The 524,867-nt window shown below is 39.9% G+C and overlaps 6 protein-coding genes across 52 annotated transcripts; 2 read left to right on the forward strand and 4 right to left on the reverse strand.

The window, feature by feature from the left end:
• Positions 1 to 1,016: 1,016 nt before the first annotated feature.
• On the reverse strand, positions 1,017 to 100,096 carry ZMYM2 (zinc finger MYM-type containing 2). 10 transcript variants are annotated; one of them, XM_087756710.1, is made up of 26 exons: positions 99,522 to 99,670; positions 98,446 to 98,503; positions 79,033 to 79,158; positions 77,260 to 77,761; positions 76,902 to 76,995; positions 67,743 to 68,028; positions 63,941 to 64,106; positions 62,853 to 63,065; positions 50,457 to 50,607; positions 49,565 to 49,680; positions 43,500 to 43,616; positions 42,741 to 42,891; positions 33,399 to 33,571; positions 27,347 to 27,512; positions 26,353 to 26,387; positions 24,441 to 24,570; positions 24,157 to 24,272; positions 23,137 to 23,308; positions 21,317 to 21,424; positions 19,266 to 19,360; positions 17,959 to 18,127; positions 16,885 to 17,036; positions 12,732 to 12,846; positions 11,385 to 11,636; positions 10,883 to 11,003; positions 1,017 to 7,663 (listed from the first exon to the last, which is right to left on the reverse strand). In XM_087756710.1, the coding sequence occupies exons 4-26, from the start codon at positions 77,749 to 77,751 to the stop codon at positions 7,471 to 7,473; spliced, it is 3,783 nt and encodes a 1,260-aa protein (XP_087612836.1). In that variant the 5' UTR covers positions 77,752 to 77,761; positions 79,033 to 79,158; positions 98,446 to 98,503; positions 99,522 to 99,670; the 3' UTR covers positions 1,017 to 7,470. The 10 variants fall into 10 exon arrangements, with proteins under 10 accessions (XP_087612836.1, XP_087612838.1, XP_087612829.1 ...); XM_087756712.1 differs by lacking the exon at positions 99,522 to 99,670 and adding an exon at positions 100,068 to 100,096 and having other exon boundaries at positions 76,902 to 77,758; positions 79,063 to 79,158; XM_087756703.1 differs by having other exon boundaries at positions 76,902 to 77,761; positions 99,583 to 99,677.
• Positions 100,097 to 138,170: 38,074 nt separating this feature from the next.
• PSPC1 (paraspeckle component 1) lies at positions 138,171 to 206,409 on the forward strand. 12 transcript variants are annotated; one of them, XR_015704572.1, is made up of 11 exons: positions 138,173 to 138,687; positions 140,581 to 140,882; positions 143,728 to 143,823; positions 144,844 to 145,040; positions 152,896 to 152,980; positions 153,955 to 154,063; positions 172,908 to 172,965; positions 177,229 to 177,398; positions 200,631 to 200,734; positions 204,920 to 205,036; positions 205,309 to 205,330. XR_015704572.1 is itself a non-coding variant. In XM_087756407.1 (10 exons), exons 1-10 carry the CDS (start codon positions 138,313 to 138,315, stop codon positions 205,330 to 205,332), a joined length of 1,533 nt encoding a protein of 510 aa, XP_087612533.1. In that variant the 5' UTR covers positions 138,172 to 138,312; the 3' UTR covers positions 205,333 to 206,079. The 12 variants fall into 12 exon arrangements, 7 of the variants coding, with proteins under 7 accessions (XP_087612531.1, XP_087612535.1, XP_087612533.1 ...); XR_015704571.1 differs by lacking the exons at positions 204,920 to 205,036; positions 205,309 to 205,330 and adding exons at positions 202,030 to 203,256; positions 203,997 to 204,516; XR_015704569.1 differs by lacking the exon at positions 200,631 to 200,734 and adding an exon at positions 206,271 to 206,409 and having other exon boundaries at positions 138,171 to 138,687; positions 204,920 to 205,601.
• Positions 206,410 to 208,694: 2,285 nt separating this feature from the next.
• MPHOSPH8 (M-phase phosphoprotein 8) lies at positions 208,695 to 234,939 on the reverse strand. 6 transcript variants are annotated; one of them, XR_015704566.1, is made up of 15 exons: positions 234,554 to 234,939; positions 230,091 to 230,246; positions 228,380 to 229,234; positions 225,248 to 225,350; positions 223,874 to 224,122; positions 223,316 to 223,441; positions 223,142 to 223,230; positions 221,860 to 222,000; positions 220,962 to 221,048; positions 218,844 to 218,998; positions 214,243 to 214,397; positions 212,788 to 212,915; positions 211,970 to 212,053; positions 210,815 to 211,096; positions 208,695 to 208,767 (listed from the first exon to the last, which is right to left on the reverse strand). XR_015704566.1 is itself a non-coding variant. In XM_087756403.1 (14 exons), exons 1-14 carry the CDS (start codon positions 234,794 to 234,796, stop codon positions 211,055 to 211,057), a joined length of 2,613 nt encoding a protein of 870 aa, XP_087612529.1. In that variant the 5' UTR covers positions 234,797 to 234,939; the 3' UTR covers positions 210,773 to 211,054. The 6 variants fall into 6 exon arrangements, 2 of the variants coding, with proteins under 2 accessions (XP_087612529.1, XP_087612530.1); XR_015704565.1 differs by lacking the exon at positions 208,695 to 208,767 and adding an exon at positions 208,816 to 209,578; XR_015704564.1 differs by lacking the exon at positions 208,695 to 208,767 and adding an exon at positions 208,816 to 210,602.
• A 389-nt stretch (positions 234,940 to 235,328) lies between these two features.
• On the reverse strand, positions 235,329 to 294,917 carry PARP4 (poly(ADP-ribose) polymerase family member 4). Of its 16 annotated transcripts, none has more exons than XM_087756379.1 (38): positions 294,717 to 294,917; positions 293,197 to 293,310; positions 289,452 to 289,584; positions 286,643 to 286,838; positions 285,041 to 285,164; positions 283,836 to 283,914; positions 283,172 to 283,285; positions 282,263 to 282,409; positions 280,771 to 280,908; positions 278,583 to 278,756; positions 276,377 to 276,537; positions 273,619 to 273,756; positions 271,434 to 271,532; positions 271,035 to 271,218; positions 270,103 to 270,265; positions 269,436 to 269,560; positions 267,572 to 267,703; positions 267,261 to 267,347; positions 266,627 to 266,791; positions 263,326 to 263,372; positions 261,015 to 261,096; positions 260,445 to 260,582; positions 258,560 to 258,755; positions 258,251 to 258,321; positions 255,985 to 256,172; positions 253,730 to 253,829; positions 252,285 to 252,455; positions 251,803 to 251,883; positions 249,821 to 249,901; positions 248,929 to 249,024; positions 245,275 to 245,439; positions 243,226 to 243,909; positions 241,970 to 242,071; positions 239,791 to 239,893; positions 238,787 to 238,919; positions 237,251 to 237,384; positions 236,410 to 236,468; positions 235,329 to 235,467 (listed from the first exon to the last, which is right to left on the reverse strand). In XM_087756379.1, the coding sequence occupies exons 2-37, from the start codon at positions 293,298 to 293,300 to the stop codon at positions 236,434 to 236,436; spliced, it is 5,070 nt and encodes a 1,689-aa protein (XP_087612505.1). In that variant the 5' UTR covers positions 293,301 to 293,310; positions 294,717 to 294,917; the 3' UTR covers positions 235,329 to 235,467; positions 236,410 to 236,433. The 16 variants fall into 16 exon arrangements, 15 of the variants coding, with proteins under 15 accessions (XP_087612505.1, XP_087612510.1, XP_087612511.1 ...); XR_015704563.1 differs by having other exon boundaries at positions 235,390 to 235,467; positions 236,267 to 236,468; XM_087756384.1 differs by lacking the exon at positions 235,329 to 235,467 and having other exon boundaries at positions 235,853 to 236,468; positions 243,226 to 243,429; positions 243,535 to 243,909.
• A 119-nt stretch (positions 294,918 to 295,036) lies between these two features.
• On the forward strand, positions 295,037 to 313,483 carry CPAP (centrosome assembly and centriole elongation protein). Of its 7 annotated transcripts, none has more exons than XM_087756397.1 (17): positions 295,037 to 295,158; positions 296,753 to 297,263; positions 299,345 to 299,468; positions 300,287 to 300,580; positions 301,715 to 301,859; positions 303,429 to 303,534; positions 303,835 to 305,458; positions 306,843 to 306,975; positions 307,822 to 307,987; positions 309,011 to 309,250; positions 309,864 to 309,963; positions 310,936 to 311,033; positions 311,756 to 311,854; positions 311,965 to 312,105; positions 312,224 to 312,308; positions 312,408 to 312,528; positions 313,150 to 313,483. In XM_087756397.1, the coding sequence occupies exons 2-17, from the start codon at positions 296,838 to 296,840 to the stop codon at positions 313,340 to 313,342; spliced, it is 4,095 nt and encodes a 1,364-aa protein (XP_087612523.1). In that variant the 5' UTR covers positions 295,037 to 295,158; positions 296,753 to 296,837; the 3' UTR covers positions 313,343 to 313,483. The 7 variants fall into 7 exon arrangements, with proteins under 7 accessions (XP_087612523.1, XP_087612522.1, XP_087612524.1 ...); XM_087756396.1 differs by having other exon boundaries at positions 295,153 to 295,286; XM_087756398.1 differs by having other exon boundaries at positions 295,153 to 295,286; positions 310,936 to 311,030.
• A 2,988-nt stretch (positions 313,484 to 316,471) lies between these two features.
• Positions 316,472 to 369,691, reverse strand: RNF17 (ring finger protein 17). Its single transcript, XM_087757440.1, has 37 exons — positions 369,452 to 369,691; positions 368,984 to 369,072; positions 368,237 to 368,328; positions 366,808 to 366,866; positions 365,709 to 365,764; positions 364,923 to 365,022; positions 363,353 to 363,433; positions 361,757 to 361,857; positions 360,756 to 360,927; positions 359,281 to 359,357; positions 356,632 to 356,706; positions 355,178 to 355,443; positions 351,416 to 351,493; positions 348,628 to 348,789; positions 347,513 to 347,702; positions 346,903 to 347,068; positions 345,230 to 345,420; positions 344,032 to 344,170; positions 343,396 to 343,549; positions 342,557 to 342,672; positions 340,055 to 340,175; positions 339,230 to 339,344; positions 335,704 to 335,925; positions 334,584 to 334,734; positions 333,353 to 333,471; positions 332,488 to 332,578; positions 331,550 to 331,665; positions 330,919 to 331,226; positions 329,536 to 329,699; positions 328,610 to 328,729; positions 327,472 to 327,552; positions 326,653 to 326,778; positions 321,753 to 321,863; positions 319,915 to 320,071; positions 318,426 to 318,561; positions 316,936 to 317,125; positions 316,472 to 316,570 (listed from the first exon to the last, which is right to left on the reverse strand). Exons 2-37 carry the CDS (start codon positions 369,058 to 369,060, stop codon positions 316,472 to 316,474), a joined length of 4,779 nt encoding a protein of 1,592 aa, XP_087613566.1. The 5' UTR covers positions 369,061 to 369,072; positions 369,452 to 369,691.
• Between the last annotated feature and the right edge of the window lie 155,176 nt (positions 369,692 to 524,867).

Genomic DNA, 524,867 nt, shown 5'->3' on the forward strand with positions numbered 1-524,867 from the left:
GAGCACGCTTTTTTTTTTTAAATATGCGAAAATACACATTTGACATCGCCTCTGGGGATGAGGTGGGCTTTTATTATAAGAAATACTTTTTGCCTGAAGGTCAGCAGACATGACTGCTTCAGTGTAATGTGGTCATCTCTCTGGATGAACAGTCATACAGATATAAATACATAGTGCAATCTATAGATACTTCTTTGAAGTATACCACTTCAAGTACATTGGCTATAGGAGCTGTCCTAGATACAAGAACATGTATATGAACAAGTCTCATTGCAAGAGACACCTGGGCTCCTATCCTCCAACCAACCTGAACTGAATGGACACACTGCTAGAGAATTCAAATTATTTCCTTTTCAGTTCCCTCAGCTGACATTAAGCCTATCAAAGACTGCTCTTCCTCCTGTTGTCTTTCAAAACTTGTCTTTTTTTATTTATTATTTTTTAAAACTTTCACCTTTATTCCTGATAAGGTTACCGATACAGCCAGAATTCATCAGAGGGGAAAAAACCCAAAGCTTTATTTCTTAAGTTAATGGAAATCAGACTGTAAATCTTTCGATATTTATTCTTTTGGTTACCACCATAGAGTTGTCGTGGATGTCATGTCTGGGGCTAGAGAAAAGACAAAAGAGAAAATGTTTTTCGATGTAATGAGGAGGGGAGACTTTTGGGATTATTTTTTTTCCAGAGGTACCGAGGCTGATGGTTTTGCCGTGATGGTGGGCCCCTTCCTTTGCCTTAGTGACACAGCTTTACCCTGAGCTGAAAAGTTTCCTCTTCACTTCCAAGTAGGGTATTTTTAAAAGTATTAATTAAAGACTAGAAATGCAAATACTACACTTATATTGCCTTGCATAATACATGCTGAAAGCAGAAATAATCTTCATGACTGGAGGAAGGATACTGCTTATTCAGCAAACATACTAAGAAATAAAACAATATTTCATATTTTAAACCAGTAAAGCACTTTTAGTGGTTTGGCACAAGTGAAATGTCAGTAGTTTAAGTTACATAGATAACAAGGATGTTCCTGTTCATTTCCCAGAAAGGACAAAGAGGCTTCATGTTTTATGAACCAGAATTTTAGTGTAAAAACAAAATAGAGGACTTACAAGTATCTAGGCACATTGTACATGACACAACCCACCAGTGCTTTGAACACTTCCCCCCCCTGTGACTGTGAACCAGGAACAATTATTTAAATAAATAAATCAATGAATAGATAAATAAAGGAAGAAGACGCTAGTAAACCTAACTCTCCTTGTACTGGGGAGAAGACCCATCCTTGAGGAGTTCTTCTGAGAGAAACCAAAACAGCCTGCTTGTGTGTGGGAAGAACCAGCCACCCAACGCCTTTTTTTTTTCTTTTTTTTTTAAAGCGTACAAACTCAAACTCAGGAAACAGCCGTAGCTCAAAGAAGGAGCTGGTTTAATGCTAGGTTTTGTTCTTTCCAGACCTCTCAAGTCCGAACTGCTGGCTCCCCTGCTCGGCTCCAGCGGGCCTTGCTTTCCAAAGCTTTCACCTCCTGCACAGCTGGAAGCACCAGGCAACAGAGGGACACGCGTTTTCAGTACCTGCCCTTCTGTCAAACTTCCACCATTTTGCGTAAACGCAGGTAGAACCAGTACAATAAAGATTTAGACAATTCTAGGAAGCTTTCAGCACTCACGTCAGGAAGGAATACAGCTGCTTGGCTGCTGCCTTGACATTGTCCCCTGCCCCAAGGTGGGGGGCAGCCAGAAATGGCCCTCACCAAGTGCCACATGCTACTTCTCTGAGAAACGCCGCATTGCGGAGAAAGCAAAACTCAGATCATGTTCAAGTCCCATTCATACTCACATCCTTGGAATCCAAAAAAATTACTTGAACAAGAAATCAAAGTTGAGCTTGATACTCTCATTTTCTTTCTCTATTTGCTTTTTGTGAACATCTACAGAAATTGTTCTGTTCAGAAGTGTCTCCAGGACTGCCACCAGCACTGGTTTGCCTGGGTAAAACCACGCTTCGTGAGGGCAGCAACAATCTGGGCTGCTTTTCCCAGCTATGACAAACAAGAGGGTCACCCTGTTGCTCCTCACCTGTAGCCAGCTCCCACATCCTCTGGCCAGCAACGGAGGAAATGACCGACACTGTCCTTGAAGGATTTTTCCAAGGACTCAGCTATCTTCAGAGATTTTCTCCTTTCATTTCACAAAAAAGAAAACAAACAAACAAACAAAAAAGGACACTGGAGGTAGAAAAACATTTGATTAAACAATTAGCTGAAGTGCTGTGATGCCTCGGTGGTACCGGTACCTGGGACACAATACAGTGATTTAACTGCATCCTTCCCTACTCAAATTATGCACATGCAAATGTGCCGTGATTGCTGTATCAGTGGCTTTACTCCATGAAGACAACTGCTTCTTTGGTGAGGAAATACAAATATTTCTCAGATAGATACAGGTATTTGGAAACACCAACATACTGCTATTCTGAAAATACAACCAGCCAGACTAAGCACTTTTAAATATATACCTCATTTCCACGTCCACTGACAGCATACAGCAGTCACTGGCTGAAATGCTCCGAGCCAGGCTACGCAGGCACTTGGAAGAGGTGACAGAAGCTCAGAAGGGATCAGAGTGTGAATTAAACCCATGCTCCTAAATCCCATTAACTGTTCAAAGTGGATACAGTCTATCTTTTCTGTCCCTTCTCCTTGCCCATCAATACCAGCTTCTCTAGTCACCATCATCTCTCTCTCTCTCTCCCTCCCTGAAGCTCTTTGCTAGTGTCTCACTCAAATCCTTTCTGATATTTTGCCTGTGAGAACCAGGGTGGGGATGAGGGGGTTTGTAAAGGTAATGTTAAGGTGCAGTTATGCCTTATATATAAGGAAGAGGTGGAATGTTAATTTCAGCTCATTCCCCGCCCAAGGCTTATTTCGCACCCAATCATGAACTTGGCTCACGTTGCAGTCACGTTTTCCATCAGAGACCAACAGCGAGAAGCTCTGATGCAACCTGATAGCAAAGAGATGCCCCGAGCGTGGCGCAGGTCCTGCCCTGCCTGCGGGCAGGAGAGGGGAAGCGCTCCGCAGCAAGCTGGGGCCCTGCCAAGGCAGCGCTGCTCCCAGAGGCTGCCAGCTCCGACCGGAGCAGCACAACGAGCACGCACTAATCCCCACGTCATCTTCGTACGTCCGAGAGATGCCTGCTGTGCTCGTGGTTGTCCAAAGAGATGGCTCGTTAGCGTTACAGACACTAACACCAGCCTAAGTTTTGAAGCACATGTCCCATTACATGCTGGTTTCAGGCATCCACCCCACGGCTCAAGTGCTGAGGCTTTCAGGTTTCACCATTTCAAATTAAAAAGCTGCGAGAGGAAAGATTGATTTCTGACTTGAGAAACCAGAAATTGCCACGCTTAACCAAGCCCTTGGGGACAGCATGTCCAGCGCTGCGGCCACATTCAGACCCCTCACACAAACTCTACAGCTTCACTCTAACCCTAAACAAAGGGTTACTCAACCTTCAGGACTTCCAAAGCATCGTTAGCATTTGCCATTATAATCCAGAGAGTCACATATGAGGGTCTAACACCCTTTTAATTCCTGATGACTTCTTCACCTTACAACACTTTGAATTTCAGCTTTATTGAGAGTCCCCACGCTCGGTGCAAGAGGAATCAAAAAGCTCCCACTCCACTGACTCTGCATCATACTCCGTCTTTTATGTAATGCGTATCACATAATGCACAACATGAGTGTAATGAACTGAAAAGTGGATGTTTACATAAATGGACATTAAAATATTTAACTGCCCTTCCTAACAGCAACAGACAAAAATGGGAAAGTATAACAGAAAAAAAACACTTCTATATAATAAAAAAGGTCAGCAAAAATGGAAATGGGGTGAGTGCCTACCACCACTCACGCCTTTTCTCCCTCCACTTTACACACCTCCTCCTTTTGGGACTGCAAGGTCTATGGGCCACCTCTCCTGTTTTCCCAGCTATTCACACAGCCTCTCACAGGCCGAAGTTCTAGATACTAAGAAAATAAATTTTGCTGCATTATAGAATCACACTGTGAGCACTTTAAAGATAATTAATATTGTACACATAGAAATTACTCCACAACCTTTTTTGTTCAATAAAAATTAACTTTCATAATTTATGCTTAATTCAGTAATTACAAAAAGCTGCACTTTCCTCAATGAATGCACACAATTATTTATAGAAAAAAGATGACTAACAAAGCAAGTTTCTTTTCTGAAAATTGCATGAATTTTTTGCTATTTCACAGGCTGAACTATATTTTGTATGTAATGTGCCTACTGCTGCTGTCTGATTTCCTTAGGATCTTGAGGCTACTACTTCACCTGTGAACTGTTCAAAACTAGATCTCAAACTGAGGGGATGCAGAGCACATGCCGGCATGATTTGGGAAGTCAGGAAAATCCCGGCTAGACTGGACTGGATCGCCAGCACCGTCTGCAGGGCTCCGCACAGGCAGAGCGGCGCAGTCCCCGCGCCGCCTTTCTCAGGCGAGCTGTGCCAGAGCTCACAGGGATGGCCACAACGGCCGGTGGCCACTTCGCACCCTCGTAAGGCCGAAAGCAAGGGCAGGTTCCTGATAGGTATCATTGCTTGGAAGCTCTGTGTAGAACAGGGCATCGTCCGTTTTCCTGCACAGCAACCTGCAGGTAACTCAGTGATACCAACCCGATTCTAGTCCGGCCACTGACAGTTCTTACAAAGAAAAAGAAAATGTATTTGCCCTGAACTCCTAATTATTATCAAATTGCATGGCTTTATTTCTTCAGAACTAAGGCCTTTTATTGCATTTTGCATCACGATTCAAATTTAGGAATAAAATGCATACATTGAGCCATGATGCATTCTTGACTGCAGTATCTCAGCCGTTTACAACGTTCAATCTAAACACCCTAAACACTTGAAAAACATTATTGCTGATGATGGAATAGCTCCATCTTCTGGAATAAAAGTTACTTTCTTGAAAACCACCTTTATATTTCCAACGTGGATCTATGTGTAAAAATTTCTATTTCAAAACCTAACTTGAATATTTTTACTGATATGGAAGGTGAATCTTGGGTAGAAAATGGGAGGAATTCAGGATAATAATGTGATTTCTGATAAACTTCAGGGAGCATTCATTATTTTCTAATGACACTGAAAACACACATCTGTTGTACAGTGTACCATATTAAAAACTGACCTTATTATTTAAAAAATAGCTGTAATCTGATTTTGAGAACAAGAATTTAAACTGTTTAAGACAAAACACTCAACACACACATACTTAACTTTAGTCCTGATTTAGGGTACTTCAAGCTTCACATTAGAAGTCTGTAGTTTTAAAAAGTGTGTTTGTATCGAAACACCGTCCTAAACAGAGAGTGATTAAAGCCCTGCTGAAGTACTTGAAGTCTGAACTATAGAGAAGGGGCTACAAGAGATCCTTACTGCTATTTATCAAATAACTGAAATGTATGTTTAAACAAAGTATTTCAAGTTAAGCACACGATGCATTTTGGGCAGGTAATTAGTAACAATGGTTCCCATACATAAAATTTAACTTATGGTCAAGTCAGGTGTTCAACTGGAGAGGCCAGAACAAAACGATGATTACAATTTCTGATTTTATCGCTTTTATGTATCATGGGCACATTCTATGGCTGTTGCTTGAAAAAAACCAAGCCTTAATGAACTGAGTTCTTACGTACTTATTCACAAAGGGAAAAGAACATTGAAACTGTTAGTGATCTACTGACTGGTGCTGCGTAGTATTTCTTGATTTCACAGGAAGGGTAGAGCCACCAGAAAAAAAATTGAAAATTAAACATGTACATCTCCATCTACTTTGGGAATAGTGGTATATCTAAAGTTAATACATACTCACGGACACACAAGAATAGCAGAAATTTAAATAAACTTGCTTAACAAAACAAAGCAACTGAAGCTTTATTTCTCTATATAGAAAGAGATGTCCCTATGTGCATTCTTTTAAGCCAAGGAAAATGAAAAAGCCATGCAGCCCTCACAAGAAACAAATCCTAAGGTGGTAATAAATATACACAGAAAGTTTCCCCTTTAGTAGATGATTCCTCTCAACAGATGCTTAACTGTCATTTAGGAGAGCCAAACTTATGACTACTTTATAGTAGAATATTCTACTACATTTTTTTCAGTACAATAGCAAAACCATTGCATGAACCACCATATTGCTCACATCAGTTTAACAAGAGCAAGTAACAAAACTTAAGCAGCTAAACGTATCAGACTCCTTATGCAAAGTAAGCACAATGAAAGGATATAAAACAAATGAAAGGACTTTTCTTCAAAAAAATTATCTTTCAACTTTCTGCAACTTCACGTCTCATATGGCTTTTGAATGCAGGCATTAAGATAAAAGAATTTTCCCACCCATAGTCAAGTATTGACTGTATTTAAATACAGCAATGCAAAGACAAAAAAATTAAAAATTTAGCATACCATATTACTTTATGTAATACAGCATTAAAATCCCTTTTGCTAAGGCTACAAAGGACAGATTTACAGTAGTATGAGGTACCGGCATTTATGGTTAGAAAAGTAAAGGAGGAAAAGAATTATATAGCATTGTCATCAGACATTTCTTTTCTCTTTTTCTTTTTTCCTTTTTTTTTTTTTGAGGGGGTTTTGGTTTTGTTTTTTACAAAATACATGTCTTGATGACCACATGCTTTAAGCTTATATTCATTTATTTTTATATATATATATATATATATATATTATTTGTAGGGGCAATTGAGAGAGAGTCACAAATAAGGAAAGGACACTAAGGTTTTAATAAGGGCAACAAAAAAAAAATGTTTTCACCAGAATAGATTCACATTACAGTACACCAATATTGACAGCATTCTCTTTTGTCTATTTTTGGTACATAAGATGGAATCTCTCTACATAACCTTATAAGGCTTCAGTAACTAAAAAGTAAAAAACCTATTAGTTTACAATTTATTTAAAAATTCTGAAAGACACAGCAAGTTCTAAACTTTAGTAGTGCTACCCATACACAACCATCTGGTTTAAGAACCCATTAAAAGAGCCTCCTTTCAAGGGAGCTTCCAACAGCAGAGTTGTGCAATATGGATGTCTCTTACTACAAGGGGGAAAAAAAAATTACACATGGCACATTCTCATTCATATTTTGCAATGTAAAAAGTTACAAACATACCTAATCAAATAAATAATAAAAAAAGAATCTGAAATGTGTTTGTTATGTATTCTAAAACCACTATGCAGAATAATGGAAACTTTCACTCACAGACTATTTACATGGTAATACCCAGGTGAGGGTACACACTGCTACAAAACTCATAAAACAAAGGGTAAACTTGAAATGTTTTCCATAGTAAAGGTCTAGCAGCATGACTATATCTAATGCTGTTTGTTTTCTTGACGGTTTTTGGAAGTTTGTTTTAATCTATGTCTTCATCCAGTTCATAATTGTCTTTATCATAAATATCTTTTACTAAAAGAACCCGTACGAGCATATTTTCCAAAGTGTTGCGGTCCAGTGAAGTGGCAGTGTACCAGATGGGACTCTCGGCGGAGACAGAGCACTCTGGTTGCAGATAGAACATGTCTGTCCTCTGATTCAGATTCTGTGGGCTACAAGGGGGGAAAATACAGGGGTTAGAAAAACAGCCTCACAGGACAAAACAGTACATTAGCACTTCTGACATCCTCTGCAAACAAAACTCTAACCACAGGCAACTTGCAAAAAGATTAATGGGGAGAAACGCAGTCTCATTCATAGAAGGAGCCATGCTGGGTCTGGTCCAAGCCCAGCCAGTCCCACATCCTCAGAGCAGCCAAAAGCAGACGCCCGGACTGAGCAAGCATACGGGAGACCACAGACTCTTCCAGCTTTCAAAAATTTGCAGCTCCAGGACTTGCTAAACCAGAAAGTACTTTCTATCTATTTAGGAACCCTGACCGACAGATTTGCAGAGAGGCCCAATGCTGACACCAGTAATTGCTTGCACCACAGCCTGATGCAGCTATCTCTGAATATAGAGCCTGGGGTTCCCTTGAAAGTCAAGGATGGTAGTTCTGAGAGACGCACAGAAATACAACAAAAGCTCAAATTCCTCCTCCTCCTATTTTACTTAAAGAGTTGGTCAGTGTAAGTCTTAAAATCCTTTAATTCCTGATCTGCTATACTTCAGAGTTCGTACACATGCTTGATCCAGCTCAGACATATCCTCTAAGCCACTAGACAAGAACCCTCAAGGAAATTCTATCATTTTGTCCATTTATGCAAGTCTCGGAAAATAATTGCCAACTGCATGAGATTCAACAAGGTTAAGTGCCAGGTCCTGCACTTTTGGTGACAACAACCCCATGCAACACTACAGGCTGGGGAAGGAGTGGCTGGAGAGCTGTCTGGCAGAAAAGGACCTGGGGGTGTTGGTTGACAGCCACCTGAACATGAGCCAGCAGTGTGCTCAGGTGGCCGAGAGGGCCAATGGCATCCTGGCTTGTATCAGGAATAGCGTGGCCAGCAGGACCAGGGAAGTGATTGCCCCCCTGTACTCAGCACTGGTGAGGCCACACCTCGAATGCTGTGTTCAGTTTTGGGCCCCTCACTCCAAGAAGGACATCGAGGTGCTGGAGGGTGTCCAAAGGGCAACGAAGTTGGTGAAGGGTCTAGAGAACAAGTCTTACGAGGAGCAGCTGAGGGAGCTGGGGTTGTTTAGCCTGGAGAAGAGGAGGCTGAGGGGAGACCTTACTGCTCTCTACAACTACCTGAAAGGAGGTTGTAGCGAGGTGGGTGTCGGTCTCTTCTCCCACGTAACCAGTGACAGGACGAGAGGAAACGGCCTCAAGTTGTGCCAGGGGAGTTTAGGTTGGATATTAGAAAAAACTTCTTCACCAAAAGGGTAGTCAGGCACTGGACCAGGCTGCCCAGGGAAGTGGTTGAGTCTCCGTCCCTGGAGGTAGTTAAAAGACGGGTAGATGTGGTGCTTGAGGACATGGTTTAGTGGTGGACTTGGCAGTGCTAGGTTAACAGTTGGACCCAACGATCTTAAGGGTCTTTTCCAACCTTAACGATTCTATGATTTTAAGTGCTCACTCATGCTCCCTCCTTCAAAAGTACTGCAGACTTCAGAGGTCAACTGTATTTCATGTTTGTTTGGTAAAAATATGAATTTTTACCAGCTTGTCTTCCCAAACTAGCTGATGAAGTTTCAGGTGTTGCTCTTCACCTGCTGGGGTAAATTTCAGCTTGTTCTACTCTCACATAAATCAGATTAAGAGTCAGATAAGAAGCCAAAATATGATAGTTTAAAATTTTCTAATAATTTAAATATTTTAACCCCCTTCCTACTTTTTTGACAAGCCAGTATTTTTATAGGAACAAGCAATGATATAGTGCTCATAGCTGTGAATGAGAGGATCCTGAAATTTCAGCTGCAACTGTCCACTAATTGCCAAGTATATTTCAAACAGCTGACATTACCTTAAATTTTACAATAGCTTTTAAAGTGTTAAATATTTTATTATTTCATCAAAGATGTGAGGTATGTTATTAGAAGTGGAACCAGGAGAAGCAGTCTGCTGCTCCAGTCAGAAATGGTGACTAATGTCTGTAAGACAACAGGACTTGAAACCACACCACAAACAATGCTCCAAATAGGTTTAAGTGCATTCTTTTCCCCAAAGTCGAGATTTAAAAAAAAAAAAAAAAAAAAAAAAAATTATTTGTTCTCTCCCCCCTACTGGCTTTGTAACTCAGTTCAAAAATCCAGCTTCACCGTTTAGTGATATACCTTCTCCAAACCATGACAGTGGGTAGTGTGAAGCCAAAAAAAAAAAAAATCCCCCTGCAACAATCCAAATTAAACGGAATTTATAAAACCAGGTGCTTGCATTAACAGACAAGTCACTCTTTACATGTTTCTCTCTGTAACATCACATACTTGCTTTTCTGCCTACATTGTACGTAAGCTCTTCCTTCACTTTTAAGAATAAGATGCTGTCTCCTAACACGCTGGGTCTCATACTTCATTTGATTTACTGTGTTGTATATACAGTGTGATTTTATTTCTTTGGTATCACTCGCCTATATTTCACTTAGAGTAACATAAAATCTCCATTAAAATCAGTCACTTGAATGGCTGTTCCAATTAAAGAAAAGTGTTTCCCATGAAATCCTGTTTTCAAACACTTCCAAAACGCTTAGCTGCTAAATTGAGTGGGTTGGGTTGGTTTTTTTTTGGAGGGTGGGGGTGGGGTGGTGGGGTGGTGGTGGTGTGTTTGTTTCTAGAAGAGTTGCCTGAGCTTTTCTTTTTAATGTATTAATTTCTGTGCAGACTGGAAGGACACAAGCTATTTCTAAATGCTGGGTTACTGTCAGTAGTAGTTTTTTCTACTACAAAATATTTTAAACATGCTTTCAAACTAGGTATTTCAAAAGCATCTACATTTCAAATTCCTGATAACTTAAGCAAATCAATTGTCTCAATCCAATTCTTGCTGAAGAAACACGGACCTCACAAATGAAACCTTCAGTAGCAAAACCTACCAGATCCCTTGCTGGTAATTATCTGAAGAGATACTTGGTGTTTCCTGGTAAGAAAATTGAATCATACCCTCATTCCCAGATGGAGTCCTTGACAATTAAAGTTCTTTGCTGCTCCCATACTTTCTGCACGTCTTGTCCAGATACAGAACTGGAGATTTCAGTGCTTTCGTTTAGCTGCTTTTCAGAAGATCTCAATCCATTCCCTTTGCTTGAGAGAATTTCATGTTGCATCAAAAAAATCTCTCTTTTCCACCTGGTCTACTCTAGACCACTTCTGTATTACCCCGTATCATACGTACCTTTTAGACAGATAGCACTCAAACATTTTCACAGGGCATCTAGCTGGATCAGACGTGTTTTCAATTTGTTCAAATACTGGTTCATCATCTTCATGTTTCCTTTTTCCAGTAGTAATTTTATCTTTAAGAAGAAAATCAACAATATCCAAGCCATAATTTGAAGTTATTTTATATTTTTCAGTAAACACCCCAGAGTGGGCAGCCCACCAAGCACTGCAATGCAGTCACCACAGCTATGCCTATCTGCAAACTGGAAATGCAACCTACAGCCACAACAAAGTCGCAGCATTTAGCATGGAGACCAGTGGGCTCAAAGGGATCATTTAACACTGAGACCCTGTAGTCTCCACGGACCACACACTCCAATTAGAGATCCGGGAGCTGAGAGCTGCTAAACTTTACGCAAAGGCAGACCTCTGGCTCCTGGCAAGGTGCCCAGATATCCCTCAGAGGAGCGCAATGTGGATGCTCCTGCAATACTTATTTTGGAATTGCATATTACCTTCACTATCAGCTCTGCACAGGGAAGACACTTGATATCGAAGACAAGCTTTGCTTTCCATTGTCAGAGGATTTTTTTTCCACTGTCTAAAAACAGTGCCAAAAGAAAGTCTTAAGTGCTGCTCCACTGTTTTCAGGCCAAAATATTTAGTGTTAAAGTAGAAGAGAGTATTCAGCAGAGCAACCGGTGAATGTGATCCTAGCTGTTTAATCCTCCAAAGGTAATCTTCTTCAACTCGAGAGAATATTGATCCTTCAAAAAAAGAATATTAGAGAAAATACAATGGATTAGCCCATAAGCTGTCCAGGTGCAAAAGAATCAAGTGTCTGTTTACTGTAAAATTTAACAAAATGCTCATGACAGAAGCCTCTAACAAGCATATTTAATTATATGTCCACACCCTCAAAACCACCTCTTAAAGACACAGACACTGTTTCAGGAAGAGGCAGTCAATGGGAAATATCAATATAGGCAATTTCACACAGAACATGTTTCTGTTTAATTACAACAGTATTGCTGACATACAGCTCCCTCATGTTATTACAGAAAAACAAATGTTCGGGGGGCTAATATTAATCACGTCATAAAAAGTGTATTTTTCAGTTCATTTTATTCTGCTCAGGCAAGGCCTCCAAATAGCTATACCTTCTTCTTTCTTATTGCTAATGGATACCTCATTTGGAAAGCACTCCTGGGCCATATCAGGGTATAGGGAGGGCCCTATACAGAGGCTCTCCAGAGCTACACAGAGAAAAGCCCCAGTATCAAGCAGAGAGAAGAAAGGGGCTGGTAAGGACAAGCCCTCACTCGAGAGAGGATTGAGAGAAAGATGGAAGAACAGTGGATTCTGCAGTTCAGCACCACCATCAATCTGCTGGGGAAAATTCCCATTTTCTCCATGAACTGATGATCCTCCTGAGCAGAAGGCCCATAGCAGAGAGTCCTCCCAATCCAGCTGAGAAGGACTAAAATACACAGCTTGTTAGCCCTACCCACACATAGTCCAGCGCCTGCCTGCTTCCCATCTGGGAAAAAAAAAAGGGCAAAAAATAAACTCGGCTCAGGTAAAAAGTACAGGTCAAAGAGCAGCTGCTTATTCTTTCTCTCCTAAAAATAGATAGTCAATTTAAGATTAAGAGGCGGTGGCAAAATCAACTGTTGCAGCATGGATTACCAAGAAACAAGACAATAACGACAGGTAGAGTCTTAATTGAACTCCTGGATGACATCGTTATGATTTTTAATCAATTATTATCGCAATGCATAAAATGTTTGTATATATCTACATGCTTAAGAATACAGAACTATTAAGAGATGAAAACCATACATGACCAAAAAGAAAATTACCATCTGGAAGTATGCTTGGTTGCCAACTTCTAAGGATTTTATTTAATTCCTGTTCAAACGTCTGGTAAATTGGATCAATAAATATGTTGTCTTTTCGATTACTTCCATATAAATACTACAGAAAAGAGAGAGACAGACAATATTTACAATTCCAGATTAGAACAAATCCTGTGCTATAGGGTTCTTTTTCACTACAATGCTTGCACTTTTAGAAAAAAACAGTACCTAAAAATAAAGCAATGACACTTATCCAATATTTAGCAGTTAAAGGTTACCTCCAATAAAACATACATTGTAAATTTCTAACTGGATACGAATCATAGGTTAATTACAACTCTAACATTTTTCTCTAATTTTTTTTGTGTGCAGCATTGTATCAGTGAATGAGGAGTCATTTAAAAAACCAAACAACTAATTTATCTTTTCCTCCACCTAGTTCTTCAAAGAAAAAAAAAAACATTTAGCAAGAACTTACTATTTTAAACGTGAACTCTGGACACTAACAAAAGCATCTTCAACACAGAAGTGGGAGCAAAAATAAACCCCATGTATTTGTGGTAATGATACGCAGCAGTGTGGGAAAAATGACAGGATGGTGCAAGGTGCCTGCCTATTCTGCAATCTAATTATCTTAACCCTGTGGACCTTACTGACAGAAACTCTTTTGAATCTTTACCAAGAATTAATGGCTGAGGGCTATACTAGTATTTGACATTATCCTCTCTGGAGACATTTCTAAAAAATGGAGGATTGGCTTCTTAAATTTTCCACTTCAGCGTTATCTTTGCGTGAACAAGCCTGTTGTTGGTGAATACAATAAAAGTGACAGACACACAAAAATGTACTCACTTCTGGAAATGGCATCTATTTCTGTACACATACTTGAAATAACATTAAACACAGCACTCATTTATACTACGCGGTTCAGCATATCTTGACTTCCTTATCTTTGCACTTCGTTTTATAAGGAAAAATGAATGAATACACTTCCTAGAAGTCTTCAACACAATATCTTCATTTAGATAACTATTTTTACGATATGTTCAACCAATTCTTCAAAGCACAATATTCCCCAAAATGTGCCTGTTTCTACATATATCGGTTTCGATTTCATAAAGCAATTCTAAACCAGACAATACAGCTTACTGTAAGCTTCATGAGGTTTGCCCCTCTGTTGCCTGGCTCATTTTTCCTCCATGAATTTTCTTTTTCTCTGGTTTGCATTAAACGCTCACACTGAACGCTGGCAGTGAAACTGAAATCGAACTGAAAACTGGTTCAAAACCAATTCCTACACAAGCCTGTGAGAACTCAACTAAAACTATTTCTGTTTCCTGGTTCAGAATAAGTGTTTGGCTAAACCCTGACATCCCCGGTAGAAACCTGTGAAGCACCCCGGACCATTAGCACCACAGGGTCTACAGAAGAATGATGTTGTGTTGCAGTCTCCCCCATTACACAATACCCAATAGGAGTCTTCAAACGTCCATTTCCACACCATAACACTGTGCTCTGCTACTCTACAAGCTCTAGAGGGGGCAGGGTTAGCATACACAGTTTCTGTCCGAGATGAGCTCTACTGAAACTGCAGAGACTGGGAAGGAACCCGACATACCTCTGAGTCCCACAGTGGAGAACAGGCTGAATCACTGCCCGCAGCACCTTCAGGCAAACATCTCCCAAGCTCCATCAGTCTGAATTTTGTCCAAACCACCCCATTATTACATGTGCAAAAAACCAACAACAACAAAAAAAATCCCCAATCTGCACCGGGACAAAGAATGAAGGCCATGATGCAGCAGGGGAGCGAGACAGGCTAATACCTTCTTCTACGTGAACCCTTTCCACTAGATGACTGCCTGACCATGCAACAACCTTTACTTTTAAGTGTGATATTTTTCAGAACCAGTACTTCAGAGTTATCAAAATAATTATTGAACCATTTCTGGCTGGACGCAGAACAATTTCAGCTGCAAATGAACCTGAACTGAGAAAACGTATCGGTTTGACACTGGGACTAGTTTGCTAGAACAGATTTTCCAAGTGCTTCCTTTAAGAAAAACAGTTATTTTACAAAGTCAGAAAAACAACTTAAGACTTGAAGACTCCTGAGCACTTCCCCTGTGCTCAAACCGTAACACACCCAGGAGGAAAAACCTGAGCCCATACATAGCCACAGTGAGTGCAGTAATTCTGGTGGAGGGGGGAAAGTGCTGTTTTTCTAACCTATGGCTTACACATTCTCCTCCCTTGAAGAGAGAAACTTACTCTAAGTTAGCAAAATATTGCTGATCTTTGGCACAACTTTATCCTTAAATGGCATAATTTAATCTCCTCTGAGCCCCTGAGTTAAACAGAGCCAATAATTTTATGCAGTAGCAGACAATTTATTCTCTTTCAGGAGTATACATGTCACGGTTGTCAGATGGGAAGAAGGACTAAGAAAATACTAGAGGCCAATGGAGTTCTGTTGCATGTTGCGACAACTACATTGCATTTAGTGTACCACTAACGTGTTTAAAGCCGTTTCTTCAGAAGGGTAACACATACCCATATACGTACAATTTGCCATTAGCACACAGATGTTGGCTGCAGCCCTTGACAGCTCACATGCTTACATGTTTCTGTCCCTCACGTGCTGTCTGCCTTTCTGAAATGCAGACTCTTCAGAACAAGGTGCATCTTCCTACTAGTCTGAATAGCAGAGGTACAATTGGGCCAATGAAATGGGGCTGTTAACATCACCTGAATTAAATACTGGACACTAAGTATAAGCAATAATTATGGTAACATAATTTGTTATTATGTTGTTCCTCTAATGTTCCAGCGTTGTGTATGTGTATTAGGGCTCATAATAATTGTGTTGTGCCACACAAACTTTGGTTCTTATGAGCTAAAAAAAAAAAAAAAAAAAAAAGTGTTTTACACATAACTACCTTTCACAGTAGACAAGATAGACAATGTCAAAGGCACAAAGAGAAAGGTGAAAAGAGAAAAGATATTAGTTGAGTTTCATTTTATAAACACATAGCTCACTCTATGTATTGTTTATCAGCTCAATATGAGTATTTTCAATTCAACAGAAAGATACAGAGAGACAGCAGATCATGCAAGTGCAGTGACAGAAAGCTAGCTGAATTTGAAACATGCTTTGTAGCAATACTGACTAAAATGCCAAACAATGAATGCTTACTTCTCAAATTTCAACCATGAGGGAAAGATATCAACTAATTCCTTCATTTTGCATACTCTCGATACAGAAGAATTAGTGGAGTACTATTTATTTTAAGATTTTGATTAAAAGATTTGATTCAAGTCCACCTTAAGTATAAAAAAGTTTAAGCAGGATTGCAAAGCCTGTGAACACCTTGCTTTCCACATATGCATTTTTTTACCGCCTTTTAACTTGAATGAAATTTTCTGTGTTCTCAGCTCTGAACACGACTTATTTTATCTGTGATTTGCCTTCTGTACCAAAAATAAAGACATCATCTGCTTAGAAGATAATTAGAAAAGCTATTCCACAGCTTATTGAGTAATATGTTATTGCCTTCGCATACAATACATCTAAACTGACTCCCTTTCGCTTTGAAATACAATGTAATTGCAATTTGGGGGCAGGGGCGTGTGCGTGTAAGACAGTAAATATAACAGAGTTTCCTACACTCTACAAAAAAGCCTGACCGCCCACAGTCTGCATTATTCAGTAAATTAGACTCTCCCCAAAAGACACTTCAAATAGCTTGTTTCCGCTGTACGCTAGGTAACTGAATTAGTAAAACCTTTACAGATTATTCCTTGTTTCATTCTGCTTTTACATTAAGCCATCTTTAGCAAATAAAATTAAGCACAGCATTTGGAAAAATTATGCCATTTTAGACTGCAAATTCCTTGCTTTAACACAGCAAGAAGCTTAAAATTATTACAATATACCAGTTTACATCTGAGTTTTCAGGATGGGTCTGCAAACACACTTTCTGTACAGACAGCTTTCTACAATGTGATCTACACAGCGGACTCTGTGTTCCAGATCATAGCCATTATATTAAGACTAGCTCCTAGCCAATAAATCCACATTATCTCCATTCTTCCCCTGAAATGGGTTGGAGTCAAATCAGCAGCTCTGCTTCCCATCTCTACAGCCTCTACTAACCTCCTGAATCCCAAGACACAGATAATAGATGCTGTCAGGTGCATAGTTCTCTCCATTTGGCCTTCGAATTTCGTTGACAAAATGTGTCAACCCATAGTTTAACTCAGCTGAAGTATGTGATAACAGATCTTCCTTTAATTTCACAGACTTTGCTGTAAAATAAAGAAAAAAATGCTACATTATACAACAGTATTATTACATGGTAGGGGTGGGATAGGGTATTTTTGTACTGGAGAGCAGGAAACCGGCTTGATGTCCTCTCCACTAACCAACGAATGAGTCAAACCATATTAAGTAGTTAAAATGTTAGGTCTATATTAAAATAAACAAGGCTACCACAGTAAAGACTAATTAATCCAACGCAGTATCACCCACTGATGAATGTACTGTCATGCACAGCTGAGGATGACACAGAAGTGGCCCAAGATGCTGAAGTGAACACAGTGCTGTAGAGAGACCTTCAGGGGAAATGGCAGTTTCCAAAGACCCATCACCATAATGCACGGGTGCCAAGATGCATGTGGGAGCTGAAGAACAGCAGGAGTAGCAGCAATTCCCCTTTTCCCTCACGGTACAAATGTACACACAGAAGAGTGCTGCAGAAAGAGCAGCAAGGCTCCATGGGAGTGAAGGCCACCTCGTGTCAGAGCTCCACAGCTAGGTAATGCCAGCCTCAGACGAAGGCTTTGTCTTTCCAGGACAAAGAGTAGGTTGCGCCTCCCTTGCAATTTAGAAGTCCAGAAAAGATGTGAACTCCAAGGCAAGTTAGGATATGAGGAAAAACAGGATACAAACAAAAAAAAAAAAAAAAATCAAAATGGTCATGGGAAGTCAGAAGAGGCCAAAGGTGCTGTCCTGGCTTGCACAAGAACTGTAAGACCCAGCATTTTGAACCAAGTAGGGAAATCTAGGGAAAAAAGTTTGGCAACTCTGTGGTAAAATAATCCCAGTCCCTATGGGAACACTAGGGACATGTGAAAACTTCTACTAAAAATTCCAGCTGAAAATCAGACTCGTACAGCAATTCTCCCTACCAAATAAGAATCTGGATGCCAGATTTTTGGAAATACTTACTTGATTTCAGTTCCTCTAATTCTGGAAGCTCTTCATCTAAATGCCGAGACTTTACCCAGTGCTTCCATGCATTTACACCATATGCGTATTTGAATGGAAAACTACACTCTGAGTTTTCAGAGCTGTCATCACGAGACTGGTATTCTGACACCGCTTTCCTCTTCAACCCCTGCCATTGAAACACAGTGGTTAACACTGCCGACAGCCGCTGACAGCAATTAACACAGCAGCTGGGCAGAATAAGCAAGCTGCAGGCCAAATCACACTGTTCAGTGTAAAGAAACACGTGCTTCATTCAGTAGGTAGTTTCTGTGTTGAACATACTTCTAAGGACAGTATTTACTTAAGCTGATAGATGTTTCTATTTTGCCCTTCAAACTGGTTCCTAACACAGACAGAATAATTTTTGATAATGGAGTTGCTGTATTATCATATTAAGCAACAACCACATGATGCACCAAATAATTCAGTGCATTTATAGGATTTCATTGTGTTAATGCGCAGTAAGTTAATGGTGCTACAAATCTGTGTCAGAAGTTCAACTTCTAGGCTCAAGTGAACCCATCAATGGAAAAGCCAGGATTGGTCCCAAATTAAAGCATGTCCTGCAGTGGATATGTGGATAATGTCCAGTGAACAACAACAACAGTTTAGACTCCAAATTTAAAACTAGAAAGACACATTTATTCTTGAAAAGTTTTACTAGAAGTTGGCTGGGTTTTTTTTTAAAGCTGTGATACCCGGTGCAGTTATTGCAACAAAACCATTTCAGCTTTGTGCCAGGCACCAGAAACCATTTCCCGTTAGTTTCCTTCTAAATAAAAGATATGGCTAATTGATTTGCAATGTCTAAACTAAGATTTTTAGCTGAAAATAAAATCTGGGAAAATTACAAGCAAATAAAAAAAAATTTTTTTAACTATTTTATATAGGAGATGCTATAGCTCCGTATAAGCCATGGTCATGCCAGCATTCTTCCATTTCACTATCAAATTAAACCAAGACAGCTTTGTTCAAAGTAGAAGGTAGAAAAGCATTACCAAGAGTACGGTAAGTTATACACACTAGCACATTACATTAACAGTTCTGCCAGTGTGAAGCAAAAATGGGATCAGAATTTAGAAATCACACTCCTATTAAATCCAACAGTTAACTGCAACAGACATAGGACTGAAATAATTTTATTATTTGAAATATATCAATTTACATCAGAAAGATAGGATATTAGGTATGAATAGGCAGTAACACTTTAGAGCAGTACGAGAACTGAAAATGTTTGACTTTTTTTAATAGCATGACACAGTTACCTTCTTTTTGGACCGAGGCCTTGGCTGTTCCTCGTATTCTTCCCCAAAAACAGGAGGCAACAAAAACTCGTTTTCTGTATCAAGTTCCTCAGTTGCTGAAAATACAGTAATAGAAACCTATTTCTAAACAACTTTTGAATAACATTGGTTTGAAAAAAACAATGAACTACATCAGTGTGCATTAAAATAAGGGGTCCACAAAAGCACACATATAAACATGACCGAAGACTGGATTTCGGTAAGAAGAAATAAACCTATTCTTATTTTGAGAGTAACGCAAATCTATCAAAATGTTTATTTCTAAATAAATTGTAAAGGACATAATGCTCAACACTTTCAAGCACTATCTCAAGTCACTAAGGCAGCATTTCTTACTATGGACCCTTACACAATTTTCCTGCCTTGGCATTCTTTGGTATTAAGAAGCTTAAGTTATGGCGAGAATGAGCAGCTATGAGTGGAAAAAATACAAATTAACTTACTACATGCACTTTTGTTCATGTGTTTCCATCATTTCTATTCATGTTTTATATTTTATATAGCACATTATACTTGGTTAAAAACATTAAGAATTAGAATGTAAATTCTTCCAGAGAAACTGGTTTTAGTCTGTATTTAGACAAGTGGCGGAGGTCTAGCTCATGATGGGTATTACAGTAATTTTGGTAAACATATATGGTAATATGTCAAAATACTATTTACTTAACATTTCAGGGGTAGGATGAAGGACTATTTCAGGCAACACAGTGGAATGAGACAACATATGAATGGATTTAATGTTGCAAATTCCACCTTTATTTACTTTACTGGAGATGGCTCATCCCTCATTTAGCCATCAAACAATGTCTTCATTCAAAACTGAATGCTCTTCTGATAGTTAGTCTGACTCGATCACCTTACTACTCAAGACACCATTCAAACTGGTCCAGATGAAATAGCACTCACATGCAAATATTTAAGAACTCTGCCCCAGACTAAACACCAGTCCTTCTCCTGCTACCACAAAGAATCTTATCTCAGAAGCACTCCAGTGTAATTAATATCTACTACAAACTGCTATTACTTACTCTTCCACTTTGATTATTTTTGTCTTTCATGGTTTTTCTTTCTCATGTACCAAGACTCACTTACAAAGAGTTAAAAATCTAGTATGCATCTGGCTAATTAACTTCCTAAGACTAAGGTCAGACTAATCCCTACACTTGATCTTTAAATTTAAATACAGCAAACTGAAAAACCCAGTCTGGGCATCTAGTGCAGGTATCTATGGCACAAGGCAAAAGGAGACTCTCAACATCAGATACAGAAGCTATCCAGGGGAGACACGAGAGTTTCATGTCCAAGAGAAGCTATGCCAAGGGAGACAGTAGCTACAGCCAGGAGCTTTCTTGGATCTTGGATTGATTAGGACGTGGTATAAGGAAACAGACACTGTTGCCTGCATTCTGTAGAGTGGTAGAAATTTTAATACATAAAACCAAGACCCCCTTTCAAGAAAGGTCTCAAAGTAGTGATTTCCCTGCTAATTCAAATAACGCTACCTTTTTCAAATACAGGTATGGACATTAACAAGATACTAAAAGGTAACACAAGTGACGTGCAGCATACCAGCTTCTACTTTTCTAACAAACTTGAGTGGGAAATCTACCCCTTTGTCATTTCTGCTCTAAACCACCACTTCCCATGGAAACACCTGGTGACTGAAGAATGCATTCATTATTGTTTTCCATGACACATGCCATCTGAGTCTTTGAGCCTTTAAAATAGCTTTCCTAAATCCATGTCCAAAACCAAGTGATGCAGCCAAGTTCATTTGTGAAAGGTTAATTCCCCCTTTTCTTTGCATTCTGTTTCAAATACTGTGTTTAGAAAGATGGAGGAACTAATTCAGAAGTCCCCAGTCTTGCAAAGACATGGTGAAGTTTTACGTAACAGTCAGTCAAGTGTATCTTGCAAGCAAATAAAGCGCCTCTGAAAGGATGATGAAACAAAGTACAATGGTTGCCCACATGTATATTTCACAATACTTATTAAAATGACAGAAAAAATACCTCTTGGAAAGTCTATTTCAATATCAAGGTCTGGTTCATACGGAACATCAGGCAAGCTTGTCCGTGCCTCTGTTTCTGAGTTTAGTAGATTTGACTCAACTATCACACCTGTTAAAAAAAAAAAAAAAAAAAGGAAGAACTCTTGTTATTTTAACCAACACATGGATTAGTCAAAACAGGGCAGATTTAGAACATTAGAAGCTGAGTGGTTCTAAAGCTGCTTGTTCTGCTCATCCCCATCCTAGGTTTTGTTGTTCTTGGGATCTCAGATTTACTTCTCCATTCTGAGTTCTTTCAAACAGAGAAGATACTTACTAGCCCACCTGTCCTTCTTCATTAAGATGAGTCAGCCAAGCATGTGTATAAAAAAAAAAATCAAATACAGGCAAATCTGGATCATATCAACCAATCACAGAATTCAAACAAGCCTGACAAACCTAACTATCTATTTTTCTACGTGATTCTGCCCACAACAGAACAGACTTTCAAGTCTGTGAAAGAGATCCTACAAAAGCAAACAAGGCAGGCAGGGAGAAACAAACGCTTGACCTCTTTCCAACTTCTAGCAAAGACAGATTTCTCCAAATTCAGTTCTCTGTAAACGAGCAAGCCCTGATCCCATACATCTACTCGTTCAGCTAGCTGTACTTAGCAAAAGAGAGCAAGGAATTGCAACCAACAACCTTGCAGCACTACTAGAAACATCCAGCTTTAGTGAGGGAATGGCAACAGTTTGGAAAACAATAAGCCTCCTGGGACTACAGCATCATTGGCCTCCTACATACCAGGCCCAAAGCATAAGTTCATGTCATTTATCAACATCCTTTGAGACATCTGTCGAAAGAGCTTGGAAAAAACCCAAAATTTCACCTGAGTCATGGCAAAACCTTAAAATCTAGTTTTTGGAAGAGAAGGTAAATTCTCCTGGGAAGATACAGAAGAGACTTGAGGATTTTGGCAGACAGAGCCAGGAAAGAGGGGCAAAGAGGTATGCATACTGTGAAAATATCATTACAGGATATGCGGGATTTTTTGATCTTCAGCTGTAAAGTTGTCCCAGACAGTACTCTCCTTTTAGGTGAGCTGGTGGGATGACAAGCCATTTCAGCATCACAACCCCAACGATCTATTAGCTGATGCATTACGATCTTCAAAGAGATGATACTTGCAGGTCAGGATCAATCAAGAGCAAAAGCACCATTAGGTCACCTGGTTTTGTTGACCACAGTTCCAGTTGTGAAACGTATGTTTCTTGTAGTTTTAACAGTCCCCTCTTCCCCACCCACAACATAAAATGTGCCTAGTAACGTGTTATCACAAAGAGATCAGACCCCTGTCATATCCCACCTTGTTCAGAAAAAGTTGTGTTCACACCTGTAAGACACAGCTATGAAGACTGCTTTCCCTAACCTTTTGACTTGAGTTTTTCTGGGAGGAAGAATAGATTGGTTTTGGCTTGTTTTGAGTTATGCTGAGAAGAAAACGTGCATGCAATCCTGGATGACTGCTTGCCATCAGCCAGGGAGCTGGTTCAAGCAAAGGGAATGCCTGCATTTTTAAAGACAAAGGTCTGGTACAGCACACACCAAAGTCACATAACAGACTTCAGAAAGTTTTCTGTATTTCAAATGTGCTAAAATGATCTTTAAAAATATTTAAATAATTAAGATTTCAACTTAATATAAGAACTCAATAATAGCACTGTTGTACTCGAAGAAACTTTCTCTACAATAAAAAAACCCCAACCCTTCTCTTGATTCACACACCCCCACACATACAACCAGCACTCCAGAGAGTCAAAAACTCAGCAGGAAACTCACTGGCCACATCAGAACCTTCAGCTTTTCCATCATGTTCAGGTACCACCCCCGACAAGTTCAGTAGCTCAGTTTCCAGAGGATTTGAGGGCACTTTTCCCCTCAGCTCGTCTATTGCTGCAAGGATTTTCTCACTGCTATCCAGAGTAGTGGGCAAGAAAACTGGAACTGGCACCTATGCAGACAGGGAGGAAGAGATAATTAGAAAAGAAAAAATGCTGCAACAAAGCATCAACAGCAGTCAACACAGAAACAGACTCTACACCCCTATTCTAAAAGACAGAGTTAATACAGATTAAAAACATATCACTTCAGTGTAGGCTAACAAAAAATGTTGACAGGTTAAAAAAGTAAACATAAATGATTGAGAACAGAAGGGAAAGCAGGAAAGGATACAGAAAAAAATTAAATATGACAAAATATAGTGGGTCAAAGTAAGAACAGAAGGGACTTTGGAGCTTCAAACCTGTCTGACTATAACTTCAGACTACCAGTTTGGACAAATCAGCATCCTGTTTTAGTGGATTGCTTGTGAAACACGGAATTTTAGGAATTCAGGTTTTTTTCCACCATTTGGATGAGATTTCGTACATAAGTGATAACAAATTTAACTTAAGAGTTATTTTCTTTTGCTGGCACAAGGTTAATTATTTTTGCTTTTCTTCCTTCTGTTTATCCCACTCTGCCATCTTTCCCCAACACGATCTTTCAGTTTCTCCATTACCAGAACAAATCTTGCTGTTTAATGCTTATTCAGCAAACTCAAAGGCATCACTCAGAATTGTTCCTAAAATGTTCGGCAGCACAAGATTTTCACATTCAAAGCAGGCAGATAGGTCCTAAAGGACAATCAGGAAATTAAGTGCCACTGTCAGATTTCTAATGCTTTTTCAATAAATAGTGCCACAGCATCCTGCAATCCTTTAGATGGACCAGAATGAGAACAGTCAACAATACAAAGTGGTCCCACACATGCGTGTGAATGGATGCCAATTTAAAAAATGAAGCTGAGATGTCACTTACAGGAACAGGAACCATTGCAGGAACAGGAACATTTTGACTATACATGTTCATAGGCACCGGAACATAGACAGGTACAGGAATAGGCACTGGGACATACTCTTTTTTCCAATCATCTTCTATTAAAAGAAAAAAGAAAAAGGCAAACACTGCCAGGTACTTAAATATATTTTACACCTGCAGTTTAGGGAAAAAAATCAGAATATTTGCAATATGTTCCAAGACATTAACAGTTAAAAATATCTGCAGTGAAGAAATGAGTAGTTCCAGTACAGTTCAAGAGTTACCTGTCTGACAAGATTTTGTCTGCATATGAGGTTTGCAGTATGTGGCTTTCGTCATTGTCAAAGGCTTGCAAAGAACTGCCTTGTTCTTCATTTCTCTGTTAGGTGTTGGAGAAGGTGGCGGTGCTGAGCCCTACAGACAAGCAAATAAAAGAGGGCGTGCTTTTACACCACACTGATTTCAACACAAAGTTCTTGATTTAATGTATCAGTTGATACTTTTCATATATGAGATACCGAAGAGAAAGCTCGCAACAGCACAACAAAACAGCACCAACTATTATTCTTTAATTACAAGCTATTCTACATTTCTCGTAATGAGCTGCCACTGCCAGGAATGTAACATCGCTGTATCTTGCTCAAGGCTAGCACTTTGATTAACAACTTCTGGCTCATTTCCCCCCCCCCCCCCCCTTTTTTTTTTTAAAGGTACTCTTAAGATACTCTTTTTTTACATTCTTGTTTAAATGAAATTGCAATTTAAGCGATTTTATAACTTGAAAAATAATTTTAGCTGTAAAAAGAATTCACTGTAAGTAGCATAACAAACTTTTGGCTCAAGGTCTAACCTTCTTGTAATATGTTATAATCCAAAGATCACATTTTTTTTTAAAACGTATTTCTAAATAAAATATCTCTAAACAATTTTTTAATACCCTAAAGCATGAACTTCGAGCTCCCCCTGCCGGCTCTACAATAGTGACAACAAACACTCGGGAACATCACATAATGCTCAAACTGCACCCTTACGATCATCAGATAAAAAAACTTCTTGTTCCAGACATGGTTTTTGTCCCCTAACACCTGTTTTAGAACTTGATTTAAGAAACAGACTGTCACTTTTATTTGGTCATATGTAGTAAGACTAACCCCACATATCCTTTTAAGTATTGAAAGAAAGTCAAGTCATAAGAACAGCACTAGACTTTATTTAACAGGCGTGCACTTTCTAAAATATATTAAAAAGTATCGCATATAGCTTTTATATGATCTTTAAAAATTTATGGACTGAATTAACATCATGAAACATAAAACACTAGATGTTTTTAACATGACAGTTTAGCTTGCCTGATGTCTCTAGTTACCTAAGCAATCTTATTTTCTTTGTTTTTAATAAGTATATTTTATAATGTCATCTACTTTCACTTAAAATCTAAGATTTACCTTACAGAAGACTATTTGCATTAAAAAGTCAATGAGTCAATTTTTTTGTGGAAAGACAGGCAGTTCTGAGATCTTCCATGCGACAAACAAATTAAACCAAAACTAAGTTCCAAACAAAATACACTAAGCTAACTGAAAAAATTATTAATAATACTGTTGACAAGCTGACAAAAACTGAAACTCAAAATGAAGGCTGCTGCTCCATTGATGATCCCCACCCTCCCAGACAGCGATTCTGCAAAAGGTTACGCTTCCCTACTCTGTCACCTGCAGCAAAGTCAATCAGACCTTGAGCACCAATTATTCTACTCTTGGGAAGTATAATTTAAGATCTGAAGCTTTATTTTCAGCCTTTCAAAGCTGAAATACAACCTTAATATTCTAATCAACCAGTGAAATTCTCTTCCCTTTCTACACTCAATAAATACACCTCTTCAGTCTAAACATGTGAATAAGAGAGACATAGTTTGTGGATAAACTTTTAAGCAACACTTAGATGCACTATAGATGTAAAATACATGGCTGACGATTTGGTTTCCAAGACGACATCAAAAAGACAAAATATGAACATTTAACAACTTAATTTCAATTACTGATGTGAAAAAGACTAAAAAACTCCATAAATTTAGCTTAGCATCATTCAAAGATACTGATTTGTTTTGGTTTTTAATAGCATCCCTTTAAGCCACCAGGGTCTCATATTTTAAATACATCTAATTATATTATATACACGTTAAATATATGTACTTACTGTTATTTTTGTTCGGGGGGTTTGACAGCCCTGATCTAAAAATGTAAGAAAACATTTTTAGAATTTTTTTCCCCTTTTTCAGAATCAAAGCAAACTTCGGTAAGCAACTCAGACAACATCTATCATCAGGATAACATTAAATTAATGGCATTGATTAGTACTGTATCGCAGGTGAGAACTGCATGCAGGACTTCTCGTTCATAGGCACCTCACTACTCCAGCACTGAACCTTACACAAAGGCAAACGCTAAATCAATGCTCCATCCAGATGTGAATATGGCTTCTTTCAGAAAAGTAAATACCAAAATGTTCAAACATGAAAATAGCCATACAAACAAGTTGTGCTGCTATAATTACATAAATTAAAAGGCTGATTTACTTGAACTCTTCCTGACTTGCTATTTAAACCACATAAACATGCACTCAGCCCCCACCAGCAAATTTACATGGTTACCTATTGCCAACAGGAGGGGGGAAAAAAAACCCCAATGTATTCCTCTTATCTAGATACTTTCATTCCATTCTCATTTAGTTTCCATTTCATTTATTTCCTTTTAATTCCATTTAATTTCTTTCTTCTTTCATTCCTAGTGCATTTATCTGCTCTCTGTGACCAAAACACATTTTGAAAAGAAGTGTTTCCACAGATCAAGTAATGACAAACTGGAGCACAATGAAAGAGGAAAACATTTTCTGTCCCCATGATGATACAACACTAAAATTATGCTTAACCTAAAAAGAAGATTTGTTTTTTAAAAAGTGATTACAAAACTGTTTGATTACCTGACAATGTTTCAGCTCTCGAAAAAGCAGTAAAATAAAGAGCTAAGATGAAAAATAGCAACCAGCTCAATGATGCCTCTGATGATAAAATAAAAAAAGGGTAATCTCTAACACAGTTTATTACAACAAATAAATAATTCATGCAGCTTTAAATTTTTCATTTAAAGGAAGCATCTCGTTTGCCATTTAGCAGCCATAAAGCAGCACATACCATAGTGTAAGTTCTCAGGTCCTTTTTGGGTTGCCAGATTTGGTTCGTTTTGTTGACAGTAGAAACGGAGCAAACAGTGCTGATCACAAAAGTGTTTCATTTCGCCACGCCACTGCACTTTCTCTTTGAGAGTTCCTTGAGACTTACAACAGTCACATCGTGCAGCCTTAATGCAAAGGAAGATTTCGACATTTTTAAACAAGCCTTGGAAAAAAATTATTTCTACATTTTAAAAGGTTACATTTTTTAAGAGTACTGAAGAATCATTACCGCTACACAGTTAAGTCTCACTCAGGTAGGCTCTACGATAGTTAAACTACCTTCTAACCTGTGCATACAGGCACATCTGTCACTTTATTTTCAATTGTTTGCTGGGGGTTAACACCCAGAATGAACCTACTTTGTTTCACTAAGTCTTTACTAAGTCTTTAAAAACTGCTCACTTCTAGACAGCCAGCAAAAAATGAATTTTATGCATCAGTTTGAATTAATTCCACTGAAGCATTTTGTAAAACAAGAGCAGAAAGTGACTAAGACTCCTTAAAGGCTCTCTTGAACTGAGGAAAAGTAGAGTTGGTTTTTTCCCCCCAAAGTTAAGTGGTTTTTTTAAGTCACAAACAGAATCACTTCTCCAGGTATCAAATCAGAGCCCTTTACTGTAAATAACTTCTATATTTTCATTATTTTAGTAGTTTGACAACAATTTCAGATTCCAATTATTTAGTTCAAAGTTTCTCTGTGATTTATAAACAACAATAGGTCTCAAACTAAAGAGGTTTCCACAAAATCTAGTTAGCACGTAACTTGAAACTCAAAGCTTTGCTCTTCTGTATCCCCAGCTAAACATTTAAGTAATACATCTTTCACCAGCCTACATGATAATTTCATGAGGCATCGCTATGAAAAACATTGGTTTTCTCCAAAATAGATTCCACTGAATTTAATCAGCTATGTTATAAATTATTATCTGAACAGCGGTAGCCCCAGTTTCAGATCTTCAAGTAAGCAAAGAATGGTTTGCACTACTGCTTCCCTTGATATTGCTTGCAACTTCCATCCTAAAGCAGTCCTTAAAAAAAAAAAAAAAAAGCTTTATGGATGCTCAGGAATCCAAAATAAGTCAACCTAATAATGCAGCCAGGAGAGGAAGAGGGAGGTTATGATAATATGCAACATAAAACATTAATACGTAAAACCATACACAACATCGCAATTATGCACAAGGCTCTGATGGCTTTAAAAAAAAAAAAAAAAATAAGGTCCAACTGTAGTTCTTGCGACTCCAAAAAAAAGTATGAACAGGCCAATTAGTTCAAATTTAAAAAGCAATTGAATCTTGAGTTCCTTCTCTGTACTTGAACAGTCCGGCACCATCCTCTGGCAACGTAGGAAATTCAGTTCTCAGTTGGAATTTTCAAATATTTAAAAATGATATAGAGAGAGACTTGATTCTAACAGTATAACCGGCTTTAAATTGGGAGTAATTAAAACTGTGGCTTGAGGATCCCCTCGCACTAAGTGCCAGGTGTCCCTGGAAGGGCAGCTACTTCTTTGCCCCTCCTGGGTGCAGGTGTCAGCAGTAGTGCCTACGCACCTGCAGGGCACACAAGGTCAGGGCCCTTACAGCACTGCATTACCCCCACCCTCCCTCAACTGCTGTTCCATTTGTCACTTTGACTTTCTGCTGATGCTGATCCACAGCTCGTTTTGCAGCAGAGATGTTCTCAGTGGGACAAAAGAGCAAGTAAGTTGTATTCTTGGAAGGGAGTGGGGAAGAAGTGTGGAGTGTTGCCAAAATAGCCTAGATTTATCAGTTCAGGGAAACTGTGAATTCCCACCTTTAATGCAAATGCATCTGCCAAAGCCACCAAAAGGCTGAAATACCAGTAGAAAAAAAATTTATGTAGAATTCACTCTAATTTTACATCTCAAGCCCACGTAACACTGATTGACAGCTGACCCTTGTACAGAAAAGCCCGCCTATTCTGACCTAAGCTGCACACTGCTTGACTATCAAAGCACCACTTTCTGCTCAGTTTTCTCTCTCCTTCAAAGAAAGAAAAAGGTGACAAATCTTGTCAAATGCAGCAACTACAGCCTTCCTGCAACTGTTCTCTGGCTTTCCTGGTTCTGCTCTTTCATTTAGGCCTTCAAGTAAGTGTCTTATTGTCTGGGCTACTACTAAGGTATTTAGGTGAAAAAATTCTGGTTTGCTTCCACATGGAAATTACTATTCCTTTAGCAAGCCCACGATTCCTTTGTAAGGATGCTTCACTTCTAATCCCTGCATTTGCTACACTGTACTTCCACCGTTTCCATACTCATGCTTGCCGTCAGTACTATCCACCCTTCCGTGCACTGAAGTTTCCTACCACCTGCTGGCTCTCCCCACTTCCCTGACCATGAAATTAACTGAAAGAGAAAGTGTGAATTCATGATTTTCTGCCTTTTCCTTCCTTCCTTCCTTCCTTCCTTCCTTCCCCTTTCCATTTGTTTTCATTTGGGATACTGGCACTATATGTTAATTGAATCTCCAAAATACCTGACTTCAAGTCTGCTCACTCTCTCTGTTTCCAAAAAGTCCCTCTATACTCTCTGTGCTCCAATTGCACACAACTCCTTTGCCACTCATAACTGCTTTTTGGTCCAATTCCGTTCCCAGGTCCAACTTCAACATGTTCAAATGGGCATGGTGATTAGTATAAATCACTAATGTTTGCCCCAAACTTGGTTTAAAACCAAAGGTTTCAGAAGTGGGGCTTTCATTTACATTTTTAATCCTCCGAGTGTCTTCCAATGGTTTGGACTGGTATTAATTTGACCTAATCTTAGCTGTCTATTCTGAGTTCAATCTGCAATAAATAGGAAGCAAGAGATGTTTCCAGAGAGTGACTGATTACAAGAGAAAGGAGATCAACTGTTCTGAAACAGCACCTACTTGAAATTGAGATGCCTAACTGTACAATGGCTAAATTCAGACAAGAGAAATTCCACGAGTTTGTCTTGCTGCCTTTACCATTTAGATTAATGCTGGCTCCGTTGTTTCAAATTTTACCACTGTTGATAATGATTGCTATCTGAGCTCACCAGCCACAATAATTTTTCTGTGCCTGACTGTAGTTCCCCACCTCCTACTTAGCCTTTGCTGAAGACACACGACCTCCACTGAACACACAGTCATCACCGTACATGCTCAGTCCAATCAATACTCCACTGTAGCCTTGAATGACCTGTAAGCGCCCTTCAGCTGTAGTATTTTCAGCAATGTTTCACAATGCATATTTAAAGAAACAGATTTCTGATTTGAAGAAACAGATTTCTGTCCTGTTCTCAGAATGCTCTAATATAAGTAACATCAAATGATTAAAACTGTCATCAAACATCAAGCTACTAAAATATTTATATATTTTAAAATATATAAAAAATAAAATCTCCCAGGCATTTGGATTAACATCCAAACCACAGCATGCAATTGATGTTTACAGGAGGAGCTCTAATAACTTAGGGAGCTAACCTCAAGACACCAAAAATTTTACCTCTTTTCTTAGAGGTGCATGGACACCACACAGTATAAATTTCCTCAGAACCTGGCACCACTTGGTAACTGTAGCTGTCACCCAACAGATTATTAGGACTGAACTATTCTTTTACATTTCAATTCCTCATATTAGGCTTGAAGAACACTTCTACATCAGCCTGATGTGCTTCTAATACTTCTAGATAACAGTCTGTTGTGCTTCTACCACTGCTACATTCTTCTGGCTTTTTGAGAAGAGAATTTTGGCATTCAGGGAAGCTCTCCCGCAATACTAAATTATTTTTAGAAGTTGTTTTCCAGATAATACTACATGAGAAAGATATGTCCATAAAAAGAAGTAGACAAAGAAGATGGAGACAAACACTTGTTTAATGAACACAATGCTGGTGTTAAAACATTACTAGGTTATTACTACTTATTTCTCTTCATGTATACATTCATTGAAACTCCAAAATAACACTGGACATTGCATAAATGAGACAAAGCTCATACATATGTAACTATTCTTTTAAGAAGCTAACAGACAAAACAGCAAATGAAGTACAAATTCGGGGAGGGGTCTGTATTTATTCTGTCTTCCTGTATTTTGATCATTATCTATTTATGGCTAGGTAAGAACATCAGCTAACAATGCACTACCAAATCTAAGATATCTGGAGTGACTTTTATAAAAGGGGGAGAAGTTACCAGCAAGGATGTAAAGGAAAAAAACCAAAAAAACCCCAAAAAAACAACCAAAAAACAATTTTAGCAAAACGCACAACTTCAAGACCTATTACGTGTCTTCCCCATGTAATAAATCCCAAACTTCTATAACCAGCACTGAATTAGGCAACGGCTTTAAGAAGTATTTAAAAAAAAATGACAATCAACAATTCAACATCATGTAACACTAGTTCCACTAGCAAGCATAAGATTCAAAAAGTAAAATATCTAACACTTCAGTGTCATCAAAAGTATCAAAAGTCATTAGTTACCAGCAAGTCTGTTTAGATTAGATTGCCTTTTCAGGGCATCATGTCTAACTTTCCTCTACCACAGTACCAACAGCATTTCTTAAGCAGACTTAATGGGCCAATTAAGTTATTGCCTTACCCCACGGATCAGAAGGATAACCTGAAGTCCGAGTTTTCAAGTGGTTCTCAAACCTGAATCAGAGTACAAGCTTCCATAGAAGTTTATGTACATGAAACTAGTTTGGTATGCACACCCCCAAACTATATTCTTTGCTGAATTACCAAGAGATTTCTAAAGCACACCAAAGCTTTATTAAGTTCGTTATGAGAAGGCACTTTTTTACGCAGGGATAAATTTCACCCCATACCCCAAGTTTTAAGGCATATAGATTAAATATTACTGTATGAAGTTAACATTTTAGTACGTTTAAGAGCTTTGCAGCCAAGCTTTGTCACCCTATTTTCACATGAGACAGAAGAAACACATTCTGGTCTTCAGTAGTTTTCTTTCAGGAATGTCTAACAGGACCCTACACACATTATTCAAAATAAAGACTTTACAATGTTTGGCTGTAACATTTCTGGCATCAGCCATTCCAAAATACCAGATATGTCTTCAGATTCAGTTCTTTTATGGTAGGTAGATCATCTTGAATTACAGGACTTGTGTATCTAGCCCTCTAACATTTCAAGCTTTTTATTGCCTTCCAGGCTGCGTACAGAGTTTTGGTAAGGTGATGAATTTTGTACTGTCTTTTTTTGCAATTGCATCCACAAGTGTAGTTCTTGTTTTGATATTATCAGTGTAGCTTTCCAGGATGTTCACACCAGAGATCAAATATTTTATCCATGGTACTAATCGCAGGTTAAACCCAGTCCAATTTCACCTTTATTTCTTTCAAAAAATGAAAACAAAAAAACCTCTTAACGTGAACTCTTTGTTCGTTGTGCTTCAAGGTAGTTAAGCTTCCAGAGATTTAGAAATAGATGCCATCTGTTTGATTTAAACTTTTATTAGAAATCCATTTGGTCTTGCTTTTCCCTTTGGCATTCTTTCCACTGGGAAATACTGAACAATCAAAGCCTCTGCAGTTCAAACTGTGGGAGAAGGGAAAAGGCAAAAAAGGAGGCAAAAACAGGAACAAGAAAAACTCTGCTAACCTAGTTTATCGTCAGTCAACTCAAGGTATTATCCAGATGCTATCACCAGTGTTTTCAACATTCTGAATACACAGTTAAGAAGTTTTGACAAGAAAAATATGGTATCAATTGAGGAGAAAAAATTGGAATTGTAAAGTAACAAATATACATAGTAGTTTCTTGTTTTTCTGTAACTCAAGACTTCCTTGCCAAATGAATTAATAAAATCAGATGGTAGAAATGCTGCTCTAAAGATCTAAGAAAACTCAAATGATGAAATTAATACATTTGCTTATTGTGTAGCAAATGCTTCTCTGCAGTAAGCCATATTTGCTGCACAGTCCTTGAGATATCCTCACATGTGCATTTTTGGTTTTTTTAACTGCGGAGCTCTCGTCAAAAATTCTGAGTTACTTGCCTTGTAGTACCAGTCCTGAAATTTTTTACAGCACTCTTCACTGCAGAAATCTCTCACTACACCATCAAGTTCCTTAGTTGCTCCCTTTTTGCACAGCTGTGAGCAGTAATTACAAGTAACACATCTCAGTCCTAACCGTCTTGCAAAGTCTTGTTTATATAGCAGCTTGCAGCCTGGAAACAGATTTTAAACATTAGGAACAAAGTAATTTTTACAGAGAGATATCACAGTTAAGAGTTAAATATTGAAAATTAAATGAATACAACAACAGCTAACAACTGGGGCTTCAGACAAATTCAGGTTGCATAATAGACTATATTTCAAGACATTTTTACCTGAATACCTTTCCTGCACAACTCTACGGTTTCAGGTGACGTCTGCATCTTTTGCAAAACACTACGCTTGAATTTGTGCTTATGAAAGTCCTGAATAAACAGTCAGAAAAAAATACATAATTTTCTTTTCATATAGACCCATGCAAAAGTGTTGACTTGGAATTACATTGCTCAGTTATACATCCTCAGAATGCTACATATCCAGGCAATGACGAGCAGAAATTTGAAGCCAGACAACACTACCCACTAAAACAATACCTATCTTCAAGGATCAACTTATTTCTATTACTACTTTCATTCATATTAATACAACAAACCACTTAAGACAACTCATTAATTTTTAAGAACACTAATATGTACAAGATGACCTAAGAACTGAGGAGTTTTTTAAAAAATATAACTATAAAGTAAGCAATGATCAGTACTGAGAATAATTATACAATGACAGCAGTTTACATATGAAATTTGTATAGGATTTGTATGCAATGAATCTTTTGGTTTTTCTCTTTTCACATCAGGTGTGGGGTTTTTTTTTTTCCGCATTTGCTATGCGGTCATAATTTCAGGGTTGCCATAATGAGAGCTATATTCTTCAATAATCTGATCCGCCCTCAAGCAAATTAGAGAAGACATTCTAACGTATTAAATGCATTAAAAGATGAATACTGTAGCTATTACGTAGGCTATTTTGAGAATATAATGTATTTAAACTACCTCAAATCTAGCGTCTATTCAGCTGATGCCTAAATCATATACCATATATCTCTGTAATTGTGCTAATTTTACAGGAGAGAACAGTATGAGAAGATGAAGTAACTGTCTATATTAAACACCGGAAGGACAAGATAACATCTACACAGACCTTTAATCTAAGGTATTGCACCTTTTTTTACAATCTTCCAAATATCACAGTACCACCAAGACCAGAACTCAAGTCTTCCAAGTGCCCACTCTGCTAGGGCATATAGTCTAACACATGCAGTCTTCTGTACTTCTGGTAAGTTATGAAAATCAATATGTAACACACATGCTGCACTTCCTCTGGCATACAGAACATAAAAATACTAAAATTATAATGCATTCAGTAATTTCAATTAAGTGACTTGTGCTGTTGTCTATTAGGGTAGAATTTCATATGTGTGAAACTGATACTATTTTAAAATCACTAAAAGCACAAGAATGCAAGTGGAAGCTGCAGCAGCCAGCCTCTTCCAAAAACAAAAGGTTATTGAGCAATTTTAACTTGCAATACTATAAGCTTTGCTAACAAATTAAATTTCCTAGCAATGTCAAAACAAGACAATTATAGAATAGCATACAAATAAGACATTGTAGGTAGTAACTGTGTTTTGAACTGCTTTTTTAGTTATATATCTGATTCTTTAACAACAGAACAAATAAAATTACTAACACACAAAACAGGCAGTGCAGATGGAAAGTGCCAAATCAAGCAATCATCCTTACAGTGCAAGTAATTTGGATGTTAAATACACTGCTCTGAGGGAAATAATAATCCTGAAGATACCAGTGTGTGGAAGCTATTAGTTAAAAGTACCCATTAAAGCACTGAAAATGTCTTGCCAGTATTTTTTCCTGCTTGCTGTATCTCATTATTGTATGGGGCATCAGATTCTTTCCGCTTCTTCACAATTCCAGAGATAGCTCAGCACCGCAATGTAGCCTCCTCTTTGGCTGTGCCTTAGAAGAGCCTCAGAATGCTGCATCAACCTTTAAAGACTACAGATTAGAAGAAGTACTCTACTACCAATCAGACAAGCTATGTGCACCCAGCTAAATAGTCTACAAAAAGGAATGGACAAAGTTGACATTTTTCTTGGATGCTAAACTATAGGGAGTAAAATTGAAGATACTGATGTTACATTAAAAAGAAGTTATTGGGTAAGAAGTTTTCCATTCTACAGTCGAACATCTCGCACATCTCTGTGACTCATGGAAAATAATGAGCAGTGAACATTAAGTAAGGGGAAACAAAAAGTCCAAAATTCTAGCCCTTAAGACTAAATGCCTGAAAAACATTGAGTTTTTTTATAGATCACTGACTGCAGGGCTTCTTGCTGAAGGAAGCCTCTACAGAAGATAGAAAACCCATCTTTATAAAACTTTAGATGTTGACAGAAAATTGTTACAACCCTGGAGACTTCTAAAATGGAAGTATAGGCCTTTCTTTCTGCAACGTCATGAGCAGAACTCTTCAGATTTGTCTGATACTTTTTTACGTCTTTGTAACAGGTAACTTAATCCACCTGACCAGGGAACATTTGGTTGCTCCAAGATCGTGTCACTTCAGACAAAGGGAAAACAAAATGGCTTTCTTTTTACAGGATGTATTTTAATTAGGTCCTTGGTACTTCTGTGCATACCTAGGATATAACTTTTTATTATAATGCTATGGTTTTGATTGGAATAGTAAGACTTTCTTTGAAGTATGGAAAAAGGTATTCGCCTTTGGCAAAACAGATTCTGTGCTCAAACAACTTGGTCTTCACGGTGCACATGTAAATCATGAATCAACAGAGCAGTAGCATCCATGCTGGCTTTATAGATGTGACCAAGAAGTGGGATTTGACTGACAGTATGTTGTGGATAGGTAATCGAAAAAGCATTGGTTGTCTGATCTTTCCAATATCAACACTAAAATCCTGAGGGTTTGGCCAGCCTAACTCCCCTGGGGACTTGGGGTTCATGAGTATAAGCACTGCCTAAGACAAACAGTTGACAACCGGTACTCAAATTAAAATTTAAATGACATGACATTAACAGTATCAATGTTCTCCCTCTGTAGACAGAGGGAAGATAAGCATATAATCTCTTCCTCAGCATAGTTCTAACTTTCAACTTTTTCAATTACAAGAACGCTGCCAGAAGCATCAAAATCCAGGTTAACAAGTTAAAATTTTCAAGTCATTCCAGAAGATATGCATTCAACAAGCAATAACTGGAAAGTACATCTATGCGATCAGACTCTTCCATGAGTAGAATCTCACAAGAACCAACTCTCCAGCTCTTCCATGTGTGTTTGTCTGGAAGGCACAGACCTGTGCCTTCCTTCAGCATAGCCAAGAGCCTTCACTTGGTGGTTCTGCAGCAAGGGAGCGTGTTAAGTGTTTCATAAGGGACTTTTGTGATTTGAATATGCTGTCTTTTTTACTTTAACTCATTTTTATCAGCAGAAAAATATCTTCGAGCTTTTACAGTAACAAAATTTGTTTGGAATAGTCATCTGCAGCAAAAAGATTTAACACCAGACTACTAAATAAGACAACATGCCCTGAACAACTGCACTGTGCCAATCAGTGTTCCCTAATGAAAACCGCCGTGGCTCAAATGGATGTCAGTGATGTGCCACTGTAACTTTTGTCAATAGCAGTCAAAGGAGATTGTATTCTCTGAGAACAACTCAGGCACCTCAAAATCCCTCCGAAGTTGACTTCCACTTTCCTACTAACCTGATCTGTGGGAAAGGAATACCTTCCCTCAGTAACAACATAACCCTTGCAATTGTGAAAGGGCGATTTTACAGATCATACATTTTACAGTATTTAAAACGTGTTCTGCTTTTCATTTCTCCCCTTTTGCCAGGATATTCCAACTCAGCAACAAATAAACCTTCAAAATAAAGCCACAAGGAAGCAGACATTTCAGGTTAGAATTTATCTCACAGGGACACTGTCAAAGGAAGTGGTCAGAAGCAAAACCCAACTGTCTAACATGCTAGGCTAAAGCTGAAAAGGCACCATAGCAAGCACAAGTTATTCTAACATGGTAGGCCACTGTCAGAGCTGCAGAGGGAGATAACAGCTCTGTGAAACACAAACCCGAGAGCTTGTAACAGAAGATTTTTATTACGCAAAACACTTAACTGTGATATGAAATTTTACATACACTAAGTATCTTTTTTTCCCCCCTCTAACTACATTCTATACTACTTAACCAATCCTTGATAGCTTTATGAGGTCCTATTGCAAAGTAGCATGGAGTTAGGAAGTTGTAATTACGCCACAAAATTTTTCATTAAAATGCGTGCTTTACTACTATCTTCAAAAATTTCTGTATGCTAGCCCAAATTCTGCACATTTTATTTTTAAAAGATCTATCAGTGTCTCTAAAAACAGATAGTTGATAATGTAAACTATAAAAAAAAAAGCTGTGTTTGAACAGTTTCCGTAGCTCTCATGTTGAACAATAATGAAACCAAACATCGGGAATGAAGAGGTTCAAGCAGGCTTGATGGCAAACCCCTTCACCTAGTGGAACACTGGAGCTCAGCATGGCAGGGCCAGTGTACCAATTTTTCCTCAGTGCAGCTCACCTGCTGTAGAAGCCCAGCAACTATAACTAAGTCTTAGCAACACTTCGTATCACATATCAATTTTGAAACCAGTTTTTTAATTTTTCTAGTAACAACAGGACTTGCTATAAATTTCAGGTATCACAGAATCACAGAATGGTTGGGACTGGAAGGGACCTCTGGAGATCATCTAGCCCGATCCCCCTGCTCAGGAAGGTTCACCTAGAGCAGATTGCACAGGATCACGTTCAGGCGGGTTTTGAGTATCTCCAGAGAAGGAGACTCTACAACCTCTCTGGGCAGCCTGTTCCAGCACTCTGTCACCCTCAAAGTAAAGAAGTTGATGGAACTTCCTGTGGTTCAGTTTTGCCTGTTGCTGGGCACCACTGAAAAGAGACTGACCCCATCCTCCTGACACCCGCCCTTAAGATATTTGTAAGCATAGATAAAATCCCCTCTCAGTCTCCTCCAGGCTAAACAGACCCAGCTCTCTCAGCCTTTTGTCATAAGAGAGATGCTCTGCCCCCCTAATCATATTTGTAGTCCTCTGCTGGACTCTCTCCAGCAGTTCCTTGTCTTTCTTGAACTGGGGAGCCCAGAACTGGACACAATACTTCAGATGTGGCCCCACCAGGGCAGAGTAAAGGGGGAGGATAACCTCCCTCGACCTGCTGGCCACTCTCTTCCTAATGCACCCCAGGATACCATTGGCCTTCTTGGCCGCAAGGGCACATTGCTGGCTCATGGTTAACTTGCTGTCCAGCAGGACTCCCATGTCCTTATCCACACAGCTGCTTTCCAGCAGGTCAACCCCTAACCTGTACTGGTGCATGCGGTTATTCCTCCCTAGGTGCAGGACCTTACACTTGCCTTTGTTGAACTAAGTATCTTAACTGGTTGTGAAACATTCATATATAAGCACCTGTATGAAATGTAACACACTCGTGTTTAGGCTATTCCCAATATCTGTAATGTTTTCATATAAATCTAAAAATTAATCAACTAAACATTTAATAGTATACTTTACTGAACAATGGACTGCGCAGCAGTAGCTGGAAAAATGCCACTCTAAAATTTACAATGCTTTAACTAAACATACATCTTTCCTAGACATACTTCGTTCTGAAATCACTTAATTTCCTAAATGTCTTTTTGCACTTGTCAGCTCTACAGTATTTCAAAAGGGGTTATCTCTACTTAGATGAAACATCAGAATTGTCTACATTTGAGTTTAATTTGCAGAATCCATAATTTCCAGAAACTTATTACCATATGTCAAGATGATAGTACAGTTGGTAGTTTCATAGCTGTCTTATCCGTATTATCCATTTGAAAGGAACTCCCAAGCATCAGATAACTGAGTTACTCCACAGCTTACTGACCTTCTCCTTCCAAGAAGCAGACTACTGGATATGAATCAGTGTTATTAAAATTCACATTATAAAATTATTACAAAGCTTATGTTATTTAAATCATAACACTTAGTTCCATCAAAAAGATGAATTAAATGCAAAATAAGTCTACAAGTAAAAGAAGTTATGGTGATACTCATCATAAAGTAGTTCCATTGCTGGATTGCCAAAAACTGATTTGTTCTCCTAGACCCTCAGAAGGGATATATATATATATATTAAAACCCCCAGAAGTCAATAACCTGAAGATTTCCTCAGGATTAAAAACTTGCACAGCCTATCCTCAATTGTCACTCATGTAACTATACATACATAAAAATCCACAAGCAACTTTGATCTTCTTGGTTTAGCATATACATCTTATTTAATTCAGATCCTGATGTTTTTGAAGGAGGCATTCTAGTGGCAAAACACCAGGACAAGTTTAATTTCCAAAACCTCAGCACCAGGGGAACAGATTAAACTTTTTCAACTAGTCCATTCAGGTTGTTCGTCCTCCACATAGCATCCGAGTTTTGGATAGAAACAGAAAAAGTATACTGTACTCCATGAAAGAATTAATAATCATCTTTAGCACAAATGATAGGTCAGTTCTAATTACACCTTATTGCAATGGAAGTTTCAGCTGGTCACTGCGCATATTTTTAAATATCTCAAGAGAAACATATACAGAAAGAGAGTTGGAATGAAACTGCACAGGAATACTGATCCCAGAGACTTTAATGTGGGTGCCAGGGTTTGTGTGTAAATATATACATATGTGCATGTGTAAAAAAAACCTCAAGTATGAAGAATGTGAGCAGAGGAATGACGACATCTTCAGTACTTTGGCTAGGAAGGCATAAGCATTCAAGAGATATTTGTGGTTGATCTTATAGACACTTCCCCATCAGTGTGCTTGAAGTCGAGCAAATAAACACTCTTGCAGAAATTTCAACACCTGTTTAACTTCTGTTGATTTTATCTAGGAGCCTTCTTTTATAAACATACACCTGAAATTTTCCAGTATTTTCCCTTGAGAGTTCAATTTCTTCCAAAAATGCCAATAACTTTTGTGACTGAGCACCTTAGGTTACTTCTTCTCAAACTGTAATACATTGTCTTCTGGTGAAGAATAATTGCATGCTCAACAAAATAATCTATGTTGGTGAAGTTTCTTGAACACTTTACAATATCAAAACCAGCATGGCCTCCATATCCAACAAGTTTAGTTGGTACCCCTACTAGTTTTTCTACTTTACAAACAGTTGGACATATTTCTGGAAAAAGGCTATGACATCAAGGAAAAAATTGGTGGTGTTTGGGTGCCTGGAAAAGAGGGAAGAGAAATCTATCACCTCTGATGATGGAACTTTTATTTGTTGACCTCCATTCAGTCCATCTAAAGACCTGGCCCTCTCCTCCCCACGTCAGATCTAAAAAGTGTTAACTCTTGGATTCCACTGTTTCTGCAGCAGTGACAATTGTTGGTTTTCCTTTAAAATATGGAGCCTAGTCTGTTTTCTGCAGAGTTTCTGTCCAGGTCAGCAGTTTATTTTCATTGGGTAACAGAGACAGCTTTTTTCATATGCATCACAAAGTAGACCTAAGCTAAAGCTAACAGATGTGTGCCATATTTATTCAAGTTACATTCTACCTAATGGTGCTTTTGACGACCTTCTCTCTATTACTCAGTGGTTCAGTTCATCACAGTAAGACGATAAACTTTGTTTTAATGGTAACATTTGGCATATTCATCCTCATAAAGATCACCTTTGCTCTCAAACTGGCAGTCCAACACATGCAAACTCAGGACCCACACTAAGACATCTGGCAATGGATTCCCCCCATGTAGTAACTGTATTCATGCAGGAGAGAGTGTTTTTATTTCTTTCCTTCCTCAAATTCTCCGATAGGAAATACAAGTTCTCACTTATTTCAAGCCTCCTCATACAGAAACAGATCTACGCAAGTAGTAATATGGCATAGCTCGCATTATGAATCTTACTGATTTCATTGTGACAGCCACCAGGCTTTAAAATGAGGGAGTCGTAAGTATTCACAGTAATACCAGCATATACTGTAATATCCAGGCCAAAAAATGTTTGCTCTTGTCTTTGAATATATTCTGTGGAATTGTTTTATTCACAGAAACATTTTCAGATGTTATTGAGTACTGCAATGATACACTGTAAAACTGGACCTTGCTTTGCCCTTTTTTCCTCTCCAGCTATCACTTCGCAGTCCAGAACCCAAGACGAAAGTAATGATGGCAAAGAAACCTAAGCCACCACACTCCATTCATCACAAACAGAAGATTGCAGAGTCCAGAGCTATAAGGGAACGGCATGGAGGGAAGGCTGCCTTCAGCCTTGCACTCCACCCCTCTCCATCTTAACAGGATCCTGCTACAAGTAAATTGGCACATCTGCTGTTTAATCTGCTTGAAAGCAGAGATCTTCAGCAAGGTTTATCAAATGATAGTGAAATTTTTGTTATTATAACTAATGAAAAAAAATATTCACTATATTCTCCAGAGATAGGTCATCCAAACTCATAGTTAAACTTCCAAGATCAGGATTAAATACCAATATTGAAGGACAGCTCAACAGAAGTAGAAAGGATAGGTTCTTGTTAAGACTGTATTTTGCTGTTTCTATTAAAACAATATTTCAACGCAACTTAAAAGAATCCTATGCCCATATACCTCCTTTTTTGTTTGTTTTCTTTTTGGAAATCCAAATCATTAGTCAGGAAAATTATGACAGTAATCAACATACATCAACAGGCATCATTCAAGTTATTGCTTGAATAACCATTCTAAGCCAACATAGAATTTCCACTGTCATATTAAATTTTGAAACTACTAATCAAAGAGAAAGCTTGCTATTCCTCAATGCAGTTAGTGTTGGTATAGGTTCTGCTGCATAAATTTAAAAAAAAAAAAAGACAATTTAGGTATAATTTTTTGTCCATATGTATATATGCATGTGCATACATGTATGTGTATGTATTTATACACACATACACTTAAGAGTGTTGCCTGCTCCTCCTCAACCTGGAGTAAATAGTGAAAAGCTTAACAAAAGACCATAAAAGCAGCTCAGATAAATTAGCAGGTACATGCACTAATAGTAACAAGTACATGCACTTCATTAATAATAATGAAGAAACTTCTGGTTTATCCTCAAGTACAACAGAATGAGTTGTTACCTTAAATTTTAACATTAAATATTAACATAGTAAGTCAACTGCAGTAAAACTACAATGACCAATACCTCAGAAAAAAACCCAAACACATACATACCTTCACTACAAAAGGGTCTTTTGATGCCAGAGAAATTCACCGTCTCATGCAGCGTTTTCTCTTCTTGACAGTATTCACAGTATGTAACTATGCAGTGCAGTTTCTTATAATCATCAGAACATGCTCTGCTGCAGAACTGATACACTTTGTTCTAAATGCAAAGTTGCAAAGCATCACAAATAGGGTTAATGGATGAAATCTTAAAGTCCGGATAGTGGCAACTTTAAATAATAGTTTGCCATTAAGACACAACTTTAACATGCAAAGTAAACAGAAGTGCAAATACACAATTAGGGTATGACTTCTAATGCTAACAATTAACAACTCTCACTCAAGCTGACAGTGAGTGCTACAAATACTCATCATTTAATATGAAAATGCTAAAAAGAAAATATGCCAATCAATCTTAGCATATCCTCTTCAGGTATTTCTCTCCTTTCACAGAGAAGGGTAACAATGGTCTGTCATATCTACAGTCATACAATAACTGAAGATGAAAGCAGATTTCAAACTTACAACTGATCTGAGAAATTATATTTTTTCTTTAAACTCCACAGATGCTTTTTTGTTATTTGTGAACAAAGACGACTGCTTTTATCTGTACCAAAGTTAAATGATATTCTACAGAACCAGGTTAACTTAATTTTTTTAAGCTTCAATACCTTACGAAATAGTTATCTAGAAAAATTGTATTGGAGTTACAGGTTTAAACTTTTATACACTTCAGCATTCTAAAAATAACACCAAAACCCCCCTTACCTCCCATTCCAGTACTTCTGGCTTTGAACAAAAAGAACTTTTGCAATAATTACATTTCAACTGAATATCACTGGGAGAGACAAACTGACCGTTTGTTGAAGACTGCACACTGAGAGTCTGAAAAACAAAACCATATATACACATTACTAAAAAAGTTACTTTTATAGGCTTAATTGAAAAAACCCACATTTTAGTGTTTGAGAATTTGGGAGTTTATAAACTCAGGAGCATTTCTGGCAAAAGCACAGCAGGTTAGTCTTTTCCCTCAATTCCTTTTCCCTTGTCATCTTAGGTTTTTTCAATCTCGAATCTTTACCCTTGCTTCCACCGTAATTACTTCAGGTTGTATTTCTTTTACCTTACCTTTCTAATGCCTGTTATTTAAGGGTAATTATAAATGCCAAAAAAATACTCTCCCAAAACCGAACACCTGTTAATCACAAAACATTGTATTTTCAGATAAACACGTTTCACAGCTTGCCTTATTTTGGTCACAAGAGTTCAGACAAAGACCTACAAACAAATATTTTCAAATCCAAACCTCACCAAGGCAGATTATCAACACCTTGCCTAAGCATACCACTTGAAAATACAAATACTAAAGTAAAAGGCCTTCAATGAGAAACCCTGCAACTACTCAGATTAAGAGAAAACTAGTTGTAGCTGGCCTCAATCACCACGGCAGGAAGATGCAATCATTCGAACAGCCAGCCTCTAAACAATTAAAGGGTTTTTAGAGTGAGAAAAATACTATAAATTGCATGTGTAGATATGAGAATTTAATTCTGTAACTGAATAATTCACTTAATGCATTTCTGAGGCAATTAGGAGATATAGAAATCAATTTTACAGTATCTGTAGTCTTCCAGTAGGTCTTATATACCTACAGAACAGTCTTTCCCTAGATCAAGCACATTCCCTAGATCAAGCAACAACTATTCGTGCATTACACATGCGACGTTCAATACAAAATTTTAATCAGTAGTGATCACAGTCACTTGAAGAATCCAGAGGACGAATTTCTTATGTCTGTCTTCTCAACAAACTTCCCCATGCCGTTCGCAACAAGACAAATATATTTAAAGATGACAAGTTCTCTTCAGACCGATTTGTTAACTACCTCTCCACCTTGTAACAGCGAAAATGTAAAACATTTCTGTTACAGGATACTTCTCTTCAGACTCTCATGTTACTAAGGGTTCATCTATACTTAAAAAAAATTAAAAAAAAAATTGTGATGAGACTGATTACTGATATAAACCCTCACATAAGCGGACTGGTACTGCTGAGTGCTAGCTAGCTGTGCAAACAGTACCATTTTATGCAGATGCACTAATTCTGTATCAGGAGTTTGCAGACATTACATAGTCATGCACATTTCCCAGTCACGGACAGGACCTGAGAACAGAATGCCATATACAGCAGAAAAGATGCCACCTTTATCCCAACGGTCCACTGTCTCCTAACAACTTTAACAGAGTCTGATGCCCACATACAGTACATATTTTTCCCACTATATCCAGCAAATGTCCCTGTGGCTGAGAGAGGTTTGCTAGACTTTGGCTGCTCTAAATAGGTACCTGAAGACTTGTACTAATATGGGAGCCACAAAGGCGTTTTAAGTTCAAGGTCCAATCTGTGTATTTCTGCATTTGCAGGTTTCTTCACGGAGCAAACACCATGCTCAACACGTGCTGCCATATGGGTTATGCAAGTACAACGAAAGTCCTAGAAGTTCTGGTTGACAACAAAAAGAAATCAAGAAGCAAGTATACCCACCACCTCCAGTCCAGGAATGAAGGAAATGTTAAAGAACTAGCAGATGTGACAACTTGTACAGAAACACTGAAGACAGAGGGAGGAACGAAGACGAAATATATTAAGTGCTCATCAAATGAAAAGCAACCGTACTTTTTGATGCCTGTAATTACCTTTAAATGTGGGACCAAAACACCCTATTGTGAGGGCTACAAGTTAAGAGTAAAACATGTGTTTTTGTTGTTTTCTGATGAATAGCACTGTTAGCTTATTTTACTTCTTTTCCCAACTGTTTGCTGTGGTAGAAATGCAGGCCCTACATAGTCTAGGGGGCAGGTAATTGAACAATAACAAAAGCTAGAGATGTGAGAACAATGAGTTTGAGACTGTTTAAAATTAAAAGTTGTTTTAAAGAATATTTGCATCTAACTGGAGATAAAAAAAAATCTAAACGATTACGCATTACTGCTTCTAAAACAAAACCAGTGTTTTTTATCACAAACTCCTAAGGTCAACTAAATATTTTCCCACAGAAACCAGTGAAGAACTGCATTCATATTACTGGAAGCTCTAAACCAAGCAGAAGATGGTTGTAAAACCAACAGTTAATCACAAGATGATTTTGTATGCCTCCTTACAAGTTTCTATTATCCTGCTTACAATTAAGGACTGCTTCTGTATAGTATTTTAATGAGTCAAGATGACATGCACATAATATTTTCATCATCTTGCTTTGGCTCTAACTTACAAGATGCTTAGAATAGAGAATATCTTCAGGAATTATTTGGGAGCATTATTACACACAAACAATAATGCAGCAAAAAGATTGTAAATTCATTAAAATCTTGCACAGGTCATGCTAAACACCGAAGTTTTATCAATGTTGTGCTTTATCAAAGATACCTTTGAAATCATATACATATACATGCGCTCTTTTGAATACCTTAAATTCAATAAAAAAAAAAAAGTTATGTTTAATCTGACTTTTTTTGAGCCTGCCCTGAAAAACAGGAGCATGGGAATGCCAAGCAAAGCGAAAAATCATTGTAAAGCTCTTTTCAGCCGTCAACGCAACCACCTCAAACTGCTCTAAGCTGCTCAAACAGCAGGCAGACACAGCCTAGGACTCTTCTGAGAAGATCAGCAGAGTAGCACAGCTTCTGCCTTGCCCCTGCCACCACAGCACAAGCAAGAGAAGCATAAGAGGAGTTATCCTTGCTCACAGCAACACAAAATCAAATTGTGGAAACATTTCTGTACATAAACTTCTATGTGGAAGGGCTAGGAGGCAGCCAGATTGTGGTCATTTTTTTTCTAGTTGAGAAAAAAATAACTTTGAAAGAATCAAGTTGCTTTTAATGTGAAGAAGAGAAGTAAATACATATGAGGAATCTTTTACATACAGACATCCACTAGGACGGTTCCACAAGCAAAATCAGGGGCACTAAATTAAACAGGGAAGGAACCAAACACTCACCTTGCGCTCATGCACACACAGACCTTCCAGCCTCAGCGTGGAAGCCTCAATTATTTTTATTATGATCAAATTTGGAAAAAGTATTTCTGTGACAAGCATACCAAGCTTCCTCCACACTTCCTGCTGCAACACACTCCTTTTTTTAAATATATGTTTGTGTGTGTGTGTGAGAAATATGTAAGGTACATAAAGAACACTTAAAGACACCATAATGATGCTGAAAGAGAACACAACATTAGTGAAAAACCAGAGTGAGTAATCTGCTGGAAAACATTGTACTTATTCTTACACATACTGGTCCTACAACTCTCCACATACATCCATAAACTGAAAATAAATCAAAGCTTCAGCACAAATTTTTTGAAAATTTTGCATAGACTCATGTTTTGTAAGATAGCTTGTACTTTAAGACACTTATACATTTGCTAACTTTGGGAAGACACTTGTACTACAGCCTCCACATTCACAATAAATAAATTAGCAGTTTATTTTTCCTTTAGAGACAAGTTCAGAGCAAGATCTTCAACTGACCCAGTGAAGGTACTGACAGCAAAACTGGCTTAAAACAAAGCAACTTTGGAACAGTTCTGTCCTTAACTCTGCAATAACATCCTCCAAGATAGAGCATGAAAGAAGACAAGACACAGTCACACTATTCTACCACCAACTCCCCCCCCCAAAAAAAAAAAAAAAAAAAAAAATCACACCAAGCAGGCTATTCTCTCCCTTTTACTCTCTTTCTTACAAGGATGAATGCTCTTGCAAACTGTCCGCACAAAGGAGAATATAGATATGGATGTTAAGTTGCACAACAAGCAGCTCGACAGAATCTTTCAAATATTTTAATACATTAAAACAAAAGGTAGCTGGAAACAAAATATTATTCACAAGATAAAATGACAAGTAACCCTAAAGTACTGTAAACACATTGGGAATTTAAATATTCCAAACCCATGTGTAAACCAAAAAGACTAAAATTTTTGTGGAAGGGAGACAGAGCTGAAACAGCAGTTATTCTGTTCTGAAAAGGGTAAACCCTAGCAAAGAAAAACCTAAAGGAAGAAAAGGCACAGTAAGAAAAAGGGATGAAAATAATGCCAGAAAATTAAAACAAGAGGTATCTGCATTAGTAAACAGTGAAAAATATGGAGTACCATAGTAAATCAGCCATTTTTTCAAAAGATCATTGCAAAAAGCGTTGCAATTGACTGAATGGATTAAACCATTTTCCCAATTCAAGTTCAAGCCCTTATGTGTCACTTCGGTATAAAAAAGCCTCAAGGCAACACTTACAGTCCCATGCTCACATTGTGGTATACTGTCCTTTCCATCTAAATACTAAATGAACAGAACAAAGAAGCTGTTCTCATACAATTAACTCTTCCCTAATGGTGAATACATTTTATTCTTCTAGACAGTGAATATATGAAAACTATCAAAAGTCAAAATCTGACAGAGACGTTTGAGCAAACTAACTGTAACCAAGTGACCACCTACCCGTTCTTACTCTTTTTGAGAACTCACAGACTGTATGGCTGCTCTAATTTAACTCCACTACAACATTAAAGAGAGAGATCTACATGTAGCACTGAAACTGCAACAGAAGCATCAGCAAGGTCTCAGTAAGATCAGAAACTCACAACCAGCATCAACTGATCCGGCAGTCATATTCAATAATGTTGCTTAACGTTGACTTATCTGCAAATCCAAGAAGGCCCAAGCTGTATTTGTCATTCACTAGCTTTATTTTTCTCACTCAAATAGCAGAAAGGTTTTGTTCTGAGAGCTCTTGGGGCTGCAATCAATTGTAAGACCATGTAGAATAAAATAGATGCTGAATGAGTTTGCAAGAAGTATTACAGATTTGTCATGACATAGTAACAATCTGCATCTATTTTTGTTAATCAGTTCCACTGACAGACATCATCGACATTGGTTAGGATGGAAGCACAGAACAGGGCTACACGATGGAGGTATATATCCCCTATCCAGGGTATATTGAGGAAGCAATTACGAGACTGATTTGCTTTCCAGTTGACAGAAAACAGCGAAGTTTAATGACAAATGGGAAAACTCCGTATGGGTGTAACTGTTCAACAGCACATGAGAAGGCAATTATCAATTATACAGTGCACATCTGGGAAAACTGTTTTTATATACAAAAATTGAAACATTTTCTTGAAAAATGTTCTTCGATCACCTAGAGATTAATCACTACGAGAGATTTTACATATGCTTTAACCTTAAGTCATATTAAAAATATGACATTTTCAAAAAGCATAGCAGCCTCTTCCAGTGTGCCTATCATTAGGCTTGCAACACTCCGGTTTCTGGACATAACTTAAACAGCTAGTTTCATCCATAAATGTTCTAATGGCTTAGGCTCTAACCTTTCATTTCAGAGACAGTCACTATTCCCCATGGCACACCTTTGTTAGTACAATATTCAACACGAGAATTTTGTTACTGTATTTAGTATGAGAGAGATGAAATTTGTTGATCTTCAATGCAAAACAGCAAGGCTCATCTCCATAAAGAGGCTGTGATGGTAAAAATAAGATGAGCAGTGATATTGCTTTGTGTTTTCTTATGGTATCAAGGAGAAATGAGTTGTTATTATCCGATTGTCTAAGTTTAAGACAGCAGCTAATGTTATCATCATGAAAGAGTACTTTGATCGAAGACATTGTTATGAGCCAGAAGCATCTGCTATGTTAATTATAACTCATAAACATGTATATACAAGCAAGTTAGTTTAATACGCAAATACCTAACACAAACACAGGTACACAAATATTTAGGGAGGAAAAGATTTAACACAACAGCTAACCTGAAATTTAGCTACACAACTGGAACTGCAAAAGTTGTACAGTTTTCCATCAGGCATTGTGGCTTGATACTGAGGTAAAGAGTTTCGTTTACAAAAGTGGCAAATAATTCCCATACCTAAAAGAAAAACGTAGTTTACAAACAAAATAAACACAAAATAGTAGCGCAAAAAAAAAAATACTGGATTACAGGTCAGCTCTTCCCACTATTTCAATGTAAAAAGCTAAGATTTGTCTGTTTTCCAGTCAGCTTCTACAAGTCACATAAAACAAAAGAAACGGCAGAGGTTTTGCTGAATTCTTCCGTTAAAGATCAGCATTAAATATGAAATAGCACCTTCTTCTATAAAATTCACTAGAGCATTTTCAACTTTGAGTTCGCTGAATTGAGATCTATGCCTGCTTTGCATATTGAAGAACACACATTTTGAGTTATTTACCAGTTCCTTTCACTCAGATTAAAAATTTTACCTAGAGAATATCCATATACATTATAACTACCTCTATCCTTGTCCAATTTGTTGCTTGAGGAGATAAAATGGGGTGGGGTTGGATCACAGACAAGAGAATATTAATTCACATGCATGAAAATTGCACTGTCATTCTGTGACACATCAGAACACATTATGTCTCAACATTTTTTTCCCCAGAAGCCTTAAGACAGTTGAAAACTGTTTCTGACATCAAGCAAAAAGGCCAGTGGGGAAAATGACCCCTCATAGGTCCATTTACTAGTGTTGAATTCAAGATGATTTTTTTTTTTTTTAAGAAGTTTAAAAACTTAAAGTCGTATCTACATAAATTCTAAAACAAAACAACCCACCCTCAGTGTTCAAACTTTAAAAAAAAGTCTACTCTTATCAGTGATGAAAATCCATCATCCTTTTCACTTACTTTGTGATTTTGCATATTTTGATTTGTGTGTGTTCATGCATGCAGTTGAGCAGTATGGCTCCATATATCCATTAGGTCCTATGCACTGAGTCATGTCAAAAAACCTGCACTGAGCTCTGCAGCCAGTACAAGATGTTAATTTGCCATATTTCTAAAACATAAAACAAAGCAAAACAATGCATTAGTTAAAACTATGTTTGGCTTTTGGTTTTAAATTATGGTATAACAAACACAGAAGAAAACTTATTTACTTCTTCAATTTACTTCTCCATCAGAACCTTCCTATATTAACTAACTCTCATGATCATCTTCTCAAGAACATTCAGCACTATGGTTGGGTCTCTTACTCCTGGGGGGAAGCTGGCTAAAATTAAACTTCCGTGCAAAGACAAAAACCAAACACACACCCCTCAAAAAAGCCCAACCATCCAAACAGAAAACCCATCCCAAGTCCCACCATCTACAAACTGTGAACTGCGGTAAGAGTATACAGCAAGTTGTGCTGAGTTGGAGAGTTTGAAACAACACTGTTCCTCTCTCCTTGTTGATGGGGCAATGGTTCTGAGAAAAGAAACAGGAGTCTGGCACAGCAAACATGAAGGATAAATAATGGTGCTAAACTTTGAAAAAAAATTTGTACTCTCCAAACGATAACATCCTTAATGTTACCATGTATGAGTTAAGCACAGCAGTTTCTCAGTAACAGCACTGTTGGGAGAACCTCTAACCTCTTGACTCTCCTAGTTCCAGTCCTCCAAGCAGGAGGAACACGCTGCAGAGCTCTTATGCTCCCCATTGGATCCAATGAGGAACTGTGACCCTGTGAACCTGATAACAGACTCAATTTTGACATCTCACAACACAGCACTCAGTCAATCAACAGTTTTCCACAGAAGGGAACAAATGTTCTATAAAAAGCACAGAAAAGTCACACCAAGCAGAAATACCAATGACACAGTCAACACACAAAATCTATAGTTCTGATCTGCTACGTGTATTACACATTTCAGTGTTAGGCAAACATCTCAAGCACCATAAAGCAAGTTTCAGAAAAAAATGTCTAGACACCTTCCCTGCCCATAGAAGTTGTATCATGGTTTTGATAGTGATCACAGAGAACTCCTCATCTGAAGAGCAATGAGTCTCCCATCAGACAGGCTCTCTCCTTATTATTAGAAAATACCCTATTAACGCTTAGGCACTTAAGATTTCTTCCCTTCTGTTGAGGAGTAATTTTGGCACCACTTCTACCTCTTTCCCTCTTCTCAAGGACTGAAGGGTGAAGGTAAGGCAAACCATGTTTCCTAGGTGCTTCACTTTGTTCAGAGTAACAGAAGCATCAGTGGGTATCTTTGCTCTTCCTATCTTTAACTACTTAGATCTGAGAACTAGCTAAATCCAGTCTTACAGACAGCCAGGGAAGAAACTTACAGTTTTATAACATGTATCATCTTCCTTAGATTAAAAACACGTACATAAAAAACCCCATACAAATACACATGCCCCTGCCACGTATCGGGTGTAGAATCTTGCAGAGACCAGCAAAATTTCAAAATACCACACAACTTCACAATTTTCATATGTTGCTTTGATGAAACCTTTGCTGTGGATTTCCTTCGAAAAGGAGTATGTCTCAAGATATCACGCTCCTACCTAGAGGAGAGTATTTTACACAGCTCCAGGATCCTTCCTTCCTACCTTATTTCTTTTTCTGTTTGCCTTTAAAATGTTACCCAGCACCTAATAATCCTCCTAATCAGCCACAATATTGACAAAATTCACACTAAGCACCAAGACCAAAATGCAGCAATTATACTGTTCTATGAGTTGGAGCTATTCTTCCAATATACATTCATCTCTGACAGGCCAATAAAAAGCAGGACATCAAGAATACTTCAATTTATATTACCAGCAAGAACACAGGCAGTCACAATTTACAAAGGACTTGACTTCTTGGAACAAGCTTAATGGACGACAACCATCAAAAAACCTGCATGCACAAATAGCCTTGGTACCTCTAGAATAAACCAAAACGTAAATCTCGAAGCACTGATGCAAATACATTGACAAACAGCTTAACAAAGAGTGTTCAGGAATATAATCAGAAAATAATGCACAAGTAAGTGAAGCTTTCACAAGTTCTAGGTCTGAAAGGAAAAACAAAACAAAACAAAACAAAACAAAACAATCGAACTGAGGCCATGATGACTTCAAGAGACAGCAAGATGAAACTACAGGTTATAATAAATGAATTTATAGTAAGCTGATCAGAGCATAATCAGAAGAGATTCATTGTGTCAACAGACTACATGTTTCGACAAAAATCCCTTGAAAGTAGAAATAGCTTTTGCTAACCAGCGTCTCAAGTATCTCATTATTTAACTGATGTCAAGAAAGGATCATGCACACAAAGTACAGTGCAGCAGCACATCCACCACTTCTGAATGTCAAATAGCCTTATAATACTGGAGTTCTTTACTGATTTCACCTTAGATCTTTCAGACTTAAAAGCAACAAGAAGAATCTTTACCAATATCTAGTAACTATCTAGCAAAACTAGATCTAAATCATCAACACTATGAAGAACATGAATTTCCAAAAAACATATCAAGGATGTAGAAGGTTCTGTCAGTAGAAACAAAAGCATAATAGCAAAGCTCTCACTTTATTCTTGTCACAGCAACCAAGAAGAGTGTTTGAGTATTTCTGCATTATTAGAAGTTTAAACATGTTGTTACACAAGTGAAGGAGACAGGACACCAGTGAAGAAAAAAAAAACAAAAAACGCCACGTTAAAAGGTCTGAAACCTCTTCAAATTTATTGCTCCCAAAACCTCCCATCATCTCCTCCAAGTAGAACTTTTTCCTGCATTTTTATTACTCTTGTCAGCACTCCCCAAACTTACAAGTTTGAATATTAAAACCATTCAAAAACCAAGGAGTACAACACTATTATAGGAAAGATTAAAGCATACCTGAAAGTATTCATCAATCAGCATTACACAGGTGTCTCAAACATTTATTTTAATAGTCTAATTCAAAGGCTTCCTCCATTGACAACATCAGAGAACCTCGTACTGTACTATCCAATATGTGTTTAGATAGCCATAATGCAAACCAAGAATTTTCTCTTGTTCTTAGAATCATAGAATAGTTTGGGTTGGAAGACACCTTCAAAGCTCACCTAGTCCAACCCCCCTGCAGTGAGCAGGGACATCTGAAGTGTCAAATTTCCAGACGAGACTCTGAAGTTCTCAGGTAACTTACATTTCTACTCTCACATTCATCACAACATGTCATCTTTCATCTCTAAGAATCTGCAGTATTAATTTAATTCTGTAGAAAAAAAAGATTTGAGAATCCTTTCCCTAGAAGTACCCTTCTAGCTGGAATAAATAAACAGAAAATTCACTAAAACTAAGGAGAACTACAGTAATACATAGGGTCGAAGAGCATTCTTATGAGGTAAGGATTTTTGGCCTGGAAACAAGATAAGTTAAGAGGATAATGACAGAACCAAAAATGGTATAATGTGGGGCACTGTGGATCAACTGTTCATTGTCTTCTAATATTAACAACCACGGGAAATCATATGAACAAACAACAGGAGGCAGCTCTTCACATAACAAAGAGCACATCAGCAGAACTTCTTACCGAAGAACGTCATGGATGGAAAAACTGCTTACGTATGTTCACGAGGAGATTAAACAAGCACTTATTAAAGAGATTCACTAAAAATAGCATACAGTAACATTGCATAAAATTCAAGAGATCCCCTGACCTCTAGAGAGTCAGAAGCTAAGAGAAAGCTCAGGGGAAAATATCCGAAGTACCTGCCCTGTCTTTACTCTTCCATGCATGCCCACTTACACACGCTGCAGGAGTCTCTATCCCTGATCTGAACCAAAACAGCTGTTCTCGTCTTCTTACTACAGAAGATTTTTGTTTTTAATTGAATATTTTAACCATCCTCAAGGAAAAGTGGGTGTTCAGAAAAGAAATTAAGAAAAATGTAAAGTTGTGTCAATGTTGTTGGTATTTCATGGTCAGGAGGCAAAAGAACGAACTTCACTGGTAGAGAGAAAAACAGAACAAAGAATACCAAAATCTTCATTACTGACTAAGTAAAGAGGGAACAAAGAAATACAAAACTTCCTGTTTTAAACATCACTGCCTCATTCTTTGTTTCAGAAGTACAGAATCACAGAATCATGTAGACTGGAGGGGACCTCTAGAGGTCAAGTGCAACCTCCTGCTCAAAGCAGGTCCAGAGCTGGTTGCTCAGGATCTTGTCCAGTCAAATCTGGCCATCTCCTAGGATAAGCATTCCAAAACCTCTCTGGAGGATTTCACCACCCTCACAGAAAAAAAAAAAAAAGCTTTTCCTTCTATCTAAATCAGGTTTCCCCTTGTTTTCGAGTTGTGTCTGTTACCTCTCATCCTTCAACTGTGCACTTCTTAGAAGAGTCCAACTTTGTCCTCTCCATACCCTCCCAATAGACAAGTGATCCCACTTTAGCCTTCTCAAGGTTGAACAAACTAAGGTCTCCCAAGCCTGTCCTCCTATGTCGTGCTCCAGCGCTCTAAACATCTTGGTAGCTCTCCACTGAACTTGCATCAGTATGTCAACATCTTTCATCCTGTGGAATCCAAAACTGGACACAGTGCTCCAGATGCAGTCTCTGAAGTGCAGGAGGATGGGAGGTGGGGGCAAGGCACAGAACTCACTTTCCTTGACATGCTGGCTACACTCTTGCTAATACAGCAATACTGCAATAGGTTGTCCACAGAGGCTGTGGAGTCCCCAGCCTTGGAGATACTCAAAACTCAAATGGACACAGTCCTGGACAACCTGCTCCAGGTGACCCTGCTTGAGCAGGGGGGTGGACAGAATGACCTCCAGAGGTCCCTTCCAAGCTCAAGCATTCTGTGATACAACCCAGGATGCAGTTGGCCATCTTTGCTGCAAGGGCACACTGCTAAGTCCTGTTCAACTTGTTGTCCACCAGAACACCCAAGTCTTTTTCTCCGAAGTTGCTTTCTTGGCATTTATCTTCCATTCCAGATGAAGTACTGGCTTCATCTTGTGCTCCCCATGATACTTCAATGGTAGGCAAAAGTGATTATAGACAAAAACCTGCACAAACTAGTCTCAGTTTCAAAGTTTCCTTCAAAGATGGAATTAACTCAGTACCAATCCACAAAAGAAAGTATCAAGCATTTTCCTTCCATGTACCACTTCCGGCAAATTCAAATCTACAGTGTCCTATAAAAATACATGCAAGTTTAAGGACTGCTATTTTAAGGAAAATTTTAAGTAAAAACACTGCTATCAAGTTAGTAAAGAAAATTCTATCAATTGGATTATTATATAAAAAAACTTAAGTTAATTCAGAGGCAAAATTTCTGGAGAATAGCCCAGTGCCCTCTGATGAGGAGCTGGTCTGACTACATCTCTCCCTCACTACTCCACCTAGATTCTGCAATGAGATGACCTAATTTTAGCTAGATCCCATTGCATATTTGACTTCTTGCAAAGCATAAAGTCTAAGGTAAATGCAGAAGCCTGAATATTCTTCTCTTCTTATATTTGATTCTAAACTCACTTATTCTTTCGTGACTTGTTTGTATACCCTATTAGAGACTTAATTCTAGAAATCAGGTCTACTTCATGATAGGTATCTCATGATAGGTAACTCAGAAAAGACATTATAAAACACCTCATGCGATTTGAAAATTCTGAGAGGAGTTACTAGTTCTATACATATTTCAAGTCTTCATTCTATGCACTAGGACAGTGTTGAACTCAAACTGGAAACTACAGAAGTGGCTATGAAGATACAAGACAAAACAGATGAATGGGATATATTCCAGAAATACAGGTGTTGTGGCAACAGAAATCCAAATTCCTGGAAATAAGAGAAAACTCACTTGGAGAGTTTCTGAGGAATTTTTATTCTTGCCATTATCAGCAACAATCACTTTAGAAGGAATCTTGATCTTCCTTTAGATCTTACTGAAAGGATCATGGAAGTTGAAGTCTAGAGCTCTTCTTGCATATATCTTACTAAGAAGAAATATCAAGCTCCAAAATATGTATCAGACCAACACTGTAATTTCATGGTATTTTAGAAGTAAGTCACACTTCTGATTGCAACTGAAACTAATAGAAGTCCCTGTTCTTGAACTTTCTGGCTGCAAGAGTATTTCAATAAAACTATTAGTGCCTTGCATCTAGGCATCTGTGCTACAGACTTACATTCTTGACTGAGAACAGCAGTATGATCTGCTTCATGTGCCTTCAGAAGGATAGAGAGCAGGATGAAGAACATGCCTGCAGTATAAGAGAGCATTCTTGCTACAACTTCATACAAGGGCCAGTCAATCGAGAACACCAGAATACCAGCTGATTACTACAACGCCATGTAGCAGCCCAAAGATTTGTTTCCAGTTGAAGGAAATGCTTTGCAGTTAAATTCCCACAGTTCGTGGTAAACCAGACTGATACCTACTTCTCAATCCAGGCAAACTTCTCTCTGGTAGGCTTTACAGAGTAACACTTTCGGATTAGAAATAATATAAATACCAGGAAAGTTTCTAGAAAAGAATATTCTGGGACAGGAATGCAGTCAACCTGTGTTCAAACAGAAAGGTAAAGGAGAAATAAGATAGCCACTCTCTGTAAGTAGAAAAGCAGAGAGATTCACTACATGGAATTCTATGATAACAGAGATCCATTTGTGAGGCAATCAAGAAAACAGTAGCTAAACTACTTCAGATTTATTTGAAAGAAGGATGGTCCGGATGGATCCAGAAGCAACATGCACGTATAAGAAAATAACCAGATGTCAGCATCTTTGCTGTGACAGCAAAGAAAGAAGAAACTATTATTTATATAGTCTTTTGAAATACTGCACCCAAATCATCTCTCCCCCAAGAATAACAATGGTAAACTCTTCCCTGCTCTAAGAAAAGAGATTAAGATTAGTAACACCTCAAAAGCATTTGCCCAAGTCTTAAGAGCAAAAGCTAAAGTAATTGCTTTTGTGGCCCCTGAACACAAAGTGATTTGTGCTTACATTGCATCAGCTGAACTCTGCAAACAGCCAAATCAATAATCTGTCCAGTAACTCTTCTTTGGCATCTCCAACTACCAGTGCTCCTTCTTTTTGCCAGTTTTGTTCCTGCTCTCAGACACTTGCCTTCACGCCTTCAAGAAAAGCAGAGCTTAAAATCCCTTCTTTCCCTGCCTCAAAAAACAAGTCACCTCTGTCATTTAACCATGGCAGATGGGGTAAAAAGCATTTAGCTATCTCCATGTGTAGAAGTGTACATAGTATCAGACTTCAGTATTACCAGACATTGTTTAATACCGAACTAAGCATTACCTGAAGTGAGACAGAAATGCGTTACCATATGAGGAAGAGATTCCACTATTAAACCACAGTTTGAACTGACTGAAACCACAGAACTTCTCTTTGAAAGTGACCAGAATTAAAAAAAAAAAAAAAAACAACCAAAAAAACCAACCATACACAGTAAAAAAAGTCAGTATTTCTAACATTTCAACGTAAAGGAGCTGTTCAACTCTCACAATTACTGGTTTTGTCAACAGTATTTACTCTTGAAACAGACACTTGGAAACAAGAGTTTAGAAAGCAGTAAAATGGCAGGAAGCAGCAGATTTTGTAATTAATTGTATTATCAAAATAAAAAGAAGGACAGATCTGTCTTAATAGCAAAGCAGCACAGAAAAAGAACAGACACTGCATGGAACAAGACGAAGTTGAAAACCCTAGATGCTTCCAGTGAAGTACTATGTGACAAGACATTCTGGCACAGCATTCCGTGAGATTTAAACCAGTAGATAACAATACATTTTGTGAGACTAAACACAAACTCTACATAAGCAGTGAATCATAAGTTGCAGAACTGATATGTATATTATTGTATACAATGCAGGCTCCTAAACCCCAGCACATGGATAAAGCAGATGAAATGAGTTTTAAGAGTTTCACAAAAGCAGTTGTTTGGCAAGGAGCAGAATTTGAAACAAGGAAGCACAGCTGCCTAGGTTGGGTTTTTTCTATTGTTTGTAAGTGAATAGCTCAAAGGGATGGCATAGCCTGGTTAGTCTTGAAGCACATTCAGTAGTAAGTCTTCATCTAATCAAGGAAGTCAATCAAACACACTTTTATTCAGTACTGAAGGAAAATTTTCACTAGATGAAAAGACACTGCAAGCATCCTCTCCAACTAGGAAAACACTCATTTGGCTTGCGTTCACCCAGTACTCACTTAATTCCAGAGCTATTAAGAAGCCTATGAAGAAATAGCTACGGAGCTCCTTCTCCCCTTTCTTGACAGCACATGAAGACCGTAACTTTTGAGCAGCACCCAAATCAAGAGAATCCCAGGTCATATTCTAACAAGAAGAATTTTAGTTAAGGAAACAAAGCAAAAAAAGTAAAGGAATATTTTAAACCAGTAAAGCATTAAATGCTTTCATGGCAGAATCAAGAGTGCTGTCGACTGATCAGGCCAGTAAGCAAAGCAGTTAAAGACTGTATTTTTAAAAATAGACACAGACTCAGCTTTATTTTAGTTGAACAGCTGAAAATTAAAAGGTATGGTTGCTTGCACAAGCCAAGTCACAGAACACACTTGTTCCTTAGAACAAGATTGTCAACCCTGTACCCAAATCCAGCAAACGAGAACACAAACAACATTGCAAATGCCTTGAAAAGGAAGTCAACTGATTTTTTAAAGACAAAATATGCAATAGTACCAGAAACAAACATTGAAACAACATACGTATGTGCTTTTGGTTAATGTGTCTTCAGGGCAGGCATACTGGGGGACTGTTTCAATTTGTTGCATAGATACTTATTTTTGAATGAATCACTAAAGTATTTTTTAAAATGGTTAAGTTCTCATTTTAATCATATGAAATGCCTACTCAAAGAAATAAAATATTTCCGCTTTTGCACAATTACATAAACAATTTAGGCACCTCCTTGTCAGATATGATCTCATTCTCTTCTAGCATAGTTTGTTTTATTCATTTTGTTTAGCATCATTCTTTAAGTCCCTCTTGCCCCTTCTCTACATGTGAAGAGTTTGAACCTCAGTGCAACAGGCAAAGAATTTACTATCTAGAAGTAGTAGTTGTCTTCAAGTTTAAAAAAAATAACCACTTCTAATAAGGGTTTTGTTTTGACATTTTATCTAAATTGTCACAGTGATTTCATTTTTGGAGGAAGTATTTTATCATTGTTTTCTCTTTTTTAAAAAAGCTTGGCTTGCACTTAGCTGTCTTCATGAATGGCTGTTGTGACATCAGGAAATTAACATGCTCTTGCATATAACCACAGTGAGCATTAGTTAGGCTATGTCTATTTTTTTTTTTTTTTTAATTCTTACACAATTTATTAATCTATTTTTCATAGCTTTTTTTAAAATGAAAGAAACCTAAGCTCTGCAATTACTTCCGTTTTAGGTAAGAAAGAACAGCCATTTACCTCTCAGAAAAACAAAACACAGGATGCAATACTCAAGAGTATTTCTGTCTCTGTTTTAAAGCATGTTCTGAAACTGGTATGTAGAAAGCTAAGTGCATCCATCACCTTGACAGGTGACTTAGGCACTTCAGAAAAAATCTACTCCCCATCCGAGGAATAACACTGTTTCTTACTCCCACCAACAGAGGAAAAGCAGAGGAAAGAAACCCTTTGTAGCCGATAGATTATTTGCACTCAGTGGCCATTCCAAGAGCCACGGTAATTTTTATTACCCACAATTTTAACTTTTTCATTCCAGGAAGAAAAAATGTCCATGATAAGTTATTGGAAATTAATTGTTCAAATCAGTGTAATATTTATTTAAAAAAAATAGGGATTAAGTATATAGATAGGTACAAGCAATAAGAATCAGTTTTCATTTATTACTACAAATGTATAGCATATTGATAGGTGTATGACATTTACAATATAAACTGCTTAATACAAAGCTCATACCAGTAAGACCTATGTATTTTACAACTGTTTAAGAAAACATTTGCTAAAATTGTTATGTGACACACGATAATCAGTTGTACAACACAATGCTGTAATCAAATGATACATCAACTTTGCCTATATTATTGATTCCATTGAGTTTATTTCAGTATGTAATAGCAACTCTCTCATATTCTCTCCTTCACCGGTTCTCCTTTAAAAGCAAGATCTAATAAAAAGTTTCCAAAACATTGTCACGACTGAATAAAGCAACCTCCAATTTACGAGTTGTGGCCCAATGAGTTGTCAGTGACATTTTCCAAAGTCTAGACTCCTTTTATAAAAACAGAATTCCTTCAATACATTCAGTTCAAAAACCCTTAATGCAAATGGAAGTTCAAACCTAAATAAATCCTGCTAGGCAACTAAATATTCTCAAATAATTGTGTCCTGAGCAACTTTGGCACCTACAACAACATACACCAAAAAACTCCTAATTTTATAGTTTGAGTTTCTCTTAATATCAAAAATACCCCAAACCCCCCATACTCCAGGAACATTTGAAACCTACCAGTTAAGAATTACACTTAATCACCACTCCAAACCAGATGCACATGACCACTAGAATTAAGCTTCTCACAGCCTATTACAGTTCCCCAGTACCAAATATTTCCACAAAAGATTTAAGAACTTGCTTGAATAGAGTCTGCTGTCAGAACTGAATGCACCAAAACAATGCATCTCAATTTTAAAGGTTCTCTTAAGGATCCTCACAATAATGCACAATTCCCGATACTACTTGTGAAGATTCCTGGTACTGCAAACTGCTCCTCCGCCCCACATCAAACCAGAACATACAACTTGCTACCCATATCCTTCTCATTCTCAAATACATATCTAAACACAAAATACAAAAATATCTGAACAAATAGAGTACAGTCTGCAATGAGAGTTAAGTACAGATTTATCATTCGATCTCTCAAAATTCCACGTTCATTTCATAATTCCATGTGTAGTGCATGTTATACTGGTTGTGTGGGAATGTCTCAAGTTCAAAGTTAATCTCATGCCTTTTTGTTTCTTCGAGAGACAGTATTCAACGTTTCTTCAAGTCTTTCCATGGCTTCTGGGTATGACTATGTTTTTAGTATCTTGGAAACCTATCCTGTCCCTTTTGGTATAGCTGTGACAAAAGAATAACGCTTATGTTACGTTTTCAGTTACGCTGTTTACATATGCACTTTCCAGATTTGCTGTTTGCACATTGCATATACACAAGAACAGCCATCCCCAAAAGTATCAAAACCGAATGTCCAAAGAGAAAATACAAAAACATACATGATGCAACATTAAAGAACTTAAAAACATTCAGCACTGCAGTCCCTTTTCTCTTGAATCATTGGTTTCTTCAAAATGGAAAGAGATGAAGAAAGAACCCAAAGCAATGTGCAGCACTGGGGCCACTCACATATTCAAGTGTGAACTTCAAAAATCAGATAAAGAAATTTCTTGCTAGTAAAATAGTACTTTCATATATCTCATAACACTATCCCTACAAACTCAGAGCGGAACGTACCAAGCAAAAAAACCCAAAGAAAAAAAAAAATCCCCAAATTGCATATCCGCCTCCAAAATATTTAATATTTCAGAGCTATCCTATTATACCATAAATACTGTGATTAACATTTAAACCTTCCAGCCAGCATTAGCAATGGTTCAGAGCTAAGCTGGCTCTGTAATATGTAAAAGACATCAGGATCAGGTTTCTTGATTTGGAATTACTTTTAACCACAACAATTATTACTATCTTAATGGTCTTAAGAATAAATAAAAACCAAACCAAGTAAAGAAAATAAAAGCACAAAATTTAACATGTGGAAGGATGAAAGTAACAATAAAGTTTGAAATCCTATCCCGTACAGTGAAGGAGATTAGACATAGTACAGGTACAGAGCCAACGAGCAATCAGTTAGAGCATTCTCACAGCAATGTCCAATCTGTATGCTCTGCACATTTTTTACTGTTTCAATTGCATACAAGTGAGCTTTTATATCTAAAAAAGAATATCACTTAAGGACCAGTAAGCTTGTGTGTTGGACTTGCTATCGATACACTTCTGATACATCCATTAGAAAGAAATCGAAATTATTAACAGAAAGTTTAAATTTTAATGATATTTTCATTAATAACAAATAGGTATTGCTATTACAGAAACATCAAAAAAAAGCCAGTAGTAGAAGGTCCATTCTGGCTACTCTGCCCTCAGTGGAATCGATTTCATTTTTAAAAGTCTGTTACTTAAGACTTCTAATGAGAAGTAAAACCATGTTATGAATAACAGGATAAATTTAAAATTAAACAAACATTAATATTCCTTAATTTATAGGTAAAGAAGCAATTACCTGCTTGTATTCACCAACGCAGTTCTGACAACAGAATCTTTTCTGCTGACCATCAATAGTAAGAATATTGTTTCCAGCTCCTTTACTGGGCAAATACTCCCCGCAATGCTCACAGCAATTCATTATTAAACCATTTGCCATCCTGTATCTATTGAAGCAATGGTCACTGCACAGCTTATGAGTCATATTTTTAAAGCTAACTTCATGACGAATCTAAAAAATAAAAAAGGCATTCTATCACCACACAAGCATAAAGTCGCCTGAAACTACTAGACAACCCAAAAGTCTTACATTCAAGTACAATAACTAAAACCAGATTACACTAGCTCACTATTTAAGAACAGGGATGATTGAAATGACCATGAAATATCAAAACAGAAATTGCTGTTTCTGTTGTCTCCAAAGTTCTAGAAAAAAACTTGGACCCATTTGTTCTTGTAGCCTAGAAGCAAAGATCACAGGGAAGGATGTAAAAGTTGCATATTAGAGCAGAAGGTCAATTTATGCCATTTTATAAAAATACTCAATTTGCAGGCTAACAACATGGCATATAAAGACTGGCTAGACACATACATTGTGTAAAGTAGTATCCTGAACTATGGTGGGCCCAGTACTGCCATCAATTAATACATTAATGTCAATTAACGTATTAACTGTCAATTAATACATTAATGAGAATTTAAAATTACATACATTCTACATATATCTAAAAACACTTGCATAATCTTTCAAAATATACAGTAAAAATAAAGTAAATAGAGTAAATCTTGACTTTTTTCAACAGCAATTCTTCTACGTGGGAGATCTGGGTTATAATTACAAGATTCCATGCCTAATGAAAATTGTTGACAGTAGCTACAAGATATCAGCAAAAGGCACTTGAAGTTTCTGAAATAAAAATCAAATATTAACCTCCTTCAGTAGCTCTTCAAGAATATTAAGCCTGCATATCTTAATATCTGCATATGAAAATACTGAATCATATTTTAAAATTTCCTTATTTTCAGTTCTCTTATTTCAGAATATTAATTAATATTGTCATTACTGAGAAAGATAAGAAAAAAAAAAAAAACACCAGTCAACCAGACCTCAGTTAGTTTACCACAGATAGTGCATCTTGATTTATTCAAAACTCCTTTTGAGGGATTCTGTTTATCTTCATAGAAGGATAAACATGACGTACTGCAAAACTCCTGGAAAGACTCACTTGAATCAACTTGAGCAACAATGGTACCTTTCATTGTTGTTATATCTCTGAAAGACAAAAAAAACCCTCTAGTGTGCTTGTGTATAAATACATGTATGTATTTAAACAGGAACACTTTACATCTAGTAATAGTCATCCTTCTAATGCTTATATTTCAAACAAGTTTTGTGGATGTACAGTTGTCAGTCACGTGTCAAACACTAAGTTTAGTAATATTTTTACAACTACTGCAAGTCCAATGTCTTGCCTGTGTAAAAACCTTTTTTTTTTTTTTTGTTTGGATTGGATTTATTTTTTTCCCCATTACCTTATTCTAGAACTAAGTGACATTAATGCACCATTAGGTACCAGCTGTGGCAAACTCGATCTTCTACAAAAAATTAACACAGCAAATTTAAACTAGTCCTTTTGCAACTTTACACAAAAGCTATACTTAAGTTTCATACAAAAATTTCAGATTTATAGTAAAAGGCAAGAAAGATCTTTATTTGTATATAACTCCACCATTTCCAGTATTAATCTCAGGACAGGATGAGGGGAGGAGAAAAGGTTGTTTTCTCATACTTATAACAAAAAAGCTTAAAACTCTACCACGAACTTGCTTAGAAGTTTTATAATTTAAAATATATGTTAATTCCATCATTACTTTGAAGTTCCAAAGCATCTGAACAGTTCATGCAGTTGCCCACGAAACTACACCAATTTAATGCATTAAACCAGACAAGTGACCATCAATAAAATTAATTTAAAATAGAACAAACCTTCTTCTAACCAAACTGACTTACACTGTTTTTCACTGAAGTTAATTCTAGACTTCCTTGATTTTCAGTTGTATGCTGCACATGCTGCAAACTTAAAAGTCACTAATATCATGCTTGTCAGTGCACCTTTGTAATCAGGTCTCCCAAACTTCTAAGGTCATTTCTAAGGTAGTTTCACTCTTAATCCCAAACTATCACATACCATAAATTAGAAGCAGTAAGCGAGAAGAAATAAAAACCTTCCCCTTTGCCCTCTAAGTAAAAAAAGTATTACTGACATACAGGAAATTCTATTGGGCTGAAAATAAAAAAATTGATTGGGCACATCTGGATCTCTATTCACATCAGGACGGATCATCAGTTGGAAAAGACATGCTCCAGACACTCATACCTAGGAGCCCTAAAACTAGGATGAGTGGAAAACATTGGCAAAATGCTGTATGCTTTCCCAGACAGAGTCCCTTGAAAATAAACTTGTACCGCCCCAGATATTAGCACTTGCAAGTCTGCCTTCTTCCATCAAAGGCAAGTCAGCAGATTTTGGCTTGCCCTTTGGCAAGCTATAAGGATTTGTGCTGGGGAGTGTTATCACTTCTGTTCTGCAAAACAAAGCCAGAGCTCCTGCCCTGAGGAGTTTACAGTTTCTGACTGGATTCCACTTATAAATACTATTAACTTGTATTAAAACACGTATTAACTTGTATCAAAGGACACAAGTGTGAAGTCAAAAAGAGTAACACAAGTCAATAAAAATTCTAAACGCTAAGGAGAATGCCAGGTATTTCCTATACTTTCCTTCTTATAATAATTCCTACTTTATGTAGTTACAAAGGTTCAGAAGAGTGCTAGAAAAGTGGTTTACAATAAAATATGTAAGAGTTCTGACTTTTCAGATGGGGTTATACAATTTTTTATACAGTTATTGTGGGCTTCACTTTTTCCCCTTAAAGTAATCTACATATTTAAAGATAAATCTGAGCATTACCTCTGAAAGTCTGACCTATGACATATCAACTATTATCATCTATCCCACCTACATTCAAGATCTGCTGGAGTTCCCTTATCCTTTCACTGAACTGCAATCTGACAACGTTATGTTAGCTTTAGTAGGAAAAGAACACAGAAGCAAGTATGGAGCAAAGACTACGTGGTTTGCTACCACCAGGTAGCAAAATTTTGGCAATGAAGCAAAAAAAGGCTGGATAAGATTGGGCTTCACAATGAAGCCATGCTGCAGAGGAACAATTTCATGTATATACTGCCTTCTATTCAACTGCGATTGAGTAAGCAACTGCATACTAGTGGAAGAGCAAAGACCAACACCACCACAATAACTGTCAAAGGTGACTTCACAGAGGTTCTCTAGAAATCAAATACACTAAACAAACTATTTTAAGTAATCCCAAAAGCTAGAAATAAGGTATTTCCCTTATCATTCAAAAATAAAGCCTTTTCATTTAGGGCAGTTTTATATGTAGCCTCTTACAATACACAGATAAATATCTCCAAAGTTGCAAGAGAGACAGATTTAGCCATGAATTTTCAAGATTTCAGTCAGAAATAAAAAGATTAATCTAATCTTTATACAGCTAGCTGAATATGGTAGTCACCAGATTACTTATAAAAGTAGTTTATAAACACGTACAAGCCAACAAAAAGAGTACAGAGTGCTTTTAACTAGCTCTGCAGGGGCAAGGGTTGAGAGAATTTGAGCTTTTATGTGTATTTAAAAAAAACACTAAAATATGTTAAATCTAGGTTTTCAGCGTACCAAGAAGGTATGAATACACAGGATATCAATACTTTCTATAGCTTATTTTTACTGAGTCTCAAGAGGCAGGGCGGGGGGGGGGGGGGGGGGTTATACTCAGATCAGTAGCTTATGTCTGAATACAAGCCATTAATCCACCACACTGCATACTGAAGTAAAACTTTTTAACTAGTTTAAATCTGTGATGGAGCAAAGATCACCCTCTCCAAAATATACATTAACGAAGGCAGTCTTTACTGCAAACCTTCTTTATTTCAGCAAGAATTCATCATTTAACCAGTGTCAATGCAGGGTGTACTGGATTGAGACTTTACTGAAAAAATACGAATAAGTGCAAGTATCTCAGTAATCAGGACACTGAAAGAAAAAGATAGTACAGGTATTTTGTACACCTAACACTACAATAGTACAAGTATGGAAAACTTCTCTTTGGCAATTTTGTGTTTGGGAAATAAGGAAAAATAACAAGTCAAACCTAACCAATAATTTAGAATAAGCCACTTCTAGGTATGCTTGTCATTGCCTCTGTACTGCCGACTTAAGGTATCTTGAGCTTCAAAAGTTGCCACAGTTGCCCCTAACTACGGGGAAAGTCTAAGGCTTCTCCTCTCCCCACACTGCCAACAGTGGAAAAGCTCCCAAATTTCTTCCAGCTTCTTGCAAGTATCAGTTTCTCCTTTTAAGCCTCTTGATATATATCTTCATCTATCAAAATGAAGTCTTTCTATACAACACAAGGTCCCCCTTTTTTTCATAAAGGACTTCAGATATAAAAAAATGTATCTTGTCACAGGATATATTATAACTTGGACACCTTGTTCCTTAAAAAACAAAACAAAACAAACCCCAACACCCAAAACCAAACAAAAAAACCCCCCAACAACCCCAAAAAAACCCCACACAGTAATTTTTAGTGTATTGGCTTTCATGGAAACAATGTGCCATACTCCAAAATCAAAAGCTGGTAGACTTTTTGTTTTGTTATAGCAGACACATTGAATTCGATATTTCCAAACAACATTGAAGTGACACTATATAAAGTACTTGTTCAATTTTATATCATTAACAGAGTAATTCTCATACATGCATGAGAATCTCAAGAATTACTGGATTTAGCTGCTAATATGAAACAAAATTTAAAAATCTCTTACTTTCTGCACATAACACAAAGTTTCTTTGGAGCGGGTTTGTGTGAGAATGATGAGAGGCAGGTAGTAGAACAAAAAAGGTGAGCTGATCCTTTTCGCTGATATGCAGTCTGTCCCTTTTGTAAAGGCTTTTTGCAGTTTGCACATGTGACTTTAACCTGTTTAGAAGGCTGCTGCTGGGCAGAAGGCTGGAAAATCTGTTTAGGAAGTGATGCTACTGGTGACAAGGAATCCACACCTGGTTGCTTCTGATTCCTAGGGAAGGAAGCTGACTGGGATATCCAAGAATCTTCAAGACAAAAACAAATAAACATAAAAGTGAACAGGCATGTACATATATAGAGAATAATATTCAGATATATGATCATAAAATAATTTTTCTGTTGGAACTGAAAATTAACAGAAGATAGATGGTATTTTAGAAATTCAAGTTTAAAGTAAAATCCTGTTTGATGGTATCATTCTCCATTGTTACAAAGCTTCAGAACATGAACAAATTTCAGGATGGTCCCATCCTACATGTAGTGACAAGTTTTGCAGACCTCAATTCACTTGCACAGGGTTTGCAAACTGGCAATATTATCTTCAGGAAAACAAAACTGTAATTAAAAAAAAAAAAAGAAAAAACAACAGAGAACATGGAATTTCTAAACTAAGGTTTGAGACAAACTCCACAAATTTGTAAGAACACGACTATTTTGTTGTAAGGCTTTAACAAGCATCTGTAAAAGTTCATGAGTCCAGCCTCCGTGATAAACCCTAGGGCTGGGGTTCCCCATACTAGTTTCCTAGCCCAGCCTGCAGCCAAAGAACCATACTGCAGAGAGTGAAGCACAGTGGCTCCACATCTGGGATCTGCATCTACATCACTGATTCCTGTAAGAGTTCCTGTTTTTCTCAATAACCTTTTCAATGCAATGAATACCATTTAATGTGCAAACTGGCAAAGTCATGAGAGTTCCAAGTCTTCCTCAGTAGAAATCAATGAATCTAGAAAATAATATTTCATTAAGTTCTGGCAATACACAAATCCATGTCCCTGTGTTCCAGACTCCACTAGTCTTCCATCTGTATTTTTGGACAACAGAGTACTATGGAATGAAGTCATTTTTGCCCAAACTTTTGTAGCACAACATGCTACAGAGTAACCTGCATAACAAGAACTTAAGTAAAATGCTTTATCCAACAGAAATAAGTCTAGAAAGATCACATGCTTCTGTTAAATTACATGCTCAGTATCTTGGTTTGGTGCAGAATATCCAGTTGGGGGGGGGGGGGGGGAATCTGCCAATAAAATGTAATTTCTAGGCTTTTCTCTGGAATTTAAGCTTTCATTTTAAATAATATCACCAGAATTTAGGAACGTTGAGCTTCTGAAGAATACCAAGAATGATACATTACTTAAGCATGAATTAAAACCTGAATAGCAGCTTCTTTGCATTACAAAAAAACATTTACACACATTTTCAATAGTATGTGTCAGCTATCCCAAATACTGTCACAGCACTTGGGACTTACCTTTCAAGCTTTTTATTCCCAGCATCTAGAACAGTACTTCACTGTTTCTTGCTGAACAGTAAACACCTGCATAAATATTACTGTATTTGGTAGTACTTGTGCTACTACTTTTAAGTAAAGAATAAACACAGCATTTACTGCAAATAAATAAAAATACTAAGCCTTGAATATCTTACTGCAGTATCTCACTGTATTCCCGGAGTGTTACTACAACTAGCATTAACAACCAAATATAAGAAAGGTTATTTTAAATTCTATAACTTCAGATAACAAAAACCTTAACCTACAGAATTCAGTAATTGCCCATACCTTATTCTTAAGGGACATTATCTTGGTCCGTAATCATACATTAAATAGAAGGCACCCTTTCCTCACACTATTTTCTAAAGTCCTCTCTTATCCCCAAGAGGGTTTTATTAACAACTTATTCTGCTGCGTAGTTTTAAAATTAATTTTAGGGACAAAGTTCCAAGAACCCTTGTTACAGCAACAAACATTCCTTAGCAAGTAGAATATCATTTTCTGGTGTGACTTGGTAGCTGTCAAGGATATCCTATTTCTCAGACATGCAAGGCAAGTTGGAAATTTACCCATTGTAATGCTTGAGGGTAAACAGAAGAGCTGGAACAAAGGGGTGAGAGAAAGGTGGAAAGGAAACAGAACAAAACACATTCCTCTCTAAACCATTAAAGAAGTCAACCTTTGAAGGCATGAGTATCCATACTGACAAACTAAGATACGTTACCACAGTGCATGAAGTTAAAATTCACTTGAGCGCCCTCTTCAAACTTTTCTATACTATATCTACTACCTCAGATATATTTATATCCTGGTAGCACCTTAACATCTCAAAATATTTTGAGATTCTCCTCTTTTCTCATAGGTTTCAAGTGGGAGCACACTGTATCGCTTATCAGGAATACGTAGCATGTCCAGTAAAGTTACATCCATTTGTAATTCCTGTAGCGCTCAACTGCCACTCACAAAAACTTGATTTTGCTAGGTTCATTTGGGTTTCAAACTTTTACCATGACTTCCTAGTACCTCATTAAGATTATTTCAATCTTTCCTTAGTATCCTAAGGCTTCAGACAGCCTCCCTTAATTGACATTTTGTTGCATTTCTCCTTCCACAAACATACCACAAGAACATCTAAAGATCTTCTTGCCTCTCCTTTTTTTTTTTGCTTTCACTTCTTCCACATCACACCTTTGTAGACATTAATTTTTAGATTGTGACTTTTCTTCACATCTCACTTTCTAACCACATTGCCTCCTCCACTTTATATTCTCTAAAAAGAATCTGTAAAATCTGTTTTTCATGTCCTTGAACTGAGAAGGTGTATCACACTTCCTTAGTTGACTCCTGGTGAGTTTCCATGCCTCACTGCCCTTATGTTTTCATCCTTCAGGTTCCTAGCTGCAATTCTTTAATGGCCAAGTTTATGAGACGGTACGGTTTCATGTTCAATTTCTTCTTACTATAATGGGTGTTCAGGGTGTTCCCATTCTTTCGCACTCATTCCTGCTCTAAACTGCTATAAAATTATTCCTTACTCTCATTGGCACCAATACATTTATTTGTGGAGCCATCTTGCAGAAATGGCTCAATGAAATGATGCCTTTTAAAAAAGCTGAAAAAAACCTGTATTAGCACAACTTGGGGCAGAGGTGGGGAAGAAGACAGTAACAAAGTTTTACAGAGGTAGGCAGCTCTTGAAACATATTCAGCTACACATGCATTAATGATCTGGTTCAGATCAGTGCAATTCTGAACTGCATCCTCAATTTACAAGGTGTTGGTTCTGTTTTTGGAACAGTTTTGATGCATAAAAACTAGACTCCATTCAGAGAAACAAAACCTAAGTTCCAGTCCAAAAGCATCTGAAACTCATCTACATGGACTTCCATTCATCTACCTGGACTTCTCCAAGACCTTTCATATGGTCCCCAACAACATTCTTGCTGCTAAATTCAAGACATATGGATTTGATGGATAAGGAACTGTCTGGATGGTTATGTCCAAAGAATTACCGTTAACGGCTCAACGTCCAAGTGGAAACCAGTAACGAGGTGTGTGTCCCAAGGGTGCATACTGAGGCTGATACTATTTAATATTTTCATCAACAACACAGACAGTGGGATTAAGCACACTCTCAGCGAGTTTACAGATAACACCAAGATGAGGGGTGCAGTTGATAAGCTAGAGGATGCCATACAGACAGACCTTGATAGGCTTAAGGAATGGGCCCACATGAACCTCATGAAGCTCAACAAGGCCAAGTGCAAGGTCTTTCACCTGGGTCAGGGCAATCCTCAGTATCAATGCAAACTGGGGGATGAAGGGATTGAGAGCAGCCCTGCAGAGGAGGACTCGGGGATACTGATGGGTGAAAAACTGGACACAAGCTGGCAATGTGAAAGCCGACCATATCCGGGACTGCATCAAAAGAAGCGTGGCCAGCAGGTCGAGGAAGGTGATTCTGCACCTCTACTCTGCTCTGGTGAGACCCCACCTGGAGTACTGCATCCACCTCTGGGGTCCCCAATACAGGACAGACATGGGCCTGCTAGAGCAGGTCCAGCGGAGGGCCACAAAAAATGTCAGAAGGCTGGAACACCGCTCCAGTGAAGAAAGGCAAAGAGATTTGGTGTTGTTCAGCCTGGAGAAGAGAAGGCTCTGGGGAGACCTTATTGTGGCCTTCCAATATATAAATATTGAAATTTTTATATATATATATATATAAAAAATATATATAAGAAACATGGAGACGTACCTTTTACCACGACCTGTAGCGACAGGGCAAGGGGCCACAGTTTTAAACTGAAAGAGGGCAGATTTAGATTGGACGTGAGGAATAATTTTTTTTACGATGAAGGTGCCAGGACACTGGAACAGGTTGCTCAGAGAAACTGTGGATGCCCCATCACTGGAAGTGATCAAGGTCAGGTTGGATGGGGCTTTGAGCAACCTGATCTAGTCAAAGATGTCCCTGCCCTGTCCAACAACTAGATGATCTTCAAATATCCCTTCCAAACCAAACCATTCTATCAAATGTACTCCAATGCCTACTGGGGACATTAGATTGTGAATTAATGTGTTGGACAGAAGTTTCTCTGTTATGCACCTAGTGCTTCCCACACTGTGGAGGCACTTAGCTGGGGGGAACAGACTAACACTGATTCAATTCAGAAGAAATCTTCCAAACCACATATAGAATAATTTAGGTTGGAAAAGACCCTTAAGATCATCAAGTCCAACCATTAACCTAGCACTGCCAAGTCCACCACTAAACCATGTCCCTAAGCATCATGTCTACACATCTTTTAAATACCTCCAGGGATGGAGACTCAACCACTTCCCTGGGCAGCCTGGTCCAATGCTTGACCACCCTTTCGGTGAAGGAAGTTTTCCTAAGATCCAATCTCAATCTCCCCTGGTGCAACTTGAGGCCATTTCCTCTTGTCCTATCACTTGTTACTTGGGAGAAGAGACCGACCCACACCTTGCTACAACCTCCTTTCAGGTAGTTGTAGAAAGCAATAAGGTCTCCCCTCAGCCTCCTCTTCTCCAGGCTAAACAACCCCAGTTCCCTCAGCCACTCCTCAGAAGACTTGTGCTTCAGACCCTTCACCAGCTTTGTTGCTCTTCTTTGGACACGCTCCAGCACCTCAATGTTTTTCTTGTAGTGAGAGTCCAAAACTGAACGCAGTACTCTAGGTGCGGCCTCACCAGTGCCAAGTGCAGGGGGACGATCACTTCTCTAGTCCTGCTGGACACACTATTTCTGACACAAATACATATAATGTATTTGCCAGAGCCTCATTATCAACAATTTTGGTCTACGATTTTTCTAACAACATGTAGATGTCATACGTCCTAATTCCTTTGTCACGGGGGGGGGGGGGGGGGGGGCGCGCGGGGAAGAGAAGTATCAGGAAATACATGCTTGCATCTTCAAGGCTTCAAATCCTTTATATAGGAAGCAAACATGAATAACAGGTCTTGTCCAAGATGCAAGCTAGAATGGCTTTAGGTAACAGACTAGTTCTGAGATTTGCAAAACCGCTCTGTAAATTGGTATGTTCAGTCCTTATTGCAAAGTTTTGACATTCAACAAATGCTAACTAGCAAATCCCTAAAGAAGGTTGTGGTATCTGAAAACAAAGTTTGCTATCCAACTTCTTACATCCCATTTCTGAACTATAAGCAGTGTTTTTCAATCCATGATCTTCAAATTATATAAATCAAAGCATTTTTATCATCAGTAGGCTTAAATAGGCTTAAATCGGTAGGCAGGAATCTCCACGTCCATTGGAAACATTTTGGGAACCTGGAAATCAGAAGAGATGGAATACCAATGATCCAGAAAAGATGAATCTATCCTTAGCAACCTTCGACTGGAATTCTGTAGAATATATTAAACATATTTAAGATCAAATCATAGAATCCTAGAATACCAGGTTGGAAGGCACCTCAAGGATCATCTGGGCCAACCTTTCTAGCACAATCTAGATGAGATGGCCCAGCACCATGTCCAGCTGAGTCTTAAACATGTTCAGCATAGCGGAGTCAACCACTTCCCTGGGGAGATTATTCCAATGATTGACTGTTCTCATGGTGAAAAATTTACCTCTCGTGTCCTATCGGAATCTCCCTGGGAGTAACTTGTACCCGTTACCCCTTGTCCTCACCATGTGACCCCTTGTAGAAAAGGAGCCTCCATCTTCTTTATACCTCCCCTTTAAGTACTGGTACGTGGTGATGAGATCACCTCTAAGCCTCCTTTTCTCAAGGCTGAGCAAACCCAGCTCTCTCAGCCTATCCTCATACGGCAGGCTTCCCAGACCCTTGATCATCTTGGTGGCCCTTCTCTGGACCCCCTCCAGCCTGTCCACAGCTTTTTTGTATAACAGGGACCAGAACTGTACACAGTATTCCAGGTGTGGCCTGACAAGCGCTGAGTAGAGTGGGATAATGACCTCTTTATCTCTGCTGGTGATGCCCTTTTTGATGCAACCCAGCATCCTATTGGCCTCCTTGGCCGCAGCAGCACACTGTTCACTCATGTTGGGCTTCCTGTGCACCAGGACCCCCAGGTCCCTTTCCACGGAGCTGCTCTCTAGCCAGGTGGGTCCCAGTCTGAGCTGCACTCCTGGATTATGTTTTCCCAGGTGCAAGACCTTACACTTGTCTTTGTTAAACCTCATAAGGTTCTTGTTAGCCCACTCTTCCAGCCTATCCAGATCTTCCTGCAGGGTGGCTCTCCCTTACAGAGTGTCTACTTCCCCACTCAATTTGGTGTCATCTGCGAACTTCATCAGGCTACACTTGATCCTGTTATCCAGATCACTTATGAAGACACTGAATAGCTCTGGGCCCAATATCGATCCCTGGGGGACCCCACTTGTGACGGGTTGCCAGTTTGAAAAAGAGCCATTTACCACCACCCTCTGGGTGCGGCCCGTCAGCTAATTCCTCACCCACAGCACAGACCACTTGTCCAGGCTATAACACATCAGTTTCTGCTTCCTGTCATATTGTCAAAGTCTCTAACAGGCAGGGTTAACTTCTACTGACAAGATTTTCTAGAAGAAAAGGGGGCAACTTCCAGGGAAAAAGAACAAAATTGAAACTTATATCTTGAAAACCTTTCCTTTACATCTTTGTAAGTACAAAAGCCTGTAAATGATCCGCACCTACCGTGTTTCAGGCTTTGTCTTGTGTAAAAGCCATTTCTACTACAGCTGTCTTCCCTCTTTCCTCCTCTTCTTTCTTCTTCTCAAGTTCTTTTTCTAATTCCTCTTGTTTGGTATTTTTCTCCTTCCCTTTTACCTGTGGCAGCCCTTCCTGCTTCCTTTTGAACCTACTGCTCTTATTTTTCACATACAAAGACCACAGACATAAAAAAAATCCTATATATGTACACCTTGAAATACATCTCTCATATCCACTAGTAAACCTATTTTTTCCTCCTTTCTGAGTCTTTTTCATCAGGGCCCTAAAAGGACTCCCAGCCACTACTCCAGTCTCCCTGTACTCAATCTATTTCAGCACTGCTATGGTACCAGCCTATCAGACTTCATACCGGCAAAATTCTGGTGTCTCTCTGTTAATTACACCAAAAATAAAAGTTCCGTAGTTTAAGGGAAAGCACATGCTGATTTTCTTAAGATGCGCTTTCCTCAAGAAAAACAAAGGCACTACTTTAAGGTAACAAATGCTTTAAGTTCTCATCCACAACTACTTGACCATTTGTGATACCACAATAATCATACCCCATGCCTAAGGGATCAACTAGCAATAGTGGGAATATTGGTTTTAAAAGATTAGGAATTGAATTTCTAAATTATTCAGGTGAGACATCCAGACTATAATAACTTCCCGGCTTCCAACTTCAGAAGTCAAATTTTGAAATCAGTTTCAAGATTAACATAAAAACCCCACAACCTAACATCCTACCTAAAGCTTAGCGTCACGCTGCCATTTCCATAATACAATGTGAAAGGTATTAATACTTTTGCAAAAGTACATTTGGCAATATATGACCAAATTGAAGAACTGTGCTATTTAAGTATTCGTTGAAAAACAGCTAAAAAAAAAAATCCATGTTTCAATCAGCATATGAGCAAGTTAAGAAATCATGCATTAATAAGGGTCCACTGCACCTAGATTCTAACTGTTTTAAATTTTCCTTTTAAAATGACCCTAAGTAGTCTGAAGTTAAACCTGTAGCAAAAGCGGTAATTTGGTTTTTTCCCCCACTTCTAGCCTAACAGGGCAGCAGGGCACCAGTATATGTTGGAGCTTGGAAGGTTTTAAATTGCTTATGTGGTAGCTTAAATTCTACAGACTAGCAATTCCAGAAGACCATTCATCGCTGTTCCATCTGGCTTTTAGCAATACCTGTTTATTTGCTAAATCAGGAGACAATATACTGCTATTTACACAGAGAGATAGAACAAAGCCAGCCAATTCAAATTAATTAATATCGTATGATATAAATACATATTATCACAGGTGACCGAATAGCAATTATAAAGTGTATATAACTTACTGCAGGAATATGCGAGTCCACAAGTAACTTGGACTCCGTTTTGTTAAGCATTATAAATACTGAGAATTGCTCAGTATGCAATGAATTATGACAGCTAGCTACTTACAACTTAAGATCAGACTTCCAAATTCAGGTTTTTTGCATGTCAAATTATATTCAGATGGCAAGACAACAGATCAATAAAATAACTTTGATGCATTATACTAGTCATAGAACTGCACAAAAAGGTACAAAAGTTACATAGATACACTAACCTTTATCTGTGTCAAATAAAGGGGTACACTTAAGAAATAAAGGGGTACACTTAAGTCATAAAGCAAGCTTTGCTTTAGATACAAATACTTGCATCTCAAAACATCTGAAGGTATCACTAACTGCTAAACTGGGATAGTTTACCTAACACATTATGTTATTGAGCATATTTTAGTCCAGAGTCACATATGAGATTGTGATGGGGATGAAGGGAACCAAGATCTTCCATATGAATTAAGCTAAAAAACTAAGCAGTGCCACTGCCAAAAATATTTCAATAAACATTCTATTATTTATTTTCAGCTTTTAAGGAAATGTTCAGAATCGCAACTTACCAGGATTATGATGAGTCACGGATTCTCCATTTTGAAATACATCTCCAGCCACGTTCATTCTACCAGGATTGAAAGGTCCTACACCAGTCTTGGTCTGTGAAGTCAAAGATGGGGTGTATGTTTGCATATTAACACCAAAATTACTTGACTGCAGTCCGTTAGATACATCTCCCAAGTTGGCATTCTGCAGTGATGTAACATGTGTAATCATTAAGTTCATGTCACGCCCTTCGGCATTTTCTAAATGACCATCACTCACAGATCTCATAGCACCTGTTTCTAATGTAGTAACATTAGCAATCTGAATTTCAGAGTCTGGTTCTGTGGTTATACCACTATTACCTATTCCTGAATTTACCTTACTTCTCGAAAAACTGGAAGCTGAGAATTCCATATCGTTGGTTCTATTTTTACACTCTGGAAGTTTTCGTTCATTAAAACTGGAAGCATTCTTCTCTTGTCCTTGATTTGTTTCAATGTCTTCTTCATCATCAATAATTATAGTTTCACTTATACTCCCCTTTTGAGAATTTAAGTCTTTCGGAGGAGGAAGCATTTTGCAATCATTCCCTTGAAGTTCTTCATTTCTTGATGATGTAAATGCAGTGTTCCTTTGATCTGCTATCAGTGACGTAGAATTTTGTGGAGGTTGTATAGGTTCAATAAAAACTACATCATCGTCATCTTCTATAGGCGAGTTTTGGAATTTATTAGGTCTAGAAACTAAAGAACTTGGTGGACCTCCAAATGTATTTCCTACATTTGCAAGACCTGCTGCCATGGTGGTATTCCCTAGTAGACCAGGAGTGTGCTCAGACAGTTCTAATCCTCCCAGAGGACTCGTGTCCATTCCAGATCTGCTGTTTAAAGAAAAACATAAAGCAAGAAAAAACACACCGAGCTTCAGAGTAAGATATAACTTTCCAATAACAGTTCTTAAAAATAACTACAGAATTAATAGTTCCAGCTTTTACTTTGTCTTCTTCCTGAGATCAGGTACAGAAGAAAACGAAGTTTCTCTATGATCTTCTTCGAGTGTCTTAACATTAATTTACTTTCTAATCCTATACTAGCAAAAAAATACCACCATTACCAACATTTCCCACACAATAGCTACACATCATTATGTTTAGCAATACACAGGAAATAGAATTTTTGATAGTATTTATTACCCAATCCTGATTTCTCAGTCCCTTTCCCACCCACATATGCACACAATGATCCTGTAACACTGTTTTTGCTAGACTGCAAAGCAAGATGAAAAGTTAGACATGCAGAAAGAAAATCTGAATTCCTAATAAATTTCATTCCTATTAGAAATGTTACAGTTTCAATATCAATAAGTTTACACAATAAAAGACTGAAGCACATATCCAAATGCCTAGCAAAAAAAAAAAAAAAGGGCAACTTCATTTTGCATATTAACAACTTTCACATTCGACTGATTTACCTCCAACCTCACACTGCCAAAGCTCCTTAGGTGGCCCCAATATAACTGGAACACAGAAGTAAGCAAAAGAGATATGGAACTTCTGCACATGACGAGAACAGATACATTACGGAGCAGCGTAGCAGCAGCACAGCAACCTCTCATTTCTAGCCACTACCAGAGGGAGCTCATCTGAGGTCCTGACTTACTATGTTCCACTGCAGCTTTCAACAACTTTATCTCTTTTCTTTTTAACAACAAGCAATGCTTCTTCAGGCTCCTTCCCAACAGCTATTTTGCCTGCAGGTTTCTGTTTGCTTTTAGTAATTGTTCAGTTTGGGGAATCTGTCATTTGTAATTGTCAATTCTACCATGAATTAAAAAAATATAAAAGGCAACCTGGATATACGATTTCTGTACCTGTAATTCCAAACCGGTATATAATCGGTGCTAAAGGCTCTAAATCTCTCTAAAAAACACCTGTACTAAAAATTAATAAATTAAATTGATCTTGATATACACAACAAGAAAAATACAGACATAATTACGTGATAATTTGGGTACGTCTTGGGGTATACACTAATGTGTGACATCACTGAGCTTTTGTGAAAGGCTAGAAGTAGCTTTCTGTGCATTTTTATAAATCCGTTATAGAGGAATTTAAACAGAGGAAGTAGAAATATCCTGCTCATCAATACTTACCCATCCAGAAATCCACTGCAGTCTGTTTACCTTAATAAGTTGCTCCAAGAGCTTTTCTTTTCTTTCCTTTCCTGTGGGGAACCTGCTCTTGTATCAACTTGCTGCCCACCACAAAAGCAGTGTGTTCTGAAACAGGGTTAAAATAAACATTAGATAGCTCAAACACTTTCTTCATCTCAAACCTCTTCTACCAACTATGTTCATTAAACTGACTTCCTTCTAAATTCACAGTGTAAGTTCAAACCTGACTTTTAGCAGTATCATCCTACAACATTAGAGAGAGTATGTCAGTCTATACCATCATTGCCATAGTAAGTAAAGCAGCAACAGTACTGTTTGTTCCAGATTTTCCACTCCATCACATCACATTTCCACAATGCTTTGTTTGATGCTTTATAGGTAGATGGAAAAATACCATGTTTGGCAAGAGACAAGCAGACATAACTGCAATTAAGTAATCAAATACTAGAATTAAGAAGTATATCTGTAATAGAATATTAAGGAAATAAACAGTTCAAGTAAACTGAGCTAGAGAAAAGAAACCTTAGCAGTTACATTTCTTTGCTTTTTATTGTGTCAACCTCCAATGCTTGTAGCAGAATATACTATGCTAAAATTAAGATATAGCAAAAGAAAAATTACAGAACATACCTTATAATTCAGGCTTACAATGCAATATAAACCTTACATTGCTAATGATTTTCAAATAGTATATATGCACTGCAGTGATACTTAGCACAGGTTAAGGCATCCATAGCATATATTAACATGTGATCATTCACATGAGACTGAAAATGTTCAGAGTTCAAGCGTATATTTATTCTTCAGGTTTTATAACAGTCATTAGGTTTCCCAGACTTGGCAGCATTTTTAAAACAGAGAGTATCAACTTGTGTAGTTATCTACTGTTTGAGGACAGCCCTTAAAATCCCCAGACAGTAAAGAGGCCCAGAGGAATAAAGCTCAAATATTCTTCTATGCATTTACAACATCATTCAAGCCCTCTTGTCCATTAACTGAACAGAAGCAAGGTGGGGGCAGGGGGGGACCAAACAGCAAAGCTGTGAACCAGATTAATCCTAGAAGAGAGGAGACCACCTTTTAATTCCTTCATATGTTAGCCTTACAGCCTAATGCCATTATGTAATACCATTTGAACCACAATAAAGGTAACATTCTATCGGAATGAAAGAGGTTTTCTTACCAAAGAAAAAATTGTATTATCAATGCAGTTGGCTTGTACCTCCCTGGAAACCAGTCAGTTCCACTGAAGATTAATTTAATCCAATATTCTCTTTTACCTATCTTATTTTTCCCCTCTAGGGCTGAATAATTCAAAGTTAGATTTCCCTACATCTCAGCTTTTGCTGAAAAGAATTCATTCGGTTAACTGATTCTTAAAAAGTTTCCCAGGTTTATTCCATATATTTTCTTTCTCTACAAGGATAAAAGCATCACAAGCACAAAAAGCTTTTAATAAAGTTTTAAATATACCTGAACAGATGGGAGCAAAGAAGAAATTAGACTATGCCAAGACTCTACCTCAGGCCTGACTCAAGCCTTTGCTATTCCTGTTTTTACAGATCCTTAGTGGAAAGACAGACTTGGGCTGCATTATAGCACATGCACATCATATGTAGCAAAGGTAAGACCCAAAACATATCTCTTTTTGCCTAAATATATTTATTTTTTCCACAAAGGCTCTTAGAAAGGTTTTAATGACCTGTATTATTAGGTATGACATAAAAATAAGAAAAGTTTACGTGCTTAACTGTTAGTGCATAGTCATAAGTAAAATCTGCATGCATCTCCCCACAAACATTAACTCCCACCTCTGCGAGACTCAACAACAAAATTACCCAAAAAATCAGATATTTTTTTTTTTTCAAAAATTTGCAAAACAAGGTAGCTTGTTTTCTAAAAATGCTAGCACCAAGGAGAAACACAAAAACTACATAAGCAATGTCACAGTCAGTATCTCTAAATGAACAGCTACCAAAAAATGCATGATTTACAGAGTGAAAAGAATAAGTTTACAATGCAAAACTAGGAAAAACTTCACAACTGGTAACAGTGAAAGATGCTTAACAATAGAAATACAATTGGTAGAAACCTGTAAGATTGATTAGACTGATCACTGGATGAAATGTTGAGACTTTGAAAAAACCGAACTAAACAAACTGGTGAGACCTAATCTGCAGAAAAGGCATGTTCAATACTGCTACAGAATGAGCTCAAGGCTTTGTGGTAGTGCACAGGCACCAAAATTGCAGCTGGATGGAAACAGAGACACTACCAATATACACCAGTCCTTCCTGAACCAGGCTTTCTGTGTTCTTCTTTTAAATTAGGCTACATCACTTATCCATAAAAACCTCTGTGATGAAATAAATTACAATCCCGTAGCTACATTCAAGGCTTAATTGCTGGAAGAAAAAGGCAAAATACAGGCAGTTCTTTGGAAGGATGGCAAATACTACAGCTTTTAAGACAGCCAGCTAGGTAATGCTTCAAAGGTCAAGTCTTAACTCCATAGTTGAATGATAAAAGAGAGTTTAAAGTCTATAATGAATTCCAGAAATTGGGGTGGGGTGTGTGTCTACCTAAAAAAACAAAAATCTGTTCCACTTTAACAAAAGCAGAAACTGGAATTTAAAAGCCTTTACTAAGTGCCTTTAATAACACCTGGGATGAAGGTGACAGAAGAGCACAGTCATGGTTATGTACACTTGGAGCGAAGTCACAAAAATCAAAAGGAATCACTGAAATCCAGCCAGAACTACAGTTCCACCAACACAGGGCACTTGAAACAGAGATCCAAAGCAGGACCAGCATGTACAAGTGCTTCCATTTAAAGGCTAAAAGCCTAAAAATAAAAAAGGAAAACTTGAAAGACTGTTTTTGAGAAAATACATAACTGAGACATCTCAAAAGTGAATGGATGAACAAAATTCAGGAGACAATATTATACTAAGGTACAAACATAGGAATAACAGAGCAATTGATTTGCCCACGAAGGAACAGTACTTTCTGCTAGGAAAGCACAGTATCCTAACTATTCACCTCAACAGCTACTGTGCTACATTTTAATTCCATATGCAAACTAGAAGAAATAGTGTATTAATGGTACACTTCCACTCAACAGTGACAGCACATGTGAGGTAAGTGGAACATGAGAGACTGCAAATGGCAACTGAAGACTTCAACTACTGTTGTGCAGACTAGGGGAGGAGGGCAGATGCCCCCCAAAAAACAAAAACAAATACCCCCCCCCAAATGAAACCACAAAAAACATAACCCCCACCACTGAATGATGGAGACAAATTCTTACAACACAGCCAACTGCAAACAGCTAGAAGACTAACAGAAGGAAAACCAACAACTGATGTAATCCTGAGCCAGGCAACATAGTTCAAGACGTAATTATCCAGATAGCACTCCAGAAGAACATATTTACACTCCCAGGGGACTAAAAAAAAAAAAAAAATTTCATTGCTTCAACATTTGACTTCAAAAAGGAGAACAAAGTAAGTGTGAGAAACCCAGTTAAAAAGAAATTAAATGGAGCAGCTAGAAGAAAAAAAGCTTCTTGAGAGCATGAAGGCCATTTAAAAACTCACCATATTAAGTATACCACCAATCTACAAAGACCCTCAAAAAAACATAAAGACTACTATCAGGAAGTCTCTGAGCTAAAAAGATGCCAGAATTGTATTAGGCAGAAGTTTCATATACATTTGCCCTATTCTTTACCTTTTGCTAGTCATGGTTCAAGACAGGCTACTGAGCTATCTCAGAGCAAAGGTTTGTCTAAAATGCCAGTTCTTGCCAATTTCACAAACAGTAAAATTTTCCTAAAGAGTATCCAAGAAGCCTGAACCACAGCAGAAAGCACAGAATAAACTCTTCGCATTGGTGTTCAGTAAGGAAAAGATCAGGAAAGATGACATCTAAGCTCTTTCTCTAAGGTTCAAGTCAGAGGAAAAATGTTGTATCAGAGTGCTAATAGAGGAGTATTTTAGAACAAATCACTAGGGCCACATGGCATTCACTCAAGATTTCTAAAGACAGTCAGAAATTTTATATTTCGGTATCTGTAACCAGTTACTTAAGCAGAAGGTGATAATGATTACCCAAATAATTACAGACTACAGTCCCATCTCCATCACTAACCAGACTGATAAACACTACAACTGAATAAATATACAAAAGAAAAAAAAAATATATGAAGAAAGAATTAACATGGATTTTGCAAAGAAAAAGTAATCCCTCACAGGACTACTGGAGAGATCTTTTGAAGGGTTCACACACTTGTTGACCAACCCTGATTAAACTGGTATACAGCACTTAAGAATTCCAAAAGGCATTCAAACACATTCCTCACTAAAGACTGCAGTGGTAGTTATCTATAATAAAGATTTGGGAAAGGGTTCTCTGGGGGATTTGTAATTACTTAAAGCAAAAAATATCATGTGGTGTTTGCTGTTATGACAATAAAGAGACATTACCAGAGGGATTCCAAAATAAAACAATACAGGTCAACACACGTAAGTCAATCATAAGAGACAGTGACTACCAAAGTGAGAGTTTCTTAATCATAAAAAATTATTCACAGCAGCTGAAAACAGAAACTGGTTGTAAAGAACTACAGAAGGATATCACAGTGCTGAATGCTCAGACAGTACAATAAGCAAAATCACTAGTGATAAATGCAAGGTAATGAACAGGGAGAAAAAGGTAACTACAAAAATAGCTGTTCCTCTAAAGTGGAAGTCTAAGATCCAAGTTGCAACTCTTTCACTCTTTGAAATCAAATCTACTCAAATCATCAACAACCAAAGAGGAAAAACAATATAAAAAAAGAAGAACCAAGAACAATACAGAACACATTTGTCACTACATAAGCAAGATGCTGGTGAACTATGGTTTTTATCAAGAGATGTTCAGGTCACCCCCTTTACAGAGAAAGGCAAAACCAGATGAGTTACATAAACAATTTATATTAAAGGAAAAGTCTTCTCATTGGAAAAGACAGACAACTCAAGGAAGATGATAAATCCACAAGAAAAAAAAAATAGACAATAGAGAGTGTCTTACAACACACAAACAAAAAGGCACCCAGTGAAACAATTAAGTAGCTTTCATAATCTATTGTGCAGGAAAACATTTTCTTTTCTTCTTAATTGTGAGAATCACTGCCATAGAAGGCTGCAGAGGCCAGAAATGCAACCAGTCCAAATAGAGATTGGCAAACATGAAAATAAATCCACTGATGACTGTTAAACACAGTGGTCCAAAGGCAACTCTACAGAAGTCCTTCACCAGCCAGCTGCTGAAAACCAGAATACACCTGCAGAAAAATCATGCTATAACTGCCAAGTTTCTATTCCTAGACATCACTGTTGCAAACAGGTTACTGAATTGTCTACTAAACTAGTACAGCAATTAATCTAACCTAGTAGAGGAATAATAATATTCTCACATGCAGAAGAAACGTCACTAGTCTCATGGAAGCTTTATCCACTTACCCAAAATCTGAATTTTGGCCTATGGCTGTCAGGCTGACTTCGGTTGGGGGATGGCTGTCAACATTTAGGCAAAATAATAAGGTAAGAGACTAATCTGAACGCACCTCAATGTTCTGTGAGCCTATACAGTTCTAATGATCAATTCCTGACTCTGACATTTCCTTGGCCATAACATCATTTAATTCCTTAATTCAGCAACTTCTAAGAGTTCTTATCCTTCCTTATTACAGAAAGTCACTTTTTATCATTTGACTTTTCATAAATCTGATGATCAAAAACTGAGTCTATTGTAAAGACTGTATGCAGCTATCAAGAAGCTCTTTCTCAAGCTTAACTTAAGAGTACGCTGTAACGTCTTGCTACAACTAAGAAATGTTCATTCCCTACACAACCAGATGCAACCCACATACCATGGCTTTCTTGGGGTATGAACCATCAACTGAACGCCAGTGGCTGACCAAACGTATACCACAGTTCACCCCAAAAGCAAAGTAAACCACTCCAGTTAAAATCACCTTCAAGCAGCTGTTTTACGCTGCAACTGACGCAATCTAATAGCCTGACTATACCCACTTGTAAGGACCGAAAAATGCTAGAAAAGCAGAAGTAATACAACATTTTTAAAGGGTTGCAATTTAAGCCTGCTTTAATCTAAATCTGAATGCTGCTACTGCAGTCCAGTCTCAATTTGGGTAGTGAATATTATACCCTGTGTATGGACAGACACCTACCTATGTGAGTAGAACTCCATGTTAGAAAAAAGGAGTTGCAGGGCCCTTCTGGGTCATCAGATATAAAACTCTTACCACAGGCAACCACACAATAAAACCGTTTTTGTTAAACATTCTTACTATAAACATTCAGCATTTTTGGTTTGGTGGGCATTCGCTTTGGTTTGGTTTTTCCTTCTTATATCCTTCCTGAGGATATCCAGTCATCAACCCTAGCATTTTATGCTCCAATATGCCTCGGATATGCGGTGGCTCTGATTTACTGTCAATTTTTACATCTCTGACTTTAACAAAAATTTTAACACTTCTGAAGGTCCACCTAGTTATCAGGGCCACAGACTCATTTTGTTATGCTATCATGTGGCAGAGCTGTTTCTGCAACCACACACATAACCAGATAAAAGCTGATCCAGCTGACAGACACTTTCCTGCAGAAGTCTATTCCAGCCGGATCAGTTCCCCACAATAAAAATGTCAGTGCAACACTTAACAGCTGTGCCTGAACATAACAAGGTTGGTGCCACAGCTCTGAACTTCAGCGTAGAGATCATTTCAGCAGACAGGACAGTAGTGACAAGCCAACAGCCACAGGCTTAACTGCACTACCCTGACAGCAAATACTCTTGTAAAATACTCCAAAATGCACGTGCTAGCTGACAACAAAGCAAGCAGCAACAGACTGAACATTAAAACACATGTATATCCACTGGTTGCAATCAGTAGGGTATCTGAAACTTTTAAGACTTTAAGCAAACCTAACATACTACATTAAGGCCACAACTATTTAATCAGTCAACCAGCTTCACACACAAATCATGCTAGTGAGTTCAACATAAATACTTGCATACTTAGGGCTAAACTCAAGTGCAAGTATTCACAACACCAAAGTAAAACAAGGGTCTTTCTTAAAATATTATACAAGTTTATTATAAATATTAACCAAGAGTCTGAGTCACATTTAACATTAACCCTTCAATGTATTTCTATCACTGTTTTTCAGAACATAGGTGAGAGCTTTCAGGAACAGGATACTAAGTTTAGGTCCACAAATCTAATCTACCCATTGTCTGAGTACCACCATTACAAAAGCCTGAGATCTCACTACTTCAGCCTAGAGACATTACTGCAGAATTTATTTTCCACTAGGTTTGGAGCTGCTTCAAATTTCACTCTTTCCCCAGATTTTCAAACCAGTTGTATGGATTGAAGAAATTAGCTTACTAAAAGTCATTATGTAACACCCAAAATGTGCTTGTCACGCAGATTTCTTAAAGAGAAAAGCATACGCACACAGACACCTGTAATCCAGCAAAGAGGGCAACCAAGAACAGTAAAAAGGCAAGATCTACATAGTGAAAGAAATATTTTTAAGCAGTTGAGTCAGTAAGTTTTGGTTTTATTCAAAAGAGAAACTACTTACACACAAACTAAAGCTTACTGAAAACATGCGAACTTCAGTATCTCCTGAGCACCTTAACTGCACTGCAGCCACCAGTGTTACGTGTGAATGCTGACATCTGGTTTCCAACTGATGTTTCCAGGAACATCTGAATACCTTTATTTAACACAGCCTCTTCCTTGAGTCTTTCTGCTCAACCAGTGCTGAGAATTGCTCCCCTGTATGCACGAGTGGAATCAAAATTCAGGGTCAATCTCAAACTTGATTCTATTCAGAGTCAATCTTCAATGCAAGCATACCCACACCAAGCACCTATCATTTTCAAGATTACTCATAGGGGAATAAGCAGCACTTGGCATAGCAGTTCATGGCAAATCAAAATCATAATGTTGACTAACTATATATAAATTTTAGAGCAGCCATACTGACATGTATGCCCCCCTTAGACACACACTTTCAATGTACTTCATGGCTGTTTAATCATGAAAAGGTGCTGACCAGCAAGAACCCTGCACCACTTCTAGCCTTAAAAGCCATTATGTGTAACACAGAAGACAGTAAATTTTCTCTCTCTGCTACTCAAGCAGTACCATGCTGCTTAAGAATATCCTTTATTATAAATGGAATAGAAAGGTGAAACAAGACAAAGAACCAAAGGACCCACAGAAGAAGTTGTATCTAAATGCTTATCTATTACTTATATCCAAATGCATATCTATTTCCAGGAAAGTAAGTAACACTAGACCACAGCAACAGACTTGAAAGATGACCTAAGTGGAAAGGGAGCAGTACAGTAACAGTAGAGAAACACTATGCTAGAGACATGAAAATAGGAAAAGGGCAAGTAAAACACTGAAAAATAAATAGTAGAAAGTGGCCTTAATACAGCATGCAAAGAGGCCAAATTGTAATTGGACATATCTTAATTTTAAAAAATGTAACACTTAGTAGGAAAAAAATACATACTGAATGGCTAAATCAGAAACAGACCTGAGAATAGTAAAATTATTTCGATGTCTGGACTGGGCAATGGAATACAGGCCACTGATAAATGTCAGTGGGTCACAGCACACGTTTTAAAAACATGCCTTACTCTTGCTGCACAGGGACCAATGAAGATTAATTGAGAATTCAAATCTATGAAGTCCCTAGCTTTTGCTAGCATTCAAGAAATTAAATTGAGATAGTAGCACAGAAAATGTATAATCCCTTTAAAACAGCATTTAATTATTACAGGTTCTAGGAAGCAGGGTTGGAAGTACTCCGTTAACAGACGTATTAGAGCAAACACTACAAATTTAGTATAGATACTAATGAAAAAAAGCTCTATAACTAAAAAAATATTCTATTTGTCTTTCATAAGAGGTATAGTTGCATTGGCTATACTTTTGATACAATTGTATCATGATTATAGTGACTATACTAATCTGTACACACCTAATATACACAAGTAGCATGCAATCTTTCAAATTTGTAATTTACAAGAAATTGGGGGTACAGCCAATCACATATAAACCAATCAAATCTGAAAAAACAACCAGAGATAGGAAAGAGGAAGAGAAATCTCAAGTGAGAGAGGATGAGATAACTACAAGTTCAGAAACAGACCAATTTATTAGCTACAGTAACACTGATTCTGTTAATAAGTTAACTTTCCCTGTAAAATACAATTTTTTTAGTCAGTACATTTAAGGCAATTTTCAGAAGCAGTTTTTAAAGACTATTTCATGCATTTACATTTTATTAATAATTTTACCCAAACAGCATAAATTCTTATTTTGGTGTTGGGAAGGGAGTGTTCAAACTAACTTACAGTAAAATACTGCATATCAATGGAGAGCATCTTCCTGGTCGCTAAATGATATCAGACTTAGCTTAAGCACTGCAAGTTTAATAGAACAGCTGATGTTGGAAAGGACCTCTGGATATCACCTGATCAAACCCACCGTAGCTCAGAGCAGTGACAAATTAGAAATGAGATCTATTTTGAAGTTAAGTCAGGTTGCTAGGGTCATATCCAACACAGTTGTGAATATCTGTAAGTATACAGATTTCCCAGCCTCTCTGGACACTCTCTTCTAGTGTTTGATTACCTTAGCTATTCAGGATTTCCCTTGTTGCAACTTATGCCCATTACCTGCCAGCCTATCAACATGCACCTCTGAGAAGTGCCTGGCTTCATCTTCTCTATACTTTCCCATTAATTAGTTGAAGACAGCAGTAACACGTCCCTCCAGCCTTCTCTTTAGGCTGAACACACCCATCCCTCTCAGCTTTTCCTTCTTCGTTATGTGCTCCAGCCCTCTAAGCTGGCGGCCCTCCACTGGGCTCACTCCAGTATATCAGTATCTTTATTATAACTGGGTCTACCCAAAACTGGACTGAACACTGTAGATGTGGTCTCCAAAATATCAAACGGTGGGGAACAATCACTTCCCTCAAGCTGCTGGCTACAGTCTTGCTTAAGTCAGCCCAGCATGCTGTTTGCATTCATCCCTGCAAGGGTGCATTATTCATGTTCAACTTGCTGTCCACCAGGGCTACCCAAAGCAGCCTTCTATCCTATCGGTGCCCAGCCTGTACTATTGCCATACATTCTGGAAACAAAGATGCTTTACTAATTGTCAACAAGGACTTTTCATGCTATTCTTCGTTAGTGCTTCCTCTTATTTCATTGGGTTTTTTAAAATTTTTATTTTAAACTAGCATACAGTCTACATGTGTATACGTACAGCCCATGAAATAAGTAACTCTGCAAGGGCAACTGGTAATAGCCATGCCTAATGGCATACCCATTTTCTCAGTGCCTGATTGCACGCATCTTTTTTACTAATGTTTTAAAAATCCTTTCTTTTTACTTTTGCATGTGCTTGGAAAGAGGAAAAACTGTCACACCATAGTTCGTAAATTAACAAGGAGTTTGTAGATAGACCATTTTCCTTGTCTAACAATAACATCAGCTAGTAGTCTCAACCAGATTTTTCATCCCTAAGAAATACCCAAGTATCGGCCAACAACCTAGTATTTTTGGCCCAGTATGGACAAGCTTCTTCAATACAATCTACCTGCAGTGACTAGCATTTAATGCATCTAGTAATTCAGAAGAGGAAAACCAAATTTAAGAGAGTATGTGAATATTACGCCACATATAGGAAAGAAACCCACATAGACTATAACCAAGTAAACAGGCAATGAAGCTACAGTATAACAAAGGAAAGAAAATCTTAACATCATAGATGAGATAAAAAAGGAAAGGGAAGAAAATAAAAAGTAACCACAAAATAGTTCAAGTTCTATGATGAGGTAAGGTTGACGGGAAATGGGATCCAAGGCAAGAATGGATATGGTCAGCAAGGCAAGTATGATAGGTTTTCACAGCTGCACTCGCTGGCTGGCTGTAAGTTACATTATGCAATCAAGGCTCCAGTTTATTGAGCTAGTTTTAAGAAGTAAAAGGTAGCTTTATTTTTAAACAACTAGACGCATATTGTATTTGCTAAGGCTGCAGTTCCACAACAATAAACCACATCCAGTCTAGGACAGGACTATTGTGGTTTTGAATTCCCACTCCTCTCTCCCACTTTCTCCAGCACAACTCTTTCCCCCTTTCTCACTAGCTGTTCACAGATCCCAACAGCCAGTCTGCCATGGGAGCCAATGTGGTAGGAAGCTGAAATACAAAAAACAGAGCAAACAACCAACACGTACACAGCTCCCCTGAAAACAAATTTCATTGTGATGATTCATGGAGCTAAACTGACTCCCAAAAAAAGAAACAGAAAAAGGCCAGTGTTCGTACAAAGAAGAGAGGACAATGACAACCCTAAGTTAGGCTGGTTTAAATGGTCATGCAACCAAGCATATATGCTTGTTTGAATTTAACCCCATGAAAAATACACTATATAGCATTTGTTCTAAGCCATCTGCAACTGGAATAAAGACCTGCATAACAGAAAGTATATTCCAAGCCTAAAAAAAAAATAAACTAACTTTGCTAGTGGGGAGCTTTTCAAATCCTCCTTAAACTTTTGCATAAAGAAAGTAATGCCTCAATAAGTTATTCCAACTCTTAGTTATCCTACCAGCTGAAAGGATAACTTTCCCTGTTTGAATTTGTATTGCTTAGGCAATAATCAGCACTAAGAAATTAAGCCTTTAACTAATTGGGGGCAGGGGTGGGAAAAGCACCCTATTATCTAATATGTTATTGGGCACACAGTCTCTCCGAGACCAGGATTAAGTCACACCCTAATTATTCTCTTTTAATTGAGGAATAGACCAAGTTTCTGAAGTCTGTTAATAGAAAGCATGTTTTCCACTCCTTAAGTAATTCTTGTAGGTCTTCTCCAAACTCTCCAATTCTTTTTAATTATTAAAAAATGCTAGACTTAGTTCTAATCATCATTGCTATACCATACACAATATTAGTCAGACCATCTCAGTATTTTATTTGTTAATTCGTTGGACAGAAGTATACATAATGATGGCCAAACACAGTTGCAATGGCAACAGTTCCAAGACATAGCCAACATTTGCGTCCAGTAAAAAAAAAACAACCAAGTTTTGTTGCACTCTCCATTTACTGTCACTTCTAAATTACAACCTTTTTTTATTATAAGTGTTACAGAGAACTTCTTACCTGGCCTTTCTAGATACTACTTGGCTTCTTTAATGAGGCACCATCTACCAGAACAAAACCTCACCTTCTGAATGAACATTTTTCAAATTAACACAACCACCACAAGCAGAACAAAATAAACAAAAAACTCCCCTAAACCCATGCATGCAGAAATACTAGCTATTAATTCAAAAGATGTCTGGTAAATTCTTCCAGCTTAGTAAAAGTTCTTAAACATATATAGGTTGGTATATTAATTATCAATTCTTGCACAAAAAAAATGATGAAATTATTTCAGGTATAACAGAACACTAGGTCATCTTCTCCTTTCCACACACATTTAAAAAAAAAAAAAAAGAGAGAGAGAAAAGAAAAGACAATGATACCACACCCATATATTCCAAGTCTTATCACATGCTCCTAGGAGCCAAAGTTACAGACCACATTATGCTAGCCACTGTACAGAGAAGACATGTTTAGCTTTTTTGCTCTTTGAACAAAGGGACAACAGATTGAGAGAGACAAAAAGGAGAATACAAGGAAACAGCACCACCATAAACAATGGTTAGAATTAGCTCTTGTTCTAAGATGGTGTGTTTGAGTCCCAGGGTGACAGGAAAAGGTGGTGGTTTGGTTTTCATTTTAGTAGGCTTTGTTTCCTCAAGTTACCTTCTTTTGCATTACCAGGTTGCAACTGCTTTAAAGGGTGCATATAGGGAACTTCTCCAAGCATGAGGAGCATCACAGAAGAATGAACAATAGCATTTAACTGGCCATGATGTCACTTTTTAAACAGCACCTAAAATCTCTTTAACAAAAACAACAACAACAAAAGATAGATAATACCCTTCACAGCTAAATCCCAACTTTAATTTAAAGGCAAGTAACATGTTACTTTTACAACCATAAAAGATCTAAAAAGACCAGGCAGTCAAAGCAGAAGATGAGGAAAGCACTCCTGTTCAGGATTCTGAATCCATATCAACAGAGCAGGACCATTTTTACCACAACCGTAAGAAAAACTGTTACCACAAGATACAGAGACCAAAGGCAAAGTATGAGATTTAGTCATGTGATTTATTAACACAACTACATAACGAACACTTAATTGTTTACTAACACTTAAAAGAGACAGCTTATTATGTGGAAAAAATCTGCAGTCTGTTAGAAGAGTAGCGTGTGGTGTGTCTAAAACAAGGGCTAAATTACGGGCTTAAACCAAAGATCTCATGACAACACCGTCTGCAAGTGACAGACAGCACAGAGGGTTTTCCTTTTGAAGAGGAAGGATTGCCCCTGCGATAGTAGCCTGAGCTAAAGGTCAGACAACCACAAAGGGAAGTCAGAAGCACACACTGAGATTTAGCTGGTACAGAAGGCAGCAAGTCTGGAAGAGAGAGAGACTTGAAGGTCATCCATATAGAGATGATAGCTCAGTTTATGACCGAGATTAACAAAATAACTTTTAAAGGAATTTGATGTAGTACTAAGGGTAAATGCCAAACTAGAGAGGTCTTACAGGGATCTAAAGAAAAGGAACTCCAGAAAGAATTAAGGTTTTCACCAAGGTTAAACTTTCAAGGGCGGATGGGAAGGAAAAAAAAAAAACCTGATAGTTGGATCATGAGTGGGCTTTTGTTTAAAGTTCAGTACCATTATATTGCACAGAATAGCCTAAAGGAACACAAGATGCCAATATGCTTGCAACAAAAGTCTGCAGGAGAAAAACAAACAAGTCCATGTTTCTAAGAGTGACTATGAGCCATAAGAGGCCTAAATTAGAAAATCATGCACATAGCTATTCTATGGGTTATGCCCAATTTTACCATCTTCTTCCAACGCCATCTTTCACAACAAAAGAACTGAGGAAACTGCATCTAGAAACCTCCTCTCCTAATGATCTGCTTTCTTTGCTGGCCTCCCAAGAGTTAGATTGGTGAGCTATGGTGCAAGTATCTAAGCAGTTGTTGCCCTATCAGTGTGTGACCAAGTGTATATCACTACTTTGCACCATCTATGAAACAGAGGAAAATGTGGAATTAAGATGACATCCTGCTCCGCATGTGTCAGTAAGTATTAAAACATAGGAGCAGGGACTATGCCTCGATAGACTAGGTACACAAATTTAGGTATTATGGCTTTTAAAAGTTACAGTGATACGAACTGAAGGATTCTGATAGTCTTGTATGAGTCAAGGAAAAAAGTTTATAAATCTTAATGTACAGTTAAGTACAGAGTGCCTAATTAATTTATTTTCGTTAAAACAGTAACATATTAAGTATTTTAGAGATCTCAAACCATCGTTTCTGCACAACAGCAATGCACGATTAAGTAGTCTCATCTCAAACTTAAACAAAGCAAAGAAAAACCCCACCACAATCCTCCTGTGCTACTGACACTCAGTATGGCTGGGGAGAGCACTTATAATGCCGGAGTACATTTCAAACCATTATAGCAACTACTCTGTTCGGAGCACCGAACACTTGCTTCTGCGCCCCTGCCTCAGTGATGAAACCCTGCCACCCCCATCAGAATATTCTCCAGTGGCTGATGGTAGAAGGGGCAGAGAAGGAATTTATGGTGAAGGTAGCTCCAAAAAGCTTGGGAAACACAGAGGAAGGTAGAGTGCTTAAGCATTAGGATGAACTTACAAAGTGTAAATACCCTCCAAACACAGAGCAGTTTGAAAAATACATTGGTGGCAATCATGTCACTGGACACTCAGTTGACCACACAACTGAATAATCTCTGTTGATTTTAATTATGTTGGACTAGTAAAATCTGAATTTGTCATCTGTATTATACCCATTGATTGAAATAGTTTTGTTCTGACAGCAAACTGGAATAAGAGAACAACTTTCATCATTCACGTATCCAATCCAAGAGACACTTCAGGTGAAGGTACAAGAATCCCTCAGTAGACAGTTATGATCTAACCTGTCTATAAAGGACAATCGTTGACCTCATCTAATGCAACTGTTGATGTTCTCATCCATACAGACATATCATCAAATTTTCTCCATGTGTGTGTGTGTGAATCCTATTGAACTCTAGTGCACTGAGTTTCACAGAATAAATATTTGATTTGTCTTAAAATCGGTAATTTCTGGAAGGTCACAGAAGACAAAAGCCTTAAATCGCCAAAACAACTCAAGTATAAGCAAGTGGAGTTGAAATCGTAGAATCATTTAGGTTGGAAAAGACCCTTAAGATCATTGAGTCCAACTGTTAACCTAATACTGCCAAGTCCACCACTAAACCATGTCCCTAAGCACCACAGCTACACGTCTTTCAAATACCTCCAGGGACAGGGACTCAACCACTTCCCTGGGCAGCCTGGTCCAATGCTTGACAACCCTTTCAGTGAAGAAAGTTTTCCTAACATCCAATCTAAACCTCCCCTGGAACAACCTAAGGCCATTCCCTCTCATCCTATCACTTGTTACCTGAAAAAATAGACCAACACCCACCTCGCTACAGCCTCCTTTCAGGTAGTTGTAGAGAGCAATAAGGTCTCCCCTCAGCCTCCTCTTCTCCAAACTAAACAACCCCAGTTCCCTCAGCTGCCCCTCACAAGACTTGTGCTCCAGACCCTTCACCAGCTTCATTGCTCTTCTCTGGACACACTCCAGCACCTCAATGTCCTTCTCGTAGTGAGGGGCCCAAAACTGAACACAGTACTCGAGGTGCGGCCTCACCACTGCCAAGTGCAGGGGGACAATCACTTCCCTAGTCCTCCTCGCCATGCTGTTTCTGATACAAGCTACGATGCTACTGGCCTTCTTGGCCACCTGGGCACACTGACAGCTCATATTCAGCAAAGCCACCCAGAGCAGCATGAATGCTCCCTGGCCATCTCAGTGGGGGTAAGGGATGGAGATCCACACAGCAGCAAAGATGCAAGGCTTGTTGATGTGTTAGGAACCACAGAAGCACAAGAGAACAGTCACACAGGTATTGGGGCTTCTCCCCGAAAAAAGGTGGCAAGATCAATAGCCCAATTCAAATGCATCTACACCAATGCACGCAGCGTTGGCAACAAAGAAGAAGAGTTGGAAGCCATTGTGCAGCTGGGAAACTACGATATAAAATCAATATAGTCAAAGTGTTAACTGAAGAGGACATACCACGCAACTGCATTCTAGAAGTCTGACAGTGCTACCTTCTACCAGAAATTTCTCTTAGAAGTACAAAACACTATCCGACAAACCCACAAATCTTGGTCCAAAATGAAGAATTTTAATACTAGCATCTAAATTTAGCAGATCATTCAAGTTAGCATCTACTGCCAACCATATTTGCCAGCAGCAGGCATGGTAGGCTACAAGTATGGAAGAAAAGCTAAGTTTCCTCTGAACTCTAATCTCTCAGAAACCCAGTTATCCTCCTGGAGCATTCACCTAGTAAGATTAACTCACTGAAACTAAGTTAAAGTTAAAAAGAAGTTGCAAAAAAAGTGCTTTCAACTGTTAAGTTAAACTCAACAATTTCATCAGACAACAAAAATCCTGTAGCATACAGGGCGTTAAGAACCTCCTGAGGCAAGTATTACCTCAAACTTCTCAGAAGGGACAGCTTACTAGTCTTTTGAACTTCAAATTCCAATCCCTTTCCACAGCTAGGTTGAGTTCATTGTTATTTGTTATGTACATGTCTTCTGGAAAAAAGAAACAGTTCTCCACGAAGAATGGATTTTCCATTAGTAACAATACTTGATATAAATTCTTCACAGAACTCTTCATTCTGCTTTCGTTGCAATCAATTGATATACCCTGCAAACTCTAACACAAGATGATAGAACTTCAGTAATTCTGTATTTAGTCCTTCAAACCAAAATGAAAGCTACTGTAACAATGCAAGACTGTTCATGATAATGCTGGACAAAAAAAAGGAAAGCAAGCCAGCAAAAATCTGAAAGAGGTTTTACCAATTTTGGTCCAACATCCCTCTGTATACTTGAACAAGCTCTGCAGAAGACAAAGAAACCTGCTCTCACTGACATTTGTACATTCTTGCTGATGCAAATCCCTCTTAGCATATTATTCCAGGGTAAGCAACAGTAGAACGCAATCATATATCTGGGGCCAAAGAGGATTAATAACAATAATATAAATCAAATTTATTAGATACTCTAATTAAGACAGTCTTTTATTAAAACAAGTTTTTTAGTTTAACTACCTAATAATGTCCCATCATCACTTTCATTTTACAAATTGTGGCTGAGTTTGGTTCCTAGAGCTGACCTTGCAGCAGTAAGCACCGAATACATTCCCTCACACACCAGCATGGCCCATCATGTGCCACAGGACACACTTTTTACCTCCAGTCATGTGCTAGAGAAAAGGCTGTCCCACCACCACCACAGTTGGAGGAGGACAATGTGCCATCTACTAGGGTGCTTTTGTGCAAGATGTTAGCGTAATTCACAAACCAGCTGGCAACTGCTTATTGAGGTTTACTGAATCTTAGCTATACAGCTGTTCTTGGCAGCATTCTCATCTTTTCATAGGCAGCCACACAAAGCTGCAATAATTTTTTCAAACCAGCTCCAGTACACAACATCCTTTTTCACTCCCTTCCAACACAACAGCCTCCCTCCTTCCAAGGCATTATTTGCCTTGATCACTCTTAGAAGTAACTTTTTTAACGTGAAGAAGCATCAGAAAAAGCAGAACAGCTGTTAGACTGGAATGTATAATGAACCAGAAGTAAAATTAGATGGTAGCCTTACATCCAAGACACAGTAAGAGCTAAAAAATTACAATTAAAATTTCAGAATTACAGTAGTAAGCCAAGGTTTAGAACAGACCACTTTATTAATGGTAACAGGCCCTACAAACTCTCAGCATCTTTCATGAGGTTGGTAATTTTAGAAGCTCAGAATAAATCCGAACCTAATGCCCTCCTCCTAAGCAGTGAGGTTTTGCAGAGAACCACTTATTCTTTGTATATGTAAGCCACCAAAAAGTGACAAAGAAAGTTGCAAGCTATGCAAATCTACTATGGCAAGGGAAGAAAAAAAAAAAAAAAAAAAGGAGAAAAATAAATTTTTCAAGATACAAGTGGTGGTGAAGACTACGCCACCGGAATCCCCCCGGCACCCAAGCGCAGGACCCAGCGCGCAAGGCAGGCGCTGCCTTTTTGTTTTGTTCTCCGGCGGCGCGCTGCCCACCAGGGCCGCCGGGCCGGCTGCGCTCTCCGCCGCGGCCTCTAGCGGCGGCGGCCGCGTCCAAACTCGGCTCCCAAAACCTCTCCCCATGCGCACACCGCCTTACTTTCTCCTTCGCTGCACTACTTTGCGATTTCAGAATCCCCCGTGCCTCAAAGAAAAAACCCCGTTGTTAAAAGGGGAGCAAGCCAGAGTCAAATCACGCCCCAATCCTACCGACAGGGCTTGGTAAGCAACCTCTCCTTAGCCGACCCAACACCCAACAGAGACCACAATCTGCGTTGAAAATCCCACACAGATGAAACACTGAAAACGCTTGCTATTAAGAAGCTGTGGGTTTCCCCAGTGACTTCCAGCTTTTTGGGGAAGGGGCAAAGCAGATGGCTCAGAAGCCCCACCACGGCGCGCAAACCGCCAAAGGTGCCCAACAAAATCACCCAAGCAGATCTGTGGGCGTGAAGAACCCGTCTGAACGCACACAGGAGAGACGCCAGAGTATGCTCCGCAAATCGCTGCGTTATTTTAAACCTCTCATTCCTCTTCTTCGCCTCAAGATATGCAGGACACAGGATTGGAGAAAGAGGGGAAAAAAATTAAAGATGGCTAAAGGTGTCTCGTCACTGATTTTAATACATGCTCTAAAACTCTAGAGGGCACCCGAAATATGCCCTCCCCCTCCCGTCTGAGCCGGGTAACGTGAGCAGCGGCAGCAGCCCGTCGTCTGCTTGCCGGAGTTGGTATTGCAGGAGCGATGTCTGCAGCAGCAGCGCCCACCCCGAGGAGGAGCCGCCTCACAGCCATTACTGGGGCTTCGCCTCAGGGCAGCAGCTGCTGGACCCAGGAATTTCCCCACCCAAGCCTGGAGGCCCCTCCTTCTACCCCTGCCCCCGGAGAATATGGGGGGGTGGGTCAAGCCCTCCCTAAGCAGGTCTAGCGGAGGCAGAAACAGATACATAAATAACACTCACAATGGAGCTCCCTCTCCTTGTTGGTCTCTGCCAAGGCTGCACCAAACTGGGCTGGAGCCTAAGGGAAAGACATGGGGTTAACACGGGGCAGAGAGGAGCAGGCAGCGCCCCCAAGCAGCGTTTCCTTTGCCTGTCCAGGGCAGGTACCGCCTGCATCGCCCACCACTTCCCTTTAATCCCAACCCTTTTAATAATTAAATAAATAAAAACTGCCCTCCCCGGGGGCGGCGGGGTGCTCCCAGAGCGCACCCACGCCGCCTGCCCCCGCTGAAGGCGGGGGGACAAGGAGCCGCCCCGGGCGCAGCGGGGGCTTCTCCGAGCGAGTGCGGGGGGAAAAGGCAGCGGCGGCACCCACGGCGGGGAGCAAATATTACCTGCTAACTTGCCTAGAAGCGGCCCTGAACCGGCGCCCCGGGGGGTGGCAGGGCCCTCAGCGGCGGCGCCTCAGCGCCGGGCGAGCGCCTGGGCCCCCCGCCCGCTCCCGCGGCAGTTGCCCCCGGTCTCGGGTTTGCCCCCCTGCAGTCGGCCAGCAGCACTGCCGCCTCCTGTCCGCCATTAGCGAGACCCAGCCAAACAATACGGGAGGGGAGCAGCGACGGCGGCAGGATCCGCGGAGCGCCGCGCCGGGCAGGGGAGGGGAGGGAGGCACCCGCGGGGGGGCGGCGAGGAGGGTGGGTGGGGGAGGCACCGGGGCAGAACAACAGCCCAGGGCCCGGCGGGGAAGGGACGGAGGGAGGGAGGGAGTTAAAATAGGAGGCGCTAAAGCAGACCCGGCCCTTCCCCCAAATGCCCCTGCCCCCCCTCAGGGCTGCCCCCGGGCGCCCCCCCGTTTACCCCCGTCGCCCACCTCCAGGCCACGATGGTTATCCGCGGGGCTGTCCCCGGCGCTGCCCGCGCCCCCTCCGCCGCCGCCAGAGGTGGCGGCGCGGCAGCGGCGACGACACCGTGGGGTACTTAGCCCGGGTAGCTCGGAGGCACGGCGGCTGCTCTCCCATCCCCGCCCTGGGGGCAGTTCCGCGCCGCCAACCGCCCGCCAGCCCGCCCCTGAGGCGCAGCACCCCGCACCCCCGCCTTACCCGGCTCCCCACCGCTCGCCGGCGCGGACACCCCCCTCCCCCCCGCGGGGGACGCACGCACTCTGCGCTACTCCTCCGGCGTCTCAACTCTAACTCGGTCCAGTCCCGGGCGAAGCGCAGCTGCTAGCGGAGGGGAGGAGGAACCGGGCCAAGCGAGCTCGGGGGGATCCGCCCCCCTGCCCCGCCATTGGCTCCCCCAGAGGGCGGGCTCTCGCGCAGGGCTAGCGGAGTGGGCGGGCCGCCCATCCATCAGAGCCGCCCGCAGCCGGTTGACCCTATAAACTGCCAATCTTCCTCCTGGGCATGCCCGGGGTTCTTCCCACTTTGATCCATCAGGTTTGAGGAGCCCGGATCGTTGCCCACCGGCTCGTTACCCGCGTCCGAGGGCTGCGCTCCCGCGCAGCTCTTTGACAGCAGCAACTTGCAGAAGTTTGCGCTGCCCGCCGCGCCGGGCCGGCCGCGCTCCGCCGGCGGGGAGGTTGCGCTGCCCATCCCAGCCTTGCGCTCGGTCCCTGTGGACGCTACGGCCGCGGGGCGCGGGCTCACCTCTCCCTCTCCGCCCCCCACCGCCGAGCGACAGGGTTGGCAGGGCTCCTCCGTGGCCCTCCGGGAGGTCTGGCCCCGCTCCTTCCCCCAGCGGGGCTCTGAACCTGGGGCCATTTCCATGAGGGACAGAGCGTGGATAATGGACGCGTTCCCACAGGGGAAAGGCAGAGAGCGCACGTATCCCAGGGAGGGCGCCTCCCCCTCAACCCCGCAGCCTGCCCCGCCGAGCAGCGCCTCCCTGCCGCCCTCGCCCTAGGACGCCCTCCTGCCCCCACCCGCTGCGGGGGAGGGCGCCATGTCAGCCGCCGACATGGCTCCTGGAGGAGCTGGTGGTGGTGGTGGTGGTGGTGGTGGTAGCAGTGGTGGCGTCCTCCATTTTGTCGGAAGCTGCTGCGGGGAGCTTGGGACCAATTCGAACCAACGTGAGGCGCAGCGGGACGTCCATTTGAGGCGCCTCTGCCCTGCTCCCCGCGGGAAGAGGAGGCGGGTGCCCCCGGCGGTGCCGCGGGGTGGGGAGGGGTGCGCCGGGCGGCGACGGTGGCCAAGCGCCGGGAGCCAAGCTCTCCGCCCGCCCTCCGCCAAAATGGAGGATGCGCACTTCCCTTGCGCGGCTCCTTCCCCCCGCGCTGGCCATGGCACTCACGGCCGCTCTTTCGAGGACCTGGGGAGCTCAGCCTCCCGTCTTGCGCGCCGGTCCCGCTCTGCCCCATTTACTCATCCTCTGCCCAGAAGAGGGAGAGAGAGAGAGAGCAGATACCCGCCCTGCCTCCTCCAGCCGGTACCAATTCGTGTCAACCACGCGGAGCAGTGTCCCCTGCAGAGAGCCTCTTGCCTGCGCAAGGAGCCGGGTTCAAGCCGCGGGCGCCATTTTCAGCTCGGAGCTGGGAGCCTCCCGCGGGATCAGCCTGGGAGCCCGCCGAGCAGCCTTGCTCTCGGGTGGCGCAGAAGTCACTTAAGGGCTGGCTCCTTCCTCCACCACCCTTGATGCGTTTGGTTAATAATTTTCATGTGTGGGGGAGACCAGAAATTTTCTATCATCTTCTATTGTCACAACAATACATCTGATATCTTCCTGACGGTCCCACCCAGAGACACAGGCTTCCGTCAAAGACTCAAGCCAAAAGCTTCTCCAACACTTACTGTATGTTGTTGATGGGAATTAATGACTTTTTTTCACATCATCCTAGCCATCAGATAAAGCTTGGAAGGGCTACTTGGTGTGGGGGGAAAGAGTTACCTCGGGGCTGGCGGCAGCTCGCACTGCCATTGCTCGTGCCTGAAAGAAAGAGGTGAGCTGATGGTGAAACAGCTCTAACACAACAACTGCCAAGGAAGAAAGTGCCACGGAGATGAATCACCACCCGTTTTGAAGGTCTCCTCAAAGTTGCCCTGTAAATTCATCAGCTTTGTTCTGTGGCATCACACTGTCCAGTCAATTATGTTCATAGTAACCAGACAGCTGTTGAAATGTCAACACTGAATCTCGTACGCTCCATCAGGTCAGCTGTCTCCTGACCATTTCCATTATTAGCCTTGAATATCTTCTAGGTTGGTAAAAGTCAAAACCGCGTTAAGTCATCCTCCACATGACGTATTTTCCAACCTTTCCAGTCGTACATCTCAGGAAGATGTCTTTTGTTCTACAACAGTGCTTATCCATAAACATTTAAGTTCTGATGAAGTTCATAAAGAAATTCAAGAGGACTTAAGCACTTGTTTTGGGGAGCTTTGATGTGTCCAGAGATGGATGGTAGAAAACGAGTGGTTTTCCAATTTAGAACATGTTAAGTGAAACCCATCACTCTTATTAGTCATTAAAAAAGTAACCAAAGAGCACCTTCCTCTTACCACTGCCCTAGCAATAGGCATTACCTAACAGTGTTATCTAGGACTTTTATGGAACAATGTAGCAACAGACCATTTTCATTAATGTTTTAGATTATACAGTTCAAACAGAAATTTTAATGGTTGTGCTTGCAATTTTGGACCTGTACTGAAATATATATAAAAGTCTATAACTCCAGAGAACCCTTGTCCCCCTGTAGACATGTAAGCCTATTTTTGAATTTGTATATTCAAATGTAGACAAAAATAATGAAATACACCATGATTTTTCCATTGTTTTTTCAACTGACATCAGGAGAAAGGACAGACACCTATATAAATTCCTATTCATCTGTAAAATGATGTATAATTCAGATTATTTTTAAGAATAATCCAGATCAAGTAATTCTTTTTTATGGTTTGCAGGAGTTAGCATTAGCTTAAACACTAAGCAGTAAAATCTCTTCATGAACACCAGAGATCTGAAATGGATGTATTTACAGGCTCCACACCATTGCTTTCATGGACAGGCCTGATGTCAGCAACTTCACTAAAAAGTGTCAAACATATTGACTGGCAGTAGATAAATTCAACGAAGCTGAACCAACAGTATGCTCAATGACTTACAGGAAGAGTGACATCCTTCTGTCTGTCATGGAGTAAAATTGTCTCAAAAAGCAGTCAACTGTATTTGAACTGAGAAGGAGTAATCTGATATATTTTGAAGAGTTTATGTTTGAGCAGGAATCTTAAGAACACTACCAAGCCAGCCTGCAAGTGATGCATAGTATATTGAACATAGTTTAAAGCTACCTCCTGCTATCAGCAATATTTATCTATGATAAAGAATAGTGGCATTTGTTCCAGAATTAGAAGGAAACATATTCCTTTGACTGAAGGACTTCTTCAGCCTGAGCACTGTTTAGGTTTATATCAATCTAATTGACTGGGTGTCTAGAACAGCGTTCTGAGGACTGAAGGGAAATACTTGAACAAGATGTCTTTCACTATTTCATATATGTAACACTTGGAAAGTAGAGGTTCATGAAACCCTTTAGGACACAGCTTATTACAGCTGATTTGAATTTTGGCTTGGAAAAAAATTGTTTGGAATGCAGATAAACCTTGTGTTTATAGAAGTGTCTGTGTGTTTCCACCACCTGTGGAAGTGAAAATGGAGTGTAATCCTTTGTAAAGTATGTGACCCCAAAATTTCTTTCATGTCATTGTTGGTTTCTATACTGCCCTGCCCCACAAACCTTGTAATCTCTGCCTTACACAGTTCTATTTGTCCTCTTTATCTTATTCTTTTCCCTACTTTCTTCCTCTACCATTTCTGGCAATATTTCTCTTTCTTTTCTGTCCTTAATCTCACCTCTTTGTCTATTTAGCCTCAGTCCCCCTTGGCCATCACAAAGAAGAAAGATGTGGACAAACTGTATTGGTTGATGGAACATGTCGTGTTTTCATGGTCATGGCATAATGAAATTTTGGTCTACTAGTTGGTTGCCCAACACAATCTCAAGAAATAGTAGTGGAAAGAAAAAGATTAAAAAACCAAAACCAAACAGAAAAAGTAGAATCTTAAAACACCTATGATCAGTAACACCTTGATCATTTTGTCTTTATTATATAGTATTCCCTCTATTGGTGTTCTGATTTTTGAGTTTCATTAGGCATTGCATCTATTCTTTATAGACTAAAGCTCTTAATGAAAAGATACCATATGTGTGTATATGTTTGTACTGTATATAACAGAACCCATACTATAAAAAAATTGAAAAAAAAATTGCTCTCTACAAAACATTACCTGCGGTTTTCATTATGGTTGTTGAACTACATATACTTTTCATAATATTTATAAACAAATCAATATGTATCTATAAATAAATTGCATTCAGCTGTTTAATTTGCAGCTTATTTAACCGAAAAGTGATCTTTCAAAAGGTCAAATAATGAGGCAATGTATACTATCGTATGAGATTACTATTCATTGCATGATATAATATGTCTTCAAATGACCTTTACGCCACACCCCATATTTCAGTTTTGAAAAAGTAAAGAATAACTTATGTTCTAAACTGGGCAACCTCCCCGCAGAAGACATTGCAATACAGTAAAGATGAAGAATGTAATACCCAATAAAGTGTTATTCTGAAATCACTTGCAGTGAGTTTAAAATAATCAACATAATTTTTACTTGCAAAGTAATTTTTATTAGTTTTTAAACACTTGGGGTTTTAGTTGGACGAATCTCTTGTCTCTATGGAGAAGAAATAACAGTGCAAAGCAGAATATAGGACCTTAAGACTGGAAGAGACTCCCTAGGTCAGTGAGTCCAGTTTCTTGCTATTACAGGAAACTGTGTCATATAATCCCTTCCAGAAACTTTTCAAGCTCCATCTTAATGGTAGTTTGATATGTTTACCCCCTACTCTTGTTGCAAATCTGTTCCAGAACTTCATTGTTTTGGTGGTTAGAAACCTTCCTCTAATTTCCAGACTAAATTTATTCAAGAATCCATTATCCATTTGCTTTTGTGCCAGTATTTGTCCGTTGGCTTAAATAGCTCTTCTCCCTCCCTGGTGTTTACCCCTGATATATTTATAGACAGTAATCATATTCCCTCTCAGCCTTCCTTTGCTAGGCTAAACAAAGATCTTTTAGTCTCTTCTTGCTCAACACATCTTCATTCCACTGGTCATTCTACTAGCCTTTATTGCCACCTGTCCCAGTCTGAACTCATCTGTCTTGAATGTGGGTTCAAATTCCCATAATATTCCATTTCAAATTGAATGACTACATTGTACAGTACATTAATATTTCCATATCTCCATGAAATATCGCAGTCTTGGGTGTGCAGTTGCCTTTTTGCACAACTACATTAGATAACCATCATCTGTTCTAGTAGTACCTATGTTCTTTTCTACACCACTCATTTACTGGGAAAGTTCTCCATTAACAGCAAAATTTTTACTAGCCTCCAAGTGCATGACCTTGCATTTTGTATTATGCCAGTTTGTTTTGTTTCCATTAGTTAAATCATCAAGGTCATTCATTGTTTTTCCATATGACATCCCACTGCAGCTGTGTTGATGCTGCTGCCTGATTTTGTGAAACCAGCCAATGCAATAAGCTTATTTTCTCTTCTTTGCCAAACAATAAGATCAATCCCAAGAATAACTCCCAAAGAAATCTGCTAGCAGACACTCTCCAATTTGACACTCTTTTGTTCAGTACTACCTGCTGCCATTTCCATCAGTCTGCCCTGGAAAATATCTTACCCCTGTGCTTCTCAATGCGTAGCACAGCTTTTTTGCTACTCAGTCCCTCTTTCCCTGAAAGCTCTCTACTTATTCTCAGTTATCCTTTTTATGCACTGCGTTAGCACCTGCCCCTTGAAGAAACAGCAAATCATTTCCATTTCAAACTCCTGACCTCCTCAGTTCACTTGACTTGATTAACCAGGTCCCTTAGTTTACCAAAATTTGCCTGATGAAATCAAGAGGCTTAGATACAGACCTGCTTGTGTTTTCTTTGCATGCAATCTACACCAAATGAACTTTAGGATAACTTTCTACAACTAACTTTTCTATACTGTCCTCAAACTGTAAGTCCAAGTCTAAAATAGCATCATTTCATGTTGGTTTAGTGACATTTTGCTGAGAAAAGCTGTCAGCTATGACATTCAGCTATATTTGGGGCCCTGCCACCATTAATAACATTTGTTCTCCAACCTACTAAACCAATTAAGGAAAAAATAAAGGCGAATAGCTTTTTGCCACCTTAGTGAGTTGAAGTGACTTATGTGTCAGACAGGTACTGAAGCCCCCACAAAGACAATCCAGAAGAGCGTGCAGCCTGAAGGAGGACGGAATGACTCCATTTCAGCAGGAGGGAGTTGTTGCATGAACCTAGCTTCTCATTTTACCATAACCTATCTTTGCAGCGCCATCTGTGTATGTATTCATATTTATAAAGAAAATTCCTTATTCTTTCTAAATCAAATTTCTTTCTAGGTTTTCATTATTGGATCTCTAAAACTATTTGATCACAAATATTAATCAAGTACTGGATTTGGTAAAGCAAACCTTTTCTAGTCTCCTCCCAAACAAGATCGTTCTACTTACAGGTTGAAGATCTCCTCCTGTGGCATCTGTAAGAACAATGTTGAAAGAAAGGGCTTCAGTATAAAAGAACCTTCCACTCTGTTTCCTCCCATTAAATCTGACATATGGCATTCCTTTATTTTCCTGGTATTTCTCATACTGAGGATCTTGAATAAGATCGGGCTCCATGAGGTTTAGTGTATGGTTTCACCACAGGCAAATTGCTGCATGATAAAGCTGCTGCCAAAAGTAGCGGTCCTGTCCTCTCCTCAATGACTGGTTATAAATTTCTGTCACCTTTCTATGCTGACATGAGCATTCATGTGGCTAAAAATTGGCCAATTTTCAGTTGGACCAACACATTGATTTCGCTGCATGTGCAATCAGACGAGTGATAGTGCCAGATAAGGGGGTGCAGTGGGAAGCACAGGGGAACAATGCATATCCCATTTGTGAAACTGCACTGCTCACCTGCATAAATCAAAGCGATGCTATATATATGAAAAGAAAGGAGTATTTTTTGACTGGTGATCTGGCTTCTGCTTTATCTCAGTAAGATCCACAATGCAGTTTTTAATTGGTTATTAGCATTGTTTAGAGCTGGCTGAGAGAAAAAAAAACCTGCAAAATATGAAGTTGTGAAGTGAATTCTATTTCATAAGGCTTAAAATTGGTCAGTTTTTAAAACATTAAGAAATTTCTTGTAGGAAATTTAATTTTAAAAATCAAATTATTAAAAATCATAAGATTCTCTTACTGCAAATCACTGTGATGATAGCTTTGACAATATTTTGACACAGTTCATAGACAAAAACTGGGGAAAACGGTAATTTTTTGCAAACCTTTTCATTTTCAAAGCAAAGCCAATTTTCTTCAGTTTCATTCCAAGTGTCTGAGCTGTTTTAGCAATGAACAAAGTTGTTTTTTTAGGCAACTTGTCCTTTCATGTTGGATGAGGACTGTGCCGTGGCCATCAGTACCTTCAGATTGGATTAATGCATTGCTGTTTTACAGGCTAAAAGGCCATTTGGAAAAATGAGTTAGGGCAGGACACAGTCAGGAAATTCACTACAGGATCTTTCCACCAGGGCTTCATTGAACTATAAAGTGGATGGGAGAGTATGCTAGACAGCACCGTCCCTTCCTTGCCATGAGACTCAAAATACGTGCTGCACAGAGCCTTGCAAAGGGGAAGGATCCAACCCTACTTTCCACGAAGACAAGATTGTGTGATGAGACTCTCATAAGACTCCTTACTGACTTTACCATTTCTTCCTTTAGAATGACTGCAAGATGAGACTTCCATTTGTGTCCAGAAAACTAAAATTCTTGTTCTTTAAATACCTGTCATCATATTAACTTTCTAGTGTCTCTTAAGGTACCTTCCCTTCAATCTCTTGCTCTTACTCTAAACTATAATCTTCTTTCACAAACATTTCTTCATTTTGTTCTAAATCATTCTTGCACTCTCCATTATAAATAAATGTTATACACAAAAAAGTAATTGAAGCAACAATAAGTTTGCAAAGTCAAATGTTTACAGGTTAGGAAATGCCACATTCCCTACATGCAACTTCAGTTCAGTTCTAAAAAGCCAATTGTGAAAATCACAGCCGATTCATGACATGGCTTTTGAGAAATGCCTCCCGTACTCTCCACTCCCTGGAGCTGCTATCTCCTATCCTTGAGCCTCGCTGCCTATGTTCAGCTCATGTGTCATGTTTTAAAGATTCAGGATTTCAAGATACCAAACATTGACCATATTATCAAAACAATCTCAACCAGCCCGAAGTCATTGTTCTTCTAGAGAACAGATGACCCGTTGCAGTAGGCAGCTCCTTTCTCTACTCAGAAATGAGATGCGAGTTAATTGCTAAACAAGGAAGATATAAAACTTTGATATAACACATGAGAGAGGAAGCTTACAAACAGATAACGTACAGGATAAAGCTTCATCTGAAAATATACTTCATTATAAATCCCTTTACAACAAAGACAAATGCCATAAATTTTAACTCTCTGCAGTTTATAGACCTTTAATTTAATGGGAAAGATGTCAACAGATGCATTTTACTGATTGAAAAAATAAAGTATTTGTCTCTATTTCTAGTTATGTTGGTAAAACAGAAGTAAAAGTATGGAACAGAAGTAAAACTATGAAGACACCTGTGAGGAAAGATCCTAGGCTGGAAACTTTACTCTACAAAGTAACTTTTCATCACACACAATTTTAAATGGCTAGAGATAATTAGTATAAATCCCCATTATGAAGAGCTCTCCATCAGCAGATGACTAGGGAATCGGAGAGAGGGAATTCATGTAATCATGTAATTCATGCAATCTGAGAATGGGAAAGAAATGAGTATCAGAGTTTTCTTACACTATACCTGATGGGTCACTGGTAACAGCAGCAAAACTTAGGATGGCATAATTTAGAGAAACTCTTGCTTTAACTTCTGTGGCGACCCAAAAGTAAGAGATGAGAAGACACTTTCCACTGTATACAGGAGCAGCACATAACACAATGTGATCCAGTAAGACATTTATAAAATGAAGTTGAGGGTCTTCCTTGTTTTCTGAGTATAAGCCAGTTAATTAATACAGTTAATCTGTAAGGGCTTGTCACTCACCTAGAATGATATAATCATTTAGTAAGAGAGTGCAAGGAACAAATAGGCATTTTTATATTTCTACATGCAAGCTCATCAGTTGGGAAGAAATTTTACCATCTTTAAGGGTCCAGGTGCTCTATCCTGGCCAGTGCTAACTGGGTCACGGTGAAATATGATCCTTCAGCATTGTCTTGTAGGCAAGAGAACCATTATAATCCTTAAATGTATAAAGAACAAAACATTAAGAGGTTGTAGGAAAGTTATATTAAAATGTACTTGGCAAAGTTGTGGACCAGTACTGAAGTACATGGTCCAAAACATGAAAAAATAGACAAAACAAATGAGAAAATTATGGAGAATAACTGAGAGTGTGAAAAAATGGATTTAGGATGTGTTTTTCCTCTCGTGAAACTGCACTACTCTATAGACGGTACAGTATTTCTGCACGTACTTTTCTCTCACCATTTACTGTTTAGGGTAGGCTTGATGCTTGCTTATTCTAAATGCCCAACTTTTGGATGTCTGAAGAGAGCAAAGCCAATCTGTAGTGAGAGACACCACTGTACTGAGAAGCTTAGGTGACTTTACTTTTGTACAAATCCTAACTTTATTTAAGATTTCTCCCATGGGAAACTTATATTTGCTAGTACTAAAGCTCCTTGTTTATTGCCTAGATGTTGAAGTCAGACATAATAGAAGAAAAGGATCACAGGTCAGCAAGAATTCACCTGAAGAGCAGCACAAAAGAATTCCAGCCAGTAAGTTGGCTTCATTGGGGGCCGAACTTAAATGCCTCTATGCAAATGCACGCAGCATGGGGAATAAACAGGAGGAGTTAGAGACTAGAGATGTGTGCACACCTGCAGGGCTATGATCTTATTGGCATCACGGAGCCATGGTGGGATGGCTTCTATGACTGGAGTGCTGGAATGGAAGGATACAGGCTCTTTAGGAAGGACAGGCAGGGGAGATGAGGAGGGGGTGTTGCCCTCTATGTTGATGACCAGCTGGAGTGCATGGAGCTCCGCCTGGGGATGGATGAGGAGCCGACCGAGAGCTTACAGGTCAGGATTAAAGGGAGGGCAGGGACAGGTGACATTATAGTGGGGGTCTGCTACAGGCCACCTGACCAGGAGGACCGAGCGAATGAGGCCCTCTGTAGACAGGACCAGCCTCATGTTCACAAGCCCTGGTCCTCATGGGGGACTTCAACCACCCCAACATCTGTTGGAGGGACAACACAGCAGGGCATAAGTAATCCAGGAGGTTCCTGGAATGCATGGATGATAGCTTCCTTCTCCAAGTGATAGAGGAGCCAACGAGGAGAGGTGCTATGCTGGACCTAGTTCTCACCAACAAGGAGGGGCTGGTGGGGAACGTGAAGCTCAAGGGCAACCTTGGCTGCAGTGACCATGAAATGGTGGAGTTCAAGATCCTTAGGGCACCAAGGAGGGTGCACAGCAAGCTCACTGCCCTGGACTTCAGGAGAGCAGACTTTGGCCTCTTCAGGGATCTGCTCAGTAGAATACCATGTAATAAAGCCCTGGAGGGAAGAGGGGCCCAAGAAAGCTAGTTAATATTCAAGGATCACCTCCTCCAAGCTCAGGAGCGGTGCATCCCAACAAAGAGGAAGTCAGGCAAAAGCACCAGGAGGCCTGCACGGATGAACAAGGAGCTCCTGGACAAACTCAAACGCAAAAAGGAAGCCTACAGAGGGTGGAAGCAAGGACAGGTAGCCTGGGAGGAATATAGAGAAATTGTCCGAGCAGCCAGGGATTAGGTTAGGAAAGCTAAAGCCCTGATAGAATTAAATCTGCCAGGGATGTCAAGGGCAACAAGAAAAGCTTCTATAAGTATGTCAGTGATAAAAGGAGGACTCGGGAAAATGTGGGTCCTCTCTGGAAGGAAATGGGAGACCTGGTTACCTGGCATATGGAGAAGGCTGAGGTACTCAATGACTTTTTTTCCTCAGTCTTCACCATCAAGTGCTCTAGCCACACCACCCAAGTCGCAGAATGTAAAGGCAGGGACTGGGAGAATGGAGAACTGCCCAGTGTAGGAGAAGTTCAGGTTCGAGACCATCTAAGGAACCTGAAGGTGCACAAGTCCATGGGACCTGATGAGATGCATCCGTGGGTCCTGAGGGAACTGGCGGATGAAGTTGCTAAGCTACTACCCATGATATTTGAGAAGTCGTGGCAGTCTGGTGAAGTTCCCACTGACTGGAAAAGGGGAAACATAACCTTCATTTTTAAAAAGGGAAAAAAGGAAGACCCGGGGAGCTACAAGCCAGTCAGCCTCACCTCTGTGCCTGGCAAGATCATGGAGCAGATTCTCCTGGTAACTATGCTAAGGTGCATGGAAAATAAGGAGGTGATTGGTGACAGCCAACATGGCTTCACCAAGAGCAAATTGTGCCTGGCAAATTTGGTGGCCTTCTCTGACAGGGTTCCAGCATTGGTGGATAAGGAAAGAACAACAGATGTCATCTACCTGGACTTGTGCAAAGCATTTGACACTGTCCCACACGACATCCTTGTCTCTAAATTGGAGAGACATGGATTCAATGGATGGACCACTCAGTGGATAAGGAATTGGCTGGATGGTCGCACTCAAAGAGTTGCGGTCAACAGCTCAATGTCCAAGTGGAGATCAGTGACAAGTGGCGTTCCTCAGGGGTCAGTATTGTGACCAGCGCTGTTTAACATCTTTGTCAGTTACATGGACAGTGGGATTGAGTGCACCATCAGCAAGTTTGCTGATGACACCAAGCTGTGTGGTGCGGTCGACACGCTGGAGGGTAGGGATGCCATCCAGAGGGACCTTGACAGGCTGGACAAGTGGGCCCGTGCGAACCTCGTGAAGTTCAACAAGGCCAAGTGCAAGGTCCTGCACATGGGTCAGCGCAATCCCAAGCACAAATACAGGCTGGGCAGGGAATGGACAGAGGCAGCTCTGAGGAGAAGGACTTGGGGGTGTTGGTTGATGAAAAACTCAACATGACCCGGCAATGTGCGCTTGCAACCCAGAAACCCAACTGCATCCTGGGCTGCATCAAAAGAAGTGTGACCAGCAGGTCAAGGGAGGTGATTCTCCCCTTCTACTCCGCTCTTGTGAGACCCCACCTGGAGTACTGTGTTCAGCTTCATGGACCTGCTTGAGCGAGTCCAGAGGAGGGCCATGAAGACGGTCAGAGGGCTGGAGGACCTCTCCTATGAGGACAGGGTGAGAGAGTTGAGGTTGTTCAGCTTGGAGAAAAGAAGGCTCCGGGGAGACCTTATAGTAGCCTTCCAGTACCTGAAAGGGGCCTACAAGAAAGCTGGAGAGGGACTTTTTACAAGGGCACATAGTGATAGGACAAAGCGGTAATGGCTATAAACTGAAAGAGGGTAGATTTAGGTTAGATACAGGGAAGAAGTTCTTTACTATGAGAGTGGTGAAGCATTGGAACAGGTTGCCCAGAGAAGTTGTGGATGCCCCATCCCTGGAAATGTTCAAGGCCAGGTTGGATGGGGCTTTGAGCAACCTGGTCTAGTGGAAGGTGTCTCTGCCCATGGCAGGGGTGTTGGAACCAGATGATCTTCAAGGTCCCTTCCAACCCAAACCATGCTATGATTCTATGAAAAGAAAGGCACAGGCTGCACTGGAACTACTTATCAAGCTTTGGTATGAATTCTTCATCACTACAAATGTTTTAATCACAGGTTTTGTTGTTTTTCTTTTTTTCCTAGAAGTTATAATATAGCTTATGTTGGAATTAATTCTGAGAAAGTCTTTTGTTCTATGTTGATTAGGCAGCCAAGGATCTATTCTAGAATCACTCAGGAGAGGGGACACAACAGCCCTTCCTGGCTTTCTGATAAGTGAAGCCATCCTGGATATCCTTTTGTCATTAATAGTGCCCAGGTAGTTTAACTAGAATCAAGAATTAGAAAGAAAAAGGGGAAAATGTCCGGTGACACTTAAAACTACATGTGGTCTAATCAGTTTGTCAGAGGAAGACTGATGAGTTTCATGTTACTGTTTATTTAGATGTGATTATACATAAGCAGATGGCACATCAAGGAACTGGAGAGAAAGGAATTCAGAATGTGGAAGTACTAGAGAAAAGTTACCATCACTTTCTTGTTCTTCTGCTATAAAAGAAAGATAAAATTGTTTGTGTATGCCTCAGAATATATATCTTTTTATTTCTTTGGAACTAAGTGGGATTGCATCAAGAAATAACTGACTTTATTATTAGTTTTTCTTCTGGCGGAAACAAATCAACACGCAAAGTTGTGGGGAAAACCACTGAAACTAAACAGAGGTATTGCATTTTCCACTAAACAGCTTTTTGTTGCTTGCTGTTGGTTTTGTTGTTGTAGCAATTACTCATTTTGGTAAGAGATCTTTTCAAGGGTGATTAAATTCTAAGATAAGCATAGCAGGAAAAACTTGTGTTTTATTTACAAAGAACAGTTAATAATAGGTGACCAGTTATTTTTCCTGAATTGGGTTGCATCTCTTAATTCTGATTTTCCTCCAGCAACAAACAGCAAGGGGCTTAATTTTCTCCACATTTACCTAGATGCAAACTTGGACAGATATTTTAAATTAATAATTACATTGTTGTCAACTTCTATATTTGCTAGAGAAAATAATCTGATTCAGACATTTTTCTGTGGATTAATGGGCACATTCAGCATTTGTTGCAGTTCTATATCAAGTCTGTCAGTGCTAGGAATATCATAATCACAATAAATGTATAAATCCAATACAATGCTTTCAGAATTAAAAGAAACTATTTTACTAGAAGTAGAAGCAGTGAGGTAACAGGAATTTGGATTGTACAAATGAAATTAAAAGCAAAACCTTGTATATTGTAAGATGTGCAGCTTTGTAGTAAACATTTCTCAGTATATGGAGTAAAAGTCAGAAGTTTTTTCATTTTCTTTCTTTCACTGACTCAGAGGAGGGTTCAGAAGCTTCACAGGATTCCTACCTCTCCCAGTTCCCTTCGTTCAAGAAACTCTAAAGCAGGTGTTTCTTGGACATTGATCACTTTTAAATTTCACACTAAATGTGAATCATGTAAATAAAAAAAATATAGAGATGATGCAGCATTTTCCTGTTTTAGCATTCTCACTTTCTAGTTGTCACTTAGAAGTTGATGTATTGAATATTCCCAGGTAGTGGTTTTCTTGTGCATCTGGCATTGGCCCAGGGAACCATGATTACGCTTCTTTGCTATGAAATGGAGGAATCATGTACTATTTCATACTAAGCGATTGAGGAATATTCAACTATGTTCATAATTTAAGAAAAGACTCCAGAGTAAAACAGAGTTAGCTAACTTTTTAGAAAAAATCAGTACGAATTTTTCTGCATATCACAGGACTTTTAAACATGGGAATGCAATATTGCTTGAATATGGAGCAAAGCTAATCCAGTATATTTTGCATTATAGAGAAAGAAACATGAAAGTTATGCGCTTGGAGAGTTCTCATTTTGTATGCAAGGTTAATAATACTGTCTTGAGATCAGCCCTCTTTGCCTAAAATACTGCATGTATTTTCCTTATTAGCTGTTGAGAAGCATTATTCCAAGATGAGTCTAGACCAAGCCAATGGATACTGAAAGCGGTTATAAGTAGCATTTTGAAATTAAAACACTTAAAACAACATATATATTAATAGCTGAGAATATTTGCACCTACTATTTCTCAACAAGCAATAGACCATGCAAAATAGGCCACAGCAAAACCCACAAGTTTTCATTGTAAACAAAGAAGATGCTGAACTCAGGAAGCCAGAACTGTCAAAGGATTTACCAAATTAAGTAGTCAGTCAAGTGTATGTCCACTGACAAAGCTAAAAAGAACCAAAGAAAGTTTTAGCGTATGCAGAGGGCTGGGGTGATCTGGTCAAAACCAAGTGCCACTACTGGAGTGGGAGGGGAAACAATACAGGACCAGAAAGCAGATCTCAAGAATATCAGTAAGGACTCAAGAGCAAAAGTCAGGAGCATGATTACAACTGAAATGCAAAGAACAGCAAAGAATTCCAGTGCACATGAAATGTATGGGGTAGATCTCCTTTAAATACAAGGGGCAAAGCCCTGGGGTCAGCTTCTAGCTTGTCTGCTTGTCAAGACTTGCTGTGGTCAGCTACAGAGCTACTAGCCCAGAAAACGACTCCCAGAGCAGTCTGACCGCAGGACCCAACAGAATGTAATCCTTAATGCATTGATGCTACTTGGATTTCTCAGTGGCACAAGTGAGAAACAGCACCTCTCAGCTCCAAAATATATTTTACAGCTGTGTATGGTCTTAGAGCAAACAGAGCAAAGGGTTTCAAAAAAAAGCAAAGTAGAAGTTCCACTGTGGACTGTGGCAAAACCCCTGTTAAAGATTAGTTCCATCAACGAAAAGCTGTCTTTAGACATTTTGATGATATAATATGATTTGTTTAGGTTTCTTTCTGGGAATTTTAGTTATTGCAGCAGCTCCATTACCTAACACTTGGGGCAGCACGGCTAAATTCAAATGAAACATTATACAGTAGAGAAAAGTTGAGTTGGTCTCAGCAGACCAAAGCTTCCAGTTGCCATTAAATTTTTGTAATCTGAAATGATCCTTCCATATCATAGTACATATTTGCATATAACTTGTCATCCTCCTCTGGAGACAAGATATACAGTATTTTTAAATATGTTAAGATGATACTGAAGGCTTTTATATTTTTAACTCTAAACCTCTTACCTCTGTAGAACACAACCATGTTTGCATTGATAAGAAGTTCTGAGAACTGGAAGAATATCACCAGTATTGACATGGAAAGCAACTTACTATAGGTAACATCTACAAGTTTTAGTTTTCAGGGTTGGAGACAGCTCCTGTGTTGAGTGGTAGCTGGATCCAGGTGCCCTCTTTTATCCACCTCATGACAGAAAGAGTGCACCTCAGCAGGGGTGCTAATGTGAGACTGGGAGGGAAGCTAGGAGGGATGTGACTTTGACTTTCTACCCTGATTTGTAATCGAAAAAAGGAATACCTGGCATGGCAGATGTTCAGTTAGAGAAACAAATGGGTTTTGGACACTTGGTGATAAAGATACAGAGATAAAAAGTAACAACCAGCAGAGTAATGGACTTCTCACATCTGCCATCAGTGATGGCAGGTGAGACTATCAAGATACACAACTAGAAGCAGCTCACCTGTTGTGTATGGCACAAACTGAATCCGGTGGAAAAAAAAGAGATGCAACATGAAACCAAAAGTGGACTAGTTCTTGGTAGCATGTATGGTACTATAATGAGAAAAAGGACTTGCTTAAATAAACAACTTATTCCATCTTTATTTGCTTAAAATTACAGTTTAGAATATACCAAAGATAGTGTGAAGCACCAGAACAGTTATTCCTGGGAAACTTACTTTATTCCTGGGAAAGTTACCACTGGGAGAGGTAAAAATGACAGTCATCGTTACATAGTGTGGTATCTTCCGCAAATAAAAAGAAATGACAAAGTCAAGGAGAATGACAACCACAACACATGCAAAAGAAACTGTCTTGCACCTTTGGGAACAGCTAATTACTCCATAGCAGTCTGTGCACACCGACTGATCAGAAGAGGTCAGCATGTGACAGTATGCCATACCAGCTCTTTTTAGAACATCAAAAAAATATTCTGGCACTTTTCAGGTACTGATTGGAGAATGAATAATTAATTCCATTTCAACTACTGTTCTGTATCTTTAGGTGCAAAAGGTGGCTGGAATAGTCCCAAGTATTCTATGCAAGAACTGGAAACAGTGAAAGTAATAAGGCCCATGAACCAGAATTCCCTGAACAGACGGTAAGTGACAATGGCTCAGTTCTCATATGAAGAGTTCCAGCTGCTTTTCGAGGAAATGGTATCAAAGTGACACATCAGCCTCTTACCCTCCTGCCATGAATGGATTAGTGAAATTATTCATTCAGCCATTTGAGAAAGCAATCTAGGCTCCATTCCTGCATGGTATTAAGCTAGCTAGCTCAAGCTCGTTAACAACACAATAATCTTCTGTCTGTAGAAACACACTCTAGTACTATTGTTTATAGGACTTAATTTAAGACCTCACCAGGATGTCCTAATCCTTAATCTACAGAAGGATACTGAAAATAAATATTATGACTGAATAGTCACAGCTAAAAACATCTGAGCAAGCAGTCTTCATGTTAAAAAAAAAGGATATTTTTAAGGCAATTTGGAAAGGTGGATTAATTAGGACAGAGACTGGTCCTCTGGTTCACTAGACTGAAATCTCGGAACTAATTAGGTTGTGGAGAAGACATGGAATGCTAAGGCTGAAGGGGATCTCTCAGGGTCATGTAGCCCATCGCTTTAGCCCAATGCAAAATGAATTACATCTCTATCATTCCTGACCCGCTCTTTAAAACTTTAGTTAACTTGTTTTTAAACAACCTCTACAACCTCATGAATTTTACCCCAACACTTCAACATCTTCAACATTCAGAAGTTTTCCCTAACATCCAATTTGAATCTTTCTTGCTTTTTCAGAACAAATATACCCAGACTATATTCCTCATTTCTTTCGGAACATATTTTCTACAGCTATAGTCATTCTTTTGGTTTTCTCTGGACACTTGCTAGTTGATGCATGACTTTGTTGAGTGCCTAGAATTACAGTTGAAGAGTTTCCAGTGCCACATAATGTGGGATTATTTCCTGTGTCCCGTAGACTGTATTCCTGTTTATCTACCCCACTATTGGTGTTTTTTTTGTAACACCATTGTATGTTAGTAATACGCCAGGAGTCCCACATCCTCTTTGTATAACAGTCACTGAGCACTTCACTGTTCTCCATCCTACATTTGATTATTTTTGCCCAAAGGTAGCATCTTGCATTTTTCCCTGTTGAGTTATAGCCTTTTTTTTCTCCAGGTGATTTCCTCTTTTGAATTCTAATCCTGACTAAACGTAGTTAAAATCTCTCCCATTTTTATGTCATCTGCAAAGTTGGATTTTTTATTTAACTACTCGGGTATCTTTTGAAATAGTGAATAATGCTGGACCCTGCCCCTGCAGGACTCCAGTCAATACACTCTCCACTCTCCCACTTGGACGGAGAACAATCAATAACAACTCTATTAGTACAGTTTTGCATTACAGTAGCTTCATCTAGGTCATGTTTCTCCAGGTTATTTATTAGACTTGCACATACAGGAATGTCAAAACCATTACTAAAGTACAAAACATCGACTGGTTCTTCTCTGTAAGACCCATTAACCTGACATAGAAAAGAATTAAACTAGCTTGCTATGATTTGCTTTATGCTGGCTGTAACTTTTGTTCTTTCTGATTCTTATAAGTAGTTTGTTCCAACATTTTTACAGGAAAAGGCATTAGGCTGATTGGGTTAGAATGCCCTGATTTCTCTTTTCCCCCTTTTATATATAAGTACGATGTTTTGCCTTTTCTAATCTCTCATTACTTTTCACAATTTGTCGAAGATAGCTGCTAACTACTTCACGGAGTGCTTTAAGTATCCTAGACTGAGGTTCGTCAGGTTCAGACAATTTGAGAGTACACAGTTCAAAGTATTTTCTAATCTGTTCTTTCTTATTCTTGGCTGAGTACTTACTCCTTTAACTATCACATTGTGCTACTATCTGATCGGAACTGACCTTGGTGGTGGAAGCTGATGCAAAAAATGCATTAACCTGTTAGATCTGTTGATAACTTTCTCATGTATTGATCAGTGGGCTAATTCTTTTCTTGATACTCATGCTATTGCTAACGTAATTAAATATATATATGTACTATTCCTTGATGGTCTTACCTCACTGCCTCCTTTTTTGTTTTTATTTTTTGTGTGTCTTGGCCTCTCTGATTTTTGTACCTTTATACTTATGCTATACATTTGTATTTCTTCCTTGGTAATTAGACCTATTTTGCACTTTCTCTGTGTTTCCTTGTTGTTTAAGAGGAAGGAAGAACTCATGGTTTAACCAGGTTGGTCTCTTTGTACATTTACCATCTTTCCTACATAAAAAAGTTCCTCAGTTGGTTAAAATGTATCATGTAGAAGCTTCCTTCAAGGTGCTCTCCCCTGCTGCATCAAAAAGTTTTCATCAGAGCATTGTAGGACCTTACTGGACAGTCTGCGTCCCACTGTGTTCTTTTCCCAACAAATAATAAGCCTAATTAATAATCTACATTACTATCAAATAGTTGCTCTGGATCACTTGTCTACTTGCCCACAAATAGTTACAATTTTTGGTTTGCTGATCTGTAATAGGTTCCCACAGTGGTAAGACCCATATGTATTTCCTTTATTCTTTGTCCAAAGATCTCCAGCAGAAGATGTCCCTCTACCATCTGCAGCTCATAGCAAAGATAAGCCTTTGCTTATTTCCCTATATGTCCTTCTACAACAGGCTTTACCCTATTAGTATTCTAGTTCCTTGAAAAATAATACAATCTGTTACACCAATTTGATCATAACTTGGATCATGTATTAAGACCTAAAGGTCTTTACACACAGTCATTTAGAACAGTTATATTTAAGTGGAGGGGTGAGGGAAGGGGGTGTTTGTCTTCTAAGCATCAGGTGAAGACTGAAGATTCATGACTGCTTATACTAACCATGAACGCTCAGGGCTTCTGGTTATTTTAAGATATCCTTATCATCCTGTAAGTTTCTATACTGCAAAGACCCAGAGGCTTCCCTACTGCTTTTTATTCTACAGTGGGGATCAGCAAGTTCTCAGCCTACAAGACCTGTCTGACAAATCCCAGTGTACTATCCATACATTTTTGGGGCATCTTCTCCTAGCCCTTCAAGTAGTCCATGGACTCAGGTACATCATGGCATGGGGTTCCCATTAGCTTTGCTGTGGCTGCTCTACTGGCGTAGTGGCAGCGCGAGTTGCCTTCCCCACCATCCTGGCAGGAACAGTGGCACAGACTCTGTTATCTACTCCCAGACAGCCCTCAGGGGATGACTCCTCTCAGGAACAATGAAGTGACTACAGGAATCCCCATCTCCCTTCAGCGGGGAAGCAGGAGCAGGAAGAGGTATGCATAGATAGTGCTTCTCTGCAGCCAAGCTATGCATGTGCCTGTGTGTGAAAGAAGCCATCTGTGACTGCCTTTGTCTGTTCACCGAGTTCTTTCACTAAGTGGTAGTTGCCACTCACACTTCTTATTTAGGCTGGGAGATTAAACACCCTCAATCAGTCATACCTAATTTATGATTGCAGTATTTCCTCCACAACCACAGGACTGGAAATCTGCTTTTTAAGTTTTAAATACAAGTCAGAGATTTTTATTTAAGCACATTGTTCCAGGAGGTAGACAGCAGGCACTGGGATATAATATCTATGCTTTAATCCTACCCTAGATAAAGTTAGCTCTCAATGTCCTAGAAAAACTCTAGAATGCATTATTCAGATCAGGTGGATTTTCTAACATGTTATTTGGTGGGCTAAGAATAAGATAGTAAGATAGACATTGAATAAGCAACTGTATTTTCAAAAGTGACACCCGAAAGTTCCTAATGAACTTACTGGTAACTGTTGATTGCTGTTGCCCAAAATCAAACTATGTATTTAGAAAATGACATATGGACAGAAGATACTAATTTTAGATTTCCGTTAGAAAACTCACAAATTTCTAAGGATCTATAATGTAACTGTACAACCAGTTTACAGCACACCGAAAAACTTCTCCTGCACCCTGAGATTAAACAATGGACTTTCCATGGGATACATTATATTGTGAGAATGAAAATTGACTTGAAAATGTCCGTATTTAAGTAATTTTCACAGTGCACTAGCTCGGAATCATTCTTTTTAATAATCTTTATACAGTGCAGCTGAAATTGTTACTCAGGTGCTTTAATAAAAAAAAATCCCGTAGTGGGTTTCTGAAGACACGCTTCCTCTGCTTGATTGATAGGAACAGACCATAAGGCCATAGTTTCACAAGGTTGTCAGTCTCTTTTAGGAAATCTAGTAGTATTGGATCAAAAACATTGCAGCCATGTGATGCAAAGTCCTGAGCTCATACAAACTCACCATGCAACTTCAAGTGTACGTAAAAAATGTGAAGGTTAACTCTGTCCTAGAAAATTTGATATTGGATCAGGTATTACCTCACCAAGCTACTTTTGACTTCTTGCTGAATCAACCATCTTTTGTCCTTCTATAGACAGTATGAAAAAGGACAGCCACCGTAAAAGAGGCATAAACACTGTATCAAGTGCTCTGGTAGTGTGATGGAAATGTAATGCTGTATTCATGCTTGATCTAGATGAAATCTGCACTGAAAGGTGATCCAGCATGTACAAATTTGGAACCAGGTCCTAAGGCTTCTGATCAGAAGCAGCATTCCAGTAAATGACCGGGATGCTTATTGCACTCATCATAATTATGTATAGTTTTACTTAATTACAACCTCTGTTCAAGTAAAACAACCCATTCATTATTTTTACAGGAGTTTTAAGAGTGAAAGGCAAGGTAAGATAGAAATAGATCCTTTTGAACTAGTGGATCCCAAGATCCAGATCCTACAAGGTATTTTGCTATCAGACTACAGTGACTACAGTTCTATATAACTTGAATATTTTGGGTTCAAGTAATTTTAAAACACATGTCAATGTTGCACACCACCAGGATTTTTTCTTCCATCATCTGGAATTCAGAACTAGTCTGTCCAACTTTTCAAGTCAAACAAACTTACTGAAATAAAACAATACAGGACTAAAGACAGAATTTAGATGGAAGATTAATTGTGCTCACAACAGTTCTACAACTGTAGCAGTACAATTTCTATACGTAAGATTGAACTAATTGAGTTGCATATTTAACTACAGTAAAAACCAATGTATTCTAGTGAAATAATCAGGAATTGGGAGACATGTCCCAGCTTCAGCTGAGTAAATGGAAATTTAATATTCTGCCACTTAACAGACAATTAAGTAACAACAGTTACTTTTTAATTTAATTACTCCCAGTCAGTCTCTGGGAGGTGAGTAGAAATGGATTTGTAATTGTAACTAAGAAGAAATGTGTAACTTTAAAAACCACATTGTCTGGAACACCTGGTATTTGGGATACTAGGTACATAGACCGGAGTGTCTTTGTAGGTAGATAGTTTTGTGACCAGTTCCCAAACAGATCCACGCAGATCTTTAAGCCTGCTGAATAGAGACAAATGCAAAACCAGAACGTGTACTCCTACAAAAACATCAACTGGCAGCAGCTCTAGTTTCCAAGACCGGCAGCTAAGCGGCCTGATGGATGTTCTTCCTCCATCATTATTTCACTGTGTAGCACAACTAGCTGACTGTGTAGTGATGATCTCTGAACCACTTTTCACTGTAATTCCTGTCATTCTACATCAAATAACTTTGCATATCAGGAAGACCTATGTAATCTGTAAAGGTATTTCTTCACTGAGACCTCATTCAAGCTTGGTCTCTCTGTGCCATTCATCCATTCATTTAAGCTACCTGGAGAGCAAGTTTTGCAGTTCTGTCTTTTTCCACAAGTTTAGAAAAAGAATATTAGTTGCCTTTGATGGCCTTACTGCACTCCTCTGTATGATGTGAGCCTTTTCCACACTTCTACAATATGTGCTTGGTTTTCCTTTTTGTACTGTTTGCTCCTCTGATCCTCAAACATTTCTGTTGGGAGAAGTAAGAGATTCATACCAGAATATGGAATATATATTTTTAATTCTTGATGAACCAAACCTTTTATCACACTCTCAAAACAATTTGCATCTGAGGATGCTGGGATAGGCTTCCCTGAAGTGATTTTGAAATACACAAAGAATGTTTTATAACAGTAAATACAGCGCTTCTCACAGGCAGCTCTTCTCTAGGTTAAACATTCACACTGTCTGGATGGACTGCAGTCTGTGTTCACAGATTTATGTATATTTTTCAAATACAGTATCACCCATTTTGCACAGTATGGTCTTCTGAAAGTTCACTTGGCAAGAAACAGTTCTTGCTAAGTATAAAGTGTGAAATCTGGCCATAAAATTTTAAATTAAACCCAGCATTTTTCAGCCTACATCCTGGCAACTGCTGTCTTACTAAAAAGTAGCAATTTCCAGCCAGTATTATGTGTAGCGGTGTAAGAGGGTGTAACTGAATGCTCATGCTTCTGCATTTATTAATATAAAATTTTGCTTAATAAGTTATAAGATCTTACAATGCAATCTTCAGTACTTGTATTGGTAACAGATAATCCCAATGGTATAATGATTTACTTAATGTAATGATGTTTTACATTGCAGTATTACTTAAGAGTATCACATAGTCCCACTGTGTTAATGACTTTATAAACATCTTAATACCTGTTCCAAAGTATTTACATTTTAAGTGTGTTCATTTTAACTTTATACAGTCTTAATGTATTAATTAATATTTGGCTTAAAGTGAGTTCCATGAGATCAATCAATATCTGCTGTAAAATATATTGCAATTATAGTTTTAAATGAAATTAAATTGTAGAAATTGTATAAAAGAAAGTGTGTATATTCACATAATATCTGACTCAGACTTCAGAAACAAGCAATTAGTTGGGGATATATTTATCTACCCAAAACGTCCCACTTAGCTTCCCCAACAAACACATTGCTTTTCTCCTCCACTCTCAGAATCAGCTTGAGACAAGCTTAAAAAAAAGAATAGCATAAAGTTCCCATTAGCTATTTAGATAAATATTCCTAAGGAACATTTAATATATTTCTTTTTCAGACTTTTTAAAAAACAGTTTGTGCTATAATAATTTTTTGAAGATAGCTAATATTTTTTTAATCTATCCCTTACTTCAAAACATCACCCCAAAGAGTCTCATTAGCTAAAAACTAATTAAATAGTAAACATCTAGCACATTAGAATTTATATTGACTTGGAAACTTTAGAAATTTGAATAGCTTGTATTATCTTCTACTGTGCAAATTTATGCAAGTATTTTGAGAAGGAAGACTACGAATACAAGCCCTTCTGTTGAGTGAGATCAGTCAGTGGAACCGAAAAACTGTAGCCATTGGAAGTCTAGATTGCAAATGCCTTTATTTATTAAAGCCTAATAATATGTTTTCCTTTAAAAGCTGTTCTGACAAGTTGCACTTTAAAAAAACAGTATAATTCCAAGAGGTATTATTAAATGAATAAAAACAAAATACTTGTTTCATCCTTCTACATCTGACTTGCAAGATGCATTGAATATGCCTACAACCGCATCATGAAAGCTAGTCCAAAACTGCTGTCAAAGTCCCGTTCCCTCAGGGGGATGATGCTACATTTGAAGCTGTGCCTGAAGCATTTTCACCGTCCGTCCCTCCGCGGCAGGTGACCCACCAGGCATACCGGAGCAGGCTGCCCCGGGCAACGCTGCCGACAGGACACCGGCTCACCAGGCACCTGGCCTTACAGCCACTTCCATCTCCTCTTTTTCAGAGCAATGTAGCCACAGCCACTGAGATACCAGGTATGGCAAGGCAACGATGGATGGGCAAGGATGACTGCAACACCTCTGTTGAGGATACAGTGAACGTTCCCCGTAAGAAAGGTTAAATGGAAAGAGAAACAGTAAAATGACGTTATTATCTTTCAATGTAGTGCCCATTGGAGAAGTATCTTGTAAGAGTAAATACACATGGCGGAATCCCGGCCAAGCCACCATCAAGGCAAGTGATGCTCAGTCCCGTGGTCAGAGAGGAGACGGCACTCGGCCCTGACGTTTCCAGGCATGAACAGATGTACCAGTGTGGAGTCAACTTCTTTACTATACATAAAAAGTAGAGAATGTGCTTCTGAAGATTTCAGTGCTCTCTTATTGAGTATTAAGTCAGTTATAGGATTGTGTAAAGCAATTACTTAACCTAGAAGTTAAAATTGATTGTATCATCTGAAGTTTTCTATACTGTGCAAAGGCTTACTCTCCTAAATTTTGTTCTAATATGGAAACGAGGTGGATCTTTCAGATTCCTACCCTGTTGAAAACCGCTGGGACCTCAAGCACGGCATCCTTTCAGTGTTACACGCGGGGCTGTTTTTAGTTGATGACCGTTTCCCCGTGTTCCCAGACGCCAAGGTTCACCCTCCACAGAGGCCGAAGCCGCAGCCGCCGGGCCCGCTGCAACGAGCGCCCTCTTTAAAAATGGCGGCGAATTCACATAGTTTTCAATGGGAGTGAAGCCGCCATCGCCCTCAGGCCTCCATTTCAAGAGCGGCGGCAGCTTTGTGGCCGGGGAGCTCAGCCCAGCGGGAACAATGGCACGGGGCTGAAAAATGGCAGAAAAAAGCACACCAGGCTGTGATCTCGGCCCCCTTGGGAAGAATGGGAGGCGCTGGCATTGTGGAAGGGATCAATTATTCATGAGGTTCCCCACAGGCGACTTTACGCGCCAGCCTCTCCTGACAGATAAGCCCCCAGTTATAGGGGGGAAAAAGGTAATAATTAAAACAGGAATTAGACCATCAATGCTAAATAAGTATTTTAAAAGACAACCTATGGTAGCACATTTACTAAAAAGATGGTAAGAGATTAGAATAAGAAATGCGCGATGCTATGCAAGGCTATATGGATGTAGAATAAAGGAGAGAATTACCATATACATAACAAAAATGTGTGTGTTTTGTCGCATACACAGAGTAACTGCATGCATGTAATTCACACTTCAAAAACCAAACTGGCCACTTATTGCAAGTGCAGCTAGATCTATTGCTGTTTGCGTAGCCCAACTCCTTCTCCAAGGTCTTTTGCCGACTCTAATACCTCCGATTTTTGTGCTGATTGCAGCATATTTTCCTTTTAACACTGTTAATCCTTTTGTCTTTTATGGGAACATTCACTGCTCTCTGGGGTGGAGGGTACTAGTGTACAGCCCATGACAGAGAGAATAGCTTCAGCCCTCAATCTGTTTTGGTATTTTGACCAACTGTCTCCTCATCCCCCAAGCACTCTGTCTTGGGCATCTCCCACTAACAGCAGAAACACGAAGAAGCGAGGGTGATGTTGCCATGCTGTTAGATGAAGGCTTTCGTCCTTGCAGTGCACTTGCTCTCCAGGCTGGCACGTGCTGGTTCCTTGCATTGGTCATGCACCTTCTTTCTTCTTTCCTTCCATGTCAAGGCAGATTATGTTGCATTTGGTTCTCTGTCATCCATGTTCTAGACTTGGCCGTATCTGTCTTGATAGGTGGGCTGGATGCCACCGTTCTCCAGTTATTTTCCATTTTGTCCCTATTATTGACCTGTATCTATAGCTTCCTCCTATGATTCATATGGCAATGCAGCTTGGAACGATGCCTTTTGCCACTCTTCAATGTAACAAAGTGATGGCTGAACTCACCAAATACTTAAATGTGTGTAATAACATCAGGTCTTTGTCCCTGATTATAGCAGAAAGTCTCCTTTGCCTTATCTTCTCTTAATTCAAACATACTCTTCATGGTTCTTTTCGTGTTCTTATTGAAAGTACAGTATCTGTTCTTTAGTCAGCCCACTGATTACCAAATCAAAGCTAATCTTTAGTCCCTGAAAGGATGCATCTTGATGGTTCAAAATTGCCTAATGGCACTCCAGTTCTCTACTTAGCTTTTGCTATTCAGTCTTGTCTTTATGGCCAATTTTGCCTGTGCTCAAATTCTATTCAGTGCAAAACCATTTAAATTCTGCTGCAATGCACGGTAGTACCTTGCCTGAGTGCGGCCACCAGCCAGGTTTAGGTGACCTAGTCCAGGACCAGATCACATTAAGATTCCACCTGGTCACGTGAGAAAGCAAAAGTAAAAATTAACACAATGAGATAGAATCATAGAATCGTTAAGGTTGGAAAAGACCCTTAAGATCATCGAGTCCAACCGTCAACCTGTCACTGCCAAGTCCATCTATACCATGTCTTCAAGCACCATATCTATCCGTTCTTTAAATACCTCCAGGGATGGAGACTCAACCACTTCCCTGGGCAGCCTGTTCCAATGCTTGACCACCCTTTTGGTGAAGAAGTTTTTCCTAATGTCTAACCTAAACCTCCCCTGGCGCAGCTTGAGGCTGTTTCCTCTCGTCTTATCTCTCGTTACTAGGGAGAAGAGGCTGACCCCCACCTGGCTACAACCTCCTTTCAGGCAGTTGTAGAGAGCAATAAGGTCTCCCCTCAGCCTCCTCTTCTCCAGGCTAAACAACCCCAGCTCCCTCAGCTGCTCCTCATAAGACTTGTGCTCCAGACCCTTCACCAACTTCGTTGCCCTTCTTTGGACATGCTCTAGTACCTCGATGTCCTTCTTGTAGTGAGCGAAGATTATTATTTCTTAATTTCCTTTGAGCCATGACAAATACTGAGAAAGAAAACATTTTTGCCACAGAGAGCTCAGGCAAAAGTAATTGAGTTATTGGTAGCCAAATAAAGCAACCTTCTCTCACCAGACCTATTTTCCATACACAGGCTCAGAGATCACAGTATCCCTTCACACCTGGACCCCAGCTACTCTAGTCTCTCTCCCTGCCAACTGAATTGGCCTCTCCATTTTAGGGCTTCACTGAAGTCTGACATGTTTTAGAAAGTGCATGCACATGGCTGAGGAGGCTCTCCTCACTGCATTCTGCATCCCATCACACTCAGCATAGTGTGTCAAGATTGGGCTAGTTTGAGAAAAAGTATCTCCAGTATTCTGGTCACAGTTCTCCCTTGAGTATCCACCAAACAAGTTCATCTGCAAAAAGCTGAATTAGTGACTTTTTGTGACCGTATGGTTCCAGTTTGGTTTGACTATGTCCAAAAGAATTGGACACAGAATATTGGACACTGCAGGACCCTGGAATGTCACTGGGGTCTCCAGAGGTGCTTCTGGATCATGACTGTTTTTTTAAACTTCACACTATTTCCCATACACGCTAAATGAGGCATTCATCCCTAGCTAGGCTCAGGCATGTATGCATCCCACTGTGCAAATGCCACGGGTTGTTAGTTTTGGATGCGGGCTGCTTTGTACATTGTACATGGCAATGTAGGTTGCATCGAGGATGCCTCTGTGAGGCATCAGGTGATCACAAGAGCTGATTTGCAGAGTTGTAGTAGGGGTATCTAGCTTTAATTTTTTTATTCTTTCCAGTCCTGTTCCTACAAGAAGTACATTCAGTCCTTTGCCTGATAAAAAAAAAAATGACCACAGTGTCCCAATTTTTCTTAGAATTGGAACACCTAATGAATATCACTTGCTTTGGGGATTTGTCCTGCTCACATTTCTGCCATAGGATAACTGGGATTCTGTGTGTGATAATACACTATTAATCTTGGGAATTTATACTTGAAGAGTTCCTTTCTGTTGAGGATTCAGAGTGCTTAAACGTTAATTCATATTACATTACATTACCCTTGAGAAGCAAGTAAACATTTCCCCCAGTGCAGAAACTGAGATATTAAGAAGATCAAGACTTTGTAGACTGTATGACCCATAGACATCTATATAAAAATGGCCTTATTTTTGAAGGTTGTAAGTACTTACGGCTTCCACTGATTTGAGCCTCTAGCTTTTGTCACCTGCTTTTGAAGATACTGACTTCTTAAATAAATTGCCCTGGGTCACAGGGTAATGTATTAAATGTGTTCACAGGAAGTATCTGCCTTTGCTTGCTCTAACATTCAAACAGAAACCCTACTTTAGCTCCCTTTACAGTCTTTAACACTAGGAAAAATATACCAGAAAAAAAAAAACAAAACAAAACAACCAAACAAAAAGGAGCTCATATATGTAGTCTTATCTAGAAGTTGGCAAAATGCAATGTTATGTCTTAAATTTCTATATGAGACAGTACAATTCCTAACAGATTTCTTCATTGCTGGGCAACGAAGCAATCTTGCTACGCTACAGATTTAACCAGTGACTTGCAGTGTAAGTAGCACCATCAGGACCTGTGGGAGCAGCTTATTCTGCCCTGTAACTTATCAGTCCACTGATGCAGGGAAGCGCTCAGGGCAACAATTCTCTGCTAGGAGGCTTAAATGGGATCCCAACAGAAGTAGGAGCTGGCTGGCTACAGGAAGGTTGTCTTTAAGTGCAGGAGGTTTTCTTTGACCAGGCTATCACTGCAAGGCTGCCTGACCTGCAGGCATGTAGAGCGGTTTATTGTATTTGTTGAATGAGCTAAACTGCCCTTTCATTTTTTGGGGGATTAAAGCTTGCTTGAGAGATTAACTGGGGAGCCTGTGGCCTTCTTTATTCTGGTCTGGAAAGAGATAAAATGGACTATACTGGACTATTACATGGACTATAACTTTGGGAAAAAAAGTGGATCGACATTTAATGTTTTCACTAGGCTAAAAGTTTATGGTTAATTTTACTGTCACGATTCAGTGTGTTACATTTCTCAGCTGCCTGCTTGGTAGCTGAGCTACCTCCTTACCTTAGTCCCAGTAAGAGCTGGGAGCAAGAAATATGTGCTCGTGTCTCATTTGCTCCAGTTCAGCCTACTATTTTAGCTCAAGTCCACTTTGATGATCAGTGTACCAGAAAGCTGGGAAGACTTGGAAGAGAGAAGGCTGACACAGGGATAGAAAAGTTTTAAACTGCAGCAGGATCTGCCAGGTTTCCTCCTCAAATTCCTGAAGTGCGGTTGTTACAGGGACAGACTCTTTGTCATGCTCACACAGATGGGTACCTCCAAAGTCTGGATATCTAAGGCGCTGGTACTTTAGGGAGTGTTTCTTCCCTTCCCTCGGGGAGGATGAAGCCTCTGACAGATGCATCCTTTGAGACTAGGATGAAAGGTGGTTCCACATTTATTTGTTATCAACACTGGCTTGAACAACCCTTCACTTGTTCCTCTTCTCCCTCTCCCTTTATTCTTTGAGCCGGTGTAGTTCCCCCATCCCGTTCACATGTGGCTGTGTAAGCAGCTGAGTAATGTGTTAAAAAAAACCTGCAGTAAAGAAATAAGACAGGGACAGTAAGAAATGTCAGGGGAAAGAATGGAGCAGAGGCTCTGCAGAGCAGTGTAAGTGGTGCTGCTGGGCACAGCCACAAGACTTAGATTCTCAGAGTTTTGCAAAAATAATACAAATATATAAAATGTTTAAAATCTATGTGCTGTATAATTTTAGACATACACCTGAATTAACAAATACTGAACAGCAACTATAGCAAGTTGAAAACAGCTTACTACCACATTACACAATGTGAAATTAAACTTAATTGTCTGACATCAATTTTAATTTAGCAACTTTCAGATTACACATCTTGCATTTTTTTTGTTGATTTTTTTTTTTTTACAGTAAAACTGTACATCTGCTACCTACATCTACTTCCTAGACAGATGAGCACTTTATTCTGTTAAACATTTGGCATCGACTACCTGTCAAAGATAGTACGATGAACTAGATGGGCTTTGGGGTTTCTCTATTATGGCAGTTCCTGAATTCCCATGTGCTACACTACAGACAAACCACATCCTACTTTAAAAACAATTAAATAAACTAACATTGAAATTAAATATTAAAAAATATGTCAAAACAATGTTTCAATTCACCTAATTTGTTCATTATTTCATGATTTTGATTAGGTAAAATTTTTAACTTACTAAAGTTTCAGGATGGTAAAATATGATGACCTGTAGAAAATGCTCAAAGATTATAAATACTGTTTCTTGTCTAGCTGTAAGAGTGATTGACAGATATGAGTGAAATCAAAGAGGTTTAGGTAAAAGTATTAGATAAACTACTGAAAATTGAGTTCACACATTCCTAATTCAGTTTAAACTCCTTCCCTTGCCAAACACAAACCCCAGTCCTGACCTGGAAAGCAAAAATAAAGACCACAGAGAAATGTCTCATACTTTTCCAGATCATAGTCACTGTCTATTGCAAGAGTTCTTAAATTGTTCAGTTTACAGAACATTTCAGCCCCAGTGGCACTGTGGAAGGGTAAGTCAATTCACAGAGAAATATTCTTATGCTCCAATTTGAAAGGAAAATCAAAAGAAGAAATTACTATACAAAGATGAATCATGTAAGAAAATTTACAGAAGACATTAGCTTAATCAGAGAAGATACAAATAATCAAATGCAAGAAATATATTTTCCTACAGATTGTAAGAGAGGTGATTTGGAGTAAAAGACAACCAACCGTTGGCCGTCTACCACATCCTACTGGACATCAAGTGAATCGTCCCTCGAATGAAAGGAAGCCTTTAAAAGCCACATAGTTCTCTCTGCAGTGTTATTGGCGCTTTAGACTTTAAATCACGGAATAGGTAAATTCTTTCATCTTTTCCACAATGGCTGGATATTGAGAAGTTATTTTATAAGTATCTGTACATTTCCCTACAGGTTTTATGAGTTAAAACCAGTACTTCACTGCACTTGTTTTAGTAAGATGCTTAGCAGAGAATATCTGATTTGTATAACACTAACACTTCCATTTATGTATTTCACAGTGAAAATATGTGATTTAGAGACAGGGTTAAATATGTACTCTTCTGAATTTTGTCATAGTAATAGGTTTGCATGAAAAACATAAGGCTACCAAAACTTTACAGGTCACTTTACTTCTAGTGGTTGCATGTTTAGGCAACCAAACTCTTAACAAGTGCTTAGTTATGCAACCCTGTAGGAGACAATGATATATGTAATAAATATTCAAAGCCATGTGCAATTACTTATACAGAACTATTTTTCAAGGATTCTCTGTCTATATTCTCTTACAAGATTGAAGATGTCAGTATCATAATCTAGAACATTCTAAATATTGGAATTTTGCGGGGATTTTGTGAACAGTATCTCCATCAATGGACTTCCAGAGGTCAAGGCTCTATCAGGGAGAGGTAAACTGAAGAAGTTTATAGTCTGGGGTTACAACTGAACTAGAATATCTTGTACACAGGTTTGGAACTGAGCAACTATTTTAGATAACATTAATAACGATTATAAAATACAGTGTTGTTGCCAAATAATGTTCATACAGAAAAAAATATTGTCTTCATTATCCTCAAACTCAAAAAGCATCACTATGAAGAAGTCATAAACAAAGAAACTCCTAGCTATGCTGGAAAGGGAACTTTTCCAGGGTTGTTTCTTCACCTGATGATACCACCCTAGTTTCCAGGTGATAGCAAGGCACGCTTGCTCCCTGCTCTGGCAGGATGCAGTCCTTCCTCGGTACCGAGGCCATCCAGGCTTCAGCCTCCACTGCTTGTTCTAAACCAAAAATGACAAAAGGTAAAGTTCTGTAATGGTTGAAACTGAAACACATCAACCCTTTTGTCATTTTCCCTTCTCCCTGCTGTTGGGAAGCCAGCCAGCACAAGGAGGGGGAGACTCTGGCCAAGGGTGAGAGGAAAGTAAGGAAGAGAGAAGCAGTAGAGGAAGGAAGGGAGTGTTTACTCCCCCATTTTGGTGACAATGAACTATTAGACCAGCTCAGTTGCTTGTGGAGATGTATCTTAAGTATACTGTGAGAACTGCTACTAGATCACCATATGTGCAGACTATGAGTCCATCACTTTAATAAGGGAAACAGTCCATAGGGAACTCATTCAAACTCCAGCTTCTTTCTTGCCTGCTACTGCAGTGAAATCTCTTGCTCAAAATCATTAGGGCAATAGAGAAGCACTGAAAATAATTGCCCACTATCCCCCAAAAAGTCTCCAAAAAAAGAAACTGAGATAGCCAGTGCCTGGAACCCACTTACCTCCATATCAATGATCTAATTGCCAGGCATGTCTCCTGCTTATCTAGCATTTGAGAATTAGATGTTAACAGCATCTTCAGCCTGTCCCATGCTTCCAGCTGTGCTAAGTTTCACACATTTACTGTGATACTCTCATAATTGTCTTTTGAACCAACAGCTGTTTATCACATCTTTTCAGTGTGATGCCACAGCCCTCTCCTACTCTGTGAACCCATGCTCCAGATGTGGCGGGTTACCACTTCCCTACCACCTGTACCTAAATTCCCCATGGAGCAGAGGAGAGGTGTCAGCTCTGCATCAGGACCTGTGCTGCTTAACAGCTTCATCCTCAACAGCTGGTAGCCTACTCATCTTCAACCCAGTGCTCTTCCCTTACTCATGTGATCCCAACAACAAACTCTTCCTGCATCATAAATGGTGTGACAAGCACTGAGGAAGAAAATACCTGATAGGTGTGGGGTTTAGTGTTTTTAAGTACCTAGTACTGTATCAATGGCATGGCTCAATTTTGAGTGATTGCAGTGCAGAGATTGTTGCCATGACCCTAATGTGTGGTTATTTGGACGATAGCTGCTGAGTAGAGATCATAACCACAGATAAACTGGTGGTCAATCCTTTTCATGGTGTGCGAAGTGCGGGATGAAGAATAGCAGGAGGTTTTGTGATTTGGTAGTGCAGTTTTCATCAGCTCATATCAGGGTTAAAGCGTCAGAGAGTGGTTAAAGTTTGTCTGCACACCATGTGTCATGGTAGGACTTCACAGGAAGAGAGAGGCTTCCTGAGGCCAGAGAAAGACAAATATGCCCAGTGGGAAGTGCAAAAGGGAAGGCCTCTGGGGCCTGCGGGCTATTTCGGTTGGGCTAATTGCCCAGCTTGGTGGTAAATGGCAACTGCCCAGGTTTGTGTTAAACTGCTTGGAAGAAAATGGCCTGAATAAAACATGTTTGTGGCACTGCTTTCTTTCAGGGCTAGGAGCTCAGCCCTTCTGGGTCTCTCCCAGTCACTTTAACTGTTCCATACAAACTGCTGCTTCTTCCTAACCTAATCCCAGGGACGGTCTGTCAGGAAGCTCTACTGCCTGATGTGCTGACAGCATGCCGAACGATTGTTTAGAGATAAATTAAGGGCTGAATATATTTGGGGAATGCTTCCTTAAGGCTTTAACTTCCAGCTTGCCTTAGTAGTTAACTGTCACTCTTCTACAGAACAGGCAACAACAGTATGCTGAAAAATATTCAAAATGAAGTGCATTGGTTATATTAGTGGGGAAAGTAGCTTTGGAAAAGTTAGGTAACTTTTGACGAGCCTAAATACCCATCTGACAAGTACATTTTCACAGACAAATATATTTTCATATATGTTCAGTCCTTGTTCCCTAGAGATCAGTGTTGTTTTAAAGAATAATACTGACTTGTACTCGGATAATTCTGAAATACTGGTTTTCATTCGCGTAAAAAATCTATTAATATGGCATGCATATAGGTGACTATATATTAGGTTAGGCTTTACAGATTATTTTAGAAATGTGTTTCATATACATTTCTCTCCATGTAAAAACAATGAATGTATCTTGTTGAATTATGCTAATATTGAGGAGAACAGAGAGAGGAGGCCTGCCCACCAGGTTTAAAAATAGAAAATCCAAGTCATCCTGTTCATCTGGGACCAGAGAGATAATTTTATTGTAGGTTTTCCATCTTTATTTTCACTTGATTTATTCTATTAAAGTTCTAGTGATAATTCCCGTATTTGTCACCAGATGGCACTGCAATGACATCATCTTGTAACCACTCTCATTGCCCGAGTAGTAGCATGAGGTCATCCTCAGATAATTACAAAGTATGCATCACTTCTTCAGATTGCATTAAGCACTTCTGTCTCCACACCGCTATGTTTATACCATCAGGCCTGCTGGCCCAGCTATGACAGCTAGTGTTTTTAGTATTCTTAGCCAATTTAACTTTGTAAGAAAAGCTCAGTAGTGGAGACCAAAAGCTACCCTAAGCTTAATTCATCCAGATATTGCCATGAGTAATCCTGCAGGCAAACACTGCCTTTAGTGGCAAGAGATGAAGAGCAGCAGCAGCTCCCACCTCTGTCAGGTCGTGCACAGAGATGTGCCTCAGCTCCCTGGCCCTGCACTTCTGAATAGGATCCCACCCGCAGGCCATCAAACGCTGCCTACTGCATTCCCTACTTTTTCAGTGCAGAATTTCATGCTTTCCCTTGTTTCTCCCCTCCTCCCAAATGGCAACCCTCCCCTCCTCCCCTCCATGCCCTAATTTACCTCTCAGTTCTAGTGCTCCCTGATATATTCTGTCATAATCTACCACTGTAGCTTGAGTTACAAATACTGATCCTAACCGTGACTTGTTGCAGATTCTAGGAAGTAAAAAGAAATAAACCTGGGAGTCCAGAGACGTGTTGAGCAGTAAGCCACAATTACCTCTGTTGAGAAGCCGACTTTGGCACTAATACAGCTGTCACCACTGGAGTGCTGTTACCCGAGCAATCACTTTGAAGTTGTTCAAGGGTAAACACAAATAGTTTGGGATTTTTATCTACAGATCAAGATGTGTAGCATTTACAAGTTTGCAGCATAAAAAGCTCTCATGACTTTCTTTTAGAGGTTTGATGCCTAATGCCCTGGTTTTCAGCGGGATCCTCATATTTAGTAGGGAAGTAATGCTGCAATACAGAAAATTAAAAGCTAGAACAGTTGCTTCTGACTGTGCCTCAAATGGCACATGGCTGGATGGTGTGTGTTTTGGATATACACCCAAATCTCTTGATAGTGTTAACACTTTAGCATACACCAAACAGAACCTTCCTCTGTGGCAGACAAAAATGAAAAATACTGGTGATTTACACAATTCTGCTCCTGTTTACTACCACTAAAATGCTCTTGTCCTTAGGGGAATAGTGATTGTACTACAGTCAGTCATGCATATGCAGAATATTGTATTTATGCTAATAAATTTAAACACACACCCATTTGCAAGATCATAATCCGAGGCTATACAAGAGTCAGAAGAGAGAGTCTGGTAGTACATGTGAAGGCAGTATATTACTAATACAAGATGTTGTGACCTTTTTAAGGTCTTAAAATAAATTCCAGGCCAAAACAAACTTTGTTAGTACAAAACTAGGGTTGTCTGTTGTGGCCTTTTGAATGCCAAGTTGAATAAATTCAGGCTTCCAAAAAAAACCCCTCAAGAATTACAGAGTGAAAGCAAATTACTGTGTGATCATAACTATTATTCCCCCACTCTTCTGAAATTGCTTTCACATAGTTAAGTTGCATTCAAAGTATTATATACCAGACTTAGGGAGAGTGGCTGGAACAGGCAAGCAGAACTTCTCCTGTGATACAAGGTGCTATTAGGAAATCATAAAAATTTAAGTGGATGTTTATAACAGAAGGAAAGCATTGGAACAAGAACTTCAAGGGATCCACTTTGTCTCCTTTCAAAACGTTTTTTTGTTAACTGGCATCAGTGGCAAGGTGTAGCAATCATTGGGCCACGAAGACTCTGGGCAGTTAGGTAGGAGATGAACTGTCTGGGGTTGTCCTGATGAATGAGTAAAATGTGAAATAATATATTGTAAATGAAAGTGAGGAAGTGATTGAGCATAGCAGATGTCACGTTCTTTTTCTACATCACCCTAAAATGTTTGACTGTAGGGCACATGCAAATTGCTCCTGCTCAACAAAGTTTAAAAACAGTGCAAGTATGTGCATTATGGTTATACCGTGAGTCTGACTAATGAAAGCAAGCTATGGATACATGAGCATATTAAATATATATTTCTCCTTTTTTGCAGATATATTCCTTTTTTTGTTTCTGGAAGTTGGAATTTTATTGATCTATTTTACTTGACTATCATAGACTATTCAGACATTGCTACAGCTAAGGAAAGGTAAGAATAGCATGGAATTTCTAAACACTCCTTGCTCTTCCTATTGACTTTTTTATAGTACACAGGAAATCATGGTTGTATATTTAAGTGGTTGTAGCTTTTATTACTAACCTGATTTGGAAAGCTGTGTCTGAAAACCATATTATGCAGCATCGGCAATAACTTAACAAGCAGACTTCTACGCATCGCCCTTTTCCCATCTACTGAGCTTTCACTCTCTGCAATGTATAGTCACATAATTTCTAATATATATTTCACTCCCTTTACATGCTTACCAGTTTTAAAAAGCTATTGGTTTGCTCTAAGTCATTCCTTTTTTGTCTTAACACTTGTTATTGAATCCTAAATACACTAGAAACCATAGCTCTTTGGACAGTCAAGGTGATTAAGCTTCAGGGATCCTATACTGCTACTCTAATAGCTCCCTCATGTCCCTACACTGCCTGACTTCCTGCCCTTGCTGTGAGTAGATACCCTTCCTCTACCATCCATATTTTGGATTTTCAGAGGTTTAAATGGGGTTCAGTTCAATGCCCTACAACCACAAGTCTGCTTCGGAAACAAGTGGGCTGATAAAGTAACACATGCTGTCTGGGAGCTCATGCTTTCTCCAGATCCTGGTACAAGCTGAGAGATGGGAGGAAAGGGACTGAGATTTTTCTTGTGCCTCAAATGGAAAAACAAGACAGAAGAACTTCAAAAAATTCCCCAATGGACAGGGAAGTCCCTAAGCAATGGATTCATGCCTGTTGTAGAATTAATTTTTTCTTTAATATCATGCTTGACATTGCTTTTTCAAAAGAACAGTATATGCCATGCACTAGCTGAAGTAACTATTAACCACATGAGATTGTCTGGACTTTTTCAGTGCTTTAGTTGTATTAATAAAACAAATAATAGTTGTTTCCTCATGAAGTCTTGCTCTATTGTCTAGGAGTTCCCCTGCGTAATGCAGAGCTATGTGGGCACCTGAAGAACTCAGGCTACTCTGGTAATGAGCCAAGAACTGATGATTATCAGGCTTTCTATGAGGCCCCGGGCAGCCTGATGAGCTCTGCCTGAGAAACCACGCGCCAGTTGAATTCCTGGTTGAAGCACAGAGATCAAACCAAGCAACTGGGTGCCTGGCAGGCGAGGAGGAGAGAAAACTCTAGTCCTGTGATGCAGACGAGAGACCTGTAGTCCTAGCTGCAAGAAGGGAAGGTCCAAGGAAGGAAACGTTTGACTTCACACCTCTCCGAAGAAAGTAATCACCTGCGTAAGGAGAGCTGTTGCCCTGTAGGAAGTTGCTCTGTGAGCGGCAGACGTAACAAGGCCTCTCTCCACTCGGGTTTGTCCCCACATCTAACTCGGTGAAGGCTTCTCCTGCGCTGCCCGCCGGTCCTCCCTCCGGCCTCCCGTGCCGTGCGGCAAGGCTCCGGCCTCCCTTCCCCGGGCCGCTCCCCTGCAGCGCCTCAGCACCTCTCGCCGCCTCCCTATCCCGCAGCCACCGGTACCCCAGGGCACCCCGCCTTTCCCTCAGGGTAGGCCGCAGCAAGGCCTTCTTCGGCCTGGGGACGGGCCGTCGCCGAGCTCGCAGGACCCGAGACCACCAATCCAACATGGTTGCGTTTGCGGCTGCTCTCCGCGGGTCAGGCACCGAGGCAGCCGAGCTAGCAAGGAGCAGCAGGGAAGTTTCCGGGCGGCTTATCCGCTCGGGCGGTGCAGCCCGCTGGTGCGCATCTGTCTCAGCGGACGCAGAGGCCCAGCTCTCGCGGTTTGAGGCAGGTTCGCCCGCACGCCGGAGCTGAGAAGGAGCCGCCGCGCCCGAGCGCAGGCGGGACGCAGGGGCGGGCAGGGCGGGGCGGGTCAGCCCCGCCGCCGCGCGGGAGGGCGCAGGCGCGAGCCCCTCCCCGCGCCCGGCAGCGCTCGGGAGCCGCGGCGGGGAAGGCCGCGCGGGCCATGGTGGGCGGGGCTTTCCGCCGGGACGTTACAACTCGCCGGGGTTGGCGGCGGCGCCATTTTGAATTGGCTGCGGGTGGGAGGTGGTGGTTGCTGAACCGGGCTCCCTGTCCCCCGAGAAAACCAGGGAGAAAGGAGCGACGTCTGAATATGGCAGCGAATAGGAACTTGAAGCAAGTGCGGATCGAGAATAGCTCCCCAGCGGCGCCGCTGGGCATGGTGGGGGGCGGCGGCGGCAACCTGAAGGGATTGCGGGGCCTAGAAACGGAGAGTGAGGCAGCGGCGGCCATGGCGCTAGTGCCGAGCAAAGAAGGTGGAGATGAAGAGCAGGAGGTTGGCTTCACCATCGATATCAAAAGCTTTCTCAAACCTGGCGAGAAGAGCTACACGCAGCGCTGCCGGCTGTTCGTGGGGAATCTGCCAACTGATATCACCGAGGAAGATTTCAAGCGCCTCTTCGAGCGCTATGGGGAGCCTAGCGAGGTCTTCATAAATCGGGACCGTGGCTTCGGCTTCATTCGCCTGGTGAGGAATCGCGCGAACCTCTGTGGCTGCCCCGTCACCCAGGGGCTGCCTTTGCAAGCGGGAGACTCCTGTCCCTCGCTCCCTCCCCGCCTTGCCTTGTCGGGCGGGTGGAAAAAAAGACGGTGGCTGCCCCTCATTCTCTCCCTTTCTCCTTACTGCTCGCGCTGTTCCCTCAGCTTCCTCCTCCTCCTGCCCCCTCCCCTGTTTGCCTCCGTGCGCCCACGCCAGCGGCCTGCGCTGTGGGCAGCCTTCCCGGCCCCTCGCGCGGAGGTTCCCAGCCGGCTGCGCGGTGTTCCGCGCCCCGCCGCCGGCTGCCGTTGCCCTGCTGCTGCCGCGGGTGCTCCTGCAGCCTGTTACTCCTTAGTCAATGGAAGACGTGGTTGCGCGATCTGCTTTGTTCGTGTAATACCTGTGTGAAAGCTTTCCTGATTTCACTGGGAAAATTTACCGTACTTCAGGACTAGAAAAAAAATCCTCCTTTGCGCAGAAGCAAATTTCAGCCTGTGCAGTTCATTATGAGTATAGGCTTGGTCTACGAAAACACAGTTAATTTTAAAGACTGGACAGGATTGTTTTAAAATACCACTGCTCACACATTGTGAAAACGGAACGTGTAATCTCAAAATTGCAAAGAAATGGGACCTTAGTTTGTTTAAATTACTTGTGTCCGGATAAGACTAGATTTTTAGGGGTAATCGATCGAATATGCTCAAGTGAGCATGCAAAAAAGGAATCATCTGAAAAGCATATGGTATTGTATTTAAACGTCAATTTAATGTGCGGGATTAGTTTTCATGACTGCCATCTCTAGAATGCACTGATTTATATCATTCTAGGAATAGTTTTAGAGTGTTTTGGGTGTCTCTAGTTATGATTTCTCCATATATTTTACTGGTTAGGATTTTTTTCTTTTTGGTTGTCATCTTAAAGATAATTGCTTGTGGCATTCTGTGATACATCTTTTACCCTGAGAATCCTCCAGCCTGAAATAGCAGTTTTCTGGAGGAAGTGCGATGTATTTACATGTCATTGCTCAATTTTGTATGTGATAGAGATTAGATATAGCTTTTGTCTGAACTTCCTTTTCCATTATGTTTAGGGAATATATTATTTTTTTAACAATTTAATTAGTCACTTGAACTGTGGAGAAGATGGCTATGATCTAAAGAATAATTTCTTTAAATGTAAGGGATTGCAGGTATCAAACTTGGTGAAAATCTCTGAAATGAGAAAAAAGGCAGTTACTGATGCAGACTGTCTCATGGATGTGGGTGCAGAAAGCCCATACATGTGAGAAGAATGAATACATGAGCAAAGAAGGTAATTTCATCATTTGTTGATGAAATTGGAACTGGACATCCATTGAGAGTTCATCCAACAGCGGTAATGAGCGAGTGCGATACTTTCGCTTATTTAAAAATAAAACAAAAACCCAAGCCAAAATGCAAAACACCTTAGATCCTGTAGTATAATCTTTGAAAATGCTGTTTCCTACTATATGGAGCTCGGGATGTAGAATATAAGCATTTGAGTAGGTAAATGTGGAAAAGCATTAAGTTTTCAACTCTGCTGAAAGCCTTTACAGAGCAGCACAAATGTATCCATCAAAGTCCTCCAATGTACAACAAAATTTTTCACCTATGTCGTTTTTTAGAATAAATCATGGAGGATGACAAATGCATTTCTTTTTTTTTTTTTTTCTGTCAGTGGACAGGAACTTTGGGGCTTTTTGGGGGCGGGGAAGAAGAGTTAAATGACCCTGATGCTAATGTGCTCAAGTTAAGGAAAAAAAAAAAAATGCTACTTTTCGGGGGGGGGGGGACACACACCACAAAAGTGATATCTGTTGTCTTTGAAAATAAAATATATAAAATATTTTATATCTTGAAAAAGGAATCTAGGACACTGGCTGAAATAGCAAAGGCAGAGCTTGATGGTACTATTTTGAAGAGCAGACCACTTCGAATTCGATTTGCTACACATGGAGCTGCCCTAACGGTCAAGAATCTTTCACCTGTGGTTTCTAATGAGCTGCTGGAACAAGCGTTCTCTCAATTTGGGCCAGTGGAAAGAGCTGTTGTTGTAGTAGATGATCGTGGCAGAGCTACAGGAAAAGGTTTCGTAGAGTTTGCAGCAAAACCTCCAGCACGGAAAGCTCTAGAAAGATGCAGTGATGGGGCATTCTTGCTAACAACGTAAGTTCATAGGCTTTTGTTTGAATTTGTGTGAGTATATATTTCTGATGTGAAAGAAAACTGCATTCATGAGTGTTCCCGAGTTCTTATTTTATTTTCAAATTATGAAAGTCATGAGGTGAGAAATTAAGGTGTTTTACATGAATACCCCAAATACTCCTGATTTTTTTTTTTTTTTTTTTTTGGTGAGGAAAACTATCTTTTTCTGCTTACTGTTTATAAGACTTGTAATTACCATATGAGAGTCTGATAGCAACATTTTGGTTGTCTATATGCAATATTACTTTTCATTCTCTATATGGTAGGGCTTTTTCTAGTGACACTTTATTTTCATTGCTTGCACTCTTCCTGATCCCAGTAACAATGTGACAAAATAATATTCCTCTGTTTCTTAGCAAAACAGTGCACTACATTGCTCATATTTCTGTAAACTGAGGGAAGTCTTCTTGTGTTTATTTCTGTCTCAAAAGTTTTATTTGTGCCTTGAAAGGCCAGAAGTAGGGTTTTTTTTGTTGGTGGTTGTTGTTGTTGTGGGTTTTGTTGTTGTTTTTTTGTTTTTTTTTGTTTTTTGGTTGTTTTTGTGGTTTTTGTGGTTTTTGTTGTTTTTGTGGTTTTTGTTGTTTTTTGGTTTTTGTTGTTTTTTGGTTTTTGTTGTTTTTTTGGTTTTTGTTGTTTTTTGGTTTTTGTTGTTGGGTTTTGAAGATGAAGACTTAGATTCTGCAGAAGATTATGGCACCATTCTGTGGAAAACTTTCTATTTCAAGGGCAAGCAAGCTTGCAAATTACGGCACTTGTGCATCTCTTATTTCTGTACTTGCTGAAGAAAGCTGTTAGCTGCTGTGCTTTAACACATTTACTAGTGACGCTTTCAAATGCTTTCTTAAAGACTGTGTGAAATGATAGGTATTCAGGATTTTTTAAAATTTTTATTTTTCTGATTCTCATTTGGGAAAATAAGGCTGTGGTTCCACAGCATGGAAGCTTGCTGCCATCAAATTGGCGAACTTACAGTTCTTTTTGTCTTCCTGCCCTGGTTGTGCTGTTGAGCTTTTATCTGCTTGAGAACTTTCTGATACTTCCATAAAGCCACTTGTGCTTGCTAAAACAACAGCAAAGTATTCAGCTGTTTTTGTTGGGTTCATTTTTGGCTGTTTAAGAATGTGAAGGTGCTTGCTAACATGGGTGCTATGAACATCAGGTCCAGCAGAGGATAAGACAGGAGGAGATTGCAGGTGGGGAAAGGGTCTGGAACTCCTTTTTCTCATGATAATCTAATAAATCTTGAGTGCCACTGAACTGACCTGGTGGCTATGTAGTAAATTCAATCTGAATACGCCTTTACTGTTATCAGTAGGTACCAGCAATTTGTTCGTATCCCCTGGGTTTTCTTGGCATTAGTATTTGAATGGAAGCATGGTGAGCCAAACCAGGGAACTAATCTAGTTCAGTGTTACATGAATGCTATTCTTGGCATAAGAGATGTGGCAGGGAAAAAGAAGCTAGGATATGAGGGAGGGTATTACTGTTTTACCAGCTCGATAGATTCCTTGGATTGAAATGACTGTCTAACCATGGCCTGAGTGAATAAATCTTTATCTTGCTTAGGTGGCTGACATGTTCACTAATGCGCAGTTGCAAAGATAATTAGCATGAATCTGCTGCCATGATACTTTGATTTGCTTCAGAATCTAAAATTTTACATTTTTAGCTGAAAACTGTTTGATCAGAAGAAAATATTTCAATTCATGGGCTAAATATATCAAAACTAGGCATTTGAAATGTTAATTTAGAGATCTAAAATAGTTGTTTTAAATAATAACTTGTTAACACCACAGTTCGGTTGCATTTAAATAACAGAACTGCCAGCAATTGCCATGCAGATAACATCAGGAGAAACAGTTGCTGAGTTGTGCTCTATGATTCCAGACTTCATCTTTTTAATCTACACTCAAAGCCCAAAGTTTTCTTTTTCAGCTGTTGATGTTGTTAAAACATATTGATTTTTTTTCTGTTAAAAGATCTGCAAAGTGAAATAAAGGTGTGGAACACAGTAAATAAGCACTGGCGTTTAATAAGCTAGTGTGTCTAACTCTTTTCTTATTGCGTTAAGGTGTGTATTGTAGGCTATGCTCTCAAGACTGATGCAGAGAGCTTTTTACACAATTCAGGATCCTTATACTGCTGTTCTTGGCAGTACTGGCTAATACTTGCCTCTAATTACTACAGATAATGAGAATTCAAGGAAGATATTTTCAAAGATAAATTAGGATTCTGATTTGTGAGAGTATGGTTGTTCAAAGAATGGGTTTTAAATAACTTAATCAGAAATGTTTTTCTAATTATCACTAGAATATTAATGCCAAATTACCAAGCTGTTTTCAATTGTAGAGTAACTTTCAAAAGTAACTTTTAATATTCTGTGGAAATATGAATAGGTTGTGTTGCTCCATTTTGGGTTTGTTTGGTGCTTTTCCAATATAATCGTGACCCCTGTCTTGCCTCACTGATAAAAACAAAAAGGTAGTTCCTTCCTCAATATTTTGTAATTGTTTGTAGATGAATTTGAGATTTTTTGTTTTAATCCTTAAATGCTTCATAGCAAACAGAACTAGATCAAGTAAATTGTGGTTTCTAGGTAGAATAGCTGGTTTTGGGTGTAGAAACAATTATTTTCAAAGATAATTCTTAAAATCAGGTTTCATTGGAATTCTACGATTTAAGAAGAATTTGCTAGACACAGGGATTATAGATAACGTTAGCTTTCTGGAGTGTTTCCTCAAAATGCTAAAATAACTTTTAACTGCTTCATTTATGATTCAGTTATTCAATTGAAACTGTCTTCCAGAACACCTCGACCTGTTGTTGTAGAACCTATGGAGCAATTTGATGATGAAGATGGGCTCCCAGAGAAGTTAATGCAAAAAACACAACAGTATCACAAGTAAGTTGTATTCAGCTTTATTTTCTAAAACATGATTTGTGTTACTTAGCTAGCTTGGTAAATGTATGCTAATTTTTATTTTTGAGTTCGTGTAACAGGAAGTAGTATTTTATATGTTGTGCTGTTTTGTGTCAAAGGATTAAATAGGACCTTGCCAAGATTTCCTAATCATAGTAAAATTCAGACTTGACTTGTTGCTTTAACATTCTGTGCAGTTACTAAAGCAGATAGATTCCTGGCCTACACTGATACCAGTTGGAGATTGTTGCCAACCAAGCTACAGTCTTTTATGGATTAGGGGTGTGGTCTAATCCTGCAGAGATTTGTATACTCACAGATTTTTTGCTCTCTGAACAGCCCCTTAATTGTAAAGTCAGTGGGGTGTAAATCTTTGCAGCTTCCATGGTTCAGATAAAACTTTTAGCATGACATAAGAAAGTGAGTCTTCATCATGAGGTGGAAAAGAAGTCACCTAATCTGATAATATTCATTTTTAATATTGAAATTTGATTGCTATTAGAGATCCTGTTGCTTGAAGTTAAAATGCTTGTTCTGGTAAGGCTGTAGAATACCACTTTTTAAAAATGTGTCACTGTTACAATATTAGTGTTAGAATGTGAAATACAATGTCGGCACCTTTTAATGTTTAGAGATTCTGGGTAATATTCTGAGCTGTCTAGTAAACTTTGATATTTAAATAACTGGTTTTATGAATTGACTGCTTGCTTTAGAAGGCTGAACACAGTTAATCTAGTGTTGCAGCTTAGTATTTTGTACTGACGTAAATATGAATTTTTATCTTAAAATTATATAAATTTAATAGTTTTGGACAGTTTAACTGATCATATAACTTGTCTTAACAGCTGAATTAAGCTTTGACTGGTTTAGAATGTGGTCATCTGACAGGTTGTTTTAGTGTCAGATCTACACTTGAAGTGATTGTTTATAAATTCCTTGGCTGTTGCAGCTGTTGATCTAAATGTGTCCTTCTGTACATTTTAACTGCAAAATTTTTATTAGGGAAAGAGAACAGCCTCCACGTTTTGCTCAGCCTGGAACATTTGAGTTTGAGTATGCTTCACGGTGGAAGGCTCTTGATGAGATGGAAAAGCAACAGCGTGAACAGGTTGACAGGAACATTAGAGAAGCCAAAGAAAAACTAGAGGCAGAAATGGAAGCAGCTAGACATGAGCATCAGCTAATGCTGATGAGGCAAGGTAAAAATCAGATAATCTACTAGTATTAAATTTATGTCATAGATTTTCTTTGTGTAGCATATTGAGCTGTATATTAAACTTAGAGGTTTTGCTAGATGTGATTAAACGCATTGAACTGAGAAAAGGGAAATATTTCTCCTTACGCATATCCTTGATGGTTTGCAGAGATGGATTAAGAAACTGAGAAAGGGGTGATTGTCTAGGTCTGTTTTATTCACTTTATAAGTTGGTCCAGTGTAAGTAGTTTATGTAAAGAAATTGAATGGTAGGTTCACACTCATCAGTAAAATTATTTTCCATTTTTGGTGTTGCTTGTACTAGATAGGACTAAGTACTGTTTGTGGGTCATGTGCAGGAAAAAAGAAAAAATGATAGCTTGTACTTCTTTTGGCTGTTCTGTGCACCTCTGATATGATTTTAAATGTTACAGTAGCTAACGTTACTTTTTTTTTTTTTCCCTTTGAAACGCAGCTGAGAAGTCTGATGGGTGCATAGTATTGTGTGTATGTAACAACTCAAAATAACTCACAGTTGCCATGAATTTCAGTCGTTCTTGAAATTTTAAGATCAGGTATCCCTCCTCCATAATTGTTTGGACATCTTATTTTCTGCTAGTGTTGGGGGAAAAAAAGGCTTCTAGCAAACGCTTTCAAGCCCTATCTTTAAGAATGGAGCTGGATGGAGCTTGTCTTTCTTGAGCAGAGAGGACAGTAACAGGGCGAGTATCTGGTACTTTTTGCTTGTTAGCCTTCTCCCCAAAACACGTTTTTCCCAAAATGTTGTAGACATACAATCACTGCTTTCCAGTTCAGAACTATTGAACTACTGCTTGATTTTAGTTCCCTATGTATGGCTGCTAAATTGCAAAACTTGAGTGGACGAAGTTTAAATGTATTGCAAATCAGTTGGAAAGGATCTCAAGGTTTGTTGCATGAATGAAACATTGAAGTATTTTTTTTAAGTCTTAATTTAAGGGAGAACATGGCTACCTAAAATTATCGTCCCTAAGACGGTTAGATCATAAGACAGTACAATAACTAGCTTGATAGGCTGAATAAGACTGCCTTGTCATTTTAAAGGGATTTGAACTTCTTGAGATTCTAAGTAGTGGATACGTTTCAAAACTTAAACCCAGATAACTCATACAAACTGTCTGCTGCAATTATTTGGCTTTACTTAATGCTTACTGTTAAGAAAGGACATCTTTGTTGATAATACAACTTCCCTGTGTGAGACTGGTTTATCATAAGTTTTTCTGCTGACTTGAATGACATGTTGAAAGTATCTATATGAGCTGGATTAGAGTATTCACTAGGTTGGTGGAATTAAAGCACCTAAATGCTTGGATATATTGAATGTAAACACATAGTCTTTTAAAATTAGTTTTAAAACATTTTCGTAACTGGAAAAGAGATTAAAAAGAGCATATCTCATTTTTTATATAGTATTCTTAAATCTACAACTGAAAGTTGTCATTAGGAAAAGGTTTACTTAGCATTTTTTTTCTAAATAGGCATGCTTGCTTTTAATATGAAACTATACTGTTTATATAAGATCTTGTACTGAAATACAGAACATAATACAGCAGAAAAATGTTTTGAAATGCCAAATAGTTATTGCAGCACCTGTCATGTTGTTTCTTGGTTTATTTTCCAGGAAAAAAATGTTAGAGCATTTCATTTCCATGTAAGCATAGGTATATCTTACAGGTGAGGAATGTGGATGTTAATCATAGAATTGTTTAGGTTGGAAGAGACCCTTAAGATCATCAAGTCCAACCGTTAACCTATCACTGCCAAGTCCACCACTAAACCATATCCCTCAGCACCACATCTACCCATCTTTTAAATACCTCCAGGGATGGGGACTCAACCACTTCCCTGGGCAGCCTGGTCCAATGCTTGACAACCCTTTCAGTGAATAAATTTTTCTTAATATCCAATCTAAACTTCCCCTGGTGCAACTTGAGGCCATTTCCTCTCATCCTATCACTTGTTCCTTGGGAGAAGAGACTGACCGCCACCTTGCTACAACCTCCTTTCAGGTAGTTGTAGAGAGCAATAAGGTCTCCCGTCAGCCTCCTCCAGGCTAAACAACCCCAGCTCCCTCAGCTGCTCCTCATAAGACTTGTGCTCCAGACCCTTCACCAGCTTTGTTGCTCTTCTCTGGACACGCTCCAGCACCTCGATGTCCTTCTTGTAGTGAGGGGCCCAAAACTGAACACAGTATTTGAAGTGCGGCCTCACCAGTGCTGAGTACAGCGGGATGATGACTTCCCTGGTCCTGCTGATACAAGCCAGGATGGTGTTGGCCTTCTTGGCCACCTGGGCACACTGCCGGCTCATGTTCAGGGGGCTGTCAACCAACACCCCCAGGTCCTTTTCTGCCAGGCAGCTCTCCAGCCACTCCTCCCCCAGCCTGTAGTGTTGCATAGGGTTGTTGTGACCCAAGTACAGGACTCAGCACTGAGCCTTCTTGAATCTCATATAGTTGGCCTTGGCCCATTGATCCAGCCTGTCCAGGTCCCTCTGTAGGGCCTTCCTACCCTCCAGCAGATCGACACTTCCACCCAACTTGATGTCATCTGCAAAGTTACTGAGGGTGCACTCGATCCCCTCATCCAGATCACTGATAAAGATATTCAACAGAACTGGCCCCAATACTGAGCCCTGGGGAACACCACTTGTGACGGGCCACCAACTGGATTTAACTCCATTCACCACAACTCTTTGGGCCCAGCCATCCAGCCAGTTTTTTAGCCAGGGAAATGTATGCCCATCCAAGCCGTGTGCAGCCAGTTTCTCCAGGAGAATGCTGTGGGAAATGGTGTCCAAGGCTTTACTAAAGTCCAGGTAGACAACATCCACAGCTTTTCCCTCATCCACTGAGCAGGTCACCTTGTCATAGAAGGAGAACAGGTTAGTCAAGCAGGACCTGCCTTTCTTAAACCCATGCTGACTGGGCCTGATCCCCTGGTGGTCCCGTACGTGCCATGTGATGGCGCTCAGGATGATCTGCTCCATAACCTTCCCCGTCACCGAGGTCAGACTGACAGGCCTGTAGTTCCCCGGATCCTCCTTCTGGCCCTTCTTGTAGATGGGCATCACACTTGAAGACCTTCAGTCAACTGGGACCTCCCCGGTTAGCCAGGGCTGCTGGTAGATGATGGAAAGTGGCTTGGTGAGCACCTCTGCCAGCTCCCTCAGTGCCCTTGGGTGGATCCCATCCAGCCCCAGAGACTTGTGTGTGTCTGTGTGGTGTAGCAGGTTGCTAACCATTTCCCCTTGGATTATGGGGGCTTCATTCTGCTCCCTCTCCCTGTCTTCCAGCTCATACCCCGAGAACAACTGGTCTGACTATTAAAGACTGAGGCAAAGAAGGCATTGAGTACCTCAGCCTTTTCCTCATCCTTTGCCACTATGTTTCCCCCCGCATCCAATAAAGGATGGAGATTCTCCTTAGCCCTCCTTTTGTTGCTAATGTATTTATAGTAACATTTTTTTATTGTCTTTTATGGCAGTAGCCAGATTAAGTTCCAGTTGGGCTTTGGCCCTTCTAATTTCCTCCCTGCATAACCTCACAACATCCTTGTAGTCCTCCTGAGTTGCCTGCCCCTTCTTCCAAAGGTCATAAACTCTCCTTTTTTTTCCTGAGTTCCAGCCAAAGCTCTCTGTTCAGCCAGGGTGGCCTTCTCCCTCGCCAGTTCGTCTTTCGGCACAATGGGAGGGCCTGTTCCTGTGCCTTTAAGATTTCCTTCTTGAAGAATGTCCAGCCTTCCTGGACTCCTCTGCCCTTCAGGACTGCCTCCCAAGGGACTCTGTCAACCAGGCGCCTAAACAGGCCAAAGTCTGCCCTTCAAAAGTCCAAGGTAGCAGTTCTGCTGACCCCCCTCCTTACTTCTCCAAGAATCAAAATCTCTATCATTTTGTGATCTTTTTCCCCCTTTGAGACAGGTGTACCCTGGCTGTTGCCAGCAGGCCTGGTGTTGTGTAGACCGACCCATGATCAAAAAACCCAAAATGCTGCTGGTGACACCAGGCTCGGAGCCAGGTATTGATCTGCTGGCTCTTCCTCTTTCTGCCCTCATCATTCCCTGCAACTGGAAGGAGAGAGGAGATGCCACTTGTGCTCCTGCTCCCTTAACCAGTTGTCCCAAGGTCCTGCAGTCGCTCTTGATTGCCCTCAGACTTCTTGTTGCACCTTCATCGCTGCCTAGCTGAAAAATCAGTAATGGATAATAATCTGAGGGCCGTACCAGGGCAGGAAGCTGTCTCTTCACATCTTTAACCTGGACCCCAGGGAGGCAGCAGACTTCCCTAAGAAGTGGGTCCGGTCTGCATACTGGGCCTTCTGTTCCCTTCAGAAGGGAGTCTCCTATGACAATGACCTGCCTTTTTTTTCCTTCATGGAAGCAGTTTTGTCGCAGGGCATAGGCCAACTGAACCTTGGCGACACCCAACAATGCCTATAATACACAGTACAGCCTCCCCCTTTTCAATTTGACACATATTTTTAATTTTGTGTATACCTGTGACTTTGATACTGGTAAAAATGCAGTGCCGAAAATACAGGTTGGATAAATTTACCATTAATTAATTGTTAATATTTGACAGTGCTGATGATGCAGTTCTAGAACTTACACTCTTTAATTTTTTTTAGGATTTATCTACCTGTTGCCTTTACTTGATGGCAAGGTTAGGGATTATTTTTTCTCAAATTGTCGTGCCTTAATCATGTTTTAAACTGAGACAAGAAGATAGTGGCCTGTTTATTAAGATAGAAAAGGTCTTGATGTTAAAATGTGGGAGAACAGCTTAGGTATGTTTTGTGGATATTAGAGTTTCTTTTAAGGACACTGTGAAGGAAAAAAAATATTCCTTTTTGAATATCTATTAAGCTCTACTTTTATATGCAAAAGGAAAAGAATTACTCCTTACGTTAAAGAGCCACTAGAATATGAAGGCTTTTGGCGCTAGTATTCAGTGAGGAAACATGCTTTTTGTTAGTGTGGGAAGAGGGTTTCTTCCTTCCCTGTTTATTTAGTTAACAGAGTACTTCTCTTTGGTACCATATAACTTGGAGTTTCGTTCATTTTATTAGATTTCTGCTTATGCACCTGCAGATGTTTAATTTTCCAGACTCTCGGGTTAGTAAACATTCCTTCTGTTTTAGTGTCATCAGCTCTTCAGCTTCAGTGTGTATGAAAGTAAGGTGGTTTTTTTCCTCTTGTATTTATTCTCAGACATTAGCTGCTTCTAAATCTTGCTCGTCTGAACAGTGTCTCTGGGTATAAGTTCAGACCATGCCAAGAATATGAATTATATTAATGAGAGTGCATCACAGGGTTTTTAAGAAAGATGCAATGAAACTTTTGAGGCATCCAGACCTAGAATTAATATTTTTGTATACTTGATGCACAAACCACAGATGTAAAGGTGTATTGAAATAGTTACTCTGAAATATGAAATACAGTATATTCATTGTCAGGGGCTAAAAAGAAGAGAGGAAGGGTGAGCTTACTAGAGTTCATATACTCCTGCAGGTGAAGGTTTTATAGAAATTGCTTTATGAAAGCTAATAGGACTTCAGCATGTTGGCTGAAGTACTCAGGATTTCATGGTGTGGCATTAATACTGAAAGTAGACTTCATTCTTTTGATACATGTAATTTTTCACTTCAGTGTCATGTTTTGACAGATTGAGTCAGCAGTAATTTGTAAAGCAGAATACGTGTTTCCATGTGTAAGTAAATTGGCATGATGTTTCTTATCTACATATTGGTGGTATGCTTCAGACTTTTGTAAATATTCCCTCATAATGGTGGTTAAATAGTTTATGAAAATACTGGAAAACATAACTGAATTTAATGAGAAGCTTCATTCTTTATCAGTTGTATGGAAGCTGGACATTTCCATTTTTAGAACCTGAAAACTCATCAGCTTAAAACAATTTAAATCTTTTTGGACTTGGTATTCCTGCTTGTAGGATTAAGTTCTGAGGTGAGAGTACACTTTCACCTTCTGCCCTCTGCTCTGAAAAAGGTTGAGAATAAAATGAAGACCTTGCCCTTTTTTAGGCACAAGAAAGTGCTGAAACTAATAATGATGCTTTCTGTCTTTTTTTTCTTTCACAGCTGCTTTAGTGCAGGTTTTTTCTATTCAGAGAAAGGGCCTGTGTCCAACATATGTCAGTCCAGAATTACCATCATTGCAGATCTTTTAATATGAATGGGTCTGTGTACAGCCTGAACTTCTGGATCTGTATTTTCATCTTGCTAGTAAGGCTTTGTGTCAATACTCTGCCATTGTCAAATGGTACTGGATCATAAATTGGTATGTTGAACTTCAAAATATGAACAATTTCAGGAAAGGCAGTAATCAGAGCTGTGCTGTGGAAAAAATTAATTTTTTCTTGTGCATTAACACAAGAAAAAGGGAATGCTACATAAATTTGAAAGAACAAAGAACTGACAAGGAAATTACTTTTCCAACAGTGGACAACACTCAATGTAGAATGGGTCAATTCTTGATCTCAGTAGTACTCTGAAATAATCTAAAGCTTATTTTAAAAAAAGTGTGCTTGTGGTGCTCCCTGAGTATCAGGATAACAGTGGCCAAGCCTGCAATGGCAAGCACTGTTGCAAAGAAGCAGCCCTCAGACTTTGTGATTTGAGTGAATCTTCAATGTAATCGTATTCTATTGAAGTGTGAAATGTGTTCATTTTGCAAAGAGATTGGAAAAGCAAGCCTGCAAAGTGTGCTTGAGAAAGGACTCCCAATGTCAATAGGGATGCTGTGAGAGTACAAATCTGATAATCTTCTTTGTTAGAAAAGAACCCAAATACACGATATTTTGGTGAAATGTACTGGTCATTGTAGTTGTTTTTGAATACTAAAGTAAAAGGTTATGTTGTAATAATATATGTAAATGCAAGTTTGAGGAGAGCGATTTGCATAGCTAAAAAGATGCTTTACTTAGAATAGTGAGGAAATGCATAGAGAAATGTGTGGAGTAGTTGAACTAAAGCACAAAAAGCATATAAGGGGCGGTGTAGTGGAATGTTCCTCATGGTGTCTGTAAATAACGTCATGTGGCCAGTATCCTATGAAGACAGAAAGGGCAAACAGCTGCATTCTAACAAAAGGTAGAATTAATATTCATTGAAGAAAGCATAAATTTCCAGGCAAAAATCAATAATGTGACTGGTCAGAAGCACAGCAAAAGTAATTACTATTAGCTGGGCCCTGCTTTTTAAGAGCATTTTAAGTGCTTTTTAAGAGGATACAGCTGTTCCTTTCTGGTAGTGTTACAGATTAGTCATTTGTAAGTCGCTATAAGCAGAGTCATGTGATAAATCTCTGTGGAAGCTCAGATTACGTGCACCTGAAGTTCATACCACTTTTCTGATGTGTGCCATGCAGTGGTCTGCAAAAGGTAGTGGAGAGTATAAGCTCATATATATTATACTAGTTCTCTTGCTAGTGTGCTTTTAGCAGTACACAGCATTGTGAGAAAATTGATGCCTTGCCCTAGATGTAAAACCAGGATGTGATTTAAGTGATTGAGCGTTTTTTCTCCTTTTTTTTTTGTTTGAGGACTTCAGATTTCTGTTTCCATAACATGCTTTGGAGGCTTTGCCAGTTCTGTACCTTTCTGTGTTTCTGTGAGCCGTGGATCCCATGTGGTTTCTTTCATATACTAGACTTAACTTTATGGGAAGAAACTAGTTAAATGTGCTGAGAAAATTCTTTAAAAATTTAATATTAGAACTCTAATCTGACAGTAATAGCAATTTTTTGTGTTGCCACATTGCTGATTGGCAGCTTTTATCCTTATTACATTTTTAATCCTGTTAGATCTCATGCGACGTCAAGAAGAATTGAGACGTTTGGAAGAACTTCGCAATCAAGAACTTCAGAAGCGCAAGCAGATACAATTGAGGTATTTTGTCTTCTACTGTGCAAAGGTGTGGCATGCTGCTGCTGTAGGGCTGTGTGAATTGAGATACTGTAGCTTGTAGAGCTTGCTTTTGATAGCAAATAAAAATGTTTCTGCTGCTAAAAAGCTGCTTTTCCAAAGCATAACGTGTGACGTTTCTGTTAATGTTCTTGAACAGAAAAGTGACCACTTATGCTAATATAAAAGAATGGTTTCAAGTATTTCTTCAATTTTTTCACTAATTTCAGCTCTACTAGTTCTGTTGTAAATTTCTGAGCTTTCTAAATAGTGTAGAAGTGTCTTAACATAAATTTTTTGTTTCATATGATTTATTTTAACCTTGTGACTGAAGCATTGCTGTAATAGATATGAACGTGCTTCTAAGATTTATGGGCAGGTGATCTGCATGTGGAGTAGTAGCATTGCAAATATATAGTCTGACATGAGATTTTTTGCAGTTATTTTCACTTGATATTCTGGTATGTTGCGAACAGTTTTTCCTCTAAGATGTGATTCATACAAATATTTGCCTCTGCTAAAATTTAAGAAAACAGACATAGTATAATCATGTTGATTGAGTTTATAATTTTTATGTTAAATATCACAGGAAATGTAGATAAGAAAAAAAGAACAAAACGCAGACACCTCACAGAGTTAAAAATGTGTCTTTTGGCAGTATTGAAATGTTTTAATCCATAGTGAGTTGTTAAAAACTGGAGTACTTTAACCTGCTTACCAATATGTAGCTGGAAGAACAGGTATAGAATGTACTGGTATTGTAGTCACCTGTCTTCCAGTTTCAAACAAACAGACTTCAATAATATTCAAACCCGTCGGGTGCAGTAGATTAGTGCCTTACACTATATAAAAATAATTACCAGATTTGTTTATATGCTTGATCTTATCTCCTGAGACTGAGTACAAGCCTGAACAGGTTCAAGAGTCTAAGTTGACCTAGTTTTTGAAAAATATTCTAGACATGAAGAAGAACATCGACGTCGTGAAGAAGAGATGCTACGTCAGAGGGAACAGGAGGAATTACGACGACAGCAGGAGGGAGGATTTAAGCCAAATTTCATGGACAATGTAAGTAAAATTCTATGACGGAAGTCCAAATTGTAAAAGATTTTTTTTTTTTTAATTGTAATATTTTTATATACTAGCTATTGAGCTGCCACCTTCTTGTTTACTGTTTTTCCTTCAGTATTCCATCGTTCTCATAAGTGGAGTGGTACAAATTTAGTAGTGTAGTTATTCTCTTGTATGATGGCATCACTGTTAGTTTTCCTACAAGCTGGTGATGTGACATTTCAGTTAAGTGAAGGTGTTCAGATAATAATTTGCCTTTTATTCAGGAAATGAATTTTTCCAATAAAAAAATAGAATTTTTCGAAGTGAGAATAAATGGGAATAAATGATGTTTCCATAAGAAGGTGCCCTAGTTTGACTGAAGGTTTAAATTTTAAACCAGTTCAGGCTGTTAAGCTTGTTTGAATTGCTTGTTTTGGTTTATGCTTAACTTACTAAGAATAATATACTTCAGAAACCAAATGGGCAGTGTTATCTTCAGATGGAGCCTAAAATCACTCACCCCTTTGACCCTTCTGCAAAACTAGATGAGGAAAACCTCAAAATCTTTACTAAAGGAGACCGAAAGATTATAAAGGTGGGAAAAAAATGGTCCTCTGCTATAAGTTTTATGTTATTTATATTAGTAATTTAGGCATGTTCTGCCTCTGAAGACTCATCCTGCAGGACTAGCAAAATGGTGGTACCAGAGGAGTCAGCTTCTAAATTTTCATGATGATCTGTTTTGGTCAAGGGTATGATTTTTCTTCTACCAACCAAAGCAGTTAAATCAATGCAACTGTATTGTGAATGCTTTAGTTTCATGTGAGAAGGATACCTTTTACTTTTACAGCTATTCTTAGTGAGGAAGCAATGAATAAGCAATCCACACAATGGTCTTTTACATTATTATAACAACTGTAGTCTGCAGGGGGGAATTTTGCTCCCCTTTACAGGTACAGCTTCATACATTAATCAAAAATAAACTGCTGGTGTCTCAGCTATTTTCTGATTTTGTGTTTTGTGGAAGAAATACCTATTTCACATTCTATACCGTAACATTTTCTATAGGGTTGAGAAGAATATATTATGTATGTTCTGAGACATCCTAAGAGAACTTAGAAAATAAAAGATTTCCTGTTCTCAGCAGGATATCTTTTTTCCCATCCTCTGCCCCTTAGTGTTTTTAGTAAAGATGGGGAGGAAGTGAAATTGTTCCTTTGACGTTACTAACAGCTATCAGTTAATTTTGCTGATTGTGCTTTGAGAAACTTGCAGCAGAAAACAATCAGTCATTTATTTCCGTATGTGCTCACACTGTAAAAGAAAACTGCTTTCAGCATGTATTTTCTTTGGGGTGATGAAGATCAAGAATTCAAAACTCATAACGTCCTTTAGTGTGTTCCCACATATTATTAAACATACTTTGTGAAATAGCACATAACAATTGTCTGATGTAATTTAGAAATAGCACTTACTGATTGTGACTTCTGTAGTGCCAAATACGAAATCTCATTTCACCTTAATATCTTCACGTAGCATCTTTTGGGGTAGCCTGACTTTCTGACCCTATAAACTACCTGTCAAAACTCTCCTGTGGCTGCTCTGTGAGACCCATACTACTTGCTGCAGAGTGCTGCAGCTGGGGAGCCAACCCACAGGCTTGAGATGGCAGTAGCTCCCTCAGATTCCACTGCTGTTAGGAGATTGTGGCCTATACCCTGCAGCTTGGGGTGCTGGGAAAACTAGATAATGTTGGCCACAGCAACCTCTGCTGATTTTCTTCTTGCAACTGTCTTGAGGTAATGTTACTTAGCCTCTGTGCTTGAATTGCTTGCCACAGTTTGGCCATCCTCATGCTTATCTGCATCTTTAAATTCCGAAGTGTGTGTGAACAGAAACTGTTGAAGTTGGTGTGCTGGACATGGCAAAGATGTAGTGTAAGAAGGGAAGAGGAATGGTTCAAATGGAAAGCACTTCAATCACTGTGCATAATTTTTGCGACTTTTATACAATGAAAATTTTGTGGGAGGCAAGGTAAAGGTGGAAGAATGCTTTGGAAGAGTGTAGCTTTCCTGCTGAGTTGCATTGCTGGAATTGTGTGTTCATCTGCAAGTAATTAATGCACTGCAAGAATGTATAGATGTATCTCTGCAGTGCAACCCTACCAAAAGTGTTACATGTTATACAAAGGAATATATAGTAGAGGTGTTGGTTTTTTTTAATATCATGCAAAGCTGAAGTGGCATATACAGTAATTTTAAAAAAACATTTTCTCTAGTCTTCAGACTATTCTTTAGTATTCTGGTCATGTGTTGACTTATGTTTTACTTCTGCTGTCCTTTGAACTTCAGAAGAAGAAGAATTGAAACAAAAATGGAAGTGATGTATTTACTCTCTTTAGCAACTGTTTCTAATAAGGGCAGCTATGTAACTCTAAGCATGGCCTATCATTTTATAGGCATTCATTATAACGTCTTTAGATAACTGTACTTAAGTTGTATAGAGTGAATGGGAGTTTGAAAAAGCCTTTGTATTTTGCAGCAGTGTAAACCATTTCTGGAGATTGCAAAATGATACATCAAATCTTTTTTCAATTTAGTAGAATTTTGTGTACAACTAAATTTTTTTATTTATTCTTACTAATACTTGTTTACGGTGAACAGACTCCATCTGGTTATTACTTCTAGTCTCAGATTACTGTTGTACATACACTGAAAAATTTATTCTCTGCTTTAAGAGTTTAAAAGTTGCTTCCTGGTGAAAATTGCATTTTATGATACTGTTGGACAGTTTTTACCATATCAGGTCTTGATAAACTCTTTTGGCATAATCCTTATAACATACTAAAGTCTTCTGCCAACCACGTGTTTAGAAGGAAAATAGCAATTGTTTCTAATCCTTGTTTTTGTTTCTTAAAAGCTTTGACAAGTAAGCTTCCTTCACTTATATCCTATCCCTTTTTACTGTTCAGTATAAAAGAAGGACATAAATGGTAAGTGCAATGACAACCAGAATTGGAACCTCTCATAAGGCTGCAGTATTAGGCTTTCCTGTTTAAAGTTTCTTTCTGTATCTTTTCCCTAACTTGTTGAACTTTGATTTTTTCAGTATGACTACTTTTAAAAAATGTCTTGTAATCAAGTTTAATGCAGTTACCAGTTACTTGGTTTAGTTACAGATGATAAAAATATTTTCTGCGTGGGGATTTCTCTTCCTGAAGCATTCTTGTTCATGCTGATGTTGTACGTTAAAAATTTGATTGCATGGATTGTTACTGTAATGGCCAACCTAGTGATACCTAAACAATTTATTAGTGTAGTTGTGTGATCTCTAGTAGATAAGTTATTTATAAACACTTTTGTATTGCTTAGGGTTTTTGTCTTGTTTTCTTTAAGTCGGTTAGTTGAAATTGGCTGTTACAGGTCAATATATATGCATACTAATTTCATGATGGCTTAACCAGGAAATTTGTTTTTCTATAAAATTTTGCTAATTTTTATTTTGCATACATATTTCGTGCTAAAAGAGGAGCTTGCTGATGGTGACTGGAAGCAGCACTTTATTTTTCAGCAGCACAAATATTTTTTTTTTTTAAATATAGTACTTCTAAGTGCTAGTAATACATTAATTATTCAAACTGTGCCATGGTTACTGTCCTATTGTGAATGGCTTACATAGATTTACATTGTTAAATCTCCATCAGAGCCTTTTTACCAAATAATTCCAGTTCCAGGAACTACTTTTGTTCATGTCACCCACTTAGAAGAGTGAGAAGATTGATTTGGATTTAGTGTATTAAAATAGTTTTCATGTGTCTACAAAAGGGAGCAAAATATGTAGGAGTTGTAGTCTTTGTTTTATGGTGCACAGATTTAATTCTGTAGTAACACTGCAAAGTAGTGTCAGGTGGGTATTGTACTTAATGAAACAATAGCTGTGATACTGGCCTACAGCTTACAGCTCTTCTTACTGGTGGTTTAAAGAGGGAGTTGAGATTTTTGGGTGTCCTTGTCCTCTTCTCTCCAAGGAAACTCCCCCTTTTTCAAGTGTAACTTGCATATGTAAGGAACTGTTTCTTGTGAGTTGATCAGTTTCAACTTCTGAATGCTTACTGTTCTTTCATGTAAGACTGTATATTAAATACTTTTTTTTATCTCCTAGTCTTTTCACGAGTTATTTCTAGATGATGTTTTGCTTTCCTTTAATTTTTCTTACCCAGAAGCTCTGCTGCTCAAGTATGTTGTGTAAGTATCAGCATAAAGTGGCAGCCGCTAAACAGTGGAGATTGCTTCAACAGCAGAGATTGTAGTGGACTTGGATCAAAAGCTGTAAGATGGATGAGAGCAAGGGAGTAAAAAAGCACATTCCAAAACAACAACAAAGTTCATAGCTTCAGAATCTTTGTTCGAAGAGTTTTGTCCTTCTTTGGAGCAGTTTATAAATGTAGCTTCCTATTTCTTTATTATTTTGAGCCTACTGAGGTATATCGTATCCCTTACTTCTACATTCACTTGCAAGTTTAGTAGACATTTTTGAAGGAAGGCTATCAGTTAGACTTCCTTGGACTTCTGTAAATCAGGAATGGGTTTTTGCACTTCTTAGCTCTTAAGTGAATAGAACTGCATTTTTTTTTCTGTCTTCTGATTCCATTATGCTCAAAAGCCCCAGTTATGTAAGAAGTTTGAATTTTCCCTGAATGCAGAATTGTTTCCTATCTTATTCAAAACTAAACTAAGCTAAGGCAGGTTTCCAGTAATAAATAAACTAATAAAAATTTCCAAGGATCTTTTCAAATTTAATCTGTTTTCTACTAGTAATAAATTTTGGTTATTTTATCTTGGCAGGCTAGTGTACTTAAGCTGATGGTGGTGAAGTTTTATGAGGTTGTATGAATATAGTCTCTGTTTCTTAACAAACTGCTATAAAGCTAAGCTGCTGTATAAAAGCTCTTTTGTAGAGTTTGGTTGCGAGAGATGAATTACCTCCTTATTGCAATCCAGCATACATACCCATGGAAGAAGTAAGTAGTTCATGTTTGACATCTTAAAAGCCTTCTAAGGTAAAACTAGCTTGGAGAAAGGCAGATATTAAATGTAGAACTGAAAAAAAAAAAAACCCAACCTGACAAAACGTGCCTCCTTTCTTGGCAGTGATCTTCAGTGATGAAGTTTCTTCCTCTGCGTAACGCAACATAGGCTAGGCCTTTGAGCAAGCCGTTTATAAATACGCAGTTTGTGGGTTTGTGGGTGGTCTTAGTTTTGGCAGTAGCACTAATGTTTTTTTATTTTTGCAGGATTGCAGTGATATGTATCAGTAGACAGATGCTTAAATCTTGCATTTCTTCTGTTCCTCAAACAGTGTTTTAGACGCTAAATTTGGTGCTTTAGGCAAGAACAATAATTCCTTAACAGGCCTTAAAATATTCACATTGTATTATTTCCAGAAACTAAATGAATTATTTCAGCCCTTAATTACACTGCCAGATGTCAAAACCATTTTAACTGTCATATCTGCTTTTTAATATGAAAAGACATAGCATAAAAATCAATGCAGAACTTCAGCCATCTTTTTGTAGCATGTTACGTGTATACATAAACCAAAGCTATTTGTGGAATAAGATACTTTTTGGTTTAAGTATTTATTTCATGACCATTTTAGGATGGTCATGGATTGACTTTCTAGGTTATGTTTTTATGTGTCTTGAGGATGCTACTAAGGTAATTTTTCAGTAATGAAGCAAATAATCATTAAAATGTTACATTTAATTTATAACTATTTCAGTGTGTGTGAACTATGAATATTTAGGGTAATGGGATAAGTTTTCCTTGTGTTATGTTATAGGTATTTAGGAGACTAAAATCTCTTACTCTGTTGCCATCATCTTCTAATGTTTGCGCAAAATGCTTTAGAACATAATAATATTTACTTCATGTGAACTGCAAACAGAACAAGTGACCATTCATAAGTATTTTTTTGTCCCTTAAAGTGCTGCCAAAAGTGCATAAATCTCCAGTATGAATTTGGGTGTTGCAGTACTACTTGTAAGCATTCCCAGGTTTGTTCTCTTCTACAGTAATTGATAAGGAATTTTTTGTCCGTGTTTTTCAGATTGTCTGTTTTTGTTTATAACTTAATTTTCTTTCAGTAAGACTAATGGATCAAGAAACTAAAAGAACACGTTTCTAAAGATGCTTCATATGCAATGGCAAAATGACATCAGTCTTTGCCAGTCTTAGTGTTTCATGAAGCCTCAGATTTAGGAGATACCATTTTTGTTCAATTATTGATGGAAAGACTTCAAATACATCTGGTGTGCTTGTTCATAGAATATTCCATTTACATACCTAGCTTCTCCTATATCATGGATTTTACAGATGAAAATGGAAAAATCTGTTAAAGAGCAGATGTAATAAGTCTATATTCCGTATTTTTAATATAATTTCTGAAAATTACTGCTCACAAGTTAAAAATAATCTACTTACCTAAGTTCCTCAAATACAGAGTTCTTCAATTTTCCATCTTCTGACAAGTAAGAATGAGGCTTTTATACATAATTTAGAAAAATCCTTTGTTAATGTAATTGTTTGATAAATGCCCTACATATTTTGAAGAAGCTAAAATTAATGCTTGCCTTAATAACTTTCATTTTTCCTTCCTCAGCTACTGGAGTTAAGTTTGACTTGGAGTTTGTACACGTATTTACCCAGACTAAGAAGAAATTAACTTTCAGTTTGTTGTCTACTTGGTACCTATTTTGGAATCATCCACCTATCTAAATCCTGAGATCTTACTTGGTGGCTTTGAGACTTGGAGCCAAAATAAGTTCCTCTGCTTAGAAAAGTCTGTCTTTATTCAAAGGGTCTGTGTTTAAAGAAAGAATAAAACACCCAAGAAGCAATAAGTGAGTCTGTAGAAATAGTATTTTTGATGTGAGGAAACCTGTTCATGGATCTGTTGCTTAGTGTGAGGAAAGCTTATTTATAGATCTGGTTTCTCTCTCAAGAGGCAGTGCCTTCTGAGTAGTTTTTTTTCCTTAGTGTGAGCAGTAAGCCTCTGACCTTTTGCTTAGCCTCTAATGTTTTTCTTCAGTAGCTCTCACTGAGTGGAAAATTTTAATAGTGGTAACTGAGACATACAAATTAACGTGTCTTAGTGAGGCTGCCTGTCTTTTGATACCAGGCTAAATGCTAATTTTTAATTAAAATATTTAGGGTTTCTCTCATGGATATTTCACAAGCCTCCTTTCTGTAGTGTAAGCATCACATAGGTTTATCTCATTACCAGAGCTATTGCTTGCTTTGGGTTATTAAATCTTCGATGAGGAATATGGAATTTAAGTCTGATATTTCTGTCTTCCATCAAGTCTTTCTTTAGGTTCCACTTTAATTTTCCAGAGATCAGGTGTTATTGTTAGATGAATCAGCATTTTTAATAAGTAGTGGTTGGGGGGGGGGGGGCGGGAAGATGAGATGAGTTTCTGTACAGCTCTTTTGTAACTGTTCAGATGGGGAGTTTAATATCTTGGTTAATAGAAACTAACATTTAAAGAGTCAATTAAATATATTTAAGGTTTACCATTTAAAGATGTTTTTCCCGAACATTATCATGGAATCATAGAATAGTTTGGGTTGGAAGGGACCTTTAAAGGCCATCTAGTCCAACCCCGCTGCAATGAGCAGGGACATCTTCAACTAGATCAGGTTGCTCAGGGCCCTGTCCCATCTGACCTTGAATGTTTCCAGGGATGAGGCATCTACCACCTCTCTGGGCAACCTGGTCCAGTGTTTCACCACCCTCATCGTAAAAAACATCTTCCTTATATCTAGTCTGAATCTACCCTCTTTTAGTTTAAAAGCATTACCGCTTGTCCTATCACTACAAGCCTTACTAAAAAGTCTGTCCCCATTATGATTTCCTACAGTGGCTAATGGCTCACTAATTTAGGCTTAGCATTGTGTAAGGTGAAAGAGTATTTGTATTAGTTTTGTACATGACATGAAGCACACTGCTTTTACTAGTGTTGCTGAATGCAGTTTTGTCGATATACTTGTGGCAGGTTAGCTGGTAGGTGTCTCTTCTAAATGTATTAATACAGAAGATCTGAAAAAGACAACATAATGTCAAAATTAGGTTCTTCAGGCTTTGCTTCTCTTCTGTATATAGTGCAGGTTTTTATAATCATTTTTAAATCTTATTTACTTATGGAGTCATTGTGTTTGTTCCCCCCTGCCCTTTCTGATTTATTAAACACTTGTTTATCTATAGGGGAACTTGTATGCTCTTCAGGTAAGAACTGACTATTCTTGTCTGTCCCTATTCATTGTGATGCCCATTGTGTCCCTAATACGATTCTGACCTTTGGGTCTATAGTACCTAAATAAAATAGTAGTTTTTCTTAGCTATCTTTTGATGGGAGCAGGCACTGTAGCTTAAGAGTTGCTCTGTGTGGACTTGGGTCAGGGGATTTAACTAGAAAGGAATTTTTCTTAATCCATTTGAGTTTGTTCAGATGACCAGATTCTTAAACTTTTGATTAAAATACTAAATTGCCTGGCACAATGTATACTGTTTTCCTCGGTCAGAACTGTGTTTATTCAAATGATAAGCATCTTTCTTCATTCAAGTCTACCTCATCTTGCTCCTGTTTCGCAGTTAATGGCCTCCAGGTTGTATAAAAGTACTAGCTGGAAAACTATGGAGAGCTGGAAAACTATGGAGCCTGGTTTCATGCCAGGAAGTTTCATTGATGCTTCTTTATTCATGTTTTGTATGTTTAAGTGCTGTATGTGTGGACAGGCCAGAACTTTGTTGGGGAAATCTTAAATATGGAACTATTCTGATTGTAAGCAACATTCATAACATGGATAAAAGACTGCATATGTTTGTTAGAAGTTTCTCCTACAGGGCCTCTTTGTAGTGATGAAAAACTTTGGATTTCAGCTTCCTTTTGGCAAATACTTGCATATTCTAATGACTTGGTAACTCAGATCAGATATGGGGTGGGAACTACAATTGGACTTTTTTCTTCTTTATGATTTAGTCAGCATATATAATATTTACTTGGTGAGGAAAAATTGTTAATACAGAAGTCTGGCAGAGAGTCATATTTAGTGTACTGTGGCTATAACTAGTGTTGCTTTTGAAGTGTTTTAAGTTGATTTTGCAATGTTACATTCAACATTACAATTCAGAAAAGGTATAAAATAAAACCAGAATGATTCTAAGCTGCAGCATAAAATTCTCTAATATGCCTCTGAAGATGTGAATATATTATGAACGTAATGTAATTATATTACACGTATCAGTTATGAACTTGGTGATATGGTGGATATTGCTTTCAGAAAGTAGTTTTGCAGGTGAGTAAACAGGTGCCTTAAATAGATTATGAATGAAAAAATATTTGCATTATGTTCAGCTGTTGAACTGTATTTAATTTATGTTTTTAATTTCATTACTGTCATTCAAAAATGAAGCTAATAGAAGTAGAAGTGTTTTTATATATTCGTTCCATGGATCTAAAGTGGCTCTTAACTTCAGCGGAACCAAATTAAATGGCAGAATGTTGCAATGAGGAAATTGCTATTGAGAGTTACTATAGAGGTATCTTCCTTTTTTTTTTTTTTTTTTTTTAAAAGGATTTCCAGATCTGTTAAAAGGGGTTACCTTCTCAAAGCACCTTTGCCTTGTGAAAAATTATTTTTTAATTTTACCTTAAAATATTTGAGAAGCAGAGTTTACCTTCCCTGTGAGTGTTAGTTGGTAGGTCATGGGGAAATTTTGACAGAGTATCTCTGTTCCTGTTTGCAATCAAATGGTCAACAGCGATGGCATTTGGGGAAAAAAAAAAAAATCTGCCTTTGCAGTTATACCCTCAGGTAGTGCTTCATCTGTATAGCCATAGCAGTGAAGGGACATGGTAGGACTTTCCTTTACCTGAACAGGTGATGTAAAGATGACTGAACAGAGGCATAGAATTAAAATCTTTGGATTGTTCATATGCAGTTTGTTTGGGGCCAGATTTTGCCTTCTGTATACATTAATTTTTTGGCTGGTGAATAACATTTTCCACAGGTTGTGAGAAAATGAGGAACCTTTTTAGTCAGTTTTATTCTGTAGACGTTGTATATACAATATTTCACTGTATTACAACAAATGGAAGTGGGAGAGTTGGGGAAAAACCGCAGGAAAGGATATATTAATGCAGTGTTTTAAATGCAGTATTAAAATTCAGAGAAGCAGCAAGTAACTACAACACAAAATAATGAAGCAGAAAAGACATAAATCTCAATATGGAGCAAAGTTTTGTAATCAACGAATTAGGTTCTATAGTAAATCTTAGCTTATTTTAGACTACTTTCTTTTTTGTTAACAAGTTAGATTGTCATTTGAATTTTTGGCCTGCAATATAGCATTCTGAAGGTATGAGTTCCGTGTAAAATAAAGCTGCAGTAGCATATGTGATAAAAGCTCTTCAAAAAGCACATAAGCTTTTTTATCAAAATAGATTAATACTTTTATTCAAGTTATTGAGACTTCTGGATATTTTCTGTAAAAGATTGCAATTCTCAAGTTTAGTGTCTAAGGTCACTAGATAAAGACATTCAGAAAAATCTCTATAGGCACGTAGACAACTTCTGTAGTAGAGATGGCCAGTTTTTAATATTGAAGACAGGTGAATATCTCTGCATCCAAATCAGTGACTGAATTCTCAGTTGTCTCCATGATAAAGCGTCTATTCATGAATGTCTTTCAAAAAAAAAAAAAAGTTCATACTACTACCTTTCCTGGCTCAGACAGTATTTTGTTCACTTGTTCCGAGATGAAAACCAGTAATGATTGTTCACTTTTTTTTCACATGATTTTGAATTTTATTTGTCTTTTCTAGTTTGTTTGCCTTATTTCTATAGTTCAGAGCAGTGGTTATTTTCTGCTTCTTATAACATAGGAGTGAGAAGATGTCTCCATTGTATAACAGTTGCAAGTATTTTGGACTGTTTTCCTAATCTAATTTACTTTCTACCCCAAACTTAAATTTTAGAAAAAATCAACTTTTGACAGTATTTCAACAGTTTACTGAGAGTGACTCTTTACTGCAGACAAGTTTCACTCTAAGGTATTTGCCGTTTTCAGTTGACTTTCTCTTGAAAGAACCAGCTCTTAACTTGCCTTCTTGCATCAGTATTTTTCTACAGGATTTTTTAGTTTTCCCTTTGCTAATTTTGAAGTAGTAGCTGAAACCTATTTCCAGGCTGGAACAAGCCCAGTGTGCCATACGGAGGTTGGTGAATAGCAGGAGTGTTTGGGAGTCTTTTGTGTTGTGAAAAATAAATTTACTTTCCTCTTTCAATGGTGGTGTTTTGGTCCACATTTTATAAAAAGAAAACACATTTTTTGATCCAGTTTTACTTTTTGATTGTGTCAGTATATGCTCATGTTCTACAGTATACGTCACAGGTTTGCTTTCTTAGAGGTGGAATTAACTAGAACATTTTGGATTTAAAAAAAAATCAAATAAGAGAAAAGGACACCTGAAATGTAAGTAGAATCTTGTAGATAAGGTAATGGTTCTTCTGCATTACAAAGGAAAGAAGAACATATGGACTGCTGCCTCTTATAAACAGCAGTCGTATTTGGAAAGTATGAAATACAATTTTTCTTGGCCAAGATACAAGAACAGCAAGTATGTTAACGTACTCAGCTGCCCTTTGACTTAGATTTTGAGGAAAACTTAAAATCTTACAAGTCATGTTGAAACTAGTCTTAAGAAAAAAGATTACTTGCAGCAGTATCTTTTGAGAATAGTAGTAATGTAATGATTGTTCATTCTTGAATGTTTTCAATATTTGTAATCAGACTGCATCAGTAAGACTGCAGCTGCTGTAGATGACAGTCCTTTTGAGTGTTAACGCGTACAGTGAGACTTACTTTGTAGTGTTTGGTAAAAGTGTTGCAGTTTCTGGGATCTTTGTCTCCTTGATACTCACAAATTTGAGGGGCCTCCTGGTGGTCTGTGGGCTTACCTCTTTTAGATTAGCCTAGTAGCTGTCTCTTCTGTATTAAAGTGTTTTCTTTCAAGTGATTATTAAATGTTGCTGGTTAGTGAGGTGTCCCCTAAATGTCTTTGTAATGTGCATAATATTAGTGCAATTAAACTGCTTTCTTTTCCAAAACTGTCACTGTAGACCTGACTTAAATATCATGTGAGGATTAATGTGTTGAAACAAAGTCCCCTTTTCTTCAGGTTGGGTTTTGCATCCAGCTGTAGGAGCATGACTTAAAAAACAAAGCATGCTGGGACGATCACAGTTATTTAAAACCGCACTCTCCCCAGAAAAACACAGCAACTTGCATGTTTTGGAAAGCAGGAACTAGTTTTACCTAAACAAAGGAAGATCTTAAACTGTCTTCCATCTTGTAAAGATCAGAAATGGCTGGTATTAAAATAAAGGTGAATTTGAGAGAATATGTGACTTTCTTCTTGAAAAGAGTTTCTTCTAAATCTGTAAGATGGAAGTGTTGAGTGTGTGTTCTCCCTCTCACACACAAGAGAGAAATGCAATCCATTTCTGTCTTTTCCAGTGTTAATGCATGTGAGGTGATGCACTGAGAGGCTTTTCAATACTTCGTTAATGAGATTGTATAATGGAGTAATATCCTACCCAATTCTTTATTAATTCTCTGTAAAATATGCTAGCACATGTTACAAGGTATATTAAGACTGATGGACTGATGTTTTTAATATGCTGTGGTGGCTGTCTTTCACATTAATATAGATATAGTATTTTTTATTAGAAAACATCTGTGATTTTAAAACATTATTCAAGGTAAAATACTTTTTTTTTTATTTTTAAAGAATAACTTCAGCTTAGAGTAGTAAATATTTTTGGCTTGTTTTAACTGCTTTTGGGTTTTTTTCTGTGGGGTTTAGATGCTGAGGACTACTCTCAGCAACTGAGTGCTCTCCAAAAGATGTAGAAGGGAAATGAAGGAAGGCCCCACAGAAGTTGAAGATGTTTTTTGTTTGTTCCCAAAACCAAAAAAGATGTAGTGCATGGAGGTTTTACCCAAATACATTGCTATACTTCTGCTGTTAATTAGTTTTAAAAGGAATTCCCCTATTTTAATAACATTGATATTTCCTTTACAATATTATTGGAATGATGGAATATTTAAGAAATGCACTGGACAAATAATAAATCTTTTTTTTCCATAAGGGAAATAATACTTTTTTTTTTTTGTCAACAGCTATAATTATCATTGTTACTAGCATTAGGAATGTTTTTCCAACTTGTAGCATTTACTGGAATATGTGTATCTGCGTATATTTCATGCAATGTGTATTCCTGTTTTTACTGACATGATAGGTTTTTTAATGTATAGATTTTTTTAATGGTATATCTTAGTGAGTCATCTCCATGAGCTCTGTTCATGACTTGAGTCACAGAGGAGGGAATTGGCTTTAACTATCTGCTCTAGCCCTGTTAGAATGTTTTTCTCAAAGATCAAGTCCTGTTGACAGCTATTAAACCTAATGAAAATTCTTTCCGTTAGACTTCCTATTTAAAAATAGGGCTGTGTAGTTTCCTGTATCCTACATGTTTTATAGCTACATTTACTTTAGTTGTTACCTAGTTTAATGTATTTGCTTGTGTAATTTTGTGTGAGGTAAGAGATCTTACTTTTTTTTCCAAACTCCTGGGTGGGAGCTATCAATCAGTTTGTAGAATTCTTGAGTAGTTTAGGCTGGAAGAGATCTCTGGAATCATCTGTGATCTCTGGAATCATCTGTAATCTCTGGAATCATCTGTAATCTCTAGTATGACGCCCAGCTTGGAGGAAGGATTAGCTCTGGATTTAGGTTGCAGTACTCGGAAACACACAGAAGTCTTGGATTTTGAAAGATGATCAGTATTTTTTATTCAAAATTATTCACTATTACTACATGTGATGGAATAAAATGAACTATTTTGGGATATGGTAACTTTCACATCTTAACATATAAATCTTAATTGATGGATAAACCAAAGAGTGACAAGAGGGGTGGTTGGAAGAGAAGGCTTTTATTACTTTAACTCCTTGCTGGCATCTTAACTTCCAGTGACCTAGTCATTGGATTGAAACAGTAGAATATTCTGAGGAAAGACAAATAACGCACAATCAAAAGTATCCCCCAAATTCTAGTTTTGCCTGCCAAACTAGCAATTTTAACCACTTGCTTGATTTATGTCTTTAAAATATAGGTGCCTTTCAGTAAATTACAGTTTACTGTGTAAGGTTTATGGGACTTATGCTTCCTGGAGAGGTCTTTGGAAGTAATTTTTCTTTTCTAGAAAGAACTTAATGAAATAAACCAGTCTAGAAGGGAGTAATGAATTCTAGTAAGAGATACAGACAGGTCTTGCCTATTTTGACAAACATAAAGTCTGCTAGAAAATAGAATTCAGCTTCCGTGTTAATGAAAACTGGTGAGAATTAATAGCGCTGTGAATTACGTTTTGCTCTACACATACAACCCAGGTAAAGTGCTAATTAACTTACTGATTTTAATGTGCAACTTTAAGTTTATGGGGTAAGTGTTCTTTTTTTTTTGATAAGGCATTTTTTTGATGCTGTGTCTTAGTGTTATTTTGGTCACCATTCGTTAGCTGAAAGGTGAGTGAATAATCCTATGTTAATTGGGAGTGCATCTCCTGGCCACAAACACTTGAAGAAAACTGTATGATTTGTCATCTTAATATATCTGTTGATATCTTGCTTTTTGCTTTTCTAAAATATTCCATGCCATATTTATTCATTTTTTTTGACAGTTTTGGTACCATGAATATTGCATCGTTTGGAGACAAGATTTTTAATTTTCTTCAGGCTGCTGCAATTGCAAGGCCTGTTTCTGGGGGAAAAAAAGTAGTATTGGTTTTCAGTTATAAAAAAAAAGAAATAAACAGTTTTATAACTACTTGTATTTTTATTTTCAATGTGAGAAGGGAATTGCATCTGATACATTCTCTTATATCAATTCTTAGGTGTCTTTTCAAAATAGTTTCATGGTTTTAGAGAGTGAATTTGAAAATACACTAATATATTTAGAAAAAACAGAAGAATCATCTTGGCAGTTCTCGGTATACTTAGACTACTGGTATCAATGGTGGTTGAGGTAGAAGAGCCTTGTGCATGATATACCTCAAATGCTCAAGACATCTTGTGTCTAATACTTGTAAAAAGGGGAGAATCCATACTATATTAAATGTACAATATATATGTAATTTGAAAACTGGGTGTATTTGATATTTTTGTGTAGATCTACTTTTTACAATTGACATTAAAAGGAGTTGGAATTGTGAGGAAATCTCGTTTTTAATGCTTGTATCTAAAGTAATTAGCAAGTATAATGCAATAGTTGCCACCATAGCAGTTTTTCTAAAAGCAGATTACTCAGATGAATCAGACGTTCTTGAGATTTGTTTGCCTTAGTGAGTTCTGAGGTATTTTACAAGAATCCTGCAACAGAAGTCATTTGGAAAGATTTCTTTTGAGTCGCATAAAGAATTATCCTTTTACAATAATAGCATATTATTCTTTGTTTGCCCCCCCCCCTTTTCATCTTCCCAAAGCTTAAATTACACTTTACTACACATTCTTTTCCCCCTATAATTGTGTATCATCCATTTTTATTGTTCTCTTCCAGTTTAAGTTGTTTTCCCAGGTACCGGGTGACTTCAGAGGTTCTTAATCGCCTCCCTACGTATTTCTCTAGTAAAAGTTCAGCCCTCCTCTCTTGCTGCTCAGTTCTAACTTCCTGTTATGGGTAGTTATGGGTGGCTTCAGGCAAGGGACTGAAGCAGGCTGCTACTCAACAGAAGAACGGGCAGTCGCATAGTGAGGAAAAGAAGCTCTGAGAAGATAACGCTATCGTTATGTTCTGCAAAGGGCTTGAGTATCCAAGAATGAAGCTCTCAGGTGGGCTGGAATATCAGCCAGCACTGGTTCGGCTACTCTGTCATAACTGCCTGTTGGTATTCCTTTCTCTGTTGGATTTTGGGCGAAACCCATGGAATAGTTGACCTAACTTACCTGCAGTAATTGTTTGTGCTGACATAGTAAATAGCTGTCTAGGAAATGATTTGCATGGGATATGACTGAATCTTTGTTATCATCTGGACTCCTGCGCATACAGGCTTTGGCAAATTATCTAAGCACGTGTTTTTATAGCTAATATGTCAAGTATTTAATTACATGAATGATACATGCTGTCAGTTAACATTTTAAATTGAGTATTTTCTCTGACAGGGGATTTATCTTAAATAAATTTGCTAATTCCATGTTAACCGCATAGAATTTCCCCGTGCTGAAAATTCAAAAGAACATGATAAGTTGTGAACATGCAACAGTAGGAATAAAAATAATTCTTGTAGACATGTTGATAGATTAACAGGCAGCAGAGATCATAAGGCACATTTATGGATCTTGATTCTATAGCTGAAATGTTTTTTGTATGGTAATACTTCAACACCAAAGTTAAAGCTACAAAATGGCAAATAATTCATGTTTTTGGTTACAAAGGTTAGACTAGATTAAAAAACATAATTATAGGTTCTGTCCCTCTCTTTTGTTGTACTTCTTGTTAACTGAAGACTGGTAACATTTCAAGCTGAGAAAAAAATGGTTTATTGCTAGGAGGAAGTGTAGTGTGCTTTTTAAAAAAAGTGTACGTTATAGCAGGCCAATGCTTCTATCCTTTGCAAAGAAAATGAGTTAAGTTCTAGTAACTAGTACAGCTTTATAGCTCTGTACTTAACATCCTTATCTAGCTGGTATTGTACTCAGCCCTGCCTTATATGGGACATTTTGCATTAAAAAAAACACCATCAGCTTGCAGTTGAACCTGAGATGCATCAAGTAAGTATGTGTAATAATTCGAAATCTGGTACTTTCCCTTGTAGCTAAAGAGTATCTCACAGCTGTTTGTGGCATGTCCTGTTTCCACACACGCACATGTGCAAGCATGCGTTCACGCACAGTCTGAGTGATGTAAACCAGTAGCCACAGTGGTTTTCTACCATGTTGGGCTAGGGATTGACATTAGGGATGATATACCACTTTTCCTTCTGCTTCTTCATGTCAGGGCTGAGGTGTAAAAGCAAACTAATATCAAGAAAGTTGTCTGCTGATTTTGTGACTAACTCATTGGTATCAATTAGTGGGTACATTTGATCGTAATAGGGCTGCTGATTTTACTTAAAATGTCAGTTGACATTACTGTGAAAGGTCTGACAAAGTAGTTGCATGTTCTATTATAAAGGTTTGATGTGGCATCTAGGATCAGAAGAAGAGGTCCTACTTAGTGTTCATCAACAGCCTTTCATAGCTAGACCTTAAAACTGCCTGTATCTTTTACTTATGAGGCCTTACTTTTCCTCTCCAGACTAAGCCATATTCTTTTGAAAATAGTGTATAATCTTCTTATGTTAAGTTCATTTTCCAGGTAAATATGAGTTTCTAGAAACAAAGTTATTGACCTGAGATCCTTTTGTCACGTATCTTACGATAATTTCCCATACCAGGATATTTTTACAAAACTATTGACTCTGTTCTGTCAAATATTGGTGTCTGCTGCTTTAAGTGTATGAAGATAGAAGACTCATGTTTGGCATCCCAAACATGATTGAATGAAAAGGAGTTTTGTGAACCCATTAAAATACTGTGAATGTATTTTGATATGATTAATTTTTCAGTTTAAAGGTTGCTTTTAGCAAGACTGAGTCAGTTGCCTAGTATATGGAATTGTTTTCAAAGTGCGTCTGAATTTACACTCTTAAATCATAAGTGGAATGATTTTCAGAATCAGGTAAATTTTTTTTTGCATATGCTTATTCTCAGCATACGTGTGTTCACTCAAGAGTGGAATATACATTAACATTCTTGCAGAAAATTCATGAGAAAAAAATTTTTGGTACAAGTTTCATTAGTTTTCATTTTGAACTGTGAATCTGTTTGTATTTCATCCTTTTGATGTAAACAGTAATACTAAAATCCCTTGCAATTATCTGTGATAAGTGTACTGTCTTTTCCCCTAAGTGATGATTTTTGCCACTCCGGGTAGCATCTCTTGAGTATTGTTTCACAGCAGGCCATGGTTCATGATCAGTAATGTCAGAACTCTTTTGCTGTTGGATGACTGAGCATCAATTAAATCTGGATCAATATGGTGTGTTATTTGTCTATTTAGTATAAATTCATGTTGATACTACATTTTTAAGCTGGTTGCAAAAGGATGGTCAGTATCTGAACTGACATAACAATAGCATGATACAATTTATCAAAAAATGTACCACCACCAAGTGGTCAGAACTACTTGAACAAAGATGAACTGGCAGATTGAATTTATATACCATAACACATCAGAGCTTGGTTTCCAATCAACACAAGCATTTTTGAGTCGTGAAGCCAGATTGACTGTATTATTGAACCATGGCCTTTAGGCAATACTATAATAAGACCTCTTTATTTACAGTTAAAATGTAAATATACTGCTTCTTGTTAATGATAAACATTGAGTGAAGATCGATTCATTTGCAGTAGATCACATAACTATTTGAGAATTTTGGACGGCTGCATCTGATAAATTAAACTTATGATATTTAACCTTTAGCATTATGCAAAAATGTACAGCATTGCTATATTGAACTTCTTATTCCATTTGATTTTATAAAAACAGGGGAGTATAGTTAACTTTATTTCTTGTACATTTTTGTAATCAATGGAAACTTCTGAAACTTGAAAATTTTTATTTTCATGGAGTAAATGGGAATGTTTTAAGTTCTAAGAATAATAGGTTGACCGTGAAAACTATGTTTACTTTCAGAGAGAACAGGAAATGAGAATGGGTGATATGGGTCCTCGTGGAGCAATAAACATGGGAGGTAGGGATCTGAAGGAAAAGGCTTCTGTAATGTAAAATTTCTTTTTCTTTGGGACTGTACATGTTACTCAAGCACTATTAATTAGTGACAACTACTGGTAAAAAGGAGTAAACAGTATTAGGAAATAAAAAAATCTGCTTACAAACAGCTGGGTTTTTTTCCAATGTGTATCTTTATTTTACTGTTTTGACTACCTATGGGAGAAAAATATGATGTGCAAGTTAAGAGAAACAAAAAGGCAGGGAAGGGTGATGCTCTGGAAATTATCTGCTACAAAAGAGGAATTTTCTGTTCAGAAAGTATTTGGCATTCTTTTTGAGGGACTACCTATTCAGAGAAGTTGTGACTGTAATTGCATGCAGTGAAGTCATGCAGAGCTTAAAATTGGTAAGTTATTGTTGATGTACCTGACAAAAGATTAATGAATAACGTGATTGGTGTTCTACTAATTTATTGCAAGTCTGTATTTGCAAATATTCTCAGTTCACTTTTGTGACTCTAAACTATTGTCCTATTGTCACTCCTAAAAGCTTACTGTAAAGTCTGGAAAGCTACATTCTTAATAATTAGTGCTTGCTCCATATATGCAGACTGAAACAGTTTGAAATCTTACTTAACCGCAATATCTGCTTTTAAACAAGACTGAAACTTAGAATATTTATTAAAAAAAAAAAAATCTTACTAAACTGTATTAACTGTCAATATATCTCTCTTGGAAGCTTCCTGATGTTCATTTAAATTAAATTAAGATGATAATTTTAAGAAAAGTTAATCCTATTTTTGCATATTTTAAATTTGAATGTACATACCAAACCTAGTGAACATTGTTGCCTGACCTTTTGAGTAATGTGAATTTATAGACTAATGAATCTGCTTGGTCCAGATTTTAAAATACATTATTCACCATTTCCTTGCATTTATTAACTGAGACACATTTATAGCTGCAAAATAGAAATAGGCTTTTTCTTTCAGTGAATAATGAAGAGCTTTAAAAAAATTCTAAAGGAAGTCATTGTGAAGTCATTTACAAATAATAAGCTGAAGCATAAATTGTGACTAATTTTTTTTATAGTTGTACTTTTGCATATTATTGCAGTCTACTTGAAAATTTCGTTTAATTAGGAGACTTGGTAATTAGTGATACTGTGGAAACTACTAATGCCAGTTGTCCAGATGCACAAGATACACTTTTTATGTACAGATTTTAAATGTGTATTTATAGTACTCGGTTCACAGCCCTTTTCTTGTCAGATTTTAATGCTTAACAATGATGTTCATCATAGTCTTGCTTTGTAAGCTTTGTGCTATAACTTTTGATTTTAAACTTGATACAAATGCTTTTAGAAATAAATGTGTGGTTCCAAAAGAAGTTAAGGTAACGGGGAACTAGTATTTTAAAAAGGGAAAAATATCCATAGTGAATAGGTAAAGGTGGTGTTTGTTTCCACAGTATCTGGATTTTAGGTTAGCTCACTGTAGAGTTGTTTTTTTTTTTTTTCTCCAGCCCATTAACAACCCCACTACTACAACCAAAAAAACAGGACTCCAAAAACCTGCAGTAGACCTTTAAATAGTAGGCCGTTGATTGTTGATTTTAGCATCCTTTCTCAACATTTCTGTTGGAAATGTAACTTTATTTTTAACTGGCCTTTACCTGTGCCATTTGCAACTTTTCATCATGTGGGGCAGCGGGGAGCTGGAGTATCTTCAATAACAGAAATACCCGCATGATAGGGTTATTAGAAAGCAAGGTACCTCTGTGACGGATTTAATTAGTGTTGTGCTGACTTGTGCAGGACCACTCATTTTTACATTGTTTTCTGTGGCAAACAAGTTCTGAGAGAATCTATATGCCTCACAATAACACTTAACTGGATCTTGTAATGGTAGGTGCAGCTGATAAACTTTTCAATATGGGGAAAAAAAAAATACTTTTTTGGGAAAACTCTCTGCATTGATGAGGATTATTGACTGTGGCTTGTTGCCAGCTGTGCCAGACCTTGGCATGTGCAGTTTGGTCACTTAAAGTATACTTTTTCAGCCCTTCAGATTGCACAAAAAGACATTTTTTATTGTCTGCACATTGTGGCATGAACACTGATGACTGCTTTCCGTCTGTTGTTGAACCTAGTCCAGTGAATAAACTGCTAACATCAGTGTCCCACCAAAAAGAATGGGCACTCAAGCAGTGCACTCTTAGGGTCTGCTTTGGAGCTAGGAGGACCTCTGAGGTATAGCTAAAACGCCGTAGTGGCCTCTTGCTGAAACTGTGCAGGGCCCCGCTCTCTCCTTGCATTACACTCCCCAGTTATCCTCCTATCAGAGCTGCATGAAACTGGCTTAATAATAGAGGTTCAATAGTATAGGTCACTATACGTCACTCTGGAAGCAATGTGGGTGCGTTTGTATGATACAGAGGATAAGAACTTCGTTGCAGTTGAGGGATAAGTGAATGGTACCCAAGTGTGGCCAGCTGGCTAATTTCAGTTAGGCTGCTAAGCAAGCCAATAACAGATAATTGAGTGTTGACTGCTTTTGGTTAATGGTACTACTACCAGCACTAAGCACTGCCATCATGATAGTCCTGCAGAGTACTTCTAGCCTCTGAACATAAAGGTTTCTCCTTATATTGGCAGTTCAGACTTCTCCTTTTCGTTTCATATTTAGTCACTGGATGGATGACACTAAAAAACAGTTTTAGGGCATATTCAGCTGTAATTCCCTTGAATTGTAGCACAATCTTCTACCTGCTACGTGAACTGATGATGCTTGTGGGTAGGTAAGAAGCATCCAACTTGCGCATACCTTTGTTTTGGCTCAGTGTCATAGGGAGAGGTCTTGGGAGTTTCTCATTACTAAGCTCAAATGAGTTCTGGTTTTAAAAACGACAGGATTTTTCTCTATGGCTTCTAATAAACTTGTGTAGCGCTTTATATGTGCTACTGTGTTGCATGGGTTGGTTTTGCTAAGCAGCTTGCAGTTGGCATAATGTATGTGATCAAGCCCAGGTCTGCAGTTTCAGCTGCAATACCTTGGACGCAGCTGTTTCACTGACTGCTGCGATATCTGTACGCAGGGCAGGTAATAAAGATGCAAGTTTGCATACGTGCAGGTAGTCATGGTACTGTATCTGTGCTAAATGGTCTGCTTACAATAATGTGCATTTATACATTCATTACTAAAGAAGTTAGAGTTGTGATGAGAGGTGAGAGGTTGATTTTTGAAATAACAATTCTATTAGCCTGGCAACATGTCAGATTTCTTTATATTATTCTATGTTGTCATGACTTAAAACAGGCTAGATGCCAAAGGCATGTCGTCTTCCATTATCAAATTTTGGATGCACACTTTTGGCTGAAAAGGATTGTTTATCATTGTGGGGGGAAAAAAACACATCACCACCAGTCTTAAAGTTGATGATGTGTCGTAAGAGCAGATGTAAATGATATGTATAATCACACTTTTTTCTTTCTTATAACAACATGAGAAAATGTTACAAAGGCAGTTTTACCTACCTGTTGAGTATATTAGTGGGTACTGGCAGAGTGGTGTTTCGTAGCTCAGCATTATAGCTAAATGATCTCCTCAAAAGATGTCTTTAAGCTTTTCTTCTCTCTCTTACTGTGAATCACAATTTTGGAGGAGACTGTTCTGTCGCTTCTAATTCTAACAAAGCTTCCCTTGGTTTTCTGGTACTTTTACTATAATAAATTACTTTTAAATGCCAGATTTATTTATGCCATATTATGAATAATTAATTGTGAAGTTGAGTACCATCTTTGGCGTTGCTTTTAGTTGTTAGACTAATATACTGTAACATTGTATACAGTTAACATAATACTGGTAGAACAGTTCTTGCTAACGTATATTGAATATGTTATAATCCCTAAAGAACCAAGTTGCCTTATAGCTGCCAATTACTGCAAAATCACTTGAGATTTTTGCTAATTTGTGGTGTGTATACTGCATATATATGCTATATGAACACTTCAATTCCTGCACAGAAACTGTACAGCTATATTTAGCTGTAAAGTTCAGGATTTTCAAATACATGAGGCAGATTATGTAATGCAAAATAATAGGGATTAATGAAAATCTGTTTAAAAGCAGATGATTGAGATAAATGTACAGTCTCAAAGAATCATTTTTTTTATTTCAAGTATTGGAAGTCTTGTACATTTGGCTTTTTAAATATTGTAAATTGTTTGTTTATTCTTGTAAAATTAAGATAGGACAGCTCTAAGTATAGATTGTTTTGCATAGATGCGTTTAGCCCAGCACCTGCTGGTAACCAAGGCCCTCCTCCAATGATGGGTATGAATATGAACAACAGAGGAACTTTACCTGGCCCTGCAATGGGTCCTGGTCCTTCCATGGGACCAGAAGGAGCTGCAAATATGGGAACACCAATGATGCCAGATAATGGAACAGTGGTAATGTATCACAAATTTAATTACTTTGAATAGCTGTCATGTCTCATGGCGCATTTTTGGTACAAAGATATTTTCACACTGAGTAAGAACATGTTAACATGTTTTGAATCTGTTAAAAGTAATTGATAAAACTTGCTCATCCAAATAATTTACAACACAGGAGGGAAATCTTTATTTGATATTACTATGAAAATCCTACTTCCCTTAAGAATGGAGTGAGTTCTTTGATCAGTAACCAAACTTCAAATTGAGGGTAGAATATACAGCACTTGTGGCAAAACTTTGCATGTATGACCTGTCATGAAAAACTCACTGATAGAAGGAAATCACTTTTGTGAAGTGAAGATGAAAGTGAAGACGGAGTAATCTGTAAATTTAGGCATTTGCTGTTTTTTCTTTTGTGAAACTAAATTCTATGTATTAGCTTGTTGGGATTTTTGATGAACAGTTAGATGTTGGAAGCTATGTAGTGTGAAGATATCTTTGTGTAAATGATTTAATTTTTTAAAGTGACTTTAGTGTTCTTGTATTTCCTTTCTAACGGTGTTGAAGGCATGAGATTATGACAGTAATTATGCCAGTTAGAAAATAAGTATGCCAACAGCTGTTAGGGATAACTGTCATATCAACACAGGGAAAATACTGTTGCCCAGTTGCCAAGGGTGGTAGGGAACGTCTTGTATGCATCTGGAATTTTTTATCAAGACCAGATATGCCATTGGGATGCAGTTAAAGCACTAGCCATTTTTTGTCTGTTCTCATAGCCACTCATTTTTCCTAGCTGTAATGTCTTATGTAGAGAAACGACTATGTAATTTTTAATCTGATTTTTAATTTTTTTTTTCCCAGTATTATTCTGTAGATAGATATTTGGGATGTTCTAGTGGTAGTGTGATATAAAGGAGTATATAATATAAACAGTGATTCCATTATAGTTTTATTGGAACACAGAAGCGTTTTGTAGCTGTAGTTTTTTTATATATGCCTTCTCAACAGTATCCATCTGTGATTGAGCAATCTCTATAATGAAGTTTGGACAAAATTCTTTGTTCCTTAGAGGAAAATGACGTTTTGATTGAACACAAAATACATAATGAGTCTGGCCTTTACCAGTTAAAGGAGAGGATCTCACTTCACATCATAGGAACCAGCTCATTTTATCAGTTATATAATTTCTCACAAAGTATTGTAGAGATGCATTTCACAAAATACTGTTTTCAGAGATGCTTTTGCTGGAGACCAGTGTGTTACTGGTCACCTCTGGAACATTCTCTTGTGATTATATGGACACTGAAAAAGAGGTGTAAGGTAAAGAACATGGTATTGTAAATCATGGTATCTATCTCACTGTTGTTTTTCTACAAAAAGTCATTCCAGGTATGGAAATGCAGGGAATATACTGACCCTTCAAAATGCATGTTTTAAAAATTTTTTTTTTACTTCCATTTCCTTTGGCATGCTACTGACTCACAAATTAAATGCCTTTTTTTTTTTTTTTTTTTTTTCCTTTCCATTTTGGACTTCCAAGGTTTTTAATTTGGGGGACGAGCCCCTACAGAAAGGCATAGCCTTATTGCATTTTTGCTGTTGTTGGAAGGACACTTTAGAGATGCTTTGAGGGCTGTTTACTAAAACACTGTAACACTTAATTTCAGTTTCCACTGAGAGAAATGGAGAATATGCTTTATAGAGAATATGCTTTATAGACCAGAAATGCAGTGTTCGTTTTTTAAATGGGATGTTTTTCTTAAGTCTTTTAGGGGAAAGTTGGAGCAGTCTTCTTTTTGTTCCACTGCAGTCTTTTGAAACATAGATTATGTTTGAATATAACATTTTTAAAATAGCTTTTTCCCCCCCATACTGTATTGTAGGTAGTTAATTACTGCAGTTTGCTTGTTAGCTGGAGAGAGGGGTCCTTGTTGGAAAGAGGACTTGACTTTTTGTCTAAAAGTCAAATTGTGGTAAATATCAGGAGTATGTGATAAGCTATTCATTGAAATGCATATCCATTGCTAACAAGCTGGCATGAGTTAAAGATACTTTTTTAACAATTTTTAACTAGTGCTGCAGATTTTAAGGTACTTTGGGGCAGTAATAGATCTTTATGCAGCTGTTGAAGTAACTTTTTTCTTATTCAATGTCAAATTTTAAACAATGCACATACATATAACCATGATCTAAGTTGCATAAATTTTTATCTATGTAGATATAATGCTGTGTTTAAATAATATATATATATATGAATTAGCAGACTTTGGAAGTGCTGAGCTCTACTACTGTTACTGGAGTTAGACTTTCAGAAGAATTATTTTCTGATTCAGGCATATAAATAAAGTGTTAGTCTTGAATGTGCTTGTTGAACTCTGTATACCTGAGCAGTTAATGTAGATTGCCGTACAGAAGGAATTTCTTCTGAAAGCATAACTGTCCTCAACAGGTGAATGGTGAGTTATTTCAAAATCTGATTGTACCATATATCTGTCCTTCTAATGGTTTATGTTATGTTGAGGTAATGTTTTAAATTTCATCATGTGGGGCTCTGTTTTTAAACACTTGCATAAATACTGAACTGTAAGTGCTCAGATGCATGTTTTCTGTTTTAGGTCTTAATTGCTATAGCCAAATAAAGCTGTGTAAGCACATGTACCGTTATTAATATTAGGCACAGAACTAAGGAAAATAAATGTGGAACATGAACTGGATTTTCACCTTATATTGATATTTCAGGTTAACCTTTAGCTCTATATATCAAGTTTTTTTTAAACTAAGCATAGTCCAGTTATGCATTTTGTCACTAGTTGTGTCAGTTTATTTGGACTGAATTTTAAGTCTTAACTAAAGATTCCTGAAGTGCCATACAAAAGACTGACTCCAGGTAGTATGGACTGAAATACACTTTATCCACAGGTATGTGGGTATATAAGTCTTAAGGTTATATTGCTATTAAAAGAATAAACCTGCAGTCTCTAGAAATACAAAAGCTGGTATTTTTTTCCTAGTTTGACAATGTTTCTATGTCTAATTATTTAAGGGAAAAGCATTGTAGTTGGTATGTAAGGCAGAATAGGGCTCAGGTATAAAATTGTTTGCTGTCTCTTCTGTTACATAGAAAATATGTATTGCTTCAGATGTGCTTGAAAGGATGAAGTTTCATTCAGCACCAGAGTTGGTCTTAATACTTAAGTTTTAATTTACTTTACAAAGTTGGAGCATAACATTAGCACTCTTTAATTTCCAGCTCTTTTTCCATAATAACTAATTGAATTGCTCCTTTCTTCCCTCTATGTGTGATCCTGATTCTGCTGGACTATCTGCTGAACTTCATGACAACATCACTTGTGGTTTTTGTTGTAACTCACATTTGGCATGTTCCAAATGGACTTGCGTTAGCATAATGAGAGATTCCCTCAAGGAGGTCCATCACAGATGGGTTCACCTCTGGTTAGTAGAACGGGCTCTGAAACTCCTCAGCCGCCAATGAGTGGTGTAGGTGCCGTGAGTGGTGGACCTGGTGGCTTTGGTAGAGGAAATCCAGGGGGCAACTTTGAAGGACCTAACAAGCGTCGCAGATACTAAAACTTAATTCATTCCTTATTGTTTAGAAATTCAGTAAAACTATACGGTGATATGCCTTTATAATTTTAGCTGTTATCTGGAAACGGTTTTATTGTTATTGTAGTCTTTAAAACAGTTTCTTTTGTAAAACTTCTTTTGTATTCAGTCATAGGCTTTGTAGTATAGAGCAGAAATGATGCGAATCATTATGTAAGGCAATGTTTTTGTGACTCTAGCAAAATACAATGTGTGACTATGCTGTAAAACGTGCAGTTATCTGATTACAATAAAATATAAAAATCACTTGAAAGGATTTTGGGAATGTTATTACTAATACTGGGTGAGAATAATTTTATGCTTAATTATAAGTGGCATCATTTTCATTTTTATGTAGTTTCTACTATGTGTCAAGAAAGTTCCATTCTTAATAGTGAATCTGTTTAGCTAAACTGCATGTTGCAGTACATACTATGAACAATTTATAACACGGCTGCTTTTGTTTGTTTCGACTTTTGAAAAGCATCAAATTTTATACAAAGTGTTCTCAAGGGTACTGTGTCCTTGCATCTGAGTCTCCCTTTGCAAACTTAGTCATAATAGGCTTATCAATAGAGTATATCCGTTACTCAAATTATTGGAAAATTTAACTTGGGGGGAAAAAAAACACAATTTTGGAAAAGGAATCTGTATGTGTGCTTTATTCATAACAGTATGAATGAATTTACCTAAACCGTACTTCGACAGAAAAAAAAATTGTTGACATCTGTGTGTTCTACTGATCATTAAAGTATCTTGCCATTGCAAGGAAGGAGACATTTGTGCAAGCTGGTTTAAAGCCTTTCACTGTGTAATGCCTCACTATAAGTATACATTTCCCCCAATGGTTGGTTTGAATAGAAACAAGTCTGTTATCAATGATTAATTGTTTAATTAGGAGGCAAATACATGTTTTCCAGTTAAAATAATTGTTCACTTATAGTGATAGTAATATGCATTTAGAAGGATTGCACAAGTATTCTTGATAAATGTTTTACAGAATAATGAATTTGAAAAACACCCATTTCCAACACAACTCAGGCTAGATTTGCTGATTGAGTCTTAAGATAAAACTGATGATAAAGCTGTTAGGAAGCTTATTATGATTCAGATTTTGTCAGTCATGGAAGATGATGGAAAAGACCTATTGGTTCTATTCCTGTAATGGCAAGAAAGTAGGGATATTTTAGGTTACTATTACTTTTTTCCTGTGCAAAATAGTTGTAAAATATTGGTGTTCCATTTTTATCAGTTCACTCACGTTTTCAGAAATAGAAATTACTAAAATTTATCTGCATGAATAGTGATACTAAAATGATTAAGACCTGATTTAACACGGTGCCCTAATTATATCGAAATGGTAGGTGCATAGCTCAAAACATGGGGTGCAAGCAGCAGAGAGAGCCTGCATATGTTACTTCTGAATATAGCAGTGATGGTCTTGGTGAATTGAATGGTGAGCAAACGGGTAATAGGAAAATGGCAGCATTGGTGGCATTTTGGAAGTACACTGTTATTTAAATTGCCAGTGTTATATGGCTTAAGATAGAGATTGTTTTCATACAGTTCAGGAGGTATCACGTGTGTAGGTCCTCGCTTGTGACATCTGTAACTACTGAGCATTTTTCTCTAGACTGTCTTTAATATTGCCCTTTTTTGCTCGACTTGAGGTACGTGCCACGCTTTATAGTTTGTAATGCAATATTGAGTTAGGTTTAAAGTCTGAAATACTCCTTCCCCTACTTGATGTATGTACCTCATTACAGCACTCATTCTTCCAAAAAAACCTGCAGCTGGTTTTACTTAGCACATTGTTCCTAAAACTCAACATTTGGGAAAATGGCTGTTTTTTCACTAGGTGTAAACTAGTGTTTGCATATAGCAACTACTTAAGCTCTCTGCTTTGGTGTACTGCATTCAGTTGAAAATGCAGTTTACGTCGGTGTCTAGTGAGGTGTCCGAATGTTAGATACTTTTGTCTCATCTTCTCTGCCCTTGTACATGGCAACTTTTATGGGGGCTGAGAAAGTACTGGTATGAGTTAGTAATTCTAAACTGTAAAGCTGTTAGGGGAACATGTCTTAAATATAACTTGAACTAGATTCAAGAAATCTGTTCAGTTTTTCAAAGGAAAAGGCTGTGTCATTCAGGCCTTTTGGCTAACTTCTGTATATTTGTTTAGCTATATACACCATCTGAGTATGTTTCAGAAGTACATTAAACATACCAAATCTGCAAAAAGTGGTTCATTCTTTCCTTGCCAGCCTCATGCTATTTTCAGTGCATGTTTGTTGCACTACATCTTTACTAGCAAGCAGAGGTATGTATGTATTTGAAAGTTATTGTAGATTTCAATTAATATTAGTGATTTTCATTCCACAGTTGTGAGCTACCCTTCCTATAAAGCTCTTGATTTGGATGGCTCTGCTGCATGATAGCAGCGGATTTATCTGCTGTCCTTATTGCAGTAAATCTTCTAATCTCTTTTTAAATATCCATGAATGAAGCCCTTGAGTCCTAAAAAATAAATACTGACATGTTGAATTTGGGCACACTGTAAAGATTTAATGAAGAATTCCTTTTGTCACTGATGACAGGCTGCCAAATCCTGCTTTTAATAAAATCTTTCTTAGGGTTGCCTGTCCATGTTGACTGTATACAGCTCAATGGTAAAGGTAGTGATTTTTGTTTTGCCATATGTGGTAGTAACTGACTTTAGCTATACAATAAACACAAAATTTTGTTAGAAAAGGAATGGTCCCAGTTTGGTTCCTAAAAATGGTATGCAGGTGCAGCCCAGCAGCATTTTTACTTGAAGGTACTGCCCATGCACTGGAAGTGATTAATTTTTCTTGTTCCTCATCTGGCCAATCAGTTTATCATTTTTTCTGTGTATACATGTACTTAAGTTTTTAACTGTCCTTGGTCTGTTTGACTAGAAGGCACAGTGAAGTTCTGACTCTTTCTGCTATATGCTGTGGTAAAACAAATAAGCTTGGAAAGGATATGAAATCGACAACTACAATGCACTTACTTTTGCTTGTACTTACTGAGTTTTTACATTATTCCTGAAATTTCAGTCTAAATGGCTTAATTTTCACGTGAGATACAATTTCAATACTTAAAGATAGCAAAACTTTACTATTCTATTTAAGTAAAAGAAAACACAACACCGCCAGAATCCAGCTTGTCTAACTGCATTTGCATTTATTGCCTCAGTCATTTGAAGGGGAGCTGTTGGGCACTTAAAAATAAGATTCATTTTGGTTCTGAGTTAATTCCTTTGTAGTTCTGTCCAGTGTGCTCATTAGATAAAGTACATTGATATCTTGGGAAACTTGGTGGTGATTCAAATATACTTAACTGTATTTATTTCCTAAGAAAAATACAAATTACTGTGGATTTATCTAGAAAGAAAATGTCTGACCTTAAATTATTTATTGTCTACATCTATTTTATCCAGTTGAACATAAAGATGTGATAAACTGGAGACTCTTATTAGAACAAAAGGTTAAAACAGATGGCAAGAAGACAATATGAACTGAACGTTGCATTAATTTTAACCACAATCCAACAGGATTTTATAATATGCATTCTTTGAGGAGCATTCTGATCTAAAGTATACTGTCATATTTAAAACTGTTATACCAAACTCATTTTTCCCCTTTTCCACTTATGATTTCAGATTTTTTTAACTTGAAAAATAGAATAATCTGTAATTACAAATTCTTTTGAAAGGTACTAAATACAAATGCATTGATTTTTATGAAATACTGATTGTTAAGTGATCACAATCTGCCTTGAGATAACTTGGCTAAAAAATGCTGAAATAACCAATCTAAAGGAAGATTTTCAAGTGAAAAACAAAACCCCTTAGGCCTTTTGAAGGGAGAATATACTTTGAGGTGAGATGTTCAGCAAATGAGTGGTGTGCTCTGATGGCATGAAGCTCATTTTACTTAAGCATGTTGTGGAAACTAAATTTTTGGCATACTTCTTAATGTCTAATTTTTTTGTATAACAAGTTGGATCATAATTCTTCCCTTCTTAGTGAAGATAAGTCAAAATAAACTGTAATTGAACTATTAAAATGGCAGGGAAGGCTGGGTAGCAACTGTTGGCGTCAGTTTACATTGGACTGCAAACGTGAATGGATTCTCAGTCCTTTTCCTGAGACTTGAAGTGGTTCATATCCATAGGTGGTTTTACAGAGTCCACATCCAGTATCTCTTGCTAGCTTGTGCCTGGGGCCAAGACTGGGGGACTTGAGAGAGCACATATTTCAAATGCAATTTAATCGTCATCTCAGGAACCCTGAATTTATTAATTTGGGCACTGTGCTGTCATCAAGATGCAGAACCATCTTGGGATTTGGTGCTTTCCTTGGACTGTTGGCTCACTTCTAGCATGAGGGAATGGCAGTCCAAACTTCCCGGATTCTTGAATAGTGAGGAGGGGAGGGAGTGTGGCCTATGGAAAATACAGAGGTTGGACATTACTCCTTTAGATTATTGGCTCTTCAGTGCTCGTTGAGTGGCAAATGTTGGACAGTATGATCCCAAAAGCACTTGCTTTCTTAAAAATCCATTCAATGAAATGTGAGAACTTAATGACAATAGAAGGATTGAATAAAAACTTGCAATACTTGATGTCAGATATAACTTTTACTATTGGATTGGCTTTTTGTTGCCTTTTGGGATATACTGTAAAATATACTTAGTCTTAGTAGGTGGTCTCGCCAATTTGGTGTTTTGCTGTTATGAAGAAATCTGTTTTGTTAATAGTTTTGGGTTTTTCCCCATAAAATATTTTAAAAATCATAGCTCTAGGCATTTCAGGTTTGTTTTCGGAATAATCCATGAAATACTGAAGTTTATCAAAATTAAGTTATTTATGTCTAAAATGTAAGCAGAATAGATAAACTGAACATTAAATTTTCATGAAAACAATATTTTGATGATTTTAAATGCACGGAAACAAGCCCTCAATGTGTTTGTTTTCAATGGGATAGATTTAATAGGTCTTTTCCATCTTGAACTTCCTTAAGCTACTATGAAAATTAATATGATTGAGATTTGGAGGTACTTATATTAATGACCTCAGCCTGACTTCTAAAAGCAGTAAGAGATGGTTTTCTTCAGAAAAGCAGTTTAGAAAAGCAACCATTTTTTCCTAATTGAAGGAACTATTCAGAAAAGTTTAAATTCAGAGATAAGCATAGCATACTTAAAGGTAAAACCATTTTAAAAAACTGCTTTCATATAATGATTATTTTATACCCGAATCACATTAAAAAACAAACAAACAAACAAACAAACCCAAAAAAACTTTGTAAATGTGGGTAAAAACTTACTGATTTGTATGTAGTCCCTCGAACAGAGGACAAAATGCTCATAATAAGAGGTATGAAATTCAAAAGGAACGTAACTGTATAACTGCATACACGTGTCGATAAGGTTTTCCATTCGTTTTGGTAAATGGTTTGTCTAGAGCTATTGTTTCTACTTTTACTAGTGTGCTTTTATATCTTAATTTCTGTAGAGTAAAGCGTAGCTGTATAATTTGATTGAATTTACATGCTAACTGTATGCGGGACGTTAAGTGCTTGACTTGAAAGAAGTGCAGTGAGAATAAAGATATTGTTCTTGCCTTTGATTTCTCAGTAAAAAAAACTGCATAGAACCTTCAACAGGAATAAGTGTGAAGGGTCCTGTATGTAAACTGAAAAAAGATGGGGAAGGCGGAATAAAGTAACATAATAAAAATGGGAGGAATTGTGGTTTAATTTTACATCTACAGCAAATTCACAAAAATAACTTTAAAGCTTGTTATACATGAAAACCACAAACTAATTTTTAATGAAAAAACCAGTTACATTAATGTTTTGGATTTTTTTAAACTTTGAGTTTAGTGTTGTGCAGATGGCCAAGGAATATCAGAAAACCAGAAATGAATTAATGTTCTAAAAAAATCTTAATATTCATGGCACATAGGGTGGGGTCGCTGCAGTTGGATGCATTTCTTCTATGTTGTTGTTATGAAATTGTTCTGTAGGACTTGATTTTTGTGGCTGAATACAGCAACTGTATACAGCATACACACCTCACGTTGTCGTAAGTATGAAACAACTGATTTTAAGGTTGTTAGCCTCTCATCAAACCAGTGAGAATCCGGTCTTACACCTATGTGTTATAGCCAGAGAAGCACCGAACAGAAGATGGTGTAAAAGAAAATAAAATAGTGAATATTTATTGGTAATTATGGGATAGGATTAAGGGGTTTTCAGTAGTTTTTTGCCTTAATTTCACTGTAATAATTTTTTTATTTATGTGAAAGGGAAAGTAATTTTATTCTCGGTGAATATTTGAAAGAAAAAAAAAAAAACACCAAGACAAAAAACCCCTCCCAAAAAACCCAAAACAAAACCACCCATGCCTAACCCCCTCCAAGCAAAACAGGTTTTCCCTCTTTAAATAATCACATATACTTATGGAAGGTGGAAAATCACATATACTTAAGCAAGTTGGAAGAGAAAATGTAAGAAATCTAAAAAGATGCAAAAACCACAAGGATTTATTGTAATTCTTTTTGCAGCTGTTTGCTCTTGGTGTTTTGGGCATTTTAATGTGTGTCTCTTTTTAAAAGCTCCATTACTGTTCATTATTTGCTGTAAAAGGATTTATTCTGCAGTGCTGTTACTAAGCTTTAAATGTTATCTAGTGTAAAATTGCAGGAAAAACCCTGCATAAACCAGCTATCGCAGTACTGTAGAAAGCAGTCTTTGAACTGCCAGCTGGAAGGGGTCTTTCAGGCAGCTTACAAATGTTTCAAATATTTGTATGCTAATGGGAAATTTGAAATCTTTGTATGCACATTTAAAGTAATAATTCAATACATACATTGCTGCAAATAGGAGTAATCCTTTGCCCTCCTTGCTGCTTGGTCCTGCTGCTCTGCCTGCTTTGTGCCACCCTTGCATCTCTGTGCCCACGCAGTGAGCAGGGTCAAAGAAACCCAGTGAAAATTATCAGTTCTGCTCATTTCCGTGTGGAAGGAAAGAAGAGCAAGGAGTGGGCAGTAGAGCAAGACTTCGTAACTCTGCGGACGTAGGTTAGCTTGTGCTATATCTACATGCCACATAAGAGAATGTAGTTTTATATATGCTCTTCTTAAGTGAGTTTGGATGACTTTTCAGTTCTTCTAAGAAATACATAGCTTAGAACAAATAGGTAAGAAATATGTTGAGGGATTTAGATGTCTGAATAACACAGTTATGTTTTACATTCTTTAGTGATAGTTGGCCCAAGAAGGCAAGTATTTGAAGTAATGAAGAAAAAAAAAAGTACACTAAAATGTTGAGCCAAATTATATGTGAGCTTGATCTGTCTGTTCACTTTCTGCAGTTGCCAAGAAGGTTACATGCAAGCCATTAAAATATGGAAAATAGTGTTCTCCATGATTTCTTCAGGAAAGATGATATACACAGTTGCTTTAGAGAAGCAAGACTGTTCACATGTACTTTTTCTTGGAAGAAAATACGTAAACTGCAATTACAAAGATGGGAAATACTGTCTTTTAAATGCTAACGTTCTTCATTCTTTGATACAGTAGCACTGCATTGTTCCGTATATTATGTTCCACTTTTAAGGGACAAAGCATGTGAAAGGTAAGCTGCAGCTCCAGTTTTAATCAACTTCAAATCAAAAGCCTTTTCCAGAAGGCACAGAAGGAAAAATTTAATAATGAAACAGTAGTTCATCTTCAGTTTTGTTCCAATGTGGAACGTTGTGCTTCTAGAACTTCCAGCATTGTATCAGTAGTGGTTCCACATCTGATGTTTTCAGAACCAGAGCTGTGCCAAATAATGCAAATAAAGTTTTTGCCTTAGTGTGTGGAGAATGCAATTATTACATTTCAGAAACTGAATGTTCAGAGTTTTGAAAGAAAAATGTATGAAGTAATTGTGAAATATTGAATTACTGATTTAAAAGTGAAAATTATGTCACGTTGGCAGTTGGGATGGCTATGCTTTTTGAACCATTTTGGTGTATGTGCCAGTTTATTGTTGCCATGTTATACTTTGTGTAGTTTTTGTAATATCACTTAATGCATGTTCAGCATCGTTCTTTCATCACAGTTGTGTACAGTTTCACATTTTATTCACAGTGCTGAACGCAAATGTCTGTAGAAGGGGGGTACTAGGGCATTTTGTTCAGTATTATGTAACTTGTTTAGGAGGGTTTTTCATTGCTAAGCTTGCTTTCTCTTTTGTGTTCACTGCATGTTTTGTCCAAAATATGCTTTTTCTATTGCATATGGGGAAAAAGTAGCAAGTCATGAAAATGTGTTAATTAGGAAAGTAAATGGAAGTCCTGGTTGCCTCTTACTGCTTCTAAAATGACAGCTGGCCCAGGAGACTAAAATCACTTGGTATACTTTCATGCATGATTACATCTAGATTTTTTCCTGCTTACAGCCCATTTCAGTATTAATGTTAAAGATAAAATAAGTCTGAGTTTAGTTTCCATAGATAAACTGTTTTTTATCACAAGTATATGTACAAGACAGTAAATTAATCACAAATGACTTGATGTTTCCTTGGAATAGTACTGTAACTCCCCAAGTTGCATTAAACATAAAAAAAAATAATTAGTTTGATTTTCATCATTTTAAAACTGAAACTTTAAAGATGGTATTGAGTGAGAGTAAGCCAGCCCACTGGGGGGTGGGGGAAAGTACAAATCTGTGGAGAAATCACGCTCTTGTTTTGAGTTGCATTATGTTACTGGGCATGCGTTTTTTACTCTTTAAATTGGGGCCATTATGCAAAACTGTTTGTTATAAAGACTTAACGAGAAATATAATTTGTCTTATTGTACCCAGTTGTAAGTATTCATTCATTGTTAGCATCTTAAAAATAGAATTGTTTATATTAGGCACATGTACTTTACTGGAGATGATGGCATGTAGTATGAATATCAGAAATAGGATAATTCAAGTGATGGTAGTTACTGAAGACTTAATATGTTGTGCCTTTAAGCCTAGTTGGATAAAAGCTGATCCTTGAGCATTATTCTTACTACCTTTGAAATGAATTCTTTCATATATCTTTTTCTTCTTCCAGTTAACCATAAACCTGAATTTCCCAGGTGTCTGATATTTTTGAGAAATAAATACTGATTTTAAAACTCTGTGCTCAGAACCTTGATACTATATTTGCATTTCTGCCTTATTACTGTAGTAGTCACAGAAGTAGTCACAGGTTTCAAAGCGTTCATCTAGATTTTTGAGGGACGATAAAGGATTGATGATTGTATGTTGCTTAATTCTTGAGGCCTCAGGTGGGAAAACTGGTAATGTAGAATCTTCTTCATATTATTCTAAAGAAAAGAAAAAAACCCAAAATTGTTTAAAAATCTGGTATCTTCAAAACTGCCCAGCGTCAAGGAAGCTGAATGGTGTATCTTTAAAGAAGGTGGGAAAACTTTATTTTACTAGAGGTCTTACATATTTATGAAGTATTTGAGCTCTAAATCTTTCACTGGTCTGACATTGAGGACATTGTGACTCAACCCTAACCTTCCGTTAGTATTACGGTGAAAATTCTGCAAGCTTCCGCAAAGCTTCAGAAGTGATGTGAGGATGTAATGTGACACACTGCCCATAGGACTGGGCCAAGTCATTCATCTTTGGAGACTGTCACCGGCCTGCTCTGGGTGTCCTTAGCCATTCCATTTAGGACTTTGTTTCCTATTCTGTATTCCAGGTTTTCTAACTTTTCCTGATGTGGAAGATCTGAGCTGTATAAAACTTCATTTGGGGTTGTAATACTAAACTTGATGGAAATGGGTTAAAGGAAAGAATCAGATGTGAGATGCACAGTAAAAACAGTTCTTTATATGATTTGGCAAGTCATTACATACCTCTCCATATGTGTTTCATTAGTATATGAATATCATGTAGGTATTCTTCACCTGTTGTGTCGTTAAAAAGGATTTATGGCTCTTCGGGGGGGGAAGACTTTGTTCTGGATTAATTTAATTTTAAAGTTTCTCTTTTGTGTAAATCAATACACAGTAATTAAGTGAGAGAATGTATGAGAACTTAAAAAAATAGATAGGTACCCTTTCTTGACTCATAGGTTTATGGAAATACTAATATGAAAAAGTAAAAGTAGATAAGTGCTCTTCATGGATTTACAGATGGGGGAGATAATGTGGAAGAGCATGAAGATGTGGCTTGACCTCATCTTTCAGTTTGTTTAATCTAAAAATTTGGAAGCTACCATAGAATAAAACCCCCACATATGACTCTTGATAAACCTAATCTAAAATTCTTAAATGTCGTTTCAGAGTTCTGCTATAAATGAAACTAGTTCAATGTAAACACGCAAATAAAATACATGCTTTAATAGACAAAATAAGTCCGAAAGCCTGTGTTTCATTAAGATATGGAGAAGAGTAATGTTATTGGGGAGTTGGCTATATTTTCTCGTATTTTTAGTTTTTGTCTACATAACCTTAAAGTAACAGAGGTGGAACTTTATTGATGATATGGAGGGAAAGGCTAAATATGCAAGACAAAACTGCTGAGAAAAGGACTGAAGTTCAAATATGTATAACTTAATGTACCAGTGCTTCCAACAGAGGATTTCCATCATGAGTTTAGAGAGCTCCTGCTTGAAAACAAACGCTGTCTAAATCTGGTCCTGCTCTTATCGCAGGGAAACGTCATCTTTGCCTTGCTCACGACAAAACAAGAATAGGACTATCAGCATTTAAGTTTATGAAGAACATAATTCTTTTGCCACACTGATAAATCTGAGTAGTTGAACAGTCAGCACCTGAGGTAGCTTGTCTGCTGATCGGGTACGTGTACAGCGATGTGACTGTCATAACCTTCCCAGGACTTTGAATATGGTAGTGCCTTCGGTTGTTTCAGCAGTTGCTTCACCTGCCTCAGCTAATGAAGTTCCTTTGTGGCTACAAGGATGCTTTTCAAAGTTTTCATCTCTTCTGCTTAGCAAATACCAGTCGCACAGTGGCAGCTACTGCAGCTGGGGGTTGAGGGTGGTGTGGTCATGGAGCGCTTAAATCGGCATTTGCTCTTGCCAGCTACAGTCTTAGTTTACACCTTTTCAGTCATTGCAGGGCGCTTCCAAATGTTACCTTTCATGAATTATAAATGTGGTATTCTCGATGAGGTATTGATGTGAGCAAGCTTGATATATAATATATATATTATATACAAATTTTCAGAAAACGCAAACTGGTTACACGTGTACTGTCAACAACACAAATTCCTTTGATATGAATCTGTTAGATGATTATTTCAGTCTGATTCCCTAATTTTGTAATAAAGATGCAAAGACCTGGTTCTACCTCCAGGTTCTGAGGTTCATCTTTAAACTATTTGGATATCTGCATTTATTTTAGTTTACACAGTGTGGTGTAAACTAGAATCACTCAAAATTTATGTATAAATATACCCTGTCAGGCCATATTCAGCAATCAGATGCTGATCAGATGCGAGATTTTGCCGAGCTTAGAATGAAACTAAGATAACTGAAATAGGTTTTTAAATAGGATGGAAATAAGTTACGAGAAGACAAGAACAAGATTGAGCAGAATAGGAGAGCAAACTGTGAGCTCTTTGAAGATGGTCCGTAAAAAGTAGTGGAAGAATCTGGTAACAGGTAAATGTTCCGTTAACCTTTCAAAGAAATTGATGCATCAGTATGCAGAACTTCGGTTTGAAATATGGACTTCATTGGAGAAGCTGCTGCTTGCTTATGTGGAGTTTCTTTTTCAAGACATAGCAAATAACGTTTGTAGTGTGTTAGAGTGGACGTTTTTCCCTTGTGTACATCAAAAGTCACAAACAGGTAACTGAAGTACCAACTTTCATGTTCTAGTCTGTGTTCATAACCATTTTCTCATTAACGTGTTGATATTTACAAGTTTTGTCACCTGACATGATTTTGATAACTTTTTAAACGTATATTGTTAATGTGAGAATTATAGTACGAGCTTGCATCTTGACATCCGAATGAACCGTGATGAAAAATAGTGCTAACAGTCAACCTCTTTGATTCAAAATATTTCAGTCTTGAATATGATGCCAAGCGACTGCCTTTGTATGCAAGATGGTAACAGAGGGAAGTTCCCTATTTCTTACCACGTGGTCTTGGCTTAGTCTTGTGCAAATGTGGTTTCATCATTGAGGCCATTGTACTTTGTTGTTCTCAAGAGAAGAAGGTTGTAGCCAACTGGAGTGTCTTTTAAGGGGGTAGATGGTGGAAGGGTTAATTTTAATAGTATTCCTAACATACGCTGAGATGCCTGATAGTTAAATCTGTTACTCAAAGCTGAAATTATTCCTAATATTGTGCTTTTCAGTCCTCTTCGTTACATGTTAGCAGGTGCTTCCTTAGCTCTACATATATGAGAGCTGAGGCTTAATGCTTTTTAATATTTCATATTTACTTAGGAAGCTATTTCACTTTGGGGAGGAACAATAACTTTATCTTACAGATAGTAGCCACTCCTACTAAAATAAGGAAAGTAAAATGGTAATAGAAAGTTGAGATAAATCTTACTTAGTGCAGCCTCAGCAATACGTGCCAGTAAAGGACAAAAAGCCAAGTTTGAGTCCCAGCTTGCCAGACGATGAAGCTTGTACAACAGTAGCAAGTAGAGAATCTCTGCTCTTCAGTTTTATCCGCTTGAGTTCACCGCATATTCTGCCTTAAAAATTTTCACAGGTTCCTTGGTGGTGCACAACTTTTAGCCCAGGTCTGAATAGTAACCTGCTTAACCTGGGCAAGCGTAGGCGTGGTTTGTTGTAAGGAGCAGTTATGTCATATTGAAACAGGTCTGTACATACCTTCATCTCTACAAAACACAAGTTTTCCTGAGAAGTGGTACCTTTATTCAACATTGCTTTGTGGTTTTTCCGTAAACAGGTAAGTGTTTATGTTGGTGGACCAATATGTGATAAAGCATTTGCAGGATACCCTGCAGTTTTCTGTTGCCTTTGTCTTGAAATACAGATTCCGTTTCCTTTGTATTTCAGATCTAATGTAAGATTTTCTTTTTTCTACCCAATACATCTTCATTATGGTGGAAGCTAGAAGGTGGCGTTCAGTATTTGTCATGAACTAATCAGAGAGAAAAATTGCCACCCGGCAGAGTTAGCATAGGAGGGAAATTAATTGCACAATGAATTCCCAAATCTTTTGACAGGACCAGAGGCAATGGGCACAAACTGAAACGCAGGAGGCCCTGGCTGAACATCAGGGAACACGTTTTTACTGTGAGGGTGACTGAGCACTGCAGTCCTTGCAGATATCAAAAGCCGTCTGGACATGGTCCTGGGCAGCCAGCTCGAGGTGGCCCTGCTTGAGCAGGGGGGTTGGACCAGGTGATCTCTAGAGGTCCCTTCCAATGTTAATCCTTCTGTGATTGTCATCTAAATAAAGTTTTGACTTCATTGAACTTTTTATGACTTAACGTTAAAAACCTATTACATGCTTAGGTATTTGGATGCTTCCTTACTAGGTTTCACTTCAATATAGGTGTATATGTTGCTTAGTATTGTTAAATTTTACATTTTCAAATGAAGCACTTCAAAGATGAAAGCTCTTTGAGTGACCCTTGAGTTGTTGCTCTTTATAAGGATGGTGCGACCAGAGCTTGCCCTGCCCTTTCCCCCAGCACAGTCTTATGGCTTCAGAGATTTTAGCCCCACAAAGGTAATCAGTTCTGCTGTCATTATTTTGGAAGAGGAGGTTAGGACACTGGCCTAACTGGGCACCTGCTGCAAAAATGACAGGTAAGGAATCCTACAGGAGGGAAAGGGGAGTGTCGTGTGAAGTTGTGTAAAGCAGCATTGCTAACACTTCAGAAGTAAACGCGCTGCGTGTCACTGAGTTTCACAATTCCTTAGGAATGCTGCTTTTTTAAATTAGAGAAGGTTGGATTATGCACAATCTAGGAAGTTTCCCTTGAAACTAGATTCCCCCCTAGTTTTTGGAAGATCCGAAATATCCTCAAACTAGTGAGGTCATCACATCTCAACTGTATATAAAGTATTTTTCTATAATCTAAAGTTTATGTTGAGTTTCTGTAGTCTTAAAACTGTAAAATCTGGGAAAACTGTCTCTTGGGCTTTACCTATACACATTTTGTCTACTTTAAAACAATTTAAAAAATTATTTGGAAATCAAACTAAATTGATGCTAATAAAACTATGCCTATTTAAATGTCTCTAAAATTTTCTTAGTGGTTCTCTCATCTCAGATTGCATAATTGTAAACTTGTTTGCACAGCGTGTAGCGCAAAGATATCCTGACTTCTGTTAAAGCAGTAGAGCAATACTGACACTACTTAACTCTGTGCTACCTGTGCTGGTTCAACTGTATCTAGTTTACAGCAGACTTTTCTGAATTTGTTTCAAACTCTGTATGTAAACAAGCCGTAAGTTTCTGTGATAGGTGAGCTCACACGGAATTTCTAGAACCTGACATAAAACAAGCTCATGAAATTTTAACTGTAACTTCCAGTGCTGAGTGATGCAGTGGTTTCAGATGCTTTTGATCTGTCAGGTTTCTTAAGTTTTCTGTTAATCGGTGAAATCGCATCTATACGTCATTATTTCTAGGTGAAAGAGGTGATGAGGGTTAAAGGTTATTCCCTTGCTCCTTCAGCAGTTTTGTACTTCTTAGCTGTTCACGTTAAGGTAAAGTATGACAAAATGCTCAGGAAGTTCCCATCTGCGTAACGGGGCACGCGAGCTGGGAGTGGAGAACGTGATGCTGTTGCGTGGATGTTTGTCCAAGCTGCTCAGCATGAACGTAATCATTGAAAGTAGAAATCTGCACATCCGAAGACATTTCTGCTGCATTAATGACAACATATGTAGAATGGATAATTACAAAGATCACTGTCTGATTAGCCAGCTATTCTGGTGCTGCAGATTCCTCAGCTTGACGTGGGAATGTTAGGGAGCAACATAGGGGAGGGGGCTGTATTCAAAAATATGGGACTGAGTTGCTGTTTCGTATAGGATTATTTTAATGATTTTGTATGACTGTAGCCTCACAGTTCACAAAATTTTGCGAAAATGTAATGTATATATAGAAAATACATATATAAATATAACACTTTAATTATACTGTGCGATAGAAGCCTCGGTGACGTTAAGAAGTTAAAGACTTCGTTCCCTTCTGCTGATCAAATCCAAGCTTCTTTGAAATTGTAGGGAATCTTTTTTTACCAAAAAAATGAATCCTCCTTTTGTATTAAATGCAGGGTCTTACATCTAGGAACATAATGACTTGCAAATTTTTATTAAATTTACAAAGTACTTTGAAATTTCAGTGTCTTCAACTTCAGACCTTGCTTAAGCTGCACAGACGAAATCTTTGTCCTTTCTGTTTAAATATTTTCAGACATGCTCATCCTTCCTCAAATACTGAAGAAATAGTTTAAATTCTGTAGGAGTGAAGTTTTGCAATCCAGGCAAAACAGAAAAATGAATGCCCCTTGACCATAGTATTGTCACTGGTATGGGTTTATTAGCTAGTCACTGGGAACTGCCACCGTTTTCTCTTTTTTGAAATCTGATTCCAGAAGAGGAATATTGCTACATTCGCATTCCTCGTTCTGTGCAAGATGCTAACTTCAGGTACCCCATACCTTATCAACTGAAAATTGTGAAATAGATGTAAAATGTTTTTAATAGTCTTGTCAAGGAAACTGAATGCCTTGCTGGCTCAGTTCAAGTAGTATTTGCCCTTTTGTTTCTAGGAACTTAATTTTTCTTTTGAGCCTTAATTTGGTAACGTTCACTTTTTCCCTGAAATACTTACTTGCTTCTAGCTGTCCACAAGTGTACGCTCTTAGGGAGAGAATTTGGGGAACATAAGGTTGGGGAAGGTTATGTTGCTGTTTGTCTCCTGTAATCACTGGCAGCCATGCAGCGATGCCCAGGTGACAGCTGATTTACTCTCTGATGGTTTTATTGTTGCAAATGTGTGCTTTTGTCTTCAGCAGAGGCTACTCATGATTAAGGTGAACAGGTTTGTCCAGGCTTGCGTAAAAACTGAGAGAAGAATGGGGAGGAAAAGCTTGCTTGACCGTTTACAAATGTCTAGCACTGTATCTTCTGTTGGTACGTCAGCAGCCAACATTGTTATCTGTTACCTTTTGATAGGTAAACCTGAACAAATGCAAACGCGAACACAGCTCTGCGGATCATCTCGGGTTCCCTTTGGAAACCCCAAATAAATGGCCACAAGGGATTGTGTGTTTTCCTGAGAACAGCTCGGCATTGGAGTTCTTCCTTTCTGTGCGATGGATAGTGGCTTTGCTACTCTCAAAACGATACCTGTGCCTGCTGGTGCAAAATGTCCTATGGTGCGCTTCAGTGGAAGTCAAAATTTGCCCATGCTGCTGTTCTGTGTTGCTAGGTAATTTTTAAAGTAGACATAAAATAAAGGGGGAAATGGGGGGAAGCTCTTTGTTACAGTAGCCACCAAAAATCCTGTTAATTTAAAAACAAACAAACGCACCCCCCAAAAAAACAAAAAATAACAAAAAGACAAACTGTTCTGTTGGTCAAGCCAGTGAAGCTGCGCAGCACCAGTGTGCAAGGTAAATGTAAAACGTCCTTCAGCGTTGTAGATTGTCGGGGCTGTTTCTGCTGGGTGTGCTGCTGTGGCAGCTGGCAGCTTGTCTCACGTAGCAGTTCTGTGTTGGGAAGGCGGTAGTGGAGAGCACTGTTAGAGTGTGCATATGTGTTACTTGAGATAGGTTGTACTGAGGAGCTAGTTTTCAATTTTCCTTGATACTGGCACAATATATGCACAGTATCCCTCAGTTTGTGCATGATGCATCTGTTCTCTGCAGAATAGGCATGTTTATCATGCTGTCAGCCTTTCAGGATAGTTCAGGTTCATTTTGCTTGGCACCATACCCACTTGGAGCTTTAATTTAAAGAAAAGCTTTATCACATGAATGAAGATGGTTCAGAGTCTGTTACTTTGAAAATGACTGTGTGTTGTGTTCCTGCTCACTCTTACAAATCCCTTTTTTCAGCGCTAGCTGCTAGGATACATTCAGGTCTAACAAATACCATAATCATAAAGTCTCTCATATGGGGTAGAGAGGTTGAAATGATCTTAATTTCTTGTAGAGAGAGAATCCTGAAGAAATAACGCAGAGGCAGAGACATTCTGTTAAAAAACCCAAAAAACCCACACTATATAATCACTTTGTAAGTATTTGAGTTGTGGTAAATGATTAATTTGTAACACTACCTTATGGTCTTACTGGCTGGTTTTAGGGGTTGTCTTCAAAAACATAGCAGATTTATTTGGCTGCAGCTCTGTCATTAGTATCTACTAGTTGCCAAGAATCTGGCTCCCTGCTTTCTCTTCAGTAAATCTGGGTGGCCAAGAAAGAGACGGTAATATACATTGGCTGTTAGAGACGCTGGAGAGACTGCGTTAGGCCTTTGGAGGTCTTAGCCTTGCTGTTTGTAGATAGGGGAAAAAAGGAAGAAAAGCCTAATTATTATGTTTTTTTCATAATATTAAAATACAGGCTGAAAGATGTGCAGTTTGTAATTGTAGCTTCCCTTTAAGATAGGTACGTACTTATCGATGGCTGGATTAGTTTCACCATGTGGAGGTCATGTCCCAGGATGCTGATATTTGTCCAGATGACAATTCCAGCCTGGTCCTCGAGGCTGACAGTCATCCCTGCGGCCATTATTGTGTTTGACCTGCTCGGTGATGTTAATACTAGCACTTGCAAAATTATAGCTCTAGTTATAAAGCGTTAGTGGGCTGTGCTCTGTCATACCTGCTTTAGGAAGAAAGTATCCATCTTGCTGAGTGTCTGTGTTAAGGAATAGATAACAGAACTTTTGAAATTTGGTATACAGCAAGCTGCATCGTGGAGCGGGGGTGGGGGAGGCGGAAAGGAAGCAAATGGGAGAATTAATGAATTAACAGCAGTTTTAACAGGACTCTCACATTAAACTGTGCCAACTCTGAAATCGTATTTATTCTGAGCTGCTGGCTTCAGCTGTTTTTCAGCTGTACCTGATAAGGTAAATGTTACGTTTGTTGTAAATGTTTGTGGTTGTGTGTTGTAAGTTGCACATATGTCACCTCTGAGTTGCTTTTTGGGGCTGTTCCCGAAGCGAAGCTAGCCTGAAAGGTGCAACCTGCGTGTGGCTTTCCAAAGTCATTCTTCCTGTAACAAATACTTCGCAGGGTGTGCTAAGTTTTCTGATCATCAAACAGGACCTCAAGATGTTGGTAAATTGTTTCAAGGAGTCTTTATCTGAGAGCACACGGAGCTCTTCACCCCCTTGTGCTGCTGTAACTGGGGGCTTTCCAGGCAGTCTTCCTCGCCGCAGAGATTTCTTCAGGGCTCCGTGGCTCTGCAACATGTGTCTATGTCTGCTTTCCCAACCTGAGTAACGGGTTATGTTAAACCTATCAAACGTTGCAGCACTCGCATGTTATTTTAAATCAGAGGTATTTGTGGAGAAGAGGTGATTTTAATTTGAGGGGAGGAATGTGTGCGTACGGGTGAGAGCCGTTCTGAAGCCTGAATCACTGGGGCAGGGAGCTGTTGAATTTTGAACACTTTGGATAATTATTTTGCATATCGACTCTGGAAGAAGATACACAGAGTTCAGGATGGGTACCCTTATTAATGCTTTCAGTTATTATTTAGTCCTTTTGGAATATAATTATAATAATTATGAATTAATAAATGTAATAGGAATAAAATTATACTCTGACTTGCTGTTTGTTCTTCCAACTGCACTTACTGCAAATGCAAGCAGATCTATTGCAGAAGTTTTAAAATGACAAAAGTCTTAAACTGTTGCATCAGTTTCTAATGCTTTTCATATTAAAATGTATTTTAATGAGACTTTTACGCAGTTCTGTTCTGAGATGTTACAAAATAGGACAACGTTTTACTCCAGTTCAGTTCAGTGGTATTATTTTCATATATGGCTTTGCCCCTTTTAAGTATCCGTTCAATGTCTGTAGCACGGCAGGCTGCGAACAGGGAGGCGGCTGTATTTCTGCTTCCGTACCCTCAGTGCAACTACAGCGAGAGCAGCTAGTTCTCAGGTTTCATTAATAACTCTGCGTTGTGTGCAGGGATCCTAATTATCGTAGTGGCAATAATACGGGGAGGATGAAATGGCACTTTGGCCGCGCGCATGGGCAGGCCTAGAAGAAGACAGCGTTGTGGTGTTTGATGGGTGTGTTCTAAAAACTGACTTAGGGCTCTTCAGAGCAGAACTGCACTTAATCTACTCCAAGCAGAAGTATAAAAATCTAGGAGCTTGTTAATGTTCTTGGAACAGCTGTGTTTTAACTGCTGAGGTAGTAAAATTAGATCTGAAATCTTGAGAGAAGTCTGTGTAGTAACAACTAAGTGGTAAGAATGGGTAGGAAATAAATGGATTTTTTTTTTTTTTCTGGTAATGTAAAGTTTTATTATGGTTTATTTCTCCATATTACACTTCTGGGTATTTGAAAAGAGAAGCTACTGTATTTTCTAGTTTGTTTGAAGCGCTGCAGTTATTTACTGTCTCTTTATTTTTTAGGTTACTATTAAAATCTTAAAATGCAGATGAAGACTGGCTTGTGCAGAATCCTTCTGCTCTCTTATGCGTACAAAAGGGAATCCTAAACCAAGTGTTAGTACGAGGTATGTATTAGGATATTTGGCTGTATTCAGCAATTACTGACATTAGGAGCCCGCTTTTTGTTCACATTTGCAATTTGATGTAGAGTAATTCTGCTTCTACACTTCAACTAATACTTGCTTTAAATACTGTAATTCCTTGCCTAATTCCTGTCATATGTTAGCATGTTTTTAAAGGACTCGAAGTATATATACACAGCCTCTTGCAGACAGCTCAAAATCTGGCTAGTCAGAATGCGGCTTACATCCAAAAACCATAGTGCCACGTTAATGTGATGCCATGCCTGAGCTACCCGATGGTACTGATACCTTGGACTCAGAATCCAGTTTTTATGATCAACATTGTAGTTTCTGATTCTGAACACTCGTGGGGATTAGCCAGCAGGCTTTGGTCTGAAAGGCTGTGGCCACGTTCAGTTTGCGTACACGCGGGTGCGCAGTGTCATCTCCCCGGGTGTTGGAAGCGTCTCTGAGGGCCTGACAGATACGGGGGTTTTAAAGGGAGATTTATGCAGCTTGGTTCAGTAGTTCTGATAGTTCTGAAATTCCAAAATATCAGTTGCTTTTATAAGTAAAAATAATTTTAAACACTGATGAGATTTAACTGAGATGTGCAAGTTGTACTGATACAGGAAGAGGAATTTGGGTTAGTTCTATCCTGTGTTCATTTGGCCTAGTAAACGTGCTCAGAGTTGTCTCTATAGTTGTGTTAACAGTAAATAGAGAGCTACGTATACATAGAACAAGAGCTGCTTATTAATGCCATGGACAGGGATATCTTTCACATGTCAGAGGGTTGGATCAGACGATCTTCAAAGGTCCCTTCCAACCCAAACCATTCTGTGAGTAGTAGTTTATATGATTTATTGCTAATTACAGGGGTCCTTTTACTGATACTCAAGTCAGCTGGTAAATTAAGTGTGGGAAGTAAGCAGTAAAACTGCAGAGTGTTGCATGGGAAGTATAAACACGATTGGGGTCCTTTGTCATTCTGTAAAAAGCATGGAAAGGGCAACATGAGAGGAGAAATCTTTCTGCAGTAATACATCTCAAACTGTACTGCGAGTTATAACTAATACTGAAAAATTGCCCATGTGGTCTTTGATTTCCAAGACTCTGAAATAGTTCAAAATTTCTGCCTAAGGCAGAATCCTATTATACTCTCCACAGAAGCTCCGTCTCCTTTGTTCCCTACCTTTTACTCTCTACCTGCTAAGGCTTGTTGCATCTTTCACTTAGGTAGCCCTGCTCTGTAAAGGATTTTTCCAAAGAAAAAATTTTCTCTGTGCATGCTTCAGGTGGAGAGCTGGAGCCCTGCCCCCCTCCTAGTGTTCAGGTCACCCCAGTGATGTGCGCTATGTCAGACTGACTGGTAGTTCCCGCTGCCACTGGAGATGACTTCTCTCCTGAGCCCCGCAGCGCTGACTCCCGTCTCACCTCTGCAGCTGAAATTGGGGCAGGCTCTTCACAGAATGCCAGAATGTCTGAGGTTGGAAGGGTGCTGTGGAGATCGTATAATCCAGCCCCCGGCTCAAAGCGGGGCGTCAGGTAGAGCAGGTTGCCCAGGACTATGTCCATTTGCGTTCGGACTCCACAACCTCCCTGGGCAACCTGTGCCAGTGCTGGGTCACCCTCACAGTACAAGTTTCTTGATGTTCAGAGGGAACCTCTGTGTTTCAGTCTGTGCCCATTGCCTCTGCTCCTGTCCCTGGGCGCCACTGGGAAGACTCTCTCATCTTTATACCCTCTTGTTAGATGTTTATAAATATTTGTAAGATTTTGCCCTGACTTCTCCTGGCTGAACAGTCCCCGCTCTTTCCGCCATTTATAACATGATAGTTGCTCCAGTCCCTCAGTCGTCTTCCATTCACTCTTGTGCTGGGGAGCCCAATACAGGACACAGCGGTCCAGACGTCTCACCAGTGCTGAGCAGAGGGGAAGGATCATCCATCTCTATCTGCCGGCAACTTTCTTTGTAATGCAGTGCAGGATGCCATTGGCCGCCTTTGTGGTCAGGTCATTCTTCGCTCATGGTGGTTCTTGGGAGTTCACCAAGGCCCCCAGGTCCTTATCTGCAAAGTTGCTTTCCAGCCAGTGGGCCTCCAGCCTGTCCTGGTGCCTGGGATTATTCCTCCCCAGGTGCAGGATTTGGCATTTCCCTCTGTTGAACTTCGTGAGATCCTGTGGACCCATTTCTCTGGCCTGTTGAGGTCCCTCTGGATGGCAGCATGACCTTCTGGTGTATCAGCCACTCCTCTCAGCTTTGTATCACCTGCAGACTTGCGGAGGGTGCGCTCTGTCCTATCATCCAGGCTACTAATGAAGATGTTGAAAAGGACTGGCCCCAGTCCTGATTCCTGGGGTACTCTGGTACTTACTGGCCTCCAACTGGACTGTGCCATTGATCACAACCTTCTGGGCCCGGCTGCTCAACCAGTTTTCTGTCCACCTCATTGCCCACTTACCTAGCCTGTACTTGCCACTGAAGATGACATGGCGGTATCAGAAGCCTTCCTGAAATCAAGGTAGACAATATCCACTGCTCTCCCCATATCCACTGAACTGGTCACTTCATCGTAGAGGCGATCAGATTAGGATCATTACGGATTTGCAAATCACCCCTTTGTAAATCCATGCTGACTACTCCCAGTTACCTTCTTGTCCTTCTTGGTCTGGAAATGGTTTCCAGGAGTAGCTGGTCCGTCACCTTCCCAGGGCCTGTACTTCCCTGGGTCCTCCTTCCCGCCCTTCTTGAAGACCAGCGTGACATTTGCTTTCCTCTTGTCCTCGCACACCTCCCAGTTGCTGTGCCCTTTCAGGGCCAGAGCGGCCTCGCAATGCCGTCGGCCAGCTCCCTCAGCCCTCGCGGCTGCCTCCCAAGGCCCAGCGCACTTAACTTGTGTCCTGTTTACGTGTTCCCTGTCCTGGACCCTGCTCCCTATTAGATACTGGGGTGGGGGGGTGTCCTGAGGAGGTGGGAAGCTGATACGTGCCTTGTTTTGTGGTTTTGCCTTGCCCTTTACTAAGGGGTTCCCTGTTATTTTCTAGTTGTAGTAAAATCACAATGAAATCATAACATAAAAATCATCACACAGTAATGTGTAATATACACCAGGCTACGGAAATAAGCAAGCTACAAGCATTTACTTACAAAATCTAAAAAAGACAATACAGTTAAAACTTTTTATCAGAAAAGTAGTAGTAACAGAAAAAACACTTGATTAATTTTTTCGAAGTTTGACTCATAAGAAATTTTTCTATCCAGCTGACGTTTTGCCTTGACCACGTAGCTGCTGGGAATTCGGCCGCCTTCCTTGGCCTTACGTATCAGGCCGCCGCTGCGCAAAAGAGCCACGCGGGAGCCTCGGCGCTTGGCCGGTTTCCCAGCCGTCTCAGGGTTCTTCTGTCCTCAACTTACAGTTTCCTTCCTGTGAAGGGAAGAGCGGATGGCCACGGTTCCTTGGAGATACAAGCGTTTCTTTGACTGGCTAAATAATGACTCCTTGTCTCAGTGGAGCGATAAAATCCTTTCTTTCTCTTTCCCCATTATTCGTTTGTGCGTGTGCACTTCAGACTGCAGCGTGAACCTGGCTGACAAAGCCCAATGGCCCAACTAAATTGCGTTAAAAATTGAGGGAAGATTAGATACAAATGAGTGGATTGCATTGTATCTGGGGCAGAGCGTGCAATAGCAAACTGAAGAAGTTGCAAAAGACTGGGAGAGCAAGCCAAATCAGTCACATTAAAAAAAGCTACACCTGCTCACTTTGCTCTTCCTTACCGTGTTGCTGAGCAGTATTTTGTAGAGATGAGAGCTGGCCTCGGCCTGTCGTTGCATTCCCTTCTTCAGCTCTGAAATAAATTTGCATGCAGTTCTACCAGAAAATGCACTGGGCTCCCGTTTCATTCCCAGTGAGGTCGGAATGGTCTGCCAGGCCTGCTGCTGCTGGTGGTAGAGAATTCCGGGTGACCTCTTGGAAGGGCCAGAGGGAGGGCGTTAGCGTTTCCCAGCTCTTCATCCAGCCGCATTTGCTGACCCGTGGCTCTGTAGTCTGCTATCGGAGTCCTGTTGTTTGCTGGACTTCGATTACAAAAGCACGTTTTCAAGGAAGTTGTCGCTTAAGTGCGATTCAGGCTGAGGAGCTCCAGGAGGTACTGATGTCCTGAAAATGTTCTCCATTGCATTAGGTTTCAATGAAAACGGCTGGTGGCTGTGCACCCTCCCAACTGAAGCCGGCTTTCTGCTGCACCGTGATTATGTGCAAAATGCCGCTCGTCAAGCCGGAATTACAAGGACCATCAGGGGTGAGAATATCAGGGGTGTCGTCACTCCTTCGAGCACTTAACAGGGGTTGTGATTCGGGGGATGCAATCTGTTCCCTTTGTGCTCGGTTATCAGTCTCTGTATTATTTTTGTGCTTAACAGGTGCTCTTTTTTCTTCCTTGCTCTCTGTGCTCCTGGGCACAAGAATACCGCTGCTATCCAGCAGAACAGCAGTTGGAGCTGTAGCCCCTAGCTGAAGGGGGCAGAGGGGAGAGCTGACAGCTCACCTAAGCTGTATTCTTTCTGCTTGCAGAGGGGTCTGCCCTGTGAGGCCTGAGGGCGCAGGGCCCTCAGGGACAGGAGGGGACCGGCATGGGGGCAGCGTGTCCCCACCAGCACCCCGGGCTGGAGAAGACACCTCAGAAGAACCTGAACGCGACGTCTGCTTGCGAGGTTCAGGATGCCTTTTCCTGTGCGAGGAGAGGAGTTACAGCTTTTGTGATGTTACCGTCCTCAGCCCCGGCGGAGACGGTGGCACCCGGCGCTAAGCGAAGTCGAGCGTTTTGCGGCAAAGCTGATGTTGGCCAACTCGGATGCGTAACTGAGGTCTCGACTCCCTTTTTGTCTGGACTGTACTGGAAGCAGATTTTCTTTCCAGATCTCCAATGCTAGTACTGGGAAAGGGTGTTGATAAAAGGATTAAAGTCTGTACGTGACAGAACAGGAACCAGTAAATGATATATAAAGACCGCTCCTTGGTTAAATGATTGGTTTGGGACTTAAAAAAGCCTTTAGAGTTAAATGAAGTAAGTAAGAAAATATTTTCAAGCCCTAAAATATGTGATAAAAGATAGGAGAGTGGTGGGTTTTATATTTAAAGAAAAACCAATAGTGTGGATTGTGTTTGTTGCAGTAGAGTTTAAAAGAGCAGGGCAGCATTAGGTAGCTAGCGAAAATTGTATGAGCCAGCAACAGCTGGAAAGGACACGTTAACCCATGGGGGGATGAGAGCTGCAGTAGGGTTTCACTGTGCCGTTCAGTTTGAGTTGGAAATTATGCTAAAAATGCTAAAAATGCCTGCTGTCTTAATGTAGCCCAATAAAAAGATGAAAAACAAAAACCATGAATGAAATGAAAAATGAATTTTGATGCAATGAAATTTTAACATTGCACTGTAATGTATCACCAGTTTTTTTCAGGGTTTCTAGATCTCTTATAAAACTTGTTTCAAATTAATCTATGAATACCAGGATGTTTATTTTCTGTTTCCTAAAGTGAACAAGGCAGTGAAGATGAATCGAGGGCCCGACGGGAACCTCACCGAGTTCTAACAAGGCAAACGTGAAGTCCTACAGCGGGTACTGCACTGATGCAGTTGTGCGGCCTGGGCACGGACTGGTTGCGAAGCAGCTTTGCAGCAGCCGATCTGGGAGTCCTGAGGGACAAGTGACAAGTCCTGAAGGTGTCCAACCGCGTCCTGGGCTCCGGTAGAAGAGCACAGCTGAGTCGACCTCTCCTCTCTGCTCAGCGCTTCCCAGACTGCAGCTGGAGCGCTGCGACCAGTTCTGGGCTCCTGAAGACAAGAGGGATACGGGAAGAAGTCCAGCAGAGGCCACCGAGGTGACCAGGAGGTAGAGCGCAGGAGCTGTGGGGATGGGCAGCTGGGTTTGCTCAGTCTGGAGACCAGGAGCTCGGGGGTAGGAAATCTTGACTTCAGCTGCGTACTGGACGGGGGTAGAGGAGATAGAGCAAGGCTCATCTTAGTGGGGCAGAATCATGAGGAAATCTTGTCGAATTTTCCGTGTATGCAAGTGTTGCATCATACCACTAATAAAAATAGTGCAAGTGGGTGCTGCCTTGCTGTACTTCATTGGCCTCCCCAGGCTGTGGAACCTTGGGGAGTTCCTGGTAACCCTTCTGTTCCAGGAGGGGCGAAGGCAGGGCACCCAGCCCCGGGGGTTGCGTGGGGTGATGTTCACTGGTGGCTGAGGGCTCTTCAGCCTACTGCTCACAGAAATATGAGCTGTTGAGTATGCTGACAGATCCAGGAAAGCAAGGGAAATTCAAATGCTTGCACCCCTCCCATGCAAACCTTTCCAGACAGGCTGTCACAACCAGCTTGGTAAAGCCTTTTTAGAAACAAACAAACAAGCATAGAAGGACAGCCTTTGCAGGCTGGGGCTCTGCCTGCTACTGTCTGTGGCAGGGGTAGCAGCTTTTCCCCCATAACAGGGATGAGTGTGTTCAGTGTAAGACGTGCAGCTGCTGTAGCAGGCCTAACTGGGCTTTTCTTGCCCAAATTCATATTCTCTCCACTTGGCTACTGAAAGTCTGTACAGGTAACAGCCCCTGGGGAACAAGACTTCTTGTCAGAAAGCAAGAGTTTGTGATACAGGATCAAGATGTCACCGCACGGTAATACTGTCCTCCAGTTTTGGAGCAGGCAGCCGTCTCCCTGCACGTGGTGACGGTGTTTTCAGTTCCCATACACATGGGTTTGGCTGTCATAAAATGATGGCGGGCACAGCTCTGGCTTTTAAGAGTGGCATGCACGAGAGGAACAAGGCAACATTAAGGTGGTTCCATCTACTATAAATGAGACCGTGCCAACAGTAACTAACTGCAGAGGAGTTCCTTGCAATTCAAGTCACAGGGGAAGTATTACAGAAATTATTGAAAAAAAATTCAGTGGTAGCTATCCTGCATCACCACTGAGACTTTGCTGTGGAGAAACAGTCGAAATCAAAAAGACCCACCTTCTGCCTCGTCCCTTCCTCCTGGCTGCTATACGTGAGGTATTTGAGATTTTAGTTTTTTTGAGAGACCCTTTTTTAACCTTAATTTTTACTGCTGCCTCAGTCCGGCTCACGTTTGTATTCCGCGCTGTCTTTTGTCTGCCTTTGGTATTTTTTCCCTAAGCCTTGTCTTTGCCTTTCACTCAGACAGTTTTAAGACTGGTTCAGAATCTGAAAAATATTTTCCCCATTTATGTGGGACACAGAAAAGCTGAGGAAGTTTAGAGCTTGAGGATCCAGTGACAGGCTTGCAGTGCATGCCCAGGCTGCCCTAGTAGCTCAGAAAAATGTGGCCTTTATAGTTCTCTTGCATTCTTAAAAGAGAAGACTCTGTTACAGCTCCACGTGACGGAGGGAGACTCCAGCAAAACTAAAGACCCTGCACGAGGCATTCCCATAGCAATCCTGTCTCCGCTCCCATGCTACCAGACTGCCACTGCTCAGACTGACCTAAAGGCAAAAGATTTTACACTGGCTGTTTTCCAGTACTGTATGGGAAGGCAAACGGAGGTAACAGAATTACAGCAGGTACAGGCGGGCAGAACATTTTAGGACGGTCCTCAGGCACTTTGAACTGACTAAGATGGCAGCTGCGCTCTGCGCTGTCTCTTCCATATATTGAAACAGCTTTCTTCCATCCAGACTGATCAAAAAATATCTCTTTTTTGAAAAACAGGTGCAGAAAGCACAGAGGACCTGTTAATAAAGTCAGCTGCATCACCCACCAACCTTCAGAGTCTGTGAAAGAAGCCAGGAACACCAGTAGCGATGACGGAGCAGTGAAAGATCATGAATCCAAGCCTTCAGAACCATTTATTGCCACTGCAGTTTATAGTAACTGCAGCTGCTTAGCCTTGCTGACAGGTAACAGCAAGAAGAAACTGAGCAAGGTATTTCTCCACAGTGCCTCAAGAATTGCTTTTTATTGTAGCTACTTTCTCTTCATCTTTTGTCCACCAAACCCTTTTTCTTAGCACCTGGATAAAAACCATATAATAAAATCAGACAGAAACCAGCTTCAAATATCTTTTCATATGCCTTTTATGCATCTTCAGTAGGGATCTGGAATTTGTATCGCCAGCTAAGAGAAAGAAAGATGGCTGCAAAATCCATCCCTCCATAAAAGAATCATGAACCCAGATTTTATTCCCATGTCCTGTAAAATTCCTCCCTCTCTCCCAAATGCCTCAAGGAGAGAAAAAGCCAAACCAACCCCCAATAGTCCAACACAAAACCCCAAACAAAACAAACCCCCAAAATCAACTGGCCTTTGACAAACTACTTGCTATGTCAACTCTTGGGAGCATTACTAGACATTTTTAGGTTAGACTGTACAACAGTTTTGAAATAGCATCTGTATTCTATGGACATTTGTTCAAAAACCTTGTGTCCCCACCTTGAACAGCTCGACCGTTTACCACCGACGCGCTGCACAGAGCTTATCGCACAGGCTCCGTACTGTTGCCTGTGCAACGCTTCCCCTGAGGAAGGGACAGCCACATACGTGGAAACCGTCCCTCCGACATAACGAACCACGGATGTCCCCTTTCCTTATTCGTCTCCCAGGGTTATGCACAGTGACTAAAAAGAAACAGAGCTACACAAAGTCCCGAGTGCTGGTGGCGACGTACCTGAATCTCAGCCAGTGCTTTTCATGCAGTTCAGGTGTTCACACTTAGCAAAATGAGGTATCTATCTATCATATTTCAGAGAGGTGGAGGTACCAAGTCTGTCCAAAACCCAGACTTGTTAACATCTCGTCAATACTGTTTGCAAGAAGATAGGCAACTATTCTAAATCAAAACAGAAATGAGTATTTGTATGTCATGTTGCTGTTCTAGTTTTATATAGCTTAATGTGACGTTCCACAAAATTGAAATAGTGTGCTTTGTTACTCATTTGGCATCTCTTAAATAGGAAAGTTTTAAACTTTCAAAAACCAAAAATTAAAAACTGGTTAATTGACCTTTATATTAAAAAGTCACAGTTCTTAAAAGGATACTTAATACATCTGCACCATTTTGATGGTCAGCACTCAAATACATTAAGATTTTATCCACAATAGTTTTGCTAACAATATAGGCACATAGTGGCGTGTAAACTACATGTGGCAACCAGAACAGCAAAGGCACAATCCGGGTTTTTTTTTTCTACACCCCCCCCCTTTTTTTTTTTTTTTTACTTTTCAAGATGTTGGTTAATTTACAAAGAAAAATATTCTATACTTCATGCAGAAGTATTACATTTGTATTTTATAGCACAGGACCATTACAGAACTGCTCTCATCTGATAAAATGGGTCATTTAAATAAAAAAAAACAAACAAAAAGATAGCAGCTCTTTGCACTGAGGAACTGAATTTCTGAATTAAAGGACGTGTTCTCATCTGTCAGGCTGAGAACATCTGAAATCCTCTATGTGCACTGCCTGCACATTGAAGGTAGTTGAAAGTTTTCTGGTCTGCTGTTTTCAGCTTGTATTTGTTTTCCCATATGTCACTTGACTAAGAACTCAAGAAGTCTGTAAAACTATGAGGTGCTTCTCTAATACAAAAGTAGTTTTAAAACACTGATGTAAGTAGGAGTCTGATTGCGATCCCCTATGAATTGAGCCTATTCAAATGTCTCCGTTCATACCTGCAGACCTAACTGTGTGTTCGAAGGGAATCACTCTGAGCACAACCGCCTTCTCATCGGGAGACAGTAGCAGGAAAAGTTTCAAACCAGATCACAGCCCTCAGCAACTCAAAGTTAAATCTAATGCAGTGACTTCAAAGTGTAATTTCTGCCCACGGCTCCAAGAATGTGACAGTTCTGCATTTTACATAGAAATGTTACAGTCAGAGTAAGTAAAAAATTCTAGTTTACAAATGGAAAAGATCTTTCTATTAAAAAAGACATTTCACGTGGTTACCTTAAATAGTTCTTATATGCACCATTCCACATTGTGGAAAAGCTGAAATACGCAGTCTGGACTCCACAAGTTAAAGAAAAACAGAATTATATGTATTGGCACAAATACTTACATCTACATCTGTACAAAGTAAAAAAAGCTGACAACCCTGTCCCACCAGCGCAGCGTATTCAACTGCTCTCCAACACACACTTTCCTATGTGACTGCCAACGAGTGACAGCGAGATGGGAACTTAGTCTTAAGAGCGTGGTGCCAAAAAGTTCCAAACTGCTCTGTCAGTCTCTAAACAGAGGAAATCAGAAGTATATCCAAAAAAGTGTCAGTCCGCTCAGCGTGCTCGCAGCTGTGAGGTCACTGCAGCTGCACTCGGTACGCGCCTATTAGCAGCTTTACCTGTAAAAGCAAACAAAGGTTTCAGATAAAGATTGTTCACGTGTAACTACTGTGTTAAACACTTCTAATGCAAGAACAGCATGAGAAGAGGCATACCATTGCTAGTGACCGAGAAAGGAAAAACAGGAATTTACAATCTGTGTTCAATAAAAATCAGCTTACAGCAGCCCTACTGAAGCATGGATGGCCTGTAGGACTCAAGCGGAATACTACTGCATTAGGTGGTGTTTAAACAAGTTAGCCCCAAATCTGAACCAGACAAACACATATACTTGCATCTGAATAAGAGTTCAATTTTTTCCCTTTAAGGGGGGGGGCATGCAAAATAAAACATTTCAGAGTATAAAGCTGAAGATCTAGAAAATTTACTGGTGCATCTTCCAAGGACAAAAGAAATGCTACCAGAACAGGATCCGTTACTCATCTTGCAACATCTAGTGGGACTACTGCCCAACCACCTGGAAAATACAACAGACTACGCAGGCTATTTAAAAGCAGACCGCATATCCTAGCAAATACTTCCAAGTTCTCCTAAACACACAAGCAAAAACATCTGTATGCAAAAAATAACTGACACTCCATGTATCTGTTAGTCATTAAACTCACAATATAGATGGCGAAAATGTTCTGCTGTAACATTACTTTATCCTGGTGCACAAATTATTCTGACTGCAGCATAAAACCATTTAATTATGACAGAACTGACACCCTTGGCAACGTCACAGGACGGAACTGTAACTCATGGGAAGTGGGATGAGGAGACAGTGGAAAGCTCTTAGTTTTACATTTGCGACACACAACTAGAAGCATTTAGACTATGGAAGAGTTATCGTGCAATAAACTAACACATTTATTTTTGAGAACGTTTTGTACCTTGGCAGTAGGAGCTTCTGCCAACCGTATAAAAAGCTTGTTAAGGCCTGCAGTAGGGCTGAAGGAATAAATAAAGTGACTATCCTAAAAGGAAAAAGAAAATGGACAAAGTTAATGGCAGGACATGGCTGAAAGCGCTATGCGAGTGGACTAACAGGACACAACATTTTAACTATGCATTTTTTGAAAGAAAGTTGTGTATACTGCAAAGAGCCTTTGGTGCAACCACAGAGAAAACAAGAGGACTTGAAAAAGCATGCATAGTGATGCATTTAATAGATTTAAAAAAAATAATCAAAATTTCGAAATTAACCATCAGAAATATGAGGTAGGTTGTTAAAGCAAGGTGTTATATTTAAGAACTTACTTGGGTCAAAAATCTGAGAGGCTAGGTGAATTTGAGAAGTGAAACAGCTTTACATTCAGAGTTCTCGCCTGCCTGCTCAAACCCTCCGTTCTGAAGTCACAGAATCACAGCAGGGTTGAGGCTGGGAGGGACCTCTGGAGGTCACCTGGTCCAACCAGGCACCAGCTGGTGCTCAAGCAGGGCCACCTGGAAGCAGGTTCTCCAGCACTATGCCCCTGCCTTTTAAGGCATAAATTTTCATGGAGTCTTAAGTATATGCAAGGTTTGTAGTTCTCTCCATATACAAAGAAGAATTAAGTTTCATTTAAAAAAAAACCCTCTATCATGATAAAAAAAAATTGCTTCATCACAATACTCAAAATCCAAACGAAGGCACTAAGATTTCCCAGGCTGCTCCATAAAGACTTTATAAAGCAGTTTTACAGTGAATCGGTTGTATGAAGAGATTTACCAAAAACACAGGGAGCTGGAATTTGTCGTTTAAAACCACAGCTTGTACACTGCATGGTCCACAGAGCCGAGCAATGACGTCTTTACCAAAGAAATTTGCGTGGAAAACAAAGAGAAGAATTCCAGATCCTGAAAGGGAAGGCAATTTAGTGACATGAATTTGAAATGAGATCCATTATTTAGAACAACTGCATACAGTGAACATTTGAAGACAGGTACAGATATATAAAAATATTATATAGTATATATTAAACACCAATGGAATATCAAAGCAACACGCAGAAATCCAATCTCCCAAAGCCAGTGGATCCCAGCACAGAATACAACCGACTTGGTCACTAAGTTAAGGTCTTTTGGCAGCAGAAATAATTTTATGCGGCTATCAGAAAGGAAAGCAAAATGGATACAGCAATCCTCGGTACGGTCCACCTCTGTGGTTTTAGGTTTACCTGAAGAGAGTTATGAATTTAGTGTGGTTTGGGTTGTCTGTTCTTTTGGTAAGGACAACCCAGCCCAGTCAGTTATAGATTTTTATGAACTGCACTGAAATTCAATAATCAACAATCTTCAATACCCACAAATACCTCATTTTAATACATAAACTTATATGAGGTTTCTTAATTCTACAAAGGATACCTATAATCAAGAACTGGAAGACTTCTGTTACAACTCTTAACAACTAGAAAACAGGCAGACACAACAACTTTCAATCTTAGTTTAAGTAGTATTTCAGTCACAATAATGTATTTTTTTGAGAAAAATCATTATCGGTAGATATTTCCCTGATATACGCAAAAGGTGACTAAAAATGACTCAGCTAAGCCAAGCATCAGAGATTAGTAGCTGGATTCCTGAAAGAATGAAGAAACATTCCCAAGTATCTTGGGAATTTGATTCCCAGCTTTTTCAAAGGGTCTGTGGGCAAAACAGAGTTGATTGATGCTGGCTTCTTTTCTATAGTATTTCTACACTGCCTTTCTATCAGGACAGTGCTGTGACTATACTCCGAGACTCCAGTGCATTAGGTACTGTCTACTAAACAAGATGACCCACTACGAGATTTTCTAAGTATGCTCTTAGATAAAGATTTTTCAAAATTATTAATTCTAAGGTAAACCACTCCTTTCCTATAATACCTGTCACTCAGCTATGTAACCCTACAAAGCTACCATAACCCTTGAACAGAAGAAAGCAGCTGTGTATGTAGCAATAAAATAAACCTCTTAAAAACCAGACAAACCCCACCCACAATGCATCAAAACACTGCTCCTCTCCCTAGACTTCATAATCAGAGCATCCTTAATGTTATATGGCATTACATTATGTCATACAAAAAGTATCTGCTATGCAAAATCATTGAAGACACACTTACACAAGGCAGTTTCTTAACACATTGTTCTATTTAAAAACAAACAAACAAACAAACAAAAACCCACCACAACAACAAACCCCTTACCTTCTGGCACATTTTGTGGGGGTTTATAGTTAAAATCCGTAGAAAAGTCTGGCCCTTCACAGAGACGATGACACGCAATTGGAAAGACTGGCTCCAGCAAAGCAAGACGAGCTTCAAAATAATCCCTGATGGTATCTTCTGCTACTCTTGAGAGCCTAAAAGACCAAACAAGTGAGGCCTGTACTTCACATAGTAACATTACTTTACCAGACAGACAATGAGAGCTGACGCAAAAAAGTTACCTTTTCGGATTCCCGACTTTCAGGAGCGAATGCCTTCATCACTAGCATTTATGCATAGATGAACCCCAAGTCCCAATACCTTGTTAACAAACCATTTTCTCAGTGATCTGTTTGTGAAATTCATCTATCGGGTCCACAAAAATAAACAGCTGAGACAAATGCACTGCAGAAGACTGAAAAAAATTCCAACTACCCACATATTTTGAAGGCTCTTCATGTAGAGAGATGTCCCTGAAACATCAGTATGTACCTAGTGGCCAAACAGAAACAGGCAACCACTTCCCCAGCATGGCTGATTTATCAGTCTGACTGCAAGTACAATGTAAAAATAAATAAATAAGTTACTGTATAATTTTACTAGCAATGCTATTGAAAAAATGCAATTCCCAATTAACTCTACTAAAATGCAGTGAAAAAGTAGCAACGTTACCATTAAATAGCCAAACTGGGGGGTTTCTTGTTTGGTTTTTGGGTTGGAGGGGTGTTAATTTACGCAAGCAGTCTAGCCTTCAAGAGAGAGACCACATTGACCACCAGCGTTTGGCACTTTTACAAGCAGGTTACTAAGTAATCCTCTTCAGAAAGCTGTTTTGACACAAATGGGTTTTAAAGGCTTGTGCAAGGCAAAGGTCCTGGCTCGCTCAGCTTTATAGCTTTTTGAGCCATTACTCAGAGCACACTTCCCCCCACGCTAGCTGAGATTACCATCTGCAGAATCTAAAACTTCAGTGTTTGATTGGAAAGAAACCACAAGAATTGCCATACCAAAGCAAGCCCAGAAGCCCATCTAGCCTAGTTTCCAGATGGTAGACAAAGCCATATTAGATATTGGAAATTAAACAGTTGTCTTTTTGGTACACTGTCCTAGTTTCCAGCAATCTGATTTAGAGGCATCCACAAACTAGAGACTGCAGCCAAATCGCCATCTCTCCTTAGATCTACTTAATCCCTTCTGAAATCCCACGCGTTTGCGATTGCAGCATTGTGCAACAATGAAATCCATAATTCAGTTTTTCTGTGCAAAAATATTCCTCCACTTCAAACTTACCATTAAATCGTTTAACAGGATGGCCTGTAGAGCCTGCCTTGTGGCTCTGGGTTATTTTTTGTTCTTGTTTCCTGATTTTATTTTAAATTTTGACCTTTTAATCTGCCTCAAGGTGACGTGTGTCATCTCCCTCCTCTATCCTCACAGAAGCTACTCTGTATCTCTGATCATCTTTACTTCTCCTTTCTGCTTCATCTCTTTTTGAAACAACAGAACTGGAATGGCACCTGCTATTTAAGGCATTCGGACACCATGGATTTACATTTTATTTTCAGCTCCACTACTACCACATTACCTTCCTTTTTGACCGACAAGAAGCACTGAACCGGTATTTTCAGGTAATGAGTCTAGAAGCTTCCTCAATTGGCAAGAGCTGTGTTACTCCCTGTATAATTCACATTACTACAGTGGACATCACTGCATTTATCAATACTTAATTTCAACTGCCATTTCACTGACAAAATTACATGTTCAAGATCTTCCAAAACTCATTATTCAGATTAGCCAAAACTGAAGGTGGCAGATTTTAAATAGGAAACAAACTGGAAAAGGCATCAAATAGTGACTGAGTGACAAAGGACTAAGCGACAAAATACACTGAACAGCAGGCGCCAGATCCCTTTTATCTGCATGCTTGCTGCTGCCTCTAAAACCTGGGGAAGACTCAGCATACTCCATTTATCCACTCCAACCGCCCCTGTACACTTCAACAAGTTTTCTATGTTCGAAAAATTATTATTAGTTTTTATGCCTTTAGCACTTTTTTTTCCCCATTTAGCCTGCTGCAAGAAGAAAACATTCCTTATAGCTTCTCTCTGCTCAGGACAGAAGTTAGATGCAGTGATCTACAACAGCTCAGACAAGCTTTACAGCGCATTAAAAATACTGGCATCGCAATACTTTCCTGCCAGTATGAAACTGGATCAGAATGCATTAGTTCAGCAAAAATCAGTAGCACAAAGTCTAGTTGGAAGCCAGTCACTACTGGTGTACCCCTGGGGTCACTACTGGGTCCAGCCCTGTTTAACATCTTCATTAATAGGCTGGATGATGGGACAGGGCATACCCTCTGCAAGTCTGCAGATGAGACAAAACTGGGAGGAGCGGCTGACAACACCAGGGGGTCGTGCTGCCATCCAGAGGGACCTGGACAGGCTGGAGAAATGGGCCAACAGGAACCTCGTGAAGTTCAACAAAGACAGGTGCAAAGGCCTGCACCTGGGGAGGAACAACCCCAGGCACCAGGACATGCTGGGAGTCACCCAGCTGGAAAGCAGCTTGGCAGAAAAGAACCTGGTGGACACCAGGCTGAACATGAGCCATCAGCATGCCCTTGCTGCAAAGGTGGCCAATGGTGTCCTGAGCCGCATTAGGCAAAGTACTGCCAGGAGGTCAACGGAGGGGACCTGCAGGGCTATGTCCAGTTCCAGGCTCCTCGCTACAAGACAGACATGGGCATACTGGAGAGAGTCCAATGAAGGGCCGTGAAAATGATGAAGGGACTGGAGCATCTCTCCTATGAGAAAAGGCTGAGAGAGCTGGGACTGTTCAGCCTGGAGAAAAGAAGGTTCAGGGGAATCTTATCAATGTGCGTGTGTGTGTACATATATATATATATATATAAAAAAAATACCTGAACTGAGGGTGCAAAGACTGCAGATCCAGGCTCTTTTCAGTGGTGCCCAGTGACCGGACACGGGACTATGGGCACAAACTGAAACACAGGAGGTTCCCTCTGAACATCAGGGAACATTTTTTTACTGTGCAGGTGACCAAGCACTGGCACAAGCTGCCCAGAGAGGTTAGGAGGTCTCTATCCTTGGAGATACTAAAAAACTGTCTGGACAGGGTCCAGGGCAACCAGCTCTAGATGGCCCTGCTTGAGCAGGGGGGTTGGACCAGATGACCTCCAGAGGTCCCTTCTAACCTCAACCATTTTGTGTTGCTGTGATTCTGTAATTTCGTAACCGAGTTGCTTTAGAATTCATAGACAAATACAACCTTGCCCTGGAAATGTATTTCATTGTATTTTACTGGTTTGCACTACAACATTTTTTACCTGACATTTCCCTTTGCAAATGTCCCACAAATTTCTCTGCCTTACAGAAGGGCTCCATTGTGACCACCGCTGCAATCATCATATGGGAGCATTTGCTTAGAGATCTTACTTTTTACACTTAGTATCCTTAAATTTAGTATTTAATAACGTTCTAAAGGAAAGAGCACTAGTAACTACTTAAAACAGAATAAGAGTATCTGTAGTACTACAGCGCATATCAGTGACCATTACAAGGCACTTTGCGTCAGGACAGATTTAGGATGTTAGCTGGTGGGAAACACAAGACATCAGAGACAGAAAACAGCTAGGGCCTTCTAAACACTAAAATAGAAGAGAATGAGCTTTGACTACAAACTCATTGATAGATTGTCTTATATTACACAGATAAATCATTAGGATGAAATAATCATAAACCAATAAAAGGATCTTGCACTGAGACAGTGTTCTTCCAGCACTAACTATGCATTCACAGCAAAATCTCACCCGCTGCAGAAGCTCCGAGACTCTCGAGTCTCCTCCACACTTAGAGATTGTTGGTTACGATTTCCTGCCCTGATACGTTAACTATCAGTATTCTTCCAAACTGATACTTAAAAGAGCTTGCTCCTTCTCTTTATTTTGTCTCTGTTTAGCATCCATATTCATCAGCTCAGTATATTTTACATGACCATATGACATGAATGCTTCACATACCACATACACTGCACTGCTCTTCAGTCATTCTGTTGCACGGTGAAGATTTTTATTTCCATCATTTACTGGCATGACAGCTTTACCCTAGCACTCTCGGCTCACAGACATCAGCTGATATTTAAGGGTCCAACATCCTAACTATCTCCACTGACTTTTCATGGTGTTTTTGTTTGGTGTTATTTGTTTCTATTTTTTTATGCTTTTTAAGCAAGGTATTTTATTTGGCATGCCCTAACGGAAGTTTACATTCAACTTTCTGGTGCTTATAGACCTTTTAGTTTTCCTGATTGCTGTATTTCTAGTTTAAGGAATCTTTCACTTCCAGTAATTCCCTTTTCCTCCTTTCCATCTTTTTACTCTGTGTTTAAGCAAGCATCTGCTAATTCTGTTAGCTCACATCGTTTTCATTTCACATGACTTATAGGTTAGCTTCCTGCCCAAACCAGATCTGTTTTCTTTCCTGAAATCTCCCCCTCTTCCCCTTGACTTAAACCAAAACTATGACATGTCCAGTACTGCAAACGTAACCAGAACAAACTTCAAAGTACAGTTTACTCACGTTTCCAAATGACTCTTGAGCTGCTCATACACCAGTACGTTATTACATTGTTTAGCAAAATGCAGTGCACTGTTCTGATGCTTTGACAAGATGTTACAGTCTGCTCCGCTTTCAATCATAAGCCGCACTATATCAGAATTCCCTCTTTTACAAGCCTGTGCAGAAAGTGAGAAGATGGAAGGATGGACAACAATGAGAAATCCCCCATTAGAACAGAGCATAACATTGGAGTAAGCAGAACTGCAGAAATGAATGAAAATCCAAAATTAGTTACAATTCAGAAAACAAGTTTAGGCATTTGCTCTGTGAATGCTAACACAACTCGAAACTCAGGATCACACTCCATAAATATCTTATCTTTACCCAGGCAACACTACACACCTGATCCCACAGAAGCAGCAATACTCAGGGTGACCAAATGGACTTAATTAGGAAAAAAAAAAAAATAGAGAAAACAAACCCCAAAAGTTCTGTGAAAACATGTAATCTGCTGGAGTTCAGTAACTGTAAACTTTTTTGCAATTGTTTACCTGAATAAATGGGTTTCTACAGAAGTGTTCAAAATGACTGAAGTAACACTTCCAAGTGTCTGTTTCTAGGAATCTCAGTTCAAATGGTACTTCAGGCGTGCGGTAAATTAACAGAATTTGCCCCAAATCGTTATTTAGCTATGTTAGACCATCGCTGTTACCAACTGCCTAAGTGTCCAAGGCTGTTCAGTGTTACTTACAGCAAGAATTTCAGGGCATGTCAACAGAAGACTTGACAAAAGTACAGGAAAGTCTAAAGAAAGCTTTACTTTGAAGAATGCAAACACATGCTCTTGGCCACTTGTTTCCAAACACTTCACTCAGATGAATTAGGGAAAGGCACAAGAAATATAAATGTCTATCTTCACGAGACCTTTCAGAAGTTAACTTCTGAAATTTGTCTCAGCTCTGAACTTTCATCTGTGCTTTCAATCCATAATTTTCCATAAACAAACCAACCCACCTGCCCGCCCCCACAAAAAACCCACAAAAATCACACACCACCTCAGAGAAAGGAATTAAGTGCCAAGACTTTTTCCCTCTTTTAAAAAGTATGATCCAACTCCTAAGGTTAAGTAAGAGTGACTTGATAAACACATTTATATGTTTATCCACACATGGCTAAACTTATTGCAGTAAGTTACTGGAAATGGAGACTCTATTCTTTGTATCTGCACAGCAAAACAAATATCTGGAATAAGTCACTGTAGGCTGCCAATTAGAAAGTATGTACAGCTGTTCATCAAATACTAATAAAACCTTTAAAAACAATGAAGGTCAAAACCGAGGTTCATGGAGGTAGCCAAACTATGAAGAGATTTTGGACTGAAGTGGCTGAGGAAACCACAAGTGTGTTATTTTCTTTACAGAAAATGCGAATTCCACACACTTGTTAAGCCTTGCAGAGGACAGAAGAGAAACAATACCACATTGTCTTGGACAGAAAAGCTTTTCTAGTCTCTTCTGCAAACAAATTGCCTTAAACAGCCTACATATAAATACAGCAAGTTTATCGGGAAAGGGAACTTCGGTGAAATTATTTGATATAAACAAAAAAAAAAAAAAAGAGAAGCACAAACTGTTTTAAGGGTCTTAGAATTTTCCCATTACAACAACAACAACAAAAAAATTTCCTTTGTGATGGGAGGGAGTAAAGGTGCAGAACAGGCAGTGGGAAGGAGACTGCAAAACGTTTTTTTATTTCTGGCCTGCGACGAAATGACAGAAGTCAGTCACAGCAACGCTCAAGTGAAAGATTCTCCTTTCTGGAATTTTTCTCTTCCTGCTGACAATCAGATTATCTCAGTTTTAAGATCACATCTGCATTTCTTTGAGCCAAACAATGGAAGAGGACGATGAGCCACATTTAACACTGTACGCTGAGGGCATCTGCATTTATTGCTTAGATATAACAGTACATTAAAAAAAAAAAAAGATTAAAACACTGCCTAGAATAACTAAGAGTAGTATCTGCATTTCAAATATAGTACATATTCCCTAAATCAACTCTACAAATATACTTTTATGTTTTATTAGTTTGCCAAAAGTATTTACTATTAAACTGTGTCAGGACAAGCACTGAATTTACCTTCATTAAAGCAGTTTCACCACTGCTCTGCTGCATGTTCACATATGCCCCAGCTTCCAGAAGAATAGCTACCGTTGTTAGAAAATTCTGAAAAAAAATAAAAACAACCACAAAACCACAAGACAAGTCAGTAGAAAATATTCTAGTTTTGTTTCAGAATACAAAGTGACATTTATTTAAAATCCATCAGTAAAATCCAAAGCATGAGGCTGGACACAATTAACATTGTTCTCTCCCATGGCTAATAAAGAGCAATTCAGACTCAGGAAAGTAGATACCCATGAGTATTTACAATTCTTACTTTTTTCTAAATCTTGCAATAGTGAACACCACAGGAAGAAAGCAGTATGTTTGCGTTAATCACCCAACGGGAATCAAGCTCCCTTTTGGCCTTGTATCTACTGCATGGGAAAACACATGAACCAACTTGAACAAAAGAGCACACCCATGAAACATCCTCTAACTTACTAGTCTAGCTGGTCTTAGTTTGAGAAGAGCTTGCCACTGTCTCCATCTCCCAACTCTTGAACAGTAAACCCTGCTTAATCAGAGATTTGTTCTCAGTCTCTCAAGTTTGGATCCTGTGTAGCCAGAGATCATAACAAGCAATTCTAACACAAGAACTTCAGCCCCCATGACAGACAAATTCAGAGATATCCTTTGCCTCCACTTTCCCTCTAGGTAGCCCTATGATATTCTCTGCTTAGGGCAGGGTTTGTGATCAGAATTTATTTACACTACAGTAACCACAGCTGCTGAAATTATGCCATTAAGGTCACGCTGCTATACCCTGCTAACTACTTTTGAGCCATTGTCCAAGGGAAAAAAAAAATGTGTACCACTTCTGAAAACAACTAAAAGAGCCAAGAACCACAAATATGACAATAACCAAGCCAACCTTTTCAGCTGCCTGTATCAATGCAGTTGTTCCATTTTTCTGTCTACCGTTAACTTTAGCTCCTTTCCTGATTAGGACCCGGAGAAGGTCATCATGCCCACCAGCAGCAGCAAGCATTACTAGGGTCATTCCACTTGAGTCCTGCAACAAGAATCATTGCCATTCAAAAAAAAAAAAAATTCAAGTACTTTAAGATAAATCAAAGCTGCAAGACAAAAATTTCAAGTGCGTTAACACGTTTCACATAGATTCCCCTCCCTGGCAGAAGAATTCACACGTAAATGGCTGCCAGATACCGACAAACTATCGCCTCCCACTTCTCTTGTCCACAGGCCTCGCACTCTGAGCTCCATAATCTGTAAAACCTGTAACAGTCCGAGGACCAGAACAAGAAGGAGGAAAAACAGAATGAGCCAGGAAGAAAGGCAGCAAGGTATTTGGGAGTGGGGAAGACAGCAAGACAGTGGAAAAAGGAATCAGCAGCCACTGGAGGAAAACCACAATGGCTCAAGTCAGCTGCTACCACAATGCTGCTTTTGGATTTTATCAGAGTATAAGTATGAAGAGACTTCTGTGAGTGGCCAGTCTCCTCACTCATTCTTGCATTTGCCACCAGACACTACGGTTCAAAGAACACATGCTTGCCTCAGCAGTTCATTTGGCATCTTTTCTACTACACTACAGAATTCTTAGCAAAACGTATAGTTCTCAAAATGCTACATAATACAAATACAACATCACCAGTGAAAATACTGGTATCAGAGATTTTTATCCTCAAAAAAGGAACTATAGTACTATTTAACAGGAAAATACATTTTTGAAAGAAAAAACAGTAAGAACACGGCTGATGAAGAACTGGCAGAAAACTAATTATCAATGAAGTGGTCCTAGTCTGTCAAACAGAACATTTACCTTTTTTTTTTTTTTTGCATGTATAGATATTTAACATAGTTTAGCCACTTGACCTAATGGGTATCATCATTCTTTATACTATGTAAAGTTCTAAATTTAATATTCAGTTAAATCCAGTGGGCAAATCTGCTGCAAATCCAGCTACTAGCATGCTTCTATCAAAGTATACTTTATTAAACTCCATTTTTTCTTTGGAAGAAATGGATAACAAATATTGAAGCCTCAAATTCTGTACTCTCTTCTCTCACCTTGTGCTTTTTTTCCTAAGGTGAGACAGAAATCTACTAGCAAGAGGGGAAAACTTTCAAACAAGCCAAATTTGTACTCTTCCCTCCCACCCCCTCCAATACTTCTATTGCAGAACAACTACCTCTTGATCCAGATTATACTCCTCGTTTGAAGAAAGTGCCATCTTCACTGTCATATAATCTCCACTTTTAACAGCATCCCTCAGGAGAGCTAGAAAATAAATTCAATGCAGTTATAGGATATTTCACTTTGAACGCCAGCGAAAAAATGCCCCTTCCTCCCAGCAAGTACTCACTACTTGATATCGGTTCTGTTGACACATGATTCTCATCTTCTCCATCAAGATGGTTCTGAAAGTCTTCTAGTGTCAGCCATTCTAACTGCATGTCCATACCCAAACTCAAGACTTGTTGCTTGCCATCTATCATGTATTTGGTTTTATGGAAGAGAAAATGTAGAACAAGTAATAAGTAACTCACAAATTTCTAAACCATTCATTGCTTGCCATTGCTTCAATGATCAACAGCTTAACATACTGCCACACTTTCATTCAAATAGACTCTGGAAGTCAGCATGGAATGGTTCCAAACAATGAAGGCTATGTTACAAACGGACATAAAATGCTTTTACTCAAAACAAACTGTTTCTTTGTTGTAATAAATTAGGCTGGAGTGATAAGAGATGGTGAACACTCTGTTACAGTAATAGCAGAAACACACTGAGTTTCAAAAGAAAACATCATTTCAGCCTCCTGGGGAGACAAGAATTGGAGCACTAAGAGATGCAAGCAGGAATGGAGAAAATATTAACTGCCAGTGCTCAGCTTTCCCCTGCATTTGTTTCTACTGCTCACCAGAGTTCTCCATTCGACACACATCCACTACTTCTCGATCACCTTCTGCAGCAATGTAAGTCCATGTGTCTGTTTCATCTCTTATGTTCCTCCTTTCCTTGTACACCTTGCTGTCTTTTGATTTTAATTCTTCTATGAATTTATATTCTAGCGAAGATTCTTCTCTTTTGCAGTTATTCTCAGAATATTCACTTTTTTCTTCTGAAGCTACATTAAACAAGTCAAATGCACTTTTGATGTCCTTAAAGCCTAGAATATTAAGACAGTTACCAAGAGTGACTACTTGAGCCACTAAGGTCTATTACATAACAAAGTTTAAGTGAGTGACCAGAGTCCATTTAGAAAAGGTCTGTTCTCTTTCCGTAAGTTAATCATTGGTGAAGCATAGGAGCAAGCTTAACAACATAAGGCAAAAATCAGGAAGAGTTGGTTCACCTCCAGCTACCCTGGCAAGTCTGAGTTCTGACTGCTTTCAGACTGCTTTTCTTCTTTTTAAGAAATGTAGTTTAGAATTATGCATAAATTACTGCTTTGAAAATATGGTTCAGTATCTGTGATGAACAGATGAAGGACACGTGCTGTATAAGGAACAATAATGAATCATACTGTTTGTTACTACTTTTCTTAAGCATTGTAAGCATCTATGCTGCTTTCAGTAAAAGACAATTCTCTAACAACAGCTATTTGAAGCATAACAGCTCCTCCTATATCCATTCATGACCATCAAAAGTGGAGTTACCTAGTTTTCCTCAGTTCATCCTCATCAGAGCAGTGAGTGAATTTATCCTGAATAAAATAATCTGGAATTTTACTGGGATCAAGAGTGGTAACATTAATACTCCATTATACTATTAAGAATAAAAATACAACCTAGACATTTTTCTTCATGTATCAAATCATCCAGTTCTGGTGATATTTTAAGGGTTGTATAATATAAGTCATCATTGTGGCTAAAGGAAGAGGCAAGAAGTTTGTCTGATGGGAACCTCTACTAGTTCTTCTAAACATACAAGGTGTGTATTCATAGTATCATAAGAACGCTTCTGGAAATAACCAATCGTTGGATGAATCCCTCCAAAAAAAGATTACTGTTACATGCCACAGAAGCACAGTTGACCATATCAAATGAAAAAGGGCAAAATCTTGACTTGTCTACAAAAACATTAGATCTATACACTTCCATGCTTCATACATGAAAATACATACAGCATTCACATGAAGCATATACTAACAAAGCCATTAAATAGCAGACTTGTGCTTCCTAAAATAAAAGCACAAATTCTTGTTTCTGGCATGTGTTACAGAACTATACAACATCTGCTCTTGTAGAAATAAAGAGGAGAATGTCCTTTCTTTTAAGCAGCTAACACTTACTTTTTAGGCCCTTTTGTTCTTTTCTGTTCTTTTCTTCTTTTTCAGATTCCTTTTTTTGAGATTTTTCTTTTGCTTCAGTTTTCTTTACTTCTTTCTCCTGATACTGAGAACAAAGATCAAATTAAAGTGGTATAGAAAAAATGAAAAATAAACTCCTTTCACCACTCCAACAATAAAATATATTTAAAATTAACACTACTGAAACCTGTATATAACAGATTTGTGGACATTCCTAAGAAAAGAATTAAATGGGTGAGTCAGGAGTTAAGTCTGTGAAGGCTTCTTCCATAAAAGAAGAGGTGTTATTTCCAAAATAAACCAACTTCAATTCACATTTTTATTGCATCCCAGCCATGCAAGGTGCTTTATGGCATGAGATGCAGATATGCCAAAACCAGCATTCTGAAGGAAATCCAAAATTACGAACTTTTCATTTGTTCCAAATACTGAACTTGAATAGAATGTAATTATTTCTAAGTATTTAACACCTTTGTAGCACCATACTCAACGCAGTTATGATAGCACTGACTTGAACCTTAACTGAGAAAACTTGACATTTGTATATCCATGGTTCCATGTATATCCAGGTTCCATGTTTTCCAATTTACAGATACAGAACGTTATGGCAACAGTCATTTGTGAAAAACAGACACTCAGAAAAATCCACCCAAACTCATCATATCCACAAAGAAGACTGAGCTTAACAATATCCAATATCACAGAAGAAATTTATGGTAGATGCAGATATATAATCAAATTTGCCAAAATAGGATTCAACTGCTTCCACCAAAGGCTGCCTTTCTCCTCCTGTCATCCCCTCTCTCCATTCAGCCAGCAAATTCCAAACTGCAGAGTGGCTGGGACAAGGCTCCTTGGCATGGCTTTCTATCAGCCCCTGACACTAACCTGGTATATGGAAAAGCACTGGCTTTCTGAAAAAGAAGTGGCCCTAAAAGAAGTCCCCACAAAAACTACAGACTGAATTTATCATTAAATGCTACCATTTCTTTGACACAGGAAAACTTCAATTAAAATAGATGAATTTGGGGTATCATAATGTGTTAGCAGAGCTGAGACATTTAATCATCTTCTCACCCCCTCCCTCCTCCCGACAAAACCTCAGCTTTTGATCACTGATACGATTAACTAGTAGCACAAAGAGCTGTTAATCCCGGCAGATGCCCAGTATTTAGGAGGAGACCGGTAACTTACTAAAGGGATTACCAGATATTTGCTACACCAAGAGGCTGTTAAAATCAGTAATCCTGAATTCTATTCCAGATTTCCAATACTGATCAGATGCAGAGCATACACTGTGCACTTATTTTTGGAGGCAAATCAAATGGAAAGAATGGTTCGGCGTGCAAACTGACTCCAAACAGAGAATACTGTATTATAAATTGACATGACAGTGTTCTGTAATCAGAGCTATATAAGGAAAGTCAGGTAGCTGAAACATAAGCAATGATTTTATTTGAAAAGCATAATCTGCTTGGGCCAACAATTTAGTGAAGCCAAAAAACTTCCAGAACTCTCCACCAAGCCCACCCATATAATAAGTCCACAGCTGCTCTGGAGAATAACCAGCCAGTTACAGAAAACATTGTTTAAGCCTCCTAGGCTAAAAAAAGCAAAAAGCAGAATGTCTTCCTTGCTTCCTTGGTACCTAGGAGCACGACCTTCCATGGAGCACGACCATGAGAAAGGCGTACAGACAACTTACTGAGGGTGCTGGCTGAAGAGCCATAAACAAAACAGCTTTCACCTGCTGTTGATTTCTTCGTGTTTGGGGTGACAGGATTTTTACACTACTGGTACATAAAACAGAATTCCAAAGACTTATCTGATTATCATCACTGATGTCTCTCTCTCATGAATGCTATAGCCTCGAACTATCAGAAAATACTTGAGTAATAAAGGGCCATACCATTTCAGTTATTTAATTAACGTTTTGAAACTGGGCTATGCCTCATAGTAATTGCTTAACCTTGTTTACAAAAGCTTTCACCGCTAAGCTCCTGCAAAAACACTGTTTTGTGTAGCTCTACTCTGAGATTATGCCACGTAATTCTCTATCCCAAAATCAACTTCCTTATGTTTAAAGTGGCCTACTCCATCCATACAACAACCTTAAGCAGAGGATCACAGCTGAACCTACAAAAGATACTTGCTGCCACAAAATTATAGCCTCAGAAGAAGTGGGATATAAGCCAGTCAGTATCAAGGTGTTTTGGCTGCAATCCTGTTACAAATCAGAAAGGGGTTTCTCTGAGCAGCCAAAGATTTATGAACTGCAAACTGTATTAGAACAGTCTGAAGCAGCTGAAACAAATTATATTCTCAGAAACATTCCAGAAATACTGGGGTTTTTTTCCATTTTTTTTTCTTTTACCTTTACCATCCTGCTTTTCTTAAAACACTACTGTATTAATAATAAATAATAAATATTCCAGTATTTGCTTAGCTCATTTCTTAGAACAGGTACAGCATTTGTAATGAACATGAAACCATGTCCTGAAACTAAGCATTTTCTCCAAGAACCCCAGGAACTCTAACAAGATAAGCCAGCTGCACAATTATCTGGTAGACTTGGGTTTAGAAGCGATTTCAGCATTCCAATTCTCAGGTAGGTGCTAACACGTGTAAGGTATAATGGAGTGGCCAGCTTTTGAGAGAGATCAAGTGAGTGTTTTAGCTCAAAAGTGCACTTCATTGTGCAGTGCTGGATGGATAGTTGCTCAAGACTGAATGTCTTACTACACAGGTAGAAAAAAAGTCAAACTGAGGCAAGTGTTGAAGGTGTGGGGAACAAAGCTAAAAATGACACCGTGCTTTGGAGGAACAGTAAACTTAATTCTACGTAAGTACACATAAAAACCAGGAGAAACTCATGCTGTCATGTTTAAAGACACCCTTCTCTCCGAAAGTGTTCCCACCTTTATAGTGTTCAGAATCCAGAAATTCTTCAGTCTCTCCTATATATTGTGCGGTGGGCCTTTCTTTAGCTTCATCCAGCTCATTAACTTCCCAATTTGTATTTTTCTCTTTGCCATCAGGAACATGAGAGATCTGTACCTCAAAGATGTTTAATTTAATCCCCAGCCCCTACCCCAATGCTTTAACATCGCTTACCTCCCCAGTTGAATCAGTGGACTTGCGCCCTCTTTCATCAGCGCTCAATTTCAAACCCTTCTGCACTGGTGAAGGAGCAGGTGACACTTTCTCCAGCTCTCCGGGTACCATTTTTACTTTTTCTTGACCCTTTTGTTTTTTGTGCATGCTTTTCTTCTGTGAATAGATATCTTGAGTTTCCACTTTTCTACCTTCCTCTTTATAATCTTCAGCTCTCTGAATTTTTTTCTTCTTTCTTTTAACCTTAAGATCAATACTATCATCTTCATTACTTGCTGAGCCATCAAGATGCCTATCAGCAATGGAATCTTTTTCAGCAATTTCTTGTTCCAGTCTCTCTTCTCCACTTACTACCTTTTCCTTCTCATCTTTATTTTCAGAATTTAAGTCTGAATTTTCATTATCAGTTCCTTGAGAAAATACATCGTCTAGAGTACTTGATTCTGAGTCAAACTGAACATCTCCATGCTTCTCCTTCCGTGATTTTTTATTTTCTTTAGAATCTTCTTTAGATTTTATTTTCAAATCTTTAACTTCTCCCTTCCTTTTCTTGATTTCTTTAGTATCTTCTTTCCTTTGCTTCTTTGGGTCCTTTGAATCCTCCCTGGTTTCTGAAGTCCTTTTTTTTGGTTTTGAATCTGAAACCAAATAATCTGAGGAATTTTCACATTCTGTTCTGCGTTTTTCTTTGAGTTTTGCAGACTTAGACTTTTTCTTCTTCAGATCATCTGGACTTCTATCCTCTCCATCTTTTGACTTCTTCTTTTTCTTCCTTGGTGAAACATCATCTTTTGTTTCACTTTGCCAGTCACTGTCAGATTCTGCTTCAAATACATCATCATTTAGAGACAGTTTCTAAAAGGTAGGGAAAAAAAGAAAAGATTTCTTTCCCCATTAAACTGTATCACTTTGGTGTAAACTATACAAAACAGTAGTGGTGGTGCTTGGCAAAAGTAAATTTTTAAACACTTGAATCTTTTTATCACTGCAAACATCATTCCTCATTGTCCAATTGTAAAATTTGTAAATACGATTCTAGCTCACTTACCTGAATTACACTACTAACTGCTTGGATGAGAATCAATACATAAATAAGTCAAGTAAACCAATCCGACATCCAACAACCAGATTCCAGAACAGAACCAAATCTGAACTATTTTACGTCAAAAACAATTCACCTGATTTTGTAAAATTTACCTATAGGTTCCCCAGAAGTAGGGTACCAGTTTTCAAAGCAGATTCTTATGCTTCATTTCCAAACTGATTGAGCAGTTAAAAAAGAAAAAGCTATATGCTGCCTTCTTGCAATTAATTTTTTTGTATTCCTATCTTACCAAATTTAATGGTTAACATGCACAAATTCATCAATCTGCTACACAAAGCAGAAGGGTGAATTGAGCAGTGCCCAGCTTCACTGACAAGACAATATGCATGTGGGTAGGGAAAAGGGCTTGTTTTAAAACTGAAATAAAGTTTAGATGGATTTAGAGTCTGTAAGCAAACTTGTCAATTAAAAAAAAAACAAACACCCTAACCAGAGAGCAGCAACAATGTTCAGTTTCACATGAAACAAACCACTTTTAGATTGAAAAGATTCTTTAAGTCTTCTTAATGCCATATCCCAAATGTGTTCCCTTCTCCCTCCCCCCATTTTGCAGAGCCTAGATAGGGAATACCTCTTCAGTGTAAGATACTGGAAGGTGTAACACACCTGTATGTCTTTTTTAACAGGTTTAGGCTTATTGTCCACAATTTTTTTCCTGAATTCAAGCAGCACTTCTTTGCAGTCTTCCAAATGAACCTCTGGTTCCCAGGTATCATCATCAGAGGTATATCCTTTCCACCGTACTTTGTAGAGAATTTTACCCTGTAAGAAAAAACCCCAACATTTAATACAATACAGCACAGTACTGCATCACCTACTCAGTTCTGGGGGATCTCAGTGGATATATCATTTTGTGTATATAGAAATGAATATAATGGGAGTTCAACCCAATGTTGACATAAGAATTCCCAGAATTATTTCCATCTGCATCACATACTGAACCGAGTAGGCTGTAAAATGCTTCAGTAGTTGGAGTGGTTTTATCAAAAATATTTGTAATATCTAAAATTTGTTCAGAACTACAGCTACAATGTATAAATCAAACTCCCAATCATTTTACTGAAATGGATTTTCTGACAGTTATGAAACTTATTTTTTAAAAAGTTTTAATATTTCTTGTATAAAAATTTCAAGCTTTAATTGCTTCTCTTTGCTGAAAAAGTAGATATAAAACCCCAAGATTTATAATGCATTAACACCATTCACCTAGTTTTACATTGGAATTTATACCTTATGTTAGATTTGTAATCAATGCCACTATTGATAAACTGAAATACCAACAATTAGGGAAAAAAACCAACCACCAATGAGATCAAGTCAAACCTAGACAAAATCTGAGTGTGCGCATCTCAGTGGAGTTAGAAAGATTTTGGTAAAAGATTACATATGAAAGCCCTAGACCAATTGTTTCAACAGTATTTACCTTCACCGTAGGATGAAATTGCACCTTTTAGTCTCCATCTTGTTTTTTCACTAGATCAGAAATTTTTTTACTATTAAAAAAAAAAAAAAAGCTTTCCACCAAATTCTCTCTTGCCTTTCTCATAAATAAAGTAGTCTGAATCCTTATGTTTCTCAAGACGGACTCCTTGCTGAGAGGCAAGGCTTATTAGCTTGGACTCAGCATGTTGCTGATATAGCCAGACAAGTGGCAACTCTGGGCCTTCTGCACCAAGCTTAACTGGAAAGCAGAGACATGTCTGATGAAATCAATGCGGTCACCTTTACTGATTAAACCTGCAGTCTCTAAACAGATTTATGACAAAAGCTAGCACCAAACTTAAGAAAATCCATTGTCCATATAAAAAAAGCTAACAATGAACCTGAGGCAACGTAGCCATTCTTGAACTTATTTTCGGGGGGTGGGGGGTGTGGGTGGGTATTAGCAAATATACTAAGGAAAGCACCTTTGGAGAGGCAAAATAATAGTACCTCTTTCTTTAAAAATAGATTGATAATGCTCTGAAAGACCCTACAAACTGCTAACCAAGCCTGGAGAAGGAAAGCGTCAAAAGAACTGCCATTTGACACTTACTATTAAATTTAGTTATATCCATAAATTTACATTTTTGCCTGAACACCATTAACCTTTGACCCAGTGTATATCTATGCCATTAAACTGAAGCAATCAACCCTACTTACATTATTCTGTATTTTGCTTCACAGACACATAAATAAATAGCCTATATTCAGATACTTTAGTGCAATACTTCTCCTCTTATAATTTAGTTTAACCATACACTCTTGATTTAGGAATTAGTTTTCAAAATCATGTTCACCTGTCTCTCTCTCTTTCTTCTAATGGGGTTACTCATGAAATAAACGACTAGTAACTTTCTTATTACAGTCACAGAATAATTTAGGTTATAAGGGATCATCAGAACTAACAAGTAAAATGCCCTGCTCTAGGCAGGACCAACTAGGTCAGGCTGCTCAGAAATCTGCCCAGTCAAGTGTATTCAGATTTCCCTGTGTTCCAGCTTGTGTCCACTGCCTCTCCCATCCTTTCACTCTGTCCTCTCTACGTCGTACCATTAAGTAGATACAGATACCACTATGATCACCCCCAATTCTTCTCTTCTTATGGCAGAGCAAACCCAGCTCTCTCAGTCTCCTGTGCTGCAGCTCCCTAAACTGTCTTCACAACCCTTCACTCCAGTATGTCCATGTCTCTTCTGTCCTGAGGAGCTCACAACTTCACACAGGATTCTGGATGCATCTCAGCAGTGCCAAGAAGAAAGGAAGAAGTATCTATCTCCCTCAATCTGGTGGCTACACTCTTGGATGCTGTTGGCTGCCTCTGCTGCAAGAACTGCTGACTCATGTTCAAGTCACTTGTTTGTGGGGACTCTCAGCTTCTTTCCCAAAAATCCACTTCCTAGCCAGCTGGCCTCTCACCTGTCTGGTGGTACAGGGTTATGCCATTTCAGATGTAAGACTTCAGTTAGCTGCAGAGCTACTGTTACACCCTTGTAACTCAGGTACAAAATGAGTTAGAAGACCTTTTCTACATTAATTGAGAAAGCTGGATAAAATAAAGTCTAATGCAAATGTAAGACTATGCGGCTGCTGAATGACTCTACAGCCAGTACATGGGGAGTGATACAAAAATGCAGGTTAAGTGAAGACAGGAGATTGATCTTGTAGTGCAGTATGAAAGGCTTTCTAGATATACTGAGAGGAAACATTTCTGAACTTTGATTGCTTTTTCCCTTAAGCAGGACATGTTAATGCTTTATTTATCAGTAGGTCTAACTCAGGCCCAATCCCATCCCAGGAGCAATGTCGCTCATGCTACTACTACTACCAGCTCCAGCAACATCAGGACTGCGAATGAGAAGAGCTTCTCTGCGCGGCGCTCTCCAGCTCTCCCGCTTCTGCAAACTGTGACACGAACGTAGTGACTGGCCTTATGCTGTGCTGGACAGTGGCTGACCCGGTGTACCTGCTTGGACTTTGTATCAGACTCGGGAATCTGCAACCTGGGAACCACTAGTCTAAAGCAGACTACATAAAATATACTCCACTGGATGTAACACACAGCTTTTCCCAGCCATTATGGAAGTTAGGAATGGGTGCGAGTACCTGTCTTGCCCTGTATTTCTGAAGCACAGGAGCATGGCCCCCATTGAAGAGCAATGGAAAGGTGACCTGATGCAACTGGAGTCCATGCTACAAAGCTACAACCAACACATACTGAGTAAGGCAGACGCATACAGTAAAGCTAACTGCACTGACCCAGCCTGGAAACCTCGAGTGCGTACAGCTCAGAACCTGCTGCAGAATGGGCTGTTTGGAGGAGGACAGAAAGAGGGGGAGTAACAAACACACCTTTCTACCAGCACATGCCCATGACATTTTTATACAGATTTTAGGTTCCATTGCTGGGGGGAAAACAAAGAGGGGGCGGGGGGGAAAGGGAAAAAGAAAAAAAGGAGTCTTCTTCTCCGACTTATTATTTTGATCAACACTTCATACAGGCAAAGCTGTAAATGCTGTATTACCCCGAAAGTGTAACATTCTTAAGCCACTAAGATATTTCAGCCAAGATAAAACCTAATCATGATAGCATCACAAATGTCTATGAAATTCTTGATCTGAAGGTTCTCCAGCCTAAGGGTTTCAAAACACTGATGTTTTACACTAAACAGGCAGAATTCTATACTATCAAGTACCTGACTGAAGCCTAAAATAAAAACCATAAATAAGTTAAAATAAACAATTTTCAGACACAAAATCATTAAAAAAAGAGCTGTGTTAATTATTTTTTGCATTTCATGTTTAGGACATTTTAGAAGAACTTCAGCCAGTCTAGGCTGTTTTCAAAGAAGAGAAGGTATGATATTTCTGTCTAAACAAAGCAAAGATTGCGACAGCTAGTTATTTTAATTGGAAGAAGTCTCTCTCATTTTAAGAGGTCTTCACACATTTTATAAGCCAGTAAACATAGCCTCACTAAACATACCGTGAAACCACCTCCAAGTTCTCCATTATATTCAATCCTGCCCATTTTTGCACTCAAACGCTTTACATCAAAACATTACTGCAGTTCAGCCATAAAAGCAAAAAGTAGTTTAACAATGCAGACAACAAAAACTTAGTAAAGATACCCTAGATTTAGTCTCTTTAGTCAAAGCTGTAAGACACAAAAAGCTTCCTTGCAAAATTGTGCACAACGTGTTTTAAAACACAATTACAGCGGAACTATTATTTCTGCATGGTTCCCGCCCAAGCGTAAAAGCACCGTGCAGGAAAATCTGCCTGAGCGGCAGCCTCTGCCGGCGCAGCCCGCACCGCCTGCGCGCCCCGACAGCCAGGGAAGCGCAGCCGGCCCCCGCCGCGGCCCGGCCCACCCCGCGGCCAGCGCACGGTGAGCAACCGCTCCGGCTCCCGCGCTGCCGGGCACCTCCGCGGGGAGCGGGGCGAAAGCCGAGCCCAGGGCAGCCGCCAGCCCCAGTCAGGGGGCGGCCGGGCTGCCCGCCAGCCCCGCTGCCGCAGGGCGCAGCCGCCTCCCTGAGGGCCCCGCCGCCGCCGCCCCAGGAGAGCGGCCGGGGGCGCCGCGCACTCACCCCCTCGGTCTTCACGTCAAGGATCTTCTCCACCTCGAACACGTCCTCCTCCTCCTCCTCGCTCTCGCCACCGCCGCCGGCCTCCCCGCCGGCTGCCGCCGCGCCCGCCGCCTTGCCAGCCTCGCTGCCGTCTTCCTCCCCGTCCTCCTCATCCTCCGCCGCGGCCGCCGTCTCCTCCTCTTCCTCCGCCCCCTCCAGCCTGGCCGCCGCCGCCTCAGCCCCGCTCCCGGCCGCCGCCGCCATTTTGGGCCGAATTTCAAACGACAACGGTGAAAAGCGGCTGCGACATCCACCGCCGGGCGAGGAGGGAGCGAGGCGGCCGCTGCAGCCAATCGGCGCGCCGCCAGCCCATGACGTACGGGGGCGGGGCCGCCAGCCCGGAGGCCTCCGTGCCCTCAGTGCGGCGCCCCGCGGCAGCGGGAGGCCTCGCCGGGGTGCCGCCGGGCCGGGTGCCGCGGGGCCCGCCCTGTGCAGGCGGCGGCTCCGCTCGCCCCGGGGCGGGCTGTCCTCCAGCCCGAGGCCCGCCGCAGCTGGCCGACGCGGGTGTCGGCAATAGGGCTGCCGGGAGCCCCGCTCCTGTCGGCGAGGGGCGAGCGATTGCTAGAGCTGCCTCTCTGCACGCTGACCCGGAGGCCCCTTCCTGGAAAGCGTGGCCGAACCCGCTCGGCCCCGCGTCAGGTTTGGGCGCCCGGCGCAGTAGCCCTCCTCCGGGGAAGGGAGGTGGCTGCCGGTGAGCGGAGGCACTCGAGGTTACGGTGCCGGGTGGGCCCGGCTCGTCGGAACAGAAAGAGAAGAGCGCGCTGAATACCCCGGTACAAAGGTGTTCCTGGCCCTCCGCTGGGTGAGGCTTTGGGGAAGCGCACAAAAAGGACACACAGGGACGCCTCAGGACGAGGTCCTGCTGGGGTTTCACACTAGGAAGAAGAATCCTTTTAAATTTGGTAGTGTTTTGCATGTTAAAATAATTGCCTATAGGCAAGCACAGCTTTTTTAATGTAACATGCAGGAGAAAAAAAGACAATATTGTAAGAAAAAGCAAATAAACCACACCCTATTTGCTTATTCAACTGCCTTTGCTAGAGCCAGAGTGTTAATGTATGTCAGAAATGGTTCCTTAAAGAACAGACATCACTCAAATGAAACTCGGGCTTTAGCGTGAGTGTATACTTTTCGTACAGACCTGTATGGGATGAATCATTGCAACAGTGAAAACACCAAACTATTTGAATAGTTAACTGCAGTGAAGAAAAAAAATTTGTTCATATTGTTGCCAACACTTCCTTTCTAAGGTAACTCTAGTAATGCAGCAATTGACCATACAAAGACGTAACAGCAGATTTAGAAGCTCATTTATCATTGTCTACATTAAAGAGTCTTTCTAGTTCTTAAGAAACCCATATCCTAGCTCTTCTCAAACAGAAAGTGTAGTACAAATTTTTCCTTTGTATTATTTACTGAAAAGAGACGGTATCTTGCACATGTGAAAACAAGGATCCAGAGCACCTTAGAAACAGAAGGACCTCAGGATATCCCTCTTAGCAACCTCCCCTACAAGATTAAGTGTATCTATCCCTCCCTGGCAGATGTTTGCTTAAATTCTCGTGAAAACATCTATGAAAGAGATTCCACAGTTTTCCTTAGCAACCTCTTACAACGCTTCTCTATTACTGCTAGGGAGCATTCTCTGTTTGCTAGGGCAGTGTAACACATTACCTATGGTGGCTGTGGAATCTCCTGCTTCTGAATATTTTCAATGGTTGGACAAACAAGCGTAGAATATGTTCTGTACGCACTGGATCCTGCCTCAGTGCAAGCAATTGTACCAAGTCTCTACATTTCCTCAGATCACAAAGTACCAAAGTGTGATTCCATGCAGCTCCTTAATTTAGAAGAGGTAATGCGCTCATTGAAACACCTGTGAAAAGCCCATGAAATTAAAATAAATTACTTTTACTCTGGTTTTGTTATTAGGCTTCCATGTTTGGTTCAGTATAAAATAAAACTAATCAGTTAGTTTTTTGTCAGCATAAAATCAGAATACAGAGTAACAGCAGAAAAAAAAAAAGAGAACTTATTCCTCCTACCAAAACTGACCTAGGTATTCACAAATTGACCAATGACCAATAAGAAAAGCAGTGCAGGAGAAAAATAACTGTTCTGCTGTTTGCATTTCAAGACACACTGTAGGAATTACAAAACCATCCAACTGAAAACACTGATATGTTATGAAGATATTTATTAGTTCTTTATCACATTCTTGTATCTGTCAAAACATCTCCTGCCATATTTAACTGAATTACTACATTATGCTTTCTTTACCATGCCATTAAAGAAGTACATAAGATTTTAGGAAAAATCAAAACAAAGATATTATAAAAGTACTTTTGTAATGTGCAATGAACCCAAGAGATTAATGTAAAAAAATGAAATATTAAGGTACTTTTAACAGAGGTACAGGTAAGTAAAATACTCCATATATGTAAAATCGAGACTTAGTAACTATAAGACCCTTTATTTCCATAGCTTTAAGACTGTGACTATGAGAATTATTATTCAGTAATAATATAAGATCAAATGTCCTCAATTTAAACATTTTATGTAAAACTGCACGGAAAGCTAACTCTGCTATTATCTTAAAGACTTAGTTGATTAAATATTGTAAGTAGAAAGAGAATTGCTGTTAGATAAACTTGATACCCAGTATCTTCTTGGTGGCAGAATCCCAGTCTTTCCCAAGTTCAAGTCGATAGCAAATAGATGGAAATTGCCTCTCAACTTTTCTTACCCACTCTGTTGCTTTCTTGATCAGCTCAAAAGCCCAATGAACATCACTGTATGTAGAAATGAAGTTTTATTATAATAAAATCTTGTAAATCCACCAAAGGAGCAGAAGAAAATAATTTCTTTTAACAATAATTATTTGAAAGAGAAAATTTTCTATAGTACGATGATCCAGCCTGTATAAAATATCATCTGATGCAGAAAACATCATCATGTGCACCGCCCTGTCTTTTTAGAGTCTTCCACATGGGATGTATGTAGACTCATAATCATTACTTGCATTTATTTGTACTATTCCAATCACCACAGTGAAGTACTATGCATTTCATAAAGGCAAACGTGACTCCTCCTTTGTACATTCACATACGTTAGAATTGCTTTCATCCACCAGTCAATGCAATTTTATTTGTACTCCTGATTAGAGTAGCCAAAATTATGCAATCAATTTTTCCCTCTGTCAAGGAGTTTCAAAAGAGGGAGGAAGATTTCCAGGGCTCTCCTGACTGTTTCTTTATCCTGTTCCTACATGCCCTGTAAAGTATGAAGTGTGCAAAGCTTCTGATTTTGGCACAAGGAATGTGTTGGTGGCTGGGTCAATCCAGATTCTGGAGGCCTATTCCTTCATGCTTCTTTTAAGATCTTTGTCTTCCCTCTATACCAAAAAACTTGCCAGCTGATAATTGTTCACTTCACCCCCAAAGAAAGGGAATCTCCAGACACAGAGACCCTATATTCAACAGATAATAGAGCACTGGGACATACAGAAATGAGGGGGGTGGGATTCAGAATGAGCCAGCATGAGTATTCCCCACAGCTAAAGGAAAGGGTGGAAGTTGTGCTGTGAAGAATCATCTGCTCTATTAATTTCAAAAGTCTTGTCCAGAATATTTTATGGTGTATGCTTGTGAAGAACACAAGCCATTAATATATTCCTGAAAAAGGGTGCAGGGCAACAGGTGTAAGTTACATGAAGGAAAAAGTCCGATAGAATTTTTTTCCTAATTTTTAACGTAAGTGATATTAAACACTGGAAAAGGTTGCCCTTAAAAAAGTTGAGGTTGATGAATCTCCATCCTTAAAGATATTTAAAACTCAGCTGGGCAAGATCCTGAACAACTTATCCAACATCTGAGTTGGCCCTGCTTTAAGGAAGAGATGACGTCCAGAGGTCATATCCAACCTGAATTATTCAATGATTCTAATGAGAAGCATAAAATATCTTTTACTACTTTCTATACTTCTCAATTTTTATATCATATTTTGCAAAGTATTCCTTCCTCCATCCATCCTCTTAAAAGAAACGACATGCCACCAATGATTAATACCTTCCATTCCCTTTTCTACAGCCATATCCTGTAGTATAGTCATTGACTCTCCATAATGACATTAATCTTCTGTATGTTGATGTTTATATTACTACATTAAATTATAAGATTTTATTTAAAAGCATACCTTGAATTAGATGAATCATCCAGTTTCATCAGTGTTTTGAAAACTATCCCTTTCAATTCCTTTGTGCAGCGTATGAACTGTAGCACAAGAAGAGTAGCAATCAACTGCAGTAGCTTTTCTTTTCGGTTTGGGCCTAAGGAAGAAGAAAAGGGAAGCGGGATTACTATTTAAATGATTTCTTGACACCAGAAAAGGTACTTTCTGCAGAGTACTCCAGATCACTTTAAAACATCAGTTGTCCTAATCCTATTTAATTGTTTCACCGTACAATCACTACTATCAAGAGTATTCACATTAGTGATTTGACAGACATGCTCCTGGCTTTCAAACTTAAACTTGGTAATGCTTTGTTGAGATTTCTGCAGTTTCTGTTTCCTTGGGTTCTAATCTACTTTGATTTTAATAGAGCAATAATGGGAAACTTGTAAGATTTTTGTCCTTTATGAGGTATTGTGCCCTCTAATAATTTAGAAAGAAGGAATTGCCTTTTTTTTCCCCCCAAGTTTTCTGGTCTGCTGCCAGCAAAGAGCACCAATTGACAGAATCAAACAGCAAAGCGTGTACAGGCAGAGTGCATACTGAATGCTGTGGTGTATGTGGGGAAGAATTACATAACTATTATTCATATTATTTGAAATGTGAAAAGCAGAAGTGATCTCTGCCTCTCTCCTAGGAGAGAATTTTCTTCCTTTTTTGTCTTTAGTAGATATTAATGTAGCAGATACAATAATTGAGATAAAAGAACCTCTGTTGCTACTCCAACTATCTCACATCCTCCACATATTTCTCCAGATGTGCTTAGCAACCAGGACACTATATTGTGAGAGATGCTGAGAAGAAACTGTATTATTAAAATCAGGCACTTTTGAAAACTTTAAGTTAAGAGATCCATTTAAATTTTGAGCATATCTTGTTAGAGTTCCACTAGACATACAGAGTAATAACACATACAGATAGGAAATATAATACAATGTACTGCTTTTTAATGACAGAAAAGTATTTACCAAGTGACTGAATGCCTTTTCTAATAAGGCAATTGTTAATTAAATGATCGACATCAAATTTCAAGATTTTTCCCAACTGTGGACTGAGATTCCAAGAGCCATCCTGTGGAATAAACAAATATATGGATAAGACAAAGATTCAGGACACCGAAAATGTATCTGGCAAGAATAAAATAGACATAGGAGAATTACTGTAAGTATTTTTTAAAAAGCTTATACAAACACAAAAACTGAAATCCACATAATCAATTTAGGTGATTCAAATATTAAACTTCAAAAACCTTTGATATACCATCAGATGTCTGCAACCGACCTGGAATTTTGTAGTTAGCCTACCTTGTAAAAAACCCTTAAACAGTAACAACAAAGTCATTTTGAAATCACTCCCATATAAAGTATGCACAATGACAACACTAGCCTTTTCAAATTTATTTCAAAGAAATTCCTTCTGAAAAATATTTTTAAAGGTGCTAAAAAATAAGCATTCCTCTTACTCAAAAGAAACAATGAAGGATCCCTCTCCTCTGCTGAGAATGCAAAGTCTCTATAAAATTATTGTTTACTATATATGTTGTTAAATGCAGTATTAACAAAACCAATCCTATTTTATCTGACTTTCCCTGCCAAAAATTAGACAACTCTCATGATTAAAATTATCTGCCAAATGGTTTGCTACCCTCAGGTCAGATGGAGGACAGGCTTTCAACAGGATGTTCAAGTATGTATTCTTCAATATTAAATACTTCTGAAACTCTACCTGTCCTTGCAGCTTTATGTCTTAGAAAACTGCAACTGTAGACACAAATTTATAACCAGTCGTTTAAGGTAATTTGAAGATAATATATGCTTTCAAATGGATGCTTAGATAGTAATTATCCAAATTATCTTAAAAAGCAAAAATCTCTAGAATACTAAGTTTAATTAGTGTAAAAAAACATTTAGTTTTTTAGTTTAGTTTTAAAAAAACATTTTAGTTTTTAAAATTCAACAATTGGCAATTCTGCTGAAAATGAAGAAATCTTGAACTGCACTTCGGGAGTTAATTCCCACAACAGTCAATCACAAGTCTGCTGCTCAAATCCCCATTGTATCCATGTGGCATATAGTAATGGTTCAATGTTTAGAAATAATTTCATAAAAGTGTCCTGTCAAAAATATAGGAAAAATACGTCTCTCTTCTTAATGCTGAGGTTGGCTATACTTTACAACTTTCACATACAAACTTCATACATAGAGTTAATTACACAGAATGAAGCAATGTTTTTAAAAAAAAGCAAGAAAGAGTCATGAGGATGCAAATACTGGGTGGACTCTGTTGCACAAAGGAACACGAAGCTGGGGCACCTGAAGACTTACTGAACCTAGTGTATAGGGTGTATTCCCAGGAAAAGGGAATTCAATATACCACCATGCTGAATGGCCAATCTCTGACGATAAACAACAGGAGTCTCTGCTGAGGGTATCCCATGGTGACTTCACTTGGATCATGTATACTCTTGAAAACCTCATTCTGTTTATTACTTACGGATATTGACTGTGTGACCCACAATATCTGATTGTTGATCACGACCTCACCCCTTAAGGGGGTAAGCTCACCAAACTGGTGATGGGTTATGTGGAACAGGGACTTCTCCCACCACAAGGGACATACCAAACCAACAAAGCTAAACATTACCTGCTCTGACTCCTACCTGCAGCATTCTTGGATGGTACAGTTTCATTCAGTTACCCTAGCAATTTGTCTGACTGTCCAGGGGAAGTTCCTGCTGCAACATCTTACAGTCCAATCATTTAAAACCCAACTACTTTTTACTTTCTTGCACAATGTGCATTAATTGCATCAACTTCTTCCACTTAGCATCCCCTTTATGTTTTTATACTTGTCCCAGGAAGTCCCCAAGCTGCAAGCTGATGGAGGCTGTAAGAAGGTTCTGGAGGCGTATTACTACCTGTTGGCCCTGATTCTATACTATTCCTTACATATCCATTGCTGAGTTGCCCATGAAAGCAATAAAACATAGCATGACTGATGTCATCATACACTTGTAAAATCTGTTTATAGACATTTTATAAATGTATTTTACTTTATCTCAGGACAGGATAAAAGTAAAACTGTTTTTTTCCTTCTACCTATATTTTATATTTAAAGTAATGCCCAAATAGATTATGGGTGCAGTACCTGATTTTGGAGCGCAAAAGTTTCTTTCCAGTTTACAGAAGTCAACTCAATTCTCTGTGGAATGTTTTCTTTCTCTGTTGTTGTAAAGCACCTTGATTGTTCCTGGAGAGGATAATGTTAATTAAGAATCTTACCACCATTACCCATGCAGCTACTCTATCATGATACAAAGTACTTTCACTTAAAAGTTTAAAAACCGCTCTTCCTTTTAAAAAGGAACCTCTTTTTCTGGTTGAAAAAGGTTCATTCTCTCCCACTTAGGAAAGCATTTGCACAAACATCGGCTACAGCTGGAGAAAGATCCTGTTTAGTAAAATCACAAGGAATGAAATAATTCCAGAATTAGTAAGATACTTTTCTCTTTTTAATCAAAACTGTATATCTTCTTGTATTATGCACATTATCATTATGCTGTCATTTATATGTTCAAAATGAAAATAAAAACATATTGTTCAAACTAAAAATTTCCTACCCTGTTCTACCTTACGCTGGGCAAATCCAGAGTAAAACTGGACTTTGGAGATGTTATCACCACTGCTTGCCTCTGATTTTATACTGTTTCTTAAGCATGACGGGTTGCCCATGAAAGGAACAAAAAATAGCATGACTCTGATGGCATCATGCTCTTTATAAAATCAGTTTATAAAGCAAAGAAAATAAAATCATTTACAAAATGTTTATCTCAGGGCAGGGCTGAAGGTAATTTTTCCTTCTACTCATGTCTTATTGTTAGGTAATGCATGAATAGAGGATGGGTATTGCACCCGGTTCTGGAGCTCAGGAATTTCATTCCTATTTACCAAACTGAATGGAAGTCTTTGTGGAATCCTCTGTGTTGGCACAGAACAGCAAGATTGTTCCTGAACAAACAGTAATGTTCATTAAGGATCTTGTTCTACCACCATTACCCATGTAGCTACTACTTCATGATACAAAGTAATTCCATTTAAAAGTCGCCTATTAGAGTAGTAAGGAACAAGTGGTAGAATGCAGAGTGTAAGACTCATCACTTTGGAAAAAAAATAACTAAAACCCAACCGAACAAAAAGAATGCTTTCTGCATTTCAGGGTCACATTTCTTGAATTGGAAAGCAGCCTCATTACAGCCTTCCCATGTTCTTTTTTGGCTGTACATCCATGAACCTTGAAATGCAAATGTTTAAGGCAGCTTTCATTAGCTGAACGCAGCTTCGATTTCAACATGACGTGACATGTGTCGTATCCTATATATAAAAGACGACTGATGGAAGACTTACCGCAACCTTAAACCCCTCAGTAAATGCTCCTTCAGGAGCCGTAACATCATGCTGACGTACTCCCTTTCTCTGACACCCCAACAGTGGCAAGACTTCTTTTCTATTAGCTTGAGAAACAGGAGATTTGGGAATAACTTGTTTTTCAACATTAGTCTTTTCAGAATTTGTGCGTGTAGGGGTAGATGAACCAAACAATCCTAAACCCTGCATCGGAGCAACACAAGAAGAATTAACTTGTTTCATGGCTCCCACTGGTTTTTGAAAAGAACGGGGAGGAGGAGGAGCAGGTTCAGGAACAGCCACACCAACCCCTGATTTTGTAAGTGCAGGTGTCTGAAGTGGTTTTTGTTGAGTCAGATCAATTCCTTCTCCTAGCTTAGGTTTAAAACCAAATAACAAGCAGGGTTCAGCAACTCGCAGCAGAGGAAGGTCATGTGGTGAATGTGAGCTTGTTCCAGATGATGTCTCCTTTGCGACAGCGCTACCAAAACAGAAATTTGATTTGAGACTGCAAACGCTGCTTTGAAGTTCAGGAACATTTCCAAAGCCCTGCGCCATGTTTTTTGGTGAGATGCTCTTCTGACTACCAGGAACTTTTTCAGGTTGAAACTGGAAACTTTCAGGTTCAGCTTTCTCACTCAGCAAATCAGATGAATGAAAAACGCCTACTGCTGGGGAATATGCCTGTTTAGTAAAATCACAAGGAAACAAAATTCCGGAATTAGTAAGATACTTTCTCTTTTTAATCAAAACAGTATTTCTTCTTATACTGTGTGCAGTATCATTATACTGTCATGCATATGTTTGAAATGAAAGTAATATCTCAGTTAAACTAAAAATTTCCTTCCCTGTTCTACCTTATGCTGAGCAAATCCAGAGTAAAACTGGACTTTGGACAAAATATGAGCAGAGAGGTATTTTACATTATTGAGATAAAAATGATTGATATAATGATGATTATGAGCCAAGGAAGTTCCACTGTACAATAATGTTGTACGTACACAGAAGATAGATCTACACAAAGCGAAGCATGGATCCTGCTTGTGCTGCAATTCTGGCCCATGTACCAGCTAAGGTCCAGTAGCTCCTGCATACAAGCTAGTGAGCCTGGACTATACTGCTGCCATACACCAACGTAGATGTTTTGTACTCTTCTGCCTAGGAATTCTTGGGCCAAAGGATCAGGAAAATGGCTTTATATGAGTTGACTTAAGTTATAGAACACACACCCAGATTCTGTTCTAAATAGCTCACAATCTTAATACCTTACAGACTACAGGCTGAGAGATGCTCCTGAGTTCTATTAAATGCACATCATGGTCATGCACAACATAATTTAATAGACAAATAATGATTTTCTTGAGTCCCTTACACAATTTGGAGATGTAAAGCTTTAATCTGTTAAGACTTTAAGGACTGACAGAATTATACCTGCTGTCTAACTGATGCAGGCATCTCTTGTAGTTTCCAAAGTCAAGAGAAAGCTACCATAACTAGCAAAGATCCAATTTCACTAGTTCAAGTTTCTCTCATTGCTCCCCCCTCATCCCACAGATTGTCCCATTTCCTGCTAGCAATATGTCTTCTTCCAGTCATGCTTATCCCCATTCCCAGTAGTCTCTCTTCTCTCCTAGTAGAGACTTAGTTATGGATCAATACCTTGATTGTCTTTGAAACTCCCTCCCTCCCCACCCCCCCAGTTTCTTGGAGTTTAATTTAGGGCTTCATCTACACTAGCATATTCTTATGAGAAAATGCTCTAACAGGTGTTAAGTTTCTTCTGGAAGGGAGAAGAAATCTGTATTATCATATTGTCTCTCAAAACTTCTGCTGCACTCATGATATTTTTAAGTGTACTTTATTTTTGGGACAGGTTCCTCCAAATTTTAATGTTTATAGTAAAATTCCACACAGTACTTGTGTGGCATTAATTATATTCAAAATAATTAAAAACTGAACAGATCTCATGAACAGTTACTATATGGTTACACATACAATACAGCACCACAACTGGATAATATACCAAAATTGTTAGCAGTAAGAACATACATTAAATGTAGTTACATGGGCATCAAAGGCAAATTCTTCTGAAAATAAGGAGCCAGATGCCATTGACTTTTGGTCCCAGTCCATGTAAGGTAAAAAATCTACATCTTCTTGAGCTATAATTTCCAGGATGTTTGGAGCATCAGCAGAACAAGTTTCATTAGCATCCTAAATTAAAATACATCACAGTTATGAACCTGAAAATCCTCTGGCATTATAGAGACAATGCATTTTTCTTTGTGAGTTTGAAATGTGTTGAAACCAGGGAATAAGTAGATAACGCAGTACATTAAAAATAATCTGTATATACAAAAAAAGTAAATGTAACTTCACATTTTTTACTATATTGAGGGACAATGTATTGTCAGTAATTAGATTCACATGAAATATAAAGGTGGACAGTATATATTTGTATGTATAATTTGTTCACATCCACGTAATTGAAATAAAATCCAAATCTTGTGCAGTTCTTTTTGTCAGAATCCTATTGCCACCCTTTAAAGGAAAGCAAACATAAGCATTATTATAGATGTGTTTAAAATACATTGCATTCTGCAAAATCATGTCAAGACAGCAAATAACATAGCATAATACAGTACCAAACTGAATGGGCTACTTTGGGTATTTCTGCATGGTATTGCCTTGTGTTGTGTAAGTGCTTATGCCTTAAGATGTCTGCACTGGGTCAAAAAAGTCATCCTAGACTAGAAATGAGATTAAAGCTGTCATATTTACAGACATAATTCAAATATAACATTCTACAAGTCTGTTTCTTGAGAAACATCATATCAACAAGTGGAAACGGAATCTTTTGAAGAATTGCAAAAACAGATACATAAAAATCAGAATGACAGAAATAATCTGTTGACACCCTTCATAAACAACTAGTTCATGAAATCACACAGGTATTCCCTTGCTAATCTGCAACGTATTTTTTCTTCTGAATATTGCTTCTGTTATGTACCAGATGGAATATTCAGGTGCATTACAGAAAGATATTTAAATTGACTCAGTTGAATTATCTTATTTTGAAAAGTAGTCCTTGACCTGGGAATTTCTAATAACTTCACAGCATTGCATTTTATAGTTGCTTTTTAATCAGGTGTTTTTTGGAATGCATGTCTGTCTTTTGATCTTCAATTGCAAATGTTGGAGTTGTTACTCAGGAAAGCAGTATTTCCAGAAAAATTTAACTCTTACCACGTACATATGCTACTGGTATTGTTTTTTTTCGTAATAATGTAGACATCAAGACGGAACAGTAAAAACAGGAAAAGGTATTCTTGTTTTATCCAGCATCTCCACTGAATTCTTCATTCCGGCCTACTTTTATTTATATTATAATACCATGTGAAATACTAAATTGTGATGATGAAAGAACTGTTTTGGACACTGTAAAAAGCTGTAAAAGTTCTCCTTTTTTAACTTCATGAGGTTCCTGTCAGCTCATTTCTCCAGCCTATCAAGGTACTTGTGGATGGCAGCATGACCCTCTGGTGTGTCAGCCACTCTTCCCAGTTTTATATCATTAGCAAACTTGCTCAAGGTACAACTCTGTCCCATCACCCAGAACATTAATGAAGATTTTGAACAGGACACGCCCCGCTATTGGCCCATGGGGTACACCGGTAGTCACTCGTCTCTAACTAGACTTCCTGCCACTGATCACCACCCTCTGGGCCCAGCCATTCAGCCAGTTTTCAATCCACCTCACTGCTCATCCAGCCCATATTTCATCAGCTTCTGTATGAGGATCATATGGGAGACCGTTAAAAGCCTTACTGAAGTCCAGGTAGACAATATCCACTGCTCTCCCCTTGTCTACCATATCATTCATTGAATCTTCAAAGTTTATCAAGTTGGTCAAGCATGACTTCCCCATGGTGAATCCATGTTGGCTACTTCTGATGACTTTCTTATCCTTCATGTGCCTGGAAATGGTTTCCAGGATTAGCTGCTCCACTACCTTCCCAGGGATCAAGGTGAGGTTGACCAGCCTGTAGTTCCCTGGGTCCTCCTTCTTGCCCTTCCTGAAGATAGGAGTGACACTTGCTTTCCTCCAGTCTTTGGGCACTTCTCCCAGTTGCCATGATCATTCAAAGATTTTTGAGTGTGGCCTTGCAATGACATCAGCCAGCTCCCTCAGCACTCGTGGGTACATCCCACCAGGGCCCATGGACTTATGTATGTCCAGTTTGCTTAAGCAGTCTTTGACCTGATCCTCCTCCACCAAGGGTACATCTTCCTTGCTCTAAACTTCCCCCCTGCTCTCTGGGGCCTTGAATTTCCAAAGGCTGGTCTTGCTAGTAAAGACTGATGCAACAAAGGCATTCGGTACCTCAACCTTTTCCATGTTCTGTGTCACCAGTTCCCCTACCCCATTCAGCAGCAGGCCTACATTTTCCCTAGTCTTCCTTTTGCCACTTACGCACTTACAGAAGCCCTTCATGTTGTCTTTGACATCCCTTGCCAGATTCAACTCCATGTGGACTTTGGCTTTCTTGATGATGTCTCTACATGCTCAGATAGTGTCTCTGTATTCCTTCCAAGTTACCTGTCCCTGCTTCCACTGTCAGTATACTTCCTTCGAGTTTTTCCATGAGTTCCTTGTTCATCCATGTTGACACCAGGCCTCCTGGCATTTTTGCTTGACTTCCTGTTCATTGGGATAGACTGCTCTTGAGCTTGGAGGAAGTGATCCTTGAATCTGAAATAGTGACTATTGGTAACCCCTATAATCAGTGCTGAGAAAAAGACCTCTTGAGAAAATTAATCTGCACTGTTTTAGGTATTTAACTTTAGGATGAGATGAATCAAGCTCTAGAAGTATCTATTTACTTTCATTGACCATGAGATGAAGGCAAACGTGACTGATATACTGCTAAACATATACACATGTATTTGGTCAGATGAATTCCCATTCTCTGTGCCCCATCTAATAATTAATCCAACTGACATCATCTTGCTTATCGTGATACAGCTTTCCATTTGAAAACTCTTCTTACTGACCCCTGAATTTCAAGGTTGTAATTTATATGTATTTCTTTCCATCTGCTGCAAAGCTTTTGTTTCTCCTACCACTGTTCTAAAACTGAAAACAAATGAAAAAGTTCCATAGTTTACTGCAATATTAAAGAGAGATTTTTCAAGCTTTGCTTTCCTTGTGGCTTCCACCTGACACAAACTCCCCTAGAATGACTTTTGCCAATACAAAACCCATTACTTCATCAATCCATGGCTAGAGTGGCCAGTTTGCTGTAGTTTGGCATCCTTACTTTTTATGAGAAAGGGTTCTGTGGCTTATGCACCAAGGATTGAAGAGTACTTTTCATCTGGCCTTGTCCTTTGACTTCTCTGGCTCCCACAGCACTACCAGAAATTACAAACCCTTATAGCAAATCATAACAGGAATACACAGATTGACAAACTTTGATTGTAAAGTAAGGACAAGCAATATAAGAGATAGAAAAGGAAAATAGCTTGTTGTACTGCAGAAGACACCAAAATAACGTAAAGATTAATAGTTTTAGCTCTATTGTAAAAGAATAATCACAGCTCAGCAAAAGGAAGACTGGTTTTGATATGTACAAGGTTACAGAATTTAGAGTCTTTCGACAGAGAAGCTAGTGGGAACAAGATGTTATATAGAAAACATACCCTTTTCTCAACCGCAACGAAGCTTGTAAACTGGCTTATAATTGAGTTCTCCAAGCTGAGGTGAATAATCATGTTTTTCAAGATTTGTTTCTTCATCTAGATTGTTAAGTATTAACAAATGGAACAGGCAGAAAAAATATAATCAGCTAAAAGAAATGCTGATGTCAAAACTGAACACATACCTATGAACACACTTATGCACTCTACATAGGGACATGTAATAGGAAGACCCGATGTGAATATACTGGCCTGCCTAACTGTCTACTCCCTTCTCACTTTCTTTACTCCCTCAGTCAGCTTTGGGCAGGGATATGCAGTTCCTCTAGTTAGAATTCTTTTGGTTCTATCCTTCTTCTTGTGTAAGAAGAATGTGCATTTTATAAGAAGAATTAGTCTGAAGTCTCAAATAAGCCAAGATGGCAATATGGTAAGTTTTTAACTAGCTAAAAGCCATTTTTTTAACAGATCATCAGATCATTAAGTCTGTCTGTCTGTAAAACACAGGCCATTATCTTCCACCATATCCTATACAAAAGCTATGGACTTCTGCTGGACTAATATGTATTGATCTTCACAAAACTAAAATGTTATATGTCACAGGAAAAGAAGAATCACCAATGGCCTCCAATGACAGCGTATAGATTAGGAAAAATATGCACACATTATGCCAATAGAGGGCATTCTTATAGTGGAGAAGAAGAAAAGACTGTCCCAAAATTTTTCAAAACCTTATCTCGGAGGATATTACTATATGGTGACTTTAACCTTAAAATGATACTAGAATTGCAACCTTCTAGTTATGTTTAACAAAGCAAGAAAATCTTCTCTATTACATTGAAGTGTTTGCTATTTAGCATTTTAAACGTATACTTTCTATTTCAGATTATCAAACCTCATGTTCTGTTTCATTCTCATGAAGAATCCCATCTTCATAGTCATTAATGAAAGCTCTTGCTGCGAGTTTGTGCAGTACCTAGAAAGAAAACTAAACTGATGATAAGAGCAGTAACTTTATTTTTTTTTTAAATCTTCCTTTCATTTATGAGGTCCAGCTTCAGGCAATTAGCTTCCATATTTACATGGAATCCCATTCTCTAAGGAAGGGTCAAGCTAATTTTCTATTTGAAAAGCAAGCACAACAACCTGTACCTAAGGTACATTTTTATTTCACTTAATTTCAGCAAACTAAAAAATACCCAGGTCTTTACTTGTTGTGCACATTCTCTCTAGAGTTGAAGGTGAGGAAAAAAAAAAAGCAGGCATGCAGACAAACAGAAAAACTCCACCAGGCAATTAATCCCAACTTGAAATGGCTAACTAAAACAGGTAGGAAGAATGCCCCTTCTGGATGTACACATTTTTCTCCAGCGACTGTAAACAGAGACTGAACAACTACCTCAGATTGAACCAACAATATTTATATAGGCAAAGTTAGGTAAATTAATTCTGTCCATAAAACTACAGAATTTGTAAAAGTAAAAAAAAAGTAAAGTGAAAAAGTAAAGTGAGTCTAGAGTGTTCAACTTTAAAAAAAAAAAAAAAAATCATTAGGTCTACCATAATCTAGTGATTTTTGACCTGAGGGGCTGTAGGCAGAAAAGGGAAATACAGAACTGTACTAACCAGAAATTACTTTTTTGAACTAAACCAGTCTTTCATAGAAAAGAAAACCAATTTTGGTCGCTTCAAAATGTTAAAGCTAACAAAGAGAGAGAGCTCTGTGGGGGCAATGTGGTAAAGTCCAGCTATATTCCAGTTCCAGTTGCCAAAACATTCCCACTGGCTCATTTCTGGAAGAATATGATAGATGCTAAAGAGAGCCACTTCTGAAGAAAACCTCTTAAGCAAATAGTTACTTTTTGAGCTAAGGTAAATTGGCAAGAAAAACAGATAGGAATTCTCAGAGTTCATCTAAAGCATCAAGAATTAAGAATTTTTTCTCATTTTGACCCTGGTTTTTATCATTTTGCCTTTTCAGTTTACACCTTTCAAAACTTTCTTTCTTTTTAACTGCACCTGGAATTTGTAGTACAGCTATTTTTGTGAAAGCAAATACATTGCTTCTGCTTGCCTATTTTATCTGCCTGTAGAAGAGCGCATCCCTGGAAACCAACTGTCCTTATGGAAACCAACACAACCAACATATCCGTTGAAACCAACCCATGATAGTAGCTTTCAAAGTAGATTACACTAAATAGGGAAGAAAATCATTTCTATTTGAAAACAAATCAGCTTCCCTTAGTGGGGAAGGGGTGACAGTCATATCAGAATTATTACTGAAGGTTGACTATTCTTTTGATTTTTCAAGTGTAGACACCTGTTAGATTTAATAAATGGTTCTTTTTAGCCTGTTTTCCTTTTCAAAATGCATCCTGTGCTTTTCTCTGCATAAAGACTCCTTACTTCATTGTCACTGAAGCAGAGGAAAGACTAATAACACTTTACTCTTTCTTTTTCCATACATTTCTAGAGATGACAGACTAGTGATGAGATGTTCCCCATAGCAACAATTTACAACATGAAAGAGAATGCTGCAGCAGCTTCTTCACAGAGGTTGCCTGAAGAACAGCCAACCCAAGGATAAAGCTAGAGCCCCAATGGGCTGCCAAAATAAGAAGCAGCACTTCCTATTCCGAGAAGCTTAAGTTTTGTGTTAGAAAGCATAGAGAAAGGTGACACTTCTATGTAAAACAGTTTCCCTTTAAAAGTCTGAAAACTGAAGGTCTGTGTTAAAACATCAGAAGCAAAAATAAAAGTGCAAGAGCTGCTGAAAACAGGGGTTTCAATTCCTTCAAAAGAGCACAAAGCAGCACGTAGTTGTTTAAAGCTGCCTGTCTCACTATGGCATGTACAAATAATGTTGGCCAAACTCACTGTTCCTGTCGTCTTCTGTAGTTCAGTAGTTGACACCACAGTCTGTAGTTCTTTGTCATTTATTACTGCTTTTAAGGTGGCCTAAAAGGAAAAAAAAAATACTGCTTCCTTCTCTGTCTTGCTATGTTACCAGCACACATGCATGCTGCTCTGTCTCCCAAACAGAACTCCAATCTGTAAGTCTTTGCATGTCTAGGTTTATAAATACTTCCTCTTATGACAAGGGGACAGTCACAAGTAAAAGAATCCTGTATTTATCAAAGCACAATGATAGAAATATTAAATTAGGTAACTTCTTCCTCTCTACTTCTTAGAGGGAAGACTAATAATGACAGTTAAATAGTAACTTAATTATATTTTGCAATGAAAAAGAAGCTAAGTGCATGCTGCATAGAGGATATATAATACAATATAATATTTCCTTTGTGATTGTTTTACATATGAATTTCTATTCAGTAGTGCATGTGCATTCCAGTCTTTACCTGAGTACAGTGAGGGATGAATCCATAGACAAGAAGTCTCTCATTGTTAAATAAAGACTGTATTTGAGCAGGAGCCTGCTTTGGCTCTGGTGCACCTGTATCAAACTGCTGCCATTTAATAGAAACTGAACTGCATCCTGGAGAAAATATTCTAGATACCTGGCTCTGTATCTGTGTAAAGAAGCAAAACAAATTTGCTCTGTTTGTTAGTAGGCTTTCAAAAGAAAACATAATCTCTCAATAGAAAATAACTTATTTCCCATGTGAATGGAACTGATTTTTTTTTTTAAACAACTAAAACAAGCCACATACTATTACTGGTAAAAATGAGTCTAATGTTTGGAGGTAATAAGGAGAGTCACTCAGCCATTATTGTACTGGCTTCTGGAATAATGAGACTTCTTTTAAGTAAAAGCTGAAATTTGATAGTAAAGTTTCTATGCATCAGGTTGCCAAACAGGCTAGGGAATATGGCCTGCTACACTTAGCACCATCTCCTACATGTGAACTCTGAGATATGCGAACAGTTCTGCACGTCCCCATGGCCCACTCTGGATAGTTCTACATATATCACTCAAATGACAGCCAGAATAGCAAGAGGAGAAATCTATGCTTTCATCCATTCCCCCAGGCAAAAATGTGCCAGATACTAGCCTTGCTTCAGCACCTTCTCTGCTGTCACTCTTCCAGGAGGGATCAGATTCAAGATAGTGCTGTAGACACTAACTATAAAGGGAAACTGAAAAGCACTGCACATGGGGTCCTAGATTGCCTGAGACTCCTAGATGCACCAACAGCCAAAAGTTACAGAATACATTTGCTATAGGCTGCATCACTATAGCAAGGACAACATAGATGGACTGTGACCTATGACAGAAGTAAAGCCATGTTTTTCTATTCAGGGACAATTATTTATATAGCTTGACATTTTTAAAGCTTTTCCCAAGTTGGTGTTTTTTTCTTTTTCCACTTACCAATAAAAGTACAGGAGCTCTCTCAAAAAGAATAGAAAAAATAAAATAAGTCATGGCTTTCTTGTTTGTTTTTACACGTTCAATGACCGATCTGAATGAGAAGGTAGGGGAACTACAGTGACAAATTCCCTCCCTTATCAAAGAACTGAAGGTTCTCTACAGCTCTCATATCCCTTCCTATAGCACGTGTTCCTGCTGAAAATAAGGCACCTTTGTAATACTCAAACTAAATACTGCTCTTTCTCACTTAGTATCAATTTATATTTAAAATAAAAGAAGGCTTAATAGACAAGCATCTCTCCTTCCCCTTCTATCAAATGTTTCTCGAACTATCTTATTGTAATAGGAAAGCCACATGATACCATGAAAAGTAGTAATTCCCATTTTGAGATTCTGAAGATATGCAGTATCAGATATTGATATATCTGACAATGATCACATACTGAATATAGTCAAGATTGATAAATGTACCTTTGCCTCCCAGTTATACTTTGATTTCGGGTCAAAGTATTCAAATGCTCCAGCACCATATTGGGACAAAGATCTCAGCATGTGTCGATTTGCTGTGGAACTAACAAAAAAAATTCTTTATGTAATTACTGAACTAAATTGTTCATCTGATACTATTTCTATTTTGTTTTTAATTAGTACTGCAAGCTTTTTGAATCTGAGTTTTTAAAATTCTATCCCTTTTTCAGGGGACAGACTAACTGAAAGCAACTGAGCCAATTAATGTGCTGCTGTATTAGAGATTTCTTAGCAACATTCGAGAAAATTACATGGTATGTGAGTTTTTACATGTCACAGTGCAGAGCTGTGCAGAGAAATTAACTTAGGTTCAAACATTAATAAGACTGCATCAAAGTGATCCTGATCTTGAGCTAATTAACCTCAATCTCAGCAGAGCTATTTAGCGTGGACACAGCTATCTTACAGCTAAGTCCAGAGTCAGCTAGGGAATGTTACTATCTGAACAACACGGATATAACCAATATGGTAACACTCATTAGCTTGACAGAACAGCAGGCTCTGCTAACTGACAGTCTGACTACTGTGAAGCTATTTCATAGGTATATATACAAATGAGAGCTTTATAGAGGATTAAAGGAGAACAATTAAGCAGATGAGAATTCCTCTGGGTGAGAAACAGCACAGAATGTCTCAAATCTTTGTTGGACAGAAAGTAGACTCATTCCTCAACAGGACCATACCACTGTCTTAGTGACCTAGTGAATCCTCACTAAAACCCCTCATGGCAAAATTAAATAGTACAATTGTACCTATGCTAGGAACACATAACATCTTGGGTTTAAAGTTTACTGCTCTTTTAAAAATCTTTTTATAGATTTTGCTGCCTTGTACAACTCTGTGAAGTACAAATCTTGCACTAATTAAAAATATTTTTTTTCATTTACCCGCAGAGAATTATCACAGATAAAATAGATGTAGTATTTTCTATTAATTCAGCCTTCTAGAAAACACTCTCTTTGTCTACACAAGAGTATGAACCAGAGTGAACTTCTCTTTTACACCTCTTCATCATTATTACTTTACCAATGTAACACATTAAATAGAGATCCTGCCTACTAAAAGCAGATTGTTGCACATTAGCACATTAACACTAGTGGTCTACAGAAACCATTAGGAGACATGCCCTCTCAGACTACCAGCACTGAGGTAATCCATTGCCAGGCCTAGTTCCATCATATCAATAACCAATAATCAATGAATGTAAATATGCTCAACATGAACATAACAGGGATGTAAATATGTTGAAAATGGTGTCAGTGTGCTGCTAATGGACATGTACCATCTGTTCTTTATTGTGTGTTGATGCAAATTCTATTATAGTCATAACATATGATTACTCTGGAAGAGCACTGGGATGTCTGGTACCTGGCCTGAAGGGTGTGCTTTCCCCGTGCTGGGAGAGGGCCCACAGCCGTGAGATCTGGGGAAAGTTGCAGGAGCTATGGTGATGGTGCAATTAAAAAAAAACAGTCCTAGAAGAACATGACCCTCACCACTGGTCTTTATTTTGATGTGTCCTTGCCAGCCCTCCCAGGACATGGTAAAAACCTAACACCTCCCTGACCCTTTCCCATTTATGCCTCGCAACCTGAAATATGTAACTGTAACCCAGTTTGTTTTTTTTTTAAGTCGTTTCAGTCATACATATCTTTCTAGTTTGTTGTTACTGAAAACAGTCAAACTACATTCATTGCAATGAATTTCAGTGAGGTTCTGCCTGTTCCTCTGATTGTTGAGAAGTCTAGTGCTTACTTTGTCTTTAAGTAATTACCTTACCAAACAAATGAAAATTAAATACTAAAATTATACAACTACTAATGTTGCATTGAAATTGCACTATTAAAATGAGACTATACCAAAACATGAAATGCAAAGTTTCAAAACATTAACTCTTGTATTTTCCAATTATATTCTTAAATAGTATAGTTGTTATAATGAAGAAAGATATGAGTAGGTAAGACTATCTGGACATGGAATTAACATTATTGTAGGCATCTTATGTTTGAAATTCCTTTACAGATTTTCCATTCTGTTATTAAAGCTAGGCAAACATTTCTGCATTTAATCTAAACATACATATATATTTAAGACAGTACACTCAGGCATCTGACAATTCTCAGCTTATTAACCTCTCACTTTGAATAAATTATCAGTGATTTTACACAAATGCAATTGCCAGCTAACTTCGTACTTACCCAACACCACATGTAAATAACCTTGTATGTTGGACATTATCTTTCACAATCTGGAAGGTCATACTCTCATTCTGAATGTGTCCATCTGATATAAGAAGAATGTTACGGTGTCCTTGAGAAGGAAATAGCAGACTTAAGTAACGTAAGGTCTTCCATAAATCAGTGTTTCCCAATGTTGCAGTAGCAGACTGAAAAGTAAAGTATTACAATTTTAGTTTGAAGTTAATTTATTTTTTTCCTAAAATAACATAGAATGTATAATTTAATCTTTATTTTACTATACATGACTCCTGGTTTCCAAATATAAATAATTAATTTTTAAGTTTTATTTGTTCCTGGTCTTCTATAATTACTGTTAAAGATAGAGCTTAAGGTCCATTTAGTCCTGGAGCTTCTCTGGCTTAGGCAAAAGGCACAGGCAAAACAGATATGAAAAATGGTAAATTCTACTCCTACATTGTTTTCAGAGCTTTCAGTAATCACTGGTTTGGGGACTTCTTGAACTGGAGTTTTCATCCAGACTATTGCATCTAAAAGCTACGTACGGCTCTTTTAATTTCCCTAACCCGCTTTCTGAATTGAATTACAGTTTAGCCTCAACATCAAGCATGACAAGAAGTTCCACTATTTATTATTCATGAAAAGGACTGTTTGGTTTTTATTTTAAATCTGCTGATTGATTATTTTGCTGGCTGTCCCATGATCCTTAAAAGGTGAGAAACAGCAAGTAACCATCCCTACTCCCCTTTTCCTCTGTTTATCCTGGAAAAGGGATTACTGAGTAAGGATTCAACAGAGGCTAAAAAAAATCAGGACGAGTCCTCTCCTTGTACAGCAGGTCTTCCATGTATCTGGCCACCTTTGTTTTCTGTCTCCCTAGCTCTTCAATTTGAGATGGAGTAACCAGAAACGCATTGTCGTGGTTTAACCCCAGTCAGCAACTAAGCACCACACAGCTGCTCGCTCACCCTCCCCCTGCCCCCCACTGGGATGGGGGACAGAATAAAAAAAAAAGTAAAACCCATGGGTTGAGATAAAGACAGTTTAATGGGACAGCAGACGAAGAGAAAATAATAATAATGATAACAGAATGTACAAAACAAGTGATGCACAATGCAATTGCTCACCACCCGCTGACTGATGCCCAGCCCATCCCTGAGCAGCAATCGCTGCCCCCCGGCCAGCTCCCCCCAGTTTATATACTGAGCATGATGCCACACGGTATGGAACAGCCCTTTGGCCAGGCTGGGTCAGCCCCCCTGGCTGTGCCCCCTCCCAGCTTCTTGTGCACCGGGCAGAGCATGGGAAACTGAAAAGTCCTTGACTTAGTGTAAGCACTACTTAGCAACAACTAAAGCATCAGTGTGTTATCAACATTATTCTCATACTAAATCCAAAACACAGCACTATACCAGCTACTAGGAAGAAAATTAACTCTATCCCAGCTGAAACCAGGACACGCATACAGTATTCAAGATGCCATAGTGACACAGATTTATACAGCTACCTAAGTGCTTACCTTTCTGACTGCTGCTGAACACTGGGCTACCATTTAAAAAGGCCTGTTCACAATGGCTCCAGTATCTCTTTTCTGGGTTAAAGGCCAACATTGTACAGGTATAGTTAGTGTTGTTTTCCCCTTTGTGTTACTCTGCATTGATCACCATTTACATCTTACCATCCCGTTTTCAAGACATCCATTGTATTAGTATCTTACGCATTATGCTAGCATCAAGGAGCTTTAGTTACAGGTGAGAAGCCTACTTCTGGCACTGACAAGATATGGTACTAACCAAACCTGTTGTCCTAAGTAGTCTGCATTTGATCTTTTGGTGCCAAAAGCATTTTCCTTTTCACTGAAAGTACTTCGGCCTAAGTGCTGCCTTCACTTACAAATTATAGATTTCCAGAAGGAAGTCAATCATTTCCTCTCTTTCTGCTGTGAGCAGGCAATGAGAGGTATGAAACTCCAAAAGATAAGTTTAGGGGGAAACACTGAAAGATGTCCTAACACTGATAGCTACTCAGCTTCAAAATAACAACTTAAGCAATAGCTTAAAACCAAACTGGAATTAATATTCAGATGTGGCTGTGCTTGTTATTAAGGAAAACAGACTTCAAATAGACTAAATTACAGAAAAATCGTAGAAGCTGGCCTAAAGAAAAAGAAAAAAAAAGAGGAAAATTTGCATAACAGAGCTTTGCAATGATAAGCATCCCATACAAAGAAGCATTCTTTAGGATACAATCAAACTGATTTACTTACTGTAATAAACTCTTTCAGTGATGGCAAATCACTTATGGTGTTCATTGAAAAAGAAGAAAATTCTATGAAATCTGTGAATAAAGATTGATATTAAGAACATTAAAATATTAAGCATGTAGCAACAATATGGAAACACAAGTTTAAGTTTTATGACTGGAACAGCAGAGTAGAAATATTCCATACTGCTACACGTTCTTGGTTGAAGTTCAGTGTATTATGCTGGTTTGATAATAATGATGTGCATAAAATTAAGCCATGACAAGAGGGTAAAAGATGGCTCTCAGGTAAAAAGGACATAGAGAAACTCACTTGTGCCAAATTTGACTACATTCACTCTTTGTCTGAAACAAAATAGTTCCAAAACACGTAAAGCAATCTGCTTTGCTTGGTGTAGAGCTGAACCTGCCATAGAATTCGAGCAGTCTAATAAAATAATAATTTCACTGGACAGCTGCTCTTCTTCAAATGCTGTTTCAAACTCTGGTTGGAATACAAGCATGCAAGCCTATAGAGGGAGAAACAAAATCATCAGCACAGTGGACAAATACTATTTCATTAGAAGTGTACCCAAGCACCTTCATTTTTCTTATTATGGAATGAGAGCAGAATATAGCCATATTTCAAAGTTTTAACAAATACGTATCATTTACTCTTCATGCCTGAAAAGTGCAACTTCCTTGTCCTTTACCTATATCCTAGGTCTCACATGAAAAACTGAAAAAAGAATTTTGTGGTTTCATGTTCCTATCTGATTCACTCTTCTGCAAACAGCACTGGATTCTCTTCTATAAGTTAAAAAAAATATAAAAATTACAAATATTATCTTTTACAATCATCACTGCCACCATCAGTTTGTGAGATGTACTAGAATTAAAAAAAATATGTAAACCAGAAGTGCATACTGTCCTTACTATGAACAGAGATGCTATAAAAAACAAAGGCTTTCAAAAGTGGAACAATGAAACGAGTGAAAGCGTTTCCAATAGGGAAGGAAAGGTTTGTAGTTTTGAAACACAAATACGAATCTCTTTCTTTCTCCCTTCCTTTGGGGAATATCAGTATTATTGCAGTCATCAGAAAGAAATCCCGAAACTAATACATTTAAACTAATCAACTCTGATTAAAAGGAAGAAAAATAAAAGACATCATTGTTGGAAAGAAAACAATCTTATCTGTCACTTTACTTATTTTAATCAATTTCAACATTGGATTTACGGATTGGTAACATCAAGACTTTACATTTCACCTCTACAGCATTTTATCTTATTTAAGAAAAAAAAAATATAAAAAGGACCTGAAAATAACTAAAAGTGCCAGGGACTTCACAAAAAATGTGGGAGAATGAATCAGCTTCTAATAACATGGAATCACATATTTTAAGTTTTAAATGTATTTCTTGGGCAAGACGTTACTGTGGGTGAAGGTAAAAGGGGTTGAACTGATCCTTCCTTTCCTACGTAACCTTTTATTAATGTTTTCCAGTGGTGACAATGAGCTCTTCTGTGGCACAGCCACAGATGGATTCTGTTTCTGGGTGACCCAGAGTGCTAGAAGTGCTAGCTATGTCTTTTTTACTTATTAGTGAAAAAGAAAAGATTCACATGCCTTTGAGAATAATCACTGCAGCAGTAATAACTACACCAGAATGCAAAATCTTCTAGGAAGGCCAGATGCCTTAAAATAAAACACTGACAGATTCTATAAATATTTGTGTGTAAGTTGTAAATACAGCCCTACAAATTTCATGGTTTAAAATTTTACTTATTTTTAATTAGTATAGCAATTACATGACTCTGAAGCTACTTAGTTCTAGCCTCAGCCATGACTTATTTGTTCACTTCCACTGCTGCAAATGCAACATCTGTATGAAACACTGTAGTCACATTTCTATGGAATACAAACAGCAGCACAACAGTTAGAAAAAAAGTGTTTTAACAGCAATGATTGGACACTGTGTTGAAACATGTACTCTCTTACAAGGCAAAGGATAAAACAAAAGCGACAAGATTCTATGCAATTGAAAAGAAAACTCATTTCTGGAGAATACTCAGCTTAATAAAACAGATCAAATTGACCACTGTCCACAGTGTGAAATTTTTCTTCATCTTTTACCCATCAAAACTAAACTGTTCCTGTTTATGATGTTTTAGCATATTCAGTATTACCTCATGGAACAGTACAAGTTATGCAGTACCTCACTCATTTTGTTGGGATGCTTCTCTACCCACATTCGAGGTAGGTAGACCTGAGAAATCCAGATATCTAGAACAAAGCCACTAACGTCCAAGGAGCTGTTCTCCACAGTCTTAATTACAGCCTTGCAGTCTGTTCTCTAGAAGAGGAGAAAAATAGGCATTTAAATATTTATTTAATAACAATACAGTGAATATTATTTACTTCGTGAGAACAGGGAATGATGACAGCAGATTTAATAGGGGTTGTCACAAAGCTTTTTGCCAAAAAGGTTATAGAAAATTTACAAGGTAGAGTTTCTATTTACACATTACATCCTTTAAAATATCATTCACTTTCCTGAATGTATTTTTAAATAAGAAGACAACCAAAACAGAAAGGCTTCAAGCACAACAGAAATTTTCATCCGAGAGAAACAGAGGACCAAGCTGTTTGCAGAATGAACAGTGCACAAAGCCAGACAATTCTGGCACAAGCGTCTGGCACAAGCGTTGTCTAGGATAAAAGTTCCATTTTAAATACACAGCAGAACTGCCAAGGCAGAGACATAGTTACAGTGAAATTAATTTACCTTTATTTTAAGTTTATGTGTCCAACTATGTATGCGTTCAATACTAGATGGCATCTCAATAGACATATCCACAGAAAATCCACTAAATAAAGAGAAACAAACAAACAAAAAACCCAAACTGAATGGCACTCCAGAGAAGATGATGTTTAATCTGCACACCATGACATCTCCATGAGAAGGAGCTATGTTTCCTGTCCTTTTTAACTCTTTGGATAAAAGGGGAGAACACTCAACTAGTTAGACAGGTTTGTGTCCCTAGGATACCCAAATAACCATGCTGATTCACTACGGGTATTCATAGTTTAAAAGGTTAGAAGGGATCAAGAGGCCATTTGACATGATCTTCTCTATAACACATTACATAACATTTTAGCCAGTTATCTCTTCATTTAACCTAATGTTTTATTTTCTAAAGCAAAGCTTCATAACAGACAGCCAAACTGGATTTCAGAGAAGGAAAGTTCATCGTTTTCCCTGGCTAACTGTTCCAAACCTCACTGCTAAAACTGCATATCTTTTTTTCTTATTCAGCTTTAATTTCCAGTCTTTGCCTCTTAGTTTATTTCTGTAATGACATTAAAAAGCAATTTGATAGGTGCAGTCATACAATACAACATACATAAAAGACAAGATACCATACAATGTGATGGAATCACCTCCTAGTTTGCAGGCCAAGGTCAATGTGTGTGGCCTTGAGGCTGGTTTTTTTGTTGTTGTTGTTTTTGCTGGGTTTGGGGTTTTTTATGTTTTGGTTTGCTTTTTATTTTTTTAAGGTCTTCAGATTGGCATTTTGCCAATTTCAGTCAGTCTTGCTTGACAAAGTAAAATAACCTCTCTTCACTACTTCTTGGTTTGTATATTTTGGGACTGTATTAGCCATTTTTGCCACAGTATCACAATGGTTGTTAATTCCAGGTTGTTGACTCACTGGGTTATTGGTAGTCGTATTCCAGGATATAATCTCCCAAGATGTAGATGTGTAGGGCTGCAATCATTTCACGTATGTGTAGCCTTGCATTTGTCAGTCTTATAGCATTTTTGTTACATGGGCCCATTTTAATAAATATTCGTGACTATTCTGACTCCTAATCTCAATTATTATTAATGTACCATGAATCTGTGTATCCTCTGCATATCATATGAGCAATTATTTTCTATTTACAGCCACATCTCCATTATCCTTAAGACGCTTGTGAATAAAACATGCAATACATATGCACAGCCCCAAAGTATCTGAAGAGAGAACCAGCCTGCAGCCAGAAAAATGCATTATGTTATTAATACAATATTAATGAGTTTGCAGCTAACTTGGATGTCTTTGTGCTGCTCCCTCTAGAACCTGAAGCTGGAAAGAGTGAGACAGAGATACCTGATCTCCATCCTCACACAATAACTATTCTTAAGTGTTTCCCAATTTTTATTACTATTTTCTAGTTGAATTTTCCCTTAACATTAAAAATGAAACTGTATTATCATTTTAAATACCTTTTCTACAACTGGATGTATAGTGTATGAACTTATTCCTGATATATGGCAGAAATAGCAACAAATCTTTAGCCAATCAGTACAATATTTCTACTAACAAGTAGTAATTGTACCAAATAAAAGCAAGTTAATAATAGGAAACACTATTTCAAGATTAAATATAATTTTAGAAAATTATAATAGATCTGGTTTTGTGCCTGCTTTGCAGACAGAACAGAGAAGAAATTAGAACATGCTCACGAAAAGCACTTTTCATGGTTTTTGATATGGAAATATAAATAGCATTAAGTTTTGACACATTTACTGCTACTACTACCTGCATTGGTTGTTATTCTGGTTAAGAACAGCCATATGCAGAAATGTTACTGGGAATAAAATTATAATACTCAGTTTGCAAGAAGTCTTACTTTACCAGCAACATCACAGTTTCAGATAATTGTAAATTTTTATTTAAAATGCAAATGCAAAGAAAGGCTAAAATATTAAGTGCAGTGATATTGAAAAAAATGAAAATCATAGTCTCTATAAGTTTTGTGACTTGGGAATATATATATATAACCCTTAATAACAGAAATGTTTCTGAAGCAAAAGGACGTATTTAGCGAAGAAAAAGAGTATAATAATTAAAAGTTATTTCCCTATGATATTACCTATCTAAGGATAACAACAGATTAGAGTAAAAGGTGAAATTAAACTAGTTTCCTGATAATGCAATTTACCATCAAATATTCTCTATAAATAGAAAAATGTTAAATTTAAATGTTTTAACTGAATCACTTAAGTTACTGATAAAATAAAGAAGATAATATTAATGAAAGCAACTTACTTTTTCTGTCGATTTAATTCTTTAACACAAACCTTTTTTATTGTATCCTACAAAGAGAAAAAAAAAATCACCTGCACTAGTTATGAAATATTTGTATCATAGAATCACAGAATCATAGAATCATTTAGGTTGGAAAAGACCTTTAAGATCATCAAGTCCAACCGTTAACCTAGCACTGCCAAGTCCACCACTAAACCATGTCCCTAAGCTCCACATCTACCCATCTTTCAAATACCTCCAGGGATAGGGACTCAACCACTTCCCTGGGCAGCCTGTTCCAGTGCCTGACTACCCTTTCAGTGAAGAAATTTTTACTAATATCCAATCCAAACCTCCCCTGGTGCAACTTGAGGTTGTTTCCTCTCGCCTTATTATTTGGGAGAAGAGACCGACACCCACCTCGCTACAACCTCCTTTCAGGTAGTTGTAGAGAGCAATAAGGTCTCCCCTCAGCCTCCTCTTCTCCAGGCTAAGCAACCCCAGCTCCCTCAGCCGCTCCTCATAAGGCTTGTGCTCCAGACCCTTCACCAGCTTCGTTGCCCTTCTCTGGACATGCTCCAGCACCTCGATGTCCTTCTTGGAGTGAGGGGCCCAAAACTGAACACAGTACTTGAGGTGCGGCCTCACCAGTGCCAAGTACAGGGGGACGATCCCTTCCCTAGCCCTGCTGGTCACACTATTCCTGATACAAGCCAGGATGCTGTTGGCCTTCTTGGCCACCTGGGCACACCGCTGGCTCATGTTCAAGCGGCTGTCGACCAACACTCCCAGGTCCTTTTCCACCAGGCAGCTCTCCAGCCACTCCTCCCCAAGCCTGTAGCGTTGCATGGGGTTGTTGTGACCCAAGTGCAGGACTCAGCACTGAGCCTTCTTGAACCTCATACAGTTGGCCCCGGCCCATCGATCCAGCCTGTCCAGATCCCTCTGTAGGGCCTTCCTACCCTCCAGCAGATCAACACCTCTGCCCAATTCAGTGTCATCTGCAAACTTACTGGGGGTGCACTTGATCCCCTCATCCAGATCATTGATAAAGATATTCAACAGAACTGGCCCCAATACTGAGCCCTCAGGAACACCACTTGTGACTGGCTGCCAACTGGTTTTAACTCCATTCACCACAACTCTTTGGGCCCGGCCATCCAGCCAGTTTTTTACCCAGTGAAGCATACACCCATCCAAGCCATGAGCAGCCAGTTTCTCTAGGACAATGCTGTGGGAAACAGTGTCCAAGGCTTTACTAAAGTCCAGGTAGACAACATCCACAGCCTTCCCCTCATCCACTGAGCAGGTCACCTTGTCATAGAAGGAGAACAGGTTAGTCAAGCAGCACCTGCCTTTCATAAACCCGTGCTGACTGGGCCTGATCCCCTGGTTGTCCCGTACGTGCCATGTGATGGCGCTCAGGATGATCTGCTCCATAACCTTCACCGGCACTGAGGTCAAGCTGACAGTCCTGTAGTTCCCCAGATCCTCCGTCTGGCCCTTCCTGTAGATGGGCATCACACTTGCTGACCTCCAGTCAACTGTGACCTCCCCGGTTAGCCAGGGCTGCTGATAAATGGTGGCAAGTGGCTTGGTGAGCACTTCCGCCAGCTCCCTCGGTGCCCTTGGGTGGATCCCATCCAGCCCCAGAGACTTGTGTGTGTCTATGTGGTGTAGCAGGTTGCTAACCATTTCCCCGTGGATTATGGGGGCTTCATTCTGCTCCCTGTCCCTGTCTTCCAGCTCAGGGGGCTGGGTACCCCGAGAACAACTGGTCTGACTATTGAAGACTGAGGCAAAGAAGGCATTGAGTACCTCAGCCTTTTCCTCATCCTTTGTTGCTAATGCATTTATAGAAACATTTTTACTGTGTCTTTATGGCAGTAGCCATATTAAGCTCTAGTTGGGCTTTGGCCCTTCTAATTTCCTCCCAACATCCTTGTAGTCCTCCTGAGTTGCCTGCCCCTTCTTCCAAAGGTCATAAACTCTCCTTTTTTTCGAGTTCCAGCCAAAGCTCTCTGTTCAGCCAGGCTGGTCTTCTCCCTTGCTGGCTCATCTTTCAGCACATGGGGAGGGCCTGCTCCTGCACCTTTAAGATTTCCTTCTTGAAGAATGCCCAGCCTTCCTGGACTTCTTTGCCCTTCAGGACTGCCTCCCAAGGGATTCTGTCAACCAGGCTCCTGAACAGGCCAAAGTCTGCCCTCTGAAAGTCGAAGGCAGCCGTTCTGCTGACCCCCCTCCTTACTTCTCCAAGATCAAAATCTCTATCACTGTGCCCAAGATGGCCTCCAACCATCACATTACCCACCAGTCCTCCCTGTTCACAAACAAGAGGTCCAGCGGGGCACCTTCCCTCATTGGCTCACTCACCACCGGTGTCAGGCAGTTATCTTCCACACACTCCAGGAGCCTCCTAGACTGTCTCCTCTCTGCTGTATTGTATTTCCAGCAGACATATGGTGAGTTGAAGTCCCCCATGAGAACAAGCGCTAACAGTTGTGAGACTTCTCCCAGCTGCTTACAGAATATTTCATCTGCCTCTTCAATGTATGTCATTCCTGACACTTTTATCACCCTGGAACTCCTTTCTTTTATTATATCACTAAGTTGGGATTGCATGGAACCCTCTTTACTTCATTTAATCATATAGCTTTGTAATCTGAGTATCATAGTGACTAAAATTCAGATGAACATGTGCATGTTTCTCTCCCAAGGACACAGTGAACTTCAGAACTCAGTATAATACAGCCTTGAATTAGAAGGCACGATTGTTGAACAGTCAGACATACAATACAGCTATACGATCTCATAGGGACTAGGACCACAAGGCCCATCTCTGGCTCTTTGCCACAGAGATGACCTCCCCTCCCACCTGGAGAATTCAGGAGCCATCAAGGGCACCCAAAGAAACAGAAGGGTAACCTTGTCCCTGAAGCAGAGAAGGATAATAGCAGAGTGTTCAGCAGATGCTAAGCTGCTGTTTCGTGATGGAGATAATACAATGTCTTTGCAAGCCAAAGGCATCACAGAGACAGCAGATAACTCAAAATATGAGATCTAACATGTGCCAGCTCAAGTCAACTTTCTAAGTCCTGCAGGAGCAAATACATCCTCAGAGATAGTTAAAGGCCTTCTACCAATCACAGCATTCCTAAGTTCATGTTCATGCTGCTTTATGACAAGAGTGGTTACAATTATCTTCCAGCAAAAGAGAAGAAATGAAAAGGAAAACAATCATAAACTTACTGAAGCCTCTTGTGTAACTACAGTCCTCTAGGCACAGAAGAAGATGCTATTTTAAGATTGTATTTTAACAAACCTGCATGTTTTCATTTAATGCTTTGTCCTGTTGCCATGGTGACACAGAAGCAGGCATATGAAAGGTGATACAACCATGCTGAAAACTCAGTTCAGTGATATAGGTGATTTTGATCACAACTGTAGAATTTGGAGGTAAGTTTCCAACACTTATTACAAAAATATCCTAAAAAACAAAAAAACCCACAAACTAGCTTTAATGACATCATTAAAGCCTATGTTTTCCAAAACAATAATTTAACTGGTGTTTAGGCACACTGAAACCAAATGCTAACACAGAAACTACTATTTGGTTCTGGTGAAGTGTAAGGAAAAATGGGACTACGACACAAAATTTCAAACTTTCAATAATTCCTGAATTTCTGGCAAAAACTGATGAATAGTAACAGAATAAATCAATCTTCTTAAAAAAAAAAAAAAAAAAGGAAACCACCTGAAAGAGAAATAGGTGTTTTATTGAAGCTATAGCACATATTTAAAGAAACAACAGTTGTTTTTAAAAATGATCAAGTTTATGGTCCAAATAAGTTCTAGTAAAAATGAGTTTCCCAACAAAGATATGAATCAGCGAAGAATCTGTAACTGGACAACTGCAAAATTTTCAAGTAGGTACTAAACCACGATATTCAACATACCGGTGCATCCTGGTCCATCAGATAAGCTCCATCACCCTGACTGATAGCTTTCCGATATTCCCTGTGTGCTTGTTTCTTTTCTTTAACCTATGAAAGATTGTTCCAAAACAAGTCATTTCATCTCTACAGACAGAAAACTTAACCAATATTCTCTTAAATGACATGAATACCTTAAAATCCAGTCAAGTAGTAACAACCAAGGATATGAAAGAAACCAAAATTAGTGTTGCACATCTTCATTACTAATTAAGTGCTTTCAGATCTTGAGACTGAAGGAGCTACATTAAAGGCAAAGTAAAATAACATTTTACCTCTCCAATGATGTGTTTTCCATTGATAAAAGCTTCAAATCCACAAACAGCAGCTTTATCATCCAAAGGAAAGACATATTTAGCTTCAATTGGTTTACTGTTTTGATTGGTGTAGGTCTGAAACATTACTACCTGCAATGAATATTTTTTGCGTAACTGTAATGTTAGAATGTGATTAAAACATCAATACTTTAAGTGTATCAGCATAACTGCTTTGCACCACAAAATGTCAATAGGCATGCCACAACCGGAACTTCTATTTGTTAGAAATTAAGGTATAACATTCATCAGTGCTTGACAAATAGACATCTCCAGAAACATGCATGGAGCTGGAGAACTTTTAATCTCTAAATCATTAATCGAGTCTCTTCCAGAAGAAGAGTAAACCATGACCTTCTAAAGGTTATCTGATATACTGGCAGAGCTGGAGCTGTCAAGCTATTGCCTACAAAAGAAGTCACCACTGCAATATAATAGTTTCAAGCCAGTAAGGACTAAACAAGAAGGAAGACTAAACCTCCACAAAGAATTGGTCTATTTTTATGATATACTAAAAGGGATGTTTGGAATAGCCTATGTTACTTCTATATGTATAGTATCCATCTTCTAATGACAGAATTTCTGTATCTGAGGTGGCAGATTGCATCTGACTTTCTTCTCACATCTGCTCTTCTGTTTACTTCCCGCGTGTCGTAACAAAACTCTAGCAATTCCTCATTCCCCTTTGCTACCATTCTTATTGTCCCTTGCCATCTGATCATTTCTGGTTTATGCTCTGTACCTCAGCCTTATAGACTGTTTTCTGCTTTGATGGACTGGGTCATAGAACAGATGCCACTGGATAGTAATTCATTCCATAGGAAACCAGACAAAAACCAAAACCAAACCAAACCAAAAACAAACAAAAAACCCCCCAACAATCCCTCATGAGAAGAACAGTTGTTCAAAGGAATCAGACTGATCAGACAACAGTTCTGAGTGTCAGAATACTTTAAGCACAGACTCATTTGCAGACAATTCTTTCAAACCCTTTTCTCCACTGTTTTCCCCAATTTCTTCTTTAAGGCTTTAGCAACAACATATAAAAAACACTATTTACTTTTATGAAGCTACTTTGGCACTGGAAACCCCTGAATACAGATGCTTGTGAAGAGACACATGTGACAGAACTCAGTAAAGCCATAGCTTTAACATGATCAAGACTGCTTCAGGCAGGATGCAGTTGAAGGGGGAGATTGTGGAAGTATGCCCCAGGATTGGAAAAGACCTGTGACTTACACAGAATGTGTTCTTAGGGCATATGTACTAAAAAACAAGGTGGGCCCTTATTATAGCCTGCTTAGCTAACTTTTATTAGCTAATTTTCAGGTTAGAATAGCAAGTTCTTTTGTATTGATTGATATTTTACTTGTGACAGCTAATTTAGGTTGTCTAACCAAAGTCAAAACCAAAACACAAATACATTTCCATAAACCTTTAATGATCCTAGGTATTTCTCACTGGTTTATAATTCAGCTGGCAAACAGATCGCCCAGAAGGTCTTTTAAAGGGAAGAGAATGCGTACACTACTGCAAAAAGTTTTTCTACAATGATCTAAGTCTGCAGAAAACAGACTTAAAAAATAAAGCCAAGCCTTTCACTGTCCAAAGAGCTTTTAGCATTTGTTGGACTATACATGTCTAAGAATAAAACCTGTTTCCACTCAGTTTCAGGACTTTCCTTCATTTAGAAATTGAATTGCCTTTTTTTTTTTTTTGCAATTAACTAAACACTAAATAGCATTTTGACTAAAACACTACTTAACAAATGGATTAATTTTTCAGGGCTGAGTTATGGAAAAGGACAATAAATAGCATACTCTACCTGCGCTACAAAGTCTATTATCCTTGCCTTGATATAAACACCTTCCAGAGGGACAGGATTTCCCAATCTGTCCTGAAGACCGGTTTTTACAGGATTCGAAAGATTTGCATTTGGTAATGCATAGCCTAAACAAAGAGTTTAAGAAAGATTAAAAAGATATTTTTTGAAATATACATTCAGGAAAGATGATTGAAACTAATTCTATATCAACAGCCCATGTTTATTTATGCAATTCACAACACAAAAGTAACACAGTTTCTATTATGAACACTTGTGTTGCATTGCTGAGTTGTATTGCTGTCTGTCTAAGGGATTGTAAGTTCATGATAGTTCTTTAAGGTCTTACAAGGTCTTTGTTTAGAACCTTGCATTTGAATTATTTAAAGACCATATGATGATTTATGCAAAAGTGCTTCCTGTGCTTCTCTTGAAACACACTGTGACAGGAGGAGTTGCAACTGCTGTTGGTAATTATGTCTATAGGAAATCTGTTAAACAGATGCTACACAGATGCCGCATGGTAATCACTAATTTGGTAACATCCGCAAATAAACTACAAATTATTTTTTATTATATTATCTTCATAAAAGCACTCTAAAAAGGGTTCTGATAAGTATTTAGGAAACTCTGGAAGCAAGTCAATATACAAACAGTAAACATTTCTTACTCTCATGCTGTAAATGACATTGCGGCTCTGGCTCATTGTTATGTTGCTCCAGTTCCACCCCAGTTGCAGGCTGAAATCGTTTTATTTGATCTTCAGCAAGGCAAAACTTAACAACATATCTAATTTTAACCTGACAGGTTTTATACACGACAAATTCATCATCCTGGTAGAAACAAAGAAAGGTATTTTACAATAAAAACAAAGCTGTAGATAATATCTAAACCAATGCAAATCGATTAAGAGGTGAACCTAAATGACACATCATTTTTGAAAAATAATAAGAATCTGACAGCTTTTATTTTCACTCCCCTAATCTCTCTGTATCACTACCACTTGCATCTCTTATCTTCTTACTTTGTGTTCTCCACACTCCTTATATTTCCTCTTCTCCATAAAGCACAATCATTCCTCAAAATAACTAAGAACAGAAAAGGTAAAAAACTGGGGGATATCTAGAGATCAACTGTATCTGTTAGTGTGCCACTACAGCTATCATCCCTGCCTTAGAGTACCAACCTATAAGGACAGGGATTTTTATCAGCTGGGTTCATTTACAAAATAATGAACCTTCCATAGTACTCATTTCTTATTGCACACAAAGTAGAATATCACTTCCAAATAACAATTTAAATATCACAGACCAGATATTTATATGATGATTCAGTTATAATAAAATAAAAAAATAATATTTACATCTTTCTTTTAAGTATTGTTTTCTTGCAAGAATTCTTTACAAATAGCAGTTTAGGGGCTTAGAAGGTTTATACGCACTTTACAGGCTGCAAGACAGACAAAAGTGATTTTATGCATTACTGTCTAGCGATTTAGTCTCTGAACTGAAATGCAGGTTACATTCATTCTATCTATCAGTCATATAATAAATAAAAAATTTCAAGTGCCTTTTCAAGTGCCCAATACTGCAGGATCAGTACCTCAAAGTCTGAAGACATGTCTGCTGTTTTACGGACTCCATGCACGCTGTCATAACCTGATGGTGCATTATTTAGTGAATAATCTCGTTCATACAAATCTAAGCAAGATCCAAGTGCCACGTCGCAAACTGCCAGGAGCCGTGTTCCATCCATTTCACTGGGTGAGGAATACTTAATACTGGTGCTACATGTAAAGAAAGATCATACACATTTTTTTAGAATTTATATTAATGTAAACGTCATAGGAGTTTAAGGATACACAAGTACCTCTGAACAGATGGACAGGAATGAACTTTATAATTAAATTACCTTAAAAGTATTAAGTATTATTCTACTTAATTTGTAAAGTAAAAAGAATACACAAAGGATAAAGGAAAGAGATATTGTTGTTTTTCAGACCTAACAGAATCACTGAAGTAAATGCCACTGCCCAGATTCCCAGTGTCAGTTCTTTCCAGGCCATGACCTTCAACAACCACTTTTGGCATCAGGAGTCCTCTAGAGAAAAAGAAGGTCACACAATGAATGAAGTGCAAAATACTTTTGCATATAGCATGTGGGCTAATACACATTGTGCAATTATGAACCACAGAGGATTAAAACAAAATACACTTTATAGAAACCATAGACACTCAAGGAAAATAAAGTCTATTCATGAAAAAAAATAAATCCCAAAGTTGTATTAATCACCAAGACACTGATTACATAAACAATAAAGACTGTTAGCATTTCTTCACTTAGCAGAAAAACAATGCGTTTTCCAGATTCACTGCCAAACACTCAAAATAATTTTTTCGTTATTAGATGAGTAGTTCTGCATTTCTAGCAACTGTGCTGTATTCAATTTAAAGAAACTGTATAATATTTTTATATCTAAGAAAAAGAAAGTATGAGTTTTAAAGGTAGAATGCTGGGGAATGGATACTTGGAAACTTTTCCAATGCTTAATTTGCAAACCTATTGAGTGCAGAGATCCCATCCTTAGACTGTTTATGAGACATTTGATTTACTACTGATTGATGCCCATAGAAAACATTTTCTATATAAAGAATGTAAAAAGACACAATATTTAAGTAAGTTCAAGAGTTTTGTAACTTAGAATTAAAATCTGCAGTATGAGGAAAACAGAAGGTTAATATGACTTTTGAGGTATTTTACTTCTGATGGTGTTATGTATCAGATATGTTTTTAAAATATCCTTAAATTTTCAGTGGCTGGTTGTGGTGGTGTTCTCCCCCTGCCCCCCCGCAACCTGGCCTTTTCCCGTAACTCTGATCAAGTGATAACCACCAGTGGTGCCCATGATGGGTGCATCTGGTCTTGATGGCTGCATCTGGCTCAAGGCTCAAGGTCGATTTGGGGGAGATAGATAACAGCAGACTAGCCAAGGGCTAATTTATGGTAATGTGCCCACCTGACCACAGTGCTGGTCCATGTGGATTCAAGCCAGATTTGGAAGAAACTGGCATCTGTGATCGGTGTGCAAATATGACTATAAGTCAATCTTCTTACACCCATAAATAGTGAGCAGACCAAAAGCCCTTTGAGCTCTCCTGCGTGGTAGCGGGCTGTATGCCGGGATCTCCCCTTGAGTAGGGACATCTCTTAAGGTTACTCCTCGAGGTTGAGAGAATCCTTATCACATCAGATACTCGGTAAGTGAACTGGGAACAAGTGCGCTAAAACTGTGCAATCTTAGCTAAGTAATATAAAGGATTGATTGTGCATGTATAATCCTTTAGACATAAACCGTTGACTTAAGTCTGCGACTAGGATTGGATCCAGCTGCACCTAGACTCCTCTCTGAGCAGTTTAGAAAGCAAGGGGGTCCCCTCTGAACCTCATGACCCAACAGCAGGGTTTCCCTGACAGTCTTGTCTGATACTGTCCCCTATGCAGTAAATAATCAAGTGTACCTTCCCATTGAATCTTGTTAAACCACTGTCACATTTACTATCAAACTTTGTTATCAATAAACATATTGCTCTTACGACTGCACTCTCACTCCATCTGTGACACTGGTATTCACTGCATACATGCTGTAACGAGGATTTAAATATGTCAGGCTACTAGAGGTTATATTATTTTAGCATTATTACTGTGCCTGAGTGAATCCATGGTAGTCAGTCATAGAACTAGATATTCTGTTATTCCAGGAAATTATGATAATCTAAAAATATGCCAAATAAAGTAGTCGTGGGGAACTAATGTATAGAAATGGAAGGAGGACATTGTCAATGCAATTCTTTCCTAAAACAGAATAAATTTTCCACACAGCCGTTACTCTCCTACTCTCTCCATTTTCTCATCTTTCATCTGGATTTAAACCACGCTCCTCACCATCATATCCAAGTAGCTGCATCTCACGTCTAAGCTACCTGAAGAGTAATTAAAGTTATCATTACAAAAGATTGATTTTCCTTCCAGAGGTCTGTAGAAGTATATGGATGTTCATATAAATGTTAACAGTAAAAATTAGGTTAAGCATAATGCAAAAGAGCTTCATTAAAAAAGAAGTCTAAATATATTTAAGAATATAATTAAGCCTGATTCAATGTCAAAAAAAGGAAATGTAAATTTTTACCTGGAAAGAATTCCCATGAAGTTGCGCACAGATGATGCATGGAATAAGGATCGAACGTTTCCAAGACTGCTCAGAAATTCTGCTGTTTCAGTTATTCTGCCAACCCTATACACTTGTAAAATTCTCACTGGACACTCACTGCAAGAAATTTGAAATGATCTTTGAGATCTCATGACTTAGAAAGTGCATTTAAGATCAATACACTGCTAAAAGATAAAGTCTGATTCTAAATCTCAAAGTAACATTCAGCTTTTTTTTGTTAGCAATTTGGGTGGCAATTATTAAAGAAAGAATATCATAAAAGAACAATCACCAGAGATATTAAAAAATTAATGATTAAGTTCAAGATCTATTTAGACTTTTAGGCAGAAACTGAAAATGTGCTTTCATGCTTAAAGTCATATGAAATTATCTCATTTGACATTTTGGGATCTAAATTCAAAGATGTGACATACAAAATCCCATATAACTCTATACTTACCGACTCTGAGCTGTATATAAATTATTGCCAGCAAATTTATCTTGTACTAAAAATTCTTTTACTAAGAATACTCAGAGACCTCACTGTCTTGGCTGAATTACACATATCTTAGCATCACACTTCAGGCTATCTGGAGGTAGTAACTCCCAATTAAGAAAGACTCCCAATGAAGAAATACACTTGAGAGGAGGAAAACTTGGGTTGCAATCCCACCTCCAGCAAGATTTATGCATTTTACATACTGTAGTTACAGAATGGAGCTGTCATCAAGATTCTTGTCCTTCCCTTCTTGTGATTACACAAAACAAAAGATTCAGATTCTCTCTTTACCTCTTCTTACCTTTATCCTTTCCAGCTGAGTGCTCTACTTAGCTAGTGTAAAGGTCTGAGTGTAGAACAGTGTGCCTACCACCTTCCTTCTGCTTAGGCAGTCTGCTCTGTACACATGCTTGGAATGTACTTCCTCAGATGGCAGACTCTGGACTAAGGACTGAGTTGCTTAATGGTGTAAAGACAGCGATAACCTATGAAATACCCAGAAAATAATTTTAGGATTCTAGGATTCCTAACTGTCACAGAGTGAGGAACCTCTGGATTCACCAAGTAACTGAGAAGAGGACTTAAGGATCACAATTTTAGATTTAGATACTGAAAGTAGGCAGTACCTGGAAAGTAAAAGCATAAAGCCCTGTTTACAAATCAAACCTTTATGCTTTCACGATTCAATGAGCTTCAGTCAGGTTTCAAGTTCCTAAATGCTAGAATAATATTGGTAAATAGGACCTAGCCTCTTTTGTAATTTTGAACACTTTACTCAAACTGCGTGGTTTCTTTTGTTGAGGATTAGAGATATATTGTGTCCTAATTTATGAAGCTGCTATATGAACTTTTTTATAGGAAGGGGGTTTTTTGTTTGGTTGGTTTGGTTTTTTTTAAGAACCTTACTTGAACCCCAATCCTTCAGCATGCTTCTACTGCAGTTGAAGTTTTTTAAAATTGTTTTTAGATTAAAAACTAAGATTGCAAATGCAGAGACTGAAAGGGAATAATTATGCACCAATTCTTGCAATGTCATTATGCTTATCTATTGTATAAGAGTAGAGTCAAAGTTTTGCGGGAAAATCCTGTCCTTATAATTAGTTAGTTTATGAATTAGTATATAGGCCCTAACATGGATAACTGCTATCTACAAAGAGCTGTCTTGTGGATTCAGGTAACAGCAAATTTCCCAAAACTTTACTGAATTGTTTCTGTCACAAAGAACTGTAAGGTGGAACTGAGTCACATAAACTATTGTTCTATTAATTATAAATGACTTAAAAATTTAGACAAAATGTCAAGTAGAAGTCGACTTCTGAACTTTGCTGAAGACAAACAGGTTTGCATGTTCCAAGCACAGTGCTCCTTCCACACTTGAGCAATATACATTTGGGTATAACCACTTAGTAACCAGTAGTTGCTAGGTAGGTTTAGACCTTAGCTGCTTAACAGCATATTTACTCAGTAAAAACAAACTTGAAGTGACTATATATATGTATAATTGAAGCCCACTTCATTCTTCCCTGTATGAATGATCTAACCATGGGTTATTCAATTTCTAGCACCATCTTCTCTTTAATTTCTCCATATTTATCCATTTTTTAATTTTATTAATCAAAGAGACAGGGTGCCCAGTTAGAAGCCAATGCCAAGAACATTAAATAGAATTATAGGCAAATCTGCAGAATAACTTCCCAGAAATATGTCTTTTTCACGCAATTGAAAGCTAACTAGAAAGGAACGGCAAGTTCTGTACATAATCAAAAGTTGACCAGGTATCCCTCCCACTCCAATCAAGTTTATTTGCACAGAAAAAAATTATTTGTTTTACTCAGCAGAACCCAAAATTTTACTTTTAGGTTTACTTTCCAGTTATTTTATAAAATGCCTGGAAATAAATACTGAGAAGCAGAGTAAACAAGTCTAGACCCCATATATTTTATTTTAATAGCTCATATGAATAGACAGCTCTTCACAATTAAAAAAAAAAAACACCACCAACAAAACCCCAATAAAAAACCCCACCAAAATTGACACTATTATAATTTTCAGGGTTTTTTAAATCTACCTTCATTTTGTTCTAGTATAGGTTATGGTAAATACACCAGCTCTGCAATCCCATTAGCGCAATCAACAATGCACAGTAACAGAACCTGATAATTCAGTCCTCTTCAGCAGTATTTTGTGCAGTATACCTTGAATTTTATTGGAATCGTTGCATAACTATTAAACACTCACTTGTAATTGTTTTTTAACACTTGTTGTTCAACATTGAAACATTCATAACTCTCTGAGTCAACAGCTTCAATCTTGCACCTCAGAGCCCGGTATTTGGCCAAAGATGATGGGTTTGGGCATGACATATTTGCTTCATGTATATTAAGCATGTCTCTGATAAGCTAGAAGATATAGACAGAAATTTGTGAATACTTGTTACATTTCAATTAAGGAAACATGCAAACCAGACTGAATTATATAAAGTTACAGCATAGTAACAATGAAATGGAATACTCAAAAGAACATTTCCACTTGTTAAACACAGTTTGGAACAAGAGCAAACAGCTGTAGAATCCCATGAAAACAATTCAGAAGAACAAGGTATTTGAAAAATAGTGCTAAACTGCTTCTGTACAACTCCAAATGAAGGTTTTTTAACATCTCCACAAACCAATATTTGTGCTTGGTTACCTTTTTCATTTTGCTTATGAGGCAATTCTTGTTAGAATCTGTCATTTTGTCCCTGAGGCCACTATCCAGCTAGGGCAGTAGCACAAGGTACCCATGCAATTTTCTCAGATCAGGAGAAAAAAGGACATCTAACTTTGAAAAGATTGTAATGCTATACTTCACTAAGCCATGGGAAAGCTTTATGAGACATAGTAATTTCTTTATATCAGAAATATCAAAAGGTTTTAATTATCAAAAGATTTCCAAGGTTAAAGGCACAATTAACATTTGTTCTTTTAGAACAGCAAGGAGCCTCCTTCCCTTTACCTCTCCCCTTTTGTATTTTGTAACTTACGGAAGACTGACTTATGGATATCCTTTGCCAAAAGAAAGAGGTATCGCTGGCAGAATCTATGGAATTTACATTATAATCACAATACAAGGAGGAAATTTGAGTTTGCTCTATAGTTACAAGAGCGATGTAGCTGTCAGAGCTCTGACTGCCTCTCGCCTCTCCAGTGGGCCTGGCTGCTTGGGCTCAGGGCCAGCTTTGACAGTGCAGCTGTGGAGCCTTGACAGATAGCTGCAAAAAGACTCAGCAGATTCCTGCCCCTCCTTTGCTCAAGAGATGCCTCTGAGCTTAGGCTCTTGCCCTTGGTCCCTCGGCTGAGCTATGTTGCCAATATGCCTGCATCCAGCCTCCCAACTCCCTGGTTCTGACCCAGATCCTGTGGACTTGAGTTCCCAGTTTGACCTTGGACCTGCCAGACAAGCCATAACAAGGAGGCAATGTGGACTGACCCTGGCTACTATCACCAGCAGTCACTGTCATCTGCTCTACTCTTCCTATTTGGGTACCATAGGACTAGAGCCACTGCCAGTGGTGTAACTGCCCTCACTTTCAACCCCAGCCCCGTCTGCCTGCCCTTACAGAGCAGCTAGACCTTGCTGCTGGGCGCAAGGGCTTCATCTGTGTGCGCACTCGGCACACCTCATTGGCAATCCCCCTGGCAGGCTGAGAATTTCCCAGCTAGTTTCTGCAAAGATGAGACAATGAACTGACGTGCAGCAGAGTAACGGAATTGACTGAACTCCTAGCCAGCTTAAAAATGAAGGAACTGACTGAGTAATACATAAGCTGAGGGGAAGCTATGGGGGAGATCCTTGGAGATTCCCCTAGGCAGGCCAGCTGTGCTTAGACTAAGTGAAAGATGTTATCTGTTTATATATGCTGACTAACTTTTCCCACTAACAATCCAGGCAGTCCAGGGAACTCCCCCAAGCAGTCTGTGCTGTAGAACTGGGAACAGACCAAGCTGTACATAGACTGGTAATTTTAAATAGTCTCTAGAAACTGCTCCTGCATACGCAGGAAAGGGTACACAGAGCAGTCTTTGCATATAGTTAAAATAGCTCAGATATATTTTGTATATAGTTTAAGATAATAAATAGAAACCGATTATGTGTATGCTGGAGTAGCTGCTATCGTCAGCTGGATGATAACAACAGTTCTGTGATTCTCATTTGATCCAGCTGAAGATGCCATCACAACAATGACTGCAATGGAAACTCCTGTTGCCATCTGGACAGCAACTGGTCTTCCTGTTCAAAACACTGAATTCCCGCCATGAGCATTACTCTATTCATAAGATTCCAATAATTTTTTTTTTTAACTGACAGCTTGTGCAAAGTATCCTGCCAATGTATCTAGTGAGTATGTTCAAAACTGGTGTAGCACAGTGTACATCAGGGCTTACTAGCAATCTGGAAAAGTTACCTGACACAGGTCCTGTTTTCTAGATAACAGTTTTTTGGAAACTTTATAGTCTATTCCAGTTTTGTGACGTATAAGTTGATAGAATTCCGTCATCATCTCTTTTAGTGCCACCTCGCCAGCTCCCTCATGCAGTGCATTCTTTACTTGGAGTAAAATACCTTCTGCTTTGCTCACCTTTAAAAGAAGAGATTATTAAATTGAAAGCTATCACAAAATTGCAGAAAGAGGGCAAAGCAATAAATACTGAAAACGGATCATTTAATTCCACACTGAAATAAAACTTTAACTCTTGTTAGTGCAATGTCCACAAAATATTTTCTTGCAGCTAGGATATGAAAACAGTATTTTAAAGTTGGATATTATTCTGCCCTTATACTTGGCTACTTGCAAAGTACCTCAAGCAGAGCTAAGAGACAGCAAAATAACCTCCCTGAAATAAAACAGAATATGAATCAGATTGAAAGATAATGTTCCTTAACACCTTGTTGATTCATATTGTCAGCTTTAATGCATTGATGAAGTAACAGAAAGTAGAGGATAATAAATTTCTTACTAAACGTCTAAGTGGACTACTTCATCCTAAAATACATAAAGCAGAGTAGAAGTCCTATTTATAAAGTGCAACCTACAGAGGAAATGAAAGTAATGATTAATTTTAGACAGTTTGTCCAGACAGACAGAATATCGATTTGCTCATATCTCTATATTCCTTCTCAATTGGAAAATTTTCGCAGAATACTCTATATTATTTTGTCTTCTCAAGGCAGGAGGAAAAAGGCAACAGCTAGTAAAATGCTGACATCAGAGGCTGCATAGCAATGTCCTACTGCAGTTCAATATTGATCCAAGACTGGTCTCTGTCTCACAAATGCCTTTGGGAAAAAAAAGGAGGGTTAATCTAACTGAACAGCAACCCACTTCTTTATTATTGTGTTTCAAAAATCCAGAGATTTTTTTTCTTTCAATACAAATGCTATTTCTCTTGCAAATTAATTATAAGTGGGAAGAGTTAGCGAAAACAGTTTTATCATATTCTTACAGATCGATGCACTGAGATACAGAATCTTTTAGGCCTATGGTTCAGCTCTTGCAAAAGCTACCAATGATTGAACATTATTTATCAAATTTCATCTTCATCACATATTCATCACATTTGTCAAATTTCACCTACCTGAAATATGTTAGGAATCTTAATATCCAAACAATTGCACCTCATAAAAAGCATTTACCACAAACAGGATTTCCTTATGTCTTTGCTGATTTATGCTATGCACTCACTACTGTCTTTGAGTACATGTATACAATATTACTAATGTACTACTTACTCACCAGAACCTACATAAATGTGTATTATTTCCACATCAAAAAGTGAAAGGAATATTCTTCTACCATACATCAACTGAAGAACATTAAAAGCGAGTTTCAAATAATAAGATTAGGGCAAAGTCATTCCAGAATTGGGGACCTTCTACTGGCAAAGCTCTTCCACTTTAAAACCAACATAACCTTTGGGTAATTTTGTCTTCAGTGATAAAAAAGATGAACAAAACTTAAACAGTAATTTTGTTGGCTGTTAAGTTATACGAACTTAAATTACATGAATAAACATTATCCTCTTAAATGTCTAGGGAGCAAAGCAGAAGAATTGAGGTATGCGGAAAAGGGGAATTAAATGAGCCATAGACTTAACAAAGGCGTGGATAGGCAGTTACCCTTAATAACAGCTGTAATATCCAAAGGCCTTCAAGAGTAGCTGTGTGTCATCTGATAATGCAGACAGGGACTATAATTAAAACTATTTTTCCATTACAAGAGAATGGCTGACTGAAGTATAGTTGAAACATACTGGCAGGAGCCAGTGACCTGCTATTATGCACTGCCGCCTTTGACTGTCTTCTTAATGTGACTTATCTCATGGAAGGAATCCTCCCATAAGAATTGTGTAAATTGCTTTAAAATGGAAAAGACAGCCATCTGCCCTAGGGAGTACAGCATGTTTTTAGTGTCATGATTCTAAAGCAATATTTGAGATAAAAATTTCTGAAGCATGGATTTGTTGAAGTCCAGGAGTATCAGAAGTGTAATTACCAATCCCAATCTGAAACACAACATACGTGTTTGCTGGGAAAAAATTTCCTCTAACAGCATTTATGTATTCATCCTCACAGAGTAACAAGAATTAACTTACATCATTTAGGCTTATGTTGTTTACTGATTCAAGCAGTAAACTATCCAGGTGGCCAACAGCTTCTGCCCAGATCAATTCCACAAAATCACTAACTTCCTGACATACAGCACTTGAATGGATGGCTTCTTCTAGAAGTAACTGTAGTAAAATAAACACAATTCAGTGAAAAGACAAAGATGCAAGTCATGGCAGTGAAGTTCTTACACAGATAATTAAACTTGCCTATTCCCATAAACAATACAGTGCACAATGCTCATTCATGCTTAGTATAATTTCTTCAGTCCTATTAAACTAAAGGGAAGGTTTCCTTTTATAAATTCTTTCAAGTGGAGAGCACGGCAGGCCAGATGGCCATGACCTCTCTTGAAAACCAAGACATAAAGTCTTGGAGAAGACAGAAGTTGATTTGTTTGGTATCTTTTTCAGTACATTGTACTATCAGGTACATGGAGATAACAGTCTGCACACCCCAGCCACTTCCTTTTTTGCACAGCTGGTAAAAGAACAGATAGTTCAAAATCGCCAGTGTTTTATAACATCTCTAACAGAGGACAGTACATCTCTAGTTCGGAAAGCTCTGTTGGGAAAGACATTATTCCTGTGAAAATAAAACACTGGAGCAGCAAAGCTAAAGGAGAATAAAGAGGCCATGAAAATCAGTGCAAGTCATACATCAAAAAGAGTTGTGAAAATTGTTTTTCTCATGTTCTTCTGAGGAACATTGTTAAGGCATTTATTTGAGCTTTTTCTCACTGTTCCACAACTCGAGAAGCTGCCATTAAACTTGATGCCATTAAACAATTCTCACACAAGTTTGGACATTCTACATTACTTGTTTATATGGCATCAACCATACAGCTTCTGAGAGCTCTAGAGGACATATGTGGGCCTTTCAACATTGCTGGATAGAATCTATATGCCAGTTGTGCCCTATAATAGAAGCTAACCATGGTGGAAGAGAGAAGTAGATAAAGTACACTGAGAACATAAATGGGAAAAAAAATTCTGTCACACTACAACCATTTTAAATAGCAGTAAAACATTGCCTGAAGAGTACTTTAGGGAGCAGAACCCAACTGCTATTGCCATTGCGGGGAGTCCTGTTACTGACTCCAATATGATCTACATCAAGCCTGTGACATCTGTATAGTGTGCAGAGTAATTCGACAATCAAAGTCATACATCACGCAACAATTCTGTTTGCTATATTAGCACATCACTTTTTAGGTACCACATTAGTTGATAATGCATCTACTGAGAGAAAAAAAACTATAATGAATGTGACTACATTTGCTTTTAATGTGTTTAAGTACTGGGAACATTCACTCAATATTCTGAAAAAAATTAATTTCAAAACATTTACATATAAACCGTTTCCCTTAACCTAAGGCTCTATCGCTGTGATCTAGACAATGTTTACCACATTCAGAAAATTGGGAACTAAATCAAATCATTAAAGACAGAAAAGTGTAAACATGCAAGTTGTACAAGCCTTTTGCAATTTTGTAGAAGCTAAAGATTCTGCTTCTGGAGGAAAAGCTTCTCTGAGCAGGAAATCCTGGCTCTTCAAGTCTGTAATAAAAGTCTTGTACTTTTCTCTTATTTCTTCAGCAGTCTTAGTTATGAATTGTTTATTATTCTGTAAATTGAAAGAGTAAAGTTAGTCAAAGAAACTATAGAGAGACTTCAAGAATCAATTTATCCAGACACTGCTCTAACAGCTGACAATCCATACTTAACTTCTGGGTTGTGATTTAACAGGCTTCCAGCAAGGCAGTCCTTTCATAAGGGTTCATGAGACATGAAGAACAAGCACAGGGCTCCATATCCAAACCCCACAGTGACAAGACAGGTTCACCTAAATGTGTGCTGGAACAACTCGTTCTATCAATTAAACTATTCAAAATTCACCCCTGATACAGCTCCTTTGACTTGAATCTAATGTTGTTACAATGACACAGACTGCAAGTGCTATACCAGAGTGCATACATAATTTGTATGCTGAGAAATACATTTAGACTGCCCTCAAGACAAGCTTTTCTGTCTCTCAATAGTATGTCCAGAATATCACTCGCTATAGCATTTCAGCATGTAAACATGTCATTATACAGTTTAGATATTGCCAGGAAAATATATGTGAGTATGAGGCAGGTGCATACAGGACCATGCTGTGTTGCTGCCAAGTCCCAAAACAGTTCTTTTGAGCAAGTTGTAAGCAAAAACACAGAGTAGAGGAGCTAACTATAAATCAAACTTTTTATGATAAAGCTTAACAGAGTGACCTCCTGTTATCTAAGGATTAGCCTGCAAATAAGAATGAAAAGCATTTGAAGCTCTCCGGAACAGGTATGTTCAACGTGCATAAAGAAACAAACAGACAATATCAATGAGTGGTTCATACCTTTGTTCCATTTGATGCACTGAAGTGTGCATATAGTCGAAACGGAAACTCATAACGCTTTTGGGAACACTGTAATTCAATAACTACAAAATCTTTGCTTTTCTTGGAGTTAACCTAAATGGAGAGATAAATAAAGCCCCCCAACCCCCAATTTATTGCTTAAGAATGTTTCATTCACGTGATATTGCACCAAGTACTTCCCCTTGTCCTCTCTATTTTTTCACCCCATTTAGAACCACACACTATGACTGGCTAAGAAAAGAAGTAGAATTATTCATTATTTGTATCATAGTAACAAGCAGAAGCTCCTTTCAGGGCTTCCCTTTACTGATTGCTGTACAGTTCCATAATTTTTGTGTTTTGAAAGATTTTTAATAAAAAAGTTTAAAATTTAAATTAGATTTAACACATAACAGCCATGATAACATATACCTTGTCAGAAACAAACATATTATTCTACTGCAATACTTTGGTGAGAGCACTACAGCGATAGAAAAGTTTTACTTGGGTAGAATTAGGCTGAACTGAAAGACAGAAAGCGTTAAAGTACTTTTCAATACTCCTCTTTGCATTGCAGTACATGATAGCATAGAAGAATTACTGCTGATGTGTATAAAACTGTAAACCTTTTATTCATCTACTGAACAATAACAGAAAGGCTTACTTTTTCAAGGACACTGTATTTTGCAACTTCAAAATCTTGGGGAAAAAAAGGAGTATCTTGATCATTTTCATTGTAAAATCTGGAATGGAATCCGAGTAATTAAAATCACATATGCCTGGTAAATACTGTACTGTGATAGACTGCAACATCATACTAAAGAGCTAATATAAGAAGATAAATCTATTTTTTCAGCAGCAAAATAACAACAAAAAAACGTTTTGAGAAATGAAATCCCACGCACACAAGCTGCTGCACTAACAGGCCAGAATGTCTAGTGTGAATCTGAAGACTAGATTTCAATCTTCGCTCTTTAGAAAAACTATGGAAGCAACACAATAAATGTATTTTCATTGCCTGTTTACATGTTAATTTTTTAATAGCTTGGTCAGCTACTTGTGCTGTCTGAGGCTAATTCCTCTCTTATTGCTGACTTTCACATTAGGATACATATGTGTAGTCATATCCTTCAGCATGAGGACTTTCAGAGCAAGTGCGACTTCTAGTGCATTCCCACAGAGTAACTAAATACCTACCCTATAACTGAACAGCAGTCTCTAAAAGTGAAAGCTGCATTTTATTAATAGATTTAAGAGTGTTGGAGCTGGTTTTGTTCCTTTAACTCAATAATTAGAAACAGCTATAACAATCCTGCTTCCCTATCAACTAAGAGCAGTCTCAGTTATCTTGATTTTCAGCTCTCCCAAGAATTTTCATGGGAGAAAGAGATGCTCAGCACTTCTAAAAACAATGAATTGGACTGGATTGCAAAAACCTGTGTGAACCAAGAAAAGAAAAAAAATTGTGATGATAAAAATAGCTCCAATCAGAAAGTCATAAAGCTTGGGCCATACTAATGCCTGCTGCGTTGGTAGAAGCTTTGCATGTATTAGGGAGCTGGCCTGTAGGTGTACACTAGATGGAAAAATGTAAAATCAATTTCCACAGTCAGATCTGAAGGTAAAAAAAAAAAAAAAAAAAAAAGAAGCTGTTATAAATTCATACACACAGAATACAGAAAATGAAGGAAGAATAATTTTATGTTCTGCTACATTATTAAGATAATGAGAGCCATCTTCAGAAGTCACTGAAACAGACTGGGAAGTGGGTTTTTTGGGGGGGTTTTTGTTTGTTTGTTTTTTAATTTACAGAAATATCAACAGAGATGTATCAAAATGTATCTTCAATTTTATTTTGTTTTATTTTACCTAAAAGTCCCCACTTTGGACTCAATTCTTCTCTCACTGTCTTCAGTAACAGTAAGGTTGGAATTCTTAGTTTCATTTTTCTTTGTGGCATTTTTATTTTCAGCAGATGACAAGTCTTCCACATCTGCAATCAAAACATTTATTTACTTGGTATAATATCTGGTTTCTCTAATTGAACTTATGAATAGTTAATAAAAACAATACTACTATTTAATATTCATAAATATTTTACACGTTGAAACAAGTTAACAGCTTCTAAGGTCACATTTTATTCACCCATATAACTGGCAGGATACAGAGTCAAGTATTGAACAGCAATAAATTGAACAACTGCCTCACTGCTAGAATTAGTACCTCCCTGGGCTATGCCAGTGCTTATTCCCTCCAGGCACTTTGCCACCCTAACCTCTGTGACAGGAAGGGAAAAAAGAATTAGGGCACGCAGCTGAGAGCTACACTGTGCCACTTGACCACAGAGCCTGAGAACTATTCCTCCGTGGCTGATGTTGGTTCTGGGGGTTTTTGGTTGGTTGGTTAGTTTGCCTTTTTTTTTTTTAAGTTGTATAGATATAGTGTATGAATGCAGTTTTACTTCTATCTTAAAACTGTTTAGGATTGCTACTGAATGGATCTACCCAGCTTCAGCCATGCAGGCCCATGGCCTCTGCTCTGCAAAATCAGATTTGTCTAACAGACTCCATGACACAGCAAATGTACAAATGCAGGGGTCCCGATTCTCACTCTTATATATAGTTCTGAAAATTGTACTGATTCATGACATAAGAATGTTCATAAAATAAAATGTATTATGTCAAAAGTAATTACTTTTAAAAATACTTAAAGACTAGCACCCAACAAAATGCAAGAGATGCAAAAGTAAAAGGAAATAAAAAGCGTAGTTACTAGGAAGAAAAAAAGAGAATTAAAAGACTAATAACTTTCAGGATGATAATTTTTTGCTGACTGCACACATTAAATAGAATTATCTTTCTCATCTCTTTTTCATGTTCTTTGGCTTGTCTCACAGCATTAAAATGAACATTTGTCTTTTTTCCTTCTACACAGAGTTATAGTTGTTTGCATCTGAACCATGTTACATAGTGGAATGCTTGAACTTTTTCTGTGTTAATTATGTTGCATTAAGTATTTCTAGCCCATGTTAACTTGTTCTCTAGCTATCTTATTTTCTCATCATTTTGACTTCAAAACATAACACTTCCTCACACAAAGGCATTGAAAACCCACTGCATTCTGTTGAAATTAACTAAAACTTCCAGGTTACTGTCATTTGCTTCCAGTGAAGTCAAATAAAGACAGTCATCGGAGTAGCTTTTTTGTTATTTTTAGTATTTTGTCCACATTTCCAACTTGAAGTCTTCTTTGAAGTTTTATTAACAGAAAAAAAAAAAAAAAAATCAATGGAAAGACTCCAGAGAATGGAACTAGTATTTCTTTTCTGAAAAATTCTGACTTTTTTATCAACTTTATTGCCAGTTTCCATGGTTGCTCATTTCTTAAAAGCTGATTCTAAATGAATATTCTTCTAAATCATTCTTTTCCAAAGTAACTGATAGATGAATAAACTATGTCAAATATACCTACCCTGGCTGGCTGGCCTTTGGTCAGAAGTGTCGTCCTGTGATTTATTAACCTTATATGCATCAATCTGTAAAAGCTTCCCCTTTTCAACTGATTTCCAAATAAAATCTGCAAATAAAACAGGAAGCTGATACTTCTGAATAGTTTTCAGATCACGACAGCTGAGGACATCAGCAGTATCCACAAGAACATGTGTACTCTGAAAGACAGGTTACAATTACAGTTGCTATGCACACATAACTATAATATTAATCCAAATACTGTTTATTTGCAATTCATACTGGTACAATCCTGGAGTCCAGAGGAAACATTTAAAAACAGACAAGCTTTTTGGACCATATTTTAATTGAAACATCTAATTTAGAAACATAGTACCTCTGCACTTCATCCATAGACAGCAGAGAGAGCAGGACTCTTTCAGGTGACAGTTCAGCTCAACTAAAATACGCATATATTCAGAGTGTGTCCACTTTTCTACAGTAACTATGAAGATATGAAGGTGACCAGGTACCAAATGTTCTGTAGAGCTTTTAGCAGCACATAGGAGGCCCAATAATGGGCCAAGATCTGTTGTGGAGAACATGGTACAAACCCAAAGCTATTCAGGGTAAGAGTGTTAAAAAAAAAAAAAAGCTGGGCAAAATGCTGAATAATCATAATATGCTTTGGTAGCCTTATAGAGAATCATACATTGTTTTACTGGAATTGTAGTTAAAACTTTCTGCATAGTTAGGACAAAATAAAAATGTTTCGAGAAGTCACATCAAATCAAATGGTTGTAAGTAAGAGGCAGCAGATTTTGGACTTCGAACAGTTAACATTAAGCCTGCAAGAACTGATGGAGACAGATAAATGAAAGGTTATTACATCAGAATGAAATTAGATCTGCTTTCCTTGGAAACAGGATGATTAATGCATGTACTTTTATTTGTCACATATGGCAAAAGTACAGTTTTAAAAAATACGAGCTCTTCCCTGATACAGCAGCACCTAGCCCAGATCTGTAGAACAGGTTCTTTTTAATCTTTAATCATCATGTAATTTCTGAAGCTTGGGTAAGATTTATCCTGAACAGGTTGGCCACTTGTTAGCTGTTCTCAGCATCCTAGAACTCACAAATTTTAGGTACTGAAATATCTCTCTTCCCACTGTATTTATAAAGATGATTGAAAATACATATTTCAATTAATACATATTTGTACTGCATTAACTCTTAGTTCATATGCTATTTTAAAGAATTAAATTTTTTTAGCAAAGCTTTTTTTAAAGCTTATTGTTTTTATGAGGCAATTTCCTTGACTTTTTCCCCCAAAACGTGAGCCTTAATTATTGTCTACCTGTTGCTTCTTTACAAGATCACAGGCACCACAAAAAGATGTGTCAACGCATCTTGGAAGATCCTGAATTTACAGTGCAAAGAAATCTATCACATCTTTGGAATACTCTTGCTAGACTTTGGTACGTTATTCTTCAACTCTTCACTTTCTCTCCTAAACAGATGTGCATTGTGAGAGTCAGCAGGAAACTACTGGGCTCCAAACAAGATGATAATGTATGTGCAATATTCCTTTTCTTCACACATTCCTTTCTTTTTCCTTTAATGCCAACACCTTATGTTATGCACAATTTAAACTGCAGACTCTTGAGGACAGCATATACAATTTTTGCTGTTTGTAAAATGGCAATCGCCTATGGGAGTTATACATAACAGTAGGATTTAAAGTCATTCACCCAATGTTATATTAGGAAATATTACACAAGAGTGAGAGGGAGAAATTAAAAAACTTAATCATACTCTTCACAAAATTAAAAAACTGTATACAGAGAAAACAAAAAAATGAAATCATAATACAATGCATTACCTTCTCTCCAAGGCGGATTAGAAGTAAGCACTCTAATATGACAATATTTATGAGCTTGCTGTAATTACTAGCAATAGGAAGGAGGAAATAAATGTCACTTTCAAGTGGCAGAAGTAACAAGGTATTATGCCTTCACTACTTAGATAATGTTAGATAATTCCCTGTCACTGGCAGGTGAATACTTCTATTGCTAAGGCATTAGCATGTTCCTTGGCACACTTCTAGCTTCTGCCAGCTGACATCCTCCCAGTTTCCAGGCATGGTTTGGGAGACAGATCATCACCATGACCATTGCCATTAGGCAGTTTGGATATGAACATTCAGTCCTGAGGACCAAGAGAGTTCACTAGTATAGGTGTGGGCCAAGCCATGCCAGCCGGCCACGGTCCCTGTGAGCATTCCTAGGCATGTAATGTAGCAGTATAGATGCAGCCCGCTGATTTCATTGCTGTGCATGTCCTGCATACAGGCTCCTTGATTTATCCATGCTGTGTCTTCAATACATATTCAAAATAAAAAGCCGTATTTAAATAAAAAACTGCAATATCACAGACTTCTAACTCTACAACCATCTTTTCCTCACTCTGTAATCAAATGCTTGCATTAACAATAACATAACCAAAACTCAGTTCAGTGATGCATCTCCTTATTCAGTTTCCCCTCTCTGACAATGAGAGAATAAAAACAGCACAGCAATTTTATCCAGGAAAAAAACCCTCCCTGGTTCTTTTGTGGAGGGAGAACATTACTCTTGAATTTTTATGTGACATTTCAGTACTACGGAGCCAGATGCATTAAAAATGTAAACTGAATATTTCTGTTTAAATATTGAACAGAGACATAATCTCTACAGTTCTTATTTCTCTACCTGTGGCAAGATTAACACTCTACAACACTTGCACCACTCGCCATTTTCCTACTGAGATCTCAGAAATAAATCTGGAACTTACCTTGTGATTAAGGACAAAATTAACTACTCCACCATTTTCTTTTATGCATGCTTTCAGCTTGCTCTTCTCCTGAGTGGCTAAGTATTTAACTTTAATGAAGAACTCACAGTTTGCAAAGATTGCCATTGCCCTCCTGTTAAAAGAGAAATTTTTTTTTTTTGGCTGCGAAAACTTTCATTCCCACTATCCACCTAAGTAGTCTCTCACCAAATATATTCTTTGCAACTCTAACAAGTTCCAAAACAAATCGCATTTTTCTAGCATGGTAATCAAATCCATTCAGAACATCTCTTAATGGTTTGTGTTTTGTTTTTTTTTTTTTTTAATTATGTGGAAAATTTAGTGTAACCTACATTTTCAGTGAAGTCATGGCTTGAACTAACTGCCAAACTGTTGTCTTGATATCTTGCTGCTAATACCCACTGCTAGTAATGTGGAATTATCTTAAACTGGAACAACTTCTCTTTCAGTTTCCCTTCCACACAGTACCATTGTAAAATAACTCTCTTTTTCAAGAATGTAAACTGCTTTTCATGTTTCCACTCACTGATTTATAATCTGTAAACATAAAAAAACCTTCATCCCACAACATTTAAAGAGAACTTTGGAAAACTGATCCAGATTAAACCCAACACACAAAAAAACCCACCACCACCAACAGCAACAAAACTCCCAAAACCAAGAGGCTAGTTTTAATTCAGATCTCTCTTCTGATTGAATTCACCCTCTGGCCTACAACAAAGATTTACAAGAAGGAGTAGTGTAGCAGTGGAAGTGATGAAGAGGTAGGGGAGAGATGGAAATAGGGGGACTGCTTCTCTTCTCAGCAGGATTGACTTAAATTGTCTGTAAAACAACTTGAATGAAAATCGGCTGTGTGTTGTTTGTGACAAACTATGCTAAGATAAGCGAGGCTAGGAAAGTTTTATTTAAACAGGAGTAGAATTTATGACAACAAAATATAATGGCAGCATTTGGCTTAAGTGATTAAATGTATCATCAATGTATATTTATTTTCCTAGATGCTTATGAGTGTAAAGCTATTTTAAAACCTGATGAAAATTATAATTATAGCGTAAATGAGAACACTATACAGAGCACTGTGCTCTTTATATAGCATATGAGCGCCTCAGCATGTCACAGGCTTTCCAGGGTTTCAGAGCCCTTCAGTGGTAAATGAGTGCTAAGTGTGAGCTAGAGGGCCTTATGACTGAGTGGGTTCAGACAGAAGCCAAAATCAATGCCCCCACTAAGCTTATTTGAAGCACAGTGCTCAGTTTAGTTTTCTCTGAAAGGCATTCAGAGGGTACACCTCAAAACCACTTTGAGAACTTAATTAACATAAGGCAGCTCTTGACAACCAAAAGATTTGGCTTAAAATTGCATTGCTGCTCCAAGCCAAACTGCTAATGCAGACATGCTGCTAACGCTACAGTAACTAGAATGAAGAGAACATATGCTTGTAAAACAAAATATTCAGGTCATAAATTCTTTTTACAATGATTCTCTGGATCCCTGTACACCATGTACATATCTCATCCAGAGGGTTAGTATCAGTGTCACTGGCAAATACTTTGTTTTTACTCTATCTGTTTGTATTTCTGGAAAAGCTACTTGATGATGTAAATTTTCCACAGTGACTTAAGGCCCAATAATTTTATTTGTGAGATAACTGGACAAAACTGACACTCTAGAATACTTGGCCTCTCCAAATTCATCCTGGACTCACAGGATGAGGCAGAACAAATAAGAAATTGCTTGTTCGAAAGTAAAGGTAATGTGAAAAGAAAGCAGTTCTTGTGTTAGCCAAAAATGTCTGATATTAAGTGCCCTCTCTCTTGGGGAGGCGATTCGGAGCAAAAATGACCTTTCTCCAACTTAATGAGAGCTCCCACATAGACTGCAAATTCTGATTAAGCTTCTATCCTGCTACTTCTATATATAAACAACACCTACATTAAAGACTGCAAAAAGGAAAGCAGATGCTGTTTGAACTACTTGCTTTCATTTACCAATTCACATTTCTCTGCACTGTGTATACGCAAATGAGGAAACATTTGTTAGAACAGTTTCTTTACTAGTTTCTTAGGACTAAAACCAAAGAATTCAATTACCCAATAGGTTCTTCTGGCTTAAAAATTAGTATCGGTCAAATTGCACTGAAGCCTTTACAAGGTCAACAAAACCTTTACATCAACCCTGCAGAAAGATTCCACGGTAGTGTGGAGAGACAATAAACCAAGAGACAGTAACAATGCAGAGGAAATGTTTAAATGGCACTGACAACAGCACTTCACAATCTACGATAAGATTATTGTTTGATTAATTTATCAAGGACCCAAGTCCAGATTATTAGGATAACGTTTCAGATAAAAAAACCCAAAAACCAAAAACAACAAACCAACCAAAACACATTAGCCTGAGGTAATTTTAGGGTGAGGTTTAGAGTATGTTAGCTATAGGACATTTAAGGAATGTGTTTATTTTCTTACTCTACGGCCTATTTGATTTTCAATGTATGCAAGTAAAGTTGTTCTTCGGTGCAGTAAAAAAGGAATCAGATGGCTAGCTAGCATGGAATAAGTTAAATTATTAGCTAGAAAATAATAAGGAGTTAGTCAAGGAGAGAGAGCAACATAATTCATTTGAATTTGGGGTTTCATGAAAACCTGGAAAATCAACACTATCAGATGCAATTTTATACATGTCTGTATAATTTTATCTCAGAAAGGTAATCTATAGGAAGGGCCCAAATCATCTACTGCACTATACACCTGATAGAACTGGCAACTCTGTAATGGTGATACGTGCATTTAGGTCAGGCAAAGGAGCAGATCAAAGGGCACGTGAGGTCATTATATACCTGTATTTTGTGGCTCGTTTTTTATGGCATTAGCAGTGCTTTTGGCATAAAAGTACTCTCTGCTCAGACAAAAACCCAACCCTCTGTATTTTAACTAAAAGGTTTTCACAAGATACTATGTTATCTGATGTGATAAAAATATTTTACGATGCAGCCTTGGTATAACTTGGCTCTGTGGGAAACTGTACCTTTAAGAAGCTCTACTTCACGGTATAAAGTCTTATTTTAAGCTGCTTTTATAAACTTTATTTTGAATCTTGTCACAAACAAGATAGATTAATTTGAGGCATATATTAGGGCAAACGTGCCACTGCCAAAGGCTTCCTTTAATAACCATAGTATAGATCTGGGCACTGCCTCCCTCTTCACTAGAGCTCCGTGTGCACTCGTTTTCTCAATATATTCTCTAAAGCAGATTCTGGATACTGATAAAGTATCACCAGAAGTTGTCTTCTCAGGAAATAATTAACTCTATTTGCACAGCCGAAACAAAAAGTCTACTAGAAGGCAATGGAATTCATGAAACCAATTGCAAGTGTCAGCCCTGCCTATACATCCACGTCATCCGGAAAACACCAGAAGCAACTGAAATTCGTAGCTATACGTGGTGCAAAACTCCACAAAGGTATTTTATATTACATTTGCTTATGAAAACGAAGCTGCTAAGAACTGAGAAAAAAATTCTTGCGAGAACTGATCTGTAAATAAGCCATAGGTCAGCTAGTAAGCAGAAAGGAATGCATAAACTTGAGGGTTTCATTTCCTCCAAGTCTGTCTGCAAAGACACCCCCCCTTCTCTGTTCCCAGCATGAGAGGTATTAAATGACCCCTGATCCCACTCCTCTCTTTAGATTTTGAGGGAGCCAAATCTTTTACACTGACCTGCTCAGGCGGCTGCCCTCCCTGAAGGATCTTCCTGCTTCCCCAACAGCGTGATATACAACTGGAGAGCCTGAGTGTTGGAGGAAAGAAGGGCTAAGACGCATTCATACTTCCCTGTAAAATGCCCGAAGGGACAGCAACCCAGTCAAATAAATATACCAAGCAAAGTGCAATCTACCGCACAATAAGGGGCAGTAACCCTTGCTGCGCTTGCAAGGAGGAGGGAATTGTCACTGTTGAAGCACAAGTGAACTTTGGAATACTTGACAGAGAGCAGGAAAATGAGTTAAACCTGTTCCAAGTCTGTTCCCAGCAGCTTTTCTCTCCCTTGAGTGAAGATTTTATTCTCTTTCATTGTCAATGAATGCTACCACTGAATAGTAACCTCTCTTCTCCTATTTCCCTAGAGAACCAAACTTCTCAAGGAATTTTAGCAGTGTTTGGCTTTACTCTTTCTGAATGGCAAAGCTTCCAAAACTGAAAATCAGAATAGAAAACTACTGTATTTAATCTGTGTGTTGAGAATTAATTAACTGCTGAAACACTTTTATAACTGGAACACTGTGTTATTGCAGCACCAAATAAGGAAGAAAAACTCTGCAAAGCAGAACTGCTGACAATTATCACTAGTTTAATTCTTACAATTTTAATTTATGTTGGTGGAGATCCATAAGGCCCCAATAGCCTCAAAAGGATTTCACACAAGCACGAGCTCGTACTTCATGATCAAACCACAAATTCAACACCATTGTTAGAAACTGATTATATTTTTAGCACAGCGAGGGAGCCAAAAAAAAAATTTTTATTGCCCAACAATAGCCCGTGAATAATTTGTAGTCCTGTAAGGCCTTCAGTGTGCAGATAAACTGAAAACAAACTTCTACTGTATTTTCCTACCTAAGATGTCAAAGGGACCGAATGCGATGCTGTGCTTTAAAAAAGCACAAGTACAAATCCTTGCATTTTCTAGCACAGTAGCTTATCACTGGTAATGCACAATCCAGCCTGGGGACAATCATCTAGACAATATATTCATAACTGGCAAAACGAAGGCGCAGGAAAGATGATGGAAAGTTTAGCAGCAAGAGCCCTGTGGAACTACAGAACGTAACAGCGGGAATTAAAAGCAGCAGCAGGCGGCCGCAGGGCTGCCCTGGGTTCATACAGCCTAGAGCTCCGCCTCGTTCTTGCCCACAACAGCTACGAAAACGGATCACGGCCTGCGACGTACCACAGGCGTTTGGAGCCCGACGCTCCGCCGCTTACTGGAGTTTAGAGGGAAACGCTACTTTGGCTCAGTGAGATACAGCACGCCTAAAGCACAAAGCGTCAGAAAGGCGGGGGACGCTTTTTGCCCATTTATCTTTCCGTTCCTCCCTTACTGCAGCTATTTAAAGGTTAAACGGGTATAATTAGCCGCAATAAAAGCACACCAAAAGTCCACAGCTTCACCCCTGCAGAAAACGCCACACCCCGAAAGGCCTGCGGACAGCTCACTAGAGAGGAATCTCCTCACACACCGCGCCGGGACGGTCGCTGAGGGACACCGCGGATGCGGCCTGCCGCCTCTTCAGGAGCGGCGCTGCCCCAAGAGAAGCCCCGTCTCTCAGAAGGGCCACCAGCCGCGACGCGGGGAGGACGCGGGAGCCGCCTCCACCTGCGGGCCGCCCTCCGAAGCAAGGGGCAGGCCCGGGTGCCTGAAAGGATCCCCGCCGCCTCTTCCCGCCCCTGACAGCCCCGGGCAGGAACCGGGGCAGCGGCGGCTGCGGGCGCACTACTTCTCTGTTGATGCCCATCAACGGCCTTTTCGCCGCGGAGGCTCTTGGGAGCTGTAGTTCGAGCGCCAAGCACCGCCTGGCAGCTCGGCGGGGAAGAAGGCGGCTTGGGACTACAACTCCCAGCATGCTCGACGCTGGGGCGGTGCCCAGCCTGTGGCGCCGGGGGGCTGCGCGATGGCGGCAGGTTTGTAATGGAAGGAGAGGGGTGGCGGTCAGACCGGAGCGTTGCTGCGGAAGCGGCCTGAGGAGCGGTGCCGGCGCTGTCGCCCCGCTACCCGTGAGGGGCCGCGGGTCGGAGCTGTCGCGGTGCAGGTGCCTTGGGGCCGGGGGAGCGGCGGGACCCGGCGGCGCGCTTGGGGCGTCCTCTGTGAGGGCGTCGCGGTGCCGCGGGCTGGGACAGTGTCCGCGGCCGCGGGCGAAGGGGGCCGCGGGGCCTGGCCCCTCGGCTGGGGTGACGAACGTGGCTGTGCTCGTCTCCCCACCGGCGACCTTGGGGGCGATCCCTTCGTCCCTCCTCGCCTCCCCGGGACGGGTCAGCTTCAGCCCTGCCAGCTCTTTGGGCTGGCACGAAGGTGGTGCTGCCGCCAGGCTTTAGGGGAAGCTTTAAACTGGCAGGCTGCCTCCAGAGGGTCTCCAAAAGGTGACGGGAAGAATAGCGTGTGAACCCTGTGGGCTTGAATTTGCCTATGCAGGAATCTGTGCCTCGCTGGGAACTTCCAGTGCCGTCTCGAAACAGAAGGCAGTTGAAAAACATTTTTCTAAGGGGATTTCGCTGTTTCTCCTAGTCACAGTTTCAGGCTTTGGTTGAAAGCGTAAGCCCTTTTACAGTGGGAAAAATAAGCGAGAGCCGGCATGAACTGATCTCTTGGGAACAGGGAAGCTTTAAGGAGTTACTTCCTGATCGGCAGGACTGTTGAGTGGGTGCTGTGCTCGTCTGTCCCTTGTTCCCTGGCCCCTTCTTTCTCTCTATTCCCCGTGGCACACCATATGCACAGGCAGAAAGTTAATTGCCCTGGGACTAGTTTGAGCAGCAGGGCTGAGTGGTCAGGCTTTTGCTTGCCACTTTGTCATCGGCAGCAGTTCTCTTTTGTTTCCTAAGTGAGGAAACCACTCTGGGTCTCCTACCTACCTGAATTCATTCGTGTTTTATGACACGTACAGGAATTTGGTTATCACTGAAACTTTTGCAGTCTTCAAACTTTTTTTTGGGGGGGTGGATTTAAAAAAAGAAGCTGGTTGGAAGGAAGAAGCTAACAGGCAGCATGGTTGTAGAGTTTCCATGAGAAACTAAGGAAGAGATGAAAATGATAAGTGCTGCATTGAAATATGTGCAGTAAAATGTTTGTATTTAGATGGACATATTTGAAAGTTTGCATTAATATGAAGGTCCTGTGAGGGAAGTCTCTCTTTCAACTCGTCAAATCGCCTCTCTTCTTTTGTTGCAGGCACTTCAAAAAAATTCTGAATTTCTCTCTGTACTACTGAAGAGAATATTATACATAGCTTTATAATATTTGAGATAACATTAACTGTTATCTCAAATAAATAATAATTAAATTGTTTATCAAATAAATAATAAGATTAAAAGTTGGATTATGTTGACTTCCTGCACAGAAAGTGTTTGTTACTAGTTGTCCAAATTGTTTCTGTTGCCCAGGGAAAAGCAGATTGTGACTTATTTTTATAAATACACTAGGTTGGTTATAAGAGAGTAACTTTCTTTTACTGTGAATCTGTTACTGTAGATTTCTTATTTTGTTTATCTGCTTAATTTCTAGGTGCTAGAAATAGGTAACCATCCATACCAAATACCTGGAGCTTTGAAAGTTTTACTGTCCTAACACTACATAACATAATATTGTTATGTTAATGATATGTCAGCAAATAAATTGGAATACAATTTACAAGATGCCAACTGTTGAAGATCCGAGTAGTGAACAAAACTTCATTGCACATTGGATGTCTGATAGTTCCCGTGCAGGAGTCTTATTAGATCCTAGTTTTACCGGTTTGAAAATCAACAAAGAAAATCTGTTATCTGGACCCGAAAACATCACTGCTTTCCCTGCTGAAGTGTTGCATATTTCGGACAGCTGTTCTGTAAGTGATGACTCCTTGCGTGAAGAAGAGTCTGGCAGCTCTTGTACGCTTCAGCAGTATACCACTGAAACATCTTTTCCAGCAGCAGCATATAACGTAGAAGCCTCTAAAACAGACTTTGTCCGTGGTGAAGTGGATGGTCAGAATAAATCCGATCACAGCGATCCACTCTTACAAAAGCTTGAACAGGTAAAAGTTCTAGAATTCCTTGACGTACATCAATTAAGATTTATTTTGTTTCTGCATATGATTTTTCATACCTGGAAGTAAGCAAACTCTTTACAACATAGAGAACACAGCAAGCTAAAAGAACAAGTCCTAAGTCACAGTTATGCATGCATAAAAATTGGTGTCCTCCTCATGATGTGCAGTTATTGAGAGTCTAACTTCTGTTGTTTCCAGCTGGCACAGGTTCCAGTTTAAAATGAAATTGCATTCAGTGGCAGTGTACTTGTTCTCAAAATCTTTTTACCTGGAAAGGTGCACACAGTGTTACAATGTTCTGTTGTTTCTTCACTTGAAGCTGTGGAAACGGGGTGCTGGTCAGTACGGTGGTAGTGCTTCACCACAGATACTCACAACATGGTGAAGTTGTATGTTCTTGTATCTATAGCAACATCTTCTGTTAGTTCCCAAAGTAGCTATGTACACCTATGTACCTGTCTCTGTTTAGATGAAGAGAGATGTTAGTGTTGAATGTGATGAAGTATCCATGACATTGGGACAAAAAGGCCTAGAATTACAGCGCTGTGGTGTTATTGTTTTTTTCCAACGCAAGCACGTCAGTTAATCCACTGTAACTGGCTATACATTCACTCGTAGCTCTTCCCAATTGCTAAATATAAATTGTGTTAGCTGTAAGTGTTCATAGGCACTTCAGTAGGTCTTGCTGTTAAGGACTGAGAACTCACCTCCTTGTCCACTCTGCTAGCAGCTGCCTCAGCACAAATCCCTATGTCTCTTCACTCAGGTGGGGTGTGTGAGGATGTGTGTGTGTGTGTGTGAGTCTCTAAAGCAGAATTCCACAACTTATGTGGTGCTATAAAAGTTTTCTCCTCTATTTACATGACAGGAAAATATTTATTCACTTTTTCAGTATTGTCAGCAGTATCAAACAGTGGCTAAATGACAGATATTAGCTGGTTTAACAGTATCTTAAGAGGAATTGTTAAGTCTCCTATCTTAGAAAGTTATTGACAATCTAATATATATATATATATATATATATATATATAAAAATCTGATTCTTGCAGTGACAAATGTAGTTTTGGATATACAAGATTTCAGTTTGGTTTTCTGAGGATATTATCAGAACAGGTATGATTTCTTTAATAAATTAAGTGAAGGGGTTGGAGATAAGACTTAGGTGATCTTTGGATCTTGATCATTAGCTCACAGCTTCTACTTGGATAGTGCCTTTCTTCTGTTTTCACTGGAATTTTAAGGGACTACAAGGAGAATTCAAGGGAAATTTTTCTTACCTGTTGGATGATAGATGTGGTCCAATTGTTGATCTATGGAAGGATTTCATCAGGCCTCCTGTCTTTCCTTTGAAGGAGCTGGAACTAGCACATATGTCTGTGTTGGAAGTATAGAGATGGGCATGGAGGCCCACCACCCATTGCTGTGGTTTGGTAGGGTACAGAATGCTCTGCCTTCATGGGGCCCTCAAGGCTGGTCTTGAGGCAGGGCCAGGGACCCTGCTACACAAGAAAATGAAGACTGGATTACTGAATTTAATCAGTATTTTAATTCCTTTTTTTCAGGCAGCTTCATGAGTCTTAATGTTTTCCGATGTTCTTTTTCCCCTTTCTTGGTCCTTTGTATCAGTACTGTTCACTGTAACTGAGATCTTGGAGAGAAAAACAAAAACCCCATGCTTTTTCTAAAGCTTTGGTTATTATGAAGTATTTCACATTTTAATAAAAACATGGCATAGTAGAAGTTAATGTTAAAAGAGCAGAATTTGAATGTTTTTCCCATGCAGTAGAAATGAGCATTCTGATTCCTATTGTTTGCAGATTGGTCAATTAAAGACTAGTGGAATTGTTAATTGGGCAAACTGGAATTAGCATGTGCATTCATAGATAGAAAAAACTGAAAATTTTGTTTAGCGTATCATTTCATATTCTTAATTTCCTTCATGTTATGCTTACCTAATGGAACATCTTTAAAACAAGAAACACCCTTTGTCTTCATGACACTAATCCTTAGGTACATTCTAAGTAAACCTAGCCTCTAATACATTTATTTTTTTTTTGTTTAAAAAGCTGAAGGAATTGCAACAGCAGAAACAGGAACAGCTAAAGAAACAACAGATGGAGCAACTTCAAAGGCTAATGGAAGAGCAGCAGAAGCTACTTAGCATGGTATCTGGCCAGACAGCAGTTCTTGGTAAGCTGAGAAAGCAAGCACGTCACGTACTTTGAGTAAACTGAAGAATTTGATTTCATTTTCCAGTTAAAATCTGAAAGTGTATTCAGTGTTTTTCTTCTTGATTAGTCAAAGAGAAATGCTGCATCGCTTCAGTGCCTGAAAGTTGAGTGCTACTGTAGAAGGAACACTGGTTTTATAGAAGGAATATCCTGTTTTTATAAAAGGCCAACTGTAATTGTAACTTGATCAATATGCGCTATGATGGGAGCCCTTGTTTCGAAGAACATATTTTAAATATAAAAGACAGTGTAAAACAAACAGTTGCTTTCCTTTCTGATTAGCTGTTTCTCACAATACTTTTGATTGCTTTAAGCTATCACTTTATCCAGTCGAAGTGGTCCCTCTTTGTTTGTGCTCACACAGCACAAATTTGTTCAGGTGATGAACTGAACTAGACTAAGGAGCTGATCTGTATTGAAAAACAAATACTTGTAACCTGTATCGCGTTTCCAGTCTCGTTTGCTGTGTGCAAAGGGAGGGGACAGTGCTGAGCGGAAAAAAGCTTGTAGAGTTGAGCGGGGATGTTTTCTCCTGTTGGCAGTTATTAGTCCAGCCTGGCTTAAATTATCTTTCTTTCCCTCTGCTTACCTGAGAAAATGAATTTAGGGCTTAGCTTTAGGAGAATTAAATCCAGATTATCACTTATTCTTGATCAGTAATGTAAGGATGGAGGCTGGGTGATCAGTCTTGCCATCCAGTGCCATTTCTTTTCTCAGGTGGAACAGTTGTAATACAAATACAATGACACAGCCATTTTTTTTTCTTTTAATTTTAAGGCTATACTTTAATGGCTGAACGTCAAACGCTAAGACCTGGGCATTCAGCAGGCTTAACAACATACCAATTGCCATCATCTGGGTATCAGAATATCTTTGAAGACAGAGCTTATGCTCCAATTGTTTCTTCACATACACAAGACAGCAATTTTTTACAAAAGTTAAACAACAAAGAATGCACCTCATCTTTGAAGAACAGTCTGTCAGGAGTGTCTGCCTGTGAGAAACAAGGTGTGGGTGTGCCTCTGAAAATGCAGAATTGTTTGAAAAATGAGGAAGACGCATATATTACTGGTTAGTCATTTATAGAAAGATAACCTGGTGTGTGGTGGGTTTTTTTTCCCTTGTAGTTACTGAGTGTAATTTTCTACTACTTATTGCGAAGATTTTATACAAGTGTTGGTTGGCTTCATTTGTTGGTTGGTTTACTGACAGCTTACAGACCTCAGAGCATTCCTCTTGCTGTCCATGTGAGGTTTTTGTTAAAAGCAGCATGAGGAAAAAATCAAGTTCTTCTGTCTGTATGAAATGCTTGTCTGTTTTAGGAAAAAAAAAATATAATCTTTACTGCTAAAGCTTATATACGATAAAGACTGGGGAAATACCAAATAATGACAGATATTGAATAGCTGAAGTGTTTGGGCTGAACCGTACCCACATTTTCATGTGACAAATGGAAGATAACAATCTATCCAGGGATACAGAATGTCTTCAGACCAGCTCTATTGTGAGGATTAGTAAGTGAACTGGAATTTGGAGTCAAGATGGGCTGACAAAGAGATCCCATCATATGACTAAAAATTATTTGTACATCAGAAGCAATGCACTGGAGTTCTTTATCTTTCCTCCTCTTCTCAGTTTTACCATTGGCACCAGCATGACTACTATGCTGCTATGACTGGAATAGTGGTTTTGGTTTCAATCTAGCAATTTAATAGGATTGCTGAAAATCTGTAGAGGTTTTGGGGAAAAGGTATGAGATTGCATATCATCATACTTCATACCAGCTTTAAAGCTTTTAATCAGAGGGATTGGTCTAAGAGGATGTGAAAGGATAAATTGATCTTAATTTATACCTATGTACATGGGAAACAGAAACTTGATAAGAGAGCTCTTCAGTACAGCAGAAATCCAGATTTGTTCAGTTATTTTGTTTCTAAGCCATAAATTAACAATAGCAGAGATGATGAACAATAGAATGGGTTATTTAAGGTCTGTGGAAAATTTTAATACATAATTGGATGTTCCTTTAAAAAGAGAGCTCAAATTCAAATAATAATTAATTTGGGGAAATCTTAGGATTATTTTATGTAGCAATTCAGACTACAGCTCCCTTCTGGTTTTAATCTGACTTGAATGCTGCTTAAAGTATGAGCTGAAAACTGATTTGTTGTTGGGGAGGAAAAAAAATTTCTATTAATTTCATAGGAAAAAACATGTGGTGTCCAGAAAAAAAGATGGAAATATTAATGGAGAGTGAAGATCATCACATTGATCCTTTATGCGTGGAAAGTGCAGATCTCCCTGAAAATTCCAGCGGAGGAAAACATTTGTGGACTAATACAGAGGAAAGGTAATTCAGACCATTATTATGCAGTTTTAATCAAATAGATAACATGAATTTGGTTGAATTCTGAGTCCTGATTGAAAGAGTCTTATATTCTCAATTTGTATAGCTTTCTCAACCGAGGATTCCATGTTGCCAGGTACTGTGGAGACCTGTAGTAAGAGAGGCTCTGGCTTGAAATTGTTAATGCTGTGAAAGATGTGATGCTGTGTATTGGCTGAAGAGGTGTGTGCAGCCTGGGGTAATGATAGTTTAGCAGCACGTTTTAGCATAGGCTTAGTATATGAGCAGTTGTAATTACTGTTCCCAGTTTGATTTATTACAACTTCCTATCCACTGTTACTTGGCGAAAGTAGTAATGTGAAGGAGGAGTGTAAGGCTGTGACTTTTTAGTTTATTACCAGGAGTTATGTTTGTTTAAACATCTGTATATGGCTAAGAAGTAATAGCTTCTGCCACAAGCAGTATTTTCTCATGTATGGTAAAAGCTTTGTTTATGGAGTTGTTGGAATAGAAGTAGTGGTTGGTGTTGTTTTAAAGCCCTGCCTTGTCTGCTGGGTCATCACAAAGAGAAGAAATTTTTGTTCCGGGCTGTGGTGGGTTGAGCCCAGCCAGCAACTAAGCACCCACCCAGTCGCTTGCTGACTCTGTCCCTCAGAGCGGAATGGGAGAGGGTATCAGAGGAGCACACTTGAGAAAACTTGTGGGTTGAGATAAAAGCACTTTAATAAGTAAAGGAAAGGGGGGGGGGGAACCCAAGTGATGCAAAGGCTGTCACTCTCCACCTCCCACAAGGAGACCAATGCCTACTTGGTCTCTGAGCAACAGCTACTTTTGGATGACCAAGTCCCCAGTTTTTACTGCTGAACATGATGTGATATGGCATGGAATATCCCTTTGGTCAATTCGGGTCAGCTGTACTGGCTTGTCCCCTCTCAGCCTCTTGCCCACCCCCAGCCTGCTTGCTGGGGCAGGGGGAGCAGCATGAAAAACCAAAGAAAGCTTTGATGCTGTGCAGGCACTGTTCAGTAATAGCTAAAACATTGGTGTGTTATCAACAGTGTTGTAGTCACAAATTCAAAACACAATACCGCATGGACTGCTACAAAGAAAGTTCACTCCATCCCAGCCAGACCGAGTACGCGGCTGTGAAGGAGGAGTAGTATCAAAGGGGGAGATAAGGAACACAATCTCAATAGCATTACTGAGTGGGAAGGTGATACTGTAGAAATTGGCAGTATGACTAAAATAAGAATGAAAGTTTGGTGGTCTGGGCAGAAGAAAGGATCACTGAGAAAAGCAATGAAAGAAGAAACAGCAAAATTAAGCATACAGTATCTTTTAGATATGTATATTAACTGTAGCAGGGATTTGATAAACCATTTCTCAAAAGATAAACAGCTAGTGTTATAATGCATTTCTCGGATTCACTTTGACACTTAATGACCAAAGTACCTCATAATTTGTCATCTTTTATGTAATTGCACCTTAGGTCTTTGAATAGCAGTGATGTTAAACACAGTTATAGAAATGCAAGACTTGAATTTTTTTTTTTTTTTTTTTTAATTACACTAGACCTATTAAAGCTGCGATTCAGGAGAAGAAACAGACATTTGAAGAATTCCTGGAAGAACAGATACAACTAGAAGAGCAGCGTCTGGAGCAAAACCAGAAGCTACAGGTTAGTTATTTTTTTTTAACTTTATTGTTCTTTATATATTGTGCCGAGATGTGATAGGTGCTTTAAAAATGTGCAAGGAAGATGCTAGCATCAAAAGCTAACACTGAATGCAATATTCACATTTTTAAAAATAAAACAATAAGCCCCAAATATTTCACTTGTTTAAGATGTCTTTAGAAATCCAGTGGAAATGTACTGTATAAATTCCTACTCATATGTGGGGTTTATTTGAAGAAATCTTCAAACTGTGTAAGGGGCTTTTTAATATTTTGTGTTTTACTTTTCCTTACCCCTTTTCAGGAGACAAATGGATCAGCCATTCAAAAACCAGTGACCAAACGACCCTTCCTGAAAAGAGGAGAAGGCTTAACAAGATTCACTAATGCCAAATCTAAAATTACAAAACTTGGAGAAAACACCCCAAAACTTCAACATAGGGCTTCAGATGACAGAAATGTTATTAAAGTGGACAGATCACAAATACAGAAGAAAACTATGCCTCCTGGCAAAGAACTATTTTCTGAGAACTCTTTTGCACCATGTAAAAAATATAACCACCCTGATAAAGCAAAACATTGCCCTATTCAGAAGAACCTGGTACTCAGGAATCACAATGGAAAAAATATCTCGCTGTTAGAAACAAGAATGCAACCAGGAAAAAATCATGATGGAGAGATGAGAGATTCTTTCCCAGCAGAAGTTAACAACAAAATGGAGAATAAAGAGAACGTAGTAGAATTTGCTAAGCCTAACACTGGCAAAATTGGAAACAAATTACCTGGCACAGAAAAGCCTCGGTTGTCTCATGAGTTGGTTGGTGCCTTTTCTAATTCTAAATGTCCTATAGGTCACCCTGTAAAAGATCCAGAACTGTCTTTTGAAGTTTCATTTCAGAATAAGCTGGAAAACTGGGAAAAAGAAAAAGAAAAAGAGAATCTAGAATTAGATGAATTCTTGTTTCTAGAACAAGCTGCAGATGAAATATCTTTCTCAAGTAATTCCTCATTTGTGCAAAGGATCTTAGATCGAGATCAGCAAACTTTAAAAGGCCGTAGAATGTCTTCTACCCCTATCAAGGCAAAACAGCAGCAAGTAAAGGCGCTGGCTGTTGAACTTATAAATAAGAAAAATAAAAAGGCAGACTGTATGACACAGGGAAATAAAAATGATAGAGCAGTTACGCATACAGTCTCAAATTCAGGAACAGCCTTTAGAATGAAGGATCCATTGAATAAAATGGACAGCGTAATATTTTCATCTTCTTCCATGACGGCAGCTCCTGTTTTAAAAAGTAATCAGTGGATTGTAAATGAAGATAAGGGTGAGGGCAGTGATGATACTACTACAGATTCTGAGAGTGACTTTGAGACCACATTGAAGCATGAAAATGAAGATGCTAAGACATCCTTTGTGAGCCATAGAGAAAGTGATCCAGAATTTTTTGACTATGGAGGTTCTGTTACAGACATCAGCAAAGAAGGCAAAAATGGAGATGCTGACCTTGGCTTGTCAGACAAAGATTGCAGTGCACTGTCAAAGGAAAAGATAAGAAAAGCTTTAGACCATCAGAGAAGCATGTCTTGTATAAGTAGGAGTAAGTTTGAGTTTGATGATGAAAGAACATGGAGTGATCTTGACGAAAATTATGTTAACAGTGATTTACCTGAAAAATATACTAAAATACCTTTACAGACAGACTTTTCCAGTAAGAATGATACAACTGTCCCAGATAAAGCAATAAAGAGAAAAGTTGCCTCAAAGAGGGGAGATGAAATGTCCAAAGAGTCTGCAGTGGACAGTGATTCAAATGGACCTCCTGTGTCAAACCTGATGATGAAACTGTTTCCTTCACTGAAACCGAAACAGAAGGCCGGCTGTCATTCAGAGCACGAAATCAAATCAAATGTGGAACAGGAGCCAGGAGGTGAGAGAAAAGCAATTGGTAGGAACTGTTGAAGAAGACACATTTGCAAATCTTTCCTTCTAAGACTTAAGCTGCAACCTGACGTTACACCAAAGGGTGTAAGTATAGACTTCTGCTGCAGGGAATGGCCCTATTCTCACCTTTCGTCTCCTCTCCTGGTTGCAAGTCTGATGTCAGATCTAACAGTTATGCAGCTTGCAGTATGAGATGCTTGATCACTGTTTCCAAATCAAGGAAAGTGTCAAAGCCATGCCAAAAACGAAGTGGTACCTCTCTTTCCAGTGGCAGTGTGCATTTACGCTACAGTAGGGTAATGCTATGCACTGTTAGGTTAGCTGGTTGCTCCTATAAAATATAAGGAGGTGGCAGCCCCTTTCCTTATTTTCTGACAGTAGTATAGTATCTAGAGAATTCACATGGAATACGGGAAACATGGATTCCTTTTTCTTTGTTGCCCAAGTTGATTTCAACCATATGGTTACAGTCTGGGGAAGGACTGCCTCTAAAAGCTCCTGTTGAAGCTAGTGCATTTATGTGAGATCATTAAAAATGCAGTTGTTCAGTGAAAGCATGATGGTATAGCCTAGCATTTAAATCTCTTCTCTGTAAGGTGGTGAGATCTTAGTTTCAAACTCTGCTCCAATGAATGTTCAGGATTTTGTTTAGGATTTTATGAGAAGTTCATGTACAAGCTGCTACATCTGCTTATTGTTTTGTGGAGAACTGATTTTGTAGGGTTGTCTAAAGATGCCTGCTAGATGTTGTTTGCAGGAAGAGGGGTAGGGTTTTTTTACTGAATCTTAGCATTTAAGGGTGAATGAGGCAACTACCTACCCTGCAACATCAGTATTTAGGCTCTTCTCTTGCATACTCAGAAGCAGACTAGTAAAACCCTGGGAGTGTTAAGTAGTGACTGAACAGGAAACTGGGATGGCAAAAAAGCCCACAAATCCTATTATCAGCCTTTGCAATAGGTTTCACATCAGTGATGGGTGTGAGCAAACTTTGTCGTGAATAAAACTTGGAAAAACTTACAACCATAAACTTTCCTGTTTGACGTTTGGCCCGTAGACCTTCATTTAATTTCTCCAGCTTGATGTGAAGCCCTTCACATTCCAATTCCTAATATATATTTAGTTCTACAAAGATGATAGATACACTCAATATTTGAGGTACTTGAGTAAATAGCACAGAGTGCTTTAAAATGTCACTTCTGTGTTATTTGAATAGTAGAAATTTTTTGCAATACTACTACTATCTCTAAAATGGTATCACTTGATTTTTTTTTTTATTTTTTTTTTTTTCCTAACTGTTGTGTGATAGTCGTTTACATCAGTCTTATGGATGCTGCTTAGATAACTTGCATCTGGCTGTTCTCTGGTAGGAAACACTGTTCCATCCCAGGTACTGAGGGAGAGACTCGCTGAACTGGAAGCTGAAATAGAGAGATTCAGAGCTGAAAACACAACTCTAACTAAACTCCGTGAAGAAAGAGAGCATGCCTTGGCAAATATCAGGTAATTATTAATTGAAACATTTTGGTGCATTCATTTACATGGTATGTGCCAGACTATCATAATGTCCAGTTGCCAACAGCACAGATAAATAATTGGTGTGTTTCAGTTACAGTGGAGACGGAGGTCAAGAAACTGGTTGTTGCTCTATGTATATATTAAACTGTAATTATTACTCGCATACAAATTATAATACTAAGAACCCCTGCTAGTTTAATGTGATATCCTTAAAGGCTATACTTGGGAGAATTTATATACTTTTGTTTTGAGTGATAACACATCCCTTAGTTGGTCTTGCAAAACTGATCTTTGTGCTAACGTGACTGATGCTCTTCCTTTGGATTGAATGTTTGTCTGTACAAACTGAGAATATTTTCATTTGAACTGGGGGATTTATAAGTGACAGAATAATTATCCCTGGTGACTTAAATGTGGCACACCTTTTCCTACCAAGGTCACTTTTGTTTTGTTTGGAAACAGCACCGTGTTGTTGGCTAATGTTTAATTTGTGACCTCCTGCTGTTAGCAGATTCTTTTCCCTGGTGCTTTTGGGCGAATGGTGTTCTACTGCTCTGAAAAATGTTGCAAGATTTTAGCCAAAGCTTTGTTAAATTCAGGATAACTTTTGTGACTAGAAGATATAAAAATAGAAATTGTTGGACTTCAAACACTAGCTGTGTGACAATTCTTACTCCTTAAGTATTACTGTTTATAGGTAAGTCTTCCTGGGGGTAACAGATGCTGGATTGGAATCAATGACCACAAAGTTTAGAGTCTTCATTTTCTTCCTTAAAATCCAGATTTGAAGTACTTTGGGGCTAAACCAACAACTTTGTTTCATAATTATAGGAAAGAAATTGCAGACTTTCAACGGCAGAAAGCCCAAGAACTGGCTGAAATAGAAGAATATAAAAAAAAGGAAATGAAAAAACTGCAAAAGGAGCGTAAAGTTTTTGAAAAGTATACCACAGAAGCTAGAGCAATTCCAGATAAAAAAGAACGTGATGAAATTCAGGTATAAAAATACATTATTCTTCTAGTCCACACAGGAACACTTACATTCATTTAAAGGCAGTTGAGAACTAAATTCTAACTTAATTGCAAGGTTGCAAGTGATTTCAAGATGGGAACTGTTAGTAGACATGGCCTAATTGAGGAAGGAACTACAGTCTTCACAATGTTGTTTGGTTTTAAGGCAAAAACCCTGATGAGCAAATCTTTTTGTCACGTTTCCATACTAAAAACTGCTCATGACTATGGCAGAATCATCTTCAACTTTAACACAAAATTACTGTAGTTAAGTTGTAAGTTTTTGTTCATGGTAGTGGATCAAAATGCAAACTAGGACTGTACTTGAGTTTTATTCTGTCTATAACTGTTGTACAGTAAATGTAGTAATCTTCTACAATTTTCAGAGTTACGTTTTGTTATTACTTACTTGTAGGTCTTTAGGTATCAGAGATGTAAAAAACAAGATCTGTTTGTTCCTTCATTATCAGGATGTATGGTACATGAGGTGTACAAACAAGCTGTATTAAATATCAGATGTGGATTTCCCTCCTCCTTCCCTACAAATTTTCCTTACATAACTTCAACACATTGAAGTAACATTTGCTAAACCGGCAAGGCAGATCCACATGCATTTTATGTGATTGTGTCCTCCCTGTTTTCCTGTGCCAAGATTTTTGAAGATTCCTCTCAAGGGTAGCCTAAAAATTTCATGTTTCTGTCTCAAGTGTATTTGTGGCCAGTCTATGAAGTGTAAAGGATGCCAAAAGGGCAATAAAGACACTTCCTGTGATTGAATTGAGCTTATAAAGTTGGTAGTCTAAAGTAAATAATATCTCTTTCAGGAAGAAAACATCTACCTTTCACCCTCTGTCCCGTTAAGCTGATCTTTTTTTTTTTTTTTTTCTTTTTTTTTTTTTTGCCACTCTTGTGCTTTTTTTGTGTGTTTGTATTTCTATAAGAACATTACAGTCTTTCAATATATTAAAAAATGAACGCTCTTTAATTTATAAACATGCATTTTTCTAAGGCTTTAAAACAGCAGATTGCAGAGTTACAGGAAGATTTAAAACGAAAAGAGGCAAAATGGTCAACCACCTATCGACGCCTGAAAGATCAAATAGAAGCTTTGGTAAATGAGAATATGGAGCTAAAAGAGGAAGTCAAAATTATGGAGAGGTTTCGTCTAGAAGCCTGGAAGAAAGTAGAAGCTGCTGGAAGCAAGAGGAAAATAGAAAATTCTGGGATGACTCTAAAAAGAGCAGAATCTGTAAGTTATTAATCTTGGTGCTTTAAATTCATCTGTGTGAATACTCTTGAGTTTTGGGTCACAAACTTGGAATCCAATAGCTATAAATTAGATGTTTACTTTTAATTTACTAATCTTGGGACTCCACTAGTGGTGACAGACACAGGATTTTGTTAATGTCACATTCTCTCCAAATGTGTATGTTCACAATGTGCAGCATCCATTCTGTTGAGGAACTCTTCTTAGAAATTCAAAATGAAGCGATTATAAGTGAAAAATCATAGATGGGATCTAACCTGTGAACCTCTGCACCTTAAGGGTCAGCCAGGCAAACAAAGCAGTTCACCATTGTCTAAAGTAGTTATATTTAGTTTTGAAACAGAAACTATTATTCTAGATTGCTTGCACCAAATGAACATTCTGCAGTTGTTGGTAGCGAGGCAGCAGATAGTTCCAAAGGAGAGCTTGGGCTACATCGCACAAGCCCTTCTATTGACTAAATCTCAAAAACATATAATTTCTGCAGAAAGCTTCCAGTAAATTTCATGTCACATGGTGTATAAATTTTGTTGCTGCTGTATGAACAGTTATTCATAAACGTCATGTAAACCACAAATAACTTTCTTTCTTTTAGTGTCTACCAAATAGAGGCCCAAAAAGTCAAACTGCATCTCTGCTTCTTCCAGTACAGAAGTGCAGCAAGATAAATGGCAAAAGTTATTCACAGGCAAAAGGTATAAATCTGTGTCTGATCAGAGAATTCTGTTAACTCTTTAAAAGAAAATTAATGTGGATTTTTGCTTTTATTAAAAAGAGTGCACCACCACCTCAAAAGTAGGTAGAGAATAGTTGTAATGGATTCAAGTGTATGAATAAATACCTCGCAGGGTAAGATGCTGGAGAAAGCGGTGATGAGACCATTCTCGGGGCGAAAATGCTTCTGGTCACAGTTGGTGATCTGGCGCACACCAGGAGCTGTGTTCTGTAATCCAAATTGGCATTCATCACTGGTGTTCTGCAAGGTGCGGATGTTGATTAGAGGACTATGTTGATAGCATCAGAACTGCTGTGTCTCTTCAGAACCTTCTGTTATCCGGATCTGTAATCCTATGGGCAATGCCGTAGCAGGTGTTCCTTCCGCACAGTTAGGAGCAAATGCTGTTGGCAGCTATACCCCAGTGTAGCTGTAACTGGAGGGTACTTTTTTGACACCTCCAACAGCTCAAGCAACCAACATGTTACCTGTTAGAAGAGTATTGAAGCCCTTGCCAGTTTTATTTTGGTAATCTTTCTGGCGTGCTAGGAGAGACATGGGAAAAGTCTGCCAATCAGTTCCTGTTAAAAGGTTACATTCATCTTCCTTTATTCGTTGTAAGGCATAACTAAAAATGTTGTCTAGATCCCTAAGGGAAAAAAAAAAAAATCCTTTGTAAATCTACAGAAATGAAATAGGAGCGAAAGTGCAAGTATTATGCCTGTTGCAATGATTCTTCAGTTGTAGCTTCTTGCTGACACACGAAGCAACGACATACCTGAGGGAGCTGGCTTATGCTGATTCTTTTCATAAATATACTGCTTTCAGTTTCTACTGTGCTTAAATGTAGCTGTCTTGTACAACTTGACCTCACATATAATTATGATTGTAATACTTAAACTGCACTTTAATTTTACTGTCCAAATTAACTTTATTACATGTATCTGAGTAGGAAAGCTTTCTAGAACACCTGCATCGGCACCTGCTAATGACAGAAGCGCCTCTGAGACAATGACGGCAGTAGAAGATTCATCTAGGACTTTTATGGTAGTAAGTCCTGAATCTTGATTTGATTTTTAAGGGGGAGGAAAAAGCCTAAAATAAAACAATAGTTACTTGTACTTAAATGAGTATCTGGAGGGTGACTAGTGAAGCTGTTGACTCACCTTCTTATGTTCTTCAACTGCAATTCTATTGTCATACCAGAAAATGGCTACGTAGTAGTCAATGCAGAGTGTTTTACCTGTGTCTAGTAGTCGCAACATTCTTTGACTGAGGAAATAAAACAAAATAATAATATCCTGCCCCCTTGAATTTGGCAAAATGTTTTACCTTTTGAGAGAGGGGAAAAAGATGGATGTTTATATGTTCCATGTAGGGCAACTGTGCAAGAATCTTGTAAACAGTTGAATTAATTCTTACCTTAATTGCTGTAGGTAGCATTCAGGTTTTATGAAACTTCATCAGCTGTTTCATACCTTGATATGGATGACTTAAGGCAGTTGAGCACCATGTGACAACACACCACTGAATTCCACTTTAGCCCAGACTACAGCTGACCCCAGACAAGCAGTTACTGCTGAGCCTCAGTCTGACTTACCACCTGAATTATACTAGGAGTTGTGTAAAACCCAGATTGCGTTTATGCCTTCCTATACTTGTCTTCCTCCACTGATGGTCCTTGTTCCCCAAAATAACTGTCAGCCTAGGGAAAAAACATGTATAAAGACAAAGCTCAATCTGAGTTTATGCTTAGATTATTGTTGTTTCAGGACACCTCTCCTAATGAAGCTCATGTGTCGCTACCACCTGGACCTGCATATACAGACAGTGAAGAGATACAGAGAGAAACCACTTATCCTGACGGAAAGGTAAAATGAGAGCTCGGCACTCTGAAATTCCACCAGACAACTGTTGTGAAACAGGAATGAGATGTGAGTGTGATGGCTCAATACTGACCTCTCTGTGATGTATTCATTAGGTTGAAAAGGTTTTGAAAAATGGCTGTCATCTCATATTTTTCCCCAATGGGACATGGAAAAAAGTGGATTCTGATGGGAAGACTGTAACGATAACCTTCTTCAATGGGGATGTGAAGCAGGTTATGCCTGATCAAACAGTGGTATGTATCCTACATCTTCTGCATTTTTCCGTAAATACTTACTTATGCACACATGTATACACACACACACACAAAAGATTTCTCGCCAGTTATGTTAAATCTTAACTGTTTTCTGCAGATTTATTATTACGCTGATGCTAAGACTACACATACTACATACTCTGATGGCTTAGAGGTCTTGCATTTTTCAAATGGACAAATAGGTAAAGAACTCATCCAACCGAACCCACCCTCAAAATTGCTGCCCATATATATACCCCCCTATTTATATAATAAGCACATTGCCTCAAAATTCATTTCAGAGAAGCATTATCCTGATGGCAAGAAAGAAATTACTTTCCCTGATCAAACTATCAAAAACTTATTTACGGATGGGCAAGAAGAAAGCATCTTTCCAGATGGTACTATTGTTCGTATTCAGCGGTAAGCTTTACCTTTTCAGGTACCCTAGCCTGTTGATGGGAGAGTAGCAGCTAGGGCTCACTGACAGAGGCAGCATATGGTGACACCTCTATTTCTAGAAGTTTACATTTGAATATACTATACTGTGAACATGTATTGACTATTTGAAATTTTGATTTGGTTTTTTTTTGTAGCTTGGAGGAGACATAAAGACTGAATGCCTGTGTGTATTTATATCTCTCATACCCTAACCTGAGAGATTTTTCAGGTTTGTGTGTAACTTTAGAGAACACGTGAGAACGTAGTTGGTGTGGCAAGCAGGTCTGACATCCAAACTGATAGTGCTCAAAACGTTAAGTTTTAAACTTTTCTTGGACTGTTGCAGCAATAGATTTAGTGTAGAGGCTCTCAAGAATAAAGAAGTTATGTCAGTTTTGCAGAAACAGGTTTTTGAGTACCAGCCGGCTGGGATGGTATTTAACAAAACAGGCCTTTCACAAATACTGTGGTTTATTAAGTTCTTCCTTCATTTAGGCTTGCACATTTAATGTTTGTTCTGAGATTAAGCTTAAGCCTATGTACAGTCCTTACAATGTTGTTGTTTGTTTGTTTTAAATACTTATATACATTTATTTAATGCAGAGATGGAAGCAAAACTATAGAGTTCAATAATGGCCAGAGAGAACTACACACCTCACAGTTCAAGAGGCGGGAGTATCCAGATGGTACTGTCAAGACTGTGTACGTGAATGGACAGCAGGAAACAAAGTATGTCTCTGGGAGAGTAAGAGTGAAGGACAAGGATGGCAATATTATCATGGACACTAAGTTGTAATGTCACAACTGTTGGAAGCGTTAGCACATCAGCAAAAATAATGTACATTTCTGTAATCAAGAAGAGAAACCCCTTTAAGCTTGTTGTGTATATATTGTTTATAGGTTTTCTGAAATAAATTTTTCAGTGGGTGTTACTACATCAGAGCTTTTTCTAATTTTTTTCCCCATTTCTACTTTTAAGAAGCAGTTTATTGATTCAGTATTCTGTCATGTGTAGTTCAAATGGTGTTTTTTAAATCAGCTGTCAGTGAAAATTCATCAAACAGCTGTAGATTACCTTATTTTAGACATCTCGGAGAAGATGCCTCAATCCAAGGTGAAAAGTTGTGCTCTTGGAACCCTTGCTGTGGCTTCACCACAGCAGATGGCTAGATTTAAGAGTCTGGGTATCAGTTTACTTATTGTTTGACTTAGAAGAGTAAACGAATGGCAGCATTCCTTTTCGGTTAGCCTTAACGCTATTCTTTTCCTTCATAACCTTATTTTTTCTTAATCTCACAGTTAGGAGGCAATAGCATTACCAGACCCCACACTCTGTTCTGTAACCTGCTCTTCTGTATTCATAAGGCTAGGACAGATGAGACTGTGGACCAGGTTAATTCTCTAAGCTACTCAGAAATGTGGGAGGAAACACTAGCAATCACCAAAAAGGTAATCATCATCTCATCCAATTCTTCCACCTAACAGGCATTTTTAAGATGATTTGTCTTGCTTTCTGCCCCTTCTCCTGAGTGAAAGGAAGCTCTGTAGTTACTGTACTCGTGCCCTTTTTTACTCAAGAAGTAAATCAACTTGCAGTAGTGGGAATTATTCTTACTCACAACTAAAGTTGCCTGGTTGGGTGGATAAGTGGGTCGTGGCCTTTCCGGCAATCTTAAAAAGCAGTTTGTATGTAATTAGAGTTAAGTCCCTTTCAAGATGGTTGATGGGGGATGAAGGGATTGGGAGCAGCCCTGCAGAGAAGGACTTGGGGGTACTGGTGGATGAAAAGCTGGACATGAGGCAGTAATGTGCTCTCGCAGCCCAGAAGGCCAACCACATCCTGGGCTGCATCAAAAGAAGTGTGGCCAGCAGGTCGAGGGAGGTGATTCTGCCCCTCTACTCTGCTCTGGTGAGACCCCACCTGCAGTACTGCGTCCAGCTCTGGGGTCCTCAGTACAAGAAGGACATGGACCTGTTGGAGCAAGTCCAGAGGAGGGCCACAAAAATGATCAGAGGGCTGGAGCGCCTCTGCTATGAGGAAAAGCTGGGAGTGCTGGGGTTGTTCAGCCTGGAGAAGGCTGCGGGGAGACCTTATTGCAGCCTTTCAATACTTAAGGGGCCGTACAAGAAAGATGGGGATAGTCTTTTTAGCAAGGCCTGCTGCAACAGGACAAGGGGGTAATGGTTTTAAACTAAAGGAGGGTAGATTTAGACTGAACACAAGGAAAACATTTTTTCATGATGAGGGTGGTGAAACACTGGAACAGGTTCCCCAAAGAGGTGGCAGATGCCCCATCCTTGGAAACATTCAAGGCCAGGCTGGACGGGGCTCTGAGCAACCTGATCTGGTTGAAGATGTCTGTCCTGGTTTCAGCTGGGATAGTTAGCTTTCTTCTTAGTAGCTGGTAGAGGGCTGTGTTTTGGATTTAGGATGAGAATAATGTTAATAACACACTGATGTTTTGGTTCTTACTGAGCAGAGTTTACACTGGTCAGGGACTTTTCAGCTTCTTGTGCTCTGCCAGGTGCATAAGAAGCTGGGCGGGGACCCAGCCAGGACAGCTGACCCAGACTGGCCAAAGGACTATTCCATACCATATGACGTCATGCTCAGTATATAAGCTGTGGGAAGAAGAAGGAAGGGGGGGACATTGGGTGTGATGGCATCTGTCTTCCCAAGTAACCATTATGCATGATGGAGCCCTGCTTTCCTGAGGATGGCTGAACACCTGCCTGCCCATGGGAAGTAGTGAATGAATTCCTTGCTTTGCTTTGCTTGTGTGCATGGCTTTTGCTTTACCCATTAAACTGTCTTTATCTCAACCTTACATACTATAGCAGTAAAGGAAAACAAGCTTTCCGACGCATGCTGAGCAAGCTCCTGTTTATTCCAATGCTTTCAAATGAACACTGCAGCTCCAGGAGTAGGAAGGAGGTGCAAGGACACCCAAAACACATCCATCTCATCATGACCGAAAACAGAAAACACAGTGGCAATGCAAACATGTTCTAGAACAAAGATAGTAACACTTCCCCACCCCCAACTGTTCATTCCTGATCCCAGACTGGTACTGGAGAAGTCTGTCACCAAATATGCCTGAAACATAAACAAGAGTTACATCACAGTAATTATCTATCTAGTCTTCTAACAAGATACTACAACAAGTGTGCCCAGCATCAGCTTTTTATCTATTTCTTTACTACTATACATTATGAAAAAGATATCACAGAATAATACTTAAGGCTCTAAGGTCAAGAGATTGAGATGTGAATATACAGTTCCACTCACTATGTCAAGATTCAAAAGTGTTGGGAATGTTATCTGGAAACAGATTAGAAGAGTGCTTATTAAATGGGAGGGAAAAGGACTACTTAACATAAGAGTCGGCCAAGAAATTTGAAAATCCAAGTCTCCAGTATTCTCTGTAGACAACACACACTATAAAGCTTTTCATTTAAAATATTTCATGTTTGACTAGATGTATGGACACCCATATGTTATCATGGATCTGTCTGAGAACCACGGGCACAGGACGGTGAGATCAAATGCTGAAAATGAAGAACAGCAATTAATTTTGATTGTTGGGCAGAGTACACTGCCACACATCCACAAGTTACCTTCTCCAGTTACTAGCAGCAAAAGCTCTCTGTTCTATTGCCGTAGGGCTCTTTGTTTCGGTACCTGTTAGTTCTTAGAGCTATACTGTGGGCTTCACTAATATGTACGTAAAGAAATTCAATTTTTTTAACAGCATTTTATTTTATTTTATTAAAAGAGTGGAAGTGTGGACAGAAGGGATTTTTTAAAAAGAAAAATGAACTCTAGTTGTCAACATTACTGACAGTTAAGACTTTGCTTAAATCTTTTGAAACCATACCTTCGTAACAGTAGGCATTTGTAGCTCAGATTCACTGTACTTACACGTCACTCATCCAAATCTGCAAGTCCCATTTCTATCAGTTTCATATGAACTAGGTTTTGGTCATCTTCATACAAAGAAATGGTGACCTCTGGTGAAAGAGCCTGAAAACCAGGACAGAGTTCTGACAGTAAGAGATTTAAATCTCAACCTAACCCATAGTCAAAGTCAATTTACTGGCTATACTCACTGCTTAAATGGAACTGTGAATATGCAAAGAATATTTCTGTTTTTAAGTAAAGGAAACACATTTTAAAACAACAGAAATGCTCAGAAACTTTTTGTTTGCAGGATTAAGAAGAGCACCACATGACTTCCTCTCTTGATCAGCATTCCTTCATGGTAAATGGTTCACGATTTTAAATTATGAGGGTTCACAGTAAAATAAATACTGAGAAATTATACTCAAGAGTGCTAATACGCATTTTAGGCTGAGGAAGAAGTAGAAGAAAAAAAAAAAGTTTCTCACAAGTATGGAAGCAGAGAGCTGTTTTCCCTCAACGCACTCCATCATAGCCCACAATGCTTCCACACTCCATTCTGGGGAATACGGAATTCTTTTCACATTTTTGTCATATAAAGCAGGTTTAAATCCAGCCAACAGAGCTCGTACTGCCTGAACAGGGTACTTCAGCAGATGGTAAGGTATGTGACGCAATCTAAAACAAAAATGAAAAATGTTTGCCTGCAACAATCCACCTGTCAAGCTAAACTGTCAGTATAGACATAAGGATAGCTTAATGGTTCACGTGGTAGCTTTACAGCATGGAAATTGGCATCAGAGTCCCTGCTCTACAATAACATGCTGGTGTCACACTGAAGAGTTCATCAGGTAGGGCCAGGCCCTCTGAAGGACTTCAGCACAGTAACTATCAAGAAGCAGGCCAGTATCGTACAGACCCCTCAGCCTGCCAGGCACACTGGCTCCCCATCACAGTGCTTGGGGAGGAGTCTCAAGTGCCCAATTGAGATTTGAGCACAGGAATGCAAGCGCATGTCATCACAATGCAGGCTCCAAATCTGGTGCGTCTGGAAAATGACATAGACCTTTGTGGTCCAAAGCGCTTCCCGCCTGGATGTGCTCTAGACACCCTGCTGGAAATCGGTACCTTAGTTTCATATTAGCATCTCCCCATTCCTCTACCTATCCCAGAAGCAAGGGAACGGGGAAGCAGAGCAGGGAGTGCAACCCTGAAATAAAACACACTCTCTCCTCCCATGACCCTAACAGTCCACAAAGCAGGAAATCTGTTCAAATCCCCATTTTGCCTCACCTTCAGCAAGGACCTGTAGAACCCCCAGTGAGCTCAAGAGCAAGTCAATGCGATTAAGCAGTATATATGTATATATATCTAAAGTGAAAGTGCTTCCAGAGAGAAAATTCAGCCAAGCTTAGGGGACCCTAGAAGCCTGGGGTGTTTGAGACACTTAGCTGACATCTGTGTGTCAGCACAGGAGCACTTCCTAGAGTGGAACAGGGATTTGAACTTCCAGTTTCCACACAAGCAGCACGGGGTATGTCCCACTCAGATCCTCCCTTATCTTATTCCCCAGCTGTCTTCTATGCAGGCTGCAGTCACACAGGACCAGAGGATTTGTTTGTACACCTGGAGGGCTCAGTCCCTATTTTGCATAAGCTTCTTGGGTGCAAAAGCAGATTATAAACCTGAGCCTACTTCACAGGTTAAGTAACCTGAAGATGATGGAGAAATCTGATATTATAATAATGAGCTTCTCCGAACAACCTGAGAAAGAGAAGCAGGTGCACAACCCCATACCCTGCAGACAGAAATTATTTAACCAGCCAACCAGCTTCCTCCAACTGAAATATAATGCTAAATTATTACAAGTAATATATCTATAGTTTATATAAATAATAATAAATGTAAAAATACATACATTATAATACATACATACACACCTAGACATTTTACATAAGAAAAAAATGCAAGTATTTACCTGCTTGTTGGGACAACTAAAAAACTACCATAGTCAACAAACTGAACCAGGACCTTAACAGGGTCAGATTCTTCAATGGAGAGGAGCTTTGCTCTATACCATAAACCATCTTGGTATTCTACAAGGCAAGGCATTTCTGTAAAAAGAAAAAAAAAACACCACAAAACACCCAAAATGTACTCACAGTGCAGTACAAACTAACTGAACTTGAAAACTGATTTTACTTTGTGACTAAGATTTTTTTCTTCCTTCTCTAACGCATGCTAATATTTTGTTCTGTGATCCTTCAATTCTCTCTGAACTCCAGTTCACAACCATTAGTATGCAATTTAAGTCAAGTCTCTCTACCTCACATGGCAATGATGAGAATTAACAGAAAACTGCTTGGTAAAGATGGCAATCCAAACTGTTAACATTTAAACTTTTCAACTTTGACTCATCTGCACGTTTCGGTTAGTAAACAGATTGATCTGTAAGAGAACAGACAATAATCTGGAGGACACAAGGCAGATGCTGCCCAAAATCTCAACCAGAATTTTACTAGTTGGTAGAACCAAGTACTAGCAGTAACTGGTTTCTTCACACAGTTTTAGACCCACATATTTTATTTTATTTTAGGCTCAACAGCTGTGGACAAGAGAATTAAAGCCCATCTTTTGCCTAAACGGAGAAATCCAGAATTAAAGTGAAATAATGCTCTTTAGGGTTCATATTAATTTCTAACTCTTGGTAACATGATTTTCTGTACATTACTTGTGTTTTTTGAGGATTTAATAGCAAGATTTTCACAGTTACAGCTTCAGTGACAGTCACCTTAAGGGAAAAGTTTTATTTTTGCGGTATGCAATCTAAACTCAGCTCATCAACTTTAACAGGCATCAGAAGTCTGAGTTCCTTCCATCATTTTCCAGTGGAGCAGAATGACAAAGAAGTCTCAATTTCATGAAAAGTAAAAACATATGATTATAGAATAGAAGAATCATTTAGGTTGGAAAAGACCCTTAAGATCATCGAGTCCAACCGTCAACCTGTCACTGCCAAGTCCATCTATACCATGTCTTCAAGCACCGTATCTATCCGTTCTTTAAATACCTCCAGGGATGGAGACTCAACCACTTCCCTGGGCAGCCTGTTCCAATGCTTGACCACCCTTTTGGTGAAGAAGTTTTTCCTAATGTCTAACCTAAACCTCCCCTGGCGCAGCTTGAGGCTGTTTCCTCTCGTCTTATCTCTCGTTACTAGGGAGAAGAGGCTGACCCCCACCTGGCTACAACCTCCTTTCAGGCAGTTGTAGAGAGCAATAAGGTCTCCCCTCAGCCTCCTTTTTTACACTCCTGATAGCGTATCATATGATTATAGCGTACTGTTATTCTCCAAAAGTTTTATTTAAAGATACATAGAAATAGAATTATTCCTATTCTTCAGAAATAATTTCAGGCTTTTTGTACATCCACAAGAAACAACAGGGAAAATAAACACACTAATATACCTGTTCGGAATTGCGTTAGAAGAGGAAGAGACTCCACACTTTTATTGCACCATTTCAGGGCTTCTTCAAGGCTCTCCAGCTCCGAGTCACAGTTGACATGTCCCTCTGTGGTAGACTGCTTCATAAGGTTCTTAGAAGGATCAAGGCAAATATATACCTACTCAAAGAAAAGGCTCTTGTATTACAATTTTTGCAGACAACTTAGAGCCTTCAAATTCCATCAGTGATCAAGGATTATTATTATTATTATCATCCCCTTTCTTCTTTCCTCAATTTATGAATAATTTCATATTAACACAATTTTTTTTTCCAAAAGCAGGAGAGAGTCATGATTTATTAACGCCACATTTCAATGTTAAAAAGTAAGAATGAAAGGAATGCACATACTAGAGAATATACCCATATAAGATTTCACAGCTGTGTCTTACAAGGATTCCTCCCTCCTGCTACTTGGTAAATAATCTCACTTCATAATGATCAAACCAAAGATTAATTTTAAAGTTAACGAAAGAACTTTTTAAACAGTGTTTTGTTTGCTATGCAAGGACATTCCATTTACCTAATTTATAACCCATCAGTATAATGCTGTAGGTCAAGGAAATTAAAGTTTAAAATTTAAACATGCACAGGTGAATTAAAATCTACATAACAGCTTCTAACTGAAATGCCCTTTTTTTAAAAAAAAAACAGAGCCATTTCAGAACATTAAGGTATTTTACTGATATTCCAAACAAATTAATGAGTAGGTTATTATTTTTTCTAAATTCAGCATTATAATTCACTAGCCAGGAAGAAAATTAATTTTCATTTTCTAATTTGTACACAATATAATCAAGCCACAACTCCATCATGCAACTGCTACCTAAACCTATAGGAGTCCAGAGCAGGATCTAGTGTTTACAATTATATACCATGTTCAAAAGCAAGAGTTCAAATCATTTGCACAAAATGAACAAAAAAATATTAATTATGTTTCTCCTGTAAGAGAGGAAGCAGAATACACAATTTAAGAAAAGTCCTTTTCTAAGATACCCAAACACTTCCATCTTGTATTTAGTCAAAACAGTTGTATATGTACACTATACATCTTTTTTAGTGGGCTGAATTTATATTAGACCACGATGCTGAATTTAAAGCAATCGCTTCAGTCCTGTTATTTGGTTTACAGATTTACCAAAAGGAACACAAGCACTTCAGTATAAATCAATCCACTTAGATGATGTCAGGTTTTGTAACACGATCAGCTTCTCACTTCTTCCTGTTCTCGTATCTCATCATTCAACATTCAAAGTCCACATAGGAATCTTTTATTTGATCAATGAACATTACATTCTGCCTTTTGCCTGGGAGACTACTAGAGGGAAGCTGTGTGGGTTTACACAAAAATCAATGATGAATCATCGACCAAAGGCAGTAAAATACAACTGTAACAGCCAGAAAATGTTCACATTACTGTACAACATCCCAGTAATTTAATTCTTGGCAAAGAAAGAAGAGAGAAATCATTATTGCTCTGCCAAGTTAAAATCCAGTGACCTATGTTATTAATATACAAGGTAAGTACCAGACTGCAGTATTGTAATTATTAAAATTAATTTTTTAGGGAAATGGTCAGTATTTATTTCTCTGCCCCCACCCAGGAGGGTATTTCAAGTAAGAGTTCATTCAAATAGTTGCACTGCACAACCACCTGTATCAATAACTCAGTAGCATTTTGCAACCTTACTAATACTTTTTTATATTATCTAAAATTGTTAGCCATGATTTCCTTTTCACCAGCATGATGGGACTGCAACATTTCCCATCTGCAAGATGCATGAGATGTTTACAAAACGTACCTCCTTAGGGGACACCAAATGGGTAACTCTGACAGGAAAGGTATCTCCTGGAATAGGTAGCGGTGGTAACACGTATGAAGGCAAAACAGGAATGTCTCCTTCAAATAGCTCCTAGACCACAACAGACTTAAGTCAAGCATCATATTTAGTAACAAAAGGCAAACTAGTTTTGGAATGATTTCTGGTTCAAAGGAGCTATCTAATAATGTATACAGTGTGTCCTTGATGAAAAAAATACTAATCAACATTTCCTCTCAACACTTACTAGGTTTTTAAAAAAGCTTTAGCTAAAAGATAACAGAAATAGTTAAGTAACACTTTTAAAATATAAAGAAGATATCTTTGAAATGGTCCTAATATATCAACTTGCTAACTTGATTGCTGTTAATTCAAAAATGCATTAAATATGGAATTTCCCATTAAAGAGAAAAAATATTTAGAAAGAAAAACTAAAATAATGGCAATTAATTGGCACAGATTAACCTGAATGCCATGCCCAATGTTACTGCAGTTTGCCAGAGCAAGTTATCCCTGAAGAGAAAGGCAAAGGATAATTTAACTCCTTAGCCACCAGAATTATCACTCCTTCAAAAAAATAACAGATTTTGCAACATACAGACACATATTATCTCAGTAGCACAGCATGCTCCAGTGTGTCGTCTTCTAGAACCACATATTTATGGTTTGAGTTCTACAGGCCATTAACTCATTTGGTTCATGACAAAATAAACCTTGGTGCATGAAATTATGCCTTTATAAGGATGTACAGCACATACCTCAGTTGGATCATAGGTCATGAATACAGTTCCTATTCTCTCTTGTACTTTAATATGATACATAACAAAAGGTACAGTTTCTCTAAAATACACTTTACTTTTACACATCTACTTGATGAACAGTTTTTACTATGCCCAGAACAAAAAGAAAAGTGGAAGCAACCAGATATATATAAATGCAAAATAAAACAATAAATTCTGACCCTTTCTTCCTCCCTGCATGATCTGACATTGGGTACAGTACAAAAAAACCATTATGTTCTTCAGACTTCACTAGGAAAGAACAGTTTTTCCATTGGAAGTACGTACTCCCAAAATTAAAAAAAAAAAAAAAAAAATCTATCTTGATAAATACTAGTAAAGAAAGGATGTCTACCTACATCATAGATACATACAAACTAAATGCCAGATTTCTGCAAAACAATCAGGAACACTGTGACAGACCCCTGACTACACCTGGCTCTAAAGATTCAACTTAAATTCCAGCTCATTCCCAACTGAGCACTGCACGTAGCTCAGCTGGGTATCTTAGTCAGCTCTTGTGTGTGTCTTTGAAAGAAAAACTGCATTGGCATTTTTGTTGTTAATATTAACAGTCTTTTCTTAGTGTCAGTAGATTGGTTACTGCTGGATCTACCACACTTAGGCATAGACAGTCCAGCTGTAAATACTGATACTAGAAAGACGTTCTACCAAGACATCTTTAGGAGGTACCTATTTCAAACAGTTGTCCCCCATCCTTTCTCCCTTTGTGTCTATTCTTTAAAAATCTAAAAATGGCTTACATTCCTTATTACATCTGTAAAGCCATAGCAGAAACCATGTATTTCTAATATATAATTTACACATCACATAGTACTGTATACTTAATAAGGCAACAAAAGAGTGCTTTTCAGCAGGAAGAATTTAATCGAAACTAAGTAAATGACAGGCTGCAGCACAGTGCGTTATGTTGTACTTCCTTCTCTACCACACACAAAGCTTTTTTTACAAACAGCCTACATGAGCCCACCCAGTAGCGTGAGGCCCTAAAGACATCTTTAGGATGATGAAGACCGAAGTGATAGCCTGGCAAGACTCAGATTCTCTATTTCCCTGAAACAGACAGGGTGCCTTAGACCTTCATGTTGACAAAAGGAAAGCAGAAAGGGGTTTCTATCTAGGCATTTGCAGAATGCTTTTCTACTGGTCTTGTTGCAAACATCCGTGACAGAACAGGTCTTCTTGGTGCCAGAGATGGTGGGACTTACGACCCACACAGATGGCCTTCAACCCACATGGCTGGCCTTCAATATATGTCCACAGTCATTTGACACCCCCGCCCTTCATCCAGGTTTGTCCTGACAAATTCCTAAAACAAGGAAACAACAGCTTAGGGTATCTGGCAGGTCTTTTAGTCATGCAGATCATTGGTTTTAGAGGCAATTAACTGCCTAGTTAAAAGTGGGGAATAGGGACAGGAGCAGTAAGCCTTCACGCAAGCTGAAGTGCCAAATCACATAACCATTTCAGTGCTAGAATTTGTAATGATGCATGCAGCACTGTAACACCAACTGCAGTATCTGCTCTCATCTACCATGGAAGTCCATGCAGAATCAGAGGAGGAGAAATTAGCCCTTTGTACACTGCTGCTTCTGCCTAAAGATTTCTCCCTCTGCCTGAAAAAACACTGATCTCTCTCTAGAATTGCTGGCAGGCTGAACAGCTCCTGGTCATGCTGAAAGTGTTCAGATGACTACAAGTCAGTAACATCAAAATGGCTTTGCATGAAGTCTTTTCAGCATTGTTTTTGCTGTTATTCAGAAGGCAGGTGCTAATTGAATGAATATGGCTAATATGTCAACAGCAGCTCGAAGGGCATCTCTCCTCTGACCTAAACTAACAGACTATTCCAAGAAAAACAGCTTTGGCATTTCCAGGGGTGAATTAAGATGGAACAGTCTCACCAAGTGTTCGCTCAGGTTATGAGCTTAAAATCTGAAGACTTCAAGTACCTCACTGTAAAGGGGCTGATAGGCAATGCAGTGAAATACAAAAATAGTCTGTATACAGAATTTTGAACTGATTTTGGTTCAGATGGTTGGAAATGGTTTGTAGTCAACTGTTGTAGAAAAATTAATTCTAAAAATTATTGTTAAGCCTGAGCTCAGAATGAAGAGATTAAGCTTGTCTGAGATGAAGCACGGTCATAGTCCCCCATGCCTGAATATATAAGCACAAGGCAGCACCTGGCTACTCGGTTCCGACTCACAGTGGTAGAGAAACAAACAAAACCAACCAAACAAAAAACCCTCATCTCCCAAAAAGCCAAATCAAAAAATACCACAGTATAATGGTGTTGTATACATAGGCAGGTATGCAAGTGCGTATATGTGTATACGCACGAACACACATAATGTACACATACACCTAGAATGAGATTCACTGCTGTAAGCTCACCATGCTTGGGGTTCTGGTGTACTCTCCAATATCCTACTGCCTACTAGGGAATTTCTGGCTAATGACTAAGCCAAGATTGTCATATGGTAATGAAGACCAGCTCCTAAACTCACCTGTGCAGCTCAACAGAACTGCACCTCAAAGACACTCAAATATGCTCTGCAGCGAGACACAGGTGTAGTGGGCTCTGCATAAGCAACTTATTACCACTATTAACAGAATTACAACACTCACAGAGACAGAATACAGTCCTTACCAGATTACTTATCTGAAAACACAGATTTGGAGCAATGAAATAAAGTTACAGAACTATAAAATAATAAAATATATAATGGCTATACTTTATATAATAATAGTATCCTTACTTTATATAATAATAGTATCCTTTAGTCAATGCAGTGTATCAGTTGGCTGGTGAGGATGGCTGCTTAGCCTCTACAGCTAAACCCAGAGCTGATGATGTGTCAGCATTCTCAGAGCTGCGTACTTCCTACTTTGCTATTCCAGAGGTTCTGCTCCTGGAACCAGCTTGACCTCTGGATGCCTTGTTCCTTTTCTGGTCCACAACTGAACACCTCCAATATTCATTTTCTTACGAATTGTTCTGAAACACTTATTCCTGGAACGGATCTGCTTAATGCTATATTCCTTGCTGAAAGCATTCCAGGCTTTCTGAGTGCTTCCTGCTTACGACCTTCTTACATGGCTTTATTTTTGTTTTCCAAATTTCATTTTTGTTTTAAGCATACAGTCTCATTTCAAGATCCATATTTAGTTTGCTGAAAGTTGTGTGTCATGTGCTGACTTTATGCAAATGCAACAAAAGACTGATTTACAATTAGGTTTTCCATGGTTACTCAGTTCCAATACACACTGAGATGTTTCTAACTGCATCACAAGCCCACTGACATACATGCCAAGACTTAGAACAGCAGTGACAGCAGCGTACTCTGTATTGTAAAATTATTTTCTGAAGCAGAGGCTCATGTTGGAAAGAAAAAATACATAGGCAGGCTTAAACAGAATTAAGAGAAAAATGCAACAACAAAGCTTTAGTAATTTAAATAAACCCGATCCTCAGATTTCAAGAAAAAGAAAATAGAGAGAAATTACTTATCTAGTTTTTTTGTGTTAAGACAATGAAGTTTGGTGAAAATTTCAATCCTCCTCTAAAGAACGCCAGATGAATATCCCAGACACTAGGAATGAAGAACTAGGTAACTCCCTTAGAAATCACTAGGTTTATGTTGAAATACTTGATTAAATTTACTTTTGAATATCTCCATCCTTGGATATATTTTGATGATTAACTCATCTCTTCAAGTGATAAAAATATTACCCTATTCCTATTCTTTTAAGTTTTAGAGGAACACAAAAACTAATTGGACTTTAAACAGAAACACAAAAATATCTTTTCAGTAAGGAGTCCAAGAACAGACTCTTGGCAATTTGCTATTCCATACAATCTTACCAACACATTGTATCTACACTTGTTATGCTACAGAGCTGTGTACTTCGTCTTACTGCTGTTTACATCACAAAACTCTACAGAAATACAGAAAGAAATAACAAATCATCAAAGGTCACAACAAGCAACTGAGTAACCTTTATAATGTCAGAATAACAACAGCAAGACACACACACACACACACACACACACACACACACACACACAAAAATCTCACCAGCTCTGGTATGTCCTGACAATCTTCAGCAACACAGTACTTCTGGTAGGCCATGAAGGAAGAAAGCGACATTCCACCAAAATACAGGTTGATGGACAATTTGCCCCATGGGTTATCTGGTAACTCCTATTTACACAAGACAAAATAAGATTATAACAGTAATAGCGTGACCGAGGTTTTAGAAATAGTGACCAAGAAATTCAAACCTGTCATTCCTATATGCACCATACTCGTTCAAAGATACAAAACCAGTAAGGATGGCTATTAACATCAGTTATGACACAAATGGGAATGTATCTCTGGAATGGCAGCACCGACTACTCAGTCTAACACTGAAACATTACCTCATGTTTGCTCACTCAACAATAAACCCTTCTCTTTCACGATTTATCATTAGAAATTAAACTATACGAAAATGCAGGTTTTCAAGACAATACAGATTGTGTGTCCTATAACGTTAATAGATTAATTTAAGTATGTCCATACTTAGCTATGCCAAATTTTAATCACTTAAAATTGAATTTAGAGGAGTTTATGCTGTTGGTAGGTAGGTTGCTTGTCAGAACAACAGCACAGAATACAAACAGGACCAAAAAATATTAATACCTTTAAAGGACACGTTTAAGGCCTGAAAACTATAATAAAGGTAAAGTCATAGAAGAAATAACTTCAGCTTTGAATTTTGTTTTGTCTAAGAAATACATTTACTGCTATACTCCTTCACTTGTTATTCTTAATGCAAGTTAAAAGGAAAAAAAAAAAAAAAAAAAGAGATCAAGAAGTAAGCCTCATTCCACACCTAGGAATAAATTAAGCTACCTGAACATGTATTTCAACCTCTTCATTTGTAAGTAGTTCTTGAAGGCAATTTACTGCATCCTGCTGCCAAAAATCTCCAATCTATTTGGTGAAAAGCAAGAAACCGCCACACGTTAAGACGCTGACAAGTAATACTCTTACTATTCTTAACATAGTAAGATGAAAATACTGTCATTGAAAAACTTATTTGAAAACACACATCATTAGTTTGATTTTTCTGCAACAGTTTAAACATAATCTGCTATTTGGTACACTAAAACTTACCGTGTCACAAAGCTGACCAGCAATTTTCAGATCCTGAAGTGACTTAGAAAGCGATGCTGCTTGCCAAATCTAACCTTTATTATATACATAATAACGTATGTGTGCACAATTACCCAAAGCATAACCCAAAGATAAAGAATTACACTCGAAGATAACTTAACAGACAACAGAAAACACAGGATACTTTAAATACTTCTTTTACTCACTGCAATATCTGTTTGCCTCCCAAATCGCAGGCTTATAAGCCTGTCTTTCTTAATCTATCAGTTGAACTGCTTCCAGCAATAAGGTTTTCTTTAAAAATAAGTTTAAAAGTAAGCTAGTCATTTCAGTAATTCACATTTACTAAATGCACCATTCAAATTTGAATAAGATGTGATGATACGTGAAGATGTTATTTACGTATCAATTACTTACTAACAAAACCCCCTAAAACAATTCACTTGTATTAGTTTAGCGTAACAGATTGTTTCCTACACAGCTAAGTTCAGAATGATAGAATCACTTTTGCAGGACTCGAACATTTATAATTTTCTGGCCATTTTGTATTACGAAATCCAGGCCTTCTTTCTTGCTGCTGTTACTGCAAAACGAATTACCACTTCAGAGTATCATCCTGCCAGCTACTGCAGTGTCCCGTCTCACAAAGACTTAATTCCAATGGCAGCTGCTTTTGAAGCATGGTCACTTCATAAAGCAATCTGTCATTTCCTGATAAAAGGCTGCCTGGCTGAAACCATCCTTATCAGCTATTCTCTGAATCCTCCTAGGCAAGAAAAAATACCAGCAACCTGTCTCAACCTTTGTATGACCAAACAGTGTATCGATTTGAGTAACTACCTACTAAAACGTCTTCAAATTTACCATTACTCACTGGTACTGTCTTGTAGAGCTGACATGGTATGCAAAATGGAGGAATACCAGTATACAATGTAGTTGGATACAGATGACACTGAGGAATCCTCTCTATGCAACCATGGTCTATGTACTGTACCTATATGAAAAGAAAAGCTTTCCTGAAATAATTCCTGTTTTTAAAGTGAAGTCTAATAAATGAAAATGTTCATTTACAGCATTTACTTTTCTGGAGGAAAAAATAATAATTTGCTGATCAGTAGGTGATGTGACAAAGTAGAAATGAAGGAAAGGATTAAAACACTGGTATGGCAGATTAGAAGTTCAGCTTCTAAACTTGTCTTGCAAGAGATCCTACCTTTCATGTAATAACCTACAGCAGCTTAAAATTGAAAGAAATAAAAAATTTGTTAACTGGGATAGTGTCAGACTTGCAAATCTACATTCAAAAAGCATGAGCAGACTCGAGTTTAGATAAGATTAACTGCTACTTAGAAAAAATAGCTCTATACCTGTGCAGCAGGAAGAATTCAAACCAAACAGCCAGCCATTACTTTTTGGGTGGGGGGAAGCTAAACCTAAGCATTTTCAAAGCATTCCACATATGATAATAACAACAGAAGAAGAAAAAAACCTAAAAGGGATTACTTACAGGTGATCAAGGGTAGCTTTTTACTTAAGAATATTTATCATCACCAAGAAAACTATGGGAAAAATTGTGACAACTGAAATAGGCAGACAGAATTAATCTTTAAAATAAATGTAAAAATCAGGACAGTTATCACACTTTTAGGCAGAATGAGCATCTGGATAGTCAGGTCAGCTGAATGAAAAAAGGTGTGATAATAAGTTTATTTTAGAGGATTAGATTATTTGCCCCTCCCCCCCCTTTTTACATACATGTGCACATGTTCATGCTCACACACACGACATATAATCACTTACCTGGAGAGTACTACCACTGAGTTCTACAACTTTACCTCGATACCACATGGTATCTGATCCTCTTACAACACAAGCTTCTCCCTTTTTCCAGCTGTAGGGTTCCAGAAGACCAAGGCATTTGAAATGATTTTGTATTTCAGTCATCAATTTGTTTAGTTCAATTTCTGGGGGAAGAATAAAAAAAATTCAAAATAGTTTGTAACATAGTAGCACAAACTATTTCCATCACTAAAAACCAGTAGATTCAGATGAAGACATGTATAAACATAAAATACATTTGCTGCTCTAAAAAATGTTTTCCAACACTGATACAATATGTATGTTCAACTTCTAGTATAAGCAAACAAGTTACTACTCAAACAAAAAGTAAACTGCATTTCCAATTGTGAAGCCACTAGTAATTCTAGATTCTAATCTCAGAGAAGAAGCATTTATAAATTTTGCAACTGACACCTCGGCAGCACTAATACATACAGCCTCTCCATAAACAAGACAACAGATTCCCAGAAACAGTGGTAGCACACCATGAAACAACAGAAAACAGGTGTCCAGAAGACCCTCTTCTGCTATGGGTGCAGTCTATAGCAACAACTGCAAGAATACAGTCTTGGGCAAGTGGGGTTACTGTACTTTGAATTTCAAAGTTTTATGATATGATCTAACAGTTAAATGTACTTGTAGAGTAAAAGAAAATTAAAAACCAGAACGTTCTCATACAGAAACATTTCTCTAAAGCACAATATATTATGGTACTGAAGACTTGACACTGCATCTGCCAGATGAAAACATACCTCTTTCGAACAGTACAAACAAAAAACATTAAGAGATACAGAATCTGTCACAGTACAAATAAAGAGCCCAAGGAAACTGGGTACTGAGCTTACATGGAAGGAAAAAAAAATCCAGTAATATTTGAGAACCAGCCTAACTTCCAAGAATCTTTAGGACTGTATCTTCGTTATTATTAGTAAAATGTATCACGATCTCAACATTATAAAATAAAGCACTTGCCTCTTTACTCAGTACTGCCTAGAGAAGAGAGGCAAGTAACCTGCCCGTCCAGGTGCCTGGGATTTTTTCATTTCTTGGGCGGGTGGAAGGCCCGGGGAGCAGGTTTTGCTGGGCTTAAGGACGGGGCGCCACCTCCTGGGGATTTGGGCTTCCTCCGCCGGGAGCCGCGGGACCTCTCCCACCACTGCAGAGGCAGGGAAGGCGGGCATGCACCCCTCGCCCCCCAGGCCAGAGGTCTCATCACCTCCCAACAGCAATCCTCCCAGAACTGTGGTCTGGTACAGAACGTGTACACTAGAACACGGATCCGCTATATTCTGATATACCAAAGCTATCATATTCATAAACTTATTTTCTTCTATGTAATCTTACCGAATGATTTTGGTATTATATAAATAGTTCCATCACGTCCAATGCAACTTACTACAGCTTGAAAAATTTTCGCTTCAGGTATAATGGGGCATTTATATATTTCATCCATTCCTGAATGAAGCAGTGTCTCATGTGTTTTGCATGGTTTTTGTTCACTCTCTGAAACAGTGACGTTTTCCTCTGGAGCAGCGCTGTTTTTTCCACATGCAGTTTCTGTATTACAACCATCCAGTCGCGTGTTTTCTTGCTCCAACTGTACTTTAAGATGTTCCTTGGAGGCTGAGCAAGCCATACCAGCTTTATCAGTTCTAGCAGATTCAATCAAATCAGATCAACGTATTAACTGATAAAGAACTTGGTGCGAAGTGCAAAAGAATAAAATAATAGAAGTAAAAAACCAAACACGCAAAGATGGCAAATGCTTGCTAAAATACTGTCAATCAACTCATCTACCAACTTAAGAGAACTGAAACGTGCAGTGGATACAATTAATAATGTTATACTCAAATAAGTTCACTAAAGATGGAGTTCTGTTGCTCTACGTTGTAGACAATCCAAATTTTTGTCTTATTAGCTCATCATGATGTGAATACAAGAGTCTGAAAGAATATAAAAATAAAAGTATCCAAACCTTCTGTTTCTAAAAGCCAAACCCTTTTTAATAAGGTGTTCTGAAATATCAATCAATTGTCCTGTTTCATCTTTGCAAAGAATTTTCACAGGCAAGGCACAAGCCACATCACTTTCCTGGAAAAAAATGAGAGAGCTGGACAACATATTACAATATGCGTTTCCTCTAAACTACAGGCATGTTTTTCATTTTATTGGTACTGACTGCAAATCAGATGTTGTTGAATAACTGATGCTCACATCAGAAGACCCAAAATTCATTTAATCCATGTCACAATTCCCATCATTTCATCAACTGTTCTAAACATGACATTAAAAAAAAGTAACAGAATAAAAGCTTGCTTCTTCCCTTAGCTGTTTTATTAGAATGAACTGCCAAATACAATACAAGCTTTAAACCCACTCATAAATAACTTTGCTATCAGTGCTTTTATTTCCAGACATACTGTGAAACCTCACTGGCATCTGCCAACAGACACTGAACAAATCAAACCCTCATAATTTCACTTTTTTACCAGTGGAAGAAATCAATTACTAATGATGTTCGTACAGCATTGGACTTGTTCTTTCAGTTTCTAAGGCTTGAAAACTAATATACTAGCTGCTGAAATTATTCTCATCAAGAAGATGAGCATCTTGCTCATCTGTCCCTAAAAGTTGTCAGCATCCAGTGATCCCAAAGATGTAAGCATTATTCTTCAGTAACTCAATATATCTAAGACTGTGTTCTTTCCACACTGGGTAGCCAAACTGCTCTAATGCTCCACTGAATAATGAAAATAAAGCAGAAGAAAGAAAAAGCATCTTTCTTCCCTACAGCAAACAGCAATCTAAGCAAGTTCCACTCAGGACTTTTTTTGAAGAATGAAAATATTCAGAAAAAAATTAACAGACAACCTGACAGAAATTTTACAAATACCTCTGGTCTTGATTACAAACCTGTATGATTATTTTTACTTGTGCCCCGGTTAGGTAATAAGATAAACATTCACACACTGTTGCTGTCCACTGTGTGCTTCCACCTGTTGGTCTAACATAGAAAAAATTATAATCTCCTTTAGTACAAGAGAAGTTGGCATCTCCTAAGCTTACCGACAAATCCTTCCCTTTACCGAGTTTTGATTTTTTTGAAACTGCCTGTACTGTCAGGGAAAAAAGACAATGTCCATTATGGTCAACAGTAAAAAGAAATGGTTCTTCATCTCTGGATCTATAAGTTAGGGAGAATTAAAAAATATAACCCCAAAACTTCAAAACTGAGAAGGATCATGAGTTCCAAAAGTATGACACCTGTCTTAACAGAACAAAGGAAAATCCATACTTCATCTGCAAATCAGGCTTTTTATATTCATTCAGGGAATGGGTATTACAAACATGATTATTTTTTCTTCATAATATAGATAGCACACAAACAAATGCACAAGGGAATACCCCAGTTCTCTCTTTTCTACAGTCTAGAAAAGAGAGATCTCCTGTCCATTTTCATGAGATCTAATTAATCTTAAATTCTGAGCCAAGGAAAGAAGTGTTCAGTAAAATGAAAAACCTTTATCATCTGTCCAGTATTTTATAATTCATCCTATAAATATTCTTTCTTTCTATAGCACGGTTTCTGCTTTACTGGTACATAGCATAACCCTTAGAAAAAAAAACCCTTTATAAAACAAATCACAGCTGCCATCGCATTTCTTCTTTATTCAAAAAACAAACATCCAAATAGATAATCAGTGCTAACACAGGAAAATATTAAGTTATGTCATTATTAGGTTTCTAATACTGCTACTCAGTATAAGGGAAAGACTACCTTATATCTGCCAAGGAACATTCTATTGCTAATGTCCTAATTATCTTCATATTTTCCTCAAGTTTTCTTAGACAGCTGATATCCACTGTTTTTTCAGCTCCAGAATCATAAAGTATTACCTGTTACAGACAAGAAACACGATGAAACAGAAAACCGCCCCCTCTTAGTGTTATCTGTAAAGAAAGACAATTCAAAGTATGCCTGAATACATAAACAAATTCAAATGAACATTACCAGGATTCAATGAATGGCCTTTGCACTGAAGTACTCCATCACACAACACAAATGACTACCACAGTGTATTGAGAGGACAAAACACACAAATGTACTCAAAGGGGGTTAAACAACTTTACAGAGGCTGTTACTTGAATATTTCTTTTCCCCTACTTCAGTTATGTTGGTGCATTTAAATTTGTAAACTGAGAAATGCTGAAATAGCTCCCCTCCACGCCTTGCTCTTCTTTTGTTCGAGGGCTCTTAGCCTTAGAAAGCAGATGATGCAAACCAGAAGTATAGAAAGTCCCACTTCTGTTTCCTACTAACAAGACCCATGGGCATAATTGGATGATGGTGGAGAGAACCAATGGTAATCCAGTCCTGGATTATCTGTATGATTAAAAAGCCACTCTTACTTTTGAGGTAAGTAGTTATCTATTCATGAAATGCCTCTTCTGATGCTCCTTACTCTTTTTGAATGAGTGCAACAAAACTCATGTTTAAAGCAGCACTGTGTGAGAAGTTACTGTGGAAAATGTTACACCTACATGGCACAGTGCATCACCATCAGTTTAGGGTTCAAGCAACAGCATGATTACAGGTGTTCCTGTGGTGCTGCACCCAGTTCAGCTGGCTCCATCTTTTAGCAAGGATCATTAAGTTTGAATCAATGTGACCCTCAGGTTCACACAGCTTCTGGAATCCAAGCTAAACCATCAGGCTACAGCTTGGGAATCTGTGCTACGTGGCAAACTGTAGTGTAAACATACACAAAGTCAACCTCATGAGCCTTCCTCAACTACCAGCTTCCCTGCTAAAGGCATTTGAGCTTTGATGAGACAGTAATCTTATTTGCAGCAACGTACAATGTAACTTAAACTCTCAACAAAAGCAAAAGGCTGCATGAGGAAAATGTTAACGCAGAAGTAAGAAACAAAGATTTGACTTTATTTTCATCAATGAATGCTTACAAACTTTAGAAATAGAAGTATGAACCCTCTTATGACGGGTTTACCTCTGCACTTGTTTCAGAGACAATCCTGCTTATTTGACCTCTTTGCCACTGTTTCAAATCACGTACGTAAACAGCACAGTGCATACTACTTTCCCACTTCACAGACTGCGGCTGGGATTCTTTGTAGATGGTAGCCATCTTTTCCTGTAAACTAACATTCAAAAAAAGACTTTTCTAGTGGTAAAATTTTATCCAGTGAGTAAAGGCTTTATTTAGCCCATTACTGCTTAAATAGCATACAGTAAAGTTTTAGTAACTGTTTAACAGACACATAGTATTGTAGTTTTTCTTCATGACATGTTAGAAATACATGAAATGGAGCTTCAAAACACATGCAATCTGATTAAAACTCTGTAAAACTATCATGTTTTCTTAAACAATGGAATTAATCTGAGCGATCCTGATCCTTCTGTATAGCACTATTTGAAAGATGCACTATTTTCTCTTGACAACTTGAGAGCGTGGTACTCATTTAGTGTCACAACTAATTCAGTAGGACTCTAGGTAGCTACATGCAAGAAGGTAAAAACATGAAAGAAAGGAGAAATAAGAGGCAGAAAATAAGCAACTTGCACTAAGCAATGATATTTCCATTTAACTGTCTTCAAACAGTACGCATTATTACCTAAATGTTACCTAAATATCTACCAAAGGAATGTTGATACACTATGTCTAGAAAATACCTTCAAGCTTTCCTAAAAGCATATTAGAATCATGTTGAAAGAAATAACTTGATTGAAGTTCTATGCCTTATGATATCTGTATTACTTAACAATATTTCTAACAGAGGAATGAGGAGAAAAGAAGGAGCCAAAAGATTTAATCCTTCTGGACAGTGTTGCATTTATCAGGCCCCAATACTTACTACATTAGAACCAATTTGAAATAGGGAGTTAGATCACGTACTTAATTTGGAATCACAAATATTTAATAGTCCACAACATAGTGCCAATCTGTCTTCTGTTCCTATACTTTCCTCAACAAAACAACGTCAGTCAACAGCATTCAAAAGAGTACCCAGTGCCAAATGCAACCCTAATCAGAATTTGCTCTAACTATACTTCACCAGTTTGTAATAAGAATGCCTTAACTTGAGAAAAGTTGTGTTGAATTTTAGTACCTTTTCAGTATACTTTCTGATGACAGCCACTGTATAAAAATTTTACTAGGAGACACAACATGACTAATTCTCACTTGTAGCTCTTTCTTAGAAACTGATTTGAAATCTCCTTCATCTACAGATTCCACATCTATAGGATTTGAAGTTTCCGAGGTTTCAGGAATTTCTTCTAGAGGAACATCCCATATTTCATTAGGCCTTACAGCAGTACTTTCAGTGTAACTGTGAAGAGCATAAGGTAATCAGAATGGAAACACATTTTAAACAAAGTGAAAAAGAGCTCAATAATCACAGTTCAACATGACAGGAATCATTCAGCATGAAGAGTGAAGAAAAACAAAACTTAGAAAAGCAGAAAAAAATCCCAACAAAAGACAAAAACATTTCTAAATGCTACTTCTGAAACACTCATGATAGTAACTTAGTTTTGTTCTCTTTCAGAAGGTATTCTTGCACATTCTACTGACAGATGAAAGCACTAAGCAATATAAGCTGCCAGCAGAAAAGCAAGCCGGACACAAATGGGCTGTTGAACATAAATGTTTGTGTCTGGCTTGAAAGACATCAAATTACTAGTATCGTGCTTCTGGAAATCAGTGTTGCCTCTGAGTGAAAGCTGCAATGTTCAGCTTCTAAGATGCGTAAATATTCCTTTCAGAAGTAAAGAATATTAACATTAGCGAAACATTTACCTTTCTAACATTCCCTGAGGATACAAATACAACACAACTGGTGCTAGCACTTTCCTAAGTAGAGTACTGAACGAAGTATGGTCATGATAATACCTTGATGAAAACTTGTTTAAATTGTGTGAACTGGATAGAATAAAGCCCAACAGCAATCAAGAGTTGGCTGGTATGTATTTTGAGCCACAGCCCAGCTTAGTACCAGTCTGTGTCAATTATGCCAACTAGAGAGAGAGATGCAAGAGATTGCAGTTTGGAAAAAAAAAAAAAGCCCTTAATGCAAAAGAACTGGCTTCTTGTAAACATCACTGACTAAAGGAGAGAGCAAGCATGAAGTTTAACTGCTGGCCATTTCTGGCCTCAAGGAAGAAACTCTTTTCTGTTTTCAGAGATTGACCACCTGTCTTTTCCTTCCCAAGAAGGAAACAAACTGCTCTGTCAGAGAGAAAATTCCATAAAGTATTCAATCATGTCCTACATACTGCTACACAATTATTTATGCAAACCTTCCTGATGCAGGTATTTGGAAACTGCTGGGTAAAACAGCTAACTTGTAGAACCAGGAAAGAAATGAACACCATGGCTCATAAATATGCTTACCTTGCGTACAACTAGTCTGAACAATGAAATGGACAGAGGCAATCTGCCACGGAGAGTTCTCCCAAGTGAAATACATGTCACGTGTCTTACAACCCCCTCTCTAGTAACTCCAGGATAGCATTTTCATTGCAAATCCATCAGAAAACCCAATCAATTTAGAATGAACTTCAGACTGCAAGGTTTCTTTCTGGAATTCTGTATAGACTAGCTCCTATCTCAATGCAAGAGTAAGGTTACTGATGTTTGCCTGTCCGCAAGTCAGTTTCAATGGAGCGCTGTGCTCTCCTGCTTATGTTGTCTTATACTAGTTTACAGCTGGCCTGGGTATCCCTCAACAGCATTAAACATGGAAGAGTAATCATAACCCAAATGCGATTCTTAATGACGTAAAGCAGAATTAAATTATTCACCAGCCTCTTGCCTTTTTGCAGACACCCATCTTCACAAATGGGAAATTCAGTGAGCAAGTGTGACAAACGAGCTCTGGAGGGCAAGAGATCTAAGTGCACTGGAAAACAAAGCAAGCCAAAAACCCCCAAAGCCCCCACAAAACAATCTTGCCCCCCCCCCCCCATCATTCCAACTAAAAGACAAGGTGCACTGGGTGTAAATGGCAAGGTGTTGGTAGCTGGGGAGAGGGGCTGCAGGGGTGACTTCTGAGAGATGAGGACAGGTGCTGCCCCATGGCAGACACAGCCCGTTTCAGCCGCTTCTGCAACAGACCCTCCCCAGGACATGGCTGAGCCCGTCAGTGAAGCTGGTGGCACCTCTAATTTAATGAAGGGCAGAAAACACCAGGGAGAGAGAGGAGGGAACAGAGAAATAACATAGAGAACACCAAGGTCAGAAGAGTAGAAGGTATTTTGTGGGGGAAGAGGCACACTCCTGAAGGGACGGAGGCCCATGGAGGGCCCATGCTGGAGCACAGGAAGAAGAGAGCAAGCAGAAAGGAGCAGCAGGGAGAAACTGCTGCGTCCTGACCCCAACCCCTGCACTGCTCGCTGCCTCACCGAAGGGACGGAGCATAACCCGAGCGTAGGGAGGAGAGGTGCTCGGAGCGAAGTTGAGCCTGGGAAAGGAGCAGGGTAGGTGCTATACATGCTTGTCTTTTGTGTCCCAATGCCTGAATCAGTAATTAAATATTTATGCTAATTAGCAATTAAGTTAAATTAAGCCTGTTTTGCCTGCAACAGTACTTGGTAAAGCGATTTCCCTGTCTTTATTTTGACCCATAAGTTTTCTGGCTCCTGTTTCTCCTATTTTCTTCCCAGGCCAACTAAGAAGGGGGAGTGAGCGAACAACCAGAAAATCCACATCAGTGAAGTTATCAGTGTTACACAGCAACTTATATTAAAGTAACACATCCACTTGTTTGCAAGCCGCAAGCAGGCATCTAAGTATAGCTGCAACACAACAAACTACCCTACTGACAGTCACAAAACAATTCAGCTGTTCAGGTTTAAATAAAGCTGCTTAATTTTACAAAAATCTTATTAAAAATTGTGACTAGTACAAGAAAAGTATTACTAGGGTTTAGTTATATTTCTGAGCTAAGAGATGAAAAGCCACTTATTTGCTTCCTCCTGAAAAAAAAAAAACAAATTCAGGAATTCCCTTTTGGAATCAAAACTTTCTATTTAACAATCTTTTTATTTTTATCAGTATTCAAAAATTATTAATGAAAGAATAATTAGATTTTCATGATTATCTTTTTCATGGATTATCTTTTTAAAAAGCCAACAAATTAAATGCAGCAGTGTTATCTCCTTATCAGCCTCATCTCCCCCAGCTGGCTTCCCAACTATTCTGTCTGTAGCTGGTTATCTGAGTATTTCTTTTCTAGTAACAGACCTTCCAAAGAGATGACTTACCTTAGGTACGCGTTAAACACACAAAAGTGTCACTTCTTTTCTTACTACAGGGGAATGGGAACCTTAATGATAACCAGTTTGGGAAGATTTGGCACTTAAGCACATTACAAGTATGATGTAAACATTAAATCTCTAACTTTTGAATCAATTTCAATAAATTATGTTAGTCAAGATTTAGTTTGAGAATTCAATAATGCAAAACTGCAGAGGTACACTCTGTAACTTATGTCAGTTGATGAATGTGATTTGTAATGAATTTATCACAAATGTGGTAAATTCGAGCCACTGGAGGTAACATACTAAAGCCAGTGATCTTGTTACACAAATTCAGTATTTTTAAATACTTCGAGTTATGCACAGTGTATTTACCTGGGTATGTAGGATGCTAGGTCTTCTTTAACTAGCTGGCAGTTAATACTAAAGCTTCTTCCATGAACAGAAGAGTCAAAGAGTTCAATAGATAGGAAGTTATTATCTAAAATTTCTGTGAATGAATAATATAAACATAATTAGTGCTAATCAATGACAGTATAAAGCCTATTTATGGTTTTGCAGACATGGCAAATGGTACTAAGAGACAGAATTGTGTAAAATTACATTTGATTTATAAAATAATTGATTCTGGGAGGCTTAGTTTTGCACATATCTATAAAATTAACTTAAAATACACCAACAATTAAAAAATATTTTTGTACAAAGAAACCAACTGCTACATGTAATTTTATTTATTAGATGACTTCCAAGCCATGATTCCACAAGTGCTGAAAAATAACTAGCCGCATATTAACAATAAATGGTATTGAGAAAAATCATACTAAGGCATATATGGTTTTTTTTGCATGACATTTTAGAGCAGCAACCATCACATTCCCAGCTACCAATAAAGTCAGGAAGAGTCAAGGATAGCTACTGCTTTTGGAAACAAGCCCATCTTAATAAACCAGAATATTTATATCACATAATGCTGGTGTGGTCTGTAAGAGAAGACATAAACAGAGCTTTTGTCAGAAGTTGTATCTGTTATGTCTCCTCGAATTAGTTCATGTTTACATATTCTCACTCCAGGCTACCTGTCTCAAGTATGAACATAAGCATTTCAAATAAATACTGTTTGAAATATGAAAGTGCATATTTCTACATTTGAGTTACTTTAATAATATTTAAATATAAATTAATACACTCTTGATAACTTACCAACAACTGAACACAGCAGAAGTTTATCTTCAGTCATTTCTTCAAATCTCTCCTTGGCTCTTCCGTTCCACTCATTTGCCCCTTTGTAAGGCTCAATGCAAGCCAGCCTGCACCTGATTGCCTAAAGAATAACTCAAATTATGTATCCACCATCACGTATCAAGACCACCTCATTTACAGCCAAATCGCAGCCTTTACTTTGCACTCATGCAGGACAGCAAGACAGCATGACCTTGGCTTCTGGTTCCACATTACCATTGTTTGATTTGATTCAAAATGATCCCCTCTCCCTGCCAGCAGCTGAGCATGAACCTCAAATTCAGATACATTCTTGCTGAAATAGAAAGGGCTTACTTCTCCTTGCCTCCCTTTATGGTTAGGCATACAATCAGCTGCAGAGATCAGGAAAGATTACTGCAGAAAGGTGACAAAGAAAGCCTTCATCCTGTTTTGCTTATTGTGATGTAATAACCCAGACTCAAAGCATCTAAGATTAATACGACTATACCACTGCAGAAGTCTGAAGGGCTAAACACAGAGACACCAGAGTACCACAATACCTATGTCAGAAAATTCCTGCCAGATGTTTGAAAGGTATTAATTAGGAGACATAAAAAGAGAGACATGCAGGAAATCAGATGAGACTAAGTACTTTGATTAAAAGAATTTTTGTTTAGCAACTTTATTGCAAACTTTGGTGGCTACGCTATGGCTCAATTTTAAATTAACTGTGAGTTATTGTTTCCTCCTTCTTGTTTATTGCACCAGAAGGAGAGTAACATAGGTGGGGGAAAAGGGAGAGAAAGGAAATAAAGACAATAGAAATAAGAATGTTTTGTGCAGATAGTCTTAGGATATGGGCAGTCAGGAAGATGAAAATAAGACTGACTGACAGGTTAAATAACCATTAAAAGAAAGGGTTGTGGATGACAAAACCAACACTACATTAAGCACTACTCATTCCAGTCTTGGCCAAGATTTCTGCACCACCCAAGTCCACCAAAATGCCTGCAAACTATATTAATGGGCTGAAAAAAGTTTGACTTCTCTTGCAACAGCCCAATTCAAATCTCAACCAACCAACCTACATTTGAGGTAATGCAATATGTGATCACGTGTGAAGACTTACCAATGCTTAAATGCAACAGGACAGACCTGCACAAGCAACCTCACTTCTGATACTCTTACCTTCTGAATGCTTCATTTTGCAATCTTGTGTTCACGTTTCAAAGAATTTTAAATCCTTAAATTTTTTTTTTAAATAGAAAACATTTGAAACCATAGCAACACATAAGCAGATTCAAGCCTGCTGATCTTTCTATTACTCGCATTAAAACTAATGGCAACAGGAAGTTGTTATTTCTTACATAAAATTCAAGTGTAAATACCTTGCCAGAGTGTTTCACTGTAACCTATACATGGCATAAGAATACTGACATTTGAGAATAACTGATGGGTTTAAGTTTTTTTAGACCATTCTCTGGTGGTGATATACTCATCTGTATCCTTAACTCTTCAGCCCCTTCTCCTTTATGTTCAAAGTGAGGAGGCCTAGTAGCATGTGCTCAAGAGCTGACAAACTGAAAGGATTTTTCTGAGGATTTAGATTTGGTCAATAACAAGCAATCAGTTGGAATGATGGGATAACATACAGCAAAAATCCCAACACCCTTATTCATTAGCCGCTCTGATCTGAAGCATTAAGACATCGCACTGCAAGAACATTTTGCCATTTTCAGAATGCTTCCTCTCCCTTGCTTTTAAAAAAGGCTCAATTATTTTGACTGAAACTTTTCCCAGAAACATCTGCTCAAAATATAAACAATTAAATCCTATTTTCAGTAAAAGATGCTGGTCAACCTTAGTTACAAAAATCACTACTTCTGCTGCCTACAACTGGTTCAAAAACCCCTATCAACATATGAAGCTTTAAAGTTTAGCATAATTATGGTTGGCAACCAGAACTATCAAATGAACAGCTGAAGAAAAAGAATTATTTTCTACTTATGTGCGTTTTTTATTTGACAGAAATACTTTGCCATTTCCTTTCCCACTCAGTTTTTCTCCTTGTCAGAAGGGGGAAACTCCTACAATACCTAAAGTTAGGAAAATACCAAACTTTAAATGCCATAAACCAAACAAAAATATAATTTTTAAAAAAGACCATCATTAGATCATCATTTGAAAATGAAGAAATGTAAAAATTAATTCAGCTTAGTATGGAGTAAAAGGTACTTGAATTAAACACACACACAATGTATATACATACCTCCTCACTGCAAGGTAACATTAGATTTCATTTAAAACTGAATGATATAAAAAAATTAAGAGTTTTCAATGTGCACCCAAAACATATTAAATAAGTCACATCATAAACTCTTGTGAAAAGGAACTTGCTTAACATTTTATTTACTTCAGAATGTTAATAACCCTCTCTTTCCCCTTCCACCCACTGAGATTCTATTAATTTTGAGTATTTAATCCAGGCAAGCACTAATTTACCTTTTCTGGAAAGCTCAGAAACTCCTTTTTTACCCTGCGTATGTCTTTAAGAGTTACGTTAGCAACGTTGCCAAAGTCAACATATTTTACCATAACTTCTTGACGACTTGGCAGCCCTTCAAGAAAAACAACCCAAGTTATTAAAATAAAAAATGAATATCTGTTACAGGTTAAAGCACCAGAATTTCAGAGCAAAATCCACATTTGCACCATACAATCATAAAATACCACATTTTCAAATGTTCTATAACCCAATTCAAAAACTATATTCTTTAAGAGCCAGCTCTTTTAGGTTCCTGAAATGACAGTTAGCATTTTGGTCCCCTTCCACCTAATCACTTTATGAGACACTGGCACATTAAATACATGCCAAGTAGACATGTCAGCATACAGGCACGCTACACTGCCCATACAGGCAACACAGAGGTCAGCCCAAGTACACCTTCCATCCCCTTCAGAATTACTACGGGAAATTATTAACCCACACTAGTCACACTCAGCAGTTGGCTACAATAGACAAATTTGTAGTTCAAACTGTAATAGTAAGTGAAACATTATTTAAAATAACTGTATAATATAATTTCAGTAATATATAGAAAATGAAGTATACTACTTCTCTTTATTTAAAAAAAAAAAATAGATGTATAAAACACTCCACTAATAGCAAAAGAATATAACATGAATTAGTGCTACTGACTTTATGAACTGACCTGTTAGTATAAGAATGCCTAGTAAAAATAATGTCTGTTTGCTACTATTCATATCCAGTGTGTGACTCTGATCTAGTACCACATCTGATTTTGCAACCTAGCATTAGAGTGAAAAAATCAATACTTCACCTATAATCTGTGCTCTGTACCAATTTCCATCTTTCTGTTTTGCAATACAGGCTTGGCCTTCAACCGGGCAGACAATTTCAAAGTTTTTCCCATACTCGTGTTTATATACCTCCTGAATTTTCTTTGGAAGAGCTGAGGAATCCAGGCTATCTCCCTAAAGTAAGAAAAACAAAACATACATACACCCCAGATGTTCTTATTTTTTTAAAAATGGCATTTTTGCTCTTTCAAGAGACATTATTTCTAGTAGTGTACTTCCTAGCCCCCCCCCCCCCCATTAAACAGTGGTTATGAATACATGAAGTGAATTAAAGAGCCTAACATTTGTTGAATATTGCCCTGTTCAATCATCACTCTAAACAGTAAAACACTACATACCCACATAGGAATTAACCATGTAACGAAACTGACAAAAAAAATGTTAACTTTCTGGAATTCTAAGAATTCCTGGAATTAATCTAGGATTAATCTAGGATTGTAGGAATTAATCTCATCTGTTAATTCTAGGAATCCTAAAACTGGTAACAAGTGACAGAAATTAATGGAAATTGTAGCTTATTTAATGTGGACGACAAGTAGCTCAACATTAAAAAGTTTTTTTAGTTTTATTTAAACAGACCTTATTTCTAAACTTACCAACTGGAGATAGAAATCACTTGGACTATTAATGTGGCAAACTACAACAGAGACTTCTTCTCTTTCTTGTGGAATCTTAGGTGGACTATATTGCAAAACGGTATTATTTTCTAACTGACTGGGAAGCTGTGATCTAAACCTAAGGTAAACAAAATGAAATTTTGAATAAATTCTGTCAAAATTCACTGAGAAGGAATCCTTTTATATTCAAATGTCAAGTTTCCCATAAAAAATGCAAAATGGTCTTATAAAAATAACTTGATTCATGTTTGTATGAATAGCTTGAACTTTCCTTCTTGCAGTTGGTGCAGCCAATTCTCTCTAATCCTTCTCCTGTCACAAATGTAACATATGAAGAACAATATACGGCAGCTGCCTCCTAAAAAGATTTTGTTACTTGGGATGCAGTAGCATACACTTAAATTGTTAAAAAAATACAGTAAAAGGCTAGAATTCACTACACTGGCAAAACCATTTTCTTTGAGATTTCCTTTTCCTCACTTATGAGAAAAAGCAATTACCTGAGGAACACAGATGCAGTAAAAAATTATCTCCCACTGTTCTCACCACCATAACTAGTTACGCTCAAATATAAACAAAGACCTTTCTCTGTGTGCAGCAAAACGAACTATAGTATCCTACAGATTTGCATGGCGTACCGCTGTCCCCAAACACCAAAATGCTCACGTTGTTCTCTATCTCCTGCCTCTTCCACTGGTCCCTCCAAAGCAGCTCTCCTCCGTCCTAATGCCAATATCAAGCTCCCCCTTGTGCCTATCGTTGTGCTGTATGCATCACGTGACGTGGCTGGTTCAGATGTGCTGACTGGCCTGTTACTGCCTACCAGCCAAACCAAAGAGATAAAAGGCTGACTTCTGTATGTTTTTCTGTCCTTGGTGGACACTAAGGGCTTTTCCCTTCAACCCCCTTGTTACTCATACTTGTACAGAAATTTACATTTTGTCATTTTCTAAAATAAAGTTCATTATCCAAATAAAGCCCTAGTGCAAATGAGTATGCCACAGTGCTGATTAGTGAAGGTGGAAAACAGGAAATCAACAGATATTGCTGAAGATTAATACATCACACATTAATATATCAAACACTCAGAAACAACTTGCTTGGTAAACTTCAATTTATAAGAATTATGCTGTTATCATTTATGGCATAAGAGCATAAACTAAAGGAAAACACATACCTTGCCAAGTCTAAAAAAACTAATGCATCCTTGAGAGACACTGGCATGTTATTGCTTATTTTATTAAATGGAGGTTTTTTCAAATCCACAATGAGAACACCATCCTCTTCTCTAAATATTGTCATTAAAACAATTTTATTATTTACCATTCCTAAAAATTTTTTCCTTGCTTCCTCTCCCCAGCCTTCACTCTGTGTTAGGAAGAAAGAAAAAGTTACTGAAGATGTAAGAGAATGTTAAAACAAAACCCATAACTTATAATTAAAAATAAAATAAATAAATAAAAAAAAAATAAAATAAAAATAAAAATAAAATAAAAATAAAAATAAAATAAAAATAAAAAAAATTAAAAATAAAATAAAAATAAAATAAAAATAAAATAAAAATAAAATAAAAATAAAAGCAAGGAAGGGAGCACAGACACATCTGAACAGGTGAAATGCTGAACACACTGTTAGACTATCTAGTCCATAGCCAGGGCAGCACTAAACAGTATTCTTCTATGATGGATTTATAAGTGTTTTTAACTGTATAAAACTGAGTCAGATCAAAGGACTGCAGTTTCCACCATGTTTCTTTTAAAGATTCAAGATTTCATCCCCTCTGATTGTTCTGATGGATAAACCAGAATTGTCATACACTGTTTCATCTCATGACTTACATTTCTGCTATCCCAATTCGTTTCAAAGTTTATTCTTATCTTTTTGTGTCTTTATACAAATGTACAACATAGTTTGGTCAATTTACACACTTTTCCTCTCCACAACATCCTTCTTGATGTTTTATTTACCTTGAAAAACCCTGTCTGAATTTATTTCTCTTGGATCAAGTTAATGCATTTCTCTTTTGATACTGCAAATTTGTGCCTTTTAGGTGTGAAAAAAATGAAAGCACATACAAGGAAGGCATTTTACCCACAGCTGTGAAAATTGTTCCAGATCTTTCCTATTTAAAGCTGTTTCAGACAACATCAGACTGCTAAAAAAACCCCCAAACCAACCAGCAGTTATACTGTCAGAAATGCACAGCTGCATTGGACATAGTTCATTCCCTTGTGAACGTGGCAAAAATAAAGCCTAATAAATAAGTGAATATTGAAGAAAATAATGTTGTATGTCCTTTTTCTAAGGGAATAAAGGCAGAGAGTGATTTATTTGCTGTTATACTGAAAGAGAATAAATAACACTTTGCAATATGTGGCAAAAAAAAATTAAATAACAAAGAACAATCCCTGAAAAGATTGTCTTAAAAATTCTGAAGCCATTTCTTCTCTGTCTGGTTGATTTTTGAAAGTTACTACTTGCATGAAGTTATCAGACAGCCACGAAATAAGAATATCAGTTCTGCAATTTGTTTTTAAATTTGACAAAAGAACATGTCTAGAGTAAGAGTAGTGAGATTTAAGCCTGAAATATGTATTCGTAAACCAGGAGGATTTTTAACACAGACTGCTATAAGCTCTTGTTTCCTTTCCAATGAAAGCAATGCAACTCATCTTTTTACAAGAGATGATTTAACTTTTTTTTTTTAAATAAAATATACCCTGTACTCCTCTCAGGTTTCCTTCTGTTTATACTGGAATAAGATCATTGTAAATTATGTATTTAAGTTCTTTAACATAAATCTTAGGAAGGAAAAAATCACCTGAAATAGCACAAACAGCTTTTACTTACTGCATTTTTGGGAACAACATCCTTCAATGAACACCGTACTGCTAAAGGAGGAACAGCTGCAAGTTCTGCCTCAATATGCTGATCAGGCTTCCTTACAAACAAACAAATGTCATCTGTTTCAACAGCTTGCAGAGTAGCAGGTTTGGGCCTTTCAGTGGGAACGTATCTATTGTCAATGGGAATAAAAGCAATGCTAGCTTAAAAGAAAAGCAAAAAAACCCCCACCACCAAAGAACCCTCAAACCCAAACCCTAGACTTAAAATAAAGGTCATTATTGCAATAATTGGCATAATGTCATCTCAATGAAACAAAACTAGAAAGTCTCAATGAAATGCATTTTTTTTTTTTAAACACTGAGGACTCACGTGTTCTCTTTTGCAATGTAAGTCTAAGTTAAATATTTTAACATGTGAAGGCTTGTATACTTGTGCACTTACATACACTGCCACTTTTTCTGTGAGAAATACCTATGTACAGAACATTAGCGTCATTTGGATATCTGGTTATCTGGTTGTGTGAAGCTGATGGAGGACTTGTTTCTTAATAAAGATCCTCTTGAGTAACAATAGTCAAGGACAATTGCAGACAAAAACCTCTCTGTAAACATACCCTGAGTAAATTAGAACTACAGAGCTCCCAAAATCAATCAGGAATACTTCCAGCAGTGCAATATCACAAACTTTGTATCTTATTGGACCACAAGGCTTCCTCTCATTTTTACTTCTTAGGGGAATTAATTCAGTGATAGTTCCACGGCACCACATTCCAGTTTCCTTACTCTTAATAAAAGTTCTAGCACCTATACAGAAACAAATAAAAAAAGAGAAAGACTGAATTCAGTACTTGTAGATATTTTACACTGGAAGTATTATTACAGTTCTGCATAATGTTCCATTGTTGCCTATCTTCCACACAGGTAGTAAGAGTGCTACTGCTAAAATAAAGACACAAAGACATTAAAAACCTTGTCTCGATAGCCACCACAAGTTTTCTCCCCACATTCATTTACACAATGTCTGTAAGGCTAGGAGGTGTTTGGCTTGTATTAAGACGTAGTTTCTGGCAAACTTCCTATACCTCTTAGTTAAGTGCAAAGAAACGACTGAAGTTGAGGGCTATTACGTACTTTTTATCAGTTTTCTAAACACCTTCTAGAAGCGAGTAACATTATCAACATGTGGGCTAGAAAATAATTTTCATGATTTAGCAATGTATTATTGTCTTTCATTTTTAATTCCAGAATGGTTTCTATACAGTTAGTGAACTTTAAAAAAAAAAATCATCTATCCACTTGAAGGGAATATTGCTTGCATGAGAGAAAGCTGATTTACTCAAGTAATGAAAGAACTAGACTAGTCATTAAAATCAGTATACTGAAAAAAATATCAGTTAACAATTACCACCTAATGTTGGAAAACATTAAGTTTACAGCCAGGCGTTTCAACTGCTTGTTACTCTAACCACTCAATCTGTTGAGGTTGAGAAGAATTGCAGAGTCTTTTTTTACTTCTGTTTTTGTTTAAGTGATTTAATAAAAGCCTACTTTACCAAACAATGTGTACAATGTTTCCTGAAAAGAACTGTAGATTCCAGAACATATAAGGACCACTTTACGATGTAAAGGGTAGGGGGGAAGAGTAAAAAAAAAGATTATTATACTAAGGAAGACACACTGCGAGATAGTATTTTAAGCTAATGCAGACCTTTAGAAATTAGTAATTTACCTAGTTCCAAAGCATCTGAAGGCCAGAGATACGAACTCTTACTACAACAAAAGTTTTTCAATTTCTTCTCCAAAACCGCTGCTTCTTTCTTCTGTGAGTATCTCCGAATATAGAAGTGGCATGGATTTATAACATGGCTTACAAACACTAGTTCTGTCAAACCTAAGTAAGACATAAAACAGATTATCAAACAGTCTCTAAGTGACTCCAACAGATATTATTAGACAGGTGATTATGTTTATGTTGCATTAATCATAACATTCCCTCAAATAGCTTTTAATCTGACAAATCTGCTCACACTTGTTTCAAACTAGTTACCGTGTTTGCTTTCTGATTAAATCCGCTCTTTTGAACTACCTCCCTTATGCTACTCTGGAAAACAAAAGGCTGTCTCACTGCTTACGAGGTGGTATCCTGAATTTAAGCAGGTAATTCAGAGTTTTTATTCCCTCTATTTAACAGAGGAATAGGAAGCTTCTAAGAAAGCAAATTAGAGAGATTGAGACTCCTACCTTTAAAAACAGGTATGCTACGCACTTTTGTACAGTTATTCAGTGATAATGCATGAAGATCAAGAATGGCCTAGAGCTAGCCAAGAGATGACCCTATGTAAGAGTACTTCTGACTAAGCATCCAAATCCTTTGTACTGCAAGCACCTCCCTTGACTTGGGATCCAAAATGCAGGTTTCTCTTTCTGAAGCTACTCATCAAATGTGGTGGATGGGTCAGAAGGTTTTAGAAGCCCAGCAACTCAATTCCTACAAGAGTATTTTACACCACAAAACTTCCTGCAAAGAGTGGACAGCATCATCTAGATCCAGTGTCACCTGCATGACTGATCAGGGCACAGCAGACAGATTTGCAGCATCCTAGAGCACTGCCATCTCTGTGCCCATCTCTGAACTACAACTGATCGTGGGCAAAAGATGGTACAAACAATGTGGCATTTGAAACATTCTGAGCGTGGATGCAGGACTGTGACTTGGAAGTTTAGGAAATGCAGTGTCCAGAACAGATGCAAGATTACTCCTGGGCATTTCCAGTGGAAAAGACGGTATCTGAGTAAAAAGTCTGAATGACTTGAAAGATTTCAGCTATAGATACACTAACTCTTCTGGATCACCCCTGGTCACCATGTCCAATGATGTGATGAGTCAACTAGCTTAAGCAGACCAGGAAAAGCATGTAGTAACAGTCACTTCACTAGATCAGTGGAGGCTGGTACCTCCAGCCAAAAACAGTAACAGGAGCTGGGCCAGTTCTGGATCACTAGAGCCAGGTGCATCCAGAAGAGATGTTTTTAAGCTGTTTGACTATGTTCCTTAAACTAAATGCAAACAAAAAACCCCAACAAACCACAGCTGCCTGAAAAGGATGTGAAAAATTTGTCAAATATTATTCGTCTGGTAACTAACCCTACCAGCAGGAGATAATGAAAAAACTCATTATATTGAACTTCAAATTATGCTTCCCATAATCCAAAAAGATCCAGTATTGCACAAAATACATATTTTAGCATATTACTGATAAAAACAATCACATCAGGTAACTCCGTGATCATTTAATCTCTTAAGATCTTGCTCTCCTAGTGTATATGTGAGAGATACTCAAGTGTCTGGTAAGGCTCAAACATCACACAACTGTGACAGCTGTGAGGTGTTTCTCTCTCCATGAGAATTCTTTGATGTCTAATAAAGGGTGAGCACACACTACACTAACTTCAGTGTAGGCATCAGGAGAATTTCTCTGCTAACTACTTATTTCCACAGAATTTGTTATGGACTTAAACTGCTCAAATTCCCTAATACTCTGACAAGTCTCACTAAGAGCAGTCAGGGAATTCACAAGTTATTGGACAGGAAATTGTTAGGGGAAAACGGACTTACATAACTCTGAGGCTAAAAAAAAAAAAAACCAACCAAAGAAAAACCAAAAAAAACCCAACCCAAACCAAACCAATGTAATTTCCGTAATCTTTTTTCTTTGCAGATGTTATTTTGTGTCCTAGATGAAGGCACATCTTTTTGCAGCAGTGCTTCTTCCTCTGTCAGATTCTTAGGTCAGTTTCTTTCTTTCCCAATACTGCTATCTCTACTCTTCAACTTTTATTACCATTTACACTCAACAACGAACAAAGCTCAAAACTCAGCACAAACTGTGCCAACAAAATTTTTTAATGAAGTAGCTTATTTCCTCAAATTACTCTCTGTTTTGTACATTTATCTGTTCACTCATAATTCAGAAAACCAAACACAGATGGAGGGAGAACAAGATAACAGTTCAAAATTCAGTATATAAACTACTGACCTAAGAAATGGGTCCCACTGTTCACAGCAAGCACTGCTGTCATTACATCAAATATCTGCCAGGTGTTGAGAAACACTGCCAATGTTGAGTTTCTGAAGGACTTCCTGTATTATATCTTCCAACTACGTGCTGTTATGGTAAATCTTGAAAGATGGTACAGTCTTTACATTAGCAAGGAGAGCAGACCAGGGAGTGGTTTTGCAGAGCAAAACTGCTAAGAATGATATCTGCACTGTAAGCACCTCCCAGATTAGTTTTAACTGGAAGGAAATCAATTCACGTGCCCCAAGTCTGCTCTTACATGTGAGCAAATACATACTAGCAATGGTCAGATCTGCTTCCTAGTACATTCCTGATCCCAACTGGAATGCTAACGTATGTGTCCAACTCTCCAACAAATTCCAGTGTCTGCTCTCACTGCTTAGAGGATGGGTCCCTTCTAGTAAACTAAACCATTTACGAGATAGCAAAGCCACTAACCAGCTTTGTGTTGAAAAGGTGTTTCCTTCTTGAAGAGCTTCTTCCTCTGTTTATCAGCATGATATTCTGTGGGAAACTCTTGTTTATTGTTTTAGGAGAAAAGTTTAAAGAATTAGGTTAGTTGAATATTTATACATATGTAATAAAGCAGCAAACACAGTAAAGAGAAATTACATGTATGGTAAGGGTACTGCAAAAGCAAAAATTCTCATATCTGATGTGACTGAAACAGATGCACACACAGTGACTATGTGCACACAGCCAGCCCACATGCTAATTCCAAGATTACAAAACTATCATTAAAATTCTTAGCTTCAAGACATGCAAAACTCATATAACACTGCAGCTTGAAGGAATTTTGTTCTGACAAGAGTTTCATGAAGACCACTGGGATTCTGGAATAAACTATTTCAGACAGTCATGCCCGAGCTCTGATATTTACATCACCTTGATCACAGCTATATGCTACCACAATTACTGTCACATACCACCCCTACCCTCCTCCTCCCCCATAGGGATTTTCTAGGTATGTTGCAGATGTAGAACACACTGAAGTTACGCATCTTAACTATACTGTGGAATGCATCTATCTATTCCCCCCCTATTATCTAATTGGAATTCCCATGTTCCAACTTAGAATCATAGAATCATTTAGATTGGAAAAGATCGTTAAGATCATCAAGTCCAATTGTTAACCTAGCACTGCCAAGTCCACCACTAAACCATGTCCTCAAGCACCACATCTACACATCTTTTAAATACCTCCAGGGATGGGGACTCAACCACTGCCCTGGGAAGCCTGTTCCAATGCTTGACTACCCTTTCGGTGAAGAAATTTTTACTAATACCCAATCTAAATTTCCCCTGGCACAACTTGATGCTGTTTCCTCTCGTCTTATTACTTGGGAGTAAAGACTGACCCCACCTCTCTACAACCTCCTTTCAGGTAGTTGTAGAGAGCAATAAGGTCTCCCCTCAGCCTCCTCTTCTCCAGGCTAAACAACCCCAGCTCCCTCAGCCGCTCCTCATAAGACTTGTGCTCCAGACCCTTCACCAGCTTTGTTGCCCTCCTCTGGACACGCTCCAGCACCTCGATGTCCTTCTTGGAGTGAGGGGCCCAAAACTGAACACAGTACTCGAGGTGCAGCCTCACCAGTGCCGAGTACAGGGGGACGATCACTTCCCTCGTCCTGCTGGCCACACTATTCCCGATAAAAGCCAGGATGCTGTTGGCCTTCTTGGCCACCTGGGCACACTGCTGGCTCATGTTCAGGCGGCTGTCAACCAACACCCTCAGGTCCTTTTCTGCCAGGCAGGTCTCCAGCCACTCCTCCCCAGGCCTGTAGCGTTGCATGGGGTTCTTGTGACCCAAGCACAGGACCCGGCACTGAGCCTTCTTGAACTTCATACAGTTGGCCTTGGCGCATTGATCCAGCCTGTCCAGATCCCTCTGTAGAGCCTTCCTACGCTCCAGCAGATCAACACATCCACCCAACTTGATGTCATCTGCAAAGTTACTGAGGGTGCACTCGATCCCCTCATCCAGATCATTGATAAAGATATTCAACAGAACTGGCCCCAATACTGAGCCCTGGGGAACACCACTTGTGACTGGCTGCCAACTGGATTTAACTCCATTCACCACAACTCTTTGGGCCCGGCCATCCAGCCAGTTTTTTACCCAGCAACGAGTACGCCCATCCAAGCCATGAGCAGCCAGTTTCTCTAGGACAATGCTGTGGGAAACAGTGTCCAAGGCTTTACTAAAGTCCAGGTAGACAACATCCACAGCCTTCCCCTCATCCACTGAGCAGGTCACCTTGTCATAGAAGGAGAACAGGTTAGTCAAGCAGCACCTGCCTTTCATAAACCCGTGCTGACTGGGCCTGATCCCCTGGTTGTCCCGTACGTGCCATGTGATGGCGCTCAGGATGATCTGCTCCATAACCTTCCCCAGCACCGAGGTCAGACTGACAGGCCTGTAGTTCCCCAGATCCTCCTTCTGGCCCTTCCTGTAGATGGGCATCACACTTGCTGACCTCCAGTCAACTGGGACCTCCCCGGTTAGCCAGGGCTGCTGATAAATGGTAGAAAGTGGCTTGGTGAGCACCTCCGCTAGCTTCCTCGCTACCCTTGGGTGGATCCCATCCAGCCCCAGAGACTTGTGTGTGTCTAAGTGGTGTAGCAGGTCGCTAACCGTTTCCCCTTGGATTATGGGGGCTTCATTCTGCTCCCTCTCCCTGTCTTCCAGCTCAGGGGGCTGGGTACCCCGAGAACAACTGGTCTGATTATTGAAGACTGAGGCAAAGAAGGCATTGAGTACCTCAGCCTTTTCCTCATCCTTTGTCACTGTTTGCCCCTGCATCCAATAAAGGATGGAGATTCTCCTTAGCCCTCCTTTTGTTGCTAATGTATTTATAGTAACATTTTTTATCGTCTTTTATGGCAGTAGCCAGATTAAGTTCCAGTTGGGCTTTGGCCCTTCTAATTTCCTCCCTGCACAACCTCACGACATCCTTGTAGTCCTCCTGAGTTGCCTGCCCCTTCTTCCAAAGGTCATAAACTCTCCTTTTTTCTCCCTGAATTCCAGCCAAACCTCTGTTCAGCCGGTCTTCTCCCTCACCAGCTTGTCTTTCAGCACATGGGGACAGCCTGCTCCTGCGCCTGTAAAATTTCCTTCTTGAAGAATGCCCAGCCTTCCTGGACTCCTTTGCCCTTCAGGACTGCCTCCCAAGGGACTCTGTCAACCAGGCTCCTGAACAGGCCAAGGTCTGCCCTCTGAAAGTCGAAGGCAGCAGTTCTGCTGACCCTCCTCCTTACTTCTCCAAGAATCAAAAACTCCATCATTTTGTGATCGCTGTGCCCAAGATGGCCTCCAGCCATCACACTACCCACAAGTCCCTCCCTGTTCACAAACAAGAGGTCCAGCGGGGTGCCTTCCCTAGTTGGCCCGCTCATCAGCTGTGTCAGGCAGTTATCTTCCACACACACCAGGAGCCTCCTAGACAGTTTCCTCTCTGCTGTATTGTTTTGCCAGCAGATATCTGGTAGGTTGAAGTCCCCCATGAGAACAAAGGCTAGCGATTGTGAGACTTCTCCCAGCTGCTTATAGAATATTTCGTCTGCCTCTTCATCCTTGTTCCTAATGCCTTCAGCCCTATCCCTAAGCCCCTCCTGGACACCAGCTTGGTAGGCTCTGCAGGACTTGCTCCAGTATGACAGTGACTTTCAGTACTGCAGGGTCCAAAACCGGACACGGTACTCCACATTCAGTCTCAGAAGAGCCTAACAGATGGGAAGGATCACTTCCTGGACCTGTTAGCTACACTCCTACTAATACAGTCCAGGGAAAACCTGACAAGCTGAAGAACTTAGTTGTTATTGCCAGTTAACATAGGACAATGCCCTGGGAGAAGATTCAGGAAGCCAAGGGAACTGCCAGAAAAGCATCCTCCAGAAGCTAATGTCAGAAACTCCGAGAGGGACTGTAATCACTAAGAGTCAAAGAGAATCACCCAGGCAGACACAGGATCTTATGACCCCTCTTTGAGAGAATTTGTGAGAGAGTTGTCACTAAGCTAAGCTGAAGGAGGACAAAAAAGAAATTATGCTAGCTCAAAGGAAGATAAAGTGAAATACAGACATCATTAAAGAATTCATATGAGCCAAGTATAACTACAGACATACAACATAATACAAAACACATAAATAACATCATGCTCAACAACGGAACGCTGAAACCATCAGGTTTTAAAAACTTACTTTCCAGGTCATCTTCAAATATTTCTTCTATTATGATGTCAGGGCTGGATGGAGACTTGGATAGAGCAGGAATACTCTGATGATGTAACATAGAAAGTGTTTCTTGTACTTGAGTATTTTTCGCTTCTTTGTGAACACCGAGTTTATTTGCAAGAGCCTTTATTTTACTTTCTCCGCTAAGTGCTGGAAACATATTCTCTACAGATGACTGAGTATTGCAGCCTGGCATTTCTTCTTTGTCATCAAGGATAAGTCCATTATCTTCACTGTATTTGGGAAAACATTTATTTGGAGACAAATTAATATAATCCAGTCTGTTTTCTGAAAAGCACATGAGTCAAAGCAGAAGTTTTATTGAGAACATATCACTATGTTAAGAAAACACCTCATAAGAGCTGGTTGAAATAAACTGTGTTAGGTTTTTGAATACCAAGACAACAAAAACAGTAACATGATTTCTGATCCCTAAAAAGGATTGGTACAGAAATGACACATATTCCTGGGCACAGCTCAGTACAAGACCTACCCCTGCTTAAATGATCAATCAGCGACCACAGGTACAAACTATTTGAAAAAAACGTTAATAACGTCATCGATAGTTCATGTTAAAAACAAAAGGCAGGTCAGATGCTTGTACTAACAGTTACTCATCACTGTAATCTGCAGGGTTTTCAAATACTACAGCATGCAGTACGCCTTTTTTAACAACCAGTGCTAACTACAGCGGCCCTAGCAGCAACTCCATTCCATTTTCTCAAGTTTTTGTCAAAGACTGCAGGGAAAAATAAATAAAGGGACTAATAAAATAAAAGCCATTATAATTTTAAAAACAAAAGTCAGTTTTTCTCTGGTTTAAGATCATCTTAAGTAATTTCTTTTGGCATTTGACACGATCAGTATTTAGACTGTGAAGGGGAAATACTGTAAATTTCACTATTTGCTGTTGATTTTAGAGATTTATTTACACTTATGTGAAGTAATTTTCATATGTTGAAATAATAAACATCTCTATTACAGGTGCTATGAATGTAATAGAGCTTAGGGACATGGTTTAGCGGTGGACTTGGCAGTGTTAGGTTTACAGTTGGACTGGATGATTTAAAAGTCTTTTCCAACCTAAATGATTCTATGATTGTATCATTAAATGCCAGCCAAAGCAGAAAAGCACACAGCATAAAAAAATCTTGATAACTTCTGTGATACAGTGAAATATAGTTGGGTGAAACACAAGTAAAACTGAAACGTCAGAAGTGAAACACTAATTGGATTAACTGGAATGCTGACTGAAATACCAGCATCTGAAGTTCTGCTTTCTTCCATTATACTCTTACAAACCCATAAGCGTAAACAGATTTTTTTTTATATTTTTCAATTTATTCTCCAATAAATATTCATCCATTAGAATAACAGGTAAGTCACTGTACCTATCCTCTTTATTAAAAAAAAATACTTACTGCCCTGTTGTTCCCCATTCAATCTTGCCCAAATTTTTTAACAAAGATATAATCTCATCAGTGTTCAGGAAGAATCTCGAGAGAAGAAAAGAAACATTACAGAAGGTGACATGAATACCTAAATCACTCTGACAGTTTGAAACGTACAATATTTTTCAGCACAATATTCATGGAAGGGCAACAAAAAAGATTAATTACCTACTTCAGTTTCATTCTTCCACTCCTATTAACAACAGATTTCATTGCTCATTTATCTTCACATTCATACTTAAAAACTCTCTTGCCTTTTGCTTTCTCTCTCTCATGCACAGAGTACTCCAACATTCACTTAACTGAGTTTTCACACCTATACCTAGTTTAGTTCAATAAATTATTCTGCACAAAGAATTCTCCAACAGTTCTGAAGAACAAAACCGTAACTGAAGTCCAAAATGTATGTTCTTTTTGTTCTATTTATTGTTACACCCATAAACAGCTGTTTTCCTTACTGATGAATGCTAGCAAAATCTTTTAAGTACTTTTACAGTTAGGCTAACAGAACTGTAAATATAACTTCGTTCAATCAAATCCTTAGTTTTGCTGTCCAGTTATGGTGCACAATTTGCGAAAACTAAAGTGTAAGCACTATTGAACAGCCCATCTTTTCTTCTTCCCACTGCCCCTTCAGGAACGTGTCTACCCTTCATTCTACGGTATTTTATGTCTACGGAAGGTGTCTCAAATCCTATGCACCTTCTAGCTGTGATTTTTTCACTTCGGTGTTATTTTGGAGTGGCGCCAGCATGCGAGGCCTTTATACTCATCCTTCATCAGATCTCCTTTTTCCCCTGTTTTGTTCAAGTTCTTAAAAGGTGTTCCAATGCAAACAAATTTGATTCTGTCATCTTTTAGCTTTCTTCTACGTTGGGAGAGTTTGCCATTGTGCATTTAAATAGGCTTCTCCGAAATTCTCATTCACCACTGACATTATTTTCAAAATAGGCCCTACCTACCAAGTCACTAAGTTTACTAGAAGATGGTTTTAAAGATTCCTTTATCCATATTCTAGTGACTCAACTAACATATGACAGGAGGAGTCATAATTTTTGTCAAACATTGGAACAGGCTGCCCAGGGAAGTGGCTGAGTCACCATCCCTGTAGGCATTTGGCTGAGAGAGCTGGGGTTGTTCAGCCTGGAGAAGAGAAGGCTCCGCGGAGACCTTATTGTGGCCTTTCAATACTCAAAGGGGGCTTATAAGAAAGATGGGGACAGACTTTTAGCAGGGCCAGTAGTGATAAGACAAGGGGTAATGGTTTTAAACTAAAAGAGGGTAGACTCAGACTAGATATACAAATTTTTTTACAATAAGGGTGGTGAAACACTGGAACAGATTGCCCAGAGAGATAGTAGATGCCCCATCCCTAGAAACATTCAAGGTCAGGTTGGACAGGGCTTTGAGCAACCTGATCCAGTTGAAGATATTCCTGGTTATTGCAGGGGGGTTGGACTAGATGACCTTTGAAGGTCACTTCCAACCCAAATGATTCTATGATTTAAAAGACATGCAGACATGGCACTTAGGGAAATGGTTTAGTGGTGCACTTGGTAGAATCATAGAATCGTTTAGGTTAGAAAAGACCTTTAAGACCATCGAGTCCAATCATTAACCTAGCATTGCCAAGTCCACCATTAAACCATGTCCCTAAGCACCACATCTACCTGCCCTTCAAATACCTCCAGGGATGGGGACTCAACCACTTCCGTGGGCAGCCTGTTCCAGTGGCTGACTGCCCGTTCGGTGAAGAAGTTTTTCCTTATAACCAACCTAAACCTGCCCTGGTGCAACTTGAGGCCGTTTCCTCTCGTCCTACTGTTAGGTTAATGGTTGGGCTTGATGATCTTAAGGGTCTTTTCCAACCTGAATGATTCTATGATAATTTTTCACACTCTGCATGCAAGTAATCAGCTTTGAGCTTTACTCCTCTATGCATCAGAATCTGATGGCACACAACCACTCTATCGCCCAGAGTGGTTCCATGTCATGAAAGATAATGAGATCCCCAAGACTTTCCCATCTAACACCATCTTTGTTCTGTCCCTCCCTCATTGTTCCTGAAATGTGGCCTTTATACACTAGGATTACAGCCTTATGAGCAAGCTGCATAGGGTCAGCTGTACCACAGCCATGACACATTTTCTCGCTCATTTCTGGTATAGAAATCATATTCATCACTTCCAACAAGGGCAACGTGGTAGCTGGGATTTTCCACAAATTTCTTCTTAGACATCAGTGCCCCAAAAAGCATTTAAGTCTTTCCTGAAGATGAGAAATTGATTCATTTTTAAAAAAATAATTGTGATTATTTCCTCAATTTATTTCTACTTAGAAGGAAAGGAGAGGAAGTTTAAAAGTGGCAGAAGTCTGTCAAGAATTTTTACAATGCATATATAGCAGCAAATGGTATGTGCTTTCTCCGATGCCTCAGATGAAGGCTACTGCACATTGTTAGTGATGAGTTTATATACATCTGAACTAGTACTTTTTCAGTAAAATGCAAGTGAAGCAGCTCGATTTCTGCTGTTTAACTGTTATATGGACAGTTTTTGTAATTAAGATAACCAGTCCATCCATCTACCTCCCAATATACCTCCTGCTCCAGTCATTTACCTTGGAGATATTTTTTCCTTCAAACTATTCACTCTTGAGAGCTCAGCCTCAACTGGCAACTTTAAATTATAAATAACCTGAAATTAAGAAGTACAGTCTTAGCTTCTATTATACAAAAAGCAGATTATACAGGCACTTATTATCTACAACATGACAAAACCAGAGTATGATATCTTTAATTTTAGAGAAGAAAAAACCCAAGACTCACTAAACTCATTAACAGCCAATAGCCAATTCTCAGTGACGTCTTCTTACATTGCTAAGGCCTAATGGTTGGGGATTTTGTAATGTTAGCATGTAAACAGAAGCAGGAGTCAGGTTTTCCTTTTGCATGAAGAGCTACTGAGAAGGTGACTTCTAAGTAAGAAGGTAGGCCTATGGGAGCACAACGGTGAGTGCAAGCTCCTGAAAGTCACACTGGGCAAGGTGGAGGCAAATGACAGAAAAAAAGAGGGAATCAGACTTCTTTCCTGTGTCAGATGAGAAAGACTAAGTTTCTTCATACAGAAAGTGACAACTGGATGCATGGAACATGACAGTCTAAAAGTCACACTACTTCAAAGAATGACGAGACCAGTTATTCATTATTTTTCTCAACACAAGGACTACAAAGGCTCCAAATGAAATAACTGGGTAGCACATTTAGAAAGAACAGAGGGAGCTATTTTATGAACACCTCATTTTAAATATTAAAATGTGGAACTCACTGCCACTGCATATGAATATACACATAGAATGTACATATGTACACCCACATAGCCACTACCACAAGCATTATGAAGACATTAATGGAAGTGTTACACAACCCTATGACACAATGAGGTAATGTTTAGTCAGTGTAATGACCCTGATGTATCCTGGAAGTCATAAAATCCTTAACCTTCAACCTCCTATACTCACTAAATGCCCAGGTTCTTACATTCTTCCTCCAAGCATCTTTTCCTCTCTGTTGTCAGAGACAGGAGATGTCACAGGATGGACCTTTGGTCTGATACAGCATGGCAGGTAGCATGGGTTTTTATTAGCAGCAGATATGATGGGGAAGTAGAATGGAAGTAAAGGCCTGGGACCAAGAGGATCAGGAGAGCATGGCTATTAATTCCAGAGTAGTTCAGTAAGGTTGGAGAGCTCTAGAATGGGAAAGGCTCGAGAGACTTCTAAAGTGCTGAAAACACTGCCTTTTCACTGATCAGTACCGTGTCACAGATTTTCCTGTCCTCCCCCTCCATTTGCCGTTTCAGATAGCAAGCTCTTCGAGGCAAGGACAATCTTTTGTTTCACGTCAGTCACCAGACCCTAACTTGTGACCAAGACCAAATATAACCTGGGAGTGTATGTGTAGAATAAGAATACGTTACTGCAAAAATCTCAATATTGAAGTCGGCGAACTGAAAGACGGATCACAGAAACTTTCAATGCAAATTTGAATGTATTCATCAAAAATAAATGATTTCACAGTGCAAGAATGTAACTACCTGAGCGAGATCACAATAGGTTCTTACAGAAGGTGTAATTTTTAATTCCTTTGCAATCCTAATGGCACTCATCAAGCACTTTTTCTTCTCTTCAATGACTTCCTTAGCTTTTGCAATACCAGCACTGTAGTTGTTGATGCTCTTCACTAATTCTGCACACAACTTCCTCTTCCTGTATTAAAAACATTCTTTTCAGAATTTAATAAGCACTCAGCCATACAGAGCCAAGCTTCAATTCTAACACACAATTGCCAGTTATACCACAATACAAAGTGGATACAACTCACACAGAAATATCATTTACCTCAAACAGTGAAAAGTAGAAAGCATGGAAAATCCACTTAATAATCAGAGGAATCACAGAAGTTAAGAGTTAACACTGAAAAGCCACTTTGTTTGGAGAAACAGTGTTTTATTAAATGTTTAAAGCACTCTTCCATTCAAGCCTCCTGATACTTACACACACACCCAACTGAAAATGAAACAGTTGCATTTTGTAATTCAGTCTATTAAGATATCTGGTCCCCCTCTCACAGGCTCTTCTGGAGTCCTAAGCTTTGACATCCCCCCATACCCCCGAAATCTGAAGATACAAGTGTTTTTTTAAAATGAAGAAATAAAGCATCCTTGGGCTTCTAACAACTTGAAATTTGCAAAGTCAATTTTTTAAAAAGTTATTCTTGCTGTTAAACTGATCATCCACTAATGGCGGTATCAAAAAACCCCCATAATTGAGCTATTTCAGAAAACTAACATCATTAACACTATTCTAAGTTTTAAAGAGCAGAGGCTGCATACGCTAGTGTTTTACAACCACACAAACCAGTGCCGAGATGCCAGTACAAAAGGGCAAAAATACTGCACAGAAATTAAAGACAGGTATTATTAAATACTGCTACAAGGAAGACCGAAATTTTATTCAGAATTCTTTTATCTGAATTAGAAGCAGCTTCCTGATTAAAAACAACTCACCCCCGCCATCCTACAAACCAGATTCCTACCTTGACAGAAGAGAAGTAATAAGTTCATCAAACGTTCCATCTGCAGTTTCTGCAACTTTGTCTCCTTCCTGCTTCACTTTCAATTCCAAGTATTTCAGCATCTATTTCATTCAGTATTGAATAAACATGCGTTTATTATTTCATTATTCATTATTATTATTTCATTACTGTCACATTACTACTTTTTTTTTTTTAAATTCAGAACAGAAGCAATGAACAGTAAGACAGCGATCAATGCTCCAGTAGAAAGAGTGACACTAAACCATGCTGTGGTTGGGTTAAAAAAAAAAAAAAAAGGCAAATCAGAGGTTAACTACATAATGTAATGGAGGAACAATTATAGCTCATGAATCCCTTTGTTTTCTCTTAACTTCTAGTCAGCTCGTACTGTCTGGATCCTCATGTTAACTGAAATCTTTAGCTCTATGAGGCAAGAAACACATAGATCCTGGGCCCACTACCTCACTTTCCTTAATAGCACCATACACAGAAAACTGGCACGCTAAGGTTTCTATTGTTTTTTAAACTCATTGTGAGTATAAAGGAAAAAATATTCTTCCTTTGGCTAAGCATCAGTTTTGTCAGTATAATTACATTTAATGAAAACACTACGGAAAAAAATCTCAGTAATGCAACACTGCTTTGGCAAGTCTCGGTCTTTGTTGAAAAGCTGTTGGAAGACCACAGGTGTATGCATGAGTTACTATACTAGAGCTGCTGAAATGGTAGGTTTTTACAAGATGCTATTAGTATATGAATTAGGTATTTAACATAGCTTTATTTAACTGACAGATCAGCCACTGCAACAAAAAAGTTAGAAAGGGAATGGAAAACATGTTTTAAGGACACTTCATGCCACACTTACTAGAATGAATTTGCTTTAAGCTTTTGGATCATTGAACACTTCTATGCCTGGTATCTTAGAATACATGTAAAATATAAATAAATGGCAAAGACAGAACTGCAAGCTTTTTCACAGCACATTTAATAAGACTTAAAAGTTTAAATAAAATAATTATCATTGATGAAGTTCATAGGTTTTACTGAGTAACCTATTAGCAGCATTATCCAGTATTTTAGGATTCTTCCTATATTTGATACTGTGTGTAAAAATGCATTACTTGATTTATATGTTTTGCATATTGTGTCTGTTAAAATTATTACTTCTGTTGCCCATATAATTTCTTTTCCACCTTTAAATCCAGAAAGAGGCACGTGAAAACTAGGAAGTTAGCATAGTTGCTACAGCAAAAACAAATGCTGAATTTTACCCTGATCCAAGGAACCACAAATTTAGTACTTAAAGACTGGCTTATATATGGTTCTGCTAAATATATGGGTTGACCTGGGAACTTTAAATTATGCATAGGCTCATGTACTCCTTTACAGACTTTACTACTCCTGTAGTCTGTAAAGAGTTTAAAGCTGTATATTCACAGAAATAGCACAAATAGTTGAAGGACAAAAGAGATGTCAAAACAAATGCAATAAAAGCATGTTTAAATAGCACGTTAATGTGTGACTACTCATAACAAAAAGCTTCATTCAAGGATAGGATTTAATATTTCACGATTTATTTAACTTATTTTCACCTACCTCGTCTGCATCATGTAAGTGGCTGAGATTACAAATAGCTATGCACAAAGCTTCATCGATATCTTCCATAGTTTTGCTGTCCTGGGGAAAGATTTGCCAATGACTATAAAGTTGCTTGTATGACTGGAAGACAAGATGGATTACATTCATTTGCCATTTTGACAAATAGTCACTTGATGTGGGTGACTGATGATCTGCATAAGGCTCTGAGCAGCTCTATAGCTGCAAACAGGCGCAAAATACTTAGCTCACCTGAATTACACTGAGAACATTTACACTGTAGTATTTCTGAAACATGGATTCTAAGTTTTTTTGTTTGTTAAATACGTGCGATTTATTCGCACAGACACATACACACAAAAGCCAAACGAAAAGACAGTACGTGAAGGAAAAGCAAAATAAAGTTACTAATACAGAGAAAAGAAAACATGCAAGATTGAAGAACAGGAATACTGCAGCCTAGAAAAAAGTAAAATATTTAGGACTATCATTCAGGGAAAACCAATAAAAATGAAAAAATGTAATAACCTTCCAGTGTTACGCTGATGCAAAAAAAGACAATAAAATACTTGCATATGAATTGACACAGAAGCAAATGTACATACAGAAATGTCTTACTTTATCACTGGCAGTACTAAAGCTGCTGTTGAAAGTACTGGTTAGAGTGCTGATATTTTGCTAAAAGCAAAATGAGAACATCGTCAGCTGGGGATGCCCCAAAAAGTCAGGGATGGTGCTGTGTATGTCTGTCACTATTAGGCAACCAGTTCACTTTGCCAAAAGGCAAGTTAACTAATATGCAAACATTCCCAATTTCTAAAGGGTTCCTCACCAGTGTTAAGGAGAACAAACACAAACTAGCGAGAAATTGAAGCTTAGAGTTCAAAAACCTGAAATAGTTCTGCCTCTGACCAGACATTGGTTTAAATGAAAGGAAGTGCTGCCCACAATCTAGGAAAGACCTGTTAGTCACACAGATCATTATGGAGTTTATTAAAGATGTTTGTTGTCACCCTCCTCTCTCGAACAACTTTCCCATTAATGTATCAGAACATCTCAGACCAATTATGTCTCCTTCCTAGAAGCAGAAAAAGCGAAGAAAACCCTCCTCCTATTACGACTTGGATATTAACTGTGTCAGGAATACTTCCCTATGACAACTATTCCCACTCTATTTTGAGCAGATGCAAGGAGCCATAATAGGTAAAAATGTCATGGAATTACATTGCTCCCTTTCAGCTGTCTCAAATTTAAAAAGAAATAAAAAAGCCCCAAACCCAAATATTGTGGAGCCTTGGGTGTTTTTTTAAAAAAGCTAAATTCAAAATACAGTTTCACAGCCAGCTGAATACACTAGCCGTCCTCAGCTATGATCTAGTATGTTTGAGCTGCATTCATTTTGTCAAGTTATTTTATTAACACTGTAGCTGCACAACAATTCTATGATAAGGTGGAATACTAGCACATAACTACTAAGGCTGCAAGTTTTTGTGTTTCAAGAAGTGCAGTACTAACTATGCATATACAAAAATAACGAGTGAGAATATAAGGAAATTCCATATTAACACACCATGTCCACTGATGGAACTAGTGCTGGTTTACCCCGCAGCCCACCATTTGAAGAAACTGGGTGCTGAACATTTTTCTCTTCAGTATTGTGACTGAAGGGCCTGCAAAACAAAACTTTAAGGAAAACACCTGCACATTTTAAATAAAATATCAAACTTCCCACAAATACTTTAGACACAATTTGAGTATTTCAAAATCTGTCATTAAACACGTACACAAACCTATTTTTAAAACAGTAGAATTCACCTTGCAATATACTAGATAGGAAATTTTTCAAAAAGTTTCCTTTCTAGTAGCATCACCTGAAAATTCATATTCAGTAACTATTTTTCGTCTGACAATTTTATCAAGGCTGAACAAAACCTTAGCACATGGCAGTGATTTTTATCCTCGATGAGAGTAAAATGCATACACGATCAAATCAACGCTTCAGTGATACAGTCCTTCCTACTGCAGCCTGGCATTTCAGCAATTCTCTACTCTCCCTCTGAACCCTTATCAGGGAGTTGCCACAGTGTTTTAAAACTTTTGGTTCCAAACATTTTCAAGTCAAACCAATCTGTTTCTCGTTGCCTTTCAATGAAATGTTTTGTACTCAAGTGTCAAGCGAGCTGTGCTCCCACAGTACTAGACATCCATACTGAGAACACATTAGTAAAGTTTAAAGAACACATTTAAAAAAAAAAATCAGCCCAAGAAGAACGGCTAGAAATGCTTGCTTGGTCAAGACCTCCCCCCATCTGGCATCTAAACACATAAAAAAACAGTTCAGTTGATAGAGGTTTACCTGGTTAGCCTTTGTGAGTTGCTACCACACAGCCCAAGTTTAAAATCAGTTTTGGTCTAAATTCAGAGGGAAAAAGTAAAGCAAGTTCAAATACAGGGTTAAATCCAAGTCCCAGTAAAATAATGTTCTATAAGCCTGTTTTCACTTTCAGTACCCCCCTGCCACTTCAATGAGACCAAGCTTCAAAGCTGGTGCTGTTGAATTGAGCAACGTGTAAGAAAACAGCTTCCAAGCTGAAGCTCTGTAGCCATCAGCGTATCTTTGTGGTAAATGAAAAGTGTTCGTAGCAAAAGGAATGCTGATTTCCTGTTTGCTCTTAGTATTTTTCCTACTATTATGCAAAACTTCTAACATATTGCATTAGTGAACACTATTACAACTTATTTTTTCAATGAACTTTAATGACAGGCCTTATTCTTATAAGACTTGTCTTAATTGTATTTTGCAATAAAGGCTAAATCTGAATTTCATAACAGAAAAAACAGAATGGCCATACCCTACCTTTTGCATATATTAAAAATAAAGAAAAGCACTTAATGTTTGTCCAAAATACAGATTTCTGTGAAACAAATGGCATTAGCACGTCATAACACAGAAAATACTCACAAGCATAACGTTTTTTTAAAATGCAGAAACAGAAATATATTCACAAGTTATGCACTACTGTGCAAAGTGAAGTTTTTTTTAAGTCCTTTTATTTGGGAGCTGACAGGGTAGGGGTTTTTTTGGGTGTGAGGTTTTTGTTTTGTTGGTTGTTTTTTTAAGAAAAACATACACATGCACCAGTTGCTTTCTTCACATTATGTACAGACAAAAGGGTAGAACAGAGTTGGCAACACAGCACACTAATGAGAACCGTAAATTAAACTTTCCTAAAACCTGACTTTGGACATCAGGTGTGCACTACATTGCTACACTGCATAATGAGAAATGCTATCAAAGACTTGCTGAGGAGCAGGTGGTTATAAAGTGCAGGCCCTTATCTCAGGGGCGACCTGAGTTTGCTTTAATCACTTTCAATGAAAACAAAAGATCCTGCGATATCACTATTTCAGACCACCACAGTGACTACTGAACAGAAAGCTTTAGATCAACTTACTTCTGTAGAAGAGAAACAAAATAAATCACTGTCCTCATCCTTCACATCATCATGCAATGCTGTAAAAGCAAGCATAGGAAATACTTGACTGTGAATGTTGTTAACTGGAGGGCATGTCAATCAATGAGACAAACAGGAATACGCGATCACTGGAGTAGTCTCCTACATAGCATTCATCTAGTCAACAGGAATTTGGACACTGACTTTTGTAATGACAGAATTTGAAAACTAGGAATAGAAGTCCAGATAAATAGACATAGAAGTTAGCTGGGAATTAAAAAAAAAAAAAAAACCACACACAAAAAACCACAAACAAAAAAAACCCAAAACAAAAAGTTACTTGCATTTAATGATTAGGCTACGTCGTGGTTTAACCCCAGGTAGCAACTAAGCACCACACAGCCACTCGTTCACTCCCCCACCGGTGGGATGGCAGAGAGAATCGGAAGGTTAAAAGGGGAAAACTCATGGGTTGAGATAAGAACAGTTTAATAATGGAAGTAAAATAAAAATAGAACAGTAGTAATAGTAATAATAACAATAATAATAAAAACAAATAATAATAATACAATAGTAATGCAAAGCAAGCGATACACTGTACAATTGCTCACCACCGGCCGACTGATGCCCAGCACACCCCCAAGCAGCGATCGCTCCCCCCCCCCCCCCCCCGCTCATATACTGAGCATGACGTCATGTGGTATGGAATAGCCCTTTGGCCAGCCTGGGTCAGCTGTCCTGGCTGTGCCCCCTCCCAGCTTCTTGTGCACCCAGCAGAGCAGGGGAAGCTGAGAAGTCCTTGACCAGTGTGAGCGCCACTTAGCACCTACTTAGCAACAGCTTAGCACTACTTAGCAAGACCCAAAGCATCAGTGTATCATCGACATTGTTCTCATCCTAAACCCAAAACACAGCCCCATACCGGCTACCAAGACGAAAATTAACTTTATCCCAGCTGAAACCAGGACAGGCTATTATCTGCATGATTACTATATTAGGTTGCTGTCACATTCACAACAGGATAAATACATGAAAGGGAAGGTAAAAAGGCCAAAGAAAACATACATTCGAAATGTGTACCCATAGTACAGGAAAAAAAACCTGTTTCATAAAGCATCCATAAATACTATGTACTCAACACAATTTTACAACTCTTGGAAAAAAAGATACTCAAGCAGAAAATCCCAGAAAAATGAGGTTTAAAACAAACTTTTCAGTAGCTTTGTGAAGAAAACCAGCAGGAGGGGAAGAAAAAAAGGTATCGGTCATTCTTGCCGAGTACTAGAAATATAGTAAATAAACAATGCATTAATCAAATCTGGCAGCCCATCTATTGTCTTTAACAGACCATATATAAAATATAAATTAACGGGGAATACTGCACACCACAGAACTGCTGGAAATAAAAGTCAAGATCCAAAAGCCTTACCTTTCACACTCATAGCTTTTGACATATGACACAAATCACTGTTTCTCTGATGTGGTTCTGTAAAATCCTCTTCTAGTATCTTAAGACACTGCCTTCAGAAGTAAAAGTTTAAGAAAATTAGGGATATCAACCAAACACGAATTCTAGCTTCCAGCTCTCTTAGAACTAAGCTTGCCCACTTTTTACCAAATGACATTATATACAAGAAGGTGCAGGTCATAAAACACACGCCATGCACACAAAAATTGTTACCCTCTTTTAACTGGAGGAGAAGCAATTTACCTCTATGATACTGAATTAATCATCCATTAGCATGGAATGCAGGTATGCAGAACCAGCACTTAAAGTAACTAGAACCATCATTAATAGATTGCTATATAATCAATTTTAATCACATTCATTCTATAGCTATTTAACTAAAAATATATTGAATAGATCAACAGTGATTTATTTACTTGTAAAATATTGAGACAGATCAATACGAGTTATTGGTAGCCTGGTAACTTGGTATTTGACAACATCCCAAGACGCATTTAAAATGTCTTTCTCCCTGAGCCTACTCCAAATGCTACAACTTTCCACAAACTGCATGTTTTACGCACACACATAAGACATAAAAATGGACTCACTGGCAACACTGCAGAATACAAACATTATTGTCTACATTTCCTGAATACTATTTCCTGATAATGCTGTCAGAACTTAAAAAAAAACAAAGCCACTAGAGCAATCTCAAAATTCACATACCTTATAGCTTTCATTTTCCTTCTATTAAGCTCTTCATTACTGTCATCCACCAAGGAGAACTCTTTCTTTCTACTCATGATGGTGTCGGACTTTAAAAAAAAAAAAAAAAGTTACATTCTCTACAACATACACATTTCATCACTTCAGCAAACACTATAGGCTACTTAAATCACTTGGCAAAGAGTAAAGTGAGAAAGATAGACACAAAATTCGTAGAAAACATACACCTATTTTTTTCCTTGAAAATCTTTCAAATGCAGCAAAACACCAGCCTGTTTAGCACTACCCAGCTACTCCACTAGATACACTACTCTACCCCTAACCTTACCACTACCAGACACAGCAGGAGACACCACTGCTCATCTCCAAACCTCTTTCCTGTTCATATATCCTCAATGATTCTCTTTTCTGCAGTTATCTCAAGACTGTAGGTTCATGCCCCGTTTGTGATCCACCATGCATACTGACCACAACTCCTTTCCTTAAGGCCTGCTATCTGGCCTTTTTTTATTCTGCTACTCGACGGGAAAGGTGCCTTTTCCTCCCTGCCGGCGCCCAGAGCGCCACTACCACTGCAGGTGCCAGGAGGCGGCCGGTGAAGAGGCTGGGGCAGGGACACACCGAGACTGCCGGGGACGGGAGGCGACTCCCCTCAGCACGAAGGAAGTACAACAGCCGCGCGGCGGGCAGCCTCCGAGCCCATCGCCCGCCAAAACACCTACCCCAACCACCAATCACCGAGCGCCTCGTCGGCCCTGGTTCCCACCGCAGCCAATCATGGCGAGGCGGGAGGGGGGGAGGGCGGTGGTTGCTGTGGCCCGCGCCGACAGCCTTCGCCGCCATGTTGGCGCCCTGAGGCGCGGCTGGGTTACGGCGATCGGCGAGGCGCTGCCCAGGCTGATCCCCCCCCCGCCCCTGCCGGGAGAGCAGAGGTCATGTGTTGAAGATGGGGTTTCTTGCGCTAGAAGCCATAAAGTCTATACTTTGGGGTTACTTTACGTGCATTCTCATTATTTGCAGAACAAGTAAGAGACGTTTTTGCATTGTTTTACTACTCCTGTTTCGGCTGTTATAAATTTAGCATGATACTCTCCAGATCTGTGATTAAATCACCTCTAGTAAAATACAGTTAAATTTTTAAATTAAAAATACACTGATGTTTTCCTGTGACTTTTAGATACTTGCAAATCATGAACTAGGCCAGCTTTCCAAAAGGCAAGTTCCCTAACAAAACCTACGTTATTCATTTTTTTGCACTGTTCACACAGTAAAACTAGGTTCTACCCCAAACCTTTCATTTTAAATGTACTAAGTAAGTGTTTGTTAGGCTGGGGTTTTGACTCGGATAGCAAGGCAGAGTTGGAAAGGTCACACAAACTCTAGGTTTTCTTAACAATAGGGAGTACTTCGGTGGTGTGGCCAAGGCAAACAGTAATTGTTGAGAAAAGAGGACTACAGTCCTGCCTGCTGAAAGGGCAGAAGAAGAATTTCAGGAGTAATGGGGAAGAAGGCATGAAGGAAGGAGCAGTAAAGTTAAAAAATTAGCCAATTCTATGGAGCTATGTCCTCATCTCCTTTTTGATAAGACACCCCAATCAGGCAAGCTTGCATTGGTTTTGTTTATCTACACTTGAATGTGCATGTTGTTGTGAGGGGCAGAACTTCCCAGAAGTTATCTTCAAACTGATTCACCTTGTAAATAATTTTCCTCAGAAGCCTTTGTTAACCAGGACCTGATTAGACTCGACTTTGTATAGAATCCTTTTGGAGATCTGTTGTCAAATTTTACAGTTGTGCCTTGTGCCCCGTCTGGTTCCTTTTGGTGTGGTTTGGCCTCTGGAAAGTTGGTAGGAAACCTTGTTTGTGAGACTAAAAATCAGTATGAACCAGACTGAACTCGTACGTACAATATAACTTCCTGTTACCAGTAGTGTGTTTTTGAGAAACAACCTGCAAAGCAGTCCTACAAAATACTGTCAAAAGACAGGGCTGAGAACTGAAATTCTTATTTCTCCTTGACATTAAAACTTACAGACGCAAGTTAGATAGTGGTTCTATGGCACATTATTATTGTCCCATCTTCAGCTACCCTGTGCTCCACAGGCAACAAATTAACCGTCTCTGTCCCATAAGAGCTAAACCCCCTTCTCCTGCTCTGTAAATACCAGTTGTCTTTTCGCTCAGATTCTCCAATGAGTTTTTGCAATGAAGTTAAAATCTCAGCAGTTTTCTCAACTTGTATTTAGCTTTGGAAATTGCTTTCTCTATTTCAAAGGTGAGGAAAGGCTTGTGCACCCAAAATTTTGTCTTTATATTCTGTATTCTCTGTTAATTCCCACTTAAAAATTAACTCTTACAAACATTACTTAAGAACATAGTGAATAACAGCTGAGGGGTAAAATGTAGGGTGGGTGATGGCAGACCTGTTGTGGATGTAGCAGAGAAAGGGAAATGATAGTAAGGATTGCCTTGATTAGAGTCTGAATGCAATTTTAAACCAGCAGTGTACAGGATTGTCTAAAAAGTAGCCTAACTAGCTCTTTGATGAGAAGCCTAATTAGGCCTAATTAGCTCTTTGTTGAGAAGACAGCTCATCCTTGCTTTTATTTCAACTTTAGCTCCATTTAATAAATAAGCGAACAATGGCAACTAACGCTGATGTTATTTTCTGCTTATGAATTTGTTAAAATTCATAAAAATATAGCTGCAGATTCCATTCTCTATGCCTTTACAAAGAATTATAGAAGATATACATACATGTTTTGTTATATATCATGCATATATTACGTTTGTTTGTAGCTCTGTCAGCCTGTACATGAAAGAATAAATAAACACACAGTGCACCCCTTCAGTTTTGCACTCATACCACTCTGAAAATCTGAAGACAAAACTGGAAAATTGGTTTATTATTTCTGAAAAGACAACAGTAATTTTCCAGAAAAGAAGGAGCACCTTCTGTCTGTGCCATTAGCTATTCAGAGAACATTACTGATGTTTCATAATTTTATACAATAGTATTTTAAATGTAGGCAATATAAAAATCAGTGTTTCTAATGTTAGTAACCACAAGATGGCAGCATGGATTAACCCTGGGTGGACTCGCTCGTCCTTCTGGCTTTTGCTTACACAAGTGTGATCGCAGCTACTTCACTAGCTTTGTCTGTGGTAGAAAATACACTGTACTAGAAAGATAATACTGAACAGACTGTTGTCTTTGGTGTGAACAATGTAGTTGTATTTACAAATCATAGTCAATTGTAGGTTGAAAACATATATTGTCTAAATCATCTTTCCAGTCAGGAACATGTAGCAGTTGTTATTTCTTCAAATGCATCCTCCTTTCTCATCGCCTTGCTCTTTCTCAGCAAGAATTTCTGCTTTCAAAATTTAATGTCTACATGCACTAAAACTGTCCAATGTTTGGGTTTGGTTTGTTTTTTTTTTTTCTTTTTTTTTTTTGTCATTTAGATGATAGATTCTGCAAATGTATATCTTGGTTATTTGGTATGTAATCACTATTGGATTTTTTCTGTAGTATGGCCATGTGATTCCATGGTAAGTGAAAAAACAGTTTTCCCCTAAATGTTATGTGAAGGGCTGCATGTGTGTTTAGAGAAGGAAGGAGACCCTGTTGTGTTACTGCAGACAGGGCCAAATGCAACGATTCAGAAAAGTTTGTAGGTATGGGATGTGCATGTGTATAGGAAGTATGATTTCTTCAGTGATTGTGTAGCATTAACAGCTGAATTATCCTGTTTCTAAGGAGTTAGACAAGTAATCTCAAAACATTCTGGTAGTCTAACAGAGAGGCACTGATACCTGAAGGAAATGTTGTACTTCATCGCAAATCCTCACCCACAGTTTCTGGCTCATAATATTTATGTCCTCATAATAGTGGTTATTGGGTGCTTATATTCAGTAGCTATTATTTATCTAATTTTCTACTAATGAAATTAATTGCAAAGTATGCCAAATACTTTTTTCTCATCCACCCTGTTGGTTAAAACCAACAAACTATCTGTAAATGTAATGGTGGACAGTTTGCCCCTAGGTACTTCTGTGGCATTGGTGCCGAACTCACACTGCTTTCTTTTCTCTACAGAATCTTTTTTCTGTCTGAAGCACAGTGTAAAAAATTTGCTGAGTCTGTCTTCAGGTATATTAATAGTAAAAATATGACATGAAAATTCATAGGTATAAAAATGTTTAATTTAAAATGTTATTGTGATTTTGACAAGATACCTTTAATGCTTGAATCAAGCTTTCATCCTTTAAAATTCCTCTTACAAGCTTTTTACTGTTAGCATAACACAGTACTTTTTGTTTAAGTTCTGTCTTTTTTTTTAGCAGGGAAATAGCAGCCAGAGGTTGGACTGTGAGTTAGCCTTGTCCGTTGTGCTCAGTTGCTGAATCTGGGAGCCTGACAGCGGTGAGGCTGTTGCAGCTCCATCTCTCCAGGTCCAGCCAGTAGTGAGGCTGAGCATGTATTCCCAATTTTAATTTACTATTGAAAAGGCTGCGATGCACCTTGACCACACAGTATAAATAGAGATATCTGGAAATAAAGACTTGTTAAACAAAAAGCAAATCTTCTGACTTAAGCTTTCAACCTCTGAAACTCAATATGTCTGTAGCAAGGCACAGATTTGGGTCCTAATGCAGAAATGAGTATCAAAGAGAGAGACTGTGATATCCTGCAGGGTCTGACTGAAGGCTCTGTGCAGGCACTGAAGTTTGTTTGGGGGTCTTTCAATTATATTTGTTGTATGGAGATGTATAAAAGATGTTGACATCTTGCCAAAATGGGTGTTGTAGATCAGCTACTGCTAGACTCATTGAAGATGAAATTCTGTCTCTAGGCAAACCAAGCTTTCTCTTTTGTTTTTAAAATCTTTAAGAAACTTGGTTTCACACCAAAAATTCCATCTGAAATTCTTCATTAAATATTTTTTCTAGTCCAAATCTTTGGATTTTGGAAAATATTGTTTGATTAGTACATCAGGGGGAAAAAAAGGCTAGGTTTTTAGGGTCTAAACAGATAGCTGAGAGGAACATGCTGGTGAGCAGGCTTGTTATTTGTTTTTACCCTATCATATAATGTAACTTTAAGTTCATCCTTTATTGCTTAGGCAATTTTAAACCACAGCTTCAAAAATAGTAAAGGTACATGGAGCCTTCAGGAGACTTTATTAGAGCCTAAGGAATAGCAGTATTTGAATAGCATGTGAACCCAATACTGACAAGTGCTAAGCAGTGCTTTTTGGAAGCAAATATTTCAGCTACATACATGCTTGTGTAGTCCAGAATTACTGTAAACTCTCCAGGAAAAAAACAGAATGGCTCTCTGTGCCACTGCTTTCAGAAACCAAATGAGATGATAGACTGTATTAACAGTCTGTGGAATATAATATTGCAGAAAGTACTGTAATACACTGTGCTGCAAAGGCTGCATGTAGTTTTGACTGCCATATTTCTGCTCATGCATGGAAAGAACAACTCCAGTTATGTTTTATGGAGCTTGTTTGCAAGAGAATGAAGACGTGGTAACCTGGGCAACCAGACTCCCTGGTAAGCTTTACCGTGCACGCTGAGGCTTGCAGTGTCGTCTTTTCATGTATTACTGTCCGAATTAACTGGATCCAAGGTTAATAATATACGCATATTGCAACCGCATCCGTCGCTGTCGTATGTTTATTCTTTAGAGACAAAAAATGAAAATTATTTGCCAGTCACAAACAGAGGTGGTGGAGGCAAAGGCTTAGGAAAAACATAACCACTCTGGAAAACAGGCATGGTCTCTTCTTGTATCCATAGAGATTACATATGGAAAACATGCTGAAGGGAGATTTGACTCATGACCTACATTGAACTTCGTATGCAAAAGCTATGGGTAGCCACAATGCCTCACCTGAAATGGACAGAGAAGACATTTCTTCTCTCAGTTCTCCTTTGGGGTTTTTCTCAGTCAACAGCTATGCGCTGTATGCCACGATGGAGCTGAGGTAAATGCAGTGATCTGGTCCTATGATAAAGAGTACTCCCCAAAAATCATCTTCTTTTGTTAAGAACCAAATTTATTAGAAGATTTGTCAGAATCACCTATGCGAGATGAAAATGAAAATATCAGCAGTACTCTTTCAGTGCCTGTACATGAAGTTTCAGTGGTTCAAGATGAAAATGTGCAATGAGGTTCCCCTCACAGCAGATTATTGAAAGCACAGTTTACCATGTGTGTCTGTGTAAGCCTCTCAGCATCCCACTGGGCTGCCCAGCTTTGGTGTCCCTTACTGGACCTCTCTGTAAGACAAAACCAGTAGCTTCTTTGTCTTTTATAACCAGTATATAGAAAATATCTGATTTCTTAAGAAGGCGTTTAGAGGATTTACTAGTTAGAATTCTTCACCATGCATTGAAAATGGGGATTGATGAAGGGAGAGTATGGATTATTCCTATGGTTAATAAGGCTTTGTCTGATGGTTATGAGCTTGGATGTTGAAACTGATGAAATGGCATTTTAGTACTGTAATCCTCCACTAACTCCTTGGATGGCCTTGAGCTAGTTGGTTACTTGGTCATCAATTCCCCGTGTCTATTTTGGTTGTTTTGTGATGTTTTGTCCAAAACTGTAGACAAAGGAGTTGGACGGCTATTAGGGGTTGTAATACCCATGGGAAATATCACATACCATTAGTTCTGAATTCTGTTGCTTTACCGATGAAAGTGATGTTTAAGACGAACAGGATTACCACCCCGTGGCACACCCATTCCAATCCCTGGTATTGTAATTACTATCAAATTAATTCTGCCTGTTCTAGGAAAGATATTTAAGTATTTTACTAGAAGGTACTCTATGTCTTAAGATTTTTGTGTTATTCATGTGTAAAGAAGAAGGAATAGAATCAATGACAAATGGAGAATCTGAATTTAAAGAGAATGCTAAGCAAATGGGGCACATTCTCAGGACTGTGAGTATTTTAATTTTAAATCTATCACTCTCTACACAAGGTATAATATTAAAAATCCAGGAAACACAATGTTTGTGGTCCCAGAGAAACCTAGGATTGTATGCCTCTTGTACCTGCTGTTCCCAGAAATGATCTTTATATTGTTTGTTTTTTTCGGGTGCACATCTGCTATTGAGAAAGCGTAAAGTGTTGCTGTTATGTATACAGCATATGAGAATTAATACACCCAGAGCTTTTGTTGAATCAAAAAAAAGATCTGTTTAAGTTTCACTTCCTTTCAAAATACAAGAAAATATCATGAACAGAAAGTCTTTTTGTTTATCTTGGCTAGTATAGCTGGCTGCTTCATCTTTCATGTACTTATCCATCTTCTGATTTTTTCTGGAATAATAATTGAAATATGTAGTTAATAACTTTTATTGGTGAAAAAGCTATCTTTTAGTACGTTCGTATAATGCTGAGCATAAAATTGAGGTTGATAATCACATGTAAGGAAAAATGACTCCAGATCACTTACAGGAGCATTCAGTTTTGTTCTTTGCATTTGAAGGCAGAGATAAAAATCACAGTGAATGATTAGAAATATGCAGAGATTTCCATAGGAAAAGGCTTACTTGGGCTATAACACTTACGATGGATGTCACTGAAAAATGGAGTACAAGATAGAGTTTTCAGTAAGAACATGGACAGGCATGGTTGTTCTTTCCTTCTAAGTAACATAAGCACCAGAAGGCATCTGATGAAATGACAAAATGACAATCCATAATTTAACAGTAAAAATTACTTCCTACCAAATTATAAATGTATTAAAATACGACCAGTCAATTTTATGGTCCATGAATTAGACCAGAAGAACTGTTAAAAAGGATGATGCACACGATAGCTTTCTTAGTCTCTAAATGCTCATAGCAAGAGAGTCTACTAAGGGAAGCACCATTCCACACTGGCCTATTTTTATATGTTTGTTCTAAAAATCCACTTATGGCCACAGTAAGAGATAAGGCCACTTTTCTCAAATTGTCTCTTGGTATGGACCGGTATATTTTTGCTTTTATTTCCATGCTAATAGATTCTGACCCCAAGAATCTAATAAAGGTCTAATACAAAGTTAATATTGTAGAGTAATACTGTGATATAGTACCTCTTTTTGGAGAGATTTTGATTCTTTCAATCATGGCACAAGATGATTCAGTATACATACAATAAAATTTTTACACACCTATTTCAGGTGTGTGATTACATATATGTGATTTAAATCCATTTATGATACCGATGACTAAGTAGTTACACATTAGCTATTTGATAGCATCACTGAAATACATTTTGAGTTTTGGTGTATTCCCTGGTTGGGAAAACATCCCAATTAGCATTTTGGCTGTTACATTAACTTTAGTAAAAATTACAGTATTTGAGTTGAGAATGGGAAAAACATTCTTTCACATGAAGATATAGTCCTTCCAATAAAGGCTGATGGCTTGCTGATGAAATGCAATGGGGAATCTTGAAGAGCAGTTAAAGCACAGGCTTACATTTCCTATGATAGGCATTCTGGCACCTTATTTAATTCAGACATGAGCTTGTTTGTGAATACTTATAATGTGTCTCAAGTTTGTATCATTTCAGAGAATATTTAATGAAAATTTATTAAAAGTATTAATCAAGGGACAAAAAATTGAGCATTTCCAGCTGTCTGTTTGTCTTCTGTGAAGGAAAGGCTTTGCTGGATTTTTTCTCCATGTTGCTTTCTCCATTATTTCAGTCACACTTGTCAGGCTGAAATAATGTGTGGAAGCTCTTCCCTGTAAATCACGTATATTCCAGGAATCACTGGAGTTCTAACTGGAAAATGTGAAACCTGTTCTTCTAAACTGAACAACATACACAGCCAGATTGGAGCAGTAGAGCAGTGTCTGGAACAAGGTGAAAAACAAATCCAGACTTTTCAAGCAGACTTCAATTAAAATAGTGGAAAATACTAGGATAGAATCAGAAATGCTAGAAATTCCTCTGAGTGTATTTCCATGTATTTATATAGGGGAGCTCAGTCACATTCCGGGCAAAGTTGATCAGTTCATCCCTGGCCAGTTGTTTTCAGTCTTTCTAAGCAGGTCATAGGTCCAAGAGTCCTGGACATATGTTTAGAAACCCAAATCAAGTTGTTCTTATCCTGGAGTTGCTACTCAGTCCAGGAAAGAGCCTGCAGGTTGATGTGAAAGTGTATGTTGTGGGTTTTTTTTTTGTTTTGGGGTTTTTTTTGTCAAGCACTTTTAAAAAAACATCCCTCTCAAGTGGCGTTGTGTATGGAGTTTGCAGTTGAGGGATGTCATTAAGTAAGATAGGTTGGTTCAGCAGCTTTTGGATGTGGACTTGAAGGGAGATTACTTGAGAATGTAGAACAAAAGAGCTATGGTGTTTGTGAAATTGTAGGTGGGAAGAAAGGACTTAAGGAGAGAAAGCTTGATAAAAAGTGTGTTCATCCCTGCCCAAAATACTCTGCTGAAAATTTTACCTGGTTTTATTTAGCTTGTTTTTTGTTTTCTGCTGATGTAGCAGTAGAAGCTCTTCTTAGGACTCATAAAGGCCCATAAGTTTTACTAATTCTTGAGGCTAATAAGAGCATTGTATTTGACAGGCTTCCTGCAGTATTATTAAAAGGAACAGCTTCAAAAGGAGTTCCAAAGCTTATACAGAATACTGTTAAGCTATGTTGCTCTCCATTATAACAGTTACCTGAGGCTGGGAAGAAGTGAAGATGGCAAAACAGCAATATGGCTTCACTGGTTTCTTCCTGAAATATTCCCAAAGACATCACAAGAAAAGGTTCGAAAATATGTTGTGTCTGGCTAACTTATTCTTCTCCCTCCTGTTACCCAGCTGCCACCCTCTAAAGAAAGCCAGGGCCAGAAGAATTCTGAGCAGAAAAGGCCGTGCAGAGTAACGTTTTCCAGATGGGGCTGGTTCCCTGCAAACACTCCATGAATGCAGTTTTAGCTCTTGTTTAGCCCTGCTTGTGAACAAGCTGACTTGCCTAATCATTACTTGTGAATAAGCTGACAAGAATGACATGGGACCCAGAGAAGTGGAGAATACCAGCTCTGTGCTACGTGTGCTGAAGAACTATCATGTCCGCAGCCCTAATAGGCATTTGCCACCTCAAGGGTCAGTTTATAAGCATATGGAGTCCTAGATCTTTGCAACCTGGACATGATTCATCTGACCACTCTCTTGTAATTGGTGAAGAGGAACAGGCACTTTTAGAATACCAGTTTTTGCATTCTCACGGAGATGTTTAAAGCAAAACATATGAATCATACTTACAAGTGCCTCTTTTTCTCCATTGACCATAAAGGGAACTTAGAGAGACTAGCTGAGATTGCGACATCTACATTACAACCTTTCACTGAGATGAATCCTGCCCCAATGATTCTGCTATCTTATAATGTGTCTGGAAGAGTTTTCTCTCCAACCCATACAAGTTCTCTTGCATTCTGTCCCCTCACATTAGCCATGTACTGGGTTTGGGATTTATTAATGCTTTCAAGCACAAGTGAGAGAAGGCCGAAGTGCAACTGTCCACTACAAGCGAAACTTTGAAGAAGTGTGCAGAAGTGCCAAGGGTGCTTGACATCTCAGTCCCTAGGAAAAAAGCAAAGGTTTCATTTTATGCTCATCCATTATTAAGTCGACTTTTCAAAGTCGACTTAATTCAGCCCAAACAGTAAAATAATCTGACCACAGGGAACACACTTATGGGCTATCTTTCTTTTAGCAGAGTAGCTAAAAGTGCATTTTTCATGATGCTGTATTAAAGAGACCACCCCCATGCTCCTGAAGTCATCATATGTTTTTATCCACTCTGATGTCAGGCTTCAGAATTGTCCATCTGGTATGAGAATTTACTGAACATTATCTTTTGAAAGATTCACATAATATCTTACGTTTTTAAAAAATAAAAGGGATTGTGATGCTATTAGTGGTTTCTCCCCATCCAGTCTAAAAACTAGGGCCTACACTAAATTTATTTGCAAATTGCTATAAATTAAATTACTATAACTGCAGTTCTAGAGGCATTCAATTAAATTAATACCATTAACTGAAATTACATGTCGTCCTTTTGCCAGGTTTTGCAAAGATGGTACAAATTAGTTCAGTCAGCTTGGCTTTTACTTATTTTCTTTGTTTCTTTGTTTTATTGTAATTGCTTTTTGTAATTATTACTGTAATTAATTGATAAAGGTTTACAGCAAACAATTAATAAGAAGCCATTGACAAGAAAAGCTTGTTTGTGTTTTTCTAATAAGATATAGCATTTGCTTTCTGATGATTCAAGTGGCAGGTTATGTAAACATTTCTATTTCTGATCCTTCTAAGGCTTTTGTCTCTTGTCTATTAAGTATTTTGTGGGGGAAAACATGATCATCAAGTCGGCAATCTGCCTAGGATTTCAGAATGGCATGAAAATAAATAATTACACACAATGAAAACATTTAGGATATTACATTGTGATCATTTCATATCACTGGCAGACACATTTCAGGAACAAAAACAACATTACATAAAGTCTAGGGGTACAGTAAACAAGGGGATTTAAAGACTGATGGATATTGCTGTCTGTTCTCTCCCTAGGATAAAGTATCAACTGTAATACTTTAAAATTAGGTTTGGGGTTTTTTTGTGTCCACAACAGAGAAATCTGCAGGTGGCTGGTAATAAATAATAAGACTTTGGCAGTCTGTAATAGCTCTTATTGGAAAGAGTAAACTAGCAGGAACAAAGGACCTATTTTCATAGAAGGATTTCCCTCCGAGACCACCTGAATTTGTAAACATCTTACTTCAGTCACCTACCTAATCAATAGGAGAAACAGAGCTATGCAATTCCAGGTTCCAGGCCTGAATAATACAGTATTAATGTAATATTCGTAATTCCCTTCAGAATCCGAATGTAGCTGATATTCCCCTGTATTTATTTCTTTTATCCTTGCTCTGACTGTAATGCTAATACTCATCTGACCTTCTGCCCAGAAGGAAAGTTTGAGATACATGCTGCATCAAAGGATGAAATGAAAATGATCATTAAATGACAAGGTGACCTAGTTTAATGTAATTAATCTACCATGTTAAAAATAGCTTAGACATGTCTGGTTTTCAGAAGCACTACACTTCCAGAAGGCTAGTAGAAGGCAGTGGCATTAGCACTTTCATAAAACAATTCCTATGCCCATATGCATGTGGGAACAGAAGCTTTTGACAGCTCCTATGGAGCTGTATATGTTTCTATATTTTTAGGTATTTATCTTGCCCTCTGATCTCATAAACTGGACCTACTTAAACAAAGCAACTTGAAGACCTTTTTGAACAAAGTGCAACAGATGTTGTTACATCCTTGGTTTTTGTCAGCTCTTGTGCTTGAAACTCTTGAAATAAGGAGCGCCACTTCCATGCATCTTTTCTAGTGTGAACCTGCTTTTGTATCAAAGGAGTCCCCTTGGCTTCTCCCATTTGGAAAACTACGTGATCACTGCGCACTACTGAATGAGTGATACAACGTCTGTGATTCACATTGCTCTCAGCCTGAATTAGTGGAAGTTTGGGCCAGAGAAAGTAGGGCAGCTGAACACATTTTGTCTTTGAAAGAAAGAGAGGAACTGCCTCATCAGCAAGGAGTCATGCAAAAAGTGGGTTATTGATAATGACAAGTTGTTTGCCCTAATTTGTGACAAACATGTGAAGACATAGAGGTTTTATTTCACAGGCTTTTTCTTCCAGGCTTTATCTTCAACAGTAACATAGAAGATAATAGATATTATACACTATGTTCATGCAAGGTGATACAGTTAGATTCTCTTCAAAGAAAGGCAGGAGGTCTTCAGGGTTGGGCACTTAATGGTGCTATAGGTTTCTGGGAAAGACAAATGCTTTGCTGCATAGGAGTAACACATCCTCACCTGCCTTTGCCATATCTCCTCTGTTACTGCTAGCCCACCTGTTCTCTGCGTGGCAGCCTTTTTCAGATGCTGTTAGGAGGGAAGGTCATGTCCCAAGACTATTAGTGCCACTTTCTTCCATCAGACATTGCGTTGCGGATGTTCTCAACTAGGATGTAAACTGGGCCTGTATATGTTCTATGAAAGGATTTTGAAATTATGTAGTTTAGAAGTCACAAAGTAAATGGGAGCCCATAACGAGGCAAGCGTCATCTGAAAGATACTTAGTGTAATTTTTCTGTTTGGCAGCCCTCACTGCTCTATTATGCCAGTTTTGGGGAAGCATGTCAAGAAAAAGGTGGACTGGTTGGACAGAGTCCCAGGGAAAGCAGCCAGACTTCTCAGGGTTCAGGAAAGCACAACCAATGAAAAGAAAATTAAAGGAACATGAATAACAGTGAGATGGATTATCTTGGAATATACAACAGGTACCAGAAAGGAAGAAGTCAATAGACTGCCCTCCATGTTCACTGAAGAAGGAACAGAAGTTCCTGCTGGGAGCTTTAGCTGAAAAAAGTTTGGACTTCAGCTGAAGCAAAGAGTAGTTAGGTTAAATACTGTGGAAAAGTGTTCAAATGTTAAGGAGAGATAACCACTTAATGACATAATTGATATTTGAAACTACTGCACACCTTAAGAATATATTAAAAAAGCATCTCTTAGGAACAATATTTAGCTCTGGCTTAGAGTAAGGTGTTGGACCATGACTTTATAATGTTCCTTCTCTACCTATTGCCTATGATTTTATGGTAACTACCTACAATATTGACCTCGTAAAGGTAAAAACTTAGAACACCAGTTTATAAGAGTAGCTGTACTGGTTTTGGCTGGGATAGAGTTAATTTTCTTCATAGTAGCTTGTATGGGGCTATGTTTTGGATTTATGCTGAAAACTGTGGATAATACTGTTATTAGTTATTGCTGAGCAGTGCTTACACAGTGTCAAGGCCTTTTCTGCACCTTACACTGCCCTGCCAGCGAGTAGGCTGGGGATGCACAAAAAGTTGGGAAGGGACACAGCTGAGACAGCTGACCCCAACTGACCAAAGGGATGTCCCGTACCATCTGATGTGATGCTCAGCCATAAAACTAGGGGGAGGTTGGCAGGGAAGCTGCTGTTCAGGGACTGGCTGGGCATCCGTCAGTTGGTGGTGAGCAGTTGTTTTCATTTGCATCACTTGTCTTTCTTGGGTTTTATTTTTCTGTCTGTTATTTTTATACTCTTCCTTACAATTATTATTGTTATTATTGTTATTTCTTTTTAATTATTAAACTGTTTTTATCTCAACCCACTAGTTTTCTCACTTTTACCCTTTTCATTCTCTACCCCATCGCACCACAGGGGGGAATGAGTATGCGGCTGTGTGGTGCTTAGTTGCCAGCTAAGCCACATTTAGTTGTCATTAAACCATGACAGTAGCCTCACAGGATCAGACCAAAGAATGAACTAAGCCACTAAATCAGCATGACCAAGTACCTCTCTGGAGTGCCTGTATGCTGGTGCATGCCACATGGGGAGCAGACAGGAGGAGTTACAGGTCTGCATGCAGCTGCAGGGTTACAATTGCACTGTGATCACAGCAACATGGATTGCTGCAGTGGATTGGAACCACAAGCTGGGAAGACAAGGAGGGGGAGTACAAGAATGTGCTGGACATACTGGAACAAGTCTACGAAGGGCCATGGAGATGATTAAGGGCTTGAAGCATCTTCCATATGAGGAGAGGCATAGATCGAGAGCTGGGACTGTTTATCCTGGAAAAGACTTAGGGCTCCTTACCAGTGTTTATAAACACCTGATGGGAGGGAGTAAAGAAGGTGGAGCCAGAGGCTTCCTAGTGGTATCAAGTGACAAGACAAGAGGAAAAGTGCACGAATGGAAAAATGGGGAATTCTCTTTGAACATAAGAAAAAGCTTTCTTACTGTAAAGGTGGTCAAACACTGGAAAAGGTTGCCGAGAGAGGCTGTGGAGTCTCCCTCCTTGAAGACAGTCAAAACCTAGCTGGGAACAACCTGTTCTAGGTGGCCGTGCTTTGAGCAGAGGTGTTGGAGTAGATGTTCTCCAGAGGTCCCTTCGAATCTCAGTGAATCTGGGATTCTGTCGAGCAGTGATTCCTGGTAAATAGTGGATGCATAGAGAAACAGTAGAGGTGCAGATTGCTCCTTCCTCTGGTTTGTTCTTCTAGCTTTTGGAGTCAGTAGCTTAAATATTAATAATGTTTAATAGTAATTGATAGATCTTCTCTGCATAAATCTGTGTAATTATTTAAACCTATTTATGCATATAATTTCTCTGGCATGTCGTCGTAATGAATGCCACAGTTTGATTAGGCATAACATAGTTCATGCAACCAGGACTATAAAATCAGGCCAGTGAATTCCCCAAAGCACAAAGCTCTTAGCTATTGATATCGGTAGGAAGGTTGCATGGGGATCAGAGGGAGAACATGACTTTCTGTGATAACTACTGAGGTCCTTATGATATATTCAGTGCCTTTTGTTTACATTTGCAATGCACTCAGAAAATCTGGTCCGCTCTAGGCTGCTACTGTATTTTGTTCACTTTTATCTCTCTGCTCCTTCTTTCCCTTTCCTGTCTTTGAAAGGCTTCTGTCTTTTTTTTGTAACATTTCCCTCCATGGTGCAACTCAACTCCTAACAGAGCTATTTTCACTCCAGTGCCTACCCTATCTGAACCACTAATATGCCTGCTTCTTGATGAGATAGTTTTGATTCCAGATGACTTTTGTGTGCTTTAAAGCAGATAATCCAGCTAAGGGGGACTTATGACTGCGTACTTGGGTAGATAATGTTGGATGAACTTGCCTCATGCTTGCAAGGGTCTCTGCAACCATGAGATAGGCTAACGTAAAAAAAAGTGATAAGTGGATTTCTAGAGATTTCTATATATCTATATCTATGGCTATGTAAATATATTGTGCCATCTCACACATTTGAAAGCCTTTCTGTAAAGCCATGTGAATTTAAAAGAATACAATGCAAAGACTGATATTTTATACTTTGACAACGCTAAGCCATATGTTGAGTTACAATCTTAGAAAACTACCCTTAAAGCTTTCCTCAAACAGTACAAAAGGAATAACTAATGAATTTTCAATAATGTAAAAAATAAACTGTGCTTTTAAAAATGCTTGAAATACCATTTAAATTACTAAAGCTGTTTTTTTTACTGCTATGGTTACTACTATCACTACCAAAAATAACAAAGCTTTGTAACTGGTCCTGATCCAGTTGAAGTAAAGATTGTTTTTGTGTGAAAGAACCTGGTTGAGGATTAACTTGAGTTATATTGGATGCCATCCATACTGATTTTTAAAATGAGTCACCATTATGAACTGAATTTCTTGCTTTTCTCTTCGCTAGTTTGGAACATTGTAATGTTAGACTACTTAAAATATACAAATCTTATCTCATTTCTCAACATTTTGGGACAAATGTTTCCTAAGTACTATTTTTGGGGGATTTTTTTTTGGGGGGGGTGCTTTTTTAATTTAATAAATTAGAAAGTAGTCCAGTTCTTTTCAGGTAATTTTGATATTAGCTGAATTTTAGAAAGAAATTAGAAAAATAAGAAACAAAGGTGTGAAATAGAGCAAGACAGAGAAATGACACTAGATAGGCTGGATTCTGTGTAAGTTCAATTCATTATGTGGGAGGTGCATGGCTGGCTGTGGAAGTTAAATCTACTCATTTGGCCTTTAACTCGGGCATGGTTCTTTAGCCACAGCTCTCGTGGGCCTGTGTGGTTCAGGCCATTTTGCTCTGTGTGAAATTGTAGGTTTCCCTATGTGTCCCCACATGATTTTCTCAGCTGGCTGTTTATGGTGCCACGAGTTGGGCTGCAGGTGTGATACCAGACCTGCTTCACCTCCCTCCTTTTTATATCCAGATCTGCTAGTTCTACTCACTTTGAGGCCAATGGAAAGAAAGGCAGAAGGACTTGTGTATGTGAGAAACTCTAGAATAAGATTGAGCATGCGTTCAAACACTGCACTTCAACATGAATACAGTCCACTCATGACATTAAAATGTCCACAGAGGCAGCTTTGGAGAAAGAGGTTTAACTGGCATAAACTACAGAATCAGAGGAACTGGGAATAGGAACGTTTTCTGTGAAAAGCTTTGCCTGCATTGCATTGACAAGGGGGTGAGGTACGTATACAACAGGCAAAACCAGACGCAGTGGTGGTAGCCTGATGTCCTGCTGAGCCACAGAGCACTAAGAGCATTACCTCCACTCTCCTTTCTGCTCCTCCTGCCCGTCCGTGAGTCAGTTAGAAAGATGAAGAGTGTGCAGGGAACACAGCTTACCCATGTGTCACGGAGTTCAAGCAGATGGATATTTCTAGCACAAGGGACACAGGAGGGCTGGAGTAACTGTCCTGCTGTGTCTGTATGGAGAAGGTCAGAAAGCATCTCTCAGCATCTCCACTGTGACAGCCTTCCCCGTGGAAGCTCTGCTGCTTGGACTGAGCACGAAGGCTGGCTTGCTGTGATGGAGAGAAAGGGAGAGCACGCACAGGTCCAAGAACATGCTAGCACCCACTGTCAAAGCTCACATAGGAGGTACTTGGTATGCTCCTGTAGTTCAGGAAGGTGCAATGCACACCCTAAGAATTCTGGAGAAGACCCCTGTGAAGAGAAGACTTTTTAGGCTAACTGGGAGGTAGAATAGGTTAGGAGGGACCAGCACTGAGAACCCACCTTTTTTTTCTTTAACAGCTTTGTTTTAAAAAACTTTGAAAAGGCAGCATTCCACTACGTCTCTGTGGAGAAACAAAAGTCAGAAGCTTTTGAGCGATTGCCCCTTTGACAGCCTTTCCTTTGGGAGCTGCTTTAAACACTTTTATGTTGCTGTACACTATGGCAGAGGGCTTACAGCACTCAGCTCATTGCAGGAGAGGGAACCAACGCACAAGGAGATGGATTTTTATAAATATATTCTCTCACTTATACATAAAAACGTAGCAGCTAGCAAAATCTAATCTAATCTTTAACATGAATTTTTCATTTAAAAAATGGAACAAAGAAAATTACATTTACTGTGACAATATTAAGCATGCAAGGATAGACTGGGTAAGGACAAGACGACTGTTATTGCCAAAAAGTTTTGGATTAATTTTTCTTGTTCTACTAAGAGATTTCCTATATTTTATTCTCTGTGATATCTTTTGTCATCTTACATAGGTCACGTGAAACTTTTATTCATGGTAAAAAATGAAAACAGGGCTAAGAGAGAGAAGGTTCAGGAAGAAAAGTAAATAAACAGAAGATTCAGTATAAATCCTTGTAATGTCAGGCAGGCAATGTTAAGTAGTAACTGTAGACGCGTAAACAAATTAATTCCAAGTGGAGCAGCATACTTTTTACTATATCAAGGTGAAAAAGTTCTTGAAACATTGGGTCTGTCAGAGGCTACCAGCCACTCAGGAGCTAACAACTGCCCTTTAGAAAAGTGTGCAATGCACAGAGATATACAAAATATTGTCAGATCAAGGCTGTACAGAAGACAATCCACCTGGAGCAGATTCTTGTCCTAATGATGTAAAGTTGCCTCTCTGTAAGCCAGCAGGGGTTTGCCTCCAGCAGTTTAACTATAGCTGTCCCCAGCAGATTTGTGAAGAGCATTGGATTCATGTGCATAGTTAGATAGCTTATAGTAGCCTTCTCAGTGGGCTACTGTCTGTGGTCTCACTACTCTTACAATCTTAATATGTAACATTTTTAAAGCATTCTCCATACACTTGAGAATTTAGAACAAAATTGGTAATGAGCTGGTTGAGTGTCAGCATCCACGATGAAGACAGTCTAATGAGTGAGTTTTACTGAATGCATACACAACCGTGCAAAGCTAAGCAACGATATGTCATCATGTTAGCAAGAGCTCACTGTTAGCTGTGCAGTGGTCAAACACTAAACTGGGTCTGCAGTTTTGCCATTCGGTATGAGAGATGGTTCCTCCCAGGGTGCTGGAATGGATATCTTCAAAATGATGAGGGAGATGAACAGTGTGGGAAATAGAAAATGCATGAGGAAAAAAAAAATAATCTTTCTGCAGCACTATTCTCTTATTCATTTAAAATGTTTAAAAAACTGTGCTTGCAAGGCATTGTATGTTCCTGTCTTGTCTTTTTACTAACAAGTGATGAAGAAGGGGTTTCTGAAGAGAACGCTAGAACTGTATGAGGATACATACCTGCCAGTGATCCAAATGCTTCAAAATAATACCATTAAGATCTAAATGGCTAATATATTGGAAATTATTTATTAAAGGGTTTTTATAAATATCGCACTTATCAGTTCTTTGTATTTTTATTTCTGTGTTCATCACTGTATATTGAATTGCAGATATCAGTAACTTAATCTTTTTAAAGAAAAGAATTTTAAAGTCAAAGATTATGATATTATATAAGATAAAGAATAGGTAATGCTTACATCTTGATATCATGCTAATATTAGGCGTCATCTATCAGAACTACCATTTGTTCCAAGCAGAACTAATTTGAATGGATCAGGCTCATCATTGTACAAAAAAATGCACTTTATTTAAGGAAGCAAGGAGAAGTTACTGGCCACAGTTCTTGCTTTTCTGGTGGTGAGATCTCAGTGTGCCTGAACTCTGATATCTGTGCATCCTGCTGAGCTGTGTCCAGCCGTTGGATAGGTGAGGTTTTGTATCAGACCAGGATTAACTTGGTTGAAGTTTCTTCTTCTTCTTACTTGCTCCATTGCCTCATCTGAAAATGGATATTTTCTTCTTACTTGTTCTCTGTAAATAATGTGACTGCTTACATTCTATTGCTGGTGGTTAACATCAACAGCAAAAACAGGTTTGAGCAGTTGCATGTGGGAAATACCCTTGCAAAGTATGATTTTCTTTAAATGGTGAAAAGCCAGTGGCTTTGGGAGAGGAGTCACGTGGAAGTCAATCTGTCCCAAATATGTTATAGGTCAACACATTTAACCATAATACTGTGGTTTTGAAATTTCTTGCAATAATTTTTGTCTTGTAACTTTTATTACCATTTATGGTGGCCATGATTTAAAGATGTGCTGAATTAAAGAAGCTAGTTATTTATGAAAAAATCACTCTTACTATTCTTCACTGTCTTTTGTGCTAGCTGTTAATTGCCATGAGTGTTAATAGCCTTCAGAATTGCACCTGGTTTTGCTTTAAAGACTGTAAATTAAAGAAAACTCATCCCATTTATAAGAAAGTGATTAAATTCCTTGTTAACTGTTTCCACCTATTTTTAGGCCAAAGTCTCCAGTTTCCGTATCTACATACTGAATCTCATTATGTCTTTCCTCTGCTAGCTTAAAGATTCACCTACTTTCAGAAATTTCTCTGCTGTGTAGATATCTAGAGACTGATCGAGCTCTGTGTTCACCTTCCGTTAAAGAAACTACGTAGGCCATGCTTTTAATTCTTTGATAAGAAAGCTGTATCTGGATGTGCCCCTGTTGTTTGGACAGCTTTCTGAACCTTTGTCTGTGTGACCTCAGGACCAGACAAAATGCTGTGTACCGAATGATTACCACTTCACCACTTCTATTGCATAGTGTCTATTAATGCACTGTAAGGTTGCATTTTTGCTCTCAGCTAAAATTAAATTGCTCTCAGCTAAAATTAAATCACTCTGAGCTCATATTCAGTTGGTTACCATGTCACACCCTTGTCATTTTCTCTGCTTTCTAAAGTAAAGTTTCTCATCTGCCAAATTACACAAATTTGTTTTTTCACTCGAGTTTACAGATGCATGGGTTTGACAAAGCTATGTATGTATGTATTTATTTAATTATACCTTTGAAAAAGTACTTAAAGGAAAAATATCATTATGAGAGTATGAACATTGTTATGACAGTATGGAGGGAATCAAGCAGAGATCTAAAATTTAAGTGCTCCCTTATTATTCTGTCTTCTTGTACTACAGGTTCTGAATCTAATAATGTGATGTGCCAAAGACAAACAAATGGAGATAAGGAGCCAGAGATCGTGTTAGCTTCACTAAGAGTTTTTGCATGTGTACCAAAAAGTGATATGACAGATGGTCTTAGCAGTATAGCTGCCCTAACTGTCCATGTGCCCATATCTGTCTGATATTTTCAACAAAGTATTCTAAGCAAAAAGACTGAAGTTTCTGGAGTGGTTGTGCTGAAGGGTATGCATCAATATTTTGGGGGTTGATTCTTTCTTTCTGGTTTGCTCTTTTCATTTTCTGTCCTTCTGCAAATCTAGTTCAAATTTTCAGGGTCATTTACAGAGGTACCAAACACCAGGGAGAGTGTCAGTTTTGGTTTACATCTGAGGAAAGTGCCAGACATTGTACTGTCTGAAATATTAGAGAATGGCTGAGTTGGTTTCTTCCTAAAATATAATCATCTCTACAACTGTTACAATGTTCAAGATATCTTACTTAGGGAAATGTTCCCTACAGAAATTCAGAAATCATTATTGGCTCCATTCCTCTACTGTATTCCTCTTTTAAATTTTTTTTTAAATTTATTTTTTATTTTACAATTCTGTTACAATTCTGTTAATGTAAGTGAAGTCAAACTGGTATAAAACTGATGTGAGGGAGTGGAAGACAGGATCCCCTCTGAGTGCACTGATGTATTGTGACTGGAGGACTCTGTTCTGACATTTAGAGAAGATAATGTAACTGTGAAAACGTCATGTTCATTATCAATATCTGAATGTCATCATCCTTTGACCTCAGAGTTCTGTAAAGACTGGTAACTATAAAAGAAGCTGTTGTGTTTTCCTTCCCCGTTTGTCTTCTGAGCAGAGTTTCTCCTGCTTTGGGAACAGCACTGACATTTATTTGAGAACTTAGTGGCAGGCAGAAAATCACATCCTGAAAACAAACATGTGGAAACTTGTTGAGACATGCTGGCAGCTAGATACTTTCAACTGTGCTGATTTTCAGATCTCTGTGGGCAGATGTTTTGTAGAAAACAGGTGTCACGAAAGAGATGTGAGCAATATGGATAATACTGACTTCTTGATGCTCACGAAATTCTTGACTTCTGATAGATTCTGCTCTGAGCCTAGGCAGGAGTGACTATGAGAAAGATGGTGGGTTCTTTGTATGGTAGCTTGTCTGGCAAGTGACTGACTTGCACTACCTCTAGAAAAACGGCTGTATTGCAAATGCTAATGTAGTCTGTGACCTTTGCATAATAAGAACAATGATAACGGATTTTCTGATGGTGCACTCATTAATAGAGCGTAGGGAATGGGGCTGGTACGATGGGTGTGAGGCAGATAGAATTAGTCAGTATCTTTAATCATCTCTTCTTGATGACCGAACTACTTCACACACATTTATCTTGGAGGCATGGGGTGGAATTATACATGAGACCTCTACAACCTCATTAATATCCAAGTAAAGGTTGATATTCTTTTCAAGATGATGCTAGACACCTTTCTGCCTTGCCTGACGTCTGAGAGGCCACAGGCGCTGAAGTCTAACACAGGTAGGATATAGTTATTAGGGTATCCAGTTTCCTGTGAGGATGAAGGGTTATGCCTTACAGAATGTTTTCTAGAGTTCTGTGCAGTTTTAGAAGTCACTGGCAACAAAGTCCACTTAGAGCAGGACATGAATTAATTAATTTTCATTGAAGTGTTCTGCCAGTGGTCTGCTAATTTGTACTGAATCTTCCCAACAAGAAGCAGAATATTGACTCTGTGTTCACCTGGCAAGGAAGGCACTCTGCTGCTGGGAACAGTGCTGGTATGCTTACCAGGAAAAAGGTAAAACATGCTCCTACAGCAATGTAGGAGGCAGCATGTATTTAGACAGGACTTAGAAGCATTAGTGGTATATTAATACTGTATATACTGTGTACAATGGAATCCTTCCCTGGCTGAGTTAACGTGGAGAGGAGCACTGGGCCATGCAAGGTTTGAGAAGGATCCAAAAAATATGGCAGTAAATGAGGGAAACACATTCTGCGATCATCATATGCAATTATCCTTCATTTAGATGAGAATGAGGACATCACTAGAGACATTGTAAATCCCACTGGTATCATAGAAATAGCCCAAGAAAGTGAGTATTAATCTGTAAAGCACTGACGAGGCCATTTATTCCAACTATATAAATGTGTGAGAAGGCTGAACTCAGCCACACTGCTTTCACTAAAAGACATTTGATGCTGTTTTTGAAACGTCAGTCTGAGATCCTGGGTAGAGAGTTGTCTGGTCACATAGTCGCTTCATTTCTTACTTCACTACAGAGTTGTTTTGGTGACTCTTTAGTGGTACAGGCCTTACAGTCACTCAGATGTTTCCTGGAAGACATTAGTTTTAGACTGAAATTAAGTTCAGGAGTGGATTGAGTAATGATCTGAGACTGGGGATGTTGATAGTGATCTTTTTATTGACAATGTGGAAAGGTATAATTATTACTTTTGGAGTTAGTTTAGATACTGTCAATTTGTTCCCAGTGTGGCATATACAGTATGTTTAAACAAAATAAGTGTTGCCATGGACGCATATTAAAAACATGTATTACCTGTCAACCCTCTAAAGACTGAAAAGCAATCTGTAATGAGGAAAAAGGTCCAAAGTAAAAAACAAAGAACTGCACAAGGGATTTCAGATGGTGCGGAATCTCCTCTGAATTTCTCCGAGCAACACCTATTACTTCAGCTTCATGTTTCAGTTACCTATAAGAAGTAAGATTGCTGAAAATCTGTAATTTTTTGAAATAAAACTGTCAAAAAGTAAAAAGACTAAAATGATGAACAGGAGGCCTCTTTTCTACTAACCATGCTGGTTATGTGCTCCCATGGTCCCATTCCCCGAGCATCCATAGTGCTTTGCTCTGGGAGTGTGCCTGACAACATCATGAACTGCCTACTTTGAACGCCAGATCCAAAACACCCAGGCTTGCCCTTCAGCCCGTATGTACACCCTTCAGCCAGTGTGTACATATGGTACCTCCCCTGGCTCTGATATCACCAGTGGTATATCTGAGGTGGAGTTGCCACGTGGCCCAAATGTGCCTAGTGACTAGCCAAATTGGAGCCCAGAGTGGTCCCAGCACATTTAGGTAGCCTTTGCCAGTACTGTGCATATTTAGATGTAGTAGTTTGGTCTTTCAGCTTCTACTGTATGTGGTTGCTACCCGTGTGTGCTTAGGTCTTTTGCTCCATTCTCATCAGACAGCAAAAGTTGTCCCAGCCAGCTACTCCATTGCAAAGAGGCACCAGCATCAGCCTGGCCTCATGTACATGTACAAACATGCAGGCAGCATGGTGGGAAGAGGAGCCAGAGGAGCTGTCTCCCCTTGGACCCAAAGCGTTCTCATGCTTCCCCATTGCTGCAGCCCTGCCCTGCCTCTTTTTCTGCTACCTGAGCTACGTTTCCAGATGCTGCTGAAGGAAAGGATAGTGCGTGGCCCCATGTCACCCACCCAGCCTGGTGTGAGGTCCCAGTCATAGGGCTGGCACTACCTGTTGTGGTGTGTAAGTACTCAGGAGGAATTCGGTACAGCGTGCCCTAGTCTGCCACGAGTCATCCTTGGGGATGGACAGCACAGGAGTCAGGACTGCCAGAGTCAGTCCACCTCCTCTTGTCACCAGTAATGGTACTAAACCACACATGCCCTGTCCTGGGTCTGCTCACATTCGCACCTGGGTTTCTGTGACAAAGAGAGAGAAAAAGCCTGGTCTGGGTGTTCTTCAAATCAACGCCTGAAGGAGGTGGGACTCATATTACTTCTTCCATGATGTTCTTGAGGGGAAGGGAGCTAGTAAGATTTTTTGGTGCACCTAATCAGATGTATACTTGAGAAAAAAAAATACGGAGTCCGTCCAAACCAAAGACTTTTCTACCTAGCATGACTGTCAGGACATAAACCAGTCCCCCCTCCAGTGCAACTTTCAGGCAACAGCCTTTCTCACAGATGTCCTCCTGTAAGTATAGAAGTATATAAGTATAGCATCCACTGGTTCTTCAGCACATCTAGCATGAAGACTTTCTTGAAGTGTTGAGGGAAATACAAGCTGGAAGGCTCTCTTAACCCTACCAGCAGACTCCCTTCTCCCTGGCGAAAGTCAATTGCTGTTAACTTCACCTGAAAGCACTGGCCTCTGCAGCGCCTCTGCAGTGCTCTTGTGGTCCTCTCTGTCCTTTTGCTTCTCTGAAACATCGAGATACGGTATTGGGAGCATCTTCTTGTCTAGTTAGGGTCCTGGCAGCCTGTATGAATCTATATGAATCAGATTTTTGTGTGCTTGTTTGGTGGTAAAGGGGAGATGTAGTCATCCCCTATTCTTGCATCTTTTGCTTAAGTTTTACTTGTGGCATCCCAAAGTGTCAAATTAAGATACTGCTTTGCATTAGAGAGAAACAAGAGAAAATCATACAGTTCACTATGAAACGTTCTAACTGTGTTTAGGAGAAATCACACTGTTCAGAATGAGACCACCTGATTATTTGTGAAATAATAGAATATACTGTGTTCCTGCAGACTGAGTGTATAAAATATAACAATCAGATTGCAGCTCTGGTACATAGTGTGCTGAAAAACGCTTGCTCTTACTTCATTATTTTCTAAAGCAATTTGAGTTCTTCCTCCACTTCCATCTACAGGCCTCTGGCTTTTTTTCAAGAAGGGCCATTCCCATTTATTCAAAAGGGAATTTTGCCTAACTTAAGATTGCAGTTTCAGGGTGGGTGTTTATAATTCTCACAGATGTCTTTACCACGCAGAGGGATTGGAAATTACAGTGACACAACCTCTGGGAAATGACATGAGCTATATTAACCATAGAAAAACGTCTCTTAGGAATTAGACAGTAGAAAAAAAAAAAAACCAAAACAGTGAGAAACTGTACTGTCAGGAGCAAATGTGAACTGGCATAAAAACAAATAGTGTCATGCATCTGCCTTTCTAAATTCTACTATTTTGTTTGTTCAAGCTTGTATATACACAAAAAGCTCTGCTAGGCTAAAAGGACTTGTGGTAAGACTGAAATCCCTGTCTCACCAGTCACTAGAACTAGAAGTGTTTCTGTTACACTGCTTGCTGGATTTGAATTACAATAGTAGGAAGAACGAATTTTCTTAGACATATAAACTGTAAGATATGAAAGAATAAAAGTAATATTCATTAAATCATAGTAGGCCTGTGAAGCCTGCTAACCCTAAGAGGGGTCAACAGCAGATGCTTAGGTAAGAATGTAAGAAATGAGCAGCATTTATTGATACTTTTTCCTCCCATTTTGGTATGGAGGAGTAAGAATTTCCCGCAGTATTGAAGATGTAGTTGCCTGTCCAGTGACCTGTGATTCTTTTTTGTCTTCCAGTACTTTCAAAATAATGTTTTGTATTTCTTACAATGTTATCAGGTTATTTCATGGAATCACCCCATGGCCTCATTCCTGAGTGGCAATTGCCATCTCAGAGTCCAGCACCATAAACATGCAATTACAATTTTCATCCTCTGTATCATTTTAGATTTACCTGTACCGAACTTGATCTGTCATTTTCTTTCTCAGTCACTTAGTGATAAGACCCTTCTGCATTTCTGCAGTCAGCTGGCATCTCTATTACCTTGCACACCTTGGTATTGTTAACAAGCGCTGACAACCCTTATGCATATTGTCTATCTCTTGATAGATATGGTGAACAGTGTGGCCCCAAGCAGAGCTTCATAGTGACCTCCCACAACATGAAAACTGAGTAAGTATTCTTACCCTTTGTTTTCTAGCTGTGTAGCCATGTGAGGACCTTTCCTCTTGTGCATTTTAGTTTGCTTCTTTCAGAGTGTGTCACAGTAAGCCCTGCCAGATGTGTTTTGGAAATGAAAGTAGATTATATCAAATGCATCTTCTTTGTCCACACATTTATTAAAAGTATAATCAGAGAATTCCAGCAGATTTGTGATGCTTGACCTCTGTGAAGGCTGTGCTGATCTTTCCCACTTTGTACCAGCTAGTTCTATTCCTTGGAAGAGTTGCTACCAATTTCCCCAGTGTAGATGTTGAGGTTATTTGCTTATAGTTCCTCAAATCTCTTTCAAAAGCCTTTGTAAAAACTGTTGCCACTTTTCTGGCCATGAGGCAGTTTTAAGGGATTTAGTAGTTTGGCTTTTTTATCCTTGAGAGTACCTTTAGAAATCATGAGTTCCTACCATCTTGTCCTGTCCAGTTGTTATTGCTCTTTCTTTTTTTCACTCTGTAACTACTTGTATTGACACCTTGAGTTGAGACAGATCTTCCATGTGCTTACCATAAAAAAGTGTTCTGATGGGTACCAGCATATCCTATTTCCCCCCCCCCCCCCCCAGCAAATGTGGTTACAAAACACACTTAGTTTTTCTGCTATGGCTTCATTTTTTTCTGAGCCTTTCTGTTGTAGCTTCACCATCTATTGTCTCTGCAGGGTCTCTGATATATTTCTTGCTCTTACTGTATTTGAAAATTTATGAGGTTTTTATTCCTTACTATGTTTCAGTTCCAGTTATTTGGCTTCTTCTCTCTGCTTACCTGAACTCTGACAAAATATCGCAGCTATCATCACAAGAACTATTGTTTGTGGAAATGTCTGGATTTGATTCTTTTCTCATTTATGACAGGTCAAGCGAAGAACAACACTAAAATCAGTAGAGTTAATCAGTGACCTTTTTAAATGAAAAGAAGAGTTACAAACCTTGAATTTGCCAAAGCATTTCTGTGACCTCTAGATCCAAGAATCCCACATCTGTTGGTGTAGCAACCCCAGGATGTGGTCCTACCTCAGTCTCTAATAAAGAAATAATGATACATAAAATTTCAGCCTAATGCCCATTTTGATCCCCATTCAGAGCGTAACAAATGTCTGACACATGTTCAAGGCTACAATACAAGACTTACATCTCTAAGACTTTGTACCCAAATGCTTACTTGCCCCCTCCACCCCTGAAGCCAGATGAGGGAACTATGATCCAAATACTCACTTGTACCAACCACAGTCCAATCAGTTCTGTTTTTCTAGACACACAATTTCAGGAAAAAACTGCTCTTTAGCTTTTGAGTGTCTTGTTTTTCACTAAGGTCATCCAGATGACTTCCCAAATATGGGGTACAAAATTACCAGGAGCATTTGAAATTTTAGGCCTGTAATTTTTGCTCTCAGCCAGAGGAATACTGGAAAGAATAATGTTACTGAAAACAACATGAACATATCCCGACACATCACATAATGTATGTAGCAAAACGTCTTCCTGTTCTTCAGGCAATACTGGCATTTAGGCTTTCTCTTTGTATGGCACATCCATGAACATGATACTAAACTGGCTAATCTAGTTTGAAAGGCTGAAGCACCTGTTCTTTGCTTATAAGCTTTTACTGCAAGCCCAGATGTTGAACAGAGTATGTTAAATTTAAAATATCAAAATGGAAAGATTTGAGGAACCTTTTTCTTCCTTATCTCACCTTTCAGACCTCTGGCACTATTCCATCTATTCTGGATCACAGATGAAATATTTTAAATGAGGAAAATGTGAGAATATAATATGCACTGTGTGGATATAAACAGAATTCAGAAATAAAATTACTGAAACTTCTCAGACTCTACTTTATCACTTGAAAAATTTACAATTAATGAAGCAAAACAAGCAAAATTGTACCTCTTTTGCAAAGAGTGAAAGCAGATTGCTTTTGAGCAGACTGGTTTCCCAGATTGTCTCAGATGAGTCACAGTGAGCTCTGGTGTTTGAACTACAGTGAAGGAAATAAAAAGAAATCCTCACCCCCCTCCAATTTTTTAAACTAATTTGGGAAAATTTTCTGCCTCCACACTATAGAAAGAAAGTGGGTGTAAATGAGAGATAAGCAGAGGATACCTGTCATACAGCTTTATTAAAATGTAATATCATAATATCAATTTGTAGGAACAATAATTGTCCTACATAATTGTACTAATGCGATATCTGCTTATAAGATATATTGCCTTTGATTAAATTCTTCAGAATTACATGCCTACGAAAGATGCAGAAGGTGATATATTTAATCTCAGCCCCAAGGAGATGCATCTTTGCTGCTTTGCATGGGTGTTTTGGAGATACATTATCTCAGCTGTATACCTAGGGGTCTGGCTTTGTTCCCACTTTCTTCTTCGACTCTTCTTCACCAAAACACAAAGGAGACCTTTCCTGTTTCCTTTATTTAGCAGGCAAGTACAGGAATATCTTCTCCCTGACGGAATCTGATTGTGACCTTGGGCTGTGTAGCTTGCTGGAGTCTTCTCTTTATGCAGCAGAAGTCCCATTACATTTTTTCACTAACCAGAAGAACTGTTAAATCAGGAGTACTGAGAACAGTTGGGATGCTGTTCATGATGGGTGAGTAGGTTCCCACTATGAAAAAAAAAAAAGATCCCATTACTAGTGTAGCTCCACACTGGAATCTTGTTTAGAAATACTGAAGAAGTAACTGCAGAGCCACAGTGTCTTACTAACTTTGGCAAAGAGGAAAGGGCTACAGCTTTCCTTTCTCTGAGAGGCAGCTATGTAATTCAGAATAGTCAAAACTTCTCTGAAGTAAGCAACAACTGAGATACATATAACAAGGGTCATCCTAAATGCACACATTGATATGAAGAAATGCTTTGTGGGAATGAGAACTGTTAGGTTACAGAATCACTTCTGAAAGCATGCGGGAGGAACACTGAGACCTGCAACATTGACAATTGGCAGGCTATAAAATGTACTGAAATTGTAAATAAGAAAATGTAAATACAGTCATGTAGTTATAAGGAGGCAGACTTCGTTTCCCACTTAGGGTTCTTCCTCTCTGACTTCAGTCATTCTTGCCTAAGTTATTACTCTTTCTGTTATTCATAACCTCAGGATTCATTCAGGAACTGAAAATAGGTTACATCAAGACAGAGGATGAGGAGAAATTGATGGCAATATGAGGACAAGATTTTTTTTAAAAATGGGTAAAGCTTGCTCCAGTCTCATTCGACTGTTAGCAGATGGCAATGTGCTCCCATTCTTGGCAAACTGTTTTAGAAGGCTCTCTGAGCAAATGCATATGGGGGCAGAAGTTATGATGCAGTTCTGAAGTAGAAAAAAACCTTATAACTCAAGGTTTATATATTTTAAGCTATTATGAGCAGCTGTGAAAACACATATTTATTTTGACTATTTGCCTTAGCTTCAAAATTTGTAATTGGAATGAGAAATCACAGGGTGTTCCCTTTCTATTTCCTTTTTTAAGGATTTGTGTGCAGGGCTTCTTTACACCTGTGGATTCCAGAGCTATAAGTAATGCAATAAAAGCCTGATCCAAATCTCACTGAAATTAGGAAATGTCTTTCCATGGGCTTTATGGGGCTTTCTGATGGACTTTCTCTAGCTTTGGATCAAGCCAGATGCTTTACTGTTTTCACATCTACATGAAACACTTTGCCTATTTTGAGGGTCTTGTTTAGAAGCTGGGGCAAGACATCTCACTTTCAGGCTCTGACATGCCTGAGAAAGTTGCAGATCTGCAACTTTGCAGAGTTGCAACTCTGTCTACCAGGGTTTAAACTGAAGTAGAAATGACAGCATGAGGGGCTAATGTCTGACTTGAAATGGGTTTTAGGAAGATGCTGAGCTCTTGGACTGTGCTACTCTGTGCATGCACCAAAACGCAGGAACTTGCCAAGAGAACTTGGGGTCCCACCCATCCAACTGGGGAGTTTTGGCAGTCATAGACTAAAGCCTTCTGACTTGGTTCTTGGATTTGGAGACATAAGCTTCCTCCACAATCCCAGTGTGAACACTTCTGCATCTTGCTATTTTTGTATTTCCCTCATATAGTCTACCATCTGCTTCATCCCCTTTGTTTAGCAACTGAATGAAAAAGTTGTTTTAAAACCCAAAGTGGGACTGTAGAGTGATTCATGACCAGGTATGATGGGAATAGCTCATTCTTAACTCATTTGAGAATTTGTTTAAATTTTGAGAGTACCTTTCCAGAAAGTACAGGAACCTGCAAATTCAGATCATCAGAAGAAATTCATACCATAAAAACCAAGGAACCATAGATTAAAATGTAATGCTGAGCAGTCCACGTAACTGACTTCATCACGTATGAATGAGAAAAGAAAGTTGTCTTCTGCCACTGTTTTGCTGGGACCCTACAGAGAGCTCCGTGGAGTGAAAGCCAATAGGTGGGTCAGCTTGGAAACATTTGCTGTTGCTAGAGTGATTGACCCTTCCAGTGGTATGGGGTTTCCCACTGAGTGCTCAACAACTGTAGGCTTCACTTGGTTTTTCTGGTCCCTTTCATGGGTAGGAAGATCTCTCTTTTAAAGCAAGAAACACACTCTGTGCTATCCATGACTATGAGATGCTAATCTCTGTAATTATAAACCACTGTGAATCACTATGTACATTTTACCACTCAATAGGAGAGAGTTTATATTGCCTAGCTATGGCTGCTGAGATTAAATCTTCTCCGTACAGTGACTCTAAGGGGCTCTGAGGAGGGTTGATTATATCCACACTGTGCTTACTTTAAGCTCATTAAGTTACAATTAAAATTATATCTATGAAGCTTATTGAAAAATTAAATTGCTTTTAAGGTTGCTATGGGCTGTTTCGAAATAATTAAGTTTTGCTTTGTAGGATATAGTATCTAGTTTGGAGAAATCATGTGTTTTAAACCCACTGAAAATTAGCATGATAATACATAGTGCTCTTCTTTTCTTCAGTAGTAATGAGATAGCTTCATATGCATCAGAAGTACTGTTTTTTGTGTTTATGTCAAATTGTGAAGGTCAGCTAATCCACTCTGTTACATCAGTTCTATTTCAGAGGAAGTCTAGAATAAGAGAGTAACCTTCTCATGAAGAAGTTCTTTCTCCAGCACTATTTGTGGAGTGCTGAGTCCCTGCCTGGTCTGATTGTGCCTATACTGAAGATTCAAGTGCAAGTTTTCCTTGAGGCTTCATAGAGGTGTTTGATAGATGAGAATTAGTTTGTATCTTCTTAGGAATAAGATAGGTACAAAATATGGAGAAAGGATTGAGCTGGAAAAGCAAGCAGTTGTATTTAGTAAAAAAATGGAGTACTTGCCTATTATTTTCTTTAAAACTCTTCCATTCAATTTAGACTAGATGGAAAATGAATTGAATTAAGGTTGATCATGCACTCTGAATTCTGAAACGTTCTGTCTTTCAGACATAATTTAGGTCACAAGTTTAGGCACCTTGATTTCAGAGAATAGGTGGTAGGGGCCCAGATTACAGTTCTTGCCTACCTCTTTCCCATGCAGAGTTCCCACTTGCTTTGAGAGAGGGGTGAGAGAGGAACCAAAGAGGTCTTCTCCCTCAGAGAAGTGCCTTCATGTTGGTTAAGACTTCCACACCTTTTAGGATGACCCCACTACTCAGGAGGGGTGGAGGTTGTCTCCACCATGGATTTTTCTCTGGTCTGATCTTAAAGGCGTTTGCCTGCAATGTGAGATCTGTGAATTCAAGGTTGGGGGGGCTTACACATCAGTTTTCTCATTCTTCAGTAGTGCTCTAATTTCTTTGTCTGTTTGTTCAAAAAAACCCTCCAACCTCTTGATTTGCTGTCTTCTTTTCCTTCACTCACTCCCTTCATTGCTCTCCTCTCCTCTCTTTCCCCATCAATGTCTGTCCCCGAATAAGAGTGTTGGAGTCTAAATTGTGAGTGGAAGCTGGCAGCCATGGAGACGGCCTGAGCGAGGCACCTATGCGGACGTGTTGCCGGTATGCCTGGCCTTTTGTATGACTAACTCCTGCTCTCTTCTTGTTTGGCGTTTGGAAAGGCCAAGTTGCGCAGAGTGGCACCTAGGATTCTTACAAAATCAATGGTAAAACGAAACGCCTCACTTAACTGCCTATAATCCCTCTTAGAATATGTCTCAACCTCTTCATTTACTACATGGAAAGCATTATCCAGTGGTGGCAACTTTTTGGGGGTCTGGAGACCAACTTATTACAAAAATCAGCTTTCCTATGAGTAGAGGTGCTAGTGTGAGTAGCTGGCAATATAGGGACTTAATGCGATGTCTGCTGTTGCAGATCTGTGCACCTGCATAATCCTGTACCTGGATGTGGCTGCTTTGAGAGTTACATGTGTCACACTCATTTACTTTGTAAGACATTTACTTGTATTGCATTTTATGTAATTCTTAAATGAGAATAACTTTTCAGAGAAATACACTGATTCAAAAGATTTCACAGTCAGTGGTAAAAATTTAATGTGCAAGAATTTCTAGGCTCTTAGGATTTAATTTTTGCTGTTGACACTTGGTGTTTCACATTGAAGAGTTTTTAATTGTTCTCCTATATCAATCCTATATAATTTTTACAAATTTAATTCAGCTAATAATTCATATTCTCCATCTATACCTTGTTTACAGCCAAATGGACAAAATTCTGCATTTATAATACTTTAAATTTAGCTTTATCAGGGTTCATGATGAACTGGATCATTCTAATAGTTTTTCTAGTGTTTTTTTTTGTTTTGTTTTTCTTTCCAAGTAAAAAATATGACTAAACTTGTCATGAAATAATGAAATTGAAAAAATTACTTAATATCTCCATGTTCCATAATTACTGTCAGCACTGTTGTGAAAATGCTCTCTTATCAAAGTAGCTTCAGTAAAAGGAAACAATTTTTCAAGTGTAATCCTTGAAAATGGTTTCTCTTGAAGCTTGAGCATACTTTGCACATTTTTTTCATGATCTTGAAATAGATGGTTTAGTGTTTTGAGATCAAGATTAAAATTAGCAAAACACATGAAGCCCGTGGGCTACTGTTGATAACACAGTTATGGATAATTCTGGCCAATGGAGGCTAGCCATAATGTTACCTCTTCCAAAGTCTGAATAAACACTTGCATATGACTAACTTGTCCCATACTTTTATTCATCAACATCACTGAACACTGTGAACTCCCTTTTCCAAAATTATCTTGAACTAGTGATTTTCAGTGCTTGCAAAACAATTCCCTTTATATTTTCTTTACAATTTTCACTTATTTGTTATTTTTTATAATTTTTGGCCTTAAGTGTTTTGCTTTGTCTGAACTGCTTCATGTGTGGCAGTGAAATGCCACGTGAATGCCCGCTTACTTTTTCATAAGGGTAAGAGTCCACAAGTATCTCAGATTTGGTTCACCATTTGTTAGGAAATATGTGGGTTTGATGTAACAAAATCAATTTCAGGCATTAAGGTCACAAACATCTTTGATTTTGTTGTTCGTGGAGCGTAGTTACTCTTTTAATACAATAAGATATGGATACCTAATTGTAATTGTCAATCTTGTCTCAGAACTCTTTAATCTAAACAAACTAAAAAGTATTTCTCTTTGCCCAAATTAACTTTCAGTAGGTTTGTAATATCATATCTGAGTGGGCTTATTCTTTTTTAGCTGTATCCTGCTTCATATTTTGATGCATTCAATACTTTTAAACCTAAATCTTCAAGAATGACATAGCAGAAGGCAATATAGTTTCTTTTATGCAATCCTTGTCAGATAGGAGCTTTCCGTATTGAACAGTAGAACATGCCACCTAATAATTTATTAAATAGTAAAGTCGGGTTTAGTTCTTGTTGATGCGCATCCCATTAAAGTGGATTAGGAGCTCTGGAGAGAATTACAAGTTAATTAAAAAATAAACTCATCCTTCTTCTCAAAATACTGTAATATCACATTACTTCAGTCAAACATGTTATTTCCTAAGCATGCTGCTCAAGTAATAAGAATTCTTCTTTCTTCCACTTTGAAAATGAACAATAAACATTCTACAAAATATTTTCTTTTCAATAATGCTTTGCTCTTTCATTCAATCACTATGTGCTTGAGTATCTATCATTTTTGAGAACATCTGCCAGCACTTGGTTTTACTTTTTTACCCCTAGGCTTCATCATTATGAAGCCAAACAGCTTAAGTGTCGTGGTGTAGTATATAACGTTTCACAATTTTTAACCTTTTTTTTAGGCACTTTTAACTGCATTAATCAATTTACTTTTCCAGAATTGAAATAATAATATCAATTGTGTCGAGAGAGTTGATCAGCTTGCTTCTGAAGTGGGATGCAAGTGAGGCTTGGCACTAACTCCTATGCAGACATAGCCTCTGGGTTATGCCATTCCACCAGAGTCTTCATTCCTGCTCTTCAAAAAGTTTGCATGTAGGGAGGCTGTATATGGGTGTGTTATGAAAAAAATCCTTTTATAATAAGCAGTGCTGTAGACATTATTACTGGTGCCCACCCAAATCTGTCAGGGCCAGTGGTGCCGGTGTTTCATTACTACTGGCCTAGATGTCTGCTGCAGAGGGTGAGAGTCCTTGGGCCTTTGTAGCACTGAAGTGAGGTGTCTGAAAGAGATGTACAGAAGCTGCCCTGTTCTCTCCAGTTTCTTCCACTTCTATCTGCCTCATATTCTTTATAGCCCATTTGGTTCTTGTTTTCCATTTAATTTCTGGTGATGTTCATTCCATCTTTTGAACACTTCTCATCTCTGTGCCACGTTAGATGTCATTCTAGGTCTACAGTCCTCTTGCCCAACCATCTTTACCTCTCAAAATAAACTCTCCAGATCATTTAAGTAAAACATTGCTAACAACCATTTTATTTTTTATGCATTGATCTTTACAAAACTAAAGTCTTCAAGTAAGTATAAAGAGATAAGTCAGAATGCAAATAAATACAGATTGAGCAAATGACAGTTCTCGGAATTAAATATATGGTACTGAGCTTGCAAATAATTATCCTACAAGTTTTTGGGATGTTACATCGGTGTAATTCTAGCTAAGTTCCCATACTTTAAATAGTGAATGATGTAAATCTAACTAACCAGCATCAGGAATTCCTCAGAGCTGATGTCAGCAAGGGACTTTCAGTAATTTCAGAGGAGAGACATTTCTAAGCTGAAAAAACATTTTTATTATGTTTATTATTAGGATTAAGATGAATAGACCTATTATTCCAAAGCCTTTTTGAAAATGTAGTTGCACAGTATTAAGACAAAACTGGAGGGAACTTCTGTGAAGTAGCAGAAACTCCAAATGCATTCTTGTCCAAAGACAAATTTGACTCTGATATCTAAAGCACAACTGCCCTGAACTGTTTTCTATGACAGCAGAAGAACATTTTTTGTTCTTATACCTTAAAGTACACAGATGGCCTGTATCAATGCAGTCACCTTTCTTGCTTAAGAGAGAACAGATGATAGAAGTTAAATTAGAAATGTGAAAGTGCTAAGTAAGAAAGTGCTAGAGAGAAATCTCTTCATTTCTCTCACCTCCAAATCTGCAATAGCCTCTGTGTACAAAATGTGGAGGCCTGTGGTCTGCAGGATCACAAGGGGTGGCTGCCAGAGTGGCTGGAGGCTATGAAAACGCAAGTTGGAAGGCACTGACTTCAAAGAGACCTTTATATGTCAAACAGGAAGAAGAGGATAGTCTTCAAAAGTGCAGTAATAGAAATGAAAAAAAAAAGGGCAACAATACAAAGCGCAGGACCATGTAGTTACGAAGTAATAGAAGAGCATCTTCTGCAGTAATGTAGGAATTCATCACTAAGACAGACCTGAAAAGAGCTGACTTATTAAGAGCTGGATGTAATTAGCAGCAATCCTGGGACCAGTATGAGCAACAACTGTGTTACAGCTGTGAAATACACAAATAGATTCCCACGATGAACAAGGCAAGATGTTTCCATTGGATACAATCTCATCAACAAGTGCTCCCCTGGAGTGTTGCTCTCTGCTCTGGCTGTGAATGCTCAAGGAAGAGTTAATTGCAGAGGAGCAGATACAGGGAAGAGTTGTTTGCGCAGTGGAGGGAATAGAGAGGATCTTCTTCGAGAGAAATAAAAAGAGCTTGGTTTCTCCTAGTGAACTGAAGTTAACAAGTGGACATTATTGCTCTATAATTTAACTGGAGGTGGCAGAAAGGTGAGGAGGAAATGAAAGAGCAACATAAGTCTTTGCATGTAGATGGGGAGCTTTTTGCTGTTTTCCTTCTGTGTTTTTCAGGAGAAAGGAAAACCTGAGCCCACCTCATTACCAAGGTTCAACAGACCCTCCCCTACCTCTTCAGCTGCCTAGCTAGTCCTTATCCTGCTGCAAGAATATATTTAAGTGGGAAGTAAGAAGAATATTTTTTGCCATCACGGAAAGGAGGCTCTGGAACAAGAGCAGTGGAGACAAATTACCTAACAAATTTAAACGTGAAACTTGTTCACTTCATGAAGATCTTTATGGAACATTTACTGCAAAGCAAGACAAGACCCAGTGACCCCGGACATCCTTTCTAGTCCTGTATTTCTATGAAAAAATTACTCTGAAGTTCTGCCTTCTGTTGCCTTAAATAAATGTTCTATGCTCAAAGAAACAAGACAATGAAGGCACTGCTAATGTCTATACACATCAGTGTTTTCTACAGAAAAATCATGAGGCAGGGGCAGCCAAAGGGGTGCCCTGGAAATCGAAGTGCTTTTATGAGAATACCTGACCCACTCTGTGACCCTCTCTTCTATCTTGCTTTACTACAGATCTGACTTATAGCATACTGGACCCCTTCTCTATAAGTTTAAGCAGGAATAGAGGGGCAAAACTGAATAAAGTGATGCTACCTTGAGCTAGGTTTCCTGTTCATACTGTAGCAAAGGACTGAAGGGCCAGCCTTCACCAAATCACTTTTGCTTTTCACCAAATCACTCCAAAATATTACTACGATTTTATTCCCATTCAGATGAAGAGATATTGAAAAAAACCTTCAAATTCAAATCTCTGTAATTTTCATTGCACAAGAACTGTGAAGTGCTGAGAATGCAGGGTGATTTTATCCACGAAGGTAAATATTAACAGCATGAAACTGAACAACAACTATCAGTCAAGTCTGTCATCTTTATCTGCATCATTAAAGAAAATGTTTTTTGTCAGAAAGAAGGCTTTGGCTGAGTGGTCATGATTAAAGCTTTTGACATCTATTCTGATGAATAGCTACCCTGAATTTTCAAGAGACAGCTCTTTTCTCCTGTCAGAAATAATTCTTCCAGAAACAACAAATATGCTTTGAGTATATATTGTAGAGGGAGGTCATCTGTGATGTGAAATAGCAAACTCTGCTAATGCTGGACTTGCCTTCCTTCTGTCATGCCAAAAATAGAGGTTTATCATCTGCAACCTTCAGAAGAGAGTCTTAGAAAGATGCTTTCAGGTTGTTTTCATAAGGAGGCCTTCTCCCATTCCCCAGTAAGGTCTTCCACCCTATTTAAAGTACCTGCCCAAGTGTAGATTAAACATCTTTTAAGAAAGAAGAGGAAAAGCTGTGATGGGTGTTGAAGCACTCAGTGCTTCCTAAGCCAGAAAGCTTTCCACAGGCAATTGGTGTTGGCAAGGAGTGCAGTCTCCACCCCAAAGCTATTCCTTGCACAGTTAAACAAGCTGTTGGACTCTTTTCCAGGCAGCATATAAAGTTTCACTTGGAAAGAGAAAATCAGGGTCAATCTATCAAGACCATGAGCAATCAATAGTGGATTTTGTGGCAGGGAGATGGGCTGGGTGGTTACAGCACAGTATCTCAACCCACAAATCTTACACAGCTGAGGTCAACAGAATTGTTTTATTTTCCTTTTTTAAAATGAAGAGGGAGAATAAAGGTCACGCAGAAATCCCAGCTCTTCCTTCTTGTTTATGAATGCAATCAATAGATCTGCTTTAAATTAAGGGACCAGTCCTTCCTTTCTGCTGTCAGGGATTAATGTCAGCAGTAATGAGGCCAAGCTTCTCTTTGGAAGAGAAAGTCTCTCCCAGATCAACAACTGAGATGTGAATCAAACCCATGAGTCCTTTGAACTCCAGTGACATTCTTTACCTTTCTTTCTTTGAACACTGGAAAAAGCAATCTGATTATGTGCTACACATCAAGGAACACGTATTCAGATGCAAATAGAGATGTTGTGTGGCCAGTATGGGACTGGTTTTCAAAAGGGTAGAGCATCCATAGCACAGATTCAGGTCAATGGGAAACAGTAATGCTCAACACCTCTGAAGAAACCAAGGCCAAGTTATTTTAAACTGAGCTTCTCTCTTCATGAATGAAGTTCATGAAAGCTAGTGGTTAGTTTGAAAAAGTGTATCCCAGTGATTTTCCCATGTACACATTGAACCTAATAAAGTATTTGAAATGCCAGAAGCAATATAGTCAGTCTAGCACTGTAGCAGTTCTTTCTCCACTGTCTTCTTTATTTTCTCTCTGTCTCTCATGGGCACCATTTTTAATCATTCCCCATGAGAAAAATATAAGCATGAGGGCAGTGCCATGAAGGTATTTTTGCTTTCAAGGTATCTTTGTACATATTAGCAGGGGACATACTGAGTAGTTGTTTAAGCATACAGGTCAGCGTAGCACCTGTATGCACTCACATGACAGCTGCCAGCCCTGCACAGGATTTTTCTGCTAAACAGTAGAGATTAAATTTATATCGCTAAAGGAAAAATTACAGCATACAACACAAGCAGCATCCAACATCAAGGAGTGATACATGAAGATTAGCCTTTTAAAGAGAAAGCCAACCACGCTCTGTTTTCTCACATTGCAAGTAGCACAGCAAGAGGATGCAGGTAGGTGCTCCCTTGTCCTGCAAAAAGTGTTAAGATGAAGTGGGAACAAGTAAACAAGCCCGGGAAAGCAGCTTGTGCTGCTATATGACAGAGCCCACTCTTGTCTGTGGGTAGACAGTAAGAGCGAAAAGATACCTGTTTGTTTGAGTAGCTGCAGAAGTGCTAAAATACAGCCATGAAAACATCCTTTACCTTTCTGGACAGCAAAGTCTATTGCAAAGAGCTTCCTATTATGTGACACCAGATCTTCTCACAAACCTTGCTCTTCACTGTGATCGTGAGAAATTAGTGTGGAGCACTACAGGAGCCACTACAGGAGATGCAGGGTAGTACTGTGGGGCGGTTATTCATACTCTGGGAACTCATCTGCACCTGAAGTTCAGCCACTGGGACAGCTGTCCTGGTGCAAAGTCTTGGTGCAGACACAACTTGCAGTACTGCTATACAAGTCATGCAGTGCTGGCGTGGACCATGCTTACCTGAGAGAATTGTATTGGCACAGTTACACCAGTGGCAGATGCGCCTCCAGACAAGAGGTGGGTTACAGACACGAGTGACCTCCATTCATGGAGCTGCCAGGTTTCAAAAACCGGGTTTTGTACTGGCTGGGACAGCCGCAGTGTGTGCTTCCTGGATATTGCACATTAATACCCCGTCAGAGAGCGTTAGCCTCTTTCATCTTAACAAATATAAGTATCATCTGTGGTTATGATGAAGCAATCACGTGGCAAAGCCTGTGTCGTGTGTGTCCCCATGTGTGTCCCCTCCTGCTCCCCACTGATTCTGCGATCCCCGTTGAACCGTACCCCCATCTCAGCCGGCAGCCTTCCAGGCGCTGGGTGCCCTGCTTTCTGGGGCCGCGGCTGCTCTCACATAATTCTGCGTAGGCATCTTTATCTGGCACATGTGCTGTGAAGCTCATTTTACATTAACTTGCACCACGCTCCCTCAATCAGCAGCGTGTAAGACAAAGAAACATATGGGCCTTTATCGTTGTCATTACTGTAATGATGATTACCCAGGGAAAAAGGGAAGATAGTTAAGAGCAAAATCTAAATGACAAGATTCTTGTATTAACATGCCATTCTAATCAAGTAATCTGGTTTAAGTAATTACATTATGATTACTCAGAAGGTATTCATTTTAAGATCCAGAAATCTAAATTTAGGAAAGGCCAAAGCCCTGTAGCATCTGTGTTATTACTGCAATGCATATGTCATTGTCTGGACTAGATATGGGAAGACTTTTTCTGGAACATTTGCTTTGCAGTGAAAGTAGGTTTCTTTACCATGTATAAATAACTTAAATCAATCCCTTCTTCTAAATTAAGAATTTTCCTTTCTTCTTTTGAGATTTTAAAGACAGGCGTATTTAAATGTCTGTGGTAAATTTCTCTAATTTATTCTGTGTTAAAAGGAAGACAGGAACAACTACTATATAAATGTGCAACCATTAATGATAATCAATACTAATGTACCGATATCTATGTAAATCATAAAGATTAGCTAAGGAATTTTCCTTTTGTGCTTAAATGATACGTAACATTGCACAATAGCTGAATAAATCTAATTCAGCGTTGCTCTGCTGTTTTTGAAATACCTATTTACTAGCAGATTGGCATGCATTTCTAATGACAGTCATAGTAAATTTGGCCTGTTTTGTTCTGTTACTATCTCATCTAATTAGTTTAAGCATACGGCAAAGAACAGAACCCACAGTTAGTAGTAGACTCAAAACGCAGTTCTGGGTTCACAGCTGCATAATTAATTTCATTTATTGCTGCAAAAATGTATGTGTGGTTCATCTGCCTTTATTAGTTTATGTTAGATGGATTATTTGAAAAGTTGTTTCCCTTTAATTTTGCTATGCTTCATCTGAAACCTTGTTCTCAAGTATGTCCAGCCAGCTTGATCTGCTGAGAGCTTCAGGGCAGCCCTCGTTCCCAGTGAAAGACCTTTCAAGAAGTGTTTGGTATGATATAAGGTCAGACCATAGGTTTAGGGTTCCTGCTAAGCTTACATTAACCTTTTCCCTTGCTTCTATGCAGAGGATCTTCCCCAGCCGTTGTCCTTCTGACTGGGATCCTCTGTAGTGGCTGCCTCCAAGAATACCTGCATCTATTTGCCTCTTTAGTCTCCAGTTCTTTGCTGGTCTTTTTTCCTTCTTTCAGACTCTGCTTTTTTCCCTCTAGCTGTGTATTTACTTCTGTAAAGCCCTTTGGACACAATTTACATACAAAATATTAGACAAAATAAGACCATATTGCATGAAGTTTGGGCTTACTCTGCATCCACAGCTGGTAGTAATAGAAAAACTGAAACATTATCAAGTTGATTGTGATACTGCTTGAATAAAGAGCTGTGATTTCATATAGAGTCTCCATTTTTTTTTTTAATAGAAAGCTCTAACATGTCTTTCTGTGCAATTTCATTAAAAAAGCACATGCTTCAGTTTTGTTTGGCAGGAAACAATGGGCACTAACAGCCCAGTGACCAGCATTTGGCAAGTACCCTGTCCAGAACACGTATTTGCTGGGTAAACAAGCTATATGGAGTTAGGAAACTGCTGATTTGATAGTGCAAAGACAGTGAATATCTTCTCATGTAGAAAGCATGTGGTGCCTTTCTCATAAACCCTACAGGTAGAGTATGTGTCATTCTTTAACGCTGCTATGGGGAAAATTGCAAAATGGAAAAAATACTAATAAGCTTTTCCAGACGGCAGTATAAAAACATTATTGCTTCTGCTACCATGTCTGCTATTTATTATATCTCCTGTTACCCAAGCATAGCTTAACTCTATCATAAGTTTCCCTCAGTTCAGTTCTGTTGGAAATGCCTAGGAGAGAAATATGGAGCAGGTCTTCTGCTGAAGGTAGCTTAAGTGTGTACTTCATTTTCATAATTTTCTATTAAAATGCTAGAGTTTTTTGAGGCAGTTTATCTGGTTCTGAGATTTGCAACTGTTTTTTTTAGTTTGATTCTAATTCCTGTATTTGCTATTCCTCCAGTTTTGACATCAACTATATAGAAGGGAAGGGAAGGCCACAAAACATCAAGACATGGAGACACTTTGAAAGTCATGGTTTAGCTAAACTGATAGGCTCAAGTCTTTTGTTGGTGTCACAACAGGGGATGCCATTATGTATCCTGTGAGCAGCAGTGTGTAAATACTCTGGAAGACAGTTTCTCAGTGCTCAGTCAGCGGTAAGTCAAGAACTGTAAGGGAAAAGGCACTTTCCCTGGGTAATCACATTGAAAACCATTGCAGAAGGAGGACTGATGCCCGGAGGTGCACAGTGAGGGGTTCAAGAGGAAGCAGGGGCCCCCAGGCAGTCCGTAGGCTGCATCCAGCCTGCAGGAGGAATCATCCCCATCGCCAGGAGCCTGCAGCCTCCTGCCAGCTTTCCCAGTAGCCCCTCAGCCACATCTTCTCTAGTACCTGGAAGTATATTCACTACATGATGTGCCCTGCTCCATGGTAGGTCCACGTGCACATTCATGTTAAGGGCTGTGAACATATTACAACTGTAAATAGTGGCCTAACCGTGCTAATGATTGCTCCTGTAACAAGACACTGACCCAGACCGGTACTATCCAGAGAAGGGGAATCAGTTTGCTGGAAACTATAGGAATCAAATTAATTGTTAGGGAAAGTGAGTGAAATCCTGTAGAGACATTTTAGATTCACACCAAGGAATTAAGCTTGAATTGTTATGGTTTTTTTCCTAGAGCCTTTTTATCACTGGGAGAAGGATTTGCTTGACGGGTGTTAGAATGGGAACAGCTAAATGAGCGCTAAATATATGGTAACTGGGTACCATTTCAGAAGTCAAGGTTAAAATTAGAGCTACCATTTTGCCATGCAAGAGACTTATAAGGTGAACAGCCTAAAAGACTGGATGCAATTTTCTGTTGTGGATTCTTCTGCGAAGTGGACTCTTCCTCCAGAAGGAAGTGTTATGAAGTCTCTGAGGAGTCAAAGACTAGTGCCATGTAGCTCCCCAGGAAGGATGAAGTTGTTGCCCACACTGCACAGACTGAACCAAGGCATGCTGGCTGAAATGAATAGGATCACTAAGAAAGGATTTCTGGCCAGCAAAAAGGCATTTGCCTGTAGGTGTTAAAGTCCTGTAATCTGTGAGATCAGTGGTTGAAGACTGCAAAGAGAATCCACCTATTGTGGAGTATCTCTGTTACAGACTAGTAGAAACTATCTCCTGAGCAAGGTCTGTGTATTTTTCTCCTGTCTGGTATCAGTGAATATATGTCATTACAAAAACTTCCTGGAATTCTTTTCCCCAGATTTATGGGGATTTGCTTTTCCCAAGGATGTGCTGATGTTATATGTATTTGGCATTAATGGTTTTGAATTGAGTCATTACTGAGTCTGAGAGCTGGCTCATCTGCATGTTGCTGGCTTGCTTGCTCTTAAACTTAATGGATTGCTGGGTCAGATTTTGAGAGAGTTTCTGGGAGAACAGCTTCTGGGAAATCTAGTCCTTGATCTGTCCCAGGGTAGATGAATGTCTGCCATTTCTAAGAACCCTTTTCCCTTAGTGGTTTGAAATCTGTGTACTCCTAGGCCAGTCAATTGCCTCCTGTTGTCTGTTGCTTGCAGCAGACCCATAATCCCCCGAGACAGCAATCAGATGGTGTAGTAATGGCATGTCTAATACAGAGGGGGTAGATATTGATATCTAGCAATCTATTAATTAAAGAGTTAAGGGTGAAAAGAAACATAGCTTTTATTTGCTGAGGGAGAAGGAAATTAAACTGCGAACGATGTGTAGAATTTGTGTCCATACACATAAAGGAAGCTGGAAGCAAGTGATGACCCACTGCTGAGCAGTCAGAATTAGTCCTACTTCAGCTGAAATGGTAAAAAGCTTTGAAGAGACCTTGTTAAGGTTGAAGATGAAAATACCCCCCTTCATTCTACCTCTCAACAGAAATACCTGGGTTAGAGAGGGAGCTAAGTGAGGCTGTCTGTGTCTGTGAAGTCCACATAATTTTCCTACTCACCCCTCAGAGATGCAGGTTACAAGCTGCTTTGGGCTGGGGCCCTGGTAATGTTGGGTAGACACTTTGCCATTTTTTTGGTTTATTTGCTTAGAAAAATTAAGCCTGTTTAAATAGCTTTTCTTTCCCACACTATGCACCCTGACTAAAATGCTGCAGGACTTTCTCTTTTAACCTGCATGTGGACTGTCATAAAAACATAGCACTTTAGAGAAACAAGAAAAAGCAACCTTGAGAGTCTGTTTAGGTCATCTTTCCTCCCTCAAACAGGATTAATTTGTGTCTATATAATTAATGATTCCTAATTATCCAACATTTTCTTAAAAGCTCTGATTGTAAAGATCCCACAGTCTTCTCAGCTGTCATCTTCCAGTGCCTCACTATGCCCATAAGTATAAAGTTTCTTCCAGCCTGCTCTTTTCTGGATCCCCAGTGATGACTGTTTCTTCACATACAGTGCCCAAACCTGGACATGGTGCTCCAATCAAAGTTTCACCAAAACCCTTGATAATATTGCAAGTTACAGTTCTTGTGACTTGCAAGATACGCTGTTACTTAAACTTGCTAGTAGGATTTTTATCTTTTCTATAGCAACATGATTTTTTTCATTCAGCTGGACCTTGACCTCAGATGGTGGTGCCATCCACCTCCCTGTTTCTCTCCCTGTATTTATTCTGTTGATTATTCTAGGTAGAGTATAGCACCCTGAACTTGTTCGTCTTGAGCTACAGTCTCATTTTTCCAGCTTTTTTTCCAGCTTTTAACTGCCATTTTGAATCCTAATCCTGTTCTCCAACACATGTGCAGTCCCTCCTAGTTCTGTGTGATCCTGCAGATTTAATAGGCATATTCTCTCCTGGATATCCAAATTGTTACTAAAATACCAAACAGAACTGAATAACTGAAACAACCATGCAGAAAATAACTTCAAATGTTCTCGGTGTTGAGAAGGAAACATTCATTGCTACGCAACAACATTCACATAGACCATGTTCTCTCAGTTACTTATGGGAATGTCATGAGAGACTGGAAAAGGCTTTCTGGAAGTCAAGATAGAGCACCAGTTACTTCTTCCTTATCCCCAATGCCTTGTTAAACTATGGTAGAAGGAAGTTAAAAGAACATAATTATAATGATCATCGAATTATTTTTGACTTGTTCTGCTGTGTGTAGCTTAATATAATATTTGAACCAGGTCAGTAAGAAGGTGCAAGTGCTTTTGCAGAAAGTAGCAACAACAGGTTTCAAGAAAAAAAGACAGTAAAGTATGTAAATCATCATAACCTTCCTTTAAATGGACAATTTTTTGTTGATTATTCTTTCTTAAAATCCTACATGATATGCAGTGAAAGCTGTGGCATTACCAATTGGTTAAGTTAATTTTTCTGTGGCTTTGAATGATTTAGGAGTTGAGTACAACCTTCATTTTGACTAAGGACACCAGGCCTGGCAAGCTGACTCTCTGGCAGAAGTGGTATGATGATGCCTGCAGAACTGGTTGTTGCCCCTAATGGAGGAAGTCAGACTGCCTTTGTCCAAAACACAGCATCAGAGGCCTTTCCTCTTCAGCTCAGGTATGTACCTCCCCTCAGCCATGTATGGGTCCAGCAGTGTTTTTTTTTCAGAAGGCTTGGGATTCTTTTGAGGATGTGGTCCTGCTTTTATAAATCCTCCTGCCGTTCTGATGAATGTCTTCTGTGCTCTTGTACAGCATAGCACTGTCCATTCCTTGGATTCAGGCAGCCACCATGGCAGAAGAGTGGAGCAGAAGACAACACATTGACTTTTTCTGGGCCAGATCAAGATAGTTAAATAAGGTTGCAGCTTTTGCTTTACCGTGAGAAGTTCCTTCAGGGAGCTGGAATTCCCATGGCCATTGCTTGGGATTCAGCTGCCCATGTGCTTTCCTTGCTGTGCTCCATCAAGAGTCCAAGGGCTGTGAGTAGTGGCAAGCCTTCTGGGAATGCTTTGCTCTCCCTGTTTTCCATGAAACTAGAGCTGCCCGTCTTCTTCTTTCCATTGGGAAAAAGTTTCCTTTGGTAAGAAATGGAGACACCCTTGTTCTTATTTTCCCTCCCCTTTCCATGCAGTGGCAGTCAAGCCCTTACATCTATAAAGAGGCAATCCTAGTGCAAACATCCAGCTCTGAAGGTGGCAAAGCCACCAGCAGGAAGACCTTGCCCACAGCCGTGTTCCCAGACAGCCTGGACTGCTGGCAAAAAAGACATCCGGCTGGTACCACAGGGAGTCTGATGGGCTTAATGGAGGAGAAGGAAGCCAGGCTTCCTTCATGGTGCAAAATTGCTGTTCCCTTGTGTGCCTCAGCTGACTCTCTTGGAAAAGGCTGGCATACTTAGACAGTGTCAGTGACAGACCCACCCTCTGTGCAAGAATTTGTTATTTGGGAAAATGGAATTATGTATATCATGGGGTTTTTTTAGCCGTTTGAAAATGCCAGAAGTTCCTCAAACTATTTGAGCTCCTGTGTCTCACTTTCTTGGAAATGACTTTGTGTTTCTTAATAAACAAGATGTTGACTTTTTAGATGTTAGTTATGAGGCCTTACATGGGATTAAGAGCATCTTACATTTTTACAGAAACCCTTAAATCAAATTTGTGGTTGAACAGCCTAAACCTGTGGCAACCTAATGTGTTTTGTTTCCCTTTTGTCTAGTCACAGTCTAGACTCAGTGTGATCCCGTATGTTCATAATATTTCTAGGTTTCCATAAAATATATAGTTAATTTCCATGTTTGTTTGGAATATAATGTCCAGTGTTTGAAAAAACTACACATTTATATGCTTTCTTTGCATTTCAGATTGAAAAGAACATTTCATCCCTCTGTGGGTTAGTGATTTGCTAATACTCAGTCAAACAATGGAGTATATATTTAGCTGATTCTGTAAAGTGTTCAGCACATGATGCCTCCAACTGGCTAACCCCAAGGGATGTTTTTAAAGCTGGGAAGTCCTGATAGTGGCATCATGGCAGGTAGGTTGAAAAATCTTTCTTGAGTTGAAGATTAAGAAATCCTTGTGAGGGGAAGGATTTGAATACAAATAACTCTCTAACTTTGGCTTGGGATCTAAAAGCCAGCTCTTCCTCTGTGGAAGCAATCTGAGAACATAATAGAAATAAGATCCCCATTCATTTGATTGCAAAGCCTATGAAAAACACTAAAGAGAATATGGAGGAAACACACTGAGCTGCCTGTCCAAACTGCTCTGTGTGTATTTTCATGTGATGCTTCTGTAAATGTCAGTGTAAGTGATGATCCGAAATTTCTACTCTGATAAAAGTTTCCTTCCTTCTCCATGAGAATCAGAACTCATGTGGTCCCTAAGCAGATGAACCACTTTACAATAACGTATATACCAAGAGGCTCATCTGAGTTCCCGATGGCCTTGCAGAGCACTGGGAGCTGAAACAGGATTTCCAAAGAAGACATGAAGAATGTATGCTTTAGGACCTTTTCTGAGTTATAGATACATGTTACATGGGCCTTTATGGGAAATTAACTGATCTGCACTCTTCAAAAATGTTATGGGTAGGGAGAAACTGTCATATAGGGACAGATTATAGAGACAGATGACCAGTTTCGGCATCATTTTGCTATGCATAATTTAATTTAGCATCAAAGAAGAGTCATTACCTGCAAGATAGAATGCATTTCGGCCCAATATTTGTAGTGTTAGGAAAATAGTAAGAGGAGATACAAGAATGACAAACTCCTGAACTAAAGGGCAGCAATGGTTGAACATCTATGCACTACAAAACTGCTGGATGATGGAAGAGACTGAGCTGTGGTCCACCCTGCCATGTGGTGTACAGATGTATGAGGCTGTCCTACCACGCTTCCCCCAGTGCTGGAGTGGGAGGCTAAAAAGTCCATGCTTACCCCATTGCACCTTGTCCCACTCTGAGAGTGTGGGGGGCTCTGTGGAGGATTTCATGGTCTCTGGCCTTGCCAGCTGCGCTTCATCACCCTGGGAGGCAGGGGCTGGAGATGGTCTTCACGTGGACTGGGCTGTTCTAGCTCCTGCACTTCTAAAACTGGAGACCACGTCTTGCCCAGCATGTTGGTTTTCTCAGACTCATCTGCTTTGCACCTTTGTAGAAGAAGTGAAACACTGCAAAATACCCATCATGTTGTGTAATGGGGCCCAACTTATGGAAAGAGAAATCATAGCACAAGGGAAAATGGCAGATGGGTATGCTTTGGGTAAATGAATACTCATCTGTGCTTAAAATGGATTAAATACATTATTTTCTGTTATCACAGCTACCTTGGCTGCTGTAGCAATACAGAATATTGATTCTGTCTAGTTAGAACAACTTATCTGACTACTTTTTGTATTATAAAGTGATCTCATCAGCTGTTAGGTGAAACCAAATGCTAAAGCCCATGCCATGGTTAAGTGTCAGTGTCAGCAAACGGAGAACTAGGGCAAGGAGAGAGGTTGGCATCCCTACAGAAACATGCAAGACCAGCACTTTCTGTGCGGCTTTCTGTGCCTCTGCCTCCCTCCTCAGGTCTGGCGCAGGGTGAATCTGTGCAATGTGGAGTTGCTGGTGGAAAAGGGCAGTGTTGTGACTCCTCATGACACACTAGTGTGATATTAATAGCAGGAAAAGGGAGGTGAGGTCAAAGATGAGGAGGATGAAATACAATCATCCTCTTCCATACCAGTCTGTCTGGTCCCTTGCAATGGGTGTAAACTAACACACTGCTGTGAACCTGCCGTTAAATTGGCTGGGTTTGTCCTCTGTGCCTTCACAAGATATTGGGAAGTTACTGATGCTGTGATGCCAGTGAGCTGATGTATTTGTTCTGGTAAAATCTTTTTTTTTAAAAATTATAATTAGAATACAAAAACCACTGATACATGTTAATCCCAAAGGAATGTATTTAAAGACAATATTATTGTGTTAGAGCCAAGTACTTTGATTGAATTGGTATACTCAGTTCTTCAAAGAGAGTCACTCTGGGTATGGCTTTGTTTGCAGGAAGGTTGGTGTTCTGCCATGGTCTTGGGTACAGGGAGGCTCAGTCACAAGCAGAAAAAGATTTATCTGTTTCTATAATCCTTCTGTTGAGGTCATTGCAGGTGGATGACTGTGCTATGGCCTTCAACAGAAATAAATACTTCTGAGACAAGGTAGCCAAAAATAGACAAAAGGTGAGAATAATAGAAAATATAAGTAATTATAGGGAATAACACATAATCCAACTTTTTATCCAGGTTTAATTTCCTACCGACATTAAATCAGCTATTTCTTTTGCTTTCTGCCAAATCTATTTTTTGAAGCAGGCAAAACTTTCAGAAGTAGTTGAAATTAAGACATTTGGAAAGCTTAAAAACTGGAAAACAAGCTGCTTTTTACTTGCTTTCCTATGTCCACATGGCTGCCTAGGAAGCAGCAGCAGCTGGACAGACAGAGAGACAGTTTGTGAAACACAGAAACAAAAAAAGTAAGACTTGCCTTTGGAGGGGTGGAAACAAGCTCCCCTCGTGGACTTCAGAGTTGCAAACACCGAGCGTGTTTCTTTTTGATGTCATTAATGGCACATTCTTTCAATGTGCTCCATGAACTGGTCAAGAATTGGCAAGTGATAAAATGTTATTTGGTGGCTTATCAGAGCCCCTGCCAAAACATATGACTGTTAATGCAAGGCAACCCTTGAGATAAATAACTAAATGGCTGTCCATGCTGCTTGGGGAGGACTCAAGCATTTCTTCCTCATCAACTTTGACTTTTCAGAATAAGCTGCCGGCGTGGTCCTTGCTGAGGCCTCACTCGAGCTATGATGGCAGTGCTTTGCAGGATGATCTCTGCCTCTTTCCAGATGCTTTCTTAGAATTATCTGGGACAAGGAAACCGCCTGAGCACCGACTGTCACTGCTGCTGTCCTGCTGGCCTCACTAGATGCTGATCTGTACCATGGCAACAGTAATGTTGTCTCTATTGCTTTCAACCTTTTTGTATTCTGCTGTGCTTTCTTTTGATTTTCTGACACATGCTGTCACTTAGTAATAATAAAGCTGTCAATGGTATCAACAACTGATCTTTTGATACGGGATCAAGAAGTCTGACAGGAGCAAAGGGGATGCCAGATTTCTAGTGGCAGGTTAATTTATTCAAAGTACTCTGAAAATTATTTCCATTCTTGTCATATGCAGATGATGCCCAGCAAGGCCAGTGCCTGCAAGATGGGATGCAGGCTGCAGAAGGATTCAGCGTGCAGGAATTCTGTTAAGTAAACGATTTAGCTACAAGCCAAGCTAATAGCTAAAAGCTGTTTGCTAAATATCCTGAGGCAGAGCCTGTAGGAATAAGTTGGAATTACTAGTTATTTGAATAGGCTATGAATCAAATTTTCAATTCCTGCTCCATATTCCTAGGTGGTCTCAGCAAACAGATAAGCTGTTTTAGAAGACCCCGGCTCAGCAGCAGGCTTTCCCGGGAAGACTCATTTCCGGAGGATGCTGGGTGCCACTTTGTGCTGAAGCATCCAACACTGCTTGTTTTAACGAATATTTTTCAGATCTGCTGCAAGCAGATCTGTTAGTAAGCAATCCCCAGGAAACAGTACACTGGAGAAAATTATTTTGCTTCAGTACATTAGAATTGTAGCTGTAATTTTTGTTTGTTTGTTTGTTTTTTAAGTTATCAGTGATTTTAAGTCTGTCTTTTGTGTTCAGCAAACACATACAGCGCCTAGTTTACAGAGGGGAGAGTGTGTTGCTTTCCAAAAGGGAGGTATCTTTAGATATCTCCAAAATGAGGCATTCAAATCCACTGGTCACTTAAAATATCTAGAAAAGCATGCTTATGAGATGCCACACAATTTGAAAACATTTTATATTATCGCTTGAGGGATTTTTCCTGAGACTGGATTGCAATAATTAGAAAAATAAAGTAGTTATCTGCAATTTGCGGAGGAAGACCTGAGTAGCCCTCATTGATATTTTAACATCCCTTTGCCGAGTTTTCTTTGTCACCAAGGAGGGCAAACGCAGTGGATAGCAATGGTTTTCAACTGAAGTGAAAGGCAAAACATAGATTACATTTTGAAATATAGTAAATTTTGTTTATTTCTGTAAATTTTTTTAGAGCCAAGAGAGTAAAAGAGAGCAAGAATAATATGGAAAATGAGGCCATCCACAAGCAAATTGGATGAGTTTAAAAAAAAAAGTTAGTAATCTTTATGCTTCAATGCATAGGCCAGTTGCAGGGCGTAGGAAGACTGAGTATTTCATTATTCCATTTCCTCTGAAGCATCAGGTAATTAATTAAATTGGACTGATTTGTTCCACTCTGTCGATCTCTATGTTCATGTGACAGATAAAGACTGTGCATAGCAAATCATGCATTTAAAAATCAACTTGATGATTTAAAATAAATTATTTTCACCTTTTAGTCTCTTCTACCCTCTTGTGACTCTCTGAATACCGTCCTAAACACCATCAAGCACTTCCCAGGATTTTCTCCATGACCTAGTCCTTCCAAGATATGTTTCAGTGTCTTGGCTGAGGTCAGCCACAGGATGTGCCGTGTCTCAGGAGCACAGCTGGAGATCGGGCACTGCGGCAGCACTGGTGAATCTGGCTTCAGCTCTGCTCATCCTGACCTTTCTTTATGCTCTATCTTAACAAGGCAGAATGACTGCTTGTTTCTGATTCCTCGTAGTGCCTTTTGACATTCAGAGGACCGTGGGTAGGGTATGCAGCAGCAGAGCTCAGGCTGTGCTGTCTGACCCTGTACGTTTCTCAGTACACTTTTCCCATCTACCCACCGTACTGTTACACATGTCCTAGCTCTTACCCTACCAAATCCTGGCTGACATTGTTTCGCGTGCCTGCTCGCAGGGACATGGCTATTTTTGTTCCATTTACAACAGTGAACAATTCTGCCTTTGATTATGTTGGGTTTTGAGGATATTCACAATTAATTTCTCTTTTCACTTTAGGTATTCCTTGGGCTGAAAACTGAGTTAAATCATTAGTACAAGGAGAAGATGCAGATCCATGCCCTTGTCTCCTCTGGAGAAGGAAGGTGCTGGTCATGCACCTTCTCCTGGAGGCCTGACATTAGTTTACTTCTCTGAGCATATTAGTTCTGTTTTAGAGGACTAGCATTCCTCCTGGTCTGACAAACCATTTATTTCATAAATACTGTAACTTCTGACTGGTCACAACATGGTATTGCAAGCTGACAGCTGCTTCTCTGCACCCTTTCTGCTTCTGTTGTCAAAAACGTACCCTGTGCAATCCATACCAATGCTTTTTCCATGAAAAAGAGAGTTACAGAGGGGTCCCAAAACCACCAAAAGCTCAGGCTTTCAAAGGTGATTTACAAACATCATATAATCTAAGTCTTCCTGAAAGGTCTATAAAGGTCTAGGACATCTAAAGCTCAAGGACTTTGACGTTTGACTGATATTTTTGAAAACTGTGTGCATCATGACTATAAGGGAACATGACTGGACAGGTCTTTTACTATTAGCAATATTTTTTGCTTTGTGGCTAGCCATATTTTTGTTTTAAGAACTGATAGATGGCAGTGCCTGAGAAAAAACAAGCCCTCTGAACAAACATGAAGAAGATCACCGAAGTCCCATAGTCAAATAATCGTGGAAGGCAATAATATTGGTCAGTTAAATAAGGTGTTGAAAGGTTTTAATTGGTAGACATTGCAAGCTTAACACCAGTACTGTGTTGTTCAAAGCATGCATACTAATATCTACTAAATTCATTGGTAATTCCCAAGGCCATAATATGGCAGACAGGAATTTATCATGAAGTTGTGGTGACCTGTTTGGGTTCTTGTGATGACATCCAGAGATTATGACAAGGCAAGCCTTTCAGAATCATAGAATCATTTATGTTGGAAAAGACCTTTAAGATTGAGTCCAACTGTTACCCTGTCACTGCCAAGTCCACCAATAAACACTGTCTCTAAGCACCACATCTACACCTCTTTTAAATACCTCCAGGGATGGGGACTCAACCACTTCCCTGGGCAGCCTGTTCCAGTGCCTGACTGCCCTTTCGGTGAAGAAGTTTTTCCTAATATCCGATCTAAACCTGCCCTGGTGCAACTTAGAGGCCATTTCCTTTTGTCCTATCACTTGTTACTTGGGAAAAGAGACCGACCCCCATCTCGCTACAACCTCCTTTCAGAAGAGATGGAGAGTAGCAGACAGAGGTGGGGCTTCTGGGAATTGGTATTTAATTTGTTTCTAGATCAGACTTCCATGCCATATATGAGCAAAGTGCTATTAAACCAAAGTAATCTCTAATTACAGTACCTTATTAAACTTTAATGAAAAATTATACTTTATTTAACTGCTCCTATGAAGTTTATACTGCATTCATTCAAGGTAATTTTCCTATCGTCTCCTTGATCTGGGAAACGATCTCGTCGAAATAGCAGGATAGTTAATCTGAAAGAGAAGTGATCAAAGCATTCCTTTTAATTGCTTTTAATGGACATGAGAAAACAATGAAGTCTGTTCCTCCTCTTCCTTATTCTTTTAATCTGTCATTTTAAGGATTTTTGTACACTGTTTTCCAGCTGATATGAGCCTGCAAATCCAGTTCATAATTATATTAATTGCTGGCAATTATTATGAGGAGCATACACCTCTGTATTGCACACATACTGTTGGATTCATCTCCGCTATCCTCTAGCCATCTGAAAGATAAGATGTGGTTTAAGCTAGTCATCAAGGCTTTCTCATTCCGTGTTCTAGAGGGAGGTGGGCACCTCCAAGGAGTGAATCATCCCATTGTAGGACAGGTCTTTGATTTTACCTGGTCTTATTTTTTCGTTGGTTTTCAACAAAAGGCAATGGCACTTCAGGAGATGTATCAGGTTGGTTGGGTCAGGAGAGCTCCTACTTCAAAATGCAGGAGGCTGCAGTAGGATCATGGACCCCAGTTTCCTGGGATCCTAAATCAGAGTCTGCCTTTGGAGCAAGACGGATGAACTGTTGGGAATGTAAACAAATTTCTAGCTCATTTCCACTGGAACAGAACTGAAATCAGGCCATCTTTGGGGATGTTTTCATTTCAACAGACTGACAAAATCTGAAGAAAATTGTTCCGCCAGGACTTTTTTAATGTGCAGCTTTACAGACATGAATGGATTGGAATTCGGGAGATTTGGCTTCAGCTTCCAGCTTTGTGGCTGTGAGACTGGACGAGTAACATCACCTCTGTGTTTTGTTGATCCTTCTGTTTTTTTCTGTGTTATCCTCTCTTTGGTGACCTCCCCTGTGCTTGCATGTGGCACCATCACAGTAAAACCAGTAATAATACACATTTATGAAGCCAGTCTGCTGCTACATTGTATCATTTGTTATGCAGGCTGATAAACACTTCTCCATTTCACACTTAATGAAGTATTCATTTAAAATAAACTTCAGAGTAATTCAATATATTATGTCTTCATTAAAGAAAAGCTATCATCCTTTTTTATCCTATCAGCATTAATGTTGTCTGAATACTTAGTCTAAACTTGCTTTTCGTACAGTAACGTGAATTTGCATGAGCAACATTACAATACCTAGTGATTGTTACGCATCCTTTATAAATTGAAAATGTAGCCAAACCCTAAAGCACAGTCAGCGCTGGCGAGATAAGTGGAACTGTATCTATCAATTAACAGAAGACAAAGAATTAACCTGCCGGCCAGCTGGCTGGAAAGCAGCTCGGCAGAGAACCCGACTGGACCTGAGCAGCCTGCTGTAGGTGACCCTGCTTTGAGCAGGGGCTTGGACTAGGTGATCTACAGACGTCCATTCCAACCTCAGCTATTCTGTGATTATTAGGATATCATCCACTATAAATACAGTAGAAAAGTGGTATATAGGCATTATTATATGGTTATTATGTTAACCTCTGGATGTTTTACCTAAACCTAGGCATAAGAATCCGAAAGTATTTGCACACCTTGGTTTTAGCTCAGTAACTGCCGTAACAGAATACTTTTCAGAAAAAGTTTTTATTTGGAAGTTTTTCTCCAGGCTAAGGCTCAATAACAACCTAAAATGGACAGGCAGAAAAAATGAATCCTAATTATTTATTTGTAGTTAATACTGTCTGCTCCCATTAAGCCTGTGAAGCAAATAAAAGCCCAATCAGAGATGTAATTCCCCTACTACAGGAGAAGCCATTAAACATAACCTCTAACTGTAAGAACTGATGCCAGTGTTAGCACAGTGCCTTGGAGATAATAATTATTATGAATTCTTTTTCTTGTATTTCACATGCCTTGTACCTGATTACTTCACTAAAACAGGCTAATTCTGTCTTCTCACATGTGGGTCTCACTGCTTTCTCCCACTACTTCACACTGGAATAATTCCACTGCTAATATGGATTCACTCTTACGTATACAAAAGGAAAGATAGGCCCCCTTTCTGAACATGAAGCAATACTCATGAAACTGTTATTCCCTTCAGCTTTAAGAGATATTTAATTTCTCTTCAGGAGTCAAAAACCTGTGCTCTGTTCAATATGTGCAACTCTCTCTGCAGTGATGGGTGCTTTCAGTCACATAAAATTTAGCCCAAGGTGTATTCTGCCACCAGGAGACATCTTTTCATTTTCACAGTAACATGCAGCCTGTTGCAAGATGAAATACCTCTGAGATTTTTTTTGCATGAAGCAAGGGTTTATTTTTAATTCTATTCAGCACTGGACTTAATGCATTTCTTACATCCCATTTAGGCTCTCAAATAAACTTAAAGAATGAGTAGGTTTTGCATTAATATCATTACCTGCCTCATAGGTGAGGATGTGCCCTTTTGACACTGACTTTGTTCACACCCCTTTAATCCTCTATTTCTGTGAAAACACATGTATATACCTGCATATTTTATAACTTCAAAATTGCAAGACAGACCCATAGTTCTGTTGCAAAATAAAGGAAGGTAAAACTAATATTACTAGTAATTTCTGTGGTCTCATCCAACCCATTTCTCTGTGAAAGTGTCTCTCTGCCCTCTTGGAGAGCCCCATGGCCAGCAGGGATTCCATGCAGATGCATGAAGCTGTCTGATGCATCCGCACCTTTGCTTGCTGAAACTAATGGCAATGCAGCAAACCTGGCGATCAGGATAGATAGACTATCCATTGCTTAATCTTGCCTCCACTGAAGCCAGAACCAAAATTGGTTTCGATATGAATGATTTTTCCCTTATCTCTGTGTTTCTGCCTGCAAACCCACATAGAGTGTTTGGATTTACCCAGGCAAGTGCACTGACTTCAGCAATATATAAATTAAAGCCAGAAGGGGCCATCCTCTAGTCTGACCTTTTCATACCACAAGTCATAGGATTTTCCTGACTTCATGTATGTCTGATCCAGAGCACCAGTTTTAGAAAAGCAATCAATCCAATTTTCAAATATGTATAGAGGGGGACTCCACTGTAACACCCAGGGAGCCATTCCTATGGGTAATTGCTCATGCATTTAACTTCAGCTTCCACCCATTGCTTCCTCATTACATGTGTTTTTTCAGCATAATGAAAAAAGTGGAAGGAACTGTCAAAGAACCCCATTATGACATTTCTGGAGGTATTAAAAATGATGATCAAATCTATGTAAAATGTCCTTCTTGGTAAATTAAGAGATTATGCTTTTATCAGTTTGGCAGCTTTTAGTCCACATAATACATGCCATGTTGATATTGTGTGATTATATTTTGTTTAAAATGTCATGCAGTCTTAAGTCAACTTGCTTACATAAGACTGCTGTTATTACATCAACACTAGTCTTTTTATCATCCAAACATATAATCCTGTGAAAAAATGTCAGTCAGCTGTTTCACCAAATCTGTTTTCTATAAATCCACGTTGATATTCAAAGATTGCATTAACTTCTGTCGTTCTGTATTAACTGAGTATAAGTCACATGCATTCTTATTTTTCTGGAGATCCATGTCAAGCTAACAAGCTTGTAAGTGCACAGGTCATACTAGCACAACACTATTTCTCTGAATGTCAAGACCTTGTAAACGGCCCTAGGCCTTTTAATGTCCACATTTCTTAAGGACTGAATCAAAAACCTCAGCATGAATGATCCAGAAAACTCCTGAGCTGTCGTCTTCAAACTCTTATGTGGAATTTAGGCAGACAGGCTTAACTAAATGCTTAACTTTACTCCCAATTTTTTCTACCTCCTCCCCCTGAGTGGCGCAGAGGGACGGGGAATGGGAATTGCGGTCAGTTCATCACACGCTGTCTCTGCTGCTCCTTCCTCTGCAGGGGAGGACTCCTCACACTCTGCCCCTGCTCCAGCGTGGGGTCCCTCCCATGGGAGACAGTCCTCCACAAACTTCTCCAACGGGAGTCCTTCCCACGGGCTGCAGTTCTTCACGAACTGCTCCAATGTGGGTCTTTTCCATGGGGTGCAGTCCTTCAGGAACTGCTCCAACATGGTCCCCTGTGGGGTCACAAGTCCTGCCAGCAAACCTGCTTCAGCCTGGGCTCCTCTCTCCATGGGGCCACAGGTCCTGCCAGGAGCCTGCTCCAACGTGGGCTTCCCACAGGGTCACAGCCTCCTTCAGGCATCCACCTGCTCTGGTGTGGGGTCCTCCACAGGCTGCAGGTGGATATCTGCTCCACCGTGAACTTCCATGGGCTGCAGGGGGACAGCCTGCCTCACCATGGTCTTCACCCCGGGCTGTAGGGGAATCTCTGCTGCGGTGCCTGGAGCACCTCCTCCCCCTCCTTCTTCACTGACCTTGGTGTCTGCAGGGATGTTTCACATATTCTCACTCCTCTCTCCAGCTGCAATTCCCCAGGTTTTTTTTCTCCCCCTTCTTAAATATGTTATCCCAGAGGCACTACCACTGTTGCTGACAGGCTCGGCCTTGGCCAGCGGTGGGTCTGTCTTGGAGCCGGCTGACATTGGCTCTATTGGACACAGGGGAAGCTTCCAGGAGCTTCTCATAGAAGCCACCCCTGTAGTCTCCCCGCTACCAAAGCTTTGTCACGCAAACCCAATATGGCTTTCCTTTTTAATTTTCTTAAATTTCTGGTTTTTGATATGTTAACTTATTAAAAACATATAATGATATTTCTGGGTTTTAATATGTTAACATATAAAAAGCATATAATGATATTTGCATTGCTACCATTATCCCTGCTTTACTTTCTCTTTAAGCCAGGCTGATCTGTTAATCAGGCAAGCCTTATTTTTCATTAGTGCATTCATGTCTTTCTACTTAAATTCATTCTCATAACCAATTGAGTGCAGAACAATCTTCGTGAAACCAGCCCTTTCAAGCTGCCCGGTTTAGTGGTCAAGACGTTTGCTATAAGAACTGTAATCAATGCACAAGCACTTTTTCTGGAGCAGCCACTCCAATTGGAGCAACCTTTTCTGTAATCGGCTTTATTTTCTGTGTCAAGATGAAGCCTAATATAGATTTTTTTCCACATTTTCCATGAGTTAGGAAAGTGAGATACATATTTTTAGAAATCTTAGGCATCACTTAGTACTGGCAGCATAAAAAACTGAGCACGTCACTCAAATCAAAGAGACTATCAGAACACTTTTATTCCCACTGTACGAATTATAGTACTTCTTGAAGGAGCTGCTATATAGCAGATATCAGCTATTGTCCTCTTATATATGCTTTATACAGTAGAATATGAATTTCTAATTGAAAACTATTTGCTTCTGAGCCATCACAGCTACAAGAATAGGTAGTACCTTTTTTGACACAAAGGGTGTAATTTATATGACCAAAAATAATCTTGACCCTGTAGATGTTTGCATCTGCTCTAGTTATTGCCATCTTGCCTCCTTTGTAGCTATTAAACAGGCACATTCAGGCCACAGTCTTTCACCCGAAATCTGAGGTGGGTGAGGGGAATCATGCCTTAAAAGCAGCTGTGTCTCTGCCCTTGGCCACTGAAGGAGCTGAATTTGGCAGAGAGGAATTTCACCTAGAGCATCATTCCCTGTTTGGAGAGCTTGGTCCATCCCACCAAATCATGGCGGGTTTTTGTTTATAATACAGGTGCCTACCATGGAAATTACACTGGTATAACTGAGCCATACCAGGAGGGATTTTTGCTGCTTTAACTTTACCAAGATGGCTGAAGCACTAATGTCCGTGCATGCACTGAAGATTTGGCAGGTTGGACTTTGGCACATGATGATGTCCAGGCTTCTCCCAACACTGTAATGAACTACATCAGCATGGCCTGGTCTTTACAGGAGTTTCAGTTACTAGAGTTTCAGGCTACGTCTTCACTGTTAAATAAGATGAGCTTTTGCTTTAGAAGATGTTAATGAATGAGGACAGTCTGCCATCATATAGGTGAATCCTCAGCCCCTACCCTTCTTTCTGGGGAAAGGACTGTTTTTAACTAGAATTAATTAACTAACTCGATCTGAAATTTCTGTGAAGAAAAGTCAGTTTACAGGTTTTATTGGCTAATCAGGTTGAGACGGAGAGTTAGCCTCTTCTAATTATCTTCCGTCGCAAAGATAATTGTTTTGTTAGGACAGCGTCCCTGTGTGCAGCTGGTTTGCAGAATGGAGGGCTGGGTGGGATGTGTCTGCTTTCTCCGCTAGAAAAAGTGACAAGGATATGTCAGTGTCATCAGGAAAAACAACACTGTGGATATAAGGTGTCAGTAATCTGTATTACTGATACAGAATCCTTTCAGGTCATCAGATAGATGATCACTCATTTCCATGGGCTTTATAGTCAACAGTTGATAAGTGTTCTAGGGTTTGAAAGGCCCCCAAAATCTGTATCTTGATTTCCTATTATTATCAGGTTTTGAGTGAGTTTCTCTTCTCTGTATCTGAGTAAATCTACTAAATCTACCCAGAGACATACAGTATGTTTTACACAATGCTCCATTTGGTGTGGTTAAACACTGTGCTTGTTTTCAGACCCATTACTTTCCTTCTGCTGAATTGGCTATCCAAAGGTACAAGGCTGTGATTTTACTTCCTGAGTCACTCCAGATTTTCCTTTGCTCAAAGGGCATTTTCTTTTCGTAATCCTTTCGTGTGTGGCGCTTTTCAGTGCATTGCGTGGTTATCTGTAGTGTTCATGCTTCCAAGCACTCAAGTCTGGTGAAAAAGCCCTGCTGTTAATTGTTAAAAGCAAAGTTACGGTTAGTCTTAGTATTTCAGCTTCCCATATTGGCTGTTACTAGACAATAAAATGCCCCTTGTTCCTTTTACCTACTCTGACAAAGCGGGCTTTCATGTAGCACCCAGAGCGGTAAATGGGTTAGACTTGCCTTCCAAAATCTGCAGCCCTGTAGCTGGATTCTTTCTGAAGTCTTTGATCTTCGTGGAGCAGCACTATGAGATGGTACAGCCTGTTCCTTACAGACTATTTGAGATAATAAAGAATTCAAGGAGAGCTCAGGGCTTACAGCTATACCAGCTTTCCGTATCCCCTTGAAATCAGTGGGGCTGCTGACTGGAGGAAAGTTTGCTTCCTTTGGCAGACGATGGTGGCTTTGAACTGATGAAGGGTTGCGTCCTCTGGACTAAATTTCTCTACATCCCCTGCTACGCTCCTAGTCTCCATTTCCAGCTGGCTTCTCCGGATCTGGATCCTTGTACTATGATGATGTTCCTCATGCCCTGTGCTGTAATTGCTGCCTTATTTCTTTTTCCTTCTCTCCATCTCCTTCTCACCCCATAATTTGAGTTTTCCTGCTGGAGCCCTTGCTGCAGTGGTCAGTCAGATACCTGCCTCTCCTTGCCTTGTGCAAGGAGCCCAACCCATAATGGAGCTGGGAGAGCCACGTTGTGTGACTGCAATGCAGAGATGGGGTTGAGGGGGGACAAGAAGGCACTGAGGCAAATGACACATCTAAGCTCTGAGCATGTAACTTATAAAATTGAACCCAGCAGGTAAAGGTTGCACTCAGCAGCTGTGTATGCCCTGAAGAAAAGCGTGGCACTGTGCAGTGCAGAAAGAGCCGAAGAGGGCAAAGCCCTCATCTCTCTGCATCCTCGTCTCTACAAAGTTGTACTGGTGGGAAGTGACAGAGCTTGATGTACAGAAACTAATAATTGGGGTGTTCCTGAGAACGGACTTATATGGCTGATCCAGCCATTTCGTTGACAAAGAAAAGTTATTTTTTTTACCTGCTCTCATGGTCAGTTTGGCAGCAACTGCTAGTTTTGTCTCAAGAAACCCGTGAAGATTGAATCACAAATTTGGTGTGGATGAGTAATAACTTACTAATGTCTAGTTCTTATATAATTTTGTTTCTTCTTAGGTTGAAAGTGCTTTACAGAAATGGTCACTTAAATCCATTTACAGAGAAGAGGTCCAAGACACAGGGGAGTGAAGTGACTTTTGTTGAGCCCTCCCAGGCTGTCCCAGAGGAAATCCACAGCTTTACGCTCTCAGCTCAGACTCCTGCTCACATTGCTCTCCCTTGCAGCCCATCTTTATTTACCTGGCAACCTTAGCAGACCTTTTTTACATTTTCTTGTACATACTGGGGTTTTTCTTATCTTTTCTTTACTGTTGCCTGTGCTGCTTTGGAGTCCCGTTAAAACAGAGTTGAAAGCGACTTCTTGTGACTTTCTAGATCGTTCCCTGCCTTCCCAAACAGGGAACTGAAGGAAATGGCTTTGGATGTTCTATTCTTAGCAGCTATTGAAAAATGTCAGGAACACCACTGAGCTGTCTATGCTAACAGGCTTCTTACACCAGCCCACACACGGAGAACTTTTCAGTACTGTGATTTCCATAAGAGCATAGCTGTTGAAGCAAATATCTCAGCTGGTATGAAACTAACCTGGCCTGTGCAAAATGACGTTTAACAAAGGTAATAGCTGCAGCTATAACTGTGGTAGTATTGCAGCTGAAAACCTTCATTTTCCTAGAATTAAGGCTGATGCAGTTGGACAGACCAATTAATAACCTTTCCTCAGATAAACAAGGAACTTACTCTTAATGCAGGTGTATTGGTATTTTACCAGTACTTGGATTTAAAAAATTTGGCAGTATTTCATAAAAATAACATTAAAGCTCATGCCATTGCCACCAACATAGGCAAGGCATAGTAAGAAAAGCAGTTATTTATTTCCTTAATGAATTCACTTTTGGGATAGAGCTCTCCTGTTGTAACTAGTGCATCACAGATTAAGATAGGAAGTGAAAATAAGGAGATTGTAGATATATGTAGGGAGGATCTAAGCTGGATAATTACACTGATTTGAGCTTGAAATCAGCCAAACATTGCCTTGCCTTGCCGCCTTTGCTATGCTATGCTGTGTTGTGCTGTGCTACGCTATGCTAATTTCTCAACAGTACAGCACCTTCTAAGAGTGAATTCTTTAACATGACTAATACGTAATATGATTTTTCTGTTCCTTTCAGTTGAAGAAAATTTTCCAGGTGGTGGTTTAATTTTGAATGTGTAAAGAAGATGATATATCAATATGCATGGCTGTGGCTCTCTTTGGAGGAGACAGGGTCAAAGAAATGTGCTCTGCCCTGGGAGTAGCAGGCAGAGAGGCTGGGGACTGTCTTTAGTTTCAATACAAGTGCACCTCAACGTTTAATACTGTCTCCTGAGGAAGTTTGGTTTGGTTTGGGTTTTTTTCCCTCTGTACAGAGAAGTTTTTATTCTTACCTTAGTAAGTTTTATTGTGCTGCAGACATGAAGTGTCAGCCAGACACTTCATTTAGAAGTAGGTGAAGGCTGCAGTGTGCCTTAGAGACCTGCCTGGGATCTTGATTTCAGGTTTATTACTCAGGGGAAGCCTAGGAGAGGCAGTGTCGGAGAGTGAGGGTGGTTTGGTTTGTTTCTTAGAGGTAGCATGGCTGAGGCTCTCTCAGATGTGAAGCTTGTGTGCTAACTGGAATCTTCCAAGTCCTGAAGGAGTCACATCCAATGTACTGTTTATTTAACACACCTCATTAACAATATTGCTAATATTGTTACTATTATATCGCAGTCCAACAAGGAGGTAACAAAGCTGTGGAAGCCAATGACCAGACCATAGCTTGCAGGGAATGGAATCTTCTCACCAACCACAGAAAATTAAGTGATTTGGGGCCTCTGATGCTTTCTTGTTTTCAGGAAGTCAAGTTTTCATTTCTTGCAGCACAATATGATCATATTGAGTTTCTGGAAAATTGAGAGTGGAATATATTTTAACCTTAGCAAGGAATTTACTATTGCTATCACATGGTTTTCACCGTAGAAACTGGAAAAATATGAACTGGATGGAACAAACAAAATGAACAATCATCCTTATATTTCATCATGAAAATACTTTATGTGTATCAAATAACTTTGCTACTTGGGTAGAGGTAAACAACTGCTTAAAAGAAGTGTTAGTCCAAAACAGCAGCCATGCCATTCTTCTCGGTACAAGTGCTACATTTGCAGTGCATGGTAGGACTGGAGAATTCGGCACAGACTTTGTGTATCTGGAAGAGCATATGTGGAAACATGCTGCAGAGAGCAAAGTGTCAAGCAGCACACTTCAGCTCCCTTTAAAGACTTCACATTTCCAATTACTGCAGTGAATTCAAACCTTGGAGCTGAAAATACTGCTCATGCAGTGCTCGGAATCGTTTCCTCTGAAAGATGAAAGGCAACGTTCAGGTTTGGGAAATTTCTTGAATTAGTTTAAGTAGTTTTGAAAGCTGAAATTATGAAACTCCAAAAGGCTCTGCAGCAGTTAGATCAAATTCAGTCTTCTTGATAAAACTCAGCATCTCATTTTCACTGAGAGGGACAGATAGAAGAAATGGAAATGTTTTGCTATGATGAATTAATCTATCAGATTGTCGTCTTGTCTGTAGCAGAGTTTTCTAAGTGCTTTTGTCCAACCGTATATTCAGTGCTTCAAGAGAAAGATCTTCCATAAGTTTCTCTGACATGCTATTCCAGTGTAATGAGCTTTCCAATTAGTTAATACTTGCTAATATTCAGGCTCCATTTTCCTTCCAAATCCATATGGTGATAATCCTAGCTTTATGACCTACAGCCCAAGCTTACTGAGAACTTCAGGGCTATTAATAGAGCTGGTCAAAATGCAGAATTCCTGTCCATGGAGCTTTTTCTCACTGTGGTATTTGTCTCTGTTCTGAGCTTGGAACTGCAGAAATTCTGAACATACCTTATTATACATAACAAAATAAAATATTAGATTCATTTTATATTTTTTTGAAACATCTTATTTTTTGTCTGTAAATCACATGGTTTCCCCCTCATGTTTTAATGAAACACTTGCATACTCTGAATGAGAAAAAAGTATAAGCACTGTGTAATATCAAGAGGTGCAGTTGTTTGCAGTATTGATGTCTTGGAGCATTTTCCTCTATACTGAAAACATTTGATCCTAGCACAGGATATGGTGCTAAATGAATGAGATTTCATGAACAAATTTCATTTCTTCAAAACATGTTTTTGTTTTTTTTTTTTTTCTGGGAGAAGCCTGTCCCATAAGGTTTTGACCGGAACTTGTCACAACCAGAATTAGGATTCAGATCGCTTCACTAAGCAAAGAAAGTTTAACCTGGCAGGCCAGAGAAACTTTATCCAGGCTTCTTCACCAGAAATTGCAAATCTGAAGACACTGCAGAAGCACTGTTTCTCCACATATTTTTCTATCTGTAGCTTTAAATCTGTAGGTCATCAAAGCGGTAAATAGAAGCTAGCTGTGATTCCTCTCTGACTCACACTGCTGTTAATCAGGAATAGCTTCACTGAAATCCATGCAGTTATAAACAGAAGTGATTGGTGAAGTGAGGTCTGGGTCCTTAAAGCCAGAAGCTAAGTTAACTTACAAGGGTACAACAATATCCTAAGCAATGAATTAGCAAAGAAGGTAGACCACGGCTTGGGGTGATGAAGGACACACAGGTCTGGTGCCTGCCTCTGTGAAAGGGTGCTGGGGATGATGGAGGTGTAAGAGTTGATTGCAGCTGAAATGATAATTCTGTTATATTAAATTTCTGTAATTTATATATTCTAGAATGTGTGTATAAGCATATAATATCTTCTTCCCAGATATCTTCTGTTATGTTGAAAGCACATAGTTCATCCCTTTTTACTAAATTCCCGTAGGTTAAACAATCTGCTAACATTGTCTCTAGAGTGTCTGATTACAATAAAAACCTGTTTGGTCCAGATGGGTGACCAAAGGGAGAATCATTTCCAGTTCACCAGCTAATGTATTAGTCAGCATTTAAAAATCCATGATGAAATATGGGATGGGCAGAATGAATACCACCTCTCACATCTTTGCTTTCTTCTGTCTGAGAGATACCCACTGATGATCAGTGTAACAGCTCAGGAACTGTATAATCTGTCTATGAAGTGAGAGGAACAGCATCAGCATTCAAGTACTGATACATGATCCTTAAAGATTTTAAAAACTGCAAAACAAATCATCAGTATTTGGAGACTTCCTGAGTGGCCTGGTAATACTTCTGTAGTTACATTCGTATTAAAGGGAGAATGGAATACTCACAGTCATTCCTGTGAAAAGAGAACCAGATCTGCCTCCCACTGCATTCAGTAACATTTTCACTATGGATGGCAGTAAGACCAGGATTGACACCCATAGTCATTTGTATGGAAAACATCTACCTGTGAGGCCAGATTGATGTAGTGTGTAATAAATTCCCTAAGTCCCCTTTTAATTAATGAGGAGTCCAACATTCATATGGAGATAATTGTGTGTAACACATTATTTGTATTCCATTAAATTAGACTGAGCCATTTTCATCTGAGAACAGGTTCCAAACATCTGCTTCTAGAAAGCATTATTATTGCTTGTTTGTACAGGACTAACCATGTGCCAGCTGCTTTACCAGCAGATAGGAGCCAGGTCTTGGCTCCAAAAAGTTTGCAAATGAAATAGCCTGCTTGAGGACTAAGGGGGATTAAGGTGAATGAAAGACAGCAGTGCCGTTGAGACGAAGAGTTTCCCTTGATTCCATCAGAACTCTGATTTTTGCAGTGATATTAAAAATCCTCGTTCATTGAATATATACTGCCCCTACACAGGCTGAAGAGTGCCAGGGGTATCCTCATACAAATTTAGCCACTTGAAGGAGAATCTAAGCACATTTGGTCTCCTCTGATCCCTGGAGAGAGACAGGCACTTCCATGGGATGATTCATCCTATCCAGAAATAGGGGAGGAAGGGCAAGTTCAGTCTCCATCTGTAGTCAGTCTGGTGCTTCTCTCTCCACTAGCATAGCAGGATCCTAATGGCTAGCTTAGACTAGAGGCCTAATGTTCATATGGCTGAAGTTGGAGGAAACGAGTCCCGCCCTGAAACCTCACCCTGTGAGCAGTCCTCTTGCTCAGTCCAGTCGCTGCTGTGTGTGCTTGAAACGACTCTGCTACTCCAAATCAGAGGCTGGAAGAGGTCCTGTTGGGAATGACTGGCAGATCCCATGCCCCAGCACACACCACTTATACTGCCGAGGCTCTGTTCACTGGCTCCATGCATGCTTCACATGCTGCTGAGATGCTCAGCCCTCCAGGAGAAGGAGATCCTGGAGAGGGGTTTGATTGGCATCACGCTTCCAGCAGTATGGATCTCTGGATCCTCCTATGTCTCTGCGGGCAGCTGCCTCTGACACATCCAGCACGCGAGCTTCTCCTTGAGCACGAACATGTAGTGGAAGTGTGCCTCTGGCACCCACTGGCACCTGCGCGGAGGAAGCATAGCTCTTGCTTCACCGCAACATATGGCAGAAAATATCACGCAGCGAGAACATTAGAAAAAACACATCGGGGACAAAACAGATACGAAAGAAACATGTGGGAGTACAGCCATACTCTAGTGTGAAAGAGGATTTTGGATGTAACACAGAACAGGCACCCAAATCAAAAACATACGGGATGCATAGCTTGAGAATGCAGGTAGCCACCCCTGCAGGAGCTGAGCCTGCAGAAGGCTCTCACCAGAGCCAGGTGGACCTTATCGCTGTGTTGTGAACAGGCAATGCGATGTATGGCCCATCCATTTGGACTCAGGTGCTGGTGGTGTTCACTTCTGTCAAGTTAGCAGATGACAACAATTTGGGGGACCTGTTGATTTGCTGGTAGGGGAAGGGGTGTTAATTCAGAGGGACCTAGTCAGGCTTGAGGAACAGGCTGACAGAAACTTCATGAAATTCAGCAAGAACTAGTGCCAAGTCCTGCCCCATGGATGGAAGAGCCCTGTGCAAGAACACAGGCTGGGACCGACTGCCTGGGGAGCAGTTCTGAGGGAACGGCCCTGAGGGTCCCGGTGTGCAGTGAGATGGACATGGGCCAGCAGTGCGTCCTGGCAGCAACGATGGCCAACAGCAGCCTGGGCTGTGTGAACAGGGGCAGAGCCAGAGATCAAGGGGAGTCATTATCCCCCTCCACTCAGTACTGATTAGACCACATCTGCCCACGCAATACAGGACAGACACCAATAAACCAGATGGAGTTCAGGGAAGGCCCCTGAGATGGTGGGACTGGAGCACTGGCCCTGTGAGGAGAGGCTGGGGGAGCTGGTGTTATTCAGCATGGAGCAAAGATAGCTTGGGAGCGAATGGACCTTACAGAAGTCCCCAGTGCCCGTGGGGAGATCACTGAGGAGATGGCGCAGGGTGGAAGGATGTGAGACAACAGACATAAGTTGAAAGAAGAGAGTCTCAGCCTGGAACAATTTTTCCCCATGAGGACAGTCAGGCAGAAGCATAGGTTGCCCAGAGAGGCTGTCCAGTCTCTGTCCTTGAATGATTTCAAGACTCAACTGGAAGAAGCCCCGAGCAGCCTGATCTGGCCTCAGAGCCAACCTGCTGTGAGCAGGGGTTGGACCAGAGGCCTCCTGAGGTCCCTCCCAGCCTGAGCTGTCCTATGACCCTGTGACCATGCGGTGTCAGAGTCGCTGGCCTTGAGTGACTGCTGACCACAGAGCCATGGTCTGCCCCCATGAGACACCAGGACACTGCATGCAGGCTGCCTAGGATGGACCTCTGTGTCTGACTGAGACTCGGGAGGTTTGTGTGGGGCATCAGGGGACTGACGTCCACGTGCACTGCAGGTATCTTCCTGTAAAGGACAGATTCCCAACTGAAGGTGACTTTGGTTGGTTCAATTAAATGGCTGAATATTTGAAGAAAAACTGAGTAAGACCAAATGCCATTACGGGAAGTCTTTGTTCTGCCAACACAAATGGAGAGAACAGCATTCCTTGAGTTCATCTCAAACTTTAGATAAGTAACTAAGGCCACTCTTTTCAGTAAGAATAATCATGTGTTTGAGGTATTGTTTGAACTGAAGCATTTTGCTCTTTGTTGCTTAAAGTCCTGGTGCTTTTATAGCCACTCCAGCTTTCTCCCTATGGAGCTGCAGTGACCTGATGAGGTTCATTCCTGGTTAACACCACAGTTGGTGAGAGGGAAATTAAACCTTTCATATAAAAGTTTGCTAATCCTATATTTCTAAATATGCTGACCACCACATTAGGGAAGCTCAAAGACATGACACGACCCAGATTAAGGGCAATCATGAAAATCTGCTGTTATTAGCCCATCAACACGTCCCCTGCACTGATCATGGCCACCTGTAGCTCCTCTTGTTCTGCAGATTGTCACAGGACATGCTGGCCAGGGCAATGCGCTCGTGTGCTTGATTAACTGCATCATGCATTAACCTTTTCACCAGGGCACCTCTCTGCTGAGAGGACAATTTCTCTCCTATATCCTCAGCTTCTATATCCACGTCTGGAAAAAGCCTGAGGAAGGAGATTTGACCTTCAAGGGTTATTGCTGTGCAAGGAACGTACACACATTTTTGTAAAACATGAAAGGCCAGGAGAGCTTGAAGTTCCTTTTCAGGAATAGCTCAGTAATATTTTGCTGCGTTTGATTCAAATACAAAAGACCATTTTTCTCACATCTTGGCTGCCATATACCTTGGCAGTTTTCTTGGAGTCTGTTGCCAGAACACACAGCAAATATCAAACAGGTAACTGTGGGACAGGAGCAGTGGAGGACCAGCACATTGTTTTTTGGAGTCTGTTTTTCTGCCAAGGACCAGTAATGCTCCAGTCTGAAGTCAGTGTGATCATGCAGCTAATGGCAGAAGTAGCTGTACATTAGTGGCAGAAAGCATTTTTCAGTTGGAGCTCAAAACCAGGCTGCAGTTCAGTGTAACATCCAGAGAGAGCCTATAGATCTGGGTGAAAAAGACCTTTAATTTGTGGGTCCATTTAGCCCTTACTTTCTAACATGGATTCTAGATATTTCTTTTTGCTGTAGGTAATTCCGGGCTCACATGAAGAGGGGTCAGCAGTTGTACGTTGCCGTTGTGTCACACAGCAGGACGCATAAGCCACACCAGGCATTGCTAATGGAGGAGAGAAAAGTTGTGTAGTTTACAGAGAAGAAATTTAGTTCTTTCTGAATTCTTTATCCTGAAAACTTAACATGTAGTGGAAATCAATACCATTACTTTGGTACAAAAAGATGCAAACCCAGTGTGTAATGAGGAGTAGCTGTGACAACTCTTGGGTGATGGTGAGTGAGGGCAGTTCTCCCATCATCCTGGATGGGACTGTCTAATTATTTTTTGTATACCCTATCTTCATCAGTTATATTTTTTTTCTACTAATAGGTTCTAATATCTTTCTTTGGCTTTTTGTTTCGTTTCATTTTCTACAGAGCCCAGCCCAGCTCATAATTAGTGCTCTAAGGCCCTTGGGTGAACTGGTGATTACTATTTTTGCTGCTGTAACTTGGAAAAGCATCTCATATCTGTACTCATGTTCTGTGCAGATTTGCACAACAAGATCTACTGTTCTTGAGTTTTTTTCAAGAAACAGGGCTTCAGTGTTCCCCCTGAAATGAAAATTTGGCAAAATTTCCATTCAGGGACTATTAAGATATTTTATTTCAATAGTATCACTTTGATTCATTTTGGTTTGCCTTTAATATTGCCATTCAATATTAAACACAGTGCAGCTTATTTAACATTAAATGCTATGTACTGTGTAACCCATTATTTGCTCACTGTTTTATTACAGTAAATAATCAAACTGAAATGCATCAAAACAACTCACTTGGAAGAAAAAAGTCACAGTGGACACAGTGGAGTATTTGCCTTTATCTAAACAAAACCTGCAGCCATTTTTCTGCTGAAAGACTTCATGGGAATGGACATATTTCATTGAAATGCCCCAATCCAGCTGCAGCTTTCAGCAGAAAACAATCTAAAAACAATCAAAAATGTTTTCTGAAACTCCTTATGAAATATTAGAGAACCTGGCTGACATGTACAGTAGCAACCTGGATTAAAAAGACAGGTGCTACCTACCATTGAAAAGGTCCAGCCTTCTGCAGAACTGAAATAAGAGACCACGTATCTGTTCTAACCGTGATGGGTTTGTCTAATCCCATGATGGGAGACAGTCTTCCGAGTCAGGCAGTGAAATGCCGACAAAGTGCTGTGCACAGTGACAAACAATGGGTTCATAGTCCTGATCAGTAGTTTCTGATTTAAAATCCATCTTCTTTGTCCTGCTCTGTCCCAAAGCTCAAACCCACCCTGGACTGGGACAGAAATTAAATGAGAAGAGATATTTTAAAAGATTCCAGTCTAGACTTAAATAAAATGTAAGATATCAAGTGGAATAAAGAATGCTGAGAAATCGAATTGGACTCCTGCTTGAAGGCAAAATGCATTTGCCAGCTACGGCTGGGGCTGAGATTTTCTCCCTGTGATACAGCTTTGCACAGCAGTCTGGGTGCATTACGTGGCATGTTTTTACTCCTCCTGATGCCAGAAGCAGGCAGCTGAACCAGATGAACCCCTGGTCCTTTTTGGTAGAGCAATTTCCATGTAAGCATGTAATTTGAAAAACAATGCCTTATCTCTTTACAGCTCCCTAGTAAATAAAATAATTTTCTCTTCATGATGTACTTCTATATTTTGTTGAAAGGGTATTTTTCTCCAAAAGTATAAATGTACAAATGCTAACAACTCTCTTTGTGACTATCCCTGCTATAATAGATCTATGATTAAGGGGTTGCTAAATTATTTTAATATTTATTTATGCTTTCTGTCAATCCCCTCTGGTCTGCATCTTCAGCCCATTCATTTCTATGTTTGAACTAATCCTAGATGACCTAATTTGCACGCACCACTTCAGTTATTATCTCTATTTTGGTGACTCACAATAGCCTTTCTATGGCCACGTAAATCGAATTCTGTACCTTTGTAAATAATTGTTCACAGTGGAAGTTGTTTGGTGAAATTCTGAATCAGACTGGATTGTAAATTTTATTCCTGGCCTTAAAATCAGTGAAGCACCTCATATGTAGCTGACATTTCATCAGTTATTGCTGACCTTCTGTCCTCTGTTCAGGTTCTGTAGCTGTTACTCTGCTGAATTATTCTGGGTTTCCCCTGCCACTCAAATGTAGATTTAAAATTGAATTACTGTGGTTCTCTCTCAATCCTCTTCACTTCTTATACCCTGTAATGGGGCACCAAGTCAGCCAAAGCTTTGAAGTGAATTTGCATAGACCTTTTCCATAAGGTAAGCACTGCATAAAAAACAGCTAGGACTTACCAATTCCAGTGACTGGCTGATCTCCCCATATGCAGGTTTCCTTTAATTTTCTTCCACTTATGCATTTCTCTCTTTTTTCCAGTGTTCCTTAATTCTCCAAGTTTACCAGATGCTAAAAGCCTAGCCCCCTCCTCCTCCTCCTCCTTCCACCCGCAGCCAGGCTATCCACAGCTGCTCTCTTACTTACCTGTGGAAAATGCATGGGACTCTGCTTACCTGCTGACTGACAGGAACATTTTCAGAGTAGGATCCATTGTGTGTCAAGTGCAATAAAATGCTATAAAGGTGCAATAAAAAATTGCAATTATTTAATCATACTGAATTTAAATTCAGCAGCCTATCCCACCTATTAGTTTTGGCACATTTATATTGTTGGGACCAGGTCCAGAGATCTTTGAAAATAACTGAAGATTTGTGATGGAATATAGGTTATGGTTTAAGTGTTGGCTTTCCAAATGACATTAAGAAGGTGTTAATTGTCAATCTTTCTTGTCGAAGCAGAACAGAAGAAACGTGTCACTATCTTTGTCAGATCTGCTACTTAAAAGCGTGCTCCCTGAAAATGTTTCTACACCACCACTATGAAACCTAGCAGCATTTATTGAGAACTTACATGATGAAAGGTAGGAATAGATTTTGTACTTTTCTGCTTTCCTTGGTAATTTTGGAACAAAACTCTTCATTTTTCCATCTACATAGCTTCTAGATGCTATAAAATTTATTATAAAACCAACTGATGCTGACACCTTTTTCATTCAGTTCTTACAAGTAGAAAGGTTACATTTGCATGAAAGTACATTTGCATTTTCTTATTTACGGAACAAATATAACTATATACGAAGCAAAAATAAAAATGCCTTGTTGGTTATTAACCTCTTCCATATGTCATATGCGAGGCTTTAACATATATGGAGTTGCTTTTAAAGGGACTTTTACAATTAAAGCTCTGTGGAAAGCTTGAAAAACATGAAGGCAGAGATGTAGAAACATAGTCTGAAGCATACCTAACAATAGAGTAAGAGTAAGAAGACACTTGTTTTTCATGTTTTTAAAAACATTATTTACCTTTCTGTCTGCAGGATTCTGGATCTGACCCTTAAATCCCAGCAGTGGAGCTCTAACATGGAATTCAGTTGATTAAACCTGGGTGCCTATTGCTGATATAGGTGCCCCAGGGCATCCAAGAGAGCTGCATGGGGCTGGCAGGTATTACAGAGGACCTGTGAAAGACCCTTGTCTTCTGGGATAGCCACTGGAGGTGGGATACTTAAGAGCAGCTCAAGATGCTTTTCTGTAGGTAAGAGTCAAGCCCCTGGTCAATACAGTCGGTGGAGTCCAGATAACCATGTAGGTCCCTGTCTATTTTATGGTGAGCTGAATCTCTCTCTGGGCTCCTTGACTGACTCGATTATATCTCCACTGACAACAAAGGGAGCAGAGATACCTAGTGTGCATGTAGACTTCTAAATTTAGCCATATTAGTTTGTGAGCTGAATCCTACCTGAAGCGTTCAAAACATAGCTGAGCCAGAACTGGCTTGCCGAAATTTCCATTGTCAGGTTTCATCAGCCAGCACTGGAATGTCTTTCTTTGATGTATCACTTTATGCAGAGCAACAGGTATAAAATGTACAATGGGTCTCTAATAACTGCTGTCAGTTCCTCATTTGTTCTCAGCTGGGATACAGCTGCTGCCGTTTGCTCTTTATTCTGGGAATCCACAGATAATTGTTTTTCTTCTTTCTCTTTTCGTCCTGCTCCTCTCTCCAAACATAGAATCATAAAATCATTTACATTAGAAAAGACCCTTAAGATCATCAAGTCCAACTGTTAACCTAGCACTGCCAAGTCCACCACTAAACCATGTCCTCAAGCACCACATCTACACATCTTTTAAATACCTCCAGGGATGGGGACTCAACCACTTCCCTGGGCAGCCTGGTCCAATGCCTGACTACCCTTTTGGTGAAGAACTTTTCCTAATATCCAATCTAAACCTACCCTGGCACAGCTTGAAGCTATTTCCTTTTGTCCTATCGCTTGTTACTAGGGAGAAGAGACCAACCCCGACCTTGCTACAGCCTCCTTTCAGGTAGCTGTAGAGAGCAGTAAGGTCTTCCCTCAGCCTCCTTTTCTCCAGGCTAAACAACCCCAATTCCCTCAGCCGCTCCTCATAAGACTTGTGCTCCAGACCCTTCATCAGCTTCGTTGCCCTTCTCTGGACACGCTCCAGCACCTCGATGTCCTTCTTGTAGTGAGGGGCCCAAAACTGAACACAGTACTCGAGGTGCGGCCTCACCAGTGCCAAGTACAGGGGGATGATCACTTCCCTGGTCCTGCTGGCCACACTGTTCCTGATACAAGCCAGGATGCTGTTGGCCTTCTTGGCCACTTGGGCAAACTGCTGGCTTATATTCAGCCAGACATGGACCAGCACCCCCAGGTCCTTTTCCTCCAGGCAGCTCTCCAGCCACTCCTCCCCAAGCCTGTAGTGTTGCATGGGGTTGTTGTGACCCAAGCACAGCACTCAGCACTGAGTCTTGTTGAACCTCATACAGTTGGCCCTGGCCCAACGATCCAGCCTGTCCAGGTCCCTCTGTAGGGCCTTCCTACCCTCCAGCAGATCAACACTCCCACCCAACCTGGTGTCATCTGCAAACATGCTGAAGGTGCACTTAATCCCCTTGTCCAGATCATTAATAAAGATATTAAATAGAACTGGCCCTGGGGAACACCACTTGTGATACATACTTCTCTTCTTTGGCTCTATTATTCGCTCTCTATCATATACATAAATGGACGGTATCTTTTTTAATTTGACACTATATGTTAATAATTGTCAGGTGCTCATCAGGATACTGTTTACCACCCCTAGCAGAGTGGCATCCAATGTTTTAAAATACTATTGGGCTGTCAGGGGAAGATGCTGGCTGACAAAGAGCAGGTTTGCTAAAGAAAAGTGCATTGCAACATATGACACAGATCTGTGGAGACCATTAATCCACATCCATTTTACTATAAGCTTCTTATTTCAAAATACACACTGTTCAGAGGAACACTAGGACAGATGGAGAAGAAAGGCTAGAAAAGCCTGGGGTATTTACTGTAGTGCTGTAGACACAGCCTCCTACCTGCTGATATTGCCGTCGCACTAAATGTATTTTTCAGCTTAGTGTTTGTTAAACAAAACCAGAGGCTCTTTTATTTAGCAGCTCATTCCATGGAGCTTTTTGTTTGCAAGGTCTAAGGATGCTGTTGATGTCCTGGGCAGCATTTTCTCTGCCTCACAGGGAATTGCTCTAATGTAAAAGCCTGGGTACAAGCTATTCCAGAGATCGTAATAGCTGTTGTGCTGGCTCACACAGGCACAGCACTATCACTGTAATAGTCTTGAAAGCTTCTTAATAGGTAATGCTGACCAAACTTAAATGTGTTAGATCTCTCTGCATCATCATTACAGAACACTCTGCCATCAAAAAGTTGGTTGCAACAAGTGAGAATGGGATCAAAATACCATGTTCTGCGCATTTATGCTCTGTCAGATTTTTTTTTGCCTTTATACAAAATAATTCACCTTGAATGTCATCTAGGCATATGAATATTGCGGGTTTCATGCAGATTTATGAAGGCTTGATTCATTTCTATATAACTCAGTTTCTTCTCAGCTGCTAATGTGCAGATGGAATTGTGTTTGTGTACATAGACTCTGCTCAGCATATGGTCCACAGCCAGCAGCAGATAACACCTCCCAGCTGTTGTATCCTCCAGGACTGCTCCCACAGATCATTCAGTCTCTTCAGAGTCTGAGTGTATTTCCCATAAAGCTCACCCATAAGGGGTTGAAAAATGGCTGTTTTCAATGGACACAGCAGGAGGTAGGAAGATCAAAAAAACCCCTCTAATGTAACACACAAATAGTTGCTTGTCAGTACCCTCTATTACACTGGTGTGAATCTGGAGAAACTGTTGACCTCAGTAGCATCTATTTTAACCCTACTCCTGATTAGGGATGGCAGGAAGAATTGTGTGTTTGGTGCTGGATTCATAACTTGAAAAACAGGGTCCTTAGTCCGCTGTGAGCCGCAGGAGTAGGTGACCTTATTCTTTCCCTCCTTGTCCAGTGTAACTCAATTTGCACCTCTGTGAAAGGTGAGAGCATGGGTCAGTTTTCCAGTTTCTACCTCTTTTCTCAGTTCACAATAACAGCTACCAGTAACTGGGGTAGTAGTTTATCTGCTGCAGGCCTGTAGCAGCTGAAAAATAAAGTGAAGCCGCGACACCATTTCTCATGTGTTCCTGCCTGGTCATCCCATCATAGCAAGTTGCAGTCACTACAGATGAGATTCAAAGTGATGACTTGAAATTGTGTTTTCTTCCCCAGTATCTTCCTTCCAAGATCTAGCACATGATGTTATGTGTCATTTATAGGTTCAGCAAAACAAGTTTGCCCTTCTTATTTATAAGGCTTTTAACGGTCACCAGGGGTTGGGTAAATCTGCTGGCGTCCCACGTTCTGCAGCTGCCTATTATGACTCAAGTTTGGTATGGCTCTCACTGGCTTCCTTTGTGCAGTACTTTGTTTAAATTGGAGAGTTATATTACTTCTTATTGGCATAAGTTTACATCTTCAGAACGCCATACGTTGGCTGAGACTAATCCAATTTATTCCTTGCTGACAGGAATATGGGAGGGACTGTCACTTGCTAGTCTCAGTATAAAATGTGATTTCATGCTGACTCTCCCCAAAAATGCAAAGCCAAGCAAGTGTTACAGAATGGAGATATTTTAAAGACCATGACAGTTGGGAAAGTTTTGCATTTGGCTCAGCCTTTTTCAGACTTTGACGGTTTTGTTGTCTTTACAGTCTTAGCACAGCCTTGTTGATTTATCATTCTTGTTGTATTTAACTCTCTAGGATCTAACATTTGCAATCTTGGAGAGCCTGTATGCTTCAGTAATTGTTTTAATCGAAGGAGATTCAGGACATTATGACACTGAAGTAGACTTTTTGTGGATCAATAATTAGGTCAGGCTGTAAGTGAAAATTTTAGCTTGAAATCTTCACCCTTATCACCAAAGTACATTTGTCTACCTCCTAGACACAGTGACACCCTTCCTAAGAAGGGGACTTTCTAGATGAGCATGTCTTGCATGGTCCAGGGCATACTTGATTCTCTTAGATGCCAGTTACTGCATGACTTAAATAGGAAAAGAGGGTTTGAGGAGGTTCTTCAGACGAGAAATAAGATGTAGATAGCAGATTACAGAACTGCTGTATTCTGGAAGCAAGCAATAGCTTCTTGTCTGCTACTAGGAAAAACACTTTTAGTAAAAAGATTAGTTGCCTGACTAATCTAGTGGCCTTCTACGATGGAGTGGCTGCATCAGTGAACAAGGGAAGAGCTATGGATGTCATCTACCTGGACTTCTGTAAGGCCTTTGATACGGTCCCCTACAACATTCTTGCTGCTAAATTGGAGAGATATTGGGCTTGACAGATGGACTGTTAGATGGATAAGGAATTGGCTGGATGGCCATGTCCGAAGAGTCACAGTCAATGGCTTAATGTCCAAGTGGAAACTAGTAATAAGTGGTGTCCCTCAAGGGTCCATATTGGGTCCAATACTATTTAATATCTTCACCAACTACATAGACAGTGGGATTGAGTGCACCATCAGCAAATCTGCAGATGACACCAAGTTGAGTGGTGTAGTTGGTAAGCTGGAGGGAAGGGCTGCCATCCAGAGGGACCTTGACAGGCTTGAGGAGTGGGCCCATGTGAACTTCATGAAGTTCAACAAGGACAAATGCTCTCTTTCAGTACTTTCTTATCTCTCAGATACCCCAAAGATGCTTTTCTGCCATCTGAAAATCACATTTATTTAACAGTTGAGAAGAGAATTTCTGTCTACTGAGAAATACAAGGAGGATGTTTAACACTTAGTTACTGTATAGCCAGTAGTCACTTGAAACGTGATGGGGAAAAAGGAAGTGTGCAGCTGATTTTTACTTGGTTTTTTTCACAAAAGTTTGATGTTTTAAAATGTGTGGCAAAATGCTACGGCTCTGGAGTGGAATGCTGTCATGAAGATTCTGTACAAGACTAAAATAAATATTGATTCAAATGAATTTTCCCCCTCACTTCCACTTGTATAACTAATTTTAGACATCAATTAAAGGCACTGTTCTTACTAGAAAGAATGGGGTTCAAGAAGGGATGCTGTGTTGCTGTCAAAATATTGAGTACAGTAACGTAGGCAGGCCAAGTTCAATTCTCTGCCCTACAGTGATTTCCTGGGCAAGCAGGAGCAGGCTGAAGCAGTTAAGGTTTAGGGTCCTCTCTGCCTCCTGGAGTTCAAAGCTCATCTGTGGGTACAAACCTGCATGCAGAGCCTGAAAGCTGTGCTGGAAGCTGCCTAAGCAGCTACTTGTGTGAGGAGTGTGGTCTCAGATTATAGTCACTAGTGGTGAGGTTCACCTCTGTGGATACCTCTGGTGTGGGCACCTCTATCAGAGCTGGTTATTCTCTGCTCTCTGTATAGTCAGGGTAGACAGACAGACAGACATGTCTGAGCACTTCATAAGGAAGTGAACTGCTCTGGAGATCTCATAGGAATAAGGTGTCTCTGCCTTGCACCTGGTTTGCAGAGGAGCTTTCACAGGAGCTAAATGCTCTCCTTCTACATGCACAGAAAGCTACACTTGAGCGTAGAGGGAACTCTGTTATGCAAAACAGAAAATCAAATGCCTTTAGGACCCCTATCTATTTATTTGTTCTTCATTCTTTGCAGTGTAAGGTGCAGAGGTCACTGTGTTGAGCTTCGCTGGACTGTGTCCCATCTATGTTTTATATGAATTTAAATTACGGTGCATCTACACTGTCAATAGGTTTGCTCTGTATTTTCCTCCAGAGCTTTGCTCCTCTGTTTGTCCAAAATGCCTACATGCTAACATCGTGCCAGAGAATACTGCCTGGAGTAACGGGGTTGTTCTCTTTGGGAGGAAACCAACACACAGGTGAATCACAGGATAGCTGAGCCTGGAAGGCACCTCTGGAGATCACCTAGTCCAACCGCCTGCTCAAAGCAGGGTTCCCAGGACCATGTCCAGTCAGATTTTGAATATCTCCAGGGTGGAGACTCCACAACCTCTCTGGGCAGCCTGTGCCAGTGCTTGACCATCTTCACAGTAAAAAAGTGTTTTCTTATATTTAAATACAACATCCTGCATTTCAGTTTGTGCCTATCCCCTCCTGTCCTCTCACTGAGCACTACTGAGAGGACTCTGGCTCCATCTTCTTTACATCCTCCTGTTGGATACTTACACACACTAAGATCCCCCTGAGCCTTTTTTTCTCCAGGCTGAACAGTCCCTAGTTGTCTACAAGAAGGTGGACAACTTGTCCACCAGGTCCTTGTCCACAAGGACCCCGAGGTCCTTCTCTGCCAAGTTGCTTTCCAGACAGTGGACCCCCAGTCAGTAGTGGTGCCTGGAGTTACTCTTCCCCAGGTATAGGACTTTGCATCTCCCTTTGTTGAACTTCATGAGATTCCTGCTTGCCCATTTCTCCAGCCTGTCAAGGTCCCTCTGAATGGCAGCACAACCATCTGGTGCATCAATCACTCCTAATTTCATATCATCTGCAAACTTGCTTAGGGTGCACTCAGTGCCATCATCCAGATCATTAATGAAGTTGTTAAACAACATTGGCCCCGGTATCAGTCCCTGGTGTACATAGTTACTGGCCTCCAGCTGGACTTCATGCTTCTGATCACAACCCTTAGGGTCCAGTAGGCCAGCCAGTTTTCAATCCACTTCACAGTCCGCTTGTGTTGTCCATAATTCACCAGTTTATTTACAAGGATGTTGTGGGAGACAGCACTGAATGCCTTGCTGAAATCAAGATAAACAACATCCACTGCTCTCCCCTCTTCCACTGAGCCAGTCGTCACCTTGTAGAAGTTATAGATATAAGCACTGTTCCCTACATTGTGTAGGTGCAGGCCCTCATAGCTTTTTAAGTGTGCATCCTCTAGATATTATGTAAGAGAAATAAGTAGGAACAGATCCAAATTATCTTAAAAAGCCATGAGGGTAACTGAGTTCTCTTTGCAAAATGAGGGGGTGGGGTTTAATTTCTACATTTCTCTTCATTTCCTGGGTGTTGTTGGAACAGATACAAGAAAACCCTTTTTTTTTCCTGTGGCATATTACAAAGACAGAGCTGAAGTTCAGTTTTATATAAGGAATTTTAGTAGGGAATTAGGAGAACAGGTTTTTTTTTTTCTCCTGTATTTTCAGTCCAAGAGCAGAGATTACAAGAAAGCACATGAAAAAAGCTGTTTGGTGGGGTTTCTGGGACAACATTGAGAATGAATAAAACCAGAGATATTTAGGAGAAGATTTTCAGCTTTAGAAGATTTTTTCATATTTGAACTCAGCCTAAATTATCTTCCTATTTTTCCCTAATGCCAAAGTATAGGCAAGAGAGATCATTTTCCACTGGGAGTTCCATGTTATGATAGAAAAGGATGTAATGGTTCCTTTTATTTTCTAGCATTTTACAGGACTGTAAAATCATATCTAAATTGAGAAAATAGCTCAGTTTCTGAAAGAGGAAACTGGTGCAACTGCCCATTTTTAATCCACCGGTGTGACAAGCCAACAAAAGCTTTGCATAAAAATTCCTTTCATATTTACATTTATTGAATTGAGTATATCCAACCATGGACATACCAGCTCCTTCCCTAGAACTCTGTATGAGGAAATCCATTTAATTGTCTTAGAACAAGGCTGGATTTGCAATCTGAAGAGCTTGGTTAGCTGGAGAATAATTTTTCTCGAAACAGTTAATTTCACAATAATTTCTGAGATTCCATTTTGCATGTGGTTTGAGAGAGTGTGTTAGAGTGGTTTGGAGCTTAGAGAGCAATTACTTTTGACACACTACAGAATGAATAGTGTACCCATTGGAATATAAAATCATTCGCTGTTTGGAAGCATACTTGGCCCATGATTCATAAAAATACCAATATGTTACTATGTGTTATGTGAAGTTTGAAAATTACTGTTATATTGCCCTACCACTTAAGGAATGTTTCTTGGTTTTAAAGTACAAATAAGAATTACAGAGCTTTCAAACAACGATTGTACTAGTCTTGACAGTAGCCTAAGGAAAGCACAGAGACAAAAGTCAGAGTCTCTTGACCTTTATAAACATTTCTGATTGTGATAGAGCCAGTGTGGTTGGTTTTGATTCAGAAGACCATAGGATGCTCTCAGTTCACAAACTCCCCTCTGACTGCTGGATACATTATGTGTACAAGGAAACCGTGGCATTCCAGTGTTCTCAGGCTGAAGCTAGATCTGCATAATGTTGTATAATGATCAAAACTCTGGTTTGTACATTGGAAGTCTCAAAATTACATTTCTGTGAAACACAGAATCTACTGCATTTTATTGATAATTGTTTCCTGAAGTATTGCCAAAGATCACTTAAAAATGGACCAAATCCTGAAATTTTCCCTGCATCTGAAGCCATCCCGTAGCAGGACCTACTTCAATTAATTTAGGGCATTTATTTTTTGTAACAGGGTTTGGCAATTAGGTGTGAATTTGGCCAAAATCATGAAGCACAGTGCATCCCTTCATACAAAGCGCTCATGGATGAAATCAGATCAATATTTTGAAGAAATGACGAAGTTAGGATTTAAGTTGTTTGATCCACCAAAAAGGAAAGATTTTATAATAAAATACTTGGAAAAAACAATGGAAGAGGACTAAGCTGAAGGTACTATTTTTATAAGTCCTGGGCTTCTCCTGCCATGTGCTTGGAACTGATAGAGTACAAGACTTAAGCAAACAAATCTAAGTAGCTCAGGACTTGACACGTGGATTAGGAAAAACATGAGGCTGGATATACACACATTATTAAGAAATTTACAGCGTTGGGTACAGACAGGAACAGTCTCAGATAAAGTAATGTAGTGTCCAAAACTTGGCACTTCTGAAGGTCTGGAGTCAAGTTTGCCTGGGAATTGTCCCAGTTTGTGCTGCCAGAGGACCTTGTCCCTGTGGTAGGCATTGTTGGAAGTCAGCAGGAGTTTTTAACAATATTTTTAGTAAGGAGACAACAAATATTATTCAGCAGAAACTTACAGATTTTATGTAGGACACTGTCAGGATTTAATCTGCTGCAGATAACTGCTTGCATTGCCATAATGCTGTAAACAGACTCTGGTTATCTGACTTCACTCTTGGCGTACCAATGCACATCCCAGTCAGCAGGAATGTCAAAGCAGATCCTCCTTCTGCTAACAGCCTCTGACCAAGGAGGTGAAGGGGACCTGCCATTGCTTGTCAGATACAGAAAGCCTATGACACAAAGCTGAGCAGCTCTGGCCTCATCCTGTGGACAGTGATGGCACACACCAGATCACTGCAAGACACACCAGATCATCACAAGGCGGCTTACCTTTCCTGGGAGGATCTCAAAGAGATTTGGTGAAGGTGGCTGTTGCTGCCCTTGTGCCACTCAGGCTGCAGAACTGCACTGTGAAGGGGAATGAAATAGAGAGCATGTGGTCTGAAAGTGTGTCCCTCAGCTATCCCACCTTCTCCGGAGATTTCAGGGATTGGATCTGAAAAAACATCGCTTAATTAGCTGATCAGACTCCCTGAACCTGGAAGTAATTGGGTTTTAATTCACTTTTCATAATAAGCTTTGTTTTTATGAACCTTGTGTGGAGCATTCACTATGTAAATAAATTATATTTTCACTTTTTCCTCTTCTCCCCACACTGGGCTCATTTAATACTCACTTGGCTTGTATCTTAGAAGGAAACAATCCCAAACCGGAAAGACCAGAGCTCTTTAGTTTAAACAAATCCCTTATTCTGGAGCTGAAAATTTAGTTTAGTCTCAGCAAAATAACAAGCGTATGTAGTCTTTGGAGGCACTTTTATTAATATATTAAAAAGCTTATTAAATTATTACTGCCTGGCTGCCTTAATGTCTAAAGGCTGCCTAAAGATATAAGGTTAACTCAATAATATAGCAGTCAGGTATCTACAGTTGGACTTAAGTAGAATTTGAGGTACATCTCCAGGGAGCAGCAAAATACTGTGCAGGGCTGCCTCAGCTAATGATGACTGAGATGGTTCGGTTATTGAAAGCATGGCAGCAACACAAGCATGGCCATATTATTATATGATGGAGCTCTCTAGTAGTAGGGGATTGCCGCAAGCAATCCCCTTGGCAGGTTTAGACTTGGTCCTGGTGAAGGACTGTGCCCAACAGGGAACCTTGTGATGCTAAAGTACATTGACCAAAATGTCTGCAACTGTCACCATAACTCTCTCATATCTCTAAGTCATTGCCCCCGTTGGGTTTAGCTTTGCATCTAAAGTTAACTGCTTCATACTCTCTATCCTTTTGCTGGCCTTTCCAGCCCCTGTTATGGAAATGGCCCCTACTCTCCATGTCCACCCCTCTGGCATGACAGCTCACGTGCTAGCCTAACCCCCTCCATGCCAGCATGCCAGCTGAGGACGACAGTATCCCAGGTACAAACACAAGCCATGTCCTCCCTGCTTACTGTGAGCAGTAATGTCCCGGTGACTATGGAGGGTGCCGTACCTCCAGCCAGCTTGGACCCATGGCCAGAGGTGAAAAGGCTTCGTTGCAGTATATAGATTCTTTGGGGACCTAGAGTTGCCCTCAAGGGCCTACCTCTTGGGACAGGTATCCCATGCTCTGTTTGTTTTGAATTTGCAGGTAGCCTTTGTATCTGATTCCCTCTGGGTTTGTTTCATTTTTATGGGATATAAGTCCATCCAGCCCTTTGCTGTCAGTAGGAGGGATTTAGGGCCATTAGACTGCCTTACCCTGGTCTGTAGGGGATGCCTAGACAAGTGCTGCTAAATTCTCTCCAGGAGTAGGTTCAACTAATGCAGGTCTTGAAAGGATATCCTTAAACATGTTCCTTAAAGAATCATATACCAGGAGTGATGTTAAAAAGGAATTAAGATTGCAAGGTTAAATGCTGGGAAATTAGGAAACATCAGCATAAAAGTTATTTGAGCAATCTTCACCCATTTTCTCTGCCTGTACAGTATTACAGTATTGGCTTACATGAAATAAAAATAAGCTAAATAAAATAGAATCTGTGATCCTATGATTCTAACTCCTGCTTAATTTTGTGTATTTTTACAAAACCAGGAGGAGCAGAAATTCCCTCCTGTGGCGCGGTGTCTTCACAGTTCACCAGCCGAGCGAAGCCATGTGTGTTAGGGGGAGGTAGGAATCTGCTGCTGACCTCCCCGCAGGAGGAGCCCCGGCGCTGGAAGGAGAGGAGCCCCAGGTTTCACCCTGGGTTTTACACTGGGACGCCAGTGTAGGGAGCCGGGCAGGCGGGTTGTACTCCAGCTGTGGTAGAAATGGTCTCTTTCACCCCCCCGTATTTGAGTAGCACCCATGGCAGAGTGGCCTGTGGTGGGTGTGATCGCAGAGGATGCCCTGCTCAACCTTGGCAGCCCCACTTACACTTATGGCAAATATGGAGCTTCAGGGGAATTTAGCTGCTAAATTCTGCCAGAGTGAATGGTGGGTTTCAGAGCCATCCAGACGACATTAACTGTGGGTGGTTTTTTAGTCTCAGCACAGGGCAACCCCTTTTCCAAACTTCAAGGGTTTGCTCCAGGATAGGAGAGTGCTAAAGCTCCTAAGTGAAACATTTTAATATGAGGGGAAAACAAGTTCCTTAGCCTCTTGTTAAACATCATGCTTTGGCTGGAAGTTTCCAAAGGAAATCAACCTGAGAGAGATACCAAGGACAGAAAGATTCAAGCTGGGTGAAAAAAGTTGGACAAAGTCATCAGCAACTGAAAACAAGGCCTTGAAACAGCAAATCTGAGGATATTTTTAACTGCATCTGTTGCTATCTGTTCTGCCTGTCAAAACAAGAGCCTGTTTCTTGCCCCCTGTGTTTCTGACAGGCTACGTGTGAGGTGTTCATGGACCAGTTTTGCAGTCGGAGGGAAATGCAGCCGCTTGTGAGATGGTCGCAGCACTTGGCACCGCAACATCTCAGACCAGGGAAGGAAGACAGATGCATTCATTGAGTCTATCTTTAGAGTAAATTTTAAGTAGGCAGAAGTTAAATATTTAACTGGAATGTAGTCAGGATTCCAGCTCTCCGTGTAAAACAACTACAGTCAATTTAAAAAGCTGAAAGAGATTTTTACTTCTCTGTTCATATTTTGTTCAAAACTATTAAAACGTATTAGAGAAAACAATTCAAACTTGTAAAAATCTTTATTGTAAGAGAGGAAAATCTCATAACAGCTGTAGCTGAGACAATACTTTTGACTTATCACGTTTCTGAGATAATTAAGCTAAATATTCAGACTGTATATATGTCTCCAGGCAAATACTTAATCATCTGCTTTTTTGTTGCCGTAAGGGTAGTTATTTATCGTAATTTGCCAGTGATGAGTGGAAAGCAATGCTTCTAATCATCATCTCCCTTCACTGTTCTGCTGGGCATGCTGAACTGCGGATAGCACACTGTGGTATATTAATCGTGTGATAGGGATTTATGGTCACTGTTCTCACTGATGCTAATGGAGATAATGTACATTCATAAATCCTGCAAGCTTCCAGATGACAGCGTGCTTACTAACTAGCAGGTCTGGCTAGAAAATATTGAGAAATATACAATTATTGTCCTGATTTGCCTCAGGCTTGAGGTTCCCTGGAGAACCTGTGTGAGCTGAAGATGCTTTGGTAAATATAACCAAATTATGGAGTCGTACGGCAAGTGGTTTCTGTGCATGGTTCAAATTCCACAATAGCAAGCCCTCTCCAATGAAAGGCTAAAATCCCAACCTGACACCCCATCCCAAAGGTATTCTTTGTGAGACAGGCAGTGGAAGAGCATTGGGGACAGTCAGGTCTCCCTGGCAGCCAGGCCAGGAACTGCCAGGAGATTACAGCAGATCCTTGCCATGAGCTCTCCCATCTGTAAACTCATACACACCTTTCCTACGCTGCCAAAGATGCTTACAGGAGGTAAGGATTGAATGCTAATCTCAATAGTGATTTGAGTGATTGCCCTTGCAACCCAAAGAAGGTTAAAAAAGGGATGAAGACAGGCTAGACAGCCCCAGTTGCAAGCAGAGCACTGCCACCCTGCAGCCTTGACCCTGAGCCCCCAGGGCTGAAAGGAGATCTAATAGTATCAGACCTATTGCACACAGGTTGTGTAGTTAACTTCACAAGTTCACAGACGTGCTGGTGGGAAGGGACCCCAGGAGGTCTCCACTCCAGCCTCCCACTCAAAGTGGTGCTATCAGTCAACAACACTAGATCAAGTCGACTCTGGCTTTGTCTAGGAAAGTCTGGTAAACCTCCAAAGATGGGGATTCCCAGTCTCCCAGTATCTGGTTCCAGTTTTGCACTACCCTCCAGGTGGATGAGTTTTTCCTAATGCTCAGCCTGAACTTGCCAAGCTGCAATCTGTGGCCTTATCCCTTGTTAGACATCTGCCACTACCAAGAAAATTTTGTCCATCCTCTTTGCAACTGCCCCCTCAAGTAGTTGTCGGCTGCTATTAGATCCCCCTCTTAGCTTCCCCTCTACCAGACAAAGCAAGCCCCAAGTCCTCAGCCTTTCTTTGTAGGCCATGAGCTCTAGGTCCCTTGACCATCTTGGTAGCACTCAGATGGACCCTCTGCAGTTTTGCAATATCCTTCTTTAACTGGGGGCCCAAAATTTGTCAAAAAGTGCAACAAGTCTAATCCACTGGGTTTATTGCGGAGGATTTACTGACACCCTGGAGTTCGGTATGAGTGCTCTTGCAACACAAAATCTGATTTTATTGTGTTTGTGATGTAGAAGCACTCTGTGCACGTGCATACCAATTGTGCATGGAGGCAGATACTGCCTAGGGCCTTCTAGGTTAGGATGGTCCTGAAGCACAGTCTCAGCAGATACCTGAGCCTCTAAGAGCATCCTGGAGAATGGGAATGGAGCTTGATTAAACAAAAGGGCATTGTGTGTAGATTACAACTGACATACATGAGCTTTCTGCATTACTGTGAAACCCACTGATTAGCAAAAGTTTTAAGATTGCCTTTACTTCAAGAAGGTAAGCGGTCAATGAATATCTTTCATTCAAGCACTAAATAATATCTTTATAGCCATCCTTTTTAAAGTCTGTAAGTTTTGTACGACTAAGCCTGATTAACTTCTTAAATATATAGGGTTTTTGTGCTATGTTATAATCAAAAAATGTGATCCAGAGTTGTCTTTGGAAAGAAAATAATTCTGCTGCAATTGCAAAGAGGGATTCAAATAATTGCTTTAAATGTATGTATTAATTATCATTTCTATATCATTCATCCTCGAACATCCAAACATTTGGAGCCCTGAAATGATTTGCTAGAACTTGGACAGATGTGGTAAGAAGAAGAAGAAGGTATTTTCATCATTTGGTCCCAAGGCCAAGTTCTTCAGCACTGCTGAAAATGCAGTTTTCTTGGCACAAATGAAGACATTTTCTTTGAACAAAATTAGGCTTTTTTGGCATACTCCAGCTGGCAGCTTTCAGAAACCTTGCAACATGTGAGGAAAAAAATTGAAATGGGAAAGGAAAACTGAGGCATCTGACAGCATGTATGGCCTTTGCTTATGGGCTTTATTTGGAGGATGCTGGACTTCTCCCCCAGCTCCATTGCGCAGTCTGTGTGTTGTTCATACTGAACCCATTTGTTAAGGCCAGATGTGACTAGGGGCAGCTCTGCTTTTCCAGCGGCCCACCTGCATATATCTCTCCACCTGCCAAGACACTACCGTGGGATACAAAAAATCAGTCATACACTGCACCGTGTGATTTATGGGTTTTGGGTAGTTCTGTCATCTCTGTGGCATACAATTCTTTCCTCATGATGCAAACTGTGGCCAGTGCATGTATGTGCACTGCAGATAACTTTTGGGTGGAATTCATTTCAAGTAAAGCTAGAAGTCCGAGAGCTGGCCGGACCTGAAGTTTGTTATATGAGCTCCCTTCACAGTCATGGGACAGGAACAGGCACCTTCAGAGGGTCACTTGCCCTCCCTGTTTTGTAGGCTTGTGCCTGTTCCTCCCGACTGACTCCCAAGGGAGCATCACTAGCTCTCTAAGGCTGACAGCTGAGCGACATGGCTCAAGTTAGGTGCACTGGTCCTCGCTTCTGGGGATCAAAGTGAAACAGCATTCTCTTACAATTCAGTACTCTGTCAGGGCTAAAAAGTCGTGGCTGGTTCTTTGTACATCTTTTCACAAAGTGGTCTGGCCTTTTCCCTTATTCCTCCCACATCCAGGCACAGGCTTAGTTTTGACAGGTTAGAGACAGGAGCCAAACAATGGTGGGTGACAATCAATAGGGATTATTGTTGAGGGTACAGTTGTAAAACTGTATCACTAGGAATAACAAATAGAGGCTGTAGACATTAAAATTAATGTTTATGAAATGTTTGCCAAAAAATAATTTATTAGACAAGTAATGCCGGTCCAGTTTTCCTGATAATTCTTTGTTTATATCGTCCAGCATTCCTTCACTTATGGTTGTGATATATCACTTATTTCTTTAGGACTATTCCAGCAAATAAGAAGACCATATTAAGTCCTAACAGGACCTCTGGGACACAAAACACTGTCTAAATACTTTGAATTCATTCGCCTTTAAAAACATAAAATAAATCATGAACTAATCAGATTCCTTACTGAAACTCGCCTGTAAACCATACGTATTTTTTAATCCAGTTTCTCAAAATGTCGTCCTTATTACACCAACCTTTTCCAGTGATTCTTTTCTAATCTTAGAGACACAGCAACAAATCAAGCACAGTAATTGCATTTCTAAAATGTAGTAAAAAAAATCCTTAGAATGTTAAAACTACAAGCATATATAGTCACACGTTTTATTACCTGTGTGTATTTGCAATTGGCAAAGTGATACAGCTAAAGAATATTAACAAGAGAAGAAAAAAACCTCGATATTATTCACACATATGGAGAACCAATTTTTCTTTCGACCGATGATGTCATCTTCCTAGTACAAAGTGTTGAGGGGGGCCAATGGATAATGCAATAACTCATCTCATAGTCTTTATAATTTTTCAGTGGTCTGGTTTGTAAAATTTGTCATTGTTTTTACTGTACATGTGCCTGAAACAGATGCAAAAGCACATTTTAGGGAAGAAAACCAGCAAAAACTCTTGGAATTTCACAGGTTTCAGGTGGAAGCATTCGAGCAACTGTGTCTGTCTCAGTTTGCCTGGGCAGCAACAGTCCCAGCTACTTTGGCAGGGCTTCAGGTGCAAGTGTGCCACTCTGCACGTGAGTCAGGGCGAAGGACTTAGTATGTGAAGGTGTAACACGCCGTTCAGTGGAGATGTAGCATGAGAATATAGAAGGTGTGAGACCTCTAGAAGGCAACATGATTATTAACAAAGAAATGTCCTGTCCATTCTGCCTGCTGTCTGCACCCCTAAACCCACCAGCATACATCTTCACGCAGAAAGATAATAGAGCCTTCCAGCAAAAAATGTGTGTGGCTCAACAGAAACAGTAAGAAGGCTATGAAAGGGAAAAGACTAGAATTTACAGCATGGAAAGATTACCCAGATGAGGGAACAGAGCACCCATAAAACATGGCATGTCAAGTGTAAACAGAAAGAGAGCTACAGAAAAACTGAAGAAAACTGAAGTTTTTCTGTACACACAGCCTTGTGCCTTGCAAAAGGGGATAACAAAAGGCTCTTAAAGTAGCTCTGAAGCAGGAATACAGTAAGGAGACTGGTAGGACCACTTGATAACCAACATGTAAAAGGGACACTCACAGATGATGACGCCAGAGTAGCAGAGATCAGTGAATGCTTTGCATCATCCTTCACCATGGAAGGCCTTGGGTAGATTCTTTGGCAAATAGATCAGAAGAGCTACATCAGGTTGAGATGAAGATACAGGGTGTGGCAGTCTAAACAAGTAAGCTACATGCTAACAAGTCATGAGAACTGGATGGCATTGATTTGGGAGTGCTGAAGAGCTCCTGTACAAAATTAGAGGGCTGTGGGCCAAGGTATGTGAGTTGTCATTATAAACAGCTGCTGTGCCAGAGATCTGGTGGATTTCCAGTGAAACTCCTATCCACAAAAGGGCTCCAAAAAAGGAACTCTGACTTCCAGCCCTGGTAAGATGGCAAACTCTAATGCAGAACAGGATCATTGAACAAATGGGTTATCATGATCTCTTGGGAGAAACTCAACAGAGCCTCTGTGAAGAGGTGAACACCTGATGGTGTTCTGGGAGGGTGGTAGGAAGCATGTGGATAACGGGTGCACTCATACTTGGGTATACCAAATGTGGATTTGCAAAAACCTTCTGATAAAGTTCCACGCCAAAGGCTGTGAAAGAAGTTACGTTGCTATGGGACTGGAGAAAGGTCCTTTTTTTGACTGAAAGCTGCTTAAAGGATTGGAAGCAAATTATAAGTCTTAACGGTCACTTTTCAGGATGGAGAAGAGTCAGCAGTAGGGTCCTTCAGGGATCACTGCTGGGACTGGTTTTATTCTGCATCTTCAGCTGTGACTTGCTGAAAGAAACGTGCAGTGAAATGCCCAAGTTTGCAAATGATATGAAAGTCTTTTGAATGAAATGAAAAGTTGATGGTGAAAATTCTAGAAAGACTTCACAAAATTGGGTCAACTAAAAGGTGGCAGAAGAGCTTTGGTATACATAAATTTGAGGTAACATACCTAAGGAGAAATAATTCAAACATGCACGTACAATGTTGGACTTGGAAATAGTGGTTACAAGGTGGGCAAGAGAACTTGGGGTCCTCATGGGCAGTTCTCCAAAATCATTGGCTCAGTGTTCAGTGACACCCAAAAAAGCCCAACAAATTGGAAGGTACTACTACTCTCAGAGTACTACTACTTCTCAGGAAGAGTATTGAGAAAAAAGACACCATTTTGCCAGTATGTACACTTTGCCACTATAGAAAACCTTGCTGCGTTCCCATTGTGAAAAACATCTGCAGTTCGGGTCTCTGAATCTGAACAAGGACTTGATGGAGATAGAAGAAGTACAGGGAAGGGCAACTAAAACAGTCAAGAGAGCAAGAGAGACCAAAAGATTGGGACTGTTCAAGTTGGAGAGAAGGCAGCTGTGAGGAGATATAGTCAGGGTACAGTATCATAAAGGCAGCGGATAAAAATAATTTATTAGTCAAATTCCACAAGTACTCGGGGGGGGGGGGGCATTGAAACTAGTAGGAAATTGGCTTAGAGCAGATCTTGTTTTAGATTCTAAATATCAAAGTTTTTCAAAACAGAAAGTACTTCTTTACAAGTGGGTAGTGATTTTTTTGACTTTGTTGCCCCAGGAGATTGCTGAGCTACTTTACCAGAGCAGATTCAAATAGGAATTAGACAGATTCACTGAAAACAGGCCCAAAACAAGTATTAAAGGGAAGAGACAGGTAGGTACCCTTTGTCATCCCTCATCCAGATTAGCAATTGATAGCAGATGATGGGGAAGTATGATGGGAAAGCACCACAGATAGTGGCCAGGTTTCTGTGCTCTTGAAATAGCTTCTCCTATTGCCATTGTTGAGGCCAGGTACTGCTCTTATCCATGTCCTTGTATAAAATACAGGTATTTTTGTTTATTAAGATTTATTCTTACTATAAAACTCTTAGCAATGTTTATCATCCCTAGAAAAAGTCAGAGTTCTAAAAAAGAAATACTGTTTGTTAAAAATATCCGTCTTTCTAATCTCACCCAGGAGCTGTGGGTTATGTGGGGGAGTTTATTTTTTAATGAAAGGAGGCATGCCAACAACAGATAAATTAGCACAAACCGAAAAAGGGGGAAACCTGGGGCAAATCTAACTCTTCCTCAGGTACAAGTCTAAGACTTGAAGCCCAGGGTGAAAACAGCAATGCAGACTGCGTGCCGGCATCATAACACGTCAGCTGTGATTACAGCTGTCACGCAGCCAGTGGAGCAAAATATCCTTCAGTGTTTTTTGCTGAACAAAACATTTCTCTACCAGGATTTTGTCCTGACAAGAAAACGAAACCCAGCCAAAGAGGAGGTTTGGCTTTGTCCCTCCTGTGTCCCTTCCTTCCCTGGCCTGGCTTCATCTCTGATGGGTCCTGTGGAGCCCCTGCCCTGCTCCGTCCCGGTACTCCTTCATCGCAGAGCACTTCCAGGCAGCTCACAGGAGTACCTGTGAAGATGGGGCTTCTGACTGGAAAGCATCTTGTACAAGTGTAAGCCAGAGAAATTGTTCTCACCACCTGGACCTCTGCTGTGGGCTGTGAGCTGGCAGCTCCTGCGTTAGCCACCTCTCTGCCCCCCTCTCCCTCTCCTCATCCTGTCCGCCTCAATGGACGCTCTTCAAGACATGATTTGTCTTCATCTGCACAAGTCCCAAAGCCCACCTGGCACCTACCTCCCACAAACTTACCTGCTAGGTGTTTTAAATTTCATGGTTGGTACTTGCTTCTGCCAGTAGGTAAGTTTGAAAATCTTGCCTTAAAACACATTTTGAAGTTAAAGTTTTTTTCCATTTGTTGTTCCCACAGGATTTCTTCCATCCCAGGTGTTCTCTGATTTCTACTGGAAGAGGGATTAACACTTGGACTAATCACTGGATGGTGTCACTTGATGTAATGGTGTTGAGAACCAGATGTTATTTGCACACACTTATGCACTTTCAGTGCTGCATGTGTGGCATTAATGTATGAAAGTTGTTCATACAGACATTTCCCAGTCTTCCTGACCCAGCATGGACTGTGTCATTCAGCTCTGCTGGAAACCTCTAACTAATCGTATTAAATGATTTTCATATAGAGCAAAAATGCAGGCACTAGTGGCTTGATCTGAGTTCTTCTACTGTGTGTGTGTGTGTTTCTGTGTGTGAGGCTGTTCATTGCTACACTATACATTGCTACTATAAATTTGCTGGGCAAAATGGGGTCACATGGGTTTACAGCAGATAAACATGTGCCTTTGAATACACTGATTTTATTTATATGTTATAGTTTCCTTTTTTTTTCCCTTTCATATCTTGATCTGAGGCTTATTAAATTGCTATTAGAAATCACTACATGGCAAACAATATCTTTATGGCTCTGTGTCCAAGATGCTTTAGTGATGAAGAAGGAGAAAGAAAATGAAATGAAGGCATCTGTTAAAATGAGCTGGTTATTTGCTATAAACCTCTATACACTGTTGGGAGACCTGGTAAAAATACCTAGAAAACCAGTAGGAACTCAGAAAACATTGGAATGTGTTTGTCCTCATAGGAGACACCCCTCTTGTCTAGAAGACTCCTAAAATCTTGACAGAACAGAAAATTGTGTTTGACAGTTCCTATTTTGGAGGTCGAGAGAGCTGGAGATGTTTTGCTGGGTTAGAAGGTGCAGCAAGAAGAAGGTGCAGAATGTGTTAATGCAGAGCCTGGCTTATCTTCACAGCAACAGAGGCCATATGTAAAATAACACTATCAGCACCAGCATACAGACAACTTAGAGGAGTTTCAAATATTCTGGGGAAAAAAACACCTTTAATTCATGTTCAGAAGGAGTTGCTCCACTGCCGATATAAAGGATGGAGTTTGCCGTCTTTGGGATGGAAATTGTGATGAAAGGCCTTGTGGGACCATGTCTTCATCTTCACAAGGGTTTTATGAGAGTCTGCTGGTTCTTGCAGATGCTCCAGAAATGCTGACTGAAGAAGATCTCTGCACCCTGCTTGGCTCTATATAATTTCTGAGCAGCTTGTGGGAACTATGGCTCAGAGGACCATGCTGAGTCCCTGATGGTTCAGACTCTCTTCTTAAATGTCCGGAGGCAGACTCTGTCTTTGGGTTGCTGAGATGCTTGTGACAAATGCGTAGAGTTGATCCTGCCAGGCACGGAACACTCTGGATGGAGTCAGCAATGAATGTAAGCACAGAACTGGTTCCTTTGACAAAATTATTCAAGTCTTAAAACCCACAATCAGACCCCTTTCTGGACTAAGCCAATGTACCCTGCTTTGGGCATCCCCCACCCCAAGATCTTACATGAAATATCATTGCCTCTAACAAGTGTGGTGGTTTTGCTGGTCCAGCATATATGGGGGCAGATTTTGTAAGCGGGGGGGGGGGGGGCGGGGGGTGGATCTGGGGGATCAGGGTGAGGGGATCAGAGGGATGTGAATTCTGGGTCCTCTTAAGCTTGAGGTGGGAATGAATTGAGAGCTCTTCTCAAGAGAGATCAAGTTGCTGGGCTGTAATCACCTTAGGAGGGCATCCTCCACAACCAGGAGCCCATCAGAAATTAGCGTGTCATTAGGGCACTCAGCAGAGGGGCAGGTCCCAGGGGCATAGCCCAGGTTTTTCTGATCACTCATTACAGCCCATACACCTTGCTTGAGGAGAAGGTGCCAAAGTGCTATCCTGGATCTCATCCTTCATCCTTCTGCATGTCCAGGATGAGCAACGCAAGTAATCTTAGGAATAGCTTTCATCTGGTCCTTTTCTGAGACCAGCAGTAGCAGCAATTCTCATGGTACACTGAAGTCCGCTGCTTATCAGTTGGGACATTTTCCCTTCATCATGAAAGTACTAACTAACGCTAGCTGGGAGAATCACCTCTCAGAGCAGTGTGTCCTCAGTGACACGTATGTGCCAAGCCGGGGCAGGATCAGCCTCCGTCAGCTTCCCTGGCATCTTCCAGCGGTCGGAGCTGGATGCTGCCCAAGCGGGCCTTTCCCAGCCCTCCCTTGCCTCCTCTGCCAAGGAGGGGAATGCCACATCCCCTTCCAGGGCTGTGTCAACCCCCCCAAACTGCCATACATCTCACTTGAACTCCTTTCAATCTGCTGTCCTAGAAGTTTAATAAAGGTAATGACAGTTGTTTGCCCCAGGCCATCCCTGTAAGCCAGCAAGGAGTGCTCTGGTCTTGTAAATCGTGTTGTAAATTGCCTGCATATCTCTCAGATTTTGTTAGTTTATTTGTTTCAGTTTTCCTCTGCAGCTCTCAGCTGGTGCTGGATGAGGGAGACCGGCTCAGACCAGACCGACCACGGATTTGAGCCAGCATGGCAAATCTGGAACAATTCCTCTTTTTTTTATTTTGCAATACAGCAGCAGCAAGTTAGCTTTTGAGCCAGCACCTCACAGTCCCTTCTGACTATCACAGATATAAAAATCATGTGATATTGCTTGGTAACACTCAAAAGTAAATACTATACCTGTCACAAGGACTGCACTGTATTTAATCAAAAGTAAGAAATACTATATAAACACACCAAATTCAGGGGTATCTGCTATTAATTCAACAGAGCAAGGGTAATAGTGCTACTCATAAATTTGAAATTCTCTACATATCAAATAGGAATTGCTGACAACACAGCACTTACCATACAATCTGTAAAAGCGGAGAAAAATACGATTTGCTGGCCATTGATAAATCAAAGAAATTAAACCTATGGAGTAAAACCAAGACACAGAGAAGGCAGTCTGTCAGAATCAAACAAAACAGCATCCAGATTAACCCGGGCAAGATCCAGACTCAGGCTATAGCCACAGATCAAAACATTCCTCTGCATATAAACATCCTGCCATGGGGGCTGATCAACATCTCACATTAGTAATACTATACTCCCCGAGAAGGGCTTTCAAGGCACACATCAGCACAAAAGATGTGAAGTTCAAAGCCAACAATAAGAAAACAATTAGAAACAGACATCTCCTACTCACGGACTCCACCAAGAATGGCAAGCTTTTTTATTAGCACAATAATCCCTGCAGTGGCAAAGGAGAGCGCTCAGAGAAGTCAGAGAAGAGACAAAATAGTCTGCAAAAATTAGAATAACAATATACTAGTGGACAATATTTTGTATGTGCAGAGTGGGAAACAAAAACCAGGGAAAGGATAGCACAGCAATAAATGAAGATTCAGACTTCTTTAACCCCCCACCAAATGGGTTTCAGGTTATGTTACGTATTTTTATATTTCTCCTACCCCGAAATTGGAACAGTTTGTGGTCTTTAATGTAGTTATGAACATGAAACCTTTCTGTTAAAGGGATTATCCCTATTTTACATGCAGGGAAATGAGATCTTACACAGGTATCCTGTGAGGAAGCGGTGAGTTGAATCTGTCGTTTTCAGCGTGAGGCCGGTCTTGGACCATGCTTCCTTTCTTTACTGTAGTTTTTCTCTAATCTCATATCATCACGCAGTATATATGTGTTTTAGTAGATAAAATGGATGTATAATGCTGTCCTATTCCATCAGGAAAACCTATTTTTTTCTGCTACTGTGTCTTTTAAAGTTTGTGTTATGAACCAGTCTGCATCTGCACTTACACTTCAGGAGCTCCTTTTCTCTACCCAGGCTTGCTTCAGCTCCCAGATTTTTGCTGCAGCTGTTAGAGAAAGCATCCCATAGTTACTGCGATGGCGCTAATCACAAATTGTTAAGATAAACATTACTTTTTACATTAAAATAAAACTATGCAATGGCTGTGCTGCTGGATCATGTCCTTTGGTCTTCCCTCTCTCTGTTTTCTGACAACTGCTCCATCGAGGGCCTTACCTGCACCATCCCTGTTACTGCTGTCGCTGCAGATACTTGTGGCCACTCTGGAATTAGCTTGTCTTTTCCAGTATTTACTGTTCTTGTGGGTTTTTTGTTTCCTTCGCAAATGTAATCTCGGTATATTGACACCAAGGAACCACCAAGGACAAATGTTTGCTTAGAGGTTTCCTGTGCAGTAACGCAATCCAGGAGGAGACACGAGACCACTGAAGATGGCTTAACCACAGGTGAGACCTTCCTGGCAGGGAGGCCCCCAGAGAGTGGTTGCAGCGGGGCACGTTTGCCCCCCCTCTGAGCAGCAGCCCTGGGATCCCCCCACTAGAGCTTTTGCTGAAATGCGGCATCCACAGCACTTCTTTTAGACAGGGAAGGCAATTACCGGGGAAGGTTTATTCCGGGATGATCAATCATCATCCCCAAATGATCCGTCTCTTTCCTATCAGCACTTTGATGTGCTGTGTCATAAAAATGTTGGAGAACTTTGGCTAAGATCCAATAGCAGATTTTTACTGTTCAAAACTACTTCTTCGGAAATGCTGAACAAGAGGAAACCAAGCTAGAGGAGGAGGTATTTATACCAGAGGAGTGAATCCGTGCAGCATTTTCCCTCTGTGAACACTGTCCGTTGCTGATGGCCAGGGTCAACAGCCTGAGAGGAAAGGAAAGAATGGGTGTGAGAGGACCACGCTGCCCTTCATTTCATACCATAAGCTTTTTCTTAATTTCATTTGAGAAAACATAAATCTCCCTGGAGTGGGCTGTCAACATGAGCTGGTTTGGGGAGGGGGGTTATAGAGAGATTGCCTTGGGGTAAAATCAACCTCCCCCTTCTGATTTGCTCAAACCTTTGGCAGCCCCTACAAACATAAACCAAGTAATTTTGTAACTGTGCCTTATTAAAAACAAGTTATAGAGAAAAAAAGAACAAGTTTTAAAAGTGGACAGGAGTGGTGATGAGTTCCAGACCTGGTTCTGAGCGGCAGGTGGTTAACAGGAACCTTCCGAGGAGCCGGGCTTGGGAAGGTGCCCCAGGGACGGGCTCTGCAGTCGTATCTGTTAGCAATAATTTCTCCAGCAATTCTCTGAGGTTGTGAAATAAATATAGGCTTCAATAAAATAGATGGTGCTTGTATTTAATGATGACTGTGCTCAGAAAGAGCTTGCACTGTGTCAAGAGGGCCATAAGGTGAACAAAGAAAGTGAAATGTAACTTGAAGAATATTATGCAGCTATGAAACTACATTTGGACTGATTAAATGGATGAGGAGAGCAAAAAATCAATGTAGGTCCTCCACTCTGGGATATGACTGTGAATGCGTTACTCCTAAATCCTCCAAAGACAAGTGCCAAGCAAATTCCCTTATGGGCACTTCCATCTTTCACTGACTGCCCTCAAAACGAAGCCCATTCAATGAACTCAATCACTCTTAAGGCAAGATTTTTCCAGGGACCCTATATCCAAGAAAATCAGCCTGCTATAACTTCCAAGTACAAAGCACAGATGTCAAGCTCCAGCTGCAGGTCCTGGGTTCATTCCCAGGGTTACTCAAGATGCTGGTTTCTGCACAGAGGTTGGGTGCTTCACCTGGCAGTCTATACCCCATCCATAACAATGATTCACTAGAAATAGCTGAAATAACTATAATGAATTAGCCATAAACTTTGTCATTACACAAGGTGGATGTGCAGGAACACTAATGCCAGGAGAAGCACTGTAGCAATCACAGAAGTCAATCACTTCATTACAAACGACAGCAATACCTGATTAAGCAAAACCAGTGAAATATTTTGGAAGTTTCCTCAAAACAAGCCCAATTCCAAGCCTCACTACCCACAGGCTTCTGAAAAATAGATTTCAACTGGGATGAAGTGTTAAGTGTTACAGATGGTTCTCTTTTTTTCATTCCAGTGTATAAACCAAATTTTAGAAATTGGGGCAGTGCTAATTTTGTTGGTTTCTACCTTAGAACTTTGTCCAAATGCAGTACATTTATTTTTTAAGTTATCATTTTCATTATTCTGTAACTATTTTGCCAGTGACGCTCATTTATCTTCTAATTTATAGAGCTGCTCCTGAGTGTTGGGATCATGGTAGGCGATAAAATGGAAGCATTAGCCTTCTTTTTCACTGTGCTCTCTCTTTTTCATCAAAAAGAAATAAAACTCTGTTAAGAAATCCCGTAATTTTTTCACAGCCATTTTCAGATGCTGTCTCGTTCAATGTTTTCAGTTGGAATAATGATTCTTTAAGAGAAGGCCCAATCCGTTTGCGTGTTGTGGGATTTTAAATGGACACCTTGAAGAAACTGCTATGAATCGCAGTGCCCCAGCCAGCATGGGGGAGCAGCAGGTCTTCCAGCCAGGAGAACGCCACTGTGAGACACGCTGCCCGGCACTGACAACATGCTGTGTGGCTCCTGGGGAGCCGCTGCAGACTGCCCGGGGCTGTAACTCTTTATTTCAGCGGTAACAGATGAAATGTAAAATTCCCCTTTGCAAGGAAGCCTTTATAACTCAGGTCTGGTTTATTCATTTGATGCTGAACTGCTCTGAAGGATCAGTGCCTTATTGCTATGTAGAGCAGAGAAGGTCAGTGTGAAGGTCACGCCTGGTTTGCAAGGCTGTGTGATGGGGTTCATTGGGACCCACTAGCGACAGAGGCTCACACATGTGTTACTGAAGCATTGGCATGACACGTGTCTTCCAAGGGCATCGCCATCTCTGTGGGAGCGGTAACTGTTAGGCCAACTATGTTCACATATTGTTGGAAATTTAAAAGCAGGTCATGCCCAAGGCAAAGTTCACCCCTGCAGCAGAGCATCAGAAAGAGCCTTGAATTTGCAATAAACAAAGACAGAGCTGTTGACTGGAAAAGCTTGTAGTGTGCAGGCCTCTTCCAGACCTTTGGAGCAAGCCCTTTCCCAGGTTCCCACCAAGCTGCTCACAAATGCTCAATGTGATGGGGAGCTGGGGAAGGGCACAGACAGGCTGAGAATCTTTGTAACGCACAGAAGTAAAGAAAGCCTGGCCACATCTCTCCTAGTAAATTAAACAGGCCAGGGAACATCCTTGAGCACTGCAACTTGACTGTTTGTACTAGCCCTAGCTGTTTATTGGGGGTAGTTTGCAAATGGCTACAGTTTTAGAGGCTAAGAGATCTACCTGTAGGTCACTCTGGGCCAGCTGGCCTTGCCTTCAGAGGACACTCCTAGGCACATTTCATTGACCGGTACAGACACAGCCCTTTTGTATATGATTTTTAGATCATGTGCTATCTCAAGAGGTCCTGGGCATGACTGAAGTGCCTGCAGAGGAGTAAAGTGTTGTCCTGCTTCATTAGACAGACAACGTAGAGTCTAGTCTCACAGCTCACGTGACGTGGGTTGTGTTGATCTCTGTAACATGAAGCCAGGTCTTATGGAGCAGGCAATGAAGCCCTAGTCAGAGCATGCACAGCGGTTCTGGTCCTCACTGCCTTTGCAGAGTGCTGCCTCGTGTGTGTGCAGTAGATGCCACATCAAAATGATGCCACGTTGGCTCAGGGATTTCTCCAAAGAACAAGTTCTGCTCCAAAGGACTTAGATCTTACTGTTTAGAATAGGTTGAAGAAGTCAAGTTGGAAAACAGAAGGAGAAAGGTTGCAAGATGATGGATGAGATAATCAAAGCCCAACATAAAGGTGTGTTCAGGGAGATGAGGGCAGCCTCAGAAGATCCAGAGCCACTGAAACATATGCAGAGGAACCATCAAATATGCTGAAGGCTCAGTGAGGTGAGAACAAGAACGCAAAGCTCACTAAAGACCTTGGAGGTGACCAGCGTCAATCGCACAATGCTGACAAATGTAGTAATTTAGGGGATCCAGGAAAGAGCTGGTAAAAGCATTAGGGGGACAGGTCTGGAAAAGCTTACAGATAAAGGGAAAGGAGAAGGCAGGGTGTTCACTGCATATGCTTTGTAGGGGAAAGAGAGGTCATCAGTGGGATTTTGAGGAACAATGAGAAGATGCAAGAAAAAATTTGTCTGATGATGTTGAAGACGGAAGGCTTTCTCTGTAACAGCAGTTATCTTAAATAGCAGTGTGCTACTGCAGAAACTATTATGTCCCTGCAGTAACACATAACCATTTGTTTATCCCCGCCTTCCTTCCTTTCTTCTTTCCCTCCCTCCCTCCCTCCTTCCTTCCTTCCCTCCCTGCGAACACGTACAAACTGGAACACTGCAGGTCTAAGGCAAGCAGATGGTTTGCAGGCAGAAAGAGATGTTCAAGCTGCCTGGCCCAGAGGCATCACTACACGTCTATTCAAACCAGGGTCTATTTTGGGCTTGGCCCCCTCCTTGGCACAGTCCCGAGCTCCTCCTGTGACTCTGCCAAACTGTGGGCTGAGTCTCCTTTTTTTGACAGAACTGGCACATGTTGTTCTTCATTCACAATCTGTTTTTCAGAGTCATTTTTACAGCAAATAACCAAAGGAAACAACATTTTATTGCATAACAAGACAGCCCAGAAATAGTGAAAAGAAGGTGAGAAATGCATTATCAGGAATGAAATTAATAATTAAAAAAGAGGTTTGAGAGCAGGTTAGCTCATGCCTTTGTGCTATTTTTATGACTCCTACTATTGCATTGTCATGTCCTGGCATAGCACTGTGTCTGGAGCTCCAGCCTGTGCTTCTGACTGCAAAATAAGCACTCACTTTGGAATGCTTTTCTCATTTTGTAAAGCATCTTTCCCTAAAGAAAATCAATGAACAAGTGACCCAGACAGTGGGGTTCGCTCAGTCCAGCGGTGCCTCAAAGCCTGGGATGCCAAGGCCTGGTTTGGCTGTGCCTGACACTTGCCGCTTCCACCATGCATTCGAACACCGGTTAAATGGAGCAGGAACAAAGCCACCTCCTCCCAACCTCCGAGCAAGGTGTGCAAGCGAGGGCTTCTCTCTAAGAAAGGCACCTGCCATGCTGCCAGGATTTTCCAGCATTGAGCTCTCCAGCAGTCCTGTTTGAACCACAAACGTCGCTTCCACGTTCTTCTTGAACATGTGCCATCAATGGTACCCAAAGCGGTTGCATCTCCCATCAGTCTGCTTTGCTCCCGCACCTCTCTCCTCTAAGTGCCTTCTCAGAACAACAGCTTTTCCTAGAAGGGTAGCCATGGAGCAGACCGGTCATCCTGTGAGCCCCAGGGCTGTGTCTGTGTTGGCACATGGGACATGCCCAGTGCTGGCGCTGAGGCCAACACTGAAGCAACAGGACAGTTGCACTGAAATGGTGTATATCAGGAGTGCCTCCTGAACTGTGTCCAGTGACTGGTTGGGGTGGATTAGCTGTTCTGCTCCAAAATGGTGCTGGGATTGTGCTATCAACTTAACAGGGTACACATCCTGGGGATGTTCCCAGGCACTCAGGTACAAACCAGGCTGTCTAGCCAAGTGAAAAAGATGGGTGCACAATGTCCTTCCTGAGTAATGGGGTAACTGGCCCCTCTGAAGTTGTCTAGGGCCAAGGCTCCAGGTCTGTCAGAGCAGACCAGCCCTAGGTTTCCTAGTCTTGGACATCTTGAAGTTTCGCCCATCAGGAAACCAAAGGTGTCTACAATGAAAATAAGGATGGGCAGAAGGAGAGAGAACATTTTCCCTCCCCAGCTCATGCCTGCCTACAGACCTTGTTCTGCAAAAGAGAGCAGTGCTGGCATGGTGAAAGGAATCCTTTTCTTGGGAGGTTGTGTGGATGGATGGATCAATGAATGGATGGAGAGATGGACGGAGATCAAGTGAGAAAGAATAGTTACAAAATATGTAAAGGCTGTAAATACACACATAAAAGAAAGATAAAGATAAGGAAAAGGCTGTCTTTCTAGGACTATGTTTTTAATTTAGCCACCACAAGGCATACAGCAACACCTTCTGACTGCAGGGACCCCCACCCCAGTCTCAGCGGCTCTGGCCTGGCCCCGCTGAGGTCCCACAGAGAAACGCCCACTTCCAGCAGCTGCCCTGCATGTGGCATCCAGAGCAAGCACCGCACATTTTAATTTACTTGAGTTGGCTAACACAGACAGAAACTGCTTTGCAGGAGTCTGTCCAACGGGGTTTCATGCCTGCCTCTGTTAGGAGCATATTTGGTCTCAGTGCCTGTGTAAAGCATGGCCTGCAAGTGTCCAGCAGATGACCTTTGGGGCCCGGCGTGTCACGCTCCTGGGCTTTGTAGGCTGGCTAAAGCTTGTCTTACACAGCCAGGAGTTTCCTCTCGCTGCTCTGTAGCAGCCACCAACATGCTCGGTTTGCCCAGTCTGGCTTATGGGAGGCACTACCTGATAACCCTCTTCTAACCACAGACACCAGGTAACTTCCAGCTATAAACCTGTAAACGGGTATTAAATAGGAGCAACTGCCCTTAAAGTCATGGGAGCCATTTCACATGTAACGGCAATTATTTTTAGCCTTAAACTTATCTTGCCTACCCTTATATGCCCATAAATGTTGTTGTTCATAAATGCAGACACAGACAAGTACTGGTTTTATACAGGCCTCTTTAATACATACATCAAGAGAACTAAAATTAAGGGCATACTTTTACCTTTACGTGTTTCGTGGGAAAGACTAACATAAAATGAAGTGAGTACTTTGCAACGAGCACTGCACAGGTCAAACATAACATGTTTTGTTACAAACTGACCTTGGCTAGACTGGAGTTTTTAAGAAGGTTTCAAATCTCAGTGAACTGAAGAATTGCAAAGACAGCTGGAGAAATTTTAGCCTCTAATTTTCCCTAGAAGTCTCCCTGCTAGGAATTCAAAGTTCACATTTTTGCCCATGGACAGGGTGATGTATGTGGGAATTCATGTGGTGTACGCTCTAGTTCATTAAAAGAGTAATAAAACTTAAATCTTTCTGCAGTCATAAAAAACTACTTCTCACCTGAATCACCACTATAGAAGGCTGTGAATGTTTTCATCTGAATTATACTTGAAATATAAAATGTTACTAAATCAAAATAATTTTCAACCCTTTGACATGTGTACACCAATACATCAGCCTTACTGTGTATGTCATGAATTTTATCCATGTATTTCCTTTACCTCTCTTTCTTCTCTTTTTACTTCTATTATTAATTACTAAAACCCACAAAATCTAAGAAAGTAGAAACAAATGTTTTGATTTCTTGGGACATTACTTACTTACCTGCAGTTCTCCCACAGCATAAGGAATACACACTCCTTGTCTTCTCTGTCTCATGGCTCTCCTCTTTGAATGACCAGGTTGGGTTTCCTTGTCGCTGCAGAGAACCATGTCCCACCCTCCTCTCCTTTCTAGCAGTTATGCAAATATTTAATTGGTGGTACCAGGGCTATTCCAACAGATAAGTGCTAGTCAGCACAATTTGTACATGACAATCTACGGAAAAATACCCTGTGATCAGTAGCTGGATTAAACTGAACTCTCCTCATGTAAGAAGTTATTCAATGATAAAATCAATTCATGACCTTATTTTCTAACTTCAGATATTGCAATTATTGTTTCTATGAAACTACTGCAAATTGTTAAAATAAATTTTAAAACATTTTTACTTGCATAATTCAAACCTGAAGTGATTTTTCCTTAACTTCAAACTCTGCATACATTTCTCACTGGAAATCTTGCCAGACAAATCTCTTCTTTGCATGTTTTTCTTTATTACTAACTTATAAATTTCAGAAAGTAAGACAGTGTATCTAAATGTTAACATAACCTTAACTCTAGGCCCCCACATGACATTAGAATAGTAATTTCTGTGGAGAAAAATAATATAGAACCATAGGAAAGAAGAAAGAACCAACACGATGGCTAACACCATGCTTGTGCAATTAAAAAAAAAGCAAACCAAGAGAAGGTAGAGCATAAAATGCACCTCTGTTTACAACAGAAGCTGTCCCGTATCTCAGCGAGCCTGCCCATGGTGGCACAGAGCCTTGCAGTCTTCCACTGAAGCAGTGCCATGCTGGTGGGCTACCATAATGGTATGAAGCATCCCCATGTTGCCACTGAGTAGCCCATGGTCAGAAGTAGACCAGGCTTTCTGTAGTTGACATGAACTACCACTGGTGTAAGTAACCCATGGCTGAGCTTTCCCCCAAACCCAAGAACCTGCCAGTGCTTCAGACGGATGGTCTGAAATGGGAGGATCTGAACTTGCCTGGTCCTTTGCATCAGGCTGTGTCTGGGCTCCCACAGCCTCCAGACTGGGAAGATCTTGTGAGCATCACAGCCCAGCTTTAGCACCCAGTTTTAGGAAAAGTTTTAGGTAAAATTGGCATTTTACTGAGGGGCTGGGCAGAGATTGCCCCACTGCTGAGCTCTTCCACTGTCTTCCTTGGTGGCACTTGAAGTGACTTGTACAATCTAGATCACAAGCAAGACAAGGTAAAGCTGAGCACCAGCTAGAAAGGTAGCCAGGAAGGGAAGCAAGAGCAGTGAGGAGAGCCTGGCTGTGGTTCAGGACATGGGGAGAAGGTGGGGATGGTAGTAGCAGCAAAGGCAGGCTAAAATAACAGTAAGGACGCCTGGCTTTGGTCAGTGTTGCTTTGAGGCAGGGCTTTTCCCTGGGAGAGCAAGGAGAGACCTCTTCCCCTGCAAGACCTTTTGGCCAGAAAACTCCCCCAGCTGACAGAGAAGGCAGCAGCTTCCATGCTGGCCCTGGGGCTGGATGTGGCAGTGGGCAATCAGGAGCCACTCCTGTGCCAGACATACTTCTTTGCACAGCAAGAACACGTCAGACCAGAAATATGCCCGGATGCCTACAAGTCAAGCCCAGAGCATCTGCTTGTTTATCTCAAACCCTGGATGTTTTTGCTCCTTCCTCTAGTGTACATGACCACATCCACATCTTCCAGGGCATACAAGCATGCTGCACCCCCACTTTGTACGTTGCTCTACAGAAATATCAGGACTGGCATTGCTGTGTGTATGTCCCGGACAGAGCTGCTGTGCCTTATTCCTGTGCACCGAGGTGCTGTGCTTGGAAAAGAGTGATGTGAGGGGAAAAAAAAGGCATTGGCTGAATCCTGCAAACATCCCACTAATCGTTCATAAGGCTGCCTGGCAAAAACCCATTAACAGCCTATAGTCTAATAAAAAAGGCAATTACTTTACATCTGTCTATATGCACAAAAGACAGTAAGAAGATCCAAGATGCCTTTTGGTTTAGAAAAGACAAAGACGTTACATTTTGTCTTTTGTCCTAGCAGATGCTTGATCTTTGCCTTGGTACCAAAATGGTAAGGGCTTAGCTGATGCTTTCAGGATCAGGCAGGTCCTCTTTCACCCCAGGACGGGATTGCTGTTCTCACGCTTCTGCGTTTTCTAATGAATTTCTTTGTTTTTATGAATGCGTTTTGCAAGAGCCATCGTGCTGGGTCTTAGCGTGTGTCTGGGCATGCGGTGTAACAGCCACAGTGAAGCTGAACAAGCAGCTTGGCAGCAAAACAAGATCCCTAGGACTGTGTGCAACAGGCATCCCTGAAAGAATGGGAATGAACCTCATACTGGGTGAGTGGGAAAGTATTCAATTGCTGGGAAACAAGCTGAATTTAACAAATGAAAATTGCTCCTTCGATTGGATAGCACAGGCTGCCAGCTTTTCTCAGTATCTCCCTGACAATCAAGTCCTGCACCCAACATCTGACATGCCACGTGTTTTCCAGTTTCTTGACTTTCACCCCAGCTTTTGACTGTGCTTTTTCACTGGTTTCTCTGGCTCCTGCTTGGCATTGCCCTTTGATTTGAGAGGTGGATGCCATTTCCAAACCTACTGCCACAGATAGTTGATGGAAGTTGAGCCTCTCTCAGGCAAGCATTACTAATAGCTTCCATTTCTTACAGCTGCGATAGTAGTAGGTAAGGGTCTTGCATCAACTGCAGAGTCTTCTCTTAAGTTGTCTGAAATGTCTCAGCCCTCCTGAACTGTGCTCAAGTTAAAACCTTGCACTTAAGAGGTTCATGCAGAACAATGCTCTTGGAAAAATATGTCAAAGGCATAAACCAATAATTTTCCCTACATCGTTCCTACATTTTCCTTCAGTGTAGTGCTTCATCTATCTCCTCGTACAATCTGCTGTAGATTAACACTGGAATGGAAACTTGTGTAACTTATTTTCTAACATAGAAAAAAGCAACTTGCTTACATTGGTACTTGACATATCAATGTGCATATCATCCAGAGAAAATGTCAATAGTTGGGACCAGCAATTTCATCAGAGGGAATGAAATTAAAGTGAGCAAATGTAATTGTAGCTAATTTCCATTCTCTGGAAGAACACGCTATTGAAGGTTGTTGTAGGCGAAAAAATAGTTTAAATTGTGAATGCTAACAGGCAGCAGATCATTGGGTATGTGTGTGTGGGCGTGTGACTGTCCAAAATTGAATTTTTGAACGCTGAAGCAGAAACTCGCTACTTGCTCGCTGCGGTTGGGATGGTCTGCTTGCAAATTTTTATAATAGATGAGCTAAAGAAAAGCAAAGCAACCTGAATACTCCAGTTAATAGAGCGCCATGAGACAGAGCCACCAGGTAGGAGGCTGATCACGTGCCGGGCTTCTGCACATGGACCATTTAGGTTGGGTAAACAGGGGTCTTGGAGTTCTGGAGAGAAGAGCTGGTCCCAGAAAAGAAGGGTCCCTATCAAGAAGTGATCTCAGAAAGAAAAACTGTGGAGGGAAGATCCTGGAAGTAGGGGAAGATCCCGGAGATCAAGGAGATCCGTGGAGACTAGTGCCAGGGGTGCCTGGGGACCTTGGCCGCTGATGCCCAAGGCCAGTAGCAGGGAGCAGCAGCACAGCAGGAGCTGACCCAGCTTTCTGCCCGAGCATGGCGGCGCAGCCACGACCTGCCTGCGGGAGGGACGCGGAGGCCTGGGAGAAGTGGGGAAGTGAGTGCAGGAGATAATGACAGAGGGCAAGAGCGCAAATCGTGTCAGCTCTTAAATAAACCCCAGTACCCAGATCCACTATGTGGTGTTATTTACTGTCTCACTCCTGGCAAAGCTGTAATTAAACCTTCAGCAAAGCAGAGAGGACTCCATAGATGAGTAATGCAAGGAGGTTTTATTTAAACAGGCATCTGTGGAACAGAAAGGGGAGAATGCCTGACTGGACATTTTCTTTTATAAATAAATTTTGGGTTTTTTTGAAATGGGAAACAGTTGGCCCAACAGCTGCCAGTTATTTGACTGCATAAGATTTGCAAAGTGGGATGAGCGTATTTGGAATACATTTTTGCTACCCTATTAAAAATATGTTGGCAGGGGAAGAGACACTTAAAACTATTTTTTAAAAGTGTACAGATTTTATTTTCTACATCTGAAAATGTTCTTATCCTGAAAGAGTTCTGTCTGAATCTGAAGCAAGTTGTATGGCAAGCAAATAAAGGCAAGGCAAAGAATGATAATTCGGTGTCAGAGAAAATGTAGGTGTGTGAAATGCAGTTTCCTTCTGACAGGTCAGACAAAGTGAGCTGCTCCTGCAAAGTGAGGCACTCCTCTTTTTTTCTGACCAGCTTTACAGTCAAAGCATGTCTAGAGTTTGGAAAAGTTTATTACTCATTATTTTTTGCATTGAGGAGACTTGGGAAGACCATGTAAGGAGATACATAAGCCGCGTAAGAAGATATTCCATGCCTCAGAAAACTCACAAATGTGGAAAAGGAGGTGACTGGGGTAGCTAGCCACAGGAAGCGGGAAGGATGCTGCCCATAACACAGTCATGGCTGGGATGATGAACGGCACTCGTATCTCCCTGGTAAGTGCATTTCCTAAGTGCTCCAGAACATCATTCCCGCGGTGGATTGATAGTGCCTAAAGCTGTACATACACTATGAAAAGGAAGAGGCTGGGGAAAAGGGCTGAGCACCAGCCTGTATTTAGTGCACACCCAGGCATGGTACTAACCTGTGACACTAGAGCTGTCCCCAACAACATCTGGCAACTTCTGGTAAGCACCTGGGACGTGCTCACCCTGTGCTCCCTGAGGAGCAGCTCAGCTAGAAGCTGTGAGACTGAGGAGATGGAGGCTTGTGCGAATGTAAACCTCTGGCCACACAAAGTACAAGCCCAGCAACCCACCCAGCGCACACCGGCTCTGCTGCCCGGAGCTGGCAGGAGCCACTGGGAAAGGTTTCACTACAGTTCATAATAAATAAACATGAAGAAGTTCTCCGAGCTTGTGCCAATATTTGCCTTGTGCTGGATTACAGCATCTGTTTGCACACACTCCTGATGCCTCAGCAGCAGTGAGCACAGCATCACTGAATTTTGGAAGGTGTCTGCAGAAGGATGCACTCGTGCCCTGCTGTTCCGTGCCACCGATGCTTTTTGTCTCTGAGGTGTACTGAGGGGTCTCAGAGGGAGTTATTGGGGCAAGTGTGAAGGGAGGTTTGTACAGCCCGGGTCAAAGTCTGAGTAATGCACAATAACAACTGTTTACAGTGTCTGGTCCAGGCCCTCCTTTTGCTGTAGCTGAGAGGACAGACAGTGAAATAGTTACTTTAAAGACTGGTTATTATCACCCTATTTAACTATTTGCTTGATGATTTTTTTTTAATTTTCCTCTTTAAGCCAGAGGGTTTGTGTCTGTAAGTGAGGAAAACTAGATCTGAGCACCAGAAAGCTCAGTTAAACTTTCCCAGGTTTCGAGGTGGCTCAAATTGGTGTTTTATTGGTGACCCCAGAAATCTGCACTTTTCCCTTTTTGCTGTTGATCAGAGAGGTTGGAAGGAAGCATTACCCAAAATAAAGATCTTGGTGCTGGCTTTATGTATGACAGTATTGTCATTCCTGATTTTCAGATGGCGAAGTTCATCCACTCTCCACATGCTGGAAGCCCCAAGACACCCCTGGGAAGCTCCAGCTCAGCAGTGATGAACTTCGGAATTTCTCCATTTTGGTCAATAATTTCTCCTCTCTCCTCCTCCATCATTTCCCACGGTGAGGTTTATGCCAGACACAAACAGCATTGCTTCTCAAATAACGCAACCTCATAGAAGGAGGCGAGCTGTCATTTATTTTTTATCTTTCTCAAATAATTCATAGTCTGAATGCCTAATTTACCCTGTGCTCGGAGAAGGACAGGAAATATCAGGGGAATGCAAATAAGCAGACAGATTTTGCAAAGCCAACCTTCAGGCAGGCTAGCTTTCTTCATTTAAATTAATGTCCTATGCCCTTTCTCCTCTCACTCCCTATGTCCAGCGGACCCAGAGTTTCTCTATAGCCTCAAAATGTTTCTCCACTGCTGTTTGCCAGAACAAGCCCTGTGCATTGTGCTTCTCCTTAAAGCACTGCTTAAATGCTACCAAACTGGTGCCCAGGCTCTGTACTGGCCCTCTGGTTTCCCCTGCCCCAATGCAGAGGGGCCCTAGCAAGTCTGCCAAGCGTGTGCTCGCGGGGGCTTGGGAAATGCACATTGCTCACACAGAGGGATCCTGCAAATCTGCTGCTACTCATAGACACTTTAATAAGCTGGATGAATGGCTGATTAAAGCCTTGCCCAGCCCTGCTGGAGGCTGGGTTTGTTACTCTGCTCTGGTGCTGCCTTGGCTGAAGGAAAGTGCCTCTTGCAGCTCCACGGGGAGCCCCGGCACGATCCGCCCTGCGAAGGTGTCACGTCCTGAAATGTCAGCAGGGAAACGAGCAATGATTTTTCTGGCACTACAAAGCCAGTTCTGCATGTACTGCCTCGTATCACAGCAGGACTGGGCAGATGATAGACAGGGCTGGTGGGAAAAGCTATTTTCTCCTGAAGCTCACGAGGCCAGAGAAAGCTCATGTCACTGCAGCCAGCCAGTCATGCCAGCTCCTCAGATAAAGATCAACTCCCTGATTTTTGGGAGGGCTTTGAATAGTCCTTAAAAGGCAGTACAAGATGCAAGAAGATTAAGGTGCTTCATAGCTTTCACTTGCTCGGAAGGCTCTTGGAGCAGGGAATTTTATCTCTCCCATAAGCTGCCCAGCATCCATGGCGGTATAACATCTTCCCAGCAAGCAAACGCATGGAGTATCTGGGAATGTTCCTTCTAACAAACCCCGCAGTATCTGCCCTGAAGGCAAGATCTTCTTCCCCCTCACACTTTGAGCTCAAAAATTAGCTCCTTCTCGCTGCTGGCTCTACAGAGTGTACCATCCTGGTAGTGATACTGGCTTTCTTTTTATGCAGTTTTATCCTAGAGCAACTCTGTTGGGTTCAGTGGTTCAGCCTGCATTTAATTCCTCTTTAGTGAGAGAAAAGCTGCCCCTTCATTTTTAAAAATGCTGCATTTGTTTCTTGATTTGGCACTGCATATGGTAATCAATGTTATCAGTTATTTTACCTATCCATCAACTGTATCTAGGTGTGCACATACACACACGTGTCTATATCCAAGCGGGACTCATTTAACCCTGTGCTTTTACTTGCATACTTCTGTGCAAGTAAAGCCCTGTTAGCATCCTTTCCTCCTCGCTGCCCCTCCCTCAGCACATGGGGAGGGTCATTTCCCAGCCCCCTTGGCCGTGCCACGTGGTAATGCGGTAACAAAGTGAGGATTTTGCTCTGAACAAAGACTCATTTTGTGGAGGCTGTCCCTGTGCCCCGCGGCCGGTGACCAGGGCCCAGCCCAGAGCAGGACGAGCTCTCTGATGCCTCTGAGGACGCCGTGGGTGAAAGGTGATGGGGTGGGATACCCATCACAGGCGCAGAGGTTTGTCCTCCACAGGGAGACTCTGGCTGTGGGAGACACTTGCACATATATGTTTTAATTACAGCTGGCACTTCTAGCTGATGGTAACGTCTCCCGCTGACAAGTCACAGCCTTTGTGGCTGGTGCAATGGGGGCAACCCCAGTGTAACACTGCAAGGCAGTTTCTGCCAGGATCTAGTTCTGCTTTAACACCCAAAAGGGTTTTTTTTTTTTTAATATTGAAACAAAATATGGTTCATATTTACACATACAGGTGCGGTTCTCTTGAGGCTTAAACTATACTAAAACTGGAAAGGAAGTTGGTGCCTGAAGTGACAGCTATCTCAGTGTGAAATCTGTGATTACAAAGATTGCTGGAGGTAGGCTCAGAGTTTGAGCATAGTCTACCTGCTTCTTAAGTGTAACAATGGACACGCCTTCCCAGAAAGATAGCAACTAAATTCACGATAGCTGATTTTTTCCCTATGACAGTTCTTCCCTTGGCAAAGAAAATGAATTACAACCAAAATCCCACCACAACAGGCACCCTGCCCCTGTGCTCTGCAGTTGAATATATTGTAGCAGATGTCTCTGATGCCCTCTAAGGGCATAAGGACAGGATTATTTTCAGCAGAGCTGAATCCTTAATCAGAAAAAGAGAGCACAGTGCAGTGGCTGTGGGCTTCATGAGATGGACAGAGCCAGAAACAGAGAAACAGACTGGAAAAAGGCAAACATGACTGCTGTCTTTACGAAGGGCAAGGAGGAGGCTGCAGGGGACTGAAGGCTGCTCAGCCTTACTGCAGCTCCTGGAAAGATTATGGAGCAAATCCTCCTGCAAGTCACGTCCAGTATGTGAAGGAGAAGGTGGTGATGAGGCTCCAGCCCCACTGGGCTTGCCAAGAGCAAATGGTGCCTGACCAAAATGATTGCTTTCTACAGTGAGATCTCTGTGGTCAAGAGGGAGGTGTCAGACACTTCAGAGAGATCTCAACAGCCTGGAGACATGGACTGGAAGAGCCCTCATAAAGTTCAGTAAAGACAAATGCAAAGTCCTGTAGCTGGGAGGGAATAACACTCCATCACAGTGCAGGCTGAGGGTCCACTGGCTGGAAAGCAGCTTTGCAGAGAAGGACCTGGGGATCCTGTGGACAAACAGTTGAACATGAGCCAGCAGTGTGCCCTTGCAGCAACGAAGTTCAATGGCAGCCTGGGCTGCATTAGGCAGAGCATTGCCAGCAGGTCAGGGGAGGTGATCCTTCCCCTCTGTTCATCCCTGGTGAGACACACCTGGAGCGCTGTGTCCAGTGCTGGGCTCCCCAGTATAAGAGAGCCATGGACATATGTGAGTGAGTCCAGAAGAGGCTACCAAACTGGTGTGGGACTGAAGCTCATGGCTACAAGGAGATGCTGAGGGAGCTGGGCTTGTTCAGCCATCAGAAGAGAAGCCTGAGGGGGACCTAACTGCATCATTAGCTACCTAATGGGGGTTATAGAGAAGATGAAGCTGGACTTTTCTTGAAGGTGCAGAGAGAAAGGCAAGAGGCAATAGAGACAAGTTGCAACATGGGTAATCCTGATTCTGCATAAAGAGAAATTCTTCTGAGCGAGGATGAAGAGGAGAACAGGGGCCCAGAGAGGCATCTCCATCCTTGAGGGAGTTCAAAACTCACCTGGGCAACCTGCTGTAACTTTGAAGTTGACCTTGCTTTGAGCAGGCAGTGGTGGATGAAGGCGAGATTTCTTCCAGCAAAGGGGAAAAAAAGTTACAAGATTTTACCAGGAAGATACTATAGCAAATGGTTCCTATTGTTCATCAACTGAAGTGCTGATGATTTCACTGGTAATATTGTCTGTCTCCATCTTCTCAGCAATGCAGAAATTGTTAGGGGTTTGTTGTGATTCACTTGGCAAATGTTGCCAACAGAAAGCAGAGTATAATGCTGTGACCATGTTACATGGAGTTTCATGGTTAGCTGTCAATCCTGCTTTGCTTTTAAGGCAAATTCCATTTCTTGAAAAGCATGTTCTTTTATTTATTTTTCTTTCCCCACCTGACTGGGGTGACACAGGCTCCTATGGAGTTTTACACGGTGTCTGTTGTCACTAATGGACAAAAATCAAATAAGACAAAAGGAAGGACCATTTCTGCTCTGTTTGGCTTGATCTCTGTTTTCCTCAGCAGTAAAAATTGGTTAGGATAACTAACGTATGCAGGAAGGATACATGGACTCAGTCCAGTGACTTCACACACGTCTGACACAACCAGGTTGCCAGATTTGCCCTTGCATTCAGAGGGCAACTCGGTGATGCTGGCTTTGAAAACAGACTTCGAAAACATGGATCTAGCTCTGCTACAATTTGAAAAATCACATCTCGCAGGGACATTTTGTACTGATGTCAAGTCTGCTCAACATCAGCGCGGGGGTGTGAACACAACCGCGAAGCTTGTCGTCGCAAGCCAGGGATGCGTACCCAGAGCGTGACGGAGAGCTGGGGAGCGAACCTCCTTCTCTGCTGCTGCAGCAACATTTCTGCACTACTGGGGCTCGCCGCCAGCATGCTCTCAGCTCTCACCTCCCTGCCTCCTGCCCTCACCTCCAAAATTAAATTGACAAGTCACCAAAACTAAACGTGTGCAGCCTGACTTGCTTGTATGGAAACAATTAAGTGTCTGGCTGAAGGAATGCGTTAACTCTCTGATGTCCAGGGGTGTCAGTAGGTCTGTCTCCTGAAGATGAGAATTTCCTGGGGACCTTTGGGAGAGTGCAGTGGCGCTGGGCTCCAACCCACGGGGCTTGAGCAGGGCTGGGCTCTGGGCCATCAGTTAACCCAATACATCATTTTATTCAAGTAACAGCTGAACACAGTCTTGGTTTCTTACTGCACCCTGGCCAAAGCAGGAGGGACAATCAATTTTCAAGAAGGGCCAATTTCCCAAAGCTGAAAATATTTATCAGAAAAATTGACTGTAAGGAAAACTGACCCAGACAAATGTGAGCAATGTTTGGCAGTTAAGACCATGTTACTATGTGTCCTAAAACCATAATCCCACAACCACATTAGACACCTATAGAGGTAGGTTGAAAAAGCAATGTGGTGTAGAAAGGAAGAGAAAGAGAGAATAAACAAGGAAGGATGGAAGTTGATCTACCTAATTTAGACACCTGACTGTAGGCAAATAACACACAAAGCTTCCCTTGAATCAACCTATTTCTCACTGCTGACTGGGGCAGACACTTAGGCACCTTCTCCAGGAGGGTTTGTTCATTCACTGCAAACTAGGGGCCCCAGCTGGGCAGCTGACTGGCTCTCACCGCTGGAAAAACAGTAAATGGTTAAGAGGGAGGTTATAGCAGTGAAGATATAAGCAGCAAGGAGAAAGACGAGAGAAGCAAAGGGAACCAGTGAAGAATTGGTGTCCAGTAAGGACAACAAGGAGGATGCCCTCCTGAGGTCCCTTGCTACCTGAGTGGTCCTCTCACCCTATGATCTTTAACTTAAAAATGCTTTGGGGAGGACCTCAGTGTGGTACTAGACAACTGAAACACTTGATCAATAACAATACAGACAGGATGCACATGCTTAATAAACACTTCTGTGCTTAATTTATATTATATTCAGCATTATGTAGTGATAAGGAATTATTTTCTATCCAGCAGTAACTGAAAGGGTTGTTAAACAGTAACTGCTAACCAATTAAAAATCACTGATATCCAAAAGATTGTCTGAGGTGCACTGGCACTGGGAGAGCAGATGTTACCCTTTAATAAATCTTGGACACTGAGGGAGGTTCCAGCATATGGCCAGAAGGATGAGGCTGTAGTGGTGTTTGAAAGGGGGAAATAAACACCTGAAGGTTTGCTAACACCACATAGCCCTTGCACAAAATGATGGAATACCTGCCTCCTCCTTGCAGCCTCCAAGCACACAGTAAGGAATACAGAACCCCCTGGGAAAATCACATAGACAAAATAATCTCTGCCCAACATCGTTAGCCCTATTAGTCACCCAAGAGCTGTCCCCTTACTTAGCAAAACAAGGGTGTAAGAAATGACTGCAGTTTTCTTTTAAGGTTATGCAATGGATCTAAGGAGATTTACAACTAGGTCAAGCCTTTTCTTCTAGGATACCTCTTTAAGCACAGGGCATCACACAATATGACCTTAAAATAATCTTGATTTCACTTGTTTCTGTTAACATGTATTATTCTGTACCAGTAGTGCCACATCAGCTAAAATGGCCGAAGCTCAGTATTTCAGGGAGCGTTCTTTCCTGGATGCCCCTGGTACTAACTTCTTTCCAAACAGATGTTGCATCAGTTGTTTCTTAACTGCTTTTGTGTATGTGTGCTTTTTCCGCGTTTGTGTTCCATGTCTTTGGATCCTATTTTGTACTTTGTGTTCATTTTTAGAAAGTAAATACACTGTTTAATCCAAACATTTCCATATTCTCAACAGAGACATTTTAATAGTGATTTGAACAATTTTCTCAAGAGAAAAAACAGTGTTGAGGCTGTTTTATGTTAAAGCTTTCAAACACAGTTGTTTAACTTCTTTTAAGTGTCAGAAATTTATTCTTTAAATAAAGGAGAGCTGCAAAACCCTAATGGGGACTAGACAAGTACTTAAGTGTACTGTTTAAATTTCACCTGTTTCCATTACGCATATTGTAAGGAATCTGTGCAGGCTCTCCAGTAGCTGTGGTTTATGTCTTGCAGTGCCTCATACTGGTATAACACGGGTGTGAAGGCTCCAGATTGCAAAGGAGTTACCGTGATGTTTTCTAGGGAGAAGGACGACGTGTCTTGTAAATGACAGCATGTTCTTAAAGACCGCAACTGAGCATTTCAGAGATCTGCAGCAGACAGCCTGATAGCAGGCTGCTAACAAAATAAAAAGCAGAAAGTGCCTTTAAAGAAAATGTATTTGTGTCTGGCTGACCTCTGTGCAGAAGCAACTGTCATTCCTTGCTGTGTGCTCTCTCTCCCAGGGCTGCAGAGGGATGCTGCAGCCTTCTCATGGGTTAGGGTAACTCCTAGGAGTTGTTCAATGTCCTCCAGTTGGTAATGGGCCCTCAGATGTTGCTTCATGAGCTGGAGCAGGTAAGACCACAGCTTACGACGGGATAGAGTTATCCGAACCTCACCAACACACTATTTAACACTACTTAGCCTCATGGCTGGGAGCAGTTCACAAAATCACTCTATGCACCATTCAGTCCTAAAAGCTGTGAGACGTGGGAGTGCTCTGGGGAGGCAGAGATACAAGATGGACCTTCCTGAAAACCTGAAGAAGCAGGCGTTCAGAGATCTGCTGGGACACCACCAGGAATGGTTCCCACCCTGGCTGCCCCAAAAACAGCAAAGAGGGGTAGGGAGGACATCTACAGAGGAAGTCTAAAGTGATTAAACACCTAATTTCAGGTGTCCAAATGAAGTGCTTAAAAGTAGGTGAGATGACTCTGGGCAAGGATATCCCTATTGTAAAACGCAGGGAGTTATCCATATTTTGCTAGCAGACGTAAAGGACATTTTCACAATAAACCCCAAAGGAAGCAACATTTTCCTGTTCTGCAGCTGAGGGCCAGAGTAGCGAGCTGGGCTGTCTGTAGGTCTTTGCTGGTCAGGGCTCCCATCTCCAGAATGAAAGGCTCTTTCACAGTCTTGATGACTTCCAGCTCATTTTGCATGGCAAGTTAACTTGAGAGCAGGTTCTTGTGCTTTTATTCTTGTTGAGAAATTTCATCCTTCACATGCAGCCCCATGGAGCTACCTGAAATCATTTTTGTTCACATCAGCCTCAATAAGTATATTATTTGCCCATGTGGAAACTGCAATGAAATAAAAGGATGTTTGTATCTCCTGACTCTGCAGATACCCTCTCTGAGACACGCATCAGCCTTGGAAGCTCCATGTACCATTGATTTTGCATTTCCATGTTATCAGTGAGTTTTCTCTGGCTTTGGAAAAAAGGTACCGATTCAGATTCCTACGTCCACCCTGCTGCTGCTGGGGCCCGTGGGCAGGAGGCACGCAGGTCCTGAGGAAGGGGCTGCCGGCTGCATGTTCACCATGCCATCATCTGCCTGATACAGACGAAAACCTCTTGGCTTCTGTAGCATGTTACAAACTCGTTGTCCCCCAGTCCTGCCCCTTGGGAAGTCAAGAATGGGGGGCACTGAGAGACCCTGATTTATTTTTTTTTTTCCTTTTTTCCTTCAATCTGTCCAGTCTTGTCCATGACAGGTTATTTTAAAAACACAGTTCTGGCAAACAGTAGCTTTGCCAGAAAGTATGCCCCCACGCCATCCTGTAATGAAGCATAAAGTTAAACTGAATTCACTAGAGGGTTTCACTTAGAAAAATATTTTTCTGGTTAGGACTTCTGTAATCAGAGGGCAAGATGCCATGCCTCCTTCATCCCAGGGCTCACCACATTCCTCCAAAATACGCAAAGTCTATATTTAGTGACCCCCCGCAGCCTGAGAGATTTGAGCCCTGCCCAAAGGCAGCTGTCTGCAAAGTGTAAGGTATGGGGCATTCAGGGGTGACCTGAGATGACATGTTCATGCTTGGTGTGGACCACATTTGACCAGCACTAGGAGTAGAAGACCAAAATCCCGTCTCTCCTCTGAGTGCCCCGCTCCAGCATGTAGATGTTCGGGAGCTCTGAGGTGGGTCGGTGGGATGGGGCGCTCCCTCTGCTCAGCTGTCTTGTGGCTGTGGTTCCCCATGAGGAGTGGGAGCCCTTCGCTTCAAGCCAGAGCCTCGACTTCCCTGAGAGAGGGGCTGCCACGCTCGGCCAGATGTTTGTCTCTTTGAACACGTTATTTGCAGAGCCCTACCTTGCCTCTGCCAGCTGGCTGCACAGTAGAGGGGTTTCAGAGTTACCTCGCTGCAACCAGAGCGTTACTCTTGAGCCTTCACTCGTCAGCCCAAGCAGGAGAGGCAAAGGCAGGGGAAGATGGATCCCTAACCGGGGTGGGAAGGGCCATACAAACACAAGTGGTGAGGAGTAGAAGAACAGCACTGGTGGCCCTCAACCCCTCAGTGCGTGACAAGCGATGGACAGGTGGGACCTCACTACTGGTCTTGGTTTTAAAGAAGTTTTCTCCTAGTTATGCATGTGTCAGGGCTACTTTATTTAATTCCTGACGGCAGCTTGGGGGCAGGCAGCAGCTCTGGCTCAGGGTGGGCTCCTGGCTCCTGACAGCCTGTTTGGTACCTCCTGTACCTTATTTCTCTGCCCCCTTGCCACTGCCCCACACGGCTGAGCTGCCTGCAGAAAGCAGCACCGCAGGCACAGGGCAGCCCCCGAGCAGCTGCCGCACGATGCCCTGCTCAACTGGGATGTATGGGGAAAGCCGGCAGAACCGCGCTTCATTAGCACCCTTCTCAGAGAAAAACTGCTCTCCTTTCACCCGGCAAGGTTTAATGGGCAAAGCAATGACACCCGTGTGAAAAATAGCCGCTGGGATTACAGCAAGGTAAGCGTGGCTGCTTGCAGTGAGTCACTTCTCACACCTGTGCGACACCGCTGCCTTTAATGGAGAGCCCTCTGATTTATAGCCATGTCGGTGGAACAAGAATCAGAGGTAATACATCTTTATTTCTTCCCTTTGGTCTGCTCTGGGTGTAATCAGTGCTAGCTGCTGAAGTCAGTGCAGCTGTACCTTGGGCTGAGATGAACCACAGCTTGCTGCTGGTGGTGACCAGCAGTATCAGTTGATGTAACTCTTTCTATGGAAACTGATTTCACCCCCTCAACTCCCTGTTCCAAAAACACTCAAGAAAATACAAAACCTAAGATGCTGGAATGGCAGAAAAATCTACATGCCAAAAAAAAAACCAACCCAAACCAAACAAAAAAAACCAGCTCTTCCAAGAGCTTTGGCTCACCCACAGCTGCCACCACCAAAAGGGAAGGCTTTAAACCAAACAGCTTCAGCAAACCCCTCATGCAGAACTGACCTAAGCAAGTGGCATAAACCCCTAAGGAACTCGCCTAAAAGAAACAAAGCAATTTAAAAAATGTTCCCTTTCCTTGTTTTGTAAACATGACAAGCTATAAAGCTTGCTGCTACAGTAATTACTGAAAGATGGCCAGATGGCCTATTATAGTTTTGTCTGATATAAAATGACACACAGAAACAGGGTGGAGGTGATGAAGCCACCCACAGTTGGCAACAAGCACATCCCCTGTGTTGAACGAAGGAAGACTTGGGCATCCAGCAGCATCCTTTGCCTGCAGTCCACGGGGATGGGTGGTTGTCAAAATGCTAAACAGCAAAAGAGCTCATTTCTCCCATGCTCTAACATAAAAAGGAGCACTCGGGGCTCTAGGTGCTGAAAAATTGTCCCAGACCACACATTTTCCATGCACTGGATGACCCATAAGCCGCTTCGAGTGAAAACAAACATCAAGGTAGATGTGTTCTCGCCAGAAAACAGCCAAGAAAGGAAGCACAGAATGCCGAGGAACAGCCTCATTTTGGTTATGATTTTTAGGTTTATTAAATCAAACAGGGTCCTACTACAGGCTCACTTCATTCCTGCAGCACCCTCGTCATATGCATGTCATTAAAACTTACCAAGCAAAGATAAAGCCTCATGCGGAGGAGCCCTTTTAGCATATGTTTCATGTAACCATATCCCTGGGAATGCCTTTCCCTTTAGATCAAAGTCCTGCCTTGACCTGCTGAGGTGAATAATGAGGGGCAGGGAAGTATTTTTAACTCCAACTGTAGGCGCACCCCAGAAGGGAGATGTGGGGTAGCAGTGGCACTGGTCTATAAAAGGTATGGCCAAAACAGCCTGGCCTTGAGCTTGTGGGGCTGTGGGCAGTGACCTGGCTCTGCAGGACCCCACTCAGCCCACTCCCCAGACAGGGACACTGCTGTGAGGAATGGGAAGGGGATGTTAATTTTTAGATGGGGGTTGATGCAAGGCCAAAGTCAGAGGGCACTGGGGAGGTGACGTACATAGCTCCCGGTGCGTACATGCTTCCCCCAGCGGAGGTGGTGGTGTGGGGTCCCGGCTCCACTGCTCTTTGGGAATCAGCCACCCATGCAGCTGGTGCAGCCACCCATGCAGCAGTGACCCCCTCCTGGCACAGCAAAAACAGGGACATAAAAGCCACACTTCCAATTTCATATTTAAACATCTGAATATGTGACCCAGACAGGCTCCTTTGCAGCTGCCCATTACTCAGCATCCCAAAAAAACAGATTTAAGTGCAGTTAGTATGAATTATGAAATTAGTGTGAATTTAAGGGTCTAATTCTTGGCACCCAACTTATGAAAATCTAAGTTTTCTGATCTAATCCATCATGGAGAATTCTTCTTTTCAGCCTTTGCCAGCTTTCTTTCCCAGCGTGGCTACATCTGAGCAATGTCATATATTTCATTTTAATTTGTGAGACGCTTTGGGGGGCTAAATGTTACTTGCTATTAATATGGAACTGAAATGCTAGTAGCATTTTTTAATCAAATATTATGAATAGGAAAAGAGAAAATGGGGAGTGGGGGAGAGAGAGTGGAGACACGGCATCATTTACAAAGCAAAAATGGAAACAGTGGAGTATATATAGTTTGTACTGTACTTATTATAAATTGGACAAATCAAAGGAAATGCAGACTTGCTTTCCAAGTAGCCCACTGTGTGAGTCTAAGAGTGCTTACAAGTACATGCATTTCTTATCCCCCGACATCCTGGAGATTTGGGGATCAGTTGATTTACAGCCACTGACTCAAGATCATTCTCTTTCATGGGCTTTATTTCAGTAATATGGGTAGCACTAAATTCAGTCTACTCATAAATCCTGTGCTGGTAATTCAGTTATAAGTGACGATGCTTTGTCAGCGCTGTCTGCGCACCCTCCCTGGTGGGACCGGTGTGGTCCCCACGCACGCCTGCACCTCCAGCCCTGGCTGCCCTCCATCCTCGCTCCTACGCAAAAGCAAGGGTCCTGGGGAGGGACCCCGGCCCACCGGAGCAGGGAAGAGACAGCTGCACTCACAACTGAGCTATGTTTTAATGGAGAAATGTTTAATTGCAACATCGTTCTCACTTAGCATGAGAAACGAAGTTCCTTAGGTGGGAGTGATGTCCTGAGCACGGCCCTCCAGCTGCCCCTGCCAGAGTGGGAGACAGCAATTTTATTCCAAGGGATCTGGCTGTGGTACACATTGTAGAAGGAGTGAATTAAAAACTGTTCTCCCTTTAGGAAAAGCTGCAACACCTTCCTTACCGTACCAACACCACTCATCTATATCCCCAGGTGCAATTCTTCCAGTGCCCTGTCAGAACAATTGCTGTCTAAAATAATGACAAAGCAAATTACTATGGCCAAAAGAGGGATCCCAGGCAGAGATCATATCCTGAAGATATGTCAAGGACTCCATGAGGTCTGTCCACCTTTCATGCTTAATTTCACATGAGAGACGCTCAGCTGTGACAGTGGTGAAGGGCAGCAGGAGGCAGGGAGGCAGTGATGTGTTCAAGCAGCTTTGCAGTGATGCAAAATGGGACTAAGCAACAGGGGCTCCTTCAGATGCCCAGTCTCTGATGAAGGTGATTCATCTAACGTTAGCCGTCCAAAACACACATCCCATGCCTCCTGCTCTGCTGTGGTCGGTGGGGTGCTGCAGGGTCCCTTACATCCCACCTGCCTGAGGCAGAGGAGTTGCTCTCGGGAGGTGCCTCGCTCCCTCCAGCACTGGAAATTTATCTTTAAATTTATTACCGTAACATTAACTAATGAATTAAAGTTACCTTTACTAAAGAGGCAGCTGACTTTTTGACAGTTCAGGTTAGATGAGACAAATCTCTCCCTTGATGTGTTCAGCTCATAGAAGGATACTGCAAGCCCTAAAGAGTTAATATTTACAGTAAGCTGAGAATGGGCTCCAAGACAACTGTAAGCTGAGAATGAGGGTTCCAAGACAACAATCACTGCAAAAGTTTTAAGCACAGTCACACAAGGGAACTGAGCCATAAATAGAGCAGCAGCCTTTCCCATTTGTGGTTGGGGATAATCTTTCTTTTTGTCTTTAAAAAAAAGGAAAGACCAACACACAACAAATTTCTTCTCTTTGATGAGATGTGAGATTACATTCCTTTTAACTTCAAATTTTATGATATGCTGTCATGGCAAAGGGGTGATGAATCTTCTGTGTACAAACTATTCCCAGCTGTTGATAAAACCATGATCACCGGTGGCTTGCCCTGGCCAAACGCTGTATGCAGTCTCTGCAGCCAGATTTAGAGGAAAGGAGCTGCTGCTTTTGTCCAGCTCAGGAGGCCTGTTTTACTGATGGGCCTTGCTGGAGCACATGGGGAACTAACGGAATTTAACCTAATCTACCAGTTTTCTGGAGCTGAGTTGAGGTTCACGTAATTTTTAAGTCTTAATAGTTCACATATTTCTTTGAACATTTTTCCTTATGTTTTTCTTTGAAGTTGCATGAGTACAACCAGAGTTACGCTCTGCACCCCTTGCTCCTGGTGGCTGCTGTTTCCCGGGGTCACACAGGAGATGGGTTTTGTAGCCCCTTATTTGATGCAACTGATGGAGAAGGAGGAGCGGGATGACCTTTTTCATCATGCTCCTCTGTTGCAGGGGCTTGGTGAAGGAGCTGTGACAGGTGAGACAGAGCAGTGGCACCACCGAAGGCAACGGGCAGTGCTGGCTGGCTGGTTTTCCAGCGTCTGGCATGGAGAGAAACAGCATATTGCTGACACCCTACCAAAACTCACACTTCCATCTGCTCTCATACAACGGCAGTGCCGAGAAACATCACGATTGCTTTGCGTGGAAGAAGCTTCTCAGGCTGAAAGGGCATCCACGTCCACAGGGGACAGGACAAGAAGTCCTGATGCCTTGATAGGCATCAGGGGCAGTTTGGGCTGGACATGGAGGCTCAGTTTCTAATGGCACAGGCAGCATGCAGTGGAGAGGCTGCCTGGCGAGGCACTGCCTTGGCCGTTGCTGGAAATTTTTAATTAAACAGGTCAGAGGAATACATTGGGAGCAGCGGTTGCTCTCCTAGGGCAGTGGGACAGACCAGCAAGGAGCAGAAACCACAGATGCCCAGGAAATATATCGCTATAAAATGCATCATGTGGTCCAGAAAACAACATTTTTAGGGTCACTAATGCATCTTTCTTCTCCACTGAGGCCATTGCAGCTGTGGTTAATAAGTATGTCTACCTAAGTCAATGAGTATGTTTGATTTTATTAAGAAATGCAGAACTGGGAGGACAATGTGAGATGTAAAGGGCTGTAGTGTCTTCAGTTTAACTCTTCCCTTAAATTGCACCAGCACACATTTATGCTGTTAACAGAAAAAAAAAAAGCCAAACTATTTATTGCTCCTTGATTCTCTCTGCCAACAGTGACACCACATTTCTTTTCCACCCTTTTGGAGTGATAGGCTCTTCACTTTTTGCTCTGAAGTTCGACTGGTCACAGCTATTTTTCCAGACTGTCCAGGCTTTTTGCAGAGGTCTATATGCAGGTCACAGGCATTTCAATGACTCAAGGCTTGCCTCCCAGGGAATAACTGCTGGAGACATTTATTTTAAAGTAATAGAAGGCTGAAATTCTGCAAAACATATTAGGAGCTCAAGAAAGACTAATGCATAGCACTGCCATAACCTGATTCCTCCCATCAGTGGGAAACCGAAGCAGGCTGCATGTTGAAATTTCTGCACTCATTTTTTAATATTTTTGAACAGCAATCATATTTGCAAAACACATTTTGCTTGCAGTTCATTAGCAGAAACAAAGTGAGTGTGTTGTGAGTTAATGGTGTATCCTGACCACCCTGCAGTGGGCCTGACATCTCTTGGTGGGTGCTGGAGATCTTTCGCTTCTCCATTTTGACAAATGCTTTCTGACAGGGGAAATCTGAAGTCGGTGTGTCAGAAATGGGTCCCTTGAGTCTCTTCTGAGGAACAGTGGCAGAGTGGGGAGTACAAAGTGCATCTAAGTGATTGCTGCCTGCTGAAATTTATTCAGAGCTCTCCAGTCTGTAAAACAGGTTAAACATGTCATGAGAACAAGCTGTTCAGTTCTTACCGAGCTTCTGGCCAGATCAGTAATAATATAAAACCTCTGTCATACTGCATATAATCTTATCTAGTCAACCTGCCAAGGCATGTGTGCTGTGGTTATCACCCCGATATTAGAGTGCTTCAGCTCAGAAAATAATTGTGGTGGTGTCACCAGAAGAGCCTCAGAGTGCAGGGCAGGATATATAGGAAGAGATAATATCTTTTATTAGACCAACAAACAGAGATGACAAAATGTGGACAGCCTACCCCTGGCTCAGAGCTGAAAGGGGGCTGGGGTCTTCCCATCTCTTCTCTTGGTGACATCCTCTGCTCTCCTGGATACTTTTTTCTGAATGTCTGACAGATTAATACAGTCAGACTAAACCCAAAACTCATTCTGGACCTACATCGGCTCCTTTTGCTGTGCCAGTCCTAAAGAAAGCTTTGGTTTCCTCAGGGCTTGTTTTCTCCAACTATGTCCATCCATCTAAAGAAGGTATTAGCTCTCCCTTCATTTGCCTCAGTGGGGAAAGCCACTTCAGGACAGAGAGCAAACCAGGGCATAGAGAGGAATGGGAAATTAAAGTCACAATATACAGCAATGTTCTATTCAGTGGCTAGACCTGGTACACTGTGATTTCATCCCTTGCCTCTGCTTGCAGAGCTCTTGACCTTGCAGATAGCAGCAGGCAGCTCTTTACAACCTGCCAGAGGCTAACCTCACCGGTGGGTAAATTTGGGCTTTACTGGAGCACTCAACGCAGCCCAAGCAGAGTTCCACTGGGTTCATCAGCCCACGCCGCAGCAGTGGCTCCAGAGCACATGGGTCTAGGGCAAACCCTGCCATGCACACTCCTGGGTGGGGTGCAGCCCTGCATGGGCTCCGGGATGTGCCGGCTGCTGCATGCCTTCCCAGAGGGACGGGAAGGGTACAGACATCCCCGGGGGAGCTGGCTCCTGTCTGCAGGCAGCAGTGACAGCTTAGTGGCTCCGTGAGTCATGCCACCAAGCACCCAGATCCATGGGAGCTTGCGCTGGAAGTAATAGGTGGGTTTATTTCAGTAACCAGGGTGTGCAAGTAATTCCTCTAAGAATTCCTCTTCTTCTTGTCAGTTTTCAGGGTGTGTATTTTTTCTCCCTCAGCTGTTCCTTAGACTTTATCTGCACAGTTTTTCTTACTGATTCAGACATGGATGCTAGGATGAGCTGTTAGGAGATCAGCAGGAGCTTTCATTTTGTTACAGCTGTATTCACGTAAATGTAATAACAAAACACAGCAGTGTAGTGTACTGCAGTTACACTGCTATGCAGAGTAGACACCTGTGCTACTGTCTGCCAGCCCAGCCATATAAGGGGCTCTTACCCCAGACTGATGGAGCTGAGATAGTAATGACAATTCATATACAGCCTGTGCAGGCAGGGTGGTGCTTTCACAAGGCTAGATTATTTTATCTGGGCAGAACAGGTAGCAAAGACAGGAGAGAGTATAGATCCACCTGCTGTAGGTCCAGCATGTATACTGCTAGCAGTGCGCTAGCAGGGTGATTTTTACCCTGGCCTGGCCAGAAAGTGATCCCCTTTTGAATGAATTTGCTTACAGCACTACCAAGTTACAGTTCTTCCAGAAATACTGCCCTGAGCTCACACGCCCCAGGTGACACAATGGAGAAATGCCTGTGGGACTGTGCTAGCACCCATCACCTGGGGAGCAGCATCCAGTCCAAAGCGTTTGGGAAGCTCCAGCATGGCACAGACACCTTTGCAAGTGGCAGAAGTTACTGGAAGGACTCTGTTTCCTATGTAAATGCACATGAAATGTCATACACATGTGTATCTGATGGCAATGCCTTTATTTACTGGAGTAGGGATTGCATGCCTCGCTGGTTCCTGTTATTATTCCCTTAGAGGTCTAAGTTCTGTCCATCAGCATTTTAGGCCAGAAAAATGTTTGTTTTTCTGTTTCTTTATCCACTTTTTCTACTTCTTTGAGCATGTTTCCCAAACGTGCCCCTCTCGTTCTGCACTGGGAACTGGCTCGAAACTAGGTAGGAGGTTTGATAGCTAGATTACATCCAGGACTCTGATTTCAGAAAAAAATTGAATATAGGCTTGAAGGCTTGGGCTGCCTCTAATCAAAACAGTGTTTAGAGGAGATAGGGCCAAAATCTGATGATACCCATACCTGGGAGAGGAAGGATGGTTCTTGGGAAGCTCTGGGGGCTGGGGAAGATGTAGGTTCACTTCCCTCTTCCATGTGGGTTTTGTAACCTTAGCAGTATGCTTTCCCTCATTTTCCCCATCTTTTCACCAAACGCTGTGGGGTGGGTCTTAACATCAAATGCTCATTGCCCAGATATTGCAAGACTTCATTCATTATTGCTGGCAAACTACTTGGAGTAGAAGGTGCTCTGGGCATGCATAGACATATCTTGATGTCGGCCGATGTTTTAGACAGAGGACGTAAACTGCACCTCTCTTGGTACAACCCCTAGTGCACACTAAGTCCTCTTACTTCCCCTTCCATGTTGTTGCAGCCAGGCATGCCAAGATTCAGTGCAATTCTTTATGGACTGCCAAAGAAACAAATTATTATGCACTACAAAATGAAACTGGCATTTTAAATCTAAAACACATGACATCAGCATTACATGTGGAACCAGATACCATCAAATCACATGCCACCTCATAAATATTCAGGCTGGTGGGGCAAAAGAAATGAGAGGTGGATTGCTGGCCAACAGTGCTCCCAGGGGTCTACTGCTTCGTAAAAGGCTTTTAAGCAATACGAGGAGTGTACATACAGTCCACTTTGAATAACCCACGAGGAGCTGACTCGATAGTGCTTGCAGGTTTGCTTGGGAGGCTGTAAGCGGGGGCCTTTTTGCATCAGAGCACTGGGGTAGGGGTGTGTGTCCAGCACAAGGGCCACAGGAGGGGACAAAGGCCAAGAAGCCAGTGGTAGGAACAGAAGTAATATAAAGAACAAAGTCATTTGGCTTGAAATCCCAGAGGAGCGTGTTGCTGTTCAGCATCGCATCACCAACCTGCTGGTATGCGTGGAAGCGTGTGAAAGCGCCTGTTTGCTACCCCTTCCCTAGAGCATCCGTCAGAGCAGGGAGGGGCTGCTCAGCTTGTCCCAAAAAGCAACACCTGTGATACCTGCTGCAGGAGGACAGGGCTTCATGTTTGCCTCGCCAAGGGCCCAGGAAACTCATGCACAAGTTGGAAGTTGTGGCTTGGTTTCCTGGCATCAGCCCCCAGTGCAAACCCCCCCCCCCCCCCCCCCGGCAACTTCTAGATATTTGAAAACTAACCTGAATAAACTTAGCATTTGATTAAAATAAAGTTCACTAATTTTTCTTTCTTTTTGGTAGCATTGGAAAAATTCAGAGAAAGAACTCATTCAGACTCCAAAATACCTTAGAAATGTGATTCTCCCATTATCTCTCTTCACAGCCTCTGTGAGAAACTCTATTTAAATCACATTAACATAATTCTAAGAACAGGCTATTCTTCTCCTAGTATCCATCCATCCTTAATTTATTACGGGTTCACCAAATATTTGCCCTTTCTTTCTGAATGTAAAAAGGATATGAATTCAGACAAGTCTTATAGCATAACTTCATGCTAAGCTTATGGAAGATTTGGAAAGCATACTTATTATAAGGTACTTAAAAACTGCTCCTAAGGGTGGTGTAGGGGTCTCTTCCAGCATGTATGTAATAATCTGTATGCTGGCAGCAATATGCTGTAGTAATAATCATTTCCTGATTTTTATGCTTTACTTGTGAAGGACCGTTCCCTAAACTTGGAGAAGAAAAACAGAAATAGCAGAGCACTTGGGAGACAGAGGATGAATTAGGGTTTTCTTTACTCCTGCAAGAACTCTGTCGATCCACTGCCGCAAGCCGTGGAGGGGAACAACCCCCCCTCCGGCACTCCTGGCCACCAAAGAGAGGTATGGACAACGTGTGTGCGACCACTGGAAGACGGCGAGAGGGACAGGGTGCTGCAGCTGCGGGACCTCACTGCAGAGACCTGGCAGAGCTGTCACAGCCATGGCACTCCCACCCCGGTTTTGGCTCCAAAGGGGAAGGCAGGAAAGCTTTGAAGGAGCTTTGCAATGAACAGAGCTGCATAGCCTCTGCAGCCCAACATCTTCATGCCGGGTAGATGGTGTGTTTCCAAGAGCTTAGATGCTGGATGGTGGGCAGAGCTGGGCAAAAGTGTGGTTCGAGCTAAAATTTAATGCCAGAAAAAATGCGTGATTTCACGTTGAATGACCTTGCTGGGGTTTTGCGGCCACTTCTGCTGTCTCTGTGTGTGGCTAGAGGACAAGGAGTGGTGGTACCTGATTCTGTAGTGGTGGGCAGCAGACCCCTGTATGAAGCCAGGCTCTGCTTGGACAGGACCTTTATGTGGGTTTGAGGGACATGCTTATCTGTAGAGTTAAATAAATAGCGTACGCAGATGTATTATGGGGCTGCAGGGGAAGCCAAGGTGGAGACAATCCTCCTGGCATTGCCCAGAAACCAAGTTCCCCTCGGGGTGTATCACCAGAAAGGGGTGTAGCACACAGCAGAAGATGCCTCGGAGGGAAAAGCACAAAGGGTGGCTCTGGTGGCCCAGAGGGGACTGCTGCTGGCCCTGGGCTGGGATGTGCTGTGTGTTTGCCATCTCCTGCACAGCCACAGCCAGGAGAAGGGTGGATTTCATTTCACTTCTTATGAACAGTAAATTTCCAACTGTAATGATTATCTGGAAAACATGACCCGCAAAGGGTCAAACACCAGAAGGCAGGGAACAAGAACCCGTTATTCATAACTTTTATGATACTGAGAGCCAGCCCATGGCTGGGCAGCAGGCACGCGGTGTTTGGACAGCTGGGGCTGGGAGCGGGGCGTGGGGCAGCTCGCAGCCCCGGGGTGCCCAGCTGCCCCCGGCCCCGGGAGGCTTCTGCCCCACCGCGATAGCCGCCTCTCCCTCTCCCTTTGTAAAAGTGCACGCTCATTCGTAATTAATAAGAATAAGGCGATTAAGGTGCACAGCAACAAACAACAGACAAGCAAGCAATGAACTCACTATTAGAAATCATAGCAAGGCAAAAAATTAAGCTCTTTTCATTTACGTTTTACCTTTCAGTTTACATTTAGTTGGCTTAAAAGTGCAGGAAGGGTCTCTCTTCTTCCCACCTCCTGATACCATTTCTTTAAAGAAAATGTTTTTCCCTCTGCTGCGACAGTACAACAAACCTCTGAAGAGAGAGAGTGATTGTAAATACAAAGAGGCAATAGATGGCTGCCAAGAGATAGAGGGCTGTGTGAATGCACAAAGTAGGGGAAAAAAAACAAAAAGCAAAGAGTAACAGAGACTTTTACTTCTGCCTTGTTTTCATTTATACTGAGCTAGGGTTTTATTTGTAGCAAGGGACAGTAAGTAATTTCCAGGCAGAGACGCAGTAATTTTTAAATTGACAGTGCCCTTGTGAGCGCTCAATTGTATTTCTAATAAATACATTTAGTACAAATCAAGAGAATGGAGGTGAATCCTTTATAAATATGGCTTTTTGCTGTTCCCACAGACCTCTGGCTTTTATCCTTTTCCCCGCAGAGTGAAGGACAGAGTTAGTGTCATATTTTCCCTCTGTACTGGTAGAACAGACAGAAACTGAAAATGAAATTATATTTAAAGAAAAATACTAAATGGAATGGAATAATGTATAGTAAATTGCCATCACCTTTAACAAGCACAGAGAGGATTACAGAGGTTAATAAGGACATATTTTAGAGTGCCTGCTTATCCTGAGCTCCACTTGCAGTCAGTTATCCAGTGCAAATGTTCATTAATTACAGTGGGAAGAGCGCAGCCTATTATGATTACAGACAATTAGAAGAAGCAACAGGAGAAATGCGAGAAACAACAAGATATATGCTGTGCCACAGTGGTTCTGTTTATCCTACTGTTTTATTGCTCCCTCTTGCCACCACTTTCCAGCATTTATTTCTTAGGCCGTATCTATAAATTTGCTTAACTGTGGTTTAGACCAAGGCTTTCTCCTTTTCCCTGCCTGTGGGCACTCAGAGGCTGTTCAGTTCAGGTAGGCTGTGAGTGTGTGATTTATGGGGGCTTCCCAAGTTATAGCCTACTTGCTCACGTACCGAAGCTGATGGGTGGCAGCAGCCAACCCTGGCTGCACCAGTGTTAAACTGCTGTAATCAAACATTGAGCACATCTCAGCCCGTCTCTGTCTAGGGGGAAGGAGGACATTTGGTGAGAGGAGCTGTGCCCCAGAAGTGTCGTTCCTACAGGGACAGCTTTGGGTGAAGCTGCCTGCAATGTCCATACCATGGCACATAGCTTGTTGGGGAAGGGAAACACCAGTATGAGCGTGGGTGATATCCACAGGTATCACAGTGCTGATGAGGCCATTGGCAGCTCAAGCCAGGACCTGGCTAACCCTGCCCTCAGCCGGCCCAAGGATGTGGTGAGAGACAGGGACGATGGCCTGGAAAATATTCCCACTTGCAACGAGGGCAGTGAAGCTTGCATGGCACTCGGGAAACATCTCTGCATTACCGATGGTGCTAAGTGAGCATACAGCTGAAGGCTGGTGCCTGCACACTGTCACTGGGGAAGCTGGCAATTCGTTATCCTGAGTATAAATATCATTATAATGTAAAGGGACACCATCAGCCTATCCCTCCATACACACATACACATGCACAGAGTCTGTGTTCAGCGAGGCTGTTTATTTCCAGTGACTTCTGAAACAGAGAGTGTCTCTGTGAAAATCTGGGTGCAGGGAGAGGCTGTGGCTTCACACTATGGCTAAGCCAGTGCAACCTGCTGGTGAGAGGGACAGCTTGGCCCCTGTCCCTATCCCAGCCTGTTCCTTGCTGCGGGAGAGGGGAACGAGGAGGAGCAGAGGAGGAAGGACTGTTGGGCTATTAACAGCTGCCAGGTTTTCTATTTAAGTATATCCACAGCTTGGTAACACGGCATGGTGGGTGCTAGTAGGAATAAAGTCCGCCTCTGTCTGTGGCAAAATGTACTGAAATACTTGTAATATTTCCATTTGGCAGTGGTGACATCACATATGCATAGTATGGAAAATGTGCTTTTTTTCCCAAATTATTCCATTGCACATTGGTCCATGGACTGCCTGACCAATTAATACTGGTGGGAAAAGACTGCAAGTTTCACTCAGAACCTCCTTATTTTTTAAGCTGCTACTAGGTTCTTAATTAAAAAACCACACAAGTCTCTAGAAGCACACATGATGTTGAATTGTCACTGCTCCAAGGACCGACCTACTTCTATCGAAGACTTGAATTGTTCAGATCTCCTTCAAGATTTGTTTTTAATCATAGAATCATAGGATGGTTTGGGTTAGAAGGGACCTTTAAAGGTCATCTAGTCCACCCCCCCTGCAATGAGCAGGGACATCTTCAACTAGATCAGGTTGCTCAGAGCCCCGTCCAACCTGACCTTGAATGTTTCTAGGGATGGGGCATCTACCACCTCTCTGGTCTGTTTTTCACACAAGGTTTTCTTGCAGAGGATGATACAAACACAGGGTCAGCCCTTCTCTGGGCATCCCTGCCTGAAGTACAGGGGACTTGCCTTTTCATTGTCAGATAGAACAATTTAAACACATGTTAGTTCCAGGTAAGGGATCGTAATTAGATTTTGATCTTGGGAATGGGTCATGCCCATTAGCCACCTCCAGGAACTTGCCTCTTCTGTTCCTGGAGATTAATATACTAACAGGCACAACTCTTCTAAATTACAGAATGTTTATTAGCTGTTTTCTTTTAATAAAAAGGGTTTTAAAAGTATAAGATATTGGTCTAGTGGTACATTATTGCTGTCTCCAGTGGGAAAAAATGGAGTACCTGGGGTTTGGCAGCTTCAACAGGTGTTTTCCAGGTGCAAAGGCTTCTCAGAGTGATGATGCTAACTACCTGACTTACAAGGTTTTCACTCTTTCTTCATCAGGTGATGTGGCTGCTTGTTACCCCCATGTTTCAGTGCACCAGACACCATCACATTTTTCATGGTAGAATTGGATGTTTCACATTGGGATGGGTACAAGACAACCCTCAAAATGAACTCCAGCAATGTGTGATTCATCCCAAAACATCTCATCAGTGAAATGAATGATGAAGAACTTCTGGTACGAAAGAGCTCTCTTAGTGGTGGCACGTTGCCTAGAAAGAACACAATTTTCAAAACTGTTGTGGACCTTAAAACTCCAGAGTGCTGATGTTCCTCAGAGATGCTAAATCAATTACAAATATGACAGTCCTTGCTTCTTCTCTTGATTCAGCTTCAACATTGACCTTTAGTTAAGAATAGGAGACCGGATATACTGAGGGGTAAACATTTTATTTCAGAATGGACTACTCAAGGCAGAGCCGTGATTTTGACATCCTGTCATTTGGTTAATGCTGCAGTAAATTATGAGCTAATATGCTTTGTTAAAGACCAGCTCATCACCAAGAAAAATTAATCAAAAGGAATTTAAACTTTTATGCTAATTTTTAAATCACAGTTGGGTTGTGCTATTCCAAAGTCAGTATGTTGCTTAGCTCCAGAGCTGGATGAAGACACTTGGGGTACGGCATGAGCTTTTTGGAGCTGGCTGCTTTGAGTGTTTTAAAACTTTCAGATTCAATTCTCTGTGATTTTGGTAGCCAAGAAGCAGTCTACTTCAAATTGTGAACATTTTTCTGAGTCTGAAAGCACAACAAGCATCCTAGATGTAAGACAGATCACATTTTTTGTCAGAAACGTCTTATCAATAAGCATACCTGTTATTGAGCCACAATTCTCAGCTCCAGAAAGGATTTCAAAGCATCGTTATTTAGCCCTGTTTTGATAAGAATGATTCAAATTTCCATAGTGGAACATTGTACCTTGTCAGCCCAATCATCCAGAGATCAATGGTGGCTGAACGACAGGCAGTCCATGACAGATGGATTTCCCTCCTCGCAGCTTCCAAACTTGTGTCTAACAGTTGTTTCCGCAAATTGCATCCCCTCATATTTCCATTCATCCCATGTCTCATCCTGGTCTACCAGAGGGTGTCTCAGTTTCTGTGTGTCGAGGACTGTTATGGAACCAGAATTTGCGTCTTAATCTCGTCCTTGGGATCGTATCGAAACCTTCCCCGACATTGGATCGGGACACTGTGGCTTCTGTTTTTTTCAATAGTGTCTCAACGCCCACATCAAGGTTCATGATGTAACTCTTCAGGGTTGCAGAAGAGACCTCCAAACATGCTCTGTGACTGCTGCAGTATTCCTAATTATCTATAAAAGACAGGGCTTGGGCCTGAGATCCTATGGGAACAAGTTAGACTCCTGCTTTCTAGGATTATTTTAACAAATCAATCCACAATCTTTAAATTAGGACTACCAAAGTGTCAAATTATGTACTTTACACATTTGCTGATACGCAAAGCCATCATTTCCTTAGTGAACCAGACCACCTCCAAAACCCTCAATGGGCATGAACCTGTCAAATAGACTTTGGACCTAAAATATTTTGATGGAGAATGGTATACTTGGTCAATGGGCAGGGATACGGCAGAGCAAAAAGTTCCTGAGGACTAGCCAAAATCAGCTATCTACTCAGTCAACGCATAGCCCTTTCTCTGCTGATTGCATTCCGTGACCACTTTTGGGTAAGTGGCACCCCGCCATGCCCAGCTGCCAAGCACATTGGGTGGCATGGGAAAGAGGGGGGCTCACGAAGCGAGGATGGAGCCATTGGAAGAGAGACCAGTGTCTCTTTCTTGCCCCATTTCGTCTCTCCAAAGTAGGTGTCCAGAGGCTGCCTTTGCCTTGGGCCAGTACAGTGCTGTAGGGGCTGCTTAGGGCTGCACAGCTACAGTCATACCACTGTAGATGTGGTTTTGTTATCTTGTTCTTATCATACTGGTTTTGGCTGCTGGGTATTTGGGACTGCTGTGGAAGATAAGCGTTACGATCCATTTTTATCTGAAGCGGCTTGCAATCTCTTTGCTTAGCTTGCTGGCTGCCACACTGCAAATCAGTTGAATATTCAGAGCTGAGTGGTCTCTGCTCTGGCCAATGGTTGCTTTACCGATCCATGGACAGAGGTCAACTAGGTAGGATCATTTTTCTTATGTCCTATGACATTCTTATATCACATGGCATTTTAACATTTTCTTATGTCCTGTGACTTGAATTCCTTTTGCCTCTGCACAAGGCTGCTTAGCCCTCTTGGTCTGTGTTTCCCTGTGAATTACTGGAATACATGCAAGTAGCCTGACTATCAGATCACTGCAAAGTTGATGAATACAAGATGTGAGTCAGACCAACTTATTTGATTTAGCCTGCTTATCACAGTGACTTCTGCTTTGGAGCTTACTTTAGATGTGACTCATGTTGTACCTGTACTTGCAAAAAGCCTGCCTTGAAAATATTTTGATAAGCTATCTCAAGTAATTGGCAGATTCCTGTTAATGCTGTATCCTGTGAGTGCCAACTGACCTTTGCAAACATGGTTCAGAGCAGGTAGAGAGGAAAAAGAGAATTCTAATTAATTTTGCCAGAGCTGAAATACATGACACCAGCTGACACAAAACTGCTCTGCCTGACCAGCTCCATGTTGTGCTTCTCCTTGTGAGCACACTTTGCACTATAGAAACACAGTCTTTCACGGGGTGGGCATTTTGGCAGTTAACAAATGCTTGATTAACATGAGCTACTACATAATTATAAGCCTCAAATTAAATGTCTGGGGAATTGATTCAGGTCAGAAGCTGTGAAGCTAAATGAAGGTTATCAGGGTTATTGGCGCTGATCTGCAGTGGAAACTGTTCAGCACAGGAGGCTGGGAATCAGCTTGGTGTGTGAGAGCCGAACATAGCACTTCTCAAATCAAAACGGTTTCCAGGCGGACATAACTGAAATTTCAAAATGTGATGATGAAGGTGATCTGCAAGCAGTTGTCACTGGTGTCCAGTGAACTGAGCTGCTGCACTGGTGTCCCTGGAGCAATGCTGATTGGTGTTGCATCAAGATCTGATGCTCTGACCTTCAGTAATCTTTCTCATCTTATTTTACAGTCTCAGTTGGCGTTTCACAGCTCCTTCAACCTAATGAAACAATTGTAAGCTGTGAATGGCTGATTGCAGGCAGCACACCCGAGAGGCACTGCTGGCCATCCGCTTGCACTCTTTCTGGGCAGGTTCCTCTTTTGCAAGTGTCTGAGTTTAATAAAGGAAAGAGGGAGAATAAAATATCTAGTCTGATAGTTGGTAATCCGTTGGTCATTTAGAAAATGATGAGGAGTTGAAAGCAGTTCAATCTTACCACACAGTGTGTCTGCATGGCTGGAAGACTTTTTATTTTCCATAACCATTTCCCTCAAGTGTCCCCAGCCTTCCAACATCTCAGTTGTTTAGGAATCATAACACACGAGTTGCTTGGGTAACCAAAATCTGCCTGACCCCCTGTATCCAGCTGCCGGGGAGGCTCCATGTTTCAGGACGTGGATCAGTCCTGGAAAGAAACCTTGGCCAGATGTGGCATGGCTTCCCTGTCACAGGCTCCGGCAAGGTGCTCGCAGCAAGCTGAGAGTCGTGCATGCAGACAGCTTGTGCTGCTATGTGAGGAGGAGACTCAGATTGTGGTTTCTGGCCAGGGTGAGTCTATGGGACAGCAGCATTTAACATCTGCACTCCTGCACACCACAGAAAAGCATGCTGGCTGTTTCCAAACGGTCATGAGCCCACAGCATGAAGGTCTCGCTCTCCTGGGTAGCACTGTCATCTTGTCTTTTGTTTAGGTTCATGGCTAGGGAGCACCTCCCCTACAGAGAAGAATAAGCAGGACCTGCCCAGCTTTCTGAAAAGCCTCCTGGGGAGCAGCTGATATGTGCATCCCATCAGCTTAATCCACTGTAAGTTCTGCAGGGTGCTGGCTTCGGTCACAGTTTCTTTTTACTCGTGTTTTTGAATCCATTCAAGTTTTTGAACCCATAAATGTGATTTTCAGTCTGGACTCTGGATGCTGTGCTAAGGACGCGTGCTCAAGGTGGGACTGAACTATTGCAGCACTCATTGGCTGGAGGGACTGATACTCTTGAAAATATTTGGTATCATTTCACTGTTTAAAATTAGATAAGTTAGGCAGTAGGAGATGTGTCCTTGGAGACACTGAAGACTAAACCAGGTACACCAACAAGCTGCATACTACATAAGTAATCATACTCTGGAGGGGTCAGGAGACAACCCAGCAGATTTCCTCCCATGAGGTCACTGCGCTGTCCCTCTGGAAGTTTCATTACAGCTCAGATGAACCTGCAGGAAAGGACCCTCACTGCCCTGCTGCTCAGCCCCTCTGCTTGCGGTGGTTTCAGTGGATGTGGGGTTTTGCCCATCCTCTTTGAGAGCTCTTCTGGACTCAGCTTGGACCTCTAGTTCTTTGCCCTTCCTCCATCGTGGGTCCTGACCTCCATGCCGTCCTCCACATACTTTTCTGTTTTGGTGAGGAAGTGTTAGCCCCGTTTGAGAGATGGGAACACAGATCCTGTATCATTTGCACAAGACACTGAAAAATCTCTCATGGGGTTGGGAACTGAGTGCAGGGAAATCCTCAAGTACGGACCCTTCTTCTTCTCTCAGCTTCTGGTCAGTTCTCAGAAATGAGACTTCTGCAAACTCAGTGGGAAAAGGCATTAACCATTGGCTTCACTGAAGTCTCTAGGAGCTTTATTTAAGATTTCATTGGAACCATGGACTTATCCAGCAAGATCAGTAATAACCAGTACTTCTGCGTATATTGGATCCTAAAGCATAGTTAGATGTATCATCTACAGTCATTGCATAATTTTCTTCATTTATGTTGGATTTCTAAAGCACAGCTGGATTTGTGAAAAGAAAATCCTACAGAGTCCCTGCATAGGACAGTACAATGCCAGGTGGCACTGATGACCCTGCAGCACATCCGTGTAACCTAGTTAACCCTATAATGTATATCCCCAGATACATCACACACCATGTCAAACCCCTGCCTTGTTGTTCTGCCTCAAAACCATTACTGTTTCATTACTGGTAGGTTGAATGCTCAAATAAATTTGGCAGATAGTGGATAGCTTTTTTTCCTGACAGATGCAAAACTAGTTGCACATGTCCTCTCCCCACAAAGCGTGGGCCGTCTTACAAATACAAAAGCAAGTAGATGAATTTTATCCCAGGAACATACTATTTTTTTTTTAATCTTTCCTACTGTGAACTGCTAAACTATAAGGTACAATGAATAGAAAGTTTAATTTTGGGAGCAGAGGGTATGAGCTGCTCCCCTGGTGTTGGACTAGGCCTGGTGGTTTTCAGGACCCCTTTCCTGGTTGTTCTTTCATGCATGTTTCCAGCTGTAAATTCTGATTTGGTGACTGTATGCTGGAAAGTTTCAGCATGTTCCCTGAAAATACTGCACCAAAAGTCTTCTCCTCTCTCTGATATTCAGAATTGATGTCATCCTGGTCCCTCTTAATTAACCTGATATTGCTTGTGCTGTGCTACTGATTTCGCAGTTATGCCTATAACCGCTATTAGAAGTGTGATGAATCATTTGTCTTTTCCTGGAAATGTACTTGAATCTTCTGCAGAATTGCCTCCAGTCTTCTCCCTTCCTGTCCAAAACACTGCATATGTCTCTGCTGTGCTCTGTGGCTGCAAAGTGTTACTGAGTTCAGGACTGAGCTGCTCTGAGCATAAATGCTCAGAGTTGTTATAACAAGATGTTCTTTTGAAAAATAATTGTTTCCCCCACTTCCTCCAAAAAGACATGCAGGGATAACAGGAAAAATGTGAGCTCCTCGCTCTGGGTGTTCGTTCGGCAGGATTATTTCAGAGAGGCAGGCTGAGGGCCCGTTGCAGCAGGTATTGTATAAGCAGATGGTCCTAATCCAAAGCGCTTACAAGCTAATTGCCGTGTCTCTGTACTCATTAGCGTGTGGGCACTTTTCCCAGTCCGTGGTGCAGGGCTGTATGTACGTCTGGCCAGTATGTCTGGCCAGCTGATCCAGCTAACCACACCGGTACTTCTCTGCTCTGCTTTCTCATTGCAACCGCTAGCGATGCTGGCCTCAAGCCGCCAACCACCAGCGCCGTGTTCACAGCTCCTCCATTGCCCCAGCGTCACCTCCTGCACAGGGACCCACGAAGCCGCCGCACAGATCCTCACCATCGCCGACTTCTGCTGTGATGCTCATCAAACGAGTCCTCCTGGGACAGGGGAGGCAGGCGGCCATGGGGATGGACCCTGCTGCACTTGTTCGACCCTGTTAACAACAAGACACACTAGAGGACTTACCTAATGGCATGCAGCCTAGCCAGGGAAATGCTCTCTCCTGTTACTGCCCCTAAAAACATGCACGTTACTGTAAGCGGTGGTAGCAGTAGATAATAAATGAGCGTGTGTTTACCTAAAAGGCCGGTTCTTTGCCCAATTGAGAAGGAGAATGGTTTCCCAAGACTCAGTTCCCCTGCTTTTGTGGCTTCTTCCTGCTACAAGGGCTGCCCTGTTTATCTCTTGATTTTCAAACTTCTAATTTACTTTCTCTGAAAAATATCTGCAAGTAGTTAAACAGTGCTAATATATAACCACCAAGGGATGCTGTAAAGTTTTTAAATGGTGACTGGGTGTTTGGCAGGCAGAAAGCGAATTGCTCTGTCTTTCCATGATCTCACGCATCACATAAGGGTGAACAAGGGACTTTCTAAACTGCAAAGTCCCAGTGCTGCTGTCATTCGGCAAATGCTGGAGCCATACATTGAACAGCTCCTATTTTTATTGGAAATATTTCACTACAGTAAAAGGGGGTTGAAAACCAGAATACCATCCAGTTTCTCAGCCCCAGAGGTGGTATTCTCCAGGTCAGGGTTGAGCAGCTCTGGAGGATGCTACGGTTGGGGAAGTTTGCACTGCTGCGCTGGATGGATGAAACTCACCCCTAAATACAGGATTTAGTTAGGATATGATTAGCACCAAGGTCTTATATTTTCCCTTTTTACTGAGCTGTGTTCCACCCTGCAGGGACAGAAGCGATCATTCTTCAGTGCCTTCCTTCTGGTACTTTAAGAAAAAAAATCACATTAATAATACATAGCAATAAATAACCTCTCTGTGGTGCACACACCAGAAAGATAACTGCCACACAGATTGCCATGTCCTTGCTGTCGCCTGTGATACTGAGTATCACACATACTCAAGCATCCCCGGGGCCAAGCAACAGGAAAATGCGATACATGGAGCTCTCTCACATGCTTTCTGGTTTTAGCTGCTTCCATGCAGAGTGATTTCTCTTCCTTTTTAACCTGTACTGAAATACACTAGCAAGGAGTGGCTGTAGTTCAGTGGTTGCGGCTGGAACAGCTTCATGTTCATGCCGAGCGTATGTTTACATTAATAATAATGACACATAAGACTCATTCCTACAAAGAATCGCATTCAAATTAGTTCCATGCATCCAAAGCCAGGGGAATTACTCATTGTGCATTGGGTTAAACAGGTACATGTCTGTGCAGAAGCAGGACCTTGGCTGGCAGACCGCAGAGCGCGTTGCAGTTACAGGCTGCGTGGTGATGCTGAACCAGTGCATCCCGTCCCTCTGTGGGCCCCGCTGGAGCTCCTCAGATGTGGTTTTTCTGCACAGAGAGCAACCTGCTCCAAGAGCCTCGGCACAGGTTTCACATCCAGCATTGCGTGAGTGACAGCCCAGCCCGGCTGCTCTCCCACCAGAGAGGGCTGCATCCCAGGGAGCGCAGCTACCCCACCGCCAAGGCCAAGGGCGAGCTTTCTACTGCTTCCAAAAAGCCCTGTCTCGGGAGCACACCCAGTAGCCAATTTGCTACAGCTTTATTATCCATGTGGAGCTGCACCTGCTTCACCGGTTTCTGAGCTGGAGCTGTGCAGAGTAGCAGCCTGGGCTGGAGAAGCTTGCTGAAAAACTTTTGCTTGCTGCAAAGGGGAGAGGGTGAGAAGGGGGAATGTCAGATCAGATGTTAATTCCTGAGGCTTGCCTAAAAGTGGTTTCTCAGGAGGGGAAAAAAAGAACTTGTTTTGTCTTTTTTTTTTTTGAAATGTAACCTGGTACATAATGTTCCAAGTTACCAGTGTCTCATATCGTGTGTTGCTTCATCCACTCTAAATATCATCTCTTTCTGCAGTCTGGCTTGACGTATTCATCTTAGATTATCTCATTTTGCTGTGTACAAATGCATCTGTGGCTTTACCCAAAATTACAAAGGAAATATCATGAAAATGGGTTATTCAAGCCAGAGCAACCAGAAACTAAAGTTTCTCTTCAGTGTCTAAACACAAATTTCCCCATAAGTGCCTTGGTACTAGAAAGTCAGTTTATTCAAGTTAAATGTCAAATATTAAATGTGGGTCACAATTCATCAAAAGAAATTCTCAACTTTTGGTATTCGGCTGTTCTTACAGATGTCTAATGAAGTACAATTGGGAGACATTGAAACCCTATTGAAAACATCCAGAATTTGGGGCTAAGTGCCTTTTGTGCCCTTGCTACTCGAGTCTATAATAAAGGAAACATAGATCTCAGCTTTTAGCTTTGAAAATCAGTCTCTGTGTAGGTACCTTTAGCAGGCAGGGTACAGAAAGCCTTGAAAGACTGGATACACGGTTGCAGTGGACAGCAGCTATAGTAATCCCACACTATACAATCTGTAGTATCACCGACACGTCCTGCCAAACCCCACGCTGCAGTGTTTCCAAGGAGATATTACATCACATGAGTGTGTTGTAGGAGTTTGAAACCTGCTCCATCTGACATGTTATTTAATATTTCCACTAATAGAGCTTTGTGAAACTACCAGTTTCTGGTCAAACTTCTCTCAGGTCAGAGACCAGTAAGCACCCTTGCACATGGATGGGGGTTTTGGTGTCTACATGTTAAAGGATGTCAAAAAACCTGGGAGAAAGTAGCAGAGAAGAGCTTCAAAATGCTTTGAGATTAGAGAGGCAACTTGCAGTGAGAGGCTTGAGCCCGCTCCGTGGTTTGCAAGGGACAGGAATGAGAGCAGAGATGGTCAGAAAACTCAGGGAACCAAATTTGTTCTCCAAAAACTTGTGTCCATCAAAAATGGAAATGTTTTGTGAAAGCCAGCACTTTGCTCATCATCTGTTTTGGAGGGAAAAAGGATAAAACATTGACTTTTGCTGTATGAAACTCAGAGTTTTTTCTTTCTCAACAGTGACAGTGCACTGAATAGTGATGAGCACAGAATACACAAGGGACATGCCCAAGGCAGGTTAGAGAAGCAAACTCCTCTCCTGAGCCCATGGGAGAGAGTCGAGTGGAGCAGCAGTGCTCATGTTCACACTCTGAGATGCTCATTCATTTTCCTGCCTGTCCTCATCCTCCAAAATACGTGACTGTGTCAATAATAGTTTCACTAGTAAGGCAGTAATGAAAACCTTACTTTGGCCTGGATTTTGACCCTGAACCCCTATAAAATACCAATGAGCACTCAGAGCTCCTCTTATCCATCGTTACATTACCTCCCTGGGGACCAGTCTGGCACACAAGAAGTAATCAGCTAAATTTTCAGCTAGAGACATTTAATTTTAAAACTTTCTAATTATAAGGATAATTAAAGATTTTTTAAGACAAGGTCAGAGAAACATCCATCAGGAACAGTCTGGATGTCTTACAGCCTGCTTTCACACCTTCTGGTTCGGTCGGACGGCTGCAGCCAGCTCAGCTCTGGATGCAGCGCCCTGCCCCACCAGCCGTGCTGTGTGAGGCTTTCTCTGACAAGGAAGACAGGAGGCCTTCCAGGTGTGAGAATGTTAAAAGCAAATATAATTTTGCATCGTAAATGACAAATCTCTTCCCATCCATGCCAGAACCATTCTCCTGTCACTCCATTGACTTTAATTTTACTCTCACTTCACACTGGAGAGCAGGACTCGGTCATGGACGACGACTGCAGAATTTGGCTGCCTTTAGTAAAGCCTTTGGGCTGCGTGCTTTTGTCTTCCAGCCTCACGAGAGGCTCTCGTGTGAATTACCGTAGCTCCCCAATGAGCGATGTAGGTCATACCTGATAAATTTGCTTACTGGATTAGTGGACGAGGGGGAAACAGTAGGCATGGTTCATCCAGGTGTCAGGGGTGCATTTAATACCACACTGCACAGCAGATCAATTTGCAAGGGCAGAAAGCATGGCATAGAATAGGCAGAAAAATGCTGAAAGGGATTAAAAGATGGCTTAGGGTCAGAGAAAAGGCAATGCCATTAACGGGGAAAATTTTAAGTGAGTTATCTTTATTATTAGACCCCTTTTTTTTGCTGCCAGTCCCCTTGAGGAAGGTACTGGGAAAATAGTGAAGGGGGAGAATGGTCTAGCCTGGGAGGATGCAACAGATGCAAATGCAGAGCTGAGGTGCCTTCCAGCATGCTCCTCTCTGCCCTAAGGAACTGGGCACCAGTTTACACCAGAGGCTGATTTGACCCAGAAAGCAGGAGCTGATAAGCAGGGGACTCAGCCTGCTTCTGTGGGATCCTGGGGTCCTGCTCATGCACAGGGAGACACGGAACTGAGGTTTTCCCCTTCGCTCTCACATCTTCTCCCTGGGCTTCCCCACTGTCTGAAAAAGGTATTTAAGCCCTCGGTTTCAGTTCACCCAATAAATAATTCTTCATTCTAGCAACGCCCAAGGGCTTGTCTTTGCCACCTGTGTGGCCAGGCCAGGCAGCGCTGAAGCACAGAACAGTTTGGGAAGACCCTACAGAATGACCCCACACAGCTCCAATTCCTCTGCTCTGTAAGAATCTTCGAAAAATTGGTTATCATCTGTCACTTCGAACACACCCAGGCTGTAGCCCTCCTCGAGGAGTTCTGAGACCTTCTTGGCTTGAGAAAAAACACAGGCAAAAAGGTGAAAATGTAGCTTCTCTTCAGTGCCATCTTGCCTCGTTGTTACCTTTCCTGACACCACTTTCAGATCAACTTCTGCATGAAATGATTAGGAGGCCTAATGTGGCTTTTGGAAACTTAGGGCTTTTTTTTTTTTTTCTGCTTCTTCCTGGTTTTTAGATTTAACACATTTTCTTTTTTCAGCTATATACTAAGTAGCATCAAACTGTAATGAGACAGAATAATTTAAAAAATACCTTAAAACAGACAAGAGTTATAAAAATAACAAATCCTGTGGGTAGCATCCAAAAGACTTTCTATCATGCTGACTGATTAGAAGGCTCATTTAATTGTCTGTATGCAAATTTTGTGTCACCAATTCCTGACATTCAGAAATCTTGAGATTTTAAAATTAACAGGTTCAAATCACTTTTATTTGCCTTTTGGCTCATTTTGGGACCTCTGCCCTGCAGGCTCCATTGTTTCAATGGAAGGATCTTTTTTCTGAAAAGTTGAGGAAAAGAAGCTTTTTTAATTCTTAAAAGCAAGCTGAGATTTGCTCATGTTCACTGGGTTTCAGGAACTGTGGTCTTAAAATATTGAGGTGTTGGGCATGCCACAAAGGCTACAAGGAACTGTAGGAGTCATTTGTTTTCAAAATAAAGAAAATACACAGATTTCAGTTTCAAAAACTCCCTTTTTCAGTGTTAACACATTTCCACCAGGAACTGGACTGACTGGCTGCTGCTGGGCTCTCACTTGGCCAGCGGTGCGAAGCGGACAGAGCCTGGTAGGAAAAACAGGCCACGCAACATGATTTTTTAAGGGCTGCATCCTGGAGGATTTAAAATCTTGATTTCACAGTCTCCTGAAATGACTGTAAAATGTCTCATTGCCTTTCCCTGATTCAGGTATGCCCGTCACTGCTTGTCATACACACCGGGAAGGTGCTCCATTTCTTTACAATAGACTTTTAGGTACTCAGAGGGTGTTGCCACCTTCACCCCTGTCCATGTCTCCCATGAGCACCTCCCGCAAGCCTGGGCTGGACTCTCTCAGCTGCTGCCCAGATGGGGCCAGAAGATGGACCCCGGGGAGAGCTGGGCTCCCTGGGGAAGGTGACCCGAGACGCGTGGTGCCGGCAGAGCTACAGCGAGGGAGCTGGACCCCCATCGCAGTGCTGGTTCCTGGGGCAGAGGACTGAAGCTCTGCATGGACGTTGCCTTCGGGAAAAGGGACTTCAGGAGCACTGGTGCTGCTGTGTACATTTCTGGAGACCAGGTCTGCCCAGGATCCTGATAACTTCAACCGATATCTCAGGTATTAAGCAGAACTGGGAGACAACCAGTTTACCTCCCAAATTTTTTTCCTGTAGCTGAAAACATGTGTTGGCCCGCAGTGAAGAGCGGTTTACAGAAGCAGTCCCGATAGCAGTTAAATTGTCCATAGCCGAATTTTCTTTAAAAAAGTTTATCAACCATCCCCATCAGAGGGTTTACTTAAGGCAGGGTCCCGCTTGACCAGACAGGCAGTGTCTGAAAGCTGGAGAGCTGTGTAAAAGTGACGCCAGAGGGACAGAGCTGCGTTATCAGCCCTGGTACCAAACACAGCCGAGGCCGTAACTAAGTTTTGCACATACCGGCATTGTTTAAAAACTGCGCTCAGGCCAGGCTCTCCTTGATTAAAAGCAGCCAGATGGACACCATAAATCAGTTGGAAAACCCTGGGCCGAACTCCACAATCATACTGATTCAAACAGCTCCATTTAATGTCACAAATGGGATTTGTGCAAACGGAGCCCAGAGCAGAATTTGGCCTTTCATGTTTGTTTAGATTAAGAAATTTGGACAGTAAAAGCCCGCTTATATTCTGGCTAGCAGGCTGGGTATTACAGCACTCAAATAGTGGGAAGCCCAGACAGATGGTTATATGAATCACAGCGAAGCAGGTCTGATTATCTTGATATTTTCCATGCGATAAAGCGGAGGGACATGGTGCCATATGGTGGAATATGGCTGAGGCACCCTCAGCAGCTGGGCGGGATGCGAGCACTTTCCAAGGCAAGCGGCAGAGTGCAACACCCACTGAGGCGATGAGGGGGACGGACGAGGAAGGGGTGGCTTTCTGGGACAGCCAGCGATGCTGAGCCATTAGCAGCATCCTGATGGGAGGACAGGAGAGTAAAACAGGAGAGGTTGGTCAGGTCCCCTAGTGCAAAAGCACCTCAGGATTCAGGGAAACAGGGAGGGGGAAGGTAAATGTGTGAGGGTGAAGAAAGAAGGGGGAAAGAGGTTTTGCATGGGGGAGGAGGGAAGCCAGCAGCTTCTGTGGGGCTGAAAGTCTACAGAAAGGGCAAAGGGAACAGGAGAGTGGTGCTGCTGACAGGGAACAAGTCTGCTTTCTCTTTCCAAAGGCTGCTGTTGTTTTGCTGGACCTCAGAGTTATTTCTTACAGGCTACCCTGGAACAGAAACAGCCTATGGTTTGCTGCTGCATCTTATCCTGAGGGCTGCAGAAAAAAGGAAATTGCATAAAAGGAGTGGATTTCCACAGACGTCTAAGAGCTGTTTTTAAAAGTGAACTCACGCACAGAGATTGTTTAGAGCCACTTCACTTTCATAATCTGTTGGCTGGGGTTGCTGGTCCGAGGCTTTCTATTTTGTGTATAGCAAATCTTTTTGCAGAATATCACATTTTAAAAAATATGCTCCCTAAAAGCAAGGAAATTTACTTTCCTGAGGTCATCAAAGGATACAGTGGGTTTATTCTTTTGAACCCGAAAGACAAGGGCTCTCCAGCAGACGGTGCCCAGGGCCAGTGGTGCACCAGGGCAGTGGGTGCTGATTCTGTGGAGAGCATCAAAAAGATGCCAGAGCGCCATGGGACCCACCAGAAATAGCTCTGCCCTCACATCAGCAGTGAATCCAGAGCACAGCGCTAAAAAACACAAAAGAGATTTTAGCAGCAACTCCTTGGTTAACCAAGGGAGCAAGGGGCTGGTCTCCAGGCCCTGGGCGCCCAAGAGGGATGGCAGTGGCACACGGTGCAGAGATGCGCAGCGCTGCACCACAGCTTGACCAGCGTTTGCCAGAGAGGGTGGTTTGGTTTTTTTTGCAGGGGCTGGCAGGAAAATCTCACATGTTTAAATTGGGGAAGTGTTGTAGATGCTGTTTGGGTCTGGTCAGGGAAATGAGGAATGAATTTTCTTTTGTTTGGGTTCTGCGGTTTGCTTGCTGAAGCCTATGGCTGGCTGTATATTTAGCAGACCTCAAAAATAAGGTTAGATACATCAACGAGCAAGTGGAAAAGTACTGGGGAGAAAGCACGCGAGGGCTGTCTGGGAGATAACCATGCGAGCCGGCTGGACCGCAGGGCGGGCGCACCAAAGCTCATGTCCCGTGGCGCTGGATCTGGCCGGCGACATAAACCCCACGGGACGGAGCGTGTGAGCCCTGGTGACGCTGCGTCAGTGGCCCTCCGCCTCCAGGCCCTCCGCCGCCGGGAGCCAGCCCAGCCTGGCAGGACAAACTGGAAAGGCAGTGCTCAAAATCACTTTAAGGGGCAAAGTAAGGAAACAGCAGAGTAGATGACTCTAGCTGGAAGTAACTGGGACAAACAGTTTCAAACCAGGTGCCTAACTTTACACAGTCACGTGTAATCCAGCATGCAGGTAGCTGCTCTGGTTTATTATCATTAACTGATGTCCAGTAGTACAATTCCAGAATGAAGCCATAATTCCCACCTTTTTTATAACTGTAGACATCTCTAAAGGCTGCTGGGACTACACGTGCAGACAGTGCAGTGACAACTCATAATATTTTCAGAATGGAGTTGCTCATTGCTGTTTCATTCTAAGAATAGGAGAGGACTGTACAACAATAAGTTGCTGTAAAGTCGTTACCCCATAAAAGAGTTGATTGCCTCCTGCATGCTGAGGAAATAGCAAATGTCTCTTTTTTTTGCCATTAGAAGATCAGATGGACAGATTGCACAACAGAGGAACCGGGCCCTTTGCATGGCGAAGCAGCTGCGTGCAGTAAGTGATGGCCTTTTGAGTCAGCAGATGTCTTCGTCAAGAAAGATGGGGTACGTTTGCAGGGACGTAAAAGTGCCAGGGCTTGGCTAACCTCTTACCAGAGGTAGTTAATAAGACAGGCCCAAGGGAATGGAAGTGGTGAGGAGCAACCTTGTTATGCTCCTGAGGTGTGGCTCATGTCATGGCACACGGCATGAAAGGTAGGAATGATTAACTGTGGTTGTCAAAAGAGCAGGATTTAGGGTGAGAAAAGGGAATTGATGTCAGATTTAGTGTCTGAGGCATTTCACGGAATGACTCTGCCAATTTGTTAGCCAGATCAACATATGATTCCTCTTACTGAGAGAGGAAATGTTCATCTCTGCTCAACATGCCAATGCGGGGATGGATGTTAGCAGAGACAAGAACACGGACCGGTTTGCCTCATCTGTCCTCCTTTTGCAAATGTCTTCACTCTTGGTAGTTTATAGCTTCCATCTTCTCTGCATAATTCAGAAATATCTCCAGATAAACCCAGAATTCAGAGGCCAAGCCACAAAATCATGTGCCAGCAGTGACCCGGCACATGGCAGAGCCAGGAACAGGTGGCGAGGCCCCGCGGCACCCCCAGCCTGCAGCAGCCGGTCCTCTGCCACCGCCATCGCCAGCAAAGGCGCCGCGAGAGGCAGAGGTCTCCTGCCAGATCTCCTCTGAGCTCAGGGACAGGCGTTCGAGGGATTTCGACATACTCCCAGCAGACAGGGTCTTCATGCAAAGCAGCTGCCTGGACGGGCTGTGCAAAAACGAGCTCTGGGCAGCAGGACTGAAATGATTTCTTGGAAAGAGATGAGGACTTGCTGCTTTGCTGGAGTTGCTGCGACTGCAGTACAACACCACGTGTGCTGGGAGCGAATGGCAATTACTCAGTTTCAAACCAGAGGTCACCATCATTACTGCCAGGGATCCTCTCTGGCCACGGATGATGCAGTAAATAATAACAGCGATCGAGCCCACAAGTCCAGCGTCCAAAGCACAGCTTCGGAGGTTTGATTTTTAAGATGCTCACCCTTACCCGGGGCCTGTAGTAGCCGTTTGAGATATAGTCTTGTCTAATAAAAGCAAGTTTCTAGAGTACCAGTTTGATAGAAATATGTTTTGGTTGTTACCTTGTGAGATTATTTCCCCCAATAACGATCCCTGAGATGGGAAGGGGCTGACCCGCAGCATCCCTTGTCCAGGCTGTTCCTGCAGGGCTCCAGGGGTGGTGACTGCAGCGTTGCTGGGAAAGCTGCAGACGACAACTGAGACTCCCGTCTATTGCAATGCTTGTGCGATACTTTACCAGCACACTTGATGTTTTGGTTCTTTCTGAAGATTAGCCAAGGCAAGCCATCAGAAGGTGCACAGGTCTTGCAACTTCTACCTACGTAGCAGAATTTTATGAATTAAACTGTATTTTAGCAAGTTTCTTAACTAAAGTGATCATCAGAATTCCAAACATTTTAAACCTTGGCCTGCTTGGGCTGCTTTTTTTTGTTTTTAATAACGGGCTTAGCAAGTTAGTTTTCTCACAGACTTGAGCCTGATTCTCCCCAATTATTTCCCCTCCCCTGGACATCGCCCCTTCATTTCCAGCTGGATACCGCTGTTCCCCATTCTGCCGCTTCTGACTGTACCACTGTGAGCTGAACTCATTTGTCTGACAGTTATGATTTCAGAACAAAAAAGTTTTGAGATAATTTAGTGGTTGACTCAGCAGTTTTCCCCAGGATAACTTAATTTTGAGACAGGATCCAAATTCCCCATGCCCAAGATATTGAAAAGTTGCAACCCCCTCACAGGTGACTCACTTCATGTCTCAGTGAAGCCCAAAGTCTGCCCGTCTGGGCAAGTGGGATGGTGACAAGTGCGAAATTCAGTCTTTCTGCAAGTGCAGGAAACTCAGTTGAAAATATTTCTGGGCCAAACTTATGAAAGTGCTGAATAGCAGACAGCTGCTGTCCTTGCCCGCAGGATGACTGATGTAAAATATTGGTTTAGCACGGACTTGTCTGTAGTGAAAATCCGACAATGAGGAAAAGAAACAAACTGTTTCTGTCCCAAAGTTTGGTGTGATTATTGCTGCGGTACTGTACAGCGACGTCTCTCACCTCTCCTTGTCAAGTGGATGCCACAAACTCTAAATCAAGTAACATTATCTTTGACATCTTGGCTCTTACAGTACCAGATCAAAAGATTTATATCTTGCTCAATGTAAAGTAGTTACAGCTTGTCTCTGCTGAGGAAGAAGTCACAAGTGGAATTTGATGTCATTAAAAAAATTTCTTTCTCCTTAAGTCAAACCCTGATCATTATGGTGATTTAATTCAACCTATCTCCTGTCCGTACCACCAGCTGCTCAGGGATGCCTACTCAGCTTTCAGCTAGGAAAATAAATCTCTCTAGCAAGTCCCACCAGTGTTTTCATGTTATCAAGGCAAAAATAGAGACTCTATTTGAAGAAATTCAACTTCAGACATATCAGAAATACAAGCCACCCCCTTCCAAACAACCAGTTCGTTTTTACATGGTATGCTGAATATGCATCTTTCATCTCCTCCATCAAACATGTTTGTAACATTTCCAAGAACAAAACGTGTATACATATATACACCCCCCCAGACTCATAGATGTACGAAACTATAATGTATTTACTTGTCCCTGTCAGTTCTCTATTATGTATATATGAGTTTATTTCCAAGCCTCCACTCCTTGCAGTCAGTAGCGAACTATGCAGAAGTAGCTGAGTACTCCCAAAGTGATCAAAAACTCTGCAGAGGGAAAATTCTTGAGTGGAGATAATACACTTAAACCTCAAAAACCTCCATGCTTATGCACCCTGCATTTTCAGAAATGTATATATACCTAAATAAGGACCAGAGGGGTACAAAGGTTAAGACTGAAAATATAATTGACAAATTTAGACTAGTCTTTTCCAACTTGTCAACATCCAAATGTTTCCTGATTGTCACCCTTTTCCTCCTTGCTGGGAATCTGTGATGATAATTTAAAAAATGGAAGTAAATAGAAAAGCTGAAAGAAACCAGTGCAGCAAATTTCTCCCAAATCTTCCCCCCCGCAAGCAGTGAGTTTTCAAATTGGCCAAGACTTGGTTTACTGATTAAAAGCTGTGGCTCTCTGCTAAATCGTGGTAAGCCGTGGCATGGTGGTAAACCACAGCTCTGCATATAGAAAGCTCTTGAAACCATTAGTGAGTTGGCATCACTCATGCATTTTACAAGTATTAGATCTGTGATGCAAGTTATGAGAGAAATCTTTTTTGGTTTGTGAAAGTAATAAACATCTGGGGGAAAGGATGACCTTCTCGCTGAGAATTAATGATAAAATAAACAAACAGCCTAAACCACATGGAAAAATAACATAGCTCCCTTGCATATGTGCTCTGCATTATAGGACATGCGTAAATGCATAAAAAGTGATTGGTCAGGTATGAAACAAATGTGTCTGTGTCCCCCTTTCCCTCCACATTAATATAACATTAAGACTGAAAATATAATCATGAAACATCAAGAGGGCAGCAGAATTATGTGCAATAAGCCATGTGTGTTTCTAAATAAAAGATCTTGCCAGACAGTCTTGATTACATTTTATGATGGAGTTTTACCATTACTGGACAAAGGCAATGACGTAAAGGAAATATTCTGGGATTTCAGTAAAGCAAATGATAGGGTATATCACACCAAAGAATAATAATCAAAACTGGCCTGCAAATGCACATTGTCACATGGACTGAAAACTGGCTGGAGAGCTATAAACAAAGTGCTATGAAGCATAACAAAACATCCAGTAGAGAAACTTCATGAGGGACCAGAGACATCGGCCTTTGATTCATTCTTACAGAAAAACTAGGTCTAACAGCCAAGACCGGGGATAGCCAACCTGCAGATCGGGGCAATATATGCCCAGAATGAAGTATCTGGCCTTCAGCCTGCTTTCTGCTGCCAGCTATCCTCAAAGTCCCCCAGGCACAGGCAGGATGTGAGCACCACTGAGAACAAATGACTAATGCTAGCAGACATTCAGAAAGATGAACAAACAATAAATTGGGACAAAACACGGGAAAATACATTTTTTTATGCCTGGGAAAATATTCCTTGCTGTAGGTAACTGTAGAAAGGAAAGAGGAAGAAGTGATTATGTGGAAAGAAAACTTCAACTTTGAAATCAAGCAAAAGCAAAGTTCTCAGAGGTTTTTGGGTGTCACCAACCCTGTCACCCCTCATGCAGGGCAGCTAAGACACCAGTGACTTTATATCAGTCACAATTATTCTGCTGAGCTGCACTTCATTTTTTGTTTTGTATTTATCACCATCCTGTGAATTTTTCTAGAGTCTTGTGAGAATATGAGCTATTACCTCAATAACTCTTTAGTACCACTCAGAAATGAACATTGCAACTTTACTGGGCAATATGGAAATGTGCACTGTGGCTGATACAGTGCTACAGTCTGGGACCTGTACATTTATAATGCCTTATGCAGGGAGCTGAGTGGCATTTGAGCCAAGAAAGCTTGTGGTTGCGATCATTCCCACTTGACAACAGCAACAACTAGTAGACAAAATGATACTTGCTCCACATTGATCAACATATAGACCAGAAAGAAAATCAGTTGTATAACAGAAATCCTTCCATGATGTCATTTAGGTATCAATTTAGCAGCAGAATACTATTATTCCCTAACATGGCATTAATTTTCCCACCATACTTTATAGTATGCAAAGCCCTGAGTACAAGAAGGAGCTTTCAGTAATCAGCCTGCTCTGATTGCTAGCTTTTGGTGCAACTGTCTGGAACAGTAAATCATTGTTATCCGCATTGCCATGAACATAATTCATTAGCTAACGCTCATATGCCAATTACACATCAATCCACATATGCCAATTAAGCAATAAAGCAACCAAAGACACAGGCTGGCAAGTCAAGCTCACCTTAGCTCCTACAATCTCTAAGACATGGAGCTTAAAGAAATACCTTTTTGGGTTGGGTTAGGCAGCAGACAAAGGCATAGCTGAAAATACTTGTCGCGCTCACTGAGCGCTGTTTGGTCTATAGTGAGCAGCCACTGCTCCGAAACGCAGGGTGGCCACCCCAAATTAGAGGGGATGGACACAAGGGGAGATGGGGATGGGGCATGGTGGTATTGCGAGGTGGCCAGGGGTGGCTGGGGGGGTGAGACATCACCAGCAGCTCTCTGTTTTCAGAGGTTTTGAAAGTTGGGAGAGACAGATGGGGGCTGCAACATTCCAGCATACCTTGGTTATTCAGCAGGTTAATGAGTCTGCAGGTGACCTTGATCTGCTGGACGGTGTGAGGAGCTGGGGTTTAAGAGATGGGCTTTTATGTTACAACTTAAAGAGCTGACATTAATCCTTCAGGCCAAGACTTACGAGGCACAGGAGCGGCTCCTGTGCCCTGCAAACCACCACATCACCTAGCAAAGCACCCCCGAAATTTCCCCACAAAGGCCTGCAAGGCTGCAGCACAGCTTTGCATCTGCACTCCGACCTCCTCCCACTCACCCAGCACTGGAAAGGGGTCTTAAATGAAAGGCATCTTTCATGTGATGTAAGGAGCCTTTCATATTGCTGGAGTGGTCTAAAGGGCCTGGCAGCAGATGGGAAGCAGCACGGCTGCTGTGTTTTGGGACCTGTGTGGTGGAGCAGCCAGGACTCTGGAATTTGCAGTGTAAACTATTCATGAGATGTGATAGGGGATTTTTATTATCCTGCCAATAGAAACTTTTGAACTAAAGAGAATGGGAAAGCTCTTGCACTGATGTAATTCAGAGGGTTTCCACTGTTAACACTGGAGGTATGTGACCATACATCAACCGCGCTTCTGGCGCCGGTTCCTTCTCAAACACGGTGTTACCCTAGAGTCTTCATTAACATCAGATTATAAAGCCCTCTTAAAGAAAGATGATTTATGAGCATCTTGCATGTGAATGCAGAGGTGGAGGTTTCCTGAACCATTTTTAATGGGTTTGCATTCAGGTGGAGGAGAAGGAAAGGTAAGCTAGGAAAGGCCTGGGCTGCTGGCGACTTTGTGTGTGAAATAACCTTCTTCTGGCAGCTTTTTACTTTTCCTCATCGATTCAGTGAGTTAACTGTAAAATTATGGCATCCAAATAACATTGCAAAGCATTAAATAAAGCACGAGGCCAGAATATATTGTAGAATAAGTGGATAATGTGACATCAGTGTCAGTTCAAACTTTTGAAACTAGCAGAAATGTTCTGAGGACATAAAAATCTGTGCCATTATGTCATACTGCAAAGCATTAAAAATCCAGCAAAACCTACACTGTACATTTATAAGCATTTTAATTTCAGTTCATTGAAAAGGACTTTTTGCTGCCTTGGTTACTGAAATTGGCCTGGTAAGCACATGACTTGGCCAAAGCCCATAATTCACTCATTTTTCTTGACAGGCCTCTCAGGATCAACAGTTTCCACTGACCTGTAAGTCTTCGAGCCAACAGCAAACCTCTTTAGCGCAGAATTAAACTGTGAACCTTGAACGGCAGCAGAATCAACATGATAGTCCTGTGATTGCTATTTCAGGTTTCTTTTTCATAAACGCACAACAATCTTTCTGACACTAATTTTAGCCTGTTTTTTTATTTTTGTAGCCAAGTACACATCCCCACAGCCAACTATGTTTTGACAACTGCTAATACATAAGATGTGAAGCTGGTAGGCTTGTATGTTGTCCCAAGAAGATGGTTCCGAGGCATCTAATAGCAATTATCTATGCTATGTGTTTTATTTCTCCTCAGGCCTGCCATTAGCTTATATCCCAATTACATAAAAATAATTGTAAGGCGTTCTTCTGTTCAAGTTGTGTGCAAGGTATTGCAATGTGTGGTAATGCTATATTGCTGATGCTATACTTTATGGTGACCAGCTATCCGACCTCATGCCTGAGGGTCCTCCAGAGAGAAAGCCCTCCTGAGAACGAGACCATCTAAGTGCAATATTTAAAAGCATCTGGGGAAAAAAAATCATGTTCCTTTAAGAAAAAAGCATGGCTTTCAGTGAAGTCATTTGAACATGCCTCACATTAATTAGCTTTTTTCCACACTGTACCCTTGTAACAGTTATAATTAATGCGTACACAATATTTATGTTGCTATTTTTAGGTTGAGGGAAGATCCAGTTGTTCCTTTGTCAAGCTGATGCTGCTGCCTGCTCGCCAGGGGGGCCAGGCAAAATGGTCCAGAGGTATCCCGTCCTCCCCGTCCAGGTCACCGACCCGCTGTGTGCCTGCAACGATCTCCACGACAGCAACCCAGCTGAACCCGTGCTGCTGATGAGCAGACACTCGGGGCTGTGCCTGCGACGCCCCTGCCACCTCCGTGTCCCCTCTTGCTGCACGTGGCGTTTCTTGACTCAGCAGCACCACAGCGGCCAGCTCTGTGTCTCCTCTGCCCCCGCATCTCTTTCCCACCCCTTCAGGTCCTCTCCTGCTGCTTCTCAGTCCAAATTCCTGAGTATTCATGGCAATGAATTTTTTCACTCTTCCAGCACCCTGAAGGAATTTTTTTTTTTCCAAAATAGGTTAACCTTTTTTTTCAGATTATTTTTTCCCTACTTTTTGATCTAAAAAAGTTTAATTTTTAACAAAGTTTACAAAACAGTTTTTGTTTTGAACAGTCTGGGAGTTACTAAAGTAACAAACTCTTCTTTTTCTCGAGCTTGAATCCTGAAATAATTCAAGCCCACAATTATCCTACGGCTTAGGTTTCCATCCAAATGTACGCACTTCAGTAGCGATCACCTTTCCGTTAATTTAAAAGCAATAACCATTTAGCTTTGCTTGATAACCAGGGCCCATATCCTGCTGATTCAGGAGAAATGCTGGGTCACAGCTTTCATATTGAGAAATAATTGTGATAGGAATATCTGCTGGAATCTTATCTAAACTTACACTTTCCAAATATTTTAATAGCTTTACGTATATTTTCTGGCTTCAACAGTAATAACAACACTTAGGAAATGTGAAACTAATACATTTTTCCTCACTAAATGGCTTTCTGCATCATGGGGAATAATAAATGTTTTTGTAAAATATTAAGGATGGACTGCCAACCTCCCTGCAACCCCTCCCCATGGCTACACCTTTCTTCAGTTAATAAAAAAGCAGAGAAACATTTGGTTTGGTGGTGGGGTGTGAAAGGAAGAGAAACATGTGTGCGGCGTCCTTACAAACAAAACACATCCCCCTTTGGAAATGATGATTTAGAAAGGAAATGTACCAAATGGAAAGAATTCAGAGAACAAGATTGATCGGAGGACTAGGAATCATCAACTGCAAGG

This window comes from Nipponia nippon, unplaced genomic scaffold (assembly GCF_047370975.1).
Source record: "Nipponia nippon isolate SJK-2023a ecotype South Korea unplaced genomic scaffold, ASM4737097v1 scaffold_2, whole genome shotgun sequence".
Taxonomy (NCBI): domain Eukaryota; kingdom Metazoa; phylum Chordata; class Aves; order Pelecaniformes; family Threskiornithidae; genus Nipponia; species Nipponia nippon.

Coding starts and splice junctions, on each gene's coding strand:
- ZMYM2 (XM_087756712.1), bottom strand. CDS start 77,751: ATGGACACGAGTCCTCTGGGAGGATTAGAACTGTCTGAGCACACTCCT. Junction 50,608..62,852: donor GCGTTGGTGAATACAAGCAG/GTAATTGCTTCT, acceptor TTTATGTTTTAG/AAATATGGCAAATTAACATC. Junction 33,572..42,740: donor AAGACCCTTTTGTAGTGAAG/GTATGTATGTGT, acceptor ATCTGTTTCCAG/GCTGCAAGCTGCTATATAAA.
- PSPC1 (XM_087756405.1), top strand. CDS start 138,313: ATGGCAGCGAATAGGAACTTGAAGCAAGTGCGGATCGAGAATAGCTCC. Junction 143,824..144,843: donor AAAACACAACAGTATCACAA/GTAAGTTGTATT, acceptor AATTTTTATTAG/GGAAAGAGAACAGCCTCCAC. Junction 152,981..153,954: donor CGCAAGCAGATACAATTGAG/GTATTTTGTCTT, acceptor AAAATATTCTAG/ACATGAAGAAGAACATCGAC.
- MPHOSPH8 (XM_087756403.1), bottom strand. CDS start 234,796: ATGGCGGCGGCGGCCGGGAGCGGGGCTGAGGCGGCGGCGGCCAGGCTG. Junction 223,442..223,873: donor GTGTCGAATGGAGAACTCTG/GTGAGCAGTAGA, acceptor AATACATGATAG/ATGGCAAGCAACAAGTCTTG. Junction 221,049..221,859: donor TGATACAGGCAGCTGAAAAG/GTTGGCTTGGTT, acceptor ATTTTTTTTCAG/AATTTTCTAACAACGGTAGC.
- PARP4 (XM_087756379.1), bottom strand. CDS start 293,300: ATGCGTCTTAGCCCTTCTTTCCTCCAACACTCAGGCTCTCCAGTTGTA. Junction 266,792..267,260: donor TGATGGACCAGGATGCACCG/GTATGTTGAATA, acceptor TTTGTTTTTTAG/GATATTTTTGTAATAAGTGT. Junction 263,373..266,626: donor CATTAAATGAAAACATGCAG/GTTTGTTAAAAT, acceptor TTCTCTTTGTAG/GATACAATAAAAAAGGTTTG.
- CPAP (XM_087756397.1), top strand. CDS start 296,838: ATGTTAATGATATGTCAGCAAATAAATTGGAATACAATTTACAAGATG. Junction 301,860..303,428: donor TGGACTAATACAGAGGAAAG/GTAATTCAGACC, acceptor TAATTACACTAG/ACCTATTAAAGCTGCGATTC. Junction 306,976..307,821: donor CATGCCTTGGCAAATATCAG/GTAATTATTAAT, acceptor TCATAATTATAG/GAAAGAAATTGCAGACTTTC.
- RNF17 (XM_087757440.1), bottom strand. CDS start 369,060: ATGAGTAGAAAGAAAGAGTTCTCCTTGGTGGATGACAGTAATGAAGAG. Junction 365,023..365,708: donor AACTCACAAAGGCTAACCAG/GTAAACCTCTAT, acceptor TTTGTTTTGCAG/GCCCTTCAGTCACAATACTG. Junction 328,730..329,535: donor TCAGTGGTAGTACTCTCCAG/GTAAGTGATTAT, acceptor CTTTTCATATAG/GTACAGTACATAGACCATGG.